The 475,523-nt window shown below is 43.7% G+C and overlaps 9 protein-coding genes across 21 annotated transcripts in view; 5 read left to right on the top strand and 4 right to left on the bottom strand.

Annotated features, from left to right (window-relative positions):
- Window positions 1-25,958: 25,958 nt before the first annotated feature.
- On the bottom strand, window positions 25,959-100,331 carry LOC144598840 (phosphorylase b kinase regulatory subunit alpha, liver isoform-like). 3 transcript variants are annotated; one of them, XM_078409338.1, is made up of 32 exons: window positions 100,149-100,331; window positions 98,661-99,119; window positions 95,422-95,580; window positions 91,242-91,289; window positions 89,625-89,793; window positions 86,506-86,588; window positions 84,522-84,602; window positions 81,831-81,929; window positions 81,584-81,730; window positions 76,800-76,853; window positions 73,879-74,001; window positions 71,995-72,090; window positions 70,891-70,998; window positions 70,038-70,116; window positions 66,622-66,756; window positions 65,047-65,156; window positions 63,604-63,748; window positions 62,150-62,228; window positions 61,865-62,043; window positions 54,723-54,902; window positions 53,659-53,747; window positions 51,076-51,212; window positions 48,334-48,490; window positions 47,688-47,767; window positions 43,682-43,760; window positions 43,452-43,581; window positions 40,346-40,447; window positions 34,283-34,401; window positions 31,770-31,943; window positions 29,829-29,882; window positions 28,155-28,355; window positions 25,959-27,264 (listed from the first exon to the last, which is right to left on the bottom strand). In XM_078409338.1, exons 2-32 carry the CDS (start codon window positions 98,736-98,738, stop codon window positions 27,091-27,093), a joined length of 3,648 nt encoding a protein of 1,215 aa, XP_078265464.1. In that variant the 5' UTR covers window positions 98,739-99,119; window positions 100,149-100,331; the 3' UTR covers window positions 25,959-27,090. The 3 variants fall into 3 exon arrangements, with proteins under 3 accessions (XP_078265464.1, XP_078265461.1, XP_078265463.1); XM_078409335.1 differs by lacking the exon at window positions 100,149-100,331 and adding an exon at window positions 99,857-100,120; XM_078409337.1 differs by lacking the exon at window positions 100,149-100,331 and adding an exon at window positions 99,454-99,474.
- Window positions 100,332-101,690: 1,359 nt separating this feature from the next.
- On the top strand, window positions 101,691-131,034 carry LOC144598841 (lysosome membrane protein 2-like). The gene is made up of 12 exons (XM_078409339.1): window positions 101,691-101,957; window positions 105,308-105,465; window positions 106,545-106,689; window positions 112,058-112,258; window positions 113,614-113,705; window positions 120,490-120,609; window positions 123,218-123,387; window positions 125,590-125,708; window positions 126,495-126,568; window positions 128,345-128,396; window positions 130,568-130,729; window positions 130,848-131,034. The coding sequence occupies exons 1-12, from the start codon at window positions 101,835-101,837 to the stop codon at window positions 130,893-130,895; spliced, it is 1,464 nt and encodes a 487-aa protein (XP_078265465.1). The 5' UTR covers window positions 101,691-101,834; the 3' UTR covers window positions 130,896-131,034.
- A 6,741-nt stretch (window positions 131,035-137,775) lies between these two features.
- LOC144598843 (AP-1 complex subunit sigma-2) lies at window positions 137,776-173,077 on the top strand. Of its 4 annotated transcripts, none has more exons than XR_013547904.1 (6): window positions 137,776-137,902; window positions 145,132-145,310; window positions 150,191-150,299; window positions 153,418-153,555; window positions 161,111-161,211; window positions 169,074-173,077. XR_013547904.1 is itself a non-coding variant. In XM_078409341.1 (5 exons), exons 2-5 carry the CDS (start codon window positions 145,132-145,134, stop codon window positions 169,119-169,121), a joined length of 474 nt encoding a protein of 157 aa, XP_078265467.1. In that variant the 5' UTR covers window positions 137,776-137,902; the 3' UTR covers window positions 169,122-173,076. The 4 variants fall into 4 exon arrangements, 2 of the variants coding, with proteins under 2 accessions (XP_078265467.1, XP_078265468.1); XR_013547905.1 differs by lacking the exon at window positions 169,074-173,077 and adding an exon at window positions 163,809-166,991; XM_078409341.1 differs by lacking the exon at window positions 161,111-161,211 and having other exon boundaries at window positions 169,074-173,076.
- zrsr2 (zinc finger (CCCH type), RNA-binding motif and serine/arginine rich 2) lies at window positions 171,418-202,893 on the bottom strand. The gene is made up of 12 exons (XM_078409340.1): window positions 202,799-202,893; window positions 202,400-202,476; window positions 200,783-200,852; window positions 197,771-197,879; window positions 190,878-190,964; window positions 188,578-188,616; window positions 186,206-186,321; window positions 179,277-179,490; window positions 176,521-176,576; window positions 174,436-174,545; window positions 173,085-173,970; window positions 171,418-172,713 (listed from the first exon to the last, which is right to left on the bottom strand). The coding sequence occupies exons 1-11, from the start codon at window positions 202,831-202,833 to the stop codon at window positions 173,087-173,089; spliced, it is 1,797 nt and encodes a 598-aa protein (XP_078265466.1). The 5' UTR covers window positions 202,834-202,893; the 3' UTR covers window positions 171,418-172,713; window positions 173,085-173,086.
- An 8,701-nt stretch (window positions 202,894-211,594) lies between these two features.
- cltrn (collectrin, amino acid transport regulator) lies at window positions 211,595-225,917 on the top strand. The gene is given in 9 exon segments (XM_078409343.1): window positions 211,595-211,645; window positions 211,648-211,743; window positions 211,746-211,876; window positions 214,102-214,124; window positions 214,233-214,291; window positions 216,074-216,156; window positions 219,749-219,865; window positions 219,957-220,151; window positions 224,890-225,917. Coding segments are annotated over 9 exon segments (906 nt in total). The 3' UTR covers window positions 225,041-225,917.
- Window positions 225,918-230,613: 4,696 nt separating this feature from the next.
- ace2 (angiotensin I converting enzyme 2) lies at window positions 230,614-290,871 on the top strand. Its single transcript, XM_078408718.1, has 18 exons — window positions 230,614-230,796; window positions 241,853-242,011; window positions 245,287-245,380; window positions 248,121-248,264; window positions 248,342-248,454; window positions 257,868-257,976; window positions 260,351-260,448; window positions 262,236-262,408; window positions 265,629-265,855; window positions 267,615-267,759; window positions 269,062-269,160; window positions 270,288-270,410; window positions 278,509-278,687; window positions 279,792-279,850; window positions 283,619-283,719; window positions 287,367-287,483; window positions 288,626-288,820; window positions 290,718-290,871. The coding sequence occupies exons 1-18, from the start codon at window positions 230,614-230,616 to the stop codon at window positions 290,869-290,871; spliced, it is 2,472 nt and encodes an 823-aa protein (XP_078264844.1).
- An 8,763-nt stretch (window positions 290,872-299,634) lies between these two features.
- On the bottom strand, window positions 299,635-324,216 carry LOC144598543 (uncharacterized). The gene is made up of 6 exons (XM_078408720.1): window positions 323,994-324,216; window positions 315,229-315,325; window positions 312,520-312,964; window positions 306,510-306,659; window positions 303,084-303,223; window positions 299,635-300,699 (listed from the first exon to the last, which is right to left on the bottom strand). The coding sequence occupies exons 1-6, from the start codon at window positions 324,104-324,106 to the stop codon at window positions 300,478-300,480; spliced, it is 1,167 nt and encodes a 388-aa protein (XP_078264846.1). The 5' UTR covers window positions 324,107-324,216; the 3' UTR covers window positions 299,635-300,477.
- A 13,032-nt stretch (window positions 324,217-337,248) lies between these two features.
- Window positions 337,249-404,143, bottom strand: LOC144598845 (succinate--CoA ligase [ADP-forming] subunit beta, mitochondrial-like). 3 transcript variants are annotated; one of them, XM_078409346.1, is made up of 11 exons: window positions 404,014-404,143; window positions 398,505-398,688; window positions 390,656-390,755; window positions 388,746-388,908; window positions 385,292-385,420; window positions 378,599-378,737; window positions 375,419-375,580; window positions 360,106-360,248; window positions 346,620-346,740; window positions 339,141-339,229; window positions 337,249-338,215 (listed from the first exon to the last, which is right to left on the bottom strand). In XM_078409346.1, exons 1-11 carry the CDS (start codon window positions 404,119-404,121, stop codon window positions 338,141-338,143), a joined length of 1,413 nt encoding a protein of 470 aa, XP_078265472.1. In that variant the 5' UTR covers window positions 404,122-404,143; the 3' UTR covers window positions 337,249-338,140. The 3 variants fall into 3 exon arrangements, 2 of the variants coding, with proteins under 2 accessions (XP_078265472.1, XP_078265471.1); XM_078409345.1 differs by lacking the exon at window positions 337,249-338,215 and adding an exon at window positions 338,243-338,947; XR_013547906.1 differs by lacking the exon at window positions 346,620-346,740.
- A 4,403-nt stretch (window positions 404,144-408,546) lies between these two features.
- lrch1 (leucine-rich repeats and calponin homology (CH) domain containing 1) overlaps window positions 408,547-475,523 on the top strand; it is a 133,244-nt gene continuing 66,267 nt past the window's right edge. For all 6 annotated transcript variants that reach the window (XR_013547908.1, XR_013547907.1, XR_013547910.1 and 3 more), the window contains exons 1-6: window positions 408,547-408,972; window positions 453,293-453,437; window positions 458,870-458,996; window positions 462,209-462,314; window positions 462,414-462,550; window positions 473,393-473,523. Coding sequence is in view for 2 of the 6 variants with exons in the window: in XM_078409347.1 (XP_078265473.1) it covers window positions 408,768-408,972; window positions 453,293-453,437; window positions 458,870-458,996; window positions 462,209-462,314; window positions 462,414-462,550; window positions 473,393-473,523 (851 nt within the window). In the remaining 4 variants the exon portion in view is untranslated. The remainder of the gene's footprint in view (window positions 408,973-453,292; window positions 453,438-458,869; window positions 458,997-462,208; window positions 462,315-462,413; window positions 462,551-473,392; window positions 473,524-475,523) is intronic.

Consider the following 475,523-nt stretch of genomic DNA (forward strand, 5'->3'; position numbering starts at 1 on the left):
AATCAAAGTCCTATAAAGCTATAACATGACTTTCTGACACTCTTACTCAATGCCCAACCGATTAAGGCAAGCATAGCATACACTTCCTTTACCACTCTGTCTACTTGCATTGCCACTTTCAGGCTACTATGGACTTGGACCCCAAGATTCTCCTGTCCATTAATGCTGTTAATCTTGCCATTAAATGTATACTTTTCCCTTTATTTGACTTCCCAAAGAGCAACACCTCACACTTGCTGGTATGAAACTCTATCTATAGCTAAAGGTATAAGAAAATAACTGCAGATGCTGGTACAAATCGAAGGTATTTATTCACAAAATTCTGGAGTAACTCAGCAGGTCAGCAGCATCTCGGGAGAGAAGGAATGGGTGACGTTTCGGGTCGAAACCCTTCTTCAGCTATCTATAGCTGATCGATATCCTACTTTGACACCTGATCTCACTGCCTCCAACTTCACCAATCGTGGTGTCATCTGCAAACTTACTAACTAGCCCATCTACATTTATGTCCAAGTTACTTATATAATCACAAACAGCAGAAACCCCAGTACAGATCCCCACGGAACTCCACTGCTCACAACCAGAAGAATATTCTTCCACCACAACCTGCTGTCTTCAATGGGTAAGCCAGTTCTGAAACAAAACCACGTGGTCCAGTCATCCATGGATCCCATGCATCTTAATCTTCTGGATCGGGGAAAAGGGAGGAGATTTAGAGTGAGGTGGGGAAATTATCCTTGAGGTAACCCTAGCCTCATCCTATCAGATTCGTCGACTTTGTCCTATCCATTCTCCAGCCTCACCCCTTTCTCTATAACCCCAACCTAATTTGTTTTCTCCTCCCTGGATCTGAAATGTTGACTTCACTTCTATCTTCCCTGATGCTGAGCGTTTATTCGTGTTCTGAAATGAACTGCTACACTTTTTGTCTCACTGAAGAATTCTATCACTCTTCCCTACAGGGATTACAGTCCATGAGCCATTGTATAGTGAGGCTTTACTGGAGTATAAAATGGCCCTGGTGGACAAATGCCCAATGAGAGCAGTGATGTTTGAATGCCTGAAGCTGCCCTCTGCCCTGGCCAGTTCACCCTCTGCCCTGGGCTCGAGAGATGCCGACTGGTGCATTGTTCGTGCTTGTGCTAAAGTATGGCGAGTCCGAAAACTTGTTGGTTGTAGAAGAAGTTTATTGCAGCCGCAATATTCGAATACAAGGTTAAACAACAAGGTAAAGGACAACCATCAAAAACTTACTGTCTTCTTCGAAGACTTCGCCGAACTGAACATTTCGGGCGCCAAAAGCGCACATGACCACGCTGGCCAATCAGCGATGTCGCTCTCTGGACCAATCCCCACGGTCGCGTTCACACGTGACCTCGCTGGCCAATCTGAGGGTTCCACGACCCGGACCATTCTCTATGGTCGCTACATGACCCCCCCCAGAACCCGAGGTACGGAACCTAGCAGGGAGCCGGATTTCGCGACCATAACGAGTACGGAGAGGGGCAGCCTGAACCACAGGAGCCGGGGGTTCCGGACTTGGAGGAACTGCCGGAACGGGGGGTCCTGGAGGAACTTCCGGAATGGGGGGTCCTGGAAGAACTGCCGGAACGGGGGGTCCTGGACTGAGCGGAACTAACGGAGGTCGGCCTCTCCTAGGGGTTTGGCCGACCAGGACTGGTTGATCCGGATCCAAGTGTGCAGGTTTGAGCCGGGACACCGAGACGAGCTCACTCTTGCCGCACATGTCTAAGGTGAAGGTAGCCGTTCCCTTACGCAAAACCCGGAACGGCCCTTGATAGACCCTCTGCAACGGGGCACGATGGGAATCTTTTCGCAGAAACACAAACTCACAGTCCTTCAGGGAAGGCGGTTCATGTACCATGGGACACCCATGACGTGAAGTCGGAACTGGAGCCAGGGAACCCACCCGTGCCCGGAGAGATGCTAATACTGATGGGACTGTAGGCAGCTGGTCTGAGGGGTCCGGAAACAAATCTCCGGGTACTCGAAGTGTCGAGCCATATACTAGCTCCGCGGACGACGCACCGAGATCGAGCTTAGGAGCAGTCCGGATGCCCAGAAGAACCCAGGGGAGTTGGTCTACCCAGTCCGGGCCTTCAAGCCTTGCACTGAGGGACGCCTTAAGTTGACGGTGGAACCTTTCTACAAGTCCATTTGCCTGGGGGTGATATGCAGTAGTGGGTTGTAACTTGGAACCGTACAGTTCTGCGAGCGCGGCCCAGAGGGACGAAGTGAACTGCGGCCCCCTGTCAGTGGTAATAACTGCCGGGACCCCGAAACGAGCTACCCAATGGAGGGCCAAAGTCCTGGCACAAGACGCTGACGAAATATCAGACAATGGGAAAGCCTCTGGCCACCGGGTGAACCGATCCACCACCGTGAGGAGGTGGGTGTAGCCCCGGGAGGAAGGCAAAGGCCCGACTAAATCCACGTGGATGTGGAAAAAACGAACTGCTGGGACCTCGAACTCCTGTACGGGGGGCTGGACATGGCGCTGGACTTTAGCGGTCTGACAGGGAACGCTGGAACGCGCCCAACCCGCTACCTGTTTCCGTAGGCCATGCCAGACAAACCGAGCTGCTACCAAAGCAGAGGTGGAGCGGATGGACGGGTGCGCCAGCCCATGAATGGCATCAAAAACCCGCCACTGAAGGGAGGGCGGTACTACCGGCCTGGGACGGGGAAGGGAAACATCACACCAGAATTTCGTGCCTTCCGTCCCGCAGGCTACCTGAGCCAACTTCAATCCCGAAGTGGTGGACTGGTTTGCCGAGGCGGTATCCGCTAGAAGCTGTGCCTCCGCAAGCTCCTGGGGATCCACCTCGCAGTCCACCGCCGAAATAGGGGAAAAAGCAGGTCTAGACAGGGCGTCAGCAACGGCATTAAGCTTACCCGCGACATGACAGACATCGGTGGTAAATTCGGAGATAGCAGTCAGGTGCCGCTGCTGGCGGGCCGACCATGGGTCAGACAATTTGAAAAATGCAAATGTTAATGGTTTATGGTCGGTAAAGGCCACAAATGGGCGGCCCTCAAGGAAATACCTGAAATGACGAACAGCTAAATAGAGGGCCAGAAGCTCTCGGTCAAATGCGCTATACTTCAGCTCAGCCGAATTTAGTTGCCGGCTGAAAAACGCCAAGGGCTGCCAACGGCCACCGACCTGCTGCTCCAAGACCCCGCCCACCGCCACGTCAGAGGCGTCAACCGTCAGGGCCGTGGGGGCGGAGGGGCTCGGGTGGACCAACATGGTGGCGTCTGCTAATGCTGCCTTAGCTGCTGTAAAAGCCGACTCTGCGGCCGGGGACCATATCAACTCTACCGGTTTTCCCGCAAGGCACTGGAAGAGCGGGTGCATGACCCGCGCAGCTGCCGGAACGAACCTATGGTAGAAGTTAACCATGCCTACGAACTCCTGTAGTCCTTTTACTGTGGTGGGCCTGGGAAATGCCCGGATAGCCTCCACCTTCTCGGGCAAAGGGGAGGCGCCGGCAGGGGTAATTCTGTGCCCTAGAAAATCAAGAGAAGGGAGGCCGAATTGACACTTGGAGGGTTGGATAATGAGCCCGTGGTCTTGGAGCCGCTGGAACACAGTTCGCAAGTGGACCTGGTGTTCCTGCACTGAGGGGCTGGCGACCAGGATGTCGTCTAAATAAATAAACAAAAAGGGTAAACCCCGACCCACACGGTCCATCAGTCGTTGGAAAGCCTGTGCCGCGTTCTTTAAACCGAAAGGCATACGCAACCATTCAAACAACCCGAACGGAGTAATCGTGGCGGTTTTCTGTATGTCCTCCGGACGCACCGGAATCTGGTGGTATCCTCGCACCAAATCGATTTTGGAGAACACCACCGCTCCTTCCAGCCCAGACGAAAAGTCCTGTAGGTGTGGTATGGGGTAGCGATCAGCCGTGGTGACAGCATTGAGACGCCGATAATCGCCACATGGTCTCCACCCCCCAGATGCCTTGGAGACCATATGCAACGGCGAGGCCCACGGGCTGTCGGACTGACGGACAATGCCCATTTCCTCCATCTTCCTAAATTCCGCCCGCGCCACCACCAGTTTGTCTGGAGGTAGTCTCCTGGCCCGAGCGAAAACGGGAGGGCCCTCAGTGCGGATGTGATGGACCACGCCGTGCTTGGCCGAAGGCGTGTCAAAACGTTGGATGAGCAGCTCTGGAAACTCCGCCAGGATCTCAGCATACGAGTCAGGGGCCGCGACGACGGCCTGGACAGTAGGGCTGGGCGGGGAGGCGATTGTCGGAGCGATGGGCTCCTCGCCGGCGGAGGGTCGGAGGTCGTTACCGCGGACATCAGGGACCAGTGAAAAAGCCCAGAGAAAATCTGCGCCCAGGATCGCTTGTCTGACGTCTGCTATGATGAATGGCCATTCGTACGTGCGGAGGCCTAACACAAGGGACATCTTCCGTATACCGAAAGTGCGAATGGGGCTGCCATTAACCGCGATGAGGGTGGGACCTGTTTTACCCGTTCTGGTTTCGAGGTCGGTCGGCGGCACTATACTGACGATGGCTCCCGTGTCCACCAAAAATTCTGTGTCCGTGAATCGATCGTGGACGTAGAGGCGTCGGTTCTGGCCAATCGTAACTGCCCCTATGTACGATCGGCCGAGGCATTTCCCGCGAAGGTACAAGGTGAGCGGCAGTTGCGGGATTCGCTACCCCATCGTAGGTGATAATAGCACCAGCCGCGCTTGTGCGGATCTTTTTGGTGGGCTTTCGGAGAACTGGCGGGAGACGCGGCGCCATCTTGATGTCGCTGTGGCGTGGTCACTGATGTCGAGACCTTGTTGATCGAACCACTTGCCTTGTTTTTAGCCGCTATGAGCGCGTCCGCTTTCGCTGCGTATGCTTCGGGGTCCTTAAAAGAACAATCCGTGAGCAGCAGTCGGACATCCTCAGGAAGCTTCTCTCGGAATGCCTGTTCGAACATAAGGCAATCCGTATGCTCACCGGCTAGCATCATCATTTCGGCCATGAGAACGGACGGCCGTCGATCTCCGAGGTCCGGTAGGTGCAGAAGTCTTGCAGCGCAATCATGTCTATTAAACCCAAAGGTTCGCAGTAACACTTTCTTCATGGCCTCATACTTGCTTTCCGCAGGCGGATTAACGATGAAACGCATCACGCGTGTGGTCGTCTCTGGTGATAGAGCGCTGACGAGGTAGTAATACTTCGTCGAGTCGTCCGATATATTCTTTATATGAAATTGAGCTTCGGTGTGGACAAACCAAGATTGCGGTGAATGTGTCCAAAACAACGGAAGGTGAACGCTTACCGCGCTTAACTCCGGTGTGCCAGGCGCGGCAATCAACAACGAGGCGTCGTATTCCTGCATAGTCGGTGATCGTCCAGATCACGTCGGGGTCACCAATATGGCGAGTCCGAAAACTTGTTGGTTGTAGAAGAAGTTTATTGCAGCCGCAATATTCGAATACAAGGTTAAACAACAAGGTAAAGGACAACCATCAAAAACTTACTGTCTTCTTCGAAGACTTCGCCGAACTGAACATTTCGGGCGCCAAAAGCGCACATGACCACGCTGGCCAATCAGCGATGTCGCTCTCTGGACCAATCCCCACGGTCGCGTTCACACGTGACCTCGCTGGCCAATCTGAGGGTTCGACGACCCGGACCATTCTCTATGGTCGCTACAAAAGCACCAGAATCCCTTCCCTACACCTCTCAACCACACTTTGTCCTACAATTTTTTTCTTTCTGTGCCATTCCTACTAACCATTTGCTCTATGTTATGTTTTCTTCGATAACATTCATATCTGACATTTTAGAGTCATAGAGCTATACAGCACAGAACCAGGCCCTTCTGCCCAACTTCTTCGTGCTGAGCGAGTTGCTTAACCCTGCTTGCTCCAATTACCTGTGCCTGGCCCATAGCTCTCCAAACCTTTCCTACACATGTACCTGTCAAATTGCATTTTAAAAGACGAGGGGTCAGAGCTTTAATGTCAGAAGGGAAAGTTTAAAGGAGTCAAATTTTTCATTTAGCAGAAAATGGTGGGTGCTTGGAGCACATTGCCGGGGTGGATAAAGCAGATATGACAATGATGTTTAAGAGGCTTTTTGAAAAGCATGTGGATATAAGGGAATGGAGGGGTATGGATCAATTGGAGAAGAATAGTTTAACTTGGTATTATATTTGTCACAGACATTGTGGGCCAAAGGGCCTATCCCTGTACTCTGTGCTGGTCTATGTTCTAATGGTGGGCAAGGTTTGATTATTTACAAATTGAATTTCTGTGTTTTCTCTCCAGGATATGCCTGGTACTCTTGCCCAGGACTGCACCAGCTGCTGAATGGTCGTCAGTTTTTCCGCTATGGAGGGATTTATGTGGCATTCTTCTGCAATCCTGGTTTTGATTGGTACGGGTATCGAACCAGCAGCTGTGTATCGGGTCGATGGACCAGGGATCCACCAGTGTGTGTTGGTGAGGAGAACGTTCTTGTCTCCGCAAACACATCCAGCATTATTACCCCAAAACTATTCAATGGGCAACAAGCCTGCAGGGATTTATGTGAAGAGATATAAAATTTAGTGATATTTATGGATATCTATATACTAAAACTCTAATTTGTTTTTGTTTGTTCATGAACTGCAGCCAAAACGGTACATGATAGCGCGACAATTTTAGGCCCACCTTACTCACAGTGGTCCCTTTGGTGCTAGTGGAAGAAGTTTCATTGAAATCGGTGTTATATTTTTTAAGTTATTCACATTTTAAAGAATAAATCTATCTCCTCGGGAGGGAGTGGAGAGGGAGGAGGGAGGGGGCTGGAGGGACAGGGGAGGGAGGGAGTGGGAGGAGGGAGGATAAGGGGGGTTGAGGGGGGGGAGGGGGAGGGCGGAGGGGGACTTCACACCTCCGTACGCCCGTCTTGCGTGAAGTAGCCCATTGAGCAGCTTCATCAGTAAGCACATGTCTATTCTCTCACTGCAGCCCCAGGATGCCCAGATGTTGGAAGTATTCCACATGGAAGCCGCACAGTACATAAAGATAATTCTGTGGTCAGATACACATGTGATCCTGGGTTCAGACTGTCTGGATCACCAATGCTCTACTGCAATGGCAGTAGATGGAATGGCACCAAGCCAGTGTGCAAAGGTAGGTCAATGTCTGTAGAGTCTTTACTGAAATGACCCTAAACCACAGCACTGTGCATCTGGCAATATCTCTGAAGAGGCTGGCCCCAGAACAGAAGTGCATTCATATCCTAATGGGGTTTCCTGTCAACTGCATCTGTGGTACAACAGTTACTGCAGCCAACATCTAACCTGGTCGATCAGTCAATGCACAAGCTTTTCACTGTGCATCTTAGCCTTCAACTGTGGAAAATCACGTTTGATTTGCTCTTGCATTTATGCTAATTTGGCTCATTTTCTCTGGATTAGTAAATGAGCAGTGCTGTAGTGAATGCTTGCACTGCGGGATGAGGAAGCCTGGTGGTAAATAATGCCTTCCCAACCTCTTCAGCATGGTATGTGTAGACCTTGGAGGTGCCAGTGACTTATGAGGTTAAACTAGTGTTTCCTGCAGTGGAGTTCACTCAAAGGGCAGTAGGTATATGGAATGAGCTGTCAAAGGAGGTAGTTGAGGTATAAAAACAACATTTAAAAGACACTTGGACAGATAGATGGATAGGAAAAGTTTCAGGAAATATGGGATTAGCACAGATGGGGCATCTTGGTTGACATGGATGTTAAGAGACCTGTTTCTATGCTCTATGACTAGCAAAGATGGGGCATCTTGGTCAGCAGGGATAAGTTGGGCTGAATGGCCTGTTTCCATGCTGTATGATTCTATGATTCTAGACATTGTCCTCTGAATGGTGTACCATGCAACAATATCATGCACTCTAATTAGAACCCAATTATCAGCATGTCCTATTAAACATTAATAACATTGTCAATAAACATAGTTCTGCCCTGTTAACTGATTTCCTTTTGTTCCAGAGCTGGATGCAGTGAGGGTTGAAGAGATACACACTGAGATTACAAAATCAAATTTATTGCCAAACTTGAATGCGCCATTGTCGATGAAAACGCTTTCAGGAAATCTTTTTAAGGTTCAGTGTTGTAATACCGGAGATACAGCTGCAAAAGGCTCCTTAGCTGAACATATCCTCCCCCTGTCAGAGCATCACACTGGTGCGATTACAAAAGCATTCCTGGGCCAGCAGCTCCTCCCCACAGAACAACCTGTGATCGGCGAGGTTGCACCTGGAAAAAACATCAAAGGCGCTTGGAATGCAAAGGGTGCCTCTGGTAATGCCCTCTTCAACAAAGGATCATCAGAAGACCAATACAACCAAGTAAATATTCAGCCAGTGTCATCGATATCTGCACATCTGAGTTTACCATCACTGACAAGACCAAGGCTGTCATCCACCTTGCCATTGCACACCGTCTGGGTAACTCCCCTCTCATCACCACGGACAAAATCCTCCACTGCATTCCTGGGGCCAGAGCCTCACTCCCGAATGAAATTAATATCATCAAAGACACCTTCACCTGCATACCCTCAAAGGTCTTCATCTCTGTACCAGCCTTCAAAACCATTACCTCAATCAAATTTGACAAACTTATCAAACCGAACATTTCCGCCTTCCTCAACACAACGTGACACAGCACCTCCACCTTCACTAAACCAATCATCAAATATTTTCCATACCAGCTCTGTCAGAAAATATCCTTCAACCCCAGTACCTGGGCAGTGGACTTCAAAATCATCATTCCTTGACAACCAAAATGCATCGAGCAGCCAATCTCATTCCATCACAGTGTTGGAAAGGACTATCTATCCAGCTCCTGTCGTTCTCAAACCATATGGGTGGCTGAGAGGGACAATGAGTGGTGTCCCCGAGGAAGATGGCTCCATGGGTAAAGAGGATGCTTCAGCAGCAAGGCGAAAGCAACCTCAGAAGGAGAAGATACCATTGAATATTGACTCACAGCAGGTGGGAACACTTGGCTGGTTTACTCCAGCAGTCACGGCCAATGGTATCAGTTCAAAACCTCCTTCCTCCCTGGCTGAAGGCATCGCCTCACCACAATCTGATTCCAAATCATTGAGAGGAGAATCTTCTCAAGATGTCACTGATAAATATACCTTTACTTCAGCAAGTGAAACTAAAACTGCCCCCTCTCCATCAGACACATATTCCAGAGGAGCTGACCAGATGAAGGAGGGACATCCAACTGTTGGTCTGGAGGGGACCTCTCTCCCTGCTTGGTCAGTTACTGACATTTTGTTACCTAAAACAGGTAATGCCTATGGAAACTCAAACCTGCCAGGTACTGTCCATGGGCAAAGCTCCATCTCCAAAACAACCATTGCTATTCTACAACATGCTGAGACACTGCCCCCTCAAACAATTAGACATGTCAGTGATCTGAATGCATCTGAAAATACAGGCCTAGGAAATCAATCAAAGAGCACCAATTGGCCAGAAGGTCTGACAGACAAAGATCGTTCAACCACAGAGCAAAGGTTATCACAGTTGGATGCCTTTGGAGAAATCAATGGACCAAAAAATCCTCAGTTGACTACAACAACACGAGGTGCTCAAAGCAATGTAGGACAAACAAAATCAAATGTACGTGGATCTACTGCGGCAGAAAGCACAAGCCCTTCAACCCACAGTGCTACAGTCCGAGCTCAGGGGGAGCAGATCACACTGAATGGCAGTTTGTCAATTAATAAATCAAGCAATCTCACTGACTTTATGTCAAATGTGCATGATGCTAAACCAACCAAGCTGACACTTCAAAATAACCGGGGTGAAATGAGTGTGGTGGGTGAGACGGATGTGGGGCAGGTTGATTTACCGAGGCCCATTGTGTGTCCTTCACCAGTTGCACCAGATCACGGCAGGCTGTACTTTCGGAACCTGGTCAGACTGTCACCATGGCAACACAAGTACTACATACAGTATTCCTGTACTCCAGGTTATGCCTTGATTCATGGAGACCGGTTCCGATTTTGTCAGCACAATGGTTCATGGAGTGGAGAGAGACCTGTCTGTGCAGGTTAGTACATCAGTAGATTACATTTACAACCAGTCCATCTGCTGGCTATACTGTAGGTTAGCAAGCCATCCATTTGAAATTAGTTACTTTTCAAACCAGATGTTCTACCACATAGATTTTCAGGGGTTCTTGCTCAGTTTCTATCAGTTAAAATTGAAAAATGCAAGCCCTAACTGTAATGTATAAAAGGAAAATGCATAGCTTTTGATGTACGTGCTTCACATTATTAATCTTTTAACAGCTCCGACTTTGAAGCACAAATCTTTTGTAAAAGGCATTTCAAGAAAACCAAGGTGTACAACAGCAATTGAAGGTATCCCTGGTGATTGACGGAGGCCAGGATCTTCAGCTCTTTAGCTGGTGGACAATTGGTCTGTTTGTAACTTTGAGAAATGGTGAAAATTTCCCAATTTTTTTTTTTGTAAAGCAAGTTCTAGCAAATTGTGCAAAAGATTAACGGGGCATCTCTACTAATACAAGAAATTATGTTAAAATCAGTATGTATTTAAAGAACCCTACAATCCTGGCTCAAGATAATTGCAGTGTTCTCAAGGAATCACAGAAGTAATTGTTCGTCTGTGCTTTGATTTTGAAGGAAGTTATGAAAAAGTGTAAAGTGTCTGAGCGGCAGTTCTGTTTCAAAGGATAGAATCTAACAATGCACACCACACTCAGAGGATGAAAGATTAACAGTTCAAACAGCCACAGCTGTTACCCAAATAACAGCTGATTCAAACACATCATTTGAAAGGTCAGAGTAATCTGATTTGTTTTAAATTAAAGCATCCAAACAGAATTTCAGTGGTGATGTAAACTGCAATTATTGAGATGGAAATTATGTGAAAATGCCAGCAGATCCCTGGTATTAAAGAAAAGGATAATGTCAAAACAGTCAACAAAACACAGAAGGCCCTTCGGCCCACCATGCACATACCAAACATCTCTACTAATCCCGCTTCCTAGCATTAGAGATACAAGAGGTGACTCAACAACTGAGAGGAAGAGTCCTAGTTTGGAAGAAGAAAAAGCAGAGATAAATTTAAGAAACAGCAAGAAGCAGAAAACACTGGCAGTGTAATAAAAGTATACTGATGGTACTGCAGGGCACAGCATCAATCCAGAGATCAGTGGTGCGTGTAACAAGAGAAATGCGATAATCATAGTCTACATATAAACTGAACTGAGGGACGTGAGCAGTAACAGCGTGGAAGAAGAATATGTAGAGAATTTGTGCGATGGTTTACTGGATTGGTAAAGGAACTGACTTGGAGCAACCTATTTAAAATCTAGTATTGTAGAACGAGTGGTTTAATTGATGTTTTTTTTACAAATATTTGAAATGGTTTAGTTGAATCTTCTGGCAGAGGGTGGCGAATCGCCGGATTTCTGTACCTTGAAAAACTCTGGAGACTAGATTATTAGAAAGTATTTAAAATAGGACATGATGCATTCCGAAAGATCTGGGAACTGAGGGCTACGGGGATCTGGCGGAGATGAGGTCACGATCATACAGAACAGCAGGGCAAACTCAAGGGGCCAAGTCATCTGCTACTGCTCGTATATTTTATGTTCTTATGGTTTTTATCTGAAATCGGGCTCTTAAATCTGTATAAAGTAAACAATCAGTTGTGAGTTGCATCTATTCACAAAATGCTGGAGTAACTCAGCAGGTCAGGCAGCATCTCGGGAGAGAAGGAATGGGTGACGTTTCGGGTCGAGACTGAAGAAGGGTCTCGACCTGAAACGTCACCCATTCCTTCTCTCCCGAGATGCTGCCTGACCTGCTGAGTTACTCCAGCATTTTGTGAATAAATTGATTTGTACCAGCATCTGCAGTTATTTTCTTATACTGTGAGTTGCCTTTGATGGACTCAATACTCCAACAGTAAATAAGTAATGGCAAATTTCTAAAACAGTTAATACAAAGCTTACAAGTAATATCGATCAGTAATATTGAGTACCAGTGTTGGTTGTGAAGAAAATGCAGAGGCTTTGGGCGGTGAGAAGAATATAGAAGCATTAAGTGAACGATTGAGAGCAAGACAGATGGAATATAATGTGGAAAAGTGTAAAATCATCCACTTTGCAGAGAAAGTATCAATGTTTTGAAATGGAGAGAGATTGCGAGGTGTGAGTGTTTAGAGGGAGCCAGGCTTCTTGTATACAGTACTAACATTTAACATGCAGGTGCACTGAGCAAGTAGGAAGGCAACTATATATTGTAATTTATTGCAAGATTTTAATTTAAGAGCCAAGATATCTTGCTCCGGTTATATAGAGCCTTGGTGACACTGCATCTGAAACTTGGCGTCGGTCAATTCTCCCAGTCTGAGGAAGGATATAACGGAGATAGAATAAGAACAGAAGGTTGACCAGACTGGCTGCTGGGATTGCAGGTTTGTTGTATGAGGAGAGATTAAGCAGACTGGAGCCTGTAATCTTTTCATGGGATTGAACAGAGTGGATGTGGGGCTGATGTTTTCACCATGTGAAGTGCCTAACATTGGGTCACTGCCTCAAGTGAGAGATTGGCCCTTTGGAACAGAAGTGTCTCCCTCCAGAGGCTGGTGAGCCTTTGGAATTTTCCCTCGAAGAGGGCGCGGAGACACTTAAACATCTATCATCTCAACCACTGAATGCCCCCCGTGGTTGAGATGATAGATTTTTAAGCGAATCAAGGGATGTGGAGTTAGTGTTGGAAAAGTCCTATTGAATGGTGGAGCAGGTATAAAGGGCTGAATGGTTTTGTGCAGTCTTTGTTTCTGATTTAGTACAAGGTTAGGCGGGGCAGGAAAGGGCTAGAGTTGTGTGTGGAATTACAGCCCGACAGACCACTTCTTTGCTGATAAGTACTTTGCAAGCTTACAACATATTGCAAATAACTAAAGTAACTTTAACCAAACTAAGGACTGACACATTTAAAAATATATTCTTTGAATGTGGGCATTGCTGGAATTTTACTTACTGCCGGGCGCAGTTGCATTGCTCTTCTGGTGAGGAGGCTCGCCATGTTCAGATGGGGAGGAGGTTCTATGATTCCAGGTACGATGTGCAAGTCAGGATGGTGTGTGATTTGGAGGGAGCTTGCCGTTTGTTCCTATGTGCCAGCTGCCCTTGTCCTTATCTGCCTCCTTGCAAAGTCAGATGTTATTCTTTAATTCTGGTCTTGTTTAATGTAATGGAGGTGATGGAACATTTCAGAGAACAGTGAAGAGTCCACCACACCAGGCCAGACATTACGATGATAATTGTGTGCAATTTTGGTCTCCTAATCTGAGGAAGGACATTATTGCTATTGAGGGAGTGCAGCATAGGTTCACCAAATTAATTCCCGGGATGGCGGGACTGACATATGATGAAAGAATGGGTCGACTGGGCTTGTATTCACTGGAATTTAGAAGGATGAGAGGGGATCTTATAGAAACATATAAAATTCTTAAAGGATTGGACAGGCTAGATGCAGGAAAAATGTTCCCTGTGTTGGGGGAGTCCAGAACCAGGGGCTATAGTTTAAGAATAAGGGGTAGGCCATTTAGGACTGAGATGAGGAAAACCTTTTCAGCCAGAGAATTGTGAATCTGTGGAATTCTCTGCCACAGAAGGCAGTGGAGGCCAATTCATGATGTTTTCAAGAGAGAGTTCGATTTAGCTCTTAGGGATAAAGGAATCAAGGGATATGGGGAAAAAGTAGGAACAAGGTACTGATTTTAGATTAGATTTTAGATCATATTGAATGGCGGTGCTGGCTCGAAGGGCCGAATGGCCTACTCCTGCACCTATTTTTCTGTTTTTCTATTCCAGGCCAGGGGTCAGGCAGAGATCAGACCGAGTAAGGATGGTCAGATTTTTCTCCCTGAAGGACATAAGTAAACCACCTGGATTTTTAAACATTCAAATAACTACCCAATCACCACTACGATGATAATCTTTTAAAATTCCACTTTATCTTTAATTCTTTTAAATTCCATAGATGGCTTGCTGGGATTTGAGTTCTGTGTTTGGACTTAACAACAGTATTACCATCAACTGTCAATTACTATCAACCCTCACCAATCTCTACAGGTGTGCTGTGGACAGCTTCTTATCAGGATGCATTACAACCTGGTTTGGGGACAGCTCCATAAAGACCGCAATAAATTGCAGAGAGTTGTGGACGTAGCCCAGACCATCACACAAACCAGACTTCCTTCCATCGACTCCATCTATACTTCATGCTGCCTCGGCAAGGCTACTAGTATAATTAAGAACCCACCTCACCCCAGTCACTCCCTTTTCTCCCCTCTCCCATCAGGCAGGAGATGCAGAAGTATGAAAACACAAACCTCCAGATTCAGGGACAGTTTCTTCCCAGTTGTTATCAGGCAACTGAATGGTCCTCTCATGAGCTAGAGTGTAGTTCTGACCTCCTATCTACTTCTTTATAGACCTTTCTTTAATCAGACTTTATCGGGCTTCAATGTTACATCTTTGGGCTAAATGTTGTACCCTTTATCCTTTATCTTGGCACTGTGGACTGCTTATTGTATTCATGTATAATCTTTTTGACCTGATAGCATGCAAACTAAAGCTTTTTGCTGTATCTCAAATGTGGTAATAATAAAACAAACAAACATTGACTATTAAATATTGGGAGCAGAGACCTCCTCCACAACCTCCACTCTCAATCTCCAGATGGCAAATTGCTTCAGGAAGCACAGGTCCCACCACTGGTGGCCTCTCGCTCAGGAAAGCCCACATCACAAGAGTGTCATTTCCACCCTGGCTTTTCAGGTGGTGAACTGGCCATTGAAAATTGGCCCTAGTGTGGAGGTGAGTGGTGGAACCTGGGAATGTGAGGTGAATAACTTGGGAGAAGTGTTTAATGGTCCATGTGGACTTGATGGGCTGCAGGGTTTCTTTCCATGCTGTGTGACTTTCTATGCTCCATGCAGAGGTCCAGGTGTATGGACTCAACTTAAGAAACTACGACTGGGCCTATAGACTTGATCAGGACCAGTGAGGATAATTAATAGCAAAAGCCTTTATTGCTTACCTTTCCTATGTCAGTGTCAGACAGACAACAGTCTATAAAAAGGGAAGAAGACAATTGTTGGATAAAACCAAAATGTAATTTGCTGATTTAAAGTTTTGGCCCGCCACGATCAGTAATTATTATTTAATCCCCTCAACTTCCACGATTTTGTGAAGATGTGCATTTGCTGCTGACTATCCTGTGGGCATAGAGCACGATAAACTGGTAACAGATAAAGCCTAATCATTCACATCAACTGAAAAACAAAGGTACCACTGGCACCATATGAAAAGATTTGATTGTTAACACCTGCAGCATGCATGTTAAATCTTTGCTATTGCTTGCGGTATTTTATGAAATGATATCTGTAAAACCCAATGTAATATTTGGCACCCATTAACCGTGATTTCTTGTTTTTTAAAGATGTTAATGAATGCGTTGTTGGTCAAAACCACTGTCAGCAGATCTGTATCAACACCTTTGGGCATTACATGTGTGCATGTCATTCCGGTTTCCAACTATCTCAGGATGGCCAGAGTTGTACAGGTAATTCATTGGCGATTTTGATAGATTACCATTGGTTCAAGATCAATTCATCTGTGCCAGTTCAACATTGTGTCCGTTGGAAATATAGCTCTATTCATCTATCTGTTTTTGGCATAGAGTCAGAGACAAAAGCAATAGGAGGTGTCCCTGCCTGGAAGCTTGGCTGCTTCTCCAATATCTATCACAGGGTCTGAAGTAGGGTCCTGACCCAAAACGTTGTCTGTCCATTTCCCTCCACAGATACATATGTAATATTGAGGCAGTCAGGATTGATGGAATATATGCAAGAAGGCAATCAGGAGGGCAAAAAGAGGACATGAAATGGATCTGGCAGGCAAGGTAAAGGATTCTACAAGTATATTTAGGGAGGAAAGAATTGGTCCCCTTAAAGATTGGCATGGCTGTCTTTGTGTAGAACCACAAGAGACAATAGACAATAGACAATAGACAATAGGTGCAGGAGTAGGCCATTCAGCCCTTCGAGCCAGCACCGCCATTCAATGCGATCATGGCTGATCACTCTCAATCAGTACCCCGTTCCTGCCTTCTCCCCATACCCCCTAACTCCGCTATCCTTAAGAGCTCTATCCAGCTCTCTCTTGAAAGCATCCAACGAACTGGCCTCCACTGCCTTCTGAGGCAGAGAATTCCACACCTTCACCACCCTCTGAAGGGTGAGATATTAAATTAATATTTTGCATCTATTTTCACTGAGAAGATCATGAAAGCACAGAGTTGGGGCATAGAAATTGTGAGGTTTTGGTGGTTTTAAAGCACTTTAAAGTGAATAAATTTCCAGGGCCTGAGCAAGTGCATTCTTGGACTTTGTGGGAAGCAAGGGAGGAAATTCAGGAGGCCCTTGCTGGAATATTTGCATAATATGTAGCCAAAAGTGAAGTTTAGTTTAGAGGTACAGCGTGTAAACAGGCCCTTCGGCCCATCGTGCCCATGCTGACCCTGTAGTAAATTTTCAGATAACACCAAAATTGGTGTTAGTATAGACAGTGAGGAACAGGTTCTAGATCATTTAGGAAGGTGGGTCAAGGAATGGAAAACAGAATTTAACTCTGACAAAGTGTGAGATGTTACAGTTTTGTGTGTTAAATAGGGGCAGAATTTGCAGTACAAATGGTTGAGCCTCCGAGAGTGTTGCGGAACAGAGATCTGGGAGTACAGGTGCATGGTTTCTTGAAAGTGGCAATTCGGGTGAACGGTGGGGTGCAGAAGGCATTTGGCATGCTTGCCTTCATTGAGTACCAACGTTGGGACATAATGATGTAGCTGTACAAGTCAGTGGTGAGACCACACTTGGAATACTCTGTGTAGTTCTGGTCAACCAGCTATCGGAAGGATGTCAGTCAAGTTGGAAAGGATGCAGAAGAGATTCACCAGGATGTTACCTGGACGTGGGCTTGAGTTATAGAGAGGGGTTGAATTTGCTGGAACTTTTTTTCTTTGGAGCGCAGGGGTGACATTATTGGGGTTTAAGATCATGGACTCATGTCCCTCATGGACATAGATAAAGTGAATGCTCAGTCTTTTTTCCAACTGAATTCATCTAGCAGTTTTTTTTATTCAGCCTCTTGTGTCTCCATTGAATGGTTTTGGTTTCCCTGTTACTCCTTGTGACGTGAGCCCCTCTCAGTCTGTATTTTTATCTGTATTTTTACTTAAAATGACATAGAAGGAGGCCTTTCGGCCCATTGGGATCATGCTTGTTAGCAGGGGAACAACTTCATTTTTCCTTGCATTTTTGGTGAGTGGGAAACCAGGTTAGGAATTATTATTTCTACTGCTTTGAATAATTTTCTTTTAACCAAAATACCACTACATTTAAAAGTAGTACTACTACAAAATAAATCTACTAACTAATATTGTGCTGAAGAAAGAGCATAAAGTGTCCCGCAATGCTGCAAGCCTTTAGGTTCCTTGAGAGACTTCTATCTTACGGAGACACAAGAGTCTGTTGGAATCTGGAGCAAAAAAACTCCAACTGTTCTCATTGCTCACCGCCCCTTCCTTATCTGGTTCTTCTCATCACCTTCCTTTATTATTGAATTCCATAATCTGTGGCTTTTTGTCTTCACATATCATCTCCCAGCCCCTATCGCTATTTCCACCATCCCCTCCTCACCTTGAAACACCTATTGCTTGCCAGCTCTTACCTCTTACCCCTCCCTTCCCACCTCCTTACACTGTACCCTTTGCACTCTCTGTCCTGATGCACACTGCATTGCCTCAGCAACTTATTCTGTGCTCTATTTTCTGGATCTACTTGGATCAGCTTTTACACCTCAGAGGCACAAGCCACAGTGTTATTTTGTGCTCTTACACATTGGATTATACGATCGGTTAGATCCCATCAGGGCATTGCCCTACATACAGACCATATTTGCCACAATGATGGGCTGGAAGAATCTGTTTGTACTGTCAGGAGTTGGCGAATTGAAGAGACAAATTTGAGGGGGAAATGGTAAGAGCAATTGTGGGAATGTTGAGTGAGCTGGTAGGAACTGGATGGCAGTGGATTATAGCCGGTGGAAGCAACTTCTGTAGAAACCTTCAGAAGGGTAACTAATGCACAGCTGCTGGAAGTGGAAGGAACTGGATGGCCTTCGCTGAGAGCTGGCATCTTCAGTGCTCTCTGTATCTCAGCGTACTCTGCTCAGGCTTCTTGCAAACTTTTTTCCTATAACTCTGCCTCGGGGTCGTTACAGATGTGAAGTAAATCCAGCTCAGTCCAGGCTAGTTCAGCCTCCTTCACGTCACTCCCTTGGCCCAATGCTCACACCCCCAATGCCTCTGAACATGTGGTGTGGTGTGGAGCCTCCTGCATCATTCTGGCTGTGCTGTCTCTTTCAAGGAAGAGCATTCCCCATCATGTCCAGTCTTTAACTCCACGCTCACCGGCTGCTCTGATACAGCACATTGCCTCTACAATCTCAGAAGGCTGAGGAAATTCAGCATGTCTCCAATGATTCTTACAAGTTTGTACCGATACACCACAAAAAGCATCCTATCGGGTACATCACAGCTTGGTTTGACAAATGCTCTGCCCAAAACTGCAGTGAAAGGCACAAAGTGCTGGAGTAACTCGGCAGGTCAGGCAGCATCTCTGGAGAACATGTTTCGGGTCAGGACCCATCTCCAGACCCTTCTTCCACGCCTCCAAGACTATAGTAAATTAAGCCCAGTCCATCACACAAACCAGCCTACCCTTTCCTCTACCACCCCCCACCCCACCCAACTCTATCTATACATTGCATTGCCTTGGGAAAACAGCCAAAACAATTATGGACCACTTGCATCCTCATAGAATCATATAATCATAGAAAATAGGTGCTGGAGGAGGCCATTTGGCCCTTTGAGCCAGCACCACCATTCATTGTGATCATGGCTGATCATCTACAATCAGTAACTTGTACCTGCCTTCTCCCCATATCTCTTGATTCCACTAGCCCCTAGAGTATCTATCTCTCTTTTAAATTCATCCAGTGAATTTGCCTCCACTGCCTTCTGGGGCAGAGAAGTCCACAAATTCACAACTCTCTGGGTGAAAAAGTTTCTTCTCACCTCAGTTTTAAATGGCCTCCCCTTTATTCTTAGACTGTGTCCCCTGGTTCTGGACCAGGGAACATTGGGAACATTTTTCCTGCATCTAGCTTGTGTAGTCCTTTTATGATTTTATACGTCTCTGTAAGATCCCCTCATCCTTCTAAACTCCAGTGAATACAAGCCTAGTCTTTCCAGTCTTTCCTCATATGACAGTCCCTCCATCCCAGGGATTAATCTCGTGAACCTACGCTGCACTGCCTCAATAGCAAGGACATCCTTCCTCAAATTAGGAGACCAAAACTGCACACAATACTCTATATGTGGTCTCACCAGGGCCCTATACAACTACAGAAGGACTTCATTGGTCCTGTACTCAAATCCTCTCGTTATGAAGGCCAACATGTCATTAGCTTTTTTCACTGCTTGCTGTACCTGCACGCTTACTTTCAGTGACTGATGTACAAGGACATCAAGGTCTCGTTGCACTTCCCCTTTACCTAATCTGACACCATTGAGATAATCTTCCTCCTTATTTTCGCTCATTCACTCTTCTCCCCTCTCCCGCAGGCAGAAAATACATGAAAGCACATACCACCAGGTTCAAGAACACGAACAACTTCTTGCCTGCTGTTATCAAGTTATTTTAGGGCCTCTCATAAAAGCGAGGGATGAATTTACAATCTTCCAATCTACCTCATACTGGCCCTTTATCTGCACTCTTTTGGTAGCCGTAACACTATATTTTGCACTCTGTTTATTTTCCCTTTACTCTTCGATTACTTGCGTGTGCTATGATTTGCCTGGAATAGCATGCAAAACAGAGGGTTTTTTTCACCGCACCTCAGTTCAGGTGACAATAACAGTGAACCAATTCCAACCAATGTGTCTGTCCCTGCAGATATAGATGAGTGCCAGGAGGTGCATAGCAGAGAGATGCAGTGCGAGTGGAGGTGCTTGAATATCCAGGGCTCTTTCCGTTGTGTTTGCCCCCGTGGCTACATACTGAGTGATGACAGATATCGTTGTGAAGGTGAGCATGGTCACATTGCACAATCAGCCTACTTGTTATTGGATGCAGATGTGGATTCTTGGTTATAAATCCCACCACCACATCCAAACAGTTTCAGGAGATTCTTCCGAACCCAACGCTGAAGTCTATCCTGCTAGTCGTGCCTCACCTGGAATTCCTCTTGTCTTGTATTGGTTTGAACTTGTATTCTTGGGGCCTAACAGTGATGGGATTTTCAAATGGATGTACAGATGGTGGGATGGTGGAAAGTTATTGGAAGAATTTTGGAGGGACAGAATAAATCTACACTTGGAAAGAAAGGGATTGATCAGGGACAGTCTGCATGGATTAGTAGTTGGGAGATCCTTTCTGGCTAATTTAACTGGTGTGCAGATAATCAATAGTCAATGTGGACTCGGTGGGCTGAAAGACCAGTTTCCATGCTGTATCTCTAAACTAAATTAAACCAGACTGATTTTTATTTCAAAGCACCAAAATACATTGGTACATTTTTGAGATAGTCTACATAGATTTCAGGAAGTATTTTGCCAGGGTCCCAAATGGAAGGTTGATCCAAAAGGTTGAAGTCCATGGAATCCAAGACATGTTGTCAAATTGCATCTACAATTAGCTAGGTGGTGGGAGGCAGAGGGTGATGGTAAAATTTTGTCTTTGGGAAAGGAAGCCTGTGACCAATGGTGTGCAACAGGGCTTGACACTGGGGCCTTTACTGTTTGTTTTGTACTTATTAGGCATTAATAGTTTGGATGTGAATATAGGAGGTAAGGTTAGCAAGTTTGCAAATGACATGATATTTGGTGGTGGGTTGATAGTGACAAGGAATGTCTTGGGTAATAGAATGATATTGACTTGGGGGAAGGAAGGACAGATTGATTTTAATCTAGATACGACCAAGGTGATGCAGTTTGGGAGGACAATGGTAAAGATTCTAAGGAGCATTGAGGTGTAGAGGAACTTGGTGTGCAAGTCCTTAGATCGGTAAATGTGGCAGCATAGGTAGGACCTGTTTGGGGTGTATGAGGTGGGAGCAGCCTTGAATATTGGAAGCCAATGAAAGATTCTGGGGCTGCCAGAAAATATATTGTTTAATATATGAAATGCACAATCACATAGTAACTTTTACCCATGGATCTTTCTCAAAGATGAAGACATTTTGAGAAAATAATTACCAACTGAAGTTGTTTATTCACAAAATGCTGGAGTAACTCAGCAGGTCAGGCAACATCTCAGGAGAGAAGGAATGGGCAACGTTTCGGGACCCGAAAAGTCGCCCATTCCTTCTCTCCTGAGATGCTGCCTGACCTGCTGAGTTACTCCAGCATTTTGTGAATAAATACCTTTGATTTGAACCAGCATCTGCAGTTATTTTCTTACACCAACTGAAGTTGTGTATTTTAACATGAGCTATGTGTGTTTGTGTTGCAGACATCAATGAATGCAACTATACAAACGGTGGCTGCACCCAGCTCTGCATCAATGCCAGCGGGAGATATCAATGTGTATGTCAAGAAGGTTATATCCTCAGCCCTTACAACGGAAAGAACTGTCACCTGATTGGGGTTCAGAAACAGCCCTAGATAACCATTTGTACACTGAGAAGTCTAATCTATGAACCTGAAATCACTCTCAATTGCCCATAGATATCCGTCTTTATTAATATTCACTGTTTCAGGATTGCAATGTTACTGAAACTGCTGCAGAATCAAAGAAGCCAGATAGGAGGTGGTGATTTGGCCCATCATGGCTAGACTGGTTTTTGAAAGAACATTAAAACCATTCCCCACAGCCTTCAACCTTCTCCATTGTACATGTAAACCCTCTCCAGTTTTAAACTTGCCACTGTATTCGCATGCTTCCATGCAACTATTATTGACTGATTTCCAAAGGTTGCCTTGTTTAGCGGTGGGTATTTGATATATATTAGTATATGAGAACATAGAACAGTATAGTACGGGAACAGGCATTTGCCCCACCATATCTGTACTGACCATGGTGTCAAAGGTAAACTAATCTCATTTGACTGCACATGGTCCATATCACTCTCTTCCTTGCCTGTTCACGTGTCTGTCAATATGCTGCTTAAATGTTACTGTTGCATCTGCTTCCACACTTCTCCAGCAGTGCATTCTATGCATTCACCAAAAAAATAACATGTCGTGTACTCCTCCTTTAAACTTTCCCCTTCTCACCTTAAATTTAATCGCTCTAGAATTTGACAATTCCACCTTGGGAAAAGGATTCTGACTGCCTACTCTCTCATAATTTTCTACTGGGTCATCCCTCAGCTTCTGACGCTCCTGAGAAAACAATCTAAGTTTGTCCAGTCTCTCCTTGCAGCCAATATACTCCAATCCAGGTAACATCTTGGTGAACTCTTCTGCACCCTCTCCAAAATCTCAAAATCTTTTCTATTGTACGACAACCAGAACAGTACACAATACTGGAAGTGTCACTTCACCAAAGTTTTTAAAGCTGCAACATGACTTGCCATCTTTCATACTGAACAACTCAACCACTCCTTCAGAAGATGGGGTCCTGAGGTTGTAATGTTGGTCTGAAGCTAGAAGAAAGCTTCTGCAGGGTTTAAGACGATGAAATCAGACAGCATCTTTGAGGTGTATAGAGCAAGGAGATCATATTGAAACTTACTGAATAATGAAAGGCCTGGATAAATTGGATGTGGAGAGGATGCTTCCACTTGTGGGAGAATCGAGGACCAGCGGGCACAGCCTTAGAATAAAAGAACGTGCCTTTAAAAAGATGTGATGCTATTTCTTTAGTCAGAGGACGGCGAATCTGTGGAATTCGTTGCCACAGACAGCTGTGGTGGTCACATCTTTGGGTATTTTTAAAGCAGAGATTGACAGGTTCTTGATTAGTAAAGGTGTCAAAGGTTAGGGGGAGAAGGCAGGAGAATGGGGTTGAGAGGGAAAGATAGATCAGCCGTGATTAAATGGTGGAGTAGACTCGATGGACCAAATGGTCTAATTCTGCTCCTATGACTTATGAATGTATGAGAACTCAAGCAGGTGATTAGAAGATCCAAAATGGGCCATGCAATGGCTTTGGTGAGTTGGAATAAAGAAAAGCCCAAGGCTTTTTATAGCTGTATTAAAAACGAGGGTAGAACTGCTCAAGGATAAAAAGAGAATTTGTGCTTGGAGTCAAGAAATACTAAGCGACTGTTTTGCATCTGTATCGTGAGGATAAGGACACGGAGGACAGTGAGATCAGTGTGGGGAATACTAATATGCAAGGGTAGTTTGAGATTAAGAAGGGAATGGTGTCTGGGCTTTTGAAGAGCATTAAGGGAGATAAATCCCCTGGGCCTGATGGAATCTATCCTAGATTAATGAAAGAGGCAAGAGAAGAGATTGCAGGAGCTTTGACAAAGATCTTTACATCTTCTCTAGCCACAGGCAAGGTCCCAGAGATCTGGAGAGCAGCCAAAGTTATTCCTTTTGTTTAAGAAGGGAGGTGAGAGAATCCTGGGAATTAGAGTCCGAATTAGAGTCCAAACTATTGGAGAGGATTTTGGGAATTGAAGAGGATCCTGGGGATTAGAGTCCAAACGATTGAAGGGAATTTTTCAGGATCATAAAGATAACAGCAACAACTATTAGATGGTCAAAAACACGACGTTTCAGTCAGAAGGGTTCTGACCCAAAATGGCGTCTATCCACGTTCTCCAGAGATGCTGCCTGACCTGCTGAATTATTCCAGTGGTTTGTTTTTTATTTCACTAAAAATCCCAGCATCTGCAGTGTCTAAATATTACATGGAACCCATTTCATCAATGTCGTAAAACAAAATCGGTCACCTTTGGAAGGAATAAATACAGCTGTAATGTTAGTCGCCTCCCTCTTTTGTGGTGTGGGGTACGGCTCTTAGCCATTACAAAAACTGACAATTCACCTATAATAAAGTAAAGTAAAAACCTGCAGACATTCACACAGAGCCGGTTTGCTGTGGCGAGTCTCTGTGATTCTTCTCTTTGACCTCTCTGCATCACTCCCTACCCTTAAGACACCTATCGTAATGTCTCCTTTAGCTTATCTGCTTCAGTGAAAAACTGGGACAGTCTTTGCATTAAAGCTAGCAGGTGTAGCAGTAACTTCAATATTCATTTCTGGGTTCTGCTTTATGAAACAGATCTAGAGCATGGTTGTAGAAACTAAGAACTGCAGATGCTGGTTTCCTGAAAAGTCACATGTCCTTTTCCTCCTGAGATGCTGCCTGACCCTCTGAGTTATTCCAGCACTTGTGTCAATCTAGCGCATGGTTATCATATCATATCATATCATATATATACAGCCGGAAACAGGCCTTTTCGGCCCACCAAGTCCGTGCCGCCCAGCGATCCCCGCACATTAACACTATCCTACACCCACCAGGGACAATTTTTTTTTTTACATTTACCCAGCCAATTAACCTACATACCTGTACGTCTTTGGAGTGTGGGAGGAAACCGAAGATCTCGGAGAAAACCCACGCAGGTCACGGGGAGAATGTACAAACTCCTTACAGTGCAGCACCCGTAGTCAGGATCGAACCTGAGTCTCCGGCGCTGCATTCGCTGTAAAGCAGCAACTCGTAACAGAGTTCTGTTGTTCTGATTAGTGGCTAACTGAGGTGCAGAGCATGTTGCACAGGTCACTGTTGCACAGATGGTGACCACACTCTCAAAGGCTTGCAGGCTTCTCTCTCATCATTACATGTCATGGTCAATGATTTGCATGTGGATTTCTCCCAGGAAACAAAATCATTCATAAGTTTTGAGTAGTTGTGGAGAATGGGAGCTTTCACTCTAATTTTGGAAAAAAATAACATGGATGCAGGATATCTGAAAGTGGAAAATGCTGGAATACCCAAGATCAGAGAGCACATAATGAGAGAGATGCTTTAGGCTAACGACTATCTGAAGGAGGATCCCAGCCCGGAACGTCATCTGTCCTTTCCATCCTCGGATGCTGCCTGACCTGCTGAATTCCTCCAGTACTTTATTTTCTGCTTTGAAATGTCCATTCCATGTTAAGAGACACCTCTACATGATTACCTTCACAGAGCTCATTTAAAAAAAATCTTACTTCCCCAGTGTCTTTAGTACATCATGGGGCCTTGGCAGAGGCATTGTCAAATACAATTATGAAGACATTAGGGTGGTGATTAAAACTGAACTGTGAGCTTTAAAGGAGGAGGGGGAGAGGTTTAAGGAGGAAATTTCAGAACACTAGCATGGACATTGGTGAAGCAAATTAATTTGGGTACGGTTCATAGAGTAACAGAGGTATCTCAGAGTACTAGAGTAGTGGAGGAGATCAGAGACAGTAGACCCTTAACCTACATAGATACGTTCAACTTGCCATACATCACATTTATTTTGGAATGCACATGGTCTCCATGAGGTACGGCCATTCACAGCCTGCGTTAGAACCAGTGCTCATGAACCAGTGCTCCAGTCATACGATGTTTTGGCTTTCATAAAATATGTCTTTGAATAAATGCTTCAACACTTCTTTCAGTTTTCCATCTTCTCTCAGATGGCGTAATCACTGTAACATTCTCCACGGAGAAGGTTGCTTCTGCATCTTACTCATCGCTAATGGTCAGCTGTCCTATAGATGATTGTGCTGTTTACCAAGACAATGGGCCACTTTTATCTCTGCAACTGCAAATAACATACTGAACCATGAGTAAATCATTTGAAATAAGATTACACCAGAATATTAATATTATAACATTTTGTTTAGGTTTACTTGCGATGAAAATATATGTAAAACTAAAAATAAAAGCACATTTTACATTAAAAACATTGTTCAAGCAAGGATCAGGCTAAATTACAGCCAACAGTGTAAACAGTAAGCAGCCTTTCAGTGCATATGAAGCATTTATTTTATTGGAAACAATGAGACACGGTTGGTATTTATACATACCTAGATTACATGTACCCTGAAACCAATTTCTGCCTTATGATTAAACTACTGACCCTAAGGGACAGGATCATATTAGTGCAATGATGCACTGATGTTAGTTTAATACAGTACAGATAGAATTCTCATTTGATAGGAAAACACATTTTAAAACTGCATGGGGCAAATTCAGACAACATCATTAATACATAGCTTGGCTTCACCCTGATAAGAAGCTCGTTCAAGCCAAACAAACTCTCATTTTCCTATCCCCACACTTGTGCAGTACAAAATTGTTTCTCAGCATGGTCTAGTAAGATTTCTGATTAGGAAATGTCCAAGTCAACTTTCACTGGAAGTTGATGTTTTATTGTTCCTCCACCTGTTTTATATAATTTCTATACTGCAAACACAATCTGCCTGAACATGCGAAATATAGTTTGTAAATATTCACTCGCCAAAAATCGCTATTAAGCCCTGAAACTAATTGAACTACATTATTATGCAGATCTGCTAATAGAAAGCAAAATTCTATGTCCCTCTAAATTTTAAGTTGTAAATTATCCGAGCTTCATAAATCTTGCTCCACAACAATGGAAATAGTAGGTTTAGTACATAGAATTCAGTGCACAGAAGACAATTCAAACATATTTGGTAATCATTTTTCTCACTACATGCTTGAGCTGATTTCAATGCAAGTCAAGTATAAATATAAATCTTGGAAGCTGCCAGTTATGAGTGGAATTTTGCATGTCAATAGCTACGTGCAAAGAAGTTATTGTAACTGAGTTAAATAAATAATAGCCTTAAATAAACAATATTCCATATAATCCCATTCATCTGGTTATAATTTGATCAGAAATATGTTCAGTTAAAACACAGTGATGAAACATAAAATAACATCATGAAGAAGCTCTTCATGCTGTTAACTGCTTTGCGGGCCACCTCTACTGGAGGAAACAGCCAGTATTTGGCAAGAAGTCTTGTACATAGGTGGCAACTGCTTTGGTCAGATAGGTCATGGTTCCATAGTTGCCACTTGGAGCACTGTCATAGAACAAATTGCAGACTCTTGTGGCTGTGTCCATCTCTAAAATGGAATCACCTGCTCCAAGGGATTTCTGGAATGGAAACAGAAGGATTGCAACTAATATTATAAAAAGCCAATTGGACACAGTTCCAACTCATGGGCTATATAATCGTATCTATTCAACATCCAAATAAATGTATTTAAAAGTATTATATCAGTTAGAGTCATAGAGTGATACAGTGTGGAAACAGGCCCTTCGGCCCAACTTGCCCACACCGGCCAACATGTCCCAGCTACACTAGTCCCACCTGCCTGCACTTGGTCCATATCCTTCCAAACCTGTCCTATCCATGTATCTGTCTGTCTTAAACGTTGGGATAGTCCCAGCCTCAACTACCTCATCTGGCAGCGTGTTCCATACGTCCACCACACTTTGTGTGAAAAAGTTACCCTTCAGATTCCTATTAAATCTTTTCCCCTTCACCTTGAATCTATGTCCTCTGGTCCTCGATTCCCCTATTCTGGGCAAGAGACTCTGTGCATCTACACGATCTATTCCTCTCATGATTTTGTACACCTCTATAAGATCACCCCTCATCCTCTTGTGCTCCAAGGAATAGAGACCCAGCCTACTCAACCTCTCCCTACAGCTCACACCCTCTAGTCCTAGCAACATCCTCGTAAAGCACAAGAAAAGGTGTTGAAAAGCTAACAAAGTTTGGTAAGGGATCGTGGCAATAGATTGAAGCAGCGGAGATTTTGAGAATCAGTTACAAAGCTCAAGGGACAATGACCTCAAAATAGCTTTAAATTGCAGGGTTTTATGGAAATTATTCCAATGTACAACTATGAGATACTGCTGACTTTCAAAGGAATTCATCATAAAAATTCTCATTGTGTGATAGAAGGTTTGTAATCTATATGTGAAAACGATTTTTATATATGCAATTTATTTGAAATCAGCTGCCACCAACTTTTTACCTGATCCTGCAAAAAGTATTCATTGGCCATGTGTACGATGTGGTCCACGCAGATGACTCCACCAACGGTTTGGACATCCAGTTCTGCCAGCACGGTTAAAACCAGGATCGTCTCCACCAGAAGCTGCCTGTACTCGGGCTGAGGAACACGGTTCAGAACAGACTCCACGTGGACGGCAAACTTGATCTCTTGGGGAGTCATCTTAAAATGAATCCAAATAAAGTGTTACATCCCACCACAGCTAGTGACCGGACATGAAATAAATGCTTCCTCTATTCTTCAAACAACTTTCTTTCCTCAAATACATGACAATTTTCAAAGAGAAAGGTTACACTTTCCTGAGAACAAAGCTAAAGAATGTTAATTAAATCCACCATAAAAAATGAACATTCCCAAAGTTCTCAATAAATCATAACATGCCATATAGACCATTTTTTGTGCTGTTGTGACAGATTCTAGCTGTGCCATTATTCATCTTTGGGACATGGATCAGGAACAGTCTAAGGTTCCACACAAAAAAGCTGGAGTAACTCAGTGGGACAGGCAACATCTCTGGAGAGAAGGAATGGGTGACGTTTCGGGTCAAGATCCTTCTTCAGACTGAAGGGCTGAGTGCTTAGTCTGGAGATGGGTCTCGACCCGAACGTTACCCATTCCTTCTTTCCAGAGATGCTGCCTGTCCCGCTGAGTTACTCCAGCATTTTGTGTCCATCAATAGCAGCATCCGCAGTCCTTCCTACACAGTCTAAGGTCCTAGCTGCGATAACTAATAGGCACTGAACATTGGCAGGTAAATGTCTTTGTCTGTATTATACAGCACAGTAACCCGGTTGGCTTAATTTGTAGGCCACCACATATATGAAAGAGGGGACAAATAGATTTATGGTCGGATGACTCTTTTCTGAAAATGGAATCATCAATTAATAGACTAGGAACACAGCCTTGATCCTACTAGGGCAGGTGCCACACCCACCTCTGCGGGGAAACAAAAGCATGGTGGCAATATGTTAGACCATTAGGCTCTTGAGTCATAGAGGCCCTTCGACCCAACTCGTCCATACTGACCAAGGTGCCCCATCTAAACTCATCCCATTTTCCCATCTTTGGCCCAAATCCCTCTAAACCTTTCCTATCCATGCACCTGTCAACCCACTTTTAAATGTTGTCATTCTACCTGCCTCAACTATCTCCTCTGACAGTTGATTCCATATATCCACCACCCTCTGTGTGAAAAGGTTGTCCTCAAGTTTATTCTAAATCTTTCCACTCAACCTAAACCTATATCCACCCGTTCTCGATTCCTCTAATCTGGGTAAAGAACACTGTGCCGTTACCCTATCTATTCCCCTCATGATTTTATACACCTCTATAAAGATCACCCCTCAGTCTCCTTTGCTCCAAGAAACAGTCCTAGCCTGCCCAGCCTCTCCCTCAGGTCCTCGAGAGCTGGCAACATCCTCATAAATCCTCTGCACTCTTTCAATCTGAAGAGCATACTTCCAACAGCAGGTTGACCGAAACTGAAACAATACTTAATTTTGCAGCCTCACCAACATCAGGAAAAGTCTTAAAAGTTACTTTAGAAATAGACAAGCAGAAATTAAACTGTCTTTGATTTAATCTATTTCCCTGCAGTAACCAGACTCTTTGGAACGTTGGAATGGTGTGTCTTACCTCTCTTGTGGTTGAAGAAGGAAGTACAAAGCCATCAATGGAAAGTCCATGGCACTAAATTCATAAGTAAGTCAAGGATTAAAATCAAATCTTTTGTCCTTTGCACATTTCAATATTTATGCTAAATTTTCAAAGGAGATAACGTGAAGAGGCATTTCTGAAGTTGCCATCTGTAAAAGTGTAGCAATGTGTGTACATGACACAGGTGATTGTCTCAGTCATGGAGTCTCTGCCTACCCTTTGTAAACATTACCCCAGATGTGGTCTACTGCTGCTCCTCTTTTCAAGAGGTACTATTGATTCCAGATCATAACCAGCTGCATTTGAAAATAAATTGTCTCCCAGTTAGAATTCTGACAACGGCTTTAAATCTGCATCCACAGGTTCCTATCACTTCTGCCAATGGAAATTATTTCTGCCTTACAGTATCAACCCTTCATAATCCTGAACGCCTTTTCCACTTAACATTATTCACTCTGAAAACAATGACAGCTTCTCAGGAACCGTGAATGTGATCCGAGTTGGCTGTGTAGATCCAGCTGGGCATGTCTTGGCAACATCGGTATCTGCACCTACATGGCATCCCGCAAAACACAACATCTTGCCATTAAGAGACACAGATGCTAGAAGCTGGAGCAAACGGAGAGCCAACAGCTCTCCTTTTATATTCTCACCAACATGACATCCAGCAGAACATTACACCCTCAACAATATAACAACGTAAAATACTTCAGAGTTGGCCAGTGAGAAACAAATGAGAATACATCAAGAGAAACAAAACAAAGCATTCTGCCAATGTTCACGTTCAACCAACTGGTAACAAAGAAAAGGACCATGAGTCTGCGTTGGGCCTCTAGAGCCTGCTTCACCAGTTGTCCAGGTCGCGGCTGATCTCCTACCTCAATACCATCTTCCTGCACGTGCCAAGTCTTTGGGTATTTTTAAAGCGGAGATTGACAGGTTCTTGATGAGTACGGGTGTCAGGAGTTATGGGGCGAAGGCTGGAGAATGGGATTAGGAGGGAGACATAGATCAACCATGATTGAATGGCAGAGTAGATTTGATGGGCCGAATGGTCTACTTCTGCTCCTATCATTTATGAGCATGCCTCCGCCTTTTTGTACAGGCTAAATACCCTCTAACCTTCCAGATGAAGGATCATGACTTAAATTATCAGTTGTCTATTTCTCGCCATAGATGCTGCTTGAACAGTTGAGTTCCTCCAGCAGGTATTTTGTTGCTCCAGATTTCCCAGCATCAACATTCTCCTGTATCCTCTCTCATTACATAGTACTACCCTTCACAGGCTTGCTATCCTCTCTCATTACATAGTACTACCCTTCACAGGCTTGCTATCCTCTCTCATTACATAGTACTACCCTTCACAGGCTTGCTATCCTCTCTCATTACATAGTACTACCCTTCACAGGCTTGCTGCTCTTACAGGTTGGCCTTTAGTAACTTGTGTGCAACTTATCCGGTCTCTTTGAACATCAACACTACCCAATCACTCACCGTTGAACAAACACTCTGCTTCTCTGTTACATTCACCAGTGAATAACCACACATTTATTCCACCCTCCATGTTCTCCCCCTCTCACTGAGCTTGTCCAGATCTCCCTGAAGGCTCGTTACACCCTCCCCCATAGGTTTAGGTTTATTATTGTCACTTGTACCGAAGTACAGTGAAAACCATTGTTTTGTATGTTATCCAATCAAATTAGAAAATACTATACATCAACATGAACAAGTCAAAACTCAAGTACATATGCATGAAATCAGCGTATTTTTGCTCTTTGTGGGAATTTATGACATGCCAATTATCTGCTACATTTCCCCACATGACAGCCAATGAAATATTTAGGCACCTTGTGGATGTGAAAGACAGTTTTCTCTTTGTGCAACCTTGCTTCCACATTTACCTTCGCCACCAAAACCCACCTTCTGTAGAAGTTTCCAGACTTTTTGGTAGAAGCCCATGGGCACTCGGTTAATGGCTCCATCAAGACGTCGTCTGCGCAACCACTGACCCTGGCGGTCATCCCAATTCAAGGTGGCGCTGAAGGAGCCGGCTGGAGATGAGCTGGTGGTGGGAGATGACGGGCTGCTGCAATGCTGAAACAAGGAAAACAGTACAGGCTGCAGAGAAGATACCACTGTCCAAGTGGAAGAGCAAGGAGACACCATTCTGAACATATGTGTTTCCTGGATTGCTACAATGGTATACGATAGGGTCGGACTTTCACAGTGAACGGTCGGTGTGCAGAACAAAGGAACCTAGGGGTGCAAGTACTTAGTTCCTGAAAGTGGTATCACAGGTGGACAAGGTGCTAAACAAGGCTTTTGGAACACTGGCCTTCATCAGTCAGGCACTGAGTATAGAAATTGGGAAGTGGTGTTCCAGTTGTACCAAGTCAGTGGTAAAGCTAAATTTGGGAGTACCGTGTTCATTTTTGGCCATGGTGCTATGGGAAAGATTCCATTAAGCTGGAAAGAATGTAGTAAATATTTACAGGGAGGAGGGCACGACCACAAGGACTTAACTACAGGGAGAGTTTGGATAGGCGAGGACTTTATTCCTTGAAGCATAGGAGATTCTTACAGAGGTGTATAAAATCATTAGGGGAATAGAAACATAGAAAATAGGTGCAGGAGTAGGCCATTCGGCCCTTCGAGCCTGCACCACCATTCAATATGATCATGGCTGATCATCCAACTCAGTATCCCGTACCTGCCTTCTCTCCATACCCCCTGATCCCTTTAGCCACAAGGGCCACATCTACGCCAGTCTTTTTCCAGGGTCAAGGAATTAAGAACTGGAGGGCATGGTTTTAAAATGAGTGTGAGTAGATTAAATAGGACCTAAGGAGTAACTTAATGATTGGTTATGGAGATACAATCTCCTGGAACACATTAAACCAGGGTAACTCCAACCTGGTCACAGCCTCAATGTGAGTGATCCATGTCTCCATGCCACATCAGCCAGTTCCTCAGAACACTCTCAAACAAGGAGATGATTTAGAAAAGTTAATGAAAATGTATTTTATAATAAAGAAGGTGCAGGGTAAAAATAATGAAACACTGGGTAAGATTGCCGACTCGAAAACAGCTGAGCGCGAGTACAAGATTTCAATTGTTGAACATTTAAGCATTAATGCATTTGTCAACTTACCATCATGTTACCTACAAATTAGATGAGTTTTACATAAGACAGCCCATTTAAAGCTTCAGCTCAATTGGAAGAATTTAAACCATGAATAGGTTAGAGACTGTTTTTGTCTGTGTTGTATGTTGGTAATACCAGGGCTATATGACATGATCATCAGGCCAGATTGCAGGAACGGAGGGAGATAAACTGAGCCAAAATCACAGATGGATCATACATCTCCTCCCTTTTCAACAATTTGAAGGGATTGCTCTCCTGGCTCCATAGTCCCCCACTTCCATCCCTACTATCCACTCCACCTTAATGCTATTTCCCATGCAGCAACAGATTTTTAGCCAGAGGGTGGTGAATGTGTGGAATTCAATGCCACAGACGACTGTGGAGGACGTCTTTGGGTATTTTTAAAGCGGATGTTGACGGGTTCTTAATTAGTACGGTGTCAAAGGTTATGGGGAGAAGGCAGGAGAATGGGGTTGGGAGGGAAAGATAGATCAGCTGTGATTGAATGGTGGCGTAGACTCCATGGGTCGGATGGCCCAATTCTGCTCCTATTACTTATGGACTTCTCTTCCCACAATCCAGAGGTCCACATACTGTAGTCCCTCTGTGTGAGGCAGCGATTCACTGTCACTTCTTCCAAATCAGTGCACTGCATTTGGTGCTCATAACGTGGTCTCTTCTCATTGCAGGAACCAAATCCACATCGTACAGCACTTGTCTTCAATCCACAGGGAGGACTTTGATTCCCTGTTCCACTCTGACCTCTCTGTCTGTGGCCTCCTGAACTGTTACAATAAAATCCAATGCAAGCTTGACAACAACACCTCATCTCCTCTCTGGGCATGTTGCAACCTTCTGGACTTAATATTGAAGTCTCCTACCTGAAGTAACTTTCTGCCAATCAGCCTCTGAACTTAGCTCAGTTTTTCTCTCTATTATCACAGCGAGCCCTTTTGGTCATGACCCATAGCCCTGCTATTAGCAACACGTTACTCAGATAAAGCAACATAATGTGCTTCTAACTGCCACATTAACCCAATTGGTCTCCACCTTTAAGAGATATTTCCTTTGTTCTATCCATCCCCTCCACTTTCTTTGCTGCTGAAAACATGCATTTTCATATCCTGAGTCAGGATTAGGATCCCTCTTTTCTAATCCTGACAAAGGATCTCAGACCTGGAACTTTAATTCTGTTTCTCCCTCCACAGATGCTGCCTGACTTGCTGAGCGTTTCCACCGTTTTCAGGTTTTATTACTGGCACTTGCAGTTTTTTTGATATTCATGTACCTGTCTCATCTCACTCTTTAGCTTATTGATGCCCGTCCTCTCTGTTTTTGTTGCCCCTGTGTGGCCAACTTCATGGATGGAAATGGCCGGACTGATGCCTGTGGAATCGACCGGTCGGACTTGAAAACAGAAAATATTGTGAACTATTAGATTGATGTATGATGAAAATATTGTCGGCAAACAATGATCTCATACAATTACATAGATCCTCAAACATAATAAAACATCCTAAGGCACTGCTGACTCTCTAACAAGATATGAGGAGAAGACCAAATGTTTGGCCAAAGAGATAGAGATGAAGAAAAAAAACTGCAGGAGGAACTCAGCAATTCAGCAGGTTGGACAACATCTGTAGAAATTGAGAAATGGTCGACATTTCATGTTGAGACCCTACATCAGGACTGGCCGGAGGAATCTGAGGAGGAAAGGTGTTAATTCTACCGAGCGTGGTTCTGAGCTCTGGGCCGTTCCATCTGAACCCATGGCCCACATACTGGGCGATGGAAAATAGAGGTGCATATAGTGGTGAGAAGTGGGGGATTCAGAGTTTGGGAGGGTGGGGTTGGTGACAAAGGGGAAAGGTAGGGTGGGGGGAAAAGCTATCTGATAACATTAAAATTCTATATACTGGTTACGAAATTACCCAATGGGGAGAAAATAAATACAAATGTTCGTTGTGTGTGTGCACACATTCTGAATCACTTTACTTTATCTTTTGAAGAGAACTTTGCAGCAATATTTAAAAACCAGATGTCCAAGAGAAGAACTAGTTCTGTGGACAATTCCTTAACTTGTAAACATGCCCTTGATTAGATATGAACGGAAAGTGTTCCATTCACAACTGCTGTGCAGTGGAGATTTTAGATTTTGATCAGAGTTTGCTGTAAGCATTTAACCACATACAGATTGGGCCAACCAAATTGGTAACAACACTGAGGAGGAGGATTTCCTGGAGTGTATACGATATGATAATCTACATATAGATTGGGCTAACCAAATTGGTAACAATGCTGAGGAGGAGGATTTTCTGGAGTGTATGGTTTTCTACGCCAATATGTTAGAGGAACCAACTAGAAGGCAGGCCATCCTAGACTGGGTATTATGTAATGAGGAAGGATTAGTTAGAAATCTTGTTGTGCAAAGCCCCTTGGGCAACAGTGACCATAATATGGTGGAATTCTGCATTAAGATGGAGAGTGACACGGTTAATTCGGAGTCTAGGGTCCTGAACTTAAAGAACGGAGACTTTGATGGTATGAGATTGGAATTGGCTAGGATGGACTGGCAAATGATACTTAAAGGGTTGATGGTGGAGGTGCAATGGCAAAGATTTAAAGACCGCAGGGATAAACTCCAAAAATTGTTCATTCCTGTCTGGCGTAAAAATAAATTGGGCATGGCGGCTCAATCGTGGCTAACGAGGGAAATTAGGGATAGTGTTAAATCCAAGGAAGAGGCATATAAATTAGCCAAAGCAGCAAACCAGAGGATTGGGGGAAATTTAGAATTCAACAGAGGAGGACAAAGAAGTTAATTAAGAGCGGGAAAATAGAGCATGAAAGAAAGCTTGCGGGGAATATAAAAACTGACTGTAAAAGCTTTGATAGATATGTGAAGAGGAAAAGATTAGTGCAGACAAATGTAGGTCCCTCACAGTCGAATTTATAATGCGAAACAAGGAAATGGCGGACCAGTTAAACAAGTACTTTGGTTCTGTCTTCACTAAGGAAGACACAATCAATCTCTCAGAAATACCAGGGGACCGAGGATCTAGTGGGAGGGAGCAACTGAAGGGAATCAACATTAGTCAGGAAATTGTGTTAGGTAAGCTGTTAGGACTGAAGGCAGATAAATCCCCAGGCCTGATAGTCTGCATCCCAGAGTACTCAAGGACGTGGCCCTAGAAATCGTGGATGCATTGGTGATCATTTTCCAATGTTCTATCGACTCTGGATCAGTTCCTGTGGACTGGAGAGTAGCTAATGTAATCCCACTTTTTAAGAAAGGAGGGAGAGAGAAAACGGAGAATTATAGACCAATTAGCTTTACATCAGTAGTGGAGAAAATGCTTGAGTCAATTATTAAAGATGTTATATTAGCGCATTTGGAAAGCAGTGACAGGATTAGTCAAAGTCGGCATGGATTTATGAAGGGGAAATCATGCTTGACTAATCTTCTGGAATTTTTTGAGGATGTAACAAGTAGAATGGATAAGGGAGAGCCAGTGGATGTGGTGTATCTGGACTTTCAAAAAGCTTTTGACAAGGTCCCACTCAAGTGATTAGTGTGCAAAATTAGAGCACACGGTATTGGGGATAGGGTATTGACGGATAGAGAAATGGTTAGCAGACAGGAAGCAAAGAGTAGGAATTAACGGGTCCTTTTCAGAATGGCAGGCAGTGACTAGTGGGGTGCCGCAAGGCTCAGTGCTGGGACCCAGCTATTTACAATATATATTAACGATTTAGACGAGGGAATTATAAGTAACATCTAGTTTGCGGATGACACAAAGGTGGGTGGCAGTGTGAGCTGCAAGGAGGAAGCTATGAGGCTGCAGGATGACTTGGATAAGTTGGGTGAGTGGGCAGGTGCATGGCAGATGCAGTATACTGTGGATAAATGTGAGGTTATCGACTTTGGTGGCAAGAACAGGAAGGCAGATTATTATCTGAATGGTGTCAGATTAGGAAAAGAGGAGGTGCAATGAGACCTGGGTGTCCTTGTACATCAGTCACTGAAAGTAAGCATGCAGGTACAGCAGGCAGTGAAGAAAGCATGTTGGCCTTCATAGCGAGAGGAAATGAGCATAGGAGCAAGGAGGTCCTACTGCAGTTGTACAGGGCCCTGGTGAGACCACACCTGGAATGTTGTGGCAGTTTTGGTGTCCTTATTTGAGGAAGGACATTCTTGCTATTGAGGGAGTGCAGCGTAGGTTCACCAGGTTAATTCCCAGGATGGCAGGACTGACATACGATGAAAGAATGGGTCAACTGGGCTTGTATTCACTGGAATTTAGATGAGAGGGGATCTTATAGAAACATGTAAAATTCATAAGGGTTTGAACAGGCTAGATGCAGGAAAAATGTTCCTGATGTCGGGGGAGTCCAGAACCAGGGGTCACAGTTTAAGAGTAAGGGGTAGATCATTTAGGACTGAGATGAGGAAAAACCTTTTCACCCAGAGTTGTGAATCTGTGGAATTCTCTGCCACAAGACGTCTCCAAAGACGTACAGGTATGTAGGTTAATTGGCTGGGTAAATGTAAAAATTGTCCCTAGTGGGTGTAGGATAGTGTTAATGTACGGGGATCACTGGGCGGCACGGACTTGGTGGGCCGAAAAGGCCTGTTTCCGGCTGTATATATATGATATGATATGATATAGAAGGCAGTGGAAGCCAATTCATTGGATGTTTTCAAAAGAGAATTAGGTTTAGCTCTTAGGGCTAATGGAATCAAGGGATTATGGGGAAAAAGCAGGAACAGGGTACTAATTTTGGATGATCAGCCATAATCATATTAAATGGCGGTGCTGGCTCAAATGGCCGAATGGCCTACTCCTGCACCTATTTTCTATGTTTCTAAACCATGGTAACCATGGGTATCAATAATTCTTGGCTTTTGATTCATAAATCCAATAATACATTTAATGACCTGGAAAGCAATCCCATCAAAACCACGACATTTGGGAATGTTTGGAGTGTACGGCATTCCTCAGGTTTCCTGACATGTCAAAGCCACAGGGCTCGAGCACAACTTTCTCATCATAAAACTTTCTGCTTTACAGTCACCAACACGAATAATTAAAACTCCTGTCTTCTTGACCAGTCCAATAACTTTGCAAATGTTATTTAAACTTTGACGTTGGCCATATCATCATATCATATGCTCAGACATTTAATACTGATCTTCACATGCCTGTGCACCAGGGTATCAAATGGTGGCCCAGTGAGGCAACTGGAAGAGACATGGCCCTGGAATAGTGAGAGTAACTGGAGAATTGAGACTCGTTTTGGTGTTAAAGGGTTCTAATCCTTACTCAATTACTGCCTGGAAACGGTGAACCTTGTCAGCCCGTGAGTAGGTTTTCCTTCATGTAGTCTGTCTGCCTTCTTCCACCAACCGACCCTGATACTGATGACTGCCAGAACCCAAACCAACCCGTATGCACAAACCATTAACCATGCCCTTACAAACACACCGACTCCCCATAAACAGAGTGCGTTCCTGCTAACTCTCCCACTGATGCTGAAACCCTTCTCCCCCAACCAACCCACCCCCATTTCCAATACCCTTCTGTGAGCTGGAGTTTATTTTAATTCCTCCATAAGACATGCATGACAGGAAGGTTGTGGTGGCTTTGAAGAGGGTGCAGAAGAGGTTCACTAGAATGCTTCCTGGATTAGAGGGTATTAGCTATAAAGAGAACTTTGACAAACTTACATTGTTTTCCCTGGAGTATCAGAGGGGACACCTGACAGAAGCAGATACAATTATGAGAGGCATTGATAGGGTAGACAGTCAGAACCTTTAGTCCCAGGGTGGAAATGTCATATACTGGAGGGCATAGCTTTGAGGTGAAGGAGGAAAGGTTTTCCTTTTAAACATAGTGGTAGGTGCCTGGAAAATGCTGCCATGGGAGATGGTGGAAGCAGACACAATAGAAACATTTAAGAGGCATTTAGACTGACACATGAACTTGTAGGGAATCAAAGGGTACAGATCATGTGTAAGCAGATAGGCAAAAAACAAAGTGCTGGAGGAACTCAGTGGGTCAGGCAGCATCTGTGGAGGAATGGATGTTGAATATTTCAGGTCGGGAGTCTCCTTCAGACTGAGTGGAGTTGGGGGAAGAGAGCTGGAATAAAAAAGTGCCGGTAGGGCAAAGCCTGGCATGTGCTAGGTTGTGGATTAGTTTAGATTGGGATCATGGTCACGCAAGCATGGTGGGTTGAATGATGCGATGTGCTGTTCTATGTAATAACAGGACTAGGGAGCTGGGACTCAACCAGCATGGGATCAGGTGCAGTGTAAATTATTCTCTCCAGCTAATGTGGACTTTCCAGCCCAATATTTTGCATTGTCTCCTAATGGTGTCATTTTAAATTTCAAAATAGGAGTTTACTTTTGCATCATAGATATTGTTTCCTTTTTACAATATTTGCGCGGGGTCTTCTGCTCATATTAACGAAGACGAGTACATACAAATGCTTCCTCTGAAAACTAAGAAAGTTCAGCACATCTCCAATGACTCTTACCAATTTCTACAGATGTAGTGTGAAAAGCAACCTGCCAGGATGAATCGTAGCTTTTCCATCAGGCAGAAGATACATAGGCTTGAAAGCATGTACGACCTGATTCAGGAACAGCTTTCCCCCCCCCCCCCCCCCGTTATCAGACTACTGAATGGTCCTCTTATCAGCTGGGGAGTAGTCTCAATCTTCCCATCAACTACATTACGCATCTTGCACTTTTAAAAATCTGCACTTTCTCTGCATTACACTATAATGCTGTAACACTATATTTTGCAATATAGTATTTTTCTTTTTGCACCACCTGTGCATGGCTTAATTGTACTCATGTATAGTATGATTTGGTTTAACTGGATAGCATGCAAACAACAGCTTTCAAGATGGCACACATGACAATAACCAATAACAACACGATTTTGCATTTCAGAATTGCAGTTAAAGGACAGATCACTAGCTTGGAAGAAGCCCACTCTATACTCACTACCTACAGAAGCCCATCAACTCAGCTAGGCTGCACTCTCAGGCGAGTATTGATGAGGAATCCATAATATACCATGACTGTTTTGTGAGAGGTTGAGTGTTTGGATGAGAGGTTGCTGGTTTTGTGACTGGCACACAAAGGGTAAATGAAATACAAAGACTATCTTCCAAGCTTTCATCTTCACCAGGTCAGGGAAATTGAAAGATACCAACCAGGGAATCATGGGTAGTGAAACTGATTTTCTAGCAAATAATAAAACTCCTCCGACTTACAGTAATTTAAAAAGAAACACTTAATTTGTAACAATTTCATAAACATGGAGTTAACACTGACCACTTTTTTCTACGCCAAACTCTTTTCCGCTTAGAATGTGATGTAGAAGTTTCTTCATGTCAAAAGGGCACAGATTCATCAAACTCTCAGAAGCTTCTTCTCCTGTGAGGATAAACGAGAATGTCATTTGAAAATTCAGAAGATTTACATTTGGTGTTTCATCAGCTGTAGCATAAGCGAGACGCAAGCAGCTTATATCTGTCCATCTCCAATCCCGCCCTGACAACCCACGAGCTCGTCCTTCCCTTAGAGGTTCAGTGCCCACCGAAGATACTAGAGGAGCAAGATGAACCACTCCGTCAAAATCACCTATGCTGAAGTGTAGTACGCAAAGGAGCGTAACGTCCGCCATTTTAGTAAGCATAACCCGCCGTTCGCTATGCCTCTTGCAGTGTAATCAATGTTTTGGGGGAACAGTATGTGTCATGATACCATTAAAATGCAGAATATATCTCATCTATCAATTCACAGATTTTTGTTATTTTTCTTTTTAAATGTTTCTGCAAGTGTCTGCCTACTAAAATGGCACCATGACATACTACAGTTTTTAGGGTCAAGTGGTCTATCTTGCTCTGCTCTATTATCTTTGGCGCCCACTGCCTTCCCAAAACCTAAACCACACCGTATCCTTTCACCTTATAATTGTGACTGGCACCCATGCTGCCTTGCATACATAATGCCTTGCCCTTGGTGCCAAGTTCCCCTCCAGTGTTACTCCTCCTTCTCAACCACTGCAAATTTGCAGCACATCTGTGGTTACCCAGCCAAACTCCCTTCAGCATCTGAAAATGCTGGAAACACACAGCAGGTCAGACAACGTCTGTGAAAATGAAACTGTTAACATCTAAGATATTCCTACTCCTCCCACTTGTGCTCCTTCCAATGTCCCACATGTTGCTTCGGGACATCAGCACCACGTGTTGATATAACAGCACTCCCTTAATGTTTAATTCCAAGAACTGATAAAGGGTTATAGATATACTAATAACATAGATATATAGGTATGATACAGACATGGAGATGACATAGGGCACAACATGTTAACGTACCAGAGAACACCATTAGATGCAGCAAGGAATTACATTGACTAAAATGCTGTGGCTAAATATTGAAACAAACTGAGCTGCCAGAGTAAGTGATTGAGGAAGGTACAATTACAACGTTTTAAAGATATCTGGGCAGGTACATGGATAGAAAATATTCAGGGAGACAGACCAAACACAGGCAAATGGGAAGCGACTAGGTAGACAAGAATGAGTTGGTCCGAAGAGTCTGTTTAGCTCTATGAATGTGTGCTCTGAGAAGGACTAGGAGCTGAATGGCCTCCTACTATGTCAAAACTAAATAAATTAGACTTTTGGATAGGCATATAGATATGCAGGGAATGGAGGGATATGGATTACATCCAGGCAGATAAGGGTTGGTGGTAGCATCATGTTCAGCAAAGATATTGTGGGCTGAAGGCCCTGTTCCTGTACTGTATTGTTTTAAATATGTTTGTAAATATCACTGTCATGATTGCAATGGCAGCAGTTGTCTGCTTTGTGTCAGCACTAAACACTTTAAAATGACCCAGTGGACGGCACAAGATATTTCTAAAAATAGTCTTGCAACAATGACAGTTATATCGTTCTCAAATCATCAACATGTAGATTGTGTAAATATTTTTAAAAGTAGATAAGCAGCGGCAGACATTTAAGAAAGTATTCCATCATTCTTAACAAGGTGATGTTCTTTTGAGAAATAAAAGGACGATCCAGTCACAGCTCAAAGGTTCACCTCAAACTGAAATGAACACAATGGCTGCCAAACATTGGAGAGATTTGTGAAAGAACCAAGGGATGACTAAAAAAAGGAGTGATGTTCAAAGAGATATAAAAACAGGCAGTTTGATCTTTAACAGAAATATAAAAAGAATAGAAAAGGAACAGTAGAGATGAGACAACGGAATCAAAAAAGTAACATAAGGAATTATTTTTTGTCTACCTTCATGGTAGAAGGTACGAAAAGTAACTCAATAATGGTGGAATATTAGAGGAAAGTTGAAATTCTTTGGGGAGAAGACATCCAAACTACCTGACCTCCCACCCCATTATCCAACCACTTAACCTTTCACCTTGACCATCAACCGCCTGACCTTTCACACATACAGCCCAATCATCTAATCTCTACCACTTCAATTTCTAGATGGAGACGAGGATGAGGCTGTGAACCGGCAGAATTCTCTACGCCAGAGAGTGATGGAGCCTGTCATTGAGTACACAGATGTTTGGTGTATGGGGAGCACACAGTTCTGGGGAAGAGGGAGGAAGTGAAGGCCGAGCTTAGATCAGCCGATGTTGGTGAGGGTCACGAAGGTTTTGAGAGACACCACTACTTTTTGTGGAACAACATGACTTGCGGTGAAGCCTCTGATCCTCACACCATACAGGACAGGGAGAGTGAATGCAAGAGAAAGTAGAAAGAGAAAGAGAAAGAGCGGCATCTCTTTCTCCTCTTATTTGTCTGCCCACTCTCCTTTCATTAAAGATAACGAGGGAGTATGTGGATGCTATAATGCATGTATATATAGAGCACACATTGTACACGTTGAAACAAGGCATGAGAAATAGGAGCGGGAGCAGACCATCTTGCCCCGTCTGCCTAATCAGGCATTTGATAAGATCGTGGTGATCTCCCACCTCAGTGCCATTTTCCTGAACTATCCTCATTTCCCTTGACTGCCTGAAGATCCCAGAATCTATCGATATTTAAAATGAACTGTTACGGGGCCTCACGGACTCTCTGGCAGAGAGCTTCACCCTGGAAGAGGAGACTTTTCCTATTTCAGTCAAGCAGCCTATTGCTTAGTCAGAATCTGAGGCCTGGTTCCAGACTCTTCAACTGGGGGAAACAGCCTCCCTGCATCCACCATGTCAGTCCATGAAAGTGCATGGATTCTTTTAAATTCTAGCAGGGACAGACTGCTGTTGACCCTTGTCGAGACCACAATGTTATTTATCTGAACATCAAAGCTTTCCGAAGATGCGGGGTTAACTCAAACAGTAAAATGCTGAAAGGTACATTGGGTACCATTTGTATCATTGAACAGTTTATACTTTCGTACCTGAGCAACTGAGACTATAAGCAAGCTCTGTGGCCATCACCTGAATGATGAGCCCAATTCTCAGCCTGAGCATTTCTGCAAAGAGACAGGGTTGGGTCCTCACATACATCGCGAGGTAGACCATGATTTCCTAATGGAAATACAGAGAAGATGCAAGAGTGACAAAACGACAACGGTGGAATAACTCGGAACAACACCCTTCCAGAAAGGGACACCAATGGAGATTGTACCTGGGTCAGAACTGCCAAACTAATGTCTTGCCCACTTGCTTCATAAATAAGCTCTGCGAGTTCATCCGGTGGCAGAGGCCTGGGTAATGAATACAAACACATTCCAGTAACTTCAGGAGCACATGGAATAGATTTTGAACACTTGCGAACATCTTGTTTTGATCGCATACACACTTCATAACGAAACACTTCTGGAAATTGATATAGAAACTAAAAATGTAAAAACAAATAACAGAGGCTATAGTCATTGTTTGTGAATAGCTTCCACGTAGATGGGTTTGGTTAGCAAGCTTGCAGACAACACCAAAATTGGTGGAGTTGCGGACGGTGAGGAAGGTAGGATGTAGGAGGATATAAATCTGCCACGGAAACGGATGGAGAAAGGCAGATGGAGTTGAATCCGAGCAAGTGCGAGATAGAAATGTAGAGGAAAAAAAGAGGCGCATGCAAACAGACTGATCTGAAAGTCAAGGCATTCTGGACCCAGCCAGGGAACAGGTTTGTGGAGCACTGGATCATACACAATTTACAATGCAGTTAATCATTCAGCCCATTGTTTCTATGTCAGTCTACATAGAGTCTCCAACTTAACCCCAGCACAGGGCCTGTACCCCTGCAGCTCACCTGTCTTCACCCACACAAATCCAGATCCTATCCAAGCATGATGAGGCCTCTGCATGCACCACCCTTCAGACAGCGAGACCCAGAGTCCACCACCCTCTGGGTGAAAAATAAACCTTCCTCAACTCATTTTTAATCTTTCTACCAATTACTCTAAACATTGCACCCCTTGGATTTTGATCCCTATGCCAAAGGAAAAAGGTCTTCCCTTATTTAATTGGTCTCAGCACATAATTTTAGACACTCTTGTGAAGGAGGACACATTAAGACCTCTTTCAGTGTCCTCCTTCACAAAGATGACAACCTCAAGAGGACTGGGGCTAGGAACTGAATATTCAGGGGTACACAACGTATAGAAAAGACAGACAGGTGGACAGAGGGGGTGGGGTCGCTCTGTTGGTAAGGAATGATATTCACTCCCTTGCAAGGGGTGACATAGAATCAGGAGATGTAGAATCAGTATGGATAGAAATGAGGAATTGTAAGGGTAAAAAGACCCTAACGGGAGTTATCTACAGGCCTCCAAACAATAGCCTCGACATAGGGTGCAAGTTGAATCAAGAGCTAAAATTGGCATGTCGCAAATGTAATGCTACGGTGGTTATGGGAGATTTCAACATGCAGGTAGACTGGGAAAATCAGGTTGGTAATGGACCCCAGGAAAGGGAGTTTGTGGAGTGCCTCCGAGATGGATTCTTAGAACAGCTTGTACTGGAGCCTACCAGGGAGAAGGCAATTCTGGATTTAGTGTTGTGTAATGAACCTGATCTGATAAGGGGACTCGAGGTAAAAGCCATTAGGATGCAGTGATCACAATATGATAAGTTTTACTCTACAAATGGAGAGGGAGAAAGGAAAATCGGAAGTGTCAGTATTACAGTATAGCAAAGGGGTTTACAGAGGCATGAGGCAGGAGCTGGCCATATTTGACTGGAAGAAGGCCCTAGCAGGGAAGACGGTGGAACAGCAATGGCACGTATTCATGGGAATAATGCAGAAGTTGCAGGATCAATTTATCCCAAAGAGGAGGAAAGATTCTAAGGGGAGTAAGTGGCACCCGTGGCTGACAAGGGAAGTCAAGGACAGCATATAAATAAAAGAGAAGAAGTATAACATAACAAAGAAGAGTGGGAAGCCAGAGGATTGGGACTCTTTAAAAAAGCAACGGAAGATAACTAAAAAGGCAATACGGGGAGAAAAGATGAGGTATGAGGGTCAGCTAATAATATAAAGGAGTATAGTAATAGCTTTTTTAGGTATGTGAAGAGGAAAAAAATAGTCAAGGCAAATGTGGGTCCCTTGAAGACAGAAGCAGGGGAATTTATTATGGGGAACAAGGAAATGGCAGACGAGTTGAACCGGTACTTTGGATCTGTCTTCACTAAGGAAGATACAAACAATCTCCCAGATGTTCTAGTGGCCAGAGATCCTAGGGTGACGGAGGAACTGAAGGAAATTCACATTAGGCAGGAAATGGCGTTGGGTAGACTGATGGGACTGAAGGCTGACAAAATCCCCAGGGCCTGATGGTCTGCATCCCAGGGTACTTAAGGAGGTGGCTCTAGAAATTGTGGATGCATTGGTGATCATTTTCCAATGTTCTATAGATTCAGGATCAGTTCCTGTGGATTGGAGGGTAGCTAATGTTATCCCACTTTTTAAGAAAGGAGAGAGAAAACGGGAAATTATAGACCAGTTAGTCTGACTGTGGCAGGAGAAGTGGTGGGGAAAATGCTGGAGTCAATTATAAAAGCGGAGCATTTGGATAGCAGTAACAAGATCGTTCCGAGTCAGCATGGATTTACGAAGGGGAAATCATGCTTGACTAATCTTCTGGAATTTTTTGAGGATGTAACCAGGAAAATTGACAGGGGAGAGCCGGTGGATGTGTTGTACCTCGACTTTCAGAAAGCCTTCGACAAGGTCCCAAATAGGAGATTAGTGGGCAGAATTAGAACACATGGTACTGGGGGTAGGGTACTGAGATGGATAGAAAATTGGTTGACAGACAGAAAGCAAAGAGTGGGGATAAATGGGTCCCTTTCAGAATGGCAGGCAGTGACTAGTGGGGTACCGCAAGGCTCGGTGCTGGGACGGCAGCTATTTACAATATACATTAATGACTAGGATGAAGCGATTAAAAGTACCATTAGCAAATTTGCAGATGATACAAAGCTGAGTGGTAGTGTGAACTGTGAGGAAGATGCTATGAGGTTGCAGGGTGACTTGGACAGGTTGTGTGAGTGGGCGGATGCATGGCAGATGCAGTTTAATGTGGATAAGTGTGAGGTTATCCACTTTGGTGGTAAGAATAGGAAGGCAGATTATTATCTGAATGGTGTCAAGTTAGGAAAAGGGGACGTACAACGAGATCTGGGTGTCCTAGTGCATCAGTCACTGAAAGGAAGCATGCAGGTACAGCAGGCAGTGAAGAAAGCCAATGGAATGTTGGCCTTCATAACAAGAGGAGTTGAGTATAGGAGTTCTGCAGTCGTACAGGGCCCTAGTGAGACCGCATCTGGAGTACTGTGTGCAGTTTTGGTCTCCAAATTTGAGGAAGGATATTCTTGCTATTGAGGGCGTACAGCGCAGGTTTACTAGGTTAAATCCCGGAATGGCGGGACTGTCATAGGGGTTTAGAAGGATGAGAGGGGATCATATCGAAATATATAAGATTATTAAGGGGTTGGACACGTTATAGGCAGGAAACATGTTCCCAATGTTGGGGGAGTCCAGAACCAGGGGCCACAGTTTAAGAATAAGGGGTAGGCCATTTAGAACGGAGATGAGGAAAAACGTTTTCAGTCAGAGAGTTGTAAATCTGTGGAATTCTCTGCCTCAGAAGGCAGTGGAGGCCAATTCTCTAAATGCATTCAAGAGAGAGCTAGATAGAGCTCTTCAGGATAGCGGAGTCAGGGGGTATGGGGAGAAGGCAGGAACGGGGTAATGATTGAGAATGATCAGCCATGATCACATTGAATGGTGGTGCTGGCTCGAAGGGCCGAATGGCCTCCTCCTGCACCTATTGTCTGTTGTCTCAGTCCACCCAATCTTTTCTCATAGCCACAAATTTCCTGTACTGGTAGTTACTAATCAGAACATAGTGCAGGGGTGAGGGGGGGTGATGATGGGGAGGACGAGGACATCAGGCTAATTCCAGAGCTGGCTGTCCAAAAGAGTTCCCTACTTACAGCCCTCACAGCCCTGCAAATTTTCCTTTGAGTATTTATCCAATTCCCCATTGAAATTTGTTGTGGATTCTGACTGCATTCCCTTTTCAGGCATGGGTGCATTTTGCACAACATGCCTTTGGATCTCGGGCCCACATACCAGCGCATAGGAGGAGGTTGTTCAATGAAACTACCAAAAGCCATCAAATACTCACGTTATGATGATCCTCTCGCGTGGTTCTGGGGGAAGACCCACCGTCAGCTGCTTCTGATGCGACAGAAGGTCTGTGCAGGCCTACATCCAGAGCAGACAGTCAGCTTCAAGCCGCAAACCAAATAATGCTGCACTGCAAGTGCAGGAATTCATCCAATTCCAATCAAGTCTCAACACCAGCACTCCCTACTCAAAGTGCAAAACCCCAAAATGCTGGAGAATCTCAGCGGATCAGGTGGCATCTGCGGAGGCAGAGGAATGGTCAACGTTTTGAGTCGAGACCCTTTATCAGGACTGTGGATGTAGAGGGGAGATAGACAGTATAAAGTGGTGAGCAAGGAGCTCCTGACCCACTGAGTTCCTCCAACAATTTGCTTTTTGCTACAGATTCCAGCATCTGCTGTCTCTTGTATCTTCACTAAATCACAGAGTCCTGTAGAACCCTGTCCCACCAACTACATTCCAGGTGATTCTCAGCAACCATCTGCGAACTCAACTACAATGTCTTGGAGAGGCTTAAAGTTACTTTGCTTCAGCATTTTGCCCATGGACAGGTTTCAGTCCAAGATGTGAACAAGTTACTCCAGAAGCCCCACTGCCCAGTCCCACAGCCCCACAGTTCAGCAGAGAGCCAGTGGTGCACCTACCTCAGCGAGGACTTCAATCCTTTTCCTGAGCATGCCGGAGATGTAGCGGATTAGTCCCCACTCGCGATTTTGGCCGGCTTTAACATACAGCTCAGTCATGAGGCTCCGAACCGTAATCCCACTCTGTCCCCCGATATTTGTGTCCCAGTCAGGGCCCCTGAATCAGAGAAAAGGAGGAAGAAGTGTCTCTTGGTGCAGTTTGTAACCACTGGATTCTTCATGGGGATGTGCTTGCATTGGGAATAGTTTGATTATTTAACATCCTCAGAGGTTAGAGCTCCCATCCTCTTCCTCCAAATAATCTCTCATCCCCAAGCACCCTTCCAAATCCCATGCTCCCCCATCCTCAACCGCAGCATGGGGTCTCCAATGGTCAAAACCTCAGTACGGGGGCTCCAATGGACAACAAAAGGGGGTTTGGGAGTGTTGGCATCCTTCCTTATCATAGCCTGAAGGATGCACAACCATTTCTATGAAGGACTCCACATGTCACCCCTGATAATGCAGTGATGGAGTCATATAGCATGGAGGCAGGCCCTTTGGCCCACCCTGTCTGTGCTGACTAGTAGCTCACAAAGAGTCACAGAGAGCTCCAACAGCAAATATCAAGGTGACAATGATTGGGAGATGCAGAAGCCGTTACACAGGAAGCTGCAACAAGACTGGAAAATATGAACAGTATTTAGTTTAAGGGGTAAAACAAATAGGTCAATATTAGTTTTAATTAGTCATGATTTCCTTGATTGATTGTTAATATTTATGATAAGGGAATAACATCTCTTCAAAATGCTACTGTTATACGTGGTGGAGGGTTAAGCTGACTTTTCAGTTGGTTGCAGCGTGTGTCACAACGTAATCTTGAGACTGAATACTTACACTGTGATGGTATCAGTTACAAACATGTAGCGACTAGGTAGTCACCTCATTCATTTAAAACTAGCAGGTGGCAATATGTGACTTGAAAAGCACACTATAAATAGGCACTGAGGACGTCCAACCAGGGCTAGAAACCCACCAAACCTCCACTCACTTGGAAGAAGCACAAGGATTGTTAAGATGGTTATCAAGAATTACAGCGGGGTCTTAATCAGCTGGGTATGTGGCCAGAGGAATGGCAGACAGAGTTTAATTCAGGTAAGGGTGAGGAGTTTCATTTTGGGAAGACAAACCAGGATAGGACATCACTGTGAATGGTAGGGCCCTAGGATATGCTGCAGAATAGAGAGACCTTGGAATACATACTTCTCTGAAAATGGCATAGCAGTGGACAGGGTGGACGGAAGGATTATAACACATCAACTTTCATCTTTAAAGGCACTGTATAGAGGTTGGGATCTAATGTTGCAGTTGAACAAGACGTTGGTGAGGCCGCACGTGGAGTATTGTGTTCAGTTTTGGTCACCCTACTATAGGAAGGATGTCATTACGCTGGAATGAGTGCAGAAACCATTTATGAGGGTATTGCCAGGGGTTGAGGGACTGAGTTATAGGAAGAGGTTGAGCTAGGGTTTTATTCCTTGGAGAGTAGGAGATTGAGGTGTGGTCCAATAGAGGTGTATAAGATCATGAGGGGATACTCATGATGACTCATGAATACAATGAGAGAATGGGTAAATACACAGTCTTTTTCTCAGAGTTGGAGAATCTAGAACATAGGATTAAGGTGAGAGGGAAAAGATTTAATAGGAACCTGAGGGCAACTTTTTCCACACAGATCATGGTACTTTTATGGAACAAGCTGCCAGATAAAGTGATTGGGGAGGGTACATTAACAGCATTTTAAAAACATTTTGGGTAGAGAAAAATCTCAATGGTAAAATGAAGCATTTAAAGACAGAGTTCAGCCACATCCCAGTATATTCTGCCAGATTCTGCCTCTATTTCCAACAATGGAGCTTATACCCCGACTGATTACCCAGAAGAATTGCTCACAGAAGAAATTAGGGTGTGGTGATATTCAGAAACAGATAGTCAAGCATTCCACATTGCTTCTGTGCAGCTTGGTTTACAGTCCCATCGGCTGACAGGCAAAGAGGATGATGGTCATGAACTTTGCCTGAATGTAAGAGTTGAAATGCCACGATACAGTCTTATGATATGTTGGTTAGGTTGCTCATGGAGTCTTGTGTGCAATTCTAGTCACACTGCAGAAAGGACATGATCAAGCTGGAAGGTGTACAGAGAAAGTTGCCTGGATAGGAGAGCACTAGTTATGAGGAGAGATTCGGTAGGCTAGGATTGTTTTCCATGGTGTAAGGAGGTTGACATGTATGAAGTAAATACAATTATGAGAAGCATAGATAGGACAGATAGCAGTGTCTGTTTTCTGTGATACGGTTGTCCAAAACTAGAGGGCACAGGCTTAAGGAGAGAGGGAGGTTTATAGGGGATCTAAAGGCTAAATGTTTTACACAGAGCAGTTGGTATCTTGAATGAGCTGACAGAGGAGCTGGTGGATGCAGGAACAGTAACGACACTGAAGAGGCATCTGGACAGGTACCTAATTCGAATAGTGAATAGAGGGACATGGAATTAATGCAGGCAGTGAAATTAGTGCAAACAGGCATAAGGGTCAGCATTGATGTGGTGGGCTCAATTGCCTATTTCTATGCTGTGCAACTCTATGCTTCTAAATGAGTTATTGCTACAAAGATCTTAATGGATGTGCACTGATGGAATGAAAGGAAAAAATATTTCAAATTACTCGGTTTTAGTGTTCAGAACACCAGTAGTTTCACTTACTTAATGACATGCAGGATGTATAATATATCTGCCTGGTCTTGTAGTGTAATGCATTCTTTCAGCTGTTCAACCAATGAAGCAAAGTCAATATCACCATGGGCATCCTTGGGCAAGCTGAGATCCACTCGATGATCCAACTTGGTAAAAAAGGAACTGTGGTTGGTTTTGTGTGCATATTTTCTTTTTGCTAAATTTGTAATTCTCTTAAAATATTATGGAATCAAAACATTAGAAACCTCGCACAACCTGGCCTTTTTGGTTATGATTCTGTCACACCATTTAGCCCATATAAACAAAGTTGTAATCATATAATGTGGAGGCACATATTATTAAGACACTGATACACTCAATAGACAAATAAACGTGTAGGAAGGAACTGCAGATGCTGGTTTACACCGGATAGACATAAAATGCTGCAGCATCTCTGGAGAGAAGGTGTGGGTGACGTTTCGGGTCGAGGACCGTGGTCAGAAATGTAACCTAAATGTAAGAGTTGCAATTGCAAATTACAGTCTTATGAAATGTCGGCTAGGCTGCTCATGGAGTATTGTGTGCAATTGTAGGATCTCGACCCGAAACATCACCCATTCCTTCTATCCAGAAATGGTGCCTGTCCCGCTGAGTTAATCAGACAAATGAACTTGATTGTTTTAGCAATAGTACCTGCTTGAGAGCTTTAGGGAGCACAGTGATTTACAGCAGAGGAATTAATTAATACAGGCTGTAGACAATGAAATTGGAGCACTTTAAGAATTGATGGGATTATACGTTAAACTACAGTTTTCCGGATCATGAGAATGTGTGGCACTACCGATTGTATTTGCTTTTATATTGCAGCATTTTGAAGTAGCATCTTGTGCAACTCTTTGAAGATCAAGTCTCTCTCCAAAAGGTTACTAGATAGCTACATCCATGTGACAAGGATCTTGGCTAGGCAATTGTGAGATTAGGTTTGTAACATCAAAGTCTGGTCTCGCCGTGATAGTAGAGATCGGTAGTAGTTTCATTGAAATAGACAGTGAGCAGTCTGAAGCCTGCAGCAAGGTTACAGGTGGGATGCCCATCAGCTGAAGGAACTGGCAGTGTGCATGCACTCATTCTCAGGCAGTATACTCTATCTGACCAATCACCATCCATCAAGATAGGCCCAAACCCACCCTCTACTTGAAAATACTGACATATTCACCAGCATCAAACCATTTATTTGATCCTGAGGCATCAATGAGATATTCAGTAATTCATTGGGGTACCAATAAAAGTTGTGGATGTGATACTGAAACAGCTTTCTCTGAACTTGGATATTAAATTCAAAGGTAAATTGTGTGGCGTGGGGCGTAGCAGGAAGCATTGCTGCCTCCAGCTCCAGCAACCCGGATTCAATCCTGACATCAGGCGGAATTAGTGGAGTTTCTCCCTGTTTCCTCCAGGTGCTCCCTCCCACATTCAAAAGGCAATTGGTTTCTGTAAATTATTCCAGTGTGAGTGGGTGGTAGGAGAATCAATGGGGGGTGGGGTGGGGGGGTGAAGTTAATGGGCACATGAGAGGAAAGATTGCAGAAAAATAAGTGGAGAATTAGGACCAATGGAATTGTTCTGAGAACCAGCATGTACTTGATGGGCTGAATAGCCTCCCCAATGTTTTGATTTTCCTTTTTTGCCGATAGGGACTGAAGGGCGAGCAAATAAAGATACCATGGAGGTATTCAGGTCTGGGTGGCATCACCTGCAACACCTCAGGACTACCACTGGTGGAGAGGTGGCCACTTGCTCTGGGTGTAGTCATTACTGCAGTTGGAGAGCTGGTATGAGTTGCTGGATCCAGCCAACATAGTGAACAACTCACATCCACCAGCTGAGGGTGTTTGCACGTAGGGTCTACTAACAGCATAGTTATTGCCCTCTGGTAAGACAGGCACATTCATTTTCATATTGGGTTTATTTATGTGTGTTAAAATAGTATGCGCAATCAATTTATTATTGATTAACTTATTGGTATTGCTATTTTTCTGGTTGTTAATGCTATTTATATACCAGCAACCTATGATGTACTTCATAAATAAAGATCGAAGAGCTGAATTAACTCTCACTAGTTAGTCTCTTCATAATTCTTCAGCTTGAGTTAACAGAGAAGAAGAAAGTCATACATACCATATTAAGTCAGCATACCATGTGCAACATTGACTTTCTACAATCATTAATGCTGTCAAGCTTGCAGATAAAATAAACAATGTATCTTACAACTGACAGTGAGCAATACCATGGACGATTGTACATCACACAAGTTCGGTCGGCCTGACCACAAAAAGTCACTCACAAAGTAGCACTTTTAGAACCCAGCTACGTAGTGGAATTCACTATCGAAATACCAGTGGGAGTAGGTTTAATAGCAGTATTTGACTTTGATGTTTTCATGTAATTTGGAGCAGGGTCACAACTTTGCCAGGTGACACATTTTGGTTTGTGCACCAACCTCTAACTAAATACATGCGCGCATCAATGATTTGTTTCTCCTTTGGTTTTGTATAAACTGTCTGGCCCAATAGCACACATCAAAGAAGAATCTAAATGTACTAAACAACCAACCTTAACCTTCTGTTCTTTTGGAACTCCCAGCAGGTTCAAAGCCTTCCGATGAGCAACTGGAACTTTTATGGGCAAGTACATGGAACTGCCTGATAAAAAAAAAGTGAATTATGGAAATGCTAATAACCAATACTGTCATGTGCTGCAGAAAATGTTCATAATTATCCGCTACTTCAGTGCTACTAAACTCTGAGAATTAAGGATATGTTCTCATTAATTTGGAATATCTGCCGTTTAACTAATTTACAGGGAAGAGAAGTCCAACCTCAAACAATCCCTCTCTCTATTCCTGCAGTTTCTGTTTTTATTTCAGGTTTTCAGGATCTGCATGCTTTCTGATTAATTCTGCTTTTCTCTTCACAGATGCTGACTGATTTTCCAGCACTTGGTTTTCACTTCACATTCACACCAGAACCAGCCATGAAGCAAGTGTTGGGCTAAGGGATCTATGCACTCACAGGTAGAGTGCGTTGCTTTGAGGGAGTAGTCGGATGAAGCACTTGGAAAACTGACTATCGGCAGGCTGAGGCCCTTTGGAAGCTTAAGAGAGTCTCCCGTCCACACCACTGGCTGTGGGCAAGAGGGCAGTACCTGCTGGGGTCCAAGCGAACCTCCTTGTTGAGCGATGGGATCACTGCCCAGATGGTGGAATGGAGAGGTTGCGGGAGGGTGTTACCACAGCGAGGGCAGTGGTAGGTAAGGCAGGGGGGATTGACTTTGCACGTGGGGCCACAGCACTGGGGCTGCCCTGGCCCCACTAGCTTCTCAGCAGCAGTGTTTCAGGTCAAGAAGCCTTGGCCATCTTCCTTCTGTGCAGCCTGTGGCCAATCTTGTTGCTTCTGGGAAAGTGCCGCTAACCTTTCACTAGTCACCTTCTACATCGCCTCAATACTGGCCAGAGTCATGGTCCATGGGTTTGGGGCAGGATCAGTGCCAACACATTACATAACTATGATGGACCACAGGCTCAATAATCGATGCTTGGGTATCGGTGCCCGTCCCAGGAACATCACTAAATAAATTTCAAATAAATTTCCCCCAAAAAGTGCAACAGCTTCACTTACTTGGTAATTCCACCCCGGTTGCTTTGGCCACCATTGTGAACACGTCCTTAGTTGTGTGCTCTGTCTCAAACATGTGATGCATTCCTGGGTTCCGGGAAGTTGGAGGAAGTCGTTTCGATACAGGGGTGGTGCTTTGCAGCAGATGATTTATATATTGCATGAGCTCGTCCTCATTGTCAACTGTGTGCCAAAATTCAAGATAAATCAAGCAAGCCCAAGGACAGAGCAGATAGGTAGCGTGAAAGGGCTGGCAGGTCCAACTGCATCTACCGTAATGCAAGGACCCTCACAGGTAAGTCCGATGATCTGAGAGTGTGGCTCGGCACTTGGAATTAGAATATTATTAGAATCATAGAAAAGTGGTTGAAGGATGGGGAGGGGTTGAATCTTAATGTTCTGGGGTATAGCACGTTCGGACGTGATGGAAGGGGATGCAAAAGAGGAGTACTAATTATGGAGAACGTCGTGGCAGTTCTTAAGGAGGATACCTTGGAGGGATGTGTAGGATAAAAAAACTGCAGATTAAAGTCGAAGGTAAACACAAAATTTCGAAGGTAGACACAAAATGCTGGAGTAACTCAGCGGGTCAGGCAGCATCTCGGGAGCAAAGGAATGGGTGACGTTTTGGGTCGAGACCCTTCTTCAGACTGATGTCAGGGGAGGGGACGGGACAAAGATAGGATTCTCCCCTAAATCCACAAACAGAACTGACCTGGCAGACCCATTGTTCCTGCCTGTTCATGTCCCACCGAATTAATTTCCACCTACCTCGACTCCATCCTAACCCTCTTGGTCCAATCCCTTCCTACCTATGTCCAAGACACCTCACGTGCTCTCCGTCTCCTCGATAACTTCCGGTTTTCCAGTCCCCCACTCCCTCATCTTTGCTATGGATGTCGTCACTCGACACCTCCATCCCTCACCAGGAGCCCTCCGTTTCTTTCTCGACCGCAGAACCAGCTAATTTCCATCTTCCAATACCCTCCTCCACCTAGCAGAGCTGGTCCTTACCCTCAACAACTTCTCCTTCGACATGCACGCGCATGGGCCAAGCTATCCCTGCCTCTTTGTAGGGTACGTCGAACAATCCCTGTTCCAGATGTACACTGGCCCTATCCCCGAACTCTACCTCCGCTACATTGACGACTGCATTGGTGCTAGCTCCTGTACCCATGCAGAACTCACTGACTTCATCAACTTCACCACTAATTTTCATCCGGCTCTCAAATTCACTTGGACCATCTCCGACATCTCCCTACTGTTTCTGGATCTCACCGTCTCCATCACAGGAAACAGACTATTGACCGACATCTTCTACAAACCTGCTGACTCCCACAGTTATCTTGACTATACTTCTTCCCACCCTGTTTCCTGTAAAGACTATCCCCTACTCCCAATTCTTTCGTCTACACCCGCATCTGCGCCCAAGATGAGGTGATCCATACAAGGGCATCAGAGATGTCCTCATTCTTTAGGAAACGGGAGTTCCCCTCTTCAATTATAGATGAGGCTCTCACTAGGGTCTCCTCAATATCCCGCAGCTCCGCTCTTGCTCCCCCTCTCCCTATTCGTAATAAGGACAGAGTCCCCCTTGTCCTCACCTTCCACCCCATCAGCCGTCGCACACAACATATTATCCTCCAACATTTTTGCCACCTCCAACGAGATCCCACTACTGGCCACATCTTCCCATCTCCACCCCTTCCTGCTTTCCGCAGAAACCGTTCCCTTGTCCCTTCTCACCCAAACCTCCCCCTCCCCAGGTACTTTCCCCTGCAACCACAGGAGATGCAACACCTGTCTCTTTACCTCCCCCATCGACTCCATCCAAGGACCCAAACAGTTTTTCCAGGTGAGGCAGAGGTTCACCTGCACCTCCTCCAACCTCGACTGTATCCGCTTTTCCAGGTGTCAATTTCTTACATCGGCGAGACCAAGCGCAGGCTCGGCGATTGTTTCGCTGAACACCTCCGCTCAGTCCGTCTTAACCTACCTGATCTCCCGGTGGCTCAGCACTTCAACTCCCCCTCCCATTCCCAATCTGACCTTTCTGTCCTGGGCCTCCTCCATTGTCAGAGTGAGGCCCAGCACAAATTGGAGGAACAGCACCTCATATTTCGTTTGGGTAGCTTACACCCCAGCGGTATGAACATTAACTTCAGATAGTCCCTGCTTTCCTTCTCTATCCCCTCCCCCTTCCCAGTTCTCCCACTAGTCTTCCTGTCTGCTTCTGGGAGCTACACCTGCAAGAACTGTGTCCAGGTGCAGCTCCTGAAGGGACGTGTGGTGGAGTTGGAGAGGCAGTTGGATGACCTCAGGGCCATCCGGGAATGCGAGAGTTTCCTCGACAGGACCTATTGTGAGGCTGTCACGCCAAGGGTCCAGGTCGAGCGAAGGTGGGAGACTGTTTCCGGGGGGAGTGGACGTGGACTACAGGAGACCCCAGTGGCTGTGCCTATTGCAAATAGGTATACCCTCTTGGGAACTGTCGGGGCAGAAGACGTTTCCAGTCCGAGTGGCGGACCTGTTGGCAAGGATACTCGACAGGGGAGACCGAAGTCTGGAAGAGCCGTAGTGGTCGGTGACTCCATAGTCCGAGGGACGGACAGAAGATTCTGTGGCAGCAGGAGGGACTTGAGGATGGTCTGTTGCCTCCCTGGTGCCAGGGTTCAACACATCACAGACCGGCTTCAGAAAATCCTAGCGAGGGAAGGCGATCAACCTGAAGTCGTTGTGCACGTGGGCACGAATGACGTCGGGCGGAAGAGGAAGGAGGTGCTACAGCGGGAGTTTAGAGAGTTGGGAAAAACGCTGAGAAGTAGGACGTCGAAGGTGGTTATCTCTGGACTGCTACCGGTACCTCGTGCTGGTGAGGCCAGGAACAGAGAGATAGAGGGTATGAATTTATGGCTGAGGGACTGGTGCAGAGAGCAGGGATTTAGATTTCTGGACCACTGGGATCTCTTCTGGGCTAGGGGTGACTTGTACAAAAGGGACGGGTTGCATCTTAACAGCAGGGGGACAAACATTCTGGCAGGCAGGTTTGCTAGTGTGACACCTGTGGCTTTAAACTAAGTAGTGGGGGGGAGGGGTTAACAAATTGTGAATATGAAGATGAGGTAAAAGGGAATACAGGAGATATTGCAAAAGACTCTAGGAAGAATGGGAACAGAAGTTCCAGAGCGGAAAAGAAATTAAGGGCAGGGCCAATTGTGAACGATGTGAGAGGGGAGGTAAATACAGAAGTTAAAGTGTTGTACTTAAATGCGCGTAGTATAAAAAATAAAGTGGATGAGCTTGAGGCTCAGTTAGTCATGGGCAAGTATGATGTTGTAGGGATCACTGAGACATGGCTACAAGAGGACCAGGGCTGGGAACTGAATATTCAGGGGTACACAACGTATAGAAAAGACAGACAGGTGGGCAGAGGGGGTGGGGTTGCTCTGATGGTAAGGAATGATATTCATTCCCTTGCAAGGGGTGACATAGAATCAGGAGATGTTGAATCAGTATGGATAGAAATGAGAAATTGTAAGGGTAAAAAGACCCTAATGGGAGTTATCTATAGGCCCCCAAACAGTAGCCTCGACTTAGGGTGCAAGTTAAATCAGGAGATAAAATTGGCGTGTCAAAAATGTAATGCTACGGTGGTTATGGGAGATTTCAACATGCAGGTAGACTGGGAAAATCAGGTTGGAAATGGACCCCAGGAAAGAGAGTTTGTAGAGTGCCTTCGAGATGGATTCTTAGAACAGCTTGTACTGGAGCCTACCAGGGAGAAGGCAATTCTGGATTTAGTGTTGTGTAATGATCCTGATCTGGTAAGGGGACTAGAGGTAAAAGAGCCATTAGGAGGCAGTGATCACAACATGATAAGTTTTACTCTGCAAATGGAAAGGCAGAAGGGAAAATCGGAAGTGTCGGTATTGCAGTATAGCAAAGGGGATTACAGAGGCATGAGGCGGGAGCTGGCCAAAATTGATTGGAAGGAGGCCCTAGCAGGGAAGACGGTAGAACAGCAATGGCAGGTATTCCTGGGAATAATGCAGAGGTTGCAGGATCAATTTATTCCAAAGAGGTGGAAAGACTCTAAGGGGAGTAAGAGACACCTGTGGCTGACAAGGGAAGTCAGGGACAGCATAAAAATTAAGGAGAGGAAGTATAACATAGCAAAGAAGAGTGGGAAGACAGAGGATTGGGACTCTTTTAAAGAGCAACAAAAGTTAACTAAAAAGGCAATACGAGGAGAAAAGATGAGGTACGAGGGTAAACTAGCCAATAATATAAAGGAGGATAGCAAAAGTTTTTTTAGGTACGTGAAGAGGAAAAAAATAGTCAAGGCAAATGTGGGTCCCTTGAAGACAGAAGCAGGGGAGTTTATTATGGGGAACAAAGAAATGGCAGACGAGTTAAACCGTTACTTTGGATCTGTCTTCACTGAGGAAGATACACACAATCTCCCAAATGTTCTAGGGGCTGGAGAACCTAGGGTGATGGAGGAACTGAAGGAAATCCACATTAGGCAGGAAATGGTTTTGGGTAGACTGATGGGACTGAAGGCTGATAAATCCCCAGGGCCTGATGGTCTGCATCCCAGAGTACTTAAGGAGGTGGCTCTAGAAATAGTGGAAGCATTGGAGATCATTTTTCAATGTTCTATAGATTCAGGATCAGTTCCTGTGGATTGGAGAATAGCAAATGTTATCCCACTTTTTAAGAAAGGAGGGAGAGAGAAAACGGGTAATTATAGACCAGTTAGTCTGACATCAGTGGTGGGGAAAATGCTGGAGTCAATTATAAAAGACGAAATTGCTGAGCATTTGGATAGCAGTAACGGGATCGTTCCGAGTCAGCATGGATTTACGAAGGGGAAATCATGCTTGACAAATCTACTGGAATTTTTTGAGGATGTAACTAGGAAAATTGACAAGGGAGAGTCAGTGGATGTGGTGTACCTCGACTTTCAGAAAGCCTTCGACAAGGTCCCACATAGGAGATTAGTGGGCAAAATTAGGGCACATGGTATTGGGGGTAGGGTACTGACATGGATAGAAAATTGGTTAACAGACAGAAAGCAAAGAGTGGGGATAAATGGGTCCCTTTCGGAATGGCAGGCAGTGACCAGTGGGGTACCGCAAGGTTCGGTGCTGGGACCCCAGCTATTTACGATATACATTAATGACTTAGACGAAGGGATTAAAAGTACCATTAGCAAATTTGCAGATGATACTAAGTTGGGGGGTAGTGTGAATTGTGAGGAAGATGCAATAAGGCTGCAGGGTGACCTGGACAGGTTGTGTGAGTGGGCGGATACATGGCAGATGCAGTTTAATGTAGATAAGTGTGAGGTTATTCACTTTGGAAGTAAGAATAGAAAGGCAGATTATTATCTGAATGGTGTCAAGTTAGGAGGAGGGGGAGTTCAACGAGATCTGGGTGTCCTAGTGCATCAGTCAATGAAAGGAAGCATGCAGGTTCAGCAGGCAGTGAAGAAAGCCAATGGAATGTTGGCCTTCGTAACAAGAGGAGTTGAGTATAGGAGCAAAGAGGTCCTTCTACAGTTGTACCGGGCCCTGGTGAGACCGCACCTGGAGTACTGTGTGCAGTTTTGGTCTCCAAATTTGAGGAAGGATATTCTTGCTATGGAGGGCGTGCAGCGTAGGTTCACTAGATTAATTCCCGGAATGGCGGGACTGTCGTATGTTGAAAGGCTGGAGCGATTGGGCTTGTATACACTGGAATTTAGAAGGATGAGGGGGGATCTTATTGAAACATATAAGATAATTAGGGGATTGGACACATTAGAGGCAGATAACATGTTCCCAATGTTGGGGGAGTCCAGAACAAGGGGCCACAGTTTGAGAATAAGGGGTAGGCCATTTAGAACGGAGATGAGGAAGAACTTTTTCAGTCAGAGGGTGGTGAAGGTGTGGAATTCTCTGCCTCAGAAGGCAGTGGAGGCCAGTTCGTTGGATGCTTTCAAGAGAGAGCTGGATAGAGCTCTTAAGGATAGCGGAGTGAGGGGGTATGGGGAGAAGGCAGGAACGGGGTACTGATTGATAGTGATCAGCCATGATCGCATTGAATGGCGGTGCTGGCTCGAAGGGCTGAATGGCCTACTCCTGCACCTATTGTCTATTGTCTATTGTCTATTGTCTCCGACTACATTATATCTTTGTCCCGCCCCTTCCTCTGACATCAGTTTGAGGAAGGTCTCCACCCAAAACGTCACACATTCCTTCTCTCCTGAGATGCTGCCTGACCCGCTGAGTTACTTCAGCATTTTGTGTCTACCCTGGAGGGATCCTTCATTGAGGCCATATGGGTAGGAATGAGAGGGGCAATCTCTCAGCTGGGATTATATTGTTGGCATACCAATAGTCAGCATGAATTGGAGGAACAGTTGTGCTGCAGAAAGGTGCAAAAACAATAGGATTATGGTGATTGGGGATTTTAACTTTCCCAATGTTAACTGGCATTTCTTTAGTGTAAGGGGCTGAGATCAAGCGGAATTTGTTAAGTGTGCCAAGAGGGTAATATGTAGTCTGATGAAAGACAGGGCAGAAGTTGACCTTATCTTGGGAAATAAAACTGGTCAGGTGGGGCAAGTGTCAGTGGGGGAATATTTTGGGAGCAGTGACCATAATTCTGTAAGTATCAACGGTTGTCTGTCTTAAATTGGGGAAAGGCTGATTTCAATGTTGTTAAAGAGGACCTGTTGAAAACAGACTGGGGCAGACGATTACAGGTAACAGGACAGTTCAGAAGTGGGAGTCTTTTAAAAAAGAATTAGTAGGCGTTTAGGGATGGCATGTTCTGCCAAACTCTTCACACAAACAGTGACACTAATTGTAATACAACCCCTCTGCCTGGAAACTGCAAAGATAGGAACACTCATCTTAGTCGCCTCCCCTAATCTACATTGTATTCAATTCATTGGGAGGAAAGCCAGACAAGTTCAAATGACCTCTCAAATATTGCTATGTTCACCTAAAGCAAAATTCACCACAAAGATTTATCAAAAAAATAAGTTGCTCTAATGAACAGAATGTGCTCTGAATTTGTAGCATACAAGAAACTGCTAGAAGATGAGGTGTGACTGTCAGACTTGCAATGACAGCAGTAAAGTGGAGGATTCCTACCATCATTTCTGTAGCATAAATCATGCGCAGACACAGACTCTGGCACCTCTGTTGTTGGAGTGAAGCTTCCCTCACTGAAATAATCATCCAAGAGGAAGCCGTCGGGTCCCGGGTCCATGAAACTCAGATTTGTGTTGCATGAGGTGATCAGAAATTCTGAAAGTTTCCCAGTTTTTACCCTAAAAATTTAAATCAGTATATTCACAAGCACTGTTGGTTGATGAAACAATGTCTGCTAATAGTTCAAAATGAATTGACAACAGTGTATAAATCAATTCTCCATACCTAGCCCCACCAAAGTAGCCATCCTGCAGCTTTCGAAGTGTGCAAAGAATATTCGAGTCAATGTCTGTTCCATCCTCAGCTGGAACAGAAAAGGGTCGAGTTTAAAGAGTATAAAACAACATTGTGCATTATTAATACTTAAATCAAAGGATGAAAAGATCATTTGTTTGTATTCTAATAAATACTCTTTGGAGGACTGGATCAAGAACACAAGAAGGGTTAGGCACAGCTGCTACCTCACGGCGCCAGAGACCCCGGTTCAATCCTGACCTTAGGTGCTGTCTGTGTGGAGTTTGCACATTCTTCCTGTAACTGCATGGGTTTTCTCTCACATCCCAAAAATGTGCAGATTTGTAGGTCAATTGGCTTCCTTTGCCCCTTAAGCATAGGGAGTGCATGAGAAAGTGGGATTATATAAAACTAGTGTGAACAGGTGATTGATGGTCAGTATGGACCCGGTGGACTGAAGGGCCTGTTTCCATGCTGCATCTCTAAACTTTACCTTAAATCGGCAGTGACACTGGGGACAGTCCCAGTGATAGGCAGTGATGTAAGGTTGCTGGAAAGCAGAGACAGTATTCCACCACATAACAAATGACTTAGAGGATAACTCCTCTCCTAAAAGGCATCAAGAGTATGTTCTTTTTACCCAGTCAAGCACATTACCCAATCTAACAACCATTTGGATATTTTTACAATGTTAACAGTCGAGCTTCACGTTTGCAGCACAGAAACAAACCCTTCAGCCCACTATCTCCCTGCCAATCATCAAGCAGCCAATAACACCAATTCCATTTTAATCTCCCCACATTTCCATGGTACTCCCCAGAGTCCATCTCTCACCAACACACTAGTGGTAACTTGCAGTGGATAATTAATCTACCAACTTGCACTTCTTACAGATGTGGGAGGAAAGCGAGTTTCCCAAGGGAAACCCACATAGTCATAGGGAGAATGTGCAAACTCCACACAGACAGCACCCAAAATCAGGATTAAGCCCCAACTGCATCATGGCATCCCTGCAGTGCCACTTGGTGTAGAATTCCACCCCCATCCCCAAGACCCTCACAGGCCAATTATTATCTGCCATTCACATATTGCTAATTCTAAAAGCTTTTCCTACATTACCACAGTGGCTATATTTACAGAGTATTTCAGTGTCAGTAACTCCATTCTGAAGTTATGAAATGCATTTTTCAAAAGGAAAGCTGATGGGGAAGAAAATAAGCTTCACTTGAAATATGCTTTCTGAAATTACAATTAAAACGCAAAGTACTTGTGCTATAATGGATAAGCGCTCAAGCACGAAAACCAGGAATAAAGGAATAATAACCATTGCCAGCACAGCCAAAACTCTCCTTCTGTCATGAAGAAGTAATTATGATTTAAGATTATGTTAAGATTAAACCTCAGGTGTTTGTTTCCAACATGTAATGAGATGAACAAACTCTTACTCAGCATGTTTTTTGTGATTGGAAACGTGACCGTAGGGCGCCCTGTCATCTTCCAGGCAGAGAAGAGGTAGGCAAGGTCAGTCCGGAACATCTCCACAATCATACGATTGTCCAGGGCCAAGTAAAACTGATGCTGATCAATAAACTGTTCAATAAAAGACAAAGCACATTGAAAAAATTTGAGAGCGGGTACACTCGGCTCAGGTTCAGAGGCAGGTGAGTCAACACTTTTATTAGTTTTAATTTGAAACTACTCATTGGATCACTTATTAAATATATCCATGCTTAATAAGGAAAGTGGAATGCCTGCTTCTTCATTCTGCAACTATATGTTTGGTACCCCAATTTTCTTTGTAAAAGGGAAGAGATTAGGATGAATGGGGTGGTAGGGGAATTATTTTATTGCCATGAACCAAATCTTGCAGGGAACAAAAAGACTGGAAACAGTACCTGTGTGAGAGAGAGAAAGAGAGAGAGGGAGAGCACGAGGGGGCAAGAGCTATTCAGCATGTTTCAGCGGAAACAGGCCATTTGTCTCATCATGTTCATGCAGACCTTGGTGGCATTCTGGGATGCTTTCATTTGGCTGCATTTGGAATGTCTCTCTCTAAACACTTGATTAGTACGGGTGTCAGAGGTTATGGGGAGAAGGCAGGAGAATGGGATTAGGATGGTGAGATAGATCAGCCATGATTGAATGGCGGGGTAGACTTGATGGGCCAAATGGCCTAATTCTACTCCTATTCCATTGACCTTATGACTTCCTTTGCATATATCTGTCCAGATGTATTTTGAAGGTTGTCCTGTCAAGAGAGTATTTTGGCTCAGTATTCCTTGGAGTTTAGAAGAATGAGGGCAACCTTATACAAACATCCTAGGGGGGGCTTGACAGGGTAGTATTGAGATGTTTCTCGTAGCGAGAGCGTCATGCAAAGGGGACATAACTATAAGAGTACAAAGAGCTAAAACTGAGGTGCATAGAAATCTCTTGGAGGGAGGTGCATCATGGGAATTCCCTGCACCTGAAGGAGGTGGAGGCAAGTTCATTTGACATATCTAATGTGGAGATAGATAAATATTTGAAAGATTAAGGAATTGCGGGTACTTGGATTGGCTCATAGAGGGAGTTGATCAGCCATGATCATACTGAATGTCGGGGCAACTTGAAGCCCCTGGTGGCCTCTCCTGCCTCAGGGTCTGATCTTACTGAGGGTGCAGCAGCCTGGATGGCTTGTGTGTCCTACTCCAGCTCCTGTACCCTAAGATCTAATTGAGATTCAACTCCCATCCTGTCCTTTCACCAACGTATTATTCTATTGTAAATGTTCAGTGACATTTTAAATGCGTCAAAAACACTTGGTGACTTTAAAGTTAAGATTTATAATCTGCACACCTTCAGGAACAGTTAAACAAAATGTATCACTGAGTTCCCGATTAATTTACCTGTGGAGTAAATGAGAAGGTCTGGTTTCTGATCACATACAACTTAGAAGTTCCAAGAACACCAATATGTCGATATGGGCGGCCACTAAGATTCAGATTCCTGTTGCATCCTGTTAGGAGATTAAATGTATCATGTTTTTTCACCTGTCTACACACATATTAACACCTTGCGTCATATCATATCATATCATATCATATCATATCATATATATACAGCCGGAAACAGGCCTTTTCGGCCCTCCAAGTCCGTGCCGCCCAGTGATCCCCGTACATTAACACTATCCTACACCCACTAGGGACAATTTTTACATTTACCCAGCCAATTAACCTACATACCTGTACGTCTTTGGAGTGTGGGAGGAAACCGAAGATCTCGGAGAAAACCCACGCAGGTCACGGGGAGAACGTACAAACTCCTTACAGTGCAGCACCCGTAGTCAGGATCGAACCTGAGTCTCCGGCGCTGCATTCGCTGTAAAGCAGCAACTCTACCGCTGCGCTACCGTGCCGCTACCGCTACCGTGCCGCGTCATTGTAGTACAAGGCTATGATTTTCCAGGAGTATTGAATTTTGCCATGATTTTAACAGGTTTTAAAACACTGGGATCGAGCAGTCTGGCAGGGAAGTGTTGATGTGATTAGCTATTATCTTACTGAGTGGTGAAGCTCGGCTTGAGGGACCAAATGGGCAATTCCTCTGAAACTGTTCCAGTTCCAAGGCTGATAACTGCACATCATCAGTACTTGACTCATTGAAGGGAAATGGCTTTAGTTTGAAAATAATGGTCAGAGAGAGCAGTGGAGGTAAATTCACTCATAACTTTCTGAAAACAAATGAATCGTTTCAGGCACGAGAAGAAATGACAGGTATGATGGTCGGCACAGACAGCGTGGGCCGAAGTGGCCTGTTCCTGTGCTGCACTGTTCTAGGTATTTCAGACCAGTGATATTGGGCAGGTCATTCTGTAAAGTCTCATGCCTTACTCCTTTTCTCTGTATGCTAATAACAAATTCAGTCAAGCACTGCAGCTACGAGAAAGCCACCGCCGTACACACCCAGGCACCACTCAGTCACGACCACAGATCCAAAGGGACAGGGAAGAGAAATCCCGGAAAAACTGGGCGAAAAATATCAGGAGGTTGGGAAACAAAATTGGGGAAACAAAAAAATATGCATGCTGTTAATAGTGAAAAATTATAGCTGTAAGCGGCACACGGTCAATTTCACAAACCGCTCAGCTTAGAATGAACTATATGTGGTTCAAGAGAGAGAGGGGGTGACAGGAGGGAGAGGTTGTGGTTAATGCAAGAATGGCAAATTAGAGAAAATTGACTGAAAGAAGAGTGAGCCAACAGTAATAATTGATAAAAGTGTCGCATGTCGATCATCATACTTGGTTAATTCCAATGTTTTCTGTTATTTTATGTTTACATTTGCCTTATCCCACTTAATTATATGTTGCAATGTTTGTTGCAATCCTGATGTTTTCTGCCTGGGATTACAATGGTTGTGTCCCATTCCATATTTATCCAGTGCTCTGTCCAAATGTTTTTTCACCCTTATGCAACACTTACCCAGCTTTGCATATATGTGGCTCAGAATTCTTCCTGGCTGCACTCTGATTGGAAGAACGTCAGATATGGCCTCGACATCAAGATTATACTTTGCTAAAATGTTCTTTATCTTTTCAGATTCAGCCAATATTGACACTGTACAATGAGAAAGAATGAGAAAGTTACACCCAGTAAAGTGAATGAACTTTAATCTTCAACAAATGTTTTCTACACAAGAGACTAGGTGGTTTGGGAATGTTAAATGTGTTTTGAACGTGCTGAAATTGCAAATGGCCATTTTGTCCTTTTTAACTAAAGCTCACACTGACAATGACTTTTGTTCCTTTGGCCTTACATTTCTTTACACTCAATCTTGCTGACAACATCCTCTAAAAAATATGGAGATATTCAGCTGACTTAAAACTGCTATATAAATGTTACTCTGCAGAAAGGGTTATGAAACAAACCAATAGACCATACTCGGCAGCAGTTTCTGTCAAAGGCGTTTTGTCAACTGATGCAAATATTAATTCATTGAAGGCAATGAATGCTAAGGGAAGTACTTCTACATTAACACTTCCCAATTACCCCCATTTTAGTTAAATAAATAGCTGGCCCTATCCCCAAACTCTACTCAGTTACATTTACAACTGCATCGGTGCTACCTCCTGCAGAACTCATGGACTTTGCCACTAATTTCCATCCTGCACTCAAATTCACTTGGACCATCTCCAACACCTCCCTCCCCTTTCTTGATCTCACAGATCATCCAGACAGGAAATAGACTATCGACTGATGTCTATTACAAACCTACTGACTCCCACAACTATCTCGATTACTCTTCTTCCCACACTGCTTCCTGCAAAGACTCTATCCCCCACCGCCAATTCCTCCGTCTATATCTACGCCGCATCTGTGCCCAAGTTGATGTGTTCCATGCAAAGACATCCGAGATTTCCTCATTCTTTAGGGAACGGGTATTCCCCTCTCCCATCATAGATGAGGCTCTCACTCGCGTCTCCTCCATTGACTCTGTCCAGGATCTCAGACAATCCTTTCAGGTTCGGCAGAGGTTCACTTGCACCTCATCCAACCTCATCTACTGTATCCGTTGTTCAAGATGTGGACTCATACATCGGTGAGACCAAACGTAGACTGGGCAATCGTTTCGCTGAACACCTTCACTCAGTCCACCTGAACCTACCCGATTTCCCAGTTGCTAAACACTTTAATTTTCCTTCCCATTCCCACACTGACCTTTCTGTCCTAGTTCTCCATTGTCAGAGCGAGGCTAAATGCAAATTGGAGGAACAGCATCTCGTATTTCACTTGGGCCGCTTACAGCCCAGTGGTACAAATATTGATTTCTCTAACTTCAAGTAACCCCGGCATTCCCTCTCTCTCTCTATCCCTCCCCCACCCAAGTCGCACCAGCTTCTCGTTTTCACCCAACAAACAGCTAACAATGGCTTGTTTCCTTTATCATCGTTACTTTTTTGCTTTTTTTTTCCATATCTTTCATTCACTGTTCTTTATCTCTCTACATCATCGTCTATATCTCTTGTTTCACTTCTCCCTAACTACTCTGAAGAAGGGTCTCGACTTAAAATGTCACCCACTCCTTCTCTCCAAAGATGCTGCCTGTCCCGCTGAGTTACTCCAGCCTTTTGTGTCTAGCTCAGTTAGAATGCTGTTGACAAAATCATCAATTGTCTGCCTGGTTTGGAGACTTCTCCCTGTTGCAGGATGTCAGGGGATTAACATTTCCCAAAACATGGTCTGGTTCCACCTTCCAAGGCACCCAACATTCTATGTGATTACAATCATGTCTTTCCATTTCTCCTAACCTTGTTTGATTGCTCCATCATTTCCAACACATTCTCTTCACTTTTCACTTCAGTCTTTTCCAACTATTCTTTTTACAATTACAATTCATGTCAGCACTCTCCTTGTCCTGCACTGCCCATCAGAAGCCTGCCGTACCCATGGCCAGACCTCCATGCTTCAGCACCCAATCTTCCTCAGATGCCACCTTGTATTCGGGAGCAGTTTCTGCTCTATCCCCCGACTCTCTCTGCCGCAGTATGCAGGAGTCTTAAACTGCAGTCTCGACTACAGCACCTGATGATATAAAACCGAACCTTCCTTTGTGGCACCTCTGAGCTCCGTCACTCTGTCTACTCAACTAAATCTGCTCAACCGCTTCACCAAGAGCTCATCTGCTTGATCACCAAGGCTGCATTCAGTTAATGTAGAAAGAAGGAACTGCAGATGCTGGTTTACACAAAAAGACACAAAATTCTGGAGTAGCTCAGTGGGTCAGGCAGCATCTCTTGGATAGGTGACGTTTCAGGTATGGACCCTTCTTCAAAACCTGTTCTACCCTTCCTCTGATCTGCCCAGTGTTCTCACACACACCATTATTTTTAATGCCCGTTGCCTCCAGCCTCCTATCACCCAGATTCATTCCCCTCCCCTCTCCCACGCACTCCATCTATCCTTTACCACTGGGTCCCCCTGTCCACAGTTCCATCTAACCTCCCGACCTCCCATTTTGGGTTTCATGCTTCACCTTCCTGTCCTATCAGATTCCATTATCTGCAGCCATTTGTTGCCTCCACCTATCACTCCCAGCCTGTATCACTATTTCCTTCCTTCCCTTTCCCATCTGACTCCATCCGCCAATCAACATCGCCTTACCAGGATTGCTTGCCAGCTTTTGTCCCACGCTTCCTCTTCACCTCTTACACTGGACATCTGCCCTTTATTCTTTTAGTCTAGATTAAGCCTCCTGGACCAAAACAGTGATTGTCCATTTCCCTCCACAGATGCTGCCTGACCCGCTGAGTTCCTGGAGTACATTGTTGCTCCTGATACCAGCATCTGCAGTCTCTTAGAGTCATAGAATCAGACAGCATACACACAGGCCCTTCAGCCCAACTCGTCGTTGCAGTTTCTCAAACTTTCTCCAATCGGGCCTTTGACCAGCACTCTTAAAGCTTCATTCAAAACAAGCTCCTTTAGCTGTGCATTGCAACCAGTTATCTCTACCTGGGCTGCTCTCTCCAAAGCACTCTCAAACCTACTGCACAACAAGACTTTGGTAATCCCTTGCTCAGCACCTACCATGTTTGCCTCACCTCAAAACATTTTATTTAGAAATGTATACAGAGTTATTGCTATCATCATTGGCGCATCTTAATAATGGAGCTGTTACAACATTAAGCCCACCTGGCATGGTATTTAGAGCTGTTGTTAAGATAGAATTAAGAAATTAAGATAAAAGATAAAAAATTAATATACACACTATTTTGTTGAATAATTTCCAAGAGCAGGAGAGCTTGAAAAAGGAAACATTATAGACATTTTCCAGCAAAGCTACTTTGTGTTAGAACAACATTATACATGCACAGAAGAGTAGAATTCTGCAGACAGACCTTGGACAACAACATCAGGCCTGCCAATCGTAGAAAGTCTTCGACTTAAGGGATCAATTTCACCAGGAGCTAAAAATCCCTGCAAAACAAATAAAGACCAAATTAATGGTGAACGTCAGCCGTTGTTGCCTCATGGTGATAGCTGATAGTTGTAGCTGTTGCTCACTCATTTCCTGATGTGATTATGTCCTCTCAGCATGCATTAGATCAATGACAAACAGGTCAGCATTACACGGACAATCAAATAAATGGGAGAGGTGAGTCCCTGGGAAACATTTGCTGGAAAATGGTTAAAGAATTCTAGTAATTTTCCAAATATAATTTTTCCACAGTAATAAATTTAATGGATCCAAGTTTCCTCACAGAAAGTCATGACCAGAAACTAGTTATTTAAGAACGACTGATGATGCGTTAAAAGCTTTAAGGTGAGTGGCGAAAAGTGTAAAGAAGATGTGCGGGGCAAGTTTTTTTTTTACACAAAGAGTGGTGGGTGCCTGGAATGTACTGCCAGGGTGTTGGTGAAAGCAGATAAGAGAGTGCCATTTAAAGGCTTTTAGATAGGCACCTAAATATGGAAGGAATGAAAGGATGTGGATCAAGTGCAGGCAGAAGGGGTACATTTTTTTTGGCATCATGTTTGGCACAGACATTTTGGGCTGAAGGGCCCATTCCTGCACTATTCTGTGACCATTGAAATCATGATCGATTCTGAAGCTGGTATATCTTGGTTCTGGATGAACTGGGAAAGGCTAATACATCCATATGGAAAGCACGGTGCACTATTAGTGTCTCCTTTAGACGACAGAGTGAAACTATTGCCCCACCATCATTAAGCTGATTGTAATGTGCCTACCTCAGATAGGAGACTCCCCAGGATATACAAAGATTGCCCCCACATATGAGGTAATTTTCCTTTCACAACTCTGTCCACCGTATGTGGGTTCTTATATTCCTCCTCCACCTGGAAACAAAAATGGCACACTTACATTAGACTGTAAACACATGGTCAACCTGGACATTCACAGCTACCAAACTACCACACATGTAACCCACCAATAATACCAAATCATGAAACCAAGTGAGTGTTTCACAAATGTATGAACAATAAAGTGTGCATGCTTCATGTGGACAGACAAAATAGGGGAATGAAATATAAGGTGACAAAAGCCTTGATGGAAGGTTGGGACAGCACTTCCAGATGCAAAATATCTCCTTACAGCACATTTCCACACAAGGAAACAAGGTGTCCTTGTTAAGGACCTGCTAACTGCCGTTAGCAGTATTAGCAGGTAACCGGTAACACCAAGATACTGTTAGGAGGCACAGAGCTGGAAATCATGCTAAGTTTCTGCTGCAAATGTTTATTCTTAACACTATGATTTCCATGTCAAATGTTTGGTAAGCAAATCTGGCTACAATTCAACCCCCATATAAACAAAACCATAACCAAGTGAGTGAAGGAGTTCTGGATGATACACTCACTTTAGTAGAAGTAACATCAGATCAATTGACTAAAATATATATCCCTGCATAACAGTCAAACTGTAAACTCAAGTTACTTTATTGGCAGTAATACTCCTCATTGTGTTCAATAAAACACATGGGTGGCACAGCTGGGAGTGCTGCTGCCAAACAGCGCCAGAGATCCAGGTTCAATCCTGACCTCAGGTGCTCACTGTGTGGAGTTTTCAAGGTCTTCCAGTGACCGCAGGGATTTCCTCCAGCTGCTCCCGTTTCTTCCCACATCCCCGACACGTGCTGGTTTGTCGGTGAATTGGCTGCTGTTGGGTGTAGGGAGTGGATGCAAAAGTGGGATAATATAGAACCAGGGTGAAAGGGTGATCAATGGCATGGACTCGGTGGGCCAAAGGGCCTGTTTCCATGCTGTACCACAAAATAAATGAAAACATGGTCCTAGCGTAAGATAATTGATAATGAATGCTTCACAGTGCCTGACCTTCTCAGCAGGGACAGCGTACAGTTCTGGCACCAGTCGCATGCCATTCTGTTCCCTTATAAGAATTTCTTCCAGGGCTTCTCTGTACTCTTCAACCTGCAACCATGTTAGAGAGAGAACTTATAGCGTAACTGCACTGTTGCTGAAATGCTTTACAGATAATTGTTCCTCATTTGCTGTACTCCTTCCTACAGCATTAAAATAGATATTCTTCCAATAACATTTTCATATATATTGCTGTAGTATAGAGCCTCTGTGCAGAGAATAGATCTGCACTTTAACCGGTGAAAGCTACAGACGAGCTGGGGACATTATGAAAAGCACCCTTCTAAAATTTTCAGCATTTGTTAGTTTGACACAAATGCCACTGTGTTTGAATAAATACTCACTGGTGGAACAGTTAATACAAGAAATTCCAAAAGAAACACACTATCTGGTTCACGGCAAATGTCAGAGCCAATCTATAAACAGGTTGCAAGAAATCAGGACACCCCTCAACCTCCTTCACTTCAAGGAATAAAGCGCAGCCTGTCCAATCTCTCTCCATATCTAAAGTTCTCCAAACCAAGCAGGTCCATGAATCTTCTCTGCACTCTCTCCAGCCTGACCACATCATTGCTACAATGTGGCAATTAGAACTGTCACCAGAACTGCACATAATATTCTAATTGTGGTCCAACATATATTTTGTAAGGTTGTAACAAAACAACCCCAATTTTACATTCAATGCCTCGACCTATGATGGCAAGCATGCCATCTGCTTTCTTTACCAACTTAAGGGCGGCACAGTGGGGCAGTGGTTGAGCTGGACAGGAAAAAAAAGTATTGGAGGCAGGAGAAAGGTCATCAGTGTGGGAGATGAGGATCTCTTGCCAAAGAAATAAGCAAAAATGGCGGGAGAGGAGCTCAACATCATGCAGGCGCCAGAACTCACTGAGGTGAAATCATGATTAGATTGTACAGTTGCCCCAGTCAATGCACAACCTGACCAGGCCAGAGATAAGCATTGGGCTCTTTCAGAATTGCTTTGCTTCATCAGCAAAGTATGGAGACAATCCAATACAAGTCCACTACAGCAGGCAGGACATGGAGAGAGAAGAAGACATATCCATGCCCAATTAGTCAGTGGGTTACTTGGCATTCCAGATGTGGACTTCATGGTCATCTGGATGCCAAACTGCTCCGGCACCTCTGTAAAAACCCCCCAAAATAAACAGCGGGGAATTTTAACCAGCGGGGAATTTAACAGCGGCTGCTCTGGCACCAGTGACAGCTCCGGCACCTAGAAAACTAGCACTGCAACACTGCAAGCAAGGAGCTACAGATTAAAGCACGGTGGCGCAGCGGTAGAGTTGCTGCTTTACAGCGAATGCAGTGCCGGAGACTCAGGTTCGATCCTGACTACGGGTGCTGTACTGTAAGGAGTTTGTACGTTCTCCCCGTGACCTGCGCAGGTTTTCTCCGAGATCTTCGGTTTCCTCCCACACTCCAAAGACGTACAGGTATGTAGGTTAATTTGATGGGTAAATGTAAAAAAATTGTCCCTAGTGTGTGTAGGATAGTGTTAATGTGCGGGGATCGCTGGGCAGAGCGGACTTGGTGGGCCGAAAAGGCCTGTTTCCGCGCTGTATCTAAAATATGAAAATAAAATATGAAAAAATACACAACTTTGGAATTTACAAACAATGAGTTTCACGGCTATTGATTCTAGAATTTACTATTAAATCAAAAGTAGGTTGAAATAATTATAACAGAATGATATCATGGGTAATAAATGATAGTGATGGTTCAAATTATTATTACTGCTAATGAGGTTGTCTTTTCCATGATAATCAGAATAAACAAGGCATCATTGCCAGTCACTCAGCACCTGCCTGTTCCTACCTGCACCTTGTCTTCTTTAAATACCCCATCAATGAGGAGGTAGGTCCAGAACACGGGCCATTCACATTCAATGTTTTCAAACAACTGCAGCTCAGCCGAGTCATAGTGTAGTCTGTTCGGATCCTGAGAACAGAGGCATTCTTCAATCGCAAAGACTTTAACATGTGGCGATGTTAGATTTTCAAATAATAATGAAAACAGAAAGGATTTTCAAGGTATAACAACAATTATTAGGAAAATACGTATCTCTCGAGGGAAAAGTGGATAGGTTTTATAGTCATACATTTTAAATCTGAATTACTTTGAACATTCTGCATCTGAAGTAGCCATTTTTAATTAACAGGCAGAGTCCTGATGACAGGATCCAAGGGTAATTACAAATGTTACTGAAAGGAGTTTCAGCAACACAGCAAGAATTTTGTGGGATAATTTCCAACTGATTATATTATGACAGACTTAACCCATAGATCATGTTCATTTCGCTATCACATTGCCTTCTGCAGACGCGGGGCTTATGATATGTTCTCGGTATCGTCACTGTGATCTTTCCAAAAGCCAGGTGATCTGTGATGGGAATTAGACTGCAGAGAGCCGGAATTAAAACCCCAACCACAGCCTGTCTGATGGCTTCTGACGGCTCGTGTTGTCAGAGACATTTTTCCACCACTTCTAAATACAGAGATATTTAGATGCTGTTTAAATAATCAACAACAACAAAAGTCAAATAAAAACTAAGTTTTAAAAAAAAGGTAACATTAATTTGTTAAGAGAAACGTCAAAAAACCTAAGACACTTCCCTTTCTTGTGAGGGTAGCGACCCTGTTCAAATGAATCAGACACATTAGATGCACAGGCTGTGGTTGGCATAAAGCGGAGGATCCAGATATGAAATATAAGAGAACATATCTTGATCCCAGCAGTGACTCATGGGCTAATTCAACAGCATCCAGGACAAAGCAGCCCACTTGCCCTCACCACATCCACCACATTGAACATTCATTCCATCCACCACTGGTGGACTGTGGCTACAGATTGTACCATCCACTAAATGCATAGAAACATAGAAACATAAAAAATAGGTGCAGGAGTAGGCCATTCGGCCCTTCGAGCTTGCACCGCCATTCAATATGATCATGGCTGATCATCCAGCTCAGTAACCTGTACCTGCCTTCTCTCCATACCCCCTGATCCCTTTAGCAAAAAGGGCCACATCTAACTCCCTCTTAAATATAGCCAATGAACTGGCCTCAACTACCTTCTGTGGCAGAGAATTCCACAGACTCACCACTCTCTGTGTGAAGAAATGTTTTCTCATCTCGGTCCTAAAAGACTTCCCCCTTATCCTTAAGCTGTGACCCCTGGTTCTGGACTCCCCCAACATCGGGAACAATCTTCCCGCATCTAGCCTCTCCAACCCCTTAAGAATTTTATATGTTTCTATAAGATCCCCCCTCAGACTTCTAAATTCCAGCGAGTACAAGCCCAGTCTATCCAGTCTTTCCTCATATGAAAGTCCCGCCATCCCAGGGATCAATCTGGTGAACCTTCTCTGTACTCCCTCTAAGGCAAGAACGTCTTTCCTCAGGTTAGGAGACCAAAACTGCACACAATACTCCAGGTGCGGTCTCACCAAGGCCCTGTACAACTGCAGCAGAACCTCCCTGCTCCTAAACTCAAATCCTCTTGCTATGAATGCCAACATACCATTCTCTTTCTTCACTGCCTGCTGCACCTGCATGCTTGCTTTCAATGACTGGTGCACCATGACACCCAGGTCACGTTGCATCTCCCCTTCTCCCAATCGGTCACCATTCAGGTAATACTCTGCTTTCCTGTTCTTGCCGCCAAAGTGGATAACCTCACATTTACCCACATTATATTGCAATTACTGCACCCTACTGACTGGGAAATATATTCCCACTCCATTATCATCGCCCAGTCCAAATCTTGGAACTCCCTCGGCACCATCTCCAGCAACAGTTCGAGTAGTGGCTCACCCTTGCATTCCCAAGAGCAATCAACAGTGGGCAACAAATACCTCCTTGGCAGCAATGCCCAAATCCTGAAAAATTATTAAATAAACCAAACAAAAATGAGGACACAAAGTGTTGGAGTAACTCAACAGGCCAGGCTGCATCTCTGGAGAACATGGATAGATGACATTTCAAGTCTGGACTATTCTTCAGTCATGTTCCCTAGAGATGCTGTTTGACCGTTGGGTTACTCCAGTACTTTGTGTCCTTTTGTGTAAACTAGCATCTGCAGTTCCCTGTTTCTAAACTTAAACAAAAAAGAGCTGATAGAACTGCTGCCTCACAGCATCAGAGATCTGGGTTTGATCCTGACCTGGGGTGTTGTCTGTGTGGAGTTTGCACATTCTCCCTGAGACTGTGTGGATTTCCTCCAGGTGCCGTATCTTTGAATCAATCAATTCAAAAGAGTGGCTGCATCTGACTTGCAGTGGTGCTCTCTGTCTGCCTTGGCTGCGGTGCATAAGCGCTGAAATATGGAACGTAGTACTGCATGCATTGCCGTATACAGCATCATTCTCTGGAACTACCAGCTAACATCACTGTGATGTGGCCCATTGATTTTAACCGATTTCCCAAAAGGTTGATTAGTACATGCATCAATTAATCCGCACATAAAATAATCTCTGTGTACCACGATTCAGGAATAGCTTCTTCCCCACTGTTATCGGGCTACTAAATAGACCTCTCATAAGCTAAGTGTGTAGTCCCAATCACCCAATCTACCTCATTGCGGACTTTGTACTTTTTATTAATTCTTATTTTGCGCTTTGCATTACCTGTTGTACTTGTGTATGGCCTGATTGTACTCATGTATGGTATGATTTAACTGGAAGGTTTTTCATTGTATCTCGGTATAAGTGTCTATACAAAACCAACACCAACACCTACCTCTCTTGGAGTTTTGTAGCCGTCCCTCAGAAATCGACAGCAGCCATATCGACCCTATCCAACAGAAATTAAATAATAACTAACAAAATTCTGTCATTCAATATGACAAAGCCACATTTTCCACCATAAAAAGATATCCTCTATGAAATTCCTGCATAATCTGCCACATCAACCCACCATAGACACTCCCTCCAACGCAAATCAGCCACAATCAATCTTTCAAGTTCTGCAATGACACTCACACATTGGGAGGGGCTGAGGTAAGAGTGTTTCACCTTTCCTCTGTCCTTTGTACAAATGAGCATCACCCAACTGCCTAGCTCCAACTTTAACCTTCTGCCCCCCTCACTGTCCTTCCGTTTAATTCCTTTGATTACCCTCAATACTAAACTAGCTTAGTGCACAGTTCAGGTTACCCAACTGTAGAAACATAGAACATAGAAATATAGAAAAATAGATGCAGGAGCAGGCCATTCGGCCCTTCGAGCCAGCACGTCATTCAATATGATCATGGCTGATCATCTAAAATCCTGTTTTTTCCTCATATTCCTTGATTCCTTTAGCCCTAAAAGCTATATCTAACTCTCTCTTAAAAACATCCAGTGAATTGGCCTCTACTGCCTTCTGTGGCAGATAATTCCACAGATTCACAACTCTCTGGATGAAAAAATCTTTCCTCATCTCAGTCCTAAATGGCCTAACCCCTTATTCTTAAACTATGACCCCTGGTTCTGGACTCTCCCAACAACGGGAATATTTTTCCTGCATCTAGCCTGTCCAATCCTTCAATCATTTTATACGTTTCTATCAGATCCCCTCTCATCCTTCTAAATTCCAGTGAATACAAGCCCAGTCGACCCATTCTTTCATCATATGTCAGTTCAGCCATCCCGGGTATTAACCAGGTGAACTACGCTGCACTTCCTTAATAATAATAATAATAATGCATTACATTTATATAGCGCTTTTCTAAACACTCAAAGACGCTTTACAAGGTTTACTAAAACATAAAAGAAAATAAATAGATAAATAAGTAAACGAAGAGAAAAGGAAAAAGAAGGTGAGGTAACGGTCAGTGATTGAAGGCAGTGCTGAACAGGTGAGACTTCAGTGATGTTTTGAATGTGGTGAGTGAGGAGGAGTCTCTGATGGTCTGAGGTAGTGAGTTCCAGAGTGTGGGAGCAGCGATGGAGAAAGGCCTGTCCCCCCAGGATCTGAGTTTGGTCCGGATGGGGGGGGACAGGAGGTTTGCAGCAGCAGAGCGGAGGGTACGGGTGGGAGGGTGTCTGTGGAGGAGGTCAGTCAGGTAGGATGGGGCCAGGTTATGGAGGGCTTTGTAGGTCATGAGGAGGATTTTGTACTGGATTCTCTGGGGGATGGGGAGCCAGTGGAGCTTGTAAAGGACGGGGGTGATATGGTCACGGATCGGGGAGTGGGTGAGTAGACGGGCAGCGGAGTTCTGGATGTGTTGGAGTTTGTTGATGATTTTTCAGGGTGAACCATAGAGGAGGCTGTTGCAGTCGTCCAGACGGGAGGTGATGAAGGCGTGGATGAGGGTTTCTGCAGCTGTGGAGGAGAGGGATGGAAGGAGACGGGCGATGTTTTTGAGGTGGAAGAAGGCTGTCTTGGTGATGTGTTTGGTGTGTTTGTCGAAGGAGAGGGTTTGATCAAAGATGATTCCAAGATTCCGGATGTGAGGGGAAGTGGATACTGGGAAACCATCAATATTGAGGGTGAAATAAGAAAATAACTGCAGATGCTGGTACAAATCGATTTATTCACAAAATGCTGGAGTAACTCAGCAGGTCAGGCAGCATCTCGGGAGAGAAGGAATGGGTGACGTTTCGGGTCGAGACCCTTCTTCAGACTGATGTCGGGGGTGGGACAAAGGAAGGATATAGGTGGAGACAGGAAGATAGAGGGAGATCTGGGAAGGAGGAGGGGAAGGGAGGGACAGAGAAGCTATCTGAAGTTGGAGAAGTCGACGTTCATACCACCGGGCCGCAAACTGCCCAGGCGAAATATGAGGTGCTGCTCCTCCAATTTCCGGCGGGCCTCCCTATGGCACTGGAGGAGGCCCATGTCAGAGAGGTCAGACTGGGAATGGGAGGGGGAGTTAAAGTGCTGGGCCACCGGGAGATCAGTTGCGTTAATGCGGACCGAGCGCAGGTGTTCAGCGAACAATGATGATGATTTCAGATTTGTCGCAGTTGAGTTTGAGGAAATTGAATTGAAGCCAAGATTTTATTTCAGTGATGCAGTTTGTCAGGGTAGAGTGCGTAGTGGTGGAGATTGACTTGGTGGAGATGAGGAGGTGGATATCATCGGCATAGCAGTGGAACTTGAGACCATGACGGCGGATTAATTGACCAAGGGGGAACAGGTACAGGATGAAGAGGAGGGGGCCAAGAACTGAACCTTGGGGGACACCTCGGGAGAGGGGAGCGGTGGGGGATTTGCAGTTATTAATGGAGATGAACTGGTGCCTGTCGGAGAGGTATGATTTGATCCAGGATAGGGCTGTGCCAGTGATGTTAAAGGTGGTTTCAAGTCGGGTGAGGAGGATGGAGTGATTTATGGTGTCAAAGGCGGCGCTGAGGTCGAGTAGGATGAGAATGTTGAGGTTGCCAGCGTCAGAGGAGAGGAGAAGGTCGTTGGTGATTTTGAGGAGTGCAGTTTCAGTACTGTGGTTGGAGCGGAATCTGGATTGGAATGTTTCATACAGGTTATTGGTAGAGAGGTGGTGTTTGAGTTGAGAAGCTACAGTGCGTTCCAAAACTTTGGACAGAAAGGGTAGGTTGGAGATTGGCCTGATGTTGTTTGGGGTGTCAGGGTTGAGTCCAGGTTTTTTCAGAATAGGGGTGACAGCAGCAATTTTGAGGGATGGCGGGATGATGCCAGTGGACAGGGAGGAGTTTATTGTTGCAGTGATAAGTGGAGAGAGAGTAGGAAGGCTGGCCTTGACAAAGCTGGAGGGGATGGGGTCCAGAGAGCAGGTGGCAGTTTTCATTCCTGTGAAGAGGTCAGAGAGGTCGGTGGTGGAGACTGGGGAGAACTGAGATGTTGACAGGATAAGGGGGAGCAGGTGGTTTGAGGGGGAGCAGGTGCGTTGGTGGTTAAGGTGCTGTAGATGTTATCTATTTTGCTTTGGAAGAATGAAAGGAAAGAGGTGCATTTGTCGACTGTGAATGAATGGGAGATAGTGTCCAGGGGGCTGAGGAGTTTGTTTATTGTAGAGAAGAGTGCTTTTGGGTTTCCGGAGCCAGAGTGAATTATTTGAGAGTAGTAGGTGGAGTGGGCGCGGGAGAGGGCATCTTTGTAGTGCTGCAGGTGGTCTTTGTAGGCTTGGGAGTGAATTGTGAGACCTGTTTTAATAGCAAGAATGTCCTTCCTCAATTAGGAGACCAAAATTGCACATAATATTCCAGGTGTGGTATCACCAGGGCCCTGTACAACTGCAGTAGGACCTCCTTGCTCCTAAACTCAAATCCTCTTGCTATGAAGGCCAAGCTGCCATTTGCTTTCTTCACTGCCTTCTGTACCTGCATGCTTACTTTCAGTGATTGATGTACAAGAACATAGATTTAAGGTGAGAGGAGAAAGACTTAAAGGGGACCTGAGGAGAGCCACTTTCCCACACAGAGGGTGGTGGGTATGTGGAATGAATTGCCAGAGGAAGTGGTAGAGGTGGATACAATTATAATGTTTAAAATACATTTGGACAGGTTCATGGATAATAAAAGGCTTAGAGGCATATGGGACAAATGCAGGCATATGGGTCTAGCTCAGGTAGATATCTTGGTTGATCAGACAAGTTGGGCTGTAGGGCTTGTTTCACTGCTGTATAACTTTGTGAGAAACTAGGATATAAGACTAGCTCTGTGCAACTCCAGATTCAGGGACAGTTTCATCTCAACTGTTATCAGGCAACTGAAACATCCTTCCAACAACTAGAGAGCAGCCCTGAACTACTATCTGCCTCATTGGAGACCCTCAGACTATCTTTGATCGGAATTTACTGGCTTTATCTTGCATTAAACGCTACTCACGTTATTCCCTTTATAATGTATCAGTTCACTGTGGATGGCTCAATTATAATCATGGATTGTCTTTCCGCTGCCTGGTTAGCACACAACAAAACCCTTTCACTGAATCTCGATACATATGACAATAAACTAAACTCAAACAGCGTGGGGAAGAAGTGAGAACTCAAGATAGGTCCTACCCAGAGTTCTACAATATTGTAACATAATCTGCACTCCACCAAATTTCAGGTCCAATGAGATAAACCCACCAACATATCCGTCATCTCTGGAGGTTATTTTTTATATCTCCATGTCAGTTCGGCTAATGTCTGTACTGACACCCCTAATTACCTCTGCTTCTCCAATGACTTCTCACCATTTAGAAAATCTACTGCTCTTGAATCCAAAGTGGATGATCTCACTCTTTCCCACGTTGAATCCATCTGCCACTTTACTTATCAATGGCCCTTTACCTGCTCCACATCATTTATTGCAATACTCTATTTAGTACAACCAGCTTAATTAGAAATGTGGCTGTCAGTTTCTTCATCCTCGTAATTTATAAACAATGAAAAGCTACTGCCACTCCCCGTTCACACCACCACCCGCTTCCATAGTACAACCCCACTGATCCCATTCCCAACCAAAATAGTTGGATAGTTTCCAATTCCAACTGCTCTCAATGTCTGGTGTGGAATCTCACGGATATCATCCAGGAGAGCTGAAGAGGACATGGTTCTTCAATGCTCAGGAACTTACTTGCAGTTTTGTAATTATTTCGTTCTTTGTCACATTCACAAGATCAATGTCGTCAATTGCAAAGGCAGGGTAGGAAATGATCGAAAGCAGTCCAGCATCGATCTCTTTTGACGTTGATGCTCTGGGTAACATAGAGAGAAGAATGGACTGGAAGAGAAAACAAAAATCAATCATAATCAATCAAAGCACTGTACATGGACCGATCAATACAGAGCAGTTGTAATTCCTGACAGTTTCTCTGGATTACCTGGCATTGTTGCACTTCATCCGGCAGAACGTGGATGACTGATCTAGGACCTCCACAGGCTCCAAACAAATCCAGCTCATCGATCGCCTCCAGCGCTGCCTGCAAGACCAGGGACAGTTAGACCAGGATCAAACAAACATCCTTCTACCTGTACCATGGACCTGCTGCCCTGGCTCCCCCAGTTCAAACATTGCTAGGCTCTTGACTGTGGATTAGCACATCAAGCTGACCCAGCTGGTTGAAACAGTTCCAGTCCGGCTCACATCCCTGGACCTGAAGGGTTTACCATCAAACAGGGACTTTGAACCAAAACAATGAATTTAATTTTCAGCCAATGGCAATGTGTTTAAATAATTACAATAGGACCATGTGAACCTAGTGGCATCTGGTCTGATTTTCTCAGCCTTGAGTCTAATCAAGAAAGTTGGATCAAGAAGTTTAATCAATTTGTGGCCATTTTCAAGTATGGGGATATATAACTTCCAAATATATTATCAATTGGGTATCATCACATTAAATTCTTCAAGTTTAATGTAATCTTTATGTTTGATTATCCATCAATTACATTGTGCAAGTGAGCGATTACATATATCTCCTGCCATGGAAGCCCGTCACACAAGGGCTGATCAACCAGGGAGGTGCCTGCAGTGATTCAGCCTGTCTATTTTCATAGGAATGATCAGATATGTCGTTGCTTGTTTAGGACGGTGAACCATTTACATAAAACATGTTAGCAGTTTTCTTCACTCGGGAACCTTAAATCCGACAGGATGATCTAATCCGAGCCCTGAGCATTGCTAACAAGAATGGAGATATGGTTCTGCATTTTCACTGACCACACGACTCATCGTGATTTTTCTTCCTCGAGCACTGTCAAGTCAAAATGTGAAATTACAAGTGGGAATGCACCAGGATCTCATGACAAGTTTTTAAAATGGCGATGATGGATAATTCCAACTGAACATGTGATGAGCTGAGTCAAGTCTGTGGCCCCTCTGTTGTATTTTGGGCATGGCCTGGAAGGTTTGCTATAGATAACAGATCTCTGTATCAGATTTCATTGTGATCCATTCCTCATTAGGAAGGCATAGCATGTGTACATTCCTGCTGACTCAAAAAAAATCAACTGACACAGCAAAGCATATACTTAGTAACTTGATCGTTTTACTATATATGGATTAGCAAACATTAACATTTATTGCACTTGCTTAGGCTTTGAGAGTCAATTCATTTCAATGCATTCTCAATGTAAATAAAATTGTTCAGGCCCTCAGTCGGGCTGGTGTATGGGTTGGTGTACGGGTTGGTAGGACCTTGGAGGTAGTGGTGTTCCATGTGCCGGCTTCTCTTATCCTCCCAGACTGTTATACCACAGTGTATTCTGTGGTCAGAACACAGTACAGTCACAAAGTAAAAGCAGTGGATGGGTGACAGTTAAGCAGGCTGCTTTGTGCTAGATGGTGACCAAATTGTTTTGTTGTTGGAACTGCAAGGGGAAGGTATTCCAACACTCTCCTGACTTGAGTTTTGTGAATGGTAGAAAAGGCTTTGAGAAGTCGAGTCACCCAACAAAGAATATGCTACTCTAGTATTCAGGTAGCTGCAGTATTTACGTGGCTGGTCCTTTGAACCGGCCAGGATGTTGTGATGGGGGAACTGAGCTACTGTACTTAATGCCATTGAATTTCAAGGTAGGTAATTAGACTCCTCCTTGTTAGAACTGGTGATCGCCTGACTTATGCTTGTACAAATGTCCCCTGTTAGCCTATTCTTGAATGTTGTCCAGACCTTGCTGCATACAGGCATGGGCTGCTTCACGTTGAGAAATTGCAAATGGAATTGAACATTGAGCAATCATCAGCAAAAACATCCATTCTGACCTTCTGATAAAGGCAAGGTCATTTGTCGAAGTCATTAAAATTCATGACAGTTCTTGGCATCATCCCACATTCTAAGAGGGTCCAATAGCAATTATTTTTCACTGTCCAGTATGAAGAGAGCCTGGTCAAAGACCATACATAGTGACGATACAGTTAACTATTTTACTTTTGTATTCTATTGCTCTGTTAATAAAATCAAAAAGGCCATAGGTGTAAATAAAATAAACAGCCCTCTACAAGATGTACAAGATGCATAATGATTTGGCTCAGGACTCTTCTTCAGACTGATTGGGGTGAATGGAGAGGAAGCTGGAAGAGAGGAGGGGCAGGGCAAAGCATGATGAGTGATAGGTGGAGACGGATAAGGGGATGTTTTGACAGGAATGGGTGGACAAAGGCCAGAGATTAAAAGACAAAAAGTGTGAGATAAAGATAGAAGAGATGGGAATTGTGAAGTCAGAGGATGGAACGTAGGTGGAAGGGGAGCAAGTCCAGGTGGGACACAGAGAAGAGATAGGGAAGGGTGGGAGGGGTATAGTTTGTAAGTTAATTATCTAAAATTGGAGAATTCAATGTTGATCATGATGGCTGTTCAGTTACCCAAGCAGAACATCTGCTACCTTCAAAGTCTTGTCTGCATACACCCTCAGGTTCTTACACCCCCCCGAAAACTTACATCACTTAGAGTTCATATTGCTTTTTCACTCTCCTTATAAATATATTTATTTTCAAAGTTTCTCTGCATTAACTTCCAGCTGCCATTGTCTACTCCATGCATTCTATATTACGCGCCATTGAAGATGTTAGATACCTTGGCCATGCCCACAGAGCTTGCATTTAACTCTGCTATTCCCTGGTTCATTTTATCTCCACGCTCCCACATGCCATAATCCTGAGGGGTAAAAAGGACAAGCATTAGTTTTCTTCCCTGTCAAAGGCTAATCCTTTTATTATTGAGATCACGCACATGTGGCAACCACTAGGAAATTAAAGGTATGCTAAGTATTCAACAGCAGGTTTGTTTAATAGAGAACATGTGATTCAAACACTTCAGTGAACTCTGCAAGGTCAGTCCACAATTAAAGCCACTTGCAACATCCCATTTAGTGTCAGTGAAGTTGCAGTAACATCTGATTTACAGCACTGAGCGTTTAACATGATCAACTCAGATCCGGGCTCATTCACAGATCCAAGTGTGTGGCACGGTAAACCTCTCCATGGGCAGTGAACAACAGAACAGATGAATATAAAGATAACAGAGGTGGATGAGTTTCAGCTGGACAAGGGGCAGGAACAAAGGCAGGCACGGGTACAGACGAATAACAAAGCACACCTGATGGGAGCCGGAGACGACAGCAAAGCTAAAACACAGTAGTTTAACATGTCAGCACATGATAGCAGGATGCAAAGCTCTGGAGTGATGCCTTCATAAAGTTTTCCAATTTATTGCAAGGATAAACAAAATAATGTCAACATCTTCTCCCATGTCAACATGTCCAGCACTGCGATCCTAATTACACTCAGTAGTCTATGTTGGGCAAGCTATGTCATTGCCTGACCAAAAACAGAATTCTGAAACAAACTATTCCAAGCTCTGTCATGGGACGAAATTAACAGCTGGACAGGGGAAAAGATTCAAGGATATGCTAATAGCCTTCCTGAGGAAATGCAATATCCCAACCAACTCCAGGGTACCTCTGCCCCAAGTGGAGTCAATAGACAATAGACAATAGGTGCAGGAGTAGGCCATTCAGCCCTTCGAGCCAGCACCGCCATTCAATGCGATCATGGCTGATCACTCTCAATCAGTACCCCGTTCCTGCCTTCTCCCCATACCCCCTCACTCCGCTATTCTTAAGAGCTCTATCCAGCTCTCTCTTGAAAGCATCCAACGAACTGGCCTCCACTGCCTTCTGAGGCAGAGAATTCCACACCTTCACCACTCTCTGACTGAAAAAGTTCTTCCTCATCTCCGTTCTAAATGGCCTACCCCTTATTCTTAAACTGTGGCCCCTTGTTCTGGACTCCCCCAACATTGGGAACATGTTTCCTGCCTCTAATGTGTCCAATCCCCTAATTATCTTGTATGTTTCAATAAGATCCCCCCTCATCCTTCTAAATTCCAGTGTATACAAGCCTAATTGCTCCAGCCTTTCAACATAGTCAGGGCATCCAGGAGCACAAGGCCGTGGTCAGGAGCATCCTGTGTGACCGGCAGGAGGAGCGGTCACTTCACCTACTACGCACCATCCTCTCAGCCTAACCTGTGGCAGAGTCCGTGTGTCCTACATCAATCCCTCATGAACACACAGGACCAGAGCAGAACTGGTGACCCTTGATCCCATGGGACGCTTAGAAGGCCTTGGGTCAGTAACGTTCTCTCAAGCTTACACCTTCCAGCACAGCTCACTGGAGGTCCATCAACAGCAGCAATTTTTGGAAAGGTTTCTTGACCCTTGGCCAGGGCCCCCTGGTGACCTGAGCCATCATTCATGCAGTCAGTTAGTTCTGTCTACACTGCTTGCTTTATTTAACAGTCAAGTGGAGTTGAGTTTATTGTCTTTTACACAAGGATAGTGATGGATGGGTGTGATGAAAATCTTGCTTACAGCAGATTCACTGACACATAGATTTAGACAACACAGAAAACATAAACTATACATCAATTACAAGATAATGAAAAGAAAAAGACCGCGCACTGCACTATTGATTTTGAACAGCTGTCAAGAGTGAAGCATTTAGCTGAATTCATTATCATGACTACTTCAGATTCTCAACTTTCTGTAAATACTCACAGCAACTTTATAAGCGGCCTCAATGTAAAATACAAGATTCTGTATAAACGATACTTCATCCAGGGTGAAAATGATGCGTAATCCTACAGAGAACATAATATCACATTAATGCGGACTAAAAGCATTTTATTTCCTCTCTCGCTCAAAGGATCATTTTCAAATCGGTCTTTCAAGAATCAATTATGAAGTCAGACATCTTGAAGGAGGGAAAAAACAGGCATTTCGACCCTGCACAATAAGACATTTTGGCACCTTGCCAAGGAATGACATTTTGGGAGGTACTGACGTTGAGACACCTTTATCCAAAAAATAATCATTCCTTTCTACTGTCTTGGCAAATGTAGAAACTGCCAGAGGGCAATTTTTTTATTTTTTTACCGGCCTGGAATTAATCACCCCAGGAGAAGCAGAGCAAAGGGACTCCCAAAATCAGGGGAACGGGGTGATAACCATTATAAAATCTTAATCTGATTTCAGTCGTTTGAAGCATAAAATGGCAGGATGGCTCTCTGGGAGATTAAAGCTCCCCTGTGTTGCCTCAGTGCTTGTGCGATGTTGCAGCTTCCCCCCAAATCACTCGTGGGAGCAGGAAATCCAAAAGCCACGTACCAGGCATGTTCAGCTGATGGTGGGAGCTGGAGGAGATACCGGGAGCGAGAACCTTTAAAATGTCCCGCACATTGCTTGGTGCAGTTCGCTCCACCTTGGTTCTGCTCCTTCTCTTCTGAGCTGTGCAGCTGTCTCTGCGAATGGTACCATCAATCTCCTCCTCACCACCACCCCCCTCCATCCTCCCCCCACACAAATCTCTGCATTCTTGGTTCAAGGACACCAACTGTGAATCAGCCTTTCTCACTCAAGTGCCCTGTATTTGTTAATTCTCCCAAGTGAGACCCTCCAGCAGCACTTTCCATGTGTCCAAACTGCAATTAACAACTTCTTTGATTGCAGCTGCTTCCATTTTTCTTTATTATTGTGATGCATTTTTAAACCTTCTAAAGTGTACCCCAGAATGCATTTCTAACCCATTTTACTTAACGCTCAATGGCCAACCGTAACCTTCACAATTCAATAAATCAAAACCAATAGTAATTTAAAGATTTGTGTGACAATGGGAACAGATGTCTGCTCAGCTTTGATATGTTAACGACTGGGACCGCCCTTGCATGAAGTGAAAGAGGGAAATGCACTACTTCCATCGGGAGAGTTCATCCCAGAAGCTTTGATAATATTTTGTACAACCATCATCACTGAAACATTCCTCCAATTCTGACTGGATGCAAATTTGTCAAACGCACCGGAAACAGGACATTGAAATCAAGAACATTGAACATTGAAGTCTGAAGAAGGGTCTCAGCCCGAAACATACTCATTCCGTCTCTCAAGAGATGGTGCCTGTCCCACTGAGTTACTCCAGCATTTGTGTCTATCTTCGGTTTAAACCAGTATTTGCAGTTCCTTCCTACATATTGAAATTCGTTCTGCAGTTTTGCAGGCACAATAACACAACATACAATAACCAATATTACACTAAATTATCAGTTACACTAGGTAACCAGACCATAATACTGTAAACCAAAATATATTGTGTAATCTAATCAAAATCCACAGTAAATTGTTGCTAAGATAGGGTTATTGTTGGGATTGTGCAGCATGGTTCAAGAGTCTGATGGTTGAAGGGAAGAAGCTGTTTTTGATTCTGGAGGTAATGGATCTCAGTCTCCAGTATCTGGAGGTAATGGTTCTCAGTCTCCTGTACGTGAGTTAATGGATCACAGTCTCCCATATCTGGAGGTAATGGCTCTCAGGCTACTGTATCTGGAGGTAATGGATCTCAGTCTCCACTATGTGGAAGTAATGGTTCTCAGGCTCCTGTACCTTTTCCCTCAATGGTAGAGGCGAAAAGAGAGTGAGGCTATGGTGAAGTGGGTTGATATAGGCTTCCTTTTTGAGGCACCACTGTCTAGATCCCTTTGATGATGGTTAGAACCGTGAAGGATCGAGCAATGTCCATCACTTTCTGAACCTTCTTTGTTTCTGGTCATTTGAATTACTTTACCCGGCCATGATTTTTGGTTCTCTACATTATAACAGTGACTCCATTTCAAAACTATTTCACTGGTTGGTTTGGTTGAACAGTGCCTCAAGGTGTCATAAAGTTGTGAAAGTTGACAAATACATACAAGTTCTTTTTTTCCTTTCTGTTGAGTTGGTGATGTTAGTTACTGAAAACATTGATCAGGCTTCAGGGAAGAAATACCCTGATGCAAATATGTATTGCAAGGAGATGCAGGGCACCTCGGTTTAACGAATCAAAGCTAACTGGAATTCTGTTCCTATTATCACACAAATCTGCAGCAACTACAGATGTTAATTTGCGGAGCTTTTCTTTTGCATTTGAGGGTTCAAACAAAAGTTTCCGAATGATTCTGGGATTTTTCTAAAAAGGGTTAAAAATAAATCGGAATAAAAAGATTAGCGAAATAGAAGCGGCAGTAATGGATCTAGCTTAGGGACTGTACCATCACCAAATTAAGATGAGTCCTCCACTCACTCATTCCTAGAGGCACAGCAAGAAACAACATGGAATAGGCCTTTCAGCCCAAAGAAACCACTCTGACCATCAACCAAACATTTACACTAGTCCTACACTCATCCCATTTAAAAAAACTTCTCTCCACATTCTCAACTCCCCCCGATTCTACCACACACCAGGGGCATTTTGCAGAAGCCAATTAACTAACCAACCCACATATCTTTGAGATGTGGGAGGAAACCAGAGAACCCGGAGGAAACCTACATGATCATTGGGAGAAGTTGCAAACTCCACACTGGCAGCACTTCAAGTCAGGACTGAACCCAGGTTTCTAATGCTGTGATATGGCAGCTCTACCTCCTGTGCTATCCAAAGCTGAAGAATATGCAGGAAACTGTTCTAGGTATTCAGAATGCTTAGGAATAGGATAGGTTACAGGGTATACACCAACTTAAGATGCTTAAAGCTTAGATTCTGTAGCATTAAAACAGTTTGATGTGCAGGCTGCCACACTAATTTATAACATGGTTTCAAACATTGCAGCACAGAAACAATCTCTAGTGTAAAGTGGGACTGTCCCCACCTGATGCGGTCATCTGTGCCAGGAAGAGCAGGTAGAGGGAGGTAGCATCCACCTGAAGATGGCCCCACTCATTGTCACCAACCACCGTCCCACATGTGGCGGTGTTGTACTTGGCATGGAGAGAGTCCTTCGTGCTCTGGCTCTGCTTAAACTTCTCAACTTTTTCCACCTAGGTGCAAACAAATTCCAATTGTGACTGCCCTCATAATACATTCACTAATGGATCTAATGAACGATTTACCTAATGCAGAAATCAAAAACTTACAATTGATTACAAATTCCCTTTCATGACCATAGTCAGTGATAAAATAACTTGCACTTACATGGCAACTTTACTATGGGATAATGTCGCAGGAGAGTTTTTTTGTACTTGAAGGTTTTCCCAATATATCTTCACTGTGTTTAAATATCAACTTCATATGCCACGCATATTCAAACAACAGCTTTAGCAACTTAAAGGTGCACATAGTTTTATTTGTTCCTCTTTGTGTATCTCCCAGAGTCCCGAACGCAACCGTGCGGAGATGGGAATTTGATTCCTGGCTCCAATGCATGGTTGACCAGGCAGTGCACCTGCATCCAATATTTTCCTGGGGAAAGCAGCTGCACTCATTAAATGCGTACGTGGGAGACGTGTCCTTTTAGTATTTCACACTCCCTGGCTCATGTACCATGGTTTGCAAGAGAAGTTTGTGGCAACCTGCACGCGAATGGTATCTCAGACTATTTGCTTAATGTTCTTCTCTATCCCCATAAACACTGAGAAGATACAACCTCACTTCCACAGACCCAGAGTTAAATAACAGTCCACTTCCATTGACAAGACATCTTCAATACATATAGAACATAGGGCATAAAACAGCACAGCACTGGACAGGCCTTACAGTCCAAAATGTCTCAACCACCAACCCCGGCCTCATGTTCCTGGCACTCACCACCTCTGTGCAAAAAACTTGCCCTGCACATCTCCTTTAAACTTTGCCCATCTCACCTTAAAGCTATGCCCTCTAGTATTGGATATTTCCAAAGGTTTTGACTATATACCCTATCTATTCCTCCCATAATTTTATATATTTCTATCAGGTTTCCCCTCAATCTCCAGCATTCCAGAAAAAAACAATCCAAGTCTGTTCAACCTCTCTCTGTAGCTAATATCCCCTAATCCAGGCATCATTCTGGTAAACCTAAATATTTTCCAAAACCTCCACATTGTTCCTGTATTGGGGCGACCAGAACTGCAAGCAATATTCCAAATGCTGCTTAACCAAAGTCCTATAAAGCTGCATCATGCCTTCCTGACTATTATACTCAATGCCCTGACCAATGCAGGCAAGCATACCACATGCCTTCCGCAAGCACACATATGTTGCCAATTTCATTATTATTGTCTACGATGTTTGAGAGTTTACAGAAAATTCAATTGTAGAAAAGATCACCAAGCAAAGCAGAATCCCCATTAAAATGAAAGTCAACAATTAATATACTGTACACCTAATGTAACAACTGATTGCAGGTGGTGATGTGCAGGCAGAGAGTGGAATTGTCCATACTGACAACTATCACAATATTGTGCTTTTATGAAATGCTCAAGTAACCAGATTAATGCAAACAACTTACCTGCCTTAGCATGCATTGGAGAAGTCCCCTCATTAACTTCACAACACTCTGTGGAAATAAATAATCAGTTCAGACTTTCACACACGTGGATCTTTGGTTAATGAGATAAACCGTTATATTACATACACTGTCAAGGTGGTTGATGGGGTCAAGTCTGAATCGGGTCTGAAGAAGGGTCTCAACCCGAAACGTCACCCATTCCCTCTCTCCAGAGATGCTGCCTGTCCTGCTGAGATACCCCAGCATTTTGTGTCTACCTTTGATGGGGTCAATATTGGTGCCTGAAATGATAGGTGACCAGTATGATGCCAGGTTTAAATTCAGAAGGGCATAATCTTAAAATTAGGGCTGGATTATTGATGAGTGAAATCAGGAAGTAAATTCCGACCACAATCATGGAGCAGAGTTGAATGAATAGAGTAGTAAAATGTCAAGCGATACTTGGATAAAATACTTCTGCTGAAAACTTTTATCACACACATAATTTTACTTAAATGCCATCTTTACATGATGGGTTAACTTGCCTGCAAAATAATTTCTGAGTCTTATTCTCAAATCCACCAAGGTAACTATAATGAGAGGAAAAAGCTTTTCGACAGAGTTCAAATAGAATGTCAAAAGCTTACATAAAATCTAAATATACAATATTTTTGCTGCACTAATCTTGTGCAGTAATGCCAATCCATTCCGTAGAATGTACTTCAGTATAGTTTGGTTTATTATTGGCATGTGTACCAATAATACAGGTACAGTGGAAAGTTTTTGTTTGCTTGCTATCCAGTCAAAGACTGTACACAAATACAATCAAGTCGTCCACAATGTGCAGATAAAGGATATAACATTTAGTGTGATATAACATTAAAGTCTAATAAAGTCCAATAAAGATAGTTCAAAGGTCTCCAATGAGGTACATGGAAGATCAAGACCATACTCTAGCAGATGAGAGGACCATTCAGTTGCCTAATAACAGCTGGGAAGAAACTGTTCCTGAAATACTTTGATATATACATGAAGGATCCTCAAACTGAAAAAAAATCCGTATTAATTTTAGTTTACCCATTCTAAACTCTGCTGTAAAGAATTATTTAAAACAGATCAATGTTTTTCTCTTTGTTAAATCACTGCTTGCTCCTCGTGATTTATCAATTAAAACAGTGAGTAGATGAACCTGTGGCAGCTCCTGGTCTACAAGGGGCTAACTGTCCTCATTGGTGAGATATTTCATTAGTTCCAGCGTTCTCCAATAAAGCGGGGAGACTGATTAAGGTTTTGATTCCTGATGCCAACCTGGCGATAGTGTGAATAAGTCAAGATGTGCCAACGACAGCCGGGGCATCCTTGTTCTGGTCCACACCTAAGTGACCGAGCAGCAAAAGCAGCATGTGGCACGATGGGAAAGGTCAACGACAGTATTGGAGCCTGTCCCAGTGAGTACCAGGTGCCCTGGGACAGGGACAATGCAAGCATGGAATAGCAGACATAAATTCACAGGTGACATGCTTTCTGCACTATTACATTATCCTAAATTTATCCTTGTAGTCCGCTTTCGCGTGACACTTTTCAACCTCTCTGACCTACTTCATTGAACTGTCAGTTCATCCACGTTCAAAGATCTCACTGCTTCCGGTGACGAACAATATGCTCTATTTATGCTCACAGGTTATTTGAACCAGAGGGTACAGTTACTCCTTTGGCAGACCTCATACGTCTCATAGGAAATGTTTTAATACGGTACAATGTGTTACTGATACACAACACACCCTTCCCTTTATCAGCTCAGTTTCTCAAACACACCCCTACAATAAAGGTAACAAAGTTGATGTCCAACAGAGGCTCTGCTGACAGCTATCTCATCTCTCCAGCCAGGAGACTGGGAATTCAAGGCCCACTCCCACACCTGAGCGCACTGTCCAAGCTGAGGATGGGAATGTTGCACAGAAGTCACCATTTAATCAAGACGCTAAACTGAACCCAATATCACTTTGCACCACTCGGGCAAAGACTGAAGAAGACAAGCAGAGTCCATGGAGACCTGGCTGGCATTTATCCTAACCAGCACCACGAATCAGAGATTCCCACATTGCTGTTCAAGGGGCCTCGCTGAGGAACTGAGGGTTATAAGGGACTGGGTATGGAATAGGAGTTGAGGCATTGCTGAATGGTGGGGTAGGCTTGAGGGGCCTGGTGGGTTACTTCTACTCTGATTTTCCTGTATCTTTAGTTGCAATGACTTTCTTGCATTCTTGCAATAGTGGGTACAATTCACAAGCAGTTTGCTGCTACAGGCTCCTCGGGTACTTAATGCCACAACCTTCCACTCTCTCACGTTCTCACAGAAGAGCTGGAAAAATCCCAGTAAGTAATGTGATGCGTGGAGGAGTCTCACAGCTCTCTCCACTAATTATCCCGCACGTGGTTAGGAATGATTCTGTGGTAAATGCAAACTGTATCCTAATTGTAACCTTACAGTTGATGTGCTACCAAAACATTTGTTCAATCATTTACCTTGTATTCTAATACAAGCATTACCAGTAAACCAATCACTAATACCGTGTTTCTCTGCTTACTGAAGCATGCATTTATGTGACGGTTTTCACAATCTTCCCATTTTACAGTGTGGTAATTTAGGAGATGTGGCAGACTATGTGCCCACAGCAAGACCTCACTGGGGATGTGGCAACAACTATAAATGGCAGGGCTCTGGAGAGTGTTACAAAACAGAGTCCTAGGACTGCAGATACACAGTTTCTGAAAGTGGAGAATAGGTGAATAGGGTGGTGAAGGTGTTTGGCAAGCTTGCCTTCATCGGCTAGGGGATTTGAATACAGAAATTGAGACGTCATGCTACAACTGTACAAGATGTTGGTCAGGCCACACTTGAAATCTTGTGTGCAGTTCTCATGGCCTGCTAAAAGAAAGATGTCATTAAGCTGAAAAGATTCAGTGGGGATAAACACAAAATGATGAAGTAACTCAGCGGGTCAGGCAGCATCTCTGGAGAAAAGGAATAGGTGACGTTTCGGGTCGAGACCCTTCCTCAGACTGAGCGGGGACAGGGAAACTAGACGGTATGAAAAGGTACAGAACAAATTAGAGCCGGCACCAATGACCATGGAAAAGTGGAGCCCACAATAGTCCATTGTTGGCTTTGGAAGAGGTGATAACAAAGCGATAAGAACAGTGAAACTAGCAGGACAATTAGGGTGGGGGTGGGATGGAGCGAGAGGAAATGCAAGGGTTACTTGAAATTAGAGAAATTAATATTCATATCATTGGGTTGTGCCCAAGCAAAATATGAGGTGCTGTTCCTCCAATTTGTGTATGACCTCACTCTTGACAGTGGAGGAGGCCCAGGACAGAAAGGTCAGTATGGGAATGGGAGTTAAAATGTTTGGTAACCGGGAGATCGCATAGGCCAAAGCAGACTGAGTGAGCATAGGTGTTCAGCGAAATGATCGCCCAGTCTGCCCTTGGTCTTGCAGATATATAGGAATCCACACCTAGAACAACGGATACCAGGACTCAAGGGATTGATGTAACGATTTAAGGGATTGTTTCTGTGTTGTTTGCCTCAATGACCGGACAATCTGTGCAAGTGATGTTGGGGTATAAATATGGGGGAAGACTGAGGACAGCTCTTCTTTAAAAATTATTTACCTAAGGGAAAACTCAATGTCCTCCTCGATTACTAGAGCAAGCCTTCCGAATATTATTTAATCAGGGCCGTCTGTCCTCTCTTCTGTCCAGATGACAGGAAATACCTTCATGTTGCAGAGTGACAAAAGAAATTTCAATCCTCTGAAATATTTCATGAGCAGTGCTAGCAAAAATAATAACACCACTGAGGATCTGAAATTGTTGTTGTTTCTTGACCGTATTAACAACATTCATGCCAGTTTGGGGAGAAAGCTGGAACGGGGTACTGATTTTGGATGATCAGCCATGATCATATTGTATGGTGGTGCTGGCTCGAAGGGCCAAATGGCCTACTTGTGCACCTATTTTCTATGTCTCTACGTTTCAGTTTGCAATTATATCTGCTCTAAAAGGCATCCTTTAAAACCCATGCTGCCTGAAGGCATGACAACATTGGTATTGGTTTGGAGAGGAAATAAACGACCCTGCACAGTGTAATTTCCTGTTTTTCTCTTTCATCACTTCCTTTACCGCCATAACTGACCTGCTCCAGTTCATAAGCTTTAGCCTTATCCTCATCTCGGTCTGCGTTCTTGCGATATGCTAATCCCAAGCCCCAGATAGCCAGAATGCTGTACACATTATCTCGCACCCAGGCATCCTTCTGGTCCACGCTGGCAGGCAACAATCCCGTTACTGGGTTCTGGAAACAAAAGCAAATTGATTAGGAAAACTATTTTAACAATGATCTGTTTAATCATATTCATTTTGAAATTCCCTTAAAACATGCACGTGTTAAATGCGAGGATTGAGTTAAGTGCCTAAGTTACAGGCCTGGGGCATCTTTCCAATGACATTAGTTTGAACCACTCCAACATGGGAGCTGGGAGCTTAAATTCAAACAAATCAGAAATTAATTAAGGGAACTAAATTAAAGTCACAGAATAGGAATGCAGGTATAAAAACACATTTGGTCCTGCCACCTCTATCCAGTCAGGTCTATAAACACCACCTTTACCCAGTCAGGTCTAAATCACCACCTCTACCCAGCAGAGGGCAGTACAGTGGCACAGCGGTAGAGTTGCTGCCTTACAGCACTTGCAGCGCTAGAGGCCCGGGTTTGATCCGGACTACGAGTGCTATCTGTACGGAGTTTGTACGTTCCCCCTGTGGGCTTTCTCCGAGATCTTCGGTTTCCTCCCACATGTACAGGTTTGTAGGTTAATTGGTTTGATATAAGTGTAAATTGGCCCTAGTGTGTGTGGAATAGTGTTAGTGTGCAGGGATCGCTGGTCGGTGTGGACTCGGTGGGCCGAAGGTCCTGCTTCCGCGCTGTATCTCTAAACTAAACCACCTCTACCCAGTCAGGTCTATGTGCCCACATGGCCCACCAGAGTCTTTGACTCTCAACACTTCTCCAGGCAGGAGACAGGCAATGAATGTCGGCATTCCCTGCAACATCGGCATCCCACAAAATATATTTTAAAATGCCAATTAAAGATCTGAAAGCAACTCAATTGCAATCCAACTAGTCCTGCTTACTCCTCATAGCCCTGTGATATTTTATATGTTCAGAAGATTATCCAGTTCTCAATCTATTTTTCCCAATTTCCTTCCAAATACTATTGCAATCAGCTTTTCCTCAAGTTAGCACTTTTACCCAAGATAAGGTTTAATCCCCAGCAGAAAGAGCTGTTGCCTCACACCTGATTTGATCTTGATCTCAGGTTTTGTCTGTATGGAATTTCCCCGTTCTCCCCCTGACCGCGTGAGTTTTCCCCAAGGAGTTCCAGTTTCCTCCCACATCCTAAAGATGTGCTGGTTTATGTTAATTAGCCTCTGTAAATTGCTAGTAATGTGTAGGAAATGGATGTGAAAATGGGATAATGTAGAACTGGGCAGAAGGGCCTGTTTCTATGTTGTATCGTCCATTTCAATCAATTTATTTTGAGTTCCATTGGATATCTCCACTGCCCATTTGTTTGAGCACATAAAGTTTATTAGGTGAACAGCTGGTGATGAAGGCATGTAAATCCTCTCATTTACAATCTCTTTTGTATCCCTAGTCGATTTGGTCAGTAGATCTACTGCCTCACAGCTCCAGCAACCAGGTTTAGTCCTGACCTCAGGTGCTGTTTGTGGGGAGTTTGCATGTTCTCCCTGTGACCGCATGGGTTTCCCCTGAATGCTCCGTTTCCCTTCCACATCCCAAACACGTCCAGGTTGGTAGGTTATTTGGATGTTTTAAAATGCTTCAAGTATGCAGGGGAGAGTTAGAATCGAAGATGGGGGTGGGATATGATAGGAATGTGGGAAAAATAAAATAGGTTAGTGTAAGATTATTGTAAACATGGTGGGCACAGACTCGGTGAGCTGAAGAGCCTGTTTCTGTGCTGTACTTCTCTATAACCCAACGATACTCCTAATGAGTTCACCTGTACATTAGTTTGGGATTTAGAAATGCAGCATGGAAACAAGCCCTTCAGCCAACCGACACCACACCGGCCATCTGTTCACACTAGTTCTATATTATCCCACTTTTGCATTCACTCCATGTAAAGGGCAATTTGTGGAGGCCAATCAACCAACAAATGATAATGTCTTCGGGAGGTGACTGGAAACCTGAGCACCGAGAGGAAACCCATGCACAGGAAGTTTGTGCAAACTCTTCACAGACAGCATCCGAGATCGGGATTGAACCCGGGTCTCTGGTGCTGTGAGGCAGCAGCTATGCCACTGTGCCGCCCAAAGTGCTGCAAATTTTGGAGACTGTTTCTCAGCAGAATGACCTTGGGACACTGTGATACGCAGGAAATGACTATTAATTGATCCTCTTATTGCGACCTCTTTGTCAACTCCACTGTGTCCATGACACAATGGCCATCGGAGCCCAGACTGGAGTCCAAAGCAGCCCCCAGGCTGGTCAAGCCAGAGCCCAAACCAGAGCGGAGGCTAAGACCGTCCCCGGTCCACACCAGAGCCCACAGTGGCCGAGCCGCAGCCCAGAGCGGCCACCAGTGGAGCCCAGACCGTCCTCGGCCCAGACTAGAGCCCAGAGCGGAGCCTGGTCTAGCCGAGCCGCTGCCCAGAGCGGAGCCTGGTCTAGCCGAGCCGCTGCCCAGAGCGGCCACCAGACTGGAGCCCAGACCATCCCTGGCCCAGACTGGAGCCCAGAGCGGAGCCTGGTCTAGCCGAGCCGCAGCCCAGAGCGGAGCCTGGTCTAGCCGAGTCGCAGGCCAGAGCGGAGCCTGGTCTAGCCGAGCCGCAGCCCAGAGTGGCCACCAGACCAGCCGAGCCAAAGCGCAGACCAGGGACAAGAGTGGCTGCCGCCGGCTGCGACAGGCCTAACATAAATGTGAATTTGATTTTGATTATGTCCAACGACACTAACAATTTTTGTAGACACAGAATCTTTCTTAGTTACTCCAGGACTTTGTGTTCTACTAACAATTTTTTGTGTGCCTTTGGGATTGTTATCAATAGTGTTACAAGAAGCAGGAAGTTACGTGCATTTTAATACTCTCCTCCCCAGAGCTGAGCTCTCGCTGTTTCACCACCTCCTTCCCAGCTGCACTGACTGCCCCTGACATCACGATCGTGCCCCAACAACCCTGCTTCTCAGTAACAATGACCAAGTAGTATACAACTCCATGTGCAATGCCAATGTAAATGACAGGAATCAGACCCTGGCCCCTCAACCTCTCTGAAACGAAAATTAATATCACTTTGTTGTCTCACATCTATTTGCTCCCTTGACAAACATTAATAAAAAGCCAGAATTACCTGGTGGCATAAGATGGTTCGCTGCACCATCCTTGCGTACCCATCCAAGCGGACGCCAGAGTTACTCCTGCTCCTCATGCTGACCAGTGCTGACCAGCACTAAACATGGACAGCAGTGCCTATCATTGACCAACGGTAACTAGTGGTACCTAGTGGAGACGAGCAATGCCAGTTATTGGCCAGCAGAAACCAATGTAGACCAGAGGTGCCGTGATGGACTAGGTGTAAACTGCGTAGACCAGTTATCCCCAATATTGATCACTCGAAACCAGCGAAGTCCAGCATTAATCATCGAAGTCCAATTGTAACCAGCGTTATCCAGCCGTAACCTGCATAGTCCAGGGATGCCTTCTATTCACCAGCAGCAATGGGTGTAGACCGACAGAGCTGCCTGTTAATCAGAATGATCAGTGGAGTGTCTGGGAGTCTCAGCTTCTAGAATAGGCAAGTAAGTACAACCTGTCGACAAAGAGCTCAATGTTATCCAAAACAATGGTATGAGCACACACATTCCGAGCCTCACAATGGGACACAGAGTAAATCAGCTGGTTTGGCAGCATCTTTGGGGAGCAGCCAGGAACACTCCAACTGAAACGTCACCTATCTGTTCTCCAGAGATGCAGTCTGGCCTGCTGAGTTACTCCGGCACTTTGTGTCCTTTTGTGTATTAACCAGCATCTGTAGTTCTTTGTTTTCTACATTCAAAGCCTTAGAACGAGACTTGCACACTCAGAGAGACACACACCATCGGAGACATGTACACCCAGACCCTCGGACAGTCGTGTGCACTCACAGAGTCTGCACACTCGACCCTCACTCACTCAGCTCAGAGAGCGACGCAGATGCGGACACACACTCGCACGTACACTCTCAGGCTGAGAGCCAAGCATGCACTCAATGACACACATACGGTCAGACAACACGCACTCACTCATACAGCCCAACTCAGTGCAAGGACAACACCGAGAGACGGCTCGGCTCACAAGCACCGGGCTTTTCCGCGTTCGCTTCTCTGTGCAGCCGCGGACTGTGGCCCGGTCTCTCCGCCCTCCCTCCCTCCCTCCCCGCCCCGCTGCCTCTGCAGCCCCGGGCCAGCGGCCGAGCAGTGCCTGCCTGCCTGACCAGTCCAGCGCAGTGCAGTGCAGACCTGACCCGGCCCCGGGGATTGGGGCAGCGAGGCCCACGAGCTCGGGTACCTGTGCAGCCGCCGACTGATGATGCAGCGCCCGCCGGCCGTCTCAGCAGCTGCGGCCCCGCATCTGTCGTCGGGAGGGAACCGTCCTGCAGATCGTGACCCCCCTCCTCCTCCTCCCCTCGCACAGGGCAGCTGGGAGCTGAGATAGATGCAGGCGAAGCACTGCAGATATCCGATGGACATCCTGCGTTACTTTAGGATTCCCAGCTCTTGCAGCCAGCCCTACGAGCACCCTAGACTCTTGCACGACCACGGGTGTGGTTTTTAAATTATGTTTTGCACGAATGTCTTACTTTTTGTACACTTTTTTCTTTTTCTATCTGGCAGAATTTATATGCAATTTAGGCATCTTTTATGTTTTTTGCGTGCTGTCTGAGTCAACGTGCATGTGATATTTTCGTTGTACTTGTACATATGACAATAAACTCAACTTGTTTTTGCCCTTCGTCTTCTCGAGCCAAGATGAGCACAAAATGCCCAGGCTCTGAGACACCGGCGCTACCAGCATGCTGGCCTTTTCTGATCTAATTGTCCAGCTTGCCTTGGATCTTTCATGCTCTAACCTTTGGCCTTACTGACGTGCAGGAAGACAACATCTACAGCCCTGCCTTCATCTATCTTTCTGCGCTGGAGCTCAAATTTTTGCACCTATATAGTTGTAAATGTAGATGGGTTGGTGAGTAAGTTTGCTGATGACACCAAAATTGGAGGAGTTGCAGGTGCACTATGAGGTGCACTGTCAGAAGATTCAGAGATCTAGATCAGCTGTAGAAATGGGCAGAGAAATGGCAGATGGAGTTTAACCCAAGCAAGTGTGAGGTGTTGCACTTTGGGAGGTTGAATGTAAGGGGAAAGTATGCAGTTAATGGCAAGACCCTTAACAGCGGTGAAGTACAGAGGGATCTTGGAGTCCAAGTTCATAGCTCACTGTAGGTGGCAGCACAAATAAAGTGGGTGGTAAAGAAGGTGTGTAGTACGCTTGGTTCATTAGTATACGAGTCAGAAAGTCATGATGCAGCTCTAGAGCACTTTGGTTCGATCTCATTTGGAGTATTGCGTGCAGTTCCTGTGGCCCCATTACAGGAAAGTTGTGTAGACTAGGAAGTTTACCAGAATGCTGCCTGGATTGGAGGGTTTCAGCTGCAGGAATAAGTCAGACTTCCACTATTTTCTCTGGAAAGACTTGTTAGAAATACATTAAATTATAAGAGGCGTAGATAGAACCTTTTTCCTGAGGTGGAAATGTCCAACGCTGGAGAACATAGCCATTTGGTGAGAAGGGGAAAGTTTAAGGAAGATGTGTGGGCCAAGTATTTACCCAGAAAGTAGAGTGTGCGTGGAACAGATTGTCAAGGGTGGTGGTGGAGGCAGATACGATAGTGGCTATTAAGAGGCTTTTAGATAGGCACATGAAAATGCAAGGAATTGAAGGATATGGATCATGCACGGGCAAATGAGATCAGTTTAACTTGACATCATTGTTTGTCACAAACGTTGTGGGTCGCAGGAGACATACCTGTGCTGTACTGTTCTATGTTAAAACTCTGGAATTCTCCCCCACTAAAAACAGTTGACGTCAAGTCATTAACTGTATTCAAGAAGGAATTAGATATATTACTGAAGGATCAAGGGCAGAGGGGGACAGGGTAAAATGGGAGGGCTGAAAGACCTAATTTATGCTCCTAATTTCTAGATTCCTCTGCTTAGAAGCTGGAGCTTGAACCTTTTTTTGTTTCCATGTAAATCGAACTTTGGCACTGAGATTATTTGCCCTGTGACTGGACCTTGGTCAGCCAGTAAGACTGAGACAGCCAACACATTTTTGAGTTCAGCAGGTCCCAAAAGCTACGGTACACAAAGTGTACCTCTACCTTGTTGATCCATTCCCGTAGCGAGTGAACAAGCTTCATGTACCCTGTTAGTTAGTCAGCAGCAGTACCTTGTCGTTCCTATTTAATTGGGGTTTTTTTGTGGACACTATGACCCACTTACGAAACAAAATTGCTGTGATTGGTGTGTTTGCTTTGGGCTGCTTCATTACATTTGTGGTGTTGACTGTCAAAGATGTTCTTAAGAATATAGTGGAAGACCAGATCAAAGAGGTAAGAAACAGAAGAATAGTTTATGATTAAGACATCTTACAAATGTTTGCTAAATTAATTTGCATATAATGATGTGAAACTAAGAATATATTTCACATGAGGAGATTTACTGTTATCCTGTTTGTCAAAGTGGGTTTAGCAGAGGTGACTTTGAAAGATTAATCAGGGAGGTTTATGGCTGGTGAAAGTATCTGTTTGGCAGGTCTTTCAGGTTCCCACAGTTTCTAATAGAACGTTCGGACTTTGTGAAGATGACCTGGCTTGTCTCATATCTGCCTGTGGCCTTGTGTTTTGCCCAACTGCTGCCTACATGGAGGAAGGGGGAGTGTAGATAACAGCCTGGCGAGCTGTTTTGAGAACATGGCTGCTGTGGTTAACTAATGCAGTTGCTGCTGAAAAACTCAGTGTGTAATGTGTAGGGAAATAACTGCAGATGCTGGTACAAATCGAAGGTATCACAAAAGGCTGGAGTAACTCAGCGGGTCAGGCAGCATCTCAGGAGAAAAGGAATAGGTGATGTTTCAGATCGAGACCCCCTTCTTCAGTGTAATGTGTGGTCAGTGTAGGAAGGTGGGAGCTGCAGGAGTGCTGTTCGGAACATGCAACAGAGGGAGATGTATGAGTGCCATAAGGGTACAGGAGAGTCAAGGGAAGAAGAAAATGGAGGGGGAGACGCGGTGCAAGGAGGAAGGGAAAGGGGAGAGGAAAGAGAGGAGGGAAAAAGGGAGAGCGGAGGGAAGAGACAGGAGGGGAGTCTGAAGAAAGGAATGGGAAGGTATGGGCAAAAGAAAGTGGGAGGAGAGGGAGAATTGAAGGGGAGAGGAGAGGTAGAAGTAAAGAGGGGAAGGAAGTGGAGAGTGAGGAAGTGGAGGATTCTGTTTTAGGAAGCAGATGGTTGAGATGCGAGCTGAGATGAGGTTTTTACTTTGATATTAATCGTTTATTCACCCACACTTGGAATATTGGTATTTCCATTCCTAACTGGCCCCAGACCAAGCTAATTGGCCCCAGCCCACTTGCCTCACGAACTTCAGTTACTGTACTGACCTTAGAGCAATAGTCATTGTGTCATACAGCATGAATCAGGCCTTTCAGCCCAACTTGCCCATGCTGTCCAAATGCCCCATCTATATTAGTCCCACCTGCCTGCATTTGGCCCATATCCCTCGAAACCTATCCCATCCGAGTACCTGTCCACCTTGGCACTGTGTCCCACCATTGGAATGTGGTATTGTATCAGGAGCTCCATCACCTCTCCTCCGCCAGCTTCGTTATCTCTGGAGGTGGTCCGACCCCTGTGGATCAGCCGATTCGGAACCACCAAATGACGGGCAGGACACACTCATTGGGAGTAAGGTCACACCACCTCATACTTGGATATCAGCGCTAATCTCAGCTCCTAACTCACCTTCTTGGGATGTTCTGAATGGGAAGGTATTCCCAGTTATTCCTCGACTTACTAGACAATTTGCTATGGATTTCTTACACTAAGTAAGTTCAGTAGGTTTTGTTAATAATCAACATATCACATAAAGCAAAGATAATAAATGCAAAGTTCAAAGGACCTCGGTGGTAAATCACTGAAACAAAATATTTACAATAACTTGAAGCTCATAAGTTAGGAACAAATTATTTTAAATCAGCTTTGGAAGTATTTCACACTGCAGCTGGGAGTTCTGCTCAATTCTGGAAAAACGATCAAAGGATTTAAACTTTTTGATTTCTCCCCTGTAGATGTCACATTTGATCAATAGTCTAATCTTCCCATGTCGTAAAATGTAATTCAAATTTAGCAGTCATTGTAGTTGCAAAAATTTGAACTTAAATGATCAAATGTGTGGTTTTGCAGTTTCAATTTGCATACGATCTACCCTCATTGGAGACCCTCGGACTATCTTTAATCGGACTTTACTGGACTTTATCTTGCACTGAACATCATCCCCTTTATCCTGTATCTGAACACTGGATGGCTTGATTTTAATCATGTATAGTCTTTCCGCTGACCGGATAGCCCGCAACAAGGAAGATTTTCACTGTACCTCGGTACACGTGACAATAAACTAAACCAAACTAAACTAGTAAAGTAATGTGCTGCAATCAAATCAAGTCGTTAAGTTTATTATCATATGCATTAGTATAGTGAGGTGTAGGTACAATGAAAATTTTGCTTACAGCAGCCTTTTCTAAGCTTAGTACACTACATTTTTGAACAGAAGCTGTAAAGATAGTAATAAACTCAAAATAAATTTCTTCAGCCAATCTTTAATCAGCAAGGTCGAGTCCATCAGCTGCATGTTACAGGACAGGCCCAAATTTCCTGTTCATTGATATTGTCAGGAAACTCAAGTAATCAATAGACAATAGACAACAGGTGCAGGAATAGGCCATTCAGCCCTTCGAGCCAGCACCACTTTTCAATGTGATCATGGCTGATCATTCTCAATCAGTACCCCGTTCCTGCCTTCTCCCCATACCCCCTGACTCCGCTATCTTTAAGAGCTCTACCTAGCTCTCTCTTGAAAGCATCAATGCAGTATCAGTGACATTACATTATATCCATGGTTCATATGGTCTCCTTGTGGATACTTTTGGGGGCAAGAGATTGAGATAATTGTGTGGATGTTTGTGGCTTTAATTATTCTGTCCCATTAACTAGGAGAATCATAGTCATAGACAGATATAGCATAAAAAGAGGCTGTTTGGCCCATCAAGTTCATGCTGAACTACCATTTAAACTAGTCCTTTTTTTTACTTGTTCCACATTCTCATCAACCCCCAGATTCTACTCCTGACCCACACACTGGGGCCAATTTCCAGTGGTCAGTCAACATAATAACCCTCGTGTCTTTGGTCGTGGGAGGAAACCAAAGCGTTCATACGGTCACAGGGAGAATATGCAAACTCCACACAGGCAGCACCAGGTCACAATAACATAACATAACAACATAACAACACTTTATTGTCATTCAGTATAAATACCGAACGAAATTTCAGCAGACACAAGACACAGCAAAAAAGAAAAGAACACAGGACACCCGACCCCAACACAAACATCCATCACAGTGACTCCAAACACCCCCTCACTGTGATGGAGGCAACAAAACCTCCCCTCTCTTCCCCCCGCACCCACGGACAGGCAGCTCGACCCCTACCGAGGCAAACGACACGCACAGCCCCCGCAACCTGGGTTACTGGAGCTCTACCATCTACACCACAGTGCTGCCATAACATTTCAGGCTACAATCAGAATAGTTGACAAAATCTTGTATTAAAAAAATCATACTTGGTTAGCCCTCAATTGATGATCACAATTGTTCAGTTTTGTGACATTTCTCAACCTATCTCTGCAGCATACAAAGCTGAAGTTGAACAGTGAGGCATTAAAGAACTGGAAGGACCCTCCTGTGCCTGTCTACATGCAGTTCTTCCTCTTCCATATCGAAAACTCAGAGGACATACTTCAGGGCAAGCAAGCCATCGTGAGGGAAGTTGGACCCTACACATACAAGTAAGATTACAGTCATTGGTGATGAAACTCAAAATAACTGAAACACTAGATACTGGAAATCTGAAATGAATACAGCAAAACGCTGAAAACACTCAGCAGGTCAGACAGCATCAATGGAAAGAGAAACAGTCAATGCTGTTTTCTACCTTCATCAGCAGTGGGAAAGAGAGAGATGCAAGTTAGCTTTCGATAGGAGAAAAGGTGGAGTGGGATGTGCAGAACAGAGAGATGAAACCAAACAGGATGAGAGGAAATGGCTTAATGGAAGCAGTAACCAGCACAATCAACTTGATGTACTGAGGGACATTGGGGTCCAAATCCATAGCTCCCTGAAAGAGGCAATATATGTAGATAGACTGGTAAAGAAGGCATATATCATAGAGTCATGCAGCATGGAAACAGTCCCTCAGCCTGACTTACTTATGCTGACCAAGATACCCCATCTACATTAGTTCCATCTGCCTGCTTTTGGCCCATATCCCTCTAAACCTTTCTTATCCATGTGGCTGTCCAAGTGTCTTTCAAATGTTGTTATAGTACCTGCCTCAACTACGTACTCTGGCAGTCTCTACGATATACCCACCACTGTCTATGTGAAAAAGTTGCCCCTGGGGTTCCTATTAAATACTTCATGTCATCCTTAACTGTATGACCTCTGGTCCTCTATTCCCTACTCTGGGAAAAAAAGACTGTACAGATACTGTATATCCTATCTATTCCCCTCATGATCTTATACACCTCTATAAGACCATTCCTCATCCTCCTGCGCTCCAAGAAGTAATGTCCTAGCCTGCCCAACCGCTCACTATAGCTCAGACCCTGAGTCCTAGCAACTTGGTGTGCTTGCCTTCATAAGTCAGGGCATTGAGTATAAACTTCTTTCCCTTTCCCCTGACTCAATATGAAGAAGGGTCTTGACCTGAAACGTGCCTATTCCTTTTCTCCAAAGATGCTGCCTGACCCGCTGAGTTGCTACAGCTTTTTGTATCTATCATTGAGTATAAGAGTTGGATGTCATGATATGGATTTATAGAAGAGGGCACCTCCTAATAGCCCCCAAACAATCTTGTTTTAAACAGGGAGCACAGGCAGAGGTCTAATGTGTTTCTATATGACAACGCCACAATATCTGCTACTACGCAGAAAAGCTTTGTATTCCAACCAAATATGTCAGTAGGTGACCCCAGAGTCGATCTCATTACAACAGTCAACATTCCATTTGTTGTAAGTATACATTTTCTTTATATATTAAACTTGTGTAATAATAATCTACTGCATTGTGGATAATATCCTGACTGATTACATCATGGTCTGGTACTGCAATTCCAATGCACAGGAACATCAAGGGCTACAGAGAATGGTAGACTCTCCACAGCCCTTCCACCATCCCACTGTGGAACAGCATCCCTCTCCCCATCAGAACTGCCTCCTCCATCGACTCCTTTAAGTCCAGGCTCAAAACCTATTTCTACTCCCTAGCGTTTGAGGCTCATTGAGGAGGCGCTGTGAACTGTTTGCGTGCTACTGTATGTTTCATTTTTTTTTCCTTAGTACCTAATCAGATGTACAGCACTTTGGTCAACGTGGGTTGTTTTTAAATGTGCTATACAAATAAAATTGACTTGACTTGACTTGACTTGACCATCGAAAGTATCTACATGAGGCATGGCCTCAAGAATTTATTGAATTTAATGATGAAAAGATACACCATGTAAACATGCCCTTTGGCCCACCGAGTCCATGTGTACCATCGATCACACTAGTTCTATGTTATGCCACTTTTGCATCCACCTCCTAGACACTAGAGGCAATTTACAGAGGTCTATTAACCAGCTCATCTTTGGGATGTGGGAGTAAACTGGAGCACCCAGAGGAAAGCCAAGAGATCACAAGTAGAACATGCAAACTTCACACTGTCAGCAGTCGAGATCAGAATCGAACCGGGGTCTCTGGAACTGTGAGCATCAGCTCTAGCAGCTACGCCATTGCGCCACCCCAGACAGCTTCTATCATCAAAGATCCCCACCATCTCCATGCTCTCGTCTCACTACTAACACCAGGCATTTGGTACAGAAGTCTGAAGTCCCACATCACCAGGTTCAGGAACAGCTGCTTCTCTAGAACAATCAGTCTGGAGGTCTGTGACCAGTGAAGCTCTGCAGGGACATCTGCTGTTTGTGATATATATATAAATAACTTGGACATAAACGCAGATGAGTTGGTTAGTAAGTTTGCAGATGGCACCATGATTGCCGGAGTCATGGACCGTGAGGAAGGCTGTCAACGTATACTTCAGAATATAGATCAGCTGCAGAAAAGGGCGGAGAAATGGTAAATGGACTTTAATCTGAGCAAGTGCAAGGTGTTGCACTTTGGGAGGTCACATGTAAGGGGAAAATATACAATTAATGTCATGACAGTCAACGGCATTGATGTGCAGAGGGATCTTGTGTTCTAAGTCCACAGCTCCCTGAAAGTGGCAACACATGTAGATAGAGTGGTTAAAAAGTTATGGTACGCTTGCCTTCATAGGTCAGGGCATTGAGTATAAGAGTCTGGAGGTGATGATCATTAGATCATAAGTGAAAGGAGCAGAATTAGGCCATTCGGCCCATCAAGTCTACTCCGCCATTCAATCATGGCTGACCTATCTTTCCCTCCCAACCCCATTCTCCTGCCATCTCCCCACAACCTCTGACACCCATACTAATCAAGAATCTATCTCTGCCTTAAATATATCCACTGATGCCCTCCACAGCCTTCTGTGGCAAAGAATTCCATAGATTCACCACCCTCTGACTAAAGAAGATATATCTTTGTAGGACGTTGGTTAGGCCACATTTGGAATATTGTGTGCAGTTCTGGATCCCCATTACAGGAAGGATGTGAAGGCTTTGGAGAGGAGGTTTATGCGAATATTGCCTGGACTAGGCGGTATTATCTACAGGGAGAGGTTGGACAGACTTGGATTGTTTTCTCTGGAACGTCGGAAGTTGCGAGGAGACTTGATAGGAGTATATAAAATGATGAGAGGCATAATAGGGTGGACAGTCAGAACCTTGTTCCTAGGATGGAAAAATTAAATACGAGAGGCGTAGCTTTAAGGTGAGATGGGCAAAGTTTAAAGGAGATGTGTGGGGCAACCTTTTTACCAGGGAGATGAGTTCCAGGAACCTGATGCCAGGTTTGGTGGTACGATAGCGGCATTCAAGAGGCTTTTGGATAGGCATGTGGATATACAGGGAATGGGACGATATGGATTATGTGCAGGTAGATAAAAGATGGTCTTGGTTGGCATGATGCACTGCACAGACCTTGTGTGCCGAACGGCCTGTTCTTGTGCTGTACTGTTCTATGTTCTAACAGAGAACTAGTGTGAACGGGAGATTGAAGGTCACCGTGGACCTGGTGGGCTGAAGAGCCTGTTTCCATATGGTATCTTTTAATCAATATAGGTCCTTAAACCAAACAGCAAAACCCTAATTCTATCTTGATAGAGGAAAACGGTGCACAATAACTCAACCTCTTGCACTACTGTGGATTTGTTTTTAATTGTATATTTTCATTTAAATGATTGTTTTTTCGCAGTCTTTTTCCTTTTATTGCCTCACAGATATACTTACAATGTGTGTTCTTCTGTGTTGTCTATATGCCCATGATGCTACGGAGAGCAGGATTATCACTGTACCTGTAACTCACAGTACTTGTGCCGAAGACAATAAACTTCATAAGTAATCATAGGATCAGAATTAGGCCATTGAGTCAACTCTGCCATTCATATATGGCTGATCTATCTTTCCCTCGCCACCGTATTGTCCTGCCTTCTCCCTGTAACTTTGGACACCCTTACTAATCAATAATGCGTCATTCTCCGCTTTAAAAATACTCGATGACAGTCATCTGTGGCTATGAATTCCACAGATTCACCACACTCTGGCTAAATAAATTCCACTTCATCTCCTTTTTAAAGGTACGTCCTTTTATTTTAAGCCTGCGCCCTCTAGTCCTAGATTCTCCCACTAGTGGAAACATCCTCTCCACATCCAGTCTTTCTAGGCCTTTCACTACCCAGTAAGTTTCAATGAAGTCCTCCCTCATCCTTCAAAACTCCAGCGAGTGCAGGCCCAGAGCTGTCGAACGCTCATCATATGTTAACCCACTCATCCCCAGGATAATTCTCGTAAACCTCCTCTGGACCCTCTCCTATGCCAACACATCCCTCCTCAGATGTGGGGCCCAAAACTGCTCACAATACTCCAAATGCGGTCTGACTAGCGCCTTATAAAGCCTCAGCATTACATCTCTGCTTTTATATTCCAGTCTTCTCAAAATGAATGCTAACATTCGTTTGCCTTCCTCACTGCATATTCAATTTACAAATTAACCTTTGGGAATCCTGCACCAGCACTCCCAAGTCCCTTTCCACCTCCGACTACTGAATCCTCTCCCCATTTAGAAAATAGTTAATGCGTTTATTCCTACTACCAAAGTGCATGACTGCATATTTTGCTATGTTGTATTCCATCTGCCACTTCATTGCCTGCCCTCCATATCTGTCCAAGTCCTTCTGCAGAGTCCCTGCGTCCTCTACACTACCTGCCCCTCCACCTATCGTTGTATGATTCACAAACTTGGCCACAAAGCCAACAATTCCATCATCCAAATCATTGATATACAACGTGGAGTAGCAGCCCCAACACTAACCAGAAGGGTCTCGACCCGAAACGTCACCCATTCCTTCTCTCCCGAGATGCTGCCTGACCTGCTGAGCTACTCCAGCATTTTGTGAATAAATCGATTTGTACCAGCATCTGCAGTTATTTTCTTATACTAACCAGAACACCACTGGTCACTGGCAGCCAATCAGAAAAATTCCCCTTTACTCCCATTCTTTGCCTTCTGCCATTCAGTCAGCCTGCTATCCATGCTAGTATCTTCCCACTATTACTGAGCTCCCATCTTCTTTAGCAGCCTCATGTGCGCACCTTATCAAACAACTTCTGAAAATCCAGCTAAACCACAACCACTGACTCTCTGTCCATCCTGAATATTTACTTCCTCAAAGACTTCCACCAGATTCATCAGGCAAAGTCTCCCCTTCATAAAACCATGCTGACTTCAGCCTATTTTATCACATGCTTCTAAGTACTTGCCCTCATCCCAAATAATAAACTCTAAAATCTAACATAAGAAAGTAAACCTTCTCAAGGGTGAATCTTATAAATGACCGTATTGGATTAAAATGTTCCCGACAGGTGACTGTTGTAAAGGATAACTCCAGGTCAACAGATAGTCCTAGTTGTCTCTGATGGCTGCTGATGTCTTCCAAAAATGGCTCATTTTATCAGTTTTGGGCTCTGGCTGCTCTTCTCCACATAGAATTTAGTCATCAGGAGACAGTCATGAGGGGCACAGATAGAGTAAATAGACTCCTTTTCTCAGGGTAGAGGAGTCTAAAACTAGATGGCACAGGGGAGGTTTAAAATGAGAGGGGAAATATTTAAAGGGTCTATCTGAAAGTTAGGGTTTTCACACAGAAAGTGGTGGGTTTATGGGTAAATTACTAATTTAGGAACCTTGGCTAGCATGGATGAGTTTGGGCTGAAAGGCCTGGTTCTGTGCAGTATAACCCTGTGACTCCATGAACCAGCTCCCATTCCTCTTTGACTTTGATATGGATCAGCATCGATTTACCCAGAGTTGTTGGATAGTGCACAGTTCCACCAGAGTTGCCACAGTCTCCACATCCGCCATTAGCGTAACCAATGGCTTCAGCAACTTTGGATTGATTAAGAGTCCTCCATGATTTCCGCCACAGTTAAAATCAGGTAGCTTCATTGTCAGATCAGAATGTCATGTGTTTATTCTGGATATATATATGGGTCGCTGCACTGACACAGCCCAGGGATTTGGTCACAAATCCTAAAGGGTGTCTGGGAGACCTCAGCACAGACCTACTGTGACATGTTGGGAGCCAATGTCTAATATTTTCAAGTTGTTCTCTTTCACCCTGTTTAAAGGGGATTGATGTTCCTTTTCCAAATTTCAGGGAGGAAATTAAGAAGTAGGATTTGAAGCTAGTTGGGGATGGAGGGGGAGGGGGAGGGGAGGAGGGGTGAGGGAGGGAGGGAGGAGGAGGGAGGATAAGGGGGGGTTGAGGGGGATGGAGTGGGGCAGAGGGGGAGGGAGGAGGGAGGAGGGGAGGGAGGCGAAGGGGGGGAGGGGAGGGAGGCGAGGGAGGCGAGGAGGGAGAGGGGAGGGGGGGGGGGGGGGAGGAGGAGGGGGGGGGGGGGGGGGGGAGGAGGAGAGGGTGCTGCACCAAAGCAGGAGAGGTTTGGGTCCAATAGGTCCACTTGGTCTAGTTGTTAATAAAACTCTGGAACTTCCTACCCAATGGCCTGCTGTGATTCAACATGGGTGCTTTCAAACAACTTTGCAAAGACAGTTAATGGTGGAAAGTTGTTGACCATGCTGGTGACATCTACATACTATAAATAAATAAAATCAATGTTAGGCAGGGTCTTCTTTAGTTTTAATTAGATTTTGCCTGTATGAATGTGACTGACTATTACTTCCCCATTTTATTTCCCAGGCTATGCTGCAATCACTAAAGCACAGCGGTTGGGCCCAGAAGATAATCCTGTCCTTATTGTTTGCCCTGAAGAGCAGTACGATTTTTCAGACTCACAGTGTGGAGGAGTTCCTGTGGGGTTATGAGGATCCTCTGCTGAAACTTGGTCATAAGCTTCTACCTAGTGTTTTCCCAGACAGTCGATTCGGACTTTTCTATGGTGTGAGTAGTCTCGTAACAAGAACAGGTCTGCAATACACTGACGGAACAAAGCACATTATCTGCATGGGCCTTTGCTGGGGTTTCAACATCCCTTACATGCTGTAAGATCTGGAGCTGGTTGTCCAGCTGCTCTGTCAATCTCTCACCCACTGGCGGTAGACATACCATGTCCTCTGTGGGTAAACCACCGACAGTCACTGACCAAACTCTTTAATCATTATATTTGATTGTAGGTTTTACCACTTAAAATCGGCACATTATTAAAATGTCCCAATATGCAGTGGGTTTCCACAGAGCTGGGTCAGAGCTGGGACCTCAGTTGTTTGTGATATATTTGAAAGATTTTGACGTAAATATAGATGGGGTGGTTATAACTTTGTAGACAACTCAAAAATTGCCATAATTGTGAATGGCGACGAAGATTGTCAAAGGATTAAGTGGTATGTAGACCAGTTGGAAATATGGGCAGAGCAATGGCAGGCAAAGTTTAATCCAGTCAAGTGTGAGCTGTTGCACTTTTGGAGGTCAAATGTTGGGAGAATGTTTATGGTAAATGGCAAGACTCTTAGGAGCATTAATGTCCAGCGGGATCTTGGAATACAAATACATAACTTCCTGAAAATAGCAACTAAAGGAGATAGGGTGGTAAAAAAGGCATGTCACATATTTATTTGGAGGCATTGAGTCTAAAAGTTGGTAAGTTGTGTTGCAGCTTTATAATACTTTGGTAAGGCCATATTTGGAGGTCTGGTTGCCATATTACATGTGGGCTGTGGAGATTTTGGATTGGGTGCAAAAGAGATTCACGAGGATGGTAAATGGATTAGAGAGTTTTAGCTATTGTTGAGTTTAGTTGGGTTTAGAGATACAGCGTGGAAACAGGCCCTTCAGCCTACTAAGTCCATACCGACCAGCGATCACCCATACACTAGTTCTATACTATACAACGGGTCACTTGTGCTGTAAGGCAACAACTCTACTGTTGCCCCACAGCTATAAGGAGATATTGGACCAACTCGGATTGTTACCTCTGGAGCATTGGAGGCTAAGAGGCATCCTGAAAGAAGTATATGAAATGATGGGAGACACAGATAGAGCAGATAGCCAAAGTTTTTTCCCTAAGTTCAAGATATCAAATACAAGAAGCATCAGCTTTAAGGTGGTTTAAAGTTTTTGCATACAGTTCTGCGTGCAGAAGAGATTCACAAGGATGTTGCCTGGAATGGAGGGTGGTAATTATAAGGAGACATGGGGTAGGCTGCGTTTATTGCAATCGCGTATGATGAACACAGAAATGATGGGAAGAATGGCCTCCTTCTGTATCATGATTCTAAAGGCATTTAATCCATTTTCAGGCAAATGGAACAGATGATGGAGTGTATCTATTCAACACTGGCAAAAAAGATTACATGGATTCCACCAAAATAATAACGTGGAATGGACAAAAGTATGTAACAGTTCATAATTGCATTTATTTGTATCAAAATCCTATATTAATTCCTTAGTTGAGTGGAGGTGGGGGGCTTTGTTGGTGTAAGTGAACATTTACCAGTTGGGGGTCTCGTTCAGCTCCTGGCCCAAGCTAAGCAACAAGACCCCCAAGCTGACTGACTTTGCACCACTGCCTTTGTCGAGTCCCAGTGAAGTGCATTGTGGGTGCTACCAGAGTTAACGTGCAGGCACCCAGCAGCTCTTGCTCCCTGAAAACATCAGCAAAATAAGTAAGCAAATTAACCTACTTTGGGGAGGGTGACGGATAAATATCAAGGGAGACCCACTCTTTCACCTGAACGTTGCCACGTGACCATCTTGATGCACCTGAGATGGCAGAAAGGCCTCAGATTTTCACCACAACTGAGAGCAGCACCTCTGACAGTGCAGCATTCATCTGGAGTGACAATCGCCATGCTGTGTCTATCTAGAGCGGGCCTTTAAGCCACCAGAGATAGGTTCTCCACCTGTGGCTCGTCTTTCCTCTGCTGATGGCCTGTAGGCTGATTCTACCTGTCAACAGAATAACAGAAAGTGCTGGAGTAACTCAGGCAGCATGTCTGGAGGACATTGATAGGACATTTTGGGCCAGTACCCTTCTTCAGACTGATTGTGGTAGTGGGGAGAAAGTGGGAAAAGAGTTCTAAGGGCAAAACAAAGCCTGGCAAGTAATAGATGAATACATGTAAGAGGGGTTTAGTTTGTCGATGGGTAGACAAAGGCCAGAGATAAAAAAAGGAAACAAAATGGTGTCAGATGAGGAGAGAATAGGAGAGATATGACCGTAGAGAAAGGGCTATGGATAGAAGGGCTCGGAGGGAAGGCGAATTGGTAGGAAAGTGAGTGAAATGGGTGCATATCCAGAGGGTGAAAATAAGGGGGGTTTTGTTACCTAAAATAGAGAATTCTATGTTCATACTATAGGGTTGTAAACTACCCAAGCAGAACATGGGGTGCTGCTCTTGCAGTTTGCTGTGTCCTCACTCTAGCAATGGAGGCCTAAGACAGAATGGTGAGTATCAAATGGGAAGGGGAGATAAAATGGTTAGCTAGTGTTTGGCAATACAGCCACCTAGTCTACATTCAGTCTCACTGATGTAAAGGACGCCACATCAGGAACACCAAATACAATAGATGAGTGATCCACCTATCACTTGCCAAGCTTTGTCCAACCCCCTCCTCTTTTCCCACTTTCTCCCCCAATCAGTCTGGAGCTGGTCCCAACCCAAAACCTCATCTAGCCATGTCCTCCAGAGATGCAGCCTGACCCACTGAGTTACTGCAGCACTTTGTTGTTTTATTTGTAATTCAGTATCTCGTGTCAACGGAATAACAGAAATGCTTCATTCAAATAACGTAGCTGAGGTGTGGTACAAATCTATCTATCTATATACCCAAAACTAAAACTCTCATCTTGTAATTTTAGCACCACCTTAATCACCATTGCCTTGTGGTTCAAATGTTTGCTATATTTTAATTTTTTTTCACTTTTTAAACATTAAAAATCACCTTTTTAAACTTAAAAAATACCTTTTCCACCTGCCATACCCGTCAGCCGTGTATGACGTCACAATCGAAACCCTACGGGTCTGCGTGTTTGATGACCAACCCGTCCGCGCCTGCGCAGTTGGGGCCTGTTGATCTAATTCACTGGACTACAACCCCCAGCGGGCACACACACACTGCGGTCGTTCTCCTTCTTCTCCTCCTCATCCTCCCGCTCCGACATCTTGTACGCACTTCCCGCCGCCGCACTGACCACCGGGAGGCATAGTCGCTGCCCAGCCCCAGCGGTTGCCGCTCGGAGGGGGGCAGCACCTGCCCGAATGACGGGAGTGGCGGCCAATGGGGGGGGGTGACAAGAATGTCAGGGGAGGGGGGGAAGGAGGAGGGGGGGAAGGAGGATGGGGGGAGAGGAGGAGGGGGGATGGAGTGAGTGAGATGGGGGAAGGATGGAATGGGTGAGGAGGGAGGGAGGGGTGGAGGGAAGGAGGAAGGTGGGGATGCAGCGGTTGAGGGGGGAGGAAGGGGGGGGAGGAGGGAGGGGTTGAGTGGGGGGGAAGGAGGATGGATGGAGTGGGTGAGCGGTGAGGGGGGATAGAGTGGGTGAGGGGGAGGAAGGGAGGGGTGGAGTGGGTGAGGGGAGGGAGGGAGGGGGGGATGGAGGAGGGGAAGGGAGGGGGAGGGGGATATTCATTGAGATTAATTTTATTTAAAAAGAAAGCCTAACCCTCACCCTAACCTGCGATGTTCATTGAGTTTTAATCTAAAAAAAGAATTTGATCTAATACTTACATTTTCATTAATAACTGAAATTATCTTTAGGTTATTTTAAAGAACAAACACGATTTCGCCATGTCACAATGGGAACCCAATGAGGAATGGGCCCAAGGGGTCCACTTGGTCTAGTATATTACTAAAACTCTCATCTTGTACGTGGGTTTGTGCTTATATTTGTTCTGGAAAGACAGCCTAAACAGTACACGATAGCGCAACAATTTTAGGCCCACCCTACTCACCATTCCCCCGCGGTCTCAATAAATCAAGTTTTGTTACTTTAAAAAAACAATTAACAATAAACTTCAATAAATGCGTTCACCCCCCTCCGGGAGGACCGGGCGGCGCCTGTCCTTGCGTGCCCTGCGCCTGACCTTCCTCCCGTGGTGCACCGCGGCAGCAGAGGGTCCAACAAGATAGCCATCGCCGCCGTTTGCCATCGAGCTGCAGGAGATATTTCAGCTCCACGGCTCCCTCTGGGCGCAGCATTGCCCGCACGGGGCCGAGGTGAGTGGCTCCCTCTCCCCTTATCTGTCCCCCCTCGCCCGCCCACGACTCCGTGGGACACTCATCGGCTGGCAACGGCTCCATGGATCGTCAGTCGGGGAGGGTTGCCAGGCCCACAGGAGAGGTTTTCACCCAACGGGGGTTGCCGCGCGCGCAGGGGAGGTTATACATAAGATGGCTGCCGATCACTTTTTCAACTTCTAATACTTACGTAAGATGGCCGCTGTATCCGCACGTGCGCAGTTGGGATGGTTGCCGCTCGGAGGGGGTCGGGACCCGTATGAGTGATGGGAGTGGCGGCCAATGAGGGGGGGGTGGTGTGGAGAGCTCTCCTGCTGCTGGAGAGTTTTGGATCAGTTGGGGGCGGGTTGCCGGGCCCGCAGGAGAGGTTTGCACCCAACGGGGGTTGCCGCACCCGTAGGAGTGCCCACAGGACAGATTTGGACCCAACGGGTCCACGCCCATCTAGTATTACATAAAATCCCTTGGCTGTGTTCTTTATACAGTCATTTCAGATCTGTTCTTGTCCAGAGCTACAGTGCCCTCCTTAATGTTTGGGACAAAGACCCATCCTTTATTTATTTGCCTCTTGTACTCCACAATTTGAGATTTGTAATAGAAAAATCCTTTGTGGTTAAAGTGCGGTTTGTCAGATTTTAATAAAGGCCATTTTTATACATTTCGGTTTCACCATGTAGAAATTACAGCAGTGTTTATACATCGTCCCCACATTTCAGGGCACCATAATGTTTGGGACACAGCAATGTCATGTAAATGAAAGTAGTCATATTTAATATTTTGTTACATATTCTTTGCATGCAATGACTGGTTGAAGTCTGCGATTCATGGACATCACCAGTAGCTCGGTGTCTTCTCTGGTGATGCTCTGCCAGCCATCTTTAGCTTATGCTTGTTTTGGGGACTCGTCCCCTTCAGTTTTCTCTTCAGCATATAAAAGGCATGTTCAATTGGGTTCAGATTGGGTGATTGACTTGGCCACTCAAGAATTTACAATTTTTTTAGTTTCAAAATGTTTGGGATCATTGTCTTGCTGTAGAATGAACCGCCGGCCAATGAGTTTTGAGGCATTTGTTTGAACTTGAGCAGATAGGTTGTGTCTATACGCTTCAGAATTCATTATGCTACTACCATCAGCAGTTATATCATCAATGAAGATGAGTGAGCCAGTACCTTCAGCAGCCATATATGCCCAGACCACCGCGTTTCACAGATGTGGTGGTATGCTTTGGATCTTGGGCAGTTCCTTCTTTCATCCATACTTTGCTCTTGCCATCACTCTGATATGTTCATCTTTGTCTCATCTGTCCTCAAGACCTTTTTCCAGAACTGTGGTCTGACTGTAACCTGGCCATCTTATTTTTGCGGCTAACCAGTGGTTTGCATCTTGCAGTGTAGCCTCTGCATTTCTGTTCATGAAGTCTTCTGCAGACAGTGGTCATTGACAAATCCACACCTGACTCCTGAAGAGTGTTTCTGATCTGTCGGACAGGTGTTTGGTGATTTTTTTTTATTTATAGAAAGAATTCTTCCGACATCAGCTATAGAGGTCCTCCTTGGCCTGCCAGTCCCTTTGCGATTAGTAAGCTCACCAGTGCTCACTTCTTAATGATGTTCCAAACAGTTGATTTTGGTAAGCCTAAGGTTTGGCTGATGTCTCTAACAGTTGTATTCTTGTTTTTCAATCTCATCATGGCTTCTTTGACTTTAATTGGCACAACTTTGGTCCTCATGTTGATAAACAGCAATAAAAGTTTCCAAAGGTAATGGAAAGACTGGAGGAAAGACTAGGTGCTAAGAGCTCTTTTATGCCTGCATTAAGGAGGCAATTAAACATGTGTGAGCAATTACACACGTCTGTGAAGCCATGTGTCCCAAACATTATGGTGCCCTGAAATGGGGGGACTATGTGTAAACACAGATGTAATTTCTACATGGTGAAACCAAAATGTATAAAAATGGCCTTTAATAAAATCTGACAATGTGCACTTTAACCACACGCGATTTTTCTATTACAAGTCTCAAATTGTGGAGTACAGAGGCAAATAAATAAATGATGGGTCTTTGTCCAAAACATTATGGAGGGCTGTGTAAATAGGGTTTGAATTTTCTGTGTTTTGATTTGGTTCTTGGAGCCATTTTCTTTACTTTGACAGTGAAAAGCACAATTGGATGCATGGCCCACAGATGCCACTTTGAGACCTCACAGGTGCTGAATAAGGGCAATACTGAACCAAATATTGTACTTGGGTTCTCTTCCTCATCTGTTCCCCACAATACCTATTTCCCAGGGCAAGGCTGAGAGTAGACCATTGAGGTTGCAGTTGTATTTGGGGCGAGGATGAGCTGAATAAGCATGCGTCCTCTCTCCTGTTACTTTTATTAAAGTTAACTGTGAGGGCTGAATTACCCACAGCCACACTTGGACTAAACTCCATCTCAAGGAGTTCATATCTTTGATGAGAAGATATCAATAGCATTCTCTATGAAAGGTTGGAAAACATTAAATAAATAATGGCATTGTTTAACGTATAATTAACCGTTAAAACACTTTTTAACTGACAGGAAGGAAGGTTTAATTTTGCATCCCTTTTACAACATTCAAATTGATTTTATGTTTAAAGAAGTACTTTTGAAATGAAGCCATTAATCTTGGAAACACAGCCAACTCCAAATTGTGAATGTGAGCAGAATGGTTTCAGTCCTGCTGAGTGGCTATCCCGGGCCTGCAGGTTCAGAAATGAGCAGTGCATCTTTCCAGCACTGTGCACTTGAAACTCCTGATTTTTTGCCAAGGCGGAAGACTTTGTTATCATTTCTGGGCCAAGTCATGCCTCGTGTTAAATTCTACCAGGCCCTTCCAGCTGAAACTCATCTTTGCACATCTAAACATGATATCCACCTCAAGTGACATGTTTTCAGACTGTTGCTGGGCAAGTATTAATGGGATTATTTGTCACTGCTCATTCCTGGGAAAAGATAGATAAATTTGCCCAGTGATAGCCACAAAATGCCAGAGTAACTCAGTGGGACAGGCAGCATTTCTGGATAGAAGGAATGGGTGATGTTCCAACTGGAATGGAACTGAACGTTCTACCTCAGAAGAGAGAGGAACACACATTGAAAATCAGCTAACCCCAAAGGTTAACACAAGCATCCACGGGGCAAAGGTCCACTGCCCAAAAAACATGGGCAGTAACATGGCGACCCAAAATGCTTTACCAGTGGTAAGTATGTTCAAAGTGCAAACACTGTAGGAATGCACCCTGCTATTCTCACATTACAAGGGAAATGGGAAATAGAGGTTGCTCTTCTGCTTTTAAGGCTAAAGCCAATTGTTTGAAGGGGAACACAATAGCCTGGACCAAAGTTTCTTTAGACATTTAATCATTTTCTTCTGGACAGATTGCTTGCTCGGTGGGCACATTAGTGGGTGTGCCCCATGTTAAGAGTTGTTATTCTATCTCCAGGTCCCTCAGGTCGCTCGACTTGGGGCTACTGACTATCCCGCGGTCTCGGCTTAAACTCAGGGGTGACCGCGCTTTTGCGATTGCATCTCCTAGACTGTGGAACAGTATCCGTCTCCCCATCAGAACTGCCCCCTCCATCGACTCCTTTAAGTCCAGGTTCAAAACCTATTTCTACTCCCTAGCGTTTGAGGCCCTCTGAGGGGGCACTGTGAACTGTTTATGTATGTGCTGTTATGTTTGTGTGCCATTGTATGTTCGTTCTTAGTACCTGAACTGATGTACAGCACTTTGGTCAACGTGGGTTGTTTTTAAATGTGATATACAAATAAAATTGACTTGACTTGACTTGACTTGACTTATTAAGAATTCTCCTTCATTCCATGGTGGTCAATGATGCAGACAGAAGTGGCCAAGGTGGATGATTAAATGATTGACATTTTCAATACAATTACATTTTCTGTTGGACAGATCGCTTACTTGGTGGGCATCCAATACCTCTAACATGATTAATGGAACAGATGGATCCTCCTTCCATCCACTGATAAAAAAGAACGAAGCCCTATACATTTTTGCTCCTGATATATGCAGGTAATTGAGCGTAACATGAGCACTGTGTGTACTGATGATTTCTGTATTGCGAGATCAATATGGGTGATGCAGTGGCGCAGCTGGTAGAACTGCTGCCTTATAGCACCAGAGGCCCGATCCTAACCTCGGGGTGCTGTCTGTGTGGAGTTTGCTTGTCCTCCCTGTGACCATATGGGTTTTCGTCTGGATTTTCTGGTTTCCTCCCACATCCCAAAGAGTTTGAATTCTGCAGAATTGCCCCTCGTGTGTAGGGAATGGATGAGAAACTAGGATAACATAGAACTAGTGTGAACAGGTGATCGATGGTCAGCATGATTGGTGGGCTGAAGGGCATTTCCCTGCTGTAATTTAAACTAAACTAAACTAAACTAAATATAAGAATAGGAAATGCTGGAAGCACTCAGCAGGTCAGGTACCATCAGTGGAGAGAGAAACAGAGTTAATGTTTCCGGTCAATAACCTTTTGTCAGAACTGAAAAAATGAGAAAACCATTATGTTTTAAGTTTTAGAGAGGGGGAAGGGGTACCGATAACAGAGAGAATGCCTGCGATGGAGTGGAGAGCAAAGCTTGTCCAGATCAGGCTTTGGCTCCCTCAAATTAATGGTAGAATTAAAAAAGTTGGAGAGAAGTGAAGACAGAGGATTGGTGGGATGATTGGAGGGTTTTGCAGAGAAAGGATGAGTTTGGAGCAAAGGAGGGACAAAAGCAATGGAGGGAAGACAAGAGGGCAAATGGGAAGAGAATGACAAGGCAAATGTGGGTCCCTTGAAGACAGAAGCAGGGGAATTTATTATGGGGAACAAAGAAATGGCAGACGAGTTAAACCGTTACTTTGGATCTGTCTTTACTGAGGAAGATACACACAATCTCCCAAATGTTCTAGGGGCCGGAGAACCTAGGGTGATGGAGGAACTGAAGGAAATCCACATTAGGCAGGAAATGGTTTTGGGTAGACTGATGGGACTGAAGGCTGATAAATCCCCAGGGCCTGATGGTCTGCATCCCAGGGTACTTAAGGAGGTGGCTCTAGAAATAGTGGAAGCATTGGAGATCATTTTTCAATGTTCTATAGATTCAGGATCAGTTCCTGTGGATTGGAGGATAGCAAATGTTATCCCACTTTTTAAGAAAGGAGGGAGAGAGAAAACGGGTAATTATAGACCAGCTAGTCTGACATCAGTGGTGGGGAAGATGCTGGAGTCAATTATAAAAGACGAAATTGCTGAGCATTTGGATAGCAGTAACAGGATCATTCCGAGTCAGCATGGATTTACAAAGGGGAAATCATGCTTGACAAATCTACTGGAATTTTTTGAGGATGTAACTAGGAAAATTGATAGGGGAGAGTCAGTGGATGTGGTGTACCTCGACTTTCAGAAAGCCTTCGACAAGGTCCCACATAGGAGATTAGTGGGCAAAATTAGAGCACATGGTATTGGGGGTAGGGTACTGACATGGATAGAAAATTGGTTGACAGACAGAAAACAAAGAGTGGGGATAAATGGGTCCCTTTCGGAATGGCAGGCAGTGACCAGTGGGGTACCGCAAGGTTCGGTGCTGGGACCCCAGCTATTTACGATATACATTAATGACTTAGATGAAGGGATTAAAAGTACCATTAGCAAATTTGCAGATGATACTAAGCTGGGGGGTAGTGTGAATTGTGAGGAAGATGCAATAAGACTGCAGGGTGACTTGGACAGGTTGTGTGAGTGGGCGGATACATGGCAGATGCAGTTTAATGTAGATAAGTGTGAGGTTATTCACTTTGGAAGTAAGAATAGAAAGGCAGATTATTATCTGAATGGTGTCAAGTTAGGAAGAGGGGATGTTCAACGAGATCTGGGTGTCCTAGTGCATCAGTCACTGAAAGGAAGCATGCAGGTACAGCAGGCAGTGAAGAAAGCAAATGGAATGTTGGCCTTCATAACAAGAGGAGTTGAGTATAGGAGCAAATAGGTCCTTCTACAGTTGTACCGGGCCGTGGTGAGACCGCACCTGGAGTACTGTGTGCAGTTTTGGTCTCCAAATTTGAGGAAGGATATTCTTGCTATGGAGGGCATGCAGCGTAGGTTCACTAGGTTAATTCCCGGAATGGCGGGACTGTCGTATGTTGAAAGGCTGGAGCAATTAGGCTTGTATACACTGGAATTTAGAAGGATGAGGAGGGATCTTATTGAAACATATAAGATAATTAGGGGATTGGACACATTAGAGGCAGGAAACATGTTCCCAATGTTGGGGGAGTCCAGAACAAGAGGCCACAGTTTAAGAATATGGGGTAGGCCATTTAGAACGGAGATGAGGAAGAACTTTTTCAGTCAGAGAGTGGTGAAGGTGTGGAATTCTCTGCCTCAGAAGGCAGTGGAGGCCAGTTCGTTGGATGCTTTCAAGAGAGAGCTGGATAGAGCTCTTAAGGATAGTGGAGTGAGGGGGTATGGGGAGAAGGCAGGAACGGGGTACTGATTGAGAGTGATCAGCCATGATCGCATTGAATGGCGGTGCTGGCTCGAAGGGCTGAATGGCCTACTCCTGCACCTATTGTCTATTGTCTATTGACAACAACAATTCTTGACAAACTATGTTGAATTGTTCTGCTTTTATAGGTCTCTGCATTTGATTTTTGAAAAAGATGTGCAGGTGAAAGGTATCAGCGCCTATCGATTCATTGTTCCAAAAGAGATGTTTGCAATTGACTATCTCAGTAAGGAGGGATTTTGCCCAGCAATGAATTGCCAACTGTCTGGAGTCCTGAACATCAGCATCTGCAAACAAGGTGAGGAATTTAAATCCCTGGGTCAGCAAACACCAGGCATTGTCATCTCCAGGCTGAATTCCACAACCACACGTGTGGCCGAGGTGCTTTCTGCTGCTGCTTACATTCGTCACGCTCACCTCTCTCAGGGCGAGGTTGATGTAACTGGAGATTTATGGTGAAATTCTTCTGAGCTCCACCTTCCATTTATGCTCCTACCCAATGTGTTTCCCTCCCTCCCCATATCCCACTCCTACTCCCCCTCCTCTTCCTTTTTCCGTGGCTCCCCTCTATACCACTCCTTTCCTCTACCTCCCCATCTCCCATTTCCCTTCCACTCTTCCCCCATCTTCCCTTCTTCATCCATTCGTCACATCCTCTGTCCACACAAATCCTCTCCACTTGGCGCCGTAGTAGAGTTGCTGCCTTACAGTGCCAGAGACCCAAGTTCGATCCTCACTATGAGTGCTGTCTGTATGGAGTTTGTACGTTCTCCCCATGACCGCGTAGGTTTTCTCTGGCTGCTTCGGTTTCCTCCCACACTCCAAAGACATACAGGTTTGTAGGCTAAAATTGTAAATTATCCCGAGTATGTTTAGGATAGTATTAGTGTGCAGGAATCGCTAGTCAGCGTGGACTCGGTGGCCCGAAGGGCCTGTTTTCACGCTGTATCTCTAAACTAAATGACCAGTAGCTAGTAACAACTAGTTTTGATCTCCCCTCTGTGTAAACTTCATCTCCTTATTGACCTTTTTGGTATCTGTTACCTTCATTAAACCTTCTCTCGAGAAGGCAGGAGCCCTGCACAATCTGCTCAACCTTACCCTATGAGTACAGCACCTGTGTACTTCTGATTTCCGAGCAGATCTAGTTTGATGTTTGCCCAGTGCCTCCCGTTTGTTGCTATAAGATGAATCCCCAGTAGCTGATCTTGCTCACCAAGACATTCTCTTTTTTCCCCAATTACAAACATTGCTCTCCATTTAGCTTGCTACTTCAGTAAGAAGTAGCGAGAGTCATACAGCATTTAAATAGTCCCTTTGGCCCAACTCCTTCATGCTGACCAAGATTCTATTTGAGCTAGTCCCATTTTCTGCATTTTTCCAATGTCCCTTCAAACTTTTCCCATCCATGTATTTTAAACATTGAAATTATACCTGCCTCTACAGCTTTCTGCAGCAGCTCATTCATATACCCATCACCATCTGAATGAAAATCAGTATGGATCGGTAGCAAGCTCTCCTCCTCATTGACCATCACTGACTGTGTTCTTAGCCTCCTGCTCTGCTCTTTGTACACACCACTGTGTGGCAAAGCAGAGCTCCAATGTCCCATCTATAAATTTACCGATGGCACCACTGATATTGGCTGATTCATGGGTGGTGATGAACCAGCGTACAGGTGTGAGATAGAACACATAGTTGAGTGGTGCCGCATCACCAACCTCTGGCTTAACATTAACAAGACCATGGAACTAATTGTTGACATCAGAAAATGGTAGTCACACACCAGTTTGCATTTGTGAATCGTCGGTGGACAGAGTTAGCAGCTTCAAATTTCGGCAGGAGGTCCAAAGGTCTGAAGTCACGTACCACAAAGTTCAGAAACAGTTACTATCTTACAACATAACAACACAAATTACTGGAGTAACTCAGCAGGTCAGGCAACATCTCTGCAGAACATGGATAGGTGATGTTTCAGGTTGGGACCCTTCTTCAGACAGATTGAAGTGGGGGATTCCAGATATATTTGTCCTGCTGCATTACTCCAGCACATTATATTCCACACAAAATTCCATCATCTATAGTTCCTTCTACTTTCTTACAACCATCAGATTCTTGAACCAACTTGCACAAATTAATCCTACTTCCGCATCAGAGCACTACAGACTTCTTCTTGCACTACCATGGACTTGTCTGTAAATGTGTTTTTACATTAATATGTTGTTATGCAGAGTCTTTTTCTTTTCAGTGCTTTGTATAATTTACATATAATTTTATATTCTGTATTGCCCAAGTCTATGTGTCTGTGATGCTGCAAGTACCTGTACCTCACCTTGCTGGTGAATATAATAATAAACTTGACTTGACTTAACGTGATTACTTCTGAGCAATTGCTTGGTATAAATTTCATTCAGCACTACCGAGGGTTTTCGGAAAATAGAACAAACTCTTGCTCTGAAATATTTTTAAGAAGTTAATGTTCTTTTTTTTAATACCTCAGGAGTTCCCATTTTCATCTCATCTCCTCATTTTTATGATGGGGATCAAAAGTTAATGAGGGACGTAGGCGGAATGAAACCTAACATGAAAACAGACCGAACATTCCTTGATATAGAACCAGTAAGTGGGATGGAAGAACTTTTTGTTGTATTTTATGTATAAATACCTTCTAAACATTGACACTCAATGAACCTCCCTCAGAGTGAAACACATATCTACACTGCATTGCTCAGATTTGGCATCATGAGGCTCTAATGTTCACAGCACAGAATGAGACCATTCTATCCAGTATGTCCAGGCCAGCTCCAAATTACAACAACCCATTCACCTGGTCTCTCAAGAGAAGTATTAATCTAGCTTTTCCCTGGAAGATGCAATAGTTCTTACTTTAGTCACTTGCTGAGATAAAATATTCTAGGCTCCTGCAACCTTCTCTCTATTCATAGTTGTATAGCCCCTCAGCCCACCATGTCTATGCCGCCCATTTTGCCCAGCTACACTAATCCCATTAATGTACATTAGGACCATATTCCTGCCATGCCATGTCTATTCAAAACTCTGTCTAAATGCCTCTTAAACGTAATGATTGTATCTAGCGCTAGTGCTCTTGTGAGGAATTAAACTAGCAAGGAGGGTCCCAGAGCAGAAAATAGGAAAAATAAAAAGTTGGGGACATATACTGTTGTTAAAGAGCAATATTAACAAATAGGACAGGCAAGTGAACAACAAAGAGAGAGGAAAGACCGATCCTTGGTGTATTTTCTAAACCAACCACGGCCACTCTCACAGCTTCCCACTCCATCTCTTAACTTTGTTTTATGCCGGCTGCTTCCCTTGTGCCTCTCAAAGACAAATGTTAAGAAAACAAAGAAATATGAAATACCTTGAGCTTCTTGTATCCAACAGATGACTGGTTTCCCTATCAGAGCAGCCAAGAGAATGCAGCTCAACCTCCACATCGAGGCAGTGGACTACATTGCGTAAGTTATTGGCTTTGCCTTTTGGGATAATTAGAAGCTGTGATTGTTAATTTCAGAATGAACACAAGAACATAGTAAATAAAGGATAAGCCCTTCAAGTATGCCCCGCCATTCGATTTGATGGTTCTGCTGCTCTCAGTTTCCCCTTCTGTGCCATGTCTCTATACCCCATTCTTTTTCAAACCATCAAATATTTATACACCACAACTTTAAATACTCTTAACAATCCAGCTTCCACCAACTGCCTGGCAAAGAATTCCATAAATCCACAGCCCTGTGAGAGAACGGAGGATCAATCACTCATTTGCAGCCTCACTCCATTTAGATAATAATCTGCCTTTTAATTTCTCTCTCCTCACACTTCCCCACAATTGGAAAGTATTTCTGAATTCCACAGTCCCAATAGTATTGGGAGTATTATTGAGGTGATTTAAGTGTAGATCACTCAGTGTTGGCATTTGAGACGATTCCACTTAATTCCAGATCTCTCAAGGATGTATTCATGCTGTGTTGCCCTCTTATTCACTTTTGATTCTTGTGACCTTATCCCTACTGTAAAATAAACTGGTTTCCTCCCACATCCTCAAAGTTTGCTGTCAGCCCAGGAACCGGCCACAATAAATGAACCAGTGTAGGTGATTGGTGGAACCTGAGGGAATTTGATGGGAACGTGAGAACAAAACCTGGATTTGTTAGGATTAGTGTAAATGAGTGTTAACAGGCAGCATGCACTTGATGGGGTGAATGGCCTGTTTCTGTGCTACATGTCTCTATGACCTGATAATAGGTCAATAAATGCAGTGATTAATTTATTTGGTATAAGGATAAGTGTGCAGATTATTGTTTGACTCGGACTGCCTAAAAGAACAATGCAGACAGAAACCCTCACCATAGTTAAAATAAAACTTCAATTAACCCTTTAAGAACCATAAACTGAAGGGCTGCAAACCAAGAGCTGGGGAAAATAATTAACCTTCTGCACGATGTGCTGAGTTACTCCAGCACTTTGTCTTCTACAAAGGATTTACCTAATCTGAACAGTTGAAAATTTTGTTTTAGAATTTAGGAGAACAAGGGTGAGCTTATCTGCAACATACACTATCCTTTGAGGATATGGCAGCATAGGTGTCAAGATGTTTCCACTATTAGAAGATTCTCAAAACAAGGGGATATAGTTACAAGGTCATTTAAAGCTGAGGTGTGTTCAAACTTCTTCTTGCAGTGTGATGAATCTCTGGGAATTCTCTAACCCAGAGGGCTGTGGAGCCTAGATCCTAGGGAGTATTTAAAGAGGAAGTAGACAAACATTTGTAAGATTAAGGAATTGAGGGCTGCAGGGAACTGAGGCAAAGGAGATAAGCCTTTAGATCAACCGTGATCAAATTGAATGGCAGGGCAGATTGAGATAGTCTACTCCTGTTGCTCTTTTCTTATGTTTTCAGTCATTATGGACATTGGCACAAATGACTTCTTTGTGTGCCCTTGGTGACTAAGTCTCCTGGCCTTTCCCTATAATGCGGAAAGTTCTTCAATCAGACGTTAATTGATTTCTATGGCTGATAATGAAAAACAATTAACATTGACATCACCTTTGAGGTTACACTCACCAGGTCGATACCCGCTAAAAGCGTATTATTCACATGTTTCGGTGATCAAACATGGGACATGTTGTAAAGAGCAAGAAATGCTAGTGAGAAATGGATGTAAAAGCCACAGATTGTCATCAATTTTTAACATCGGCTATTTTAATAGTCCTTTTCAATGTTTTCTTTACAGCCAAACTGGTCGAATAAGGACAATGATTTTACCAGTTATCTTTTTAAATGAGGTGAGGTACTTGACTTATTGTAATAAAAAGGAATTGCAGATGCTGGTTATACCAAGATAGACACAAAATGCTGGAGTAATTCAGCGGGTCAGGCAGCATCTCTGGAGAAAATGGATGTGATGTTTCAGGTTGGGACCCTATTTCAGACTGATTGTAGTAGGGAGAGTGGGGGAAAAAATTGGACGCGAAGAAAAAATGGGACACATCGGGGCCAGTAATAGATGACCTCAGGCAAGGAGATTCACTGACGAGCTGACTTTTGTCTAGACACTGGTGTGAACCCAAGAAGGATAAATGGGTGCGAACTGTGGAATTAGTTAACTGACTTTTAGTGGAGAATACACTAAAATTGGAGAATACAACGTTCATATCATTGGGTTGTAAGCTACCTATATGAGGTGCTATTCCTCCAAATTGTATGCAGCTTCACTCTGGCAATGGAGGAGGCCCAGGACAGAAAGGTCAGTATGGGAATGGGAAGGGGAGTTAAAATGGTTATCCAGTAGGCCTTGCCGGATCGAGCACAAGTGATCAGCGAAATGGTCACTAAGTCTTCGCTTGGTCTCACCGATGTACAGGAGCTCCACATCGGGAACACCAGATGCAGTGCCCCAAGTACTAACCTCATCTACTGCAGTCTGAATATCATCTACAATCAGTTCGAAGAAGGCTGCTGACCCAAAACATCACATCCACTTTCTCCAGAGATGCTGCCTGACCAGTTGAGTTACTCCAGCATTTTGAGTTACTTGACTTTTCAGCTTAAATGTTAAACACACTGTTGCTGCTTAATATGTCACATCAAGCGATTGAGTGTGAATGACTATATTCGGGTAGATTTATTAAGTAGGTTATAACAGTTTCCTGAACTCTTCTTTGCGTTAGAAAGACAACTTTGAGTGTTTTGCATCTGTGAAGCAATCCTGGTCAGGAAGGGATACGTTGAAGGTGCACAAGTTACTGATGTGAGAAGGATTTCAAATACAGGGGATGAAAAGATGAAACATAAGCAACTACATATATAATTTAGGATGCAGTAATGCTGAATGGCATGTGAAAAGTAAAAAGAGTGGAGGCAGAAGGGGTTTACACAAGTATGATAGTGGGAAATATGTGAAGCTAATTTGATGGAAGTCATGCTCAGCCAGGAAGAGGAATGGAAGTGAGTTAAAAAAAAAAGTGTTGGTAAATAATTAAAGCAGTCAGTGCTCGAGATGGCAAAAAGCATGGACTGTTTCAGCTGCCAATGAAGGATAAAACTGGGCATAGGTGCGAAGTTTATTGGAATCATCGTTTGCAGGAAGCAAGTTGACCTTAGGAAACCAGAGGATGAAACGAACAGAGTGATTTGCTAAACAAAGAACTTTCAGCATTGGAGAAACTTTTGTGTAGGTCCTTGATGATATTGGTACCTTTTTGAGCCAGTGCCTCCTTTAGATCCCTTCAATGGTGGGGAGGTCAGTACCTATGCAGACTGGGCAGCATGTACCAGTCGCTGAAACCTCCTTTGGTCCGAGGCATTTGAGTTGCCAAACCGGCCATGATGCAACTATTAGTACGCTCTCTATTGTACACCTGTACAAGTTCATTAGAGTATTCATCGACATACCAAATCGCCTCCATCATCTAAGGAAGTAGAGGCATTGATGAAATTTCTTTGTGACTGCATCAATGTGCTAGGCCCAGGACAAATCTTAAGAGATATGCATGCCCAGCAACATGAAGTTGTTGACTCCCTCCATTACTGTCCCGTTGATGAAGGACAGGTTTGTGGATCCTTTGCTTTCCCCTCAATCAACTCAACAATCAGCTCCTTGGTCTTGCTGATGTTGAGAACACTATTGTTGTTTGGGCACCATTCAATCAGATTTTCAATCTCCTGTACCCTGTATTCATCATTACCCGTTATTCGTCCAACAACAATGGTATGGTCGGCGAATTTAAAGATGGCGTTGGAACTCTCTGGCCTCACAGTCATAGATAAAGTGAGCATAGAGCAGTGGACCGAGCACCTAGCCTCGAGGTGCCCCTGGGCTCATGAAGTGTTGTTGCCAGCTCGTACTGATTGTGGCCTGCCAATGCAGAAGTTGAGGATCCAGTTACATAGGGATGAGCGGTGTCCAAATTCTCTGAATTTGATGATTAGTTTGTTTACCCCTTTCTTTTATTAGAATGCTGTGATTGATGACAAATCAGCAGTTAAATTGAAATGGGCACTTCACATTATGAAGATCGTGCTCTACATCCCTTATGTCATCCTAGGCATTGGAATCCTGCTTTTGTTGATATCTCTCAGTCTCGCCTTTGTCATGTGCAGATGCAAAGAGAATAAGGTACTTTTATACTATTACCAGAATTATTTACTGCTTTGCTCATTGGAAATTTATTTTTTGCACCGCATATCTTGTCTTAAAAATACTGCAAATGTAACTTTTTCCTTTGACCCTCTAGGAATATACACCTGTCATTTTAAAAGTGCTGAATATAAAAACACACTGATGGAGATCCAACCACGTGAACGGCTGCAGTTAAACAGAAGTTCAGTCTGATTTGGAGCTGCAGTAACTTTAAATTGGAACATACAAACACAGAGCCCTCCACTGACTGACAGTATATTAATAAAATCAGTTACCAATAACTGATGTTGTTTTCCAAATAGTCAACTACAGTTACATATGGAATAATGCATAGTTCAAATAGTAACTGTTTTAAAATGAACCAATCATGTTTCAAAAATAAAATACAATGGATGCTTGGTGCAATCACTTTAAATAATTAATTTTAGGTGCTTTATTATACATTTTCCATAACTCACAAGTGTAATGTCAAGTGTATTATGTTTTACACTAAAGGCATGCAACCAATTGAAGCAATAGATTCTGCCGAAGTTCCTGCATGTTAGTAATTGTGCTGACATTTGAAAGTTGCTTTTGTATTAATCTCTCCAGGCACCTAAACTTCCCACCAAGAAGGAGGCAAAGGCTTAAAAATGAACCAGTGTCAAAAGTACATGGAATTCTCCTTTTTAGAACTACATGCACTTTTTTAAAAGTTAAAATCAATTCACAAGCTGTTATCCCCATTTTCCTTGCTGAGGGAAGATCAGAATTATGAATTCTCTCCCCGGTTCCCAAGCCAACAACAGCATGTAATTCTATTGCAACTTTAACATTACAAAAATGTCCCAATATACTTTCTGGGAGCTTTGGCAAACAAAATAAATACCAATGTCAAGGAAGAAATGAAGAAAGACCTTGTCTTAAGGAGTATCTTGAAGGCGAGAGATGGGCTTGCTTGAAGTTTAAGGAAGAAATTCCTGATCTTAGAGTACAGCTGATGAAGAAGAGCAATCAAATTATGTGTCTTGGAAGGAATCTTACAATTAAATTCTAAGATTCAAACGTTCAAAGCTATATTTTCATATTCATGAATTAACATCCATATTCCATGGAGTTGTAAAAAAGTTATTCGTTTCAGACAATTTTCAGTGTGATGGATGTAGTCCAAAAGCAAAGTGTTATAAATCTGAAAAAAAGAATGCTACCCAACAAGCCAGGCAGTATCAGCAGAGAATGCAACAAGATTAATGTTTCAAGTCAGCTGTGTGGAAACAGTGGAACAAGAGTAAAGACAATAGATTTTGTTCTCCCAAAACCCTACAGAAGAAACTCCTGATTATCCAGTAGTGGTGTTGGAGAGAGTGGAGGGATTGTTGAGTGGTGGTGTCGTAAAATACGGCTGCCATTAGCAGATGTGTGGTGTAGGACACTGTGCTCTTGGCTGACATAAGTGAGGGGATCACCAGAGCAAAAACTCAAACCTGGCAAGTGCGATCCAATCCAACCATACAGAGGTGAAGAAACGAAATCAGATCCTTTTCCTTGTCAACTCAACTACATGTCCAACAGTTGCTGTCAGTCATTAGAACTATACTCCACTCTTCAACCCTTTAACAGCCTTCAATGTTTGTACCCGCATCCTGGTCTTTACAGTACTCAATAATCTACTTTACTGGACAGCCTTTTCTACCTGGTCCTAACCAGATTCCCTCCACAAAATCATTTTGTAGGTAATTTTTCAGAAGACATCTCCAACTTCAAAGTGAATTACAGCCTTTTAACTCTTTATCATATTCAGGGTATCTTCTTCATTGATTCACTGCTGCTAAAGACCCAACATCAGGTCCGGCACAGGCATAGATAAAGTGGCTGCTCACAGTCTTTTTTCCAGGGTAAGGGAATCTAAAACTAGAGGTCATATGTTTAAGATGAGAGGGGAAAGATTTAAAGAGAAGCAGGGGCAACTTTCACACGGAGGGTGATTGGTAAGTGGAACAAGCTGCCAGTATACATTTTGAAGGTGGGTATAATTACAATGTGTTAAAGGCATTTTGTAGATATGTGGATGGGAAAGATTTAGAGGGATATTGGCTAAATGCAGGCAAATGGGCCTAATTCAGGTAGGCAACTAGGTCAGCTTAGATTTGTTAGGCTTAAGGACCTGTTTCCGTGCACATAGATATATGAATGACTGTGATTTACCTTCCAAGTATTTCCGCTTCACCTTTGCTAAATCACTCTTGCAAAATTGGCCTCACCACAATTTCGAGCCTTAACGATGCAAAATCTAACCATGTTATGACCACTATGTCAAGAATGCTCCCCCACTGATACTCCTTTCTTCCCAGCTTCTTTCACTAAAACCACATCTAGACTTATCTCTATTGGTGCTTTTTTGTGATAGTATGCAACAGTACAGTATACCAGCACCTCTAAAAAAACTAACTTGTTTGATGTAATGCAGCAGTTAATTGGCTTCTGTAAATTGGCCCTAGCATGTAGGAAAGAACTAGTTTATGGGTGAAATGCTCATCAGCATGGACTTGGTGGGCTGAAGGGCCTGTTTCCACACTGTATTTCTAAACAAAACTAAAGCTCCACCCAGCTAACTTTCTAATACTTTTTAATCTATAGCCTCTTCGCCTTGTATAATTTAAATACCCAGGGGAACTCTCTGAACCCAATAATATTTACAACAAGGTGCCATCATAGTTCTCCTGAAGTACTTGTGTGCACCTTTCACTCACCCATTCTCGTTAAAAATACATTCTCTGGCCCTGCAGTTTGCCCAGCTTCTGAAACATTATATCCACAAAATACTCCATCTCAGATGCCTTGCTATGCCTCTATTTATCTGATTACAGAAATAAAGTATATCTGCACCTTTCTCTTCATATCAACTTCATCCACTCACCAAATTCCCAGTTTTATACACTGCAGATGCTTCACTCCAGTGAACTGCGCTGCACCCACCTGAAGCACTGTATGTTTCTCTCTCCACAGGGACTACCTGAAGTCCCTGTATTTCCACAATGTCTAGGGAAATTTTTAACTTTCAGGGAAAGTGGAGGAACAAAAGTCATAAAATGCTCAGCAGAACAACGGCTGCGGAGTTAGGGAATTTGCCATTGGGATGGGTGGATGGGGTCTGAGTTGACGCGATGTGGAGCACAGCTTGTTCTGTTCAGGAATGCCACTTAAACCCTTGCACTATCACTGACCTGGCAGAGCATAGGATTAACCACAACATTTAGTCTTAGCTCGATTCCATCTGCTTCCATTTCTCAGCTGTCGGTAGGAACTGCAGATGCTGGTTTACAAAGTGGTGGAGTAACTCAGCGGGTCAGGCAACATCTCTGGAGAACATGTATGGGTGACGACTAGGGTCGAAATTCAGTCTCAGTCTAAGCTTGTTCTTTTTTAAAATCAAAATAAACTTTATTCAGGGTAAAAAATATGTACAAAATAAGAATTACTGTGAAAGCTTCTTTAGATATGTAAAAAGGAAAAGATTAGTAAAGACAAACGTAGGCCCCTTACAATCAGAGACCAATGGGAACTGACCAAAGATAATAGAGCAGAGCAAGATGAACCACTCCGTCAAAATCGCCTATACTGAAGTGTAGTACGCAAAGGAGTGGCCATTCCATTTTAGTAGGCAAAACCCGCCGATCGCTATGCCTCTCGCAGTGTAATCAATGTTGTGGGGGAACAGTATGTGTGATGATACTATTAAAATGCAGAAAATATCTCATCTATCAACTCACATTTTGTTGTTATTTTTATTTTAAAATGTTTTCCCCCTGCTTAATTTCTCTGATTTTATTATTTCTTACTGTTTCTGCCCATTTCCCTCCCATCCTTTCTCCCCAGCCCCCTCTTTTGTGCAGTTCCCTTGTATTGCTCAAACACATACTGTACAAATTTAACTTATTACTAGACCAAGTGGACCCGTTGGGCCCATTCCTCGTAGAGGGGGGACAGGGAAGGAGAGAGGGTGTGAGTGAATGAGCCCTGGACCTAAAGCATCTCCTGTATTGGTGTATAATTCACAAAATGCTGGAGTAACTCAGCCGGTCAGGCAGCATCTCAGGAGAGAAGGAATGGGTGACGTATTGGGTCGAGACCCTTCTTCAGACTGTATTGGTGTAGCACTCTCAATCCCCCTTATCTATTTCTCATCTTATTTTTCACATGATGTACATAAACCATAAAGGCAATTCGACCTTTATGGTTTATGTATGTACACACACACACACACACACACACACATATATATCTCTAGTTTATTTCTTGTGATTTCCTCTAATTATTTGTTTAGCACCCTTTTTCTTTCAATCTCTCTCTCTATATCTATCTATCTCTCTCTATATATATGCCATGTGCTGAGACACGTGGCGGCGCCTAACGGCAGCGGCTGACTAGCAGTCTGTCCGTCTTTTTTGTTGTTGAGTGTCGGTGTTGGGATGATTTTTATATATTTTTTTTTGGTTGTGTATGTGTGGGAGGGGGTGGTGGTGTGTGGGGGGTGGGTGTGGGTGGGTGGGTGTGGGGAACTTTTCTCTTCCTCACGGCACGGGGTGCGGCTCGGCTGCGGGGCCTAACATCCCCCGGTGCGGCTCGGCCGCTGGACTTTACATCCCGGTGCGGCTTGGCCACTGGACTTTACATCCCGGTGCGGCTCGGCCGCTGGACTTTACATCCCGGTGCGGCTCGGCCGCTGGACTTTACATCCCGGTGCGGCTTGGCCGCTGGACTTTACATCCCGGTGCAGCTCGGCCGCCGGACTTTACATCCCGGTGCGGCTCGGCCGCTGGACTTTACATCCCGGTGCGGCTTGGCCGCTGGACTTACATCGCCCGGTGCAGCTCGGCTGCGGGGCTTAACACCGCCCGGTGCAACTCGGCTGCGGGACTTTACATCGCCCGGTGCAGCTCGGCTGCGGGGCTTAACACCGCCCGGTGCAGCTCGGCTGCGGGGCTTAACACCGCCCGGTGCGGCTCGGCTGCGGGACTTTTCACCGCTGGTGCGGCTCGGCTGCGGGACTTAACACCGCCCGGTGCGGCTCGGCTGCGGGACTTTTCACCTCTGGTGCGGCTCGGCTGCGGGACTTAGCTGCGCAAGGCTTGGTCACGGGCCTTTCATCGCCCGGTTCGGCCGCGAGACGTTTCAGCGCCCGGTGCGGGGACTGTGCGGGTCGGTCGGGGACGAGCTGTCTGTCCGTGGGCGTGGGGAAGAGAGGGGAAGTTTTGTTGCCTCCATCACAGTGAGGGGGTGTTTGGAGTCACTGTGATGGACGTTTGTGTTGGGGTTATGTGTCTTGTGTTCTTTTTTTTTTTTTCTATGACTGCTATGTAGTTTCGTTCGGTACTTCGGTACCGAACGACAAATAAAGCTCTGTTATACCTGTTATACCTGTTATATATATCTCAGTCATGCACAAACTTCTCAGCACATGGTTCTCCCTATCATGATCACTGTTCTCTCACATACATTTCATTAGGGCCTACCAATACACATTCACAATCAGTGACATCAAACATATTTCCAGAAATCCTAATATTGTGAATAAAATAACTATGAACACATGTCAAGTTTTTTTTTCATTCTGTAATAGTGTAATAAAATGTAATGCATACATAGCTACACTGATACAGACGTGCTAGCTTTAGACATGAATAATAGTTTAGTTTTTAATTTAACATATAATTGAGAGGGTCGGTGTAATATAGCGCTAACCCTCACTTTTGTGAAAAATGAGTTACATGCATTAACACGATCCTTACCCACTGTGTAAAAATTTCATATTTAAATTCATCCGATATGTTGGTCAAATAACATAGGCACCTTGTTTTATTTTGTGATTTGTGGATTTTTCAAATGTGAATATCTCATAACAACACATTTGTGGGTTAGCAGTATATTGCACCAACCCCCTTCAATTTTACATCATTCAAAAATGAACATAAACAAGGATAACTCTTTATTTCTTTCATTCATGGTAAGATTTACATCATTTTGTGTGTGAGATATACAGGGTTGCACTGTTTCGCATATCAGCTAACCAATGAAACGATCAGGTCCTGATTTATACCAGGTCTTCACCTCCCCCCCCCCCATTGTCTGAAGAAGGGTCCCAACCTGAAACATCACCCATCTTTTTTCTCCAGAGATGTTGCCTGACCCGGTGATTTACTCCAACACTGTCTATTTGAATTAGATTCATGCTTCTGTACCACATCAGGCAGCATTGGTCATTTTAGTGGCTGTCAAGGGTTTTTAACTAATCAATTCACCAATTCAAATTTTCTTGGCTCTAAGTATTAAGTTAAATGTCTTTTCAATTATATTGTGGATACGGTAGAGTTCCATTGTTTGCAAATGCCTAATTTCTGCTTCCATGACTTTTTAAAATAAAACCAAAAGAGATACAGCTCGTGGAGGTGAAATTAAAATGAGCAGAGAAAGCAAAGAACAGTTCATTAAATATGATCAATTGGCCAGATCCAGGTAGATCTCTAGTACAAATATTCAATCAGTAACATCCAAAATTTAAAAATCACGAAGCAGCAACTCTTCAAGAAATAGTTGTAAATGTCAACTATCAACTTATCCAAGAAGTTGAACAAAAATAATTGTTTGCAAACATTTTGTATGCGAAGAGTTATGAATACTGCCCAGTCTAGCGCACAGAATCTGCCTACTAAAATGGCGCTGAAATTTACCCATGCCCTCCGACGGTTTTTAGAGTCGAGTGGTCTATCTTGGTACTCTAGTATCTTTGGAACTGACTGCAGCTTTGCGCCCCCCACTGGCGCTCTCAGCCCAGGCGTCCGGCAAGCCCTGCCCCCCCGCCACCATCTCGCCAATGAGGTGCGTGCAATTCCGGAGTGGCCAGATTGACGGGCGCTGTACCAATCAGAGAGCCAATACGCTCCGATCATAGTTCAATCCCCACGTCCGTTTGATGTTGACGGGCTCCCGCCGCGACCAATGGAAGCGCGGGATGCTGCGGCCGCTCCAATTCAGCGGGGGTTGCCCCGAGCCGTAGGCGGCGCAGGCGCAGACAGAGGCGCAGCAGCGGACCCGGACTGTGGCCGGTGTTGGCGCAGGCGCACAGAGGCGCAGCATCGGATTCGGGCTGAGCGGCGACTGCAGGAGAACACGGTGAGGTAACACGAGGGGGGCCTGCGGCTGAGGGGTCGCGCTGGTCGCGGCCCTTTTGTAACGGCCGCTCGGCGTTCAGCGGAATTCAGGGCTCAGCCAGGGCCGGGTGGGGCGCTGCGACGCTCTGGCGGCGTGAGCTGGGCATGGACCATGGCGCCCGTGGGCCTGGATGCTTTCACAGTGTATCTGCAGAAATTGGGTAGTTTGCAGTGATGACTTTCCAATGTTTGAAAGTTGAAGTCGTTGGCAGGCTACAGTTTTTACTTTGACTAGCAGTATAGTAAACCTGCACGTTGAAACAACAGTGGCAGATTGGGGTTATTTTGCCTCACTCCCTAAAGTTTTTTAAATTTGATTGAAAGTGGTTTGTCAATTGCCTCTGGATAAAAGTGAATAAATATTCTGACTATTAATGATGAGATAAAATATTTGTTTAATAAATATAAAAATAGGTAAGTTAGGCATTATTTTGTAGTGGAGTTTTCCTTCTTATTCAATTTGTTTTGGGGGGTTTTTTCTGAATGTGGGTGTGTTAATCGCCTTTATTGTCCATTCCTAATTGCCAGTGAAGGTGGTGTTATGTGAGGCAACACCTTGAACCAACACACAGTCTGCGTGGAAATGTTGTTAACTTAAGCTATAAACTAGGTACTTCACTCATGCATTCACAAAATGCTGGAGTAACCCAGCAGGCCAGGCAGCATCTCGGGAGAGAAGGAATGGGTGACGTTTCGGGTCGAGACCCTTCTTCAGACTGATGCACTCATGCAGCTCAGTAAAAATAAGATCTGCTTTTTTTTCATGAGCCTTTTGGAACTTTCTGTTCCCAATCAATGTTCTAGCACTGAATACAATTCACAATCATCGCTGCACTGTAAGGAGTTTGTACGTTCTCCCCGTGACCTGCGTGGGTTTTCTCCGAGATCTTCGGTTTCCTCCCACACTCCAAAGACGTACAGGTATGTAGGTTAATTGGCTGGGTAAATGTAAAAATTGTCCCTAGTGGGTGTAGGATAGTGTTAATGTACGGGATCGCTGGGCGGCACGGACTTGGTGGGTCGAAAAGGCCTGTTTCCGGCTGTATATATATGATATGATATGATCGCACAAACAGGCCGTTTAGTACACCATGTCCATGCTGTCCTTTTGACCTTTTTAACAGTAGTTCCATTTGCCTCCATTTGATCTGTATCTTTCTATACCTTGTCTATTCAGGTACTTGTCTTAAAGCCTTTCACACATAATTGTATTGGATTAAATCATCACTTCTGGTAGCATAGACTGAAGAAGCATGGTCTGAAGAAGGGTCTCAACCCAAAGCGTCACCCAAAACACACGGTTCTGTGTTTAAAAATATCTTCCCACCCAGATCACCTTTAAATATTAATTTCACCTTAAATCTATGCAGTCTTGCTTTTGATACCACCAGCATGAGTAAAACAATTATATCTATCCCTTTTTATCCATCATATTTTTTATGTACTTGTATCATCACCCTTGGCCTCCTGTGCTACAAGGAAAATGAGCACAACCAATCCAATCTCTTCTCATAGCTAGTTCTCCAATCCAAGCAACATCCTTTTGAATATTTTCTGCACTCTCTCCAGTGCACTCATATCCTTCCTATGGTGTGGCCTAATCAATATTTTGTAAAGTTGCAACATAATGTCCCAACTTTATATCGTGTGCCCTATGAAGACAAATATGCCAAATGCTGCCTTCACTATATACCCATGTTGACATTTTCAGAGGACAATGGACTTGAACTGCAAGATCTCTCCTTTTACCATTACTTAGTTCCTTGCTGTTTACCTAGGAGAGCTGTGTTTAATTGTCATGTGCACCGAAATGGAACAATTAAATTCTTACTTACAGCAGCACAACTGGTTTGTAAATACAGTATTCAATAGTTAACAAAATAAAAAACAAAGTTCAGTACATTTTAAAAAACAATACCGTACAAAACGAAAGCCAGAAGTACCTAGTGGAACCCTATTTTACTTCCCAAAATGCATCACCTCACGCTTGTCAGGATAATATTCCATCCGTTAACACACTGTCAACTCTTCATCTAGTCTATACCCTGCTGTCATCTTAAGCAACCATCACCACAAATTTGCAATTCATCTGCAAACTTAATCATATCTCCTACATGCACATCCAAGTTGTTAATATATATCACATGATTGCAGTACACCACTGATGTAGATTTACAAACAGAAGCTTATCTCCACCACTATTAAATACTTCCTAGACCAGACCAATTTTGGATCCAGTTTACAAGCTGATGTTGAATCCCATGTACCTTACTCTTTTAGCCCTTGACAAATGCTTCGCTTATGTTCATGTCTACTGTCCTGCCTTCATCAGTCTTTGTTACCCCCAAAAAATTAAAATGAATGAGGCATGATTTTCCTTGCACAAAGCCATACTTACTATAGATAGACACAAAAAGCTGGAGTAACTCAGCGGGACAGGCAGACTATCCCTCATCTGTCCCTGACTTTCCAAGTGTACCTAAATCCTATACCGTAAAAATTCCTCCAGTAAATTGCTTACCACTGATGCAAGATTCACTGGCCTGTAGTTACCTGGCTCAATCTGATTGCTTTTCTTAAATAAGGATGGGTGGTTTCTAGGTCTTTATCTCAGAAATTTGAAAAAAAATCATCAAGTACATCTTCCCAGTTAGTTGAAACAAATCTGACCTGAGTTTTATTGATAGATTGATGCAAATAGAGTGTTTCCTTTGCCTTTCTTTTGAGATGTCTACAAGTTTTGTATTTTTACAAATGCTCCCTGTTCATTTTTAACTAACAAGTGCTGTTGCTTGTTCTGGAATGAATGGATTGTATCATGTTATACCTTTGTAGCTTGGGAACAGTTACACTTGAACCATATATTTACATAAACATTCAAGATGAGGGTAGGCATGTTAGAGTCATTGAGTCGTCTAGCACGGAAGCAGGCTCTTCGGCCCAACCTGTCCGTGCTGACCAGGATTCCCCATCTACACTCGTCCTGCCTGCCCATGTTTGGCCCACATCCCTCGAAACCTTTCCTCTCCATGTATCTGTCCAAATGTCTTGTAAATGTTGTAATTGTGTCTGCCTCAACGACCTTTTCTGGCATTTTGTTCCATTTCCTTACCATGCTCTGTATAAAAAAAGTTGCTCCTCTGGTTCCTATTAAATATTTTCCCTTTCACCTTAAACATATGTTCTCTAGTTCTTGATTCCCCTACTCAAGGTAAAATACTCTGTGCATTCGCTCTATCTGTTCCCCTCATGATTTTATACACCTCTATAAGATGTGTATCCCCTCAGCCTCCTGCGCGCCAAGAAGCAACGTGCTAAGCTGCCCAACCTTTTGCAATAGCTCAGCCCCTCTAGTCCTGGCAACATCTTTGTAAATCTTTGTAAATCTTCTCGCACTGAGCTGGAAACATTGTGTTCTCCTGATGGGTTGTACCAAGGTGGTAATAAGCACCCAACTTGAAGTTGTACTTGCAGTATATTTTCTGGAAAAATCATGAAATGCAGTGTCCCTAGCCCTAAGTGCTTGCATTACACTCTTAGCTGTGCTTATTCAAGCCGATGATTGTGGTGTTTGGGGAATTAATGTTTGTTCAGCAAAAAAACGAAGTGCTTGAGGAACTATGCTGACAGCACAGTGGCGCAGCTGATGGAACTGCTGCCTCGCAGCACCAGTAACCCAGGTTTGATCTTGACCTATGGATGCACTCTGTGATTTGCACGTTTTCAATGTGACCATTTGTTTCCTCCAGGTGCTCTGGTTTCCTCTCATCCCAGAGACGTATGTGTTTGTAGGTTAATTGGCTTCTGTGAATACAATACAATACAATATATCTTTATTGTCATTGTACAGGGGTACAAGAAGATTGGGAATGCGCCTCCCATACGATGCAATAAATTAATTCGCTAGTCAGTATTATTTTAAACAACCCAATGAAACAAATTAGAACAGTTTTAAAACAGAATAAAGTGCATGTAGATCTGTGCGGTTCACTGTGCGATGTGACCATCCGGCTCAGCAGGATCGGTTCAGAGCAGCTATGGCCCTGGGGATGAAGCTGTTCCTGAGTCTGAAGGTGCGGGCGTAGAAGGCCTTGTATCGTCTGCCTGATGGTAGAAGTTCGAACAGACTGTTGCAGGGGTGTGAAGAGTCTTTGTGGATGCTGGTGGCTTTTCTGAGGCATCGTGTGTTGTAGATGCCCTCCAAGGCTGGTAGCTGTGTTCCGATAGTCCTCTGAGCTCTATGGACTACCAGCTGAAGAGCTTTCCTCTCTGCCCCATATGTGGTATAGTGAGTGGACGCAAAAGAGGGATGACATAGAACAAGTGTGAATGGTGATCGATGGTTGGCATGGACTTGGTTCAACAAAGAGATTTTTTCCATGCTGATGCCTTCAATCAATCATGATTGTGTTTTCAATGTTGCAATGCAGGAATTTGTTTCTCCTTGGGTGCATGATAATAGGTAAGATGATAACATGATAAGACCATGTTCAAAATTTTGCAGATAATATTAAAGTGGGTGGTATTGTAGATTGTGAGGATGGTTGTTATAAATTGCAGCAGGATCTTGATCGTTGGGTAGGTGGCCTGAGGAATGTTGGATTTTGCGAGGTGTTTCATTTTGGGAAGTTAACAAGACCTACACAGTGAATGCCAGGGCTCTGGGAAGTGTTGGCAGAGAAGAGGGATCTTGGAGTGTAAGTAGAAGATAGGCACAAAATTCTGGAGTAACTCAGCAGGTGGGACAGGCAGCATCTCTGGAGAGAAGGAATGGGTGACGTTTCGGGTCAAGACCCTTTAGACATAGTTTCTTGAAAATTATGTCGCAAGAATATAGGGTGGTCATAGGCATTCAGCACATTGGGCTTCATCAATCAGAGTATTGAGTAGAGAAGCTTGGAGGTCATGCTACAGTTGTACATGACATTGGTGAGGCCACAATTAGAGTATTGTGTTCAGTTTTGGTCACCCTATTATCGGAAAGTTGTTGTTAAGCTGCAAAAGGTGGAGGGAAGATTTACGAGGATGTTGCCAGGATTTGAGGGCCTGAGCTAAAGGAGAGGTTGAACAGGCTAGGACTTTATTTCTTGGAACGCAGGAGGATGAGAGATGTTCTTACAGCGGTGTATGAGAGTAATCATGAGAGTAATAGATGGGGTAAATGCACAATCATTTACCCAGAGTAGGGGTATCAAGAACCAGAGGACATAGGTCTTGGAGTCAAAGAACATTGCTGCCTGAAAGTAGTAATACAACCAGATAAAGTAGTAAAGAAGGTGTGTGGCATGCTTGCCTTCATTGGTTGGGGCAATGAGTACAAGAGCCAGGAAGTCCAGTTGCAGTTTTATAGGACTTTGGTTAGAGTACATTTAGAATATTGTGTGCAATTCTGGTCGCCCCATTATGGGAAAGATGTGGAGCTTTTGGAGATGGTGAAGGCTTACCAGAATTCTGTCCAGATTAGAGGGTATTAGCTATTACGAGAGTTTGGACAAACTTGGATGTTTTCTCTGGAGGCTGAGGGGAGACCTGATAAAAGTATATCAAATTATGAGAGGCATAGAAACATAGAAAATAGGTGCAGGAGGAGGCCATTTGGCCCTTCGAGGTAGCACCACCAGAGGGGCAAAATTTAAAGGTGATAGACAGAACAAGTTTCTTTTTACACAGGCGAGTGGCAGGTGCCTGGAATGCACTGCCAGCAGCAGTGGTGGAGCCAGACACAGTAGTTCCATTTACGAGGCTTGTAGATAGGCACATGGATATGATGAGAATGGAGGTGTATGGATCAGGTGCAGGCAGAAGGGTTCAGGTGCAGGCAGAAGGGTTGAATTCAAACTGACATCATGCATGGCATAAACATTGTGAGCCAAAGGGTTTGTTCTGTGCTATGATGTACTATGTTCCTGGAATCCTTCAAATCTGCAAGAATGCAATTCTCTTCTAATACTCTGAGTCATAAGATCATAAGGAATAGGAATAGAATTGGGCCTTTCGGCCCATCAAGTCTACTCTGCCATTCAAACATGGCTGATATATCTCTCCCTCCTAACCCCATTCTGCCTTCTCCCCATAACCTCTGACACCTGTACTAATCAAGAATCAGCCTAAAGGTTCCTTCCGTGCCTGGTTCCAGTGGAGAAATACCCAGTCGACTATTTAATCTCTATTTGGGAAACAATGTTCATAATGCATTCTCTGGAGTGTCATTTGTGGCTTTATGATGGTGCAATTTCCTCCCAAAGCGACAAAAACAACACAGAAGTGCCTTTTTTCTGTGTTCTGGTTTATCTACCATTAGCCAGCTCAATATACATATGAAATCCATCTATTCTCCATTTTTGGACGTTACATGCCTAGACATTGGAGCTTGAGAATGTTTATTTGTACCATTGTGTTTCTCTCCATGGAAATGCACACCTTGACGTCTCTCGGCACACATCCAAGTGCTGTCTCAGTAGGGACAGATCAAGCATGTTGTTTGATGTTCCAATACAAATTCACCATCATTTTCATAATTTAATCAATCATCTCTTTAGACACTGTGGGTTGGGATGTGCTGACAACTCTCTGGCAGTCCTGTTGAGAACCACCAGCTTGTTCACTGCACACCAATGAGTTCCCAACTTCTGCAATCTAGCATTGCAGAGGAGTGGCACAGAATGTGTTTAAGAGAAGATGTGGGTGCATTGTCCTCATTCCAACTGTGGGCTACTGGAAGTTTGAGTGGAAGTCTGAGCTAAATGGATCTAGATACTGGAAGTTCATGGGCCACGTAGCATCTGTGCAGAGAGAAATAAAGTTAACAATTCTGGTATTTTGAAGAGATCAATGAGCCACGAAGTACAAGATGGCTTCCTTCAGTGCTGCAATAAATCTGGGGTGTAGTGACTTTCTACATTGCACATAGGATGGATATCATTCAATGGGGTAATGTATAATCATGAGGGAGAAAGGAGGATGGTCTAATATAAAGAATGTATGTACGATATGATCAGGCATGATCACATTGAATGGTGGTGCTGGCTCGAAGGGCCGAATGGCCTACTCCTGCACCTATTGTCTATTGTCTATAATGTGCCTTTGAGCACTAATGTAACCCAATGGATCAAATGAATTTATGCTGTGTGATTATTTTTGTACTCATGAAGGTTCAAAGTCACATTACTTTTCAACACTTTTTTTTAACAGATGCAGTTTATGCTGCTATTTAGTCGTCAGGGGAAACTTCGACTGCAAAAGTGGTATGTTCCCCTTTCAGACAAAGAGAAGAAAAAAATTACAAGGGAGCTCGTCCAGACAGTCCTAGCACGTAAACCAAAGATGTGCAGCTTTTTAGAATGGAGAGACCTGAAGGTTGTGTATAAAAGGTTTGAATGCAAACATTCACTTCTAATTCCTGTTTGTATATGCACTCACTACACCAGTGAGCTTGTTTTTTCACTTATTTAAAAATGTTCCTGAGCATGATCATTGAACATCGTCCTATAATTACAACTCTTAAATAATCCCTCATTATTGAAAAATCTGAAATCAAATGTATTTCTTGACTGTTTTTCCTGCGCAAGTGCACAGATATGGCATCATAGAACTTTAAAAAAAATTGGTGTAGTGGCAACTTTAGTCCATACGATAGTCCTTTCCGCTTACTACCAATTCACAGAGGCTGAAGTGATAGATCTTGACACAAATCGACAACAGATAAATCTTCATGACGTTTCAGTTTAATTCGTTGTTTATTGAAGTAGTAATACAAACAGATTTGTATTTCTCCCGTCATAGATCTGGTAAGAACTATATCTCACCATAGCTTCTCCGCGTCTGACCCCTCCTATCTCTACATTCCCAAATATACTCTTAATTCTGGCTCCTCCCAGTCTCTTATGCCCATATATGCTCATGTCCATATATGTATTCATCTCATGATAACCCCCAAGTGTCCAAAAATAATACAGCAAGATACAAAATAATATGATATGCTAAGACAGCTAGCAAACACACATGGCTCCTACACACCGGCCCCTAATTGTTCTACGTATATAACAAAATAATTACTAATAAACATTAAAAGGAGCCATAAAAACTTTACACATAATCAAAATAAAGCATGCACTATATGTTGGCATCTAATCTACTTAGTGATCCTTCAGTCTTTAAGGCCACCAATCTTTGCTGTACTTGGGTATCAGCTTCTAGGAGCAGACATATCTTCGTTATCGGTCTTTCCAAGATGTTGCTCTTAGTCTGAAGTCGAACGGTGTGCACAAGACCTTATGCATTTGGTATGGTCTCCAATATTTTAGCCATTAGCCAGGAGCTAATTAGGCAGTGGAATCAGCCAACAGAACAATATCACCTGGAGCAAAGCTTCTTTGGCAGAAAGAGGTGATTGCGCTTTCTGCTTGGGAAATATCTTCAGGACATAAACATTGTCCGCGGAGTGTTGCTTTAAGGCTTGCATCTCCTATCAACCTGATTTCTGGAGCATTAGCAGAGATTTCAGATTCCAAGTGATGTTTTGGCCATTTGCTGTCTGGCTTACAGAGAAATTCTGATCCTTTGATCCATCTTTTACAGTTTAAAAAGCAGTCTGTTGTTAGTCCTCTAGATGCTTCATCTACAGGATTTTCCTTTGTGCTAACATATCTCCATTGTGATACATCAGTAGAATCCCTTATAAAAGAGATTCTGTTTGCTACAAATGTTTGAAAGCGTTTGGTTTCATTGTTGACGTACTTAAGCACAGTTTTGGATGGTTCTCTTTGCACACATTACAAGCCAAACGACTCTTGCAGTCTTTGCTCATGTGACCTATTTCAAACATCCCAAACAGATTCCCTTCTCCTTTAAGAAATCTATCCTTTCTTTATGCTCTTTCCCCTTGATCTGCCAACACTGCCCCAATGTGTGACCACCTTTGTTACAGAACAAACAGGAACCTTGTGGCTTGGCGATAGGTACGTCGGCTTTCATTCTCTTTGTTGTCAGATTTTCTTGCACCTGTGCTTCTACAGGGTTTGAAGTCATTGCAAAACTGCTTCTAGTCGTTTGCAGCTTTTCTCTTGCCTTAGCAAAGGTAGGGCCTTTGACAATTGCAACTAACTTAGGTTCCTGGATATTCCCAAAAAATGGATCTGATAGTATCTTCACTTGTTTCTCTATGAAGTCTACCAAGTCAGGAAATCTAGCTCGATATCCATGCTTTTCCTGTATCTTACCTGCCTTATCCCTCCACTTGTCTCTGAGCTTATAAGGCAGTTTTAGAAGAATAGTCCTCATATTGGAAGCGGCATTCATTTCCTGCAGAGGCGAGATGTTTCATTGCATTGCAACAACCTCTAAGGAACAGTGAGAATGCTTACAATGCTTTCACATCTTCTAATCTGATAGCTGGCTCGGCCAATGCCTTGGCTATATAAGCAGTGGCAATCTTCTGTTCATTGCCAAAATGCTCCTGAAGCAGCTTCTTTGCCTTTGGATAACCCTAGGCTGAAGGTAAGCGTTGACAGCTGCGGACTAAGTCTCTTGCTTGCCCTTTTGTATATTGCCCCAGAAAATGTAAGCGGTCACTGTTATCATTAGTCTTTCTTTCCACTCTTCTTTCAAATGCCCTGATGAAAATTTCATACAGCAAAGGATCACCATCATAAACAGGAATGTCTCTTGGTGTCAGAGTAGAAGAAAGATTGTGTTAAGCTTGAAGAACAGTGATATCATTTTGCCTCTGCATAGGTTATAGATATCATCTTGGCTTCTATCATACTGTCCGGCGGGGGTAATGCGAGCATGCCCCTGCACACCCGTCTGCTCATGTCTTTGCCTTTTGTCTTTGAAGAGGGTGTTGAATTAGATGGGTTGTATCACGAGCTTTAGCAAATGGTCCCAGAGTTGTTTGTTTCTGTCTACCAACCTGTTGCCCTTGATCAGGCAAGTATTCAGCTGCATGTGGCTCTAATTTAGCTGATGTTTCCTTTTGAGCAGTTCCTTTCTCCACATAACAGTTCATCCCATCAGATACTATTGAGCTGTTTCTTGATTTCATAGAATTAAGTACATTGAGTCTTGTCTTAGTTGCTGCCATTGCAGCATCTGGTTCCAATCGTTCCTTCCGTCTTCTCAGCTGTTCCTTCTGTCTTTTCTGTTCTTCCTCTTGTTTCTTCTGTTCTTCCTCCAATTGTTCTTCTTGTGCCTCAATCTCATGCCTGCCTTCCATATAGACAACCTGTTCTTTGAGAACGGCCAGATCTGCCTTAGCTTTTATCCGAACAGAGAGCGTTGAAGATGCACATGATGAAGAACGAGAATTGAGGCTCAATTTAGCGTTTAAGACATTTGAAGCACTGCCTTCAGTGTTCAGATACCTAAGTTTACATCACTCTGTCGTGAAGCACTCTCAGCAATGGAGTGCATAGTTTGATGACCAAACCTGAATAACCACGCATTAGTATCTTGTGTAAACTCATTGAAAGCGTCCACTGTTTGGTGCATCCACTGATCTTGCTTTTCAAGGTCATCTTCAGGCAGTGATAACTGTTTCAATGCTTTGTTGGCTCCTTTGATTTCATTTACATTTTCACTTGATTTCATTAGTTCTTTCGAGGCTTCCATTAACCTGCCAGCTTGTTTATATCTTCTGTTTTTCCTTGTCTTGTACTTCTCAGAGAGCAATTCACAGCCTGTGAGTTTTATAATCCTCTTTTCCACCTTTTCAGAATCTTTTCTGATGTCGCCACCTTGTGACTGAACATCAGATCTAACCACAGACACACTTGTACACTATCCCTTTAAGACGTGTTGACGTAAATTCGTATCTTCACAAGAATTCAAAACAAACTGATATCTTGCAATGCTCAAGGTCACGTCTTTGTTCTCAGCATTTCAAAGTTTTCAGTAGCAGCTTTATAATACAACTTCTGAAAAACAGCTTTTCCAATAAAGCTTACTGCTGTACTCACTGGTTTTTGGTGGTTCCAGTCTCCATGAGATTAGCGCAGGTAGCGACCCTGTCAGTCTGTGGAATTTGGTTCAGGCTTGCCAAATAAAACAATCCCTGTTCTGTCCAGTCAATTCACAAGCTCCAGTCTCACTCATAGAGCCAATTATTACTTTAAATGGCTCTTTGGAGACAGGTCTACTTTTATCTTCACTCACCGAGATCAGCTCTAACATTATTCACTCCGGCTGAGGAAGTTCTTACATTTTGTCACTCAAAGAGCCAGTTCTTACATTATTTAGTGGCAACTTCAGTGCTTACGATAAAGTCCTTTCCGCTCACCACCATTTCACGGTGGCTGGAGTGATAGATCTTGACTCAAATCGACAACAGAGAAATCTTCACGACGTTTCAGTTTAATTAGTCTTTTATTGAAGTAGTAATACAAACAGATTTGTATTTCTCCAGTCATAGATCTGGTATGAACTGTATCTCGCCATAGCTTCTCCACGTCTGACCCCTCCTATCACTGCATTCCCAAATATACTCCTAATTCTGGCTCCTCCCACTCTTATGCCCATATATGCTTATTATGTCCATATGTATTCATCTCACGACAACCCCCAAGTGTCCAAAAATAATACAGCAAGATTCAAAATAATATAATATGTTAAGACAGCTAGCAAACACACATGGCTCCTACATTTAGTATTGAACCGCAAGGTAAAATATTTTGTAAAAGGAACAGGTAACTATGTATGAATGGCTTGTAATCATGGAGCTTGTCACTTTTAAGGTTGTGAAATAAATGACAGGATTAGTAATTGGGACAGGAGCTTCTTGCACTGTAATACACATCCTGAAATGCTGTTTTCCCATTCTTTATGTAAAGTGATTTTCCACACTGAATTGGCAGATTTCAAACTCATGACATGAGAATTGAAGTTCATTATTAATTTAATTTTGATGAAGGATTAAAATTTAATTTTGGATGCTGAGTTTAGTTTTCAACTTTATTCAACATTTTAGAAACAATAGACAATAGGTGCAGGAGTAGGCCATTCGGCCCTTCGAGCCAGCACCACCATTCAATGTGATCATGGCTGATCATTCACAATTGGTACCCCGTTCCTGCCTTCTCCCTATATCCATTGATTCCATTAGCCCTAAGAGCTATATCTAACTCTCTCTTGAATCTTTAAATTTTGTTTCAAAAGATGTAAACAATTTATTTCAGTCATTTGATCTGATGTAGCAGCTGTTGCTTAAAAAACAATGGTTTTAACAACAAATGATTGAACTGTTATGTTTGTATAGGTATGCAAGTCTTTATTTCTGCTGTGCTATTGAAGACCAGGACAATGAGCTCATAACACTGGAGATTATTCATCGTTATGTTGAACTACTAGACAAGTATTTTGGAAGTGTGAGTTGAATCCTTAAATTCATTATTCATCTAAGAGTAGCACTCTTATGCAAGAAATACACCTACAGTGGATTTAATCCCCATGTATATGTAGTAATTTTGGAAAAGACAAATCTTAATTCAGTGCACAGTTTTCTTCAAAATTCTAACAATTTAAAATAAATGTTGGGAACATTCGGCAAGTCGGGTGGCATCTGTGGAGAGTAGTCCATGTTTCAGATCAATGACTCCGTCAGAACAAACATTACTGTTTTTTTTCTCCATTGATGCACTTTCTGTTTATTTCAAATTTCCTGCACCTGCAGATTTTTCTCTTTAGATTTCCAACAATTTAAATTAAATTAACTAATCATTTGGTGCAAATTTGGCCATGTTAGTGTCAAAACAAAGGCTGAAATGCTTTGAACCGGAAGTACTTGCATTCACTGGATCGCTCATGCTAGTCCTCAGTTCACTCTGTGATATCAGGAATTGTTGAGAGCACTGGATACAGCAATGCTATTTGAGCAGATTGCATCCTGTCAGTTGTGGAGTTCTAGAATTTGCGGGGAGGCACTGTGACGCAGCAGTAGAGTTGCAGCCTTACAGCACTAGGGACCTCGGATGCTGTCTATATGGAGTTTGTATGTTCTCCCTGTGCGCAAGTTTTCTCCAGGTGCTCCGTTTTCCTTTCACATTCCAAGATTTGAAGGTAAATTGGCTTCTGTAAATTGCTCCCAGTGTGTAGGATGTGAAACTGGGTGATCAATGGTCGGCACGGACTCGGTGGGCCTGTTATCAAACTATCTCTAAAACTAAAATTAGCCACACTTCATGGCAAGATTCCAGTACAGTTACAATCTTACTAGACTACGTGAGAAAACTGCCCGAGTATACGCTGTCTACAGAAAGCAGGGCAAAGCTAATCCGGCCAAATAAATCATGTGCAAACTGCAAGCGAGCGGCACTTAATAAACAATAATATGGCCACCAATGCCTGTACAGGGTTTTGCCAGGACTACAATTATGGACAAAATGTGGACAAGGGAACCAAATTCAAGTTGAGGTGAGAATGCGTCAAAGCAGCATTTGACTGAATATGGTATCGGTGAGTCCTTGCAATACTAAAGTGAATAGACATCACCGGAAAATACTCCAGAACTGTGCCTCACACAAAGGAAGGTGGTTGTGGTTATTGTAGGTTCTTCATCCCGGCTCCAGGTCTGCTACTGGGCAGTGTTCTAGGCCCAGTCATCTTCAGCTGCTTCATTGTCAATGAACTTTCCCACATCAGACCTGTTACGGATACATACAACGTTAAATGATGCATCATGTTTCTGTTCTGCAAATACTAAACAATGATTATCTGCAATAAGGAATAAGCTATGTTTAGTTTTTTTGTGATATTACCTCTATTAAGTCTTGTCACTCAAACCTCTTAAACCCCCCCCCCCCAATTTATTTCACATCTCTTTGCCTTGAGGGACCTCCCCAAATACATTACTTCCATTTCTCAAGATTGAATTCCATTTGCTGCTTCCTTGCCTGAATAACCAGACTATGTCTTATTTTAACGTAAACTTTCCTCATTGCACACCTCGAGGCCTGTTTTATATCATCTGTAAACATTATGCCTTGTACATTTTACTAAATCATTGATATCTATAAATATTACTAAACCTCTCATCTTGTTTGTTCCCCCGTTTGTTTGTTTGTTCCTCCGTATGTTTGTCCTGTTTGTTTGTGCCCCCGTTGATCCCACGGCCAAAACGGTACACGATAGCGCAACAATTTTAGGCCTTACTCACCATTGTCTTGGGATCTGTATTAACCAAGTTTCATTCAAATTGGACTTATATTTTTAAAGTTATTGACATTTTAAAGTTAAAAAATTAACTTTTCCATATCACCTGGCCGTCTGCTGCGTTCAACGTCACAATGGAACCCGCCAGTGTGATGGGAGTGGCGGCCAATGAGCGGGGGGGGGGTGCATCGTGGCGGCAGAGGGTCAAACAAGACTGCGTTTTCAACGTCATAAAGGGAGAAGGCCCCCGAGTGCGCATTTGGGACCCGTTGATCTAATACAGATGCTTCCCGACTTAACATGCTTTGACTTGCTATTTCGACTCTGCGATGGTGCAAACGGCAGCGATCCGTAGCTCGCTTCCAGCCACGTGATCTAATACAGATGTTCCCCAACTTACAATGCTTAAACTTTGCCATGGTGTAAACGGCGAGGGGGGGGGGGGGGGGTGAGGGGAGGAGAGGGTGATGAGTGGGTGGGGGGGGGGGGGGGGATGGAGTGGGTGTTTGGACGGAGGGTTGCCGGGCCCACAGGAGAGATTTGGACCCAATGGGTCCACGCCCGTCTAGTGTATTCTAAAAAAACACAAGATGTAGTACTGAACTGTTTCAACTGCTTGGTAACAACCATTGAATGCATTGTCCTTATTGACCACCTGGTCAGTTCTTCATTTCCCAACCCCCAAACAAAATCAATCACATTTGCCAGATAAGTCCATGTTGATTGTCTGTGATCAGTCTGCATTTCTAGAGGGTACCCACTGCCCATAAAGCTGGGTTGTAGTAATAATTCACCACTGAATTGCCTGTCATTGGCTTTTCTCTTTCTCTCTCAAACATCCACATTTTAAAATGCTGACATTTGTACGGCACTGCTCTTGTAGCTAGTGAAGATTGAAAAATTATAGTCGAAACCCCGTTTCCTCCAACACTTCTAACTGCCTGGGATTTATTTCATCTAATTTATCCACATTCAGATATATCAAATCTCTTCATACTTCCTCTATGGAAATATTTTTGTAAGTAATTACTTTGTTTATCGCTTCTGGTGTTTCACAATGTTAAAAGGAAAGTGAATTGAGTGTTCTTATGTGCACCCCAGTAGTTCATCTCCTTTCATTATTTTTTCCTGTGCAAAATGTCTGTCTGGAGTTCCTGGTTGCTGTATACTGTATTTCAAAGAAACATTTGTCAGTAGTATGGTAATTGTACACAAACTATGTGTGAGGAAGGTAAATGATTGCTGACATTAAGTTACATTGAGTTGCAAGTGCAGTTACTTTGCCATATTTATACTTGTGTAAACACCATTTGTTTTTGCTTCCTCCTCTTGAAGGTTTGTGAGCTTGACATTATCTTTAACTTTGAGAAGGCTTATTTTATCTTGGATGAGTTCCTGTTAGGAGGAGAAGTTCAGGAGACTTCAAAGAAGAATGTGCTGAAGGCAATTGAACAAGCTGATCTGTTGCAAGAGGTAAGCATTTAAGAATGTGCTTGTGAGACTTTTAGCATGTTGTGTTTTAATAGGAGAAATTGTCACCGTAGTACTAACCCTAATTTGAAAGAACAACTTAGATTGTTAAACACTCACATTGTTAGTACTTCTGATTTGTGATTTGTAGTTGTAGCAGGATTGAAGTTGCATGTTTGTCTCGTGATTAAATACGGAGGCAGAAGTAGAATTTATTAAAATTGTATAAGTATGAAGACACAAATCTTAACTGCCATTCTAGATTAAAAACACATTCTAGCGTTCTATAATTGTCTAGGCATGATCAATCAGAACTGCCACAATACTTCAAATCTGCACATTTGTTCTCTGGTAAAGTGACTTTTAAAGTCTTCATTGTAGAACAAACAGTAGATTGTATTTTTGCCTCCATATGTCTGCCTTCCTTTTTATCGTTTTTTTCCTGAAAAGCTTATGTTCACCGTTTGTTGTTGCCATGTTAGTTGCTTTGTTATTTACCTCACTTTGCTGCATTGTCTGATTGTTGAAACCCAGGATTCAGAATCTTATTTTTAGATATTGTTTATTGTGTCATCGAGTAGGGTTGCAACGCTTTAGCAAATAGGTCTTCAAGGCAACTTGGCTCAGAAGTACTATGTCTTGATTTTGGCATGAAAATATTAGCAATACGGATTCCAGACTCATTTTTCTCTCTACCTGTTGAGGCATAACCCAGAACCATTTGTCAAGCATTGAAGATATGAAGCATTTACACATATCTTGTACATTTATTTTACCTCTGAGCACCAGCTTCATTGTAGCCTGATTAGTGTGTAAGGCTTGATGACCTCTGCTTGCTGACCCCCAGGGCTTCTGTTCTGCTGTGCACTGAGTATCCTAACTTATCTCGTACTCTTCCTTTTCCTTTGGTCATTATTAATCTCATTGAAATTGGGTCAATGCAAATACTTTATGGCACTATTCAAAGTAATTTAGGGGAGTTTCAGTTGTATCCAGTCTGAGCATTGTCTCTGTGCTGCTTGTGGGAACTTGTTGCATAGTCACTGGCATGATTCCCGCATATTGCAGTAATTTTTGCAGTACTTTAGCTGTAGATGTGAAAATATAACTTCATGAATTTAACTATTTTAAATGTTGGTAGGTATTGAACAAAGGCCTTGCAAGTAATAATAGTTAATCCTGACTTCGACAGTATATTTAAAGACTAAGCAAAATACTATAGATGTTGCCAGTATCCAGCAGGTTAGGTAGCATCTGGCAAGAGTGAAGCAGAGGTGAAGGAGAAAGTGCCTATGGTTCCTCTATGGTTGCTGGGGAAAGTGCCTGGGGACAGGGAGATTGAGGAATGAGTGGACCAGGGAATCAGTGGTGCATAACATTCAGTCTGTAATTGCATCCATTTCACTCGATCCTTCTTTCTAGTTCATTTCGGAGCCTCTGACACTGGGTAGATCAGCAGTTTTCCTGACTGGCTTGACCTTCCATTTGGAAGCCAAATACTCCAAACTGCCATAACAATGCAACTGATCTTATTTTGAAGCTCTACAAGCTTGTACAATATAAATGCGCTTGTGGGTAATTAAATCTGCCAACAATCAGCTTGCAAAGTACAAAGACACCAAGCAAGTGTCTCCAACTAACTTGGGTCATTCCAGATCATTTAACTTTGCTTAATGTCAGTACATTACCTAAAATCAAGAACAAGACATGAATATTATCGCAGTGAAGGATTGAACATATTAGAGCTAGTTAGTATACATCTTATGGATGTGCATTGTCCAGGTCTATTATGTTCAATTCTTCACTGGAGCCTATTTATGGACAGTGACTTAATTTGAACCTTGGCCTGTGGATAAGCTGCTGAAAAATGACGAGCCTTCCCAAATCTGAACATTTGGACCAGATGTCAGCAGTCTCTCTAATGGTCTTTTGTGAGAAATGCTACCGCTGAGCATTTTTGTGGGATTTTTTTATGTTTGTTGCTGGGAAATTTCTGCCCTGTATGATAAGGTATCTTAACATCCTTTGGACTTGTTTATATGGTTCAGCAAAACACCAGCACATTTTGATTTTTGTTTTCAATAGTTAATCTGCAGTATGAGTGGGCTTTAACTCTTATAAACCCCTGTACAAAATAAATAACCTGCATGTTCACAACATCATGGTTTTGGGCATGGAAAGGTGAAGTGAAAGTTGAAGCCCTATGAGGTAAACCTAAATTCTAGAGTCAGGCTTATCATAAGTTTGATTTGGAGATATTTAACTTTTACTTTACATAATCAAGTGTAGAGAGGCCAAAAATTAACATTAAGTATGTGGATAGTGGAGATGGGGACAGTTGAATTTCATAAGATCATAAGTGATAGGAGTAGAATTAGGCCATTCGGCCCATCGTCTACTGCGCCATTCAATCATATCTGATCTATCTCTCCCTCCAAACCCAATTCTCCTGCTTTCTCCCCATAACCTCTGACACCTGTACTAATCAAGAATCTGTCTAACTCTGCCTTAAATATATCCACTGACTTTGCATCCACAGCCTTCTGTGACAAAGAATTCCACAGATTCACCCCCCACTGACTAAAGAAATTCCTCCTCATCTCCTTCATAAAAGAACATCCTTTAATTCTGAGACTATGACCTCTAATCCTGGACTCTCCACATCCACTCCCTCCAAGCCTTTCAATGAAGAAATATATAATTTGTACTATTTTAATCAGTAAAATTTAATTTGAAGAGCAGTACATATTGTTAATTGGTTATACTATTGGGAAGTAGTCCCAGACTATTACGGTCTCTTGGAACATAGAACCATAAAAGAGAGCAATTTGTTTTCATTAAAATCTTTATGAAAATATAAATGCACAATTCAACAGTTTTAAAATAAACTGCAGTAGATTTGTCAAACACTACATTTCCCCCATTAGTAGTTCATGTTGATTTTGATTCAACTGTCACCCAATTTATATATTTTTGTATCTGTTATCACATTTATCTATCTATCTATCTATCTATCTATCTATCTATCTATCTATCTATCTATCTATCTATCTGTCTGTCTGTCTGTCTGTCTGTCTGTCTGTCTGTCTGTCTGTCTGTCTGTCTGTCTGTCTGTCTGTCTGTCTGTCTGTCTGTCTGTCTGTCTGTCTGTCTGTCTGTCTGTCTGTCTGTCTGTCTGTCTGTCTGTCTATCTATCTATCTATCTATCTATCTATCTATTCTAATCACTAAAATTCTCGGTTTGTTTGTGTGTATATGTTTATGTGTGTACAATGCCCTCTACACAGCCAAAACGGTACACGACAGCGCAACAGTTTTGGGCCCACCCTACACACTCTTTTTACTTTTTTAAAACAATTTACCTAAGAAACTTTAATAAATGCGCGCTCCCCCCCCCCCGGGGAGGACCGGTGCCTGTCCCGGCGTGCCCCGCGCCTGACCTTCCTTCCGTGGTGCAGCGCGGCGGCAGAGGATCCACAAGATGGCCGTCCCCGCCGATCACAGCCGAGCTGCAGGAGAGGCTTCGGCTCCACGCCCGGCCCGCAAGAGAAATGGGGCCGAAGTCAGCGCCTTTTCCCTGTCCCCCCCCCTTGCCCGCCCTCGGTCACGGGGGTACTCCCCGCCTGGCAACGGTCCACGGTTGGGATGGAAGGGGTGGGGGGATGGGGGGGAGAGGGGAGGGATGGGGGAAGGGGTGAAGATTAGGGGAGAGGAGGATGGGGGAGAAGGGAGGGGTGAAGGGGAGGAGGAGTGGGGTGGAAGGGGTGTTGCACCAATGCAGGAGAAGTTTGGACCCAACGGGTCCACTTGGTCTAGTTTTTCATAAAAATCGTGGCATTTTCCCTACTACTGATTTTAGGTTAACCTGTACAGTTCCCTCCTTTGTATTTCTTTTGTTTAATAGAAAGGAGATACATTTTCTACGTCCAATCTTCAAATTCCATAATCGGTAGGATTTTGGAAAATGACAACCAATCCATTTTCATGGATTCCTCTTTGAGCACTTTGGGCCTGAGGATTTATGGGTTTGCAGCTTCATTAATTTTTCAAGCACTTTTTTATCGCCTTTTAATTAATATTATCGTCTTTGGAATTAATATTGTCCTTCTGTTATCCATGTTGAATTCATTTCCTTTTGGAACTTGTGTCGAAGGATTATTTCCTCCATCATACTCTTGTATTCATTTCTTTGCCTATCCGAAGCATTGCTTTTCAAAAAAGCTCCCCAATCTATCATAGTCAATTTACTCATACTATCATAGTTTCCTTGTGTTCAATGTCATTTAATTTGATTTTGAGCAAGGCTAATAATTATTTCAAGCAAATTTGCTGTCAAACAAGGTGTCATTTTAATAAGGAGATTTCTTTGGCTACTGTCTTAGTTTAGTTTGCAAGTTGAACGTACATTAGTTTGTTTCTACAAACATTATACCTTCATGACTGAAAATTAGTGTTATAGTTAAAGCAACTTTCATGTGAATTAATCTCAGAATTATCCAGATTAACAATTTGGCCTCCTATCTAAATATTGCACCTCTGTAGAATATAGACAGGTAAATGGAATATGGTCATGAATCTGACAATCTAGCCCTACCTTGGAACAGTTGAGAGAACCTGATTAGCCTCTTGCTCTTATACTGAGCTAAAGAGAAGAATGAGTGAAGAACTAACTGAACGGTGAATTCACTCAGCTGTTCTGTGCACAGAAAGAAAAGTAAGGAAAACATTTTTTCAATGACTATTGAATACTATATTAAACTGTAGTGTCTGTTCTTTCTAAATCTTTTTTGGAGTAGTTTTCTGATGATTATAACCTCTGGTGTTGGATCACCAGAGATACCTGTTGCCACACAGCCATCCCATCCTGGCTCTTAGCATTTCCATGTACTTTGGGTATGAAGGAAATGTGCTGAATGTTTGAATGACACGGAATAATATTCAGTCCAGAGGTCAACCTGGTTTTATGTGGGCATAATTATTTTCTTCGACATTAATGTGAGTGGTATTGTTACATCCTCGAGTGCTTTGACTGGAATTCCTTAAAAGGATTTTTTAAATCTTTACTGATTTATGTAATTAGTAGCAGAACTGTTTATTCTAAGCTTGGCTTGTATCTGCAGTCTGATCCATGTGTCAAGTCCTTCCGTTTGCTGGTACAAATTTGGACACAGAGAAATTTACATTTGTTCCAAGAATATGTTTGGGCAGGTGCTATATTTTAAAGAAGCCTTCACTGCACCATGGTGAAGAACCAGAATTTTCTTTCATGTGGCATTCATGATGTAATTCTCACTGCCCATCTGGTGTGTCACTTGACATAGTGTATATGTATATACAATATATCATGCCCTGCTTTACTAGTCACAGTCATTTAGTGCTTCAATAGAAACTTACATCACATGAATTCTAAAATGTGTATCATAATGAAAGTGTATTGCTCTTTGATGATACATTAGAAGCAGAAGTGGGCCACTGAGGTCCTTCATCCTGCTCTGTTATACAGTAATGGCCCCAGTGCTCCAACAGATAGTCCGAGCTGCCCAATCTCTCACTGTAACTCAGTCCCTCGAGTCCTGAGAATATCCTTATAAATCTTTTCTGCACTCTACTCTTTCCAGCTTAATGCCATCTTTTTCCAGCTGTGGCATCTTTTTTTCTGATCTGAATCCCATTTTATTCAGAATGTTTCCCAGATGCACTCAGCAAATGATACTACCTCATTAATTCCAGCTTGGGTGATTAAGTGCTGTGGTCTGAAAATGGTTCTCATCTAGAGTAAAAATATGAAATTTCCCTTTCTGACTCCCAAGTTTTCAGTTATAATTTAAAAAACAGTAAGACTTTTAAACAGACACATCTGTAATTGTGGGTCACTTCATCCACTTATACCTAGTTATCACCTTACATTATTTGCTCACAAGTTGTACAATCAATGGTTCAATGGCACTTTATTGTCACATATACAGAGGTTCAGTGAAATTCCATTTTTTTGCATTGAATTCAGTAAAAATCTTACTATAACTAGGCACTGTCATACTCGAGTACAAGAATGTAAGAATAGTACATTACACCGAAGGACTACACAAGAGTCACCATGTTTCTAGCGCCATCTTGTATCCTTCAAGTTCAAAGATGTTAAAAATGTAGCATCTTATATAAGCCATAAAGGCCCATTGGCCTGGCACCGGCACTGGGTTAGAATTGCAGGGGTCGGTCTGGCCTGACGACGTTGTCAATGTCATCCGCTGATCTGCACTGCAGGTCACGTCCAATCTGCATGCTTGGCCTCGGAGCAGCACTTGATCCAATTGAGCCCCTGGTTGCTGCAGGTCCTCCAGCAGTTCATTCCACCGACATCTTGATCCAGAGACATCAACCTAAGAACGTGCTGTTCCTCACCCAGCCATAACGCATCCTCCGTACCCTGGGCAACCCCCACAGCCAACATCTGAACCCCCAAGAGCACCTCCAAGGGCATGGGAGGTAAGCCCCCCAGCCCATTTACTGGCATTATTCTTTTCCTCCATCTGCCGCCAATTTGATGGTCTTGTATAGGGATGCTGTTTAACAGACTACCCCATTAGCCTTCAAGGAAACAAAAGGCCATGTTAAGCAGTAATATTTGTAGCTATGCAGTGTGGGCTAATGTATACCAAAGGTCACTGAATTTGTTAAGATTTTAAAAAATTGGAAAAAAAAGGTTATGGATCCATTGGAAAAGGAAAAAGTAATGCAAAATGCTCATAGGCAGGAGAGATGGGCTCAACAATAGTGTCACTGAACCTATGCAACTGAGCTTCAATGACACAGTACTACCATGGCAGGTGGCTGGTTCCACCTTCCATTCCTAGCTTGTGGCTTTTCTGAGAAAAGCTGGCATTTGCTGCAAAAATCGATGAGTTGCAACTTTCTCAGGATCATGGAATCATTTTTTCTTTTGCCTAAAACGTGCTGTGTAATTAATTAATCTTTTTACTAGTCTTTGTGAACTGAGTGTGTCCATCTGAGATGTGTCTTGAATTTGATTTTTGCTGTCTCTGTGATAAGACGTGCAAAATTGCTTTCAGATGAGTTGCACTGAATGCTATCCTTTGGTTTGTTATGTGGTGAGGCTGACCAATGTTCCATGTTTTTATTGTTTTAATCTCTTGTGTTTTAGTTTTGAGATGGCAGGGTGTATACATAGGCTGTGGTTCTACCTTGCTAAAACAATAGTGTGCACAATTTGAAATGTGTAAAAATAATTGATTTATAGATTACTTTTTGCTCAGAATGCAGATGTTTTTCAAACTCTGATTTTGATTGTTTTTACTGTAATATGTACAATGAAGTAAAAATATATGGAATGCCTTGCATTCTAGCATGAATGTGAAATGATGGCTTTTGATTATCTTGCTGGAGACCAGTTGTTCAGTTGTAGCAATGCTTCAAGGAAACGGTGTGTTGCATGACCTGTGAAATTGAGATTGTGTTCTTGTTCATAATGGTACTCCTTTTCCAGAGATGTATTGGAGGAAAAATTGTTAATTCTCACATGCTGCTTAATTTTGTGTTTTAGAACCAAAATGAAGACTGGGGAAGTTTGTCAGCTGACGATATCTTATGATTGAAAGAAATCTTAGGCTATTGGCCTGTTATGGCTCCCCATCCAGACCATTGGTAACTATTTTCCCATTTGAGTGGCATGGGTATAATTTGGAAGCATAATGAATGATGCACGTTTGCAAAATTGCCATGGCATTAATTGCTAAATTGCCTGATGTAGGGAGAAGTTCAAAATTAAACACTGTACTAAAGCAGATGGTGACGGGGTTGATCCTAATTGAAACTTGCATGATGGCATTGATGTGGTGTCTTGGTGCTGCTTCTATTTTTTTGAAGCTAACATTGTTAAAAGGCAATGCTTAACTTGTAGCAGGCTTTTAAAAATAAAGCACTTATGCGTTTAACATAAATAAGTAACATTAATGCATCAAATTCAAATATCTGAAATGGACCTGAACAAGTTACAGGAGATCTTTAAATGCTGTTGCAAAAAGGAGAGGATTGGTGTGATAAACTGCTTGGTGCTGTTTTGTGTTGAACATGAAATACCTCATTGAAGTGGAGAATTAGTGGATGATCAACTTAGCATTGACATATTGTGATGGCAGGAGATTAAAAAAATCAGTGTTGCTGTTTTATTTTTTGTTTCTTTGACTTCAAAAGGAATATTTCCAGAGTGACTATTCCCTTTTTATTAAAATTCACTCAGAAAATGAGCAGGAAAAGATACTTGAAATTATTTCCTATCTTCCCCCAGACTCTACTATTTAATTGAAAAAGATCTTATGAAGTTGGTGAAGTGACACCTTGTCTCAGGACTCATTAACAAAATGTAGATTGCATTGATAAATCTGATCATGTTTTAACCTTTGAAGTTGAATGCATATTTTGGTTTGTAGCAATGGGAATAGGTGTGCCTGGAGCAAGTGGTGAATCTCTTTTAAAATAATCCTGTTTAAACTGTGTACAGCTATTGCATTAACAGTACAAGGCACAGCATTTAAAATTACCATTTCTATAGTTTGTTCATTTTGGGACTCATACAGTCTATCCGAGAGAAACATAGAAAATAGGTGCAGGAGGAGGCCATTTGGCCCTTCGAGCCAGCACCACCAATCATTGTGATCATGGCTGATCATCCACAATCAGTAACCTGTGCCTACCTTCTCTCCATATCTCTTGATTCCGCTAGCCCCTAGAGCTCTATCTAACCCTCTTTTAAATTCATCCAGTGAATTGGCCTCTACTGCCTTCTGTGGCAGAGAATTCCACAAATTCACAACCCTCTGGGTGAAAAAGATTTTGCTCATCTCAGTTTTAAATGGCTTCCACTTTATTCTTAGATTTCGGATTTTTTCTGTAGTCTGTAAATTAACTTTGTTATTCAAGAAGCTGATGCTTGAATTTGCATTCAAATATTTGTATAACTAGCCAACAAGTTGGCATAACTTCCAAATGTGGAATCCAAAACATGCTCCACGTGACATTTATGTCAGCTAGGACCAAAGTCCTTCACAACTAACTGAAAATATAAATACTCTGTACTTTTAGTAGTAGGGCATCAAATTGCAAAATTGTTTTATTTTGAGTCACCAGTAACATATTCACTGCCATTTAAATATTTTAGTTTCAGGACTTGGGTACCAGGCAAACAGATGCTCAAGGTTTAGCTATCTTGTCTTTGTGCCTCTGAGTTATGTGTTTATAACTTATTGTATTGTTTAATGAAGCTGAGCTTGGATGAATGAGTATAGCACTTAAAATCCTGAAGTCTATAATTGCTTCAGATGATCTTCTGAACATTGCTACAATAATTGACATGGCAGATACAAGCATTTATTCCATCAGATCCGTGCCAGTGTGTCTGTTTCGCAATGTTATCTCGTGTTATTGGCATAGGCATATTCTTTCATCTTGCAATTACTTAGTCTTTCTTTAAAAGTGTCTGCTGCTTCCTTCAGCCACTGATTTAGGCAAGGTCCACCCTATATCCTGGGTAAGGTTTTCCTGAATTACCTGTTGGATTTATTGACTGGGATTATGGTCAGCTAGTTGTGGATTCTCACTAGTGGAAAAACCCTCAGCATGCCTATCCTATCAAACTAATTTATTTTGTAATTACTTTAATTTGGACTTGCCTCTCCACATATTTAAGAACTTTTGTTTTGTGCTTCTCGTCTGGTAAAAAAAAAATCTGCACCATTCCCAGTATCTTATGTCAAGTTACATTGGTGAATGTGTATTTTACGGTGAGACGGTTTGAAATTAATATGAAGTTGCTGTGGTGAAGAAACCCGAGATACTGTTTGTTGTTCCCCAGTCTTCCTTTTGACATTCAAACACATTGTACCTTCTCATCGTTGTCTTTGAAATGTGAATGTGGCCAATAACTGTTTGATCATTCTTTCCGTTGGTGATTTGCTTTCCATTAACCAATGTAAGCTGTGTTTGTAGAATGTAAAAAAATTCTGATTAAGCAGCATCCTTGTTCCAGCATGTTCTCTTTCGTTGGCTCAGTTAATACTCTGCATTTTGCTTACCAATGTGAAATCGTGGTAATAAGCTTCGGCATTCTATTAATGCATTTGGGTTTAACATCCACATGTTTCTATATTAACGCTGAATTTCACCCCAGTTATCAAAGTGTTTTAATAAGGTCTGCATGCTTTTTCCACTAGAAAGATATTGGCATTTTGCTTTTTCCCCTGTAGCCACGCCACGAATATTTTAATGTTCCTGTATATTAATGCCGTGGCTCATCTTACGTGGTGAATCGGAGGAGGTGATCGTGTCTGCTTGCTGTCGGAATGCTTTCCTGGGCTCCTAGGCTCTGTGAAGTTCACATGAATGTTGTACAAATACTTAGATGTAACGGGACCATCAGTACTTTGTCATCTAGCAGCCTGGTATATGTTTGTGTTTTGCTCATTTTAACCTTGTTCTGTGCTATCCTAGTTCCAATTGTAAAGCAACATTAATTGCATTTGGTTTAATGTCTTTCATTGCATGTTGGGTCTATCTCTGTTAGTTTTAACACTGTTTTAATGTGCACCAAGCAGGCCTGATACTGCTATATTTGGACATCTCATCATCTCAGACTTAATTTAATACCAACTTTTTCAAATGAAAGTATCTCTCATGATACACCACATTCATACATGGTAAATGATGCCTGCACAAGGTCTTGCTGATAGAATAAATCAGAGCTGGTGTCCTAGACCACAAAAGTAACAAGTTAGAGCTTTGTTAATTATAGTTCAATCAATTGTGCCATTTCTTATTTGCCAAGATTGAACCAGCTAGGTTAAAAGCTAATCAAAATTTAGGCTGGTTTAAAACTGTTTTACTCTTGACTCATTATAAGATGTCTGAAATGTTGAGTTATATTGCACTCCTGTCAATTTTAATGCACAGAAACAGCCACTGACCTGGCTATATTTGAGATTAATGTTGCAAAAGAGCTCTAGCCTCCAATCATTCCAACACGATTTGCACTCATTATTTGATAACCCGCTGTATTTTCACGTTCATTGTTCATCTACAGCAAATTAGATGCTTGCTAATGTGAGGTTAGTTAATTCTGTGTATAAAGGGTAGGTCAGGGTGTTATGAGAGGCTGAAAGCTAATTTTTAACTACAGTTTTGTTTTCACATCTGTGGTTTCTTCAGGGTGGAAAAGGCCATTCTCGGATTCCTTTTGCTCTGATTTTTGTACTTGTCACAACTCTGCAATTCTTCCCAATGTCCAAGACCATCTCACATCTTCAGTCCCAGTGCAAATTGTTTAAGCTTGCAATGCAAAAATATTTCTGTTGTTGGAGAAACTATTTTAAAAACAACATCTTGCTCTGCACCACAGCATAACAATTAGCAATGCTCTGGCTCCCTCGAGTATCATTGTGTATGTCTGTTAGACCACTATCCACGTGATATGTTCAGATTGAGAGGACAGGAATACCCAAGTCCTATTTATCCAAAATGTATGCTGCTTCAGCAGTAATTTTTGCCACCTACATTTTATTCTGTGGCATGGGTGTAAGGAGCCATGTCATTCAAATTGGATTACATACTAATCTGTTTAACTTTTAATAACATAATTGTATCCTGATCTTTGTAATCCCAAAGCCATTTGATATTGGGTAAAATTATAACTGGACAGTGTATTTTGCTTTAATGCAGGAGTTCTTGAATTATGCTGCTCGCCATTTAGTATTGGTATATTTTTTTAGTATTCACATTTTGGTGCTGATACTTAATTTTCCCCGCCTTTCCCTCCACCTTATCAATGTGGTTAGTATGGGATGTGAATATTCTGCCATGGGAGGAAAGTGAGAATGAGTGCCAGTGAGTTGTCATAGGCAGTTCATGAGATGATGTGACTGAAGCATCAGGGAAGGAAAGTTGAAAAATAACTAAGTGCTGAGGGAAAGGCAGAATGATTAATGTTAGAGCTGCAAATGTAAGGATAGTTGATTAGCTGTCAAGAATAGTAATCTCTCATTGCCTAGCTTAGGCTGCATTTCATCTTCCATGGTCTTTCTGGATAGAACTGTAACTTGAGGATTTCTGTATTAAATACATTTGCAATAAGATTTCAATTGAAGTAATGTGAGAGAAGATAATTCATTTCCCCCCTAGCTTCCTCTTTGGCCGTTTCTGTGCAGGGAGCAGCAATTTGGACCTGATCTGAGCAAAAGTATTAAATTCATATATCCCAGAAAATGGATTACTACCCAAGTAGCAGGAAACATTCTGGACAACTATACAGTTTATATTATGTAACTTAGCTAAAATCTTTTGGTTCATGAATGTTGTAGTATTAAGTGTAATTAAATGGGTATAATTGCCTTTCTCATTTTGGTGATTTGGAATAATGTCATTCCTATGTAAATTTGGCCCCATTTTTTTAAACCTGAAAAAATTGGACTGCATTGAATAAATCTTTTACATTCATGTCTTTGAAATTGCCATCTAGATATAGAAATCATCTAAATACTAATTTTTGTCCGAGTTAATTAAATTGATAGCCAGTTCAAAACCAATTATTCCCTTCCCAATTTGTATTAGCTTTGGTCTAACAACTGCAACCCCTCAGAAAATCCAACCGTACATGCTTTCCTTTCTCGGAACTGGGATTCAGCCAACTCTGTCAACTGGTAACCCTGGAAATGAAAACCTCATGCATATTTTACCCCAGTGTACTCCCCTGAGTAGGTCAGGTTATAACTTACTTTTGTATGGATAGTTAAAGGTGAGCTGATCCAGACCCATGATTGAAATCAGAGAAAAAAAGCTTGCTAAGTCCAAAGTAACCTTGAAATATATCATTTCCTATAGACTGCTTGTTCTCATGAAACCTACAACTAATTGCACAAACACTAATTTACGTCTTTTCAGTGATGACCATCTATAATGAGTTAAGTGTTTGCTAATCATCATTTGACTTTCTAAAGACTGGCGAAGTCTTAAGTGAAGCATTTGTTATTTGTACTTCGTATTTTAGCAAGCTTCAAAATTGTTTTATATTAACAGTATTTGTACGATGATTGGATCAGTAATTTCAAGTTGCACCCAAGCAGTACTATCTATATCAGTGAGCGGGGAAAGAAAGAAGTACTTTAGACATGTTATGATGTACAAAGACACATTTTAGACAGTAATACTTCCATTTTCAAAGTTCAATAGTTTAATGCATACTTTACACTAATTGTGTTTGCTTTTGCAGTCTGCTGTGATTGGCTTTTGTTGCTATGCATTAAGCTGACTGAAATTGTTATTTTATTTGTGATTGTAAAAAGCTTGCTTTAAGTTTGTGTTCTATGAAGTGCACGTTTCTGGCATGTTATAAATAAAACATTCCTGCATGCATCAATGTTGTTTTCTGTGGCTATATTTCCTATATATGCAAACTTACATTAGTATATATTCAAAGTTATATATAATATTTAAGAAGTTCTACTGATCAGTAATAGGAAAATTGCAAAGAGATCATGGTGAGCAATAACTTGAAAGCCAGTTTAATGAGTCACTTGGTGGTTTTGGCTTCAATATGAATAGTGCTTTTTTTCTGATTAGCCCGGTTATTTTACTCCCATAAATGTCAGCTTCCTTTTTGTCTGGCTTTTGATCTTATAACCACAATTTTTATTTATTTACATAAAATATTGTTTTTCAGTTAGCATTTGCTTGATTCTGCATTTAGCTTTAAATTCTGTCATCTAATTTACTTTTTCAATTAGGATTACAGTTACACATAATGTTACAAATTTTGGAATCCTAATTTGAAATTCGGATTGGAGTGGCAGTACATGATAAATTGTGCAGGTGTGTTTTAATCTGTTCCAGAATATAATTTTACACAATGCAGCCAACAGTGTGGATTTATTCATGTGAAACATTGTGGCAATTTTGACTGGATACTTGGAAGCATGCTCAGCAATTGATATGAGCACCCAGTCTGTCAGCCCGCATCTGCAGTTCTTTCCAAAGCCTTTACTTGGTACAGCTACACTCCCATCTTCTAATTTTGACTTGGAATTTCCCATATTCATGATCTGTGTCACCACAGTGAAGAATTGACCAACACAAATGCACAGGGCCAAAATGGGTTTCAGCTGCATGTTCGTCCTGTGACTGAGTAAAAAACATATTGCCTGTCAAGCCATTCCTTGGCGTTGTCGGGGAAATGCTTTGCTGATAATGAATTGAGAGCTTGTGGTCTTTTCCTCCAATATTTTCGCTAATGTACTGATTCATTTTCTCAAAGTTTGGGAAATACAAAATCAACTTTTAAAATTGTCCAGTCAAAAAAAATTGCCTGTTCTTGATTTGGAAGTATTCTGAAGCAGCACAATGGTGTAGGTAGTGCTGCTGCCTCACAGCTTCAGTGACTTGGGTTCAATCCAGACCACTGGTGCAGTCTGAAGTTTGTATGTTCTTCCTGTGATTGTGTAGGATTCCCTCTGGGTGCTCTAGTTTTCCCCCACATCTCCAAAACTGGCTGTTTGGTTACTGGAAATTACTCAATGTGTAGGTGAATGGTAAAAGAATCAACAGGGTGATCATGGCGGAATGGGTTTGGTTTGAGATCCAGCGTGGACTGAATAACTACCATCTAGGTCATATGGAAATTTAGTAGTCTTTTTAAGTATAATTACTGCAGTTATAATGGCCATTTTAAAAATAGGTTTGATTTTATTCGAGAGATGTAAAAGGCATTGAGCATTTAATGAATGTTATCTTGTGAAACATAATATCCCTGCACTGCTGCCCCCATTAGCATGTGAGTGCGTGCACTGTTCAACGTCTCACCTCCAATGGTGAGCTACAATTAATTACTGAGGTGCTAATCAGTGTAGATAACTGATATCAATGCCTTGCATCTGTCTACAGAAAGCTTACAATTTTTCTTTTTTCTTTTGCCACACCCCTAATTAGGATGTCAAAGTAAGTTGTAATTATAATTTCCTGAAAATTTCTTGCCCCTTCTGAATAACTTTGTAAAATGTTGCTTTGTTTGGAAACCTTTGGTCTTTTGTCATATTTACCTACAGCTAGGCATATAGAATATCTTCGCCACTGGATTTTCAGTTACCCAGAGATTTATGTTGGCCTGATCATGAGTGGGGAAAGTGCCAAACAAAACCCTGACCCTGCCTCAGTGAGGAGAAACTAGTGGGAAATTGCAATATACCGCTACTTTATACCACCTGTAGGCTGGATTATGGATAAGAAACTTCCCTAACCTCTTCATCAGGATTTGGTGCTGCATTGCTTTAAATGGGAGAAAATACCTTTGAAATTGGAAGATGGGTACATTTTTACAACTGGAAACATGGCTTCCACAATTGTAGGTGTATTAATGTTTTGCTCTTGTATTTTGGCTTTTTTAATATATTTTGTTCCTCTTGAAAATACTGAATCCAGTGCTAATCTTTTATATTTGATTACCAAAGTGTTTAATTTTTCCTCCGCAGGAAGCTGAGACGCCTCGTAGCGTACTTGAAGAAATTGGACTGACATAAGTATTCAGTTAAAGTGAATGATGCCCCAAATATACAAATTTAGAGTTCACTGCTTTGGTTGTTAATGTATGGCTAATATTATACAATACTGCCCTTTGGATTTTTGTGATTTGTTCAGTCGAACGTTATTTTTTAAAATTATGCTTGAGTCAAAAAGGAAAACAAGTCAAAAATGAGTTGATTGGAGACTTGGCTTAAGTTAGCAGAATCTTTTTAAGTATGACCAATTGCGACATGTATGAGAACTTTCTAATGAAGCTAACTTGCCCCCAGTGTTTGAGGAACTGGACAACTTTATCTCCCTTTTAATGTAAATGAACATTTGTTCTCTGCTAAAGAGAAAAATCTACTTTCGGAGTGATTGTCAGAAGTTTGTGTATCGTGTAAATGTTTTAATGTGTTTAATCTAAAATTCAGTATACCAAAGCAACCAATGACGACAGCTATTGATGTTTGGAAATGCAGTCTATTTTTAGATTGGCAAAGTTAGACAGCTATGTACTTAAATTTGTTTGAACTTTTAGTCAAAAAATCTTGATTATTGGAAAATCATTGCCTTTTAAGGATGACTGTGATCATGATGCAATACAAGGGATATGTAAGGGATTTAATTCTGCAATATGCTGTAACCATCATGTAAGACTAAAAGACAATTTTCAATGATGTGGCATAACCTCTGGTTCAGTATCTTGCAACACTGCCCCACATTAGATATAATTGCCGAGGCATCATTTTACAGCAATCAGTGTTGTATGGATCTGTTCAGTATGTAGAATTCCTATTCCAAGTGCTTTTATCTCACCAAACATACTGTAATTTCAACCAGACATTTTGTTATGTGGTTTAAACAATTAGTATATTTGTTTGCAAAAAATCTTGTCCTCAAGTCAAATCAGGTTGATCAACTTGATTTGCTGTTGCTTCAATGTTATTTTTGGTCAAATGGCTTACCTTGTACAAACATGTAGCAAGCTTGTCAGTGATAGTCCAGTGATTTGTCTTCACTTAATAAACATGGGAGTTAAAGTATTACAACAAATATACAAGATGCAGATTTAAAATATCCTTTTTATACATAACATAACTGCTGTACCTTTTGCGATTAAGCAACTAATTTATGATTAAAACTATTTAGTATTTTTCAGACCGATCGATTTTTCACTTTGTAATTGTGGGTAGTTTACAGATTGTGTTAAAAGAATGGGGTATCCACTTGTCATTGTCTATTTTAATGTATACTCCCACTGACCAAAAATCATGTTCTGTTAAATGAACTTATACCACTTTGTTAGAAGTACATTAACAAGCAAAGCTGACTATGGGGTTAACAGCCTTAAAATCAGAATGTTGGAAATAATAGTTCAGATTGCATCCGAGGGAAGAAAAACAAAGTTAACAAGCCAGGTTAAAGACTCTGTGTCAAAACTAGGAAGGAGACAAAGCTTGTTAAGCTGTGGGGTGGAGGTTTGCTTTTGACAGGGGGAAAACCATGGTATAAGCTGTAATAGTTCCCTAGTTGAATGAATGGGAGCAGTTGTGAAATGCAGATGGGCCGGGCAGGTCAGACTGGGGATGTCCTTCAAGTTACATGAATTGTAGAATGCCAGTCCTGAAGGCTGCAGCATGCTCAGATGGAAGATATTAGTCTATTGTGGGCCACATTGTAACTATGAGAAGCCACAGATTGATAGTTCAATGAGTGGGTTGAGGAAATAGTGGCAGGCAATGGGAAGCTGGGGATCACCTGGTAGGCTGATACCACATGAGCACTGAATAATAGTACGGTAGGTTGGGGTGGCACAGCAGTAGAGTTGCTACCTTACAGCGCCAGAGACTCTGGTTCAATCCCGACTACGGCTGCTGTCTTTATGGAGTTTGTACGTTCTCTCCGTGACCGTGTGGGTTTTCTCAGATGTTTGGTTTCCTCCCACACTCCAAAGATGTACAGGTTTGTAGGTTAATTGGCTTGGTGTATGTGTAAATTGTCCCCAGTGTGTGTAGGATAGTGTTAATGTGCGGGGATTGTTGGTCGGCGCAGACTCAGAGGCTGAAGGGCCTGTTTCCACACAGTATCTCTAAACTAAAATTAAGTACAAGTGCATTTTCAGTATTGAGATATAACTTCATATTTTCAACAGTTGCAGCTTTGTTCATTTTCTGGATAGCAGGAACTCATTATCCCATTTTCAATAGAATCGTCCCCTGATACCATCAGTCATATTTGATAGAGGTCTAAGCACCAATTGTTCAGAGCATTCATCCTAACTTATACCTCCACCACCAAGACAGTTTGGGATCCAATTTCCCACCTTGTGAGTTACTTAAACAATTTTTTTAATACAATGGGATTTGCAAAATTAATGTTATATATATTCCAAAGCAATTCTGACTAGTGGGACATGATCTCCCTGGCACATAACCATGCTGACTACTAATCAGTCCCTGCCTTTCCAAGTGAACCCAAATCTTCAACTTTCCTATCACTAAGATTCGCTGGCCTGTAATGTCCTTTTGCCCATTTTGAACACGATAATATTAGCTTGCATCCAGTATTCTGGAAACTCACCTGTTTCCAATGAAGATTCAAAACTAAGACCCCTAGTTATCTCCTCCCGTACCAAATTGGGATAGATCTAGTCAAGCCCTACAATTCTCCACCCTAATGTTCTCATATTTCAATGGATTTGTTAAGCATGATTTCCCTTTCATAAATCCCTGGTGTTCTTTAATTGCATCATTAATGGATTCCAGCATTTCCTCCACTACTGCCATTGGCCTTACTAGTCACATATGCTTTGGTACAAATAAAAAAAATTGGCAAGTCTCATTGTATGAAAATGCAGAATTTATTACGTGTGTTGATTTTTAAAATATAGAATGGCTTAAATCACATGTTGGATATATGTTTATGGTCAAAATGTAACAATATTTCACCTAAAATCAGAATCGGATTACTTACAAACAAATTGTTATCTGCAATATCATTTGCTGCCTATGTCCCAGGTAACATTTATAAACAAAATATACAATGAAGGGAAAAATGGGAAAAGTTCATGCTGGGTAATTGATCCACATTGATGCTTCATGTTTGAAATAAACTTTACCCTCTGTTACTGCAAGTGTCCCAACTTTATTAACATGATACGAAGGCTTTACATAACAGCTTCCTCCTCCAATCCATGTTCACCAAAGTACAACTCTTCTGTGACATATTTCAGTTTATATATTCAATTACAGCACTGAAGGCCACTTTGCCAGTGCTGGTTCAAACAGGCTTTTCCAAAAAGCACAGCATGTACTTTTTCCTCTTTCTGAAACAGCAAAGTGGGATGAAAACTTCTAAGTACAAGGGATCACAGCAGTTCAAGATATATGGCATTGCTAACGCCACACTGATCATAGCTGCCAAACCATTCAAAAGGATTCTGCACTTTCATGATCCTTCAAGGTATGAACAGCATGCAACGTCTGGCCAGTCTTTCCAGTTCTACAACTGGATAGCAGTCCTTTAAGAGTTTCTCTTCAGATTCACAGTGCTGCTTTGGGCAGCCAAAGACCCACACTCCATTGTCGTGCATCTTCCAGCACCAACCTGGAAGGATAATTAAATGGAATATTGAATAATCACTTCTTGTCACTATTTCCAGCAGAGAAAGTTGAATAGCATTTATGCTGCTCCAATGCCATTCCCATTTACCTCCTTGCCATTATCCATTCTGCTTGATCCCCATTTCCACTATTCCCAATCCTCCAAGGCACTCCTCACCCAAGCCCATTTCAACCACCGAGGCTTAAGAAACCCATTAGCTGAACTGCCCTTCCCTGGTCCATCTCCCTGTCACTATCCCCAGCAGAATCCCAACTCGCATCCCTTAATTTTGAACAAAATGTCAGATTTTTTTTCATAAAATTGGAGTACTCCTGTTTTGTATCCTTAGATAAGTCTCAACATTAAAAAGTTACCTTCATTCATCAACAGCTTCCGTTTCAATTGTGTCATTCAGTTTGGCAGCTGTTGGTATATCACTTGTAGAGCTCTTAACACTAGAAGTGGAAAGGCTTCTTACATCAGAATGGTCCACGGTGACTTGTGTGTCCTCTCCTAGTGAACTATCTGGCAAGTGACTGAGATCACTTTCTAGTCTTTTTGATTTATAGTCCTTTGATTTGTTTTCAGACTTGTTTTTGGATTTCTTCGCTTTCTTTGCCTTCTTTTTGCTTCTTTTCTCTTTACTTTCTGATTCCCTCTTACTTTTCTTATTCGACCCACGAGGAGGACTTCTGCTTTTAGACCGTGACCTCTCTGTCCCTAGGTCCTTGCTGTTGGACCGGTCATGGCTTTTACTCCTGGATCGAGACAGACTTCTGCTCAGCGACCGATCCAGGCTTCTGCTCCTCGACCTATGTCGGCATCTCTCTCTGCTTCTGGACCTCCTTCGTTCCTGACTTCTGCTGTGGGACCTTTGTGATCTGCGAGCTTCTTTACTCCGGCTTCTGCGATGCCTGTCTTTGCTTCGTGACCGTTTCTTATCCTGGCTTCTGCTCCTGGACCTCTGCAACCTTCTCCTTTCCCTGCTTCTGCTTCTCCTCCTATTCCTTTCAGGCTCTCCAGACCTCCTCTGCTTTTTGTCTGGACTACAACTATACTTCTTCCTAGATCGACTATGGTTATCATAACGATAGCTTAATCTATCTCGCCTCTCAGAATACTTGTTAGAGTAGGATTTCCTTCGCTCTGGGGATGTGCAGAGATCTCGATCAGCCTCCCAAAATTCACTGTTAGGATTGCGAAACACATGAAGGAAGTTGCAATGTTTCCCTCTGGGGCATTTGCGCCTTTCGTAAAGTCCTGTTAAGTGTTTTAATAAAAAAACATTAAAACGTAACTGGTTCTTGATAGCATGTCATTATTAATCAACACAACAGGCAACCCCTGATTTACAGACACCCCTACATACGAGTAAGCTCCCTTAATGTTATTCAAACATCTGACGTAGGTACATAAATATAATTGGCAGAACTAATTTTCTCTTCTCCACTACAACTAATCGTTCTTTCTTAGTCTTCTGTAAAAATAGAACACGTTCTTTTCCTGCTTGTAATTGATTTCAGATGGATAGGTCGAGTGAGAACTTACAAAACCATCAACTGTTAATTCCAGTAATTAGTTGGATTGGCAGATTCTTTATCCATGCACAATAAAGATAGCCAATAATATTATTTAAGGTGAGATCTAATCGATTGTGCGTTAAACATTACATCAATTCAACAACTATGAAGAGAAACTGCAGGAAAAAAAACGTCGGGAACAAACCACATATCGCTGTTTTCCATCGAGTTACAGGTGAAAATTCACACTGCAACTGTTTCCCCGCGTACCAGCGCCCATTGAATAGTCCAAAGGCTTGCTGGCATTCCTCCTCCCTGCAGCAAAACACAAACAGATGTTAGCAACATATGGTGACACTGGATACATCAAAAGTCCCCACACAGTTCTCAGATAATTTACAGGATAGAGAATACTGAAGGTCTGAGCAGAACAACAAAATTACCTTTCAAAGTGAACACCAAAGGGTTAAGTATGCATATAACTCAAATTATTTTTTTTAAAGCAAAGTCAACTGAGAAATTAGTTTCGTTTAAAAATGCAGCATGGAAACGGGTCCTTCGACCCACGAAGTCCACACTAACTTGCGATCTCCTCTTCACTAGTTTTATCCTACACACAGGTCGTGATGTTAAAATCCAAAGTGCCATCTCTTAACTTGTTCCCGGTGGTGATGGAAGGCTTAAGCACTCACCTACGCTCCTCTAATGTTGAGAAAGGCTGGGCAGACACATCATTGGGGTTATCAAGTGGGCTGCTACTTTCATCAACATTTCGCTGACTCGGCCCACGATGTCTCCAGTAGGCTCAGCGGTGCATTCTGGCATCCCAGAACCACCTCCCTCTGCATAGCCAGCTTATTTGGGAGACCAGATGGGGTCTTTCCTCTTCAGCCAGAGCCACTGGCTACTCCGCTCTGCCACCCCTGATGTTTCCTCGATGGCCTGGCGTTGGGCTTGTCTGCTGATCCCCAGGTCCTTCATCGGTCTTATAGTTGATGTTGCCACGACATCCAACTTCTACTGGGCAGATCTTTGCTCTTCAGCCCCGCTGTTCTGCCTCCGCTGCAAGCTCTGTATAATACAGTTTCTTTCTTTCGAAGGCTTCCTGCACAGCATCCTGCCAAGAGACTGTGAGCTCCACAAAATACACCCTGCGCTGAGAGTTGGACCAGAGGACAAGATCAGGCCTCAAGTTGGTGATGGCTATCTCTGATGGAACCATAAGCCGTTGGTCCACGTCCACCAGCATCTGCCAGTCCCGGCTGCCCCCAGCTGTCCAAACCTGGTCCTTGGTGGAGTTTTCCGTTCCCTTTGTTCCCCTTCCTGAACAAAGGCAATTGGCATAATTGGGTTGGTTGTTCTGGGCGGCAAGTCATTGGTGGTTGTTCTCCTGCTTTCCAGAGTCGTTGCCAGGCATTTGAGCACTTGATTATGTCTCCAGGTTTACCGTCCTTGGGAGAGGCTTACTTTACACCCAGTAAGGATGTGCTTAAGCCTGGCTGGTGTTGAACACAGGGGGCATGATGGATCTTCACCCAGCCATTGGTTGAGATTTTTAGGGCTAGGAAGGACATCATAAGTTGCCCAAATGAGGAAACTTATCCTGCTCCCCTTCATCTCCCCCCTCCATCTCCCACATGTTCTTCCAGCTGATCTTCCGCTTTTCCACATTCTCCCATCTCATCCACTTTAGCTTGCGACACAGCCTTGGCACACCTACTCAACTTCTCCTGTCGGCGGACAATTTTGAGAAGCCAATTAACCTACAAACCTTTGGAATGTGGGAGGAAACCGGAGTACCCGGAAGAAAACCTACGTGGTCACAGGAAGAACGTACAAACTCCGTATAGACAGCACCTGTAGTCAGGATCGAACCCGCTGCAAGGTAGTAACTCTACCACCACACCACTGTGCTGAACCAAATAATAATCTGTCAGCTGGCCTCCCAAATGATTAGGAGCCCCAACTCAATACTGCTGCATAGGCCAATATTCTCCTGTGACAAAAAGGTAATGTTGATCTGTTGTATATGTTACACTCTGGTAAGTTCATCAACCAACGGCCAACTGCCTGTTCATGCAAACATAAGAGTTCTTAAAAACCATCTAAAGGCAGGACAAAGGTGAACTGACCTCTCCGACAACATTAGCCCCTTGATCAACCAGCAATTTATCCACGCTAAATAGAGCTGATTTAATCAAAACTGAATCATCAGTAGCAATAAAATGTGTTTCTATGTCTGGACTACAATTGTTTAATATATTGCGAAAGTGCATAGAAAAAGACTTACTTTTGATATTGCACATACACATTTCCTCTCAGATGTGGCTCATAATTGCAACTGACCTGGAAACAGTATGAACAAAGTTTACATGCAAAAAACATTTATGCTGCCAATATCTAACATTTATCAAATAGAGTTTGGTTGTGCTACATAACCCAAGTCTGAAGGAACTTGAATTATGCATGGGATTGGGTCATTATTGCAACTGACAGTGGCTCAGCTAGTAGAGTTGCCACCTCATAGCGCCAAACACTCAGACTTGCAATGTGTGGAGTTTGCACGTTCTGTCTAACTGTGGATTTCCTCCCACATCCTAAAGACACAAGGGTTTGTAAATTAATTGGCCTCCAAGTTGCCCCTAATGTAGGAAGTGGATGAGAAAGTGGCATAACATAACATATGTGGTGTGAGTGGGCGATCGATGGTTGGCACAGACTCGGTAGGCTGCATATTTCAATCGATTATATGTACATTAACAATTTGAATGACAACGTAGTTAACAGAGTTAGTACATTTGCAGATGACCCTAAAATTGGTGCTAGAATGGAGAGTGAGGAAGGCTATCCAAGTTTACAAAAGGATCTGGATCAACTAGAGGAGTGGGTCAAGGAATGGCAGATGTAATTTAACTGACAAATGTGAGGTGATGCATTTTGGCAAGTTAAACCAAGGCAGGTTCTACAGAGCAAATAGGATCATTATTATTAATAGTAATCATTAGTAATAATTATTCTAATATTTACTAATAATAGGACAGCTGGGGAGTGTGGTCAATCAGTGAGACCTTGGAGTCCAGGGACACAATTCCACGAAAGAGGTAACACAAAATGAAAGGGTGCTGAAGGTGCTGGCGTGCTTGCTTTCATCAGTAAGGGTACTGAATACAGAACTTGTGTCATCATGGTACAGCTGTACATGACATTGGCGATATCATATTTAAAGTATTATATGCAGTTCTGGTTACCCTCCTGTAGGAAGGATACCATTAAGCTGAAAAGAATGCAGAAAAGATTCATCAGGATGTTACCAGGACTTCAGTTTTAAGGAGAGGATGGATAGGCTCGGACTTATCACCCCAGACTTCAGAAGAGGGGGGGAAGGAGGTGCTTATTACAGTAGACGAAAGTATGAGAGACATAGATAAGGTGAATGATCACAATCTATTTCCCCAGAGTAGAGGAGGCCAGAAAGAGGGAAGGTAGACATAAAAAACTGGAGTAACTCAGCAGGTCAGATAGCATCTCTGGAGAAAAGGAATAGGTTACGTCTCAGGTTGAAACCCTTCTTCAGATCGAGTCAGGGGAAAGGGAAATGAGATATAGATGGTGATGTAGAAAGATCGAGAACAAATGGTCGAAAGATATGCAAAAAAAGTAATGATGCTAAAGGAAACACGCCAGTGTTAGAGGGCATGGATTTAAGGTGAGGGAGAAGTAATAGAGACCCGAGGGACATTTCACACGAAGAATGGTGTGTCTATGTAATAAGCTGCCAGAGGAAACCATTGGGGTGGGTATAATGGTGATATTTAAAAGACATTTAGACTAGTATGTGAAAGGTTTGGAGGGATATGGACCAAAAGCAGCCAAATAGGACTAGCTTAGTTCTAAAATATGGTCGACATGGACACGATGGGTTGAAGGGCCTGTTTTCATACTGTAGACTCTCAGGCTCAGTTAGATCAGACCAGACTACTCTAACTTGATTGCCTGGAATAGTGTTCTATACACTGTCCAAGGCTAGGGGCTCTGTACACAAGCTGGGAACCTGGAAGGCAGTCTTAGGCTTGACAAGGAGCATGACTGGGGAAGGGGCAAGGAGCTCCATGGACTAGGTCCACTGAAGCCAGCTGAAAACCACCACACAGCTGGATGCCCGAGTCCAAGCAGCAGCCCTTCCATCTCAGCCATAGCTACCCAATTCTCAGGGACCAGGCCCGCTGGGTTCAGTTTAGAAAGCAAACGGCCCCAGGGATTGGGTAGGTTTTAGTTCAATACCCAAGCACACCTTTACTATTGACCATTAGCATATTTCCATGGGTGCTGCTTAATGACAAATTCATAAGAATGCTTGAAACTACCTTTGTTTACCTTATAAATGTCAAAGCATTATTTCTACTTTTGCACACCAAACTTAAGTAAATGAGAGTACAGAGGAGATTAAATGGAATGGGTCTGGGCTGATTGTATTCATCGGATTAGACCCATAAAAGAACAAAGATAGATTTGATAATATTCAGAATCACAAAGGGTTTTAGGTAGTTGGAGTATTATGTGCGATTCTAATCTCAATAATAGAAATCTGGAAGCATTGAAAATCATTTAAAGATTACAAGAGTGATACCCAAACAAAAACAGGAAGGGCTGACTAAGAATGAGGCTTTTTGGCAGGCAGCTAGAACACTGCCTGACAGGTCTGAAACTTGGCAGGGTTCTGATACAGATAATTGTAGTGTACGGACTTCCATGCAGGGAATGTTCAACGTGTCTAAAACTAGGTACCATTTTTACATTGAACTAGTCACTAATAAATCTTGTACAAAATTCAACAGATAAACAGAGTGGCAAGAAGAACTGCAGATTCCAATAGCACTTTCTAGGAAAGCTGGTTAAATATAAATTGGAGAAAGGAATAGTGTGATATGTTGGTAGGTTATGTTGAAGTGGAGTGCGAATGGTGTCATGGAGCACCAATAATAACATGAATTAAATGGTCCAAGCAGCTATCAATTTTACATATTGGGATAGAGGAAATGTAGATACCTTGAATTGTACAACTTTCCCAATGCTCTTAAATTCAGGCAACACATCCTCATAAAATTCCATGAACTGCTGGTAAATGTCCTCCTCACTGTGCTCCAGACCAGAATCGGTATCATAGTCATCTCGCCTGCTTTCTTCCATGCCAAAAGTAATAAACATGGCTCTAATAAGAAGGGTCTGACTTGATGCTGGATAGACATGTTTACGAGAGCACCTGTGTGAAGAAGTGTCATCGTTGTTACAATGAATGTAACAATCATTTTTAGACATACCACCTTTTAAAAAAAACACAGAATTTCAAAGTAACTGCATCTCAGACCTGTATGTATACCTTCCTGTGTTATAATAAGGGGAAACATTTAACACCAGGCATGTGAGTGAGGTGTAAAAAAAAAGAGGAAAAGAGCCGAGCGCTTGCGCGGGGTGTACAGTGGGGGTCAAAAAATGTGTTGTTTTTTTTTAATTTACACACACAATTACCAGTTTCAGGCCACTTTTAGTGCATTTCAAAGTAAAAACGGACATTACAAAATAATGTGAATATGTCACTGTATATTAATAACATTTTGAAGTAAATTTGCACATTAATTTATAATCAGCCAAAAACGTGGTAATTGGCTGTTCTGTTGTGTTTTATATTTTAACCCTGTCTTAATTAATTTAGTTATATAATCTTGCACTTAAATTTAATATTTACTCATTACAGTTCCACCACTGATTTTCTGGCACTCTTGGTTACCGAGCTTTGCTGGTTTACGGCTATGGGGATAGATTTGCTGGCCCCAGCCGCAATTGAAGTCCCGATGAGGTTGACTTGCCCAGCCTGGGTGCCACATTTTCGGGGAGACTTCCAGGGCGCGGGGATTTCTCGCGGAACCCCTAGCGACCTCTGGCAGAACCCTATTGTTCATTACAAGTCTATGCAACGTTTATTTTCTTTTTTTTTTTCCTATCCGATTTCTCCGTTGGTAAATGCGATTTTGCCAAAGTGAAAAACGTGGAAATCATGCAAAAAGCGTGGAAAATGGATTTTTAAAACACGGAAATCTCCGGAAACGCAGAAAATTCACATGCCAGAAAATTCACAATTCAGATTAGATTTTTTTTAAGTGTACTAATCCCTACCATCTCCAAACTGAAGAAACCAAACAGTTCTCACTTTGTGGAGTTCCTGCACTCAGTTTGCAGGAATAATCCTGAGCTTCCAGTTGCCTGCCTCTTTGCTTCACCGTCAAACTCATTCTAATTCCCGCCTGTGACCTACTGCACTGTTATAAGATTCAAGCAAGCACAATGAACATTGCCTCATCTTACACCTGGGCATGTTGGAAACATGTCCAGACTAAAGATCAAATTCTCAACTTAGAAACATAGAAAATAGGTGCAGGAGGAGGCCATTTGGCCCTTCGAGCCAGCACCGCCATTCATTGATCATCTACAAACAGTAACCTGTGCCTCCCTTCTCCCCAGATTTCCTTGATTCCTCTAGCACCCAGAGCTCTATCTAACTCTCTTTTAAATTCATCCAGTGAATTGTCCTTCACTGCCTTCTGTGGCAGAGAATTCCACAAATTCACAACTCTCTGGGTGAAAAAAATTCTTCTCACCTAAGTTTTAAATGGCCTCCCCTTTATTCTTACGTGTCCCCTGGTTCTGGACTCCCCCAACATTGGGAACATTTTTTCCTGCATCTAGCTTGTCTAGTCACTTAGAACAGACAGTACAGCACAAGAACAGGCCCTTCGGCCAATGTCCGTGCCAAATATATTACCAAGGCCTTCTATTACCTACCTGCGCATTCCTTGTTTATATATATGCCCATCTAAAAGCTTCTTAAATGCCATAATTGCATCTGTCTGAATCACTAACCCAGGCATCGCATTCCAGGCAATCACCGTCCTCTGTAAAAAATATTGCCCTGCACATCTCCTTTAAACTTTGCCCCTCTCACTTTAAAGCTATGCCCTCTAGTATTTTTTTTTCTATCCGAGGAAAAGGTTTTGACTGTCTACCCTATCTGTATCTCTCATAATTTTATACACATCGATCAGGTCTCCCCACACTCTCGTTCCAGACAAAATCCTAATCTGTCCAATCTCTCCCTATAGCTATATGCCCCGTAATCCAGGCAACATTCTGGTAAGCCTCCTTTGTACCCTTTCTCCACATTTTTCTGTAATGGGGCGACCAAAACTACACACAGTATTCGAAATGTGGCTCAACCACGATCCTATAAAGTTGCATCATGACATCCTGACTCTTATACCCAATGCTCAACCTAGGAAGGCAAGCATACCAAATGCCTTCTATATTGTATTTACTCGAGTTGCCACTTTGAGGGAGCTATGGACTTGGACCCCAAGATCCCTGTGTACATCAACACCATTGAGAGTCATGCCATTAATTGAATGTTTTCCCCTAACATTTGACCTCCCAAAGTGCAACACCTCACACTTGCTTGGATTAAACTTCATTTGCCATTTCTCTGCTTATTTTTGTAGCTGATCCATATCCCGCCGTATACGACGACCTTCCTCAGTCCATGACCCCAGCAATCTTGGTGTCATCTGCAAACATACTAACCAACCTGTCTATGTTTATAGCCAAGTGATTTATTAAGGTCTTTATTTATTAACAGAGGTCTTAGCACAGATCTCTGCAGAATTCCACTGGTCAGACCTCCAGCAGGACCTTATGTCTTCTATTAATAAGACAGTTCCAAATCCATATAGCCAAGTCACTTTTACTCCCCTGCATCCTAATCTTCTCGATCAGCCTACCATGGAGTACTTTATCAAATGCCTTACTAAAATACATGTAGGCAACATCCACCACCCTCCCCTCATTGATCATCTTCGTCACCTCAACAAAATCTCGATCAAGTTATAGGACACGATCCGCCATGTACAAAGCCATGCTGACTGTTGTTAATTAATCTATCCCCCTCCAAAAGGGAGTAAATCCTATTCCAAAATATCCTCTCCAATAGCTTCCCTAACTGGTACGTGGCTCACTGGCCTGTAATTCCCTAGATTCTCTCTACATCCCTTCTTTAAAAAAAGAACAATATTAGCTATTCTCCAGTCCTCCAGACCTCAACAGTGGCTAGCGAAGATGCAAAGATCTTCGTCAAGGCTCCCGCAATCTCCCCTTTCAATAATCTGGGATAAATCCCATCAGGTCCAGGAGATTTATCCAATTTAATGCTGTTCAAGAGTCCTGACACCACGTCCTTCTTAATCTCAAACTGCCCTTGCACATTAGTGTTCTTCACAGTGTATCTGTACACTGTGAATGGCTTAATTGTAATCATGTATTGTCTTTCCGCTGACTGGTTAGCACGCAACAAAAGCTTTTCACTGTACCACGGTACACATGATAATAAACTCAACTATTCACGCTTCTTCAGTCCTCCATTATCTCCTTGTTGAAAAGAGATGCAAAGTACTAGTTTAGTATCATACCCAGGCTCCAAGCATCAATTCCTTGCTTGATCCTTGAGGGGTCCCACCCTCACTCTGGTTACACCGTTGTTTTTAATACAGAATAAATGGCTTAGGAATTTTCTTTAATCCAACTCGCCAAAGTCATTTCTAATTGCCTGCTTGAGTTCTTTCCTTTTCTCATATTCCTCAAAAGCCCTGTGTGATTGCAACCTATTAAAGCTTGCTATTAAAGCTTTTGATCAAATTTACAACCTCTTTGGTCATCCAAGGTTCCCTTACTTTGCCATCCTGATCCCTCCTCCTTACTGGGACATGCCCGTTCTGAATTTCAAATAACTGGTCTTTAAACGACTCCCACGCAAAATGTAGACTTACCCAATAACAATTGCTCCGAGTGTACTCTCTCTCCTGACCTCTGGCTCTGCCTAATAAAGTTGTAGTTTGCCTTACTCCAGTTTAGTACTTTCCTGCAAGGTCCCTATTTAAAGCAATTTTAAAATTTATGGCGTTATGATCACCCATCCCCAAAATGCTCTTCCACTGAAACACCAGTTACCTGGCCAATGCTCATTTCCCAACACAAGTTCCAGTATGTTCCTGGGTTGGACTACCCACATACTATTTTAAGAAAGCCTCCTGGATACACCTCACAAATTCTGCCCCGTCTAACCCCATGGCACTGAGCAAGTCCCTGTCAGTATTGGGGAAGTTAATGTCACCCACTAAGACAACCCTGTTGTTTTGGCATCTTTTGGAAATCTCTCTACATATTTGTGCCTCTTATCACCCACCTGCTATTGGGGGGCCTATAGTACAATCCCAATAGAGTGCTTACACCTCTTTTATTTCTAAGCTCCACCCATATTGCCTCAGCAGACAAATTCTCAAGTATGTCCTCTGTGCTGCTGTCTCCCTGATCATTAGTGCAACTCCTGACTCTTTTGCCTCCCTCTTGATCACATCTGAAGCAACAATACCCCAGAACATTGAGCTACCAGTTGTGTCCCTATCGCAACCATGTTTCCACAATATCCACGTTTCCCAAGCATCGATTCATGCTCCAAGTTCATCTGCATTCTCCACAATACTCCTTGCATTGAAATAAACACATTTTAGCCCATCAGCATCACTATATTTCATCACCCCTCCCTACCTGTCCATCCTTTGAGTCTTACTGATCTTAACCTCCACCTTCCCATCACTCATTCCAATTTCTGACCTACTACTGTGGTTCCCACTCTCCTGCCTCTCTAGTTTAAACCCTCCTGAGTAGCACAAGCAAACCTTCCTGCAAGGATATTGGTCCTGCTCCAGTTGCTCTTTCTTCCTGTCTATATAATAACCATTACTTCCTGCCATCTTTTTCCTTTTCTCCGCAGGCTGTCCTGTTGGACATGGAGCAGCAAGCCAGAACCACATTAACTACAAATTAACAAAAAAGGACACAAAGTGCTAGAGTAACTAAGCAGGTCAGGCAGCATCTCTGAAGAACATGGACAGGTGGTGTTTTAGGTCGAAACCCTTCTTCAGACTGATTGTAAGGGGGGGGGGGGGGGGAAGAGTGAACAGAAGAAAGCCGGAAAAGAGGAGAGGCAGGACATAGCATGGCAGGTAATAGGTCAACACAGGTGAGGGGGGGATTTTGACAGGCAGATGCTTGGAACAAAGGCCTGAGATGAGAACCAAAGCCAGTTTAGAGAGTTGCAGATTACGAAACCAGGGGGAGGAAGGTAGAATGAGGGGGAGGTGGGGTTGTGGAGTGGAGAAATAGGTGGGAATCCAGGTGGGGCACATGCGAAAAAACAGAGGGACGGGTTAGATTAGAGGTTAGCTAAAATTGGACAATTCAATGTTTAGACCATTGGGCTGTAAGCTACCCAAGCAGAATATAAGCTGCTGTTCCTCCAGTTTGCATGTGGCCTCGCCCTGTCAATGGAGGCAGCCCAGGACAGAAAAGTCAGTGTGGTAATGGGAGAGGAGTTAAAATGGTTAGCAACTGAGAGATCTAAGCCGTTCAGCAAAACGGTCGCCAGGCCTACGCTTGGTCTCGCCGATGTACAGGTGGATACATTGGGAACACCAGATGCAGAAGATGTGGTTAGAGGAGGTACACATGAAGCTCTCTCATCTGGAAGGACTGCTGGGGTCCTGGATTGAGGAGAGGGAAGAAGTATAGGGACAGGTGTTACATCCCCTGCGTTTGCAGGTGAAAGCATCACTCTGTTTCAGGACCGATGAAGGATCCCATATCTGATAAATTAACTGTATCTCTCCACAGGTGCTCCATGACCTGCTGAGCTTTACTAACATTTTCCATTTTCTGTTTTTACATCACATTTTTATTTCAGATTGCTGGCACTTTTATTTTTAATTCAGTGTAATTTATGGACTAATAGTCAAGACCACAAAAGGAATGCAGGCATGTGAATGAGGTAAAAAAAAAAGAGGAAAAGAGCCGAGCACTTGCGCGAGGCGTACAAGGGGGGTCAAAAAATTGGACATTTTTTGAAAGTTTACACACAAAATTACCAGTTTCAAGCCTCTTTTAGTGCATTTCAAAGTAAAAACAGATATTACAAAATAATGTGAATATGTCACTGTATACTAATAACATTTTGAAGTAAATTCGCACATTAATTGATGATCAGCCCAAAAAGGTGGTAAGTGGCTTTTCGGCTGTGCTTTATATTTTAACCCTTATATAGTTATATAATCTTGCACTTAAGATTATATAATCTGTGCTTTATATATAGTTATATAATCTTGCACTTAAATTTAATATTTACTCATTACAGTTCCACCACTGATTTTCTGGCACTCTTGGTTCCAGAGCTTTGCTGGTTTATCCAGCTGGCCAAGGAAGTCGGCTATGGGTATAGGTGTGCTGGCTCCAGCTGGGCTGGAGTTCCAGAGCCCCGGCCGCAGGTTGCAAATTCAACCCACCGATCGGCCAAGGAAGCCCCGATGAGGTTGAGATTGGCTGCCTTGCCCAGCCTAGGTACGACATTTTCGGGGTGACTTCCAGGGCGCCGGGGGATTTCCCACAGAACCCCTAGCAACCTCTAGTGGCCAAATTGACAAATTGGCCATGGAAGTCCCAATGAGTTCGAGATTGGCTGCCTTGTCCAGCCTAGGTGCCACATTTTCAGGGAGACTTCCAGGGCGCGGGGGAATTCTCCCGGAACCCCTAGCGACCTCTAGCGGAATTCTAGTGTTCATAACATGTCTGTACATTGTTTTGGGTTTTTTCCGATCCAATTTCTCCGTTTATTTGGCAAAGTGAAAAACGTGGAAATCATGCAAAAAGCGCAGAAAATGGATTTTAGAAACGCGGAAATGCACATGCCTGGGAATGAGACCAAAATAAAAAACATCACCAATTTAAAAAAGTTGGACAGCTTAAATGGATAATAGGGATAGTCAAGGATAATACTTTCAGGTTTTGTAAAATACTTGTCAGTTCTACCTCCTGATTTTACTCACCTATCACCAAATCTGCAAGACCCAGTTTTAAGAAAGAATGGACAATATGATTTATCCTTTTCTGTCCCATAATCCTCTGGTGCTTCTGGATTATGCCACGTGCCACCATTTTCAAGCTATTAGCAAAATAACAGTAACATAAATGATTAAGGATGAGCATTTAAAAAAAACTAAGGTCGCATTTAGAGAATTATAGTGATCATGCAATGGATTTGCAAAAAAAGGCAAAGTGCTGGTTTAACTCAGTGGGTCAGGCAGCATGTCTGGTAAACATGGATAGGTGATGTTTCTCTCCCAACATATCCAAGTCCTTCTGCCAGTCAGCCACTTTTCTATCGAAGCTTGCCTCTAATACCAGTTCCTCCTATATCTGTGTTAGTAGCCTCACGTGCGGCACCTTAGCAAAGGCCCTATGAAAATCCATGTAAGCAACACCCACTGATTCTCCTTTGTCTATCCTATTTGTTACTTCCTCAAAGAATTCCAACAGATTTGTCAGACAATATCTCCCCTTTAAAAAACCATGTTGACTTCGGCCTATTTTACCATGTGGATTGGCAATCATGAGGCAACATAGCAGAGGGATCTGGGGTCCAAGTTCATAACTCACTGAATGGCAGTACAAGTAGAGTGGGTGGTTAAGAAGACGCATGGTATGCTTGCCTTCATTGCTAGGGGCATTGAATATAAGAGTCAGGAAGTCATGATGCAGCTATAAAGGACTGTGGTTAGGCCGCTTTTGGAGTATTGTACAAAGTTGTGGTTGCCCCCATTGCAGGAAACATGTAGAGGCTTTGGGGAGGGTGCAGAGGTGGTTTACCAGAATGCTGTCTGAATTGGAGAATTTCAGCAGGAGAGGTTGGATAGACTAGGATTGTTTTCTCTGGAACGTCAGAGGTTGAGGGGTGACTTGATAGTATACAAAATTATGAGAGGAATTGATAGAGTAGGCACTCAGAATCTTTTTCTCAGGGTGGAAATGTCCAACAATAGAAGATATAGCTATAAGGTGGGGGAGGGGGGGAGGTTTCATGGAGATGTGCGGGGCAAGGTGTTTTTTTACACGTCGTAGGAACGCACTGCCAGTGGAGGTGATAGAGGCCGATATGATAGTGGCGTTTAAGAGGCTTTTGCATACGCACATGGAAGTTCAGGGAATAGAGGGATATGGATCATGTAGACAGATGATATCAATTTAACAGCACCATGTTCGACACAAACATAGTGGGCTGAAGGGCCTGTTCCTGGGGTGTACTATGTGCTTCCAAGTACCCCGACACCTCATCTGTAGTAATGGACTCTTAAAATCTTACCAAGCACTGAAGTCATGCTAGTTGCCCTAAAATGTCCTTTCTTTTACCTCGCTCCCTTCTTAAACAGTGGAGTTACATTTGCAATTTTCCAGTCCTCTGGAACCATTCATGACTCTAGTGATTCTTGAAAGATGACTACTAATGCCTCCACAATCTCTGCAGCTACCTCTTTCAGAATTCTGGGGTGTAGTCGATCTGGTGCAGGTGACCTATCCACCTTCAGACCGTTCAGCTTCCCAAGCACTCAATCCCAAATTCCACTGCTGTCCGTGGGACAAATAAAATAGGATTAATGTAGGATCAATAAGGGTGGATACTTGATAATCAATGCAGTAGGCCAAAGGTACCTTTACAATATTGTATGATGAGACCTGGGGCAGATCAGCCACGATCATTCTGAATGGTGGGACAGATGAGAGACTTGCACCTATTTACTTGTATTCTTGCAGTTATAATGCACAAACCTGTGTTTATGACAGTTTGCAACACAATTAAGATTACAAACATAACTACAGAGTACCTCATTAGTTATTAAATGTTTAATGGACAACCTAAAGCTACAAAAAAAACTTTTAATTATGGACCTTTTATGTTGAATGCTCGAGGACATTAAATTTTGAGCAGAAAGCAGCCTGAGGGACTAAAATATATATATACAATTACAAAAAAGACTAATTTCTTGGGGCAAAGGAATAAATAAAAACTGGGGCAATTAGTGGAACGATTCAAGGGGATCTGACGAAAAATATTTTCTCCCAGAGGGTGGCAGAGGTCCATATAGACAGAAGCCCTCATTTCATGCAGCTGAAAACCATGACCTGTAAAGCTGTTGACCCAATGTTGAGCAGTGGGATTAGGTTTGTTATAGGTCTTTATTCAAAATACCATGGGCTATGTCGCCTCCTTGTCATACAACTGATTATGTGACCAAATGGCCTTCAGTTATTTGGTGCAGAACAGATCCTTTATATCAATTCAGCTATGGATACAACTTTACTAAATAGTTTTCATTCAATGTTAACAGTTTAAATTACATAATTATTCAAAAACAGACAGTACCTGACTTTCCGCCTGATCCAGCATTTTCTGAACAGCCTCCTACAAATGGTGTAAACATAGTACTGGTAAAAACCCTGCAGTATACGTCTGCTACATATCTGATTCTATTTGTTAAGATTGAGAGCTTTAGAATGTGAATTCCCGACTGTCAATATATCCAAGTTATTTGAAAACAATTAAATTAAAAATCATAAATGTACAGATTATCATCTCAATCCATTTGCCAAAATATGAAACAGATTTTTTTCCAAAAACATGCACAGCCACATCGATATTAAGGCTCTGGTTTGTGACTAGCTCATTCCTTATTTGCTAGATGCTCAAGATTGTGGCATAGGTTCATCGAAAGGTATGGATAAAAAGAGAATGGTATTTTCCTTATTATTGTGTACAAAGCAAAATTAGATACCAGTTCTATATAAATTTGGTTCTAGCAATTGATTTTGATACACATTACAAGATTTGAGTAAACTGCTCACGATTAAACTGCAAGGTTGTGAGACAAAAATATTTCCACTAGTAAACCCTTTACATTTTGTCTAGGGCGAGGTAACATCTTAACCAAAGAATCTGTGAAATAACTGCTAGTCGCATTTATTAAGCATTTCAAAAAAGATACGTCTTGATGAATTAGTCAGTAAGGATGAGCGGTGGAAACTCTTTCGTACAGGATTGTTAAGGAATATCATTTGTATAGGTCTAAATAATTTTCACCATGTAAATACAATGCTGGCACAACAAAAATCATCATTTAAAAGGCAAGGAATATTGCAGTTTCTGTATAGTTCCTACATTTTAAAATTGTTCATATACAATCAATTTGTTATTTACATTCAGTACCACGTTGGCTTAATCTTGGAAAGCATTGGAATCTCTGCAACTTTTAATCATGATCTTCTTTCAGAAATGACCCACAGACCTGTACCCACCAACCTTTCTTCACAATGAAAAATATGGAATAGTATAATCTTATGATCACACACTATGCGAGGAAAATTCAGCCTACTAAATTATTTATCTATGCATTATTTAAAATAAACTTGAGATAACCAAGTTTTCACAAATTACAATTGAAATTTGCTGCTGAGATTAAATTCTCCAAATCCATACACTTTAGTGAAGACTAGTTTGACTCTTCACTGAGGAAAAACGGATCCAACAGTTCATTATATTTTGTTGAATGTTTTTTGTTTAAATAGTTGAACGTCTATGTAGAATTAAAAAAAACTATTTAATAAATATGAATTACAGCTGACTTTAAATGTGATCTGTCCAAATCATCTCAACAGCCCAAAGTAATGCACAAATTTGATCCCAAAGACCTATCTGCACTACATGCCTACCAACCACTATTACCTTTGACCTGATGAAAATACCATACTACCAAATTCAGCTGATCCTTCTACCATCTAAATTCATGGATATGCTTTAACAGTTTCATCAAGTGGACACTCTCTAAAGATCTATCACAATGAGTTTTTGTGAAAGTATTATGATGGTGCAGTCCACAAATGATAGAAAATGGGAAATATTTTCTACTTTACCATCAAATATGGTTAATTAAAAATGAATTGTTAAGAACTTAAATATAAAAATGGTTTCAAATGGTTATCAGAATTGCAAAGATCATGCAGATCTGAAACTCAGCAATGGAAATAAACACAAAATCCCTGCAAACACCAAGTTGATTCAAATCTCAAAATTATTTTGAAATAAATCAATTTGGCACATTATTAAGTACAGACTGACTATAAAAGCTAAAAGACTGATCAAACAGTTTACCAATCATTTGCTCTATTGAGTTGAGCCTCAGTAAAGCATATGACCTAAAAAGGAAAAGTTCTTGTAACATCTCTGGAGCCATGCAGTTGAATGCATTGAACCTCTCGCAACTGTATACAAATTCAGTTTAAACTGATTGAAAGCAGCCATGTTTGCTGCTCAGACTGTAGGCTGCCTGCAAACCCTTGACAGAAAATGGCCCCTGCTTTGGCAAACTCACGCAGGATAGGTGGTGAGACACAAAACCCGAGACCATATTGCAACAGCGTGCCTCAAAATATATCCTGATAGTAAATATGCTGCAGATGGACTTGAAGTATTTAATTTTGAACTTGAAGGCATAAAGTATTCCAGTCACAAGACCCAGCTTGAAAACAAAAAACTGTACTGCATTTAACTCCATGAGTCTTTGTCCATTTAATTCTATTTTGAACTAAATGCAGAAATGTTAAGATTCCAAAGTGCTTTTTAAAGAGGATATAAATGTTGTGAATTTATCCTCCTAGAGCTGGAATCACCTCTCGTTCTCTCCGCTCCTGACGTTTGTGTTCTACTTCCTCCTTTTCTTTCATCTGCTGCTGTTCCCATTCTTCTCTGATTTTTTTCTGGAGACAGAAAATAAGCACATCACTGTGATACCTCATTTCACAAAGTTACATTAATGCTGAAAGTATCTCATGTCAATCTCACTTTTCAGGTTTAAATATAAGTTAGGAATATTAACTGGAATAATATTTTACCATCCTCTGGAATATTTTATCTAATAGTAAAAGTGAAAAGCTCAAGATACGAATTAGCAGTCAGACCGTTCCGGACCCCGACTGATGCCTGGAATTGCTGCCAGCAGTCCCCACCCACCTACATTTACTTAACACTGACAATCTCACTGGCCTTCTGTACCCAGGATTCAGGAAGTAAAATCTAGATAGGTGTAGATCAGTCACTGAATTCGCAGTCCATGTCGGGTATTTGCAGATGCTGTTCCTGCAAGAAGTTATCTTGCACATGCGTGTTACCCGGGGGAGTCATCTTGTTCAGGAGCTGCGGCTTTGTCTGTAATCGTGCATCGTCAGGGGGTCAGGGGAGAGGGCAGGAGTACTGCTTGTGAATGATCAGCCATGATCACATTGAATGGCGGTGTTGGCTCGAAGGGCCAAATGGCCTACTCCTGCACCTATTGTCTATCGTCGTGGTCGGTAAACTTAGCTTGAAGTTAATAACATTGTTATTCTTGCAACTTCATACATGGAGTCAGAAGTTTTATTTCGGAACTTTCATGGACTGTTTTTTCTTTCCTTCAACCGGGATCTGTTTTTCAAGCGAGGTCAAACCTGCTAGACGGCGCAGCTAGCAGCTTTTCATTCAACATGGCGGAAGCATTCTGGAGGTCGGACCCACACAAATAGGACATTTTCATTGCGGCGGCACACTTTGACAAGCCAGATCGCACTAAAGCATACATTCTCCTCAACGTGGCGGGGCCAGAGAACGTGAGCAGTCTTTTGTGTATGCGGGGGAGGTGAGGGACCCCGCCGACAGAGGAAGCATCCGCTGAATCCAAAGGGGATCCTGAATGCCTCAAGAGGAAATTTCAGGGGGTATGCAGTCCTCAGACCAATGTTACTATGGAGAGGCCCAAGTTCAACACACAGAATCAAAAGGCTGGTGAGACAATTGAATCATATGTCAAGTGATTTAAGGATTAATGCAAAAAGCTGCAATTTTGGAGATCTCTATGATAAGATTAGAGACAGGCTAGTCTGTGGTATCTATAACGGCAATTTGAGAAAGGTGCTACTGCGTGATAGTAATTTGACACTAATTAAGGCGGTCTCCATCTGTCAAGTTCATGAGATGACTGAAGAGCACAACAAACCGCAGACTTCTCCACAGCATTCTGTCACAAATGTTGATGCAGTCCAGGCTGGGTTCATGAGAAAGCAACAGCCTGAGATAAGAGTGAAAAACTAGTCAAAACAAGCTGGGACACGGCGTATTGTCAACTGCAACAACTGTGGAGGTAGCCATGCAGTTGCAAGAGACAAATGTCCAACTTTTGGTCAACAGTGCTATGACTGTAAAAAATGGGGTCATTTTAAAAGGTGCTGCAAGTCCACACAACAAACCTACAACAGGCAGAGACCCAGGAGGACCGTCCACCAGCTAGAAACTGATCAAGCCGACGATGATGACACTGTCTGCATCGATGGGATAACACTGCAAAAGCCTACTGATTCAACTGAGGCAGATAGAAAGAGTGATGAAGCCTTGGTCACGGTGGGAGTTAATGGCATTCCAGTTTAAATGAAAGGAGACACAGGTGCCAAGTGTAATGTGCTGTCGAAAGACACATTTGAACAGCTACAGGATGAAGAACAAATAAGAGCATGCATTAAAGCCACAAACCTTGTTGCATATGGGGGCAGTAAAATCAAACCGGTCGGTATGGTTAAGTTGCAGTGCCACCTAGACAATAGGTGCAGGAGGAGGCCATTTGGCCCTTCGAGCCAGCACCGCCATTCAATGTGATCATGGCTGACCATTCTCAATCAGTACCTCGTTCCTGCCTTCTCCCCATACCCCCTGACTCCGCTATCCTTAAGAGCTCTATCTAGCTCTCTCTTGAATGCATTCAGAGAATTGGCCTCCATTGCCTTCTGAGGCAGAGAATTCCACAGATTCACAACTCTCTGACTGAAAAAGTTTTTCCTCATCTCAGTTCTAAATGGCCTACCCCTTATTCTTAAACTGTGGCCCCTGGTTCTGGACTCCCCCAACATTGGGAACATGTTTCCTGCCTCTAACGTGTCCAACCCCTTAATAATCTTATACGTTTCGATAAGATCTCCTCTCATCCTTCTAAATTCCAGTGTATACAAGCCTAGTCACTCCAGTCTTTCAACATATGACAGTCCCGCCATTCTGGGAATTAACCTAGTAAACCTACGCTGCACACCCTCAATAGCAAGAATATGCTTCCTCAAATTTGGAGACCAAAACTGCACACAGTACTCCAGGTGCGGTCTCACTAGGGCCCTGTACAACTGCAGAAGGACCTCTTTGCTCCTATACTCAACTCCTCTTGTTATGAAGGCCAACATTCCATTGGCTTTCTTCACTGCCTGCTGTACCTGCATGCTTCCTTTCAGTGACTGATGCACTAGGACACCCAGATCTCATTGTACATCCCCTTTTCCTAACTTGCCACCATTCAGATAATACTCTGCCTTCCTATTCTTACCACCAAAGTGGATAACCTCACACTAGAGGGACAGCCATACACATTGCAATTCTATGTTGTCCAGGAGGATGCTCTGCCACTGCTAGGGCTACGTGCATGCAGGCATATAGGCATGTACACCAGTTGTGCCCCACTGAAGATGATCAGATGTCACGTCGAATTCAAAAACAGAGTACAGTGATCTTTTCACTGATGAGCTTGGAAAGCTGCCTGTAACATATTCCATGACACTCGACCCGGATGTGAGGCCCGTTGTTCGTCCTGCACCTCGCATTCCTGTGGCTATGAAGGACAGAGTCAAAGCAGAGCAAGACAGAATGCAGGAATTGTGTGTCATTCACTCCGGTATCTGAGCCAACCGATTGGGTGTCATCCATGATTGCCACCAACAAGAAGAACAAACAGGAAATCAGAATATGCATCAATCCAAGAGACCTGAACAGGGCTTTGAAAAGCCCACATTACCCTATGCGAATGGTGGAAGAAGTGGCTCCTCACATGTCAAATGCAACGGTGTTTTCTGTATTGGATGCCAAGAACTCCTTTTGGCAGATTCCACTTGACCACACATCTTCAATGCTAACCACTTTTAGCACTTCTTTTGGTCGCTACATTGCCATTTGGACTCACTGCCAATGAGGTGTTCCAATGCTCCATGGAGCAGATTTTCGCTGGATATCCCTTTGCGGTCGGTCATAGTCGATGCCATACTCATTGGAGGCAAGAACGTAGAAGAACACGACGCTAATTTAGGAAAAGTGCTCAACCGTGCCAGAGAGGTGAACTTGAGGCTCAATCCTCTCAAATGCAAGTTCCGGCTGGACTAGGTCAGCTATGTCAGACACGTTTTCACAAGTGAAGGCCTCAAAGCGGATCCTTCCAAAACAACAGTAATCAGCGAAATGCTGGTGCCACCAGATGTCCCTGCTCTGCAAAGATTTCTGGGGATGGTCAATTACCTTGGAAAATTCATTCCAAACTATAGTCAGCTGACAGCTCCACTGCGACAACTCACACACAAAGACACTGCTTGGACTTGGCATGAGCAGCAGCAAAATGTTTTTGGGGCACAAAAGCGGTATATATCTTGCCCACCTGTTCTGTCGTACTGTGACGTCAGCAAGCCGGTGACACTCACCTATGATGCTTCTCAGCATGGACACGGTGTGGCATGTTTGCACGAAGGAAAGCCCGTAGCATTTGCCTCACGGACGCTGACACCGAAACCAGATATGCGCAAATTGAAAAAGAGCTGTTGGCGGTGGTTTTTGCGTGTACCAAATTCAACGATTACATCCACAACCAGCCAGTGACCATAGAAATGGACCACCAGCCCTTGGTCACCATACTAAAAAAGCCCATACATGCGGCATCGGCACGACTTCAAAGAATGATGTTAAGACTTCAAAGGTACACCATCACCCTCATTTACAAATGTGGAAAACAGATACACCTGGTGGACACTCTGTCTCGAGCTCCCAGGAGTTCCACAGTTCTGCACGCTGATGAGGTAGACAGCTTTGATGTCATAAGTCAGCTACATATCCTCTTCTCGCCTTGAGGAGTTAAAGAGACACACCGCAGATGACACAACCCTGCAGAAACTCAGCACTATCATCGGACATGGATGGCCCTGCAAACAACACATGTTGCCACATGTTATTCGCCCTTATTTTCCTTTCCAAGATGAGCTAACTATTGACGACAGGGTCACTACACAAGGAGTACATCAGCATTATGCCCTGAGGGCATCCTGGTGCAGAAGCTACTTTAAGGAGAGCAAGAACCATAGTTTTCTGCCCTACAATGGCAGATGACATCAACAACGAGGTACAGTCATGCTCTGTGTGTAACAGCACAAAGTCACACCAGCAGAAAGAACCACACCTGCTGCATCCAGTTCCAGATCTGCCTTGGTCGACGGTAGCAACAGACATTTTTGAATGGCACAGCCAGCGATACTTGGTGCTAATGGACTCATATTCCGGCTGGTTTGAGATCGACCTGCTTTGTGACGCACTTCAGCAGCCATCATTTTAAAACTTAACAGACACTTCTCGGTTCATGGAGCACCGCACATCCTTATATCAGACAATGACAGATATTTCACAAGCTTTAAAGACTTTGCTAACATAGTGGGACTTTACTCATGTTACCAGCAGCCCAGAGTACCCCCAATCTAATAGGTTAGCTGAAAGAGCTGTCTGCAGCACAAAACAACTCATGGAGAAGTCTTACAGAGACAGAGCTGATGTTTTTATAAACCTCCTCAATCTCAGACACATGCCACGTGACACAACGCTTGGATCTCCAGCACAAAGACAAATGTCAAGGCAGACACGTACTACTCTCCCAGTCTCAAGGAAACTGCTTGAACCACATATGCATAAGACTCAGGAGGTACAAGCCCAGCTGTCACGGAGAAGGTGCTATAACCAGTCAAGCCGACCACTTCAGCCTTTGATGGAAGGACAGGTTGTCAGGTTACAGACCTCACAAAGTTACAACCAGATTGGCATGGTAAAGGAAATATGCCAGGAGCCCAGGTCTTACCATATCCACCCAGAAGGAAAGTTGTACAGGAGGAATTGCAGACACATTTTGCCTGTAGTTGAGCCTGCCCCAGCACAGCCAAATCAACCAGCACAGTTAGATCCATGTGACACTGACACCGATCACCAGGATACTGGACTTGGGTCAAGCGACGATAACGCTCTCACAAGAGACGGACAAGCAATAATGGACAATGAGCAGTTTCAGGTTCAGGTGCCTGTGGCTAAGCTGCCTTTGAACACCACTAAGGGTCTGTACCGAACATACTCAGGTTGTGTCAGCAAGCCAAATCCACAATACACTTCTTTATTATGTTGGTCACTTGTTTACTATGCTGTGACCTTAAGTTTGTGTCTTACAGTGTGTACATTTGTTTGGCTATAGTGTTTAGTATTTAGTATGTAGTACCTCTTTCATTTGACGTTGTTTGGCCACAGCGTTAGTATTTAGTATGTAGTACTTCTTACCTTGTATGTTTATTTTAGCAGTAACTGCATTTTGTATACGGCCTGGTATATTTACTACTTCACATGTTATTCCGTTTTGATATGGAACATGAGCTAAGGAAAGGGGATGTAGATCAGTCACTGTATTCGCAGTCCATGTCGGGTATTTGCAGATGCCATTCCTACAAGAAGTTATCTTGAGCATGCGTGTTACCCGGGGGAGTCATCTTGTTCGGGAGCTGCGGCTATGTCTGTAACCTTGCATCCTCGTGGTTATTAGACTTAGCTTGAAGAATAACTTGTTGTTATTCTTGCAACTTCATATCCCAACTTCATTGGTTTCAGGCACCAAACTCCTTGGCAGAATGCAAGGGTAGGGGGAGAAACCTGGTCTGTCAAAATTAAGAACCTCCTGAGAAACTAATTAATAAATAAAAAACACATTGCAGCACTTAAAATGATGAAATAATTAAAGACAAAAACAAAAACTATTGGACAGACATAGGATTTAGAGATGACGGTGGGGATTCCGATTCCCCTGCTGGAGTGCACAGGGTCTCATCTGTCACTCAGCAGATCGGAGACTTATTTCCATTGGAATAAATTAGAAGACGAATGCCCCACAGCCAACAAGAATTTATATATATTTTATATAAAGTAAAGATAGAGAGAGATTAGTTTGGACTGGACAAACTACAGATCCCATAACTTAGCAGGTGCAATGTTTTTTGTTCATTTCAAGTGGCTTAGTTAAGTGTACACCTGCACTAATATAAAAATTGGAGGATATGACATATCGTCCTCCCAAATATTTCTCAAAGCCACTGCCCCCGCAAGGATGTATTCACAGCTTGGGAGTGGTGTCATTAGCAGGCCAGGGGTATAGTTGTTTCATTATCGCATGACCTCAGCTGGCCCAGATAATCCAGAAAGGCTATGGAACCGAGGGTGCCGGAAAATCAGTGTTCAACCTGTACAATTCAGTTAGTTTGGACAATCTGATGCCAATTGTTAAATGATATTTGAATTGCTACCTACATATCCTTTAAAAGGATATATACAGTTTCACATCAGTTTATCTAAACAAAAAGCAAATGGGGTAGACCACCAATCTAATCCCACTGCTCTTGACAAAAATAATTAAGGTGCTTAAGTGCGAAAATCAGATTACCTCCTCCTCTTCCTGCCTTTTTTGTGCTGCTGCTTCCTTTTCCTTTTTTATTAGGAATTCTTCCTGTGCCCGCTTTTCTTTTTCCAACCATTCTAAATGTAAACGTTGCCTAAAAAAGGAAAAAGTATTGTGCTTTTACTACAGATGTCACGGGATTTTAGCAACAGTGCCGTCTTGGAATCTGAAAATACAATTTACCCACATAATTTCCAACCTTTGACTAATTATAGTTTTAGTAACATCTACTTTTCATTCAATATAATTTATCATTAATGCTAATTGAAAATAAAAATCCTCAAATGAAATCCAATGTTCTTTGATTACTCATTAATAAGCAGAGATAGGGAAAGAAAACAATCTATGATGGAGCTGAAAATTGAACATGGGCACTCTTGAAGCCTAAGCATACAACTTATTGATAAAGGCAGCAATATGGCCTTTTGTCACTGTTCAGCAAGGTCATGACTAATCCTCAAGGACCACCATCCCATCCAATCCCTTTATCCTTCAATTCCCCTTCTGTCCAAGAAATCTTTTCACCTCCTTTGAATATACCCAATAACTGAAATTCCAAAAAATTACAACATCTGTTTTATAAAGTTCAATGTCTTGAACTCAGTCTATGTTCTCTAATTCTATGGTCTAGCCAAGAGAAGTACCATTCACTATCTTTCTAGTAAAACATTCTTACAATTGTATAAGTTTCAATGAGATTATCTAATTCATCTAAACGCGAAGCATACCAATCGACTCAAACGTATATATCCAGTAACCAACTAGTGATTCTGTTACTTAAAATCTCAAACCGTATCCTTCTTTGAGTCCATGCACAAAAACTAAATTCTCCTTGCTGCTTGGACTGCAATATCCTCCGATTTCCCTGTGTTTGAAAAATCTATCACACCTTAAATATACTTATTGATAGCATCAACAAGACACAAAGTGCTGAAGTAACAGCAGGTCAAGCAGCATCTCTGGAGAATATGGATGACATTTCAGATCTGGACCCTTCAGACTGATTTAGGAGGATGGAGAGAAAGAAAGTTGGAAGAGACAAAGCGTGGACACAGGCGAGGGGAGTTTGATAGGCAGATGGTTGGACAAAGGCCAGAGATGAAGAAAAGGTGCAAGACAAAAGGATTGAAAAGTTACAAATTGTGAAGCCAGAGCAAGGAATGTAGGAGGGGAGGGACGAGTTGACCAGGGAGTTGCAGAGGGAACCGGTCCCTCCGCAGCTCCCTGGTCAACTCTTTACCATTTCCTCTGCAGCACCCTGATCAACTCGTCCCTTCCCACCCAAACCACTCCCTCCCCAAGTACTTCCCCCTGCAACTGCAGGAGATGCAACACCTCTCCCTATACCTCCCCCTCGACTCGTCTAAGGACCCAAGTCTTTTCAGGTGAGACAGAGGTTCACTTGCACCTCCTCCAACCTCATCTATTGTATCCACTGTTCCAGGTATGGACTCCTGTATATCGGCGAGACCAAGCGCAGGCTCAGCGATCGTTTAGCTGAACACCTCCGCTCAGTCCGCCTTAACCTACCTGATCTGCCCGTTGCTGGACACTCCCCCTCCCATTCCCACACTGACCTTTCTGGCCTGGGCGTTCTCCATTGAGGCCCAGCACAAATTGGTGGAACAGCACCTCATATTTTGCTTGGGCACTTACAACTCAGCAGCATGAACATTGACATCCATAACTTCAAGTCACCCTTGCTTTCCCTCTCTCTCTCTCTCCATTCCTCCCCCTTCCCCGTTCTCTGACCAGTCTTACTGTCTGACTACATTTTTTTTGCTTTGTTGTTACCTTCTCCCAGCTAACAATGCTCCTAGCTAAAAACATTTTCTTTGATCGCCAGTCCCTTTGCCCTTTTTTCACACCTTGACATTTCCTTATCTATCTCCCTCCCCCCTGACGTCTGTCTGAAGAAGGGTCTCGACCCAAAATGCCACCCATTCCTTCTCTCCAGAGATGCTGCCTGTCCCACTGAGTTACTCCAGAATTTTGTCTATCTTTGGTTTAAACCAGCATTGGAGTTCCTTCTTACAGGAGAGAAATCTGCTTCATCTCAACATGAAATTGTTGTTCTATTGTCCCAGCACCAAACCTCATTATTCTAATCTCCTACACATAGAACACATATCTTGTCACCTCACCTCAGAATATTAAATGTATCATTGTCACATCGTACTCTAGCCTCCAGAGTATACGCACGTTGTGCTCATCCTATCCTCGCAGAAAAAATCCATTCATTCTTAGAAATTATAATCTGGTGAATTTACTGCTGCACTGTCTCAAAGGCAAGGTAAAAACTTGCCCAAAATGAAATCAAACTCCTTCCAGTAATCCAACGCTGTAAAGCTACAAGAGGATTTAATTACCTTTGTATCCCAAACTGCTTACAATAAAAGCCAACATCACACGCCTTAATAACCTGCAATACTTGTATGCCTGCTATACATTTCTTATTCAAGGACACCCAGTTTACTGAACATCAACATTTAAAGAACACTCCTGCTTTTCTATCGTTCATATCAAAGTGAATAATCTCACATTTATAATCCCTTTACCCCAATCTAAAATCAACTATGACATGTTTAGTTCTGTCCTTCCATTTGGTCTCAGGCCAGTACAAATGCAGCAAATTCCACAAATGTAACCCTGTTTTTTCAAATCAGTATTGTACATAGGTAGCAGGATTAAACCAGAGCAGTGAATCCGCTGGAAGGTTGATATAGATATACTAGTTGAAGTCCATATTCAAAGACCACTGGCACATATAAAAGGTACAGAGAATTCTCTCCTTGAGTAAAGTAATTGCAATTTAATCATTTGGTCAGCCCTTGCAAAGTACAGTACCCATTGGGACTATCAGGTCTTATTAAAGAAGACACCACTTTTCATTTCTGATGCATAGTAGCTTGATCTCACCTTAGCAATGCATGAAACTTAGATTGTTTGTTGCACTAAAAATAAATGACTTCCTTGTCACCTCATAGGACCACTAACCTTTCAACCTCCAATTCTTTATCTTCTTCAAGTTCTTCTGCCTCTTCTATCTCATTGTCACAAGTTAATTCTGGAAATCATTGAAAGTAATTATTTTCTTGTTACAGTCATAAACGGGTGCAAGTATAAAATACAAGTGCACTGACTTACATCAAATCAATTGACCAACACAATAGACATGGGTACATCATATTTCTCCAGTTTTTTTACATCATAGCCATTGTGAGAAAAACATTAGTTATTAACGTATTAATTAATCATAATTTTTAATAAAATAAATAATTTCAAAAAAAGCACTGAAAGGCTGATATTTTGACATAGGCTACATCATGCTCACTCTGATGGCCAGAGTACAGTAAAACACTAATAATCTGCTATTCAATCTTTAGAAAATCAGCATCTGACTCACTTGGTTCTGTTTCCGCCAACTCTCCCCTTAAGACAAGCCCAGTTCCCAGTACCCACACTCCCCTTCATACTCAAGGACCCAGTCTTCTTGAATGGCACCAAAGTCCTGAGGATGCCAATTTATTAGAGTTTTACAGTATTCTGATATACAGAATGCATTGTTTGTTTCCTTCAAATACTGTTAGGTAGATTTCCAATACCAAAATTAAGTTTACTTTGCTACAGATCAAACCACAAGCTATTTGTCAATAGCTTTTTGCAAAAAAACTATCTTCCAGTTACCGGTTTAAACCACCATCTGCAGTTCCTTCTTACACACCTTACTTCCCTCCTCCTTGCCCATAGCTCCATCATTACAGCTCCAAGGTTTAATACAGTTAATGTTTTGAAATGTTAGCCCTCTTTCCAAATGCATGATCTGATCAAGTTTCCAACATTTTCTATGTTTATTTTGAAAGCTAAACGTGTTCACCCTCCAGGAGGCTGAGAAAACAATTACACTTTCACTTGAATCATGCAAGTTTCTTCTGACATGTTGGTATGAGGATCCACTGATCAATCCAACAATTTGTATGAACTGGAGCTCATTAAATTTGTCAAGTCACAGAACTAAACAGAAACACCCAAGTCTTGGGCAGAATATTACAAAGTAGGTTATAAATCTCAATTGTCTTAGTTGAGGGGGGGGGGGGGGGGGGGATTAGGGAAACCTTAAATGGTTTGCAAGGTGTGCAAAATTCAATGATAAGAGTTACCCAGGTTAAGTACACCAGATTTTAAATCGAAAATTATAGTTACAGATGGTGTATTCACACTGATGAACAAATGAAGAGTTGCTCATGCACTTACTACATTCACACTACATCTATATATCTATCCAAGGAACCTATATATCACAATCATTACAGTTATTAATTTGTGTCAATCCAGCTCAAGTACATTCTATTTATGTTACAATAGGGTACTTTATTAGAATAGATAATTTAATATTTAATTCAGTGAATTACTCCTAATTTTATTATGTTTCCTATATGTCACAATAAAGATTGGCATCTGACTTCAAAACAGAGAAGTATGACATTTGGAGGTAACTGTCTATTGAGGTACTAGTCCCGCCCTCCACCTGGATATCATTGGGGATTTGATTTAGATTAAAATATTATGTTATTTCCCAATTTTTGGCGCACTGGAAACCCACCGAGCACCAACCTTCTCTCTGTTTAGCCGCCGCCTGCCGCTTTCTCTTGCGTTTTTCTTTTTTCAGTAAAGCTCTGAATTTCTTGTGACTATAATTAAAGACAGGGAAGATCGTACACTGGTTACAAAAGCTGCTCAATCACCCCCACTTCCAGTGTCATTCCCACCGACTCCCCGTCCACTCACCCCATCCCCAGAATCACCGTCCTGATTAAAGCCATCAGGGGGGCCTCAGACCGCTTCTCCCAGCTTCCCTCAATCCCGCCCCGCGTGTTCTCCACCCACAATCCTATTCTGAGCACCACATGACCTGAGATTTGTCATGATAACTGGGGCGAACGTTTGACCCCCCCTCTCTTCCCCACCCCGCACATTGGCAGTGTGACCAAATGGTCAGGATCGGACCCGCACCTCAGCTTCTGAATCGGCACTACCATTGCCGCCATTTTGCGAGCGGGCGCTTGGCGTAGGTCACGTGGGACCTCTGCGCCTCTGGCTTGGTGTGGCCCACGTGACGTGCGGGGCTGACTGCGCCGCGCGCTGGTCACGTGCAACGCTTTGGCGTGGGTCACGTGGGGCGACTGGCGTGGGTCCGGTGGAGCGCCTTCTGCCGGTGGTTCGGGGTGAATATCATATCATATCATATATATATAGCCGGAAACAGGCCTTTTCGGCCCACCAAGTCCGTGCCGCCCAGCGATCCCCGTACATTATCCTACACCCACTAGGGACAATTTTTACATTTTACCCAGCCAATTAACCTACATACCTGTACGTCGTGGTGACTGGACCATCTCTTCAGTCAGAGCAGGGTTCTCCTAGCCCCTCAAATCAGCCACAATCCCTGCACGCCCCAACCATCTCTCTAGCCCCCAAATGTGTAAGAAGGAACTGCAGATGCTGGTTTAAAATGAAAATAGCCCGCTTGTATTTGATTTTTCCATTCTGAGCTTGATTGTATTCATGCAGGGCACTAGCAAGAAAAAAAAGTTTTTTCACTTTATCTCAGTACATGTTGAAAATAAACCAATACTACAATGCACCCCACACGAATCCCCCCTCAACCTCTCCTACTCCCCTCAAACACTCCCACTCCACTCAGCTGCTTACATCCCCTCAACCATTCCTCACCCCTCAAACAGACACACTCCCACCCCATTTAACTACTCCCCCCCCCCCCCCCCCCCCCCCCGGCAACCACACATATCCTTCTCAACACCTTTGAGCCCTTCAACCTCTCCCAACTCACTCAACCATTCCCAACCTCCTGAATCAGAATAAATTAGATTTTTCAGGCTAGAGGAATGTAACTAGTGTAGTAGGGATCAGTTAATGACTTGGAAATAGGAACAGCTTGCTGGTGTAATGAAAATACATGGAAGGAGATGCTGTTACAAAGATATTTACATTCTGCAACAGGTTGTAGAATGGTTGATTGAGTGGGTCAAAACTAGGCAAATGGTAAGATGTGAGATTATGCACATTGGTACAACTTATCTAAAGCGGAGAGATTACAAATGAGTCATCAACATCATTGGCGATTATTCAGAGCCCAGTGTAATTGTCCTCCTGGTGAGTCCTTTCTGTGGTCTTGAGATGCCTGAAAAGGCTATTCCTGGAGCCACAGACTTTAAGGTTGTGTGGCCCTCCAGGTAGATGCCTGTGCTTGATATCTTTTAACATGGGGACACTGGGAGCATGGTCAGCCACCACCGGATTCTTGATATGGACACACCTATGTCCAACGGCTTGGACTCCCTGCAGTTGGGAATCTCTCCCAGCTGCAGTCTTCTTCCGCATTCTTAACCATTGCAGAGCTCCAACTCCAGGCTAGACACCCCATCCTCCTCCCTGTTCAGGTCTTCTTATTGGGCCACGCTTTGTCAGGAACTTGCCTGCCATGGGTGGCACTGCCTGGAGCATAGTTATGTTGGATTGGAGCTATTGTTGTAAATGTACAGGTCTTTCTCAGTTTCAAAGTGCTCAACTTATGGATACCCAGCGGGATGGATTTGACAACTGCTGCAGAGCTGCGGGTTTCTTCTACATGGTGGGAATGGAGCACTTCCACGTGCTTTCTCGCCCCATCACCTACCTTAAATCACAATAATCAGGGGCTGACTCACTCAGTTACTCGCTGCATCAGTGAGGCCGGCTGTTGCTGGTGTTACCGTGTCTGTTTTACTCTCTCATCACAGTTGTTTCTGTGATCTCCCACATGCCATTATGTTCATTTCTAACTAATGAACGGTTTGGGTTACAAACAGTGTTCAGGAATGGTAACCTAGAGTCTTCCTGTAGTGTATTGATGAGGACACATCTGGAGTACTGAGTACAGCTTTGGTCCCATAACAGAGGACATACTAATGTTACAGATGGTCAAGAAGAGATTTGATTGCCTCATGGGGTAAGAGGGTTGTTCTTTATATGAAGCACAGAAAATGGCAGGGCCCTGCAGAGTTTTGTAGAACCAGAAGACAAAGGAGCAGACTTAGGCCATCGTCTACTCCACCATTCGATAATTGCTGATCCATTTTTAACCTCTCAACCTCATTCAAGATTCAAGATAGCTTTATTTGACATCCAATATTGGACGAAATTCAGTCACCCACAGTCCAACAATAAAAGCATTAAATAGGCATTAAAATTACACAACCCCAAAAACACACAAAAAAAGAAACATCCATCAAAGAAACATCCATCACATTGATTCTCCTCCAGTCCTCTCCTCACTGTGATGGAAGGCCACAATGTCTTTCCCTTCTCCTGCCGTCTTCTCCCGCAGTCAGGCTGTTGTGGTTGCAGGCCGCGCCGAACGGTCCGCAGCGGGCCGAGCCTAAGGCGAGTCACAGCCGCTCCCGCAGCCTCCGAAGACGGACGGCTCCGCCGATGATAAGTCCGATCCGGGGCGGGCGAACACGCTGCTGCTGTTGCTGCACGTCGGGGCGGTCGTGGCTCCTGACATTGAAGCCCCCGCCCAGCAGAGAAATATCCCGCGGCATATTTTAGGCTGCGCCGGACGGTGAAATGTCCGCGACCCAAGCCCCGCGATCCGGGGCGGGCGAACCCGCTGCCGCTGCCGGAGCTCCCGATGTCGGCATCCACGCGGCCCGAGCCTAAGGCGAGTCGCAGCCGCTCCCGCAGCCTCCGAGGACGGCCGGCTCCGGTGATGGTAAGTCCGATCCGTGGGCTCTGCGAACCAGAGCCCTGGAGGCCGCCAGCTCCAGGAGTTGGGCCGATGGTAGGCCGCAGCAGGAACGGAGACACCACCCAGCAAACAAAGGTCGGGTCTCCGTTCGGAAGGGACACATATTTACAATTTTACAGTTCCCCCCCTCCCCCCCACATACACACACAGTACACAAACACAAAAACACCACATCACAACTACAATTAAGACAAAAAAACAACAAAAACACAAAGACAAATGGACCGCAAGTAAGCCGCAGCTGCTATGGCAGCGCCGCCACAGGTACCGTCACATTCTCCAGCTCTCTCTCCATAACCCTTGACGCCCTTACGAAACAAGAACCTACCAATCTCCCCTTTAAAAATACTCAATACACATCCATTTGTGGCAACAAATTCCACAGATTCGCCACCCACCGGGTAAATAAATTCTTCCTCATCTCCATTCTAAAGGTACGTTCTTTTTTTCTGAAGCTCTGCCCTCTGGCTCTAGACTCTCTCATTACTGGCATTACTCCCCCCTTTTGGCTTTTGCCATCCATTGCATCCACCCATAGTCGATCATGAGTGTGAACTCTTGACTGGTCAGATATACCCATGTTGGGCCCATTTGATGGCAACAGCCTCTCTCTCTCTCTCTCTCTCTCTCGATAGTCCGATAATCTCGGAGGTGTCTATCTGTATAATGAAAGGCCGATGAAGTCAGGATTGTGCAGTTTGGGCTCACTGGCGAGAACTATTTTTAACTTCAGGAAGGCTTCTTCTGCTGCTATTATCCACTGTATTTTCTCCAGTTGGCCCTTCTTGAACATGTCTGAGAGGGGAGTTGCCACTGAGGATAAATTAGGAACAAAACGTCACAAAAATGGAAACCAATGACTGACAATGCACCTACTCATGATGTCACAAGTTCAATGTATGAAGGACAAAGTTTGCATAAAGTTCACGATAACACTAGCTCACACCTTGCACTGTAGGATAATCACATTGTCATCCATAGTCGTTCATGGAATGTTACAGATGTTGTTCTTAAAGGTATCAAGAAATTGTGGCAACTAGATAGTTAAAGCAGGGTTTGGTGTTTGGTTCCCAGCTGTTCACAGTCTAAATTGATAATTTGGGTGAGAGGAACCAAAGGTTATTTCCAAATTTGTTGATCATTCTCAATCAGGCAGGACTGTGAGTAACATAGAAAATAGGTGCTGGAGGAGGCCATTCGGCCCTTCGAGCCAGCGCCGTCAAGAGGACATGAGAAATGAGAACTGGAAAAAAATTGAGGTCACCTAATTTGGTGCATGAAACAGAAAAAATAGTTTTTAATTGGTGACAGATTGAGAAATGTTGATGGGAAAGGGACTTGGAATTTCAGCTTAGAGTTTGCCCTTGCATTTCTGGAGTGAACTTTGAATCTACAGTTTACTGACCCGAACAGAGTAACGGGTTATTGCATTTCTGGAGTGAACTTTGAATCTACAGTTTACTGACCCGAACAGAGTAACGGGTTATTTTTATGTTTAATTAATGAGTAAGGTGGATGTTACTGGCAAAACCAGAGTTTAATACTGTCCTTAATTTCTCTGGTGAAATGGTGGTGAAGTAGTGTTTTGAAGTGCAGAAACAAAGAACTGCAGGTGCTGGTTAATACACAAAAGGACACAAAGTGCTGGAGTAACTTAGCAGGTCAGGCAGCATCTCTGGAGATCATGGACAGGCGACCTTTCGGGCCGAGACCCTTCTTCAAATGTGAAGGCGGCAGTACTTCAGACTTGAAGTGCTCCAGTCCCTATGTGGAGGCACTACTACTGAGATGGGAAGGGTCTTCTAAGGTTTAAATCCAGCAACAATCCATTGTGTTATAATGCCTATTTAGAATGGTATGTGACTTGAAAGTATTGGGATTTCCATATAAATCATATCTGTGGCAGTCAAAGAAAAATGTTTGCCAGCCTAATCTGAACTTCAAGAACTTGGTCCAGAGCCTTGCAAGTCTGTTGCTGTATTTGTGGGAAGGTGGAATGGTGGTCTTTATCTTGGAGGGATCATTTCTAATCCTGAATATTAGGTTCCAGCAGGGGATCACTTAATACAATGGGAATGTCAGATAGGGGGCCTAATTACAGGGGAAAAGGAGTGTTTGACGGGCTGAGAGAAAGCACTCCTGCTCATGTGCACTTACACTACTTCCTCTCCTCAGCATTCCTTGCCGATCTTTAACTCCCTGGTTTCACAAGGTCTGAGAAATCCATTCAATCAGGGTTAAACTGCAACAGTTTATTGCTAGGTTCCAAGTCTTTTAATAATATTTATAATAGTCTGGAAATAGTTGACACTTTTTTAAAATCAGATATTATCAGGTTTGATATTATAAATGTTTGCTTTTGAGCAATCCTAATTCTCCCATGTTTAGGGTTGGAATTATCCCCAAACTGACTCAGTTCTCCTGCTTTATCTCGTGACCAGTCTAAAATAAATGTCACCACACCATGGTGCTTGATCTCTAGAGGTTCTTCAGTGTCTTGCTGAAAACATTTGTTACTACACAGAACATTGGAACCAGCTTGTCTCAAGAAAACCTAATCAATTAATCTACAACCCTCTGCAGATTTCCCATACCTTTATACTGTATATTTCCCTGTTTACCTTGTTCCTGAGATGAAAGGATTGTCTGATCATGCAAGACTAAACAGGTTGGATCTGGATCCTTTGGAGTTTAGAAGAATGAGGGGTAATTCTATTGAAACAGACAAGATATTAAGAGGGCATGACAAGTTAGATGTTATGACGTATTCACTTATGGGAGAATCTTGAACGAGAGGATATAGTTTCAAGATAAAGGGCAGTCATTTAAAACCAAGATGCGTAGAAATTTATTCTCAGAGAGTGATGAGTCTCTGGAATTCTCTGGCCCAGTGATTTGTAGAGGCTGACTCATTAAATGTATTTAAAGTGCAGGTTGATAAATGTTTTAATCGGGATGGGTAGGATCCATGGGTATCTGGGATGAAGCTGCAGCTTAGAGTCAGGTATGGGGCCTGTTGCTGTATTTGTACAAAGATGGGATGATGGTCTTTATCTTGGCGAGGTTCTGTTCACTGATCTTAAATATCGGTCAGATTCTAGCAGGGATCACTGAATATAATAGGAGTGTCTGATAGTGGACAAGGATGAGATTATTGGGAAAAAGCAAGATGATTGGGAAAAAAATGAATGAGTTCTGCACAGGTGCAGGAGGCAGCCTGTGCAGCCTGCAGTCATCAATGTAGCGGAGAAAGGGTTGGGGGATGGCGCCGATGTACATTTGGAACAAGGACTGTTCAATGTAACTAGTAAAAAGGCAGCAATAGGTGGGGCCCATGCAAGTGGCTCCATGGCTACACCTTTAACTTGGAAGTAAGAGAAGTCAAAGGAGAAGTTGATGCGTGTGAGGATGTGTTCTGCAAGGCGGAGCAGAATGTTAGTAGAGGGAAATTGATTTGGTCTCTGTCCAAGAAAGAACTGGAGGGCCTTTAGACCTTCCTAGTGGGGGATAGAGGTGTAATGGGACTACATCCATGGTAAAGATGAGGCAATGTGGGCCTGCATACTGAATGTTATTGAAATGTTGTGGGGCATTTGAGGTATCTTAGATGTATGTCGAAAAGGACTGGACAAGGGGGGATAGGATGGAATCAAGGTATTCGGAGATGTTCTGTGGGGCAGGAGCAGGCAGAAACAATTGGTTTACCAGGGCAGTCCCGTTTGTGTATTTTGGAAAGGAGATAGAAATGGGCAGTGGGTCTCAGTTATGATAAGGTCACAAGTTCACAAGTTAGAGGAGTCGAATTAGGCCATTTGGCCCACTGAGTCCACTCAGCCATTCAATCATGCCTGATCTCTGCCTCCTAATCCCATTTTCCTGCCTTCTCCCCATAACCCTTGACATCCGTTCTCATCAAGAATTTGTCTATCTCTGCCTTAAAGGTTGGAGACTGGAAGGGAGAAGGCCAGAGTTGATGAGATCGTAAACAGTCTGGGAGATGATGGCCTGGTGTTTGATTGTGGGGTCATGGTGAAGGGGTAAATAAGAGGTGTCAGAGAGCTGGTGCCTGGCGCATGATAGAGGTCAACCTGCTAGGCTACAATTGCATCTTCCTTGTCGACGAGTTTAATAACAATGTTGACATTGTTGCTGAATGAATGAAGGACTGTGCGTTCAGCAGGGGTGAGATTGGAGTGGGCAAGAGCAATGGAGAAGTCAAGATAATTGTCACGCCGACAGTTGGAAATAAAAAGGTTCAGAGAAGGTGAAAGGCCAGAAGGGGAGTCCATGAGGAGGAGGAATGTTGACGACAAGAGAAGGCAAAATTATACTATTAAGGGGAGACGAGAGTCCTGTGTAACTGGAATTACCTGAGTGGAGATTTAATGAAATTTAAAATAATGAAAGGCAGGATTAGGGAGGTGTTGAGAAAATATTTATTCCTCAACACAAGAGGAACAAGCGAAGTGGAGACCTGGAAAGACCTGGACTACTCTCATTGCATTTGAAAAGTATCTGCATGAGCACGCTGGGTTGATTATAACCAAAAACTTTACAGACCAAAGGTGGGAGTAACCTGAATCATAGGAAAAAAAATAAACAATCATAAGATCATAAGATCATGTGATTGGAGCAGAATTAGTCAATTTGGACCTCAAGTCTACTACGCCATTCAATCATGGTGATCTATCTCTCCATCCTAACCCCATTCTCCTGCCTTCTCCCCATAACCTCTGACACCAGCTACTGAGTTAAAGTCTGGTGGTAAGCGTCTGATAATAACAGACCCTTAATTACTCCAAATACTGTACATCACCCAATATTGTGGTGAAAGAGAAATGTATATTTCTGAGATCCATCTGTGCCAACTCTAGTCAGAAACAAAACGGTCTTGGTACTGAATGCAATTGTTTTTACTATTGTCTTTGCTAATTGTGCAAATGGCTGGCAAAAACATTGAATGTGAAGATGATCCAGGATTTATAAAACGCAACCCTTTAACACTAACTCTAGAAAACTGCAGCAGTAAAAGGTCTTTACACATGAACAAAGTCCCCATTTGCTTGCTGCGGCATATTCAGAAATCTGAGTGGTACTTTTGCTTGTTTTTGTTCTAGTTACTTGTTAACTTCAGCAAATATGCATATGATGTGACTTAATCTTTTATTGATGTAACTCTTGTTAATCAGTGGCTTATGGCGGTAATAAAGACATATTCTGAATTTCCATAATCAAGGCTGAACAATTTACTGGATGGCAAAATTATGAACGTGCTGTGACTTTCTAAAAATATGTTCTGTCTCCACTCCATTGCTGGCTAGAACAGGCAAATACCAACTCTCCTCCCAGTGCACCGACACAGAGCTTGGGCCTCTCCCCTCCTCCAACACTTTCAGAGCCTCAGGTTTGTGTGCCAGCACTCGAAACGTGCCCAATGGATCCTCTTTTACAGTGAGATTATCTGGAGGTGCTAGAAATATGGTTTGGAAGAGTGAGGCCTTAACCAAGAACTGGACGGTGAGCAGAGCCAAGATGAAATGATTTGTAGCTGTGGCATTCTGTTAATTACAGGAAAGAATCTGGCCACCAGGTGTGAAGTTTTCTCAGTGTAGCTGTATGTCAAGCGAATAAAGCCCATACCATGCTCTACCACCACAGCAATCCGCCAAACAGTTTTCTAATTTATCAGGATTGTGACTCCAGGGAAAGGGTTGAAAAATGTAATGAACCTGACCCTCAGCTGAACAACCATCTTGTGTGTGGCTGCTACAAGCAGTGTGTAGACCCCGGATATGCAAGCACCAAGAATTTGCACTTGCTGAGGTTTGTTCCATCCCCAGCATTGTGATGCACGGTTCTGATCATATTGCCACAAAACATTATTTTCCATTATACTACTTGTCTCTGATGGAAATGTTTGTGCAGAAAAATAACTGATCATAGGAATAGGAAAGGGTGGAGCTTGTTGAGGGTCACAGAGCAGATTGTCATTTGGCAGAATGCCTAATCTGCAGATTTCTCAAACAAACACCAAGGCCTATCTTGACCATAGAGTCTTAATCTCACCAGACACTGCCCTCAAGGAAGCTGTAGTGCAGATGAATATGTCAGCCATCTCTTTTCAGAGTGTGAATTTGTTGAGATGGTCTTGAAAGGTTCACAGTAGTCTTTGTCAAGGTTCATTCTGAACAGCCAGACAACACAGCGTGGAGTCACAACACAACATTCTGTGCTTTGCTTGCTGTTTCCAAGGACACATTGAGCCAAACATTGACCGCGCCCGGAAGATTACAACTCTGAAAGGTGAGCTTGGTCTGCACAAAACATGTCTGGTCTGCCAGGAGCTGTCCACAATGGAGGACCATGTGCTGCAGTACACACTAACGATTGGAATAGGCACCACAAACAGTTTAGTACCTTCCCATTATTGTACATAGAGGAGATGGAATCCATTTAATAAACCTGTAGAATTGTTTACTCGTGAAATGTAAGAAAAGAGACCATAAGTTTGTAGTGAGAGAGGAAAGGTTTAAAGAAGACCTGATAAAATCTGAATTTTCTACAATGCTCTGCTTTGACTGTGGAAGGTGACACCGTGACAAGGTGACATTAACTATTGTGTTAAATATTGCAAATTTCATGAATAGGATACATTTGTGAAAGATAACCAATGTGAACATACTAGTTTCTCCAGCAAAGATTTCTTCAATTTGAAGAAAAATTATCTGCATACAGATTGTTTTAAGCAAATTTGTGCCCAATTGGCTTCCCACCCTGTGATCTAATCTTCTGGACCAGCATACAATGTGGGATCTTGTCAAAAGCTCTCCTCAATCCTCTTGGTCACCTCTTCAAAATCTTTAACTACATTTGAGAGATATGATTTCCCATGCAGAAAACCATATTGACTAAACCTTATCAGTTACGGTGTCATAAAGTCAAATAGCATGGAAACAGGGCCAATTTACCCAAGTCGGCCAAGATGCCCCATCTACACAAGACCTACCTGCCCGCATTTGGCCCACTAAAACTAAGGATTGCCCCAATTTAGGACTTTTAACTTGGGGGACTGTTCCTATCATTTTCTATAACTATTTAAAAACTAATAGAATTATCGTAACTGGTCTCCTGCAATTTCTTCTCTAGCTTCTCACAACGTCCTCGTGTATATCCGAGAGGTTGGACAAACTTGAATTGTTTTCTCTGGATCATCCGAGACTAAGAGGAAACCTTTTAGAAGGATATAAAATTCTATTTATTTTTCCCCAGGGTGGAAATGGCACTAGACTAGAGGGCATTGCTTTCAGGTCAATATACAGGGCACGTTTCACAGAGAGTGGTGGGCGCTGTGGAAGATGCTGCCAGGAATGGTGGTGGAGGTAGATACGACAGTGGTGTTTAAGAGGCTTTTAGATAGACAAATGAATATGGAGGGAATGAGGGATATGGGGTCACATGCAGGCAGAGGAGATTAGTTTAGCTTAACATCATGTTTGGCACAGATGTTGTGGGCCAAAGTGTATGTTCCTATGCGGCATCCTCCTATGTTCTATGCTGGACATACTCAGCGGGTCTGTGGAGGGATATGGACAGATGATATTTCCAGTCAAGACTCTTCTGACTGAAAAATAATTTTTCGTCTGAAGAAGGATCCCGACCTGAAACGATGTCTGTCCATTTCCTTCCACAGATACTGCCTAACCCGCTGAGTTCCCTCAGCACTTTGTTTTTGCCTACATCAATATTTTAATCAGTTATGACCACAGCAGTGACAGCTTTGTGAAGATACACAGGGTGTTTACCAGATCATCCTTGTTTAATAATTAAACCTTGTACAAGCTAGAAGAAGCATTTTTACAACCGTTTTTTGGTGGAGGCTTATAAGGTACGGTTCTCTGCGGGTTATTCCTGGCAGTGTCCTTCATTGTGAAGATGTTGTTTCTGCTTCTGCTTATTGTTTCCAATCCTTCAGTGGCTGCAGGGTCTGGAGCCGTAGCAGCGGGTCAGCTCTGTTCCAAAGGTATGTCACACTCTACTGGAACTCCACTTTTTGTGAATTTAGAGGTTTGATACTTTTATCAATGTAATTAAATTATACATTGTGGTAACTAATCATATCATTTTACTATTGGTGTCACTTAATTTCAGATTTTTTAACCTAATTACGTTATGCAATTTCAAATCAGATTTTAAATCCCAATCAGAAATGACTTAAAGTCAGAATTATACAGACTTGGCATATGTTGGCTGCTCCTCACTTAGCAAAATGAACACTGGAAAGACATAACACTATTTGTGAATGTACGATGAGCCAATTCGACTTGAAATGTCACCTATCTATGCCATCCAGAGATGCTCCCTGACCCGCTGAGTTACTCCAGCACTTTGTGTTTTATTTGTAAACCAGTTTCTGCAGTTCCTTGTGTCTCCAATCTTCTGTAGTACTATATGGAAAATCAGGCTAAATCTGAGGATTGAGATTTCAATTCACAAGTTCATGAGTCAGACAAGAATACTGTCAGCTGAAGAGTATTGAGCGATACATTGTAAATGTATTCAGCAATGCAGGGAATCGTTTGGACAAACATTTGCTTTTCTGTGTGAGTTTAATTTTTTTTAAATTATCATTTATTTCAGATTCAGCTGATGCTTTTAAAGTGCGAATCAGTCTGATGACAGCTCTTGGAGATGAGGCTGTAAGTTCATCCTTATTGGAGATGTATGTGATAACGTGTAGTAATCAAGGGTAATTTTAATCTGAATATAGAGAGGGAAAACAAAATGACTGCTAACAATGTAGAGGATGAATTCCTGGAATATACCCAAGATGATCTTCTCGTACACCAACATTGGAACAGACTATTTTAGATTATACTCTGCAATGAGAAACACTAAGTTAATGATCTAGTTGCAACAGTGCTCCAAGGAAAGAGTGATCATAATTCAAATTCAAAAGTAAGTTAGTTTCAACCTGAAGCTAGATTCTCAATCCAAACAAAGTGAATGATGAAAGTATGAGGGCAAGTTGGTTGGGAAGACTGGGTAACTAAATTGAAGAGTGTGCTGCAACATTGAACATTTCAGCACACGAACAGGCCATTTGGCCCACAATGTCTGTGCTGAACATGATGCCAATACCAACTCTTATCAGCCTGCACATAATCTATATCCTTCTATTCCCTGCATATCTATGTCCATCTAAAAATCTCTTAAATAGCGCTATTGTATCTCCCTCCACCACCACTCCTGGCAGCTTGTTCCAGGCACACTACCCTTTGTGTAAAAACTGGCCCACACATCTCCTTTAAACTGTCCCCCTCTCAACTTAAAGTTATGCCCTCTAGTATTTCCACCCTTGGATAAAGGTTTTGACTGTCTACCCTGTATATATAATTTTATATACTACAATCAGGTCTCCCCTCAATCTCCGGTGAACCAGGAAAAACAATCCAAGTCTGTCCAGCTTCTCCCTGTAGCTAATCCAGGCATCACTGGTAATCCTCCTCTGCACCCTCTCCAAAGACTCCTCTAATGGGGTGACTAGATCTCATAGGTTGATAATTTTTTGGGACCCTGGAGGGCTGTGGAGTGTCAGTCAGATTAATGGCTTTCTAGAAGAACCATGGTATGTGGTGATAGGATAGAAATGTGTTGCTGCAGAATGATCTTGCTAAATGGTGGACAGGTACAAGGGTGACTTCTGCCACTATTTCTTACCTTCTTATTATAGTTCATTGGATAAATAGGGAGGGAATAATTTATCCGGTGAGGCCCAGAGCTTCAGAACTAAGCTATGGATCTAAGGGCTATGTTAGGAAGCTGTTTACATGCAAAGAGAAGTGGACATCTGAAATGCTCCCCTCAAAAGCAGTACGAAACCTAAGGATCAACTGAGAACATCAGAACTGAAATGGTTAAATCATTGTTAGGCATGGACATTCATAGTTATGAAACACAGGCAAGTGGATGGAATTAAGATACACTTCAATGTATCTTAAAGGCAAAACAGATAGAGACTGCCCCTCCTACATAAGTGATGATTGATAAAGGTTTAGCAGAACTTCATTGCTCTATGTATAATCCCAGGAATCCAGGACATGTTTACATATTCAGCCACATATCTTTTTGGACTTAAATTTAGATGCCAGGCAGCTCTGCACTGGGTAACTGATTGTGAGATTGTTGAATATTTTCGGTGATCGTTGGAAAAACATTAACCTCATCATAGCGTCCAATGGAAACAATTCCAGTGAGAGTCTTCCAGCTCTGTTGATCCGGCACATTTTATGCACTACAAGGTTTTTAACCATAATCACTGAAGCAGCAAAGGTGATAATCCTGTGAGGCAATCTCTGTCCTACACGAAGCAGTGCTGAATATGTTAAACATTACTACTTGTGTTTGCTTTTGGAAAGCTGAGATGAGGAGTTAGAGACCTTAAAGCTGGCCTGATGGTTTTATTTCTTGTTCAATGACAGTATGATTGGGATGAGAGCGAACAATTCTACTTTCAAGCAACAGTAGCATATGGTATGAGAAAATCAACGAACAAACCATTTAAGTGAGTATTTCATGAAGTGAATCATGGGGCCATGCTTTGATTCTTCTCCTATTACATCTCAGTATCATAACGGAGGCATACAGTTAATTGTTAACAACTAACATATAACGTAATTATTTTTTTGAGACTCAGTTGAAATTCACTTTACAGACTGCTGGAGGACCACAGCAGGTCAGGCAGCATTTGTGCAGTAAATGGGATGACCATGGTTTAAGTCGTAACCCTTCTTTAGTTTAGTTTAGTTTAGTTTAGTTTAACCTGGAGGAAAACGTCTTCAAAATGCTCATACTTTAAGGAGTTTTTACAGTGGAGTAGTAAAGTGGAGACAAAATGAAGTCAAGATCCCTGCATTTGTACTCTCTTGTATCTCCAGAAATTCAAGTTAGTTTACTAACCAGCAAGATGGCGTCGTAGTGTAGACATTCTTTTGCATGCTGGTTCCAGAAGAGGATCTTCTATCATCCATTCCAATTTTCCACTCTTTTAAATCTCTACTCCAATTAAATCTATCACGATTTCTAACAATACTAACAATAAATTATCTTTAATTTTCTTCCAGGTCGGCCCTTGCACTCTTTATCTGCACAAGTTTCTCTATAACTGTAATGCTATATTACTATATTCTGCACTCTGGAATTTGTTTCTTTGGGCTACCTGTTTTACATGTGCATGGACACAAAAAGCTGGAGTAACTCAGCAGGACAGGCAGCATCTCTGGAGAGAAGGAATGGGTGACCCTCTTCAGACTCAACCCAAAACATCACCCATTCCTTCTTCCAGAGATGCTGTCTGTCCCGCTGAGTTACTCCAGCTTTTTGTGTCTATCTTCGGTTTAAACCAGCATCTGCAGTTCCTTCCTACACATACTTGTGTATGGCTTGATTATATTCATGAAAAGTAGTGTATGACCAAATAATATGCATACAATTTTTAAAATTGTATCTTGGTACATTTGCAAATGATGAGCTGATGCCAATAACCATGTGGAGCTCCTAATACTAGTCCCTAAGATTGGGAGTGGTTAATATTAGTTCCCGGGGATGCTGTCGGATCATTATCCATCATTGAGTCTGATTGAAATAAATCCCAGGGAGAGGGTGTGATTGATATCAGTGCTTGGAAAGTGGGTGTGATTAATATCAATCCTTCTGGAGTGAACTTGGTTGCTATCAGTCCCTGGGGAGTGACTGTGGTTGATATCAGTCCCAAGGCAAAGAGTGTGGTTAATATCAGTCCCTGGGGAGTGTCTGTGATTAATATCAATCCCTGCACATCGAGTATGTGTATGTGTATGTGACAAATAAATTTGACTTGACTTGACTTGAGGGTTGAGTGTGCTCAATATGTCTCTGGAGGATTGATGTAATCAATTCAGGCCTTCGGGAGTGTATGCAGTTGATATTGGACTTGGATGTCTGGGTGCTCTTTAAGCATTTGTTGGTGCCATTCCACATCAAATTTGGGTACAATCTCTCTCTATGTGATTTAATCATCTCTGTGGCTGATTTTGTTGATATTAGTCAGCACTCAACCTCCATCCAGGTCTGACCCTACTCTCTTTTGACTCTTCCTTCACATTTTTCCCATTCTGGTCTACGTTAATTGCTTGTATATGTTCATGAAATTACCCCAATGTCTGCAGGTGGCAGTGAGCAGTAACCTTTAACAGTGATTTACTTTCTCTAGAGAAGTTAAAAACTGTGACCAATTTTTGTGACTGATGGTTCCAAAACAACAGAAAAATTAAATGGGGGAATGGGATTGCTCTGAAAATCAATTCAATGGGCCAAATAGCCTCCCTCCATGTTATTAGCAAATATGATATAGGAAATGTCAATATAGTAACATCTGCCTAGGATGCTCTGTTCTTTACAGGCCACTCAAGATTTTAGCCTTATAGCTTTCAAAATGCTTGGTTTCTGTAACAATAATGTTTGGAGCATCTACATTCTAAAATGTGTCATGAATATTATCATATATTCTATTACGAGGGAATAAAGTTCATTTGTTTTATGATAACGATTCCAAAAATACTCTACTTTAGCTGTAAACCAGTTGCAGATTGCCTTAAACTCTGCTATAAAAATATTTAAGAGTGTCATTCTGTTTTCTGACATAAAGTACATTAAGTAATAGGGAGGAAAATAACTGCAGATGCTGGTACAAATCGAAGGTATCACAAAGTGCTGGAGTAACTCAGCAGGTCAGGCAGCATCTAGGAGAGAGGGAATAGGTGACGTTTCGGGTCGAGACCCTGAAGAAGGGTCTCGACCCGAAACATCACCCATTCCCTCTGTCCTAGATGCTACCTGACCTGCTGAGTTACTCCAGCATTTTGTGATACCTTTAAGTATTAGGTAAGTATATTTCTCCTGTATATACCTTACTTATTTCTTGCAAGACCTGGTAATGTTCTGGATTCCTCAGGAAGCTGGTAGTTCTTCTCAAGTCTCTCTCAACTTGAATAGGTAGGGTTCTGTATTATACAGATTCTTTTCAAAAAAGATTGTACCTTCTCAAGAGTCCGAGCAAGTCCTAATCCAGTGAAGAAATGAAGATATACCCAAAGTCATCTCTGTATGTGTTAGACCTGATAAAGCCCCAGAAGTTAATTATTGTCTATGAATTATTGACAAGTATTGATTTAGAATCAATGAACAGAACAGGAATTAGGTTGAAGGGAATCAAGGCTAAGAGTGATGTGAGCGCTGGGTGCTAAGGTAGCAGCAGTGAAGGATCTGTTGATTTTAAGAGAAAATGCATATTGTAAGAGTGATAAATGTGGCAGGGTAGAAAAGTATTTTTATATGTTACCTCTGCTGTCATTTGGGTGAGCTGGTCACCAGGTAACAGAGGACCTGCACGTAATTAAAATAGCATTAATGCTTCCAGAGACACGTGTAAACTTGGCCAATAAATGCGGATTTATATGTACGATGTCATGCATAGTTTAGTTTAATTGAGATATACAGTGTGGAAATAGGCCCTTTGGCACACCGAGTCCATGCCGACCAACGATCACCCGTTCACGCTAGTTTTATCCAACACACCAGGGACAATTTATTGTAGCCAATTAACCTACAAACCTGCACATCTTTGGAATGTGGGAGGAAACCAGCGGACCCGGAGAAAACCCACAAAGTCATAGGGAGAACATACAAACTCTGTACAAACAGTATCCATAGTCAGGACTGAACCCAGGTTTCTGGCGCTGTAAGGCAGCAACTCGACCACTGCGCCACTGTGCCACACTGGCACTGCAGAGTGCAATTTTTACACCTTCAGAATTGCAAATCTCAGTGTTGTCTGAACAACGTTCCAGATCAAAATATTTCTTGCAGTTTACTTTCCCAATGCATAATATTCTAATATTTCTATTACATGCATCTTTTAGTATAAATGCATATGAAGCCAACAGGAACACGAGTTACAATGTGCCTTAAATATTTTATATTCTCAATGCATATCTGCAAATTATTTCTCTGGCCAGTCTTGAGTTATAGTTTCTGTTTAAGTAAATAGGCCAAAACAAACAATTTTAGTTAAATAGGGAGAAAGCATGTTGAAGTTATGCCCATTGCTGTTTTTATAGTGTGTCCGATGTGCACATATGTGAGGAAACAAAAAGGATCTCATTTTATTTTGTGGTGACAGATCCACATACAGCATTGAAACCTCTTCCCAAGACACATGTGGAAAAAGCAATCAGGTAGGCTTTACACTGTTTGTACACTACATATCACTTATTTATGATTAATCAGCTTAATCTTTGATTTAACATTTTGTTTTGGTCATTTCAGAATGGTCAGAGCCAGATTTAATAATGCCTTTTCTCTGGATGACCAAACACTGGAGTTTATTGGTATCGAACCCACCTTAGCTCCAGCCTGGGAGCAACCTGTCACTGTGTGGCTGATCATTTTTGGTATCATCATGGGCTTGATAGTATTTGGTTTAATTATGATAATTGTGACCGGCCAACGAGAAAAAATGAGGTCAGTATTTCAAAGCATATATTTACCTCTTCCATCCAGGATCAAACAGTTGGGGAATGAGGGGGATTTATGAAGGAGTTTCTCCCCAGGTTAAATGATGAAAGCAGAGTCCTTGTGAACCATCTGTTGAAGATACAAATGTACTGAACCGCATCTCTTGCTTTTTTTATTTTCGTAGAGGAATTCAAGTGAAAATGAACTGTGCATTGTGCACAGTTCTAGTTGCTCCATTGCTGGAAGGGTGTGGAATAGGGGGGGGGGGGGGGGTTTAGAATATGAGGTACTCTCCCCCCTCTCTTCCCTGTGTCCCATCTAGGTCCATACAAAATTAGGTAGCTGACTAACAACATTTCTCTTTTTTCCCCTCTCTTCCCTTTGCCCCACCTGGATGCACACCCATTTCTCGCACTATCCCACTCCCATTTCCCCTTCCCAGAGTCCCCTTCCACCTACATCCATTCCTCTAACTTCACATTTCATGTCTCTTCTCTCCTTATTCGCAGAAATTTGTTTTCATCTTTGGCCATCGTCCAACTATCCACCTGTCACTTGCCTGGCTTTGTCCCAACCCCACCTCCCCTCCAGCTTTTCCTCCCTACTACAATCAATCTGAAGAAGGATCGCGACCTGAAACGTTGCCATGTCCTCCAGGGATGCTACCTGGCATGCTGAGTTACTCCACCACTTTGTGTCTTGTTCCAGAGCCGAAGGTTGAGGGGAGACCTAATAGAAGTATATAAAATTATAATAGGCATAGATAGAGATTACCAGGATGGAATTGTCAAATACTAGGGGGAATAGCTTTAAGGTGAGAGGGCAAAGTTTAATGGAGATATGCGGGGCACATTTTTAGCGGTGAGTGCCTGAAACACATGCTGCCAAGGATGGTGGAGGAAGATACGCCATTGATGTTTAAAAGGCTTTTAGGTAAACACCTGTATATGCACCGTAGGGAGGAATATGGATATTGTGCAGAGGAGATTACGGTAATTTAACCTGCTATCATGTCTGGCACAGATATTGTGGCCCGAAGAACCTGTTCCTGTGCTGTACTGTTCGATGCAATATAAGCTGAGCGAACAGTGCCTCAAACCTGCTCCATCAATTAAACCAAAGGCTGATCTTGTGCTTCTGCTCTGCCTTCCTATCCCCAAATTTTCTGATTTACTTAAAACCCCAAAAGCAATCCATCTCAACTTTGAATGCATTTATTTCACAAAATGCTGGAGTAACTCAGCAAGTCAGGCAGCATCTCAGGAGAGAAGGAATGGGTGACTTTTCGGGTCGAGACCCGTCTTCAGACCCGAAACGTCACCCATTCCTTCTCCCCTGAGATGCTGCCTGACCTGCTGAGTTACTCCAGCATTTTGTGAAATAAATACCTTCGATTTGTACCAGCATCTGCAGTTATTTTCTAACACTCAACTTTGAATGCGGTCAACAACCCATCATTCTTAGCCCTCTGGGGTAGAAAATTCTAAAGATTTGTAGCCCTCTGTGAAAATAAATTTCTATTGATGTAACACAGAAATAGGCTCTTCAACTCACCGTGTCTATGCAAACCAAGTTGCCATACTGGGCTTGTCCCAATTGCCTGCATTTAGCCCAAAGCCCTCTAAACAGTTCCAAACCTGTTCCTACCCTCTCCAAGTATCTTTTAAAAGTCTTATTATATCTGCTTCCATGGATTTCTCTGGCACTTCATTCTAGGTATGGACTGCCCTCAGCATGAAAAAGTTTTCCTGAGGTCTCTCTTAAAAAGCTCCCATCTCATCAAGTCATTGCCCTCTAGTTTTAGAATCTTCTCTCCTGAGAAAAAGACTATGAGCATTCACTATATCCATGCCCCTCATGATATAGTACACATCAATAAGGTCACCCCTCAGCCTCCTATACTCCAAAGAAAATAATCCCAGCCTATCCAACTTCTCCTTAGAACTCAAGCCTGCAAGCCCAGGTAACATGCTGGTGAATCTCTTCTGCACTCTTTCCCACTTCATGGCATCCTTCCTGTGGTTAGCTGACCAGAACTGCACACAATACTCCAAGTACCACAACTAGTATCCAGATGTTAACTCCCACGACTTCACTGGGAGTCAGTCTCCTGACATGATCCCCAGGCTTACCAATCACCAAACCTTTGACTCCCCCCCCGTCCTACCTCGTCCCACCATCCCTGTATTGTTCTCCCCTGCAAGTCCAAGACCCAGCTGTAACCTCATTCTCATGCTCACTGCACTGGTGAAGGGAGTGAGGGAGCGGCGTTTCTCTGTAAGGTCTATTTAGTAAGCATTGTGCACAACTGAGCTTCACAGTGGCCCCACATCCAGAATTGTCCACCTGCCTTGCAATGACAATGTACCTCTGGAGTTGGGAGGAAATTCTAAGCAATCCTGTTTCTGTATTTCCTACAAAAATGGTTTACATTTTCTTCAAACAGCGCATTTCAATCTTTAGCACCATCTCCAGACTGACATGATGTTAGGTTTCATCATGAAACTGTTTTGCCTCAGCTATTACTTCAGTCCTATGTTTTATTTACATGCAACAGCCCTTGGGATGCTCTGATCCCATACCCTCTTAGTCAAGAAATGAGAATGTTAACAACTGTCAGAGGCAGCCGATGTTCTGACTGTTTCTGCTTCAATCATGGTGTTGCGATCACCATTTTTCAGTCCAATCTGGTTAGAAACGAAACAAACCAAATTGAAGCCAATTTCATTCTTTAACATTTTTTTCTTGCAAAAGTCACTGCACACTTGAAATTTCACAAGCAGTAAAGTTGCTCCAGTATCTTTTAGTTGACCACTAGACCAAGTGGACCAGTTGGGTCCAAACCTCTCCTGCATTGGTGCAGCACCCTCTCCTCCCCCACTCCGTCTCCCCTCTCCCCCCTACCACCCTTCTCCCTTCCTCCCTCTTCCCCTCTCCCCCCACTCCCCTCCCCTCTCCACCCCTCCCCCTCCCCTCTTCCCCACTCGCCCCTCCACTCTTCCCCCTCCCCCTCCCTTGTCCCCCCACCCTCACCCTCTCCTCCCCCCCCCCTCCCTTCCCCTCCCTCCCCCCTCTCTCCCTCCTCCCCTCTCCCCCCCACTCCCCCTCCCCCTCCCCTCCCCATCTCCTCCCTCCCCTCCTCTCCCCTCCCCCCTCCCCCTCCTCCTCCCTTCCCTCCCCCTCCCTCCCCCCTCCCCCACTTCCCTCCCCCCACTCCATCCCCCTCCATCCCCCTTATCCTCCCTCCTTCCCCCCTCCCTCCCTAGGAGATAGATTTAAACTTAAAAATGTGAATAACTTTAAAAATATAACACCGATTTCAATGAAACTTCTTCCATTAGCACCAAAGGGTCGACGATGAGTAAGGTGGGCCTAAAATTGTCGCGCTATCATGTACCGTTTTGGCTGTAGTTCAGGAACAAGCAAACAAACAAATGAGAGTTTTAGTAAATAGTCTGTTGGCGTTTAAGATTTTGCAGAAAGCAGTTCTCGTATTCTATGCTTTTTCTAAGTACTTATTCAAAGAATTGTTGAGGGGCATGGATTCACTACCGAAAGGGGAAAGGCTAGTGGTAATCAGGAGGAAGCTTCCTTGCCTATGTTTGTCCTAATGCCATAAGACTTTGTGGAGTCTTGAAACAATGTAAAGGACTCCAATCCCATGGAGGTCCTGCCCTCCACTGGCTCAGTATGTACCCAAGGATTTGATAAAGGACTCTAGCTCAAAATATAACTATCACTATGTCAAGTTGCTGCTTAAATCTTTCATATTTGTATCTTCCAGGATTTATGCAGTTGGCATTGAGAGTTGACCATGATTTACTGCAATACGATGCCTGGGTGGATGATAGATGACCCGGGGTTCTTAATTTTCGCAGCGGTTTGAACTTTCAGTTTAAATTATTTCCTTGACATTTCAGATTTCCACAAGCCACTGTTTGCACTGCTGGCACAAATGCTAATTCCATGGTTTTTATTATGGCTGCACCTTTGTGTTTATGTCATTAACATTCACGCAAGTGGAATTTGTATCATAGCTTTTATTGGACATGCAATCAGTGGGTCCAATGTTCAAAAGCAAATGTTTGACACAAAAAATCAGTGCTAGTATTCAACAAGAAATCATTTGTTTACTATTTCTAAAAGAAATTATCAATCTCAATTTGAAATTGAGCAACTGGCTTCTGGCAAACTGCATTTGTTCAATAATTATAAACCATTAGCACGATGAATAAAGCAGATGATGAAAGAACCACAGAATGATCTAACAACAAAAACAACTTGCATTTACGCAGTAACCTTTACCACAGCAAAGCATTCCAAGCGCTACATAAGAGCAATATGAAACAAAATAATACTAAACAGAGGTACATTTAAAGGGTAAATGATCCGAAACTTGGTCAAAGGTTGATTTTAAAGGAGGAATAAGACAGAGAATCAATGAGTCAGAAATTTATGGAATAGAAGGAAGACACGTTACAATCATGCTAACATAGTCTTATGTCTCTTATAAAAGTTAACCCCCCGGCATATCTTTCCTGCCTCAACTCCCAATTGTCCTGATGAAATCACAACAGGAAATAAATTAAAGAAGCGTTTTTTAAATTAGGTTTGACGACAAATCCTACATTGGAATTACGTTTTAAACTGAATTCAAATAAAAGCAATGAATCTGAGTTGGAGAGAGTTTATTCAAAACACGCATATCACAGATATTTTCTCTAATGTACCTTTGCTGTTGTAGGAAAGCAAAAGCTGCAGAAAAAGAAGAAGAAAACGAAGAAGCAGATTTCAAAGGGGCAGAGAATGGAATCCACTGCAGAACACTGGGAGGGAGTGAAGGATGTCAAAATGAAGCATTCCACCTGGATGATGATAGCTTCACAACACTATAAAGTCAGCTCTGCCCTACCATCCTTGCAGGCCATTGCAGCCTTAAGTACTTTAATGGTAGAATTAACTCAGTAAGTAAGTGTTATTAAAATTAAACACTAACCCTTAAATTAATTCAGTTTTACTTTTATTTTCATTTTTAGAGAGTACATTTGCTTTGTGTTGAATGAAGATAGATGTAAAGCAATGTTAAACATTGCAGCAAATCTGTAATTGCTAAATTGTGTCTAAAGTTGGAGTCTTGCTTATCTTTCTTTATTATGCTGAATATTGATCACTTAAGAGAAGATTAATCTGGTTCATGGTGAAGTATTCTTGCTTTCATAGGTCGGGACATTGAGTGTGAGTGTCAGGAAGTCATGATGCAGCTTTATCAGACTTTGGTTAGACTGCACTTGAAGTATCGCGTGCAGTTCTATTACAGGAAGGATGTGAAGGCTTTGGAGAGGATGCAGAGGAGGTTTACTAAAATTATATCTGGATTAAAGGGTTTAGTTAAAGGGAGAGGTTGGAAAGATTTGGATTGTTTTCTCTGGAATGCCAGAGGTTGCAGGGAGACCAAGTATGTAAAATTATGAGGCATACAGTAGATAGGATAGACAGTCAGAATCTCATTCCCAGGATGGAAAAATAAAATACTAAAGGGCATAGTTTTAAGTTGAGAGTGGTAACGTTTAATGGAGATATGCGGGGCAAGTTTTTTTACACAGAGGGTGTTGAGTGTCTGGAATGCACTGCTGGGGTTGGTGGTTGAGGCAGATACAAGAGTGGCATTCAAAAGACTTTTAGATAGGCGCATGGATATGCAGAAAATGGAGGGATATGGGTTATGTGCAGGCAGATAAGAGTTGGTTTTGGCATCAGGCTCAGCACAGACATTGTGAGCCTAAGGACCTGCTTTTGTGCTGTACTGTTCTACGTTCTATGTTTTGTGTTCTAAATTGACTTTGCAATTAAACCATGCCAGCTCAACTTCAAGCAGTTGTCTCTGTCAATCTATTTTTCCAGGTTTAATTTTTGTGTTTTTTCACTTCAAGTATACTTTTAATTAAAAGACTATAATAATTAAACATACTTTATAATTATTTTATATTATTTTGGCATATATGTAATGGTAAATTTCAAATAATATTAAAAAAAATAAAGAAAAAATGTAAAATAATAGGCTTGTAGGTTAATTGGCTTGGTATAATTGTAAATTGTCCCTAGTGTGTGTGGGATAGTGTTAATGTGTGGGGATAGTGTTAATGTGTGGGGATCGTTGGCTGGGCGGACTCTGGGGGCCGTAGGGCCTGTTTCTGCGCTGTATCTCTAAACTAAACTAAAGTAAACTCCATTTCAGTCACCAACATGTTTTAACCCTTGCATTACATTCCACCCCGGAGTTGTCTGTCTACAGCATGCATATAACTGTGTTACGATACAATACGATCATTACTGAGTGATTATACAGCTAGCTCTTCTATCTTCCTAATCTACAAATCTTGCAATGGGATAACATATGTACTTTTTAAGTTGTCATCTAAAAATATAAAGAACAATATATTGTAATATGCATATAATACAAAAAAGCGTAATAATCACGTGAAATAATGCAATCCAAGGATGAACTTCAATATTAATTCCCCAGTTCCACATTTGATCTTCAAGCACACTTTCCTTTTCCGCAGAGAGCGTTCCACCCACAACTCCCTGGTTACGTATTTATTTCTCTAACTTCAAGTAAGCCTTGCATCCCTTTTCTTTCCGACCCTCCCCCACCCTAGTCTTCGTACTAGTTTCACTGTCGGCCTGCTGAGTTTCACTGTTTGTCTTCATTCGTTATCACCTTCCCCACAGCCAACCATGGACCATTGTGGGCTCCATCTTTCTTTGATCATCATTGCTGGCTTTGATCTGTCTTTTTACAAATGTTTCATTCATTTGTTCTATGTAAAAAACATAGAAACATAGAAAATAGGTGCAGGAGTAGGCCATTCGGCCCTTTGAGCCAGCACTGCCATTCAATATGATCATGGTTGATCATCCAGAATCAGTACCCTGTTCCTTCTTTCCCCCCATAACCCTTGATTCCGTTAGCCCTAAGAGCTATATCTCTCCCTTGAAAACATCCAGTGAATTGGCCTCCACTGCCTTCTGTGGCAGAGAAATCCACAGATTCACAACTCTCTGGCTGAAAAGGTTTTCCTCATCTCAGTCCTAAGTGGCCTACCCCTTATTCTTAAACTGTGATCCCTTGTTCTGGACTCCCCCAACATGGGGAACCTTTTAATATCTCTTGGTTTCTTTTCCCCTGATTGTCAGTTGAAGAAGGATCTCGACCCGAAATTCTCAGTTGAAGAAGGGTCTCTCACCTATTCCTTTTCTACAGAGATGCTGCCTGACCTGCTGAGTTACTGTAGCTTTTTGTGTCTATCTTCTTAAAGAAACACTGCCTCTTTCTCACAAAGTAGTTCAAATTTACTTCACATAGAGGAACAGAATCATTCAGTCACATCCTATTCTGTCTGGAGTAGGGGATTAATTTGACTTTCTCCCAGTACAGATTTAATAAACAAGTAACAACCTTTGTACTCACTCACTTCATGCATTTTCACTTCACTTTGTGTAAATCAAAATTAATTCACAAATTGCCACACCACATGCAACATTCACTGACCATTCACACTTTATACTACTTTCATGAGTCACTCTTCATGGGTTAAATGGTTAACAAAACAAGAACACCATCATACAACTTTAAGGAAGCATTTAGACTTAAAAACTTTAAAACATATATTGTTGTAAGTTGTTGATCGCACACAAGTAAATATTCAACGTTTAAAATATGATACCCCACATCAATTAAAACTCCAACAATTTCTAAGCCTCACATTCCAAACTCTAATCCACAATAGGACGGATTATGAAACCTATTTGGAGCACAGATGTGGGTTTAATGACCCACATTACCACAGATGAAGCAACAGCTTTGGGTACTGTACTTGAAGTTTTCCCACAAACGCTATCTTGCTGTATGGGTAAAATCTTAAGAGATTGGACAGGCTAGATGCAGTAAAATATTTTCCGTTGTTGGGGAGTCCAGAACCAGGGGTCACAGTTTAAGAATAAGGGGTAGGCCATTTAGGACTGAGATGAGGAAAATCTTCTTCACCCAGAGAGTTGTGAATCTGTGGAATTCTCTGCCACCGAAGGCAGTGGAGGCCAATTCACTGGATGCTTTCAAGAGAGAGTTAGATTGAGCTCTTAGGGCTAACGGAATCAAGGGATATGGGGAGAAAGCAGGAATGGGGTACTTATTTTAGATGATCAGCCATGATCATATTGAATGGCGGCGCTGGCTCGAAGGGCCGAATGGCCTACTCCTTCACCTATTTTCTAGGTTTTTACGTCTATGAAACCTATTTGTGCACAGATGTGGGTTTAATGAACAACATTATCACAGCTGAAGCAGTAGCTTTGGGTACTGTAATTTGAACTTTGCCCCCAAACACTGTCCTTCTGTATGGGTGAAGGTATACTGCGCTGAAATATTTCCCTTCTGTCACCTCTCTGGTGCTCTCTAACCTTGACCTTCACTTCTCCACACGATGCCCTTTACACTTCTCCCTATCCACCACAAAGTTATCAGAACATGTGCACTCGTTTCCAGATGTTACTCCAGTGATAGGGTTACTCCTGATTGAGCTCTGGAGCCCTGGCCCAGCCCTAGTCCAAGGGGTAGCTGAGGCACCACAATTCATTAATCTCTTTCAGGTCATGTAGAACCGTACCACAGTAGGTGTAAAGTGCTTCACTTCTACATTATTTGCATTTTTATTTCTTACCAAATATAAACATTTCTTTCCTAACGGGCCACCATTTGTTTGTGAGAAGATAGACACAAAATGCTGGAGTGCTCAGCACTTCAGGCAGCATCCCTGGAGAAAAGGAATAGGTGGCATTTCGGGTCGAGATCCTTCTTCAGACTGAGAGTCAGGGAAGAGGAAACAAATGGAATGATAAGGTACAAAACAAATCAAAGCCGGCACCGATGACTCAAGAAAGGTGGAGCCCACACTGGTCCATTGTTGGCTGTGAAAGAGGTAATAATGGAGGGATACAAACAATGAAACTAACAAGAAGACTAGGGTGGGGGTGGAACGGAGAGGGAGGGAATGCAAGGGTTACTTGAAATTTGAGAAATCAATATTCACACCATTGGATTGAAGCTGCCCAAGCAAAATATGAGGTGCCGTTCCTCCAAATAGAACTGGCTTCTTGTGCCATGCATCAAGGCTGGGTTCTGATTCCCAATCCGTAGCCATGATAGCAACCTCTCAGGGTGTAAATGATCCAATCCCAGAGATAATGTGTTCCTTTGCTGCTGTGAATCAATGCCACAATGAGCGGATTTCTACTAAAGGGACCCAATATATCTTCTTTCATTCTCATTTATGGTGATCTGGCTTGTACCCTTATCCTACAGTCAGGTGAGTCAAGGAGCAAAGGCTGTTTGCTGTTTCTTTCTGGCTCATAACTCTTGTAATTCTGTGGCACCATAATGCCGGACAGTGGTTTCTGTCATCTCGGTCTGAGCATCCAGCTGAAAGGTGAAAACAGAGAAAATGCAGATTGAAAAAAGTGCAAGGTAACAATGAGGTAGATTGGGAGCTGCTTAGATTAATAGAGACCTGTTTAATAGTCTGACAACAGTATGGAAAAAGCTGTTCTTCAATCTGACGATACGTGTTTTCTACCATTTATATATTTTGCCGGATGAGAGAGGAGAGGAAGGGGAAATTACTCGGATGTAAGTAGACCTTGATTATGTTGGCCGCTTTCTCAATCAATCTAGATAGAGTCAATGGGGGGCGGTTGGTTTGTGTGATGGTCTAGGCTACGTCCACAACTCTCTGCAATTTCTTCTGGTCATGGGCAGAGCAGTTGCTAAACCATGTTAAATGGAATCCCCATAGGATGATTTCTGTGGTGCATCTGTAGAAATTGGTAAGAGTTATTGGATCCATGGCAAATTTCCTTTGCTGAAGTGGAGACGATGTTTCTGTCGGGGCTGTTGGAAGTAGTGACGTTGGTGTGGTTTCTTGGCCATAGCGTCAATGTGGATGGACCAAGGCAAATTCTTGATGATACTTTTGCCTTGGAGTCTGAAGCTGTCGACCATCTCTGCATCAGCAATTGAAGCAGTCTGGCGAAAGTATACCACCCCACTTCCTGAAATCAGTGACTAGCTCCTTCATTTTGATGACATTGAGGGAGAGGCGTCATGACACCATGTTACTAAGCTCTCCATCTCCTTCCTTGACATGATTTTTTGTCTGTCTTGCAGATATCCTAACTCATAGCAACTTTTAGATCACCATTAAATGGTTACGCTGCAATCCATAAATGGGTTAATTACATCAGGCTTATCTCATCAGCACTTGGTTACCACACAGCAGCTTGAGGGCACATTGGAACCGATTACTTTCTGTGCCTTTACTTCTTGTTCAAAGGCCATTGTGATACGGGCTGATTAGGCAAATTGTACTTGGGCAGATTAGGCTCAGTTGGGAATATTCAACTGGTGGAGACGATGTTTCTGCCAGGACTGCTGGTTCTGAGCCTTGCTGCAGTTGCATTCTCCCAGTCACCAGAGAAAGAGGCCAGGGAGTTTCTGGTGAACTTTGGTACAGATGCTGTGCCATTGGTCTACAAATCTTCACTGGCAGCATGGGACTACAATGTAAATATTACTGATGAAAATGCAGAAAACATGGTGAGTACTCTAACAAAAATTGTCTTAACACTTTGAAATGTTTAATTTAACATAATCTTTTATATATATATATGGAAGAGGCAGGTTTGGGAGGTTTCATGCATTAAGTGTGAAGGAACTTTGACACCTACAGTCCTCGTTGTGCTGCGTTTGTCCCCTCTTTGCTAAAGGCACTAAATCATGCCAGGCTAGCAAGTGTAGATCAAGAAATGGTCCTTCTTTAGTGAAAGCAGGAGTAAGTCATTTAGCCCTCCAAGATTGTGCTGCAAGATCATGGTGGATCCTCTAAGTCAATAACATTTGGGCAGAAGAGTGAGACAGTGGATAATATTCCTGCCCCAGAGCTCCGGAGACCTTGGTTCAATGCTGGCCTCTGGCGTTGTCTTTGTGGATTTTGCACAATCTCCCTATAACTTCTAGAGTTTCATCTGGGTGTTCCGGTTTCCTCCCACCAGATTCAAGAACAGCTACTTCCCTGCTGTTATCAGACTTTTGAACAGGCCTCTCGTATGCAAAGGATGTATTCCAATATCCCAATTTACCTCACTCAGGCCCTTGAATCTTTTTTAAATCGGCATTTTCTCTGTAGCTGTAACAATATATTTTACACTCTATTTATTTTGTCTTTTGCATCACTTGTGGTATTCATGTATAGTATGATGGCACTTATTGTCATCAGATTTGCTTGGCTAGCAAATCTTTTCTCTGCATCTGTATATAAAGCTTTTCTTTGTATCTCGGTACACATGAAAATAATAAACCAATATCAATTCCAATGCCAAAGTCGTGCAGGTTGATAGGTTAATTGGTAAACAAAAGGACACAAATTGGTTTAGTAACTCAGCGGGTCAGGCAGCATCCCTCGAAAATATGGATAGGTGATGTTTTGGCTCGAGATCCTTCTTTGGACTGATTGTAGGGGGAGAGACGAAAGATGGAAAGGGGAGAGACAGGCAAAGCATGGCAGGTGATAGGTCAACATTGGTGAGGGGGGGGGGGGGTGGGGTTGATAGGCAAATGGTAAGGGGGCAGGAGGTTTGTGAGAGGTTACATAAAATGAGAACATTCAATGTTCATACTGTTGTATGCTACCCAAGTGGACTGTTCCTCCAGTTTGCATGTGGCCTCGCTCTGAAAATGGAGGAGGCCCAGGACAGAAAGATCAGTGTTGGAATGGGAAGAGGAGTTAAAATGGTGAGCAACCAGGAGGTCCAGTAAGCCTTGTTGAAAATATAGGTGGATGGCAGATGAATAGGGGGAGAGTGGATGAGGGTACAAGGGGATGTGTAAATGAATACTGGTATTCACTGGGATTGAGGTGAATTAAAGGGCCTGTTTCTGTGCTTGATGATTTTATGACCACATCTTGCCCTCTCTCCATACCACTTATGCCTTCTGTCAAGAACTTTATCTATTTCCTTGCTAATTATGTACAGCAACATGCCTTCCACAGCCATCTGTGGGCAAGAACTCTACAGGTTTACCCTCCTCTGAGCGATGAAGCATCATATATTAAGTCCCTCGTCCAAATCTTTGGCATATATTGTGCAAAGATAGGCCCTAGCATTGATGGTGGTGAAATCTCACTAGTCACTGCCTGCCACCTAGAAAAAAGCCCCATTTATTTCTAGCCCGTCAACCAATTCTCCATCCCCTATCTCACTTGCTCTAAACTCTTATGTGGGACTTTAGCAAAGACCTTTTGAAAATCCAAAAGTACGAGAAACACTGTTCCCCCTTACCCATACCCCATCTTCTGCTAGGTTCTTCAAACACGATTCCCCTTTCATAATCGGTGACGCAGTGGTAGAGTTGCTGCCTTACAGCAGTTGCAGCTCCAGAGACCCGGGTTCGATCACGACTAAGGGTGCCTGTCTGTACGGAGTTTGTACGTTCTCCCCGTGACCCTGTGGGTTTTCTCCGAGAGTGTAGTCCCTAGTGTGTGGGTGACTGGTAGAATCACAGGAGAGTTGATGAGAATGTGGGGATGAGTGGAAATTGGTGGTTGATGGCAAGTGTGGATTCTGTGTGCCGAAGACCTTTTTTTTCATGCTATATAATTGCATGACAATACTTTATCTACGCTGCCATTGATCCTTTGTAATAAGAGCATCATTTTGCTAACCTTGTGGAACTTGGTCAAACACTTTTTGTAAGTCCACATGTGGACAACAACAACATTTCATCATTAACCTTTACTGCCAGCTCTCATTTCACTTTTAGTCAATCTAATTTATTCACACACTTCACCAAGTTTCCATTTTATTTTTTTCCCCCAGAGTATTTTTTCAGAGACCCATCATCTTTACTAAGTAAAATCCAAACTGCCGGAGTAACTCAGTGGGTCAGGCAACATCTGTGGAAGGAATGGACAGACAAATCAGGATCCTTCTTCAGAAGTCTGAGGAAGGGTCCTGACCAAACCGTCACCTGCCCATTTCCTTCCACAGATGCTGTCTGAACCGTTGAGCTCCTCCAGCAGTCTGATTGAGCAGTCTGTTCAATATTCCAGCATCTATGCCTCCAGTATCTGCGTCTCCATCATCCTTACTAAACCTTTGCTCGACTTAAGCATCAATATATTGATTACCTTAGTTTCCAACTGTGCAACACTCCTTTCGAGTGTACTGAAATAGAGTTTTTTAATTTCTTGCTTCCGTATCACACATGGAGCTTAAACCTGTGACCTTCTGACACAGAGATCAGAGTGCTATCCTCAGTCCATTATTGTCACAGCAACACCTTATCTGATTCTGGATGTTTTACGCACTGAATACCAACTGCTTGTTACAGCCTCTGTGTGCACCTGGGGGATGTAAAGTTAACATAAACGTTTTGGCCCAAAAGACCAGATTCTGTGCTTTAATATTTATCTATTCCCATATTCCAGGAGAATTGGGCTGGCAGGGTGATGTTAATGGCCATGTGTGAGAGAGATTGGGTAAAAGGGAAAAAGGGAGATAGGAATTAATAGGACACCTCTAAGGACTGGTATAGACATGATGCCACTGTAAACCTCTTTATCATAAGGAAATATAAGATATAGGTGGGGAAAGAAATAGAGGCAATGCTTGGGCTTCAGTGACTGGATCATAAACCGATTATACAATCCCTCCAATAAGCCCTGAAGCTTTTGGCTTGGTTACTAGGAAATTGATTAAGAGGCTACTGTGTCTGTTCCACCCGAAGATAGAAAAGACGGTGCCATCAGCAAAACATTGAACTGTCCTCAGCAAAATCAAATCTTTACAACATAATGAAGTGTTGTGTAACATCCATTTATGGAACATTGCAAAACAGTTGATGTCCCAGATTTGCAATGGACCATAAAAAATTACTAAATAACAATAAATTTTAAAACTGCAATAAATTGTTGGAAACATTCTGAGGAACGGAATCAAATTGTACATAATGAGGCAGGAACTAGTTAGGAATACACCAGTCAGGCAAGTCTAACTGATTGGATTACATTTCTGAAGTGGTAACCAAATGGCTGATGAGGGTAGTGCAGCTGATGTAATCCACATGGACCATAGCATGGCACAGGAAACTAGTCAAAAAACTAGGAGCCCAAGGGAGCTAGAGAAATTTGGCAAATCAGATCCAAAATTTGCTTGGTAATAGGAGGCAGAGGGTAATGGTGCAGGGTTGGTTTTCTGATTTGAAACCTATAACCAGTGGTGTACCGGAGGGAGCTGTGCTGGGACCCTGACTGTGTTATACATTAATAATCTGGATGTGAATGTGGGACATATGATTGCCAAATTTGCAAATAACACTAAAATTGGTGATATTGAATGAGATTGATGAGATGTTATGATAAGTAGAGAAATGATGGATGGGATTTAAAACAAATAAGGATGTAATGTATAACGGTAGGACATACACTATGAATAGGACAATACACTAGGACGTACACAATCTAATTGGAAGTGTAAGGTAAATGCAACAATTGTCATGTGATTGACACAGTGGTGCGAGTCAGGCCAGTAAATACCAGCAACTTGAATATCGTTGTGGAGCAACTTATGGTCAGAATATCACACGGACGGATACGATGTAAACACCTTGTATCGTGAGTTCCTTGTTGTTAGAATAAACAGGAACCAGAAGTGCTCAGCAAGTCAGATATCTTCTATGGAGGGAGGAACCGAGGAATTACAATCAATCACGATCATACTTTATTAGCCAAGTATATTTTGCAGCATAAGAGGAATTTAATTTGCCATACAGCTAGTGGTAGGAACGGCAGTTTAAAAAGAGCGCCAATAGGGCACTGTTAATCAGTCTGAAAAGGTCGGGAAGTTGGAGAGAGGACGACCGCTGGCTGAAAGTAAGTACCTGCTAATAGTGGTAGGAACGGCAGTTTAAAAAGAGCGCCAATAGGGCACTGTTAATCAGTCTGTAAAGGTCGGGAAGTTGGAGAGAGGACGACCGTTGGCTGTAAGTGAGTGGGAATTACAGTGTAATAAGTCAGTCAGAAGAGAATACGTGGATTGGTTGATCATTTAAATGAGAAGTCTGGTAAATTGGACAATCAGGCAATTTAATTGGTGATATAAGCAAGACTTGCAAAAGGGTGCAGCCCTGTTCGGGGGCAGCCCAGTGAGAAAAGTGCCCAGTGAGAAAAGTGCCCAGTGAGAAAAGTGCCCAGTGAGAAAAGTGCCCAGTGAGAAAAGTGCCCAGTGAGAAAAGTGCCCAGTGAGAAAAGTGCCCAGTGAGAAAAGTGCCCAGTGAGAAAAGTGCCCAGTGAGAAAAGTGCCCAGTGAGAAAAGTGCCCAGTGAGAAAAGTGCCCAGTGAGAAAAGTGCCCAGTGAGAAAAGTGCCCAGTGAGAAAAGTGCCCAGTAGAAAATTGGTTGACAGACAGAAAGCAGAGTGGGGATAAATGGGTCCCTTTCGGAATGGCAGGCAGTGACCAGTGGGGTACCGCAAGGTTCGGTGCTGGGACCCCAGCTATTTACGATATACATTAATGACTTAGACGAAGGGATTAAAAGTACCATTAGCAAATTTGCAGATGATACTAAGCTGGGGGGTAGTGTGAATTGTGAGGAAGATGCAATAAGGCTGCAGGGTGACTTGGACAGGTTGTGTGAGTGGGCGGATACATGGCAGATGCAGTTTAATGTAGATAAGTGTGAGGTTATTCACTTTGGAAGTAAGAATAGAAAGGCAGATTATTATCTGAATGGTGTCAAGTTAGGAGGAGGGGGAGTTCAACGAGATCTGGGTGTCCTAGTGCATCAGTCAATGAAAGGAAGCATGCAGGTACAGCAGGCAGTGAAGAAAGCCAATGGAATGTTGGCCTTCGTAACAAGAGGAGTTGAGTATAGGAGCAAAGAGGTCCTTCTACAGTTGTACCGGGCCCTGGTGAGACCGCACCTGGAGTACTGTGTGCAGTTTTGGTCTCCAAATTTGAGGAAGGATATTCTTGCTATGGAGGGTGTGCAGCGTAGGTTCACTAGGTTAATTCCCGGAATGGCGGGACTGTCGTATGTTGAAAGGCTGGAGCGATTGGGCTTGTATACATTGGAATTTAGAAGGATGAGGGGGGATCTTATTGGAACATATAAGATAATTAGGGGATTGGACACATTAGAGGCAGGAAACATGTTCCCAATGTTGGGGGAGTCCAGAACAAGGGGCCACAGTTTAAGAATAAGGGGTAGGCCATTTAGAACGGAGATGAGGAAGAACTTTTTCAGTCAGAGAGTGGTGAAGGTGTGGAATTCTCTGCCTCAGAAGGCAGTGGAGGCCAGTTCGTTGGATGCTTTCAAGAGAGAGCTGGATAGAGCTCTTAAGGATAGCGGAGTGAGGGAGTATGGGGAGAAGGCAGGAACGGGGTACTGATTGAGAGTGATCAGCCATGATCGCATTGAATGGCGGTGCTGGCTCGAAGGGCTTAATGGCCTACTCCTGCACCTATTGTCTATTGTCTATTGTCTATTGAGAAAAGTGCCCAGTGAGAAAAGTGCCCAGTGAGAAAAGTGCCCAGTGAGAAAAGTGCCCAGTGAGAAAAGTGCCCAGTGAGAAAAGTGCCCAGTGAGAAAAGTGCCCAGTGAGAAAAGTGCCCAGTGAGAAAAGTGCCCAGTGAGAAAAGTGCCCAGTGAGAAAAGTGCCCAGTGAGAAAAGTGCCCAGTGAGAAAAGTGCCCAGTGAGAAAAGTGCCCAGTGAGAAAAGTGCCCAGTGAGAAAAGTGCCCAGTGAGAAAAGTGCCCAGTGAGAAAAGTGCGAGTCTTTGGCGAGGAGGCTGAGGTGAGGTGAGGTGACAATTGTTTTAAGCCTGAACTGTTTAGACACAAAGTAATGGCGGAAAAGTTGGTGCAGTGTGTTTCCTGCAGGATGTGGGAAGATAGGGACGTCGCTGGAGCTTCTGGGAGCTACACCTGCAAGAACTGTGTCCAGGTGCAGCTCCTGAATGGACGTGTGGTGGAGTTGGAGAGGCAGTTGGATGACCTCAGGGCCATCCGGGAATGCGAGAGTTTCCTCGACAGGACCTATTGTGCGGCTGTCACGCCAAGTGTCCAGGTCGAGCGAAGGTGGGAGACTGTTTCAGGGGGGAGTGGACTTGGACTATAGGAGACCCCGGTGGCTGTGCCTATTGCAAATAGGTATACCCTCTTGGGAACTGTCGGGGCAGAAAAAGTTTCCAGTCCGAGTGGCGGACCTGTTGGCAAGGATACTCGACAAGGGAGACCGAAGTCAGGAAGAGCCGTAGTGGTGGGTGACTCCATCGTCCGAGGGACGGACAGAAGATTCTGTGGCAGCAGGAGGGACTTGAGGATGGTCTGTTGCCTCCCTGGTGCCAGGGTTCAGCACATCACGGACCGGATTCAGAACATCCTAGTGAGGGAAGGCGATCAACCTGAAGTCGTTGTGCACGTGGGCACGAATGATGTCGGGCGGAAGAGGAAGGAGGTGCTACAGCGGGAGTTTAGAGAGTTAGGAAAAAGACTGAGAAGTAGGACGTCGAAGGTGGTTATCTCTGGACTGCTACCGGAACCTCGTGCTGGTGAGGCCAGGAACAGAGAGATAGAGGGTATGAATTTATGGCTGAGGGGCTGGTGCAGAGAGCAGGGATTTAGATTTCTGGACCACTGGGATCTCTTCTGGGCTAGGGGTGACTTGTACAAAAGGGACGGGTTACATCTTAACAGCAGGGGGACAAACATTCTGGCAGGCAGGTTTGCTAGTGCGACACCTGTGGCTTTAAACTAAGTAGTGGGGGGGAGGGGTTAACAAATTTTGAAGATGAGGTTAAAGGGAATACAGGAGATATTGCAGAAGACTCTCGGAAGAATGGGAACAGAAGTTCTAGAGGGGAAAAGAGATTAAGGGCAGGGCCATTTGTGACCGATGTGAGAGGGAGGTAAATACAGAAGTTAAAGTGTTGTACTTAAATGCGCGTAGTATAAAAAATAAAGTGGATGAGCTTGAGGCTCAGTTAGTCATGGGCAAGTATGATGTTGTAGGGATCACTGAGACATGGCTACAAGAGGACCAGGGCTGGGAACTGAATATTCAGGGGTACACAACGTATAGAAAAGACAGACAGGTGGGCAGAGGGGGTGGGGTTGCTCTGCTGGTAAGGAATGATATTCATTCCCTTGCAAGGGGTGACATAGAATCAGGAGATGTTGAATCAGTATGGATAGAAATGAGGAATTGTAAGGGTAAAAAGACCCTAATGGGAGTTATCTATAGGCCCCCAAACAGTAGCCTCGACATAGGGTGCAAGTTGAATCAGGAGATAAAATTGGCGTGTCACAAATGTAATGCTACGGTGGTTATGGGAGATTTCAACATGCAGGTAGACTGGGAAAATCAGGTTGGAAATGGACCCCAGGAAAGAGAGTTTGTAGAGTGCCTTCGAGATGGATTCTTAGAACAGCTTGTACTGGAGCCTACCAGGGAGAAGGCAATTCTGGATTTAGTGTTGTGTAATGATCCTGATCTGATAAGGGGACTAGAGGTAAAAGAGCCATTAGGAGGCAGTGATCACAACATGATAAGTTTTACTCTGCAAATGGAAAGGCAGAAGGGAAAATCGGAAGTGTCAGTATTACAGTATAGCAAAGGGGATTACAGAGGCATGAGGCGGGAGTTGGCCAAAATTGACTGGAAAGAGGCCCTAGCAGGGAAGACGGTAGAACAGCAATGGCAGGTATTCCTGGGAATAATGCAGAGGTTGCAGGATCAATTTATCCCAAAGAGGCGGAAAGACTCTAAGGGGAGTAAGAGTCACCTGTGGCTGACAAGGGAAGTCAGGGACAGCATAAAAATTAAGGAGAGGAAGTATAACATAGCAAAGAAGAGTGGGAAGACAGAGGATTGGGACTCTTTTAAAGAGCAACAAAAGTTAACTAAAAAGGTAATACGGGGAGAAAAGATGAGGTACGAGGGTAAACTAGCCAATAATATAAAGGAGGATAGCAAACGTTTTTTAGGTACGTGAAGAGGAAAAAAATAGTCAAGGCAAATGTAGGTCCCTTGAAGGCAGAAGCAGGGGAATTTATTATGGGGAACAAAGAAATGGCAGACGAGTTAAACCGTTACTTTGGATCTGTCTTCACTGAAGAAGGTACACACAATCTCCCAAATGTTCTAGGGGCTGGAGAACCTAGGGTGATGGAGGGACTGAAGGAAATCCACATTAGGCACAAAATGGTTTTGGGTAGACTGATGGGACTGAAGGCTGATAAATCCCCAGGGCCTGATGGTCTGCATCCCAGGGTACTTAAGGAGGTGGCTCTAGAAATAGTGGAAGCATTGGAGATCATTTTTCAATGTTCTATAGATTCAGGATCAGTTCCTGTGGATTGGAGGAGAGCAAAAGTTATCCCACTTTTTAAGAAAGGAGGGAGAGAGAAAACGGGTAATTATAGACCAGTTAGTCTGACATCAGTGGTGGGGAAGATGCTGGAGTCAATTATAAAAGACGAAATTGCTGAGCATATGGATAGCAGTAACAGGATCATTCCGAGTCAGCATGGATTTACGAAGGGGAAATCATGCTTGACAAATCTACTGGAATTTTTTGAGGATGTAACTAGGAAAATTGACAGGGGAGAGTCGGTGGATGTGGTGTACCTCGACTTTCAGAAAGCCTTCGACAAGGTCCCACATAGGAGATTAGTGGGCAAAATTAGAGCACATGGTATTGGGGGTAGGGTACTGACATGGATAGAAAATTGGTCGACAGACAGAAAGCAAAGAGTGGGGATAAATGGGTCCCTTTCGGAATGGCAGGCCGTGACCAGTGGGGTACCGCAAGGTTCGGTGCTGGGACACCAGCTATTTACGATATACATTAATGACTTAGATGAAGGGATTAAAAGTACCATTAGCAAATTTGCAGATGATACTAAGCTGGGGGGTAGTGTGAATTGTGAGGAAGATGCAATAAGGCTGCAGGGTGTGTGAGTGGGCGGATACATGGCAGATGCAGTTTAATGTAGATAAGTGTGAGGTTATTCACTTTGGAAGTAAGAATAGAAAGGCAGATTATTATCTGAATGGTGTCAAGTTAGGAGGAGGGGATGTTCAACGAGATCTGGGTGTCCTAGTGCATCAGTCACTGAAAGGAAGCATGCAGGTACAGCAGGCAGTGAAGAAAGCCAATGGAATGTTGGCCTTCATAACAAGAGGAGTTGAGTATAGGAGCAAAGAGGTCCTTCTACAGTTGTACCGGGCCCTGGTGAGACCGCACCTGGAGTACTGTGTGCAGTTTTGGTCTCCAAATTTGAGGAAGGATATTCTTGCTATTGAGGGCGTGCAGCGTAGGTTCACTAGGTTAATTCCCGGAATGGCGGGACTGTCGTATGTTGAAAGGCTGGAGCAATTAGGCTTGTATACACTGGAATTTAGAAGGATGAGGGGGGATCTTATTGGAACATATAAGATAATTAGGGGATTGAACATATTAGAGGCAGGAAACATGTTCCCAATGTTGGGGGAGTCCAGAACAAGGGGCCACAGTTTAAGAATAAGGGGTAGGCCATTTAGAACGGAGATGAGGAAGAACTTTTTCAGTCAGAGAGTGGTGAAGGTGTGGAATTCTCTGCCTCAGAAGGCAGTGGAGGCCAGTTCGTTGGATGCTTTCAAGAGAGAGCTGGATAGAGCTCTTAAGGATAGCGGAGTGAGGGGGTATGGGGAGAAGGCAGGAACGGGGTACTGATTGAGAGTGATCAGCCATGATCGTATAGACAATCGTATAGACAATAATAGACAATCGTATTGTCTATTGTCTATTATTGTCTATTGCAACGGGACACACAAAATACATTTTAACACGAACATCCACCACAGTGACTCCTCCGCAATCCTCACTGTGATAGAAGGCGAAAAAAAGTTCAATCTCTCCCTTCTTTGTCCTCCAGCGGTCGGGGACCTCTAACCTTCCATTAACAGGACGATCTTGACTCCCGTAGCCGGCACCGTGCCTTCCTCGTCGGGGCGATCAAGCTCCTGCATCGGTGGGGGGGTGGATCTTAGCTCCCCCGCGCTGGGCGATTTATCCCGGGGCGGAGCTTGTTGAACGTCGTGCGGCTTGGAGCTCCAGATTTGGTCTCAACCCGAGACTGCAAGCTCCTTGATGTTAAAGTCCGCAGGCTGCGGTTGGAGAGTCGATCTAGGCAAGGAATTGCACGTTCAGATGGTAAGTCCACACCCCGCGGCAGCTCAAAGTCAGTCCCAGGCAAGGCCTCCAGCCCCGTGATGTTAGGCCGCAGAGCGACCGGAGATACGATCTGGAAAACAATCGCATCTCCGGCAAGGTAAGAGATTGAGAAATGTTTCCCCCGACCCCCTCCCCCACATAAAATAAACCAGACAACATTAACCATAGACTTTAAAAACTCACCAAAAATAACAAAAAAAGAACGAAAAGTACAGACAGACTGTCGGCAAGGCTGCCATCATGGCGCCACCCGGTGGAATGAACTTTCATCAGAAATACCACAGAGAGCAAAACCCAGTTGGAACGAGACGTACTGGAAACTATATAACTCTCTAGTCAAGGTTTTGATTCATATCAGCTCACAATTTTTTTTTGCAGAATGTGGCAAGTGCTGAGTGGGCCCGGTTTTACCAACAAGCCTCCGATAATGCCAGCAAATTTGATATCACCAAGATACAGGACACAGCAATCAAACAACAACTGGAGATGCTTCAATTCAAAGGAACTGGCATTTTATCCCCCAGCGAGTATATCCGCGTAAGTAACAATCTGAACGTTAATCTGCATTTGTGGGAGTTGTTGCAGGTGGGCAGTTACAGCTGCCTTGAAATGAACTCCCCAATCTTTATTTAATCATTATAATATTAGAAACCCTTGTGATTTCTTTTATTAGCCTGTGTCAATGCATCACAGGGAAGGTGCAGTGGCACAGCTAGTGGAGCCACTGCCTCAGCTCCAGTGACCCTGGCTCAATCCTGATCTCTGTCACTGTTTACGTGGAGTTTGCGCATTCTGCATGGGTTTCCTCCAGGTGCTCCAGTATCTCCCACATCACAGATTGGTAGATACATTTTCCACTGTAAATTGCTCCAAGTGTGTGGTAGAATCTGACATGACAATAGGGTGGAATCTAAATGTGGTTATATAATTGAGTGCTCAATGGTCAGTGGACGAGTTGGGCCGAAGGGCCTGTTTCCTTGCTGCTTAACTCCATGACTGAGTTTCCAATACACCATTTGAGGGATTTATTTTTGTACTGGAATGCTTCTTCTCATCCATCCTTCAATGGAAATCAGTGTGAGCTCGGAAGAAGTTCCTAACATCTTCCATTGCGAGAAGGAAGCATCAATATCAACAGGGAGGTCATGCGACTGGTCAGGAAGCGACCCTTGGTTTTGGCAGCCGGTTGGAGTTCAGGGGTTGGGGTTTGCGGGAGTTCTGTGCTTGCAGCAGCTGGAGGGCTGGGTGGGAAGGGGAGATTTGGGATGGAGGAGAGAGAAACATTAATGACAGGAGAGCTACTCCACCCATCTGTCCCAAGGCTTTCAAAACTTGCCCCGGGTGGATGATTGAACTGCTTGCCCCTCTGCCGTGGTAAAACAGTCAGTAGTGGAGTCCTCTGCAGCTCTGATAACTTTTCGCCAGTCATAACTGTGACATGATGATCCAGCTATTCCACACTGCAGTTGTTTGTTGCCTAGACACTATACACGCTGTATCATTTGCAGCAGCTGTATCATTTGCAGCAGCTGTATCATTTGCAGCAGCTGTATCACTCCCTTTTTGTGACTCATCATGAGAAACATGTCCCTGTGTGGACTCCTATCTGTCATTTCCTGCTTTATTTTATAAACCACTACAATGCGTTCTTTTTTCCGACCTTAGCGGCTTAGGAGTAATTAAAAGATCAGCTGCGTGGGGTTTGGCTGCCCGGAAGATCAAAGCAGGGATTCATGCCATTTGTGAACACATGGTGCTGGTCATGTTTCTGAACCAAACCTTTGCAAGGTTCCACTCGATAATGGGTTCCTCTTACATTTGTAGCTGCCCTGGAAAGAATTCTCTGCCACTCTTGGCTGCCATTTCCATGGAAGATACAGCTCTCTAATCAAGTGTCTGTTTTGTATTAGGTTCTTGAATGGACCTCTCATGTTAAGGATCAATTCCCTTTCCAGCTTATCACGTGTCAGGCCTTGCACTTTTTAATCTGTACTTTCTCTGTATCTAACACTATATTCTGCACTCTGTTTCGTTTTCTCTTTGTGCATGTCCCTTTGTATGAATGTACGACACTATTACACTCATGTACAGTATGATGTGCCTGGCTAGCACGCAAAACAAGGTTTATCACTGTACCTCAGTAGAGATGATAATAATATACCAATAATATACCAATACTAACATCTGTTCTACTAGACCACTTTATCCTTTAAACCAAAAAACCTATCTGGAGAGATTTTGACATAAAACTGTGTGAGATTCTCCCAACTTTTGAGTATATGTGCCAGGTTTATAGCTCATTGTCATCACAAATCACTGTGATTTTAAGTATTAACAAAGCATAGGACACAGAGAAATACAACACAGGAACAGGCCCTTTGGCCCACTAAGTCTCAGCTGGAACTGATCCCAAAATAAGCTAATCTCATCTGCTTGCACATGATCCATATCATTCCACTCCCTGAATAACTATGTCCTTTCGAAAAGCCTCTTAAATGGTACTAATGTATCTGCCTCCACCACCACCCCTGGCAACACCTTCCAGCCACCCACCACCCTCTGTAAAAAAATCCTGACCTGTTCATCTCCTATAAACTTAGCCCCTTTCATCATGAAGCTATGACCTCTAGTACTTAACATTTCCACCATGGGAAAAAAGATTCTGACTGTTCTTTCTATCTACTCTGTCTATGCCGCTCATTATTTTATATACTTCTATCAGATTTCTCCTCAACCTTCGGTGTACCAGAGTAAAAAATCCAAGTCTGTCCAACCTCCTCTTATAGGTAATACCCTCAAATCCAGGCAACATTCTGATAGACCTCTTCTGCACCCTCCACAAAGCTTCCACATTCTTTCTATAATGGGGCGACCAGAACTGCACACAATACTGCAAATACAGCCTAACCCAAGTCCTATAAAGTTACATCACAACTTCCTGAACTTATACTAAACGCACCAACCAATGAAGGTGAACATGCCATATGCCTTTTTTTACCACTCTATATAACTGTGAGGCCACTTTCAGGGAGGTATAGACCTGGACCCCAAAATCCCTCTGTACATTAATGCAGTTAAGGGTCTTGCCTTTAACTGCATACCTTCTTCTTACAGAACATCCAACCTCCCAAGGTTCAATACCACACACTTGCTTGGATTAAATTCCACTTGCCATATTCTCCGCCCATTTCTACAGGTGTTTATTGTGAGTTCTTTGCTGTTTATTCTAACAACAAGGAACTCACGACACACGGTGTTTACATCGTATCCGTCCGTGTGATATTCTGACCACATAAGTTGCTCCACAACGATATTCAAGTTGCTGGTATTTGCTGGCCTTGCTCGCACCACTGTGTCAATCACATAACAATCATTGCATTTACCTTACACTTCCAATTACATTGTGGGCAGTTGTGCCACAAAATCACTCCACTGTGAAAATTACAATAAGCACAGTGCTGGAGAATCATTCAACATAGAACATTGAACAGTACAGCACAACTTTGGCCCATGTTTGTGCCAAACATGATGCCAAGTTAAATTGATCCCATCTGCCTGTACATGGTCCAAGACCATTCCCCTCTATTCCCTGCATTTCCATGGATCTATCTAAAAGCCTCTTAAACACTATCATATCTGCTTCCACCTCTGGCAATGCATTCCAGGCCCCCACCACTCTCTGTGTAAAACACCTGCCCTGCACATCTCCATTAAACTATCCCCTTCTTACCTTATATGTTGTTTAAAGAGCTTCTGACTGTGGAGAGAAATCTAATGCTTAAAGCAAAATATCATTCATATTTTTATTCCAGCTAAATGATATTCAGAATGAAATGAGCACAATCTACAGCACAGGAACCATCTGCTATCCAGATCGACCCTCTAAATGTGTCGGATTGGAGCCAGGTAACTGAAGCCTTTCAAATCGTCACTCCCTCCACAGATGCTGCCTGACCACTGAGTTGCTCCAGCTGCCCCCCTTCTCTTGGTACAGATTTCAGCACCTGCATTCTCTCGTGCCTCTCTTGCCTTAACTCCTTCCAATGCTGCTACTGCTGCTTCGCATACATGTACGCATTCTCATCCACTCATTCACTCTCGCACACGCACCTACTCACTCATTCACTCATTCACTTAAGATAGACACAAAATGCTGGAGTAACTCAGCATCTCTGGAGAGGAGGAATGGATGCAATTTTGGGTCGAGACCCTTTTTCAGACTGAGAGTCGGGAGAGGGGGATTCTAGAGATATGCAAGAGTAAGGTGTGAAAAGGACAGATTAAAGCAGATGCTGATAAGGAAGTGTAGAATGGTTCATTATTAGCTGAGGGGAAGGTGACAATGCGGCATACAATCAGTAATATATATTCAGGAGGACAGTAGAACGAGTCGGAGAACAAGGATGGGAAGGGACGGAGAGAAGGGAAACAAGGGTTACTTGAAGTTAGAGAAATCAATAAGCACACTCACTCCATCCCTATTTCCACAGCAATCTTTGAGCCACAGGTTAACTCTTTAATCTTCTCAATCCTATGCCAGCTTGCTCGTGGCTCAGGTAGCAATCCAAGAATTATTACTTTATTGACCCCGCTTCTCAATTTAGTACCTATCTGCTCAAATTCCCCTAGCTTTCCTTGTTCTACCTACGTCATTGGTACCCACATGGACCACAATGAATGGATCTTTCCCCTCCCACTCTAAGTTCTTCTGCAGCTCAGCCAAGATGTCCCAAACCCGGGCACCAGACCGGCAACACAGCCTTCTGGACTCTCGATCCTCATGACAGAGAATAGTGACTATCCCCCCAACTATACTATCCCCAATGATAACTACGCTTTTTCTTCTCTCTCCCTACTTGAATGGCTCCCTGATCCATGGTGCCCTTGTCTGGTTGCTCATCCTCCCTACAGCCCCACACTCGTCTGCAGAGGGAGCAAGAATATCAGACGTGCTTGACAAGCTCAAGGACTGAGGCTCCTCTAACATGGTCCTTACCTCTGTTTACCTGCCTGCCTCACTTGCAGTCACACCCTCCTCCTGACCACAGACCAAGTTGGAAGGAGTTACTCTAACGGGTGTAACTGCTACCAGATACACAGCATCCAGGTAGTTCACCCCGTCCCTAATGTGCTGCAGCGTTTAAAGCTCAGACTCCAGGTCATCAAATTTGAGTCTGAGTTCTTCAATCAGCCGGCATTTGCTGCGGACATGGTCACCAGGGACCACCAAGGGGTCCACCAGCTCCCACGCCATGCAGCTGCAGCACATCGCGTGATCATGCATGCCTCAGTTATGTGTGTCCAACAGCATCTATCTACACTTTCTGCTTGCAGTTGCTCCGCTTTGGGCTTGACAGGTCTGATCCAACAGCTCTTGATCCAGCTGCAAACCAAAAGCTCCCTTCAAGTTCCCTTCAAGCTTTGAAAATCTTCTTGGATTATCCACATTAATAACTGATGATTCAGCAGTGTTGAAGTTGGTTTGTATATGAATGGACAAGGCATGATTAATAAGTTTGCAGATGGCTTTAAAATAGGTGGTATCATAGACAGTGAACTTGATTATTAAGACTTACATTGGGATTTTGACAACTGTGCAAATGAGCTGAGGAACAGCTAATGAAGTTTAATTCAGATAAGTGTGAGGTATTGCCTTTTGGAAAGTCGAAGCAGGGCAGGATCTTCCCAGTGAATGGTAGAGTGTTGTAGAGGAGAGAGATCTGGGAGTATAATTCCCTGAAAGAGGCATTGCAGGTAGATAGAGAGGTGAAGAAATCTTTGGGCACGCTAGCCTTTATCGGTCAGGGAATTTGGGATGTTATGTTACAGTTGAATAAGACAGTGGTGTGGCTGCACAAGAAATCCAGTGTTCAGTTTTGGTCACCCTGCAACAGGAACAATGCCATGCAGCTGGAATTGGTGCAGGGAATATTTCCAAGGATGTTGCCATGATTCAAGGGCCTGAGCTATTGGGAGAGTTTGGGCAGGCTCTGATTTTATTCCTTGGAATGCAGGAAGCAGGAGTACATGAAGAATGATCTTATAGAGATGTATAAAGTCATGAGGGACATAGATAGGTGAATGTCCCAGGAAAAAAAAGGCACAAAATGCTGGAGTAACTCAGCCAGTCAAGCAGCATCTCTGGAGAACATGGATAGGTGATGTTTGCTGTTGGAACCCTTCTTTTCCTCTCTCCTATTTTCCAGGGTAGGAAAATCAAGAACTAGAGGGAATAAGCTTACGGTGAGAGGGAAAATATTTAATAAGAAAATTAGGAGCAACTTTTTCACTGGGTTTATGGAATGAGCTGCCAGAGGACATTGCTGAGGCAGGTACAACACCAACATGTAAAAGACATTTGGACAGGTACTTTGATAGGAAAGGTTTAGAGGAATATGAGCAAGCACGGGTAAATGGGTCACATTTAGATTGGGCATGAACTAGTTGGGCCGAAGGATCTGTTTCCCCGCTGTATGCTTCTATCACTCTAGATCTTTAAGAGCACATATTTATTGGTCTGCAGTAGCGGGCAGGAAGCCACAGATGATCTTCTCAGGGACAAATTGGTGACTTTTGTTGCATCGTGAAGGCCTCTTCACGATCATGATCGGACTAGACTCTTCCTAACCCTCTTACTTTTGTCCAGAGTTGACCATTTTGATGGCTGAAAGTAAAGATTATACGGAGAGGCTGTGGGCCTGGGAAGGCTGGCGGGTTAACGTGGGGAAGAAGCTCAGACCACTCTATGAGGAATACACCATTTTGAAGAACAAAGCCGCCAAATTGGATGGTAAGCAACCAAACAATGACACATGAGATAATACGCAGTCGTGTGAGGGACACTGCCTAACTGGTTACTCTGTGCAGGTTATGAAGACTATGGTGACTACTGGCGATCTAACTATGAGACCGATGGCGTGGGAAAATTTGCATACTCTCGAAACGATCTGGTGACGGATGTGGAGCGGCTACTCCAAGAGGTCTGACTTACCTCCTGTACTGATCCTGTGCTCTGTCTGTACATGTTACCTGGTCTCCTTAACCTGAGAAGCCTCCGGTTATCAATACACCTCCTTGCGTCTGTCAAGCCGCTAAATTATTTGGGCAAAAATAGTGAACTAAATACATATGGAGATTTCACCTGGGGGAAGAGAACTATGGCTGAGCTGCAATTTAAAGCAGAAATCAGACCATCATGCTTTTACTACCATGCCAAGAATACACCAGTATTCCAAGTTGAGCCATAGAGCCATAGAGCTGTACTGAAAGAGACTCTTCGGCGTATCCCTGGAAGTTTAGGGGATTGAAGAACATATTTAAAAAGGCAATCAGGGAGGCAAAAAGGGTGTAGGAGACAACTCAGGCAGATAAGATTAAGGAGAACTCAAAGATATTTTATAAGTATATTAGAGGAAAGGGTAACTAGACAGAGAATAGGGCCCCAGAAAATAATGCGGCCATCTATGTGTGGAGCTATGGGAGATGCGCAAGATCCCCAAGGACTATTTCTCTTTTGTTTTCTCTGTGGGAAAGACATAAAGACAAGGCACAGATAAAGGAAATGTCTTGAGGACAGTTCATGTTGTTTTTACTGGAAGAAAGACATAAAGATGAGGGAATAGCACAAATAAAGGAGATAGCTTGAGGACAATCCATATTGCAGTTGTGAAGATGCAGGTTGGCCTGAGGCATATGAAGGTAGATAAATCTTTTGGACCTGATCAGATATATCCGAAGACACTATGGGAAGCTAGAGAAGAAATTGTTGGTGCCCTGGCACAGATATAGGTATCTGTTGGTGGTATAGTAGAAAATAAAGATGGTTATCAACAATTACAAAAGGATCTTGATCAGCTAGGCTAGGCAAGTGAGCTGAGGAATGACTAACAGAGTTTAATGCAGATAAGTGTGAGGTTTTGCATTTTGGGAAGTCAAACCTGGGTGGGAGCTTCATAATGAATAGCAGGGCTCTGGGGAATGTTGGAGAGCAGAGTACGGGTATACTGTATAGTGCCCTGAAAGTTGTGTCTCAGGTATAGGATGCTAAAGAAGGCGTTTGGTACATTGGTTTTTACCAGTCAGGGTACTGAGTAGAGAGGTTGGGATGTTATGTTATGTGACAGCTGCCCAAGACATTGGTGGGACTGCATTTGGAATTCAGTTTTTGGCACACTGCCAGAGGAAGAATGCCATTCAGCTGTAAAGAATACAGAGAAGATTTACAAGGATGTTGCCAGGACTCGAGGGCCTGAGCTACAGGGAAAGATTGGGCAGGCTAGGATTTTATTCCATGGAGTGAAGGATGCTATGGAGTGATCAAGGTGTGTAAAATCTTGTGGGGAATTGATAGAGTTTGGGAGTCAAAAACTAGAAGACATAAGTTTAAGGCGAGAGGTGAAAAACTTAATAGGAACCCGAGGGGCGACTTTTACACTCAGGGATTGGTGAGTATATGGAAGGAGCTGCCAGAGGAGGTAATTGAGCAGGTACAATAACAACTTTTAAAAGACACTTGGACAGGTACATGGATTATAAAGATTGAAGGATGTGGGCTAAATGTGGGCAAATGGGACAAACTTAGATGGGGCTTCTTGGTTAGGAAGGACAAGTTGGACCAAAGGGCTTGTTTCCATGTTGTAAGATTCTTTAATGCTCTGACTGCCCTCTGAGTGAAAAGGTTACCCCAAAAGTACCTTTTAATTCCCTCCCCTCTCAACTTAAGCCTAATTTTAGAATTCTCTACTCTGGGGAAAAGACTGGGAGCATTCACGTTATGCATGTCTTTCATGATTTGGTATACTACAATAAGATCACCCCCACCCTCCTATGTTCCAAAGAAAAAGGTTCCAGCCTATCCCACTTTCCCCTACAACTCAAGGCCACGTCCAGGGAACATCCTGGTGAATTGTTTCAGTACGCTTTTCAACTTCCTGTAGCTGTGTAACCAGACCTGCACACAATACTCCAAGTGTGGTCTTGTTACCTACTTGTATAGCTTCATCATAATGTGACAATCTTGTACTCCAATAAATTCGCAATGAAGACAAGCACACCAAATGCCTTCTCCAAATTCTGTTTGCTATTACTTGCTCCACCTTCTCAAATAATCTAGATCCCGTTTTAAACTTTGATATTCTTCCCCATTGACCATTTTACCACCAATTTTATTGTTATTTGCAGATTTACGAACAATGTTAACTACATTGTCATCCAAATCATTAATGTAGATAACAAACAGCTGTGAGATCTGCACTAACCCCTGAGGCACACCACTGGCTTTGTCCTGACCTCGTCAATAGACAATAGACAATAGACAATAGGTGCAGGAGTAGGCCATTCAGCCCTTCGAGCCAGCACCGCCATTCAATGTGATCATGGCTGATCACTCTCAATCAGTACCCCGTTCCTGCCTTCTCCCCATACCCCCTCACTCCGCTATCCTTAAAAGCTCTATCCAGCTCTCTCTTGAAAGCATCCAACGAACTGGCCTCCACTGCCTTCTGAGGCAGAGAATTCCACACCTTCACCACTCTCTGACTGAAAAAGTTCTTCCTCATCTCCGTTCTAAATGGCCTACCCCTTATTCTTAAACTGTGGCCCCTTGTTCTGGACTCCCCCAACATTGGGAACATGTTTCCTGCCTCTAATGTGTCCAATCCCCTAATTATCTTATATGTTTCAATAAGATCCCCCCTCATCCTTCTAAATTCCAGTGTATACAAGCCTAATTGCTCCAGCCTTTCAACATACGACAGTCCCGCCATTCCGGGAATTAACCTAGTGAACCTACGCTGCACGCCCTCAATAGCAAGAATACTCTTCGGGATCTCTTCAAAAAACGATCAGATTTGTAAGACAAGATTTCCAAATGCACAAAGCCATGCTGGTTTGGTTTGAAAGAGGTTAGGTTTGTGCCTAAGCCCCTGTGAAAATCTGGCCATACCTGTTCCAGGTATCTCACCACCTCCAAACAACCCTCCTGTCCAGTCAAGTCAAATCAAGTTGTGTTGAGTTTATTGTCATATGCATAAGTATGATGGGGTACACGTACAATGAAAATCTTGCTTGTAGCAAGATCCCAGGCACATAGACTCTGACAGCACACAAAACATAAATTATAGATAAATTGCATATAAATTCTACAAGTGAATTCTACTAGTGAAAAGAAAAAATCTAAAAGAACAAGACATTAGAGCAAAGCATTATTAAAAAAACAAGTCTATGATAGTGCAAGATAGTTTGCCTCAATCCTACTCTCTACTTAACTGGTAAAAGATATTTGAGGCAGGATTGATTATCATCACTGGGGTGTCAGATGCAATATCCAACCAGTATCCAGTATCTGTGCATCTCAAAGGGCTGAGGAAGAGGTTTGCCTCAAACCTCTTGGTACCTGGATGTAACAGGGCTCCTCCCTGGCTATGATCACCGTGATTCACCGCCCCTCTCATGTGGATCTCTAGGATTTGGGAAGGGTGAAAACGCCAGGTGGGAGTTTACCGAAATCTAGCTGCACAAACATTAGCTGGGAAAAGATTAAATTATTGCTGCCGACTATTCTGGGAATTATGCCATTATCTTTATTCAAGATATGTCACTGCTGACAATCCAAGCCTTTCTGTTTAAAAACAATTTACCATTGAAATGATTTTATAAGCTATCTGTAATGAAGGTAATGATATCATCCCTGAAATGCAATGAACCTTATTTCTATTTACTCAGTGCTACACCTTGCCCTAAGAACGTTCCTTCAGTTCATGGTTAAGTCAGGATTGGACCCTGATACTACACTGGTTACATCCTGGCAGTTGCTGAATGTGATACCCTGATATAATTAAGTATTTCAATTTTCCAATTCCATTGCCTTACACAAAGCCCACTGGAGGTTATTAAACCTGGGGCGGCATGCATGGTGGCTCAGCTGGTAGAGCTGCTGCCTCACAGCACCAGAGACCCAGATTCAATCCTGCCCTCAGGTATTGTCTGTGTAGATTTTGAAAGCTCTTCCCTTGACCCGGGTTTTCTCTGTGTGCTCCAGTTTCATATAACATATATAACATATAACAACTACAGCATGGAAACAGGCCTGTCCGGCCCTACCAGTCCACGCCGACCATTCTCCCTGACCTAGTCTCATCTACCTGCACTCAGACCATAACCCTCCAATCCCCTCCTATCCATATACCTATCCAATTTACTCTTAAATAATAAAATCGAGCCAGCCTCCACCACTTCCACCGGAAGCCCATTCCATACAGCCACAACCCTCTGAGTAAAGAAGTTCCCCCTCATGTTACCCCTAAACCTTTGTCCCTCAATTCTGAAGCTATGTCCCCTTGTTGGAATCTTCCCCACTCTCAAAGGGAAAAGCCTACCCACGTCAACTCTGTCCGTCCCTCTCAAAAGTTTAAAAACCTCTATCAAGTCCCCCCTCAACCTTCTACGCTCCAAAGAATAAAGACCCAACCTGTTCAACCTCTCTCTGTAGCCTAAGTGCTGAAACCCAGGCAACATTCTAGTAAATCTCCTCTGTACCCTCTCCATTTTGTCGACATCCTTCCTATAATTTGGCGACCAGAACTGCACACCATACTCCAGATTCGGCCTCACCAATGCCCTGTACAATTTCAACATTACATCCCAACTTCTATACTCGATGCTCTGATTTATAAAGGCAAGCATACCAAACGCCTTCTTCACCACCCTATCCATATGAGATTCCACCTTCAGGGAACAATGCACAGTTATTCCCAGATCCCTCTGTTCCACTACATTCCTCAATTCCCTACCATTTACCCTATACGTCCTATTTTGATTTGTCCTACCAAAATGCAGCACCTCACACTTATCAGCATTAAACTCCATCTGCCATCTTTCAGCCCACCCTTCCAAAAGGCCCAAGTCTCTCTGTAGACTTTGAAAATCTACCTCACTATCAACTACTCCACCTATCTTAGTATCATCTGCATATTTACTAATCCAATTTGCCACACCATCATCCAGATCATTAATGTAAATGACAAACAACAGTGGACCCAACACAGATCCTTGGGGCACTCCACTAGACACTGGCCTCCAACCTGACATACAATTGTCAACCGTTACCCTCTGGTATCTCCCATTCAGCCATTGTTGAATCCATCTTGCAACCTCACTATTAATACCCAACGATTTAACCTTCTTAATCAACCTTCCATGTGGAACCTTGTCAAATGCCTTACTGAAGTCCATATAGACAACATCCACAGCCTTGCCCTTATCAATTTCCCTGGTAACCTCTTCAAAAAATTCAAGAAGATTAGTCAAACATGACCATCCAGGCACAAATCCATGTTGACTGTTTCTAATCAGGCCTTGATTATCCAAATAATTATATATATTGTCCCTAAGTATCTTTTCCATTAATTTTCCCACCACAGACGTCAAACTAATAGGTCTATAATTGCTAGGTTTACTTTTAGAACCTTTTTTAAACAAAGGCACAACATGCGCAATGCGCCAATCTTCCGGCACCATCCCTGTTTCTAATGACGTTTGAAATATTTCCGTCATAGCCCCTGCTATTTCTGCACTAACTTCCCTCAATGTCCTAGGGAATATCCTATCAGGACCTGGAGACTTATCCACTTTTATATTCTTCAAAAGTGTCCGTACCTCCTCTTCTTTAATCCTCCTAATTTCCATCACTACTCTACTTGTTTCGCTTACCTCACATAATTCAATATCCTTCTCCTCGGTAAATACCGAAGAAAAGAAATTGTTTAATATCTCCCCCATTTCTTCCGGCTCAGCACATAGCTGTCCACTCTGACTCTCTAATGGACCAATTTTATCCCTCACTATCCTTTTGCTATTGACATATCTGTAGAACCCCTTGGGGTTTACTTTTACATTACTTGCCAAAGCAGCCTCATATCTTTTTTTCGCTTTTCTAATTTCCTTTTTAAGATTCCTTTTACATTCTTTATATTCCTCAAGAACCTCATTTACTCCCTGCCGCTTATATTTATTGTATATCTCCCTCTTTTTCCGAACCAAGTGTCCAATTTCCCTGGAAAACCACGGCTCTTTCAAATTATTATTCTTTCCTTTCCACCGAACAGGGACATAAATACTCTGTACTCTCAAAATTTCACCTTTAAATATCCTCCATTTCTCTATTATATCCTTTTCATAAAACAACAATTTCCATTTCACTCCTTTTAAATCCTTTCTCATCTCCTCAAAATTAGCCTTTCTCCAATCCAAAATCTCAACCCTTGGTCCAAATTTGACCTTCTCCATAATGATATTGAAACTAATGGCATTATGATCACTAGACCCAAAGTGCTCCTCAACACATACCTCCGTCACCTGACCCATCTCATTTCCTAACAGGAGGTCCAACACTGCCCCTTCTCTGGTAGGCACCTCTACGTATTGCTGCAAAAAACTATCCTGCACACATTTTACAAACTCCAAACCATCCAGCCCTTTAACAGAATGTGATTCCCAGTCTATATACGGAAAATTGAAATCACCCACAATCACCACTCTGTGCTTACTACTAATATCTGCTATCTCCTTACATATTTGCTCTTCCAATTCTCGTTCCCTATTTGGCGGTCTATAATACACCCCTATAAGTGTTGCTAAACCTTTCTCATTTCTGAGTTCCACCCAAACAGCCTTCTAGTCTGTCCTGCCAAAGCACTGCTGTGATATCCTCCCTGACAAGCAATGCAACACCCCCACCTCTTGCCCCTCCGATTCTATCACATCTGAAACAATGAAATCCTGGAATATTTAATTGCCAATCGCAACCCTCCTGCAACCATGTTTCACTGATCGCCACAACATCATACTTCCAGATGTCAATCCAGGCTCTAAGCTCATCCACCTTTCTTACAATGCTCCTAGCATTAAAATATACACATTTAAGGGACCCATCATTTCTTATTCTCAGTTTATTTCTTTTCCCTTCTTTCTCTCCTACATATTGGGTCTGAGTGTTTCCCTTTTCTGCCTCCTGCCTCACACACTGCCTATTAGCTATCTGTGTTTGAGTCCCTCCCCCCAACCGTACTAGTTTAAAGTCTCCGCAGTTATTTTAGCAAATCTCCCCGCCAGGATATTGGTTCCCCTCGGGTTCAGATGCAACCCGTCCTTTTTGTACAGGTCATACTTCCCCCAGAAGAGGTCCCAATGATCCAGAAACTTGAAACCCTGCTCCCTGCACCAGTTCCTCAGCCACGTATTTATCCTCCACCTCACTCCATTCCTATTCTCACTATCGCGTGGCACAGGCAGTAAGCCTGAGATTATTACTTTGGAAGTCCTTTTTTTTAACTCTCTTCCTAGCCCCCTGAATTCTCCTTTCAGGACCTCTTCCCTTATCCTACCTATATTGTTGGTACCTATATGTACCACGACCTCTGGCTCCTCTCCCTCCCCTTTCAGGATATCCTGGACACGCTCAGACACATCCCGGACACCGGCACCAGGGAGGCAAACCACCATCCGGGTCTCCCGACTGCGTCCACAGAAACGCCTATCTGACCCCCTCACTATAGAGTCCCCTATTACTACTGCTCTCCTCTTCCTTTCCCTACCCTTCTGAGCAACAGGGCCGGACTCCTTGCCAGAGGCCCGGGCACCGTCGTTGCCCCCAGGTAGGCTGTCCCCCCCAACAGTACTTAAACAGGAGTACTTATTTCCAAGGGGTACAGCCACCGGGGTACTCCCTAGTCCCTGCCTCTGTTCCTTGCCCCCCCCCTAACAGTGACCCACTTGTCTACCTCCCGTGGTCTAGGAGTGACCACCTCCCTGTAACTCCTATCTATAACCTCCTCACTCTCCCTGATCAGACGGAGGTCATCAATCTGCCGCTCCAGGTTCCTAATACGGTCCCTTAGGAGCCCCATCTCGTCACACCTGGCGCAGATGTGGATGTCTGGAAGACTATCAGACTCCCAGATTCCCCACATCTGACACCCAGAACAAAAAACTGCCCTGGCAGTCATACTCTCCAAACAAAGCCCCGTGCTCGGTTACTAAACCTACTGCCCGGCCGCTACTCCAACCGCCCACCCAAAAGAACTGAGTGATCTCCTGGGAGAGGCGAAAAACCGGATAAAAAACCCAGGCCAATTTGGGAAAAAATCCGGGAAATTCCTCTCCGACCCCAAGCTAGGCGATCGAAACTAGTCCGGGAGATCACACAGGTCTTACTCCTTACTATCCCCACACAATCCCCACACACTACTTCCCAAGCAGTGCTGCTTGCTGCTGGCTGCTGCTGCTGGCTGCTGCTGCTGGCTGCTGGCTGCTGCTGCTGGCTGCTGGCTGCTGGCTGCTGGCTGCTGGCTGCTGCTGCTGGCTGCTGGCTGCTGCTGCTGGCTGCTGGCTGCTGGCTGCTGCTGCTACCGCTGATTGCTGCTGCTAACGCTGATTGCTGCTGCTAACGCTGATTGCTGCTGCTAACGCTGATTGCTGCTGCTAACGCTGATTGCTGCTGCTAACGCTGATTGCTGCTGCTAACGCTGATTGCTGCTGCTAACGCTGATTGCTGCTGCTAACGCTGATTGCTGCTGCTACTGCTGATTGCTGCTGCTACTGCTGATTGCTGCTGCTACTGCTGATTGCTGCTGCTACTGCTGATTGCTGCTGCTACTGCTGATTGCTGCTGCTACTGCTGATTGCTGCTGCTACTGCTGATTGCTGCTGCTACTGCTGATTGCTGCTGCTACTGCTGATTCCTGCTGCTACTGCTGATTCCTCCCACTTCCCAAAGCCATGCAGGTTTGCAGGTTAAATGGCTGCTGTAATTTGTCCCCAGTGTGGAGGTAGTGGATGTGAAGGTGAGGGATAACATAGAATGTGTATGAATGGGTCATTGATGGTCGGCATGGACTTAGTGGGTCGAAGAGTCTGTTTCCCTGCTGTATTGCAAGTCTAATCAACAACTAAAAACAGTAAACTAATTAGATACAGCATGATAGTTTTATCTATGAGAAGGCAATGATTATTGTTGGATGGCCCTGAGGTTTGTAAAGAGTATGTTGGAAGGCTGGAGGCATGATAATCTGTAACAGTGAAAGATCTCGAACATAATCTGGACTTCGTGTGAGCAACAAAGTTCCACGTGACCACACATACCAATAATAACATTCTATACGCTGGCATCATTATATGAACTGGAAGGTCCGCCTTCTCAACTAATCAGGGCCTACTGCAAAAATAATCACTCGAATACTCAGTTCCTCCCTCCATTCCTTTTCTCCAGAGATGCTGCCTGTCCCGCTGAGTTATTCCAGCATTTTGTGTCTACCTTCACTCAAATGCTGAGTTGTTTTGACTCACGATGTTCAGTTAGTATGCTACTAACTACAATCTGTTCTGCTGACTCCATTAGATAATGCCTCTTTACAAGGAACTGCATGCATACGTAAGGGCAAAGCTCCGAGATAGCTTTGGGCCACAACATATCAGTTCAAAAGGAGGTCTCCCTGCTCATTTACTGGGTAAGATCGCTTTGTTGTATAAAGAATAAACAAGCATGCAGTAACAGCGTAACAGCCTGACATAATAGTAATGCTCAGGTACAGTTTCAAAGTCTAAGGGGTTGAAAAAATTGTTTTGGGATTTTTTTTGTGACCCATGATTTGATGCATGATGAGATTGTAAAATAAAATTACACACAGAAGTCTAGCCTCTGTTTATACAGCTGCAGCTTCTGTGCAACACTTGGGGTAATATGCCTCCACTTGTTATTAAAATGTTATTAATTTGGGCTTTGAAGATCATATGTGTCTAACAGTAAACTCGAAACCTTCCACCACCAGTAACACCGCAAAACAGCCATAGTTTCAGTTTCTGCATTACCACTTATATTTACTGCGTTGATTTAGTTTGTTTTCTAAAAATCGCCTGCTACTGAGAATCCTTTCTTGGTTGACCAGATATGTGTAAGCAGAACTGAAGTAAAGCAATATCCATTAAAACTGAAACCCTTTGATTATTACACTCATTTTATCTTGAAAATTATTCGGCATAGATATTGTAGGCTGAAGAGCCTGCCCCTGTGCTGCACTGTTGAATGTTTTGATAACAGTGAGTCATAGAAATGGAGTATTTATACTATTTGGAATTATAATAATCCAAACAACTGTCAAGGATACATTGGTAGAGGACAATGGCCCACGTAAACCTGTCACCACTGGGATAGTGATACTGTAAACAACAATCCATATGTCGTCCTGGGATAGCACGCAGGATCTCTTCATACTGATCTTGACCACGTCATTGAAGGTAAAGGTACTGCCACATTTCCCAAGCTACAAAGATCTCTGATAATTGACTTACATCAACTTCTGATATTATGCTTAATTTCCCCACATTTTACCAGGGCTCATGGCTCCAGGTTCATCCAGATAACTCTGAAGCACTTCCTTAAGTGTCCTCAGTCTTATTTGATCAAGTGACTCTGCTGTTAATCTCCCTTTCTTGAGCAAACTGGGCGAAACTTTTGAGGTTTCATACAGCCCTTACATGCATTGTAGTTTCCAAATTTATGTCCACCTTGCTCATATGTCTGAATCCCACTCACTCCATCTCAGATTCTTCCTGATCAAAATTGCTGATGTCTTTGACAATGTCATCTTTCTCCAACACCTTTCCCCATTGTCCAGTGGATGGAATCACACTCACCTGGTCCAACTTTGCAGCCAACACCGCCATAGTAGGCCAGATATCAAATAATGATGAGAAAAAGTACAGAAAGGAAATTGAGAACCTTGTAACTTGGTTTCAAGACAACAACCTCTCCATCAATGTCAGCAAGACAAAAGAGATAGTGATTGACTTCAGTAGGTGAGGCAGTACACATACCCCAGTCTACATTGATGGTGTCGAAGTAGAGATGGTCGAAAGCTTCAGGTTTCTTGGAATAAATGTCACCAGCAATTTGGCCTGGGCCAGCCACATCAAAACTATGGCCAAGTAAGCACACCAATGCTTCTACTTCCTTAGAAGTCTTAGGAAGTTTGGCATGTCCCCAACAATCCTCACCAACTGCTACAGATGTACCGTATCAAGTATCTTATGGGATTCATCACAGCCTGGATGGGAACAGCTCCATCCTAGACCATAAGAAATTGCAGAGAGTTGTGGAAGTAACCCAGAGTATCTCACAAACCAGTCTCCCTTCCATTGACTCGATCAATACTTTGTGCTGTCTCAGCATAATCAAGGACCACTTCCTTTATTTCTCTCTCCCATCAGGCAGGAGATATAGAGGTTTGAAAACTCATACCTCCAGATTCAGGAGGTATAGTTTATTCCCTTCTGTTAACAGGCATCATCAGTTAGAGTGTGGTCCTGACCTTCCATCCTCCTCATGAGAGACCTTTGAACAATCTTTAATCAGACTCCATCGGACTTCAATGCTATACCTTTGCACTTAAAGTTGTACCCTTTATCCTTTATCTGCGCACTTTGGACGACTTGATTGTATTTATGTATAGTCTTTTCTTTGACTGGATAGCAAGCAAACGAAAGCTTTTCACTACCTCTGCACACGTGACAATAATAAACAAAACTAAACAAGTTTTATCTACATAAGACAATGGAATGGCTTAAGGTCATTAAAGGGAATTTACAAATATGTCTTTTTTTAATTAAATGTGTCAACATAAGCTGAAATGACAACACAGGTTGCGTTGGCATCAGTTAACAGGGAAAGTTTCTCAGGCACTTTACATTAGCATGTGATTTACGAAGAATAACCATGCCCCACTATGTGTCTTCCTTTCTGTGGCTGTTTCTGGGTTCTGTACTCAACCATTATTTTCTTACTATCTTAATGTCAATCTGATCTAAATTCTGTTTTATTTTCAGGTGACATGTGGGGAAGATTTTGGGGAAACCTATATAGTTTCTCAATTCCATTTCCAGAACAGAAAGATATAGATGTGACATCTGCAATGAAAGAACAGGTAAGTTCAGGCTGCCAGCCCTATGGGAGAGGATGATTTCACTTATGGGAATGTCTTGGACCAGAGGGCCCATCCTCAGAATAAAAGGACATGCCTGGAAGTGAGGAAGAATCTCTTTAGCCAGAGGGTGGTGAATCTGTGGAATTCATTGCCACAATCGACAGTGGAGGCCAAGTCTTTGGTATTTTTAAAGTGAAGATTGATAGGTTCTTGATTAGTAATAGTGTCAAAGATTATGGGGAGAGTGCAGGAGAATGGAATTGAGAGGGAAAGACAGAATCAGCTATGATTAAATGGCGAAGCAGACTCGATTAGTCGAATCACCTAATTCTGTTCCTATGTCTTATCATATCATATCATATATATACAGCCGGAAACAGGCCTTTTCGGCCCTCCAAGTCCGTGCCGCCCAGTGATCCCCGTACATTAACACTATCCTACACCCACTAGGGACAATTTTTTTATTTTTTTTACATTTACCCAGCCAATTAACCTGCATACCTGTACGTCTTTGGAGTGTGGGAGGAAACCGAAGATCTCGGAGAAAACCCACGCAGGTCACGGGGAGAACGTACAAACTCCTTACAGTGCAGCACCCGTAGTCAGGATCGAACCTGAGTCTCCGGCGCTGCATTCGCTGTAAAGCAGCAACTCTACCGCTGCGCTACCTTATTGAACGTATAATTTGGTTACCATACTAATTGCTAGGCCTAGGTATCACTGTATGTCCTTGATATACTGGTGGTATTAATAGACATAATTATTCATTACATGCAACATCCTTTCAACATTGGGGATATCATTGGATTCAATTAAGCCAAAGCGCATAAAGAATTCTTCTTCCTGAATCAGGGTAATTTACGACTTAGTTATCCAATATTACCCAATCCAACATGTTCAGAATTTGGTTATACCATCTCCTATCTAGAATGCCCTCTTATACTTGACTTGTTAATGGACTTAGTTATAACATATCAAAATCAAAACATCCTTCCAGTGGTGGGGGGGTGGGGGTGTCATTAATTATATTATATCAAATACTACACATCCTTCCAGTATGGGAGTTGTTTTAGTTATACTATATCAAATGTGGTTTTCCTATCCTGGGACTGCCAATGCATTTATTTTTTCATAGCAATGCAGCATTGCATAACTAAGCCCAATATTGCAAACAAAGGGGTTAGATGATTCATTTGCAGCTATCAAAAGAAAAGACAGCTTTAGATCAAAGGAAAAAAACTTACAACACTTCCAAAATGCAGTAATTGTGAGGATTGGGAAAACATCAACAAGCAGCAAAGGATCAGCAATTCCCAAGGCATTGATAAGGAAAGGGAAGCAAACTATGAGATGAAACCATCCAGACACATTAAAATGGATTGTGGCAGTTTCCATAGAAATGTGAAAACAAAAAGATTAAGTGAAGTTAATGGGGGTCCCCTACAGGACTGAGTCGAGGCAAACCACAGAGAAATTAAACAACCATCTTATGCTGGAGATGTAGGAGAATGTAAATGCTGGGATCTTGAGCAAAAAACAACTGCTGGTGGAACTCAACGGATCAGGCAGCATCTGTGGAGGAAAATGGACAGACAACGTTTCAGATCGAGCTCCTTCTTCAGACTGACACATACTCATAGATGAAGACACAGACTGCTCCGGATACGGTGGAGGACCAGGTGTATAGAGTAAATGAGGAGACCATTTCAAAAGTCATGGTTGAACTAGCAAATGAAATTAGCCAGCTAATATCTTGATGACTATTTCCTGAATGTCTTCCCATACAGGCATGGAAACCAAAAAGAATGTTCCAGGAGGCTGATAAATTCTTCCAATCATTGGGCCTCAAACCAATGAATAACTACTTTTGGAATTACTCTATGATCGAGAAACCTACTGATGGCCGCAAAGTTGTCTGTCATCCAACAGCCTGGGACATGGGCAATGGATTGGACTTCAGGTAGATTGTGCAGGGTGTGAGATAATGGATTTTTCATGAACATTGTGTATACTAATGTACAATATATTAGGCAGAAACACACTTCCAGAATCACCTTTACTTTCATGTTTATTGAAAATTTCCATTCCTAAAATGAGTCTTACTTAGTTCAAGTGTGATGGATAAAAATGGGAACATCAAATCCATTGTGTTTGTTCATCACCATGAAATAATGTGGTATATGACTCCATGACTCTGTGTCATATTTTGTTTGTTAACACTTGAAGCACCTTGGGATGTTTTTGTTATTATAATGTTGCTGACGGTTTGAACAATGCCCAGAGTTTGCCAGGGAGAGTGTTGGTGTCAGCAGCAAATAAAAAAGTTTTAACTCCCTGTACTCGTTCTCGCATTGTAATTCCATTTACTAATCAATTCCTAGGATAGACTAGCAAATGATGCTTAAAGGGTTGACGATGGAGATGCAATGGCAAAGATTTAAAGATCACATGGATCAATTACAACAATTGTTCATCCCTGTCTGCCGTAAAAATAAAGTGGGGAAGGGGGCTCAACCGTGGCTAACGAGGGAAATTAGGGATAGTGTTAAATCCAAGCAAGAGGCACATAAATTGGCCAGAGGAAGCAGCGACCGGAGGACTGGGAGAAATTTAGAATTCAACAGGGAAGGACAAAGGGGTTAATTAGGAGGGGGGAAATAGAGCATGAAAGAAAGCTTGCGGGGAATATAATAAATGACTGTAAAAGCTTCTATTGATGTGTGAAGAGGAAAAGATTAGTGAAGACAAACGTAGGTCCCTTACAGTCAGAAACAGGTGAATTTATAATGGGAAACAAGGAAATGGCAGACCAGTTAAACAAGTACTTTGGTTCTATCTTCACGAAGTGAGACACAAACAATTTCCCAGAAATACTAGGGGACCGAGGATCTAGTGGGAGGGAGGAACTGAAGGGAATCCACATTAGTCAGGAAATGGTATTAGGTAAACTGTTGGGACTGAAGGTACATAAATCCCCAGGGCCTGATGGTCTGCATCCCAGAGTACTCAAGGACGTGGCCCTAGAAATCATGGATGCATTGGTGATCATTTTCCAATGTTCTATAGACTCTGGATCAGTTCTTGTGGACTGGAGGGTAGTTAATGTAACCCCACTTTTTAAGAAAGGAGGGAGAGAGAAAATGGGGAATTATACATCAGTTGGTCTTGCATCAGTAGTGGGTAAGATGCTTGAGTCGATTATTAAAGATGTAATAGCAGTGCATTTGGAAAGCAGTGACAGGATTGGTCAAAGTCAGCATGGATTTATGAAGGGGAAATCATGCTTGACTAATCTTCTGGAATTTTTTGAGGATGTTAAAAGTAGAATGGATAAGGGAGAGCCAGTGGTTGTGGTGCATTTGGACTTTCAAAAAGCTTTTGACAAGGTCCCACACAAAAGATTAGTGTGCAAAATTAGAGCACATGGTATTGGGGGTAGGGTATTGACATAGATAGAGAACTGGTTGGCAGACAGGAAGCAAAGAGTAGGAATTAATGGGTCCTTTTCAGAATGGCAGGCAATGGCTAGTGGGGTGCCGCAAAGCTCAGTGCTGGGACCCCAGTTATTTACAATATATATTAATGATTTAGATGATGGAATTGAATGTAACATCTCCAAAATTGTGGATGACACAAAGCTGGGTGGCAGTGTGAGTTACGATGAGGATGCTCTGAGGCTGCAGGGTGACTTGGGATAGGTTTGGTGAGTGGGCAGGTGCATGGTAGATGCAGTATAATGTGGATAAATGTGAGGTTATCCACTTTGGTGGCAAGAACAAGAAGGCAGATTATTATCTGAATGGTGTCAGATTAGGAAAAGGGGAGGTGCAATGAGACCTGGATGGCCTTGTACATCACTCACTAAAAGTAAGCAAGCAGGTACAGCAGGCAGTGAAGAAAGCAAATGGCATATTGGCCTTCATAGCAAGAGGATTTGAGCATAGGAGCAAGGACGTCCTACTGCAGTTGTACAGGGCCCTGGTGGGACCACACCTGGAATATTGTGTGCAGTTTTGGTCTCCTAATTTGAGGAAGGATATTCTTGCTATTGAGGGAGTGCAGCGTAGGTTCACTAAGTTAATACCCAGGATGGCGGGACTGACATATGATGAAGGAATGGGTCAACTGGGCTTGAATTTACTGGAATTTAAAAGGATGCGAGGTGATATAATCGAAACATATAAAATTCTTAAGGGATTATACATGCTAGATGCAGGAAAAATGTTCCCGATGTAGGGGGAGTCCAGAACCAGAGGTCACAGTTTAAGAATCAGGGATAGGCCATTTAGAACTGAGTTGAGGAAAAATGTTTTAACCAAAGAGTTGTGAATCTGTGGAATTCTCTGCCACAGAAGGCAGTGGAGGCCAATTCACTTGATGTTTTCAAGAGTTAGATTTAGCTCTTTGGGCTAAAAGAATCACGGTATATGGGGAAAAAGCATGAATGGAGTTGATTTTGGATGATCAGCCATGATCATATTGGCTCGAAGGGCCGAATGGCCTACTCCTGCACCTATTTTCTATGTTTTCTATTTTCTATTTAAGGTAATTAAATTGTCATTTAAACCCAATTTTTTCTCTCTCCACATATGCCACATGACTGCTGAGTATTTCCGGCATTTTCTGCTTTTATCACAGATTTCCAGCGTCCACAATATTTTATGTTTCTAAGTTACCATTGTAAATTTATTGTGCCAAAAATGCATTTTTTAACTACTTGTTGGAGAACGGCACGGTACGTATGGGGCGGCACGATAGCGCAGCGGTAGAGTTGCTGCTTTACAGCGAATGCAGCGCCGGAGACTCAGGTTCGATCCTGACTACGGGTGCTGCACTGTAAGGAGTTTGTACGTTCTCCCCGTGACCTGCGTGGGTTTTCTCCGAGATCTTCGGTTTCCTCCCACACTCCAAAGACGTACAGGTATGTAGGTTAATTGGCTGGGTAAATGTAAAAATTGTCCCTAGTGGGTGTAGGATAGTGTTAATGTACGGGGATCGTTGGGCGGCACGGACTTGGTGGGCCGAAAAGGCCTGTTTCCGGCTGTATATATATGATATGATATGATAAGTGACTGTGGTGCATAAAAGCTGGAGCTCTCACAAAGGATTCTCCCACTATGGAAAGAAATAGGGAGACAAATGTTAACCTAAAATAATAAATATAATTTTTTTTAATGCAGGATTAAAATGTGTACTAAAGTGAACATGGAAGACTTCCTCACTGTCCACCATGAAATGGGACATATTCAATATGACATGGAGTATGCAAACCAACCATACTTATTCCGAGATGGAGCCAATGAAGGTTTTCACGAGGGTGTTGGGGAGATCATGTCACTCTCAGCAGCCACCCCTAAGCACCTGAAGGCTATAGGTCTTCTTCCGGACACTTTTATTGAAAATAATGGTTGGTACACAACTCTTTACAAAGTTATATTCAGATGTTGAGTTCTTGTCATAGTAATTTATAGTCAAAATGAAATCATCCATTAATGATCCAGTTTATTATGTCTCGAGGGAGATCAGCTACATTAGCTTGCAAAGCTGACAAAGAAATGTCTTACTTAACAACAATCATCCGATTGTTTGATTCGCATCTCTTTACTCAATTCTTACTTGAGTAAGAAGTTGACAAGTTTTTCATCCATTTTCAAGGGTTTCAACATTGTTTATGTCTGTGACCTCAGTGTCACTTTCCCGCACCAATCCATATCCTCTAATATCCCAAAATCAATTAAACTCAAGTCAGTGGGTCATGAAAATACCAAGGACTTGAACCTCCACAGCCCTCTTGGGTGGAGAATTTGAACGTTTCACCACTCAGAGGCTGAAACAGCCTCTCTTAATCTCTGACCTGAATGACCAACCCTTAAACTAGATTGAATATAAAGACAAGGATTCTTGACATTCCCGGCAAAGAAATGGCTAGTCAGTGTAACTAGCCGACATTTCACCGAAGGTGGCCACTTTAAGGTCTCCCTAGCAATTCACCCAAGGTGCCCACTTTGATATTAATTCATAATTTAAATTGCTTGGTATAAATTCAGCCACCTCTTCTCATTCCGGTCAATGGGAATAAAAATGGTGAGAGATGCAAATCAAACAATTGAGTCAATGTCACTTGTTATATACAAGCAGTCAAAAGTAGGCCTTAACTGAGACTTCCTTTGGTTTGTGTGGAGTCATTTAACTATTTTCCTTTCCTATGAACAGCAATCCAGAAGGACAATCTATCCACTTAATGTAATACGGAATACTGTTAGTGGACAAACGTGGACACGATCAGACAGAAAAGAAGGAGCTCAGAGTAAATTCCTGAATGACCCAAATCAGTGCTGGTCAATACAAATGTTTTCAATTTCCCCGAGGGAGGTCAAGAAACCACATTTCCAGTTTCTGCCCCAGACGTGGCCATTATACGTGGCCTTGCAATGTGGCTTCAGCCCCTTGGCCACAAAGTCATCTCCACAGGGAAGTGATGTTTGTGCCTGTCAGGTTTAGTGATAAGATTCTACAAGGTTAACTAACTTCCTTATGATCAACCTTTAGCTTTAAATACAAGGTTCCAGAATCTGTGGAATCATAGCATGATTTATTTCCCAGCTCATATGGAGGCGATGTCCTCATTGGCATTTAGTGAAACCTTTATTTCCCATTCCTACTTATCATTGAATTCAGTGCCTTGCTTGCTTTACGACAGTTAAGAGTCAATCATATGGTTGTGAGGCCAGATTTATTTCCATGTACAATTGATTATATGCAGTGATCAGATCATTGAATTAAAACAATCTATATTCCCCAGGTGGCATGTTAGGATTTGAACTCTGTACCTGAGAGCTGATCCAGGTACTATACCGCACTGTTTAATCCATTCATTTTACAAGTGAGAGAGAGAAAACAAAACAAGAATGTAAGCTAAAATCCAGAAGAATTTGACCTCTGTAAAACATCTTGCAAGATGCATTTACTTCCTAATACACTCATGGGAGACATTGGAAGATGCATAGGATTTCTATATTTGCTAAGAGCTAGTCTAACACTATTTTCAATTGAAGACTAGCAGATGATCAATGTTTCTATGATGTGAATTAGGACATGGGTTGGGATTAATGTGTAAAGTAAGACCTGTCAGTGAGTTATGACAGTTGTGGTGTCTTTCTCTCTAGAAATTGACATCAATTTTCTCCTGAAGCAAGCCCTGACCATTGTTGGCACGTTGCCTTTCACTTTCATGATGGAACAGTGGAGGTGGAAACTGTTCAAGGGAGAAATACCCAAAGATCAGTGGATGAAAAGGTTTTGGGAAATGAAGTGAGTTCTAATGGCATTCAACGCTTAAATCTGATTTTTGAATTTCTCCTAATGGGAATATGGTGAAGATACATACATCTCTCCCATGACCACGTTCTGAAGGTAGAAGCAATTGGCCACATAAAATTCTGGAACCTCCTCAGGTGACTAGATCCAGTCCTGTCTTTAACCCACTGTATTGTCATCTCTCCAGTACTGACCCCCACTTTGTTACCTTTTGTCCAAGCCTGGCCTGCTGCCTCTCTGGAGCTTGTAATGTTGTATGTAATCTGTTATTCATTCGCTCCTCTCTTCACACCAGTTTGGTATTAAAGCTTTCAATAGAAAGAAGCTTCCCTCCTGAACCACCTCTCCCTCCTCTAAACCAACATTTCAAACAAGAGTTTAGGGGCGGCACGGTAGCGCAGCGGTAGAGTTGCTGCTTTACAGCGAATGCAGCGCCGGAGACTCGGGTTCGATCCTGACTACGGGTGCTGCACTGTAAGGAGTTTGTACGTTCTCCCCGTGACCTGCGTGGGTTTTCTCCGAGATCTTCGGTTTCCTCCCACACTCCAAAGACATACAGGTATGTAGGTTAATTGGCTGGGTAAATGTAAAAAAAAATTTTAAAAAATTGTCCCTAGTGGGTGTAGGATAGTGTTAATGTACGGGGATCGCTGGGCGGCACGGACTTGGAGGGCCGAAAAGGCCTGTTTCCGGCTGTATATATATGATATGATATGATATGAGTTCAATTACTGAGCAGAAATAAGCATAGAACACATGAGGAATAATGAGGGATTCACCCACCACTTAGAAAGAGAATAAGAATTGTTTCAGATCAAGGAACTTCCATCAGTTTCGCTCAATATTCATCACCTTTTGATTATTTGTTTTACTTTCTCCTTTGTAGAAACCCTTGAAATATTTGCCAAAGCTGTATTTAATTTTTTTATCCCTTTAAAATAAACTAAATTACAAATACCTTATTTAATATTTAATATTTGTTTTCTTCTATTTTTCTGATGCCATTTTGACAAAAATTTGGTACTTTTTAGTACCTTTCTGGGTAAAACCCTTCATCTTTATAGAAAGAAGGACCTGTTGATTTTACCACTTGGCCTATCAAGTCCACATGAGCTCACAAAGCAATCTTATTTACTCGGCCACTGATTTTCCTTGCAGATTATTGTATAATTGGAATGCTCTTTTGTAGAGACAGCATGTGTATGATGGGTGGAATGGTTTATTTTATTGTGTCATTCTGGAAGTGATCCTGTTTCTTATTCCTCTAAAGACGTTAATTATTTCACCTTTCTTTAGACGAGAGATTGTTGGTGTTGTTGAGCCTCTCCCCCATGATGAAACCTACTGTGATCCAGCTGCCTTGTTCCATATCGCCAATGACTACTCCTTCATAAGGTATGTGTGCCCGTTTCTCTTCTCCCAAGCACTGGGTACAAACTAAGCCTTCATCAGTGTCTGTCCATTCCCTTCACAGATCCTGCCTGGCCTGATGAGTTCCTCCAGGATTTTGTTCAATGCTTCATCAGTGTTCTCATTCTTTATTGCAGAGCCATTTAAAGCATTCCTGAAAGATCTTGTTTGCATGATGCCAACCCTTAGCAGCACCATAGCACCATCCCACGGGCAACACCACTGCAGGTTTACATTCACTTATGCCCATTTCTTTTCTCATCATTTGCTAATATGAACTTTTTTCAAGATATTTGGTGCTGGAGTGAAAGATTCCCAGACTGATGATGTTTGTATTTCACAATAGTAAACGTTTGACAAATGCATTGCTTGAAATAATTAGAATTTCCCATCTGTAGAAGTTAAGATTTAATTCTTAAATGTTGCATTTGAACAATAGTTAGGGACACACTTCTGTCTAGCTTTAACTTTCCCTTGACTGCGGTCTCAACCCTAATCCTTCCTCGGTGACAGAACACCGCACCACCTTTTGCACTACCATATACTTGTTTCTAATTGTATACTTGTTTATAATTGTGTACTTGTACAATGTCTTGTTTTTTGCAGTCCTTTTCTTTTCACGTGTAGAATTTGTGTATAATTTATATATCATTAATATTTTGGGTGTTATTTGGCCCCATGTGCTTCTGTATTGTACCTATATCTCACCATATTAGTGCAGATACTATAAACATGACTTGACTTAACCTGACCTATAAAATGTTGTCTTTGGCTATGGCCATATTATAATGACAGGATCCAAATGTGCTCCTAGCCCGAAGGGAGAAGAGGTGGACAATGCTCTCAGTTCCTAGTGTCCCAGCCTCTTCTCTCCCAATGTGCAAGTATTGTTCCAACCAGATTCCTGAGGAATAGTTCTGGAATATGAACATAAATGACAAGCCATCACTGTCAGATATTGCTGATGAGCAAATGAACTCAAGATTTATTCCAGTGCTTTGTTCATTAATATGCAAATCCATTAGTTGCAAGTTTATGCAGAATGATGCGACCTTGGTACTAAACCACTTACTTATTCCATTAAGTAAAAGACCCCCCACTCTTCTCCTTAGGTACTTCACCAGGACCATCTACCAGTTCCAGTTCCACAAAGCACTGTGCAAAATTGCTAACCAAACCGATGAGCTGCATAAATGTGATATCACCAATTCCAAAAAAGCAGGCACAATGCTCAGGTAAGTTGTCAATCACTGGGGGTCCTGATCAGATATACGTGGATACTTCAGTAGACAGAAAACTTCATGTAACATAGCAATGTAGGTTCATAGAGCAAATAGACATAAAAGCAAGAATGTTCAGAAATTCTGACATGACTTTATACGCTATGATTTAGTTGTCGATTATGGAAATTAATTGCTTCCAGCAATTAACAACTCCAGACATGCGCTTCATCGCAATCCTCCTTGCCCAATCCATGCTCCCGCGCAGTCCTCTGGGTGCACTGCAATAGGGTCACGGTGAGGGGCACATGCCACTGGTGTGTTAGTCTAGAGCTGAGTGTTTGCAGCCAACATCTAGACAAAAACAGTTACAAATGTGGGTATGAAAAGAAATTCGCTTTTTGAATAGTCCACCTCATTTCCAGCTGTTTTCTGATGCTTGATGGTCATCAGGTTGTAATATTTAATTGAGAGCCAAATGTCATAAATTTTCTCAGAGATAGATTAGGCACATCAACAGGCCCGTCAGCCACCATACATCAATCACCCATTTACACTACTCCCATTTTGCTCTCTCCATGATCTTCCCCCCAGATTCTACCCTTCGCCTCCACATTTGGGAACGATTTACAGCAGCCAATTAACCTATTGACCTGTTCGTCTTTGGGATGTGGGAGGAAACCAGAGCACTCAGAGGAAACCCACCTGGTCTCATGGAGAACATACAAACACCACAGAGACAGCCCCAGAGATTAGGATTGAAGCTGGGTCTGTGGAGCGGTGAGGAAGCAGCTCTACTGGCTGCACCACTCTGCTGCCCTAGATTAAGCCAGAAAGTTGTCTAGAGTTTGTTAACATGATGCTATGCCAATTACTCTCATGTTAAGAACATAAGAGCACTAAAGTACTTGCACAGGGCTTCTCAGCTCACACATGTGAGGTTTAGTAAGTTGCTCAGGATAGACTACACGAAGCCCTGGGTCCTAAACTCCACATGTGTGCTGGAGAGCAGAACACTACTTTCAGGCAGCAATAAAAACACCAAAACAAGTCCTGTAAAATTAACACCCTTGTGATAAACCAAAGGTGTACACTGCCACTGGCAGCTAGCTAGTCAAGTATCCACAAAGCCTTTTTTTCCCAAACAGAACAGCACAGGAAAAGGCCATTCTGCCCACAATATCTATGCCGAATATAATTTCAAGATGAACTAATCTCATCTATCTGCACTTGATCCATACCCCTCCATTCCCTGCATATTCATGTGTCTATCTCAAAGCCTCTTAAATGCCACAATCGTATCTATCTTCCATGATACTTCCCCTGGCAACATGTTCCAGCCACCCACAATCTCTGTGTAAAAACCTTGCCCCATACATCTCCTTTAAACTTTGCTCCTCTTTCCTTAAATCTATGCCCTTAAGTCTTTGATATTTCCACGCTGGGAAAAAAGATTTAGACTCATTCTTTATACTTCTGTCAGGTGTCCCCTCAACCTCTGGTGTTCTGGAGAAAACATTGCATTTGTTCAACGTCTCTTTGCAGCTAATACCACCTAATCCAGGCAGCAATAGACAATAGACAATAGGTGCAGGAGGAGGCCATTTGGCCCTTCGATCTGGTAAACATGTTCTGCCATGCCATTCCACATCTGTCTTGGAATGGAGAAAGCAGAACTGCGTGCAATGTTCCAAATGCTGCCTAACTAAAGTTTTATAGAGCTACATCATTACTTTCTGACTCTTATGCTCAATGCCCTGACTAATGAAGGTGAGCATACCATATGCCTTATTTTACCACTCTATTAACTTGTGTTGCCGGGAACCTTCATGGAATTACGGGCTTGAAATCCAAGATCCCGCTAAACATCAATGTTGTTAAGGGTCATGCCATTAACTGTAATTTAATTTCCCCTTCATTTATTACATTACATTAACTTCCTTTTACATTCAACCTCCCAATGTGCAAAACCTCACCCTTGCGTGGATCTGCCATTTCTCCACCCATTTGTAGCTGATCAATATCGCATTGGATACTTTGACAGTCTTTGTCACTGTCTGCAACTCCAGCAATCTTGGTGTCATCTGCGAACTTACTAACTAACCTATCTATATTTACATCATTTATATACCGCGCTCCCAGTGATCTGAGGGTTGGGAGGACTTCTAGGGTCCACAAGCTGGCTGATTACAGCATCACAAAATTATAGAGATCTCTGGTTCTGGAGTGAGTCCTAGCGACATGCAGCACAGATGACATTTAGTCCTATAATATAAGAAAATAACTGCAGATGCTGGTACAAATCGATTTATTCACAAAATGCTGGAGTAACTCAGCAGGTCAGGCAGCATCTCGGGAGAGAAGGAATGGGTGACGTTTCGGGTCGAGACCCTTCTTCAGACATTTAGTCCTGCCTCCCATCATGCTCATCCTACACTAATCCCATTTTATTCTCCCCGCATTCTCAACAACACCCCCAGATTCTACCACTCACCCACACACCACACCAGTTAACCTGCTGACCTGCACACCTTTGGGATGTGGGGAGGAAACAAGAGCATCCAAGGAAATCCATGCAGTCAACAGGAGAACCTACCAAGTCCAGATAGAGGTGAGGATTGAACCCAAATCACTGGAGCTCTGAGGCTGCAACTCTGTTAGCTGCATCACTGTGCACCTAGTGCTCTGAGTTTGACCTGAACCCAAGCAGATGATGTAAAGTTAGCTGAGGTCCGTAGAGCCGCACGACCCAGAACTATTTTCGAACATGTGTTAGAATTGCACAAATCCTACAAATAAAATAATGTAAATAGCAAATTATGAATAATGTAATTCAAAAGCTACACACAATTGCTGAAGATTGGAGTTAAAATATTACAAACCATTGTATACTAACTAGTATGTACAGACCCTGTATTTGTACCTTGCAGGCCTTTAACCTACAATCCTATCATTGTAACATGCATTTGTTCACAAAACAACTCTCTCTGACACTGTGCAGTCTGCAGCCTACTTGCAAGCTGTCTTTAACTGTAAATATTATTCACTCTTAAATCTAGAAAATTGTGGACAGGACTTACTCTGCCAACTCCTTACGATGTGGAGCAGTTCTGTCTGTAACTACATGACAGTTGTTTCCTCTTCCCTGAACCCACCTTATTTTAAAATCCTAAAACCACACAACCTTCCCTTTCGACTGTAAAATCTTCATCCTGTTTGCCTGCTGCAAGACCATGAATCATCCGATATGGCAACGTTATTGTACAACTATTAGCACAACAAAATTGCTTTGGGAGTTGAGGGGAGAGGATTTTGAGTTTATTGGTGCTCTAAAAGAGCTTTCCTGCTGGTGTATACATTTTCAAATGGTGTTGTGGATAGACTACCAAAGTGGAGCCACCTTGTTATTAATGCAACAATTTGTGACGTTTTGTCAACAAGACCTCAGCAGGCGTCTGTTGCTCCCCTGGTCATGTCTTGGTACAGAACATTCTGAAAAGGGAAGGAAAACAGCCAGGGGTGGTAGTACATGAGGTTCTTGCCACATAAATAGAAAGAAGGAGGAATTCCTGCAGAGTAACACAGGGTGGTGACAGAAGGTTAATCTTGGGACTACTTCCTGACCATGGGCTAGCAATGGTAGAATAGGATTGTCGTTTGTCTGGTTGAAAAGCAGTTGCAGGTTTTAGGAGTTTAGGTACTTGGATCATTGGGGTCATTACTAGGGTAGCTGGGACTTGTACCAGAATGGCAGGTTACAATTAAACTGGAAAGGGACCAATATTTGCGCAAGGTGGTTTGCTCAGAGAAAGGTTTAAACTAATTTGGTTTGGGAAATGGGAAACTCAGCAGCTGTGTGGCAGGGGGGATTTTGGCAGTCAAAGGAAGATTGGAGGGCATGGGACACCTGGGAGGATCAACTGCACTTTAATGCAAGGAACCTCACTGGTAAGTCTGATGAATCTAGAGTGTGGATCAGCACTTGAAAAAATATTATTGCAATCACAACAATGTGGCTGAATGGACAGGATTAAACCAGATGCTGTCATAGACAGTGAAGAAGATTACCAAGAATCACAGTGGGATCTTGACCAGCTGGTTAAGCGCAAAGGAATGGCAAATCCATTTCAATTCAGAAAAGTGTGAGGTGGTGCATTTTGGGAGGTCAAACCACGACACGACCTGAACAGTGCATGGTAGTGCCCTGGGTAGTGTGGTAAAACAGAGGGATCTAGGAGCACATAGTTCCCTGAAGGTGGTGTCAGAGATATACAGGTTGATGAAGAAGGACCTTTCCACGAGCGACAGATGGTGCGGCAATGTCCAGCTGACTGGCACATTGCGTGGCATCTGCGCCAGGCCCATCCTTCGCAACACCGGGGACAGGTAGAACCTCAGCAGGTAGTGACACTTGGTGCCCACGTGCCTTGGCTCTACGCTCCGCCTGATGTAGCCACACACGAAGGTGGCCATCAGGATGAGGGCGACGTTGGGCACGCTTTTACCCCCGTTGTCTGCTGACTTGTGCATTGTGGCCCGTCGCACCCGGTCCATCGTCAACCTCCAGATGAAGCGGAAGACGGCCCGGGTGATCCCTGTGGCGTAGGAGGGAGGGACGGGCCACACTTGCGCCAAGTACAGCAGCCCCGAGAGCACCTCACACCTGATCACCAGATTTTTCCCTGTGAAGGAGAGGGAGCGCTGCTTCCACAGCTCCAGCTTCTTCCCCCACCTTGGCTATCCACTCCAGCCAATTCTTGTCACACGCCTCAGCCCCGCCGAACCAGATCCCCAGCACCTTCAAGAAGTCAGGCTTGATGGTGAAGGGGATGGAAGATCGGTCGGGCCAGTTGCCAAGGAGCATAGCCTCGCTCTTCCTGCGGTTTACCCTGGCTCTTGTGGTCGACTCAAACTGGTTGCAGATGCTAATCAGTCTGCGGACCGACCTTGGATCCGAGCAGAAGACGGTGACATCGTCCATGTACAGGGAGGCCTTGACCTGAGTGCCCCCACTGCCTGGCAATGTCACTCCTCTTATGCTTGCATCCTTCCTGATGGCCTCGGCAAAAGGCTCAATACAACAGATAAACAAGACAGGGGAGAGAGGGCAACCCTGCCTGACTCCAGACCTGACGGGGAAGCTGTCTGATTCCCACCCATTGATTTGGACTGCACTACAGATGTCGGTGTAGAGCAGTTGGATCCACTTCCTGATTTCCTTACCAAAGCCCATTTTGGAGAGCACGTCCCTCATGTACGTGTGCGATATCCTGTCGAAGGCCTTTTCCTGGTCCAAGCTGACCAGGCAGGCATCCACCCGTCTGTCCTGCATGTAGGCAATGGTATCTCTCAGCAGCACCAGGCTGTCTGAGATTTTCCTGACAGGTACAGCACAGGTTTGGTGCCAGAGCAGACTTGACCCGGTTGGCGATGGCCTTAGACAGGATCTTGTAATCTATATTCAACAATGTGATGGGTCTCCAATTCCTTATATCATTCATCTCCCCCTTCTGTTTGTAGATTAGGATGATGCTGTCCTTCCTTTATTTGGTCTGACATGCTGCCAGCTAGAATTATGTCGTTGTACACTTCCAGCAGGTCCGGGCCCACCCAGTCCCACAGAACCAAATACAACACCTTTGACCACAAGTCAATCGGACAGTGGTCAGCACGGAACGTCCTGCAGAGCACTGCAGGGGAATGACTCCATGGATCATGTGGCTTGTTTCCCAGAGCAGACTGCCCAGCTTGTCTGGCAAAATGCCTCATCACCAGAACTTACCAACAAGCACCAAGACCTGGCTTGGCTGCTGGTGAGGGGAACCCTCCCAGTCAGATCCTTCCTGCACCGCCGGAACCTCACTACCAGCGCACGCTGCCCTCGGGACGGCTGCTATGGAGAGGAGATGGTTGCCCACCCCTTCACAGAGTGTGGATTTGCTAAGAGAGTCTGAAGAGGTTTGCAGGGGTCCCTGTCACGATTTATTCTGAGCAGCTCCGTCACAGAGGACTCTGTGATCTATGGACTGTTCCCAGAGACGCATTCAGAGACTGACATCGAGTGCTGCTGGAAGGTCATCAACTCGGTGAAAGACGCTCTTTGGAAAAGGATGTCGGACTTCAGGTTTTGGTCCTAAATTAGAGATTAGAGGAAGGCTGATTTTGTTAGCACAAGAGGGGGCCTGGCAAAAGTAGATTTGTAGTAGATCCTTGCAGGTTAAGTTTTTAAAAGATAGTTAGAAAGAACCATTTATGTGTCATCTGCAAACTTACTAATCAGATCACCCATCTTTTTTGTCCCAAATCAATTATATATCTATATCACAAAACAATTTTAATGCTGAGAGGTATGAAGTGATTGCATTTGGGTAGGAAGAATGAAAAGAAGAAATATAATCCAGAGGGGGCAATTTAAAAGGGGTACAAGAGTAGAGAGGTCCAGTAGAGAGTAGAGAGTAGAGAGTTAGACTTATACCGCTAACTCTAACCCCTAGATCTATAGGGTTGGGGTTTGTTGAAAGCCTAACAAACTTTGGGCTGATTTAAAGCATCAGGACAAATAGAAAATGTGGTCAAGAAACCATACAGATCTGAGGATTTATTTGCAAAGACAGAAAGTACAAGAACAAGGATGTCATGGTGAATCTTTATATAATGGATCCAATTTGGGGCACGATACTTTAAGAACGGTGTGAAGGCTTTGTGGAGGGTACAGACGAGAATGACGAAAATGATTTCTGGGATGAGGGAATTTAATTATTCAAAAAATCCAAAGGACTTGGGGCTGTTCTCTTTAGAGGTTTTGTAGAAGTATGAAGGAAATAGATTGATTGGATAGGGAGAGAGTAGGTAATCCCATTGCTGGAGGGGTCAAGAACCAAAAGTGAGACGAGGAAGGCAGTGGTGAGGTCTGGAATGGACAAATGGGGCAGCAGCAGGTTCAATGGCAGCGTTCAGAAGGGTGCTGGGTAGGTGCCTGAAAGGGTAGAATCTACGGGCAGAGATTGAGATGAGATGGAGAGACTGGGAGAAGATGGAGTGGAACCAGCAAAATTGCTCATATGGACTCAATGGGTCAAATGGCTTTCTGTGCTGTAACCATTCCACAACGCATTCAATTTGCAACCTTGATGTCTCACATGAGCCAAAGCTGAACTTCGTCCCCTGATTCCTACTGAGACTGTCACCTTCACTCTCCCATCATCTGTGTGCATTCCCATCCCAGGTTCCCTGCTGCTGAAGTAATTATCCACACCTACCTCCATCCCCTCCAAAGCTCTCCTGGCTGGCCTTCCTCCTACCACCCTTCACTTAGGCTGTCCACCCATTTCTATCTTGTCCAACATGTTGGTGGTGTGTGGGATTCTCCCTCGGCCATGGCATCAGTGGGAACAGGGATCCCAGTCACTCCACTGCTACCTGATCAACATTGCTCATATTTAAGAACATTAGAGAGGAGGAGGAGGGCATACCATCCCATTCAATGGCCTCGGCAACTTTCTGACAGGTCGTCACAACTCTTGTCGACCAGAAAACATCCCACCTCAGCCCTGATTGTGTTGAATAACTCAGCTTTCCCCATGCGTCTGGATGAGGATTCAAATTATTCTCAGCCAGCTGTCAGGAATAATTCCTCCTCCTCCTGGTCATATGGATGATTCCCTATGCCGAGACAGTTCCAGACTCCCCACACTTGAGAAGCATCTTCGCAGCATCCATCCTGTCCAATTCCCCAAAGTCTTAAACCATTCGATAAGCTTAGCTCTCCTTTGTCTCAAATCCCATTAATTTATTTTCCTTAATTTTCAAATTGTCATGGTTTCCCAGTGGCATCTTCTGGGTTGCACAATGCTATATCTTCTTTCAGCAAATCTGTTAGATATCCCACAGCTCCTTTATCCCACAGTGAGTGGCAGCATCTTCACACGGCCAGATCCAAAGCTTTGGAATTCTTTCCCAGAACCTCTTAGCTTCAGGTCTTTGTCTCTTGTTTAAAATCTCCGACCTCTCTCCTTTACTCAACTGTTATTGGCTAAATTTAGTTACTTGAAATGATATAAAATGATAAAATTCACTCAATTAAAGACCTGATTGCTATTATTGTGCATTGCAGTAACATGCTCAAACTAGGTAAGTCAAAACCATGGACAAAAGCTCTTTTGGAAATAACTGGAGAGACCAGAATGAACTCTACCCCTCTGCTGGAATATTTCAAACCCTTATATACCTGGCTGAAGGAAGATAATATGAAGAATGGAAGAGAGGTTGGTTGGGACACCAAATGGAGCCCATGTAAGTGAAGTGGTTATTAATACAAGTCTCAACACAGTATTGTGTGTGGTTGTTATCTTTACAGTTCTCTTTTCTGACTTGACAGAGCTTGTGCAAGCAGTGGGTGTTGGGGAGCGGGGTTGGGGGTACGAGTGCAGGACCCCAAGAACTTATTAGAAATTGCTCAATATATAGATCAGATCAGTGTTGAGTGTTAGGAAGAGTGTAGAAGAAGGGCTATGGTTGGAGATTGGGGCTTTGTGAATCTGGAGGCAAGGGAAGGAAGGGCTCCAGAGGAAAAAAGGATCATTCTGGGAAACAAATGATGGTTGATGGGATGGGGGAGCTCATGGCCAAGCAGATATTAGAGGGGTGGGGGGTTAGAGAGTCAACATTAAGTACAATGTTCTTCATGGAAATGGTGGCCTGTTTCTATGTTGTATGATTCCATGACTCTACTCGTCTATGCCAATAACAGCAGCATCGTGACAACAGGTTTAGTGGGGCAAGTTCGATGTTGCAGGATTGGGAGAGGTAAAAAATTGGGAGGGCATTTTGTAGTGACAGGATCAAAGGGAATGTGAGGGGACAATGGGACGTCACAATTAGTGGAAAATTCTATGAATGTGATATGAATGTGGGCGGCACGGTAGCGCAGCGGTAGAGTTGCTGCTTTACAGCAACCGAACAGCGCCGGAGACTCAGGTTCGATCCTGACTACGGGTGCTGCACTGTAAGGAGTTTGTACGTTCTCCCCGTGACCTGCGTGGGTTTTCTCCGAGATCTTCGGTTTCCTCCCACACTCCAAAGACGTACAGGTATGTAGGTTAATTGGCTGGGTAAATGTAAAAATTGTCCCTAGTGGGTGTAGGATAGTGTTAATGTACGGGGATCGCTGGGCGGCACGGACTTGGAGGGCCGAAAAGGCCTGTTTCCGGCTGTATATATATGATATATGATATATGAAACCTGGTTAATGAAGTGGTGACAACTTTAGAAGGAGAACTTAGCTCTCTCTAAATTTAAATACAGCAAATGCATATAACAAAATATGGGTTGCAGACTTTAAATTTTCAGTTCTTTTCCCCATTAAATTGTCAGACATTTTCTGCCCTCCTTTTTCAGATATAAAAGATTCCATTAAAGTGCGGATCAGTCTGATTGCAGCCCTTGGAGAAAATGCCGTAAGATTGATTTTTTGAATAGACAATAGACAATAGACAATAGGTGCAGGAGTAGGCCATTCAGCCCTTCGAGCCAGCACCGCCATTCAATGCGATCATGGCTGATCACTCTCAATCAGTACCCCGTTCCTGCCTTCTCCCCATACCCCCTCACTCCGCTATCCTTAAGAGCTCTATCCAGCTCTCTCTTGAAAGCATCCAACGAACTGGCCTCCACTGCCTTCTGAGGCAGAGAATTCCACACCTTCACCACTCTCTGACTGAAAAAGTTCTTCCTCATCTCCGTTCTAAATGGCCTACCCCTTATTCTTAAACTGTGGCCCCTTGTTCTGGACTCCCCCAACATTGGGAACATGTTTCCTGCCTCTAATGTGTCCAATCCCCTAATTATCTTATATGTTTCAATAAGATCCCCTCTCATCCTTCTAAATTCCAGTGCATACAAGCCCAATCGCTCCAGCCTTTCAACATACGACAGTCCCGCCATTCCGGGAATTAACCTAGTGAACCTACGCTGCACGCCCTCCATCGCAAGAATATCCTTCCTCAAATTTGGAGACCAGAGCTGCACACAGTACCAGGTGCGGTCTCACCAGGGCCCGGTACAACTGTAGAAGGACCTCTTTGCTCCTATACTCAACTCCTCTTGTTACGAAGGCCAACATTCCATTGGCTTTCTTCACTGCCTGCTGTACCTGCATGCTTCCTTTCATTGACTGATGCACTAGGACACCCAGATCTCGTTGAACTCCCCCTCCTCCTAACTTGACACCATTCAGATAATAATCTGCCTTTCTATTCTTACTTCCAAAGTGAATAACCTCACACTTATCTACATTAAACTGCATCTGCCATGTATCCGCCCACTCACACAACCTGTCCAAGTCACCCTGCAGCCTTATTGCATCTTCCTCACAATTCACACTACCCCCCAGCTTAGTATCATCTGCAAATTTGCTAATGGTACTTTTAATCCCTTCGTCTAAGTCATTAATGTATATTGTAAATAGCTGGGGTCCCAGCACCGAACCTTGCGGTACCCCACTGGTCACTGCCTGCCATTCCGAAAGGGCCCCATTTATCCCCACTCTTTGCTTTCTGTCTGTCAACCAATTTTCTATCCATGTCAGTACCCTACCCCCAATACCATGTGCCCTAATTTTGCCCACTAATCTCCTATGTGGGACCTTGTCGAAGGCTTTCTGAAAGTCGAGGTACACCACATCCACTGACTCTCCCCTGTCAATTTTCCTAGTTACATCCTCAAAAAATTCCAGTAGATTTGTCAAGCATGATTTCCCCTTCGTAAATCCATGCTGACTCGGAATGATCCCGTTACTGCTATCCAAATGCTCAACAATTTCGTCTTTTATAATTGACTCCAGCATCTTCCCCACCACTGATGTCAGACTAACTGGTCTATAATTACCCGTTTTCTCTCTCCCTCCTTTCTTAAAAAGTGGGATAACATTTGCTATCCTCCAATCCACAGGAACTGATCCTGAATCTATAGAACATTGAAAAATGATCTCCAATGCTTCCACTATTTCTAGAGCCACCTCCTTAAGTACCCTGGGATGCAGACCATCAGGCCCTGGGGATTTATCAGCCTTCGGTCCCATCAGTCTACCCAAAACCATTTCCTGCCTAATGTGGATTTCCTTCAGTTCCTCCATCACCCTAGGTTCTCCGGCCCCTAGAACATTTGGGAGATTGTGTGTATCTTCCTCAGTGAAGACAGATCCAAAGTAACGGTTTAACTCGTCTGCCATTTCTTTGTTCCCCATAATAAATTCCCCCGTTTCTGTCTTCAAGGGACCCACATTTGCCTTGACTATTTTTTTCCTCTTCACGTACCTAAAAAAACTTTTGCTATCCTCCTTTATATTATTGGCTAGTTTACCCTCGTACCTCATCTTTTCTCCCCGTATTGCCTTTTTAGTTAACTTTTGTTGCTCTTTAAAAGAGTCCCAATCCTCTGTCTTCTCTAAAAATTGTACCATGCGTCTGCAGACCGTGTTCCAAATATTAATGATGCTCTTGGCTCTCCAGGGTTCGGTTCCGTGTGAAAACGTAAGCTGCAGGCTGGTTAATTGAAATGATTTAATGAGGGAACAGTGAATAGTAAGGTTTGGATGTGTGGGGAGATACCGTGCCAGCAATTCAGCTTACGAAAGTAATAAACAATAATTTGCAGATGAAAATGAGAAACCAACACTTTGCAAACCTACAGTATTTCAATACCCATGCTACAATGAATAAAAGGAGAGAATGCTAGGAATTCTCAGCGGGTCAGGCAGCATCTGTGGAGAGAGGAACAAAGCCAGCGTTACAGGTCAATGATCCTCTATCAGATCCTACTGATCTTATTGGTTTATGATCGTCACGCTTACTGAAATACGGGAAATAATTTTGGAAACGCCAGGTTCTATCTTTGAACGTTCTGCATCTTTGAACATATCTGACATGCATCTCTCACTGGACATTTTCTTTCATGCTATGGCAATACCTCCATGCATTTTGTCAAGGGTCACTCTTCTATAACTCTTGTGTGGGTTGAGACCCTTCTTCAGACTGAGAGTCAGGGGAATTGTGGGCTCCACCTTTCCTTGATCATTATTAATTTTTGCATATCTTTCATTCATTTGTCCTGTGTACCTTCTATATCTCTCGTTTCCCTTTCCCCTGACTCTCGGTCTGAAGAAGGGTCTCGACCTGAAACGTCATCTATTCCTTTTTCCCAGAGATGCTGCCTGACCCACTGAGTTACTTCAGCATTTTGTGCCTCGCTTTAATGTCTCGCCCACCAGGTGGCAGTACTGACTATTTGGAACATCTTTGGTCCTGTTCTGAGAGTATCTGGACTGTTCACTCCAGAGTCTGGAGAAGGACTCAAAATTGACTTCCTGATTGAAAGGCAAACATTCTGCCTATTTCACAGCACACACCACCATGTCTGTGATGGACATCATGTCAAATTAAATGAATCCCTTCTGCCTGCACATGATCTGTGTCCCTCCATTCCTGGCATATTCATGTGCCTGTCTAAAAGCCTCTTAAACGTTGGTATTGTATCTGCCTCCACCACCATCCCTGGCAGCAAGTTCCAGGTGTCCACCACTCACTGTGTAAAAAAAACTACCACGTACATCTCCTTTAAACTTTCCATTTCTCATCTTAAACTTCTAACCTTTAGTATTTGTCATTTCCACCCTAACCATCTACCTTATCTGTGCTAATATTTGTCATTTCCACCATAACCATCTAGCTTATCTGTGCTAATATTTGTCATTTCCACCCTAACCATCTACCTTATCTGTGCCTCTCATAATGTTATAATCCTATCAGTTCACCCCTCAGCTTCTGATGATCCAGGGAAAGCAATCCAAATTTGTCCAACCCCTCCTTATGGCTGATACCATCCAATCCAGGCAACATCCTAGTAAATCTAGTAACTGTCTGAAGCCTCCATATTTGTCCTGCATTGGGACGACCAGAACAGCCAAAACTCCCATTCCTGCGCATTGGAGTTGCTGTACCACAATGCAACCTGTCAAGATACTTTCTATTGCTCATCTGTAGAGGTTTGTTAGAGTATTCAGACTCATGCTAAAGCAGTTTAAAATCGCTTTTCAGTAAAAGTAATTTATTAGTTGTTTATAAATATTATGCTGTGATTGATATGTTTAGTTCCAACAGTAATTTTTTGCTTATATCATTGAAAGGGTGAGGGGAGAATGCTAACAATGCATTGTAATTTGATTTCAGTACACATGGGATGCAAGTGAAAATTATTTTTTCCAATCAACAGTGGCATTTTCAATGAGAAAATACTGGGAAGAATTTAAAGATCAGCAAGTCAACTTTGTGTAAGTTACTTTGCGACCTGTCTCTTTATATTGCCCTTAATTAAACTGTAGAATTCACTAGGGTGTACATTTTAAACCAGATAATCCATATCAATGCTAATGGTGCTGGGATAAACAATGCAGCATAAGTCCAACTGTTCTACTAGTCAAGTCAAGATTAATGTCATATGCACCAGTATGGTGAGGTACAGGGACATCAGTCTGAAGAAGGGTCTCGACCCGAAACATCACCCATTCCTTCTCTCCTGAGATGCTGCCTGACCTGCTGAGTTACTCCAGCATTTTGTGAATAAATACCTTCGATTTGGACCAGCATCTGCAGTTATTTTCTTACACTACAGGTACAATGAAAATCTGCTTGTAGCAGCATCACAGGCACACAGACACAGACAACACACAAAAACATAGAAGATAGTGAAAAGAAAAAGACTGCAAAATGCAAGGAGGTATCAGTGCAAAAATACACAATTAAAAAACAAGTTATGGTTGTGTAAAAGGTGGTCTATAGCATTCTCTTGCTGAGGTAAGATTAGGGTTGTGCAGATCAGTTCAAAAACTCGATTGTAGGAAAGTAACTGTTCCTGAACCTGGTGGCGTGGGACTTCAGACTTCTTTACCTCCTGCTGATGGTAGCAACATGAAGAGGGGATGGCTCCGATAGTGGGAATCCTTGATGACAGATGTCACCTTGTTCAGAAAGCATCTCATGTAGGTGCTTTCGATGGTGGGGAGGGCGATACCCCAAATGGACCAGGCTGAATCTACTACTCCCTGCAACCTCTTGCATTCCTGCGCATTGGAGTTGCCATACCACGATGTAACCAGTCAAGATACTTTCCACGGTTCATCTGTGGAATTTGTGGACTCGTGCTAAATCACTTAACATTTCTGATTACATCTGAGCATGGGACTGGTCATCCAGGATGCTAAAGCCCAGGAATTTGAAGCTGCTACAAGGATGAATATGGAGCTACATAGTTACAGGCACAAGAGCGCCATTTAACACAAATTAAATGGTTAGTGCTGGAGTTAGTGCTGGTGCCTCACAGCTCCAATGGGCTGAAATCAAATCAGTGGATCAATGAATTCGGTGGAACCAACTGGCAATCAATCCCCTTTCAGGACTCAGAACAGCAGGCTGTAAATTCAGGCAAATGGATGAGAGGTCAATGGTCCAACTCAAGAAGGAGTCATTTACCTAAACACATAGAAAGCTTAGATTGGGGAGAAAGATTTGCAATGACTCTGGCTGTTGATGTATGGATGGTAGATGGATGAAGATGCTGACCAGCCCTGAGAAAGGATGCAGGGTTAACACAGTTACACAAAAGAAATAAAAAAGTGAAAAAACTATGGATAGACTGCAAAGACTGTGGATAACAACATAAGGTCACACAGAAAGCAAAACTGCACGTGAATCAAACTGTAAATGCCATGGGAGAACAAATGAAAATATGAGATGAAATTACAAAGGAAGAGTGAAAGGAGCAAAATCTAAATAGCCGTTCTGTGCATGGTGGTGGGAGTTTGTGAGCGCTGTGCTGTTCAGTGTATGTGGTGGGTTCCACCATCCAGCTCCATGCCCAGAAACAGAAGGGTCCATCGCAGGGTGGAGAGGCCATGTGAACTGTGGCTCATCCCAGTGGCCCACCAGATGGAAGAAACAACCCTGAGTGTTGAAAGCAACCAATAAGAAGCAAAACAGATCTAATCCAAATGTGCCCAGAATGTTTTGATGAAGAGCTTGGATGCCTTGTGAAGTTGACAAGAAAGGTTGAATGGAAAGTCCAGGAGATGGAGCAAAATGGGGCGTGTGCAAAGTCATTGCAATCATGCACTGGGTAAACTCCATTGTGAGGAGAGAGGCACACAAATGGCTAGGGATTGATGTGGACTGAAAATACTTGAATCAGATGCCACCAGTATCCAACCAACTCTGGAAGCAATCACACCAGAAGTGGCAGAGGACAAGGTGTTATGGAGAGAAGTTGGATGATGGCAAAGTTCAGGACCAGCATTTCCTTGAGAGAGCAGAAAGGGCCAGGAAGGTTGGGCTTAATGCTGGGAAATGCAGCATAAAGGAGAAAGAAGTCCCATGGCGAAGCACAGCCAAAAGTGTAAAAGGAAGAGAGTTTGCTGAGATGAAGCCACCGTAAATCCGTTCAGAAATCATATGACGGAACATACAACAAACCTGTGATGACCAAAGGAAGATGATGAATAGCAACAGACACAATGCCATGAAACAAATTGCCAGACAAGAGGTGGCATGCCTATCGTAGCACTGCAGAACACCAATTATCAGCTTATAGATAGATACTTCTGTTGAGGAGGTTTGGAGCAGTTCTAATGCAAGATGTCAAGGCAGAATTAGTTTATTATTGTCACATGATTCAGTGGGTAGGTCAGCAGTGCTCATGTATGGTCCCGTTCTGGTAAGTTGGCATAACACAGTAAGTCCGTGCCCTCAGTCCCACACACAAGCTCACAGATTTCCAGGACTTGGAGACTCCTCTGTAGTATGCCTGGTGCCAGTCTTTGAGGTTGTCATTGCCGTAGCCTCTTCATGAAGTCCCAGGTGTTTGAGGAATTTGCAACACTTCCACCTCTCATCTAAGGGTGCAACAATGAAGCTTCAGGCTAGGATTTGTGTTCAAGCCTCCACAAAGGGGCATGAACATACACTTTCAGACTCCAGGCTGGGTGGATTACAAAATGAGCAATACCCCAATTTGAATCCTGTTTTTGATTGGAGCAGATCGTTGGATAATCCCACAATGTTACTACAGTTTGTACATAATTCAAAGGTTTCAAAGGTCTTTTATTGTCACATGTACCAATTAAGGTACAGTGTTATGCAAATTACCATACAGCCAAACTAAAAAAAGCAACAAGACACACAACTACATAAAGGTTAACATAAACATCCACCACAGTGGATTCCCCACATTCCTCAATGTGATGGAAGACAATAAAGTCCAATCTTCTTCCCTTCATGGGGGCAGTCGAACCATCCATCTAAGCTCCTGTGTCGGGGCGATCGAAGCTCCCGCGTCGGGGCGATTGAAGCTCCCGTGTCGGGGCGATCGAAGCTCTCGGGGCCATCGAAGCTCCCGCGTCGGGGCGATCGAAGCTCCCGTGTCGGGGTGACCAGACACCGCGAGCTCTGTGATGTGAAAGGCCGCAGGCACCCGCGGTAGAGCTGAGGTCGATCCCTGGCAAAGGGATCGCGGGCTCCGTGATGTTAAAGTCCTGCAGGCTCCTGCGGTGGAGCTTTCGAAGTCGGTCTCCAGCAAAGGCCGCCAACTCCTCGAAGTTGGGCCGCAGTGCGGATGGAGATACGATATGGAAAAAGAAAATTGCATTTCCATCAAGGTAAGAGATTAGAAAAAGTTTCTCCCAACCCCCTTCTCCACCCCCCACATAAAAACAAGCTAAAGAACACTAAAAACATACATTTAACACATGCTATAAAATCAACGAAGTGGAAAGGGACAGACAGACTGCTGGCGAGGCAGCCATTGCTGGCGCCACCCAGTGTAAGTAAATGGGCATTATTAAGATTATGTAGAGAAATACTGCTGATTTGAACCTATCTGGATTGGAGCTTCTTCTGATTAATTTACCTTTCCTTTATTTTAACACAGGGCAGAAAATGTTTACATATTCGATGAAACAAAAAGGATCTCATTTTATTTCCTTGTTGTGAACCCAGTGAACATCACAGAAATTATTCCAAAGGCTGAGGTGGAGAAAGCTATCAGGTACATTCTGCAGTAAACAGTAACTCTAAAACAGATATTTAGTTATTTACGGCACGCTCTGCAAAATGACTGGCCAGTTCTACAGGCAGTGGTAGCAGTGTGGGAGGGTGACAGCACGTCCTCCTCCTTACTTGCAAAGTTCCAACTAAGCAAAAAATCCACCGATGACCTGCAACAGCCAGCACCCTGTCCCCACTCTCTGACCACAGCCGTGCCGTGGCCTGCTGGCTTTCTCATTTATCAGGCAACACACAGGCCAAAGAGGCAGAAAATGGGAGAGAGATCAGAATTATGTTCAACCGGCATCTTGTGCAACCTTCGCACTGTAAAGGGGATGTGCTAGTTCAAATATTTGATGCCCATACCATCACTTTCATTTTGCTTATTTCAAATAAACTAGTGATCGAGGAATTTGCTGTGAGGATTTTAAACTTTTGCATGAGAAGATTGTGCGGGCTCATTTTCAGACTGATATTAAACTACCTAAATGTTGAACCCTCCAATTTCAGGTAAACCCCCCCACCTCTCCTTTTTTTCTACCTCGCTTCCTCACATCTCATACCTTTCTTTCCACTACCTCTAGTTCCTCCTCCCTCCTCCATCTCTTCCATCCGCTCAGCTTCCACTCTCCCCCCCCTCCACCCCATTCTTTCTCTTCACTCCCTCACCCATCCTTTCCTCTGGTTCTACATGTCGCTCCCCACCTTCCTCCCCATCAGACACTTTTGTCTTCTTATCACCTCCAATCTTGATTACTATCTCCATCTTTCTGCCACCCACCTAACTCATCTGCCATCCAACCCCTCCTTATCTGATGCACTTGGCAGCTCTTCCCCAACCCTTTCCCTTACCTCTTTCTACCAGCTATCTCCCCCGTACTCCATCACTGAAGAGGGGTGCTGACCCAAAACGTCATCTGTCCATTTCCCTCCACAGATGCTGCCTAACCTGCTGAGTTCCTCCATACTGTCATTATGAGCAAAGTTGTCAAATGGATGTCAGTTGATGCCTTTTCTGTGCCAGATCGTCACACTGAAGAAACCTTCCTCTTGCTAATCATTATCCATATTTTAAGTTAGAAATGTATTATATGTTGCCTAAAATGACCGAGAATGACTCTACAAATTACTTTTCCATCACAGGATAAACAGAAATCGATTCAACAAAGCTTTCTTATTAAGTGATGACACACTAGAGTTTGTTGGTATTCCACCCACTTACCCTCCACAGACTGAGGCCCCTGTGACTATCTGGTTGATTGTGTTTGGAGTTATCATCAGCCTAGTTTGCATTGGACTTGTTATCTTGATCGTTAGTGGATACAGAGCTAGAAAACAGTGAGTACCATGGAAATAGGTATCCTTGAGGAAGAACTCCAAACGATGAGGAATACTATCAATAATTAAAATAATAAGCATTTGAGACAATGATGACTGTTTTAGTGATGGCAAACGCCGTTGAAAATGAATCAGATTAAAAGATGCTAATTCCTGTGCATAGCGAAAAATAGTCCTGAAATAAGTAAATACCAATAAAGGGGAAAATATTTTAGAATCTGATATATAGTAAAGAAAATGAGTATTCTTCTGTAATTACATTAAAAACATATATTGTTTCTTTCTAATGCCAAAACAATAGATACTATAAAAGTACAAACCACAGGGTCAGTGGAAAAAGATGAAATTGCACTGCAGAAAAATAAGACTAATGAGTGTGGCTAAATAATGAGCAAGGCATATCAGAAAGGAATATGTTGCAACACTAATACTGGAAAATTGTAAAGATTCCTGAAATTAGAGAGCATAGCTAACAGTTTGGTCTATGGAGGGGAGGGTGTATAATAAAGAAGAATAAGGACTGATGGGAATCCAAAAGGAACCTGGGGGATGACAAGGATTTTAGGGAAGTAAGGAATATGGGAACAAGAAGGGCTAACACATCTACTGGAAACAAAAATACAGAGACAGAGTCAGAGAGAATACAGTGTCACAGCTGGTAGAGTTACTGTCTCAAACTTCCAGAAACCTGGGTTCAGTCCTGACATCTGTGTACAGTCTGTGTGGAGACACAAAGAACTGCACACGCATGGGATCCACAGAGAGCCATGCAGAACTCATGGATTTCACTAACTACCAATTTCCATCCTGCACTCAAATTCACTTGGACCACCTCCCTGAATGTATGTTATGAGGAAGTTATAGGGACAGGTGTTATATCTCCTGTGCTTGCCAGGGAAAGTAACTGAGTAGGGGGTGGTTTGGGTGGGAAGGAATGAGTCAATCAAAGAAGGGGCAATCTCTGCAGAAAGCGGAAAGGTGTGGGTGTGGGAAGATGTGACTGATGGTGGAATCACGTTGACACTGTCTGTGTAGAGTTAGGCTATTCTCCCAATAACTGTTTAGTTTAGTTTAGAGATACAGCGCGGAAACAGGCCCTTCGGCACATCAAGTCCACACTGACCAGTGATCTCCGCGCATTAACACTATCCTACACACATTGGGGCAATTTACATTTATACCAAGCCATTTAACCTACAAACCTCTACGTCTTTGGAGTGCAGGAGGAAACAAGTTTTCGGTGAAAACCCACGTGGTCACGGGGAGAACAAACAAACTCCGTACAGACAAGCACCCATAGAAGGTATCGAACCCGGGTCTCTGGCACTGTAAGCACTGTGCGGCAGCATTTCACCTGCTGTGCCACCATGCCATCCGAAATGTCACCTGTTCCTTTTCTCCAGAGATACTGTCTGACCCGCTGAGTTACTCCAGTTTTTTGTGTCTATCTTTAGAATGGTAAGGATGATGGGAAGCAGTCAGTCTGGGAGCACTGTTTAGCCCATGGGGAAAGGCAAAGACGCATGGAATGTAAGTGGCGATGAAAAATAGCAGAGCATGAGGGATGATGATGACTATGAGGACCATAGAGGATGGCAAGAGGTACAAAGAACAGTAGAAACCAAGGGAGAGCAATTAAGACAATGACCTTTCCAGCCAGGAATGGGGATTGATGCCATTAACACTCTTGAGCAAACTGGTATCGCTAGCCTGGCTGGTGAAAATATGCAGCCTGGCCATACACATTAGAGAAGCAATCATCTGATTATTGATTATTCAGGAGGAGGCCATGAAGCTGTATTTCTTGAATACTGGATTATGGATCCAATCTATTAGATGTTGGGTTCTGTGTATTACTTCTATTTGTCCATTCTTATTCTTCATTTCCCGGTTACAGGAAGGCAAAAGTACAAGACACAGAAGCAGATAACAGTGAATCTGATGAAAGCAAACATGAAAAGTGTTCTCAGGACATTGAGATGGTAAAAGGGGAAACAAATGAAGCTTTCGACCCTGATGAGCCCGAGATGTCAATGAACCACTCGCTCTGAGTTTAGTCTCATCCCCAAGACTTGGAAAATATTTCTACCCATACAAATTAGCTTAAACAGATTTGATTATTACAAGTTGACCTGCTATTTCTAGCAACAGAATTAATGCACAGTTATCAGTTTAGATATTGCATCCGCTGTTTATCCCTTAGACATGCCCTTGAAAAATCTAGGTATAAACAACGATAAATGTTTGGCCACTTTTGAGCATTTGTGTAAGTATTCGGGTCCTTCATCAAGAACATTCTTTCAGGACTTCTCAAATCCATGACTCCTACCTCTATGAAGCCAGCCAACTCCGAGAGATTGTTTACAAGCTGCAAGCAGGTTATATTTCCTTTGGGCAGCTTACAACCCACCAGTATGAATATTGATTTCCCTAAGTTCAAGTAACCTTTGCATTCTCTCTCTCTCTCTCTCTCTCTCTCTGTCCCTTCTCCACCCTAGTTGTCTTGCTAGTTTAACTGTTCTTATCCCTTCATTTTCACCTCCTCCTCAACTAACAATGTACTATTTTGGGCTCTTTGGCATTGGTGCCATCTGCCTTGTTTTGTACCTTTTCATAGCTCTGTATCCCTCTCCCCTGAGTCTGAAAATGGGCCTCGACTTGAAAGGTCACCCATTCCTTTTCTCTAGAGATGCTGCCTGACCTGCCGAGTTACTCCAGCTTATTCTGTCTATCTTCGGTGTAAACCAGCATCTGCAGTTCCTTCCTGCACACTGACCTAGAAATACACTGCTGATCCTCTAGTTCAGACTACATAACTCCCTCTTCAACAGCACTGTGGGAACACCTTCACCAGGACAGCAAGGTTCAAGAAGGCAGCTTGTTGTCACCTTCACATGGGAAATTAGGGATAAATATTGGCCTTGCCAGTGACACAGCCCAAAATTAATTAATCAAATAATCCTACCCCATCGCATCGATTTCACCTTGAAAGGAGAAGTAATCTACTCTGAGCTGCAACAAAAGAAAGGATCCTTACCAAGTGGGTTACTTTCACAGGTCTAGGCACTTAATTATAGAATTCAAATATTGTTGCCCACAGATGACGTCCTGTGGAATATTGTGAGATTGTTGGTGAACCTGGGAGGGTAGAGTTAAACACGAATTGAGCAGAAATGCAGCATTGGAGGCTGGACTGAGTCTGTGAGATTGTGTGGTACCTCACACACCTGCCCAACCCATTACCAGCCTCCCCCAGCTCCCCATGCTGCCAGAGTCGGACTTTCCCCCCGCAATGATTGAGAATCTTCCCATCGTTCAAGGAGTACTCCTCGATTATGCAAACGGGAGAAGACCCGGATTATTGATAAAATGCAGATATAGCTTCTGTGAACCATTTGTTTTGATTTTGTGATCCGGATATGTGCGATATAGGTTGGTGAAGTGACAGCAACAGGCAAGGCTTTAAGTCACTCGTCTCACAGCAGACTATCTGGGCACCACTGGTGCTCTACCCTGCTCCCTTGTACCACTGCATCTCTTTCATTGTAACCACTGAATCAACATGATTGTTTCATACAAATAAAGATATGTCAGAGCCTCTTTGGTGTGTCGTTAATATTGTTTTATTTCATTGGCAAATATGTACAGACCCTCCTCACCCATTGCCTTTGAAAGTCTTTATAGAGAGTAAGTTTGGACATCTATAGCATGTTTTTAGATACTCCATGGCCACATGTGGATGAAACCACCAATATCTTACACCAGAAGCCATCTGGGAGATACTAGAGCACTCATAATTCCCCATACATGCTGCATTGGTTAAAACACTGCAATGAATTAATTAAAGAGCTGTGCGCATCCACATGATGAATACATTGCTCAAAAAATAGAGATTCAATGAATGGCAGATGCTGTAATCTTAAACAAAACACAGTGTGTTGGTATGACTCAGCGAGGCCTGTCTGGGCCGAAGGAGCCTTGGTAGTGGCAGCCGGGGACTCGGCGGCAGTGACGCAGGAGCCTTGGCGACAACAGGAACCTCAGCGGTAACGTAGAACTCGGCAGCAATGGGAGCCTCGGTGATGGTGGGGCCTCACGGTCGATGAGCGTGAGGGGGGAGGGGAAGACAATGAGGACCCAGCATGAGGGTCCGCCGTGAAGAACAGTGGATGACCCAGCGTGGGGGGGGGGGGGGGGGGTGGCCGTGAAGGACAATGGAGGACCCAGTGTGGGGGGATGGCCGTGAGGGACGGCGAGAGAACAAAGGGGGATCCGGAGTGGGGGGGGACTCTATTTAAGAATCCTCTGCCCAGGGGATAAGTCTGTGTTTGTTTTGGTGAAGGCGCTGTGCACACAGCAGCCAGCCAACAGTGGCTTGTCTTTTTCTTTTTGTTTTCACTTTTACTTTCAAGTTTTTGTGTACCTTGTGAGCTGTGACTGTTGGCAGATCAATTTCCCTCCGGGGATGAATAAAGTTGTATCGTATCGTATCGTATTGTATCGTAGGAAGGGGAATTAATGTGGCTAGCAACCAGGAGATCAGAAATAGCCGCGTCTGGCAAAATGGTCGCCTAGTCCATGCCTGGTTTTGCCAATATCAAGAAGGCCACATCGGGATCTGAGGAGGTGCATGTAAATCTATGGCTTATTTGGAAGGACTGCTGGGTTCCCTGGATGGAGGTGGTGTAGGGAGGGGGGGGGGGGGGCGAGAGGGGACGTTGGGTGGGAACGAATGAGTTGCAGAAGGTGCAGTCTCTAACAGAAAGCCAAGAGGGGTTGGGACGGGAAGATGTGACTGGTGCTGGAATCACGTTGAAGGTGGAGGAATTGTCGGAGAATGACATGCTGGATGTTGAGGTTGGTTGTGTGATTGGCGAGGACCAGTGAGACTCTATCCTTGTTCCTTATGGGGAGAGGGGTCCACCTCCAGTTTAAATTCCATTTGGAATATTTTGAAGGACCAAGAACTGCAGGATACACACAGATGAGCGATCCATCTATGACAGAGGGGGTTAACCACATTTACTGAAGAAAGAGGACATATTGGATGTCATAGAATGGGAAGTCACCTTTGGAGCAGATGCGGCGGAGACGGAGAAACTGAGAATATTCCTGGCACAGTCTCACCAATGTCTTGTACAGTTGTGACATAACATCCCAACTCTTGTACTCAATAGCCTATTCCAATGAAGGCAAGAATGCCATATACCTTCACCACTTTTTGTGCCACCTTCAGGGAACAGCTAGGTGACTCCTAGGTCATAAGGAATAGGAAAATAATTAGGCCATTCGGCCCATCAAGTCTACGCCATTCAATCATGGCTGATCTATCTCTCCGTCCTAACCCATTCTTCTGCCATCTCCCCATAATCTCTGACACCCGTACTAATCAAGAATCAGGACACTCTGCTCTATGTCCAATTATTTTTCTCTGCTTAATTATATATATATATATTAATAAAACCAGACCATAAATAGTTGAACATACTTTATTTTTATTGCCATAATTTATTTACTTTTGATAGACCTAACTGTCATAGTAAGTTTTCATTATTTTAGCCACTTGTTAAATAAAATGTAAACGTGCAATATAATTGAACATAGTGCAACCTGTATGCATTATTGTTTTCAGTTTATTCCAATGCAGTTGGTATTATAATGCAATAGTTGTGCTCCTGAAACCCTGCATTATTAAAAATTCTATTGTAAAAACAATTCGTTATAACTTGATTTCGAGGAAATTGAGAAAAGGGAATTAGGGGCTAGTGTTTCAAGCTTGTAATACCAAAATTATTTTTCCCGCAAGATTTTCATTAAAAAGTCGTTTTAATATCTATGGTTTTATTTTTGTTACTGCAAACTGAAATATTGAAAACTGCATATTACATTCATAAGTATCATAAGTATACATAAGTATCTTTGCACAAGAATGAATGAATGAATACTTTATGAATGAATACTTTATTGTCACATGTGTCAAGTCACAGTGAATTTTTTTGTTTTGTATACCCAAGGCATGCAAAGGGTCGCCACATAAAGGGGGGCGCAGACAAAGTTATAAAGTATCCCGTGCCAGGTCCTGCTTTGTTCTCCACCACTCCTGCTCTCCCTCCCTCCCAGCAGTTCAAACACACCAGATTCTGCTTTGCTCCCCCCCTCCTCACGGCAGTTCCCCCACGCCGGATCCTCCTTGTTCTTTCCACCCCCCTCCCCCACTTTCACTATGGTCCCCCCACGTCAGGCACTTCTTTGATCCCGTCAACGAGTCCTCTGGCTCCAAGTGTCAATAGAAGCCATTGCCTGTCAATTTCTCAAGAGACTATGGCGTCTGAATACTGTGGGGAGGTTACATGGAAACTGTTTTCTTTTCCTAAATTGATGTTTATCCAAGACAGCTTTTTCTATCTGCTCATCAATGTTCAGAGTAACCTCCAAGTGGTTCGCTAGTTACCAATCAAAATCACATTATCATAAATTTGGCCCACACAGAACAAATCGTGTTCTCTAATTCCTTACCTGTGTTATATCCTATTTACTGTAGGGAACCACGTATTATAGCGGTTGGTCCTTCTTCCTCCAGTTTGTTCTCGTGCATCAGCAACATTTACCTCTAATAGATGTTTATATTTCTGAACCAGCATATGTGGGAGTATTAAGCTGCACCACAAACACCTACATGGTGCAGCAGCAGGCATTTAATGCAGGACTGTATTGTAGGCGAGTTCACAATGAAATGTACCCAGATGATTCCGATGCATCTCTATCGATGAGGATGAGGAATATCTCCTCCAGCTTGGTGAATCACTGCCTCCATAAGAGCCCCACCCGTGTGTGTGACCACCCTCCTAATTCTCACTGTTTTAGCCCAAATGGGTGGGATGTGGGAAATTGGATCACTGGATCACTTTTTCAATTGGAGTGTACATGCACGAACATGTGTGTTTTGTTAGTCATCTGTGGCTCATCATGACATATCTCAAGATATCAAGAAATTTCCTGTGACATTGTTTCATGGTGCCAAGATTCTCACCGTTAAAATATCTGATGATGTACAAGAGAGTGGGTGTGTGGGGATAGTGGATGCACGGGTTGTTAACATCCAAGATCCCTCAGGTTCTGGAAGATTACCCTCAGGTCAGGGTGTGGCAAAGTTACGGTGAGGGGTGAAAAGATTTAATCGGAACCCGAGAGGTAATGTTTTTCACAAAGGTGGTAGATGTATGGAATGAGCTGCCAGTGGAGGCAGTTGAGTCAGGTACTATTACAATGTTTAAGAAACATTTAGACAGTGACATAGAAAAGATAGGTTTGGAGGGATATAAGCCAAATGCAGGCAGGTGGGACTAGTGTAGATGGAACTTGATGGTCAGTGTGGGTAAGTTAGGCCGATGGGACTGTTTCCGCACCGTCTGATTCTATAACACTATGATTCTATGAATGTAACTCCACTGTTGAAAAGGGTGAGAGAAAACACAAGGAACTGCAGGCTATATACAGTAAACCTTTGTTGTTACGAACATCTTTATAAAGGATTTGAGTTATAGAACACAAAGAGTCTGAAGAGGGGTCTCAACCCGAAATTTCACCTATCCTTGTACTCCAGGGATGCTACCTGGCCTGCTGAGGCTCCAGCACTTTGTGTATTAACCAGCATCTGCAGTTCTTTGTTTCAACTACTTGTACAATGATACTCTATGACTCAGTATTCACTTACTCAGTTATGGTGGACAATCATTTCCCCCTATGTCTGTTATAATGAAGGTTTACTGTTGCTGGATAAGGAACATTGTTGGAAGCTATTACTAAAGAAATGGTAATGGGACACTTGGAAAATAATAATAGGATTGGGTAGAGATTGGGTAGCTCCCAAAGTACAGACTTCATGTTAACTGCCCCACCAGAGGGGAGAGAACATTTGAACACTGTTACACTTCAATCAAGAACGCATATCGTTCTGTTCCCTGGGCTCTGGGTCTCTCTAATCATTGTTTAGTTCACCTTATTCCGTCCTACAGGCAGAAACTAAAATCTGCTAAGCCTGTGGTCAGAACATCAAAAAGGTGGACAAGCGAGGGCATTGAAAAACTACAGTCCTGCTTTGACTACACTGATTGGAATGTGTTCAGGAAAGCAACCACAAGCCTCGATGAGTACAGACACCGTGACATCCTACGTCAGCTTTTGCGAGGACAGTTGCATTCCCACTAAGACCCGGATCTGGTTCAACAACGACAAGCCCTGGTTCAACGCAGAACTCAGACAGCTTCGCCAATCAAAAGATGAGGCCTACAGGAGCAGGGATACAGACCTCTACAGGCAGGCCAAGTACAAGCCGAGAAGAGGAATCAGAGCTTCCAAGGAAAGGTGCTCTGAGAAGCTGAGGAGTAAGTTCTCAGATAATGACTCTTCTTCAGTTTTGAAGGGCTTGCAAGAAATCACCATGGACAAGAGGAAAACCTCCCGCTCCTTGGACAATCGTCAGCTGACCAACGACCTGAACGGGTTCTACTGCAGGTTCGAGAAACAGAAACATAACCCTGGGACCCCCCCCCCCCCCATCACCACTTCACACCTACTCACAGCCTGACTCTGTTCTGCAAAGACTGGACCCTTCCCCACCCACTCCTCCCCAATCACCACTTCGCACCCACTCACAGCCTGAATCCAGTCTGCAAGGACTGGGCCCTCCCCAACCACCACCACCCCTCTGCAATCACCACTTCACACCTACTCACAGCCTGACTCCAGTCTGCAAAGACTGGGCCATCGTCCACTACACACCCCCTCCTTGCTGCCCAACATCAGTCTGGCCACTTCTCCATCTCCATCTCCAACAATAGAAATTGCGGAGTTGGAGAGGCTATTCAGGAGAAAAGCCGGAAATCTCCAGGACCGGACAATGTTTCCCCCGCTCCCCTCAAGCTCTGTGCCGAACAACTGGCAGCGGTCTACACAGACATTTTCAACAGTCCCTGCAAACCTGCACTGTTCCTGCCTGCTTCAAGGTTTCCACTATTGTCCCTGTACCCAAAGACAAAGATCACTGGTCTTAATGACTACAGGCCTGTCGCACTGACCTCTGTCGTCATGAAGACCTTTGAAAGAGTTCACTCTGGAGGGCGACTCCGGACTGTCAAAGCTGCCACAGCCAGACATAAAAACAGCTTTTTTTCTGCGAGTAGTAGCTCTACTCAATAACCAAAAGTCTGTAGTCTCTTTTTGCTCTGATTTATTTCACTCACATGTTTAAACCATAATGTTGTATTCTTAATGTTTTAATTGTTTTATGCTTTATTCTTAATTGTTTACTGTATGTTTGTGTTGTTACTTGTGAGCAGAGCACCAAGACACGTTCCTTGTAGGTGTACATACTTGGCCAATAAAGTTATTCATTCATTCATTCATTCATTCATTCATTCATTCAAAGACAGCATAGATTTATCAAAGGAAAACTATGTTCAAATATTTATTCAAATATTTTGAGGTTATAGTTGATAGAATAGATACAACAGAGTCAGTTGGTCTATTTGGACTTTCAGAAAGCCTGAGATAAAGTGAAAAGAAACATAAAAGAATAAAGGAAATAATTAAAGAAAATTAGAGCACACGGTATTGGGGATCTACAATATTGTGGACTGAAGATTAGCTAAAGGACAGAGAGAGTAGAAATCAACAGAATGGGTAGCAGTGGTTAGTAGAGTTCTCACAGAGAACAGAGCTGGGGCCCTAACTGTTCACTGTCGACATAAATGATTAAATTATTCAGGACTAAAACAAGTCAAATTACTTACTACATTATTACGTCAAATAATACAAAGAGTCAAAGCTAGGTGGCAGTGTGGATTCAGAGATGTGGAGACAGTTCAGTGGGATATGAGGTAAGTGAATCGGCAAGAACATAGCGGATGGAATATAATGTGGAAAAATGAAACTCGGGTAGAAGATGTGGAAGTACAGAGGATCTTTTTATTGCTATGGATTGAAAGGTGTGTGCAGAGAGACCCAGCTGTGTATGGTCAATGAAGACTGGAGTCAGGGGGTATGGGGAGAAGGCAGTAACGGGGTACTGATTGTGAATGATCAGCCACGATCACATTGAATGGCGGTGCTGGCTCAAAGGGCCGAATGGCCTACTCCTGCACCTATTGGCTATTGTCTATTGAATCTAGCAACATTAATAGATTCTAGCAGCTTCCCCACAAATGATGTCAGTAAACAGCAAGTAGGTAGGAAGGTGAACAGTGAGATCTGAGGGGAACCTTCTTCACCCAGAGAGTGGTAAGTGCTGGAACACATTGCCAGAGAGAGTAAATGGATGTCAGTAAAAACAGAACCCATTCATTATCCGGGGATGGCCTGTAGGTTTCTAATTACTTAAATACTCTGACAAATAATTTAAAACATTTAAATAATGCTTAAATGAATATTTTGAAGTCTAGTTAATAAATATTATTTATTGTGTTTAAATGGCCTGTCCCACTTTAGGCGATTTTAAGGCGACTGCCGTCGACTAGGCTATTGCCGACAGTTCGCTGGGTGTCGCGGGCATGATCGTGAGGAGTCTTCCAAGAATCGTAGTGGATCTCAGAGTGTCGCTGAGAAATCATCCGGAGTGAACTTTCTCGGTGACAGCTGGTATCGTTGCTTATTGCGGGCGCTGTCGCCTGCTGTCCCCAGGTTTCCTAGGTTCTCTTAGACGCATTTAGAAGCACATTATATTAAAATAAGTAAAGTCATTTCAAAATACCATAAAATGCTTGTGTTTAACCAATTTATTTACCGTCAGGACATTTGACAGGTAGATTGGAGGCGAGAGTTTGACGGTCAGATAAGCGTGGGAATTTTGCGATGTTTATGGCCATCAGCCATTACATTTAAAGTGGGTTCCCAACCCAGATATGCAACCCAGAAACCAGATATGCATCTCCCGTACATTTTCAAAGAATGCCCACACACTTTTCACAAAAATCCACTTAACCACTTTTAAAATTTTTTTTTTTAATACAGCTATTAGTAAACTGGAAGTAAATCCGGTTTATGCCTTGTTACAGTGATGCTTGATTTTTAAGTAACCCATACAAGATGTTATACTTCAAAACTCTCAAGTACTTACCGACTTGTCAGTGATTTCAGCGAAAATTAGGACGCCGGAGAATCATTGACAGCGTGGGAATTTCGTGATGTTTCCAAAGACGCTGTAATCTCGACCTGACTTGGCATTGTCATGGTCATTGTCGTCGGGTAAAAGAAAAGTTTGGCGATCTGCTACGACTTTGACAGTCGCCGGCAGTCGCCTTAAAATCGCCTAAAGTGGGACAGGCCCTTAAAGCTATTTCAATAGCTGTCATTTGAAAATTGTGAAAAGCCTTTAGCAGCCAGCAAGCAGGGGGTTATTCCTGGGGTATATCCACGGATGCGCTACATGATGCCTCCTGGATGCTTGGAGTCAACTCTGCCTCGCAGGGCACCTGTCTGCTGGTGGGGTAGGGTTGGTCAGTTTGCTGCTTTAAACTGTGGGGGTGAGTAGGTGGGAGCGTGGAGAGTGAACTGAATCCATGATGAATCATCTCCCGAACATTTAGTGCCATCTTCACTAGTCAGCAAAGGTAGATTAGCAGAGTATTTCATGTCATTTTATTCCCTACGACCACTAAATATCATACTTTCAGCAAAATAAATATAAAATCTGCATTTAGCGTTTCTTCCACGGTTCTTTTCATTTCAGCCCTCTTTTGGTTCCACAGGTTGTTGATGAACCAGCCTGGGTACTGTGCCGACTCGAAGCTAAGGGTTCCATCTTGCTGCTCCTTCATGTAGAAGATGAAACGCCATTTTGGGCTCCCCTCTGGAATCCTCTTCAGAGAATCGGAGGTGCATCCCTGAGATCGAAGGACATCTGCCTGTCAGCCACTGCCAGAAACCAACAGTTCTGATCCATAGCCAGCAAACCTCCATTTACTTCCCCCCACAACTCTGATATATCTTAAATCCATCTTCTCTGTCCTTGCAGACAATGTGCTGTGACGCAGACCCACGAGTTTTCCCTTCTCAGCCAGTGTCCACGTCACACCACTGTGTATGTCTGTAACCCCCTCCAGCATCCTCCTGAAATATCCACCTGGGCCATTCTCATTTGCAAAATTTAGTCTCTCCGTTGGCTGGAGTCTTCGGATTTCAAGACCCTGTATGCTGGAATTCACTGCCCAAATCCCTCTCTGTCTCTGTCTCCATCTGTCTCTCAATCCACTCCATCTATTTCTTTCCATCTCTCCTCTCCAGTTCTACATCTCTCACGCTCTCCATCCCCCTCCTCCCATCTATCTCTCTCTCCATCTCCCTCTCTCATTTCCACAGTTAGGGGTGGCACGGTGGCACAGCAGTAGAGTTGGTGCCTTGCAGCGCTTACAGCACCAGAGACCCTGGTTCGATCCCGAGTACGGGTGATGCCTGTATGGTGTTTGTGAGTTCTCCCCGTGATCAAGTGGGTTTTCTCCGAGATCTTAGGTTTCCTCCCACACTCCAAAGATGTACAGGTTTGTAGGTTAATTGACTCGGTATCAATGTGAATTGGCTCTAGTGTGTGTAGGATAGTGTTAATGTGCGGGGATTGTTGGTTGGCATGGACTCGGTGGGCCGAAGGGCCTGTGGCCATGCTGTATCTCTAAACTAAACTAAAATTAAACTCTCTCTCTTTCCATCGCTCCCTCGTACTTTAACCCAGAAGAGGGGAATCAAGAACCCGGGAACACAGACTTAAGTGAGAGGGGAAAGAATGAAAATGAACCCGAGGAGCAACCTTTTCACACTGGGACAGGTACATAGATGCAAAAGGTTTAGAGGGATACGGGCCACCCACAGGCAGGTGGCACTAGCATAGAGATCTCGATCTCTCTCTCGATCTCGATCTCTCTCTCGATCTCTCTCTCGATCTCGATCTCGATCTCTCTCTCGATCTCGATCTCTCTCTCGATCTCGATCTCTCTCTCGATCTCGATCTCTCTCTCGATCTCTCTCTCTCTCTCGATCTCTCTCTCTCTCTCTCTCTCTCTCTCTCTCTCTTCTTCTTTTCAGAGTTATTCATGAAACCTGCCACTCTGAGTAAGATTTTGATCACCCACCCTAAGCTCTCATCTGCAGTGTAAAAGTATGTTACACTTCCATTGAATGAGTTTAAAAATGCTGCCTTAAAGGTGCACTTTCCTCATGATGCATCAATCTACAAACAGATACAGAAGCGTTGGGAAGCTAATGCAGGAATGACTTACTCAAAAACATCTAAACTTTAAAATGGTCTCAGGAATTCAAAATTACAAGCATGAATAAGAGAAATATATGAACATGTGGATCAGACAAAACCTATATGGATAGTTTCCTGGAAAGGGAACTTAAATACTTGATGTCTAAAAAGCAGATTGTCTGATAATCTGGACAAAGTATCAGAATTAGCAAAATAACAGAACAAATAGTGCTCATTCTTTCCTCTTTTGATATTGTTGGATCTAAATCCTGGAACTTCCTCTGTAACAACCCCCAGGTGTGGACATAGGGAACACATCTGATGTTACTAGTGATAACCACTTCCCTCAAAAAATACTATAATGAGAATGTTCACATTGTTGTATGGATACAAAATGCACTGGAGATGGTGAAGGGGTATTTGCAAATGTTTCAAAACCTGCATTGGAACCTCGTACTCTCACAGTATGGATCTGTACGGGTGTGTCATGGTTACCGGTGTTCAAAATGAAGCAGATGAATAGTGTCTGGGTAATAGTGGTGCAGCTGATAGATTCACTGCTCCACAACTCCACCTACCGGGTACAATCCTGACCTCCGGTACTGTTTGTATGGAGTTTTTATGTTCTCCCTACGATCGTGTGAGTTTCCTTTGGGCGTGCTGGTTTTCTCCACATCCCAAAGATGCGTGGGTCAGTAATTGGCCGCTCTAAGTTACCTGTGGTGTGGAGGGGGGGGGGGGGGGGGGAAGTGGTCGAATTTGGGGTGAGTTAATAGGAATGTGGGGGAAGTAGAATAGGATTAGAGTAGGTGGATGATGATTAGCACAGATTGGTGGGCCAAAGGGCCTGGTTCCAAACAGTGCTATCCTGCGATTATGCTCTGTACATGGCAGGCTATGGATGGTCCTTCTCCTTCCCATTATTTTACATATTGGTTCAGTTTGCGACTGAGCAACTTGGCTGTGAGTTTTCCCACATGAGACTGAGCAAATCACAAATCTAAACCCTTTTCCACGCTCACTTACCTCTATCCTGAGCAGTATGTTAGACTCCTCGCTGTGACACATCAGGAAACAGTTGGTTTTGGAGAATTTCAGCACAACTGGCAGCCCACAATATGGATTGGGTATTTTATTGGATTTATAATAAAAGATGGTCATCTGGGCTGTGAAGGTAATGAAAGTTGGTCACAACCAGAGTGTTGCCACAAGAAAGTTTCATTTCCTCTAGTTTGCTCTCCACATCTTGTTTCAGATCTGAGTGGGTACATTCATTTAACAAAGGAGAAACACACAAACATGTGACTAATAGTAAAATAACCCGCTGGATTTCATCTGTCAAATCCAAGACCCGTGTTCATCAGTATCTATCTGATTTATCTTACATGACCAGACCTGATCCCTGACTTTTACTGTGTGATTTCAGATAAAGAACACTTTCCCCCACTTACACCTCCCTGCGTCCACTCCTTGGTTTAATTCCTTCTCCCATCTCCAGCATTGTTATCACCTCTGTCGCCTGACCCTTTCTGCTCCCCTCCCCTTCTCTCAGCATCTTGAAACAATGGAAGAAATGGGATGAATGGCTGTCCGGTCTCCTGCTAGTTCTGCCATCAGGAAGGCCATGATTGACCTTCCATCTTTTTCCCATCTCCCCATGATATTGAACTCAACCTTGACTACATTTAACAAATGATCGGTGTCCACACCTCTGAAGGTAAGACCATTCTGAAGATTCAGTGCCATCTGTCCACAATTTCGGGCCTTGGACTCCTTCCTCCAAGCCAATGTTGAATTCAATCGAAAGCTCACCTTCGATTGAATGCGATCTAACCATCCAGTCTGGCGGGACCTTGTCAAAGGCCTTGCTAAAGACAACATTCAATGACGGTGGAGTGATTATATTTCCCGGAGGCAGCCATGTTTGACTGCCCACTAATCCTGCTGCAGCTTGTTGAAGGCAAGGTGCATTCAGCCTTGCTGAAGACACACTGCACTGTGGCAGGCATTTGATACAGCAGACACTGCTGCATTTGGAGCTGCCCCGAAGTGACCAACCTGAACCCCTCCAGTGCTGTTTAGATGACATTTATGTACAATGTTCCAAAAGAACATTTACACAGGGAATTCGCTGGGCATGGAAGCCAAGGTCAACTTATGTTTCCAGACCAACACAAACATCACTGTGGCTCGCACATCTAGACATGGAGATCATTGACTGGTGCTCAGGGCTGGATAACAGCCAGGTCAAGTAAACAGCAGGAACATGGTGAAACAAAAAGGCAAAGATAACAAGCATTAGAAGAGGAGGTAAAGTAACAGGACTTTATAGATTGATTTCTCATCAGGCTTACAATGATGTGAGAACGTGCGGAATATATGAGGTAAGGTATGATGGATGATCAGCCATGAACATATTGAATGGCAGTGCTGGCTCGAGGGGGCCGAATGACCTACTCCTGCACCTACGTTCTATGTTTCTATGTATGTTTAGGTCTTGCACATCCAACAGGCCAAGAAACGGCATAGAGTTATAGTTATACACACAGAAACAGAGCCGTCAGCCCGACTCGACCACACCATATTACTAGACCGATTGGAAAACTGGGTTGGACTTTCTGGCACAGTACTAAACTAGTTTGAATCCTACTTAAGGAACAGGGACTACTTTGTGTCTATAGGTAATTACACATTAGAGCAGACAAATATGACATGCGGTGTACCCCAGGGCTCCATTCTGGGGCCTCTTCTGTTTAACATCTACATGCTTCCACTGGCTCAGATTATGGAAAACAACAAAAGAAGTTACCATAATTATGCAGCCAACACACAAATTTACATAACCATGTCACCTGGGGGCTATGGTCCAATACAAACATTGAGTAAGTGCATTGAACAAATCAATGATTGGATGTGCCAAAACTTTCTTCAATTAAACGAAGACAAAACTGAGGTAGTTGTTTTTGGAGCCAAATAGGAACGATTAAAAGTCAGCGATCAGCTTCAAAAGGGAATGTTAAAAACCAAGGACAAAGCCAGAAATGTTGGTGTAGTCATGGACTCGGACCTGAATTTCAACAGCCACATTAAGACAATTACAAAGTCAGCCTACTATCACCTTAAGAATATATCAAGGGTTAAAAGACTTATGGCTCAGCAGGATTTGGTAAAACTTGTCCATGCATTTATCTTCAGTCGACTTGACTACTGTAACGCTGTCTTTATATGTCTCCCTAAAAAATCGATTAGACAGCTGCAGCTGATTCAGAATGCTGCTGCTCGAGTCCTCACTAAGACCAAGAAAGTGGATCACATCACTCCAGTTCTGAGGTCTTTACATTGGCTTCCAGTCTGTCATAGAATTGATTTCAAAATACTTCTGTTGGTTTATAAAGCACTAAATGGTTTAGGGCCAAAATACATTTCTGATCTTCTGCGACATTATGAACCATCCAGACCTCTCTGGTCGTCTGGGACAGGTCTGCTTTCTGTCCCCAGAGTCAGAACCAAACATGGAGAAGCAGTGTTTAGATTTTATGCACCACATATATGGAACAAACTCCCAGAAAACTGCAGGTCCACTGCAACTCTCAGTTCTTTTAAATCGAGGCTGAAGACTTTTCTGTTTGACACTGCCTTTTATTAAATCCAATAATTATTAATTTTTTACACTGCACTGTAACTTTTATTCTTGTATTTTATACCTGTCTTATTCTATTTTTCACTTGTTTTCATTTTTTATTCTCTTTAACCACTGTTTTTAATTGCTTTTAACTGCTCTGTAATGTTTTATGTAAAGCACTTTGAATTGCCTTGTTGCTGAAATGTGCTATATTATTAAACTTGCCTTGCCTCATTTGTTCATGCTGACCAAGATGCCCAACTATGCAAGTCCCATTTACCCCCGTTTGGCACATATCCTTCTAAATCTTGGACATGGACCCACAAAAGCCTTTTAAATTATGTTACTGTGCTCATCTTTTCCACTTCTGGCAGCTCGTTTAAAATAAGCAACGCACTGTGTGAAAAAGCTGCTATTAAATAGCATTCGTATTCAATCGTTCCCTTTGCACCTTCAAGCTCTGCCCTCTAGTTCTCGATTCCTCTACCTTGGGAAAGAGACAATATGAATCTGTGGTGCTGTGGAACTTCCAGAGCTGACCACTGAACTTAGTCAGTGGCTCCCCTCGACCATAAGCTCTGACTCCATCTGCAAGTTTAGAGATGCCACCATTTGGTGGGCTGGATCACAAACAATGATGAGATGGAGTAAACATTGAGAGGCTGAAAGGAGACAAGCTTGCCTCAGGTTAAGTGGCAACAATTTCCAACTAAGATGAAGAATTTAACTACCTGGGAGATGTACTTGAAATCCAATAACATTTGCGGGATGCAGTGATCATGATAGCATATTCATGACACGGGAACATTAGTTTAAATATTGCTACTTACCAGACTCGGAATTCTGTCGACTAAGGACTATTCTTCTGTGGTAGTTCCCAGGTCGCAAGTACTGGTCTCGCTCGTTGTGAATCAAAAACGGACAATCGCTATACATTACTTTCATTATCATCTCACAGCATTCGTTGGGAGATGCCTCTTCTACAGAAGATAAATAGGTTATTGTTAATAGTAGGTCTTGATATATAAGAGGCATTTGAGACTGAGAGTCTGAGAGGTCAATCATGTTTTGGAGGTTCCATATTTAATTAAGAGGACTGTTTCCAGCATTAAAACATACACAATACTGGGGAAAGCAAGAGCCATATTGTTCCCAATGCTTGCTTGGGCTACCTGTCAGCCTTGGGTTACATCCTGAACCATTCAGTACACAGAGTTCCTTTTAATGGCTACAGTCACGGATTTCTACAAGAAAGCTGTAATTCTGTGATAGTTCTTATTATTGAGGCTGGCAAATGAACAGAAAGATAGGACAAAATGCAGCTCAGGAAAGTTTACAAAACTGCCCAAAAACATGCATCAGGTCCAACATTAATTCGCCACCATTGCCTGATTTCATCAAGGAAAACTACCACTTTAGTGAAAGTTGAATCACACCTTGAGAGCTGGAGAAATCTTTACACTGCAGAAATAACAAAGTATAAATTCTGACATTCATTTGGACATCTTTTTAAGATATTTTTAAGGTGGGGATTGATAGATTCTTGATTAGTAAGGGTGTCCGCGGTTATAGGGAGAAGGCAGGAGAATGGAGTTGAGAGGGAAAGATAGATCTACCATGATTAAATGGCAGAGTAGACTTGATGGCCAAATGGCTGAATTCTGCTCCTAAAACCTATGAACTATGGACACCAAAGCACCATTGTAAACATACTTCACTTTTGTGTAACTATAGATCATTGTATTAAAAGTGTTTTATGACACTAATACAAGGTGCATTGCCACTGAAGTTTGAGCAGAGTAAGAATCTGCGTGCAGGCACCACGCCTTGCAGATGAGAAAGCAGTGAACAACCCAGATCCCTGTGGAAATGGAGACGTGACACGTCAGACTGACAGTAATGCACTTAGTTTGGGGTTTATTTCAGTATTTCTCAACGATTAAATATTTTGAAAGTTTTTTTTGACAGTCAGACTTCACTGAATCCTGGAACTAGGAGCCAATGTGCTTTCCAGTTAATCGGATGCAAGGCCAACTGGTACACTATGTAGTGACTAACAGCAACTGTGAGACCACATGACGTCATTTACCAGCCAAGACCATTTCCTCTTAACAGTCAAACTGAAACATTTGTCCAACTTCAACAACAGTTTCCTGTCTGCAAACACATCTTCTGCATTACACTTATCTCATTTAATTGTCCACACATTTTCCATTGTCTAATTGGCCTCCTAGCTTCACTGGGTTGTTATTTTTTAAGGTACGCCACATGTGCATTGCAGCCATGGAACCAAAGTAATTCTTTGTCTTGGTATTGGTTTATTATTGTCACATGTACTGAGATACAGTGAAACATTGCTTGCATGTTATCCAGTCAAATCATACTATGTATTGGTACAATAAAGCCATACACAAGTCCAAAAGGTAGTCCAAAGAGAAAAACACTAGAATGCAGAATATAGTGTTGCAGCATTCCAGCCTTAGAGCTACAGAGGCAGGCAGCAGCGCCAAGGACCTGGATTCCATCCCGTCGGTACGGAGTTTGTACATTCTCCCCATGACCGTGTGAGTTTTCTCTGAGATCTTTGGTTTCCCCCACACTCCAAAGGCGTACAGGTTTGTAGGTTAATTGGTTTGGTATAAGTGTAAATTATCCCTTGCGTGTGTAGGATAGTGTCAATATGTGGGAATTGCCGGTCGGTGCGGTCTTGATGGGCCGAAGGGCCTGTTTCCACGCTGTAATCTCTAAACTAATCTAAAATAAAGCGTTGGGTTGTCAGTTGGCTGCTTTCCCAAGGCAGTGTGAAGTATAGAAGGAGTCGATGGAGGGGAGGCTGGTGTGTGCATTGAACTGTGCTACGCCCTCAACTTTCTGAAATTTCTTGCTGTCTTGGGAAGAGCTGTTGTCAAACCAAGCTGTGATGCATCTCAATAGGATGATTTCTACGATGCATCTGTAGATGTTGGAGAAATGCTGGTTTCCGTAGTCTTCTCAACATTTCTGGAACAGTGAGGTAGAGCTATACAGTTTGGAAACAAGCCCTTTGGCTCATCCCAAATTCCTGGACCTGCTTACCTCTGACCCGTAGATGGCATTGAGGATAGGAGACAAAACATCCTCCGTGATAATTCTGTATGCCGGTGCCCGCAAGGATGCATTTCCAGCCCCTTACTACACTCCCTATACAATCACGGCTGTGCGACCAAATTATGCTCCAACTCCATTTACAGGTTTGCCAGTGAAATCACCATAGTGGGCCAGATGTCAAACAATGACAAATCAGAGTGCAGGAAGGAGAGAGAGACAATGTTAACATAGTGTCAAGATAACAACCTCTCCTTCAATGTCAGCAGGATGGAGGAGCCTGTCATTGACTTCAGGGAATGAGTTAGTGTATGTGCCCCAGTAAACATCAATGGTGATGAAGTGGAGATGTGTGAGAGCTTCAAGTTCCCAGCTGTAAACATCATCAATTATTGGTCCTGGTCCAATCACATTACTACTACTGGCCAAAAAAAGCACACCAATTCCTCTACTTCTTCGGAAGACAAAGGAAGCTTGGCATGTCCAAAGACTCTTACCTATTTCAACAGATGCACCACAGAAAGCATCCAATTGGGATGCATCACAGCTTGGTTTGGCAACAGCTCTGCCAAAGACTGTAAGAGATTGCAGAGAGTTATGGATGTAGCCCAGTCCATCACACAAACCAGCCTCCCCACCATCTACTCCATCTACGCTTCATGCTGCCACAGGGATTCAGCCAGCATAATCAAGGTCCCTGGTTTACACCCTAGTCATTCCCTAACCTCCCCTCTCCTGTTGGGCAGAAGATATGAACGCTTGAAAGCATGTACCACCAAATGCAGGAGCAGCTTCTTTCATACTGTTAGCAGACTACCTAATGGTTCTCTTACCAGTTAAGGGAGGATCGCTGATCTCCCAACCTACCTCACTGCAGCCATTGCACTTTCTCTGTAATTGTTACGCTATAGTGCAATCATACTATGTTATCCATTCTGGTGTGTTTCTCTTTGCAGTGCCTGCTGTACTTGCATATGAATTGATTGTACTCATGTATAGTATGATTTGACTGGTCATTGTATCGGACGTGACAATAAAAGTAAAGAAAAAACAAAATCTTGTCCTTGGCACAGAAGACAGCATTTAATTTTGGATTTTGGCCTATCAGTGGATTGATATAGCATTTTTTCCTGTTCTGAACTGTCCGACCTCTTTTACACTTCTGTGATTCATAGCACACTTGCAACCATCACTGAAGATATCCGTGATTTTATCAGTAGTAAAGCCAGCATCAAACAGCACAATCATTGTCCTGGTCATTCTGCTGGTCATTGTAGAATAGGTTTATAAATTGTCAGGTGATGACCTGAGGGGTATCGTTTTTACACAAAGGGTGGTGGGTGAATGGAATGAGCTGCCAGGGGAAGTAGCTAAGGCAAGTACTATCGCAACTTTTAAGAAATATTTAGACAGGTACATGGATAGGATAGATTTAGAGGGATATATGGGCCAAATGCACGCAGATGGGACTAGTGTGGATGGAGCATGATGGGCGGCATGGGCAAGTTAGGCCAGTTTTCACATTGTATGACTCGATGATAACCATCCCTAGTTATAGACAATAGGCCATTCGGCCCTTCGAGCCAGCACCACCATTCAATGTGATCATGGCTGATCATTCTCAATCAGTACCCCGTTCCTGCCTTCTCCCCATACCCTCTGACTCCGCTATCCTTAGGAACTCTATCTAGCTCTCTCTTGAATGCATTCAGAGAATTGGCCTCCACTCCCTGCTGAGGCAGAGAATTCCACAGATTTACAACTCTCTGACTGAAAAGGTTTTTCCTCATCTCCGTTCTAAATGGCCTACCCCTTATTCTTAAACTGTGGCCCCTGGTTCGGGACTCCCACAACATTGGGAACATGTTTCCTGCCTCTAACGTGTCCAATCCCTTAATAATCTTATATGTTTCGATAAGATCCCCCCCTCATCCTCCTAAATTCCAGTGTATACAAGCCTAGTCGCTCCAGTCTTTCAACATATGACAGTCCCGCCATTCTGGGAATAAACCTAGTAAACCTACGCTGCACACCCTCAATAGCAAGAATATCCTTCCTCAAATTTGGAGACCAAAGCTGCACAGTACTCCAGGTGCGGTCTCACTATGGCCCTGTACAACTGCAGAATGACCTCTTTGCTCCTATACTCAACTCCTCTTGTTATGAAGGCCAACATTCCATTGGCTTTCTTCACTGCCTGCTGTACCTGCATGCTTCCTTTCAGTGACTGATGCACTAGGACACCCAGATCTCGTTGTACGTCCCCTTTTCCTAACTTGACACCATTCAGATAATAATCTGCCTTCCTATTCTTACCACCAAAGTGGATAACCTCACATTTATCCACATTAAACTGCGTCTGCCATGCAGCCGCCCACTCACACAACCTATTCAAGTCACCCTGCAACCTCATAGCATCTTCCTCACAGTTCACACTACCACCCAGCTTTGTATCATCTGCAAATTTGCTAATGGTACTTTTAATCCCTTCGTCCAAGTCATTAATGTATATTGTAAACAGCTGCGGTCCCAGCACCGAGCCTTGCGGTACCCCACTAGTCACTGCCTGCCATTCTGAAAGGGACCCATTTAATATGGGGAATAAGGAAATGGCAGACGAGTTGAACCGGTACTTTGGATCTGTCTTCACTAAGGAAGATACAAAAAATCTCCCAGATGTTCTAGTGGCCAGAGATCCGAGGGTGACGGAGGAACTGAGGGAAATTCACATTAGGCAGGAAATGGTGTTGGGTAGACTGATGGGACTGAAGGCTGATAAATCCCCAGGGCCTGATGGTCTGCATCCCAGGGTACTTAAGGAGGTGGCTTTAGAAATTGAGGATGCATTGGTAATCATTTTCCAATGTTCTATAGATTCAGGATCAGTTCCTACCAATTTTCTATCCATGTCAGTACCCTACCCCCAATACCATGTGCTCTAATTTTGCCCAATAATCTCCTGTGTGGGACCTTGTCGAAGGCTTTCTGAAAGTCGAGGTACACCACATCCACTGGCTCGCACCAGTCAATTTTCCTAGTTACATCCTCAAAAAATTCCAGAAGATTAGTCAAGCACGATTTCCCCTTCGTAAATCCATGCTGACTCGGAACGATCCTGTTACTGCTATCCAAATGCTCCGCAATTTCGTCTTTTATAATTGACTCCAGCATCTTCCCCACCACTGATGTCAGACTAACTGGTCTATAATTTCCCGTTTTTTCTCTCCCTCCTTTCTTAAAAAGTGGGATAGTTTTGACAATACCTTTTGGTGCTGGAGTCACCAGGGTGGCGCAGCTGGAAACTGTCTGCAGTGCTGCCAGTTCCACTGGCATCTGGTAGAAACGCACCATGCTAGAGGAATAATATACTCCTGAAGAGCAGTTATCAGAGAATTATTGAGAAGCAAACTGGTGCCTTAAATTTTCAACTGGGGTGGGTTTGGAGAAACTATAACCAAAAACTCTCTGATAGTATCAGTAACACATTGGCTATAAAGTAGGCTTATCAATGAACGTTCGGTATCTATTATACAGTGTCAGCCTTCTTGCACCTTTACCGGAGCCCTCAAACACAGCTCAGTGGGTCTACCAAATCCAAACTGGGAGTGTTACACACCTCCAGGCAGGCTCTGGTTTTGGATTCAACGGTTAAGACATTTTTCACCCAGTTATGAGTCATTAACACAGTATCAGCTTGACTCTGCCCAGGTATCTGCCTTTCAGAGTAGGAGCATTAGCTGCAACAAAATTACCAACCTTTTAGGTAGTAGACGTCTGATTCGGACTCTGTGCTGACATTCACAGTATTTATTTCACACTCCTTCTCCTTGCACACGGGACACAGTATTCCCGAGGAGCAGTGAGGGCCCCGAGCCCGGACATCGGAAACTGCAAAGTGATTGAGTGCCACCAGCAATACTCGTGCCTCATCCTCGTCACACACCACCCCTCCATTCTCCTCTCCCACGCTGCTGGGCTGTGGGCTGTTTACAGGTGTGGAGGGTGTTTCTGGAGCTGGGCAGGTCCCATCCTTCCCCTTGATGGTAGCGTCATTGTTATGGACTGCACAGCCGTCATTCATCTGCACCATGGCTAAGCTGAAATGGAGCTGGGTCTCTTGCTTGTTGTAGGGCCGGTACACTGGGCCCACATCCTCACCGGGCTCAGCTGGCTCTGTCTTGATGTTGGGACTGTGAAGAGTCTGTACTTGCAGAGACATAAAGCTTGCTGTTAATACATAACGTGCCCTGTTCAGGTTGTCTTGGACACAAGTATGTTGCACATTCTAATTTCAGAACATGTTTCCTGTTCTATGTTATCAACATGGGCAGAAATCCAGAACTCACAAATCTTGCTGAGTTGGCAGTCCACGGAGTTAGAGGCCATCTGAATTTTAACATCTGTTGAAAGTTGACTCTGGAAAGCTTCATATTACATATTCAGCACCCTGTGATCACTGATTTTACCCTGCCTAGTGCCTGTGATCACTGTTTTCACCCTGCCAGCTTTGTGGAATCACTGATTTCTTACTACTGACTGCATGTGATCACTGATTTCACTATAGTGACTTCATATGACTGCTGATTTCACTCTGTCAGCTGCATGGGATCACAGATTTCATCCTGTTATTTGTATGTAATCACTGATTTTATTCTGTCAACTACATGTGATCTTCAACTACATGTGATCATTAATTTTGTGTTTCATGCTAACAACATATGATCATTGATTTCCTCCTGCCGATTGCAAATTATCACTAATTTCAGCCAGCTTTCTGCATAAAATCATAATTTCACCCTGCCAACTGCATGGGATCATGGAATTCATTCTGCTATCTGTATGCAATCACTGATTTTCTGCCTGCTCATTACATATGACTTGATTTCACATTGCTGACCACATGGGATGGTTGATTTCACAATGCTAACCACATGAAACCATGGTTTCACAATACTGACTGCATTGGAACACTGATCTTATGAAAATAAAAAAAACAATGCCAGAGTCTTGAAACTTGAAACAAAAACAGAAAATGTTGGAATAACTCAGCAGCTCTAGTAATATCTGTGGAACGAAATATAGGTTAACATTTCAGGTTGGAAGATCCTTTATTATCATGAATCCATATTAGCTATGTGGGATTATAAATTTCACCTCACTGGTCATATGGGTGCACAGAGTTTGCCCTGTTGATCACTTGGGATCAATGCATCGTCAACAATGTGATCGAAGGGATTGCCCTTCTCCCTCCATAAACATACAAAATTATGATAGGCAGAGAAAGAGTCACAGCATTGAAGAAGCATTTGGACAAGCACTTGAATCACCAAGGCACAGAAGTTATAGACTGAGCTGGTAAATGGGATTAGTATAGTAGGGTACTTAATGGACAGCAAGGCCAATGTGGCCCAATGGCCTGTTTCTGTGCTGCTTTGCTCTATGACATCAAGACTAATCAGTTCTGATGTTCAGCTCATTTTGCCAGGACCTCTGCTCCAGACCTTGGTACAACCTTGCTTCAGGTATGATCAAATACGCTAAAATGCAGCAGTGAGGTGACCGTGTCGGAGCTTGGCAACATGCAGCCTTTGATGTGAACGACATTGAAGAGCCATCATTGGGATCCTGGAGGATATATAACATAGCACAAAACGTAAGGACATTTGTGTTTGGTAGATTATTTCTTTGTTGTAACAATGCTTCTTGGCAATAAATCTTATACCGTTGGAAAGCCTGTTTATTTCCCTTTTAAATGGTGCCACATTTGTAAGGAACATGCATTTGTGGGATGAGCAGCAGAGCTGAGTATATGGGTTGCGCCCATGAAAAATTTGCCAAATCTTCTCTGCCAATGCCAAACAGCTTATTCTGCTGTTGCTATTGACTCTTGTTTTGAGCTTCTGGTACCCCCAGGTGCTGACAATCAGGTGCCTGATGTCAGATGTCTTGTTTCTTCAGACTTCAATCATCCAATCCACCAAACAACACCGAACAAGAGTTAATGGCAGAATAAGCTGTTTGGCATTGGCAGAGAAGATTTGGCAGATTTTTCATGGGCGCAACCCACATACTCAGCTCTGCTGCTCATCCCACAAATGCATGTTCCTTACAAATGTGGCACCATTTAAAAGGGAAATAAACAGGCTTTCCAACGGTATAAGATTTATTGCCAAGAAGCATTGTTACAACAAAGAAATAATCTACCAAACACAAATTTCCTTACTTTTTGTGCTATGTTATACACTCTCCAGTGGTGTGTATTCTTCTTTTGCGTTCTCTCTCTTCCCGTCCCTCTCCTCTCTCTCTCTCTCTCTCCCCTCTCCCCCTTTGTCTCCCTGTTTCTTTCTCATTCTCTCGTGCTATCCGTCTCTCCCCCACCCGTCTCTCCCTCTATATCTCTGATGGTCTCCCACACTCTTTCTCTCTCCCTCTCCCTCTCCTTCTGTCCCACCCTTTGTAACTCACCAGCAGTGTGGATCTCTCTCTCAGTCTCTCGGCCAGGATCTCGGGTGGGAAAGTCAACACATTCTCCCCGTTTACCTGCAGCAACTGGTCACCGCTCCTGAAATATGACCACACGGCAACAGCACATTCAGATTTCAGCACTGACTAATGGTTATTTTTATTTGTCAGGGTGATATATTTAGAGTAGATCTGCACGCAGCAAATGCATTCCAATCTTGCTCTATAAACAGTTTACATGTTTAGTTCCACAGGCACAGAGGGTGTCTGTGAAAGATTACACTGATATAACAGACAGCACCAGAGACGGTGGCAACTTATAGCACCCTGGGTCGTCGCAGGCTCTATGACTCCAACACTGCCACAACAACACTGTACACCATTGTGCTGGACAGCTAGGGGCTAGGAACCTGATGTTAATCCTTGCCCCGCACTTGTGCTCTCCCAGTGATGAATCACCCTCTGGCTCCGGGTGGAGTGGCTGCCTGTGGGGGTCTGGTGTCAGGGGCTGAGGGCACCGTTGCTGAGGAGTGGAGCCAGCCACCATGGCGTGTGCAGTTAACAGACCTGTTCCACGTGTTCATGGCGTGTGAACCAGGAATAAAGTGTATGTTTGGAAGGTTTCCGCAGAACGCTGTCTCGTTGCTTTGGGGGTGAGTGTCACTTGCCATGTCCCCAAGCGCAGGTCACTCGACTGCAAAGTGCCGGTAGTCTCATCCAATTCCATTGTTCATCATTTTTAAATCTCTACTCCAATTGTAAATAGACAATAGACAATAGACAATAGACAATAGGTGCAGGAGTAGGCCATTCAGCCCTTCGAGCCAGCACCGCCATTCAATGCGATCATGGCTGATCACTCTCAATCAGTACCCCGTTCCTGCCTTCTCCCCATACCCCCTCACTCCGCTATCCTTAAGAGCTCTATCCAGCTCTCTCTTGAAAGCATCCAACGAACTGGCCTCCACTGCCTTCTGAGGCAGAGAATTCCACACCTTCACCACCCTCTGACTGAAAAAGTTCTTCCTCATCTCCGTTCTAAATGGCCTACCCTTATTCTTAAACTGTGGCCCCTTGTTCTGGACTCCCCCAACATTGGGAACATGTTATCTGCCTCTAATGTGTCCAATCCCCTAATTATCTTATATGTTTCAATAAGATCCCCCCTCATCCTTCTAAATTCCAGTGTATACAAGCCCAATCGCTCCAGCCTTTCAACATACGACAGTCCCGCCATTCCGGGAATTAACCTAGTGAACCTACGCTGCACGCCCTCCATAGCAAGAATATCCTTCCTCAAATTTGGAGACCAAAACTGCACACAGTACTCCAGGTGCGGTCTCACCAGGGCCCGGTACAACTGTAGAAGGACCTCTTTGCTCCTATACTCAACTCCTCTTGTTACGAAGGCCAACATTCCATTGGCTTTCTTCACTGCCTGCTGTACCTGCATGCTTCCTTTCATTGACTGATGCACTAGGACACCCAGATCTCGTTGAACTCCCCCTCCTCCTAACTTGACACCATTCAGATAATAATCTGCCTTTCTATTCTTACTTCCAAAGTGAATAACCTCACACTTATCTACATTAAACTGCATCTGCCATGTATCCGCCCACTCACACAACCTGTCCAAGTCACCCTGCAGCCTTATTGCATCTTCCTCACAATTCACACTACCCCCCAACTTAGTATCATCTGCAAATTTGCTAATGGTACTTTTAATCCCTTCGTCTAAGTCATTAATGTATATCGTAAATAGCTGGGGTCCCAGCACCGAACCTTGCGGTACCCCACTGGTCACTGCCTGCCATTCCGAAAGGGACCCATTTATCCCCACTCTTTGCTTTCTGTCTGTCAACCAATTTTCTATCCATGTCAGTACCCTACCCCCAATACCATGTGCCCTAATTTTGCCCACTAATCTCCTATGTGGGACCTTGTCGAAGGCTTTCTGAACGTCGAGGTACACCACATCCACTGACTCTCCCTTGTCAATTTTCCTAGTTACATCCTCAAAAAATTCCAGTAGATTTGTCAAGCATGATTTCCCCTTCGTAAATCCATGCTGACTCGGAATGATCCCGTTACTGCTATCCAAATGCTCAGCAATTTCGTCTTTTATAATTGACTCCAGCATCTTCCCCACCACTGACGTCAGACTAACTGGTCTATAATTACCCGTTTTCTCTCTCCCTCCTTTCTTAAAAAGTGGGATAACATTTGCTATCCTCCAATCCACAGGAACTGATCCTGAATCTATAGAACATTGAAAAATGATCTCCAATGCTTCCACTATTTCTAGAGCCACCTCCTTAAGTACTCTGGGATGCAGACCATCAGGCCCTGGGGATTTATCAGCCTTCAGTCCCATCAGTCTACCCAAAACCATTTCCTGCCTAATGTGGATTTCCTTCAGTTCCTCCATCACCCTAGGTTCTCCGGCCCCTAGAACATTTGGGAGATTGTGTGTATCTTCCTCAGTGAAGACAGATCCAAAGTAACGGTTTAACTCGTCTGCCATTTCTTTGTTCCTCATAATAAATTCCCCTGCTTCTGTCTTCAAGGGACCCACATTTGCCTAGACTATTTTTTTCCTCTTCACGTACCTAAAAAAACTTTTGCTATCCTCCTTTATATTATTGGCTAGTTTACCCTCGTACCTCATCTTTTCTCCCCGTATTGCCTTTTTAGTTAACTTTTGTTGCTCTTTAAAAGAGTCCCAATCCTCTGTCTTCCCACTCTTCTTTGCTATGTTATACTTCCTCTCCTTAATTTTTATGCTGTCCCTGACTTCCCTTGTCAGCCACAGGTGTCTCTTACTCCCCTTAGAGTCTTTCCGCCTCTTTGGAATAAATTGATCCTGCAACCTCTGCATTATTCCCAGGAATACCTGCCATTGCTGTTCTACCGTCTTCCCTGCTAGGGCCTCCTTCCAATCAATTTTGGCCAGCTCCTGCCTCATGCCTCTGTAATCCCCTTTGCTATACTGTAAAACCGACACTTCCGATTTTCCCTTCTGCCTTTCCATTTGCAGAGTAAAACTTATCATGTTGTGATCACTGCCTCCTAATGGCTCTTTTATCTCTAGTCCCCTTATCAGATCAGGATCATTACACAACACTAAATCCAGAATTGCCTTCTCCCTGGTAGGCTCCAGTACAAGCTGTTCTAAGAATCCATCTCGAAGGCACTCTACAAACTCTCTTTCCTGGGGTCCATTTCCAACCTGATTTTCCCAGTCTACCTGCATGTTGAAATCTCCCATAACCACCGTAGCATTACATTTTTGACACGCCAATTTTATCTCCTGATTCAACTTGCACCCTATGTCGAGGCTACTGTTTGGGGGCCCAAAGATAACTCCCATTAGGGTCTTTTTACCCTTACAATTTCTCATTTCTATCCATACTGATTCAACATCTCCTGATTCTATGTCACCCCTTGCAAGGGAATGAATATCATTCCTTACCATCAGAGCAACCCCACCCCCTCTGCCCACCTGTCTGTCTTTTCTATACGTTGTGTACCCCTGAATATTCAGTTCCCAGCCCTGGTCCTCTTGTAGCCATGTCTCAGTGATCCCTACAACATCATACTTGCCCATGACTAACTGAGCCTCAAGCTCATCCACTTTATTTTTTATACTACGCGCATTTAAGTACAACACTTTAACTTCTGTATTTACCTCCCCTCTCACATCGTTCACAATTGGCCCTGCCCTTAATTTCTTTTCCCCTCTAGAACTTCTGTTCCCATTCTTCCGAGAGTCTTTTGCAATATCTCCTGTATTCCCTTTTACCTCATCTTCATATTCACAATTTGTTAACCCCTCCCCCCACTACTTAGTTTAAAGCCACAGGTGTCACACTAGCAAACCTGCCTGCCAGAATGTTTGTCCCCCTGCTGTTAAGATGCAACCCGTCCCTTTTGTACAAGTCACCCCTAGCCCAGAAGAGATCCCAGTGGTCCAGAAATCTAAATCCCTGCTCTCTGCACCAGTCCCTCAGCCATAAATTCATACCCTCTATCTCTCTGTTCCTGGCCTCACCAGCACGAGGTACCGGTAGCAGTCCAGAGATGACCACCTTCGACGTCCTACTTCTCAGTGTTTTTCCCAACTCTCTAAACTCCCGCTGTAGCACCTCCTTCCTCTTCCGCCCGACGTCATTCGTGCCCACGTGCACAACGACTTCAGGTTGATCGCCTTCCCTCACTAGGATTTTCTGAAGCCGGTCTGTGATGTGTTGAACCCTGGCACCAGGGAGGCAACAGACCATCCTCAAGTCCCTCCTGCTGCCACAGAATCTTCTGTCCGTCCCTCGGACTATGGAGTCACCGACCACTACGGCTCTTCCAGACTTCGGTCTCCCCTGTCGAGTATCCTTGCCAACAGGTCCGCCACTTGGACTGGAAACGTCTTCTGCCCCGACAGTTCCCAAGAGGGTATACCTATTTGCAATAGGCACAGCCACTGGGGTCTCCTGTAGTCCACGTCCACGTCCACTCTCCCCTGAAACAGTCTCCCACCTTCGCTCGACCTGGACCCTTGGCGTGACAGCCTCACAATAGGTCCTGTCGAGGAAACTCTCGCATTCCCGGATGGCCCTGAGGTCATCCAACTGCCTCTCCAACTCCACCACACGTCCCTTCAGGAGCTGCACCTGGACACAGTTCTTGCAGGTGTAGCTCCCAGAAGCTCCAGCGACGTCCCTGTCTTCCCACTGTCAGAGTTTCCAGTAATGCTATCAATAATCTTTACAACCCAGGAAAAGTATATTCTGTACTCTGGTATTGTCCCCTGTCGTACTTCTGTGGAGCTTGATTGTACTCAAGTATGGCATGATCTGATTTAATTGGATATCACGCAAACAAAAGCATTGCACTGCATCTCGGTACACATGACAATAATAAACCAATACCAATACCAAGCTAGACACAAAAAGCTGGAGTAACTCATCGGGACAGGCAGCATCACTAGAGAGAAGGAATGGGTGACGTTTTGGGTTGAGACCCTTCTTCAGATTGGTTAGGGATAAGGGAAATTAGAAATATAGATGGTGATGTGGGGAGATAAAGAACAAGGAATGAAAGATAAGCAAAAAAGTAACGATGATAAAGGAAACAGACCATTGTAAGCTGTTTGTGGGGTGAAAATGAGAAGCTAGTGCGACTTGGGTGGGGGAGGGATAGACACTTTCGCTCAGCCTGCATGAACCAACCTGATCTCCCGGTTGCTGGACACTTTAGTTCTCCTTCCCATTCCTACACAGACCTTTCTGTCCTCGGTCTCCTCCATTGTAAATGTAAAAATTGTCCCTAGTGTGTGTAGGATAGTGTTAATAGTGTTAGTGTGCGGGGATCGCTGGGCGGCGCGGACTTGGTGGGCCGAAAAGGCCTGTTTCCGCGCTGTATATATGAAATGAAATGAAAAAAAAATGAAATTGTCAGTGAGGCTAAACGCAAATTGGAGGAACAGCATCTCATATTTCGTTTGGGCAGCTTACAGCCCAGTGGTATGAATATTGATTCCTCTCACTTCAGATAGTCCCGGCACCCTCTCTCTCTCTCTATCCCTCCCCCACCCAAGTTGTACTAGCTTCTTATTTTCACCCTACAAACAGCTTACAGTGGCCTGTTTCCTTTATCATCGTTGCTTTTTTGCATATCTTTCATTCATTGTTCTTTATCTCTCCACATCACCGTCTATATCTCTTCTTTCCCTTCTCCCTAACCCGTCTGAGGAAGGGTCTCGACCCGAAACATCACCCATTCCTTCTCTCCAGAGATGCTGCCTGTCCCGCTGAGTTACTCCAGCCTTTTGTGTCTATCTTCGGTTTAAACCAGCACCTGCAGCTCCTTCTTACACACCAATACCAAGCTAGAGGTTAGTGGGGTCAGCGCTCGCTTCTCTCCTCACTTTCAAGAGAAAGCAGAACTCTATTCAATTCAGCGATGTCAGATTTTGTAGTTTAAATTGGAATCTGCTTCCTTTCTCATTGTTTTCAAGTTCCTCTCTGACATTTCCGTATAATTACAGCAGCCTCACCACTTCTGTGGAAAGGATGGACAGATAACGTTTCAGGTCAGGACCCTTCTTCAGAGAGATTAGAGTAGGGGGAGTAAAGCTGGAAAAGAGAGGTGGTGGTGGTGGGCCTTTGCCATTTATTCCACCCACCTGCCAATTAAATGCCCCCAATCTGTACCTACCTATCAATTGGCAGGTGGGTGGAATAAATGGCAAAGGCCAGAGGTGAAAAGGAAGCAAGAGGATGTCAAAATAAGGAGAGGACAGGAGGAGTGAAATGTAATGGGGATTTCCCCAGGAGAATGGGAAATTCAGGGATGGAGATGCGTGTACGAAGGAAGGGAAAGGAGCAGGATGACTGATGAGGGAGCCGGTCTTTTGGTTTGTTAAGTTGAACATTCCTTGTCCCATTCCCCAACTCTGTCTCTGCTACATTGGCAAGTGTATCGGGACCACCTACTCACCTACTACATTGGCAAGTGTATCGGGACCACCTACTCACCTACTACATTGGCAAGTGTATCGGGACCACCTACTGCACCTGCTACATTGGCAAGTGTATCGGGACCACCTACTGCACCTACTACATTGGCAAGTGTATCGGGACCACCTACTGCACCTGCTACATTGGCAAGTGTATCGGGACCACCTACTGCACCTGCTACATTGGCAAGTGTATCGGGACCACCTACTGCACCTGCTACATTGGCAAGTGTATCGGGACCACCTACTGCACCTGCTACATTGGCAAGTGTATCGGGACCACCTACTGCACCTGCTACATTGGCAAGTGTATCGGGACCACCTACTGCACCCATCAAGAAATCCATTACATTTCATTAACTTTACTACTAATTTCCACCCTGCCCTTAAATTCACTTGAACTCCTTCTCCCCTTTGAGGACTCTTTTCTCCCCTTTCTTGAGATCTCCCTGTCTCCATCACAGGGGTCAGACCTCTACGATGAACCCACTGGGATACACAGCCACCATGACTACACCTCCACCAAACCTGCCTCTTGCAAGGATGCTATCCCTTACTCTCAATTTCTGCATCTCTGTCCCATCTGCTCCCAAGAAGAGGATTTCCACTTTAAGAGCTCCAAGATGTCCACTTTCTTCAGTAAGCGTGGTTACCCCCACTGATGTGAATGGACCCCCACCCATGTCTCCTCTGTGACCAGCAGTTCTGCTCTCACGACTCTCCATTCAGACAGAGTTTCCCTGGTCCTTACCTTTCACATCACAGGCCCCCGCATCCAACATGTCTTTCACAGGCATTTCCACTGTTTTTATGGTGATCCCACCACTGGTCAGCATCTTCCCATCCCCACTTTCTATAGAGCATCCCCTCCTCAATGTTTGGTTTACATATATCCCTTTCCACCTAATCTGTCTCCTCCCCAGGTACTTTCCCCAGCAACTCAGGGGATGTAACACTTCCCTGCACCACCCTCTCACTTCCATCCGGGAACCCCAGCAGCCCTTCCAGGTGAGACAGAGGATCATATGCACCTTTTTCCAATCTTGTCCACTGCATTGGTGATATGGCCTCCTTTACATCTGGAGACCAAGCCTAAGCTAGGTGACCGTTTTGTCAAACACTTGCATTCTGTCTGCCAAGGCATGCGGGATCTCGCAGTTGTTAACCATTTTAACTCCCGACCCTATTCCTATGCTGACGTTTCTGTTCTTGGTCTCCTTCATTGTCAGAGCGAGGCCACACACCAATTTTCCTTCACCCTTTCTGACACCCTTTTATCTTCTTTTCACCTCTAACCGTTGTCATTTACTCAACCTATCTACCAGAGATGCTGCCTGTCCCGCTGAGTTACTCCAGCTTTTTGTGTCTATCTTCCATCTATCACTTTCCGGGCTTTGCCCCCTCCCCACACACCCCACCCCCCTCCCCCCTCCCCACACCCCCCCCCCCCTCTCAACACCCCCCCTCCCCACACCCCCCACCCTGCCCCCTCCCCACACCCCCCCTCCCCACACCCCCCCCTCCCCACACCCCCCCCTCCCCACACCCCCCCTCCCCACACCCCCTCCCTGCCCCCTCCTCACACCTGCCCTCTCCTCACACCCCCCACCCTGCCCCCTCCCCACACCCCCCTCCCCACACCCCCTCCCTGCCCCCTCCTCACACCTGCCCCCTCCCCACTCCCCACACCCCCCACCCTGCCCCCTCCCCACACCCCCCACCCTGCCCCCTCCCCACACCCCCCACCCTGCCCCCTCCCCACACCCCCCACCCTGCCCCCTCCTCACACCCCCCCTCCCCACACCCCCCCCCTCCCCACCCCTGCCCCCTTCTCACACACCCCCACAACCCCCCCTCCCCTCCTCTCTCTTCCAACCTCCCGCCTCGAAACGTCGCCTGTCCATCCCCTGCCAAGACACCCCTAACCCGCTGGGTTCCTCCAGCAACTTCGTGTTTTGCTCAGGATCCCAGCATCTGCAGGTTCTTGTGTCTCATTCAGCAGGAAATCCCCGAATGGAGATTTCCAATCAGCGCGCACAACATAAGAGAAGTTTTTTTCCCCATGGGTGATAGATCCAGTTTGACTTGCACTGGCATGCACTGGTGCATGTGGGGCAACACACACCTCTCATGTGTTAAATGCAAATATACAGCGATAGAACAATCATATATTTCTAAATAAATAATGTTATAATTAGAATAATTCCTAAAAAATTCATTTAAAAGAAATTGCACCTTAGCCCTCCCGAAGGCTTACCTGAAAGGAAAGCGTGCTCGTTTGGTCTGCAGGACCTCTCCAATCCTATAGCGATGTTTGCCATCCACCACCTTGTGGTGGATCACAGCTCCTCCTTTAGGGCACTGGGACATCTTTGCTCAGCGAAGGACGATCACTGCCCAGTCGCACCCCGTGATGTTGCCTTGGCTGCGGTACGGACTCGCTCCTGCCACCAGTACTTGGCCACTGCCGTGTCCCTTGATATATCCTCAACCAAGGGCGGATTTCACTCCAGCTCTTCCCCTTTAGGACTCCCGCACGACATTGCATGTGACTGGCCGAGAATTAAGTCACGGGGTTTCACTTCTGCTTTTAATGAAAACCCATTTGCTTTGTTCATTTGAGCTGGGGCCTGAGGATTAAAGATCAAGTTCTTGACCTCTGAATAAACGTCAGCATAATCTCCCTGCAAACGAGGAATGGTGTTCCCCATCTGCGGGGTGGAGCCGCATTGTCGAGCTGCTGACCGGGGAGTTTTGAGAAATGATAAAGGAAACCATAATTCCTCATACTGTGGTGAAATACATTTACTTCTTGGTCCACGTCTTCTGCCCTTTCTTTGCGCACCTGACCATCAAGGCTGAGCAGGTGAGGAAAGTGTAGGGGGGAAAAAAACTACAGATGCTGGTTTAAATCGAAGGTAGACACGAAATGCTGGAGTAACTCAGCGGGACAGGCAGCATCTCTGGAGAGAAGGAATGGGTGACGTTTCGGGTCGAGACCCTTCTTCAGACCCAGGTGAGGGAAGTGCTGAGCAGACTCTGCCCAGGCAAAGCCACGGGGCCCGATGGTGCCAACCAGTTGTGCGAAGTACTCCAGCATATCTTCATCATGACCCTGAGCCTGGAGAGGGTTCCTGTGATGTGGAAGACATCCTGCCTGGTTCCTGTAACAAAGAGGACATGCTCCAGCACCCCCACCCCAATGACTACAGACGAGTGGTGCTGACTTCACACATCATGAAGTCCCTGGAGAGGCTGGTGCTCACTCACCTGCCACCCCTCAACCCTAAATAGACCCCATGCAGTTCGCTTACCAAACAAAAATGGGGGTTGAGGATGCAATCATCCACCTGCTGCATCGTTCCTATGCTCACCTGGATAAGCCAGAAAGCACTGTGAGAGTCATGTGTTTTGGCTTCTCCAGTGCTTTTAACACCATCCGGCCTGCACGGCTAGGGAGCAAACTGACGAAGATGTGGATGGAAGCTCCATTGGTGTCCTAGATCATCAACTACATAGGTCAGGCCTCAGAAGTGTGTCTTGGACATGGCAGTAACACAGCAGCCTCTCAGGTGACAGTCCTTGCTCCCTTCCTGTTCACCATATACACCTTGGACTTCAGATATAACTCTGACTCCTGCCACTTGCACAAGTTTTTGGATGACTCTGCCATTGTGGGCTACATCAGTGAGGGGGGTGGAGGAGTGGGGAGGGGTGAGCTGAATATTGAAGTGTAGTCAATGGCTTTGTTGAGTGGTGTGGGCTGAATCACCTGCAGCTCAACAAAACTAAGGAGTTAGGTGTGGACTTTAGGAGAGGAACACCCCGGTCCCCTGTCTCCATCAGTGGTGTGGATGTGCATTTTACCAAGGAGTACAAATATCTTGGAGTGTACCTGGACATTGGATTGGTCCAGGAACTTTGGATTGGTCCAGGAACGCTGAGGCCCTGTACATGAAGGGACAGAGACTGCTGTACTTTTTAAGAAGGCTCCACTCCTTCAACGTCCGCAGTAAGATGCTGCAGATGTTCTACCAATCGGTGGTAGCCAGTGCCATCTTCTTTGCTGTCGTGTTCTGGGGCAGCAGAGCGAAGGCCATAGACACCAACAGGATTAACAAACTCATCAGGAAGGCTGGCTCTTTACTGGGGGGCAGAGTTGGATTCATGGGAGATGGTCTTGGAGGAGAGGATGCTCCTCAAACTATGGAGCATCTTGGACAATACAGGTCACCCCCTCCATGACATACTAGTCAACCTGAGGAGTACCTTCAGCAACAGACTGGGTCCCACCAAGATACAGTCCAGAACGCCACAAGAGATCCTTCTTCCCTGTGACTATCAAACTGTACAACTTCTCCCCCTTCTTTCGTGGGGTAGACTAACTCCCCTCCACAGCAACCCTCCCTCCCCAATCCTTGCACATACCTAAGCCTTTCCACTCGTCACTTTAATTTCATGTTTCATGTGTCTTGTGTTTTCTGACTGTTGGCAGATCAATTTCCCTCCTGGGGAAAAAAAAGTTCTAATGTATTGTATCGTGATTACAGTAATTCTAATAAGGCATCTCCCGCTTCTCTAGCCAAACCCTACATTTGCCCAGGGTCAACCTACTGAAGCATGACTTCTACCGACTATCCAGTCATGCAGTGACTCTAACTGAGAGGTATTACTGTCCAGGTAAAAGCGCTCTGCCCTAAAATATTGCTGCTTCCCTGTTGATCCGTGACTGTTCCATTCTTCCCTCTCACGTTGAGCAGAACAAAATGCTTAGCTATACTTCCCCCCCCCCCCGAATGGTATCCGTGTTAGTTTGTGATGGTACAATATAATATTTTCAGAATTACATTCCAGGTGGTCAAACACAACTTCCGCAATTACTACAATAAAGTTTCAAGAGTAAATATAGTTTCAACGGCTGTCATATTCACAATAGGATTAGTTGCACCGGTTCTCCCTTCACACACAGTTCAATGTGGCTGCCCTTTGAATTAAAAATAAATTGCTCTTTCTGAAAGCTTTTTTTCCAACAACTCTTTTTGATCGATTGCAGCTGCTTTCCCCATAACATTATGGACACCACAGCTCGACTCTTAACAGGAAGGTCAGAACTTGAGTATCTCAGGCCCTCTCAGTTTTTCCTCATGGACAGTCCGTTCAGAACTCTGCTTCTCTCAGGTATATCGCACACTTTGCTTCTGGAACTGTGCAACACATTGTGTGACTGTCTCCAGTCAAACCATCCAGCCCTGTCAGTGTCCTACTCACCCACCTGGCCATACGCACTCACCTGCTGGTGCTGTGTGTGGCCATACTTATGGAGGATGGGTAACATCAACAGGATGTTAGCTGGACTTTAGGACTTAAGTTGTAGGGAGAGATTGGATAGGCTGGGTTTGCCTTCCCTGCTGAAGGAGGCTGAAGGCTAACTTGATAGGTAATTTTACAATTAGGAGGGGCAGATAGTGAGAATATTTTCCCATGGTAAGGTATCAAAAACAAGAGAGCATAGGTTTAGAGTGAGCAGAAGGAGTTTTAAAGGGTGTCTACGGGTTTTTGTTTTAAGACGATAGTCGATATCTGGAAGACAACCAGAAGAGGTGGGGTGGAATCTGCGAAGTGAGTTTAGAGAGTTAGGAAGAAGACTGAGAAGTAAGACGTCGAATTTCAGTCAGAAAAGGTCGGGAACAGAGCAAGGAAGACCGTTGGCTGAGAGCAAAGTAAGTGTTAATTGCTGTGTGTAAAGGCAGTTTAAAAAGAGCGCCAAGAGTCCGTTTGTAGTCAGTCAGAAAAGTGCATAACTCCAAGCTTGTCAGGAAGGCAGTATAGAAGTGAGTACCTGGATTGGTTGATCAATTAAAGTAGAGGTTTGGTAAATTGGCCAATTAAGTAATTTAGTGACTGATATAAGCAAGACTTGCACAAGGGGTGCAGCCCTGTTAAGGGAAGTGCCCTGTGAGAAAAGTGCGAGTCTTTGGCGAGGAGGCTGAGGTGAGGAGGTTACGCTTGTTTTTGCGCCCGAATTGTTTTTGACTTCACTGAAGTAATGGCGGACAAGTTGTTGCAGTGTGTTTCCTGCAGGATGTGGGAAGGTAGGGACACCGCTGGAGCTTCTGGGAGCTACACCTGCAAGAACTGTGTCCAGGTGCGGCTCCTGAATGGATGTGTGGCGCAGTTGGAAAGGCAACTGGAAGACCTCGGGGCCATCCGGGAATGCGAGTTTCCTGGACAGGACCTACTGTGAGGCTGTCACGCCAAGGGTCCAGGTCGAGCGAAGGTGGGATACCGTTTCAGGGGGGAGCGAACGTGGACTACAGGAGACCCCGGTGGCTGTGCCTATTGCAAACAGGTACACCCTCTTCGGAGCTGTTGGGGCAGAAGACGCTTCCAGTCCGAGCGGCGGACGTGTTGGCAGATCTAACCCAGGCAAGGAAACTCAACCGGGGAGATCGAAGTCTGGAAGAGCCATAGTAGTGGGTGACTCCATTGTCCGAGGTACGGACAGTAGATTCTGTGGCGACAGGCGGGACTCGAGGATGGTCTGTTGCCTCCCTGGTGCCAGAGTTCAAGACATCACGGGGCGGCTTCAGAACATCCTAGCGAGGGAAGGCGATCAACCGGAAGTAGTTGTACATGTGGGCATGAATAACGTCGGGAGGAAGAGGAAGGAGATACTGTGAAGTGAGTTTAGAGAGTTAGGAAGAAGACTGAGAAGTAGGACGTCGAAGGTGGTTGTCTCTGGACTGCTACCTGTACCTCGTGCTAGTGAGGGCAGGAAACAACTGGGATCTCTTCTGGGGTAGGGGTGACCTGTACAAAAGGGACGGGTTACACCTTAACAGCAGGGGGACCAACATTCTGGCAGGTAGGTTTGCTAGTGCTACAAGTGTGGCTTTAAACTAAGTAGTGGGGGGGGAGGGGTTGACAAACTGGGAATATGGAGATGGAGTTAAAGAGGAAGCAAATACAGGAGAAATTGCAAAGGACTCTCGAATGAATGGGGAGGGAAGTTCTAGAAGGGATAAGAGAGTACAGTCAGGGCCAATTGTGACCGGTGTGAGAGGGGAGGTGAATACGGAAATTAAAGTGTTGTATTTAAATGCGCGAACTATAAGAAATAAAGTGGATGAGCTTGAGGCTCAGTTAGACATTGGCAAGTATGATGTTGTGGGAATCACTGAGACATGGCTACAAGAGAACCAGGGCTGGGAACTGAATATTCAGGGGTACACAACATATAGAAAAGACAGACAGGTGGGCAGAGGGGTTGGGGTCACTCTGCTGGTGAGGAATGATATTCACTCCCTTGCAAGGGGTGACATAAAATCAGGAGATGTAGAATCAGTATGGGTAGAAATGAGGAATTGTAAGGGTAAAAAGACCCAAATGGGAGTTATCTACAGGCCCCCAAACAGTAGCCTCGACATAGGGTGCAAGTTGAATCAAGAGCTAAAATTGGCATGTCACAAATGTAATGCTACGGTGGTTATGGGAGATTTCAACATGCAGGTAGACTGGGAAAATCAGGTTGGTAATGGACCCCAGGAATGAGAGTTTGTGGAGTGTCTCCATGATGGATTCTTAGAACAGCTTGTACTGGAGCCTACCAGGGAGAAGGCAATTCTGGATTTAGTGTTGTGTAATGAACCTGATCTGATAAGGGGACTCGAGGTAAAAGAGCCATTAGGATGCAGTGATCACAATATGATAAGTTTTACTCTACAAATTGAGAGGGAGAAGGGAAAATCGGAAGTGTCAGTATTACAGTTTAGCAAAGGGGTTTACAGAGGCATGAGGCAAGAGCTGGCCAGAATTGACTGGAAGGGGGCCCTCGCAGGGAAGACGGTGGAATAGCAATGGCAGGTATTCCTGGAAATAATGCAGAAGTTGCAGGATCAATTTATCCCAAAGAGGAGGAAAGATTCCAAGGGGAGTAAGAGACACCCGTGGCTGACAAGGGAAGTCAAGGACAGCATAAAAATAAAAGAGCAAAAGTACAACAAAGCAAAGAAGAGTGGGAAGCCAGAGGATTGGGACTCTTTTAAAGAGCAACAGAAGATCACTAAGAAGGCAATACGGGGAGAAAAGATGAAGTACGAGGGTAAACTAGCCAATAATATAAAGGAGGATAGTAAAAGCTTTTTTAGGTATGTAAAGAGGAAAAAAATAGTCAAGGCAAATGTGGGTCCCTTGAAGACAGAAGCGGGGTAATTTATTATGGGAAACAAGGAAATGGCAGACGAGTTGAACCGGTACTTTGGATCTGTCTTCACTAAGGAAGATACAAGCAATCTCCCAGATGTTCTAGTGGGCAGAGATCCTAGGGTGATGGAGGAACTGAAGGAAATCCACATTAGGCAGGAAATGGTGTTGGGTAGACTGATGGGACTGAAAGCTGACAAATCCCCAGGGCCTGATGGTCTGCATCCCAGAGTACTTAAGGAGGTGGCGCTAGAAATTGTGGACGCATTGGTGATCATTTTCCAATGTTCTATAGATTCAGGATCAGTTCCTGTGGATTGGAGGGTAGCTAATGTTGTCCCACTTTTTAAGAAAGGAGGGAGAGAGAAAACGGGAAATTATAGACCAGTTAGTCTGACATCAGTGGTGGGGAAGATGCTGGAGTCAATTATAAAAGACGAAATTGCGGAGCATTTGGATAGTAGTAACAGGATTGTTCCGAGTCAGCATGGATTTACGAAGGGGAAATCATGCTTGACTAATCTTCTGGAATTCTTTGAGGATGTAACCAGGAAAATTGACAGGGGAGAGCTGGTGGATGTGGTGTACCTTGACTTTCAGAAAGCCTTTGACAAGGTTCCACATAGGAGATTAGTGGGCAAAATTAGAGCACATGGTATTGGAGATAGGGTACTGACATGGATAGAAAATTGGTTGACAGACAGAAAGCAAAGAGTGGGGATAAATAGGTCCCTTTCAGAATGGCAGGCTGTAACTAGTGGGGTACCGCAAGACTCGGTGCTGGGACGGCAGCTATTTACAATATACATTAATGACTTGGATGAAGGGATTAAAAGTACCATTAGCAAATTTGCAGATGATACAAAGCTGGGTGGTAGTGTGAACTGTGAGGAAGATGCTATGAGGTTGCAGGGTGACTTGAACAGGTTGTGTGAGTGGGCGGATGCATGGCAGGTGCAGTTTAATGTGGATAAGTGTGAGGTTATCCACTTTGGTGGTAAGAATAGGAAGGCAGAGTATTATCTGAATGGTGTCAAGTTAGGAACAGGGCACGTACAACGAGATCTGGGTGTCCTAGTGCATCAGTCACTGAAAGGAAGCATGCGGGTACAGCAGGCATTGAAGAAAGCCAATGGAATGTTGGCCTTCATAATAAGAGGTGTTGAGTATAGGAGCAAAGAGGTCCTTCTGCAGTTGTACAGGGCCCTAGTGAGACCGCACCTGGAGTACTGTGTGCAGTTTTAGTCTCCAAATTTGAGGAAGGATATTCTTGCTATTGAGGGCGTGCAGCGTAGGTTTACTAGGTTAATTCCCGGAATGGCGGGACTATCATATGTTGAAAGACTGGAGCGACTAGGCTTGTATACACTGGAATTTAGAAGGATGAGAGGAGATCTTATCGAAATGTATAAGATTATTAAGGGGTTGGACACGTTAGAGGCAGGAAACATGTTCCCAATGTTGGGGGAGTCCAGAACAAGGGGCCACAGTTTAAGAATAAGGGGTAGGCCATTTAGAACTGAGATGAGGAAAAACTTTTTCAGTCAGAGAGTTGTGAATCTGTGGAATTCTCTGCCTCAGAAGGCAGTGAAGGCCAATTCTCTGAATGCATTCAAGAGAGAGCTGGATAGAGCTCTTAAGGATAGTGGAGTCAGGGGGTATGGGGAGAAGGCAGGAACGGGGTACTGATTGAGAATGATCAGTCATGATCACATTGAATGGCGGTGCTGGCTCGAAGGGCCGAATGGCCTCCTCCTGCACCTATTGTCTATTCTTCCCTCTCACGTTGAGCAGAACAAAATGCTTAGCTATACTTCCCTCTCCCCCCCCCCCCCCCCCCCCCCGAATGGTGTCCGTGTTAGTTTGTGATGGTACAATATAATATTTTCTGAATTACATTCCAGATGGTCAAACGCAACTTCCGCAATTACTACAATAAAGTTTCAAGAGGAAATATAGTTTCAACGGCTGTCATATTCACAATAGGATTAGTTGCACCGGTTCTCCTTCACACAATGTGGCTGCCCTTTGAATTAAAAATAAATTGCTCTTTCTGAACATTTTATTTCCAACAACTCTTTTTGATCGATTGCAGCTGCTTTCCCCATAACATTATGGACACCACAGCTCGACTCTTAACAGAAGGTCAGAACTTGAGTATCTCAGGCCCTCTCAGTTTTTCCTCATGGACAGTCCGTTCAGAACTCTGCTTCTCTCAGGTATATCGCACACTTTGCTTCTGGAACTGTGCAACACATTGTGTGACTGTCTCCAGTCAAACCATCCAGCCCTGTCAGTGTCCTACTCACCCACCTGGCCATATGCACCCACCTGCTGGTGCTGTGTGTGGCCATACTTATGGAGGATGGGTAACATCAACAGGATGTTAGCTGGACTTTAGGACTTAAGTTGTAGGGAGAGATTGGATAGGCTGGGTTTGCCTTCCCTGCTGAAGGAGGCTGAAGGCTAACTTGATAGGTAATTTTACAATTAGAAGGGGCAGATAGTGAGAATATTTTCCCATGGTAAGGTATCAAAAACAAGAGAGCATAGGTTTAGTGAGCAGAAGGAGTTTTAAAGGGTGTCTACGGGTTTTTGTTTTAAGACGATAGTCGATATCTGGAAGACAACCAGAAGGGGTGGGGTGGAATCCGATAATTATTATGCTTAAGAGACATTTGGACAGGCGCTGAAATAGGCAATGATATAGTCCCAAAGTGGATAAATAGGACACATGTAGATGGACAGAGATCGGCAGGGTAGTTGTGGGTCAAAGGGCACATTTCTGTGCTACATAACTCTACGGCTCAGAGTAATCCTCAAGTACCTCCTCAAGTTATCCTCAGGTTAAATATCCACCATTCCAAGTAATACATTCCTTTGCAAAATACACACTTTTATTTGGTTGGAATTGTTAGTGTATTATTTTTTAAATTGCTTCATTTTTCTCTATTTAACATCTCCCAAAATTGTATTTAATCACTTGTCTGTTCATGACAAATATACAAATATTTGGCACAGATTTAATTATCTTTCCAGAACGTTTCTTTATATTTATTTCCATTTGTTTGTGAGAACAAATTGATACTCTAAGAGACCCTGTGAAATTATGAAAATTAGTGAAAACTTTTATTCTTTTTAAATTTCTTCCTGCTAGAATTTATAAATAGTAATATAAATAGTATGTGTTTTCAATGGCGATCTCCAGGACTTTTTCAAAAACATAAAGATTTCTAAGTTAATCTGAATAACCTTTTGAATTTGTGGTAATATTGAAGATGAACGTGGTTAGTAAACAAAGGAACGAGTACTTTTAACCTCAACCTCCTTTCCTGATGACACATCAATTTTTGCATTTCTTTCAGGGAAGTTGATTGCCTGCCCACACAGGTCCTCATCATCTTTGTGATTCCTAATGGAAGAACCTGTTTGCCTGGCTTGCAGCATATAGAATTGCCCTAGAAGGCATGTTCACACAAGATACTGCAGATGGTGGAAATCTGAAATAAATCCTGGAAAAGCTGGAAGTACTCTTCAAGCTAGGAGAATGAAACAAATGTTCAGGATATTATGGGTTATTTTTTCATTGAAATCATCAGGGTTTCTCATTCACTCAGGAAGTAAATACAACAGTAATAGACAGTACCTGATGCTTATCTATCTGCACTTACTTTATAGCTGTAACACTACAATCTGTAGTGTTTCCCTTCTCTTTTTGCACTACCTGTTATACTCATGTCGGGTGTGATTTGTGTGGAAGGCACGTAAAACAAAGTTTTTCACTGCCGCTTAGTATTCGTAATGGTAATAAACCAAACCACACCGTACAGTCTATCCTTAAGCAAGTACTTTCCCTAACAATTAACAAAGACCATACTCCTTAACCTTTGAATAGAAAATAGTGGTCAACACTATTAACAGGTGAACATATTTACAGTCAAATCTTTCCTGAAACATACTGAAACATACTGAAACATATCTAAAGCTGTGGTCTGATAAGTTATACAGTACATCCTTCCTACTCTTCTAGTCTAAGCCTCAGCCTTTATAAAGGAAAGCATCCAAAATGCATTTTTGGCTCATTAGCTTATTCTGCTTGTTTTTCCCCATACCACTCAATATTTATTCATCTGCTTCAGCCCTGCTGGTCTTTGACTTTCATCAGCCTTCTGTACCCAAAGTTTACTTGCAATGGGACTTGTCCACTCTTGACAGAGTGGGGTTGTGCAGCCATAGAGCATAGGCAGAGGAGGCTGCAAACATAGAATTCATACCGATGCTCATCGACTTTTCAGAGGAGCAACATCTACACAGGCCGTGTCATCGAGACAGCTGCACCGACATCTACGACTTCCTGAAATGCAGACTCGCACGTCGCTGGAAAACTTTGCCTGGGCAGGTCAAGGACACAGTCACTCTCAGTTACCTAGCCTCAGGATCATTCCAGCCTGCTGCTGCTTTTCTTTGCAAAGGTCACACTCATTAAGCTGGAAAGAGTACAGAGACCATTTACTACGATGTTAGCAAGATTCAAGGGCTTGAGCTATAGGGAAAGATTGGGAACGCTTTGCCTTTATTCCTTGGTAAGCAGGAGCCTAAGGGTATATCTTAGAGAGGTGTTTAATATTACGAGTGGAATTGATAGGGTAGATGCACAGAATATTTTACCGGAGGGAGGGGGGAAGGAATTGACAACATTGACAACCAGAGATCATAGGATTAAGGTGAGAGGGCAAAGGTTAATAGAAACCTGAGGGGCAACATTTTCACTCAGATGGTATTGAGTGTAGGGAATGAGCTACTAGAAGAGGTAGTTGGCAGGTAAAATAACATTTAAAAGACAGGGACATGGATAGCAAAGGGTTAGAGGGATATGGACCAGATGCAGGCAAGATGGGGCAACTTGGTCAGTATGCTTGAGTTGGGTCAAAGAGCCTGTTTCTATGCTGTATATGACTCTATTAGGGAGGTCACCCTAACTCCATACTCAAAAGGAGACACAATAGACAACATATTATTCACGATTCCAGCATGTGCAAAATGCTGGAGGATCTTGGTCGGTCAGGCAGCAACTGTAGAGGAAAACAGTCAACATTTCAGGCTAGGATCCTTGAGCCTGAAGGGTCCCACACAAAACATTGTCCTTCCATTTCTCTCCACCTATGCTGCCTGACTCCGAGTTCCTCCAGCACTTTTCTTTATGCTCCATACTCAAAGGCTTGTTTTTCAGAATAGGCAGGCTGCAGTGCTAACATTGTAGGTATTCTTAGACTGGACTCCAGTGCAGTCATCCCTGGGAACCTCATCTGGCTGTAGTCCGGGAAGATCTCTGTGGCCCTCTTGTGCACTGAACCCATTAATGGGCCTGGGTACCCTTATACAAAAATAACTGGTATGGCAAGGAAAATATTATATTGCTCTATTGTAAGAGGATGAGTACAAAAGTTGCCTCGTTGCAATTACATTGGACTTCAGAGCACAAGAGGGCCACTGAGATCTTCCTGGACTACAGCCAGGTGAGGTTCCCAGGGAAGGACTCTGCACTGGAGTCCAGTCTATGAATACCTACAATGTTAGCACTGCACAGCTATATTGTACATCACCATTGTCTCTTTACCCAGGAACGATAAAACCACAATAATTAATGATCTGACTTCTGGAAAGTCCTGATTGTTCAGCAATTGGCTCACCAGGTACCAATTCCCACCCTCCCTAGCATTCACCAGGGTCCACGGCTCCTGGTCTCCTTTTGTATTCACATGGTTTTGATTTCGGTGCTTCATGAAACTGACAAGGTTCATTGGAAAATGTATTGTTTTGCAGTGTATTAACAAAGAAGTGAACTAAACGTATTGGAGTGTTAATCATCTGGAAAACATGTCTGGCACCAGCGAAGTCCTGAGCTTGCAGGATTAACGGAAGTTGACTGCTTTCAAAGGAGGAAGTGCAAGACTGATTCCTGGGTGGAAGGATTGATCGTAGAGGAGATATTAAGCAGGCTAGATCTGCATTCCAGCTTAGAGGAATGAGATGATCTTGTTGAAACATACAAAATTCTTACATGGCCAGACAGGGTAATTGCTGGGATAATGTTTTCCCCGGCTATAATGACTAGAGGCAAGGCTCAATCTCCAACTAGAGTGTCAATCATTCAGGACGCGGAAAGGTTTCATCATAAGATGTGTATTGAACCTTTGGACTTCTCTACCCAAGACAGATGCAAGGGTTCAGTTGCAAAATATATTCAAGTCAGAGTTGTGGAAACAGGCCAGTCCACCCACAACATCAAACCTACCAGTGGGCATTCACGAATGTTAGTCCCATCTTCCAGTACTTCATCCATAGTATTCTATGCCTGTCTGAATCAAATGCTCATCTGGACATTACCTTAAAGCTGTCAGCGACTCAGTTTCCACCATTCCGTCCAGCGGTGTATACTAGGTGTTCACCACTCTGGGTGAAAAAGGTTCTCCTCAGATTACCTTGAAATGTCTAACCTTTAGCCCAAATCTGTGTCCTCTAGTTTTATCTGCCTCTGATACAGGGAATAGTTTGTTGCACTCTACACTCTCTATACCGCTCATAATTTTATACATATAAATTAAGTTGCCTCTTAATTCCTCCACTCCAGATACTAACATATCACCCAGATATTGACACACCACCTGAGCAACATTCCAGTTTTTCTCCTCTGCACCCTTTTCAGCACTATCAGATCCTTCCTATTGTGTGGTGACTAAAACTGCAGATATCTCTGTTCTTGTGTCCAATGCTCTGATGATTGATAATCAGTATGTCGTGTCCCTTCTTGGTCACATTATCTACCTGCACTGTTGCTTCCAAGGATCTTGTCCAAGAGGTTAATATCTGATAATGTATCAAAATAATCAAGGGAAATATGGCTCACACAGAAAAGTGATGTTGAGGCCAAAGATCAGTCATGAATTTAGTGCATGTTAGAGCTGGTGCTAGGGATTGAATTAATTGCTATTAAGCAGCACAAAATCTGAACAATTTTATCTTAACCTCAACTTTTTTTCATTTTAGTTACAGTGGAAATTAATGTACCGTTCTCCAGAAAGAGATCAGAGGGATTGTGATGGCTAACTGTGGAGGAAATTTTACATTTGAGGCATTAGGTAACCAGATATGGATATAAGTTGGTGTGAACAAGGAATGAGGTAGCAGGACTTCGAAAACAGTTGGTAATAATTTTAGATAAATTACAATATGGACAATGGAGAATATTGAAAGTTTCTGTGGTGTGCAAACCATTCTAATTCTGACACATTTCCTCTTTGTTGTACTTTATAAATCTCATGCAGAAGAAAACATGGTTATGTGGCAATCAGACTGGCCACAGAACCATGCATTCATAGACATTGAATGTCAACTACAATTTGCACAGAAAAGCCCTGGATATCAAGCAAGTCTTTGCAGAACTGAATCATTTTATTGAATGCAATAACTGGTTTTGATAAAACATATTTAAAATAAATACTCCAACTCTAGCCTATGAGGCTTAATCATCATATTGCAGAAATACTTTACAGCATATATTTCAAGCAATTTGTGCCAAATATCTGTAACTATGTTGAGTCGAAAAATACAGCAACAACATATTTGAATACCAACTTCTTTTGCATTGTCTATTTTTCCTTTCTCATCATTGAGATTAATGAATGAATTCATTAATTGCTTTTGAAAGATTGTCCAGGAGTTAGGAAAGTTCATTAATAATTTGATGCTTCGCAGAGGAACAATTATGTAAAGACTCAAGGATTGACCATTCAAGGGCTTCATAAAATGCATCCAAAGAATAACTGTCTTTCAATCGTGCATATGTTCTCATTAATTGGTGATGTTTCAAATAGTAAGTACAAGTACTGAGTTAGAAGGAAGATTATGGAAGCCACCGGTCAATTCAGACTTGTTTGTGCATTTGTCCTTCAGGATCAACCAGCTAGACACACATCAGAGCTCAAATTTGAGGTGAACAGCAATTTCTAAAAAAGTAATAATTTAAAAACCTACCACTGCCTGCACAGCAACACAAAACAAAAAAAAACCATGAACACCAGTACACAAATCAACATTACATGTGCACAATATTAATACTTGGCTAAGATAGTCCCTTCACAAAGACACAAGGGATTTAAACACAATTAGTGAACAGCACAGGAATTTTATTTAATAAACATGTCAAACGGGCAGCTGGAAATGGACGTCCACTTGTGCCTCCTTTGCCAATGACATGATTTCTGAAAGTCTAACAACCTGCAAGAGAAAAATCTGAAAGAGTTTACCTTGTAAACAATTCTAGACCAGTCAAACGCCAAAGGAAATATGATCACATAAATTTAAAACATAAAAATTAAATATCAGTTCTCAACAATGACCCTACGGTAAGCCACACGTTGGTTAATTCTATTTAGAGAGCTTTTTTTTGCTTTCCTATATTTACTTACAATGTAGAACACCATTCAGCCCATCCATCTATTCTACCTCTCAAAGCAGCACCTCAATTAATCTCCGCGTTTCCCTGTAACCTATTCTCTCTCTCTCTCGAGACCATAAATAATCAATTCACCTACCAACCAGCACATCTCCAGCACGTGGGAAGACATTGGAGTACCAGCGAAACTAGAGCGCATAGATATAAGCTGAGATGGACAAAATTTAGAGGAGACATGTGGTGCAACTCTATTTACACAGAGAGCGGGTGGGTGTCTGGAATGTGCTGTCAGAGGTGATGGTGGAGGCAGATACAACAGTGCCATTTAAGAGACTTTTAGATAGGCACATGAATATGCAGGAAATGGAGGGATATGGATTATGTGCAGGCAAATGAGTTTGGGTTACCTTAGCCTTGTGTTCGGCACAGATGTAGTGGGCCAAAGGGTCAGTCCCTATGCAAAACCGCTCTGTGTCCACATGCAGCACAATATGTTTTACTGAAAGTGTTCTTGATGTTTCATTATAACTGATATTACAGTTATACTTGTGTTCCTAAACAATGAATATCCTGATTATATTAGTAGAAGATTGTACAAACTAGAAAAACTACAGAATAAGTAGGCAATGGAATACAGGTTACGCTGATCCCAAGTCAGTGAAAAGAATTGGTTATAGAACACATTTAATCCACTAATTGCTGAGATACTAGGAACGATTTATTACCCTATGGAAATTTCTTGCTTACCATTTTAGCAGCTTCATCCAAGTCGTCGCAACCTAGGATTTTGAGACTGCTGGCAGTAAGCAGTGCTTTGGCATCATCTACTCGCGTGCCTGTGGTGGAAGATAATGAACACTGAGCATTGACCATAAACTTTCTCCCAAAAATAATGATTTACATTAATGTTGAGCTTTAACAATTCCAGGAAGCCCCAAAGTACTTTTCAGTCAGCTAAGTATGTTAGAAATGTTTGTAATTGTTAGTTTACAGGACATAAGTGTATTTGGGAAACCCACCAGTAACTGCCTCTGAAAGGGAGAGGCTTATTGGGTCACTTTAGGAGGCGGTTGAGTCAATCACATCATGCAAGTCCAGAGACCCACAGCTCAGTAAGGTCAAAGGAACATCTGTTGTCCTGTCTAGTTTACACTTCACACTGCAATCTGACAGTACCCTGATTGCTATCACTAATGCTTGCTATTTACCCTGTATTTAATTAATCACACTCTAAAGTATCCACCTGCTATGTGGCATTCAAATCCATGTCCTCGGGTCTATTATAGTGGCCAATGTGCACCAGTCCAGTAATATTAACACTGTACACGGTCCCACTCTAATGCAGGAAACACCATATTCAACGAGTGAACATCACAAGTCCAGGTGTTTGACAGTGATAGACCTTGAGATTGCAAAGATGCAGAGGAAGTCCTGACATTTGGAATTTGAATTTAACGGAATGTGAGGCATTACATTTTGGAGGTGCTATGAGGTAAGGAAATGTATGGAAGGGAAATAAGGGGGGAAAACCAAGGATAACAGATACAGGGATTCCTGGATGCCAAGGGATAGAGTGTTGAATAAAGAAAGCATATAGTAGGTATAGAGAAAAAAAAGAGGAAAGGCCATTAAAAACATTGGAATAGGGTGATTCCTAAAAAGGAAATAGGGAAGACAAAAGAGGGGTCGCAAAATATCACTGGTGGACAAGATTAAGGTAAATCCAAAGGAGTTCCAAAGTACATTAAGGACAAAAGGATTAGCAGGGAAAGAGTGGAGACCATGAGGTAACCTACACGTGGAACTAAAAGTTATAGATGAGATCCTAAATAATTACTTTTTATTAGTATTGGGAAAAGGCCGCTGCAAGCCTAAAATTACCATAGAGAAATTATTGAAAGACGGGATTAATAGTCACATCAAAAGGCAAGAACTGATCAGAGATAGTCAGCATAGCTTTATCAATGGCAGATTTCCCCTAACCAATCCGAATGAATTTTTTGAGGAGGTAAGTGTATTCTTGAGGACATGTTGTTTATGAGGACTTCAGTAAGGCCTGTAACAGGATTCACATAGGAAACTGGTCCAAAAGGTGAGGGATATTGGCCAAAATAGACTTGGCAATAAGAAACGAAGATGATGGTACAGGAAAATAAATGAGACCAGCTGGAAGAAGTCAGTGGGTCAGGCAGCATCTGTGGAGGGAAATGAACAGCTGACATTTCAGGTCGAGACCCTTCATCGTAAAATATAGAGGGAAAGTAGCACAGTCTGAAGATGTGGTGGGAAGGGGAGCAGAGACAGGAAGGGCTGTTTAAATTCCTTTTTGGAGTTGAGGGGTGTCGGGACAGATGTTACACATCCTATGGTTGAAGGGTAAAGTACTTGGGCAGGAGGGGTAAATGGGTGTGGAGGAACGAGCGATCTGGGGAAATCAGAGTGATCTGTATAGGAAGCTGAAAGGGGTGGTGAGAAAAAGACGTGACTGGTGGTGGGATCCCGATGGCAAAGATTTTATTTAGAGATTAGATAACCACGACTAGTGATGTTCCACAGGGATTGATGTAGGGTATTTTTAATATATGTGAATGATTTGGATGTGGATGTCGGCATCAAGATCAGCAAATTTGCAAATGACATCAAGACCGGCAGAGCAGTTGACAGTGTGGAGGACAGTTTTAGTCTGCAAGGTGATATTGAAATGAGAGAATTTCAATCTGAATAAATGTGAGGTGATGCATTTGGGAGAACTAATAAAGTCATAGGACATACACAATTAACAGTGAGGTCTTAGGGAGAATTGTGTTATTGGTATTGGTTTATTATTATTGCCATGTATACAATAACAATAAAATATCTTTAGTCTCGGAGGAAGTAGAGGTGTTGGTGTGCTATTTTGGCTCTAGATTCAATGTGCTTGGTGCAAGACAGATTGTTGGTAATATTTATGTCCTGGAATTTGAGGTTTTCAACCATTTCCACTTCTGCACCATTGAGGCATGTACTTCACCACGCTTCCTGGTTAATAACAAACTCCTTGGTCTTGTTGACATTGAGGGAGAGGTTGTCACCTTGACACTATGTTACTTAGCTCACCTTTTCCTTCCTGTACTCCATTTTATCATTATTTGAGATCTGGCCCACTAGTGGTATCACCTGCAAACTTGCAGATCAAGTTCGGGCAGAATTTGGCCGCACAGTCGTGAGCATATAGCGAGTACAGTAAGGGGCTGAGAACTCGTCCCTGAGATGAATAGTGACAAAAATTATTGTTGAGGATGTATAATCGTCTTTCTTCACTGTTGTAGTCTATAGGCCAGAAAGTCGAGGATCCTGTGACCGTGAGGTGCTGAGTCCTAAGTCCAGGACTTTGCAGATCAATTTGGATGGGATTATGGTGTTGAAGACAGAGCTATAGTCAATAAATACTAATTTGACGTAGGTGTCCTTGTTATCTTCATGTCCCTGAGATGAGTGTAGAGCCAGGAAGATGGCCCTACACTCCTACATCCATGCAAAACTAATTTCTGAACAGCGCAGATGGTGTCTGTTGTACACCTGTGGCGATGGTAGGCACGCTGCCGTGGTTCAAGGCTGTCTGGATTTAATGTGCACCAGTCTCTCAAAGCACCATGAAGGACCTCCAAAACAAAGGTGTAGCCATGGGCACTTGTATGGAACCCAGCTATGCCTGCCTCTTTGTAGGGTACGTCAAACAATCCCTGCTCCAGGTGTACATTGGCCCCATCTCTGAACTCTGTCTCCCCTAAAATCTCCTCATGAAGGAACTTAGTGTGCAAGTCTAAGATTCTTGAAGATGACAACACAGGTAAATAACAAGGTTGAGACTGCCCATGGAATACTGGTCTTCATTAGTTGGAGCACTGAATACAAGGGTGGGGAGGTTATGCTCCAAATTTTTAAAACCTGGTCAAACCTTAGTTGGAATACTGTATGCAGATTTAATCACCATTCTATAGGAAAGATGCAATAGGACTGGAGAGTGTGCAGAGGCGATTCACCAATATGTTTGCTTCGGATGGAACATTTTAGAAGCATGTTGCAAGACTTAAAAAATGAAGTTATGAAGAAAGATTGGAAAGGCTGCATCTGTTTTCTTCAGAACAGATGTTGAGGGAAGACCTAGCTGAAGTGTACAAAGTCATAAGGGCTCCACTATGAGCAAACGGAAAAGTCCGATCTCCTTCCGATCTGGGGCACAGATTAAAGTATTAGAATGAATAGAGGGGAAAGAATGAAAATTGTTTCCACCAAGGGTGGTAAGGATCTGGAACACACCTTCCGAAAGGCTGGGGAAGGCAAAATTCCTCATCACATTTAAGTAGCACTTGGATGTGTAGCTGAAGATCAGTGGGGCTACACCACTGAAAGATGGGATTACACTAGGTAGCTCTTCTTTGGTCAGACTCAGACCCTGGGTCTGAAGAAGGGTCCTGACCTTAAACGTCACTTATCTACGCTCTCCAAACATGTTGCCTGACCAGCAGTTACCCAGCACTTTGTGTCTTTTCTTCTTTGTTCTTTATGCTTTTCTTCAAGAGAGTTCCATTAGGAACTTTAACAACCATCCGAAAGAGCAAACTAGACCTCCATTTAATATCACAGCTACTTAAAGCATGCAGCATTTCCTCAGAAAGGTTACGGAACAGTACAGCACGGGAACAGGCTCTTCATCCCATGATATCTGTGCCATCTGGCTAAGCCTATATTTTGTAGATGTCACAACTTTCTAACGCCTGAAGGAAAATATATAAAAATGCAGCAAAGGGGAAACCCCTGATTGTTACTCTGTTGATCCCCTCTTGTTTGTCACATACATTAATGATTTGGATAAGAATGCAGCTGACACCAAAGTTGCAGATGACACCAAAGTTGGTGGAGTGATGGACAATGAAGGAGGCTACAAGAAGATCAAGGTCAACTGGGAATGCTAGTCAAAGTAGATGTAGATGGAGGTTTACTCAAAAGTGTGAAGTGATGCATTTTGGGAAGTTATACCAGGCCAGGAAATAAATAATGAATATTAGGGGCTTGGGGAATGTTGCTGAACAGACATATTTAAGAGTGCAAGTACATAGTTCCTTCAAGGTGGCAACTCAAGTACACACAAATGAGGTGGTGAGGGCAGCACTTGGCACGCCTGCCTTTATCAGTCGTGGCTTTGAGTACAAGAGCTGGGATGTCATATAATCATGTTACTGTTGTGCAAAACCTGGGTTAAACCACATTTGGAGTATTGTTTGCAGTTCTAGTTACCCAGCTATAGGAAGGATGTAATTAGGCAAGAGAAGGTGCCGAAAAGATTAACAAGGATGTTGCCAGTACCGGAGGGCTTGAGTTGAGACTGGAAAGGGCGAGACTGTTTACCCTGAAACAAAGGAGGTTTGATGGGTGAGGATAGACCTTTAGCAAATCATGAGGGGCATAGATAGTTAATCCTTTTCCCGACAGTACGAGAGTCTAAAACTAGAGGGCATAGGTTTAAGGTGAGAGAGGAGAGATTTAAAAGTAAATACTTTCACACATAGGGGGTGGGTATATGGAACAAGCCGCCTGAGAAAATGGTGCAGGCAGATACAATTACAACATTTAAAATACATTTGGAGAATACATCAATAGAGGCTCGGAGGAATGTGTGCCAAATGCAGTCAAATGTTCCTAGCTTAGATAGGCGTCTTGATTGGCAGGAATTAATTGGGCTGAAGAGCCTGTTTCCTGTTGAATAACTAGGACTCCAATTGATATTTTTCATGAGATACTGACAGTAGAAACCATACAATTGTCAGTGGTGGTAATAAGTTCTCCTTACCAATCTTAAGTTCCTATACAAGGTCAGTGAGAAGGGAGTTTTAATTAAGCACAGTCGACGTGTACACCAACATTCAACTGACCAGGTCAGCACATGAAGAATACATGATCATGTGAACAAAGGGAGGCTAGGGACCAGGAATTCAACTTCATTCAGTCAGTTTTAGAACATTTACTGAAGCTCGTTTCTAAAGCCCATTAGGAAATGAACTAATAATCTCTAGCACAATTGATTGTTTTGGAGGAAGTGCGGATGGAGAGAGTAGAATGAGGGATAAAAGAGAAAACTCATTCGTAACGAAGGAAACATTTAAGATGATGTAGAAACAACAGTTAATGGAGGAAGCAGAGAGGGGAAAAATGTTACAGCATTTTAAAATTGCTCTGATAAATGAAGGGATTAATAAATTCAGAGGAAATTTAAAACAGCAACACAAGCTCTATATTTTTGCACAAGTAAAATATAGATTGTTAATTGTCTTACAGCTTTTTAAAAGAAAAAATGCCAGAAATGTTATGACATTTAAATATGATCACAGAATAAGTATCCAGCAGAATATTAACTTTTTTGCAAGATTCATATTAAAAGAATGCACATGCACACCAACAGACAGTGCAACAGTCCAGATTTGACCCTGAATCATATGCTTTATAAACATTTGGTTCAACCTCATTGTGATCACAAAGGTTTGTTCATGGAATGGATTCAGTTTTGAAATTACCTTTGGAACAATCTGTGGAACAGTGGGAATACAAATGATAACTTCCAATTCTTGTTAAATTTTAAATTTAGAATTTCAACAGGAAGGCAATGATTTCAAATGGGATATCACCCTGACACCAGGAATATCAAAGGTTAAATCATAAAGGAAAAAGTTAAAGAGATACTATATTATCATTAAATTTAATTTTAATATACTGCAGTATAGCTAAATTTCGTTATTTAAGATGGGCAGCAGAGATAAGCCAGTAAAATACAAGTCAGTGGTTGGAAAATTATTGGAGAAAATCCAAAGGGATAATATTATATTTGGAAAAGTAAGGGCTGAGCAGTGTGCATGGTGTTGTGCAAAATATTATATTTTGGAAAAGGGCTGGTAGTGTGCATGGTGTTGTGCAAGAAAATCCTGTCTCACTAATTTGATTGAATTTTTTGAACGAGTTAAAAGATTGACCAAAAGATCAAAAAGATTGATAAAGGCAGGGCAGTAGATGCTATCTATATGGACTTTAGGAAGGCATTTAACAAGGTCCCAGATGATAGGTCCCAGAAAGTGAAGGCATTGCGGGGATCCAAGGGGAGTTAGCTAATTGGACTAAAAGTAGGGTTGGTGATAGCTGGTAGAGGGTTGTTGTGGTGGACAGGTGCTTCTCATTGGCAGTCTCTAACCAGTGATGAATCAGTGCAGGGACCCTTATTTTTGTGATATCTATTAATGACTAGGATATAAATGTAGGAGGTATGATTAGTAAGTTTGTGGCTGACATGAAGCCACATGTGTGCATGCCAAGGAAGGTTGTCTAAGGCTACAGTGGGATACAGATCAGTTGGAATGCGGGGGAAAACGATGGCAGATGAAATTTAATCCTGACAGATACGAGATAATGCATTTGGGGAAATCAAAAGAGGTAGGACACATTTGATTGTATGTACAACAAATGTTGATGAACAGAGAGACCTTGGGGTTCAAGTCCACAGTTCGCTAAAAGTGTTATTCTCTAAAAGCACTTGTTCGATTGCACTTGGGAGTATTGTTCGCAGTTCTGGTCACCACACTATAGGACGGATGTGATTGCACTGGAGAGAGTACAGAGGAAATTCACCAGGATGTTGCTAGACTGGAAGACTAGTTATGGGCTTATTTTCCTTGGAGTGAAGGAGGTTGAGGGGTGATCTGATAGAAATATATATAAAAATAAAGACACATAGATAGGGTGGATAGTCAGAATCATTTTCCCTGTGGTTCATGGTATCAAAAACATGAAGGCAGAGGTTCAAGGTGATAGGAAGGAGATTTAAAGAGGATTTGAGGGAAATGTTTTTGTTTACATAGTAAGCAGTTGATATCTGAAACTCAGTGTCAGGGGAGATCCTAGAGTCAGATTCAAACACTATGTTCAGGAGAAATGTATACAGGTAATTAATTAGGCACGCCATGGAAGGAGATAGACCTAATGCTGCCTAATGGGATTAGTGCAGATGGGCAAGGTCAGCATGGATATGGTGGTCTGAACGGCTAGTTTCTGCGGAACAACTTTTATGGCTCTGGATCCAATCACTAATTTATTTGATTGAATATCTGACCTTGGTAGTAATTTTTTGAGAATAAATAAAGTGGGAAGCAGCTATCCTTAAGTTAAGCGCCTCTCTCAGCTAGTGGAAACTATTAAGCTCACCTTGTAATCTCACAACTATAGGGATCTTCAAATCCAAGTCTTCCACAGCTAGAATAATACCTTTAGCAATTATATCACAGCGCATGATGCCACCAAATATGTTTACCAGAATAGCGACTACCTAGAGAGAGAAGGGACCTTTTTAAAGTATGGACAAAATTGCCCGAGTAAAGTTATATCAAAAGTACTTCCTTGTTCATTGATAATGATCCTTTTAATACACCATATTTCAGTACATACAGAAGATTTATTTCTAATCAGCATCCAAGCATTATGTTTAAACTGCTGGAATAATGTAACTGGAAAATGGGTGTGCTGTGCAAGACAGCTAGAACTGTAACATGGATATAATACAAAATCACAGCTATAAAATCACCTGAAAGATATCGTTATGTGATTAACCTCCTCCAACATCCAATTTACTGAATTGCAACTATTATTCACTACATTCAGTATCCACATTAATGTGGTAAACCAATATTATATGATGATGCAGTAAAAGCAAATAACTGATTGTAGACTTTGGAAAAGTACAAGGATCCGCAAACCTATCTTTATCGACAGGATGGTGGTGGAGACAGTCAAATACTTCAAATTCCTGGATATGCATATCTCTCAAGATCTGTCCTGGACCCAGCAATCATAAAGAAAGCCCATCAATGCCTCTACTTCCTTAGAAGATTAAGGAGATTGGGTATGTCAACTCTCTTAAACTTCTACACGTGTACAGTAGGCAACATATTGACTGGTTCCATCATTGTTTGACCACTCAAATCCTAGGAACAAAGAAGATTGCACACTGCCCAATCCATCGTAGGTATTGATCTCCCCACCATCGAAGAGGATCTACAAGATTCATTGCCTCAAAAAGGCAGACAGCATCAGGGACCTACACCACCCTGGCCACTCTCATTTCACTCCTGCCATTAGGAAGAAGGTATAGGAGCCTGAAAATGAATGTCCAGGTTCAGCTTCTTCCCTACAATCATCAGGTTATTAAACACTAACAAGCTCCAAACTACATAAACGTGGCGGCATTGTTTTTGTTTTACAGAGTACTGTTTACATAACTGTTGCAAGTAAGAATGTCATTGTTCCATTTCGGAACATATGACAATAAAACACTTGACATTACTAGTTTTATTCACCCGTGTTCCGAATAAGAACTTTGAATTAACTGTTCAAATAGGTTGCAACTGAAAGGAGGAACCTGGAAATGGATTTACTAATCCATACCCCCGAGAGGAACACTGCTATTGTGAATCTGTGAACTGTTACCAATTTCTCTATGTACTAAAATAAATAATCAACAAGCACAGGGTGGTGGCCCGAGAGCAGAAACTATCTCCATTGTGTTATTGTCTGACCAGAATAAACAGCTCCCAACTCTGTGCGCTCCAGGGAGCATTAGAAACATAGAAAATAGGTGCAGGAGTAGGCCATTCAGCCCTTCGAGCCTGCACCGCCATTCAATATGATCATGGCTGATCATCCAGCTCAGTAACCTGTACCTGCCTTCTCTCCATACCCCCTGATCCCTTTAGCCACAAGGGCCACATCTAACTCCCTCTTAAATATAGCCAATGAACTGGCCTCAACTACCTTCTGTGGCAGAGAATTCCACAGACTCACCACTCTCTGTGTGAAGAAATGTTTTCTCATCTCGGTCCTAAAAGATTTCCCCCTTATCCTTAAGCTGTGACCCCTGGTTCTGGACTTCCCCAACATCGGGAACAATCTTCCCGCATCTAGCCTCTCCAACCCCTTAAGAATTTTATATGTTTCAATAAGATCCCCCCTCAGTCTTCTAAATTCCAGCGAGTATAAGCCTAGTCTATCCAGTCTTTCTTCATATGAAAGTCCTGCCATCCCAGGGATCAATCTGTACTCCCTCTAAGGCTAGAATGTCTTTCTTCAGATTAGGAGACCAAAACTGTACACAATACTCCAGGTGCGGTCTCACCAAGGCCCTGTACAACTGCAGCAGAACCTCCCTGCTCCGATACTCAAATCCTCTTGCTATGAATGCTAACATACCAGTCGCTTTCTTCACTGCCTGCTGCACCTGCACGCTTGCTTTCAATGAGTGGTGCACCATGACACCCAGGTCACGTTGCATCTCCCCTTTTCCTAATTGGCCACCATTCAGGTAATACTCTGCTTTCCTGTTCTTGCCGCCAAAGTGGATAACCTCACATTGCCCTATATAAAAATGTGTATCACAGTAACAATCCTTCTACCCACTCACCTCTGCAGGCCCAAATGGTGGCGCTGCCCAGCAGCTGCGGCTCACCTGCAGACCGTTTGTCTTTTGTGTTTTTTGTTGTTTTTTGTCTTAATTATAGTGCTTAGATGTGATGTCGTTTTTTGTGGTTGTGTACTATGTGTGGGGAGGGGGGGGGGACTGTAAAATTGTCTCTTCCGAACGGTGACCCCGACCTTTTTTTCCGTTCCCGCTGCGGCCTACCATCGGCCAAACACCTGGAGCTGGCGGCCTCCAGCTGGGACCACCTGGGCTCTGGTTCGCAGAGCCCGCGGACTGTACACAATAGTGGCTCCGGTCACGTGTGTCTGCGCCTAACGGCTGCGGCTCTCTGGCAGTCTGTTTGTCTTTTTTTTCTTTTATTGGGTCTCTTCCCCGGGGCGCAGCTCGGCCGCGGTGCCTTCCATCGCCCGCGGGGCCTTCCAGCTCGGCCGCTAGACTTAACATCGCCGGCGCGGCTCGGCTGCGGGACGTTTCAGTGCCCGGTGCGGCTCGGCTGCGGGACTTAACATCGCTGGCGCGGCTCGGCTGCGGGACGTTTCAGTGCCCGGTGCGGCTCGGCCGCTGGACTTAACATCGCCGGCGCGGCTTGGCCGCGGGACGTTTCAGTGTCCGGTGCGGCTCGGCCGCGGGACTTAGCAGCGGCCGCGGTGCCTTCCATCGCCCGGCGCGGCTCGGCCACTGGACTTAACATCGCCGGCGCGGCTCGGCCGCGGGACGTTTCAGTGCCCGGTGCGTCTCGGCCGCGGGGCCTTCCATCCCCTTGCGGGGGCTGTGCGTGTCCGTTGCCTCGGTAGGGGTCGAGCTGCCTGTCCGTGGGCGCGGGGGGAAGAGAGTGGAAGTTTTGTTGCCTTCCATCACAGTGAGGGGGTGTTTGGAGTCACTGTGATGGATGTTGGTGCTGGTGTTGGGGTCGTGTGTCCTGTGTTCTTTTCTTTTTTGCGGTGTCTTGTGACTGCTGAAATTTTGTTCGGTATTTATACCGAATGACAATAAAGTTCTGTTATACTGTTATACTGTTATATACTGTTATCTGCGGAGCTGGCTGCCTTCGGAGGCTGTGGTGGCGCTGCGAGAGCGGCTGTGACTAGTCTTCGGAGGCTCCGGAGGCTTCGGCTGCGGGCCGCGTGGATATCGGAAGTTGCAGGCCCTGCCCTGGGTGGGGGCCGACATCAGGAGCTCCGGCAGCGGCTTCTGTGGACCTTTCACCGTCCGGCGCGGCCTGAAATAAGCCGCGGGATTTTTCTCTGCCCGGCGGGGGCTCCAATGTCGGGAGCCATGACCGCCCCGACGTGCAGCGGCAGCGCCTTCGCCCGCCCCGAATTGCGGGGCTTGGGTCGGCCCGCTGCGGACCTTTCACCGTCCGGCATGGCCTGGAACGTGGCAAATTCAACAGCCTGACCGCGGGAGAAGACGGCAGGGGAAGAGAAAAGACATTCTGGCCTTCCATCACAGTGAGGAGGTGACTGGAGGAGACTCACTGTGATGGATGTTTCTTTTTTTTGTTTTGTGTTGGTTTGTGATTTTGTGTATTATTGCTTATTTTTATTGCTCTTATTGTTGGACTGTGGGTAATGGAATTTCATCCAAAAGACTTGTTTTTTTGGATGACAATAAAGGTTATTCTGATTCTGATTATAGTTCACACAAACATTTGCCCATCCTACCTCATTTAATCCGATCAGCACATCCTGTTCCTTTTTTCTTTATACATTTATTTAGCTTCCCCATCACATATACAAATGTAACATATCCTTCACATACAGTGGAAGATACAACTGCCATTTGAACCACTACTCTTTGTATTGGTTACTTCCGCATCCTAACTACTTCCTAGGTAGGAAAGTTTCAGCTAAATTCCTTTTGTCTTGTTGGTGAATATTAATGTTTATTAGGGTCCCAGATTTTGGCTCCTTCACGTGGAAACAGCTTCTCTATAATCGCTCTAAATTCTATAAAATTAACAAGACAATGCTTAAGACATTAATGCTTCCTGCTAAAAATATATAGTCGCATCAAGGAGTCAATGACCAGAAATTTCCTTAAAGCAGTTCACTGCCCACCACCTGGCTACATCACCTCTTACTCTGAGTTCAACTCAAAGCTGAACATAAAGAAATCACAGGAGAGGCCCTGACATCCCAATCATAAATTCCACAGAAATGTTTTGATACCTGTCGGTTAAACTAATAGTCAAAGCTGTTAAATTGCTCCAATTTTTATCAATGCCTGACGGTGTAGTGGGTGTGGTCACCGCGGAAATCAGGCCAGACGCCAGGTGAGTAGTTAAAATATTTTATTTCCTAAGGCACCAAACACCGCACTCAAGAACTCGTGAGTCGACACACCCAAAACCTTTTATAGTCCCAGACCACCTGACCCAAGGGAACTGACCCAGGAAGTGACCTAATCCCTCCCGTCCACTGAGTGCCGAGTGGAATAACCAAGGGAGTGGCCTAGCCCCCGGGCGCCGCCACAGGACCCCCCCCCCAAGAACCGAAGGCACGAAACGGACAGGGGGACAGACGAAACGGCCAGCCCGCGTGCGCTCCACGGCGGACGCAGGAACCGGAACTACCCCGCCAGGGGAAGGCACCCGCGGGAACACCGGGGGTAAGGGCCGGGGCGCGGGACGACCCCGAGGGCGAGGCTGCGCCAGTAGAACCAGCTGGCTAACGTCCACGTGCGCCGGCTTCAGCCGCAAAAGAGAGACCGTCTCAGGACGACCCCCCATGTCCAACACGAAGGTGGCAGAGCCCCGCTCAAGCACTTTAAACGGTCCCTCATAAGGCCGCTGAAGGGGTGTCCGGTGGGCATCCCGACGCAGGAAAACAAAAGGACAGTCCTGCAGGGCGGAAGGGACATGTGACCGCACCGAACCGTGGCGAGACGTCGGCACTGGCGCCAGCGAGCCCACCGTCTCCCGAAGGCGTTGCAGGGCGGCCGAGGGCTGTTCTGCCTGATCCTGGGCGGAGGGAACGAACTCCCCGGGCACCGTCAGCGGAGCCCCGTACACCAATTCCGCCGAGGAGGTGGCCAAGTCCTCCTTGGGGGCGGTGCGGACACCCAGTAAAACCCACGGCAACGCGTCAACCCAGTCCGGGCCAACGAGCCGGGCCTTCAGAGCGGCCTTGAGCTGGCGGTGGAAATGCTCCACCAGGCCGTTCGCCTGCGGATGGTACGCTGTGGTGCAGTGCAGGTTAACCCCCAGCAGTTGGGCCATGAATGACCACAGCTCGGACGTGAATTGTGGCCCCCTGTCGGACGTAATGTCGAGCGGAACCCCAAACCTGGCAATCCAATTTGCCGCCAAGGCACGGGCACAAGTAGAGGCACACGTGTCCAGCAGTGGAACTGCCTCCGGCCACCGCGTGAAATGGTCCACCATTGTCAGGAGGTAGGTGAAACCCCGAGAAGGCGGCAGCGGCCCCACGATGTCCACATGGATGTGGTCAAAACGGTGGCGAGGGACGGGGAACTCCTGGAGCGGCGCACGCACATGCCGCTGTACTTTTGCAGTTTGGCACGGGATGCAGGTGCGCGCCCAATGCCCAACCTGCTTGCGTAACCCGTGCCAAACGAAACGGGAAGCCACAAGGGTCGTCGTCGCCCGAATGGAAGGGTGGGACAGCGCGTGGATCACCTCGAACACCCGGCGTCGCCAGGCAACAGGCACGATTGGGCGTGGCTGCCCGGTGGGCACATCGCAAAGCAGCGTCGCGCCCCCAGTGCCACAGGGAACGTCCTCCAACCTGAAGCCCGAAACGGCGGTATGGTAGGCGGACATCTCATTATCGGCAACTGGGCCGCCGCCAGGGCTGAGTAGTCGATGCCATCGGCCACTTGCAGGACGCCATGGACCGCGGGTCGAGACAAGGCGTCGGCCACCCGGTTGTCTTTACCCCCGATGAAACGGATGGAGGTAGTGTATTCCGAGATGAAAGCCAGCTGCCGCTGCTGGCGAGCTGACCACGGGTCGGAAACCTTGGCGAACGCAAAGATGAGGGGCTTGTGGTCCGTGTACGCGGTGAAAGTCCGCCCCTCGAGAAAATACCGCAAGGTAAAGGGCAAGGAGCTCACGGTCAAAAGCACTGTAGTTCCGCTGTGCGCCGCTGAGGTGCCTACTGATAAAAACCGAGAGGCTTCCAACACCCATTCGTGTGCTGTTCGAGCACCGCCCCAACCGCTACTTCCGAAGCGTCGACCGTCAGGCTGGTTGGTGCATCAGCCCGTGGATGCACGAGCATCGTGGCCGCAGCCAGGGCTTCCTTGGCGTGTTGTAACGCCGCCACCGCATCGTCGGTCCATTCGACCTCCCTGCGCTTGCCCGCCATGAGGTGGAACAGCGGGCGCATGATCCAGGCTGCAGACGGCACAAATCGGTGGTAAAAGGCCACCATTCCCACAAACTCCTGGAGGCCCCTCACGGTGGTCGGGCGTGGAAACTGGCGCACCGCGTCCACCTTGTTCGGGAGCGGCAGCGCCCCGTGCGGGGTCACGTGGTGGCCCAGGAAATCGATGGATGACACCCCGAAACGGCATTTGGTGATGTTGATGGCCAGCCCATGATCGCTAAGGCGTTGGCATAGCTGGCGGAGATGGGCAAAATACTCCTGTCTCGAGCGGCTCGCCACCAAAATGTCGTCCAGGTACACGAACACGAATTCCAGGCCACGGCACACGCAGTCCATAAGCCGCTGAAAGGCTTGCGCAGCGTTCTTGAGTCCGAACGGCATGCGGATGAATTCGAAAAGGCCAAATGGCGTCACGATTGCCGTCTTGGGAACGTCGTCGGGGTGGACTGGAATCTGGTTATAACCACGCACCAGGTCGACCTTGGAAAATACCGTGGCGCCAGCCAGGTGTGCATTAAAATCCTGAATGTGAGGGACCGGATACCTGTCGGCAATTGTGGCACCGTTAAGCCGGCGGTAATCCCTGCAAGGACGCCAACCACCGTCTGCCTTGGGGATCAAATGGAGCGGGGACGCCCACGGGCTGTCTGAGCGGCGCACGATCCCCAGTGGCTCCATAACGCGGAACTCCTCCCGAGCGAGATGGAGCTTGTCCGGTGGAAGACGCCGCGCCCGGGCGTACAAGGGCGGGCCAGTAGTGGTTATATGGTGCACCACCCTATGCTTCGGGGCGGCGGAGTGGAACCGGGGGTCCAGAATATCGGGGAATTCGGCCAGAATTCGTGAGAACGCGGCGTCCACGGACGACAGGGGCCCATCAGGACGCACGACCGGGTCACCCAAGCGGAGGAAAATGGGCTGCAGAGTGACAGAGTGCACTAAACGCTGCCGCTTAACGTCCACGAACAGGGAATGTGCCCATAGGAAATCCGCACCCAGCAGCGGCTGGGACACATCCGCGATCACGAATGGCCACGAGAAGCTGCTCGCCCCGAAGTTGAGGGAGATCGTGCGCACCCCATATGATCGGATTGAAGTTCCGTTGGCTTCGGCGAGGAGGGGACCGCGGTTGCCACTGCGGAGGTCGGCACGCGAAGGGGGAACAACACTTACCTCCGCCCCGGTGTCCACAAGGAAACGAGCCCTGGAGCGGCGGTCCCACGCAAACACACGATGAATCTGACCGGCCGCCGAAGCAATCACTGACGGCCGGCCTCTGCGTTTCCCGGGAACGAACAGGGCTGCCGGCATTGACGGGCCGAAGGGCCCCACCGCCGATGGAAGTAGCACCAGCCCCCTCTGCTGGCTTCCGTGAAAACGGGCGGCTGTGCGGGCCGATCCGACCACCAACGACCTCCGGTGGCGTATGGAGGAACTGCCGGCAGGCTGCGCGCGGCCCCCGGGTCCGACCACCAGCGACCTCCGGTGGCGGGTGGGGGAACTGCAGGCGGGCCGTGCGAAAAAGACGCGCCGCTGGCTGTGTGAGCTACTGAAGCCGGATACCGTCGGGAAGGCTGTCGGGGAGCGGTAGTGATACGGGCGATCGAGGCTCCTACCTGCGGGTAGTCGTCGGCCGTCGGATGGACTTCCAACGCGTCGAGGGCCAGGTGACGGGCCATCAAGAGCTCATCGGCGCACCTGCCCAACGCCTGCATGTTGGTGAACGGGTCGTGGAGGAGCTGCTGGCGGAGGTCGGACGGCAGCAGCATCAGGTAAACATGTTTGAAGAGGAAACCGGGCTCGTAGTCGCCCAGCAGTGCCAGCATGTCGGCCAGTAGTACCGACGGGCGGCGGTCACCCAGGCCCGGCATTCGGAGGATCCGGGTTGCCCGCTCGGCCTCGCAGAGGCCGAACTGCTGACGGAGGAAGGCCTTAAGGGCCACGTACTTATCGGTCGCCGGGGGGTCGCGGAGGAAGGGTCGGACCAGGCGCGCGGTGGCCGGGTCGAGGGCGCTGACCACATGAAAGTACTTAGTGGCGTCGGCAGTTATGCCCCGTAGGGCGAACTGTGCCTCGGCCTGGTCAAACCAGAAGTCGGGGTCCTCGGTCCACAATGGAGGCAGCCACACCGACACGGCGTGGAGAGCGGCGCGGGCGGCAGGGTCCAGCGACGGCTGACTGGAAGAGTCGGGTAGTAGCGCGTTCGGGTCCATCGCGACTTGCGAAGGAAAATCGGGGTCACCAGTGTAGTGGGTGCGGTCACCGCGGAAATCAGGCCAGACGCCAGGTGGGTAGTTAATATACTTTATTTCCTAAGGCACCAAACACCGCACTCAAGAACTCGTGAGTCGACACACCCAAAACCTTTTATAGTCCCAGACCACCTGACCCAAGGGAACTGACCCAGGAAGTGACCTAATCCCTCCCGTCCACTGAGTGCCGAGTGGAATGACCAAGGGAGTGGCCTAGCCCCCGGGCGCCGCCACAACGGTTTAAAAATTGTTAAAAAAATAAATGTTAAAATACAAAACAATGGATTTAAATTATTGAATTAACTCAAACAAATTGTACTTTATGTGAAACTTAGTCCTTCTCCCTCATTCATCTCCACTGGAATGAATGGAGTTAACAAACCCGGTTCAGTGAGGACGTTTGCCTGGGTGCTGGGAATCTGCAATAAGTACAGGTTCCATTGCTAGTTGGTTTAAGGGATCAGTCCAGTGCTGTAATATATGTGGCACTTTGGGCCAGTGCATATTTGTGTGAATTGAGAACTGGCTTATTTATACAAAACAGAATGTTGTGGTGGAAGGTAGATATTCAAACTGGAGGTCTGTGAGTTCCACATGGATCTGAGCTGGGCCCTCTGCTGTTTGTGATATATATATATATAAATGACCTAGACGTAAATGTAGATGGGTTGGCGAGTCAATATGCCGATGACACCAAAATCAGAGCAGTTGCAGACAGTGAGGAATTTCGTCAGAACAGCGGGATATAGATCAACAGCAGAAATGGGCGGAAAAAATGGCAAATGGAGTCTAACTTGAGCAAGTGTGGTGTTGCACTTTGGGAGGTTGAATGCAAGGAGAGAGTAAACAGTTAATGGCAGGCCCTTTAACAGTATTGACATGCAGAGGGATCTTGGAGTCCAAGTTCATAGCTTACTAAAGGTAGCAGCATCAGTAAATAGGTTGGTAAAGAAAGCCTATGGTACGCTTGCCTTCGTTGCTAGGGAGCATTCAATACAAGAGTCAGGAAGTCATGATGCAACTCTATAGAACTTTGATTAGGCCGCATTTGGATTATTGCATGCAGTTCTGGTCGTCCCCTTATGGGAAAGATGCAGAAGCTTTAGAGAAGGTGCAGAGGAGGTTTTCCAGAACGCTGCCTGAATTACAGGGTTTCTGCTACAGGGAGAGGTTGGATAGGCAGGAAGAACCTTTTCCCCAGTGTGGAAATGTCCAACACTAAAGGGCATAGCTATAAAATGAGCGGGGGAAAGTTTAATGGAGACGAGACCAAGTGGACCCTTTGGGTTCAAATCTCTCCTGCGGGCCTCTCCTGGGGCAAACCACCCCCAACTGACGATCGTGCGGACCCGGCAACCCTCACCAACTGACGAGGCCCGTTATCGGGCGGGGAGTGTCTCCTGGGGCCATAGGCAGGTGAGGGGGGACAGGGAAGGGGAGAGGGTGCCACTGACCTCGCCCCGTGCTGCCAATGCTGGAACCAGAGCGAGCCGTGGACCCAAAACCTCTCCCATAGGTCTAGCACCCTCCCCTCCCTCACTCCCTCTCCCCTCCCCCTCTCTCGCCTTTCCTCCCCTCACCTCCACTCCCACATCCCCACTCCGCTCCCACCCCTACTCCCCCCCTCCCGCCTTCCCTCCCCTCACCTCCACTCCCACCCCTACTCCCCTCCCCTCACATCCCCCCACCCCGTCCCCCCTCTCACACTTCCATCCCACCCCCACTCCCCTTTCCCTCCCCTTCCCCCCTCCCCCATACTCCCCTCCCACCCACCCCCCTTTCCCTCCCCTCCCCCCACTCCTACTCCCCATTTCCCTCCCACACTCACCCCCCTCCCCCTCCACTCATCCACCATCCCTACTCCCCCTCCGCCCCACTCACCCCGCCCCCTACCCCCCCCCCCCCCACTCACCCATCCCATCCCATTTCAACATCAACGGGCCCCAACTGCGGAGGCGTGGACCCATTAGGGATCCGGCGGCCAGCTCACGTATTAGATCAACGGGAGCGTCCCCCGGGGCCCTCCCCACCCCTACACCCCTCCGTCCCACCCCCATTCCCCCTCCTCCCCCAATTCCACTCTACCCCCACTACCCCCCATCCCCACACCCCTACTCCCCCCACTACCCCACCTCCACTCCCCCCACCCCTTTCCCCCCACCTCCGCTCCCCCCACCCCAACCTTGCCCTCATTCCCACCTCCCCCTCCATTGCCCCCCCTCCCCCTTGTTTCTCCGAAACAAACGGGTCTTTTAACAGCTTTGTTTTTAAATGGAAAAAGTTCTTTTTTCGGGTTTGTTTTAATGGTTTTTTTGGTTCGAAAGAAATGAGAAAAAAAATCTTATAAGAGTTCAACAGCGACAGCACAAGCGAGAGCTGGACAATGAAGTAAATATTTTTTTTCCTCTTTAAGCTGAACTATTTTTTGAATGAGAAAATTCTACCCCTCCCCCCATTGGCCTCCACTTCCGTCACTCTGGCAGGTCCCGCCCCCTCCCTCATTGGTCACACGCTGAACCTTGGCAAGCTTCAGTTTAATAAGCAAATTTCTAAACTTTAAAATCGCTCTAACTTTAAACATATAAGACCAATTTGAATTAAACTTGGATGAAAGGGTCCCCAGTGCAAAGGTGAGTAAGGTGGTCCTAGATTTGCCCCGCAATTTGTGACGGGGTCACAAATACCCGCCCCCCCCCTCCCCAATCCCCTCCGCCACCGCCCCCTCCCCATCCCACTCCCCTCTCCTCTCCCCCACCCCCTCTCCCCCCATTCCCTCTCCCTTCACTCCCACTCCCCCCTCCCCAGCCCTACTACCCACCTCCCCCCTCCCCAGCCCTACTACCCACCTCCCCCCACTCCCCTTCCCCCCACCCCCCACCTGCCCTTCCCTTTCCCAGTTCTCCCACTGTCTTCCTGTCTCCATCTATATCCTTTCTTTGTCCCGCCCCCCCTGACTTCAATCTGAAGAATGGTCTCGACCCGAAACGCCACCGAAAAGGCCACAAACACCTATCTCATTTGCCTACACCCCAACAAGTCTACCGTATCCAAATAACAGTTCAAAATATCTTTTAAATATTGTAACTGTACCTGTCATCACCACCTCTTCTGGCAGTTCATTCAATATATCCATCACTCTCTGTGAAACAGCTTGCCTCTTTAGATCATCTAAAACCTATGCTCTGTAGTTGTAGATTCCGCTTAGTAAGAAAAAACACTGTGACCACTCTCCTTATCTACGCACCTCTTGATTATATCTCGATAAGGTCTCAGCCTCCTTCACTTGAGGTAAAACAGGCCTGATCTATCCAGTCTCTCTTATAACTCAGGCCACCCAGTCCCAGCAAAATCCTTGCAAATCTTTTCTCCTCTCTCTTGCTTAATCACATCCTTCCTATAGTGTGATAATCAGAACTACAGTACTGCAAATGTAGTCATAGACATCTTGTACATCTGCAACTCAATGCCCTGACTGATGAAGGCAAGTGCATTATACACCGTTTTTTAAAAACAATCATTAGCTACCATTCTTGCCATTTTCCAGATAATATGCACTTGTACCTTCTGTGTACATACCACTTTCTCTATGTACCACAAACATTTCCCGGGGCAAAAGGACACCACTGCCAAATTTATCCTTTTGGTGTAAAATGATTATTAAACATCTGGTTAGCTACATTTCCCAGACAATCCTCCAATGTTACATGTGTGATTAAGCTTGAGATACTATTCTATATTAAGTGAAATGTATAATCTAACCCACATTGTTCTGACAAAACTGGAACACTGAAGTGCTAAAGGTGACAACCACCTCTTTTCCACTGTAAGTCATGGGCATTAGGAAGAAAATTGGCAGGAATATCATCTTCATTCTTCTGAACTATTAGTGAACATGCACAATTTTCCAATCTAAAGTTATCAAACTGTTTGTGCATAACAGAAAACTATCATTACCGTACATCGTCAATCATTTTGTGTAAAAAAATGGAGCAAAATACATTGAACAATAAAAACCAAGATTTCCATTAAGAAACGCCAATCCCATTTAATTGTAGTTGGTTTTATAGCTTATCAATTACCTTTCAATTAATTATTTCAAAGCCTGGCAAATATTTTAAGTAAATTTCTAACATACAGCAGTAAAGCAATCAGAATATAACAGCTTGGCATTTGTGTTGGGTTGCTGCAAGACATCAAAAGAATTCCACTGGATGGACCATTCTTGCAAGCTACCCTAAAATTGGTTGAGAAATAAAACAACACTGCAGCCAAGTTTAGAAGTGGAAGTGGAGAGAGGAGCACGTTAAATATTACAAATAGGTTTCACACTCCATCATTACTTTTGTGAGCACTTACAGCCTGGATACGTTACCTTGTTCAGAGACCTGCACTTCAGAAATAATTCCTGACCCAAAGTGCTGGAGTACCTCAGCAGGTCAGGCAGCATCGCTGGAGAACATGGATAGGTGATGTCTCAGGTTTGGACTCTTCTTCAGACTGAAATAAATGCTTGGTTCCCCATGGAACAGGAAAGTATTTAAAACAATTATGTTCCTGGCTAAATTCAAACAACTAACAAAAGAGATTAATAAAGGGTGATTGTCACCTCCACTTACATTTTTGTTTGAAGTAATTAGTTTAAACGCCTCTGTCACTTGCTGAGATGTGGCTCCACCACCTACATCCAGAAAGTTGGCAGGCATACCTCCGTGAAGCTTGATGATATCCATTGTGGCCATAGCCAGACCTGCACCATTCACTGCAAAATATAACACCCACCAATTATATCGTACTATCCCATTTGACAAATTAAACAACAGAAAAAGCTTGCAAAAAACCCTCCCAAAAAAAAGACATCAGTCATGGAAATAAAATAAACTATTACGGCTAACTTCTCGTCTTCCTTATAAAGCCCCAAAGCTAACCGTATGACGTAGGAACAGGAGCGAAACATTCTTGACGCAAATAACGGAGATCTTCATGACATTTCAGTTAGTTAGTCGTTTATTTGAAGTTACAATAAAACATATGGACATATCTCTTGTCATTAACGTGATAAGAATCTAATATGTTATCATCGTTCCTACGTGATCTATACTGACTTGCCAGACCTTTTATCCAGCAGGCACTTCTCATATATTAAATGGCAACAAAGATTATGTCTAAGCTGCCCTCGATGATACACTAAAACATTACGTCGGTGCTGGAAGAATCTATACTCATAATCCTAGCCACACGTCTGGGTCCTCCCAGTCTTATACGTTGCCTTAATATTAACCTCTTGGTGTCCAAAGATAATACAGCAGGATACAAAGAACATAATAATATGCAAAAATAACGAATAAATGCAAAATGGTTCCTACACACCGGCCCCTAATTGTTCTAAGTATATAACGCAACAATTACCAATAAACATTAAACGGGGCCATAAAAAACTTCATACCCAATCAAAAAGCATGCACTATATATTGGCGTATTATATATATAGTGATTCTTCAATCTTCAAGGCACCAGTCTTTGCTGTACTCGGATATCAGTTTCAAGTAGCAGACATATCTTGGTTATCGGTCTTTCCAAGATGTTCCTCTTAGTCTGGAGCCGAACTGTACGCACAAAACCTTGTGCATCTGGTATGGTCTCCAATATTGTGCCCATTAGCCAGGAGCTACGTGGTGCAGTAGAATAGACCACCAGAACAATGTCAGCTGTAGCGAAGCTTCTTTTCATCTTAGACCACCATTGTCGTTCTTGGATCAGAAGCAAATATTCTCGTATTCACTGATTCCAAAAAAGATCTGCCATATATTGTATCTGTCTCCATCTACATCTGATGTACAAATCTTCCTTCACAAATAGTCCTGGAGGCATTATTGGCGTGCTTTTCAACTAAAGATGGTTTGGTGGAAGCGCTTCCAAGTCCTTTGGATCAGCAGAACTCTTGGTAATGGGTCGATCATTTAGAATTGCTTCAACTTCACACATTAAAGTTTGCAGTCCTTCATTGTCCAAGACTTGTTGCTTAAGAACAGAACGCAGCACATTTCGAACCATGCGGATCAGCCGTTCCCAAACACCACCGTGAGGAGATCCTGCCGGAGGGTTAAAATACCATTTTATTCCTTGCTGAAGCACAGCCTGTCGGATTGTGTCTTGCTTGAAGTTATTGACTGCTTCTCTCCCTTCTCTTTCTGCTCCGATGAAATTTGTGCCAATATCTGATCTTAAAGACAAAACTTGACCTTGTCGACAAATGAATTTTTGTAATGCATTGATGCAGGAGTCTGCATCAAGTGTATGTGCAACCTCGAGATGTACTGCCCTGCTAACTATGTAGGTGAAGATTATACCATACCTTTCAACCAAACTTCGTCTTCTTTTACCCTCTATGGGACCAAAGTAGTCAATTCCTACATCTGTAAATGGAGGCTCATCTGGCTGAATTCTCAACAGAGGCCAATCTGCCATCTTTTGCTCCCCAACTCTTCCCCGCTGCCATTTACACACAACGCAATCCGTTATAATTTTCCTTGCAGCGGAGTTAGCCTTGATAATCCGGTACCTTTTACGAAGACGAGACAGCATATGATTTCTACCTCCATGACCAAGCTGTTCATGGATATATCGTAACAGTAGTGTAGATATGTGGAGGTCCTTCATGAGAATAATAGGATGTTTAGTCTCTTCAGGCATCGCTAGCCTATTCAGACAACCTCCTATTCTCAGAAGTCCATCCTTCAGCAGTGGATCCAGTTTGTATAAATGACTACCTCCTTTGAAGGTATTACCACCTTTAAGCGCTGATAGTTCTGGCTCGAATCTTTGTCTTTGACTGAAAGAGATTATTGCGTTTTCTGACTGAAAAAGATCTTCTGGACGTAAACACTGTCCGTGGAGTGTTGTTTTAAAAACTCATATCTCCTTTTCAACTCTTTCTTTCAGCTTGTCAGGATCCTTTTCAAGGCTACTCACAGCAGCCTGAATTTCCTTTCTCTTTCGTAAGAAACCAAGCTATTGTAATCTTCAATTTCCTCCACGATGAAAAGTAAGTAATCAGAGAATTTGTGAAATTCAATGGATCCTTGACAATGACTTTCATAATAATGTCTTGCTTAATTTCTGGATCTTTAGCAGAAATTATGGCTTCCAAGTGATGTTTTGGCCATTCCTTTGGATTTACAGAGAAATTCCGGTCCTTTGGTCCATCTTTCGCAGCTTAAAAAGCGGTCTGCAGTTAATCCTCTGGATGCCTCATCTGCAGGATTCTCCTTTGTACCAACATATTTCCATTGTGATACATCAGTAACATCCCTTACAAAAGAGATTGTGTTTACTACGAACGTTTGAAAGTGTTTGGTTTCGTTCTTGATGTACTGAAGCACTGTTGTGCTATCGGTCCAGAAGACGGATTCGTCCAGTTGAAGCTGGAATTCTCTTTGCAACATTGTGTCAACTCTGGCAGCTAAAACTGCAGCTGTAAGCTCCATTCTGGGAAGTATCATCTGTTTTAATGGAGCCACACTGGCCTTTCCCATTAGAAATACAATATGCACCTCTTTGCTATCATTTTCCACTTGTAAATATGAAACAGTACCGTCGCCACTTTCGCTGGAGTCTGAGAAGTGGTGCAGCTGTGCATATCTGATTTGACCAAAGTTTGTGGGCTTCATGCACTTCACTTTAAACTCCGCAATCTTGTTGAGATCTGTTAGCCATCCTTTCCATCGCTGAGAAAAAGTTTGGGGTATGTCATCATCCCAACCAAGTTTCTCCTTGCGGAGTTCCTGCATAATCAACTTAGCAGGCAGATTAAATGGTGCTAGAAATCCTAAAGGATCGTACATAGAGCCGACTACAGACTGGATGCCACGTCTGTTGCTCGGTCGTTCCTGTGCAGCAATTTTGAACTTAAACATATCTGTTCCAACGCACCAGCGCAATCCTAGTTCTCTCTCCATCGGCAGACTGTCCTGGTCCAAGTCCAACTCCTTGACCTCTTTAGTTCTGCTTGCTTGAGGAATGGATGTCAATACAGCACGGCTGTTACTGATCCATTTTGACAGCATAAATCCTCCGCTTTGGCAGATTTCAGTCAGGTCCTTTACCATCTGAATTGGTTCCTGTTCCGAAGGCATAGATTTTAAACAATCATTCACGTAGAAGTTGTTCTTTACCGTGTTTATCACCTCTTGCGAAAAGTATGCTCCCTTATCCTCAGCAGTCTTTCTCAATGCAAAGTTTGCACAACTTGGTGATGACATGGCTCCGAAAAGATACACCTTCATCCAGTATTCAATAAGATCTTGCTGCACATCACCATTGGGCCACCACATAAATCGCAGATAGTCAATATGCTCTTCTGATACCTTGACCTGATGAAACATTGCTTTAGTATCCGCCATCAAAGCAACCGGCTCTTGTCTGAATCTGATGAGAACTCCAATGAGTGAATTATTCAGGTCTGGACCCTGTAGCTGTTGGCAGTTAAATGATGTACCCTTAAAAACTGCTGCACAGTCAAAGACCACCCTTATGGTTCCTTTCTTTGAGTGATACACACCGTGATGAGGGATGTACCAGAGTTTTCCATAATTTCAATTCAGCTGGTCCTTTGGTACTCTTTCAGCATAACCATTATCAATCATTTCTGTGAGGAAAGATGTATATTCATTACAAAACTTCTCATTCTTGTTAAACTTGCATTTCAATCTCTGGGTATGCTGCTCTGATATGCGATGGTTGTTCGGCATGCTGGTATTCTCCTGCTTGAAAGGTAAGTCTAGACAATTATGTCCGTCTGTCATCCTTGCCGAATGATTCATAATGTCCAAGAACTTTGCTTCTTTGGACATTTCTTCCTTTTCCTTGCCGGATCCTTCATTGAAGTCATGATTGTATTATTGACCAGAAGCTCCTCCAGATTTGCAATGAATATTCAATTGACAGCCGCAGCAGAAGAGCCATTTCTATCCCTGTTGTAGTGGTCTTTTTTTAGAGGACCATAAATAACCCATCCCAACAGGGTTTACATGGCGTATGATCCATCCCCTTGGCTGTTGACTAGCTCCCAAGGTTTCAATACCTCCGATGCGTAGGTCTATGCCAGAGTCTATTTCAGAAATCTTGACATCCTTCAAGTAAGGCCATTGCTTCAGGTTCTTGGTTCTTGGTCCTCCAAAATATTCCAAATGGAATTTAAATTGGAGATGGTCTTGTATGGGAATGTTTGACTGTGAAACAGGAATGGTCTTATTGGTAAACACATCAGATAGTTGAACAAAATCATCCTTGTCCAGGCTAGATATTTCCAAAACAGAAATAATACGACGAGTTACAGACTTCGCTTGGTTTATGGTACGCAGGAGAATCTTTCTCCTTGGTCCTGAAATTTTCAGCCTTTCGGTACAGAAGGTAGACGAGCTTCCATGATCCAGAAATGCATATGTTTGCAACAATGTACTCCCATTGTGGCTCTTTACTTGCACTGGTACGATGGAGAAAATCCAAACTTCGTTACCGGCCCTGATATGTCCACACATTGGAGAAGGAGAAGCAGCATCACTCACACTTGCCTTTTCCTTCTGATCTGTTTGTACTGGTGGCTTTTCGTTATCCTTTAGTTCCATGTGAAGTATTCCAGGACAATTTCCTTTGCATGTAACACAAGTCAAACGATTCTCACAGCTTCTGCTCACATGACCCATCTTTAAACATCTAAAACAGATTTTCTTATCCTTTAAGAAATCCATCCTTTCTTTATACTCTAACCTTTTGATCTGCCAACACTTCTCCAACGTGTGACACCTTCTATTGCAGAACAGACAAGGGTCCTGCTACTTGGCAATAGGTACGTCAGCAGGTACGTCAGCTTTCTTTCCTTTTGTTGTCGGATTTTCTTGCGCCTGTGGTTCGACAGGTTCTGTATTCATAGCAAAACTGCTTTTAGTCGCTTTAGGCCTTTCTCTTGGCTTAGTGAAGGTAGGGCCTTTAACAGTTGCTGCTGTTTTAGACTCCTCAATATTCCCATAAAGTGGATCTGATAGTATCTTCACTTGTACCTCTATGAAGTTAACCAGGTCAGGAAATCCAGGTGGATGTTTTGCTCTTCCTTGAATCTCATATACCTGAGCTTATAAGGCAGTGAGCTTATAAGGCAGTTTTGAGCTTTGTCTTTGAGCTTATAAGGCAGTTTTAGAAGGATAGTCTTCATATTATATGGGATGTTCATTTCCTTCATATAGTCGAGATGTTCCATTGCATTGTAACAACCTTTAAGGAATAGTGAGAATGCTTGTAATTCTTTCACGTCATCTGGCTTGAAAGCTGGGCAGGCCAATGCCCGGGTTATATAAGCAGTGGCAATCTTCTGCTCATTGCCAAAATGCTCTTTAAACAGTTTCCTTGCCTCCTGATAGCCCTGGGCCGAAGGTAAGTGTTGACAGCCGCGGACTAAAGGGCCTGTCCCGCTTAGGCGATTTTCTTGGCGACTGCTGGTGACTGTCAAAGTCGTAGCAGATCGGCAAACTTTTCTTTTACCCGACGACAATGACCACGACAATGCCGTCAGGTCGAGATTACAGCGTCTTCTGAAACATCGCGAAATTCCCACGCTGTCAATGCTTCTCCGGCGTCCTAATTTTCGCTGAAATCACTGACAAGTCGGTAAGTACTTGAGAGTTTTGAACTATAACACCTTGTATGGGTTACTTAAAAACCAAGCTTCATTGTAACAAGGAATGAACCGGATTTACTTCCAGTTTACTTATAGCTGTATCAAAAAATTTAATTTTAAAAGTGGTTCAGTGGATTTTTGTGAAAAGTGTGTAGGCATTCTTTGAAAATGTAAGGGAGATGCATATCTGGTTTCTGGGTTGAAAATCTGGGTTTGGAGCCCACTTTAAATATAATGGCTGAGACCAAAAACATCGCGAAAATTCCCACGCTTATCTGACCATCAAACTGTCGCCTCCAATCTACCTGTCAAATATCCTGACGGTAAATAAATTTGTTAAACACAAGCATTTTATGGTATTTTGTAATGACTTTACTTATTTTAATATTATGTGCTTCTAAATGCATCTTGAGAACCTATCAAACCTGGGGACAGCATGCAACAGCGACCGCAATAAGCTACGATGCCTGGCGACAAGCCAGCTGTCGCCGAGAGATTTCAAACCGTTTGATTTCTCGGCAACGTGCCAAGATCCACTACAATCTTTGGAAGACTCCTCACGATCATGCCTGCGACACCCCGGCGAACGTTCGGCGACAGCCTAGTCGCCGGCAGTCGCCTTAAAATCGCCTAAGTGGGACAGGCCCTTTAGTCTCTCGCTTGTCCTTTGGTATATTGTACCAGGAAATGATAACGGTCACTGTTATCATCAGTCTTTCTTTCCACTCCTCTTTCAAATGCCTTGATAAAAAGTTGATACTGCAAAGGATCACCATCATACACAGGAATGTCTCTTGGTGGTAGAGTGGAAGAAAGATTTTGTTTAGCCAGAAAAACAATGATTTTATTTTGTCTCTGCAATAGGTCATACACATCACCTCGGCCTCCATCATAATGTTCAGGGGGTTTAATGCGAGCACGCCCCTGCTCTCCTCACCTTTGAGTTAGATGTGCCGTTTCGCTAGCTTTAGCAAATGGTCTCATGGCTGTTTGTTTCAGTCTAACAACCTGTTGCTCCTGATTCGGCCAGTATCCAGCTGCAGGTGGTTCTAGTTTAGCTGATAATTGGCTTTGAGCAGCTCCTTTATCCAGATAAGAACTCCTCCTATCAGATATTATTGAGCTGCTTCTTGATTTCAGTGCCCCAAGTACACCGAGTTTTGTCTTGGTTGTTGCAATTGCAGTCTCTAGTTCCAATCGTTCTTTCTCTCTTCTCAATCGATCATTCTTCTTCTTCCATTCTTCCTCTATTCTCCTCCGCTCTTCTTCCATTGCCAATTGTCTTCTCTTCTGTTCTTCCTCTATTGCCAATTGTCTTCTCTTCTGTTCTTCTTCTTTCCTCCGCTCTTCTTCCATTGCCAATTCCTGTGCCTCAATCTCATGTTTCTGTTCCAAGAAGGCAGCTTGCTTTGCAAGAACAGCCAGTTAGACCTCAGCCTCCTTACGAGCAGAGCGAGTCGAAGATGCACGAGATGAAGAATGAGATTTGATGCTCATTTTAGAGCTCGAGACATTTGAAGCACTATCTTCAGGTCTGATGGAGTCTACGTCCACACCACTCTGGCATGAGGCGCTCTCGACATTGGAGGGTGTGGTCTTATGACCAACTTGGTATGTCCATGCATCAGCTTCCTGTTCAAACTTATTGAGAGCGTCCCTTGCATCCATCTATCTTGTCTTTCAAGTTCATCTGCAGGTAGTGGTAACAATTTCAATGCTTCATAGATTTCATCCTTGAGAAGGTTCAATTGAATCATGTTGAATCACACATCATGTACCTGGCTTTCGAAGCTTAAAATCTCCGTAGTGATTAACGCAGATAATGATTCCGTTGGCTTCAAAGTTTAGCGACAAATAACCCTTCTAGTTTCAATCACTACACAAAACTTCGGTCTCGTTGCGAGCTAATTAACTTCAAATCACTCTCAGAGACAGGTTTATGTTTCACTCACCGAGGATAGCTCTTGTTCTATTCTCTGGTTGAGAAAACTTTTGCAATAAATCACTGCAGGTCAGTTAAGCTCTTACGCTTTGTCGCTCACGAAGTCAAGTTCTGGCTGAAAACTCCTGAAGAGTAGGTTCAAGCTGAATCGCCCCAGCTAAGGTAGATTCTTACGATATTATGGCTAACTTCTCGTCTTCATAAAGCCCCAAAGCAATTATAGACCTGTTAGTTTGACGTCTGTGGTGGGAAAATTAATGGAAAAGATACTTAGGGACAATATATATAATTATTTGGATAAACAAGGCCTGACTAGAAACAGTCAACATGGATTTGTGCCTGAAAGGTCATGTTTGACTAATCTTCTTGAATTTTTTGAAGAGGTTACCAGGGAAATTGATAAGGGCAAGGCTGTGGATGTTGTCTATATGGACTTCAGTAAGGCATTTGACAAGGTTCCACATGGAAGGTTGATTAAGAAGGTTAAATCGTTGGGTATTAATAGTGAGGTTGCAAGATGGATTCAACAATGGCTGAATGGGAGATACCAGAGGGTAATGGTTGACAATTGTATGTCAGGTTGGAGGCCAGTGTCTAGTGGAGTACCCCAAGGATCTGTGTTGGGTCCACTGTTGTTTATCATTTACATTAATGATCTGGATGATGGTGTGGCAAATTGGATTAGTAAATATGCAGATGATACTAAGATAGGTGGTGTAGTTAATAATGAAGTAGAGTTTCAAAGTCTACAGAGAGATTTGGGCCTTTTGGAAGGGTGGGCTGAAAGATGGCAGATGGAGTTTAATGCTGATAAGTGTGAGGTGCTGCATTTTGGTAGGACAAATCAAAATAGGACGTACAGGGTAAATGGTAGGGAATTGAGGAATGCAGTGGAACAGAGGGATCTGGGAATAACTGTGCATTGTTCCCTGAAGGTGGAATCTCATGTGGATAGGGTGGTGAAGAAGGCGTTTGGTATGCTTGCCTTTATAAATCAGAGCATCGAATATAGAAGTTGGGATGTAATGTTAAAATTGTACAGGGCATTGGTGAGGCCGAATCTGGAGTATGGTGTGCAGTTCTGGTCGCCAAATTATAGGAAAGATGTCGACAAAATGGAGAGGGTACAGAGGAGATTTACAAGAATGTTGCCTGGGTTTCAGCACTTAAGCTACAGAGAGAGGTTGAACAGGTTGGGTCTTTATTCTTTGGAGCGTAGAAGGTTGAGGGGGGACTTGATAGAGGTTTTTAAAATTTTAAGAGGGACGGACAGAGTTGACGTGGGTAGGCTTTTCCCTTTGAGAGTGGGGAAGATTTCAACAAGGGGACATAGCTTCAGAATTGAGGGACAAAAGTTTAGGGGTAACATGAGGGGTAACTTCTTTACTCAGAGGGTGGTGGCTGTATGGAATGGGCTTCCGGTGGAAGTGGTGGAGGCAGGCTCGATCTTATTATTTAAGAGTAAATTGGAGGGGATTGGAGGGTTATGGTCTGAGAGCAGGTAGATGAGACTAGGTCAGAGAGAGTGGTCGGCGTGGACTGGTAGGGCCGAACGGGCCTGTTTCCGTGCTGTAGTTGTTATATGGTTATATGGTTATATGGTATGACATAGGAACGGGAGCGAAACATTCTTGACGCAAATAACAACAGAGATCTTCATGACATTTCAGTTAGTTCGTCATTTATTTGAAGTTGCAATAAAAAGTATTGACATATCTCTTGTCATTAACTTGGTAAGAATCTAATATCTTATTGTCGTTCCTACGTGACCTATACTGACTTGCCAGACCTTTTATCCAGCAGGCACTTCTCGTATATTAAATGGCAGCAAAGATCTTTGTGTCTAAGCTGCCCTCGATGATACATTAAAACATTACTTCAGTGCTGGAAGAATCTATACTCATAACTGTAGCCACACCTCTGGGTCCTCCCAGTCCTATACATAAGCTTAATATTAACCTCTTGGTGTCCAAAAATAATACAGCAGGTTACAAAGAATGTAATAATATGCAAAAATAACAAATAAACGCAAAATGGCTCCTACAATAAACTACTTAATGCCAACATAAGACTCACCCACCTGAGCTTGCAGACTCGGGTAGAGATCGATGTCAGGAAGCTCCAAAGAACGCAGAAGGTTCAGCTAGCCCTGACCCAGGGTCTGATCGCTCGGCATGGGGGAGCTGAGATCCCCCCCCGATGCAGGAGCTTGATCGCCCCGACGCGAGGGCCCGTCCACCGGCCACGGGAGTAAGATCACCCTGCCCGAAGGCTCGAGGACAAAGGAGGGAAGAGATTGAACTTTTTTTGCCTTCCATCACAGTGAGGAATGCGGAGGAGTCACTGTGGTGGACGTTCATGTTAAAATGTATTTTGTGTGTTCTGTTGTTTTTAATCGGTATGATGACTGTATGGCAAATGAAATTCCTCGTATGTTGCAAAACATACTTGGTGTAAGAGCCATTTATGTTTAGACTAGCTATTGTTAGCATATTATATATTATATTATCTGAGCCTCCGCTTGCTGAAACCAAACGCGAGGCCGGAAGGTCCAGAACGTCGGCAGTTTGATGGAGACTGCTTCGATAGACGGGGCCTGGTCGGCCTGTGAGCCGGACGAACGGTCGATTCTAAATTTCAAGTTCATTATGACAGCAATAGACCGCCACGGTCACCAATGTGGCGCGTCGAAAAACCCGAAATAAAGGCGAGGAGCCAGGTATTTCGGGAGGGATTTATTTTGTGGTGTCTCTAGACCAGTCGAGTCTGCCAGAGAGAGATCGTGCCTAAAACCCCGCCCTTTATCCCCGTAGCTAAGGGCCGCCCCCCTGGACTGGTCCATTCCCGTGCCGAAGGGTTCGGTAGTGGTATGGCCCGACCCTTGGGAGCCGCCAGAGGAACCCCCCCCCCCAGAACCGGAGGCATGAAACGCTCTGGCGGTCGCACAACCCGACTGGACCGTGTATGAAAATCGGCTGACAGAGGGGCCAGCGGCGGCACAGGTGGAGGGAGCCGCGAAGGGGGGGCGACCTCGCGGCCGAGGCTGGGAAACCCGCACCGGTTGGTCAAGTCCAAATGCGCCAGCTTTAAGCAGTCAATTGACACAGCCTCCGGCTGGCCCCCCATGTCCAAGACAAAGGTTGTCTGCCCGTGCTGTAGCACCCAGTACAGGCCCTCATATAGCCTCTGGAGCTGCGTCCGGTGGGCGTCACGGCGCAGGAACACATAGACACTGGAACACATAGGCGCAGTCCCAGAGGGCCGATGGTACGTGCGGGCGAAATGTCCCGTGGCGGGACATCGGCAAGGGTGAGAGCTGGCCAACTCGCTCGCGAAAGTGCTGAAGGGTGGGTGAGGGCGGTTCCTGCTGCCCCTGCGCCGAGGGCACAAACTCCCCGGGCACCGTGAGCGGCGACCCGTACACGAGCTCCGCTGAAGATGAGGCCAGGTCCTCCTTAGGCGCAGTCCGGATGCCCAGCAAGACCCACGGCAATGTGTCAATCCAGTCCGGGCCGGAGAGTCGCGCCTTCAGCGCTGCCTTCAGCTACCGGTGGAACCTCTCCACCAGGCCGTTTGCCTGCGGGCGATAGGCCGTGGAGTGGTGCAGCCGCACACCCAACAGGTGAGCCATGGCCGACCACAGCTCAGATGTGAACTGTGGCCCCCGGTCCGAGGAGATGTCCACCAGCACCCCAAAGCGAGCAATCCAGTGCGCGACTAACGCACGAGCGCATGTAGCTGTGGATGTATCGGCCAGCGTTATGGCCTCTGGCCACCGCGTGAAGCAGTCCACCACCGTGAGGAGGTGGCTGATGCCCCGGGACGGCGGGAGTGCAGGTGGTCAAAACGCCGGCGAGGTAGACCGATCTCCTGGAGTGGCGCCCGGACGTGGCGTTGGATTTTCGCCGTCTGGCACGGAATGCAGGTGCGGGCCCAGTGGCCAACCTGCTTGCGCAGTCCGTGCCACATGAACCGCGCAGCTACCAGTGCCGTCGTCGCCCGGATGGATGGGTGAGCCAGCCCGTGGACCACGTTGAAAACCCTCCAGCACCAGGCGGCAGGGACGATGGGGCGTGGCTGACCGGACGATGGGGCGCGGCTGACCAGACAACACGTCGCACAGTATTATGGTTCCGAGGGGGCCGAGGGGGACATCCTCAAGGCGAAGGCCAGAGATGGCAGTCCGGTAGGCGGACATATCCCCGTCCGTTAGCTGGGCCTCCACCAGGGACGAGACAATGCGTCGGCCACCCGGTTTTCCTTCCACTCGACGAAGCGAATGGAAGTGGTGTCGGCAGTTGGTGCCGTGCTGGAGCAACTGACGGACGGGGGTTGCCATATTGCGAAATATATGCCTACTGGCACTGCTGTCGGGCGGACCACGGGTTGGAAACCTTTGCTAAGGCGAACGTGAGTGGCTTGTGGTCCGTGTACGTGGTGAACGGGCGGCCCTCCAGGAAATAGCAGATGTGGCGCAATGCCAGGTACAGAGCTAGGAACTCGCGGTTAAATGCGCTGTATTTCCTTTGGGCGTTGTTGAGGTGCTGGCTGAAGAAGGCCAGGGGGCGCCAACCCCCGTCCGTCAGTTGCTCCAGCACGGCACCAACTGCCGACTCTGAGGCGTCCACCGTAAGGGCTGCCGGGGCATCCTCCTGCGGGTGAACCAGCAGCACAGCCTGAGCCAGGGCCTCCGCGCCGTCAAAGGCTGTTACCGCCTCGTCGGTCCACACGATGTCCTTGCGCCTACCCGCCAGAAGCTCATAGCGGCTGCATGATGTGGGCCACGGATGGCAGAAACCAGCGATAAAAAGCCACCAGGCCGACGGACTCCTGCAGGCCTCGCACAGAGGATGGACGGGGAAACCGGCGGATGGTGTCGACTTTGTCCGGCAGGGGAACCGCGCCTTGCGAAGTCACACGGTGGCAGAGAAAGTCAATTGTTGTCACTCCAAAGCGGCACTTGGCGAGGTTGATAGCCAAACCATGCTGAGCCGCTGAAAGAGTCGCCGGAGGTGGGCACAGTGCTCCTGCCGAGCGGCTGGCCACCTAGATGTCGTCGAGGTAGACGAACAGGAAATCAAGCCTGCGACACACCCCGTCCATCAACCGTTGAAATGCCTGCGCGGCGTTCTTAAGGCCGAACGGCATCTGCACGAACTCGTACAGACCAAACGGCATGATGATTGCCGCCTTGGGCACATCCTCCGGGTGGACCGGGATTTGGCCCCGCACCAAATCCACTTTCGAGAAGATTGTAGCCCTGGCCAAATGGGCGTTGAAGTCCTGAATGTGGGGCACGGGGTATCGGTCCGCGGCGGTAGCGACATTCAGCCGCCGATAATCCCCGCAAGGTCTCCAGCCCCCGTTTGGCTTGGGGCCCATGTGGAGTGGGGACACCCATGGGCTGTTGGAAGGGAAGACGATCCCCAAAGACTCCATCGTGCGGAACTCCTGCCGTGCCAGACGTAGATTATCGGGCAGCAGTCGGCGTGCTCGTGCGTGGAGGGGCGGGCCGGTAGTTACGATGAAATGGACCACCCCATGCTTGGGGGTCGACGACTGGAATTGCGGGGTCACGATTTCCGGGAACTCTGCCAGAACCCGAGCAAAATAGGAGTTCACAGACGACAGTGGGCGTGCAACGGGCTCATCCAGGCACAACGCGATGGGCTCCATCGTGGCGGCGTGGACCAAGCGCTGCTGCCTGACGTCCACCAGGAGAGAATGAGCCCGCAGAAAGTTGGCTCCGAGCAACGGCTGGGAGACTTTGGCGATCGTAAACTGCCACGTGAAATGACAGGAGCCGAACATGTGTACCGTGCGGACCCCATAAGTACAGATGTGGCTCCCATTTGCAGCGGTGAGGACGGGCCCCCGCTTACCGGAACGAATATCCACCAGTGAAGGACACTCAGCTCTGCACCGGTATCCACGAGGAAGCGACCCCCGGAGCGCCGATCCCAGGCGAAGAGGCGGTGAATCTGGCCGGCCGCCACGGGGACTATTGGCAGCCGGCCCCGGCATTTCCCGGGAACGTGCACGGCTGGCGGCATCGTCGGGCTGCAGCACCCCAACGCTGGTGGTAATAGCACCAGTGCCTACTGTTGGTGCTGGCTGGAGCCTGCTGGTGCGGGACTGCAGGTGTAGGACCCGCAACGGCCGCGAGGGGCGATCGCACAGGCCTCCGGGGAGCAGCTGTCACTCCTTCCACAGCTCCCCCGCCCGACCGGAGAAAATCAGGCGCTGCTGGAGTGACGCCGACGTCATCCCGGCGCGCCATCCACAGCATTAGTGGATTAGTGCATCCCACAGAATCCTATAGAATTAGTGCATCCCGCCCAGGTGAGGAACATACTATGCACAGATTTAAATCAATCCTGTCTCTCAGAGGTTCCAAATTAAATACATACATGGATACTTCTGAGTAATTTATTGTGTAGATTTGAAGGAGTACCGAACCACAATTACAATCTGTGGAAGTGAATCTGAGAGGAAGCCATTGCAAAAGGTGAGGAAGAATATTGGAGGAAGGTCCGTAAGGCTCCGAATTATGGATAATGATGAGACAGAGCATGAGGGCGAATGATCATCTGATTGAATGGTGCCTGAATAACAACCTTGCTCTCAATGTCAGTAAAACCAAGGAACTCATTGTTCCACAAAGCTGTCTTCAACAACGGGTCAGTGATGTAGAGAGTCAACAACTTCAACTTCCTCGGTGTGCGCATCTCTGAACATCTGTCCAGGACGCAGGCCAGTTGATGGATGTTCTGAACCCCATGTTCCAGTAAGAAGGGGGGATAAGGATGGCAAAAGTAAGGGAACCTTTGAGGACAAAAGAGGCCGTATATTTAGTCAAAAAGAAAAATGAACCACATGCATGGTTTAAGAGGTTGGAATCAGACAGGGCAATTGAGGAATATAAAAAAGATGGAAAGAAGTCACGCAGGCGAAGAGAAGGGCAAAAAGGAGCCACAAAATGGATTTGGCAAGTCTGATTAAAGAAAACGCCAAAGCTTTTTATACCAAATTAAAAACAGGAGGATAACCAGGGAGATGGTAGAAAGATAAGGGAGGGAATTTGTGCTTGGAGTCTGGGGATGTAGGCAATATACCACTGTTGGAAAAGTGGCAAACCAACACTAAATCAAAATAAGCCATGAAAAACTTACTCTGCACACTTCTGTATAAACAGTTTGGAATTGGTTTACATTTAGAATTGAATGTGAAGCATGTTACGTGACTATGAATGGAAACAGGCAATTTTCATTCCAAACATTTGCATGAAAAATGCTAATGTGTTCAAATGACAACTTACCCAAACAACCAATATTTCCATCCAATCCAATGTAATTAAGATCTGCTGTGGCTGCTTGCTTGTCCTGTTCATCTTCTTGACTCCAGTCTCTCTGGGCAAAAATATCCTTCTGCCGGAAGGCAGCATTAGAATCAAAACTGATTTTTGCATCCATGCACATTACTAGAAGCAAAAAGTGGCAATGGTTAAAACTACTTCACCAACACAGTAGCTAAACAAACATTCAATTATTAAAAATTGGCTGTATTGCAAAAATATCAAACAGTAAAAACTACAGCCAATTAAGCTAGGCCAACTGAAACAAAGGGCTAGTGATGGTAACAACTTTACTCTTTAAGCAGCACTTAAAATGGAGGTAGAAATATAATTACAGTGCAAGTTTGAATAAGCAGTTTTGTGCTGTGCGGTCTTGTGGCTATTAATAAATGTACAAAGTTTCAAGAGTCCATTGCAACATTTTCCAGATATCTTTTGAACAAGACAATTAGAATTTAGAAGGACAAGGGCTGATTAGGGATAGTCAGCATGGTTTTGAACATGGGAGGTCGTGTCTCACAAATCTGATTTGAGTTTTTTGAAGACCAAAAAGGTCAATGAGGGCAGAGCTGTATATAAGGACTTCAGCAAAACATTCAACAAGGTTCCGCATGGTTGGATGCTCTGAAGGTTAGATTGCATGGGATCCAAGGAGAGATAGTTCAATGGATAGAATATTGGCTTCATGGAAGGAAGCAAAGGGTGATGGTGGAAGGTTGCTTCTCCGACTGGAGGCCTGTGACTAGTGTTGTGCCTCAGGGTTCAGCGCTGGGCCCTTTACTGTTTGTCATCTATATCAATGATTTGGATAAGAACATACACGGCAAGATTAACAAGTTTGCAGATAATACAAAAGTGGGTGGTTTTGCAGATAATGAAGATGGTTGTGAAAAATTGCAGCAGGATCTTGATTGATTGGCCAGGGGGGTTGAGGAATGGTTGATGGAATTTAATACAGAGAAATATGAGGTGTTGGACTTTGGGAAGTCTAACATGGGCAGAACCTACACAGTGAATGGTATGGCTCTGGGGAGAGTTGTGGTCCAGAGGGATCTAGGAGTGCAGGTGCATCGTTCCTTGAAGGTGGAGTCGCAGGTAGATCAGATGGTCAAAAAGGCTTTTGGCACTTTGGCCTTCATCAGTCAGAGTTTTGAGTGTAGAAGTTGGGTGGTCATGTTGCAGTTGTATAAGACGTTGGTGAGGCCGTATTTAGAGTATTATGTTCAGTTCAGGGCATCATGCTATAGACAAGATGTTGTCAAGCTGAAAAGGGTACAGGGAAGTTTAACGAGGATGTTGCCAGGATTAGAGAGTTTGAGCTATAGGGAGTGGTTGGGTCGGCTGGGACTATTCCTTAAAGCAGATGAGGGGTGATCTTATAGAGGTGTATAAAATCATGAGGAATAGATCAGAGACGCAGAGTAGGTGAATCAAGAGCCAGAGGACGTAGGCTTAATGTGAAAGGGAAAAGATTTAATAGGAATTTGAGGGGTAACTTTTTCACACGAAGGCTGGTGAGTGTATGGAACAAGCTGCCAGAGGAGGTAGTTAACAATGGGACTATCCCAACATTTAAGAAACAGTTGGACAGTACATGGATAGGACAGGTTTGGAGGGATATGGACCAAACGCAGGCAGGTGGACTAGTGTAGCTGGGACATATTAGTCGGTGTGGGGAAGTTGGGTTGAAGGGCCTGTTTCCATGACTCTTTGAGAAACAGAATTATCGATCAAGACGAGAAAATATTCCAGAAAATTGGTTTTACAAAACCCATCAGTTTTTTTTTCAATTTCAATTTTTGAAGATTTCATCCTGAAGCAATGATGGTTGTGTCACAACTTTTGCTACAAGGTGAGGTCAACTTTGCTTTAGAGGTATCATTAAAATGTTAATTACAAACAAGGGTAAAATCACGAACAAGACAAATGACTAAAGATCACAATCTATTATAACTACATCCTTGTGCAAATTATTTGAATCACAGGCTGATTTTGCTACTTTTTCATTGAATGACTTTCTATGTCCACCATTTGTTTTTATATTTAAAATCAATAACATTTAAAGTAAATTAAGGAGAAAATTACAGCAGCATTTCAACTGTTGTGAACCAGTCACCTACCGTTTCATCACCATTTGAGAACACGTCAAGCAATTCACAAAGTGGATGTCATGGAGGCAAACAAAGATCATAACTTTGCATCAACATTGCTCAAAGTCACAATGATTGATCACAAAGCTGGTAGGGGTGAGCCAAGCTTCTGTTTCCAGGATTGTCATGCAATGGTCCAAAGCCGAATCACTATCGCCCAAGAAGATGGGCAGGTGCAGCGGCAAAAGGAAGACTACACCAAGAGATGAGACCTTCCTGATTTGGGAAAGCAAGAACAATCAGCATGATCTTTGTGGAAAAACGGCAATTGATTGTGCCATCGATCACTTGCCCGCAGCAGTGGAGAATGAGAATAAAAAGCAGGCAGTATGAACATACTATAATCAGTGGCAGATGAGTTGTAGTTATAGTTACCAATCTAGTCAATGAATGCAAATACATTCGGCCCAGACTGATCATCTGAGGAATCTTTATGCATAGCATATACAGTAAGGATTTCAAACTGCAATTGTTTAAATGCTTTGAAAATTAGTTATATATTTAATATCAGATATATATTGATAACATTTGTATTACATGTAACATTTATTCTGTATCAAGTTATTTGGTTAAGCGACCCCAACATCTGGCTTTTTGTAAATTACAAAGTCAGGCTTCAAGGGACAGGAGGGTCAGAAGACTGTTGCACAAATGTATATTTTGTTAATCCGTTTCAGGTGCTGATTGTTCGCAGCTACTGAGGATCTTAGAACACATTTAATGATGTTTAGAAAATCATGTCACTTCTTCCCAAGATCCAGAATTGCCGAGAAATGGGCAAAATCAAAAGTCCAGAAAATCATGGCATAAATCATTTCAGCTTGGCATAATTTCCCACAACTTTTCCAAACATTATAATTTTTTCCTCACAAAAAGACCATACCATATTTTAAATCTTTAAATCAAAGATGCTAAAATTTAAGCACTTTGTGGCATCAACCCCAAAGGCAAACATTATTAAGCAAAATTAAAATAGGAGCTCAGTGTACATTACCAATTCCAGAGGCATCCTCCACCATAGGATTTATCTCTAACATACTGGCATCACATTTAACAAAAACGTCGTATAATTTGATCATGTTCTCTGCTGCATCTTCTACGACATTAGGTGGAAAACCCATTTTCTTTGCAAGCTGGAAAGATAACATTTTAAATAGAGAATTTAGTACTAAAATTGTAACCTATTTTTCAGCAATATCAAGCACAAGGTGGAGCATTCTCCAGAGATCTCGGCCTACTTCTCATCTGGGTTTTTAAATATTTCATTGTGATATATAGCTGGAAATTATTCCACGAGAACAGAAAGATCAAATATCAGATTAGCTCAGGAAAATAAGCTAACAGTAGAGAATATTTTATTATGAAAATCTAAATAGCCCATAAGAAATGTAATTGCTTCGTGAGAGAGGGGAAACCGTAGCATTATTCAAGTTTGTGGTGTTGCTTCTGGATCTTCATAACAGATAGACAGGTGAAGACCCCCAAACAAACCCAGTGTTTCAATGCCTTTTCTACAAAATTCTCTCAGACACACTTGGTCCATGACAGCAGACCATTTGTGCAGTTGCATGACCTCAATACATCCAAAGCTTGCTTCAGCAAAGCTTAAGTGTGACAAAATCAAGTCTGATTCTGGGATTTGGATGCAGGCAGCAGCCCTTTAAAATCTACTTACTATTGAAACCTTCACTCAGGCACATCCTGAAGCACCCCTATCCAATCGGACATCTGACTGGCAGCTCATTCCATATACCGACCACCCTCTGTGTGAAAAACATGCCACTCAGGTCCTTTTAAATCTTTCCCCTCTCACTTTAAACTTATGTCCAACCTTTGGAAAAAGACTAAACATCCACCTTATTATAACCCTTATGATTTTATACACCTCAACCTCCTTCAGTCCCTCAGCCTCCTTTGTTCCAGGAAAATAGGCCCAGCCTATCCAGTTTATACTTATAATTCAAGCCTTCCAATCCAAGAAACTTCCTTGTGAATCTTTTCTGCACCCTTTCCTGCTCAATCACATCCTTCCTATAGCTAGACGACCAATAGCTACACTAGTCCCATCTGCCTGTGTTTGGCCCATTTCCCTTTAAACCTTTCCTATCCAGGTGTTTTTCCAAATATCTTTTAATTGTTGTCATAGTACCTTCCTCAACCACCACCTCTGGCAACTCCTTCCATATAACTACCGCCCTCTGTATGAAAAAAAAATATGCCTCAGGTTCTTATTAAATTTTTCCCCTCTCACCTTAAATTTATGAGCAGTTTTGGGTCCCATATCTGAGGAAGAATGTGCTGATGTTGGAGAGGGTGGGAGGAAGTTTACAAAAATGATCCCAGGAATGATTAGGTTAACATACAATGAGTGTTTTGACGGCACCGGGTCTGTACTCACTAGAATTCAGTAGGATGAGGGGGGACCTCATTGAAATTTACCGAATAATGAAAGGCCTGGCTAGAGTGGATGTAGAGAGGATGTTTCCACCAGTGGGAGAGTCTAGGACAGGAGGCCATAGCCTCAGAATAAAAGGACATACCTTTAGAAAGGAGATGCGCAGGAATTTCGTCAGAAGGTGGTGAATCTGTGGAATTCATTGCCACAGACGGCTGTGGAGCCAAGTCATTGGGTATTTTTAAGGCACAGATTGACAAATTTTTGATTAGTAAGGGTGTGAGGGGTTATGGGAGAAGGCAGGTGAATCTAGTTGGGAAGAAAAGATAGATCAGACATGATTTAATGACAGGATTACTTAATGGGCCGAATGGCCTAATTCTGCTCCCATAACTTATGTCCTCTGGTTCTTGAGTCCCCTAAACTGAATAAAACTCTGTGGATTCACCCTATTCCCTTCATGGTCTTATACACCCTTGTACCCCTCAGTCTTGTGCGCTCCAAGGAATTTATTTACTTATTTGTCCATTCTTTTATAAATTAAAGTTGCCCCTCAGGTTCCTGTTAAACCTTTTCCCTCTCACCTTAAACTTATGTTATCTGGTTCCTGATTCATTGCAAAGTCCCCACGATCAATATCCTGAGAGTCAACATTCACTAAAAGTATCTGGACATCATATAAATATTCTAGGTGCTAGAGTAGGTTAGAATCTCAATATCCTGTGACAAATGACTCATCTCCGGACACCCCAAGGATTTTCACTACCTCCAAGACAAACTAAGAATAGCACTCTCAACTTACCAGACAAGAGAAACTCCTAGCACACAATGCTTGACTCTAGTCTGCTTCAATGGCAACCACCTACAACCCTAAGTATTAATTCCCTCTGCCATGAGTGCAGTATGCCTGCAGCATGTACTCTCCACAAATGCAATGCAGTAACTCATCTTGACTAGTCCAACAGGACTCTCCAAATCCGCATCCCCTAGCCAAGGACAAGGGAGGCAGGTTATGTGACAAGGGAGACAGGCTACCATCTAATAGCCCCTGTCTCTCTCCAGTTCCCATCAAATAATGAACCACATACTCTTGGAAATATATTGTTTCATTGTCCTGGAACTCCCAATCTTTAGTGGTTCAAGAACATTGGTCACAATTATCTGATGGGCAGTTAATGATGGGTAATAAATCATGGCCTTGCTAGCAATGCCCATTTTGCCAAAAAATGATTGACACTCCCCCCTCCCCCAAAGAAATCAGAACAGAGGAAAAAAAATAGGATGGAGAATGAAATAGAAACATAGAAATTAGGTGCAGGAGGCCATTCGGCCCTTTGAGCCAGCACCGCCATTCATTCTGATCATGGCTGATCATCCACAATCAATAACCCGTGCCTGCCTTCTCCCCATACTCCTTGATTCCACTAGCCCCGAGAGATCTAACTAACTCTCTGTTAAATCCATCCAATGATTTGGCTTCCACTGCCCTCTGTGGCAGAGAATTCCACAAATTCACAACTCTCTGGGTGAAAAAGTTTTTTCTCACCTCAGTTTTAAATGGCCTCCCCTTTATTCTAAGACTGTGGCCCCTGGTTCTGGACTCGCCCAACATTGGGAACATTTTTCCTGCATCTAGCTTGTCCAGTCCTTTTATAATTTTATATGTTTCTATAAGATCCCCTCTCATCCTTCTAAACTCCAGTGAATACAAGCTGTCTTTTCAATCTTTCCTCATATGACAGTCCCGCCATCCCAGGGATCAATCTCGTGAACCTACGCTGCACTGCCTCAATTACAAGGATTTCCTTCCTCAAATTAGGAGACACAATACTCCAAATGTGGTCTTACCAGGGCCCTATACAACTGCAGAAGAACCTCTTTACTCCTACACTGAAATCCTCTTGATATGAAGACCAACATTCCATTAGCTTTCTTCACTGCCTGCTGCACCTGCACGCCAACTTTCACTGACTGGTGTACAAGGAGACCTAGGTCTCGCTGCACCTCCCCCTTACCTAACCTAACACCATTGAGATAATAATAACCTGCCACCTTGTTTTTGCCGGCAAAGTGGCTAACCTCACATTTATCTATATTATACTGCATCTGCTACACATCTGCCCACTCACTCAACCTGTCCAGGTCACCCTGCAACCTCCTAACATCCTCTTCACAGTTTACACTACCACCCAGTTTTGTGTCATCTGCAAACTTGCTAGTGTTGCTTCTAATTCCTTCACCCAAATCATTAATATATATGGTAAATAGTTGCCGCCACAACACCGAGCCTTGCGGCACTCCACTCGCCACTGCCTGCCATTCTGAAAAGGACCCGTTTACTCCTACTCTTTGCTTCCTGTCTGCCAACCAATTTTCTATCCATGTCAACACCCTACCCCCAATACCATGTGCTCTAAATTTAGTCACCAATCTCCTGTGCAGGACATTATCAAAGGCTTTCTGAAAGTCTAGATACACTACATACACTGGCTCGCCTTCATCCATTTTACTTGTCACATCCTCAAAAAATTCCAGAAGATGAGGCAAGCATGATTTCCCTTTCATAAATCCATGCTGACTTGGCCTTATCCTTTTACTGCTATCCAAATGCACCATTATTACCTCTTTAATAATTAACTCCAGCATCTTTCCCACCACCGAAGTCAGGTTAACTGGTCTGTAGTTCCCCGTTTTCTCTCTCTCGCTCCTTTCTTTTAAAAGTGGGATAACATTAGCTACCTCCAATCCACAGGAACTGATCCTGAATCTACTGAACATTGGAAAATGATCACCAATGCATCCACTATTTCTAGAGCCACCTCCCTGAGGACCCTGGGATGCAGACCATCAGGCCCAGGGGATTTGTCATCCTTCAGTCCCATTAGTCTACCCAATACTATTTCTCGCCTAATGAAAATTTATTTCAGTTCCTCTACCCCCCTAGATCCTCTGTCCTCCAGTACATCTGGGAGATTGTTTGTGTCTTCCTTAGTGAAGACAGATCCAAAATACCTGTTCCACACTTCTGCCATTTCCTTGTTACCCATAATAATTTCACCCGTGTCTGCCTTCAAGGGACCCACATTTGAGTTTGCTACTCTTTTTCTCTTAACATATCTAAAGAAGCTTTTACTGTCCTTCTTTATATTCTTGGCCAGCATCCCCTCGTACTTCATCTTTTCAGCCCGTATTGCCCGTTTTGTTACCTTCTGTTGTCTCTGGCTTCTGGCTACTCTTTGCTGTATTATACATCTTTTCTTTTAATTTTATTCCATCCCTAACTTCCATTGTCAGCCACGGTTGCCTCCTACTCCCCTTAGAATCTTTCTTCCTTTTTGGAATGAAATGATCCTGCGTCTTCCGGATTAAGCCCAGAAATTCCTGCCATTGCTGTTCCACCATCATTCCTGCTAGAATCCCTTTCCAGTCTACCTTGGCCAGCTCCTCTCTCATGCCTTCATAGTCCCCTTTGTTCAACTGCATCACTGACACTTCCGATTTAACCTTCTCCTTCTCAAATTGCAGATTAAAACTAATCATATTATGATCGCTACCTCTAAGCGGTTCCTTTACCTCGAGTTCTCTTATCAATTCTGGTTCATTGGACAACACTAAATCCAGAATTGCCTTTTCTCTGGTAGGCTCCATCACAAGCTGCTCTAAGAATCCATCTCGGAGGCACGCTACAAACTAGCTTTCTTGGGGTCCAGAACCAACCTAATTTTCCCAGTCTACCTGCATATTGAAATCCCCCATCACCACAGAGGCATTACCTTTCTTACATGCCAGTTTTAACTCCTGCTGCAACTTACACCCTACATCCGGGCTACTATTTGGGGGTCTGTAGATAATGCCAATTAGTGTATTTTTGCCTTTACAATTCCTCAACTCAATCCAGTGACTCTACCTCGTCAATCCCTATGTCTTCCCTCGCAAGGGACTGAATTTCATCCCTCACCAGCAGAGCTACCCCACCGCCTCTGCCCACCTGCCTGTCCTTTCTATTGGATGTATAACCTTGAATATTAAGTTCCCAGGCCCGATCCTCCTGCAGCCATGTCTCTGTAATCCCCACAATGTCATATCTACCAACCTCTAACTGAGCCTCAAGCTCATCTACTTTACTTCTTATACTTTGCGCATTCATATACAATACCTTTAATTCCTTGCTTATCTCACCCTTCACATCAATCCCTATTACACTTGGCCATACTCTCCTATTCCTTTGTGAGCTTTCTTTCCCGTTAATTCTGGGGTCATTAACTATCCCATTATGCTCTTTCCTTTTAACTCCATCCTTGACTATCCCATTTGACACCCCCCCCCCCCTATTTAGTTTAATAAAATAGAATAATAATAAATAAATAAATAAAACGATAAATTTGGTTAAGTGGAGGCCAAATCACTGGATGGATTTAAGAGAGTGTTATAGAGCTCTAGGGGCTAGTGGAATCAAAGGATATGGGGAGAAGGCAGGCAAGGGTTACTGATTGTGGATGATCAGCCATGATCACAATGAATGGCGGTGCTGGCTCGAAGGGCCGAATGGCCTCCTCCTGCGCCTATTTTCTATGTTTCTATGTTAAGATTTTTTTTAAAATCTCGACTCCAAATTCTGCACTTTTTTTTGCATTTTGAAACAGCAATTTCCCCCCTTTTATTCTTGAAAGTACACTCCCCTTTACTGCTGTAATACTCTACAACAATTAGGACACATCTTACACCAGACATACAAGTAGATCATGAGTCAATGAAATCCATAACTTTATTGTCCTACGGCACTAAAAACTGGGAACAATCTCTTCATAACAGTAATTAATAGTTTTCCCACAAATACTGGGTGAAGTGTAGAATATGGGTTTTGTTCAATGGCAAGATTTCCACTTGAGTCAAAGGATATAAGAAATGAACCCCTCTGCAAGCAGAACCCCATATATTTGCTTTTTAAACCAACATTGCCTCGCCATATATAAATATCTTAAATGTTTCTGTAGAAGGGTCCCAACCCAAAACATCACCTGTCCATTTTCCTCCATAGTTCCTCTAACAGATTGTTACTCAAGATTCCAGCACCTCCAGTCTCTATTTTACACTTGTGATTGGGATTTGAGGATTAAAGGGTGACAATGGGTTTCCATCAATTGCACTGAATATAATTTAGGACTGTAATTTTTTTAAATATATATGCTTCTGCTAGAATAGGGATCCCTGTATATGAAATATATTAGTTATTAGATCAAAACACCACCTGAATTCCATTTAGTGTTCGTGGTTGGAATTTCCATGATTTACCTTGACAGCTTTTTCTTTCTTGACACCTTCAACTATATCAATAGGCTCTTTCACAATTGCTTCAGGGTTTTCCGCTGCTACATCTTCAATGTTAACTCCGCCCTGAGAACTGCCTATTAATACTGGCCCCTAAAGAAAGAAATATTATTGGTAGAAATCTCCTCGTCATTTCTAGTTAGATATAATTATCATGCACAAAAGTCACCGTGGAAGTCCATAGAATTACATTTGGACTTTAGGAAGCCCTTCCATAAATCGGTTAGAAATGAAATGTTTTAACTTTAAAACCTCTCTAACTTAAAAAAATATACGACCAATTGAAATAGAAGTTGTTGGAAACAGTCGCCAAAATTGTGGCGCTATTGATATTTTGAGTTACATACGGATTTATATATTTATATATATACATATACATACACAAGGTCAGAGTTTTAGTATATAGAATAGATAGATAGATAATAGATATATATAGATAGATAGATAGATAATAATGTAGATAGATAGATATAGATATAGATGTCCCGAAACGTTAGAATGAATTTTTTCCTTGCAGCAGCACAATATTTAAACATAGTACTCCCTAGACACTGTAGTACAAAAACAATAGTACAAACACAAAAACAATGCCTCCCAAGTCCTTTGTGCAATCAAGGCAGTTTATACTCTAGAATTTATTTTGAGTTTGTAGTGTTCAATAGCCTGGTGGTTTTTGGAAAGAAGCTGATCCTGAACCTGGATATTACAGCCTTCAGGCTGCTATACGTTCTTCCCTATGGCAGGAGTGAAATATATGATATAACTTTATTTATCCCAGGAGGGAAATTGATCTGCCAACAGTCGTAAAACCAAAATACATGAAATTAAAGTGACAAGTGGAAAAGATTGGGGATGTGCTAAGATTGGGGAGGAGGGGGGGGGGAAGAGAGGGGAGTCAGTCTACCCCTCGACAGAAGGGGGAGGAGTTGTACAGTTTGATAGCTACAGGGAAGAAGGATCTCCTATGGCGTTTGGTACTGCATCTTCGTGGAACCAGTCTGTTGCTGAAGGTACTCCTCAAGTTGACCAGTGTGTCATGGAAGAGGTGAGCTGTATTGTCCAAGATGCTCTGTAGTTTGAGGAGCACCCTCTCCTCCAAGACCGCCTCCCATGAATCCAACTCCGCCCCCAGGGCGGAGCCAGCCTTCCTGATGAATTTGTTAATCCTATTGGCGTCCGCGACCTTTGCCCTGCTGCCCCTGCACACGACAGCGAAGAAGAGGGCACTGGCTATCAGTGATTGGTAGAACACCTGCAACATCTTACTGCAAACGTTGAAGGAACGGAGCATTCTCAAAAAGTACAGTCAGCTCTGTCCCTTCTTGTACAGGGCCTCAGCGTCCCTGGACCAGTCCAGTTTACTGGTGCACTCCAAGGTATTTGTACTCCCTGGTAAACTGCCCATCCACACCATTGATGGAGACAGGGGACAAGGGTGTTCCTCTCCTCCTAAATTCCACCACTAACTCCTAGTCTTGTCGGTGTTGAGCTGCAGGTGATTTAGCCCACACCAAACAACAAAGTCATTGACTACACCTCTGCATTCAGTTTCCCTCTCCTCACTGATGCAGCCCACAATTGCAGAGTCATCTGAAAACTTCTGAAGGTGGCAGGAGTCCGAGTTATAGAGTTATATCTGAAGTCTGAGGTGTAGATGGTGAACAGGAAGGGAGAGAGTATCATCCCCAGTGGGGCCCGTGTTGTTCACTACCATGTCCGAGACACAGTTCTGTAGCCTGGCATATTGTGGTCGTCCAGTCAGGAACTTGGTGATCCAGGACACCAATGGAGTCTCCACCCACATCTTTGTCAGTTTGCAGTAGTAGTGCAGGCCGGATGGTGTTAAAAGCACTGGAGAAGGAAAAACAAAAAGGACTCTCACAGCCCTTCCCGGCTTATCCAGGTAAGCATTGGAACGATGGAGCAGGGCCAGGATAAAAGCTTGGCCAGGGTGGTGTGGGTCCCTGATGATACTGGCTGCCTTTTTGAGGTGAATGTTCACCATTTTTTGCTTATTGAAGTACTTGTTGAAGTAAATTCACACATTAATTGATAATCAGCCCAAAAAGGTGGTAATTGGGTTTTCTGCTGTGTTTTATATTTTAACCCCATCTTAATTAATTTAGTTATATAATCTTGCACTTTAAATTTAATATTTACTCATTACAGTTTCACCACTAATTTTCTGGCACTCTTGGTTCCATAGCTTTGCTGGTTTATCCAGCTGGCCAAGGAAGTCGGCTATGGGGATAGATGTGCTGGCTACAGCTGGGCTGGAGTTCCAGAACCCCGCTGCAGGTTGCAAATTCAACCCACTGATCGGCCGTGGAAGTACAGATGAGGTCGAGATTGGCTGCCTTGCCCAGCCTAGGTGTCACATTTTCGGGGAGACGTCCAGGGCACGGGGATCTCAAGTGGGCTCTCGTAATTTTGTCCGGATTTCAATGATTAGCGGCTATTTCTCGTGGAACCTCTAGTGGCCTCTAGCGGAACGCTAGTGTTCCGGGGAACCCCAGTTGAGAAATGTTGCTATACATCGGGGGGGGGGGGGGGGGGGGTTCTTTCTTTTTCTCGATCCGGTTTCTCCGTTGGTAAACGCGATTTTGGCAAAGTGAAAAACGCGGAAATCATGCAAAAAGCGCGGAAAATTGATTTTAAAAACGCGGAAATCCGTGGAAAATTCACATGCCTGATAGAGTGAGTAGAGGAGGGGGCTGAGCACATAGCCTTGAGTGCTCCTGTGCTGATGGATCAAATGAACTTCACAAATACTGTTGACAACCAAAAGAACAACATAGCAGATAGATATCATCTCATCTGCAAGTCCCCTTCCAATGGACTTGGACCAGACATAATATAAACAGAAGCCAAATATTCTGCCTCTCATCCAAGTCCACCATTGAACAAAATTATGCTTAATCTTTTACTTCAGTGTCACTTTTCCACATGAACCCAAGATCCCATTCATGTCTAAAAGTGTCTCATGTCAGTGTTGAATGCACTCAGTAATTAATTTAATGGGTAGAAAATCCCAAATATTCACAATTTGTTGTCTGCTTTATCATCAAATTTCTGAAACTGATGGCAACACTACGACAATACATTAAGCATCTACTGGTAAGCACAAAATTCTCAAAATCTCCTCCTCTTGGACTCTTCATAAGATCCTAACAGTGTAACCTATTGATTTCATTTTATTTTAAAACAATGTCATGCATACTTGTAGGTTAACGACAAAAATAATCAAATGGGCATGAGTGACAGAGAATAAGTTGTCAGTGTACAGGGAAATAAGGAGGGGTGAATGAGGCTGATGGAATTGCTTCCCTGAAAACCAGCATAGGTTGAACAGACAATTTCTTTATGGCTATAAGTCACGACAAGAAAAATCACCAGATCGTCTTGGCAAGCAACTCACCTGAAATGTCCTTTCCAGTGTTATTGCAAAGTAATATTCTTTCCTGGGATACCTTCGCTCACAGATTAATACCTTATTGCATATTCTTCCCTTTTCACCTGTTTGTTTGGTAAATAACTTCTTTCCAATCATTTGGGAAGTAACATCCCGGGCTTGCTCTGGACTGGGAAGAAGACATCAATTAACGTCTTTCTTTGCAAGATCTATAGGATGATTACACAAATGTATTCAATAAGAATAATATAAGATATTCATTCAGTGGGGTTCTGAAGATAAGATAAAAACATTTTATGTGTAGGAAGGAACTGCAGATGATGATTTACACTGAAGATGGACACAAAATACTGGAGTAACTCAGCGGGTTAGGTGGCATCTCTGGAGAAAAGGAATAGATAACTTTTTGGGTCGAGACCCTTCTTCAGACTTTTCTTGTCTTAAAAACGTTTTAGTTCGTTTTAAAATAGAATTTCTGCCACAATTATTTTTTTCCTCAAAGACCCCTGGGAAAGGCAAGATCAGAAACTCAGAGAAACCCAAGAATGCAAAGGTGCTACAGACATTAACAACTAACTCTGCTTTTCATTTTTTATATCCAATCACCTTCCAAGCACTAGCTTGATTAACATGTTGAAGGCCAGCAACAGGCCAGAGCCGAGGGCTTCAGAAAATCCAGGTAAACAACATTGACAGAGTTTCTTGTGTCTATCCTGCTATTTCCATCCTCAAAGAATTCCAACAGGTTTGTCAGGCAAGAACTTCGCTTCACAAGACTATGCTTATTTCAGCCTCTTTTATCATGTGCTTTGAAGTACTCGGAAACCTCATCCTTTACTAAAATCTTGCCAACCACTGAAGTTCGGCTAACCGGCCTATAGTTTCCCCTCTTTTGATTGGCTCCCTTCTTGAACAGTGAAGTAACATTTGCAATTTTCCAATCCTCTGGAACCACTCTTGACTAGTGATTCTTGAAAGATCACCACTAATGTCTCTACAATCTCTAAAGCCACCTCTTACAGAACCCTGGGATGTAGTTCATCTGGTCCAGGTGACATCCACCTTCAGACCTTTCAGCTTCCCAAGCATCTTCTCCTTAGTTATAGCTAACCTCTGCCCACTGACTCTCTTGAATTGCAGGCACATTGCTGATGGCTTACACTGTGAAGACTGACGCAAAAAATGTATTCAATACTTCTACCATTTCTCCATTTCCCATTATCACTTCTCCAGCATCATTTTCCAGCAGTCCAATGTCCACTCTTGCTTCTCTCTTACTCTTTACCTACTTGTCACGATTTTATTCATGCTTCTGGGCGCATACAATAATTTCTTTCTACGTAAAGGATAGTATGTAAATGTTACAACTACTGATATTTTCAATCATATCACAGAATACAAATACAGCTGACACAAGCTTAATGGAAGCTTGTGATTTACAGAGTATCTGGTGGTAGCAGAATAGGCAGGCATTTAAGAACTGAATAGGAAGCATGGAGTTGGTTATAAGTGAAAATTTCCAGCAAAGATAAAAGTGAACTTGGGCTCATCAAGATCCAAATTCTTGATTTGTTACTTTTAATTCATTAATGATTTGATTCAGAGAACGGTGGATGTGGCTTCAACTTGTGCAAATCTAAATTGAAGGCAATGTTATTTACAAAAAACACAACAAAATTCAGGAGAGGATCTGGAAAGGTATCTATTCAGCAGTTGGCAGTATTGCTCAACATGGACAGAGTAAAATATTTAAGAGAGCAAAGAATTGGTGCTGGTTCTTTCAATCACATACACTTTAATGTCACTCAAATGTCTTTAATGTAGGAATCTCTTTTCACAAATAGAAAAAGAAAATCTACCGACATCCAACACCTTAAATATGAACTGAAAAATCTGTGTTGTTTTGAAATACTTACGAATAAACTATTCGAACGCCCCCTTTCAGACCTCCTTCAAATACACCTTTTCCTCTGCCACCGGCCAAAACCTGTGCTTTTACAACAAGATCTCTTGAACCTGTGGTACAGAATAAAGAGTGAATGTACCGGTTTAAACTCTGCTGAACTATTTATAAGCTATCCTGGCCTGGATATTTACTTACCTGTTCAGCACAAAGGACCAACAGCGGGTAAAATACATCTAGCTCACTCATCAATACAGGCCCAATCACTCATCAATACAGTCCCAATCACTCATCAACACAGGCCCAATCACTCATCAACACAGGCCCAATCACCCATCCATACATACATCGGTCCCAATAATACAAACTAAGCAGCACTGAGCTACATGACAAAGCAGGAAGATCGAAGAATGAACTGACATAGTATGCAACAGCAGCATGTAAGGACACGTAAATCTCTGTCATATGAATTATTAGTTCAGCCCATTTTGAACATGTTCTGCAGCTTTGATCACTTTTTTGGAGTGAAGATTTAGGTACCACCCAGTGAAGGATAACAAAATCAATAGCTCAGATTTGGCATCCAAAGATCAACGATCTTTGAAAATTTACATCGGAGAAATAAGGCTTAAGAAGCTTCTTGGAGGCATTCAAAAAAGATTCTGGCACAAATAAATCTAATAACTTTTTATAATCAGTCTCGCAATAATGGTTCCAACAGCAAAGTGGAAGCACAATTAATGGGGAAATAAAACAAAATACTGGAAATACTCTGCAGGTAAAGCAGAGTTTAAAAAAACCCTGGTTTTAATCTGTTGACTATTGCAGCCATTTTCTGGGGGTGAGTGGGGGTCAGAGCAGATTTCCAGAATTACAGTATTTTATTTTGACAAATGACACAAATGATACAATGGCAAAGAAGGGTCCAAGTAGGCTTCCATGCCGTTTCAATTCCTGTTTCCATTCCCACACCAACCTATCTATCCTTGGCCTCCACCATTGTCAAATGCAAACTAGAGGAACAGCACCTCATATTCTGCCTGGGTAGTGAATGTTAAATTAATATTGAATTCAATATTCAGATTAATTGAATTCAATATTGAATATTCAAATAATATTAATTATAATATATATATTATATGGCGCACAAATATCAAATCCACCAATTTCAGGTAATCTGCTAACCCTCTCAATCTGCTGGTCCTCCCAAACACACCCATCTTTTCAAACCCCTGAACCCTCCCCCTCTGCGAATCCAAGTCTCTTATCACGTTTCCCCTGCAACACCCACTCCATCTGGCCATCACCTGCACATTCAGCCCCCTCCCCTCACCATTCCCATCTGCCCTCCCACATTCTTTGTCTATTCTTCACCTTCCTTTCCTATCAGATTCCAAAAGCAGCAGCCTTCTGTTCCCCACTAATTAAGCCTCAGCCCCTGCTCCACCCTTCCTTCCCACACCTGCCTACAGCTATGATCAACCCTTCATCAGGATCCATTGAAATCTTACCAACTCTTAGAGCAATAGTCTTACAACGTGGAAACATGCCCTTCGGTCCAACCTGCCCACACCGGCCAACATGTTCTACTATACTGGTCCCACCTGCCTGCGTTTGGCCCATATCCCTCTAAACGTGTCCTATCCATGTTCCTGTCTAAATGTTTCTTAAACTTTGCAATAATACCTGTGTTAACTATCTCCTCTGGCAGAACGTTCCATACACCCACCACTCTTTGTATGAAAATGTTACCCCTCAGGTTCCTATTGTCTTTTCCCCCTCACCTTAAACCTATCTTCTTTATATTGGCTTTCTCTCATTCATTCATCTCCCATTCTATTCATTCAGTCCAGAGATGCCATTTCCTTGTGCGTTTGCCACAGATACTGCCTGGCCATTGTGTTCATCAAATAGATTGTTCGTTGCTCCAGATTTCAGCATCTGCAGTCTCTTGTGTCTCAATAACAATCTTTTCTGCTGCTGTACTATGGCTACCGTGGGAGAGTTCTTTAACAATTGACTCATTTCCCATTGACTATACAAATGTGCTTATGAGTTGAGCAGTGTTCAGGTTGGTTTGTTCTGTTACCAAAGATTTATCCCAATGCTGTTATACAAGGTGTTTTATCATTTCACATCTTTATGCTTGCTATTATCAAGCGGTTGTAAAAGAGTGCTTTTTATCAATAAACAAACAAACACCTCATGCTACCTTTCAACAAAATTCTTAATTTTATTCTTAGTCTGCCACTTCTGAAGGAAGTGCAAGATTTCCTTGTTAAATTTATGTAAACGGAAGAGTTTACAACAACATCTTAATGAATTGAATCCTTGAAACAACCAACAACAATAAAACTGATTACCTAATTAACACAGTAGAATGTGTGGGAGGTTTTGGTGTGTAAAATCTCTAGGCACCAGCCATATTTTTTCGGTCTTAATTACAACATAAATCATTATGACTGCAATTCCCTAGGAGAGGCTTACACCAAGGCGTTAAAAATTATGGTTACTGAAATAACTTGAATGGCAGAGTTGGCAGAAAAAGCTTCATAGCAACAAAAATAAATGATTAGAAATGCCTAGATCAAATCATTATCTGTAATATTTACTTGTGCAAAGCCCCCTTACAGCTGATGACACTTCCTTCCATTACAATGGAGGTGACTGACAGTTTGTGGATAGCATGTTCACTGAGCAGTTACTGATTTTTGACAGTGTAGGAATAGAGACAAATATTTTTAAGACACATGAAAGACTTCCCTGCCATTCAAAAAGGACATATTTTCTAGCTATCTGATGATGCAAATAAAATAAACCCAGATTTAATATCTAATTTTACAGGCAATATCTCCAATAGTGTACCATTCCATCAAATTGATCTAAAATTCAGTGCTCACAAGCTTTTCAAATTAGGGTTGAATGCAAGGGCTTCAAATCACTCATGAAGCTAAGCCTGATATCCCAAAATAAGTATTTTCAGATGCATCCCTTTGCCAAAATTGTGGTATCTATTTTCAATACAACGTCATTGTTCGAATTGTTGATATGCAATCATTTCTTATCGCACTTTATACTCACTGGCATTGAGCCAGATTGCCTGTATATCCAAAAGTAAATAAATGGAAGGTCATTCAGTCTATATTCTGAATTCCACTCCCCTACAGGTGCAACTACACCGTGAACAAATTGTATGCAAGTTCAAAATAACCATGACCCGAGCCAAGAATTACTTTCTTGTTTACAAATTAAATTGAGATTTTGTTCTGGCTTTGACATCATGGAATTAATGCAGCACACACAAGTGATGAAGCACATAAGATTTTGCATCTGCAGTATAATTTTTTCTTGTCTCCACAGCATCCTAAAGCACATATTGAACAGGACGTACAACAGTCAAATTGAGCAGATCAAGTTTCATCAGAGAAGAGAAACAAGGCTAGATTGTATAGCTGGTGTGGTGTAGCATGTAATTATACCATTTTGCCCAGAAAACAAAAGTAAGAATTTTAATAAACTTCTAGGCAATGACTATTTCATTTTGAAGGGAATGTACAAAAGGATCAGCGATTTTGAATCGTCATTGGGAAGAGAAGGGGATTCAAGAAAGCAGAAACTAGTAGAGCTGCTGCCTTGTAGTACTAGAGTCCCAGATTTGATCCTGACCCTGGATGCTGTCTGTGTGGAGTTTGCATGTTCTCCCTGTGACCGCGAGCGTTTCCCCCGGGTGTTATAAGGTATAACCCATCTTCCAAAGATGTGCGGGTTTGCAGGTTAATTGGACTCTGTAAATTGCTCGGAGTGCATAGGGAAAGGATGCAAAAGTGGGATAACAAAGAACTTGTGTGAATGGGTGATCAATGGTCGGCGTGGACTTGGTTGGCCAGAGTGCTTGCTTCCATGCGGTGTCTCTCATCTAACTATATGGATTTAGAACTTTAATATCAAATAAATAATCAGGCATGAGCAGTGAAATAGTTAATTTAGCATCATCTGTTTTATCTCACTGCTGTAAAAGCACGATGACAAAATTAAGTCCGGTGAAATTTCAGTTTATTTTGTGAGACTTCTGTTAGTGTCAAAACCCATGACACCGAAATCGGTAGCAAACGATCAGGCTCTAGGCAAGTTATTCCTTTGTTTGCGTGAACATTTAGGAATATTAATCCTACTCGATTTGGAATTTCTTTCACAATATTTTATCAAAGGGGTTCACTGAAATATTTTTATTCAGCTCCAATCAGTGCAGCTATGTTATAAGACAGCTCCATTTTTGAAGATATTCAAATTCAGATACAGCAGTTATTCTCAGAGTAAAAATTGTGAAGTCCTCTTTGCAAACATCTGGAGAAGAGTAAATTGAGAGGACTGCTCAAATAAGAGCCTGGCACCATTGTACTCACAGAAGGTGCTGGGCTCCTTTATCACAATAACTGGCATTGGCAGACGAGCAGGAGGTATTACTACCATAAGTCCTCAACATTAACTCAACTCCATGAATTCTGATTGGCAAGGAAAATTCATCCACATCATCGTAGCGGACACCTGAACACTTATCATCATTTTATAGATGATTTAAACTGCAGAAGCAGGTTGTTTGGCCCAACTATGTTACAGTTAAATAACTTCAAATCTAAATCTTTCAGCAAAATCCTCTACTCCCAGCAATGGAAATACTGCCTTACAGCGCCAGAGACCCGAGTTCAATCCTGACCACGGGAACTGTATGAACACTGTTAGTAAGCTCTCCCTGTGACAACCTGGGTTTTCTCCGAGTGCTCGGGTTTCCTCCCACGCTCCAAAGGACATGCAGTATTGTAGGTTAATTCGCTTACGTAAAAAAATGTCTAGTCTGTAAGATAAAAATAGTGTACAGGTGATCATTGGTTGGCGGGGACTCAGTGGACCCAAGGCCATACTAGGGACCACCGAACTAAATTCCCATTAAATTTATCTGCACTTTTCGTTTTGACTGCCACCTCAGAGTTATAGAGTAATACAACATGAAAACAGGCCCTTTGGCTTAACTTGCCCACGCCAACCAACATGCCCCATCTACACTTGTAGGGGGAAGGGGGGAGGAGAGGGGAAGGGGGGAGGAGAGGGGAAGGGGGGAGGAGAGGGGAAGGGGGGAGGAGAGGGGAAGGGGGGAGGAGAGGGGAAGGGGGGAGGAGAGGGGAAGGGGGGAGGAGAGGGGAAGGGGGGAGGAGAGGGGAAGGGGGGGAGAGGGGAAGGGGGGGAGAGGGGAAGGGGGGAGGAGAGGGGAAGGGGAGGAGAGGGGAAGGGGGAGGAGAGGGGAAGGGGGAGGAGAGGGGAAGGGGGGGAGGAGAGGGGAAGGGGGAAGAGAGGGGAAGAGGAGGAGAGGGGAAGGGGAGGAGAGGGGAAGGGGAGGAGAGGGGAAGGGGGAAGAGAGGGGAAGGGGGAAGAGAGGGGAAGGGGGAAGAGAGGGGAAGGGGGAAGAGAGGGGAAGGGGGAAGAGAGGGGAAGGGGGAAGAGAGGGGAAGGGGGGAGGAGAGGGGAAGGGGGAAGAGAGGGGAAGAGGAGGAGAGGGGAAGGGGAGGAGAGGGGAAGGGGAGGAGAGGGGAAGGGGAGGAGAGGGAAAGGGGGAGAGGGAAAGGGGGAGGAGAGGGAAAGGGGGAGGAGAGGGGAAGGGGAGGAGAGGGGAAGGGGAGGAGAGGGGAAGGAGAGGGGAAGGGGGGAGGAGAGGGGAAGGGGGGAGGAGAGGGGAAGGGGGGAGGAGAGGGGAAGGGGGGAGGAGAGGGGAAGGGGGGAGGAGAGGGGAAGGGGGGAGGAGAGGGGAAGGGGGGAGGAGAGGGGAAGGGGGGAGGAGAGGGGAAGGGGGGAGGAGAGGGGAAGGGGGGAGGAGAGGGGAAGGGGGGAGGAGAGGGGAAGGGGGGAGGAGAGGGGAAGGGGGAGAGGGGAAGGGGGGAGAGGGGAAGGGGGGGAGAGGGGAAGGGGGGGAGAGGGGAAGGGGGGGAGAGGGGAAGGGGGGAGGAGAGGGGAAGGGGGAGGAGAGGGGAAGGAGAGGGGAAGGGGGAGGAGAGGGGAAGGGGGGGAGGAGAGGGGAAGGGGGGGAGGAGAGGGGAAGGGGGAAGAGAGGGGAAGAGGAGGAGAGGGGAAGGGGAGGAGAGGGGAAGGGGAGGAGAGGGGAAGGGGGAAGAGAGGGGAAGGGGGAAGAGAGGGGAAGGGGGAAGAGAGGGGAAGGGGGGAGGAGAGGGGAAGGGGGGAGGAGAGGGGAAGGGGGAAGAGAGGGGAAGGGGGAGGAGAGGGGAAGGGGGAGGAGAGGGGAAGGGGGAGGAGAGGGGAAGGGGGAGGAGAGGGGAAGGGGGAGGAGAGGGGAAGGGGGAGGAGAGGGGTAGGGGGAGGAGAGGGGAAGGGGGAGGAGAGGGGAAGGGGGAGGAGGGGAGAAGGGGGAGGAGGGGAGAAGGGGGGAGGAGGGGAGAGGATGCTGCACCAATGAAGAAGTTTGGACCCGACGGGTCCACTTGGTCAAGTATCCGACTAAAACTATCCTGTCCAGGTACCTGCCCAAATGTACCTCCTCTGGCAGCTTGTTCTATATACCTACCACCCTTTGTGTAAGAAAGTTGGCCGTCAAGCTCCTATTAAATCCTTCCTCCCTCACCTTAAACCTATATCCTTCGATTCCACTACTCTGGTTAAAAGACTGTGCATTTACCCCATCTATTCCTCATGATCTTATACACCTCTATAAGATCACCCCTCATTCTCCTGCTCTCCAAGGAATAAAATCCTAGCCTGCTCAACCTTTTGCTCAGACGCTCGAGTCCTAGCAACAAGCTCATATATCTTATCTGCACCCTTTCCAGCTTAACAACATCTTTCCTATCACAAAAAAATAAAACCGAACACAATACTCTAAATGTGAACTCACCAATGTCTTGTACAATTGTACGTTACCTGGGGTAGCAAATTCCAAACTCATATACTTCTTCCCCTTTCTATCCTTCATGGCTTCAATCCCTCAGGATTGAAGGTGCCATGGTTCTGCTCAGTTCTGAAATGGCTGGTGAAGCTGTCTGCAGGGGAGAACTGCAACTGGAGAAGCAGGCATTCTTGAAACAGAAATTGAATAATCTATTGTAGAAATGTTCACGATCATGACTGGTTTAGATTGGGTAAAACAGAGAACTCTTTATTTTTAGCAGATGGTTCAAAAGACCAGGAGCCATAAGTTAAATGTGTGAACAAAAAAAGCTGCGAGGAAGATGCAAGGAAAAGTTTTAAAAAACAGAAGCAGAATAGTTATGAACAAAAGACGAGGAATTTAGCGGGTCAGACAGCATCTGTGGAGAAAAATGGATACAAACTATGAATGGGTCTTGAGCACTACATCAAGGGTCCTTCTTCACAACTACATGCAAGAATTTGTTCTTCAGCTTCTGTTATATCTGATGATCCAATTAAGAAAATGCTGAACTTTCCAACTCTTGATCCAGTACCAGTTTGTTCTTCATCAGATTCTTTAAAGAACCAAGTATAACTTAAGATAAAAATATAAAGGCAAAATATATTTACTATCAAGGTAATCATTGAACAGTTGAAATCATTCCCTGTTTCTTTGTTTGAAATTTGGACGTGGAGCTTTCCTTAAAATCTTAATTTATCTTTTTGCAAGTGCTCACTGCAATAATTAAACACTCATCTTTAATTATTTGTGTTCTATTGCTCTGAGATGGTACACGTTGACACAATAAATCATGACTCCTTTTCTGACAAGATTTATACTGTTGACAATATTCAAAAATTTAAGACTGCTATCAAATGTCATTCAATTTTAAATTTACATCAATGTTTTACCTAGCAAATTAAAGGAAATAATCTCAAACAAATGATCATACCAATTGCTTTGGCAGCATCATATGCTTCTTCAGCAGTAGAAGCAACTTTACCCTTCGGTACAGAGATCCCAGCATCTTCCAGTAAGCGAATGCTTAGGTATTCGTGCAAGGAAAGGTTCCTTTGCTGCTGTTGATTTTGCCACAAGCCAATGACTGAAAGCAATCCAGAAGATACACCAAGTCCCTAAAAATTTGAAAAACATGACTTGAAATTTGATATAAAAAGACAAATATTCTTAAATTACAATTTGTACAAAATCCATTTATGGGTATAACCTGCAGCACAGGGAGTTTGAGTCATTACTGCATCTTTCAAAACAACACAATTTTAAAAACAGCTTAACTCATTGACTTTTCAGTTTAATAAATGAATTTGATGGCAGCACTATTAAATGCCAAGTCACACATTTGGCTAAAAGTTGACATAGCCTGTTTTTTACTTTAACACATTACTAAATGTTGCATTGGGCATAATATAATTAACTGATTTCAGTTCTGATCATCACTGACCATAAGAATTACTAAGACCAGTTATTTTCAGCTATTTTGGCACAAAGCAAAAAACAGAGAATGCTGGCAGACATTCCATTAAGCAGCATCAGATGGGAAACAAATTTCAATAAATCACTTTCAAATTTACGGCTTTGTAATAAAAACACACAATGATAGCAAAACTTTGGAAATATTAGTTGAAAAGTTCCTTGCATTAAATGAAACAATTTCAACATTGATGCGTCATCTGATAGTTAAAGGCCAGCATATGTTGACTATCCTAAATGACTTTGGGAATACATGAAAACCTGCACTTATTCTAGTGAAGGTATTCCCAGTGTACTGCCAGGATGGTGTGGTACTTTGAGGAAAACTTGCAAAGGTGGTGTTCCTGTGTGCCTTCCTCAGCAACTTCTGCTAATTTTGTGATTTAATAAACAACTATTGTTTTTTTCTTGCTGACTGCATAAAAAAAACTAAGTATAAAAGACATACAATGATGAAAGAACTGAAGTAATCAACTAAAGAGTGAATTTGAGGAGGTATAAAAGCTATATGCATGTTGCATAAGCCTTCATGGCCTTGAAGGCTCATGGCATCCCTCCTCGTCTCCTGAGAGCCATTGAGGATATGCACTTGGGCACCACGGCCAAGGTTGTCACCCTGGATGGCGAGAGCAGTGTTCGAAATCCTCGCAGGGGTCTTATAGGGAGACACGATGGCACCCTTTCTCTTCGTCATTGTCCTTGATTATGCAATGAGGTAGGTGCTCAAGGAACACGAGAACCTCGGCTTCAAAATCACCCCAGGGCATTCGAGAAGAATCGGGTCAGTCAACTTGTCAGACCTCGACTTCGCTGATGACATCATCCTGCTGTCAGACCAAATTGGGGAGGCACAAGAGCTGTTCGGCAGAGTCGAGACGGAGTGCGAGAAAGTGGGCCTCCACCTCAATGCCAAGAAGATGAAGTACATGGCATTCAACGGTGGTGACCATCAGCCTCTTAAGACCAGTGGCGATGCATCTCTCAAGAAAGTGGAGGACTTCAAGTACCTGGGAGCAAGGATACAGAGCTCGGAGAATGACATCAAGGTCTGAAAAGCACTCGCATGGAAATCCCTCAATAACATGGGGAAAATCTGGATGTCTCGGATGTCCAAGGGTCTCAAACTGAGATTCTTCCATGCAACTGTAGAGACAATATTATTGTACCTGTGTGAGGCATGGACTCTCACTCGAGCACTGTCCAAGTCTCTCGATGGTATCTACACCCGAATGCTCAGAAAAGTTCAAAATGTCAGTTGGAAGGACCACACCACCAACGCCCATCTCTATGGGGAGATTCTACCTCTGACCGAGAAGGATGAGGCTCGCTGGTCATTGCCACCGCCATCCAGAAATGCCACCCACCCAAGGAAGACGGAACCCGGGACGACCAAACAAGACGATGCTGAAGACATTGATGGAAAACGCATATGTAGAGACAAAAGAGGAGCTTGCCAGTTGTACGGAGGACAGAGATGTGTGGTGCGCCCGTCACCGTACCCATCGGAAATCAGCACAACTGCGTCGTAAATGTTTTCAACGATTTTAATTAATTAATTAATGCATGTTGTAGCCTGAATAAATGTTAATAAAAATTGTAAAGGGCCAAAACCATTGTTCATCACATTAATTTTTTTTCTGCATGAAATGGTACATTGTTATTTGAAACAACAAACAACTAAGGCATCAAAGAAGGGTTTTGACCCGAAACATCACCCATTCCTTCTCTCCAAAGATGCTGCCTGTCCCGCTGAGTTACTTCAGCTTTTTGTGTCTATCTTCGGTTTAAACCAGCATCTGCAGTTCCTTCCTACTCAAATCAGAATCAATCTGAATGTGCTAAAGAAAGAGCCTGTACACTTACACAGCAACTCAATGTAATAAAACATCCCAAAATTAATATATAGGCAGTTGCCAGGTTCTATTCCTAAGAATTGTTCATAACCCAAAGTACATATGTCAGAAATTAACAAAAACACGCGAGGCAAAATCACAGAAACAGCTGTGATGGGGAAACGGGAAAAGCGGCCACCAGACGATCTTACTTTCTCGGATCTCACTTGCTGCGGATATGAAGGGTGGGGAGGGGGGTGGGTGACGAAGACATAAGGAAATGCCCTGTTCACACCTATCAAAAGTTGCTTGCAGCATTACATCAGCCAGCAAATCCACCCTGATTCATCCCCCTGATTTTCCAAATTTTCGCTCGTACGCATGGACTGGACTGTCCATAGTTAGATGTATTTAATCAGGAGAGGTCATTTAGTAGTAAACCATTCAGCCTTTAAAACTTGCTCTGTCATTCAATGTCATGGCTATTTTCTTCCCACCCGGTCTCCTGCAAAAGGTCTATCCCCTACTCCCAATTCCTCCGTCTACGCCGCATCTGCGCCCAGGATGAGTGTTTCACACTAGGACATAAGAGATGTCCTCATTTTTCGGGAAACGGGGCTTCCCCTCTTCCTTTATAGATGAGGCTCTCACTAGGGTCTCTTCTACATCCCGCAGCTCCGCTCTTGCTCCCCCTCCCCCTCTCGTAACAAGGACAGAATGAATCCCCCTCGTTCTCACCTTCCACCCCACCAGCCAGCGTATCCAACAAATCATCCGCCAACATTTCCGTCACCTACAACGGGACCCCACCACAGGCCATATCTTCCCATCCCCTCCCCTTTCTGCGTTCCGCAAAAACCGTTCCCTCCGTAACTCCCTGGTCCACTCGTCCCTTCCTACCCAAACCACCCCATCCCCGGGCACTTTCCTCTGCAACCGCACGAGATGCAACACCTGTCCCTTTACCTCCCCCCTCAACTCCATCCAAGGTCCCAAACAGTCTTTCCAGGTGAGACAGAGGTTCACCTGCACCTCCTCCAACCTCATCTATTGCATCCGCTGCTCCAGATGTCAACTTATTTACATCGGCGAAACCAAACGCAGGCTCGGCGCTCGGTCCGCGTTAACCAATCTGATCTCCCGGTGGCCGAGCACTTTAACTCCCCCTCCCATTCCCAGTCTGACCTCCTCAGTGCCATAGTGAGGCTCACCGGAAATTGGAGGAACAGCACCTCATATTTCGCCTGGGTAGCTTGCAGCCCAGTGGTATGAACATCGACTTCTCCAACTTTAGATAGTTCCTCTGTTCCTCTCTTCCCCTCCCCTTCCCAGATCTCCCTCTACCTTCCTGTCTCCACCTATATGCTTCCTTTGTCCCGCCCCCCCTGACATCAGTCTGAAGAAGGGTCTCGACCCGAAACGTCGCCCATTCCTTCTCTCCCATGATGCTGCCTGACCTGCTAAGTTACTCCAGCATTTTGTGAATAAATACCTTCGATTTGTACAGCATCTGCAGCTATTTTCTTATACATTCATTACTCTGTTCCTCCTTTGTCTCATATCCCCTGATCTCTTTAGCCATTAACTCCTTCAACTTATTCAATCATTTGGCCACAATTGATTGCTTTGCTAGAAAAATTCTCCTCTTTGATCCTATATGGCTTACCAAGTGACCCCTGGTTCTGGACTCACCCACCAACAGGAACATCCTTCCAGCATCCAATGCAACTATAACTTGATAAGTTTCAATGAGGTATCCCTCTCATCCTTCCAAACTCAATAGCAACCCTGCTTCATATATCAGACCTGCCATCCCAGGAATGAGTCTGGTGAACCACTACTTCACTTGTCCATTGCAAGAACTCTTTTCTCTGAGGACGAGATTAAACGCCACATAATCCTCCGTTCCAATCTTGTCAAAGCCTCTCTATATTTACAGTAATGAACCCCAGCTCCGTGATGATTTATCTTGTTTTAAGGCCATTGTCATCAAACCATAAAAGGCGATGGAACAAGAGTTGGTGCATAGAATTAGTACAGATTTGAAAGCATGCAGGTACAATCGGCTGTTAAGGCAAATGGTACGTTATAGTCACACAGCAGACAAAATGCCTTTCAGCAACTGGTTTACAAGGTCATGCAGGTCTCAGTGCTCCTCCCCTTTCCTAATCTCTCACCATTGAGACATTAACCTGCCTTTCTGTTTTCACCATCAAAGTGGCTGATTTCACAATCCACATTACACTAACTGTCACAAATTAACCCACTCATTCAACCTGTCCAAATCACATTGGTACAGGTAGTCAAATACTTCACTGAAGGTTTCAAATACTTCACTGAAGGAGGTTTGGGAGGAGGAATGGGTTTGAGGAAGTCTAGCAATAAATATTTACAGACGACGGTATAAAAGACAAGGATATGCAAAATAAATATAGAGGGTCACTATATTCAGGGGATTGCAGAGGTAGGCAGGGTTTCATACACAAGTGACAATTTTACATAGAGGCATTGATCAACCTGTATGTAGCCAAGTAGGAAAACAATCGGGTACGCAAGTCTCACTGTAAATTGGGATATAGACCAGAGAATTTTGGACAAATTCAGATGTTTCTGTTTTCTATTGTACAACCGCCAACAGCTGGGCTATCTCGTGCAGGTATCGAAGATGTATTTAAGATCAGGGGTAAACAAGAGAAACACTGGTATAGCCTGTTCAGGCATAGCGCTTCAGGATTCCCACACTTTTCAAGGAACAATGTATGAGCTGGTCATGCTCAAAGTCACTGCTACACTTGCGCGGCGATGCAGAAAACCGAGGATTGTAAAGACCCAGCACAAAAACCTGCAGAAATAACAACAGAAGCAATGCCGAAACTCGGTAAACTGGTTGCCCAGGATAATGTGAGCAGGAGAGGGACGAACCTCGCACCCACAGTGACAATGGATGCATCATCCCTCCGCATCCTGCACCCAGTCCCAGCCATCTCGGCCCAGGACACGGGGTGTGTGTGGGGGGGCGTGGGGTTCACAGCGGAGCCCCCACCTGCTGGATACCGACCCCGGCACAGACCCCGTCGTCGGGACCATCACCGCAGTAGCTCGCACCCATCGCGCCAGTTCCTATCTCCTGCGACTTACCCTGGCTCGGTGGTGAACAACTGCCCAAGTAGAATAGAGGTGACCCCCGCCACCGCGGCATCGGCCAGCGGTCAAACCCGCCAGAAAACGGCAGCCGGCTGCCGCCATCCCGTGCCTCCCACAGCCGCTCAGCGCGTGCGCAGAGCCGCCTCGAGCGCCCCACCTCCTCCTGCACAGAGGGGCTCGAGACTGGCAGCCGACCAATCAGGGCACGCGGCGGGCGGTTGGCGAGACCCGGGCCACTCGGCCCGTCGGCCCCATACTGGCTCTTTGACAGGGCTCTCGGACCATTCCTTTTATATGTCTGAAACCCTCGTCTTGAACGCCTCTCCATCTCGCTGTTGACAATGAAAATGCTGGAAACACTCAGCAGGTCAGGCAGCGTTTGTGCAAAGAATAAAAAGGGTTAACAGCTCATGCAGACACGGGAATGAGAGAAAGACAGGTGCGTTTTAATTTGCAGAGAAGGTGGAGAAGGGATGAATAGGACAAAGGGAACCCCTCTGAATATAGAGGTTAAGATTGTACTGAGTGTAATCTTTAGTAAAGGTTAGTCCAGGTTAGTACAGATGTCAGAGGTTATGGGGCAAAGGCAGGAGAATGGGTTTAGGAGGGAGAGATAGATCAGCCATGATTGAATGGCGATGTAGACTTGATGGGCCAAATGGCCTAATTCTACTTCTATTCCCTATGACCTTATGATCTGTAGTGGTTATCTGCTCCCCAAAAACCTTCCATCATTTCATCTCCACTGTTGCATCACGAAGGCTGGAAGTATTGTCAAGGAATGCTTGGCCATTCCTTTTTCATTCTTCTACCTTCTGGGAGAAGATAGAGGAGCTTGAAAGCCCAGACATAGGAACATAGAAAAATAGGTGCAGGAGTAGGCCATTCGGCCCTTCGATGTGATCATGGCTGATCATCTAAAATCAGTACCCCATTCCTGCAATTATCCCCATATCCCTTGATTATTTTAGCCATACGAGCTAAATCTAACTCCCTCTTGAGACAGTGTTGGATGACAGGGTATTAAGGCTCTGATCAGAAGGGGAAAAAAAGAGGCATGAATTCAGGCAGTTGGGATCAAGTGAATCGAAAAGGGATGCAGGGGAAGAGATTAATACCACATGGAAATAAGCTTCTTGGATAGACACAAAAAACTGGAGTAACAGCAGGACAGGGCAGCATCTCTGGAGGGAAGGAATGGGTCACATCAACCCTGATTAAAACCAGCATCTGCAGTTCCTTCCTACACAATAAGCTTCTTGATTGTAGACTTTAGGAGAGCTTCCCCTCTCCTCCCCTTGAGAATCTATGCTATTAGCTGGTATAGTCAATTAGAGATATTATATTTTGTTGTAGTAAAGATGGTTTCTTTTGTTGTTTTAGCTAATATAAAATGGATGCTTATTTTAGAGGAAAGCAGTAAGATGGATGCTTGTGGCAGAAACGTTATCCTTGGGAACAGAATGTGTTTGTCCCTTTACGAGTGATAAGGAGTGTACAGAAGAGATGGGCTATTGTCCTCTCCCACTACTCTGTCTGACTGCGAGTACTGTGTATTGAAACAGTAAAGCAAGGTCATGCAGCTGTGAGATTGCTCGTCTATAGAGATAAGAAAGTTTCTTTCTTAGTAACAACTCCTTATTTGGGTGCGTGTGAAAGTAGGAAAAGTTTTGAATCCACTCTAGGTAAATAATAATAATAATAATATTCATTTATTGTCATTGCAACGACAATAGCCAATCCTGACGGTGCGTAAAAACATATATGCAATAAATGCAAAAACAAATAAATACAATTATATTAAGTACAAAAGATTTTTTAACAGTGTTGCCTAGTGCAGAAGGTAGTGTTCAGTTCTCGTATGGCCCTGGGGTAAAAACTGTTCTTAAGTCTGTTTGTTCGGGATTTGATCGACCTGAAACGTCGACCAGAGGGCAGATGAACAAACAGACGGTGGCCGGGGTGGGATGGATCTTTTATTATTTTGCCTGCTCTACTGAGGCAGCGTAGGCTGAACAGGTGCTCCAGGGAGGGCAGTGAGCAGCCGATGATCTTCTGGGCCGTCGTGATGACCCTCTGAAGGGCCTTCCTGTCCTTTTCTGAGCAGCTGGCATACCATGTGGTTATACAGTATGCCAGCACACTCTCGATGGAGCAGCGATAGAAGGACATCATGAGCTTCTCCTGCAGGTTGGTTTTCCTGAGGATCCTCAGGAAGTGGAGTCTCTGCTGTGCCTTCTTCACTGTGGTGATGGTGTTGGTAGACCAGGTAAGATCCTCTGCGATGTGCGTACCCAGGAACCTGAAAGCGGGTACCCTTTCCACACAGACCCCATTGATGTAGAGTGGGTCGTATTCTACACTGGTTTTCCTAAAGTCAATTATAAGTTCCTTTGTTTTGGAGGAGTTCAGGACAAGATTGTTCACTGAACACCATGCTGCCAACCTTTGGATTTCATCCCTGTAGGCTGTCTCATCTCCTCCTGAGATGAGTCCAACCACAGTCGTGTCATCCGCGAACTTGATGATGGTGTTGGTGGGATGGGTGGGGGCGCAGTCGTGAGTGTAGAGGGAGTAAAGGATGGGGCTCAACACACAGCCCTGTGGTGAGCCGGTGCTCAGTGTAATGGTGGAGGAGAGGTGAGGGCCTATTTTGACGGTCTGGGGGCGGTTGGTCAGGAAGTCCTTGATCCATTGGCAGATGGTTTGGGAAAATCCAAGGTCAGAAAGTTTGGTGACCAGTCTGCTCGGGATGACCGTGTTAAAGGCAGAGCTGAAGTCGAGGAAGAGCATCCTCACGTAGCTCCCCTGGTGTTCAAGGTGGGTCAGTGCAGTGTGAAGAGCAGTGTCGATGGCATCCCCTGTAGACCTATTTGCTCTGTAGGCAAACTGGTATGGGTCGAAGGTGGGTGGGAGGCTGGCTTTGATGTGCTGCAGGACCAGTCTCTCGAAGCACTTTGTGATGACCGGTGTGAGTGCTACCGGACGGTAGTCGTTAAGGCCGCTGATGACAGACTTTTTCGGCAGTGGGATGATTGTGGCGGACTTCAGGCAGGGAGGGATGGTGAATGCATGGCAGATGCAGTTTAATGTGGATAAATGTGAGGTTATCCACTTTGGTGGTAAGAACAGGAAGGCAGATTATTATCTGAATGGTGTCAAGTTAGGAAAAGGGGACGTACAACGAGATCTGGATGTCCTAGTGCATCAGTCACTGAAAGGAAGCATGCAGGTACAGCAGGCATGAAGAAAGCCAACAGAATGTTGGCCTTCATAACAAGGGGAGTTGAGTATAGGAACAAAGAGGTCCTTCTGCAGTTGTACAGGGCCCTAGTGAGACCACACCTGGAGTATTGTGCGCAGTTTTGGTCTCCAAACTCGAGGAAGGGCATTCTTGCTATTGAAGGAGTGCAGCGTAGGTTTAAGAGGTTAATTCCTGGAATGGCGGGACTGTCGTACTCGGAGAGTTGTGAATCTGTGGAATACTCTGCCTCAGAAGGCAGTGGAGGCCAATTCTCTGGATGTTTTCAAGAGAGAGTTAGATAGAGCTCTTAATGATAGGGGAGTCAGGGGATATGGGGAGAAGGCAGGAACGGGGTACTGATTGTGCATGATCAGCCATGATCACGGTGAATGGCGGTGCTGGCTCGAAGGGCCGAATGGCCTACTCCTGCTCCTATAGTCTATTGTCTATTATCATCTCCAAGGACCTAAAATGGGAGACCACCATCAACTCCACAGTCAAAAAGGCCCAACAGAGGATGTATTTCCTGCAGCAGCTGAGAAAACACAATCTGCCACAGGCAATGATGGTCCATTTTTATACTGCCATCATAAGGTCTGTCCTCACCTTCTCCATCATGGTGTGGTTTAGCTCAGCCACCAAGCATGACATCCGGAGGATGCAGCGCATCGTTCGATCATCCGAGAAGGTTGTTGGCTGCAACCTTCCCCCCATTGATGAACTGTACACTGCAAGGGCCAAGCAGCGAGTGGGTAAGATCATCTCTGACCTCTCTCACCCTGCCCACAAACTCTTTGAAGTACTTCTGGGAGGCAACTCCGGACTGTCAAAGCCACCACAGCCAGACATACAAACAGCATTTTTTCAACAGTAGTAACTCTACTCAACAGCTAAAAGTCTGCAGCCTCCTTTTGCTCTGGTATTTTATTTTATTCTTCACATGTTTAAATTATAATGTTTTACTTTTAATTGTCTACTGTATATCATGTTGTTATCCATTGCGAGCAAAGCAGCAAGGCAAATTCCTTGTATGTATACATACTTGGCTAATAAAATTTATTCCATTCAATTCAATTCTAGGACCAATTTGTTCAAGGAGCTTGAATCTCGGTGAGCGACGGGAGTAGTGGGCGGTGCTTTCGTTGACTGCCAGGGCTAGTAGGCGGGTTCTCGTTGACTGGCGGGGGCTTGACTGAAGGCTCTGGTTAAGAGGCGGGGCTAGTAGGAGGGGCTCTCGTTGAGTGGCAGGCCTAGTAGGAGGGGCTCTCGTTGAGTGGCGGGGCTCGCAAGGCGGCGCCGGCTCGTCTCATCTCAACAAGGGAGGCCGACCAGCAGCCTACAGTTCCCGCCGCCGCCCGCAGGCTGCGCTGTCGTCGCCCTCCCGGCTCCACCTCACTCGGCTTCTGGCTGTCTGACTGACGGGCGGTGCGCAGCGGGAAATGAGGAGCGGTGGATCAGCGGGACTTACGCGACGGCGGCAGTGAGCCGGCGCGCCTGGACGATCATGGCGGCGGAGGGCCCAGGCCCAGGCCTTGGGTTGGCGGGCGGTGGCCCCAGCGTGGCCGTAGGAGCGGTGCCGCTGGCCCGGTGTCTGGAGCGGGCGCTGGCCGAGGCCGCGGGCTCGGGGACCCTGGGCTTGAGCGGCCGCAAACTGAAGGAGTTCCCGCGAAGCGCGGCCGGCCACGACCTCAGCGATACAGTGCAAGCAGGTGCGTGACAGGCAGGAGAAGCATCACTAAATAATCGGCCGGTCAGACATTGCCAACAGTGAGACTTTATATAACGAGCGGGAACTTTGCTGTGACAGGCGTTAACTTGTTGTAACTTGTTATAACTGTCATGATCACTGCTGATATTGGTGTTTGCTGCTGTGTCCAGACCCAACGATTGTTGTAACGATGACTAGTATAACTATTCCTGGGTACAGGCAATCACTAAACGTGCGGTCTGTGAGGGGTCATGATCAGGTAAACTATGTGGTGAATATGAGTATGACTCGCCATGGATACAGGAGATCATTAAACATGTGGAGTCTGCGATGGATGGTCAGCTGACCAGCTATGGGGCCAGTGTGGGATGGTCAGTGGTGAGCATTTATTCACCCCAACCCCAAGTTGGGCCCTGGGGTATATTTGTCTAGCCACCATGGGAGCAGGGTCTTTGGCGTGTAGGGTCTGTGCCAACTATCGATACTAGAGTAAAATAACAACATGTTGGAGGAAGTAAGTGAGTCAGCCATCATTTGTGGATACCGAGGGATGGTCGCTGTTTTAGGTCAGGACCTTGCATTAGGACTGAGCTTGCAGTTAATCGTGTGTGCACATATAAAGTGTACGTTTCCTTGTTGCCGAGATGGTGCCACAGAGATTGGTGCTGGTACCTCAACATATTCCAGCGTACATAATTGGCTTGGAGGAAGATACTGAAAATGTGGTTGCTAAGCTTGAGTGATACGAAGAGGACTGGAAGCCAGAAAGGGTTATAGGTAAAATGACAAGTGGTGGAGTAACTCGGATCAGGCAGCACCTCTGGTGACCAGGGACAGTTGAGGTTTTCTGTCAACCCAAAATGTCACCTATCCATGTTCTCCAGAGATGCTGCCTCACCTGCTGAGTTACTCTACCACTTTGTGTCCTTCTGTATAAACCAATATCTGCAGTTCCTTATTTCTACAAGGGATTTAGATAATTTAGTCAGTGGGCAAAGATCTACCAAATGGGTTTAATGTGGGAAATTCTGTAAATCTGATGGAGTTATCTAAATGGCGTGAGATTGCAGAGGTTTGAAACACAAACGGGGTTTGGTTGTCCTGACATAATTTGTAAAATGCAAATATTTAGGTACAGCAAGTAATTAGGACCGGCACAAAATGCTGGAGTAACTCAGCAGGATTGGCAGCATCTCTGGAGAGAAGGAATGGGTGATGTTTCGGGCCGAAACCCTTCTTCAGACTGATGTGAGGGGAGAGGGTGGGACAAAGATAGAATTTAGTTAGAGACAGTAAGACTAGTGGGAGAACTGGGAAGGGGGAGGGGATGGAGAGAGAAAGCAAAGGCTATCTGAAGTTAAAGAAGTCAATGTTCATACCGCTGGGGTGTAACTACCCAAGCGAAATATGAGGTGCTCTTCCTCCAATTTGCGCTGGGCCTCACTCTGACAATGGAGGAGGACCAGGACAGAAAGGTCAGATTGGGAATGGGAGGGGGAGTTGAAGTGCTGAGCCACCGGGAGATCAGGTAGGTTAAGACGGACTGAGCGGAGGTGTTCAGCGAAATGATTGCCAAGCCTGCGCTTGGTCTCGCGGATGTAGACAAGTTGACACCTGGAACAGCGGAAGAAGTAGATGAGGTTGGAGGAGGTGCAAGTAATTAGGAAAGCTGACTTGTTTATTGCTGGGGTGGTTTCTTGACAATTACATACAACATGGGTTATATCATTATCTGGAGTACTGACTTTTTATTCAAGGTGTTGGAAGCAGTTTGGAGAGCATTTTCTGGACCAATATCTTCAAAAGGCGGGTTTCTGAGGAAAGGTTAAGCAGACAATGTTTGTATCTGTTGAAGTTTTTCAAAAAAGGGACAAGGGACATAATAAGGTGCATAAGATCCAGAGGGACTTTACAGTATTGTTGTGGACATGATGTCATGTTATGACATGAGAATATAGAATTTAAGTTGACAATCTAACAGTAATGGGTCATGAATTCAATATAGATGTGGTGATGGGACTTTAGACTTTGGAACTTTCTCCCCACAGGGCAGTGCAAGCAAAATCTTCGATACTGGATTTTTGACAAACAAGGGGGTTAATGTTTAGGAAAGAACTAGAGATACTGGTTTAAATCAAAGATAGACACAAAATGCTGGAGTAACTCAGCGGGACAAGCAACTTCTCTGGAGAGAAGGAATGGGTGACGTTGGTCTGTGCTGTCTTGTTTTCGGTGTGTGTTGTTGGAGTCTCTGCTGAACTGTGCATGATGCATGTTGTTGGGGTCACTACTGCCCTATTGTGCTCCGTGTTGCTAGTGTTTTTGTGTCCCGCATATGGTGTGTGTTGCTAATGTCTCTGATGTCCCATGTAGAGTGCGAGTCACTGGCATCTCTATCCTGTATACAGTGCGTGTCTCAGGTGTACCATGCATATTGTTTGTGTTTTTGGGTCCCATGTATAGTGCATGTCCTTTCTCCTTTGCCTTCATAGTAATTGGGCGATCTCACAAGGTAGCCTGCACCATTTGTCTGGAAATGCCAGCTGCACAGCTGGTCCTGAGTTGTGGTTGAGACTATTGGCCAGAATGTCCACCTGCTCTGACTGGTGCTAATTCCAACCTCTGACATGGAAAGGTGCTAATTTAGTACTGCCTGCATGCTGTACCTATCGTCGATGAGGATGCTATACTATTGGCCGGATTAGGTAGTGACCTCTCCACCTTGATTTCTTTTTGTTGGACATGCTGAGGCTTTCAGGTAGTGTGCTCTTTCCTTCCAGTTGTGACTTGATTGTAAATGAGTGCTCATTGTGTCACTATATTGAGTGGCTGTTATGGGTAAAAGGGAAAATCAACAGTTTGGTGCATTGTATCTGGAGAACTTGGAGACTGTGCAGGGGTACATTGAATCAGAATGAGTAGACCAATGTTGTACACCATATTTTGAATGAGTACTTGGGCGTTCAATATTCCTGTGGAATTGTTATGTGAGGATTGAATCATGGATTAAGTACAGGCAACACGGAGTGAGTAAGCAGGGGTAGTATGTGGTGCATAAAGTGAGTTTGGTAGTTGTGCAGGCTGTTTAGATGATGTTGGAGATGTACAGTTTCTAGGGAGAGTGCAGGAACTTGTGTGAGATTTCTGAATTACAGTTGTTTTGGTTGGTGCACAAGGAAGGATATATTTGTTTCAGAAATAGTGTAACAAATGTGCATTAGATTAACTCTTGGGATCAGGGGCTTATCTTGCGAAGAAAGATTTTGCTTTCTGGAGTTTAGAAAGATTAGAAGTGATCTAATTTGAGACCAGGGGTCAGCCCCTGAGGACCAAGGTGAGAAACGTCCCTGATACTCTACCTCCACCCACACGCTAGGGATAATTTACAGCAGCCAATTAACCGACCAATCCGCATGTCTTTTGAATGTGCAATGAAACCAGAGGACCGGGGAATTCCCTGTTGTCGCAGGGAGAATTTGCAAACTCCACACGGCCAAAACCCTAGCGTTGGATTGAAATCGGGTTACCGGAGCTGTGAGGCAGCAGTTCTGCCGGTTGAGCCACTTTGGTACCATCCTTGGTGCTGGTCTAGATTAATACAGATTTTACATATCCTACGTGAGGCAGTCTGGCCTTCCGTTTATCACAGAAGACCCAAAGCCTCAAAGACCAGAGAGAAGGGAGCCGGCGATGACAAATGCGAGGAGCAAGTCCGGTAGGAGAGTAAACCGGGGACTTGTCTCTGTGCCCTCAAGGTCAGCTGCGGGAGGCAGCCCCTGGGCACGAAGGTGGTCTGGCACGGAGAGGGATCTTGATTGAGGTGTCTAAAGGCGGCGATGTTGGAAGCCCTGCAACGGTCTGGGGCTCGATGGATTGGGCGCTGCTCATAAGACCTGGAGTGCAGACTGGACGTTGAAAATGACGCTAGATTTTGGCATTGTTTTCAAACTCCAAGCAACATTCCAGGTCTTTTGCATACGGTCTCAGTGGACTATTTCTGTACACTTTGCTAATCGGGGATTGTGCTTGGGTATGGCAATACTTTACTGAACGGTATGCAAAAAAAGAATTTCACTGTGCAATTGCACGTGCAACAATAAAGCACCATTGAAATACTCCAACTTCCTTCAGATAATGCCTTGTGATGTTGCCTACATTATGTGTGTGAGCCTGTAAATTTTGGCTTAAAGGCAAGAGTAGGAGCATGCGTGTGAGTTTTATGGCCCCCAGACAAGACTGGACAGTCTGAACCCAAGCTTCACTAGAACCGAAATGTCCGGGGCGCCGCGTGCGGCGGGAGCATCCCGGGGAGCCACACGCATGGCTGGAGCGTCCCGGGGAGCTGCTGGAGCGTCCCGGGGAGTCACGTGCGCAGTGGCAGCTTCCCGGGGAGCAGCGTGGGCCCGATCCACCCGCCAAACAACCACGCCGCTGATGACAGGAATGAAGACTGAACACCGGACGCGACCCGGTAGGCCTGACTCACCCCACAGGCCTCCCAGGGGACTGTGGTGAAGCCGGGCGGCGAGGCCTGTCTTGGCAGAAGGAGCCGCAGAGGTGGCGGCAATGGGAGACTAGACGGCAGCGGGTGTCTCGGTGGTGGCGGGAGCCTCTGCGCCAACGGGCGTCTCTGTTGCAGTGGAGCCTCGCGGTCGATGAACGTGAAGGGCATGCGGAAGACAATGGGGCCCCGACGTGGTGGGCTGCCGGGAGGGACAGTGGGAGAACAAAGGGGGATCCAGTGTGGGGGGAGGGGGGGGGGCATGGCATTCAAGTTTAGAATCCTCTGCCCAGGGGATATGTCTGTGTTTGTTTGTTCATTCATTTGTTCCAGTGAAGGCTCTGTGTACACTGCAGCCAGCCAACAGTCGCTTGTCTTTTTCTTTTTTTCATTTTCACTTTTAAGTTCTTTTTTTTGTGTACCTTGTGTGTTGTGACTGTCGGCAGACCAATTTCCTTCCGGGGATGAATAAAGCTTTATCGTATCGTATTTAAAAAAAACTGACAAATAAATTTGAAAATGTCCATTTAAAAGTAGGGTGCTTAGAACCACCTTGCTAGTTTTGATTTGAACATCAAATAAAATTAGACAAAATGCTGTAGTAACTCAGTGGTTTAGGCAGAATCTCAGGAGAACTTGGATAGAGGACTTTGCAGGTCCGGACCCTTCATCGCACTGATTGTGGTGGGAGAGGGGAGAAAACTTGAAGAGAGGTGGGGTCAGGTCAAACCGCGGCGAGTGATTACTCTGAAGAAGGGTGTGGACCCAAAATGTCACCTGTCCATGTTCTCCAGAGCTGCTGTCTGACTCGCTGAGATGCTCCAGCACTTTGTCATTTTTGTAAATCAGCTTCTGTAGTTTCTTATGTGGGACTCCCTATAGCTGGATAGGCTTTTATTGATGTCACTTAAGGGAAGCAGGTTCTGCTGCGCTGACCACATATCCTTCACCACTACATTAAGCAGTTTCTCTCTGCTTCAAATTGTGTGATTAAAGCAGAAAGAAACTGGTGCTCTTCCATCTGTCGGGCAGTGCACCTGGTCGGTCCTCAATACCTGTTTTCTTGACCTATTCTGTTGAATGGGATAAGATATTTCATTTCACTCAGCAGATTAATTTAATAATCTTAGCCAGAGTCTGCAGCATCTCAGCTGCTATTTGATCCCTACTGGCAATCCCAGATATAACTGGTCGATCACAAGCTCCCTAATCCTTTGTGGGATTGTTGCCATTTAAAAATAAAGCTGTTATTTTCCACAATACAATACAATATAGTAAATATATCTTTATTGTCATTGTACAGGGGTACAACGAGATTGGGAATGCGCCTTCCATACGATGCAATAAATTAATTAGCTAATCAGTATAAATTTATACAACCCAGTGAAACAAAGTTAGAAACAGTTTAAAACAGTATAAAGTTCAAGTAGGTCTGTGCCGGTTCACTGTGCAATGTCACCATCCAGCTCAGCAGGACCGTTTCATAGCAACTATGGCCCTGGGGATGAAGCTGTTCCTGAGTCTGGAGGTGCGGGCGTAGAAGGTCATGTAGCGTCTGCCCGATGGTAGAAGTTCGAACAGACTGTTGCAGGGGTGTGAGGAGTTTTTGTGAATGCTGAGGCACTGTGTGGTGTAGATGTCCTCCAAGGCTAGTAGCTGTGTTCTGAGCTCTTTGGACTACCCGCTGAAGAGCTCTCCTCTCTGCCTCCGTGCAGCTGAGGTACCACACAGGGATGCCATGCGTTAGGATGCTCTCTATGGTGCAGCGGTAAAAGGTCATCAGCAGCTGTTGGGGCAGAGCAGACTTTTTCAGTGTTCTCAGGTAGAACAGTCGTTGCTGCGCCTTCTTGACCAGCACAGCGGTGTTAGTGGACCATGTGAGATCCTCCGAAATGTGAGTGCCCAGACACTTGAAGCTGGACACTCTCTCCACACTGTCCCCATTGATAAAGATCGGAGCTTATTCCCCGTTGTGTGACCTACGGAAGTTGATGATCAGCTCCTTGGTCTTGGTGGTATTTAGGGACAGGTTGTTATCAGAGCACCAGTCCGCCAGGTTCTGCACCTCCGCTCTGTAGTTTGTTTCATCACCGTTAGTGATCAGCCCGATCACCGTTGTGTCGTCTGCAAACTTGACAATGGTGTTGGTGTCGAATGCAGGAACACAGTCGTGTGTGAATAGGGAGTAGAGCATGGGGCTCAAAACGCAGCCCTGTGGTGTGCCGGTACTCAGGGTGATAGTGGAGGACAGGTGTGGGCCCATTCTCACTGCCTGCGGTCGCTCCATCAAGAAGTCCAGGATCCAGTCCCATAACGACGAGCTGAGGCCTAGCTGGTGGATTTTGGTGATGCGCTTGGTGGGGATGACCGTGTTGAAGGCAGAGCTATAGTCAATGAGTAGCATCCTCACGTACGTGCCCTGTCTCTCCAGGTGAGTCAGGACAGTGTGAAGAGCCAGAGAGATGGCGTCCTCTGTGGATCTGTGGTCCAGGTGCAAAGAGGAAGGATCCAAACTTGCTTGGATTTCCCAAAAGTAATCTGAAATTCTAATCAGAGTGTTAATGTTTTTGATCTTCATTGTGGTACCAGAATCATTGTTCCGTGAATCTGTAGATAAAGAATGATAAAACATTGTTGAGGCTGCACTTGGACTATTGTCTTCAGTTTTGGTCAATGTGCTGTAGAAAAGATGTGAAGGAGTAGAAGATATACATTTAAGGTGAAATGGGAAAGATTTAATGTGAACCTGAAGGGTCATTTTTTCTGTAGTGTAGGAAGGAATTGCAGATGCTGGGTTAAACCGAAGATAGATGCAAAAAGCTGGAGTAACTGAGCGGGACAAGCAGCATCTCTGGAGAGAAGGAATGGGTGATGTTTCTGGTCAAGACCCTTCTATAGTAGTGGTTTGACTGACATTCTGTAGGCATGTCATTAATCAGCTAGCTGTTGAGCAATACTGGATCCTCAATCCTTGTGCTATACTAAAGGTTTTGCTACATTCCTGCTGTAAATGGTATTTAACATGCTGCAAATAATCTGCCTGCCCTCATTCCACAACTTATAGCCTTGAGCCTGGAGTGAAGGGAATTTGGGGAACAAAGGAACATCTTCAAAGTTGCAACTAATGACTGAAATGGAAATGTGCTTCAGGGGAGTTCTGCACTTGTCTAATAACAGAAATCAATCGAGTAACATTGTTGTCAAGCAAGGCAATACTTTATTTCACTTTGCATCTGGTGAGGATGTTTTAGGCAGAAAATGAATTAGATTCTGACCTTCCCCCTCTATTGGGACTGGACTGCCCAAGCCTGGGATAATGTCTGCCTTGCCATGATGTGGTTTGAAAATGTACAGGAGCACTGAAGATGTTTTGTCAATAATTTTTATCTTCCAGTTTATTAAAAAAATAAACCATAACATTTTGAAATATTTAAGCATCAAATTCAAAAGAAAGTTACTGTTCATTGTGATATAATAGAACTCACTTATAAATAATTTTTGCTATTCTGATGTAAATTGTATTTTTCCTTGCATCTTTCAATGGTAGTGGTTCACACATAATGTTTCCTGTACTGAAGAAGTTAACTGCACAAGAAAATTGGAGCTGAGGTTCTCCATTTTGCGGTGTCCCCAGAAGGGTTTGTCATCCTGGTGGACTTCACAGCAGCTGTTACTTGGTCATGTTGGAGTTTTCAGAATCTGATTATGGCTCCAAGAAGCAAACCACTGGGATCTTGCATATTGCTTGTGGTTCACTTTAACATTCTAGGGTTGGATTGCATGACTCCTAAACTGAACCCAATCTCAAACCATCACGTCTCATAAGTGTTTATTGGTTATAGGACATGTGTATTAAATTGACCAAGTTTTGATCCTATTGTGAACTGGGACTACAGGGTAAATCGGTCCAAATCCAGGAAATCTGACGATGACACTGCTGGAATGTGGCAAATACAAATTACTTCTGGGTCTGCAAATTCTATCATTCTCTATTCCGAGGAACCTGTTGGGTACGTACTTTAGATCTCAGGGAATCTGTCAAAAGAATATTCTGGTGCCGGCCTGAAGCAGGGGATAGGTCAGGCCTCTGCATTCTGCATCTGCTTTATCTTAACATGCCAGATGCATCCGGCTGAGGACCAAGGTTGACTAGGCCAGAGAGGTTCTGTTGCTGTGGTGATAGTAAAACAGCCATCACTTACAACTATATTGAAAGTAGCTTTGCAGCTTGAAGCGTATCTTCCCAGAGCAGTCAATGTACTATTATTTGCAGGGGAATTGGTGAGCAATTATGCTTTCTTCAATTATGCTATCAAAGGCCTTGCTGTAATCTTTGGTGTGATTGGTGATTGGCACCCCTTTGACAAAGGACAAAATAAAATGTGGGTGTAGATGACATCAATTGTTGTATTGATCAGATATTTAGTTTGGCTCTTATTATCCTCATGCAGCCACTGAAAGGAACTTTGTAATAATTTTTATAGAAATGCATGTATATCTTAATCACTTCCTCAAGTGCTGAAAATGAACTTTTACTCTTCATTAGCTCATTCCTTATGATTATCACATTGGTTTTTTTATGCGTTCACTTCTTTTGTGTTGTCTCTTAAAACTGCCTTTTGTTTTCCCCGTGTAGGAAAGAACTGCAGGTGCTGGTTTAAATCAAAGGTAGACACAAAATGCTTGAGTAACTCAGCAGGACAGGCAGCATTTCTGCAGAGAAGAAATGGGTGACGTTTTGGGTCTGAAGAAGGGTCTCGATCCGAAACGTCACCCATTCCTTCTCTCCAGAGATGCTGCCTGTCCCGCTAAGTTCCTCCAGCATTTTGTGTCTACCTTTTGTTTTCCCCATGCATGCTTTGCCTTCTATACACAATAATAAATTGAATTAAATATATTAACTTATACTTTGGGTCAGACTCAACATTTCAGTATTGACTCTTCATTTCAGTGAGGATCTTTGTTTTCTAGCTGGCCCAGGATGTTCTGTACATGGTGACAGGCTTTTTTAGTTTTCTAATCACAGTAAGTTGAATGTAAAGGTGCTCTTTAACATTGGAGAAGTTGGCTGAGATTAATTGCTGTTTCCCAAACATGAGCCATGAAGGTAGTAGAATAGAGGGACAAAATCCAAAGTTTTACAGATGCTAGAAGTGTGAAAGTAAACCAGGCAGCATCTGTGGATAGACAGTTATTGTTTTGTCAAAATTCATATAATAAAGGACATTAAGTTTGCTTGTTGAGTATGCGATACATGTGTCACCAAGTGCCTATAAAATTATGAGAAGCATAGATAGGGGCAGACAGTCTTTTTCCCAGGATGGAAATGTGAAATGCTAGAGAGCATAGCTTTAAGGTGAGAGGAGGAAAGTTCAAAGGAGATTTCCAAGGCAATTTTTTTCTTTGCATTGATAGACAATAGACAATTGGTGCAGGAGTAGGCCATTCGGCCCTTGGAGCCAGCACCACCATTCAATGTGATCATGGCTGATAATTCTCAACTTTCTCCCCATACCCCCTGACTCCGCTATCCTTAAGAGCTCTATCTAGCTCTTTCTTGAATGCATTCAGAGAATTGGCCTCCACTGCCTTCTGAGGCAGAGAATTCCACAGATTCACAACTCTGACTGAAAAAGTTTTTCCTCATCTCCGTTCTAAATGGCCTACCCCTTATTCTTAAACTGTGGCCCCTGATTCTGGACTCCCCCAACATTGGGAACATGTTTCCTGCCTCTAACGTGTCCAACCCCTTAATAATCTTATATGTTTCGATAAGATCCCCTCTCATCCTTCTAACTGATGGATGCCTGACATTCGCTGCCTGGGGACGAAATGGAAGCAGATACGTAAGCAACATTTAAGAGGCATTTAGACAAACAGGGAATGGATTGATAGTGATCTTGTGCAGGCAGATGGGTTTCTTATAAATCTGCATTGTTTGGCACAGACAACATGGGCCAAAGTTCCTGTGCTGTACTGTTATGTTCTATATTCTATGGTTTCTCTTTCCAACATTCTTTGAGCATCCTTAAATGTAAAGAGAATTTATGCACGCCAATTTACGCATGAAATTTTGGCTTGCTTTGTCCTTCCTGGCCTGTGGCATAACCTGCTGAGTATTTCCTGCAGGTTCTGTTTTCTTTCAAATTTCCAGCATCTACACTATTTTGATGTTCATTTTCCTCTAAGTAATTGGTCACTCTCTCACATTTACCAGATGCTAAAACCAAGTAAGTAAAAAACGTAATTGTCCTTCCCAGTCCCTCCCAAACTTGTGCTGGAACTGAGGCATTTTGATTTGATCCGTTGGATCTTTACTTCCTCATTGCATAATTTGCTTTGAATATTTGTCAGGGGTTTTAATAGTTGGAAAGTGTTCCACACAGCCCTGGACAGCTTTACTGTGGTGCATTTGCTGATCTCTTCCCATCAACAGTGCGCGTTGCTCTCTTTGCTCTGGCTCACCTTTTGATGGTGCAGTGTCTCGGAGCTATGGGCAACTAGCCACTGAAAACAATAATTTGTTGTGTGACCTTACTGTACGTACCTACATTTACGGTAATTCTCTGTATGGCTAGATGATTAGCATTATGTTAAAGGATGTGTTAGTTCAAGTATCCGGCAGATACCCTGCAGATTGGCTTTAAAATAGCTAACTGGAATGACCTTTCAATGTCATTCAGCTCTTCCCAGCGTTTGTGATGTGCAGCTGAGAAAGGGATCCCAATTGTTTTCTTTCTACAATAATAAAGTAAAGTATTTTGTTGGGAATTTGATGTTCAATGTGGCATCATGACCCCAATTACATGTAGACAGCTCCAATGGCAGACTACATCATTTGAACACCTAAAACAGATACTCTATACTGATCTCTGTGTGGCAAGCATTTCTGGCTAGACAGGAAATTATTCAAGGATGTTCTCAAAGCCTCATTGTGGAAGAGTAACATGCCCGCTGACCACTGGCAGTCCCTAGCCCATGACTGCTCAAAGAGCATTCGGATTGGCACCGAGATAGGTTTGTATTCACTGGAGATAGGCTTGTATTCACTGGAGTTTAGAAGGATGAGAGGGGAAGTTATAGAAATATGTAAAATTATAAAAGGACTGTACAAGCTAGATGCAGGAAAAATGTGTTCCCATTGTTGGGTGAGTTCAGAACCAGGGGCCGCAGTCTTAGAATAAAGGGGAGGCCATTTAAAACTGAGGTGAGAAGGAACTTTTTCATCCAGAGAGTTGTGAATTTGTGGAATTCTCTGCCACAGAGGGCGGTGGAGGCCAAATCACTGGATGGATTTAAGAGAGAATTAGATAGAGGTCTAGGGGCTAGTGGAATCAAGGGATATGGGGAGAAGGCAGGCATGGGTTATTGATTGTGAACGATCAGCCATGATTACAATGAATGGCGGTGCTGGCTCGAAGGGCCGAATGGCCTCCTGCACCTATTTTCTATGTTTCTATGAGATGTTTTGACACCATTTGTTGGGAACATGGAGAAGCCCAGTAACAAAAGCAAAAGAAATGCAAAATTATGGAACATCTCCTGCCCCCCACCACCCACCCCATGGTAGATTTGCAGACCCAATTTTATCATATCATATCATCATATATATACAGCCAGAAACAGGCCTTTTCGGCCCTCCAAGTCCGTGCCGCCCAGTGATCCCCGCACATTAACACTATCCTACACCCACTAGGGACAATTTTTACATTTACCCAGCCAATTAACCTACATACCTGTACGTTTTGGCCTTAATAGCCATGTCAGAAACCATCAAATGGATTGGAAGCAAGTTATCCTTAATCCTGAGGGGCTGCGTGAGAATCAAGAGTGTTAGGAGCTCCACCTAGGCTTATGGATTTCAACTTTATGCACATTCATGTTGTGAATTTCCACAATACTCAATATATTGAGCGGCATGGTAGCGCAGCGGTAGAGTTGCTGCTTTACAGCGAATGCAGCGCCGGAGACTCAGGTTCGATCCTGACTACGGGTGCTGCACTGTAAGGAGTTTGTACGTTCTCCCCGTGACCTGCGTGGGTTTTCTCCGAGATCTTCGGTTTCCTCCCACACTCCAAAGACGTACAGGTATGTAGGTTAATTGGCGGGTAAATGTAAAAATTGTCCCTAGTGGGTGTAGGATAGTGTTAATGTACGGGGATCACTGGGCGGCACGGACTTGGAGGGCCGAAAAGGCCTGTTTCCGGCTGTATATATATGATATGATATGATATGTAATTTTTGGACTGCAACAATAATTGCTAGTTTACATTTCAAATTATTATAAAGCACGCCTATAGAATTTGTTTTGAATCAAGTTTAACAACGACATTTTTTTAAAGTGTGTATTTTGACTTGAAAAGAACTCAGGAAGAAGCTATGACACAGAATTAATTGTTTACATTTCCTGGTATATGCTTATTTAAGTTATCAATATTGTTGGGAAGTAAAATAAGTTGGTTCATATAATCAAGAATTATTTATCTTGATACACATCTGTTCAGTTGCAATGAAAAATACATTATTTTACAACAAGCAATGAAAAACAATTCCTCGCTTTCTGAACAACATTTAGATATTGAAGAATATAGCTCAGGAACATTCCCTTCAGCCCAGAATGTCTGTGCATATCCCTCCATTTCCTGCATATTTATGTGCCTATCTAAACGCCTCTTAAATGCCACTATTGTACCTATCTTTAACACCACTCCCAAGCAGCAACTTCCAGCCACCCACCACTCTGTAAAAAGTAAAAAAAACTTGTGCTGCGTATCTTCTTTAAACATTTCCTTTTCCCACCTTAACACTATGCCCTCTTGTCTTTGACATTTCCTCTCTGGGGATAAAGGTTTTGTCTGTCTACTCTATCTATGCCTCTCATAATTTTAAATACCTTTTAGTCTCCCCCCCAATCTCTGACCTTGCAGAGAAAACAATCCAAGTTTGTCCAACCTTTCCTTATAGATAATATCCTCTAATTTTGGTGGCATTCTGGTAAGCCTCTTCTGATCTCTCTCCCTAGCCTCAAGATCCTTTCTTTATGGGGCGACCAGAATGCACATGATACACCAAGTCCAATGAAGTTGCAAAATGGCTTCCTGGCTCTTGTACTCAATGTCCCGATGGGCTAGCAATCAGGATAGCAATATATGGTGTCACTATCATGGGGCTATGTACTTGGACCCCAAGATTGCTGCGTGCATCAATGCTATTAGGGCTCTTATTTTCATTTTGTACTTATTTTCATGTGGTCCACATTGTGTGTGTGTATGAATAGGTATTTTGATAGGCTAACTTTCTGCTATCAAATTGTGGTGTATGAACTTTGATGAATAGAAAAAAGAAGTAATTTCAAAACCAACAGGCTTCAGCACTCCAGAGGCAAAACCAGATGCATGTTGACATTTTCAATACTAGCACTCCAAAACAACTGAAGTAATGTGGTGAGGTATCATGCAAGTGCTAGGACGTCTATAGAAGCTCTGCAGTGAGTAAATATTTTCATTAATTACCATGATTACAACACAGCATTCTGCAAAAGGGTTGGAGAAGCAGGGTTAAGGGAGAGCATTCACAATTGATGAACTCTTTAAAAACTCTGACTCTTCTGACTCTTCCGGGGTATCTCTTAAAAATCTGATATAACTAAAACTGAAATAAGGAATCATGGCATTGTGTGGAATAAACCAAGGAGGATTGGCACTGCAACATATTGTGCTTATGGGAATTTGCTTTGTTTTGGGCATCTAGACTTTCATTTGACCTCTTTCTGATGTAGTTCTCAAGCCCTGTCATATCCAAGTTCGGTCACTTCGGTGGACATGAAGAATTTGCCAACCACATTCTTTGGGGAACGTGAAGTGGAGATGAGGTTTCCAGCTCTCTGTGTCATTCATGATCAGATTACTCTTCAGAATTAGAATATTTACACTTTAATTTAAGCATAAGTACAGTGCAGAATGCATTCTTAGATATAGATGATGTTTATATCGCCTCATCACTTTTTTGGTTACTTCGTTCTCAATTCTGAGTCAAATTTGTATGACATGATCTCCCACATCAAAACTATGCTGACTATTCATAATCAACCCCTCTGTTATTCTTTAGAATCCTCTCCAGTAACTTACCTTCCTTAGATATTTGTCTCACTAGTCTCTAGTCCCAGGCTTTTCCTTTCAGCCCTTCTCATATAGAGACACGACATTAGCCACCCTCCAGTCACCCGTGTCTAATGATGATTCATATATCTCAGCTGGAGTTTCTGCAATTGCTTCTCTCGCTTCCCACAGAGTCCTCTGATATATCAGATCAGACCCGGGTCATTTATCTACCTTTATACTCCTTCTGATGTACAGTAGCTCATCAACTATAATATGGACTGTCCTCAAGACATCTCCATTAACTGCCCCAAGTTCCATAGCTTTCATGTTTTTCTCTGTGAAAAAAAAACAAAGGAGTAATACTAATTGATGACCTTGCTCATCTCCTATAGCTCTACACTTAGATGACCGCTTTGGTTTCTGAGGGGTTCTATTCTCTCTCCAGTTACCCCTTTCTCCTTAAGGTACTTCTACATGTTAACAAGTAACAGTAGTTTTAAAAAATATAGTTAACTATGGTAATATAATTTTTGTTGTTGCTGTTTTCATCTAGATGTCTATTTCTAACCCTGCTTACTGGCGAGGCAGTGTGATACTGAGAAACAATAAAGGGAATTGCTAAAAAAAAACGAGGGAATCTGGGGAGTTTCCATTCAGGCAGTAACTCAGTTTCTGTTTTCATTTCTGCGTTAATCCCCTCCCAATAAAAGAACGGCACCTACATTTCCTGCAATGATAAAAACTTTAATCAGTGGATAAGAATATCAATCTCCTGCACTGGGATTTAAGTGTGATTGCAGCATGCACTAATAAAGCCAAGTATTGTGCTGACTAAAGAGCCAACAGAAAATGAATCATTTTTTTGTCTGACATCTTTCACTAAGAGTAGGAATGCTAACAGTGTATGAAATGAGAAACATTAAGCAATACAGAAGTATAACCTCTGACCCATTTCCAAGGATAAAGTACAGCTGTTTATTTAGAATCATTGTGTTAAAAGCATGGAAACAGACCATTCAGTCCTACTTGCCCATGTTGACCAGGTTATGTAAATGATCTGGTCCCATTTTCCTGCAGTTGGCTCATATCCTCTCAACCATTCCTATCAGTGTACCTGTCTAAATGTCTTTTAAATGTTTCCATTGTACCTGTCCCGACCGTGGGCAGATTATTTCATATACGTACCACCCACTGCATAAATAAACTGCCCCTCTGATCCTCTTTAAAATTTTCCCCTCATCTTCAGCCTTAAGTCCTCTAGTTCTGGACTCCCCTATGCCTCTCATAATTTTGTATGTCTCTGTATCTCATCCCTCAGCCTCCTTTGCTCCAGGGAAAAATGTCTTGCCTTATCCCGCCTCTACTAATAACTCAAGGTCTGGAGTCCTGGTAACATCCTATATGTTATTCGTTTTGTGCCAGCTGCTTTGAAGTCTGCTTGGGAAGGCAGTTATCTCATTAAGTACAGTGTGACAACCACCAAATCACTATTTTGCTGGACTTGGACTATCTCTGACACCTCTATGCCCTATCTTGATCACTGTCTCCGGCACGGGACAGACAATCAACTAACGTCTACTACAAACCCGCCAACTCCACAGTTATCTGCACTACACTTCTTCCCACCCTCCCTCTTGCAAAGATGCTATCCCCTAATCTCAATTTCTCCATCTCCGCCGCATCTGCTCCCAAGATGACACTTTTCATTCTAGGACGTCCGAGATGTCCCCTTTCTTTAGTAAACTTGATTTTCCCCCAACTGTCATAGATGAATCCCTCTCGCGTGTCTCCTCTGTATCCCGTAGTTCAGCTCTCATTCCCCATTCCCCCCAGAGAGAACAAGGCTAGAGTTCCCCTGGTCCTCACCTTTCACCACATTAGCCTCCACACCCAACACCTCATTCTGACTTTTCAATTTGATCTTGCCACTAGTTGATCTTGCCACCCCTTTCCGCCTTCTGCAGAGACTGCTCCCTCCGCAATCCGTGGTTTGCTCATCCATTCCCACCCAAACCACCCCCTTCCCCAGGTACTTCCCCCTGCAACCGCAGGAGATATAACACCAGTTCCTATATCTCCACTGTCCATCCAGACACCCCAGCAATCCTTCAAGGTGAGACAGAGGTTCACGTGCATCTCCTCTACTCATCTACTGCATTCAGTGTTCCCAATGTGGCCTCCTTTACATTGATGAGACTTAGCATTGGCTCAGTGACCATTTCACCAAATGTTTGTGCTCGGTCTGCCAAGGCCTACTGAATCTCCTGGTTGCTAATTATTTTAACTCCTCTTCCCATTCCCATACTGACCTTTCTGTCCTGGGTCTCCATTGGAGGCCCCACACAAACTGCAGGAACAGCACCTCACATTCCGCCTGCTTAGCTTACAGCCTAATGGTATGGACATTGAATTCTCCAAGTTTAGATAACAAACCTCAAAACCTCCTCCCATTTCTTCCCACGCGCCCCACCCGTTTCCCCTCCCCTCTTCGCTGGGCTCCACCTGGATGCGATCCATTTCTCCCATTCCCCCCTCCTTCCACCTATATTCCTTCCTCTTGCTTCACAATTCACACTTCATCTAGCCTAATCTCACATTGTTTGTCTTTTCATCTCAGGCCTTTGTCCAAAGACTTTGTCCTAGGTCTTTATTTCTTGGAGCGCAGGAGGATGAGGAGTGATCATACGGAGGTGTATAAGATCATGAGAGGAATGGATATGGTAAATGCGCAGTCTTTCACCCAGAGAAAGGGAATATAAAAAACAGAGGACATGATTTAAGGGGAGGGGAGGAAGAAAGATTTAATATGCACCAGAGGGCAACTTTTTTACACAAAAGGTGGCAGGAAAATGGACCGAGCTGCCAGAGAAGGCAGTTGAGGCAGGTATTATCACAATCTTTAAAAAAACATTGGACAAGTACATGGATAGGGTAGGGTTCGAGGGATATGGGCCAAACACAGGTAGGTGGGCCTAGTGTGGATGGGGCATGTTGGTTAGCATGGGCATGTTGGGCTGAAGGGCCTGTTTCCATGCTGCATGACTGAGTCTATAGCCATCTGCCTATTAAAATCCTCACCTGTATCCACATAACTTGCTCGGCTTTGTCCTGTCCCCCCTTTCCAGCTTTCTCCCCACCCACCAAAAACAGTCCCGACTGAAGAAGGGTCCCGACCCAACATCACATGTCCATGTTCTTCAGAGATGTTGCCTGACCTGCTGAGTTACTCCATTACTTTGTGTCTTTTTTTTGTAAAACAGCATGTGCAGTTCCTTGTTTCTCTATCATGCTCGTGTTAACTGAATGATAAACATTGGTCTGGGAACTGTTATAGTAATCACATTCCCATTCAAAATAGTCTCATAAGGGCTTTTACTTTCAACCAAGAGCACAGGTTCTCTTCTGAAAGATTGCATTTTTCTTAATATGAAAGCTTGTCCACACTCGTGCACAAGCCTTCAAACTGCAACTTGAACCCAATCCTTTTGATTCAGCAGTGACTGTGGTGAACTGAGCCCCAGCTAATGTTGTGGTGCACTTTTGTATCCTATAACGTTTGGTTTATTCGGAACAGGTTTGAGGCTTAGCTGCAATGTTGAAAGGAGTCTTCCTATGCTCTGGTGACTCCAGAGCTGGAGAAATACTTGTAATAAAAGGCAAATTTTCAGTGCTTTTCCTAATATGATTCATTTGGTACAGAAATTATTCTGCATTCTTCAAAAACTATAGAGTCATAGATGTACTGGATGGGAGAGAGGGTTCTTTTTATTCATTCAGATCTGGACCAGACCCAGACATTGGGAGTTTAAAATCAATGGTGCACTTATGAATTTAAAAAATGTTCAATTTTCCAGAGATCAGTCATTGTGTGTTTCTGTCGGTTGTTTCCTTAACAAATCAGTATTGATCTGCAGAAAGGCAGAGCCTCACAATCCCTGAGTCGTTTCCTTTGTATGTTTGTGTTTTTAACCATGCCGTAATCAGTATTGTTCCCCAGGCCCCATTTCCTGCCATAACTTTTAAAGCTCAAAATGAATTGTAAAGAAAACTGCACGGTTTATGGCCTCTAGTTTTATCTGCGCAAAATGAAAGAATAATGGTATACTTTGACCGCTACTAATGTTGAAAGTGAGCAATGCATGAATTGTTATTTCCCTTGAAGGGCAGATATTTCATCCTGTTTTATAATAAGAAAGGGACCTGATGTTGCTGCATGGCTGAAGATAGAGCAGTGTGGCCAGCATTTTCAGAAAGCTGAGAAGCCTTGTCATGTCTGGTCGCTCTTGACTTTTGCAATGAACGCTCGGGTCCAAAGGATCTTTCTCCTCGGCGTAAAAGCCTTCATGCTTTGGAGTCATCTTCCTGAATCATGCTTCCTCTTTCAGAGGTGCATTTTGAATGCACTGGGTGTTGGTTTAGCAGGTCAGAGCTTGCTACCACAATACTGACCTGTGGCTGTTGCGAGAGGAGTACAACATATTTGTTTGACTCTCCTGAACCAGTGTTGGATCATGCATGGTTTGGAAGAATACAGTATAAATCACAATAATAGTACTCTATTGCTGTGTTTAATGAAAGTCAGTGATACCAATTAGGGCCAAGGATTTCTCTTTTTCCTATGGGAAAACAAATTGGTATTCAGAACATTAATTGTTTTAAGGTTATTCATCTTAATCTTGAGATTTTTTTTACTGAATCTACCAGACCTTTTCAGATTGCAAGTAAAGTTTAATGTTTTTTCTAGTTTGATATTTCCTAATGACAAAGGAGGCCATTCCCTTTTACAGATCTGGAGAGCTGACTCCCTGAAACATCTGCAGGCTGTACATAAACACATGAATTTTCCCGCATTCTCTGGTGGTTGACCTGCACTGATGCATGCTGTTGCCTCAGCAGCATAAATGGATAGGAAATATTTGGAAGGATTTGGGCCAAATGCAGGCAAATGGGACAAGCCCAGAATGCCCCTTTAGTCGGTATGGACAAGTTGAGCTGAAAGGCCTGTTACCATGCTGTGTAGCCCTATAGTGTGTTCCGCCATCCCTCGACATGTAGGTCGTCCTTTGCTTTACCAACCCAAATACGGTGTGCTGCCCTTTCCCAACTGGACACCAGAATCTGGTGAGAAGATTGAAATGGTAGCCCAATGTTGTGAATTTCACTGCTGCAACAAAATTGCAATTAAGGGAAGGCTTTATTGATGTGGCATAATTTAACTTTGAGCCACGTGAGGCAACATTAAGATCAATGGCCAAATCCACAAAATTGACCAATGGTTAGGATTTCCTGTATCTTCCAATATCCCACAAGTTTTCTGTTTCATAAACTGGCAGGTGTCATCTTTGCAACGTTTCTAAATCATAAATAATTGGGAGGCTGTCAGGAGGGAAATTAATTTGATTGGTAGTAAACTCTTCCAGGGACTGTTCAAGTGATATCGCACATTGAGTGTAAAATCCTTTAAGGAGCTTCAAGGATTGATTATCAAAGAAAATTTAACACTGACTTGAGGAGGTGACGGTACCATTGGTCAAGAAGGTTGGTCCAAAGCATTTTGTTTAAAGAGTGTCTCAATCGGCCCCTCAACCCTTGATCATGGCTGATCAATGCAAGTCTCAACACCTATCTCCTTTGGTTTGCTTCCAATGTTACTCTATACATTTTTATGGTAAGGGAACCAGAACTATGTGCAGTATTCCAGGTGTGGACTCACCAATACTCTGTACAACTGCAACAAAACATACCTATTCTGAAATTCCAACTCATTCTTGGTAAAGATCAATATGGTGTTTGCCTTGTAAACTATTTTCTGTATTGCCTGCTAACATTTTGTGATTCAAGCACAAGAACACCTAGAACCTCAGTACTTCACTTATTTGCGCTCCGTTTGGATCTACTCTGCCTTTTAATTCCTCTTACTGAATTGTATGACCTCATACATCAACATTAAACTCTATTTGCCAGAATTGCACCCAATCACTTGATCTACCTATGCCTGCATTGCAATGTCCTCAGCACAATGTACCTTTCCACTTAATTTCATAATCATTTTCTTTTCATATACGACTACAAATGAGCAGGAATGCAGATCTAACAACAGCAGCAACACCTGTCTGGACCTGAGTGTGATGCGCAAGATTAAACCTGGCCTGAAATCTGAAATGGAATGCAGTTCTCCAGGCTGCCTGTACCCAAGGGCTAGTGAATTTGCTGCCAAGTCACATAGTTATTAACAAAAGGGAAACATTTCAACTTTGTTTTTGTCTTCAACTATTGTGTTTTTATTTAAATACGTTTACCTCCTGTGGCAATGAAATTCTTACTTGCAGCGGCATTACAAACCTGAGGGGAGTATATCAAATTTTAAGATGCATAGAGCGGTAGACAGTCAGGACCTTTTTCCCAGGGTGAAAATGTCAGAGACTATAGGGCAGGGCTGTAAGGTGCGACGGGCATAATTTAAAAGAGATGTGCAGGCCAAGTTTTTCACACAGACAGTAGTGGCTGCCTGGAATGCACTGCTGCAGATGGTTGCAGGGGCAAATGCGATAGTGGCATTTAAGAGGCTTTTAGATAGGCACATGGATATGCTGGGAATGGAGATAGATATCACATGCAGGCAGAGGAGATCAGTATAACTTGGCAACTTGATGGCACAGACATTGTGGGCCATAACTGATTCACCATGGCACGTTGTTGGGCAGTGGATCCTAGAAGCAGGCTGAAAAATTGTGGAATGCAGATGTGGAAGGTAATTTAATGTAGCTAAGTTCTAGCTATCAAAAATGTCCAATAAGGACATATTTCTGAATAAGATACAGAAAGGTAGGAAGATATGGAAGAACTGGAAAAGTAACATGATCTGCCAATGTGAAAAGGGTGTTATGGTTTTTATTCAGTCAACTAATAGCTGTAAGTTGTGGCATTTGACCATGATTCTAATCATAGTACAATGTTGGAGTGCCAGATCTGTATTCCTCTTCAGAACTGGCTATATATGCAGACAATCCCCTGACTTTCCGTAGCACTCCATCAATCTTCTCTACTTTGGGAAGGTCACACGCAGATGGTGTGATGGCTTCAATCGTGTGATCCTGACTTCAGCATGGTCACTGTACTGTACTCTTCCTTTCAAAATGGGTGAATTCAAATGACGTGCTAATTCAGTTATTCTCTAGTATTAGATTTTCTGTGTTTGCTGCACGTTTGCATACTTTAATACAAACTATTTGGATAATTCAAATTATTTTTTGCTGCAGGTTTATTTTTCTGGGACCAAGACATAAGTTTGGATGCTGCAGGATTATTCACAATTTCCTCAATTCCTCCTTGAAAGAGCTTATTTTATTGAAATGGACATAACTTACAAATGCTGATAAGATCATCACAATTTGTGCATTTTGTAGAAAATCTGATGCATTAAGTTGACACATTCTGTTTTTATAACTCATTTTTGGGGAGTTGCCGGCACTTATGCTAAAGTCATTTAATCTCTGAGCTGGCAAACCTTTAAAAATATTTCTGTGCTATTTTTGTGCTTTCCCATGATGTAAGGAAACTCAGTAACCAAGCAACAGTGCAGTCACCAGAACCATGTGCAAACCATTTTTTCTGCTTATTTGGGCGATGTTTGTAAAAGATTATAAACGTGAAGTATGATCCTTTACAGCAGGTCTTAGTGTTGAGAGTTTGTATCTCAAATATCTGCAAATTTTAAAACTGGAGAGCAGGAATGTGTGGGATGAAAACTTATTCAGTCTTCCATAACTATAAACACAGGAGGAGTGGATGAAGTAGGGAATAGAATAATGATGAGTCCTTCAATTTTCCTGCAATTGAAAATAATTTAATTTTGAAAATAAATAATCAGAGACAAATAACAATGTGGCAAAAGAGCTTGAAGAATTTGAGTCAATAGTAGTTAATATCTTAACAGCAGGTATCACTTGTTATGGGAATAGCGCACCCTGTGGTGCAGTACCGGGGATATATTACCCATGAGGCAGTAGCCAAGCGGATCCTGAATTAAAATGGCTGAACCCAAGACTTGAGTGTAAAGCCTCTGTTAATTAGTTGTGTGGCTGTAAAGGAGCAGGTTACAGAAAGGAAACACACTAACAAAACATGGTGCCAGATCGGGGCCTGTTTCAGGATTAGTCGAGAGGACGACAGCAGACGACGTTTGTGAGTAATTACTGCCGAGAGACGACTGCGGCCTACATTGTTTCCATCGATAGAGGGGCGGATTTATCAGGAAAATGGAGTAGCTGAAGCCCCCTAGGCAAATGAATTTTGAAGCAAGGGACCTGCCAATGGAGTGGAGACATTGGAGGGAAGAGTGTGAGCTCTATGTTGATTTGAGCATGGAAGGGAAGGAGGACAAGACAATGAGGAAACTGCTAATGTACCTAGTTGGACCGCAAGGGAGAGAGCTCTACCAAACGCTCGAGACACGGACGCCAGAGGGCAACGTACAAGAAGTTACGCTAGCGCAGGCTCTTGATGCTTTCGAAAAGCATTGTCAACCCGTGAGGAACGAGACCATCGACAGGTATAGATTCTTTATGAGGAGCCAAGAGAGAGGGGAGACTTTTGATTCATTTTTAATAGAACTTAAGCTCTTGGCAGCTCATTGTGGTTTCAGAGAGTTGAAGGATTCACTGATACGTGATAGAATAATATGCGGCATAAGGGATGACATGCTGCGGGAAAGACTTCTCCGAGAAACCTCACTTGACTTAGAAAAGTGTGTGAAGGCATGCCAGGCTTCGGTGCTGGCCAAGGCCAGAGTTGATGTCCTGTTAGGGGACCAGCGACAAGATGGCTGTGCAGTGAGACATGAGGGGAAACGATACCAGCCAACCATACAGTGCAAATACTGTGGATACAAACATGAGAGAAAGAGGGAGAAATGTGCGGCATATGGCAGGGAGTGTTTCAAATGCCATCAGAAAGATCATTTTGCCTCAAAATGCACAGAAAAGCAGGGGCAGCAGAAGAAAGAAAAGAAAGAGAAAAAACCTGTGCATGCAGTGGTGGAAGTGGAGAGTTCCAGTGATGAGTATGATGACAGTCCAAGAGGATGATGAAATTCACATAATGGAACTGCAACCAGAAGCAGTAAAAGCAGAAAGAGTGCACTGAAGAGTTCCAGCGACGACAGAACCAAGTGCTGGAGGGCCTGGAAGGAGTGAGGTCTGTTGCTGACGACATCCTAGTGTTTGGGAAAGGAAAAGCGGCAGAGGAAGCAGAAAGAGACGATGACAGGAAGGTTAAAGCTCTGATGGAGAGATGTCGTGACCGTCACCTGAAGCTGAACATAGAGAAGGCAAAGCTGAAGGTGAAGGAAGTCACTTTCATAGGATATAGAGTCTCTGCTGCAGGACTGAAAACAGATCCAGGGAAGGTAGAAGCAGTGCTACAGATGCCTAACCCAAAGGATGTCCAAGGAGTTCAGCGATTTATTGGCTTTGTTAACTACTTGAGCAAATTCCTTCCTGGATTAAGCGGTCCATGTGAACCGCTACGCAAGCTGACACAGAAGGATGTAGTTTGGTGATGGGCACAGGTGCACGACAGGGCGGTGATGGACATAAAGAAGCTAGTAACTGCCGAGCCAGTACTCAGATACCATGATCCATCCAAGGAGCTGACAGTACAGGCCGTCGCGTCAGAAACTGGACTTGGTGCGGCGCTGATGCAGGAGGGCCATCCAGTTGCCTATGCCAGCAGGGCCCTGACGGATGCGGAGACCAGATATGCCCAAATAGAAAAAGAATTGCTGGCAGTAATGTTTGGTTTAGAGAGGTTCCATGTGTACACATATGGAAGGCCAGTGAATGTGCAGTCAGACCATAAGCCACTGGAGATAATCGCCACAAAAACACTTCATCGTGCACCAAAGAGATTGCGGAGGATGCTGGTGAGGATGCAGACCTATCATGTGACAATAAGATACAGACCAGGGAAGGAGATGCAGCTTGCAGACACGCTGAGCAGACCATATATTCAGACTGGCAAGACTGACAAGGCCACGAGAGAACTGGAGACTGTAAACCTGGCAAGGCACATCCCAATAGCACATCCTCTGCTAAATGGCATAGGGGATGCAACAGAAACAGATGAGACTATGCAAAAACTGCAAGAGGTGATCAAACGAGGCTGGCCAGAGAACAAGGATGTTGACCCAGAACTTATCTCCTATTTCCATGTGAGGGTGAGCTGAGTGTTGGAGATGGCCTCATATTTAGGGGAGAGAGAGTAATCATTCCTAAAGCCAGGAGACGCAACATGCTCACAAGAGTACATGATTCCCACATTGGGGTGAATGGCTGTCTAAGAAGGGCAAGAGAATGCATTGACCCGGAATGAGTGCAGAAATCAAGGACTTCGTACAGAAATGTGAGACATGTCAAGCTCAAGGGAAAGAGCAACCAAAAAAAACGTTGCATTCCCATGAAATTCCAGAGAGGCCATGTGCGAAGGTGGGTGCAGATTTGTTCCACTTGGATGGAAGGAACTATTTGGTCGCTGTGGACTATTTCTCAGGATATTGGGAAATAGACTATTTAGAGAAAACACTGGCAGTGAATGTCATCCATAAAATCAAAGGCCAGTTCGCAAGATATGGAATACCAGATCAGCTCATCAGATAATGGGCCACAGTTCACAGCTGAGGAGTTCGAGATTTACAAGAAGTGGCAGTTTGAACATATGACAGTATAACAGTATAACAGAGCTTTATTTGTCATTCGGTACCGAGGTACCGAACGAAACTACATAGCAGTCATACAAAAAAAGAACACAAGACACATAACCCCAACACAAACGTCCATCACAGTGACTCCAAACACCCGCTCACTGTGATGGAGGCAACAAAACTTCCACTTTCTTCCCCATGCCCACGGACAGACAGCTCGTCCCCGACCGACCCGCACAGTCCCCGCAAGGGGATGGAAGACCCCGCGGCCGAGTCGCACCGGGTGCTGAAACGTCTCGCGGCCGAGCCGGGCGATGGAAGGCCCCGCGACCAAGCCTTGCGCAGCTAAGTCCCGTGGCCGAGCCGCACCGGGTGATGTTAAGTCCCGCGGCCGAGCCGCACCAGCGATGAAAAGTCCCGCGACCGAGCCGCACCAGCGATGTAAAGCCCCGCGGCCGAGCCGCACCGGGCGATGTTAAGTCCCATGGCCGAGCCGCACCGGGCGATGTTAAGTCCCGCGGCCGAGCCGCACCAGCGATGAAAAGTCCCGCGGCCGAGCTGCACCGGGCGATGTAATGTCCCGCGGCCGAGCCGCACCGGGCGATGTTAGGCCCCTCAGCCGAACTGCACCGGGCACTGTTAAGTCCAGCGGCCGAGCCGCACCAGCGATGTAAAGTCCCGCGGCCAAGCCGCACCGGGCGATGAAAAGTCCCGCGGCCGAGCCGCACCGGGCACTGTTAAGTCCAGCGGCCAAGCCACACCGGGCGATGTAAAGTCCAGCGGCCGAGCCGCACCCCGCGCCGTGAGGAAGAGAAAAGTTTCCCTAACCCCCCCCCACCCACACCACCACCCCCCACACATACACAACCAAAAAAAATACAAAAACCATCCCAACACCGACACACAACAAAAAAAAAGGAAAAAAGACGAAGACTGCTAGCGAGCCGCAGCCGTTAGGCGCCGCCACTTCCGCTTTTTATCCACAGAGTAATGGAAAGGCGGAGAGCAGTGTGAAAGTTGCGAAGTCATTGCTGAGGAAGGCTAAGGCTACCGGAGCTGACACTTACCTGAGCATACTAGCTTTTCGCAACACCTGGCATGAGTAGCAGTCCAGTTCAAAGATTGATGAACAGACGTACCAGGACCATTCTACCGACTACTCAGAGGCTGCTCAAACCTGAAATTCAGAAAAAAGTAGATGAGTTGAGAGCAGCTAGAGACAGACAAGCAGACTACTACAACAGGATCGCAAGATCTGATTCCCCTGAAAGCTGACGATCCAGTTCGAGTGAAGCCGACTGATGTTTGACATCAGTCCTGGAGGAAGGCTGTGGTTGTAGGCCGTGTTGCGCAAACCAGATCTTATGAAGTCAGAACCGAGGACAGCGTCATCTATCGTAGGAATCGACGCCATCTGAGGAAGACCAACGAGCCATGTCATCGCACTGATGTTGACCTGGATGACCTGGTGACGTCGCCTGAACCGGAACGAGACCATCTGAGGAAGACCAACGAGCCATTTCATCACGTTGATGTTGACATAGATAACCTGGTGACATTGCCTGAACCAGAGCGAGAAAATCGACCTATGAGCCGACCACCGGTCCCCAGGGAGCATCAAACTCTGACAACAAGATCTGGTAGATGCTTTCGAAAACCACGCTATCTGCAGGATTATGTGCCCAAATAAGGATAGGGCCTGTACAAGTAGTTGAGTATAGATATATAGGCTATTAGGTTATGTTTAAAAAGTCAATGTTATATTTTCGGTGATAATTTGATATGCATTGTTTTATGTAGAAGTAGTGGTAATGGCCATTTTAAAACTAAATAAATAAACAAACAAATTAATAAATAAAAAAGGGAAAGGGAATGAGGAACCAGACATGTGTTGTTCAAAGTTTAGATAATTCCGAGCACTGAACTGTCGCAGATCCAAGGGAGGAAAAGTTGGAAGCTACCACAGAAATGGATTGTCAAAGGCATGTTGGAAAATGGACTGTTGGAGACATGTTGGACTCAGTGAAATAAGATGCCATGGAAGAATTTAATTTATTGCTATACATGTAAAGTTCCTGTACATATCTGTTTTATAAATAAAGGGGGATGTTATGGGAATAGCGCACCCTGTAGTGCAGTACCGGGGATATATTACCCATGAGGCAGTAGCCAAGCGGATCCTGAATTAAAATGGCTGAACCCAAGACTCGAGTGTAAAGCCTCTGTTAATTAGTTGTGTAGCTGTAATGGAGCAGGTTACAGAAAGGAAACACACTAACAAAACATCACTTACCTGGGGAAACAGCACGTATGGAATTTTGGAAGTATCTTGATTTTCTACAATATAAGCACTTTCAGTTGTTTACATAGGCTGAATTAAAAGTGCCATATTTTTCTTAATGCTCTGGCTTGCCTGATGCCATTGTTATTTAGAAGTGTTGGCACTGTGCAGTAGTGAATCATTCTGGAGACTGCATAGATGCTTGCTTTCACAAGTCCTGGATATTTCCTGGATACAGTGGCTGAATAATCTGGAAAGTATTGTTGCATCAATTTTCATTTTTCCTAATTGCTAGAACAATGTTAGTAATGGCACATTGGCCAAAGTGAATGGACTGCACTAATGTGTTGTTTTGCTCTGAGTTTGTAGTGAGTATTTGAGGATCTTAGTTTTACTTAACATCAGTTTAATCGTGATGTTGTTGGATTGTTGGGGCCTTATTTTCATTCTATGCATTTGCCCATGATGAGACATTCAGGCAGGACTAGTGTGGTAGCTCTGTCATGCATGGCCCATCACTTTGATAATCCTCTTATCTGATAAGAATCCAGGGGAAAGATGAGCTTCTAAATGGCGACACGATTTATTAGTCAATCTGATCCTGAGTGATTTATAATCTCAACAATTTCAGATGGTTTGTGTTCCTCGACACGTCCTCTCTTTGTGCTTTACGTTTATCTCAAAATGAAATATCTTGCCAGTATCTCTCGGTGAGGTTTTCAGCTGAACAGAAAAATGCCTTGTTAAAATAATAAACTACGTTTATAAGCTCTGCTGCTCAGACACTTCTTTATCAAAGGATGATTTTAGAATTTTACAATTTGGCAGGTTAAGACAGGGGCTTTTGTAATCTGGTTTTATGTGCACTCAGAATTAATTGTGACCCGGTGAGTTGCTGTTTAGCCCCAGAGATCCCGAGTGGGTTTTGCATGTCCTACCTTAATGCTATTTCATGTGTTTAGCCCCTGATTCTTGGCTGCTTCTGTTGCTGATTTACAGTAAGATCAAGTAGGATAGACCATTCGGCTCAATAACTTGTAGGTATAAGGAGCTGCAGATGCTGATTTACCAAAAAGGGCACAAAGTGCTGGAGTAACTCAGTGGGCCATATAGAATGTCTGGAGAACATGGATAGGTGAAGTATAGGGTTGGGACCTTTGTTCAGATTGATAACTTGTCTTGTTAATTCTGCACAAAAATTCATTAAAAATGAGAATCTCATCTTTTCAGAAGTTCAGTATTGTGTCTCAAATTACTATATAACTTCTCCACCTGTGAGAACGTTGTACAAGTCAACTTCTTCAACAGGTGGGCATGGTGGGTGTAGTGTTGGCCTCTATACCAGTGAAATCTGTACAAATACTATTGTCATTTCACAAATGGTTCTGAAGGTTCAGTTTGCTTTATTGCTACTTTGAAGAAAATGCTCATTTTAAGAAGAGCAATTTCATCTTACAATATTAAGACAAATCTCACAAACATATGTTCAGAGCCTGGATCCCACGTGTGAAAATGTTCCTAATTTGTTTGGCAAATTCAGAAATTAAAAGGAGTTCTTTATAGCTCATAAAGTGAAGACTTTATGGGCTGTTCAATATCCTTACCATGATTTAAACTCAAAGATGTGCTGATCATAAGAGAATGAGATTTATAGGAAATGCAAACATAAGAAAGCACCCAGCTCTGCCTTCCGTTGAAGTGATGGCTGATTTTCTCTCTCAGCACCATTTTTCAGCAATATCCCCATATTAGTCAATTTACTGATTGTCGATCTATATTTTGAATGAACTACATTTCTACAGCCTCCCAGGGAAGAGCAATATAAACAATCAGCCCGAACGTTAAGATGGTTCTCCTCCTCTCAAGTCCAAGCATCTAACCGATACTCTGGCATGTTCATATCCGCTCACTCCTTCTCCACGCTTACAATGTCATCTGTCTTGGTATGGTCAGTAGACTGGGAAACTTTATATTTGGTCTGTTTAGCCATATCATTGATCATAGATGGTTAAAAAGCCAGAGCCAGATGCTAATCCTGGCAGTCCCCCTAGTCACAGCGTGCCAACCTGAGAAGGATCTGTTTATTTACTTACTTTCAGTATGGATAACCAATTCTCAATCCTAGTCCCATTGCGGTGATGTTCCTCTCACTATTCAACTGTAGTAGATGCAAGCTTAACCTGTCCAATCATTCTTCAGAAAACAGCCCATTCATTCCAAGTATTAGCCGAGTAAACCTCTGAACTGCTTTGAATGCATTAATATCCTTAAATAGGGAGACCAATGCCATACACATTATTTCAGAAGTGGTCTCACCAATGCTCTATATAGAAGAAGTATAACCTCCCTTGTATTGAATTCCCCTAACAAGAAGCAATAACAGCTTACCGAACTACTACTTGTACTTGCATACCAGCCTTTTGCAGAGTGCTCACTGGGACATCCAGGTTCCTCTGTATCTTAGAACTCAGCATCCTCTCAACATTTAGATTATGTATTTTTCTGCCAAAATAGACAATGCATTTTCCCACATTATATGCCAGATCTTTACCTAATCACTTAATTTATCTATATCTCGTTGTAGCTTCCTTATGTTTCCTTTACAACCTATTTTCCTACTAATCTTTTGTATCACTAGCAAATGTAGCGACTATATATTTCGTGCCTTGATCTAAAACATTTATATAAAATATTATATTATAACAACTAAAAAAATGTTGCGGCGCCAGCACACCACCGGTTTCATCTTGATAACCAGAAAAAGATCCATTTATCCATATTCTGTTTCCTGTTAGCAAACCAACCCTTTGCTTTCATCATTGGATTGGGACTTCTCTTTCTATACCGAAGCGCCAGCTACCAACTTTGGAACTGATCATGTATTTTATTGTTGGAATTCAGAAAAGCCTTTAGTCTTGCAAAGTGACATTAATATGTTTATTGTAGAATTGCTTTTCAATGCAGAATGGGATACTTCTGTCGTATATGCCCATTTGCAGGAAAAGAGTTTTAGTTCAAAGACTTTACCTACTTTTAGAACCAGGCTATTTTCAAATTAGTTGTAAAGTTTGCCCAGATCCAAGAGTGATCTAATTGTAGGAAGCTCATTATTGCGGGCTATTCCCGATAGTTCTGATCTTAGAAGTGTTGAATTGCCTCCATTAAATTTCATTCCCAAGTGCACAATGTTGTAAAGTGGCACTATTTAAAGAGATGCTGTCAATTTCATGATTTGCACAGTTGGCGGCCTGTTAATTCTTCAGGGACAGCTATCAGACTTCCAATTATTTCAACAATACATTTTCCAATCGGCTAAACTAAATTGAAGAACATCTGCTTTCTATATCTGTTCATTTAATTTTTGGTTGGGGGTTCGAGGGATTGAAAAACGGTAGCAAGTTTCAAAAGTTGCAATAAATACAAGACATGCCAATCATGTCATTCAGACTTCAAAGTGTTTCCCAGAATCCGCACAAGACTAAATCTGTAAAATAAGCAGCAGCGTTGCTATGGTTGTGTTGTGTTGAATATACTTTCAGAAGTGGCCTTTTGAAAGATTTACTGCTGTTTAAAATTTATTTAATTTATTGTTGCATGCAAGACCTAATTGTTCGGAAGGCCTTGTATCAAATGTGTGAAGTTGTGTCTTTATAAATGTTTCTCTCTTATTTTAATTTTCATCCAGCTGTTGCTGAGGGTTGTTCTTTATTCTAGCCAAATTTCACCATTGTTATTAAACTCAAGCCTGAAAAACAGCTTCTCATCTTTCAATTCTGCCCCAAATGTCTGTCAGATTCTCAATTGCTTCATAAAATGGCTCTTATACTTGCTGGATCCATCTTTTGTTTTGCCACTTGTCCAATACAATCTTCTGTTGCCTTGCACCAACATCCTTTTTTTCATTCAATCTCACCTACATCCCACATTTTCATGGACTTCTTTACTGTTCTTTCCCTACCATCTCCGTAAACGTTATAATTTAATTGATCTCTAACCTTTATTCAGGTCTAAGGAAAGATCGCTGAACTGAAATATGAACTTAGTTTCTCTTTTGAAGGATTGGTTGAATTTTCTTTTTTTGTTTGAGGAGATGGTTCCAAATTATACATGTTACTAGTTTGAACCTGGTTCTCTGGACATATTCATGTAATTTATTTTCATTTGGATTTTCTTTATTTTTGTTTACTATATCTCAGGTTTACACAAACCTGTGCATTTTTCCCATAATCTCCTTTGAGCATTGTACTTACAAAGATTGCATTTACAGAGGGTTGAGTGACAAAACTCCAAGATTGCTTTCGATATAACTCTTAATTTTGACCTAGTTCATGAAATACCTCTGTTGTCTTTTTGTTCCATTCCATTGAACATAATTTTTTTTCAGAAGGAGCACAGCAGTTAATATAGTACATTGTACATTCATTAAAAAGGGGCTGTTTGAATTGAATGCAGGGATTTTTTGAAGATTAGAATATGAGTAAATGGCCCAATTATCTATTAGTGGGCAAAGTGGAAACAGTAGATGGCTATATTCTGTGAGAGGGCAATTTTGGAAGTAATCTTTTGGGAGGAATCTAACTGAGACACAGTAATGATCAATTTTACGGAACAACTTGAAGCTTTTGCAGAATTAGTGAATTTGTAGACATTTTTAATGATTGTACAGAATCACCAAATCAGGACCCCATCCCCCCATTCCTTAATATCCAGAAATGTATTAAATCTGTTAAATCTCACAGCTAGGACTGCAGCTGTAAGCTCCATTCTGGAAATCTTCATTTGTTTTAATGGTGCCACCCTGGATTTTCCTGTTATGAATGGAATATGCACCTCTTTGCTAATGTTTTTCAGTCATAGATATGAAACGGTACCGTAGCCACTTTCACTGGCATCTGAAAAGTGGTGCAGCTGTGCATCTCTGATTTGACCAAAGCTTGTAGGCTTCACGCACCTTAAACTCCGCAATCTTGTTGAGATCTGCTAGCCATCCTGTCCATCACTGAGAAAAGGTTTGGGGTATGTCTTCATCCCAAACAAGTTTCTCCTTGCAGAGTTCCTGCATAATCAGCTTGGCTGGCAGAGTAAATGGTGCTAGAAATCCTAAAGAATTGTATATAGAGCCGACTACAGACAGAATGCCACATCTATTGTACAGTCGTTCCTGTACAGCAATTCTGAACTTGAACGCATCTGTCTCAACTCACGAGCGCAATCCCAGTGCTCTCTCCATCGGCAGACTGTCCTGGTCCAAGTCCAGCTCCTTGATCTCTTTAGTTCTGCATGCTTGAGGAATGGTTGCCAATACAGCACGGCTGTTACTGATCCATTTTGATAGCATGAATTCTCCCATTTGGCAAATGGCAGTCAGGTCTTTTACCATCTAAACTGCTACCTGTTCCGAAGGCATGGTTTTTAAACAATCATCCACGTAGAAGTTGTTCTTCACCGTGTTTGTCACCTGTTCAGGAAAGTGAGCTTTATGTCCTTTTTTCCACCTTTTCAGAATCTTTTCTGATGTCGCCACCTTGCGACTGAACATCAGATCTAACCACAAACATACTTGCACACTATCGCTTTAAGACGTGTAGACGTAAAGTTGTATCTTCAAATGAATTCAAACCAAAACTGATATCTTGCGATGCTCAAAGTCACTTCTTTGTTCTCAGCATTTCCAAAATTCTTTGGGTCTACTTTATCTTCACTCACTGAAGTTAGCTCTTGATTTATTCACTCCGTCTAAGCAAAATTCGTACAATGTAGCGGCAACTTAGTCCTTCACAATAAAGTCCTTAAGCTTACCACTTTTACGGAAGGAGTGGAGTGAACATTCTTAATGCAAACAACAACAGAGAGATCTTCATGACGCTTCAGTTTAATTAGTCGTTTATTGAAGTAGTAATACAAACGGATTAGTATATCTCTAGTCATTGACTTGGTAAGAATTGTATCCCGCCACAGCTCCTCTCGTGTCTAACGCATAACGTCACTGTTTTCCCAATTATACTCATAATTCTGGCTCCTCGTCTGGCTCCTCCCAGTCCATATATGCACATATGCCCATATATGTAATCCTAGTATTCATCTCACGACAACCCCCAAGTGCCCAAAAAAGAATACAGCAGGATCTTAGGCCCCCTCGGTCATGGGTGATGCATCCTAGTTGGCTGCTTGCTCCACACCTCGGCTAGAGCAGCCTCACTTGTGGCTGAAGAGACCAATGCGGGAGTGACAGTCTTTGTCGCAAAGGGCACATTTGTGTGGGTACTCTGGTCCGTTGAAGTTGCTGTGCTCCTTTCTGCGTGCCCGCTTTTCTGCCGCTGCGTTCTCTTCCCCTGTTTCTCTTCCCCTGTTTTGAGATGTTAGTTCAGGGAACCTCTCCACCTTATACGGTCAGCTACAAGGCTCTCCCAGGACTCCACCGATGTCGAGCACCTTCAAATCTCTCTTGCAGACATCCTTGTAACGTAGCTGGGGGCGGCCGATGGTTCTCCTCCAAGATGTTAGCTCTGCATAGAGGATGTCTTTTGGAATACGGCCATCCTCCATGCGGGGGGCATGGCCCAGCCACCGCAGCCTGTGCTGCCTGAGTAGAGTGTACATACTCGGAAGGCCAGCGCGAGACAGAATCTCGGCGTTGGACACTCTGTCTTGCCAGGATATACCCAGGATACGGTGGATGCTTCTAAGGTGGAAGGTGGTGAGTCTTCTCTCCAGCCTGGCATATGTAGTCCATGTTTCACTGCCGTACAGCAGCTTGCTGTTGACACAGGCATTGTAAACTGCTATCTTTGTCTTCACTGTCAGCTTTGGATTGGTTCACACTCGAGTTGTGAGATGAGCGAGAGTAGTAGCTGCCTTCCCGATCCTCTTGTCAGTCTCTGTGTCCACGGAGAGGTTGTCGGTGATGGTGGAGCTGAGGTACGTGAACTGATGGACGGCATCGAGTTCGTAGTCGTTGATGGTGATGACAGGTAGTGCCTTTGTATCCTGTCCCAGGACGTTCGTCTTCTTCAGGCTGATGGTCAGCCCAAAGTCCTTGCAAGCCCGATAGAAGCGATCCATCAATGACTGTAGTTCCTGCTGGGTGTGGGACACAACTGCTGCATCATTGGCAAACAACATGTCTCTGATGAGAGCTTCTTTGTCTTGGCTCGGAGGCGGGTGAGGTTGAAGAGCCTGCCGTCTGATCTAGTACGCAGGTAGATCCCCTCTGTTGCGGTGCCGAAGGCATGTTTCAGGAGCAGAGTGAAGAAAATCCTAAAGAGTGTGGGAGCGAGGACGCAGCCTTGTTTGATGCCACTGCGGATGTCGAAGGGCTCCGAGAAACTGCCATTGAACTGCACTGTCCCCTTCGTGTTGATGTGGAAGGATTCTATCATGCTCTGCAGTTTTGGTGGGCAGCTGATCTTTGGGAGAGCCTTGAATAGGCCATCTCTGCTGACAAAGTCAAACGCCTTGGTGAGGTCAATGAAAGCAATATACAGGGGCATTCGCTGTTCTCTGCACTTCTCCTGGAGCTGGCGAAGGGAGAAGACCATGTCTACTGTTGACCTTCCAGCTCGGAAACCACACTGTGACTCTGGGTAGACACGTCCTGCCAGCTTCTGCAGGCGGATCAAGATGACCCGAGCAAAGACCTTGCCGACAATGTTGAGGAGGAAAATGCCTCTGTAGTTGTTGCAGTCACTTCTCTCGCCCTTCTTCTTGTAGAGGGTAATGATCGTGGCATCCCTCATGTCCTGCGGTACAGCTCCTTGCCAGCACTGGCAGAGGACTTCATGCAAAGGAAGCAGTAAGGTAGTCTTGCAATGCTTGATCACTTCAGGGGGAATCCCATCGCTGCCTCATGCCTTGCCTGAGGCCAGGCTGTCAATGGCCTTGCTGAGCTCTTCTACCGTCGGCTCTCCATCGAGGCACTCGATGGCGTCAAGGGCTGAGGGGGACACAGTGTTCTCTCTCGAGGAGAGGTCAGAGTGGTGTTCCACCCATCTCTCCACCTGCTGGCATTTGTCTGTGATTACTTCCCCAGTGGAGGATTTGAGGGGGGCTGTCTTGCTCTGGCCTGGTCCTAGTGCCTTCTTAATGCCATCGTACATTCCCCTGATGTTCCCTGTTATGGCAGCCGTCTGGATGTCCTCACTAAGCTGTGTCCTGTACTCATTGGCGCAACGCCTGGCAGTCTGCTGAGCCTTGCTCCTGGCAGCCCTGAGGATCTGCAGGTTCTTCTCGTTGGCTGCCCGCTTGTACTCGGCTAGGGCGGCGTGCTTGGCTTTGATGACGGGAGTCACCTCGGTCGACCTGGCCTCAAACCAATCGTGTGTCTTTGAGGTCTTCTTCCCAAAGCTATCCATGGCTGTGCGGTGTCCCGCAGAGTTTCCCACTTCTCTGTTGCAGAGTCTCCAGGACACGAGGTGCCATGGTCTCGGTCAAAAGCCTCTGCAAACTGTTGCACAAGGTCTGGATGGGGCATCTTGCTGACATCGATGCGGGATTTCCCCTGCTTCTTGGTATAGTGGAACCTCTTTGGTTGCAGCCATGCTCTTGCAACACACCAAGCAGTGGTCTGTGTCGCAGTCCACACTGTGGTAGGAGTGTGTGTGAAGAACGTTCTTGAGGGCGGCACGTCTGACTAGGATCAGATCCAGTTGATGCCAATGCTTTGAGCGTGGATGACTCCAGGATACCTTGTGCTGGAGCTTTGTCTGGAAGTACGAGTTGGCAATCCACAGGTCATGGTAAGTGCACAGCTCGAGCAGTCGCTGTCCGTTCTCATTCATTTTGCCCACACCAAACTGCCCAAGGCAGGAAGACCATAATTTGTGGTGTTGAAATCGCCCAAGAGAACAAGTTCTTCCTTGCTGGGGATGCTGCTGCTGATGGATGCGAGGTTCTCGTAGAACTCGTCCTTTGTGTATGATGTGGAGGACAGTGTCGGGGCATACACGCTGACAAGGGTGACCGGGCCTGCGGTGGTGTTGAGGTGGAGAATCAGGAGTCACTCTGAGCCATTTCTGCCTGGTTCCACTGTGTCAGCAGGCTGTTCCTTACTGTGAAGCCTACTCCGTGCTCTCTGGGCTCGTCAGAGTCCTTCCCCTGCCAGTAGAACGTGTAGTCCTTCTCCTTCAATGTGCCTGAGTCTGCCAGCCTTGTTTCCTGAAGGGTGGCTAAGTCTACGTTGAGTCTCTTGAGCTCGTTGTTTATGACAGCTGTTTTTCTGGAATCGCTGATGTCCTTTGGGTTTCCAGAGAGGTCTTGTCCGGACATTCCAAGTTCTCAGTTTTAGAGCTGGTCTCTTTTGATGTGTTCTTTTGTTTGCAGGTGCGATGGTTGTGATCTGCTGTTCGGATGGTTCCTAATCCCCGTGCACCCAGTGAGGATAGCAGACCGTGGCGGGACAGCACCTTATTGGCTGGGGGCTGCCCAGCTTGAGGCGGGCGGTAGCTGTCCAGTGAGATCCGAAAATCCCTCCCACCGTCGGGAGCAACCCCTGGCGCCTCGCTTTATGCCAATCTAGCGATGACTTATAACCGGTACCTGTTGCTCCCCGTGTTGTGTCGACGCCGCAGGCGAAGCTGGAGTGTCCTCTCCAGATTGTAGGTGTAGGTTTGCAGTGATGTGTGGTCGGATGCAAGCCTGGGCGATGTCATATGAAGGACAGGCTGTTGTCCATGCTGTCCCCGCACTCCACATCACTGATTGATCCAAAGGAACAGCAGAGCCGTTACAGTTTGGCACCAGCGCCGTCGCAGGAGCTGCCAGAACGAGGTTGTAGACCACGACGAACTGCCTTCAGGACTTCGACTCCGGATTTTCTTGAGGTTTATTCCTGGAGCCTTTTCCATGACTGGATATGGCCATGGCAGTGGAGGTTTTAGATCAAAGTTTTCCCTCTCCTAGATGGACTACCTTCCCAGGCTGACAAGCCTCATCTGCCCGAGACACGTGGGGGCGGGAGCGTCTACCTTCCCGTGCAGGTCTATGAAACCTGCCCACTGCCCACAATACAGCAGGATACAAAATAATATATGCTAAGACAGCTAGTAAACCCAAATGGCTCCTACATTCACAGTGGTCTTAAATGTCTTGCCACTTATTCTGAGACTCCGACTCACGGTTTCAGACTCCTCAGCTAAGGGAAACATTGGCATCTCTGCATCCAAGCTGAAGAGTCCTGTCTGAAATTTGTATGGTTAATTGAGATCCCATTATTCTAAATCCTAGCGAATACTGGCTAAAAATAATTTTAGGGACAAATAATTTGCTTTACATGGTTTGTGGTTTATTGTGCAAAAATCTCAAGTAATTTATCTGAGGATTTTCAATTTAATTTATAGTGGGAATAGTCTAAATATCTGAAGTTGATGAGTTGTGTTCTTTGGTTAAAAGAAGCCCACTTAGATTCAATGTGCCATGTTTAGGATTATGAGGAAGTAGACGTGGAAACATTATCAATAATGTTGATAGATTAAGAGTGGTAAATAATTTCCAATTTATGTTATTCATTGATAAATACTTTAGGCATTTACTGTTATAACTGTACAAAATAAGCTAATGACTGGGCATGGAACCTTAAAGTCTTCTGTGTGAAGTTTTGTCATAGACATTTTGGAAATCAAATTACACAGTCTCATTATCCACCAATCCAGTTTGTTCCAAAAATTCTAATCACTGATGTGAGACTGTGCCACATTCAATTTTTGGCTATCTGATAAATCTGAATTTGGGCAAACGCTCATTTTGGCCATACAAAATTTTCGCAGGGACACAAGGAACTGCAAATGCTGGAATTTTGAACAAAACACAAAGTGCTGGAGTGACTCAGCGGGTCAGGCAGATTTGTGGAGGAAATGAACAGATGATTTTTGAGGTCAGAATCCTTCCTCAGACTCGGGAGAAAGGAGGGAGTGGGACAAAAATATTTCCCAGCTATGGAGGGGGATTTGTATCAGGAAATGAAATGGAATGACTTTTAATCAATTCTTTCTCCAGTGCCATAAATATAGATAGTTATCGGTAATGTGTATGTGTACCTTTCCATACTATTCCACTACTTTTATATTGAACTGTCAGTTTGCATTGTGAATGGTGCCATAAGGTTTTGTTTAACAATGCTTTGGCAGATTAGCACCTAGAGGCTGTGCCTTTCCTTGGAGATTTCCTGATGCTTTTAAATCATTGATGTAGAACTCCTATCTAATCTGTCTGATCCCTTTAACCTACTGAAAAGGTAAACTCAAAAATTAGCTCGATGTAGAGTGGAGCGACTGAGATTATATAAAATATTAATTTTACAAGCTTAAACAGTCATTTGCAGTAACCAGTTCAGAAAGGATTACATCTTAGCTTTGCAAATATGCTTGTACACTTACTTTTCAGTGTGTGGGTGCTATAAAGCAATGAAATAACATTTTGGGAGCAGGCTATTCAAGACACAATAAATCCTCTGAGCAGTGGAAGTGTGAATTGTATTTCATTCTGTGAAAACAGAACTAGTTTTCATTAGGAAATTATGGAATTTCCTGCACTCTGTAGGTTCAATTCCGCTGTCACCCATTTTCTGTGAATGGCGTTGCCTTCCCATTTTTGGAATTGGCCAAATCTGATGTGATCAATTACACCTCAAGTTGCATGAGAAAGTGCCATCGGCTGAAGAGTGATAGGTGGGAATGGAAGATTGGACAAGGGAATTATGAAGTGAGTGGCCTCTGCGAAAGGGGAGGAGAGTGGATGATGTGATTGGTGATGGGGTCATGTTTGGGAAGGGTGTAAATTGTGAAGGACAAAACATTGACCTGCAGAAGACCCCGAACACCAGAGAGAAGGGAATCGGCAACAACGGATGTGAGGAGCAAGGCTGGTAGGAGAATGAACCGGGGTCTGGGCTTCTGCGCCCTCAACGTTGACTACTAGAGGCACTCCCGGGACACAAAGGTGGACGGGTGAAGAGAGGGACATTAGTCGCTGGTTGATTCAGACATCTAGGGAAGCTGACGGCTCGCCTGGATCAGGCAGGTTTCGTAAGACCTAGAGCGCAGACTGGACTTGGCGTGTCTTGCATGTGGCCTCATTGGACTATTTCTGTCCACTTTGCTACTCAAAGATTGTGCTTAGATATGGCAATACTTTACTGAACTGTATACAAGAAACAAATTTCACTGTGTTTGCACGTGCCAATAAAGCACCAATGAAACTGATTAAGATTGGAAGATTGCATGCTGCATGTGAGGATGCTAAAGAAGATAAGAGCCCATGGTATTAGAGGGAAGATATTCGCATGGATAGAAGCTTGGCTGAATGGCAGAAGGCAAAGTGGGAATAAAGGAGGCTTTCTCTGGTTGGCTGCCATGACTAGTGTTCCACAGGGGGTCAGTGCTGGTGCCGCTACTCTTTATGTTGTATATCAATGTTTTGGATGATGGAATTGAAGGTCAAGTTTGCAGATGATATGAAGATAGGTGATGGGGCAGGGAGCATAGATAAAGCAGGGACTCTGCAGAAAGATTTGGATAAGTTGGGAGAGCGGGCAAAGAAGTGGAAAATGGAATACATTGTGGAGCCATGCATTTTGGTAATAGGAATAAAGGCATAGACTATTTTCTAAATGGGGAGAGCATTCAGAAATCGGAGGTGCTAAGGGACTTGGGTGTGCTGGTGCAGGATTCCCAAAAGTTAAATATGTGTATAAATATGATACTGGGACATAGAAGCGTGACATAGACACCCATAAATTAATTGTTGTAAAAACCAATGCAAACACATTTATTTACAGGTTTGGCAACCATCTGACTCTATAAAAAAGAAAGTAGATAGTTCCACAACCGCAAGTAGTTTTTTCAGGTAATTTAAAATTTACCACACAAGTGTTAACGTACGTAACATGGTGTCTCAATGGCATTTGATTGCAAAGGTAGAACTTCTTTTTTCTAATTCATTAAAGTCTAGTTATACATTGTATGCGTGGCGGTCCACAATGAAATTGGACAGTAAACCAATTTATTTACCGTCAGGACATTTGACAGGTAGATTGGAGGCGACAGTTTGACAGCGTGGGAATTTTCATGATGTTTTTGGCCTCCGCCATTACATGTAAAGTGGGCTCCAAACCCAGATATTCAACCCAGAAACCAGATATACATCTCCCTTACATTTTCAAAGAATGCCCACACACTTTTCACAAAAATCCATGTAACCACTTCTAAATTTTTTTTTTTTTAATACAGCTATTAGTAAACTGGAGGTAAATTCAGTTTATTCCTTGTTACAGTGATGCTTGGTTTTTAAATAACCCATACAAGGTGTTATAGTTCAAAACTCTCAAGTACTTACCGACTTGTCAGTGATTTCAGCGAAAATTAGGACGCCGGAGAAGCATTGACAGCGTGGGAATTTTCGCGATGTTTTAGAAGACGCTGTAATCTCGACCTGACTCGCCTAGTATTTCCCCCAAAATACATTAAAAATACAAAAAATCTTACCTTTCAAAACGTAGTCAAGATGGTGTCCGATGGGCTGCGTAAATGCTTTCATTAGGAAGATAGCGCTGGACAATTGAACGTCTCCTGTACGTAACCAGCAGACGCTCCGAAGACACGAAGGGTCATCAGGCTGCAGCACCGTCAGCAGAAAACTGACAAACTACACTTACCTGCGGGTTCTCTCATGACAGCAATGTAAATGTTTTTATAAGTTGACAGATCCACCAGACAAGAAAACAGCGGGTTAATGATGCCTGCTTATGGGTCCACTTGGTTTAATAAGAAGATAGAAACAAGAAAGGAACAAGAGTAATACATCATTCTTTTGCAGAAGGCAAAGCCCATCATCACCCTCTCCTTTGCCCTTACAGGGAGGGAGGGTGGAGGGAAAAAAATTACTGAAGGGCCTGTTTCTACGCTGTATCTGTAAAGTAAACTAGTGTGTGAACGGGTGATCGCTGGTCGGCGCAGACTCGGTGGGGCAAAAGGCCTGTTTCTGCGCTGTATCTCTAAAGTCTCATGTTTTAGACATCTCTGCGAATGTATTTTTACCGTCATATTTTTGCCGTCATATTTTTGCACATCAATTCGGTCTTTCTTCAGCCCCCAGGGAAATCAAGTCTAGCCTTTCCAGTCTGTCTTCATAACTGAAACACTTATCCTTGGCAACTGGTGGATTCCCTGGTGAATCTCCTCTGTACCCTCTTCAGGGCAGTCACATCTTTCTGTAGTGTGGTGACCAGAGTGCATGCAATACTCCAGCTGTCCTTACCTTTCACCCTTTAGAGAACCGAATGGCTCTGAACTCTTACTATTTCACATTTAGCTCACTCCCACTTGCTGCACCCCACTCACTCTGCTCCTTTCCCCTCCTATGTGTTCATCTCCTACCCCTCTCTTCTCCGACTCTTCATTTCCCATTTGTATCTCCTTTCCTCTTCCACCCATATCCCTCTCTACATTGTTATATTCCATTCTTCGCCTTTCCTTGCCTGACAGCCTTTTGGCTCCTTTCCATCTCTAGCTTTTGCTATTTATTGTACCCATCTACCAATCAAACCCCCCTCACCCGATGTCAAGCCTTCATGTCAGGCTTTGTCAACTTGCCAAGTTTTTTCCCAGCTTCCCCGCCCCCAGTCAGCCAGATGAAGGCTATAAGAAATTTGTTTCCAGGTTTCTAGGGTATTTCTTACTGTTTCTTCCTTTTATTTTCTGGAGACTTACTGCATTCAGTGTCTCTTGTGTCTTCATTGTTAAAGCCTTAGGATTTCAACCACTGAAGTGAAACACTGCCATCCTTAGCCATCGGCAATTGATTTACATAATGTGTGTATTGCTGGAATGGCCGGCTTTTATTGCTCATGTATGTCCTCTTGAGAAAGTGGAGGTAAGCTATCTTCCTACTCCACTGCAATCCATTTGGTGAAGGCACTGCTCTGTAACAGTATAGTGATTTAAACCCAGCAATAAGTCAGGATGTGTGACTTGGGAGGGGAACTTGCAGAGGCTGTCTCCTTCCTTTCAGCTGATGCACTAATATTAGGCACCAGTTTGCTGAACATTTTAATGACATTTGCATTTAAGAAGTAAGTTAGATATTTTGGTTTAATCTGAAATAAAAACAGGATTCTAATTAAAATCCAATTTAATTTGTGTTTTTTTCCATCCTTAATTGTGGGCAATTGATTGCACCTAATAATAAGAGGAACTAACAAGGAAATGAACATGAATTCTGTGGAGCTAGCTCTAATTGTTTAAAACAGATTGCTTCACACTTTTCCAAGTCTCTCACACTATGCATGTGTACTGGAGCAGTAAAAAAATCCATCCACAATGCCTCCCAGATTATTTCCCATTTATTTCCCATTTATCAGACTGCAGGAAACTGGCTGCCTCACAGTATGCCTCGTCCACTAAAGGGTTCTGTTTAAATCAGGATGTGCCGTGCCAGAGGCAAACTATTGTGTTGTCTACTTTGAAGTTTTCATGAAAACAGGGCTGTGTGGCTTTTTGATTATTATGGTGGCAGAATTTTAAATGTCAAAAATTGCTCAGTTTTGGAGGAATAATGTGTCTCTTGTAACAGTACCAAAAGCAAAATAATGTGAGAAGCATCGGAGAGAAACAGAGAATTAATGTATGGATGAGTTTTCATCAGCACTAGAGAGTGTGAGCAACCAAACATGCTTTGCAAGTAAGGGGTTACAGAGGAAGCAGGGAGGAGAAAACAAAGGTAATGTCTGTGATGGGGTGGAGACTAAAGGGCCTGTCCCACTTAGGCGATTTTTTTTAGGCGACTGCCGGCGACCGTCATAGTCGTAGCAGGTCACCGAAAAACCAGTGACTGGACCCCCCCACAACAATGTCTACGACAAGCTACAACAACCTACCCCTTAAACCCATGCCAAAATCTAAAATTAACTAAGAGGCATTCTCATGTGAGCAGATATCACAGAGCTGGAGAATGTAATAAGAGTTTTTACAGGAACTAGGCAGATGGATAGATGTGAGGAGCTGTTCACCTAAAATGGATATTGATTACTAACCTATCCCTGAGATGGAAAGAAGAAAGTCAAGAAAAGGAAAGCACGAGTGAAAGATGGACCATGTGAAAGTGAGAATAGGATGGAAATTGGAAGCAAACGGGATGAAGGTTTTCAGGTCTGTATGAGACCAAGAGATTTACCTATATTTTGGAACAAGGTGTGAGGGAGGAAACTTTAGTAGAACTAAATCCCACAGAGACATGAAAAATTGGACGTACAGGAAATGAATAGAATTAACAGGAAGTTCATTGTGAGAAGGAGTTCAGTCAGCCAAAGGAGGGTGTTGGGGGAGATGTCTGGCGTAGTTATAGAAGGATTGGACATCTGTAAATGAAAATAAGTTAGCTAGATTTTGTAAAGTGGCAGAGGGTGTGAGCAAAGTTATGGGTGTAAGTTTGAAGAAACCAGTTACAAGAAGATAAAATAGTCAAGCTAAGTATAAACAAATTTTGTGTTGCAAGAAACTGAAATGATGGGCCTTCCAGGCTAGCCCTATTTGTGGTGAGCAAGAATATGTAGGTTGTCCATTGATGAGGGACAATGAGGCTGAAGGTTGAAACTATGAAGATCTTCAGATTAAATTAGATCAGATGGTCTTGGAGGTTATAGAATAGTGTGCACTGTTGGTGGATTGGCTGACACATCGTGGATACTTTGTGGCAAAATAATAGACAACACTATAACTTTGTTCTAAATGGTGCATTTTGTTTCCTTGGCAGATCTGTCGAAGAACAGACTGAATGAAGTTCCGCTGGAAGTGGGCCACTTTATCTCCCTGGAGACATTGAACCTGTATCACAACTGCATCAAAGTCATTCCTGATACAGTCATCAATCTGCAGGCATTGACTCATTTAAACTTGAGGTGAGCCTAATGATTAGACTGTATGTGAACAATCTGTGGTGTGAGCACACATTCACATTCAGAATCACAGTCATAGAGTATGCTGCCTGTTGTACCTACATTAATCCCATTTACCCGCATTAAGTCTGTAGTCTATGCCTTGGGATTCAAGTATTTGTCCAAATGCTCCTTAAATGCCAATAGAGTATCTGCCTCCACCACCACCAGACAGCACATTTCATATTGCAAACACGCTGTGTGAAAACCTTCCCTCTCAGATTCCTTCTAAACCTCCTACCTCTCTCTTTAAACCTATGCCCTCTTGTTTTATATAAATTAAGTTGGGGATTATTAGGATGGATAGTAAAAATCCATCTCCCATGCTGAGAAAAGGGTAATTTCTATCTCCACTACTTACCCCTGTGGTAATATTGTAAACCTTCAGTGTCCTGTGTCTGGGGGGAAAAAAGACCAGTTTGATCAGTCTCTCTTTATAATCGTTATGCTTTCAATTCAGGCAACATCCTGGTGAATCTCCTTTACACCTTGTCATAGAGTTATGCAACATGGAAGCAAACCCTTTGGCTCAATGCCAACCAAGATTATCAGAGCTAGTCCCATTTGCCTGCATTAGGATAATAACCCTCTAATTCGTTCCAATCCATGTAACTGAACATCTTTTAAACATTGTAATCGTTCCTGCCTCCGAGTTCCTTTGGCAGTTCATTTCATATACCGACCACCCTCTGTGTGAAAAAGTTACCTCAGATCCCATTTAAATCTTTCTCTTCACTCCTTACCCTCTGCCCTCTAATTTTAGACTCTCCTACCCTGGGGGACAGAACCATCCACCTTATCTATGCCCCTTGTGATTTTATAAAACAATGCCGTCACGGCCTTCCTGTGGTCGCAACTAGAACTGCACATTAGTTCTCCTGTTCTAACCACTGTTTTATAAACCTGCAACATACCATGACACAATGCTGGTCATTCACTCTGTTGGAACTGATGTAATCAATTTTTACCTAAAAATCAGTTCTTATTTCCATGGAGTTGATGAGGTCAGGAGGCGACATGGTTGAGGTGGATAAAATTATGAGGTATATATACTATGGAATATATAAAAGGAACTGCAGAAAGTCTTTTCCCTTATGAGAGGTGAATAAATGAGGGAACATAAATTTAGGGCAAAGTGTAAAAGATTTAGAGAGGATCTGAGGGGGGCCATTATCATCCAGTGAGAGGTGAGCATCTGGATTTGCCTGCCGGGAGCGTGGTGACAGCAGAATGCCTCTAAAATGTCAGGAAGAGCACTTGAATCACCAGTGCAGAGAATTTCAAGGCCAAATTCTGGAAGTTGGGATTAATATAGGTGGGTGCCTTTTGGTTGGCTTGGATCTGGGTGGTCAAATGGCTTGTTTCCTTGCTGTACGACTCTATGATGAATTGCTAGATACTCTTTTATTACTAGAACCATTCTGTGCCAATCCCCTTTTACTCTCAATATTATTATCTTCAGTTAAGTTAATTGGAGAAAATCCGATGATGACAGACCTGTTTCTTTGTGATGAATGAAACAGCTTAAATATCAGCTGGGAAAACAGAACAACCAACATCAGCTTGCTGAATGAAACAAAAACATCAAGCATCGAAGCCTTCGTCATCAAGAACCAACTAAGATGGAGCGGTCATGTTGTTCGGATGGAAGACGAGCATCTACCAAAGCAAGCCTTCTACTCCTAGTTTAAAGAAGGCAAATGTAAGAGGCGGACAAAAGAAGAGATTCAAAGACGCTTTAAAAGCCAGCATGAAGAAATGGGAAATCGACATCGAAAATTGGGAAACCAATGCCAAGGACAGGAAACTCTGGCGAAGCATCATCCAAAAAGGAACAGCGACCTCCGAAGTCATCATATGTGCAGAATTATAAGAAAAGAGAAACGGAAAGAGAGGCAGTAACAACCAAAGCCCGATCTGACATCTGGAATTACCTGCCCTGAATGCCAAAGAACTTTCAAAGCCAGGATTAGACTCGTAAGCCACCTGGGAATTCATAAAAACAACAGAACATAGACCATCATCCTCGACCTCGAGGGATAGCCACGACGACTTTGTAACTACAAAGTGCCTTGTGTAAAAACTGAAGATAAAAAAAGTTATTGAGTTTTCTGCAAAGAAAATATAAAATTCTCGTGGTTTCAGTTTTGGAATTCTTCTAACCAGTTATCTTTCCAAATTGTCAGGTGAAATTGACGGTAATGCCAGGTGAATCTTTGTGTCCCTAACGTCACCCTTGTGGGAATCAAGTATATGTGAATTTCACGTAAAAGCATTCCCACTTGCAAGCTGGTCTATTCTGGAAATTCCAGTTATGTCAGCTGACTGGCCTATTTCTTGAGCAACAAGAATTTCTCTGAAGGACTGGAACATTGCGAAAGCTCATTCAGGAAAACTTTGAGACATGAGTATAGGAGCAAAGAGGTCCTTCTGCAGTTGTACAGGGCCCTAGTGAGACCGCACCTGGAGTACTGTGTGCTGTTTTGGTCTCCAAATTTGAAGAAGGATATTCTTGCTATTGAGGACGTGCAGCGTAGGTTTACTAGGTTAATTCCTGGAATGGCGGGACTATCATATGTTGAAAGACTGGAGCGACTAGGCTTGTATACACTGGAATTTAGAAGGATGAGAGGGGATCTTATTAAACCTATAAGATTATTAAGGGGTTGGACACGTTAGAGGCAGGAAACATGTTCCCAATGTTGGGGAAGTCCAGAACCAGGGGCCACAGTTTAAGAATAAGGGGTAGGCCATTTAGAACTGAGATGAGGAAAAACTTTTTCAGTCAGAGAGTTGTGAATCTGTGGAATTCTCTGCCTCAGAAGGCAGTGGAGGCCAATTCTCTGAATGCATTCAAGAGAGAGCTGGATAGAGCTCTTAAGGATAGCGGAGTCAGGAGGTATGGGGAGAAGGCAGGAACGGGGTACTGATTGAGAATGATCAGCCATGATCACATTGAATGGCGGTGCTGGCTCGAAGGGCCGAATGGCCTCCTCCTGCACCTATTGTCTATTGTCTATGAGAATGCAGATTCGGGAATCTGGAGCAACAGACAATCTGCTGGGAGAACTCAGTTGGTTGAGCAGCATCTGTTGGGGGGGGTGGGGAGAAAGGGATTGTCAACATTTTAAGTCAAACCCCTTAATCAGGACTCCGTGTTCCTTCAGCAGATTGTTTGTTGGTTCAGGAAAAGTTTTAATAGCTCAATAACCCTGTGCAAAGGACCAAATATTTGTAACAATGTGACTGCTTGAATGGCTTTAACAAGATCTTTGCAGCTAAATGTTTTCTACTCCTTCCTGCTATGGTGTATTTAACTTGATAATTTGATGGCAAAGAATGGGGAGCATTCAGACTTCAAATTTAATAGCCTAAAACCAATAGCAATCCACAGGGAAGAGAGTGATGGTGCACTAGCACTTAATGATGGCACAAGCTGTGAATGCCCATGTTGAGTAGGCTCCCTGCTGCATGTGTACAATGACTGCTGGAAGTTTTATTAAAGCTATTTGTTAACCAGTTTGTTAACTAAGGGGCACAGGAACATCATGGCTAGGTTACTATGCCAGTATCCAGGAGTCTGGAGGAGGTCTATTTCCATCATAGACTGTAGGGGAATTCAAATTCCAGTTACTAAATAAATCTAATATGAAACACTGGTATCGGTTCTGATGACCATAGAATGGCTGGATCTTCATGAATACTCATCGCTTCTGGGCTGCCCTCGGAGTAGAGGTTGGCTTGCTATCACTCTAATTTGTGTATTTTAAGGTGACTGATGAGGCTTATATGGGACCGCCGGACTCTTCCATCGTGATAGGAAACTTGTTAGTTAGGGGGACAGACTGGAGATTTGGTGACAGCAACAAGACTCCAGGATGGTGTGTGCCTCCCTGGTGTCAGGGTCCAGGATGTCTACGAGCGGTTGCAGAACATTCTCAAGGGGGAGGGCAAGCAGCCAGAAGTTGTTGTGCAGATTAGCATAATAACATGGGTAGGAAAAGGGTTGAGGTCTGGCAAGGTGAATATAAAGTGTTAGGCAGAAGATTAATAAGAAGGACCCTGAGGTTAGTTATCTCCCAATTATCTCTGGTGTCACTTGCTAGTGAAGGTAGGAATAGGAAAATAGGACAGATGAATGCCTGGCTTAAGAATTGGTGCAGGGAGCAGGGTTTCAGAATTTTACACCATTGGGTCTCTTCTGGGGCAGAGATGACCTGTACTGGAGAGACAGGTTTCATCTGATCTGGAGGGGATCAATATGCTTCCAGGAAGGTTCACTCGTGCTACTCAGGAGGATTTAAACTAGAGAGGTGAGGCGTGGGTCATAGAAGTAGGTCAAAAACTAGGAGGAGTGATGGGAACGTAGAGGTTAGGATAGTAAGTCTCAAAGGAAGGACAGGCAGGGAAAGGTGAAGGTACATGGTGACGCTGATGGGCTGAAGAGCATTTATTTTGATGCAAGAAGTATTGTGCAAAAGCAGATGAACTTAGAGCCTGGATCAGAGCATGGGACTGTGGTGTTGTAGCCATTGCAGAAACGTGGTTGCGAGAGGAACACGATTGGCAGTTCAATATTCCGGGGTTTCGATGTTTCAAACATGATCCAGAGGGCAGCATAAGAGGTAGAGGAGTTGCGATATTAATTAGGGAGATTGTCACCGAGGTACCCAGAGAGAACATACTGGAGGGTTCGTCCACTGAGGTGATTTGGGTCGAGCTTAGAAGTAAGAAAGGTGTATTGATGAGACATGCACAAAAATATAAAAACAGTTATTCTGCCACAATTCACAGTGCAGTTTAATTGCATGTGATGGCTGCCAACTGTCTTTCTTTCCTTCTGTGCTGTGTCCCCAAGAATTAGTTGCAAGTTAGAACTGGATATGAGTTAAGACATTCTTTTTTTTGGTTGTATAAGAGTAAAGGGAAAGTGTGCTACAGATTCAAGTTACATGAGACATGGAAAAGTTCCATCCTGGGCAGTGAAATGGATGCTTCAAATAAAACTCATTGTTTCATCTTTAAATAGTTCTATATTTTGTATTGTGTTTATGCCTTTGGCTGCAACTTAAGACAGTTCTAAACTTACGTGAAATGATGGCCTACGAATAAAAGTGAGAAGGCAAGATATTTAACACATGGATTTATTTTTAGAACTAGTTTTACAGTTTTGACAGAAGGCGATAGTTCCATTGAAAGCAAATCTATTAAACGAATGAGGCTAAATTAAGATTTGTAATAAAATTATTTGCAATAAGACTGTTTGCAATAAGATCAATTATTTATTTATTAATAATTATTTATTGAGGTAATTATTAAAACAATAATTGCATTTCAAGTGAAAGATATTCTGAAATGTCACTATTGATTCAAACGATATGCCCTATTTTTTCCAGTCGAAATCAACTTTCTACATTGCCATTGTGTATCTGTGCCCTTCCTCTTAAAGTGTTGGTGGTCAGTAACAATAAGCTGGTATCGCTTCCAGACGATATTGGACAGTTGAAGTGTTTAATGGAACTGGTATGTATTCCTTTATTGTAAAGTCCATCTAACTATATTCTTTTGAGCTTCCCAGCATCTGTTCTTTTTAATACTTTTTGTCCATTTTAACAATGTGAGCCAAAATGCAATAATTAGCACACTTGAGGTAAATTTCTTGTAAGAATAAAATGTAATTGTCAACATTCTTAGTAATAGATTAACATTGATTATAAATGTGAACAGACTGATGCAAACTGTTTCAAATATTTCAGGCACTTGATACCCCCAGGACAACATTCCCATTTGGATAAATGCAGGTGTTTTTCTGGAAGGTTTGGCAATGAGTATCCAGATTGTGTTCCATTGCTCCCTTTCACTGACTAAGAATTCAAAAGATTATATGAAAAACATGGAGAGTCCAAGCAAGATGAAAGATGCTCCATAAATTTGAGTTCCTAAGAAAGACAGACAGGGGAGGAAACTGGAATGGATCTTGATTTCAATGCATAATGTAAGAGTTGGAGAGAATTATCAGTAAAAGACCAATCAGTCTGTCCTGCTGAGTTACTCCATCTTTGGTTTAAACCAGCATCTGCAGTTCCTTCCTACACCAAAGATCAATAAAGTTGGGCAAAGTTACAGTGAGGGGCAGAGAGAGAAAGTGAGTGCACTAAAGAGATAAGAAGTAAGAGAAAGTTTCTTTTTGGCCAGTTCATGATTGCAAGGAACCTGTTCCTTCTCTCCAGATATGCTGCCAGTCCCGCTGAGTTACTCCAGCTTCTTGTGTCTATCTTCGGTTTAAATCATGCAGTTGCTTCTTACATATTTTAGGTAGGTCTTTACTCCCATTCCAAGCAGTGAGCAGTTTTCAACTTGGACAGACCTGAACTTCATGGAAAGAGGAATAAAAATTACTTAGAGTTAAAAGGGGAACTGGGGTTCTTGGAGGTAGCTTCAGCAATGAATGATATAAAATATAGCATTTTTAGCATTTTCCACAATCTCAAAGTAGAGTAATGTGCAGTTAATAAATACCTTTGGAACTCAGACATTGCCACAATGAAGAAGATTACAGATGTATATTTTTGCTCAGCAAAGTCCCATGAAGAGCCAGGAAATAAAGATTTGGTTAAACTATTTAAGGAATCAGCATGGACAGATCCCCTTTACTGTGCTGAGATGTCAGCTTTGATTTTGAGCTAGGGTCTCTGATTTGGCTCAGAATCCAAGAACTTGAATGATTGATCCAAGCCTGTATGATGAGTTTAAGGTAGGTGGAAACAATGAAACAGAAATGTAGATGAAAGAAGGATTATTAGGTTAGAGTGGAACTTTTGTGTAGATTTTACAAAAATATTGAACTTGCATACAGGTCAACTCATCATCTTCCTTGTTCGTGTATTATGATAACTACAATATATTGTGAATGAAGTTTGTGGTCCAAGCAAATCAATGTTCCGTGACAGTTCCATTCCATTCCAATGATCTGAATTTCAAACCTTCGCTAGGAGTTGAAATGGAATGCTAAATACCATGTCATTCAAAGAAAGAATGCGATGTGTGTTTTGGTATGTCAGTATTCATTTCAGCAGAAGAGATATCTGTACACATTTTCTTGCCACAACTGCTGATCGCAAATTGTGCTGCTCTTGTTTCTTGGGGTAAGATGGAAGCTGAAAAATGAAGAGAAAAAAAATCAACAATCTTTAGGTTTAGGTTTGCAATCTCAGCACCACATCCATGGTTGCCCTCCAGTTTCAGTTCAAGGCAAAGGCTAGGTTTTGTTTAAGGAAACAGGGTGAAGCAAGAGTGTGGTATTAGGGGAGGAAATTTGGGATGCAGTGAGTGATAGGAAACTTGAATAGGATACGGTGCAGTCAAAGTTACATAGCTAGAAAATATATACGTATTTCAAGGGAGATGACAAGGAACAGGAAAACAATCAGAGGATAAGATAGATAAATGGATCCAGGAGGCACATTGTCGACACATCCAAATGTCACAAAAAATAACACTTTTGAATGAGAGAATATAAGATTTAAAACAGGTTATTCGACCTCTTGTGCCTGCTCCATCATAAAATAAGGTCATGGATGAAATAAGCAAGGGAACATTTTTTGGGGGGGTGGGGGGAAGACAAGATAGAATACATATGTAGTATTAAACAGGAAATTCAAGGATTTAGGAGACTTGTAAATGTAAAGAGAAAGTAGAAGTTAATCCAAATGCAAGGAAGCCATTGAGATTTTGTATTCAATAAATGGAATACAAATCCTCAAAAGTTGTGCTAATCCTGTTCTTATCATTTGCTTGAACTGCAGTTAAATTATATTCAGTCTGAGAGCCCAACTTTGCAAGGAGATCAAGGATTTTGAATGCTACACTAAACATTTTTAAAGAAACATGATTGGAGCTTTGATAGTGTCAAGATACTGGAAGGAGAAGAGTGTTTTCGATAATTGAATGGTTTCAAGACGTCTAGGAATTGAGTTCCATGCTTACGTTCTGTGCCACCATAAGGAATCTTTGGACTTATAGACCCCCCCCCCCAGCTACAAAAAACAAAATGCATCACCTCACTCTTACATGATTAGATTCCATCGGCCATTGCTCTGCCCAATTTACCAGCTCATCAGTATTGTTCCGAAGCCTAAGACTACCCTCCTCTCAATCAATAACAGTAGCTGGCAGCACAGTGGCGCAGTTGGTAGAGCCACTGCCTCACAGTGGCAGAGACCCAGGTTCAGTCCTGACCTCGGGATGCTGTCTGTGGACTTTGCATGTTCTCCTTATAACTGTGTGGGGGTGCTCTGGTTTCCGCTCACATCCAAAAGACTCATGGGTTTGTTGGTTATTTGGCCTCTGTAAAAAATGCCCCTAGTGCGTAAAGGGTGGATGACAAAGTGGGATAACATGGAACTATTGTGAACAGGTTGTCGGCATGGACCCGGTGGGCCGAGAAGCCTATTTTCATGCTTTATCTCTAAACTAAACTGATGAAACACCACTGATTTTCATATCATCTGCAAATTTAATATAAAATGCCTTGTGATTTTTCTCAATCCTCTCTGCCAGTGATTTTTTTTGTGAATGCACTTTGCCCTCATAATTTCTTGTTTAAGCATCCCTCTGTCCCCCGGCACCTGATACTCACTGCACCATCCCCTGCAGTGGCACAAAGCTCTGTATACATTCGTATAAGTAGTTCGGAAACTCTCATAATAACTTTGTTTTTGCTTTTTAACATTCAGGACGTGAGTTGTAATGAAATTACAACTTTGCCACAACGGATGGGACAACTTCAGTCGCTCAGAGAGTTGAACGTCAGACGAAATTATCTGCAGATTTTGCCAGAGGGTGAAGCTGTTTTTGAATTTCTTAATATCTTGCTATTTCCACACGAAACAGTGAAATAATTCAAGTAAATACTGAAGCACTTCATTTTTTCCCCTGCAGAGTTAGCAGACCTCCCTCTTGTGAAATTAGACTTTTCCTGTAATAAGATTGTATCGATACCAATCTGCTACAGAAACATGAAGCATCTGCAGATTATACAAATGGATAATAATCCACTGCAGTCTCCGCCAGCACAGGTCAGTCATTTACTAAAAGATATCCAATGCCATCTTAAAAATGCCCTTTCAGGTGCCTTGAAGGTAGATTCAATGTAAACCACTGATGAGACTGCTAATTGTTCATATGGAATAAAAACATAGCACGCCAGGCAATATACCTGGAGAAACTAGTAAATTAACTTTATAAGGTGAATGAGTTGTCATCAGAATAGAGAAAACTTAGACATCAAACATGATTTTTGCAAGGAAGGAGAAGGGTGAAAAAAAAGAGTGGTGCAGCAGTAGAGTTGTTGCCTTACAGCGCCAGAGCCCCAGGCTTAATCCTGACCTCTGGTGCTGTCTGTGTGGGTTTTCTCTGGGTGTTCCTGTTTCCTCCCACATCCTAAAGATGTGTGGATTTGTAGGTTAATTAGCTTCTGTGATAAATGGTCCCTACTGTGTAGAGTATATTAGTAATCGCTGCTCGGCGTGTACTCGGTGGCTGAAGGGCTTGTTTCCATGCTGCATGTCAAAAAAAATGCGATGGTGGTGGTCATATTCCGTTTGCATAGCTTACAAACCAACGGAATGAATGTCAAATGTTAGGTAACCTCTAACTACCCACCCACCCCTTTCTCTTCTGCAACCCCCCCCAATTGACCTCCAAACCTTTGGCGTGTGGGAGGAAACCAGAGCATCTGGAGAAAACCCATACGGTCATAGGGAGAACCTATAAACTCCGTACAGACAGCACCCATAGTCAGGATCGAACACGTGTCTCTGGCGTTGTAAGGTAGGAACTCTACCGCTGCGCGACTGCAGCCAAAATTTCTAGGCCTCCGTTGCATCATCTTTACCATAGACGCTCAGTCCCTTTACATTTCCATTCCCCACCAGGAAGGTCTTAAGGCCCTCCGTTTCTTCCATGAACAGAAACCCAATCATTTTCCCTTAATGAACAGTCTCCTCTGCTTGGCAGAACTTGTCCTCAGCCTAAACAATTTCTCTTTTGACTCCTTTCACTTTCTTCAAGTTGTAGCCATGGGTGCTTGCATGGGCCCCGGCTATGCCTGGCTTTTTGTTGGTTATGTCGAATAGTCCTTGTTCCAAACATACACTGGAACTATTCCCCAGCTATTTTACCAAAGTGCATTCACAAAATATCTCCAACACATCTCTACAACTAATCCTCTGAAATTTCTGCCATACAACACATAATCCGAAATTTCTGCCACCTCCTACGGGATCCCACCACCAGCTACATTTTCCTATCTCCACCCCTTTCTGCCTTCCACAGGGACTGTTCCAATAGACAATAGACAATAGGTGCAGGAGTAGGCCATTCAGCCCTTCGAGCCAGCACCGCCATTCAATGCGATCATGGCTGATCACTCTCAATCAGTACCCCGTTCCTGCCTTCTCCCCATACCCCCTCACTCCGCTATCCTTAAGAGCTCTATCCAGCTCTCTCTTGAAAGCATCCAACGAACTGGCCTCCACGGCCTTCTGAGGCAGAGAATTCCACACCTTCACCACTCTCTGACTGAAAAAGTTCTTCCTCATCTCCGTTCTAAATGGCCTACCCCTTATTCTTAAACTGTGGCCCCTTGTTCTGGACTCCCCCAACATTGGGAACATGTTTCCTGCCTCTAATGTGTCCAATCCCCTAATTATCTTATATGTTTCAATAAGATCCCCCCTCATCCTTCTAAATTCCAGTGTATACAAGCCCAATCCCTCCGCAACTCCCTGGTTAACTCATCCCTTTCCACCCAAACCACCCCCTCCCCAGGTACCTCATCCCTCAACTCTGTCCAGGGGCCCCTACAGTCCTTTCAGGTTAGGTAGAGGTTCACTTGCACCTCCTCCAACCTCATCGACTATCCATTGTTCAAGATGTGGACTCTTATACATCAGCGAGACCAAACGCAGACTGGGCGATCGTTTCACGGAACACCTATGCTCAGCCCGCATAAACCAAGCTGATCTCCCGGTTGCTGGACACTTTAATTCTCCTTCCCATTCCCACACAGACCTTTCTGTCGTTGGTCTCCTCCATTGTCAGTGTGAGGCTAAATACAAATTGGAGGAACAGCATCTGATATTTCACTTGGGCAACTTGCAGCCCAGTGGTGTGAATATTGATATCTCTCACTTCAGGTAATCCTGGCATTCCCTCTCTCTCTTGCCCTCCCCCACCCAAGTCGCACTAGCTTCGCATTTTCACCCTACAAATAGCTTATAATGGCCTCTTTCCTTTATCATTGTTACTTTTTTGCATATCTGTTATTTATTGTTCTTTATCTCTCCACATCACCGTCTATATCTCTCGTTTCCTTTAACCCTAACCAGTCTGAAGAAGGGTCTCGACCTGAAACGTCACCCATTCCTTCTCTCCAGAGATGCTGCCGGTCCTGCTGAGTTACTCCAGCTTTTTGTGTCTATCTCCCCTTCTTAATGTCTCTGTCTCCATCACAAGAGACAGACTACATCTACAACAAACTTAACCTACTCCCACAGTTATCTGGATTATACAGCACCCCACACTGCCACTTGCCACTATCACCTCCTCTCAATTTCTCCATCTCCGTTGCATCTGTTCCCAAGATGAGGCTTTCCATTCAGGGATATCCAAGATGTCCTCTTTCTTTAATAAACATTCCCCCCCCCCCCCACTGTCATGGATGGATCCCTTATCCGTGTCTCCTCTGTGTCCTGTAGTTTTTGCTCTCACCCTCCTCCCCCCCCAGACGGAACAAGAACACAATCAATCTGAAGAAGGGTCCTGATCCAAAACATTACCAATCCATGTTTTTCAGAGATGCTGTCTGACCTGCTGAGTTAATGCAGCACTTCATGTCTTTTGTTTGGAAATCTGCATACGTAGTTCCTTGTTTCTAAATTAAACTGCTGTGGGAACTTAGCAGTTTTGACAGCAACAGAGGAGGGAAATGTGCAGATGGCATTTTGTGTCAGGACCCTTCCTCGGAATGTATATTTCCTCCACAGATGCTGCCTGACCCGCAGAGATCCTCTCGCAATTTGTTTTTTGTTCAACATTTCAGCATCTGCAGTCTCTTGTGCCCCCGTGTCTCTTTACTTCTTTCCTTTCACCATTCAGGGACCCAGTCTTTCCTTCCATATGAAGCACTGATTCTTTTTCTCTTATGATTTACCATCTACATTTGCTGCTAACAATATTGTCTTCTCCACATTGGAGAGACTGGTCCCTCTGCTCAGAACAACTCCATTCAGTGAGCCAGGGTAATCCTGTGCTTCCAGCTGCCTGTCACTTCTCCAATTTCAAATAACCAGTTATTACAACTTGATTAGAAACGTCCAGATCTGATGAAACATTGCTGATCTGAAATTTTAACTGCCTCTCTCTCCACAAATGCTGCCTAACCTGCTGAGTATTCATAAGATTTTCTGTTTTTATTTCCAGTAACTACAGTATTTTGCTTCTCTACTCAGTGTCCGCAGCTCCAGCAGTTTTTTTAAAAACATTTTCATTTCCTGTCTTGATTTATCTCCTCCTGTTAACATTTCTTCCAGGCAAATTATCTGTATTTAACAAGCCGTTACTGCCCCTCTCAACATGCATCAACAACCCATGTATCTTTCAGTCTCTTGGTCTCCACCTCATCCATTAGATCTTTCCACACCTTCCCCCACCCTTCCTCTTCATCTTGAAACTTGTTTCTCGACCTTTTCGGTTCAGATGAAAGTTTATCGAGCTGAAAAGATCAACGTTTCCTTGCCTGACTTGATTAATATTCCCGCCATTGCCAATATTTTAGTTTTTGATTCCAGTGCTAATGTGGAGCTAGTCATTGGAGGTGGCTTGTTGTCATTTCTTATAGCTGTATAACATTTTGGTTAGACTCTATTTAGTATTGTTTGCAGTTCTGGTCACCCTAATACAAGAAAGATGTGGAGGATTTGGAGATGATGCAGAAGAAGCTTTCTCAGAATGTGCTTGATTTAGAGGGTATTGGCTATAAAGAAAGGTTGGATGTTAATTTTTTTTCTCTGGAGCATCAGAGACTGAAGGGAAACCTGATAAAAGTACATCAAATTATGAGGGGGCTAAATAGAAACATAGAAAATAGATGCAGGAGTAGACCATTCGGCCCTTCGAGCCCGCCATTCAATATGATCACGGCTGATCATCCAAAATTAGTACCCTGTTCCTACTTTCTCCCCATATCCCTTGATTCCATTAGCCCTAATAGCTAAATCTAGCTCCCTCTTGAAAACATCCAGTGAATTGGCCTCCACTGCCTTCTGTGGCAGAGAATTCCATAGATTCACAACTCTATGGATGAAGAAGTCTTTCCTCGTCTCACTCCTAAATGGCCTACCCCTTATTCTTAATAGGGTAGACGGTCAGAAGCTTTTTCCCAGGATAGAAATGTCAAATATTAGAGAGCATAGCTTTAAGTTGAGAGGAGCAAAGTTTAAAGGAGATGCGCTGGGGTAGTTTTTTTTACACATAGAATGGTGGGTGCCTGGAACATGCTGCCAGAGGTGTTGGTAAAAGCAGATGTGAGAGTGGCATTTAAGAGGCTTTTGGATAGACACATGGATATGCAGAAAATGGAAGGACATGGATCATGTGCAGTCGGAGGAGATTTGGTCAACTTGGCATTGTGTTCATCACAGACATATTGAGCCGAAGGGCCTAAACTGTGCTATATTGGTCTATGTTTAAAAATTTAATGGGGACCTGAGGGACAACGTTTTGACTCAGAAGGTAGTGTGCATATGGAGCAGCTGCCAGAGGAAGTGGTAGAGACATAATTACACTGGATATTTGGACAGATTCATCGATAGGAAATATTTAGAGGGATATGAACAAAATGCAGGCAAATTCGACTAGGTCAGGAAGGCACCTTGGTCGGCATGGGTGAGTTGTGCCAAAGGGCCCTTTTCTGTGCTGAATAACACTATGACTTTAGAGCCTTTGAATCAGTTGAATCAAAATTTGGTCGAAAAAGTGTGAAGTACAAGCTCAAGAAAGCAGCTCAGTCAATATGAATGAGTTGAGCTGAAGGGCCTGTTTTCATGTTGTATAAGAATACTGATAGATTGCAGGAGGACATGGACAGGCTGGTATAATGGGCAGATGCAGGGCGAATGATGTTTGACTGGATAGTTCACGGGTGCAGCTACTAGAGTTGCTGCCTCACATCTCCAGGTTAGATCCTGACCCGGGGAGCTGGTTGTGTGAAGTTTGCATGTTCTCCCTGTGACTGTGTGAGTTTCTTCCGGGTGCTCTGGTTTCCTCCCACATCCCGAAGACAAGTGGGTTTGGAGGTTAATTGGCCGCTGTAAATTACCCTTGTGCATAGGAAGTGGTGTGAAAGTGGGATAACATCTAACTAGTTTGAATATGTGATCAGTGGTCGTCGTGGATTCGGTGAGCCCAGGGTCTGTTTTCATGCCAAAAGTGAAGCATTTTGGTAGGAAGAATAAGGAGAGGCAACGTTGATTAAAGTGCACTGCTGTAAAAGGGGAATTGGAGGAGAGGAAGTTGGAGAGGTGAGTGGCTGCACGTCATTGAATGTAGCAGGGCGGGTTTAACAAGATGTATCTGGGCTTTATCAATAATATCATAGCATAAATTTCGGGAAATGACGCTCAACCATAATCGACACATGCCCTTCAGCTGGAATATTGTGTTTATTTTGGGAAGGATGTGGAGAGTCTAAAGGAGATTTATCAGAATGGTTCCTGGGGGGAGGGGTTTTGATGGGATGGGGAGAGTTGGATGTTTGTTTTAAAGATAAGGTGGAGGGGAGATGTGATAGACTTGAATAAAATGAGGTCTAGACAGAGTGGATAGTGGGAGTCTATTCCACTTGGTGAAGGGTTGAACGAGAGGAACAAAAGAAAGGGGAAGAGAATTAAGAGCAACAAGAGGAAAATGTTTTACACGCAGGGTGCGGTTGGAATCTGGAATGCACTGCCTAAGGTGTGGTGAACGCAGGTTCCAATACGGAATTGGGTAAATTTTAGACGGCTGCGGAGAAATAAACGGAGTGGAAGTTGTAAGTTGCTCTTTTGCGAGATAGCGTGGATGTTATGTGCTGTAACAATTCTATGATTCTAACCGAGCTACAGATGAAAAGTTAATCAGCAGGTGAGAATAACTGCCTTTGATGTGGATAGGAATCTTGGGTAAATATTGGAAAAAGAGAAACCTTCCTGTACTTGTATGTTTTCTATTGATGACCACAGCCCCAGCACATCATAGAAAGCATATTGATGTTTAATAAAGTATCTTGATACAGATCCACCACCGATTTTCCAGCAACTGTTGGTCCAGTGCCTCCTTTATTCCAGCCAAACTCTAGAGAGTACACTTGAAATGTGTGGAATTTGCTCCCTGCGGCCCAGGCTCTGGAACTCCGGCCTGGCCTGAGCCGGCAGATCAGTTCCCATGACTGACTTTGCCGGTTTCTCGGTGCAGGACTCCCAAAAGGTTCATTTGCAGGTCGAGTCAGTAGTAAGGAAGGCAAATGCAATGCTAGCATTCATTTGGAGAGATCTAAAATATAAAAGCAAGGATATAATGCTGAGGCTTTATAAGGCACTGCAGGCCACATTTGGAACATTGTGAGCGATTTTAGGCCCCAATCTGAAGAAGGATGTGCTGGTGGTGTTGGAGAGGGTCCAGAGTAGGTTTACGAGAATGATCCCGGGGATGATTGGGTTAACAAATGAGGAGCATTTGATAGTTCTGGGCCTGTACTCACTGGAATTTGGAAGTATTAGGGGAAATCTCAGTGATAACTACTGAATAATGAAAGGCTTAGATGACATGGATGTGAAGAGTCTGAAGAAGGGTCTCGACCTGAAATGTCACCCATTACTTCTCTCCAGAGATGCTGCCTGTCCCGCTGATTTACTCCAGCTTTTGTGTCTCGTATCTTCGGTTTAAACCAACATCTGCAGTTCCTTCTTACACAGGATATTTCCAGTAATGGGAGTCTAGGACCAGTGGGCATAGCCTCAGACGTAAGGACATACCTTTAGGGGAATGGAAATGAAGAGGAATTTCTTTAGCCGAGGGATGGTGAGTCTGTGGAATTCATTGTCACTGACAGCTGTGGAGGACAAATCTCTGGATATTTTTAAAGAGAGACTGATAGGTTCTGAATTAGTAAGGGTGTCAAAACTTAAGGGGAGGAATGGGGTTGAGAGGGAAAAATGAAACAACCATGATCGAATGGCAGAGCAGACTCGATGGGCCCAACAGCCTAATTCTGTTCGAATGTCTTATAGTCTTATGGAATTACGCTCCCTGAGAAATATTTTCACAGTAAAGAATTTGAAAGGCATATCACTTTAACTCAGTGTAACGACTGACCCTGACTCGCTCATTTCTACAATAAATTAAAATTCTAGAATTACTAGCCTCTCTCAGACTTGCCTTCTTTTGAAATGTTAAATGTTGTCAGAATTTTATTGTTTTCACATTAATTAAAAAAATGCAGGACATTCACCAAGAAATGAATTTTGTTTTCAAATAAGCTATGTATGTCAGTGACTTTTGTAAATTTAAACTTCTCCTTTTGAAATTACTTGTTTTACATTTTGATCCATTAGTTACATCCTTCCTTGAGTATTGCGCTCAGAATAGCTGCACAGTTTTCTCTCGCTGTGGCTGAATTTGTGATTTATTGCTCCTCTATTACATTTAGACACAAGCCATATGTGACTTTGTATTCATACACTGCCCCACATTAATCTACATCATAATTCATTTGCCAATTACATGCTGATTTAACATTGTTAATGGACTCTCTTGCTTTGCAGCAATTGTCCTCTGCATTAATTGCTCGTGATTTATTGCTGTCTGCAAATTTTAAGATAATGAAAACATTTAATAGGGTAAACAGAAAGAAATGTTTCTGCTTGTGGGGAGTCTGAAACTAGAGATCAGAAATATAGGCTGGTCACCAATAAAATGGATAATAAAGTAGAAAGTCTTTGGCCTGAAGGATTAGAATGGAAAGTGGTACCACAAGGAGTCAATGAGGCAAATAGCATGCATTTAAGAAGGAGATAGATGCAAGGATAAAGAAAATAAGATAATTTTAAAATCCTTATGCCGATAGTAGATTAAATAGGGTAGGAGGATGCTCCCATGAAACAAGGCATACATGGGTTAGTTAAAGATGAATAATTTAACACTGCACAGTGTAAATCCAAGGAGATCTTGAATTTCTGGTTGCATGTCATTTCAACACTCCTTTCCCATACCTGTTCCCACATTGACCAGAGTATCATTGGCCTTCTCCATTGCCACGGTGAGACTGAACCCAAAGTAGAACAGAACCTACTTTCCTGTTTGAGTAATCTACAACCCAATTGTATGAACATTGAATTTTTCATTTTCAGGTAATGCACCCTCTGTGTCCTTTCTCCACTTCCGCCAGTCTACCCAGGGTCTTTCTCTCATTATTCACCCTTTCCTTCCCTCGTTCCCTGTTATCAAGACTCATCATCCTCTCCGACCTAGTTCCATCTACCCGTTTTCTATTTTCTATTTTCCTGTTTCTTTTTTCTTGGATCATCTTTCCACTCCTCTCTTCCACCTGTCTCCATCTGCCCATCATACACACCAAAGCTGGTTCCACTTATCACCTGCCAACACCTCGTCCTGGCCCTTCACCTCTTTATACTGACTGTTTCCACTCTACACACTCAATCCTGATTTAGGGTCTTGACTCTGAAATGTCAACCATCCCTTTGACTCCAAAGATGCTGAATTACACACTGAATTTTTCGAGTAGTTTATTTTTTGCTCCAGATTCCAGATCTGCGGCCTCTATTGTCTTGAGATCTGTGAATTAAAGGATTTCATTAGTGCGTACTTAAGGATGTCTTTAAAAACAGAACCTCTTCGTTACCCAAGGACAGTCTGTTAAATATAATTCCAAAAGCATTGCATTGATAGTTTGACAACTTGCTGAAAAGCTCTTTTTTTGTTCTATTTTTGTTTATTTATAGTTAAGCAAATAAGGAATGATTAGCTTACTTTGTAAATGATCTTCTTTATGGAATATGGGTCAATCATCTTTTACAGAATTCAATTTATTCTTCCTTTGAATAATCCAACTGTGATTCTGCTGCTTATTTTCTTATTATATTTTAACTTCACTTCATCAACTATGTCTTGTCAGTGCCAGTTTTTTTCCCATGGAGCTTAGGTACTAGACCAGTAATGTGGTTGGGAAAATTAGAAGTGCTTATGTCACCAATCGTGCGACAAAGATGTTTCCAAGAATAAGACTGTACTTGTTATCTCCCTTTCACATGACCCTCTGCTACCACCCAAAAAATATAAACCTGGCTTCACAAAGTGGACCAAAGATAATATGTATGCATGCACAAGCTGCCTTCTGCTGACTTACCAAGTCAACACTTGGGGAAAAAAACAATCTGTCTTGACAAGTAAAGGTTGGAGATGCTCTCGTAATCCAAATATTGAATGCATTTGTTATAGATGCAAAATACAAGGCGTTAATAAAATTGTATTGATAATTCTTACTAGATCACAAGAGAGATATTTCCTGGTGATTCAGTTTTTGTTGAAATAAGTTAACTTGTTTGTTATTTTGTATGCTGAGTGTTATCCCTACAAAATTGATTATTGTTGCAGCTACCTGTGATTATCTGGGACAGAGTGATATTGTGTTACAGAGGTAAACCTCCGTACAAAGCAAACCTGAAGATCTTACTTCGTCATGTACTTGCTACATTTATGACCATCAGATGCTTATTTTTTCAATTCCAATTCAAGTTACTTTTCTGGCACCTGGAAGAGTTAAAATGTCAAGAGGTTCTTAAAAAAAGACACGGTTTAACTTTTATAGAAGGCTGAGATTCTGCTCATTTTTGGGCAGAGACCAGGATTGCTTATGTGATATTCAGGCAGGGATGTGGTCTCAACACATATAAAGCAAGGAACAGAAGTAGGGAATGCAGGAATAGGGCAGGGAGACCACTCAACTAGTCATAGATTATCAATTTTCCGCATAATCCTCAATTCCTAGAAATTCCAAAAACATACCTGTTAGCATTGAATGTATTCAGTAATTCTCTGGCAGTTCCAATGTTTGTTATTCTTTCAGTAGAGAGATTTTCCTCGTCTCATTCTCAGAGGTCTGACCCCTATCCCAATTTTAGATTCTCCAACATTAGGAAACAAACCCTATCTACCTTGTCAATCCCTTTGACTGATAAATGGTTTTGGCCCAAAAGGTCAATCATCACAGATGCTGCTGTACCTGCCGAGTTCCTCTAGCCAATGGTATGTTCCTCCAAATCCTTTTATCTTCCAAATTCTCATTTTACCAATCTTATTATCTCCAATGGGTAAGGCTATCAATTGTTCTCTCTCTTCTCATTGCAAAATACAGTCCTTCTGGGCATCAATCTTGTGCAACAACACTTGCCTGACTCAAAGCCAAGCCGATCCTTTGAATTGCACCGGAGGCCTCCATTTTTCCCTTCAATGTTTTGTGGGGTTGCTCTTCTGAGTAACATAAGGGCTTTTTGAAAGTAATTCAAACATTAAAGAATGAAAAAGTCAGAGGTGGCCATTTAATACAACAGTTGATGTTTGCTTGCTGATGGCTCTTACGCATAATAGTTTATTGAGATTGCTTAAGAGAATTAGTTAGTTGTTAGTCTGAAATGAATAGATTATCAAATTATATCTTTTAGGAATATTATATTCAAAGATTTAAATTATTACAAGGTTGCTTTTTTATCATATGCCTTAAAACACACTGCCGATGTTGTATTTAAGCAAATGCAGTAATTTTTGAAAATGCATTCTAAAGAAAATAAATAATCTTTGTTTAGATCTGCATAAAGGGCAAAGTGCACATATTCAAGTACCTGAACACAGAGGCGTGTAGAATTGACAAGACTGCAGAATGCCTTTATCAACCGCCAATGGAAAAGACCCCTGTTTCACAACGTGTTTGTGGGAGGTAAGTTTCAAAAGCATTCTTTGTTTTCTTGAGACTTGTACGATAATGTGAAGTTTATGTTTCCTTCTTTACATAATCTTAACAATGTGAAATCTTACAGCAAGAATAATTAGATGCTGAAAAAAGGATAATTACAGGGCCCTGCATAATGTTTGGGTCAAAGACCCATCAATTATTTATTTGCCTCTGTACTCCACAATTTGAGATTTGTAATAGAAAAAAATCACATGTGGTTAAGGTGCACATTGTCAGATTTTATTAAAGGGTATTTTGATACATTTTGGTTTCACCACATAGAAATCACAGCTGTGTTTATACATAGTTCCCCCCATTTCAGGGCACCATAATGTTTAGGACACATGGCTTCACCAGTGTTTGTAATAGCTCAGGTGTGTTTAAGTGCCTCCTTAATGCAGGTATAAGAGAGCACTCAGCACCTCGTCTTTCCTCCATTCTTTCCATCACCTTTGGAAAGTTTTATTGCTGTTTGTCAACATGAGGACCAAAGATGTGCCAATGAAAGTCAAAGAAGCCATTATGAGACTGAGAAACAAGAATAAAACTATTAGAGACATCAGCCAAACCTTAGGCTTATCAAAATGAGCTGTTTGGAACATCATTAAGAAGAAAGAGAGCACAGGTGAGTTTACTAATCGCAAAGGGACTGGCAGGCCAAGGAAGACCTCCATATCTGATGACAGAATTCTCTCTATAATAAAGAGAAATCCCCAAACACCTATCCGACAAATCAGAAACACTCTTCAGGAGTCAGGAGTGGATTTGTCAATGACCACTGCCCACAGAAGACTTCATGAACAGAAATACAGAGGCTACACTGCAAGATGCAAACCACTGGTTAGCCGCAAAAAAAATAGGATGGCCAGGTTACAGTTTGCCAAGAAGTACTTAAAAGAGCAACCACAGTTCTGGAAAAAAGGTCTTGTGGACAGATGAGAGGAAGATTAATTTATTTCAGAGTGATGGCAAGAGCAAAGTATGGAGGAGAGAAGCGACTGCCCTAGATCGAAAGCATACCACCTCATCTGTGAAACACGGTGGTGGGGGTGTTATGGCCTGGGCATGAATGGCTGCTGAAGGTACTGGCTCACTTATCTTCATTGATGATACAACTGTTGATGGTAGTAGCATAATGAATTCTGAAGTGTATAGACACATCCTATCTGCTCAAGTTCAAATGCCTCAAAACTCATTGGCCAGCAGTTCATTCTACAGCAAGACAGTGAACCCAAACATACTGCTAAAGCAATATGGTGTTTGAGTGCAGGTCGGGCAAAGCAGCAGCGAGAACAACCGTTGGCTGGACCTGGTGAGTCACAGGTAGAGCAGGTATTAAAAGGGTGCAAACGGCACTTTAGCAGTCTTTGAGTGCAGGTCGGGCAAAGCAGCAGCGAGAACGACCGTTGGCTGGACTTGCTGAGTCTTGAATGCAGGTTTAAAAAGAGGGCAAACAGCAGGTTAGCAGTCTTTGAGTGCAGGTCGGGCAAAGCACATACCTTCAAGCTCATCAGAGGAAGGAAGGTCAGGAGTGAGTGCGGATTGGCTGAACAATTAGATTGGAAGATTGGTAAATTGGACAATTAGTCTTCGGCGAGGAGGCTGACGGAGGACGCCACACCAAACGCTGGAGAGGGAGAGACGAAAGAAGGAAATGTCAAGCAAGCTGATTCAGTGTGATGCTTGCAGGATGTGGGAGGTCAGGGACACTGCTGGTGCCTCTGGCTGCTACAAGTGCGAGAAGTGTATCCAGGTACAGCTCCTGAAGGACTGTGTTAGGGAACTGACGAAGCAAGTGGATGACCTCTGGTTCGTCCGAGAAACTGAGTCGTTCCTTGACAAGTCCTACAGTGAGATTGTTACACCAAAGGTACTGGAAGAGAGAAGGTGGATGACGGTGAGAAAGGGAAGGAAACATGGAATGCAAAGGTCTCCGGATGTTGTGCCTCTGGAGAACAGGTTCACCCACTTGGAAGCTGTCGGGG

This window comes from Rhinoraja longicauda, chromosome 12 (genome assembly GCF_053455715.1).
Source record: "Rhinoraja longicauda isolate Sanriku21f chromosome 12, sRhiLon1.1, whole genome shotgun sequence".
Taxonomy (NCBI): Eukaryota; Metazoa; Chordata; class Chondrichthyes; order Rajiformes; family Arhynchobatidae; genus Rhinoraja; species Rhinoraja longicauda.

What these genes read in the sequence shown, in the direction of transcription:
- LOC144598840 (XM_078409338.1), bottom strand. Translation starts at nt 98,738, where the DNA reads ATGAGGAGCAGGAGTAACTCTGGCGTCCGCTTGGATGGGTACGCAAGG. An exon ending in ACGCTGTCCCTGCTGAGAAG is followed by an intron (nt 70,999 to 71,994) that starts GTCAGGCACTGT and finishes TTTTGTTTCCAG; the next exon opens with GTGGAGGAGGAATATAAGAA. An exon ending in GGATTGAAGTCCTCGCTGAG is followed by an intron (nt 47,768 to 48,333) that starts GTAGGTGCACCA and finishes CTCTGGATGTAG; the next exon opens with GCCTGCACAGACCTTCTGTC.
- LOC144598841 (XM_078409339.1), top strand. Translation starts at nt 101,835, where the DNA reads ATGACCCACTTACGAAACAAAATTGCTGTGATTGGTGTGTTTGCTTTG. An exon ending in TGGAAGACCAGATCAAAGAG is followed by an intron (nt 101,958 to 105,307) that starts GTAAGAAACAGA and finishes CTATCTCTGCAG; the next exon opens with CATACAAAGCTGAAGTTGAA. An exon ending in CAGTTATCTTTTTAAATGAG is followed by an intron (nt 128,397 to 130,567) that starts GTGAGGTACTTG and finishes TTCTTTTATTAG; the next exon opens with AATGCTGTGATTGATGACAA.
- LOC144598843 (XM_078409341.1), top strand. Translation starts at nt 145,132, where the DNA reads ATGCAGTTTATGCTGCTATTTAGTCGTCAGGGGAAACTTCGACTGCAA. An exon ending in CTGAAGGTTGTGTATAAAAG is followed by an intron (nt 145,311 to 150,190) that starts GTTTGAATGCAA and finishes ATGTTTGTATAG; the next exon opens with GTATGCAAGTCTTTATTTCT. An exon ending in TAGACAAGTATTTTGGAAGT is followed by an intron (nt 150,300 to 153,417) that starts GTGAGTTGAATC and finishes CTCCTCTTGAAG; the next exon opens with GTTTGTGAGCTTGACATTAT.
- zrsr2 (XM_078409340.1), bottom strand. Translation starts at nt 202,833, where the DNA reads ATGGCGGCAATGGTAGTGCCGATTCAGAAGCTGAG. An exon ending in AAAGGCAGGAAGAGGAGGAG is followed by an intron (nt 190,965 to 197,770) that starts GTAATCTGATTT and finishes TTCTGTCTCCAG; the next exon opens with AAAAAAATCAGAGAAGAATG. An exon ending in TGGATCAGGCGGAAAGTCAG is followed by an intron (nt 186,322 to 188,577) that starts GTACTGTCTGTT and finishes TTTTGCTAATAG; the next exon opens with CTTGAAAATGGTGGCACGTG.
- ace2 (XM_078408718.1), top strand. Translation starts at nt 230,614, where the DNA reads ATGTTTCTGCCAGGACTGCTGGTTCTGAGCCTTGCTGCAGTTGCATTC. An exon ending in ATGTGTCGGATTGGAGCCAG is followed by an intron (nt 245,381 to 248,120) that starts GTAACTGAAGCC and finishes ACTTTTGTCCAG; the next exon opens with AGTTGACCATTTTGATGGCT. An exon ending in CAGCCCTTGGAGAAAATGCC is followed by an intron (nt 279,851 to 283,618) that starts GTAAGATTGATT and finishes ATTTGATTTCAG; the next exon opens with TACACATGGGATGCAAGTGA.
- LOC144598543 (XM_078408720.1), bottom strand. Translation starts at nt 324,106, where the DNA reads ATGTCCCAGTGCCCTAAAGGAGGAGCTGTGATCCACCACAAGGTGGTG. An exon ending in GAGAGAGATCCACACTGCTG is followed by an intron (nt 312,965 to 315,228) that starts GTGAGTTACAAA and finishes CTGCAAGTACAG; the next exon opens with ACTCTTCACAGTCCCAACAT. An exon ending in TCGACAGAATTCCGAGTCTG is followed by an intron (nt 303,224 to 306,509) that starts GTAAGTAGCAAT and finishes TTACCTTCACAG; the next exon opens with CCCAGATGACCATCTTTTAT.
- LOC144598845 (XM_078409345.1), bottom strand. Translation starts at nt 404,121, where the DNA reads ATGGCGGCAGCCGGCTGCCGTTTTCTGGCGGGTTTGACCGCTGGCCGA. An exon ending in GGCGTTCGAATAGTTTATTC is followed by an intron (nt 388,909 to 390,655) that starts GTAAGTATTTCA and finishes TCTTCTTCCCAG; the next exon opens with TCCAGAGCAAGCCCGGGATG. An exon ending in TGGAAATATTGGTTGTTTGG is followed by an intron (nt 360,249 to 375,418) that starts GTAAGTTGTCAT and finishes TATATTTTGCAG; the next exon opens with TGAATGGTGCAGGTCTGGCT.